Source organism: Xenopus tropicalis, chromosome 1 (genome assembly GCF_000004195.4).
Source record: "Xenopus tropicalis strain Nigerian chromosome 1, UCB_Xtro_10.0, whole genome shotgun sequence".
NCBI classification, from domain to species: Eukaryota; Metazoa; Chordata; class Amphibia; order Anura; family Pipidae; genus Xenopus; species Xenopus tropicalis.
In genome coordinates this window covers 22,433,991-23,005,900 of record NC_030677.2, presented here as the reverse complement: position 1 = coordinate 23,005,900, position 571,910 = coordinate 22,433,991, and the positions used below count along the sequence as shown (strand labels likewise).

The 571,910-nt window shown below is 42.3% G+C and overlaps 12 protein-coding genes and 3 long non-coding RNA genes across 26 annotated transcripts; 5 read left to right on the top strand and 10 right to left on the bottom strand.

The window, feature by feature from the left end:
• Positions 1-6,108: 6,108 nt before the first annotated feature.
• Positions 6,109-31,833, bottom strand: hgfac (HGF activator). Its single transcript, XM_002939223.5, has 14 exons — positions 31,684-31,833; positions 30,304-30,388; positions 26,430-26,517; positions 22,618-22,688; positions 18,510-18,632; positions 17,064-17,201; positions 16,519-16,629; positions 12,076-12,253; positions 11,745-11,830; positions 11,087-11,321; positions 8,922-9,061; positions 8,102-8,242; positions 7,249-7,397; positions 6,109-6,599 (listed from the first exon to the last, which is right to left on the bottom strand). The coding sequence occupies exons 1-14, from the start codon at positions 31,753-31,755 to the stop codon at positions 6,429-6,431; spliced, it is 1,788 nt and encodes a 595-aa protein (XP_002939269.3). The 5' UTR covers positions 31,756-31,833; the 3' UTR covers positions 6,109-6,428.
• A 31,740-nt stretch (positions 31,834-63,573) lies between these two features.
• On the bottom strand, positions 63,574-146,675 carry rgs12 (regulator of G-protein signaling 12). Of its 3 annotated transcripts, none has more exons than XM_012955733.3 (17): positions 146,485-146,675; positions 130,473-132,422; positions 122,950-123,057; positions 96,042-96,063; positions 80,209-80,378; positions 76,280-76,372; positions 75,191-75,334; positions 74,805-74,984; positions 73,423-73,585; positions 72,662-72,777; positions 70,991-71,188; positions 70,635-70,708; positions 70,214-70,340; positions 69,993-70,089; positions 68,671-68,741; positions 67,585-67,738; positions 63,574-66,775 (listed from the first exon to the last, which is right to left on the bottom strand). In XM_012955733.3, the coding sequence occupies exons 2-17, from the start codon at positions 132,330-132,332 to the stop codon at positions 66,147-66,149; spliced, it is 4,206 nt and encodes a 1,401-aa protein (XP_012811187.1). In that variant the 5' UTR covers positions 132,333-132,422; positions 146,485-146,675; the 3' UTR covers positions 63,574-66,146. The 3 variants fall into 3 exon arrangements, with proteins under 3 accessions (XP_012811187.1, XP_012811190.1, XP_012811189.1); XM_012955736.3 differs by having other exon boundaries at positions 72,662-72,774; XM_012955735.3 differs by having other exon boundaries at positions 73,423-73,582.
• A 6,219-nt stretch (positions 146,676-152,894) lies between these two features.
• On the top strand, positions 152,895-166,861 carry LOC105946263. The gene is made up of 3 exons (XR_001169787.3): positions 152,895-153,034; positions 162,029-162,189; positions 166,775-166,861. It is a non-coding gene; the product is annotated as an uncharacterized LOC105946263 (long non-coding RNA).
• msantd1 (Myb/SANT-like DNA-binding domain containing 1) lies at positions 165,432-172,712 on the bottom strand. The gene is made up of 3 exons (XM_002939222.5): positions 172,179-172,712; positions 167,641-167,913; positions 165,432-166,958 (listed from the first exon to the last, which is right to left on the bottom strand). The coding sequence occupies exons 1-3, from the start codon at positions 172,430-172,432 to the stop codon at positions 166,718-166,720; spliced, it is 768 nt and encodes a 255-aa protein (XP_002939268.1). The 5' UTR covers positions 172,433-172,712; the 3' UTR covers positions 165,432-166,717.
• Positions 172,713-184,999: 12,287 nt separating this feature from the next.
• On the bottom strand, positions 185,000-270,005 carry htt (huntingtin). Of its 4 annotated transcripts, none has more exons than XM_031895313.1 (68): positions 269,669-270,005; positions 261,866-261,949; positions 261,347-261,467; positions 260,136-260,195; positions 257,368-257,447; positions 256,112-256,250; positions 252,014-252,155; positions 251,414-251,592; positions 250,741-250,945; positions 247,966-248,004; positions 245,934-245,981; positions 243,004-243,084; positions 242,310-242,659; positions 239,856-239,979; positions 238,192-238,310; positions 237,429-237,540; positions 235,896-236,033; positions 235,574-235,732; positions 234,416-234,513; positions 234,055-234,194; positions 233,563-233,626; positions 232,995-233,095; positions 232,189-232,335; positions 231,031-231,151; positions 230,316-230,461; positions 229,230-229,381; positions 228,795-228,997; positions 228,050-228,176; positions 226,666-226,787; positions 225,890-226,000; positions 224,333-224,410; positions 224,018-224,241; positions 223,374-223,452; positions 222,154-222,315; positions 220,535-220,590; positions 220,309-220,457; positions 219,410-219,546; positions 219,087-219,203; positions 216,804-216,926; positions 215,839-216,074; positions 215,054-215,196; positions 214,268-214,475; positions 212,396-212,537; positions 211,605-211,784; positions 210,493-210,669; positions 209,430-209,506; positions 209,033-209,171; positions 207,792-207,914; positions 207,227-207,440; positions 204,999-205,144; positions 203,588-203,765; positions 203,301-203,399; positions 202,283-202,470; positions 201,318-201,444; positions 200,196-200,296; positions 199,255-199,409; positions 198,890-199,029; positions 198,310-198,392; positions 196,846-196,976; positions 195,763-195,892; positions 195,438-195,593; positions 195,114-195,304; positions 193,881-193,995; positions 192,490-192,703; positions 191,695-191,800; positions 190,528-190,690; positions 189,336-189,496; positions 185,000-188,347 (listed from the first exon to the last, which is right to left on the bottom strand). In XM_031895313.1, exons 1-68 carry the CDS (start codon positions 269,764-269,766, stop codon positions 188,134-188,136), a joined length of 9,372 nt encoding a protein of 3,123 aa, XP_031751173.1. In that variant the 5' UTR covers positions 269,767-270,005; the 3' UTR covers positions 185,000-188,133. The 4 variants fall into 4 exon arrangements, with proteins under 4 accessions (XP_031751173.1, XP_031751174.1, XP_012811191.1 ...); XM_031895314.1 differs by having other exon boundaries at positions 242,310-242,611; XM_012955737.3 differs by lacking the exon at positions 247,966-248,004.
• A 13,499-nt stretch (positions 270,006-283,504) lies between these two features.
• grk4 (G protein-coupled receptor kinase 4) lies at positions 283,505-425,926 on the bottom strand. The gene is made up of 16 exons (NM_001006112.1): positions 425,618-425,926; positions 359,091-359,186; positions 335,061-335,173; positions 329,119-329,196; positions 318,016-318,116; positions 308,106-308,198; positions 299,154-299,217; positions 298,929-299,069; positions 292,960-293,150; positions 292,376-292,413; positions 291,025-291,114; positions 288,815-289,023; positions 288,492-288,629; positions 287,007-287,144; positions 285,371-285,502; positions 283,505-283,682 (listed from the first exon to the last, which is right to left on the bottom strand). Exons 1-16 carry the CDS (start codon positions 425,667-425,669, stop codon positions 283,629-283,631), a joined length of 1,728 nt encoding a protein of 575 aa, NP_001006112.1. The 5' UTR covers positions 425,670-425,926; the 3' UTR covers positions 283,505-283,628.
• Positions 425,927-439,918: 13,992 nt separating this feature from the next.
• On the bottom strand, positions 439,919-445,385 carry cgl.2 (egg cortical granule lectin gene2). Of its 2 annotated transcripts, XM_012958005.3 has the most exons (8): positions 445,309-445,385; positions 444,131-444,208; positions 442,020-442,130; positions 441,619-441,866; positions 441,365-441,523; positions 440,578-440,698; positions 440,379-440,482; positions 439,919-440,096 (listed from the first exon to the last, which is right to left on the bottom strand). In XM_012958005.3, exons 2-8 carry the CDS (start codon positions 444,195-444,197, stop codon positions 439,944-439,946), a joined length of 963 nt encoding a protein of 320 aa, XP_012813459.1. In that variant the 5' UTR covers positions 444,198-444,208; positions 445,309-445,385; the 3' UTR covers positions 439,919-439,943.
• A 5,322-nt stretch (positions 445,386-450,707) lies between these two features.
• Positions 450,708-475,800, bottom strand: cgl.1 (egg cortical granule lectin gene 1). 3 transcript variants are annotated; one of them, XM_012956222.2, is made up of 8 exons: positions 475,715-475,800; positions 469,390-469,464; positions 466,097-466,162; positions 455,031-455,278; positions 454,406-454,564; positions 453,773-453,893; positions 453,584-453,687; positions 450,708-450,938 (listed from the first exon to the last, which is right to left on the bottom strand). In XM_012956222.2, exons 2-8 carry the CDS (start codon positions 469,451-469,453, stop codon positions 450,786-450,788), a joined length of 915 nt encoding a protein of 304 aa, XP_012811676.1. In that variant the 5' UTR covers positions 469,454-469,464; positions 475,715-475,800; the 3' UTR covers positions 450,708-450,785. The 3 variants fall into 3 exon arrangements, with proteins under 3 accessions (XP_012811676.1, XP_012811683.1, NP_001120445.1); XM_012956229.3 differs by lacking the exon at positions 475,715-475,800 and adding an exon at positions 472,364-472,753; NM_001126973.1 differs by lacking the exon at positions 475,715-475,800 and adding an exon at positions 472,794-472,843 and having other exon boundaries at positions 450,709-450,938.
• A 13,906-nt stretch (positions 475,801-489,706) lies between these two features.
• nop14 (NOP14 nucleolar protein) lies at positions 489,707-507,195 on the top strand. 2 transcript variants are annotated; one of them, XM_031895304.1, is made up of 19 exons: positions 489,707-490,031; positions 491,149-491,283; positions 491,880-492,021; positions 493,228-493,373; positions 493,723-493,857; positions 494,875-494,997; positions 496,284-496,412; positions 497,172-497,379; positions 497,446-497,499; positions 497,833-497,963; positions 498,177-498,262; positions 498,855-498,990; positions 499,201-499,302; positions 499,409-499,562; positions 503,538-503,697; positions 504,472-504,619; positions 504,732-504,853; positions 505,065-505,220; positions 505,858-507,195. In XM_031895304.1, the coding sequence occupies exons 1-19, from the start codon at positions 489,828-489,830 to the stop codon at positions 505,958-505,960; spliced, it is 2,574 nt and encodes an 857-aa protein (XP_031751164.1). In that variant the 5' UTR covers positions 489,707-489,827; the 3' UTR covers positions 505,961-507,195. The 2 variants fall into 2 exon arrangements, with proteins under 2 accessions (XP_031751164.1, XP_002939267.2); XM_002939221.5 differs by having other exon boundaries at positions 489,708-490,031; positions 497,172-497,499.
• A 3,898-nt stretch (positions 507,196-511,093) lies between these two features.
• Positions 511,094-514,140, top strand: LOC108645669. Its single transcript, XR_004220926.1, has 5 exons — positions 511,094-511,202; positions 512,331-512,378; positions 513,464-513,793; positions 513,910-513,945; positions 514,061-514,140. It is a non-coding gene; the product is annotated as an uncharacterized LOC108645669 (long non-coding RNA).
• Positions 514,141-514,455: 315 nt separating this feature from the next.
• LOC116408436 lies at positions 514,456-519,997 on the top strand. Its single transcript, XR_004220925.1, has 4 exons — positions 514,456-514,610; positions 515,149-515,184; positions 515,768-515,866; positions 519,961-519,997. It is a non-coding gene; the product is annotated as an uncharacterized LOC116408436 (long non-coding RNA).
• Positions 519,998-520,282: 285 nt separating this feature from the next.
• LOC101732101 (traf2 and NCK-interacting protein kinase) lies at positions 520,283-538,603 on the top strand. 3 transcript variants are annotated; one of them, XM_031895311.1, is made up of 14 exons: positions 520,284-520,355; positions 520,465-520,554; positions 521,038-521,106; positions 521,472-521,507; positions 521,640-521,705; positions 522,105-522,161; positions 522,889-523,017; positions 523,248-523,352; positions 523,456-523,546; positions 523,660-523,778; positions 524,555-524,609; positions 536,450-536,531; positions 537,522-537,673; positions 538,394-538,603. In XM_031895311.1, the coding sequence occupies exons 2-14, from the start codon at positions 520,516-520,518 to the stop codon at positions 538,405-538,407; spliced, it is 1,014 nt and encodes a 337-aa protein (XP_031751171.1). In that variant the 5' UTR covers positions 520,284-520,355; positions 520,465-520,515; the 3' UTR covers positions 538,408-538,603. The 3 variants fall into 3 exon arrangements, with proteins under 3 accessions (XP_031751169.1, XP_031751171.1, XP_031751170.1); XM_031895309.1 differs by lacking the exon at positions 538,394-538,603 and having other exon boundaries at positions 520,283-520,355; positions 537,522-537,876; XM_031895310.1 differs by lacking the exons at positions 520,284-520,355; positions 538,394-538,603 and having other exon boundaries at positions 520,378-520,554; positions 537,522-537,876.
• On the bottom strand, positions 538,461-539,631 carry LOC116411718 (glyoxalase domain-containing protein 5-like). The gene is made up of 3 exons (XM_031904535.1): positions 539,421-539,631; positions 539,018-539,230; positions 538,461-538,505 (listed from the first exon to the last, which is right to left on the bottom strand). Exons 1-3 carry the CDS (start codon positions 539,610-539,612, stop codon positions 538,461-538,463), a joined length of 450 nt encoding a protein of 149 aa, XP_031760395.1. The 5' UTR covers positions 539,613-539,631.
• Positions 539,632-547,786: 8,155 nt separating this feature from the next.
• LOC101732154 (intelectin-2) lies at positions 547,787-549,453 on the bottom strand. The gene is made up of 2 exons (XM_031904526.1): positions 549,157-549,453; positions 547,787-547,963 (listed from the first exon to the last, which is right to left on the bottom strand). The coding sequence occupies exons 1-2, from the start codon at positions 549,421-549,423 to the stop codon at positions 547,787-547,789; spliced, it is 444 nt and encodes a 147-aa protein (XP_031760386.1). The 5' UTR covers positions 549,424-549,453.
• A 4,230-nt stretch (positions 549,454-553,683) lies between these two features.
• On the bottom strand, positions 553,684-558,213 carry LOC100485079 (intelectin-1). The gene is given in 6 exon segments (XM_031904522.1): positions 553,684-553,925; positions 554,728-554,818; positions 554,820-555,030; positions 555,671-555,829; positions 557,096-557,343; positions 558,141-558,213. Coding segments are annotated over 6 exon segments (942 nt in total). The 3' UTR covers positions 553,684-553,765.
• Between the last annotated feature and the right edge of the window lie 13,697 nt (positions 558,214-571,910).

The following is a 571,910-nucleotide window of genomic DNA, read 5'->3' as shown; positions in this document are numbered from 1 at the left end:
GCAGGTCCTAGAACATAAAAATGCAGGTTTCCTGTTTCTCCAGACTGACGAAGACCTCTACTGACCTTCAGCTAGAGGCAAAATCTAGATCTAGTAATAAAATACAAATAATAGTATCCCTTTAGGTCAGTGATCCCCAACCAGTGGTTCATGAGCAACATGTTGCTCACCAACCCCTTGGATGTTGCTCCCAGTGGCCTTAAAGCTGGTGCTCATTTTTGAATTTCTGGTTTGGAGGCAAGTTTTGCATAAAACCCAGTGTAATTGCCAAACAGAGCCTTCTATAGGCTGCCAGTCCACATAGACCACCAAATAGCCAAATATAGCTCTTATTTGCGCCACCAGGAACTTTTTCTATGCTCTTGTTGCTTTCCAATACTTTTTCCATTTGAATGTGGCTCACCGGTATAAAAGGTTGGGGATCCCTTCTTTAGGTCTATGGCAAAAAGGGCGTTTTTTTCCCCCTCTCCGAAGGGAAACCTACATGAAACCGTGTCAGATAGATCTTGGTGCCAATATGTTCTGCTGACCTTATTATTGCTACATAGGGCCATTCAATAGTATTTGTAGCAATGACAATTGGAGTGGGACTATATTCTGCTGGAGGGCAGACAAAATTTCCTATATGCCTAGCCTTTAGGCTGCAGGTAGACAAAAGTATGTTGTGTGGATGAGCCCTAATTACCCCTTAGAGCTAATTATCATTAGAAGTTATGGGTTACTAAAGGAAGTGCTGTATAGTATAAAGTTACCAGAAACATCGGCGGGACTGCAACGATCCATCAGGCACTAGTTATATTTCATGTAAACACAAAAATCATTGCAGCCAAGCAAATTGCATTTATCAGAAGCGTTCCTGAGTTCTCTGTTAACCTTAGCATATAAAATTTATATGTACACAGGAATACAGATAACATTATATGTTTCCCTGTGCTCTACTGTTGCTATAACGTAAATGAGGTTCATTTTCTGCAACCAGCCGAGCCCAGGATTTGTGGGCATCGTGCAGTGTCTGCCAAGGACTCATGCTGGGAACATTTTCATGATCCGAGTGCCATCTGCAGCCCTTTTGTAAGAGCCACAATCGGGCCGACACCCACCAACGCAGAACAGAGGGGCTTTTTAACTTGTTGATTAGTGGTAATGAGCACTGTGTGGTATCCATGGATGCCTGAGACTTCCCATACGCAGTCGTCTGTGGCTTGTAAATGTCACTGAGTGCATCCATTATCTGTAGTCTGTCAATCTATCAATTTCTAATCATCTGACATCAGGAGGAGAGATTGAACGGAAAAAATTAAGTGTAATACTGGGCATGTCACAGTCTAATGGCTGAGGTGACTAGTGAAGTTTCACCTCTGCAGGGAGAATAAACAGAGCGGAGGAAAAAAAAGATCATTATTGGATATATAATGTCAGGAGGGGGAGGAATTCACTCTGAAATATCACAATACCGACATACCGTCCCCTACAGCCAGGCCTGACATCTCCAACTTACTGTAACACAAAGTGCCAGTGGCCCTTACCAATCATGTTGTCATTGATATGATATTGAATAATGGGCTGAGAAAATAGAAGGTTTGTGTGCCTTGGAAAAGTAAAGGGGGGTCATGTAATTAAAGGCACTATGTTTGCCCAGGAGCAGTAACTGATAGCAGGTACATTTACTGGTCACCTGTTTAAAAGAAAACATCTTATTGGTTGCTATGGGTTACTGCTCCTGGGCAAACTTAGTGCCTTTTTTTTACATATGGGGGTAAGTAGCTTTAAAGCCCTTCTCAATATTCAGTCTCCATTATAGAGGTAGGATGGTGGATGGTTTTTCAACATTAGGTAATGCCGGCAAAAAAGTGAAGAAGGCAGGATTCTCCTCTGGCCTGAGGAGGGGACTTCCCCAGTAATTAAATACCTTTGTGGGGCCCATATTCATGGAGACGCCCTGCCTGATTGTCTGTAAAAAAAACATGAAATGCCAAATTTATTGTCGAAGAGCACTTCATTTGCATAGTTATTGTATATAACTTCATTACCAACCTCTATGGTACTGTAGGGATCCCAAAAATTTGGGCCCCTTAAGGTCCCCATACACGGGCCAATAATAGCTGTCCCTTAGACTGATTCAGCAGCTAATCGGCCCGTGTATGGGCACTACCGACAGGCCTGCCCGACCAATATCTGGCCTGAAATTGTCCAGATCTCGGGCAGGTTAGAAAATCTAGACGGATTGGGGACTGCATTGGCTCATTGATGCGGTCCCCGGACCGACTTTTCCTATGCCCGTTGTAATAATTTGATCGTTTGGCCCCATTATCCTGGGTTGACATCGCCAAGCGAGCGGATCTGCCCATGTATGAGGACCAGGGGCGATTCTGGACATATCGCCGCCTGAGGCGGCTCCTGGATGCCGCCCCCCGCTCCCCAGCGCTTACCTTCTGAGCGCAGGAGCGGGTCCGGGGGCGGTGAGATCGCTAGTGCAGAGAGCGCAATTGCGCTCTCTGCACTAGAAGAGCCAAATTTCCGGTTTAAAAACCTGAAATTTGGCTCTTAAAGTTACCAGCAGCGGCTTTTTGCCGCCCCTGGTAACTGGGGTGCTTCTGCCACCTGAGGCGAGTTTCTCAACTCGCCTAATGGCAGAAGCGCCCCTGATGGGGACCTTAAGTCTGGGTTCCCCTTTTGACAGGCACCAGAGGGTGGCCTTATGGGTTATGGACACCTAAAGGTGGTCCTAGCTGTTTATGTGTGAAAAGGGAGTTTCCCCATTATTCAGCAGTAACCACTAGCTGTTTATGTGTGAAAAGGGAGTTTCCCCATTATTCAGCAGTAACCACTAGGTGGCAGTGGCGTCCTAAGAGGATAGCTACAGGCTTGAGAGATCAGAGAGATTCTGTTATAGTCAATTTTTTAAGGAGTAGATCCTCAACTGCCTGGTAAGCAACCACCCTAAGGGGGGGAAAGGTCCTGGGAATTGTAGGGAGTCCATACAATGTGGAGGACTGCACAGATTAATCCAGAGAAGTTTCCCAGGGAGGGGTATAACAGTTCACTCTGTCACTACCCTGGGTGGAGGCACGCCAACCCTAAGTACACCTGCTCCCCTATATAAGCGGGGGCTCAGGTCTCCTGTAGCGCCACACGCAGGGGACTGCGTGTTTAGAAGAGAATGGTAGCCAAAAGTGGGTTACAGTACCATATAAATAAAGTGACTCTAGGGCTAAAAAAAAAACCAAACAAAAGCCGCATCACTTGAATTGTTTCCTGTAATTAAAACAAGAAAAAAATTCCTAGAGCGTGCTTTTTACATTATGATAACTTGTTTTACACAAATCGATTAAAGTTTTGCACTTTTGCTATAATGTTGTAGGTTTTTTACCGCCTCTCTGGCAAACACTTATTGGTGGAAATAAATCTAGAGGTACATTTGAAAAATGCTTCAGTAAGGTAAAATTAAATTTGGTGAAAAAAATTCTAATTTAATTTGGAATTCAAAAGCGGAAAAAATTGAGGGTTTTTTTTATGGTAAACATCAGAAATTTTGTCACAGGTAAGTCTTGTCTCAGTTCTTCCTCTGTATGTGGGGAAAAAGTTGCTGAATGAAAAACTGATTGTTCATTGGGGCAATGTAATTTCATTTTCATCTCATAACTGAGACCTGCAATCTCACACCCTGCTCAGAAATTGTATATATGCCCCCAAACGTGCACTGTGCTGAAAGGAACGCCAAGTCAGATTGGTCTTTTTAGTACAAAAGCCACAAGGTGATGAGTATGACAGATGGTCACTGACTGTTCAGTCAATTCAGATGATAATAATGAAATATTCCGATCAATACAATAGAGCAAAACGGGTCCCTTTATGCTCTGCAGAAGATGGAATTAGGCTTTATAAGATTCTCAGTATATTTTCATTAGGTTTGGCTGGCAACGTATCATGAATAATTCCCAGTAAAGAAAAAATCAATGGGAAAAACGTTAAGGTGATAAATATGGAGGGAGAAAATAGATTTTTCATCTTCTATTAAGGCAAAAATGTTTGTAGTTGTGAAAGGGACCACTGCTCACTGGAAATATATATCAGTTTTTTAGAACATGGTTGAGCCATACATGGTGATAGGTCCCTGTACCTTTTTGAAGTGGACAGGCCCGGATTTGTGGAGAGGCCACAAAGGCCCGGGCCTAGGGCGGCAGAAGTTTAGGGGCGGCATGCCGCCCCGCCGCAAGAACATTTTTAAATTTGGCTCCCATACGGAGCAGTCAGGACCTCTCCCCACTGCTCCGTATGGGAGTTAAAAGGAGCGTTCGCGCATGCGCAATGGGGAGCTGGCGCGTTGCGCATGCGCACTGGGGACACCCACAGGGGCGGCCTCGGGGCGCACGGGATAGAAATCCGGCCCTGGAAGTGGACTTCTGCAGCCATGGTTGCATAGGGATCCCTAGCAGAAGGTGCCTCTATAAATAGTGCTTCCTTCAGGTAAAAGATAGTGAGCTTGGTGCCGTACCATTATGTGATGTAGATCTTGCCTGTGAGAGGCTACTGCCCCGTGTGCCTGGCTATGTTAATAAATACCATGTTAAAGAAGGATCTAAGTTTTTGGGTTCTGGCTATGTTTAGGTTGGGCTGATAAAAACTATTACTATTGCCATATATTCTACTGTGTGTTTAGGTGGATTTTCACCCCTTTAAAGACTACAAGAGAAAATTCTTGAGCAGGTCTGTACTGGGATTCAAAATAGGCCCTGGCATTGCAAGTTCATAGAGGAGGCCCCAGCAGACCACACCAGCCCAATAAATAGTGACTGTATATGGCAGTGATCCCCACTCAGTGGCTCAGGGGCAACATGTTGCTCCCCAACCCCTTGGATGTTGCTCTCAGTGCCCCCAAACCAGGGAGTTATTTTTGAATTCCTGATTTGGGGCAAGTTTTGGTTGAATCAAAACAAGATTTCCTACCAAATAAAGCCCCTGTAAGCTGGTAGTGTCAATATTTGGCACCTCCATTGACTTTTATGATGCTTGTGTTGCTCTCCAAGTCTTTTTTTACATTTTGATTGTGGCTTACAAGTAAGAAAGGTTGGGGACCCCAGGTCTATGGCATCTTACAGGCCCCTCTGGTATTTGTCAGAATTCACAGATTGCCAGTCCGGTCCTGATCTTGAGGAGCCATAGTTTTAAGTGGCATAACACATAAAACACCCCATAAAGCTAAAGGCACACATAGAGGGTTCTCTGCCGCTAAAGCATTGGTGTTGCTTGCCCTATAATCTCTGTCTCTTGCTGTTAACTTTAATTTACTGCCTATCAATGTACATATGCCTGAGAAATGCACACAAATGTTTTCATGTCTAAATTTCCTACTTGGGTACAGTAACAGGCAGAAACCGTTTTGGGAGGGCATTAGCACCATATGTGCCCATAGACTAATAATCACAGGCTCTATGCCTTAGGCCTCAGCAGATTTACCTTATGCAGCTGCAGAAATCATAACAATATCATGCAATGGACACGCATCCTTAGCCTTAAATAACTGGTAAATTATTTAAAGAAAATCCATTTTAATATTCTATGAATGGTACATTTAGGTTTTGGCAAGCCTTGATTTACATAACGTGTTACTAACAGCATCAATTTGCCATTGCAGTGAAAGACAATTGAAGGCATTGTACTATTGATTAATAATGCAATCAGAGTGTCTATAGATACAGTATACACTGTGTGCCTTTAGCAGCTGCATTGTGTTCTGAACACTGTACAATTTAATGAAAGGAAGGGTACGATATAATATCTATAATATCTGCGCATCTGTACAAACTGTTTATGACCTTGAATTTCAGCTTTGACAAATGAAGAATTTAAAATGAAAGTGTCGGTTTTATAGATGATTTGTGTGTTGTTTGTTATATTTGTATCTGAGAGATGGATCTCTTTGAGGATACATTATGTTTCTGAGTTATTTTCTGTGTATTTGCTACGAATTCCTATGAGTCAGCTTCTATACAGAACAGCACGTACCCTGCGTTACTAGTATAACCGTATTAGCCTTATGGCACACGAAGGATTACAGGCGTTTTTGTCCATTGTGGATTTTTTCACTTTCAAATTGGGATACATGCACATTATCACTGCTTTTTATTTGGCATTGTTTTTGCACAATTCCCTTTGAAGTTAACGGAAGAGCGACTTTTTAGAAAAATAAAGGACAAACAAAGCCATAGTATAATAACTGGAAAATTATTATTCAACATTATTGAAGCCAATATATATTCTATATACAATTACAGTTAGATATACTACAATGATGGCATTTTAATTGTGAATCTTTCTGCATGGAAGATGCCCTTATTCCTCACATCATCTTATTGAAGTAAGAAAAAAGACACGGTGAATATTGCCGCTAATTCAGAAATCGAGGGGACTTGTATTGATTTATAATCCTAGGCGGTTTTCTTCGGCATGATTTTACGATTGATCCAGTCCACGTAGTTGGAGACTTTGGTGTAGACTCCAGGCTTGTTGTGGTTGCCACATCCTTCTCCCCAGCTGACAATTCCCCACAGATAGGATATCTTGTCCTTTTCACAAGCCAGGGGTCCTCCTGAGTCCCCCTAAAAGACCCAGCAATGTACATTTTACTTGGCTGTTTTCTTGTTTTATTCCCTTCCCTTACCCCCCCCCCCCCCCCCCCCCCCCCAGCAGTAACAAAGTAGTAGAATTAGTGTTCAGCTACAAGGGCACTATACGCTACACTAACCATCTGCCATGTTTTATCAGCCAGTGATGGCAGCCTGGCACTAAAGGTATAGTTATTAGTATAACTGGCATTGAATGCAGGTCCTGTGACAGATGGAGCAAAGTGGTTAAAGCCACATCATACTGAGCCCAGAACAATGTCTGGCACAACTCTATTGAAATATGTGGCAGGTGGCTAGCACAGAGTATAAGCCCATATGGCTAGTCTCTTATACACCTGTCAAAGATGCTAAAATAGACAAGTGCAGAAAGCCATAGCAGCCCACAGGCTTTGGTTTGGCTAGTGCAGTTTGTCTAATGAAAGCAAATTTCTAGTTGCTGTGGCTTTATTGCACCCAAGCACTCAACTGCTGTACTAAAACCCCTAATATCCATATTAAACAATAATAGCCAACTGAGATATAAGGGGTCATTTAAAGAGACCCAAGATGCCAGTACAAGCGCAGTAAGGGGTACAAAGCATGTAAGCGACAATTTTCACATTTGTTCCCCAAGTTTCCTTACCTGACAAGAATCTATAGTGCAGTCAAAATATCCCGCGCAGAACATATTCTCACTGATCTCTGCTCCGTAGATTTCTGGGCTGCTGCATTTGTTATCGGGCACAAGTGGCACAATTGCTTCTTGCAGATTTTGTGCATATTCTGTTGAATCTGAAAGATTTCCGTGACAATTAAAAGACAAAAGTAATGCACCTTAATATTGTAATGCACCTAAATGATCAGAATCTGGAGGTGAAGGAGATAAAAACATTTCTTGGGGCTGCTGTTAGTAATGACACCTGGAAAATACCAAGTGGATTGGATATGGGGAATATATATATATATATATGTATGCAAAATATCGCTGCACTCACTTATTGGAGAGAATGTCTGGGTGCACACTGCAAAAAGTAATATAAAATTAAGTTTATTTGTTGTTCCATTCTGTTAGTAAAGACACCTGGAAAATACCAAGTGGATTGAATATGGGGGGATATATACCTGGCAATACTCTGGCCAGAAACTGGTATGGTAACATCATCAACTGATCAGGGTAGAACTAAACAGCCAGAGTATGAATGCAGTGTCGGACTGGCCCACCAGGATACCAGGAAAACTCCCGGTGGGGCCAGATGTCAGTGGGCCCTCCTGCTCCTAACTATTTGGCCTACTTCATGGTCATTCCCTATATCTTAATGGGACCAAAGACGAAAAATAGATGGAAGGCTAGATGCTAGCATGAAATTAAAAGTATTAGTAGAATAAAGATGTTGAGTGAGGAAAGAAGGAAAAATATTTTGGGGGGCAACAGGAAATAATAGCCTGACATCTTTGTCATTACAATAAACCAGAGCTCTGGGCCTTCTTATCTTTACCTTCATGCATGCGTCCCCATCCAGCAATCTGGCAGTGGTGGTCATCAGCAAAAGGTGCGCTCACATCGGGAAGACAAATAGTTTGAACGAACTGGGTCTTCTTTGCACACGCATTGTTAATTCTCTTCAGTTTTATTAAAACTAAGTCAAACAATATAAGAAGAGTAATTATATGGTCCTAGCTAAGTGGGTCTTAGAGTGAAGAAGAAAGCTGTCAAGGCATGCTGGGAAATGTAGTTAAGCAGTATCCTTTTCCAGTAGAATGTATAAGCCCTAGTTTGATAGTTTTTACTACATATTGTCTAAATTGGGATATTTTTGACCATCATCCAATATTCTCAAGAATTGCCCTAATTTTTCTGAGCACACCAATACCCCTCTGTAAAGAACCCATTTCTTTGTAATCCAAACCCCTTTTCGGCTTCAGGAACTGGAACCACCCCACTAAAATTAAATTGAAAGGAATCATTCTATACCATACCAAATGGACCAACTCTAAGGTGCCGATGATGAGTACAGTAGAAGCTGCACTAGATGTGGGGAAGGTACAGCAATATCTTTATAAAGGTTTATGGATGGGAAACTGTCAGTATTGCCAATGGCTTCCTTTACTTCTACTAATTATTGGCATATGGATATGGCTGAACAGGATTGTTGCCAAAGCAAGTTTTAAGTTAAAAATTAGGCAAAGATGGTCTTGGTAAATCTAGGTTGTCTTGAAACACTAATATTATGAAACATCAGATGGAGTTATTACATAAAACTGGAATTTCTGGCAACATTCAAGTATCGATGTTTCCTTTTCCTATGGCGTACTCACCAATATCATGTTCATTGCGCTTGAAGACTGAATATTTGTCATAAAAAATGTATCTCTCAACCTCAAAGGTTTGTGTGACATCTGTGGTTTGGTTGAAGAAGTGCTGTCCAAGGACCACACGAATCTTTGACTTGGAAGGGCTGTAGAAGGACAAACAGATTTAAAAAGCTAATTCAGCGACAGAGAATCAATGTAATGATCCCTGATGGTCACTTTTCCTTGGAACCACTTGGGTGAAATGTAATAACTGGTGCAGGGTTTACACCAAGTCTAGTGACCCATAGCAACCAATCAGTAGGTAGTATTTACTGGTCTACTGTTTAAAAACAGTACATGTAATTGTTTTCTGCGGGTTACTAGACTGGAGTACATGTTTTCAACTTGCAAAAATGAACCATTTCTAAAATATATATATATATATAAAATAAGTTACTCTTCTCTGTGCCCCTCTCAGCTAATACATTGTCTAGGTATAGGGAGCACAGACCAATGTGCCTGACCTAATGGTCAACCAAAATCTAAATCTGACTGCATGTAGAGAGCATTGCTGACACACACACGCATGCTGGTATTTAGAACATGTGATTGGCTGGACAGCCTACAGCTTGCAGGGCCACAAATTGGACAGCCCAAATAGCTATTTGTTAATATTCAATTTAATATGCATTTTGCAATTTCACCAGAAGGTGAAAATACCTCTACCCCTAGGAGGCTAGAGCAAATATTTTTGTGGAGCACTCTTGATGGGTCCCTAGAGCAAATGTCCTAACCAATAATACAGCTAAACCAAACCTCTTAACATGGAAGATAAAGTAGCACAGAGTTTTTGTACATCCAGAAGTTCACTGTATATTTATTTATACATTACACCAAACCTAATGAACCTGGGCTAATGCATTAAAGATTACAGATGTCTTCTGTGAATGCAGTCATATCAGTCTAGTCAAGGGGTCCTAAAACTTTTTTACCCATAAGCCACAATCAAATGTATAAAAAAGTTGGAGAGAAACACAAGCCTGCAAAAGTTCCTGGGGATGCCAAATATGGGCTGTGGTTGGCTATTTGTAGCCTCTATGTGGACTAATAGCCTACAGGAGGTTCTAGTTGGCAGTACACATAGTTGTGACACTTGCCTTCAAGACAGGATTCCAAAAATAAGCACCTGCTTTGAGGCCACTGGGAGCAACACCCAATGGGTTGAGTAACATGTTGCTCCTGAGCCACTGGTTGGGGATTACTGGTCTAGTCTAACAATTTCAGTTACTATGGGTGAAGGCAGTTTCAGTAAATAGTCAGGGTTAAAATGTAGATACTAAATAATGACTGGATCTAATCATAAAAGAGTTGGATGTGGGACTTAGGTCTAAATGTATATTACATGAAATGGCCTCATGACTTTCAACAAAGACAAGCAATGACACTATCATATACAGGTCTCCCCCAAGGCTTGATTCCCTGCAGAAGTTTCAGATACTCAAAGGGGCTTCACCACTGATATGAGAATGTGCAAGAGACATTGGGAGATAAAGTAATGCATTTTACTGAGCATATTCAGTTCTTCCACAACTAATAAATCTAATTGAATGGCCCAGGATGATGGTGGCCGCACTAGTCAAAGATCAGCATTAAAGAAGTTTTGGAACCCCATCAAACCAGCAGAACTTGAGGAATATGACCAGGATTGAGTCACTGATCTAAAGAGATACACCTGTAGTGTAAATGACTGAACATATAAATCATAATGGGTCAGCAAAAAATTCACCTGCCAGACAATAATGGCCATTCAACTGTAGTGTGGGGGGGATCTACAATGTTTCATGGTTAGCTGTAGGGTTAGTTTCTCAAGCTAATGAAGGGAGACTACAGATCCTTTTCACCAATCAACATTTAAATACCTAGGGCAAATTCCATACTCAATATATGCTTAAGCTGATGGACATTTTCTGCTTTAGCCTGGCATATACAAGATAATAATAGTGTATTTAGTGACCTTGCTACTGGTGGACCTATAACCCCACTCCTGAGCAAGGACTGCCCTGTAACATTCTGCAGAACCTTCCTAGAGCCTGCACCATTGCAAATCTCTCATTGGCAGTTTCCAGGGTCTACATGTACCTCATTGTACCCTAACATAAAATGAAAGCGTATCACAGTTTTAACGGCACCTGTCTGCAAAGCAGTGAGCAGCAGAGACCACCCAGCACGGCTGAATGAGGCTTCCGGCACAGAAATAGTTGCCAATGTATATTCCAGCTACCCAAGGGTGGGAGCCAGGCAAGGCTGAATTTCCACCCAGAATCCGGCCTCTTGCAACAACGCGTTTTTCATGCTTTTTGCCACATTTTGGCGGTGCGGGTACAACAGCATCTTCTTGCATAATCACCCTCCGTCCCTTGTCACCTACAAAATAAAAAAAACTGTCATTGTATTTTCATAAGGTTACCTTTGCCCCAAAGATACTGAATCTTATGCGGATTCTTATCATCATTGTATTGTCTACTGCTTACTTTCTGTCAGTTATCAAAATCTGAAGATGGCCTCTGACACCGCAATACACATTCATATAGTAGAAGTAGGCTGCATAAATAGGTCCATCGCTGTGTTCTTGTGGTCAACACATTCTACAGCAAGGTTAAACAGTGCAACAGTACAGCCATAGATCATAATGTCCAAGGAAAGACAGAGACAGAGTGTGCATTACCTGTACATCATTATCCACTGTGCAAATCCAGGAAAAAATTGAATATGTATGCGACATACTGAATATTCCTTTATATAAAGACTTGGTACTTTATCAGTAGTTTTCAATGAATATGTACTTACGACATTTTGGTATTGAGCAGTGTTCCCAGGACACCAAACGATCGTTCATTAAGTAGCACCATGGGATCTCATCGTCGTCTGGACTTCTACATGTTAAGGAGATAAACCATTACAAGCAATGGCCAGCATACCGTTGGCATTAGCATTGTAGGTCACACTGAGAGCCCCATGCAATTGCAGAGATATTCAGTTGTATAGAGTGGCAAGGGGAGACATCTGAACCACAAATCTAGATAAGCTTTGCTCTGTCTGAACAGATGAAACAGACTTAATAGGCATTTGGTTCACAACGATCCTCCTGTTTAATCTGAATGAAAAGCCCTAAACTAACCTGCAGTATGGATGGGATCCCAAACCCTTGGGTATAAAATTCATCCCCTGGCCGGTGTGAATCTCTTCATAAAGCATGTCTGAGTTCCACGGGAGGCAACTGTGCCCGGACTGAGTTTCCTTCTTGATCCCCCGGTATTCCGTTGCATTGTCGCTGTCGTAGCAGCTCTGTGTAACGTCTATAATAAAATGGAAAATGAGCTGCTGTTTATTTATCTCTGATATTGTGGCATGATGAAGTAAAAACTCCTGGAATATTTCATGCAAACGAGACATGGTGGTTATAAATCAAGGTGGGACAATGTTGAGGGAAGTATAAATCTGAACACAGACTCTATATTTATCATTGTAGGAGCAAGGTGACCTCTATGTAGCAGAAGATTAAGCAGCACATGAACAGATGCCTATGGAAGTTATGTTTCTACCTGTATCCCTATGGCCATCGGGTCACAGGCAGCAGATAAGAGTTTGACAAATTTAATATATTGCAATGTAGGGACCCATACTGGCTAACGAAGTCCAGGTTACTGTTACCTTTGCCCTTTGGGAGGGAATTATCCTCTATTGACCCAACAACCAGTTCCTCTCCATGATGGAAGAGATCACATGACTTTTACTTTTTGAACTCCACCTTCTCTCAAGGGTGGATGTTGCTGGAGAGCTTGAAGCAGAAGACCCTAGTAAAGAAACTGTGCTATATGGGAACCAGCTTCTTATTAAAGTCAGGAAACAGGGACCCCATGAACCAATGCCACCAATGTAATGGTGTTCTGGCAGGGAGGAGCCAGAAACATAATTTGGGCCAAGAAAGGGTTATCTTTAGTGATGGGGGAAATGTTTTGCCAGGCATGGATTCGCGGCGAATTTCTGCGTTTTGCCATTGGCGAATTGTTTCGCAAAACAGATGAAAAAATTTGCAGCGGAAAAATTCGCCGCACGTCCAAATATTGTCGCCGGCGTCAAAAAAGAATAGCCGCAGGTGTCAAAAGAATAGCCACGGGCGTCAAAAGAATAGCCACGGGCGTCAAAAGAATAGCCGTGCAATTAAATAGTAGCCGCAGGTGACAAAATAATAGCCGCGGGAGACAAAATAATAGCCGTGCGACAAAATAATAGCCGCGGGAGAAAAAATAATAGCCGCGCGACAAAATAAAAGTCGCGGGCGACAATTTTTTTTGCCGCACGACATTTTCACTGTTTCGCGAATTTTTCGCTCATCGCTAGTTATCATACCCCATCATGAGTTTTTATTTATGCTTTTATGTTTATTTGACCTAAAAGTACATTTCCTTTATTTATTTATTCCTTTATCACATTTAAAGTCGTTGATATTAAAAAAATAACTTTTAGCAAGTTATAGAATGGCCTCTTGGAGCAGATTTTACTTCCACTTCAGTTCCTGTAGATTTTCTTATTACTGCTACATAATTAAATGGGACATAAACCCAAAAATAAAATTTAGCCTAATGAAAGGAAATGTTATTTTAAGAAACGTTCCAATATACATTCATTACACATTACTGCTGACTTCCATTTTGCCTGCAGAGGTTCTTTATCCTCCGAAAGGAAAGAAATACATTTTCCCCAATCTGAGCTAATCAGATAATGTATAACTATATATAGTAGAAATTGTGTTGAAGTAGTACTGAAATAGAACATGCCCAGATAAGTTAAGGCTTTACAAATAATAATCTGTTAAATAAGTCATACTTTGCCTTTTTATGTATACATCATGTGGGCAAAGGTGCCCAGAAACTCTTGCTTGTCCAACACCCCGCTTGTCCAACAAGCATTCTCATATGAAGTTGGCCCTCCCTTTGCCACTATAACACCTACTATTCTTCTGGGAAGGGTTTGCAGTTTTGTAACATTGTTGGTGGGATATGCTTCCAATCACCCATACGATCATTAGTGAGTAGTGATGGCGAAAATGTCACGCGTCAAAAAAAAAATGTCAGCAGCGACTATTCTTTTGTCGCGTGGCTATTCTTTTGTCGCCCACAGCTATTCTTTTGTTGCGTGGCTATGCTTTTGTCGCCCGCAGCTGCTATTCTTTTGTCGCGTGGCTATTCTTTTGACGTCCGCGACTATTTTTGGACGCACGGCGAATTTTTCCGCTGCAAACTTTTTAATCCGTTTTGCGAAACAATCCGCCAATGGCGAAACGCGAGAATTCGTCGCGAATCCATGCCTGGTGAAACTTTCACCCATCACTATTAGTGAGGTTGGGCAATCAGCCCTGGCTTCCATTTGGCGTTTCAGCTCATCGCACTGGCATATAATTGGGTTGAGATCAGGGTCTATGAAGGCAAGTCAAATTGATCCACTCCAACCTCTGTAAATCCATTCTGTATAAACCTCACCTTATATATTGGGACATTATTGTGCTGAGGAAAAGGAAAATGTGCTCCCCAGGAGGAACAGAATTGTCAAGCATGTATGTAAATATCATGATGACAATGATGAATCCTTAAGGTTTGCTTTGAGAACTGAGGGTACTAGCCTGAACCATGGAAAACGGCTCTAAACCTCATGCTCCCTACCAATAGCCAGTTGTGCTTACATTATTTCCAGAGTCTGGAACTCAGCAGTGAGCTCTGCGACTGAGGACATGCCATTTTATAATGCCTGGATACTTTTGTCCATGTAGAGTACGTAATTGTTAGCGCTTTAAGAGCTAGAAGATCATGTGACTTGGTTCTGATTCAGTTTTAGAGATGTAGCGAACCTCACAAAAAAAGTTTGCGAACCCGTTCGCGAACTTCTGCCAAAAAGTGCGAACTTTGAGAACCCCATAGACTTCAATGGGAAGGCGAACTTTAAAACCTAGAAAAGCCATTTCTGGCCAGAAAACTGATTTTAAAGTTGTTTAAAGGGTGCCACGACCTGGACAGTGGCATGCAGGAGGGGGATCAAGGGCAAAAATTTCTCTGAAAAATACGTTGGGGTGTGCTGTGTAAGCCAGTCAACTACCTCTCCAGCATTTTTGGAGTTCAGGGTAAGTGCCTTCGGAACACTGGGCAATTTCCTAGGGCCACAGGATATCATAGCAGCACGGCCCCTAGTGCCTCTGCGTGGCGGCCTGCCTCTGCCTGACTTTTTTTTATTTTTACAAAACAACAACAACAACTTGGGTGATGTTTCTGGACACGGAATTATTATTGGTATTTTTAGATGGAATGTGAAAAAGCACACACAGCTAGGTGGCACTTGGTTGAAGACACTGGGCAACAAGGCCTGCAATGGCAACGTATACAGTAGTGGATACGGAATATATTATTGCTGGTGGAAAAATGTCATTTTTGTTATTTTATTGCAATGCAATGTCACTACTATGTGTAACGTGTTTGGTGCACTACTATGAACAACAGCAAACAGCACTGGGCACGTTAAAGAATACTAAGATAAATAAATAAAAAAAATAAATAAGTGATCTCTGGTTGGTGCTGGGGGTGAACTACTAGGAGCAGCACACCAGTCCCCAATACAGCTAGACTAATAGCACTGGGCTCTATAAATTACAGTAGCAAAGTAAAAAAACACAAATAAAAAAAAATGATGTGAATGTGTGGTTGGTGCTTAGTGCACTACTATGAGCAGCAGACCTGTCTCCAACACACACAGACGGAGCTGCAGTACACAATGAAAAGAAGAGTAACAGTAATCAGAAAATAAAAGCAGTCCTTGGGTTACAGCAGATGAGATCAGCAGGACAGCTGCCCACAGCAGCTACATACAGAGCAGTAGAAAGTAGATTACTAGTCAGCAAAGCTACCTAAACTGTCCCTCAAATCCCTGCACAGCTCTCTCCCTATGTGCTAATACAGAGCAGTAGAAAGTAGATTACTAGTCAGCAAAGCTACCTAAACTGTCCCTCAAACCCCTGCACAGCTCTCTCCCTATGTGCTAATACAGAGCAGTAGAAAGTAGATTACTAGTCAGCAAAGCTACCTAAACTCTCCCTCAAACCCCTGCACAGCTCTCTCCCTATGCTAACTCATCAAGCACACACAGGCAGAATGTAAAATAGCTGCTGGGCTTCGGTTTATATATGGAAGGGAGTGGTCCGGGGGTGGTCCAGGAGGGAGAGCTGCCTGATTGGCTGCCATGTATCTGCTGGCTCTGGGGTGAGAGGTCAAAATTTGGCTCCAGCTAAAGCGAACCCAAAATTGCGAACTCGATTTTCGTGTGAATTAGAACAGTTCGCTACATCTCTATTCAGTTTAGCTGAATACTTAGAATACTGCCAAATCCTGCAAAATGTGCTGCAATGTGACTGCTTTCATCCCTTGTATTTGTACTATATTTATAAATACGCCTTTACCCAGACCTCCAGAACCATTCCACCATATTTGTCTTCTCACCTTTACCTTTTTCCCTCCTTTTCCAAGTTTATAATTTGCCCTAAGTGTGAGGCAATATGATAAAATTGTTTCCTACTTACCAATATTACAGTATTTTCCAACATATTGCCCTCTGCATCCACATACTGTTTTCCCAGATGAAATCATTAGGCGACAGGCTCCGCCATTAAGGCAGGGATTTTCTATGCAGACTGAAGACACAACCAACATAATCAGGTATTACAAGGATAGTCATCTCTTTTTATGACTTTATTTCATTTCATATGCATGCCTCTGTAGCTCCGGGCATCTAGTTTTTATAAAATGACATTGGTTTATCTACTTCTGTTGAGATAAATCCTGCCCACACTTCTGGTTACCCATAAGAAGGACACTCCTTGCTGAAGTGTAGGCAATATATCACCGTGATCCCACCAGTGTTGATCAACTAAATAAACAAAAAACAACTTACAGCCGTATAATGTAACTAAAATGGGGCTATCAGCTGATTTGAACTTGTAAGAACCTACACGTCTTCTACATATGATAATAAAAACATGGTTCCACATGACTACAATTGGACAACACTGGTGTAAAGAGCAGTCAAACTTGTGCCAACAAGGCACTAGTCCTAATCATCACCTACCTGTATATCGCTCTCCGCCCACACATTTTATATTGTTGCCTTCAAAACATGTGCATGACTCCACCCTTCCATTGTGAATTCTCGCCCAGCTTTCTCCAGTATCATAGAATTCATAATGTGTGTGATCAAAACATTTCTCTGGTGAAAGAGCAATAACATAATACAGTTATGATCTACTGGAACTAAATGAGGCTTAAGGTAAATTGTAAGCTTTCATGTAAAAGATGAGAATTTGTGTTATAATCAGCTTTCTATGATGTCAGAGATATGTTTATAATCTATATACAGGTATAGGACCCATTATCCAGAATGCTCGGGACCAAGGGTATTCCGGATAAGGGGTCTTTCCGTAATTTGGATCTCAATACCTTAAGTCTACTAAAAAATCAATAAAACATTAATTAAACCCATACCTATAGTCATTTGTATACATGGCTTATGCCACAAGTATTGATATTAGATGATCACAAGATGATATTAGATTACAATACAGGTATCGGACCCCTTATCCGGAAACTCGTTATCCAGAAAGCTCCGAATTACGGAATGCCCGTCTCCCATAGACTCCATTTTAATCAAATAATTCAGAATTTTAAAACTGATTTCCTTTTTCTATGTAGAAATAAAACAAAACCTTGTAATTGATTCCCACTAAGTTATAATTAATCCTTATTGGGGGCAGAACAGCCCTATTGGGTTTATTTCATGGTTAAATGATTCCCTTTTCTCTGTAATAATAAAACAGTACCTGTACTTGATCCCAACTAAGATATAATTACCCCTTATTGGGGCAGAACAGCCCTATTGGGTTTATTTAATGGTTAAATGATTCCCTTTTCTCTGTAATAATAAAACAGTACCTGTACTTGATCCCAACTAAGATATAATTACCCCTTATTGGGGGCAGAACAGCCCTATTGGGTTTATTTAATGGTTAAATGATTCCCTTTTCTCTGTAATAATAAAACAGTACCTGTACTTGATCCCAACTAAGATATAATTACCCCTTATTGGGGGCAGAACAGCCCTATTGGGTTTATTTCATGGTTAAATGATTCCCTTTTCTCTGTATTAATAAAACAGTACTTGTACTTGATCCCAACTAAGATATAATTAATCGTTATTGGAAGCAAAACAATCCTATTGGGTTTTTTAATGTTTAAAAAGCATTTTGGATAACAGGTTACATACCTGTATATATATTTATATATATACGTCGGATCTTTTCCAATAAACGCGTTTTTGTTTTTTCCTAAGTCCCTGTGTGTGCGGCACTCTGTTCCTTTATTGTTTCTTTTTGGCCAGCACCCAGGGCGTTTGATTGCCTGAAAGATGTGCTCCTTCTCTTCTTATATATATATATATATATATATATATAAAGATGAACCAGAAGAAAACTTTAACAATTGGTACCACATATGAAGTTAGGGAACTATAGTTCCTTACCTATTTCACAATCTTTCCCAGTGTAACCCTCTGGGCATATGCAGTGGTAGGTGCCCCTCTCGGCAATGTTGTGACAGGTTCCTCCATGTTCACATGGGTTCTCTGCGCAGAAATTTTGTATGGCTGAAAAATGACAGAGAGATTTAAATATGAGTTTATATCAGCACATCTGAGACCTTGTGTATTCAGTGACATAAAGTGTGCCCGACTGGATTTACAGCAACGTTTCTCCAACCCTACTCTAAATACCAACATATAATAATGAGGTTTGTTTGTTTTAACAACAGTACTACTGTAGCAAATGTGTTCTAGGTGAAAAATTGTACTTGTTTGACACATATAACCTTGTTATGATTACCAAACAGTGTAGCCAGAAGAATGTGTTGTGACGATAAACCTATATCCTCCATAGAGACACAAAAGATATATGGGACACACTCATTAATGGAAGAGAATGATGTACAGGAGCCTTTGGATGTCCAACGTTTGGAATATGATGAATCCTTGGAGGCTGCAATATGTTATTTTCATGCATCTGAAAGCCCTCGTGTTCTGTGAGAGACATATATTCCCCCATAGCTCTCTTAGGCTTTCAGATGAGGCCTTACAAAAATGATGACAGGTACATAAAAATAACTCTGCAACAGTCACCCTGCTATATTTCCAGATGTATACAGAACAACAAATTAGCGATCAGGGATGAGATTGATGGAGGTGATGAGATCTATTGCTACCCTCTCCTCCATAAACTTGGACCCTGTTATGGAAACCAGTGCCACAATCTTGGAACCTCTACATTACAGTGTCAATAATTGCCCACAACTTTATAATGCATGTGATTTTGCTTTTTATTACTGGCACTCACTTGATGGTTGTTTTTATGGCACATATATTAGCTTAAAGAAGGGGTTGGATGCCTTTGTAGCAAGTGAGAAAATACAGGGTTATTCAGAACAGGTCTTAGTGTTAAATTAATCCAGAGACCATCCAAAATGCCATCTTGGATTCAAGGAATAATGATAAGAGGCTTCAGGATCAACTAGCAGTTAGGCTTGTTTTATATATGTTTTACATTAATGGTTGAACACAATGGACATGTGGTTTTTTTTTCAATCCATGTTACAATGTGCAGTCGATTTACCATACACTATAAAGTAGTGGTTTTTCAATTTTCTCCTTTCAAGCTCCTCTTAAAGGTCCCACATTTGGTCCAAGACTCTTTTAGCTAATAACAAGGTTACAGATATTTCAAAATATAAGCCATAGTTCCAAGAACAATATATATAATTTCACACCAAATCTTAACAAAGTCAGGCTTTCAGAAAAATCTAAAGCCCATACAGGGGCTGATAAAAGCTACCTGACCCTTCAAAACCAATTGACAAATTATTGGCCAGTGTATGGGGCCCACTATCAGACCTGCCCAACTGATATCTGGCCAAAAATATACATGTATCAATTTGGAGCACACCGGCACATTGATGCAGTCCTTATCCGATGGGTCTCTGTAAGTTCCACCGGATCAACCAATCATTGTCCCTAAGGTAAATTTAGCCATCCACATGCTGGGCCAAATCAAGCACAGTCATTGCCCCTAGGGACAAGCTTGCCAAATGAATTTAATTGGCAGTTTATGTGCAGCTTAACAGAAAGGCATTATCCCGTTATCTGATTTAACTGGTCTTCATAACAAGCCACCAGGCGTTCTGGTTTTTAAAAGGATGTGAATAAAGTATCAAATTTTTATTCTACTCTCTGGCTGTCCGTGGTGCTTCGAGAGCCGTTTTTCTGAGATTTAAAATTACTCCTTTGGGCTACGGGTTTGGGGCTCTAAGCACCCGAACCAAATTCCAGTGTCAGTGAGTTGCTATCCACTTAAGTGATTTTCATTGTTGGTGTGCCGGCTTATTGAAACTTATAACGGAGGACCTGGGGTATATATACACCCAGGTCAATGTTTACTTTAGGTAAATTTGGGGCCTTTGGTAATGGGCTGGCCAATAACTTTTTGATATAATTATGTCAGCACATTATACGTTAGAAACGTGTTTATTTTGATTTGGTACGTGTTTTGAGGTTTAGCCACCTGCCCCTGCTCTGAGTGCCTTGGGAGGGTCTTATCACAAGTTATACACCCTTGCTATAGTGCAAGATGGCTACAAGCTATTTGTATACATCTCCATGTTTTTTTCTAATGGAGACTGTGATCAAAACACTGTGTGCACTATTGTGGCAAATATCTTATCACTATCAGTGGGATATTAGGCGTTGCCATTCAACAACAGCTACAGCTTAGCTGGGTATATTTGGAGTGTCCCTGGGTTCATATTTCTTATTCATAACATTACATTTTTCTTAACTGTATTCATTCAGAAGGTTTGAAATATTCATCAACCTTTTTTCCCTTTAGCATAATTCTAACAGGTTTCTACTTTTTTCTCTAATGGTTTTCACTCTCCATAATGCACTTGCTGCTGAATACTTACAGTTTCCACATTAATGATGTCCAATCATCAAGGGCATTGGTTTGTGACAGCCAACAAAAAACCTAATTTGCTCTAAGCTGCTGTTATTCCACCTTTCAGATGATTAACTGGGCTGTTTTGGGAAATCGGTTGAACCTCTACATAGATCTTTACAAACATTCCCTGCTCATTTGTGGTAGGAGGAAACACCCCGCACATATATTTTATTCTGGTGAAAGCCAAGCGTAAGACGACTATAGTTCACTTGAGGTTTTGAGATACAGCTCTGGTCTTCAACAAATTCAGGCCCACCAGGAAATTCCAGTCTGGGCTTCGTCCCTGCCAGCCATGGACTCATTCCAAGAAAAACCGATAGTCAATAATTCCTGCAGGTTTTACTGTGATGGGGCTTGTAATAAATTAACAAATTTAGAGAATGACAGCAACCGGTATAATGTTCTCTGCTTCTGGCCCGAGATGGTATTGGTTGCACAAATAAAAAGCAGTTTAGCACCTCATAATACTGGCACGTTTGGACCAACTCCATGTTCATATAATGTTCTTATTGTAATAAAAGGAGCTTTGGGTTGGTTTTGAGTGAGAGGTAAGGGTCTTTTGATGAAAACTTTACATCCTAGGAAACACAGTCATAAAGCTTTTCACTATTTAGGCACCTTGCTAAATGCATTGCAAATGCTTTGCTGTAACAGTCACCGGTTTTGTCTTTGATTCCTTCAAAATGGCAGACAGTCAGCTCCCAGAGTAGACAAGTAAATAAAGGGGTGGCCAAATACATTTAATTAGATTACCACCCTCCTCTAAGATGTCAGGGACTCTATTTTTGGTACAAAAGGTGAAGCATAGATGATTCTGTTCAGAAAGAAGACAAAGACATAGAGATTGGACATGCCTGGCCTGAGCAGCCCTTTTATCCACCAAAGGCCATACAAATGTGGTGGAAGATAATCCCCAGTCCTAAATGGCACTTAATCCAGTGTGTCCAATGCATCAGTACAAACCATATGACAATACCTCCTAAAAGCCATGTGTTGTTAGTACCTGAGCCCCACTAACTTTTACAATTAGATATTGTGCCAAGACCTTGCTTTTTGTCCAGCTATGACCTTCAAAGGAGATTTCCCAATACTGCGTAAGATCTTCCTTGTCCAAATCACATCGGGAAGAACCTTAAGTTTCCATAATCAGCGGAACTGTTCTCCATCTGACTTTTCTTTCTCCACATGACTGAAGTTGCAGTGCTGTGAGGATTTCAAGTCAGCATCCACCAAACCTTTTTAATGAATACCTAAATGTGTATTAATTCCCAACAAGAACATAAAACAAAAATGAAGACTTTGAGGAACGTTGGGGGACAAATTAAGCTTGTCCCCCAACTAATCAACTTAATTAACTAATTAAACTAATTCCCAACAAGAACTTAAAACAAAAATGAAGACTCTGGGGAACGTTGGGGGACAAATTAAACTCAAGCCGGCTTCTTTCTTACCCCCATGAACCCATGGTTCATTTTACCACCCTCCTGATTTTTTCTTCCTGTTGTTAGTGGTTCCAAAGTTAAACATATATTTTGGGTTAATGTAGAAGAGGTGCACCAATCTACATTATAACAATGCAAAACTTACCTACATCCCTGTTGGCATCAGCACAATATCCCCATTCTCTGTCTCGGTCATAGTTATGTGTTGTTGCACACCTTAAAACACAGTTTATAAAGAATATTACTCAATATTGCTTGTTGCTTTTTTATCTATTTGTATCTGAACATACTGTATGAGTGAAAGGTATAAACCTGTATTACAGTACAGCAAGAAAAAAATGAAAGCTTGTAATATAGATGGATCACATATATAGATGGACACAGGTAAAGTATGCCAGTCAGACAACTTAAGTAGTCTAAATGAGATCAGATTAGGACTTGAGCAAGTATGGTAATTCAAAGACCTTTTGTGGAGTCCTCAGTTAAACCAGGTCCAAGAGATTGAGGTTCTACTGAATCTTATGGCAAATGCCTTTGTGAAAGCAAACCACCTGGCACTCCCATAGATATAAATGTAGTGGAGTGTAGCTACCCCATGCTGGTCCCCCACCCAGCAAAAAATCTGCAGAGGGGCCAAGTGCACACAGCAACCCGCCCTCCCCTTCCTGTAGCCGGCCACCCACATTTATCCCAGCCAGCTTGCACTGCCCACTTCCTTTTAGGTAGGGGATCATTTGGGGAGTGGGGCATGTGAACAGGGCAGGCAGCCAGGTACTATGTTTCTCCAACTAAAAAGGATGCAGTCCAGGCCCCCCATCCCATGATCCCCTGCTTCCTCTATAGTTACACCACTGTATAAATGCAAATAATCTGTGTGTGCGGTACAGAATACAAACCTGTTGACAGAGTGTTCTTTTACTAATGATGGATAACCCCTAATAACTAAAGTCACAATGTACACCATGGGCCCTGAAGTCAACCAAAACTAGTAGGGTCTACACAAAGAGTTAATATTGTCCAGAGTGATGAGCTTACTAAGATAAATACTTAGGCAGTGAGTAATTTAGGGTGATAAGTGCATTTTAAGCACTAAGCCTTAAGTGCCATGGTTCTGTTAGCTGCAAATACAAGGGGGTAGCTGGACTGCACTGAAGCGGAAATGCCAGATTTAGAGGTCTCAAATACACAGAATTAAAAGACACGAACGCTCTGAGCGTATTTCCGCTGATTTTTTCACGCTTGTGTGACTTTTTCGTATGCCCGTGCAACTTTTTTGTGAGCTAGTGCGAGAAATTCGGGAAGGTTCTGCCGCTGTTTACAATCGTTCAGTACGAAAATTTAGTGACTTTCGTATCGCCAATACGATATTATCGTGACTAATACAATTTTTTCGGAAGCATTTTCGTGATATCTGCAATCTTCAGAAATTTTCATTTCCAATCCGAATTTTTCCCATTCGGGATTCGAACTCGTGTTTTGATAAATCTGCCCCTTAGAGTTGTACTTTGGGCTAATTTCTTTACATTAATGGTTTAATCCCAAATAAAATACTGGTACCAACCAAAGATCCCACATTCTGCCAACAAAACCATTTTAGTCTAAATTGACTAGACTTCATAGTGTGCGTACCATGTATTGTAGAACAAGAGAACAGGTGGCATGTATTTATAAGGTTTGTCTCATAAACATCTGGATTCTTTGAAAAAATACCTTCATAATAGCAAAAAACAGCTTCATAAATCAGGCTTAGTGCCTGAATCAGTCGTTCTAAAGAAATGTCATTATCTGCTATTAAATTAACGCATTCGCCCCAGGGACGCACAGGTTCACAGGTGTATGTCCTCCTCCATTTGTTTCCCATTAAAAGGTAAAAACTGCACTTTTGAAAAGCGAAATCTGAATCCAGTGCAATTTGTTCTTCTGTTGTTTATCTTTGCATCTCTGATTTATGGCCCAGGAAACTAGAAAATTAGACTGAGCCTCTGACTAGAGCTTCCATTTGACAGGGTGAGAGATAAACTATAAATAATCCCCCCCCCATCTGGAGGTTAAGCAAAAATGGAAGTTTTGGAAAACTCTGTAAAATGCTTGTGGCAAAATTATTAAAAAAAAAAATCATCTTGAAATAAAGAAAGTAGGAAAATGGGGGGTGGTAAGGAATGGGGCTAGTAAGGTACATGTTGCACAGGTCAAAGGAGAGATCTTAGCTATATTTCCAGGCAGCTGATGTCATATCTTGTTCCAGTTAAGACTACAGGCCTTATACAGGTAAAGGACCCATTATCCAGAATGCTCGGGAATAAGGGGTCTTTCCGTAATTTGGATCTCCGTACCTTAAGTTTACTAAAAATCATTTAAACATTAATTAAACCCAATAGGATTGTTTGGCATCCAATAAGGATTATTTATATCTTAGTTGGGATCAAGTACAGGTACTGTTTTATTATTACAGAGAAAAGGGAATCATTTAACCATGAAATAAACCCAATAGGGCTGTTCTGCCCCAATAAGGGGTAATTATATCTTAGTTGGGATCAAGTACAGGTACTGTTTTATTATTACAGAGAAAAGGGAATCATTTAACCATGAAATAAACCCAATAGGGCTGTTCTGCCCCAATAAGGGGTAATTATATCTTAGTTGGGATCAAGTACAGGTACTGTTTTATTATTACAGAGAAAAGGGAATCATTTAACCATTAAATAAACCCAATAGGGCTGTTCTGCCCCCAATAAGGGGTAATTATATCTTAGTTGGGATCAAGTACAGGTACTGTTTTATTATTACAGAGAAAAGGGAATCATTTAACCATTAAATAAACCCAATAGGGCTGTTCTGCCCCCAATAAGGGGTAATTATATCTTAGTTGGGATCAAGTACAGGTACTGTTTTATTATTACAGAGAAAAGGGAATCATTTAACCATGAAATAAACCCAATAGGGCTGTTCTGCCCCCAATAAGGGGTAATTATATCTTAGTTGGGATCAAGTACAGGTACTGTTTTATTATTACAGAGAAAAGGGAATCATTTAACCATGAAATAAACCCAATAGGGCTGTTCTGCCCCCAATAAGGGGTAATTATATCTTAGTTGAGATCAAGTACAGGTACTGTTTTATTATTACAGAGAAAAAGGAAATCAGTTTTAAAATTTATTTGATTAAAATGGAGTCTATTGGAGACAGGCTTTCTGTAATTCGGAGCTTTCTGGATAATGGGTTTCCGGATAAGGGATCCTATACCTGCATATTAAAAGCTGGTAACAGGGCTGCCATTATGGGGCCAAATGGCCGTGCTCCCAGGGACATGGTCAGAGCTTAGGGCCTGGACTACCATGAAAATAAAAGAGCTTGCCAATAAGTAATCAAGGTTTGAGGTGGATTGGGGGCATTTTGGGGGAGAATTATCTTTAAGTAGCATGTATGGGGCTCCAATAAATGCATCCCATAGTACAAAGAACATCTCAAGTCAAGTTTAGGAGGTGCAAGGCCACAGAAGTGCTATTAATGTTAAATAAATACTTGCACATCTGGCTTCATGGGTTAGGGTTTTGTACATATACCCACCTGTTGTTACATCTTTGATACTAGATAGAAGCTGGAATTTGAGAACAAGGAACAGGGGTAACGGTATGAGCTGATGTTATGAGATGAGGGCTGCACTACTGCAGTGGGGGGCAAATAATCACCTATGGAGAACAGGCTAAGAGCCGACCTTAGGCAACAGAGCCAGTCCTGACAAAGAATTTGTCAGAGTCAGTTATATAGCTGTGAATAGAGGTAATTTGTCCTAGGTCCCCAACCATAGAGGAAACCATAATAATAATTTCAACAGTGAAACCATTGTTTTGTTAAGTGAGAGTGGAAGGAGCCAAGCAGCAGAGGTTAGGGGCCTGGAAGGTTCATTCATAAATAATGGCATTAGCATTATACATTTAAACATTGTGGGGTTCTTACCACTTTCTGTAGAACGGAGCTTTAGTTATACAAGTGAAATACACTCGGCCGCCAAAACGAAACGGGAATTTGCACTTCTTACCATCTTCTGTCATGAACACAAGGAAGAGAACGTGGTTTATAACACAAAGCCTGAGCAGTTACACTCTTATATTGTACAATCTATGGCACGCGGAGAGATATTTGGCTTTTTGACTGACTGAAAACTCTACTGTAAATGCTTGTCAGGCAATTGTCACTTGGCTTCTTTGGCAATCGCCTGAATGCACAAGGGGGCGACTGGATGCCGGTTGGGCTAATTAAAAACGTGGCAGTCGAAATGGCCAATTTGTCTTGGTTAGTTATTAGGCTTATAGGAATTCTTTCAAACAAAGACATGAAGACAAAGTGGCACTGCCCGTGGAGTTGCATTGTGCCAGGCTGTAGCTGTCTTATATTAGCAAATGCAGATGGAGGCTGAGATCACACTGTTCCTTGTGAAACTCTAATCCTGTATAACAGCTTCCTACATAATAGGGCTCCCATTACTCTTTCTTGTTACTAAGCTGTTTCATTGCATTACAGGTCCCTTTCATCAGGAGATTATTGGAGTATGTGCTCTTGTGGCTTTTCTAGTTTTCTAAATCAAAGATCTCTGGAGAAATACATGTACAACTGTAGTTTCCTAATATGTTCTTAGTCATCTAAAGGGCAAGTTTACTTTCAAAGCAGTATATGTGTGTCCTTTTCTGCTCTGCTGGTTCTGACTCTTGAAACAATGTTGTAGTAGCCAGCTGTCTTCTAGTCAAGCCTCCCTGGTCAGCTGCACAGCAATGGCTGGAGAAGTAAAGGTTGTATAAGGGTCCCACAATGTGAGGTCAAGTCCCTATGCACCCCCTAAATTCCCCAGCCAGAGTTAGTTGCCTGATCTGTATATCTATAAGTGATGATTTTGCACCCATACATGTTCTGCTCTCAGTCTTCCATTTGAAAAGAGATATTGTGCCCTTTTTATCTCTTCTCTCCCTAACCAGTATGGTTCTTTTGCTTCACAATTCCTACCCCTTCAGAAGCCATATTCCAATCCAATTTTGCTCTGACAAGATCACAGGAAGTAGAAATAGTCTGTCGGAAAATGTAGCTATACGGCTCCAAACTCTCAGGCTGTAGCTTTGCTATTAAACCAACGGTTCTGGGTGAATAGCTGGCCACAGGAATATTAAGTATTTATTTGCATATCTCCGCCTACAATTGCATAAGTAAAAGTTAAAGCCCCTCATTTTTGGGTTTTAAGGCAGTGCTCTGTGTGTAGCATGATGCATGTGAATACCTTCTGGTTTAAAAAGGCTCCCAGTGTTTGTCTTGCATTAGAAAAAGGCTCTTGGGCATCTTTTAGCCCTTCTCTCCCTAACCAAGATGGTTCTTTTGAGTTCATACGAAAATAGCCATAATGATTGGTATTCTTATTGTAGTATAGTGCTGTACAGTAGCACAGTGAATTCACAGGACACGCAGGGGTAAATACAATAATAAAATACAAATAAATACAGTTACATTCCAAATTAAGTGCTAAGCATTAAAGAGACAATTGGAAGCAGGACCCTGCCCTGCGAAGCTCACAATCTAACTCTAATGGTGCTAGATATTTTTGTTGTTTGTAGCGTTTTAGAGTTTTTCTTACCTAGCAGCTTTATAATGCATATCATTAGGAACTGGTTATTTTCCTTTTTTAAAAGCCTGGGCATGCACCTGAATAGGAATAGACTTTCAGAATAAGGAACCCTCTGCTAAATAAGCCGGTCTGTGTATAATCTCTCGCCATTCTGCATTCTCTCGCTATTCTGCATTCTCTCGCTGCCGCTGACACTAACAATGCAAAACAGGCAAAAGAAAAATGACTGCCGCTATGTAAAATGCCGTATTTCTGATGCTCCAGGACTTTTGCTATTACCTGAGAGCAATTCAGCATTTCCACAGAAAGAAAAGTTGGGTTTTTAATATATTTTATTTCATTGTACTTATGAGGGAATTGGGACAAAACTACTTGCGCAGCAAAACTTTTTAGACAGCAGCAAAATTAAGAAAAATCAATGGCAATAACTAGAGGTTTTTTCGCTTTTCTCTAAGGGTGGGGGTTGGGGAGGGAGGCAGGCAGCACAAGTTCTGGCTAACACACAAAAGTTTCTGGTACAAATCCACACTGGGGACAATACAATAAAATGCAGAAAAATAACTGACCCTATGTAAGATTCTGTATTTCTGATGCCCAGAGGCAGACTGAGCCACCAGGGTACCGGTAAAAGCAGGGTCGGACTGGGGGGTGCAGGGCCCACCGGGGCTCCCGCCCCAGGGGCCCTGCAGGTGCCCCAGCCGCGTCCCCTAACCCCCCCCAGGGGCCCCCCTAACCCCCCCACAGGGCCCCCACCTAAATTGAACACGTCAGGGGAGGAACAGTCAGTAGGGGGAGCGCCGGCAAAGGTCGGACTGGGCAGCTGGGGCCCACCGGGATTTTTCCCGGTGTCCTGGCGGCCCAGTCCGACCCTGGGTAAAAGACCCATTGGGCCCTGGAGGCCCAGACCCAATTCCCATAGGGCGCTCCACTGACCCGCCAGTCTCCCGCCCCCGACGCACTGCAGGTAAGTTTAGGCACACAAGGGGGTTGGACAAGTGTTGGGGACCCCTGCGGGGGGGTGGGTGTGAAGGCAGCAGGGTCCATCATTGGGGGGGTGCAGGGGACCCTGAGGCAGGAGCCCCGGTGGGCCCTGCACCCCCCAGTCCGACCCTGCTGATGCCCCAGTACCTAGAGTAAATGAATGTATAATTTCTCAGAGCTCTCTTATGGGCACTTTTGCAATTTACACTGGGTTTATTTGGTGTTCAAGATGTTGCCAGTTTTTACACTGCTAAAATAATGAATTAGAAACAACAGTGCCATCTGCTGTTGAGTCGGCAGTAAATCATGTCTTGTGATGTTGCTCTGATTACAATTAAGACACATTAGATTACTTTTCTCTGCTCATTAACTTCAGAGCAACATCTCAAGCCTTGCATCTGCTCAGGAACTGCATTTTCTCCTGACTGTAGCCAGTTGGCTGAACTAAACAGCAGGTGGCGCTGCTGCTTTACAGTCGCTATGTTAGCACTGTAGGAACTGCTCATATCTTAAAAACTACAACAAAAAGTAATTCAAGAAGAGCAGTCTCAGCAATTTTACATTCATTTGTTTTAATAGTCTTTATTTTTTGATTATTATCTTGAATAACAACAACACTAATGATGATAATAATAATATCAAGGTTGAATATTGTTATCAGGGCCCTCCCCCTGTTGCATCTTAACAATATCCAGTTGTAACTGTCATTCAGTTCTGGTGAAATGTCTGTTTGTATATGTAAGTTATGTCTTGTATTTGTATCTTTTTACTCGGTAAAGCACTGCAGGGAACAATGGAGCTATAAAGATAAAAATAATAATTTACTTGTATGGGGTTTTCCTGATAGAGCCTGACATGTATGTGTGCCTTGGCTTGTTTGTATGCACTGTGAATCCTATGATCTCAGGGGGCGGCCCTTAATTCTTTAAATGGCAATTTTCTATTTAGGATTACCCAATGGCACATACTACTAAAAAACTATATTTTTATGAAACTGGTTTATTTAGATGAAGCAGGGTTTTACATATGAGCTGTTTCATGCAATACATTTGTATAGAGACTTATATTGTTCAGGGGTTTAGTTTTCCTTTAAATATGATACATTGGGAGATGGAACTGCTATAACCGCCATTGTATAAATTGGATAACTAACAGGATTGTTGGATAAATATATAGTAGAGAGATATAGGTGCACAGAAGGTAAAAGCCGATATGGTTTTATTCCGCTAACAAAGTCCTTACCTGTCATCCTTTGCCCTAAGTTCAACGCTCGGTGGCTGAAACGAGGAGTTCCATCAGGCCTGAGCTTTAAAGATCGTGGTTTGTTCTAAATGTCACAGAAAAGCCATTAGTTCAGAGAAGCAAAGAGCAGCTGAAGGCTTGTCATAGAGTCTGTACTGTCAGAGTCCATATTGTCAGAGTCTATATTGTCAGAGTCTATACTGTCCATACCTGGAATTTTAAGTACAGAAAGGCCCAAACAGCCCCCCAGCAGCCCAATAAATAGTGAGTGACTATGGCATCTTACAGCAGCCCCTCTGGCATTTGCCAGAACCCACAGATTGCCAGTCTGCCATGTTCATCTGCATCACACCTGGTTTTGTGCACCCCGGGTACTGATCGCAGTGACAATACTGGCTTGCGCTACACATTATTAAGTACCAGGGTTTAGGGAGCCAGAAACTAAATGTGATGCAGCCGAAGTTTTGGTTGAATAAAAATAAGATTTGCTACCAAATAAAGCCCCTGTAAGCTGATAGGGTGCATAGAGGCTGCCTAATAGCCAATCTTAGCCCTTATTTGGCTCCTCCATGAACTTTTATGGTGATTGTGTTGCTCTCCAAGTCTTTTTACATTTGACTGTGGCTCACGAGTAAGAAAGGTTGGGACCCCTGACTTATGGCATGGTTAAGGAGGGGGGCAGGGAGGACTCAACACACTTACAAAAATGTCAGCTCTTCATAAGGCTGATGTCCCATGGAGAGATTAGCTGCCCATGATAGATCTCTGCTACTGCGGGCAAATAGTCTCTCCTATATGCTTTTCCACCAGCAACAAAGGGAATCATCAGTGGAATCGCCTACATGTTGTTTTGATTTTACAAAGTAATGAAACTTTGTATGACTTTGGAAAACTGAAGTGATGCGTCGGCCTTTCCACCAGCGATTTCTTTTGTTGGCAGTGGAAAGGCTTCTAGAGATTAGTCCCCCAGGGTAGCAGAGATCTATCGTGGGCAACTAATCTCATCCCTTTTTCATTTATAATGTGAATGTCTCAACTAAAGCCTAGTGCTGGGGGCTGTTCGCTTGTACAAGAGCCTGGAGACCTGATCTCTGAGACCATATGATATGACTGCTTCCCTCTCTCATAATGGGGATGTCTCTGTGCAAACACAGGTTGAGCCATAGGTAGAGAATAATTAAAATTCAGGAAGGCATAGCCTGGCCAAAAATACACTAATTACTATATAACTCTATATATATTCATGTGCACTTTCTATTGGTAGCCTCTCCAAATAAAAAATGTCACCCTCCTCCTCCCCAGCAGAGCAGCACCCTGTGGCGCAGGCATGGCATTTCTACTGAAAGATACATGTAATTGGCCAGAAAAAATGAGACTCACCAACGCTCCGGCAATGATGGTAATGTAAAGGAGGAAGACCAGTAGAGAGATAAGGCGAGAGAGACTGTCCATGCTTGGGGCTCTATGGAGTTCAGGAGCACTGAGCCAAGTAAACAAGCCCTGGTGTATGGGGGGGGGCAGGTTTATCTTTTGCACAAATCTGTGACTTCCTGCGTGTGCACATCCCATGCCGCCCTCCCCCACGGCTCATTTTGGAAAACTCGACCATTCCAAAGCGTGCACCATTAATCATTAACCACCTGTCTGAGGGCAGATCTTGGGCCAGAATGGACATGAACCTTGCACAGAGGAATCCACAAATAAAAAGGTTCTTGCAGAACATATATATGAACGTTTCCATTTTGCATTTCATTGTTCATTAGATAATTATTACATTAACAGTACAGGTATGGGACCCATTATCCAGAATGCTCGGGACCTGGGGTTTTCTGGATAAGGGGTCTTTTCGTAATTTGAATCTCCTACCTAAAGTCTGATAAAAACATTGGGATTAAACCCAATAGGATTGTTTCACCTCCAATAAGGATTAATTATATCTTAGCTGGGATCAAGTACTATGGGAGATGGCCTCTCCGTAATTCTGGATAATGGGTTTCCGGATAAGGGGTCCGATACCTGTATTAATTATGGTAAGTCATACGCCCCAACTGTCCCACTTTGCGTGGGACAGTCTCGCTTTTTATAGTGCATCCCGCTGTCCCGGATCGTTCCATGAATGTCCCGCATTTCCGTAACATTCATGGAACGATCCGTGATAGCGGGATCTGCCTGCTGTAGCTGAGCGCTTCTGCTCCTTGCGCGGCTTCTCTACTTATGTGGCTTCTTCTCCGATGGTGCCAGGCCCTTTTATAAGGTTGTACCCTGTGCCTACTGACGTCACACATACGCACGGGGCACAACCTTATAAAAGGGCCTGGCAAGGAGAGGAAGCGCAGAAGAAGTAGCAGCATGTATTGGGGGGGCTCTGTGTATTGGGGGGCTCTGTGTTGTGTATGAAGGGTACTGTGTATGGGGGACTCTGTGTATAGGGGGTACTGTGTATTGGGGGCACTGTGTATTGGGGGGCACTGTATGAAGGGTACTGTGTATGAAGGGTACTGTGTATTGGGGGGGCACTGTGTATTGGGGGTCACTGTATGAAGAGTACTGTGTATTGGGGGCACTGTGTATGAAGGGTACTGTGTATTGGGGGACACTGTGTATTGGGGGGCACTGTGTATGAAGGGCGCTGTGTATGAAGGGCACTGTGTATTGGGGGGCACTGTCTATGAAGGGTACTGTGTATTGGGGGGCACTGTGTATGAAGGGCACTGTGTATGACGGGTACTGTGTATTGGGGACAACTGTGTATGAAGGGTACTGTGTATTGGGGGGCACTGTGTATGAAGGGTACTGTGTATTGGGGGGCACTGTGTATTGGGGGGGCACTGTGTATGAAGGGCGCTGTGTATGAAGGGCACTGTGTATTGGGGGGCACTGTGTATGAAGGGCACTGCCTATGAAGGGTACTGTGTATTGGGGGGAACTGTGTATGAAGGGTACTGTGTATTGGGGGGCACTGTGTATGAAGGGCACTGTGTATGACGGGTACTGTGTATTGGGGGGCACTGTGTATGAAGGGTACTGTGTTTTGGGGGGCACTGTGTATGAAGGGCACTGTGTATTGGGGTACTGTGTATTGGGGGGCACTGTGTATGGGGGTGCTGTCTATTGGGCCATTGGGGGCACTGTATATGGGGGCAAAACTGGTACATAGTTATAACTCACTTATAACTGACTGCCTTCTCTCTATATTTGTATTTTATATGTAGGAGTTGCTATATTGTTTTCCTTAGGTAGTACAGTATGAGGGTATAGCACATTTGCGTCTGATCCCACCATTTCAAATATATAAAATGAGTATTTTTAGAAAAAAATGGGGTGTGTTAATTGGGGCGTGGCCACAAAGGTGGGCGTGGTCAAAAAATTTGCTGCACTGCGCGCACCAAATCTTTTTGTCCCTCTTTTAATTTTTCAAATGTTGGGAGGTATGGGTGAGTGCATAAAGGGACTGTTCTTTTTGCCAAAATGATGACTTGTAAGACGTAAGAGGTTTTGCATACGTTGCTTGTAACTCAAGCCCAACGAACCCCAACATTGCACCAGTCCTATCCTTCTTACCACTAACGTTTGGTGGTCTCCCAAATCCACCGCATCACAGCAAGGTTGCATCACCACAGCCCACTGGGTGGTAGATCGGGGGTGAAAGTGGGCGTGGTATAAGTATGACCTCATACATGACCCAGTCTCCCTATTACTGATAATGATCCCAGGCATCTATACGCGCAGAGCAATGATGTAACTAGAAGTCAGTTGGCCTCAAAACAAAATCATTTTTGCACAAACTCAGCATTTGGGAACAGTCACTTACATTTTACAGCCATTTGAACCCCGCCCTAAACACTATGTAATCTATTAAAAACAAGTATGTTCAGTTGAAACAGATTTTGCTGTGCCGCCTGTGCCAGCTGGCTCATGTTCCTGGCAGCCGACCTTATATCCCGCCAGTTGGGCATGTGTCCCATAAGTGCTGACTCTCTACTCATAGCTTTTTAACAATAAGGTTTCTCTGCCAATATCCCAATGTATTCAATAATGAGGATTTCCCAGGCCTGCTAAGGCTTAAAGGCAAACCTATACCCCCGAACAATGTAGGTCTCTGTAAAAATATATCACAGAAAACAACTCATATGTAAAACCCTGCTTCATCTAAATAAACCAATTTCATAAAAATATAGTATTTATTATTATGTGCCATTGGGCAATCCTAAATAGAAAAATGCCATTTTAAGTACCAAGGGCCGCCCCCTATGATTCCTGTTACAGTTAGAGCTGCATTATTTCCTGTCAGCTGATCTCTGAGGGAGCACACAGCCCATCACTAAATGGCGGCTCAAAGTAACCAATGTAAAATGGCAATATTGACAGGTCATTTAATATGATATAAACTATCTGTTGGTTAAGTATTTATTCTGCGGGTATAGTTTTCCTTTAATTTCCTCCCCACCCAACCATAGGTCGTGCTCATTTGGGCAGGTGGAGCCCAAAGCCAACTCCTTGTTGCATCCTTATAAGCTTTCCCCTTTGAAATGAATTGACTTTGTGTGCCAGATACATCACTAAAACCTGCATCATCTGTGTGTGACTGTATATATATATAAATAATACTTATAGTTATATATATGTGTGTGTGTGTGTGTGTGTATATATATATAATAATAATAATATATAATAATAATATATAATAATGTTACAGTAGCAGATTGCAGCTTATTAAATCTTGCACATACCTGCAGGAATGTAAGACTATATGTTTTTAAACATTTGTGAAATTACAAGCCGTCAGATCTGTCATGCTATAATACGCAGTGCAATACCGTTGTGTCTCTGTAGGAGGCAGCGTAGCCAAACACAAGCTGGAACGCTCAGAAGCTGTTAATAAGAATATTTTTGTTCTCCCCTACTGTTAGAATGAATGGCGGCAGCACTGCAGAGAAGTCAATGTGGCAGAGATAAGCTGCTTAGGCTAAAGCCAAGGGAAATTATTTTCTAAAATTAAAGGCAAGTGCAACCTGAATTGTAGTGTGCTGTTCAGTTTATGGTATGTCAGCTATCTGAGGGTACCAGGGCGGCATGTTTTATTTAGGGGTCATGGAAATAGTTTTTTGGGCTAATATGTGTTGGAGGTGTATGTTGTAGCCAATGAACTGTTGTCTTGCTTAGTGTATTTATAGGTTGAATTCAATTAGCCAGTAGGGGGCAGCACTTCAGCAGAAAGAAATATACATCTTCTGACAACAGAGGCGGTATCACTCCCTCACAGGGTTTGGCATTGGGATTTAGGACTAAATCTGGGCCATATTTGGAATATGATGGGTTTTAATATGCACTTACCAACTGATGTTGCCCTGTGGGCCCTGCCCGCTATTACCTGTAAATAATCACTGAAAATAATCCATCAGTAACCCATAGCATGGTAAAGGGCTGACCTGCATGGTAGCAGGCCCGGACTGGCAATCTGTGGGTTCAGGCAAATGCCAGAGGGGCTGCTGTAAGATGCCATAGACACTCACTATTTATTGGGCTGCTGTGTACTTGAAATACCAGGACCTATATTGACTCCCAGTTCAGACCTGTATGGTAGTCCAACCGGCAGGCCTTACACAAGTGCAGCCACCTTTGTCTTGTTCCTCTTGTTCTGGGCAACTGCATCGGAACATCTACAAGTGAAGAGGAGCCACGGAAATTTTGTGGACCAATAATACTCATCTGTCTTGACTGCCGTGACCTAGTGATGAGCAAAATGTTTTGCCAAGTTTTACCCTGAAAAAATGCACATTGACTCCAATGGCAGCAAAAAAAAGTCACCACACAATGGAAAAAACACCCATTGAATTCAATTTCCAATTTTCTGACAAATATATATATTGTACTGCGCTGCGGAATATGTTGGCGCTTTATAAATAAATGTTAATAATAATAATAATGTTAATAATATATACTGGTAATGATATTAGAAGGGACTGATCTTATCTGGAGCTTCACCTCTCAGACCCCTATAGTGGACCCACGTCCTTCCGGTGTTCCAGTCTGTACAGGTTGTCTCTCCTCGCTATCTTTTACATAATCCAATATCAGAATTCTTCTAGGATTTTTGTTTCGCTGGTTAAAGACACAAGAACAAGCAGAGAGAATGAAGGAGACAATATAGAAAGGCAAATAAATTGGGAAATAAACTGTGCAGAGGAATTACACATGTGCTGAGCCTATTCCCCGGGCTATTCCAGGGGCTGGGAGGGTTGGGATCCAGAAAGCCGGGCACACAGAAGGCACACCCTATTTATAACAGACCCTTAGCCCAGTGCCCAGGGATAGTTCAGCCCTGTTGCCCCACATCTGCCTGTCTTCCTTCCCTCTCAGTCCCAGATACCCTTGTTATGCATTGGTGCCTATAAAAACATGCAACAACATGGCCACTGCAAAGCTATTAGAGTGCTTATAGGCACATACTAAACCTGGAGAGTACACATGTTCTTCAGTGCAACAGTGTCATTTATTGAGATATCATCGCGATGATATCTCAATAAATTACACTGTTGCACTGAAGAACATGTGTACTCTCCAGGTTATTTGGATTGAATTTGAAAGTTGTACAGCCAGCACGGGCCTGTTACCTGTTGATGAGTACTTCCTTTGAATACTGGAACCTACGGTAGGACTCTGAATTTTCAATTGCACATACTAAACCTGCCCATACACAGGAAGATCTTTTGCTGATCTGACTACACAAGCTGCCTGATCTGATCATCTGGTCCCTAAGTCAATGGCTGAATCACCACTAGGGAGCGGTGTGGTCCCATTAAGAAAATGTTGCACACATGTCCAACTGTGCTTCTCCACCTTTCCTGTTTACATCTGACCAAGCTCCAATCAGGCATTGCTTGGGGTAGCAATATGTGGGCCCCATACCTGGGTCAACAGCCTGCCAACTAGGCCCAGACTGGGTGTCAGAACCCAACAATACCTTGTGTTTGGCCAACTTAAATATAAGTGTCTCCTTTAAAATGCAGATGTTTTCAAGACCTCAGTCCTATCCAGATTAGGTTATACCCCCAACCTGCTCATCCTGGAATCAGTGGATCTATATGGCCACTCTTCCTGCTGACACCAAACATCTACCAAGACCAGGAACCTGTGATACCTACAAGCCAGACCTGAGCAATGTGTGTAGGAATAGATAAGGGGGAAATGTGCCTGGAACACAATACAGCAGCCATACGCATTATTACTGCCAATAAAAGTGAAATTGTAGATCAGTTAGCCGAAGGGCCGACAGGATGGATATTGTGTGATTTGGACTTAGCTAAGTGAAGTAAATTAGTGAATGTTTGTAATTCTACCTTCTAAATGAATATTTCTGGAAAAGGAACACAGACCATTAACTAATATGATGTTTTGGCAATTTTGGAGCCGCTGAGCGCCCATGGGATCATTTTCTGGGAATATGAGGAGCCGTGTTTAACAATAAGCTCCCATCACCACCAAGGTCTGGCTTTATTTCACTTGACTAAATCGGTTTATTTTCTTTTCTCTTCTGTTGTTGTTTAGTTCCCTTTGTTTGTTTTACCTGCCTGATTCTATTTACCTGCAGTATTTACCATCCCAAGGAATGTAAATGGATCTTCTCTGTGTATGGGATATCGCACACTGCCCTGATACAACTGTCCTGTTGCCCATTCACTGGCACAGACACGTTGCAGCTGGAAGGCGACTATTTCATGGTGTCAGCATTTCATTACCGTCACTCCTCGGCCCCTAGCAGCCCTTTATTTGTATGTACCTACTCTCACAGTTGCTTATAGGCTGGGACCAAGGCGGCTTTAGCCTTAAAGGAGAATGCAAGTCAAAATGTAAAAAGCATACTGCCCAATAGTCCTCCTATTGTTTAGTAAAAACGCCACACTTTTGGCTCACCTAATCAAATATTTACTCAGTCACACTTACATTTCTACAACAGGCAGCCATCTCTAAAAAGGTATTCTCCCTTCCTTTCCCTCCTTGCTTTATACTGCACATGTGTTTCATTCCCTCCCCCCCTCCCCTCTGCCAGATCCGCTTCTGATTGGCTGGTGGGCATGTGTAGCTCAGAACAGGAGACAGGATCAAGTTACACACATGCTCAGAGAATAGGAAGGCTGCCGCTGGCACCTACAGGAAGGGGAGAGAGATTTCAGTGATGTCACTGTAGGCTTCACACTGCTGTAGGCTGCCAGCACCATATCTCAGAGAAGCAAGCAGGGATCTGGGAATTTAGATATGCAGTAAGTACCTTTATGCCTTTAGACTTACTTTTAATTTATATTAACCTTTCATTGTCCTTTAAAGCAAAGGCATACACAGAAGTACAAAGGAGATGTAGGGGCCCATACCAAATTTTTCAATAAGACCTGTGGGCCCATTGCTATCCCTTTTAGCCGAACATGCACTTTATGCACTTTATGTATATAAACTGCACTAACAGAGAATAGGCACTATTATATATATATATATAATAGGACTCTGCAGTATGTGATCTGAAATAAGCTGTGTTCTTTGCATCGTTAGGGCTGTTCACATAGGGAGACAATATCTTCTGACAATATCTTCATCAGCCTCATTCCTGCCGCAGAACAGCGCCCAGCTGCCTGGCATTCTCTATTAGCATAATTGTTGGCACTGAGTACAAATTCACCCGTGCAGGTGAGCTGCCGGCATCCAGCTTAGGTCATTTACCCATCAGCCATCCTCAATGGCTTATTAGCTTTACAGCATGGGGAGTTTATGTATGTACTCTTTTAATTGGTTTGAAGCATGTTTTCTGTAATGAGGTGTGAGGAGCCCAAATAATTCACAATTGCATTGTGCCTGAGTCTGAGCTTTCAGAAGGAGCCAGCGCTGCACATTAGAACTGCTTTCAGCTAACCTATTGTTTCTCCTACTCCCATGAAACTGGAGGAGTCCCAAGCCGGACTTGGATTTCTTACTATTGAGTGCTATTCTGATACCTACTGGGAGCTGCTATCTTGCTCCCTTCCCATTGTTCTGCTGATCGGCTGCTGGGAGGGGGGGGGGGGATATCACTCCAACTTGCAGCGCAGCAGTAAAGTGTGACTGAAGTTTATCAGAGCACAGGTCACATGGCTGTGGCACCCTGGGAAATGAAGAATATGGCTAGCCCCATGTGAAATTTCAAAATAAATATACAACAGATTTCAATGCAGGATTCTGCTGGATAAGTTCTATTAACTGATGGGTTTTGAAAAAAAACATGTTTCCCATGACAGTATTCCTTTAATACAGGTACAATGCATTAGAGACACCCATAGAGGTAGCTCCTTATGCCAGTTTAATAGGTTTCCCCCAGGGACTCAAACATTGGGGATGGTGCCAGTTTATTAGGCTCTTACCCAGGGACTCTAAACATTGGGGAGATGCCAGATTATGATCCTCTTCCCCAGTGACTCTAAACATTGGGGAGATGCCAGATTATGATCCTCTTCTTCAGTGACTCTAAACATTGGGGAGATGCCAGATTATGATCCTCTTCCCCAGTGACTCTAAACATTGGGGAGATGCCAGATTATGATCCTCTTCCCCAGTGACTCAGCATTGGGGATGGTGTCAGTTTATTAGGGTCTTCCCCTGTGCCCCTAAGCATTGGGAATGGTGTCAGTTTATTAGGCGCACAAGCCTTGAGCTGCACATGTGCCTGGCTAGGGTGGTGCCTGGGAACCTGGCAGGAAGATGGCAGCTGCCCACTCTGCAGAAAGTACCCTAGGCCGGTGTGTATATGAAAGAAGAGAAGCACTGGTCAGGGGAGAAGGATATTGATTAGTAAGTAAGTCATTGTGGAGTAACTACAATTCCCATCATCCTCAGCCATGTCAGTAGTTCAGCTTCCTAAAGAGGTGATGTTGCTCAGCCATACTTTTCCCTAGATGTTGTTGGGATTACAGCTCTCAACATAGGTCAATATATCAGGGGTATCAAGTGGGCTGGGAGCTGTAATCCAGCAACATTAAGGTTGTATTTATAAAGCTGCGTGTCTTAGTATTTCCCTCCAGCTATCCAGAGCCAGGGGCCCAGTAAATGCAACAAAATAAGTTGATCACATTCCCTCCTATTCATTTCTGCACTACTAGGGCTTACATACTAGGGTCTCTAGATATTCTGCATTTGAAAATGCCATGTGCTTCCCTGGAAGAGGCTCCTTGCTGTTCCATTGCTTTCCCCTCCGCTTTTATATGAAGTCAAGTGTTTCATATTTAATTCTGTGCCAGCTGCGCACACCGTACAGGACTAATGGGCTTAATAACCTTTTCCTGAGGTGCCATCACGTTCTGTTAATAAACAGCAGATGACAACACAATGTAAGCCTTTCACACACAGAGATCAATTACACACTGAGAGCTCTTAACACGGTAACCGTGTATTGGGCACAATGACAATGTGGTGCGTATGTGCGGCACGTAATGGAACATGTATTGGCATATGTGCTCATACAGGTGCCAGTTATATCTATGGCCTCATACATATAAATGAATGGACCGCCTAGCACAGTGGGTCCTTGGTAGGTGCTTGATAGGCCTCTGCTGCTAAGTGGTGGGTTCTAGCCAGAGCCCCACATAGGGGCGTTAAACAGAGGCTGAATAAAATACAAAAAGAAAAATGTGTTGTCCTGTGGCTCCCCTGGACCTAATATTTGCCAGCAAATACAGCAGTCCTGTACAGCACCTCGTCCTGGTTATCAAACCTTGCCACCCATATTTATTGGGGATGTGCCCCTTAGCACTAACCCTTTAGTATGATGTGTAGAGAGTGGTACCCTGAAACAATAGACATCTGTTCTTCTTATTTGCCTTTCGACCCAAAGCTAAAACTGAGACATGGTTGCCGGGATCAGTAAATCTGCAGAGTTTTTATATGTATTGTTGGTTTTTTTTATTATTTTTATTCATGTTTTTCGGACCCCATACTTTTCATCTACCATTGGACATTCTGACCACTGACTGGTTGTAGGGTCGGTGGGACATTTACAACCAGAGAACAGTTTGAAGTCTGAACAGGTATATATATCAGAGAACATATGTAGCTCATTACATGCTTAGAATTTAGCACAATAGGGCCTTTGTGAGTGTCTGTCAGTGAGTGGGTGCCCCACCAGAGATGAGTCTTAGTAAATGATTTATGTTGGTAATTCTGACATAAAGTGTGGGTGGCAGGGAAAAAGGATGCACAGTAGATATGAGAAGGTGGGAAGGTAATGGCTAATAAAGTCAGTATCAGTACAAGGGAAACCCCATACTGTGTTTCTTATACTCTAAAGCCTTAAGCCAGACATTCAAGCAGTGAGAACGGACATGTTTGCCAGAGATAATTCTACCACTGACTGGTTTTAATTTACTAAACACCAGTAATTCATTGCCATGCCATTTTCTTGGCACTTCAATAAAGAATATTATATACCTATATATGGGTACTTTACACTCAAGGTGCCCTGTAGGTGGATCATCTCATAGCAGATATTGTTTAGGGGACCAGCAGTCCTACATTGTAGAAAAATTGTTCCATTAGATCCCTCTTCCACGGGTTCGGTGGTAAAGTCTGATTTACAAGCTTGCCCAACACAATAAGTCTCATGTGCGCTCTCAGCATCCAAGCTCTGAGGCAAGTTCAGGCCACAATTTACCGGTCACTCCTGGTAACTTTAAGAACCTTAATTCCTATTTTTAAAGCTGATTTTAAGCTTTATATCTGCAGAGAATGCAATTACACCATCACTTCAGCCGCCGCAGGGCACCTCCATGCACAAAGCATACAGGAGGAAACAAAATGTATACTATTGGCTCAACTAATGGGTTGGTAGCTCCTCTGGCACATAATCACACTATTTAACAAAATAAAGCTTTTTGTAAAATAATTTAATATCTTGTGGTCAGCATTGCAGCATGGGAATACATCACCCATGGCTAAGAATCCTGGGTGCAGGGGACAACAGCTTTAAAACACAGACAAGCATGACATTGACAATAAAACATTTACAACATGGAACGTCAAACTCAGAAACCTCCAGCTGTTTGGAATCAATGTGTATATATAGATATGATTTAAAATGGCCCCGGGCAGTAAGACAATTAGATAATCTCATTCATTCCTTCTAATTGCAATACACGTTTACATCTGATTGCTGATTGGTTGCCTGGGGGAGGTTGTACCACTCTGTGCCCTTGGTCTATAATATTATAAGATATGCTTGTTTGACAAGGTCACCAAATAACCAAATTTATCTCCAATATGCCCTCCGGTGTTGTATTTATATATAGGCACCCAAGGGCCTGCACCAAGGACAGCAGCTTAAGGGGGTGGCCCTCGAGTGCCTAAATAATAAATATATTTTTAAAAATAAAAAGGTCTCAACCTTTCTTGTAAATTCGGCAGAGGAGCTAGGTAGGTGAGGGCATCCTGCATGTTGGCAGTGGAAGTGTCACCAGGCTCTGCCGAAAGTGATATTATAGGCACCTGTGGGTGTGGTGTCACTTTCACATGCTGGGGGCGCATTTAGGTCCGGTGCCTAGGGTGGCACTAGACTTAATACAGCCATGATGCCCTCCTGAGGTGGGTAATACTGGGCTGATCCAGTTGTTTGCCAACAGGGATGCAGCCCATTGGGTTGAGGACTACATCAACATGCCGATGTGGTCCTTAATCCGATGGGAAACTCAAACCTGTCTAATCAACATCTGCCTGATTTTCATCCAGATATCGGTTAGGTGGGCCCACCAAAAAGGCCCCATACATTGGAAAATAAACTGCCAAATGGGTCTGAAGAGGCCAAATCAGTAGCTTAAATCCGCCCATATATGGCCACCGTAAGACTGCTGGCAACAGGCAGTTGAGAGTTGTGGTTTAGTTATAGCTTCAGAACCAGAGTCCCATATAAGTGCATTGTGCTCGCTCAGAGGTATCAACACTAAACATCTTGCAGGAAAGTATAGTTCAGTAAATCCCATTTACAATATAAAGACTATATATACTGGCCCACAGCACAGATATACTCTCATAAGGTCCATACAAAAATATCTGATTTCTATATTCAGGTAATTACATCTCACACCCATATCATGCCAGTCTTGTAGGCAATACAGATAAGATAATACTTTAGCCCCATTCTTGGCTGATGGACAGTTTTCATCCATGTAACTTTCCATTTTTTGAGTGTGTGACATTTTTGTTAGAAAAAAAAGTGAAAATTGGCAAAAATAAACACCCTTCCATTGATATTACTTCGTGACAGAACCCCAAGTCAATAATTTAACCTTATGGTTATGAAATCTTGTTGAAATGATAAATACAAAGAGTAGAGAGAATGATGGCTGCCCTATCCTGGGGCAGTTTATACTACACAAAGGTGGCTTTGTATCCATTGTCCGAACCTTTGTTCCTTTGGTCACCTTTTGCAGTCACCATAGATGGGAGGTCAGATGTTCTGTAGACACCTGTCCTCATCCTGCCCTGGCAAGACTTCAGCTCTGAAATGTAGCCTTCAAAACTCAGGTTCCCTTCCAGGTTCTCCCTGACCGATTGCCTCCTGCTGACTTGTTTAACTCCATCAACGTCAATGATCCCTCTGGCTGGGAGGCCATGACCTGAATGGTTGCGCCTGTTGGCAGGTTGCAGGGAAGTGCTGTTGTTTGCACCAACTGGAGTTTTCTCCCTGAAACTCGCCATACTCTTTGGCAGGGTTTCTTTCCTTCTGGGCCTACCTGAGGTGGAGACAAGATAAGAGAAACTTCAGATTCAAAGTGAATGTTGCATGGAAATCAATCATTGCTTTATACAAAGCCATGTATAGATATGTGCACCAGAACCGCCCCTCTTCACTATACAGAGTAGATTCCCTTATCAGGCTGATTTGCAGACTTGAGTAGAAGAATGGGGCCTCTGTATCTCCAAACCTTGCACAATATTAATTTTAAGTTTAACACATAAACAGGAAGGTGTTTTGCCTTGGGCAACCTATAAAAGAATGGCATGTATGCAGAGGGAGACTCACAAAGCTACTAAACTCCAGAAAATCCCCTGCCATAGAGAATACTGAGAATTGCCTCTACTAAAACACATGTAGAGACAGTTATCAGTAAATGATCAGTATTGTCTTTTTCTGTAGCCGTGACAAGTAGCTTAGTAGCCCTGTGTGTCTTCACCCACACATTAGATAATTATGTCACTTTATTTACAGGGTGTGCCAGATGTCCCTGGGATTCTTTTTGGTCAATTTCAATCTGGAATGGATTTTTTTGGGCCAAAAATATTGTGAAGGTCACACAATATTTTATATTGTTTTTGCATAAAATGGTTAATAAACTGACCCGTATATATCTCTATCTTTTCCGATATCTCCCTATATACATATGTGTAAAGCGTTACTCCAGTAAAGTTACTTTTTAATTAAGAATTGTGCCTGAAGATTTGCTCTTCAAAGAAGTAGTATCCGCTCCCCTAGCTGAAGGCTCAAGGCCGTACACCGTCTCTCAGTGGTGAGTTGTTGGACATATTCTTTAATCTTGCTTATTGTCTGTCTTTCCCAGTATCTCTCTGTCTATATTATATATTTGTCTATTTATCTATCAATTATATAATGTATCTGTTCACTAGTATAATATCTGTCAGTCTGTCTGTCTATTCTCTGTGAGTAATATGTTTCTCATCTATTGGTTAGACATGTACTGGGGATGCTGGGAGTTTTCTATTGGCCCAGGGTATCTGGTGGGTTCCCTAGAACCCAAGGTTTAATGAGCCCAGAGAGGTTGTAGAACTGCCCAAATATTCCTTTAGCAAACCGAAGAAGTGTGTGGCAGGGATCTATCTGTGTGCCTGGGTTCCTCTAGCTGAAGGGGTATCTTGTGATGGCTTTGCCCCATGCTGAGGGAGGGCAGGAGATGTTGATAACAGATACACCCCCTGGCTGGGTAGAGTATAAAGATTTTTACCTGCAAGGCAGTGGCCAACCCTTACGAAGCTAAGCAACCCCAAAATGCAGGAGAATAAAGACTTCGGGGTTTGCCTGGTTATATTGACTACAATATTTTCCAGTCTCACCAATGAATGAATGTAATGTTTAAAGGAATTCAGTCATGGGAAAACATGTTTTTTCAAAACCCATCAGTTAATAGATCTTCTCCAGCAGAATCCTGCATTGTAATCTGTTTTTCACATTTTTTTATATTTAATTTTGTAATTCAACATTGGGCTAGCCATATTCTTCATTTCTCAGGGTACCACAGCCATGTGACCTGTGCTCTGATAAACTTCAGTCACACTTTACTGCTGCGCTGCAAGTTGCCCCCCCCCCCCCCCAGCAGCCGATCAGCAGAACAATGGGAAGGGAGCAAGATAGCAGCTCCCAGTAGGTATCAGAATAGCACTCAATAGTAAGAAATCCAAGTCCGGCTTGGGACTCCTCCAGTTACATGGGAGTAGGAGAAACAATAGGTTAGCTGAAAGCAGTTCTAATGTGTAGCACTGGCTGAAAGCCCAGACTCAGGCACAATGCACTGAGATGGCGCCTACATACCAATATTACAGCTAAAAATATATTTGTTGGTTCAAGAATAACATTTTAGAATAAAAAAGTACCTCATAAAAATCATGACGGTATCCCCTTAAGCTGTTGGAGTACTTTATGCAGTGGCTCTGTAGGAACACTGAGAGGTAGAGGATGGGGAGTATAACATATATAACATTATGAGGAATGCAACAAGGAGCTGTGGGAAGTGCAACCAAACAGCACTAAGTTTGCGTGTAGCTATGATGCAAAGTTTCTGTGAGACTTCTGCAAACATTCCCCCAGCGCTGCTCAGGGATTCCTGCTGTATTTATGTACAGATTCTCTCTGCTGCTACGTTGGCAGTTGCTATAGACGTGTGTTCACCTGTGGTTAAAATATTTTCTTTGGTTCTTCAAAAAGTCATTTTACAAAAACTAGAACAATAGGAAGAGTCATTGCTGGGAAGTGAGTCTCCCCTGGAATAGTGACAGTAATCTCTGAGACTCACTATAGGGCCCTGATAGTACCTTCTGCTGATCCATGTGTATAGCTGGGGGTCTCAGCATCACTGACCCCCTACTGCCCAATAGGTTCCATACACAAATAGCTAAAGCTATTTTCCCATCAGCCCCTGCCCCAGTAGAGCTTACAGTCAGTACAGTTGGTCTGTATTATCTGGACCTGCCTCATTGTTCCCAGAATGTGAGAGGAAACTGGGGTACCCAGGCAAAACCCATACAGATACATGGATAGATATCAGTCACAGTTAGTCATTTCTCTGTTTCTTTTATTAGCCCTACCTTTCACTCCGCCACTCTCACACGTGCCTACATTGTACAGTTGTGATTAATGTGCCATAAATAGGCTTTATACAAAAAGGTGGGGCTCATTTATCAACACTGGGGAAATTTGCCTGTGAGCAGTAACCCATAGCAACCAATCAGTGATTTGCTTTTTCCAGCCAGCTGAAAGTAGAACAATGAATGCAACAATTTGATCAGTTGCCAAGGGTTACTGCCCATGAGCAATTTTGCCCAGTATTGATAAATAACTTCATGTCTTTATTAGTGGATTCAATGGCACAAGAAAACTTCAGCATGTAAAGAGGTAAAGTAAGAGGTTTCTTTTAGTAATGTAAATAGTTAAAGCAGTATGCCGGAGAACATCAGATGCAGCAACAAGACCCTGTGGCCAGACCTTCTGGGGAGGTTGGTACCTGGGCTAGCTAGTGATAGCACTGGCAAGTGAGTTCACTCCAGGAGTGAAAGGTAGATAGGGCTAGTTAGCAAGAGCAGCCTGTTGTCCCAACAAGGAGTGCTTAGAGAGGGTTAGAGCCCCTGAGGCGATGTGTGTGCCAGAGAGGGAACTGAGCGTTTAGGGGTAGGTTATAGGAGGGCCTATGGGTGAAGCTTGGGCACTGTGATATGGTCAGCGCAGAGGAAGGGGTATTATTAACATTAACGTTTCATACATTGGACATACAGAGTAACATATAAAGCAATCAATAACCAATACAAGAGGTGAAGAGAGCCCTGCCCAAAAGAGCTTACAATCTACAAACATTCCCCAGTGAGCAGGGAGCCCCTGGAACAGCTAATGGCACTGTGTTGGTGCATCCAGATGGGACAGGGGTCTTGGAGGCTTCGGTGAGAAATGCCGGATGTGTGAGAAGCAGATTGAGAGAATTATTATTGTGCATTATGTTATTGTCATTGTTTGTCAGAAACCAGAGCCCAGTCTATACTCTGCCCCCTGCAAGATGTGGCTGCTAATTAAGTGTTTGAGTTCACTGCAGTCGCGTGAAGATGGTGACTTCTTTCCGCAAAGGCCCTGCACCTGCTTGTGATAAGGTAAGTGGCTGCCAGGCGTGGGTACCAACCTTACAAGCAGCTGCTGATGTTGGAGTAATTATGGCCTGTGATACCGCTCACTGCTTAGCCCCCTGTTATGTGGCACGATCTGCTCAGTGTAATACTGCGTGGTACAGTGTCGCTGCTTTATAGTTCAACACCTTCCACAGAAGTCACACCCAGCTTCCGCAGCCACTAATACAGCCCGGCCTCTCCGCCAATGCACTTCATTTCTTTCATCAGCTCTTTATTTGCTTTTGGCTCTCCATGTGCTCAGAGACACTTAATGGAACAAAAGGCAATTTAACTGAGCGCTCTGGCTTGGCACGGGGGAGAGAGATTCAGACTGTCAGCATCTGCTTTGTTTGTACGGCTGGAGTCAGGGAAAGGTTGGGGTCTCGAACCTGAGAAAATTATCATTATCAATATATGTCCAGCCAGTGACGCCTGTTGTACTTGTCAAACTACAACTCCCATGACCCACAATGACCTTCAGAGGGAGGCTGGCTTATTAACCACAACTCGCACCACAGTGCGCTTAAAGTGACATCTGCTGGTACATATAGGGAGTGAGCTAGGCCAGGGTCGGACTGGGCTGGCGGGACACTGGGAAAAAGCCCAGTGGGCCCCACCGACCCAGACCCAATACCTGTAAGTTCTGTTGCTTCCCACTACCTTCCCTCCCCAATCATAGCAAAGTATTTCTAAGTTTGGGGGGTGGGGCTGGCGGCAGGGGGCCCCTGAGGGTGCGTGGGGGTCCCTGGACCTCGGACATAGTCCAGTGCTGGGCTAGGCGGTCTGCTGTAGATGTCTGGAGACATTTTTGCCGAGTCCTACAGTGGGTCGTCGTGAAGGAATTTCAGATGTACTGTAGGTTGGCAAGTCAGGTTGCAGGCCTTATCTATATATTCCTATATATAGATAAGATATATATATACATGCCCCCCGATATCGCCCACCCGTAGGTGGGGATATTGGGTGAAGATCTGCTCGCTTGGCGACATCGCCAAGCGAGCGGATCTTATGGTGTATGGGGACCTTAAAGCTGGCCATCCAGGGGCCATTAAAAGCTTCTAATTTGCCCACTCTAGACCAAGTCACCAATATATTGGGCTATATATGTGGCAATTAGAACTACTTTCCCAACCAATATCTGCCCAAAAATAGGCCAGATATCTATCAGACAGGTTTGAAAATTCCCTTAGACGAGGGCTGCATTGGCGCGTAACTGTGTGCCGTACTCCCGCAGTGTCAGATAAGCTTGTTGGGTGGCCTAGTCAGTCATGTGTACCTCCATGTGGCCAGCTTAAGGCAGAGTAGGACTAGTGCAACATGGAAATAGTAGGGCAAGTCAATCAGATTCTTTGGGAGTTTGACCCACCCTCACCCACTTCCCCACAGTACCAGCACAGTCACCCACTCTCTGTAAATTGCACCCAAATGTTAGACCCGCCCCCAGGTAACACAATCATCTGTGGCCAATATGCACCTAGACCATAAAATCTCACAGTACACCAAAATGTGACAGTAGGAAAGATGGGAACAGCAGGGCAACATGGCAAGAGCGGCCCCCCATAGAACCCACAAAATGCAGGCTACAAATCCCTGTGGTTTCATATGATTAACAAGACCAGGAGCTACATTACCCCTGTGTGTAACTGTTTCCAGTTGCTGGGCAAAGGGGTTTATGGTGCAATGGCAGAACATCACCGTGCCGGTATAACGTCTTCCCCCTTACTATATGTATAACTACAATCCTATTTCCATTAACACCTCCTCATCTGGTTAGCTGGGAAATTCTCAGCTTCTCATTTTAGCTCTGGAGGCAGACGGGCAATTCATTCATCGGTTCCCCTTTGGATTTAGCAGCCGGCCCACGCCTTTCCTTATTGTTATTTGCACTTCTACACAGAAATAAAGCTTTGCCGCTGACCGAATGAATGACAATGAAAAGAATAAGGGTTCCCTTCCCTTTAAAATGTTCTCTTTATAATGCACACAAAGTACAATTTAGTCGGGGGTGTGGCTTAAGGTATCATGACTTCAGGGACACATCTAAAAAATCCAGACAGCAGGGCTGAACTGATCGCAGTTTCTTTAAAATACAATCAGTGCTGCCCTGCAACATGTATGTTTAAAGGTATACTGTCATGGGAAAACATTTTTTTTTTCAAAACACATACTTAAATAGAGATTCTCTAGAATTTCACATGGGGCTAGCCATATTCTTCATTTCCCAGGGTGCCACCCACCAGCCAGTAAGAAGGTACTGCCTTATGGGGATTATGGGAGAGATCTGACTATAGTCACTCAAGTTATCTGAGGCACTTGCTGGGGGCTGTGTTGGCCCAAAGACATTTACTTGCCCTTGAGGCAACACAGAGCAGTGTATCACTGTTCCGGAACTACTCATAGGCAGCTGTCAGGGTAGGAAGATACAGTTCAACTAAAGCTGGAAGGCTACAGGTTGAACCCCCCTTAGATACATATATTTTTGTCTCCTCAGATTGGAGTTACATTCATGCCATATATAGGGCTAAAAGATCTTTGCATCTGGCCCTGGTATTTCCCATCTGATGGTCATCTATGGAGAAAAGTGACATTTAGGAATTGTCACCATTTATTGTAAATTGTGGCCTTTTCTCCTTGACATCCCTGCTAGATATCCCTGCTAGATATCCCTGCTAGACATCCCCGCTAGACATCCCCGCTAGATATCCCCGCTAGACATCCATGCTAGACATCCCCGCTAGATATCCCCGCTAGATATCCCCGCTAGACATCCATGCTAGACATCCCCGCTAGACATCCCCGCTAGATATCCCCGCTAGACATCCATGCTAGACATCCATGCTAGACATCCCCGCTAGACATCCCCGCTAGACATCCCCGCTAGATATCCCCGCTAGACATCCATGCTAGACATCCCCGCTAGACATCCCCGCTAGATATCCCCGCTAGACATCCATGCTAGACATCCATGCTAGACATCCCTGCTAGACATCCCCGCTAGACATCCATGCTAGACATCCCCGCTAGACATCCCCGCTAGACATCCATGCTAGACATCCATGCTAGACATCCATGCTAGACATCCCCGCTAGACATCCCCGCTAGACATCCCCGCTAGACATCCCTGCTACACATCCCTGCTAGATATCCCCGCTACACATCCCCGCTAGATATCCCCGCTACACATCCCTGCTAGACATCCCCGCTACACATCCCCGCTAGATATCCCCGCTACACATCCCTGCTAGATATCCCCGCTACACATCCCCGCTAGATATCCCCGCTACACATCCCTGCTAGATATCCCCGCTACACATCCCCGCTAGATATCCCTGCTAGACATCCCCGCTAGACATCCCTGCTAGACATCCCCGCTACACATCCCCGCTAGACATCCCTGCTAGATATCCCTGCTAGACATCCCTGCTAGACATCCCCGCTAGATATCCCCGCTACACATCCCCGCTAGACATCCCTGCTAGACATCCCTGCTAGACATCCCTGCTAGATATCCCCGCTACACATCCCCGCTAGATATCCCCGCTACACATCCCCGCTAGATATCCCCGCTAGACATCCCTGCTAGATATCCCTGCTACACATCCCCGCTAGATATCCCCGCTACACATCCCCGCTAGATATCCCCGCTACACATCCCTGCTAGATATCCCCGCTACACATCCCCGCTAGATATCCCCGCTACACATCCCCGCTAGATATCCCCGCTAGACATCCCTGCTAGATATCCCCGCTACACATCCCCGCTAGATATCCCCGCTAGACATCCCTGCTAGATATCCCCGCTACACATCCCTGCTAGATATCCCCGCTAGACATCCCCGCTACACATCCCCGCTAGATATCCCCGCTACACATCCCTGCTAGATATCCCCGCTAGATATCCCCGCTAGACATCCCCGCTACACATCCCTGCTAGATATCCCCGCTAGATATCCCCGCTAGACATCCCCGCTAGACATCCCCGCTACACATCCCCGCTAGATATCCCCGCTACACATCCCTGCAAGATATCCCCGCTAGATATCCCCGCTAGACATCCCCGCTACACATCCCTGCTAGATATCCCCGCTACACATCCCCGCTACACATCCCCGCTACACATCCCCGCTAGATATCCCCGCTACACATCCCTGCTAGATATCCCCGCTAGATATCCCCGCTAGACATCCCCGCTACACATCCCTGCTAGATATCCCCGCTAGACATCCCTGCTAGACATCCCCGCTAGATATCCCCGCTAGACATCCCTGCTAGACATCCCTGCTAGATATCCCCGCTACACATCCCCGCTACACATCCCTGCTAGATATCCCCGCTAGATATCCCCGCTACACATCCCTGCTAGATATCCCCGCTACACATCCCCGCTAGACATCCCTGCTAGACATCCCCGCTAGACATCCCTGCTAGATATCCCCGCTAGACATCCCTGCTAGACATCCCCGCTAGACATCCCCGCTAGACATCCCCGCTACACATCCCCGCTAGACATCCCCGCTAGACATCCCCGCTAGATATCCCCGCTAGACATCCCCGCTACACATCCCCGCTAGACATCCCTGCTAGACATCCCCGCTAGACATCCCTGCTAGACATCCCCGCTACACATCCCTGCTAGACATCCTTGCTAGATATCCCCGCTAGACATCCCCGCTAGACATCCCCGCTAGACATCCCTGCTAGATATCTCCGCTAGACATCCCTGCTAGATATCCCCGCTACACATCCCCGCTAGATATCCCCGCTAGACATCCCCGCTAGATATCCCCGCTACACATCCCCGCTAGACATCCCCGCTAGACATCCCCGCTAGACATCCCCGCTAGATATCCCCGCTAGACATCCCCGCTACACATCCCCGCTACACATCCCTGCTAGATATCCCCGCTAGACATCCCCGCTACACATCCCCGCTACACATCCCCGCTAGATATCCCCGCTAGACATCCCTGCTAGATATCCCCGCTAGACATCCCTGCTAGATATCCCCGCTACACATCCCTGCTAGATATCCCCGCTACACATCCCCGCTAGATATCCCCGCTACACATCCCCGCTAGATATCCCCGCTACACATCCCCGCTAGATATCCCCGCTACACATCCCCGCTAGATATCCCCGCTACACATCCCCGCTAGATATCCCCGCTACACATCCCCGCTAGATATCCCCGCTACACATCCCCGCTAGATATCCCCGCTACACATCCCCGCTAGATATCCCCGCTACACATCCCCGCTAGATATCCCCGCTACACATCCCCGCTACACATCCCCGCTACACATCCCCGCTACACATCCCCGCTAGATATCCCCGCTACACATCCCCGCTACACATCCCCGCTACACATCCCTGCTAGACATCCCCGCTACACATCCCCGCTAGATATCCCCGCTACACATCCCCGCTAGATATCCCCGCTAGACATCCCTGCTAGATATCCCCGCTAGACATCCCTGCTAGATATCCCCGCTACACATCCCTGCTAGATATCCCCGCTACACATCCCTGCTAGATATCCCCGCTACACATCCCTGCTAGATATCCCCGCTAGCTAGACATCCCTGCTAGACATGTCCATGCAGAATAATGTTCTAGCCCATAACTCACCTGTCAGCTCCCAGCAGCCACTTCTGTTTCCATGTTCCATGTGTAACTGACCCCCCCCCCATCTCTGCGCCTCGTGTCCCACCCAGCTGGCACGTGCGCTCTTATTCCGAACAAAATCTGATTGTTCCAGCGGAATGAAGTATTCTGGGAAAGAGCTGCACAGCCGGCTTCCAAGGGCCCCGCTCACAAACCCACATTCAAGCCCTTTCTAAGAGCATTTAAGCCAAAACACAAAAAATAATCCCAAAATATAGAACTACTGGCAGCCACCCAGTTGCTAGTGCTGCCGCTTCATTCCTTGCCTTACATCCTGAAGATTTACTGCAAACTTTCCCAATTCATTTCAGCTACAAACATGCGCGGCCGGGAGTTGCAACTCCATAGGAACCATAGGGGGCACCATAGCAGGCTCTAAACTCTACATGCGTCGGATCCCAACCCCAGATAGCCTGAGCTTTAGCTGTATTATAACTGAGCTTCTGAATATTGGTGTCATTTAAACCCTTGCCTCTCAGAGAGTTCCTCGGGGGAGGGGCCACATGTGCAACACACACCATAGGATCTGAGCTGCAGTACATAGGTCCAACCTGAGTTGCAATGGAATTTGTGGAATGAGTGGGATGTAGCTGTGATGGTTAACAGCCTGAGTGGGGTGATTCTTGGGGGTTGGTTTGGGTCAGTCAGTTAATAAACTAATTTGAATCGTGGGTAAGTAATGAAACAGCTTGGTTGGGAGATGTTCCTTGGGGGAGGGACTTGTTCAAGCCGTTAACCTGATTGGCACATAGGTTGCTCAGGGGAGAACTATTCAGTTGCACAGCAGCATAAGTAAAAAAGTATTACATTATATTATTAAAAGTGTGGCTCACTTTTAAGTAAACTATAAGTATGTTATAACATTTCCCATCCCTAGAAACTTGGTATTCATAATTTTTTTGTTATAGTTTTTTAACTATTTACATAGTAACATAGTAAGTTGGGTTGAAAAAAGACATACGTCCATCAAGTTCAACCATAATGCCTATACCTAACCTGCCTAACTACAAGTTGATCCAGAGGAAGGCAAAAAACCCCATCTGAAGCCTCTCTAATTTGCCTCAGAGGGGAAAAAATTCCTTCCTGACTCCAAGATGGCAATCGGACCAGTCCCTGTATCAACTAGTACTAAGAGCTATCTCCCATAACCGTGTATTCCCTCACTTGCTAAGAATCCATCCAGCCCCTTCTTAAAGCTATATAATGTATCAGCCAGTACGACTGATTCGGGGAGGGAATTCCACAACTTCACAGCTCTCACTGTAAAAAATCCTTTCCGAATATTTAAATGGAACCTCCCTTCTTCTAAACGGAGTGGGTGCCCTCGTGTCCGTTGGAAGGACCTACTGGTAAATAAAACATTAGAGAGGTTATTATATGATCCCCTTATATATTTATACATAGTTATCATGTCACCTCTTAAGCGCCTCTTCTCCAGTGTAAACAGACCCAACTTGGCCAGTCTTTCTTCATAACCGAGACTTTCCATACCCTTTACCAGCTTAGTTGCCCTTCTCTGGACCCTCTCTAGCTCAATAATGTCCCGTTTGAGCACTGGAGACCAAAACTGAACAGCATATTCTAGATGGGGCCTTACCAGTGCTCTGTAAAGGGGAAGAATAACCCCCTCCTCCCGTGAATCTATACCCCTTTTAATACAGCTCAGAACCTTGTTTGCCCTTGCAGCTGCTGCCTGGCATTGCTTGCTACAGCCAAGTTTATTATCTACAAGGACTCCAAGATCCTTCTCCATTATGGATTTGCCTAGTGCAGTCCCATTAAGGTTATACGGGGCTTGCATATTTTTACATCCCAGGTGCATGACCTTACATTTATCCACATTAAATCTCATCTGCCACTTAGCTGCCCAGATTGCCAGTTGGTCAAGATCCTGCTGCAGGGATGTCACATCCTGGATAGAATTGACTGGTCTGCAGAGTTTTGTGTCATCTGCAAACACTGATACATTACTCATAATACCCTCCCCTAAGTCATTTATGAACAAATTAAACAAAAGTGGACCCAGTACAGAACCCTGAGGGACCCCACTGAGAACCTTACTCCAAGTAGAGAATGTGCCATTAACAACCACCCTCTGTACCCGATCCTGTAGCCAGTTTTCTATCCATGTGCAAACGGCTTCACTAAGACCAATAGACCTTAGCTTAGAAAGCAGTCGTTTGTGGGGAACGGTATCAAATGCTTTGGCAAAATCCAAATAGATTATATCTACTGCATCCCCACTGTCCAGCTTCTTACTTACCTCATCATAAAAAGCAATTAAATTGGTCTGACATGACCTGTCCTTCATAAAGCCATGCTGATTACTGCACATAATGCCATTCTCCACTACATAATTTTGAATGTGATCCCTTAACAAGCCTTCAAATAACTTGCCCACCACGGATGTCAAACTTACAGGCCTATAATTGCCAGGCTGAGATCTTATTCCCTTTTTAAATATGGGAGTGACATTCGCCTTCTTCCAATCACTAGGTACCATACCTGATGAAAGAGAGTCTGAGAATATCAGAAACAAGGGCCACTGCAATTCTGCCCTTAGCTCTCTCAGTACCCGAGGGTGTATTCCATCTGGCCCAGGTGCCTTGTTTACATTTATCGTGTGTAACCCTTTAAGCACCATATCCTGTGCCAACCACTGTGTAGTTGGAGCTGAGGCAACAGTGAAGCTATTGGGTGGGACTTGGCCCACTGGCTCCTCTACTGTATACACAGAAGAAAAGAACTGGTTAAGCACATCTGCCTTTTCTGTATCCGCTGTAACCATATTGTTATTATAACTCAATGGGGCCACACCCTCAACCTGCATCTTTTTACTATTAATATACTTAAAAAACTTTTTGGGGTTAGTCTTGGCCTCGGCCGCGATGCGCTCCTCATTTTCTATCTTTGCCTTCCGGATTGCTGTTTTACAACACTTGTTATAGTGTTTATATTCATTAAACGCAGCTACTGTCCCCTCTGACTTATATTTCTTAAAAGCTTTCCTTTTTTTCCCTATTAACTTCTTTACCTCAGAGTTAAGCCACATAGGGTGATTCTTAACACTTCTACTTTTTCTTATTAATGGAATGAATTGAGAACAGTAATGATTTAATATCATTTTAAATGACAACCATTTCTGCTCTGTGTTTTTATCAGAAAACATAATGCCCCAATCTATGCCCTGAAGCGCTGCCCTTAAGGAGCTAAAATTTGCCTTCCTAAAATTCAGTGTCTTTGTTGCCCCCGTGTAAATTTGTTTCCTGCACCAAACATCAAATGAAATAACATTATGGTCACTATTACCCAGGGGTTCAACCACTTGCACATTTGCTATACGTTCTGGGTCATTAGAGATCACTAGATCCAGTATAGCATTGTTCCTGGTTGGCTCCTCAACAACCTGTGACATAAAGTTGTCGTGCAGCAAGTTTATAAACTTGTTCCCATTTACTGTCCTGGCAGTACTATTGCCCCAGTCAATATCAGGGTAATTAAAATCCCCCATTATTATCACTTGCCCCAAACTAGCAGCCTTTTCTATTTGCAACAGGAGCTGGGCCTCCTCCTCTTCGCTTACATTAGGGGGTCTATAGCATACCCCTACAATTAGCTTGGTAGATTCTTTACTATCTGTGAGAAGCTCAACCCATAAGGATTCAGCTCCCTCTGTTACCCCCATCACTTCCTCCTTAATATTTGCTTTTAAGTCGTGCTTAATGAACAGACACACTCCTCCTCCTTTCCTATTGCCCCTGTCCCTCCGAAACAATGTATACCCCCCAATATTAACAGCCCAGTCATGAGACTCATTCAACCAAGTTTCAGCAACACCAATCACATCATATTTCCGCTCCAACGCCAGTACCTCCAGCTCTCCCATTTTACCAGTCAGACTCCTTGCATTGGTATTTGCCTCCCTGTTCTGACTCTTTCCAGCTTTTACATGAGGGTCACTGACCCCGGCAACTGAAAAACGACTGCTTTATAGTTATTGTTACTTTTTATTACTTATCTTTCTAGGCAGACCTTCTTCTATTCAACCACTGCATGGTTGCTAGGCTAAGTTGCACCCTAGCAACCAGATAGCTGCTAAAAACAAACAAACTGGAAAGCTGCTGAACAAAAAAAAAAAAGCTAAATATCCGAAAAACCATACAAAATAAAAAATGAAGACCAATTGCAAATAGTCTTAGAATATCAGTGTCTATATCATCCTAAACATTAATTTAAATGTGAACCACCCATTAAAATATTACATTGTATGCAAAGCATAGAGAACTATGGGCTATTGCTGCCATGGCATACCTCAGGCACAGCGCAGGAGGGCCGCAATTGGTGGTAGTGGGGAGCGACAGCAGGGGGCATAAGACAGAGGATCATGTAGTATCAGGGAGCAAGAATACACTAAGCACTGCATATCCTTCCTCTGTATTACGTGTATATATATATATATATATATATATATATGTTTTTGGTTTGTCCCTGAAGAAGAGTACAGTCAGTACTCGAAACGTTTGATTTTTTCAAATACATTTTTTCACTAATCGCTAAGTCCTTGTGCGTGCGGCTCTCTGTCCTACCCCTCCGTGGCTGACCAAACGTGCGTGCTGGCGCGCGTCTGTGCGGCATCGTAAGCGACGCATCGGTGGTTACGCGCACGTGCATGCACGAAAGAAGGACGAGTGTGGAAGTGCGCCCTGTTGCCTGTGCAGACAGAGCAGGCAGTGTGTAGCGCACAGGCAGGGGGGGCGCAATACACAAACTGAAGGGGGGGGGTACGCTCCCATGTAACTGGGCTTATACTCGAGTCAATACATTTTTCCAGTTTTCTTAGGTAAAATTAGGTACCTCGGCTTATATTTGGATCGGCTTATACTCGAGTATATACGGTATATATATTAATTCAGCAGACCAAGAAGACTAAAAAAAATAGTCCCTCCCACTGACTGTTATATACACAGAGTTGTGCAGAGTGTCAGCAGTGGATAAACTGTAATAGCAATAACATATAAGGCTGTAAGTCTTTATCTGCCTTTATCTGTCCCACCTCCAACCCCCCCCCCAGCTGTTTGCACACAGTACTTAGATTGTCAGCTCTGCTGGTGCCGGGCCTAATGTACAATCTCTGTCCAGCGCTGCAGAATATGGAGCCCTATGTAAATAGTTTCCCATATGAAGTTAGTTTCAGCAAAGCCTTAGGCCCCGTGACTCTAACTGCATATACAGTGCATGGGGATAGGGGCTGAGCAGGATCATTGCGCCTCTGCCAGGAAACTATCACGCATTTTGTTGCCGTTATTTTTTGTGTTTTGGAAATGAGCCACACAAGATGAACGGCCTTCCCGGCCCATTCCAACTGGTTTTATCTCAAGGACCATCTGCAACAACTCCCCGGACAACACTGAAAAACACAATCAGCCTTTGCTTACCTCCCGCCATCCCCTCATTAATCACTGGCAGGACAGGCACGCCGCCATATTCTAACAGGGAAACCTTCCTTCCCATTAAAGGAAAACTTTACCCCTGAATAAAGTAGGTCTCTATAAAAACATATTGCATAAAACAGCCCATATGTAAAGCCCTGCTTCATCTTTTTTCAGTAGTTTGTGCCATTGGGTAATCCTAAATAGAAAACTGCCATTGTAAGTACTAAGGGCCGCCCCCTGGGATCATAGGATTCACAGTGCACACAAACAAGCCAAGGCACACATACATGCTAGGCCCCATCAGCCAATGAATGAACAGAGTTCTGCCTTTTGCTCCCACACTACTTCATGTTACAGTTAGAGCTGCATTATTTCCTGTCAGCTGATCTCTGAGGGAGCACACAGCCCATCACTAAATGGCGGCTCAAGGGAAAGGATGTAAAAGGGCAATATTTACTGATATATATATATTCCAGTTTGGTGAGATAGTTTATTTCATATTAAGTGGCCTATTAAAGTATCAGTTGGTTAAGTATTCATTCTAAGGGTATAGTTTTCCTTTACAATGACCCCCTTAGTATTCGGCACATCCAACAGCTGAGGGGAAGAGGCCAAGCCAAGGGAGCAGGCAGGCACCCAATGCAAGCAGCAACTGGCTCAGCAATTTGGGCACATCCTTCTCATTGACTCATAATATTAAGCCGACTGGTCTCTTGCTGCCGTCAGCTGCAACTGCCAGATTCCCTCCAAACCCAAAGGCTGTCCCACCGTCTGGCCAACATCAGATTAGTACATCTGCCAGTAAGCAGCGAAGCTTCAACAAGAAGGCGAAGATTTGCTCTCAGTCTTGTCAGTAGATGCCAAGAACACTACAGTATAGCTATTGATAGTGAGGGCAAATCAGCAGCCGGCATGCAGGGCTGTCTATAAAGGGGTGGCCAAATGGGCAAGTGCCTGAGGCCATGAACGTACTGTGGCCTTGAAGAGGCCTGTCAGTAACAAAGTCAGGGCTAGGATAAAATGTCAAGAAGGGCACAATAGGCAGCAGCTCTATAGTCGAGTATAACATATACTATACAGAACTAAGTTATTAGTAGTTTGGAGGACAAATTTACTTACCCGGGGACTAGTCTAGGTAGCCAGGACATAGCACAGGACAGCAACATAATGGGTTCATACAAGATAAAGGGTCGATACTTACCTTATCCATAAGCTAAAAGGTTTCAGCTATAAATAAGCACAATAGCAGATTCCAGTGGGCAGGGCCAACATAAGGGGAGACAGGCAGGTACAGTGTCAGGGGCCCGGCCCGAGCAGGGGAGGGGGAACAGGGGATAAGATAGGGAGAGACTCGCTCAGAGGAATAAAGCTTGCCATACAAGGACAGATTTAAGCTGCCAATTGGGGGATCTTATCTGCCCATGTATGGGGCCCTCCCACAGTCCTACCCAACCGATTTTCTGCCAGATGTAGATCAGGCAGACTTGATTTCCCATCATCTCATTGGCCCTTGCTCCTACAGCTCCTATTCCTGTCACTGTAATTCGACCATTTTGCCCTAGGGCCAAACTATCAAAATTAGCCCAATATCACCCACCTTAAGTGGGCATATCGGGAGAAAAAATACACATGTTTGGTGAGCTCACCAAGAAAGCGAATCTTATGGGGTAGGCCTTTGCCGATTGGCAGATCTCTGCCCAGTTAGGCAAAGCAATGGGCAAAATTGGGCTGATCCAAATGTCTTGCTATTGCCCAGCTACTGAATAACACAAAGAGCCCATGCAAAGCCTCAGCCAAATGCAGTCCTCGACTAACAGGATATATAAATATATGGTCCCCAAAATGATGCTTGGTGCCAATGTTTTTATTATGTAAGAAATATATAATATTATTATATATAAAGGGCTCAAGTGATCATTTGGGCCCCATAACTGGATACCATGGGATGTGCCACCTCTGCGGCAGGGGGTGCATAATTCCCCATCTGGATGAAATCTCTCTTGCGTATTTGTACTGATATAGTTGTTGTATAATTTGCTCAGATAAATTGTTTTAAATATCAGTAAATCCTGTGAGCTTGTTGTTTAGGCCAGATGGAAAGGTTACGGCTTCCAATGCTTTACTTTAGGAGTTTTGTGTTATGACAGCGGCATAAACAGGGTCGCACTTGGGCAGAAAGTTGGCACGAGGTCACCAAACGGCAAAGCATGGCACGGGCTTTGTGTCCGTATAAAGCAGCGGCATTAATCAGCAGAGACCCCCGAGGCACAGAATGAGCCACAGGTCACAGGTTTATTAATGGCATTTACTGCGCTGAAGCCCAGCTCCTTTTATCTACGTAGCAACCGAGAGAAAGAATTCGCCCCAAGGTTTCCCAGGGCCCCTGCTTTATCTATAGCCTCATCCTACACAGCAAACACACTGGGGGCAAAAGTCAGAACATTTCAAAAGTATATATGAACTTAAACCTGCATTCCACATATCACCCGATGTACCTAGGGTCACAGTGCCCCCACCCATTGCACCCAGGGCACCTTCATCTACATATAACCATCCTAATGTCACACCTTTATCCAGGCCTGGGCTGGCAACCTGTGGCTTCTGGCAAATGCCAGAGGGGCTGCTGTAAGGTGCCATAGACCAGCGCTGTCCTACCCATTAGATGTAGGGTCGATTAATTCTCACTCAGCAAGTTCAAGGGCCGGATTGTATTAAAATAATGATGTCAAATAACTAGGTCTATAGAGCCCTAGAGAAAACTGGGAGCCATAAAAATCATTTAAAGGGCCACATCTGGCCTGCGGGCCTCCAGCTGGTCAGCCCTGCCGTAGACAGTCACTATATATCGGGACAGTGGGATGCCGGGCCCTACTCTGAATCCCAGTCGGGACCTGGTTATGATACTGAATGTAAATATTGTGGCAGCAGGACAGTGCCACTCACACAGGGCAGCACAGTGGCTCAGGGGGGGCAGTGCTACCATGACGGAGTCCTGGGTTTGATTTCCACCAGGGAAACTCCATGCAAGGAGACTGTATGTTCCTCCAGGTAGCAGGGTTTCTTCCCACAACTCCAAAACATACAGACAGGTCAACTGCTTACCCCTCAACTGTCCCACCAAAATGACACCCAGCATACAGACCCAGACCGCCTCTTAGAAGTCCCATTTTCCTGCTGGCCTATCATTGTCTCCAGGAGGGGACATTATATAAAGCACAGCCACCTGGGAAACAAGATGGACATTGTGTACATTCAGAAATGATTGGTGGGGCTACAACTTTGTCTGCCATGAAATGCTGAGGGGCCACCACTGTTTGAGATGAAATGCTGATGTGCCACAGTGTGTCATGAAATGTTGGGAAGGCAAAACAGTTGATGTTGTGAAGGGTGCGTGTGTGTGCGCATGTATCCCTAGATTGCTAGCTCCTCTGGGGCAGACTGATGTAGAATCTGTGTGGCACATATGTCAGCGCTATATAAATGAGGGTAATGACTAGCCCTGCGCCCCAGATTTCCTACATTCTGGGTTTCCCCAGTGCAGCCCCCTGCTCCTAACATCTAATAAGCTTTACAGATATTGGGGTGGGGGGCTCAGTACAAAAGCCCCTTGTGTTTTTACTGATGGAAAACAAAGATCTGCATTTAAATAGCTCTGATTGTTTATAAAGGTTCGGATTTCCCCAAAACAGGGCCAAGTGTTGTGATTTTCCGCTATATCTCAGCAAACTCTGCTCCCACTGGGGACTTGGACACTCACATCTCCCAGATTCTGTACCGATTTCCCTATTTAAAGAGACTCGGGAGGATAGTAACTTACCTATGGCCATTTCTGCACAAACTCTAAGGGCAAGGTTCCAGCAGGAAATGTCTGTAATCTTCCAGGATAATTTAACTATTGGGTAACAGGAACAGGGTGATTTCTGCATGGCGCTCGTGATGGCCCCCTTACAGTACAGGGCCAATGCCCTACCCCAAAACCAGTCCTGCCTACACTGTACATAATATGATTGGTTACCTTGTGTCTCTGCGGATGACTTTGTGTTACCAGTGGCCAAGTTGTATTGTTGCCCAAGGCACAGCACCCGCTGGTTGGTCACATCTCACCCCTCCTGCTGCCAGTTGCCCCTGTCTGGACACGTGGAAAATACAAGTGAGTGGCTGGCAGCAGGGGAAGGGGGGGTGAGATGTGACCAACCAGTGGGTTCTGTGCCTTGGGCGCAACTGCAGGACTCTCCAAGACAGATACAGGCAGGGTCGGAATGGGGCGCGCAGGGCCCACTAGGGCTGCGGTCTCAGGGGCCTCCACTGCCCACCAACCCCTCCCCACTGATTGCACATACATTATACTTATCTTTGGTGCAATCAGGGGAGGGAGATCAGGTGGTTGAGTGCCAGCAGTAATTGGGCAATCGCCATGTCATAGCCCCGCCCCCATGATGTCACCACTCCAACCCCAGAACATCACCATCCTGCCCAGTGATGTCACCGTCCACCCCCTGCCCGGAGTTAGCAGTGGGGAAAGGTGCAACCATAGACTTACCTGCTGTATCACTGGCTAACTCCCTCCCCCCTGCCCCCCTGACCCCACTGTGCCGCAGGCAGCCATCTTTCCTGCCTAGCCCTAGTTCCAGCCCTGTGTGTTACTATAGAAGAGTAAGAGGCACAGCTATGGTGGGACACACCACAAGTCTAATTGTCACATTTATTACATGGCACGGCAATGAGATTATTGGGGTGCAACACTGCAAATAAACAGCACAAATGATTGAGAGAGAAAGAGAGAATGGATGAAGCCCAATGCATGGGGCAGTGTTTATTACATTTTGAAAGAACAGATACAAAATGCACACAAATTGGCTACAATCAGGAGACCTATTAAGCGGAAAGGATCGGCTCAGCGGCGCTGTATTTACATGCACTGCGTCTGATCACTTCGCAGAACTGAGAGAGAAAGTGGCATGCAGAGATAAATCAAATCGGAATGAGGCACAATGCAGGCCTGTGCTGCGGCCAAGGGCAAGTGTATGGCTTCATTACATCAGTATGGATTCTCTAGCTCACAGCTATCCCTTATACTGACACTGTCTCGCCCACAGCGGCCTTGTCCTCGCTGCCCCAGTGTTCGGCAGAGGCTGTGGGAGGCCAAACCTCTATTGATCCTTCAACAGTCTGGGATGAGCTGCAAGTTCTTATCTAAACAGGGCGCATCAATGGGGTGAGCTATGGCGCTATATCATCATCATCATCAGACTGGGCTGGCCAGTAGCTGAGGAAGGAGGGAACTCTAATGCTAATGCCAATGATGTCGCCATGTTCTGACTCAAGAACCTGAGGCCTATCTGTATATGAAGCAACATAAGCCACCTTTACATGTTATTAAGCACTTGCCCACAGCACTGGCCGGGATTATGCGCTACGTAGGATTTTCGTAAGAAGCCGGACACGGTTCACTTTGCATAGGATCATTTCATTGTCACGGATTTGCTGGGAGCTCTTAAAGGCATTCAACAGTGCAAATTCAGGCTGTGGTGACTAAATCAATCAAGAAAATGAAGGACAGCGATTCCAGCCAGTTGGTTGGTTCAATAAACAAAAAAAAGTGATAATTTGCAAGGATATTTGGGGCGGTGGGTTCATAGAGGGGTGCCTGTACCTTGGCCGTTAGCCCAGCAGAGGCCCTTTACTTAGATTAGTGGCACAGATATTGGCCATATCATAGCTGCATCCTTAGCCACCAATATAGGCCCCTCCTCTAGGAATGTACCACATCTCGCACATGGGTATAAATGACCGTAGGAACGTACCAAGTGTCATTTCCAGCCCGAGGGCTGTGCTATGTATGATACTAGGGGACCTGATGGACAGCAATGCTGGAATACCTTTAAGGCACCTTAGCGGAAATCCGTTCCTACACAAGCACATTGGAACACACAAGGCATGCTACAAACACTTCTTTTTTTGCTTCTACCAAAAACATCTTTGTCCTATGTAATTCATGGCAAATGTAACCGAGCACCAAACCCCAGAGAGGATTGTGGGAGTTGCTGCTCAGCCCATACGCCCATCACTGTCCTGTACAGTATAATACATATCACTATTGCCTGAGCCATGAAAATAATCAGAAATGAAGTCTATGGCGTCTGCTTACAAAAATATCAACTAGACAGGAATATTTTATATATTTACAACTTGTTTTTTTTTCATTTGTACCGATTTTCACCATCTTCTAAAAAATACCATGAAATAAAAGGGTCCATGTACACTACCGATACCAAATAAAATACAGTCGCATTTGCCTATTTACACGGGGAAGGGGGCTACACTGGAACTGCGCCGGCAAGGCGCAACTCCATCCGATGTATGAACACAAATGCTAAAGTACAGCTGGTTTCAAAGGGAAAGATAACCCTCTCATGTCAAATGTGGAGATTAATAGCAGGTTAAATAATAGGGTTTTATTCTTGCGACACTGGAGCCAAGGTAACCTTTCCGGGGGCTAATGTCGCACTTGGAGCGGTTTGCCTTCTATTTATTTCTAGGAAACAAAAGGGCATTGTTTACTGTACCCACAATGCATTTCTACTTATATGTGGGGCTGCCATATTCTCCTTAGACATCTAAGCAATAGCGTCTTCTAGTGGTCAAGGGCAGATCAACTGCACTACTGAAGTCTATGGAGTGAGCTGTAGCTCCAGTGCATAAATGCTATTATATAGAGGTTGTGAAACTACAGTTCCCCCACAGTCGCTGGTTGAAAATGGAATGCTGGGAGCCACAACTTAAAAACATTACACTAAAAACTAGAGCCTTATACTTTGTTTGTATTGAAGGCACAGTAAAGGGCAGATAAACCCTGCCAATAAATAGGGAATATTTGTGTTTTAAAAAGAGTTAAAAATACATAAAACTGCCATCTCCTATCCTTTATGGAAGCAGATAGGCCACACCCCCCAAGAGAAAATCGGCCACATTAGCCTATTTGTCCTCTGCTATGGGATATTCCCCACTATGGAACCCCAATAATCCTGTGATTGGGCAGAAAAGATTTCTCTGTCTCAGAGTTGCATGTGGAGTATCTGACACGTGACAATAAATAGGATGTGGGCAGATTTGGCACGTCCGTAGTCGGCGTATCCCGCCATGCCTACTGTTCTGCAGTAGTGTTATGGAATTCATCCGATATACATTTAAAGTTTAGAAAAATAAAAATGTGAATTTTGTTTTAAAAAAAAATGTGCAATTCTGCATTTTCTTTTTCTTTTTTTTTTTTAAAGTGCAACCATTGGCTTTAAAAATCTTCGAAGCAAAAAAAAAAAAAAAAAAAATCATGAAACACACGAGATCTAAAGAGAGAGATTAAAATCTAGAAATACCTGATCTCTGATATCCAGAGTTATCCTGGCTACCCATAAATGAAGGTGGGGGCGAAAAGTTGGCCTCGGATAGCTTACTCAGATCACAAGGCGGACTTGGCGGAGGTGGCAGTAAGGTGCTGTTGGGGCTGCTAATGTCCCCTTCAGCCACTAGTGTCAGATCTGCCACATTCTCATCCTCTATGGTCTGTATATTGTCCAAGGGCAAGTCTCTGGAGTGTCTCTCCTTGCCGGGCTTGTTCCGCTCTTGTACATGTGGTATTGGTGACAGAGGTGCATTAAAGGGGACGTAAGGTTTCCGGCTGCCGGCTTGCAAAAAGTCCGGCTTGTCTCTCCTGTCCAAACCACCTGATTTCAGCGGTCTGTCGGTGCACTTGGGTGGGGTCTCTTGCCTTGTACCGTTCATGGCACGGGAAGAAGGAGCTGCCCTATCTCCGCTATCTCTCCTTCCAGGCCTTTTGTTATTGGAATTCGAACCGGCTGGTGTCGAGGAGACAGATTCAGACGGAGTCAAACGCAGAAAGTCTGGAAGGACCAAGTCTTCTTTACGTAGGAGACCACGCTGGTCTTCTGCTCTGTTACTCTGGGCTTTTGAAATCATTTCAAAGAATGCTGAGAAAGAGAATTCCATGCGTTAATATCCTTCCTCTGTTATACAATACCTTACACCAGGGGTCCCCAACCTTTCTTACTCGTGAGCCACAGCCAAATGACTTGGAGAGCAACACAAGCATCATAAAAGCTCATGGAGGAGCCAAATAAGGGCTAAGATTGGCTATTAGGCAGCCTCTATGCACACTATCAGCTTACAGGGGCTTTATTTGGTAGGAAATCTTGTTACCCCCAAGGCACTGGTTGAGGATCACTGCCTTGCACTAACCCATTCCCATTTCAGCTGCTGATTTAGGTTCTTAAGGCCAACTAAGCAGCTTATCTGCCATGTATGGGGCCCTTCAACAGACCTCCCTGACCGATGTCTGCCCAAAAATTGGGCAGATGTCGATTGGACAGGCTTGATTTTTCATCGGATCAAGAACCGCATTGACTCATTGATATGGTCCTCGCTCCAACTTTTCCTATCCTCTTCATTGCAATGTGATCGTTTGGCCCTAGGGCCAAATGACCACATTAGCACAATGTCGCCCACCCAAGGTGGGCATATTGGGAAAAAGGTTTGCTTGTCTGGCGACGTGTATGGCCAACCTCTACCTTCATGTTTTCATTTGCTACAGGTTCAGTGACTTCTAAATGATAGACCATCCCCTAGTGGCTCCAGGCAATTATCTCAAACACTATAGGCTGATTATGATGGCAGAATGATTACACCAATTAGCAAGTCTCTGTATATAGGAGCACAGCTGCACAGGCACAGCTTCCCCCGGCACCTGCAACCAGAAACCCAGAGCTCTCTGCCCACTTACCTTCCGCTTCATCCAAATTGATTTTTTGCTGTCTTCTTCTACCCGGCCGTACAACGGGCTCGTCTTTATTCAGCAGTCGAGCGTCTCTGGAACCTTTGCCGTTTTCCCTTTTCAGTCTGATAGAGGCAGACTTTACCAGGGGCCTGTCCTCTCCCTGGGGTTATGGGGAAATAAGAGGCCAGTTATTATAGGTTTGCTACACACAGTCTCATTTCATTCTTTCATTCTCTCTTTCATTCTCTGAGCAGTTGCATAGGCCTGCGGGGTGAATATGAAACAAGGGTATGGAATAAGGAGATTATCTGTACCAACCAAGCTCAGTAAATGTGATTATTACTGAACTTACCTTTATTTTATAAACTGAATATTTAATGGGGAACTCTGGCTTCCAAACTAAAATTTGTTAAAGAGCCCCACACAACAGACAAAACCCCCCAAAATACCTATCACTGTAATCAGTTCCTTCAAGAAGTATAAATAAATACCATTTGTATATGCTGAAATCCAGCTGTAAAACAGTTCTACTCTTTCTGCACAATTTGAAATCCTGGCAGGGGAGGAGGGACTAAAACACTGATGTTACAAATTGTAACAACTTCTCCACGGCTTACAGACAGCATGCAGGAACTGCATAACCCACAATGCATTGTTCCTTTCCTTATTGACACCATGTTTGCAGGGGATTGTGGGATTGGGAGGAGGCAGGCTGAAGGCAGGCTGAGGACAGTCATCTACTGTTACATTTTATTTGAGGCACAAAGTTGCCAGCCAGATCAGCAGGGGAACAGGGGGCGGGGCCTAGGGAACTGTTCCAAACCATATTATTACATTAAAATCATGAAAAGGCTGCATATTTTTCAATTCATGTATATTGCAAAGTTGCTTTAAATTATGTTTCCTTTTCAAAAAGCTTATGTTCGGTTTGGGTGGAGTTCCCCTTTTATTTAACTACCGATACAAAATGTGAAACACATGATCATGTTAATCCAATTGGTTTGCCAAGCAGAAAGGCCACTGTCTGCGACGGAAGCTTTTCACGTAGACATGTTATTTGACATAAAGAAGAAGGAATTGAACAGGACTGACCGCTGATGAGGGACTTCTGGGTCCGCTTATCACCGTGGGGCTGGGTTTTAACACGGGTGCCTTCTGCTTCTCTGCAAATAAACAAGGGAGCAGCAATTCAAACAACAAAATAAAATGCATTTCTATAGGAGGAAAACGTCACATATTACTGGATGTGGCCCCCACTTACATATCCATCATTCTGTCACCTGAATCAGTGACAACAAAACCATCTAGATATGAGGAACATCTCCTATTTATAAGGGGCTTCACCTTCATATACATAATACAGTGTAAAGGCAAACTATCCCTACGTATGAGGAAGTCACCAAACTCCTCATTACGGCTCCAACCACTTACCCATCATTCCATGTGAATGTGTCACATGATATCACTGCCTCAGTATAATCCAATATAATGACACCCTCAATTTCATAGACTACTTTTAATATAAAAAAAGAGGCAAAAATTAATTTGGACAATTAAACGAATGATAAGCTGATGCACATTTTACAGCCTAAAAACTCCCACAAAGATGAAATTATTCTCACAGTAAAAAGCTCATTAAAATGGCATTATGAACTGGAAAAAAAAAACTGAATTGTTGGGTGTTGCTTTCATTTCCAACTGCTTTTATGTCTCAGCTCAGCAAATTTTATGGAACATTACACAACTGAGAATGAGACAAATGCCCTATTCCTTTCCACAATGTTATACAAAGTACTGGGAGGCCATTATAAAACTCATGAAAGCCAAATATCTAATATGACTGTAGCATCTGCTGGTGAGGGCATTGCTCCTAGCCACCGTGCCTGCTGATATCACAATGGGGATACTGGTTAGAAGGGACAACACATGGTCTAATTCTGCCACTTGTGTTGTGCCCCAGACCCAGTTGCTCCAAGGAATAACAGGCACAGAGCAGTTTGAAGCTACTTTCAAATGTACTGTGACCCCCTGTCCTCATAAGGTGGGCTGCCACTATAAACAGCTTCCTATGTAATCAGACCACTGGCCCGACTGCCATTTTTGGCCATATGTAGATAGCCACGTGACATTGATCCCAACAATGAGGGCCTCTCAATAGAAGCTAAGGAGATGCGTGTACCCTATCATTTCACAGTAGCCAATGCAGATCTCCAAGACCATGGGGTCTGCTCAAGATTTAGAGATCTCAGCCACTGCTGGAAATATGTTCATTTCACACTTGGCAGACTGGCCATTACTATAGAAATACAACCAGATTTAACCTTGGTACAGCGGAACATCATTATACTAAAATACAGATTATGACACTGGGTTATATCACCGTGCTCAAACCCAATACCAGCACTGCTACTCACCTTTCCCTCTGAGGTTTTCCTTTTCTTCTAAAACCACACGTTGGCCATCCAGATTGGAGATGGGAAGGCCCAAGTCAAGGGGTTCATGCTCCCCGCTCTATGGTTATAATAATTGGTGCAGGTTAGTTTCTTGGTATTTCAGTAAAGTATACAATTTAAGGGTCCAAAAAAGGACATTTTACAGCACAGAGTCAATTTCCAGGAAGCCAATAATTACTTACAAGCCTTGCTACCAGTTCAGTAAGATTCAGTCCGTATTTAGCGACCACAGGCCGCAGAACCTCTGTCACAGGCTTGGTAGGCTTAGCTTTGAGACCCACGGATCTGTTGATTGGAACAAGATCCAACCTGGGGAAATAGAGGAAAAAAAATCACTTTGTTTAGATTTCACATTTAGGTAGCAATCACATTGGCAAATGGCCTGTAGCCGGCTTCCTACAACACAGATGCCAAAGCATGTCTAGGCTAAGAAGCCACTCTGCAAAGCAGGCAAAACAATGGAATGGACTGTGCGTACAAAACTGGAAAGCAATCAGAGACTGGGGGGCTCAATAGGAGAAAAAAACACTAGCCTACGTACCATAGCACTAATATTAGTAGAGTGTGTGTGTATATATGTGTGCGTGTATATATTTTACTTACCGAAATAAAGTCCGCTTTTCTATTCTGAGATCCCGAGATTCTAGAATACTGCTGTCCTGACTCAACACAAGGGGCTTCATGAGACAAACAAAAAAAAAAAGGAAATTATAGATCACCAATACATGTTTTAACGAGCATTTATGGGAAAATAAACAGCAATTAAACCCTGGGGAAGACAGTACAACAGAAAGGAATGTAACATACATAGCATTTAATGCTTGTAAATTAATTGGCCTTATGAACTAGAGGCCATAGGAACATACTAGAAAAAGTGCAGTATTCAACCAGCTGGGGACAGAAGACAATAACACCTACTTTACCTACAGTTCTATAGAAACTTGGTATAGAAAAAGTACCTTATTTCCGCCAATTAAGAAAAGATCGACAGCAGCGATGTTGAATCCGTGTTTGTCACACAGCCCACTTAGCATATCCTTAATGGAGAGCCCAGATTTAACAACCATGGCACAGGATGAACCGTCCGGAAGACTGATGTAACACTGCTTGGAGACCTTCTCTTTCTCATGCAGGGAAGACACTCGCGAAGACTCAAACTGCAAAGGGTGGAGCAAAATTAACACGCTATCAGAAACCACTGGCCTAAGGCATTCTAAAGTTATTATAGAGTCCTACAAACTGTAAGTCAGCCACAGAAGCTGCACATCCCTTTGCACCATATTAGTACAGAATAAATGTACCCCCTACTGAAAAATACAGACAAATTAGACATTACAAAAAACTTGACCATATCAATACATCTAATTTCCTTATATAAAAATTAGGGGATACATATCTTCTTATAATACACCAGGTTCTATGGGTTACCAGTATAACTGATGCCAGTAACCATTATACCAATACCTTACAGATGACACTAAGTTCTAAGAAAGCACCGATAATGTAACAGCGGGTCCTTTTCCAGGCAAAGTAGAACATATACAGAAAATAAACAAACCGTACTTTGGCTAAAGTCTGCTTTCCATCATTCCTGCTAATGACAGACATCATAGAGAGGTATCTGCGCTTCTCTTATGGTTAAAATATGCCAGCAGAAAACCTTACCAGTTCCATTTCCCTTCCTTGGAATTCTATTCTTATGGCTTCATCCCTGTCCTAATGAATCCTGGCAAGGACTCCAAATCCTGCTACATTATTGGCCTACTTGCAGAGACAACTTTGTACCCTGATCTGACTGGGGCTCAGTCTGATAATCAGTCAGGAGAATCTTGTTGAACAGCTACAGTCAGGCCAGACTGGCAATCTGTGGGTTCTGGCAAATACCAGAGGGGCTGCTATAAGATGCCATAGACACTCACTATTTATTGGCCTGCTGGGGGGCTCTGTGGGCCTCTGTGTACAAAGCCACTCAACATATATTATTTAGAAAAATATATAATATATAATTTCCCCCTCCCTGTGATCTGTCTCGCAGTTTTGTGTCAGGAGTCTGATAGTAGGCAAATGGCACACAGACCAGTGTTGTTTTGGGGTAACCATCGGGCATCTTTATTAACACTGGGGACAAACATCACCGGTGAAGTTGCCCATTGCAACCAATCAGCATTTCAATGGTCACCTACAAAGTTAGAAAACTAAAGCTAAGACCTGATTGGTTGCTATGGGCAGCCTCATCGGTGATGTTTGTCCCCATTGTTAATAAATACCGCCCTTACAGTTGTAAGGTTGGTTGTAAAGAAAAAATTCATTATTTCAGAACTAGTACAAAATTGATTATAACTAGAAAGTTTTTTTTTTCCATCCGACATAGCTGATATTATTTCTTTTGTGATAGTTCCCCTTTAACAAAGAAAAGCGGCTCTTTAGCTCTTTGCCGAGAATAGAGCTCTCCCCAGATTCAGACAGCTGCTAGAGCAATTACAAGCAAATTACATTTCAGCGTATACACGGGTTAAAGAGATGGCACACTAACAAGCATCTGCTCTCTGAATTATAACAATTCAATTTAGAGCTCTTCTATACATTGGCTTTTGCATAAGAAAATGATGTAATTTTAATTCTGCCCGTACCTCGAGTGCATTTCCATTAGTGCCGCAGTTAATCAGCTCAAGACTCGCTGAGGAGGACACAGAGCCCTGCGATCCTCGCCTCCTGCTGTTCCCTCCGTTGATATGGGAGCAATCTGCTGGATGAAGGTTGAAAGATGATCGTCAGCTCGGAGAACAATTGCACAACAGAAAAGGAATATTTTGACTGAGCTTCCACTGTTGGGGGGAGACCCAATGGCAAAAAACAAAACTACTGCCTATTCGCTTTATGTTTATGTCAATGACAGGAGGCACAGGGGGTTATCGGGCGTTATCTACGTGTAAGAAATAAATGGCTGGCTACACGTGTCATTAGCTAATGGCAAACGGACTACTTCAAGTGCTTTAGGCAGTACAAAGTTCCCTCAAGCCCTACATAGTCTTTAATGTGAATCACGTGACAACTGCTTGTACGTCATTGGCCTTTTCTTGGTTAATATCACTCGACAAGACCTTGTCAAGCAAATAAAAACATAGTGCTTAAAGCACCCCTTAAGTAGCCCACTGTGTCATAACCCTGAAGGTTCAGATATGGCATATTGTTTATATCATCTATGTATCTGTTTGCTTTATGTCACCTGAGCATCGGAAATGTCAATGTATTTCCCCTACAAATGCATAAAAGGGGCAATAATGCTCTTCTTCAAGCAAAGGGCTATCTACTGCTCCAGCAGGGGTGCCACCCAAGGCAAGGTGATCACCCGACCTCATGAACAAGACACCCCAGATGTGAAGATTCTTACCTGCGGAAATTTCCCCATTCTCTCTTTTCTTCTGTGACTTGCCAATGCTTTTACTTCTGGACCAAGAAAAGAATGCCCCTTTCTTCTTCCTTTCGTTATCGTCTTCACCTCCGGACTCTTCGTTGAGGGATCTTCCGGAACGGTTTTTCTTACTCAGCTGCTGCTTTCACACAGGAAAAAGGAATTGGGCAAAATACATTCATAACAATGCATAATCTCAAAACCGTGATATCCTTATCTTGTTCTGCATGCAGGGGAGGGTTGGGGAATGCCAGGAGCTGATAAGCCAAAATAATATTAACATTTGCATGCTGCATTAAGATTACGCCTTTTCTGCTGTACAACCAAATAGCCCAATTATTTCCCTTTTGTACTAGTTTAAGCCTCAGTCAGGATGAAGGAAGGGTTCCCCCCTAAATTTTGAATAGCTGTCACAAATAAACCTGCTATGGGCCATTTTACAATTTAAGTGGGTGCACCTTCCAATCATTCTGACTTTTGCTATCCAGAAGAGACCCAGTGTAGGGGTACGGTGCCAATGAGAATTTAATAAAAGGTTGGTTGTGGCCTGAAATGTCGTCTGTACTATCCAGGATATAGCCAAGATGGAATAATGAATTGTTTAATCCTATTGCATCCAAAAGGTGCCATTTATTTTGGTGCTATTATTTGTGCTGTTCTGGTTTTTAATTTCTTTGGTCAATGAGAGCATGGCCAGCTGAACGGGGCCAAAAATGGAACTCTTTCTTTAGCAGCCAGAAACAGCCTAAGACAAAGACCAGTGAAGGGGCTGGTTTTCAGCCTTTTCCTGTGCCTGCACCCGGAACCAAAGCATTGGCCCAGATGCAGGTCATTTACCCGCAGACTGAGAATCAGCCCCTACGCTGGCATCAGCCTCTTCCTGTACTTGCACCCAGAGCCATTGGGTCGGTCCAGGTGTAGGCACACAGCACTGGTGTTGGAGACTAAATGCATATTTGTGCGTTTCAGTGCTGAAATCCACTTGGTGCCTGATCCTGGGCTGAAGCAATGGCTCCGTGTGCAGGAAACGGCTGATGCCTGTGTAGGTGGCGATTCTCAGCCTGTTTATCCACAGGCCCTGTGTGCCAAGCACCAGGCTTTCCATTAACTGGTCCCAATAAAGAGTGCATATCATTATGAGAAAGACAGCAAATGCATAATAAAAAGTGATAAAATGGCAAAAAATGTAAATGAGGCGTATTTGTTTCGAACAGGAGTGTGTTATTGTGTCCCAAGGGGCCCAGCAATCACAGCACAATACAATCTCCTGCTCTTTTTATTAATAAGGCCATACACTATTGTTGTACAGACTAGCAATAAAGAGAAATAGCAGAGATGACAAGAGCTGAATAGACAAGTACCTTTTTCGGGGTAGAGATGTTGGATCGTTCCGAGCTGATGCTGTGCTTCGACGTGGGGCTGCTGGGAACCTCCTGGGGATCTGGGAGTGACCGACCCTCAACTTCTGCCAACATACATTCCTGGTACAGGTGGGACTTCAGAAACCTCGTGTAGCTGTCAAACTTCATCAGATTAAATATCTGGAGGATGAAAAAAACTGAATCTGTTACAAAACAGTTGTCTTTTCAAACATGTTTTCATAACAGAGCTAGAGAAGAGGGGACCCCTGGCATGGTGGGAAAGCTAGGAGCCCCAGGCAAAGCCAGAAAGTGCAGCTCTGATGTTTAGGCAGTAGTCATGTGCCCAATCGCTTGATTCTGCCCGAAATCTGGTGGGAGGCAAGTACCTGGAGTTGCTGCTCTTTAAACATATCCGGGTGAGGAGCATTGAGCACATCGTCGGCCAAGTGCGCTTGGCTATCAATGTTAACTGGAGTTGTTGCCTTGCTGCTCAGGAACTTGTTGAAGATTTCCCGGGCTCTGTAGGAGAGCTAGGAGAGAAATAAGGTTCAGGTATGAGGAAAGCTCCAAAACTTGCATTTAATATTTGGTATAGTTACCTATTTAAACAGATAAAAGCATCAATTTTGATGGGTTTCCATTTAATAATATTTCCATTTAATTACATGGGTTTTCCATTTAATAATAAAGCAGTTGCTTGTACTTAGTGGTAACTAAGCTGCTTGAATCCATATTGTGTGTTTTTATAATGTCTAAATGTTTAAGTGGCCTTAAGGTATGGTAAGCCACATTACAGAAAAATCCCTTACCAGAAAAACCCCAGGTCCCGAACATTTCTGATACAGGTAAGGGATCCATTATATGAAAACCCGTTACCCAGAAAGCTCTGAAGCCCATCTCCCATAGACTTTATTTTAATCAAATAATTAATATTTGTAAAAATGTTTTGCTTTTTTCTCTGTAATAAGCAGTACATTGTGCTTGATCTCAACTAAGATATAATGTATCTTTATTGGAGGCAAAACAATCCTACTGAGTTTAATCAACGTTTAAATTATTTTTTAGCAGACTTAAGGTATGGGGATCCAAATGGAAAGACCCCTTATCTGGAAAACCCAGGGTCCCAAGCATTCTGGATAACAGGTCCCATACCTATAGATTCCATACCTGCATTGTGCCACAAATTAGCTACAATCCCTGTTGGTGTACAAAACTAAGCATACATGGTTTCCCCAATTCCTAAAGCACTGTCAAGAAGCCAGACAAATATATGCAGTATTCATAGGCACAGCTACTATAGGTAGTTGAAGGGGAAAGCAGGTATAGCAGGACAAGATGGTGAGAAGTAGGGTCACATGGAAACAGTAGGATGAGATGGAGCCAGGAAAGCAAGATGGAGCCAGCAGGGCAGGCCTGCAACACTCAGTGTTGTCCATCAGCTGCTGACCCACTATCAATATCATTTAAATAGTTACCTCATTCTTGTCATGGATGGGAATGCGGCTGAAATATTCACACGACTGCCAGAACAATATGTTTTCTTCGCTAAATTCTTTCTTTAAAAATTCCTGTAACGAGGAAAAAAAAAGTGTATAAATAGGATTCACCAACACAGTGGCAGTAACCCTAATCCAAAGCAGTAAAATAGCCAAAAATGTCATCATCACTAGAAAGGCACGAAGCAATATGTACATTCATAATATCTGTAGAATGTTCCATTAGATTATAGATGTTAAGCCATATCAACATCTTCCTTTATTTGGCAACCTGGCAAACACACCAGCACTGGTGTTACCGGACCATCTGGCCCATGGTCCCGTTTACTAGTACTTTTCTAGTAGTATGTGCCATTGGATAATCCTCATTAGAAAATTGCCATTTTTAGAACTAAGGGCCACCCCCCCAGCTCATACGATTCATAGTGCACACAAAAAAATCAAGGCCACACATACACATGGTAGGTTACATCAGCCAATGAATAGGCAGAGCTCTGTCAGGTGATCTCTGAGGGAGCAATTAAACCATCACAAAATTATTGTGAAGGTATTGTATTTCAATACCAAATACTAATAACAGACACTTAATTGTGACAGTATTGATTAATACATTGAGGATTCCAGGGGAAATTGCTGCATTATTGGTGAAAACACGTAGAATTGTTTCCATTTTATTTACAGATGCACTGAATCTACAATTTGGATTCGGACAAATACAAAATCCTCAACAGAAGTTTGGGTTAAATCACAAATGAAATCCAAACTCTAAACTCCAAACTTTTTTACATCTGTCATAACATTGTCTTTGCATGAGCTTTATAATTTTGCCATAAAAGTATTTGCTGATGCTTTTCCATTCCTTATCTGATCCCCCATGTTCTTCTATGAGGGGGCGGCCATATTTGTGCAGCAGTAGGCCGTTAGCATTAGAAGCTGAGAAGGGACAGTCAGGTTTAGGAACTTCAAGTAACAATTACATACAAAACCAGCCCGAACAGTGAAAAAAGATCAACATGACCTATAGGGAACTTTTAATTTAAAAAGTCGTTTTTTCGTGTCAGTATCACTTTAAGAGTTGAAATAGAGTTTAAATATAGTTTCATGCCCTTGGGATTCAGATGAGTCCAAATGGATCTGGGATCTGGTTCATCCCTAATTTAGCGCATAAGCCTTTTGGTGTCAGCATGAACCCCTGATTAAAGGAATTATATAACAGAGTGTAAATAGAATTTAAATGAACGGTGACCCTAAGAGCAAACAATCAAATTAAAACGGTGGGTAAATGAGCCATCAGACCAAGGACCGCATCAACAAGCCGATACGGTCCACGGTCCAATGGGAGAATTAAATCTGCCCGATCGAGATATGGCCAATTTTGGGCCAGATATTGGTCGGGTAGGCCCGTTGGGGGTGCCTAGCTGAAATCTGCCTGTGTAAGGCTACCACCATTAGTGGCTTCACAGAGGCAGAACAGAAGGACAGAAGCCCAACTGCACATTTGCTCAGAATAATGATGCTCTACATCATGCTGCTGGGTTATTGTATAATGTCCCCCTTCATCAACGAATGAATAAAATGCATTGTTCTAGACTGTTACATGTGCTTTTATACCCGTTCCCCCGTGGGTTGCAACTGAATGATACACTAAACTTTGGTTAAACATCCACAGTGAATGATATACACACACATATTCAGCCTTTGTGTAGTAGAAGCAGTTCCCACAGTGCTCACGCATACTGATGTGGCCCCAAAAGGTGATAACAGCTGTGGGTGAAAAGCGGCGTTGAAAATCAAAGGGCCGAGTGATGGAGTGGGGAGAGAAAGGTGACAAACTGTGCGCCCATTTGTATGTCATTACTCCAGCAAAGCAGTCATTTGTGTCTGCCCTAAACACATGGCCTGTTTATTGGCATCCCATAAACTCACTGGGAGTGCACCAAAGAAAACCCTGTGCTGTGACATTTGCCGGCAATGCCCTAAACAGAATGTGACAACAGGCAGTCTAACATGGAAGCCCCCCTAGCTCTCCAACTAGCAGAAATTTGGCTGGGTCCTCTGGGTGGCCCCGACATTACTAAGCCAAGAGCAATCATCATAGGGCTCATTTACACAACGCAATCCAGTGTGCACAGTGCAAAAAAAATTGGGCAATTTTTTTTGGACCTTAAGGTGGCCATACACGGGCCGACTATAGCTGCCGATATCGGTCCCTTGGACTGATTCGGCAGCTAATCGGCCCGTGTATGGGGAGAGCAGATCGGCCTGGCCGACCGATATCTGGCCTGAAATTGGCCAGATCTCGATCGGCCAGGTTAGAAAATCTGGTCGGATCGGGGACCGCATCGGCTCGTTGATGCGGTCCCCGATCCGACTGCCCCATTGCCGCCCACATAATCCGATCGTCTGGCCCCAGGGCCAAACGATCGGATTATTATTTTTTTTACCTAAATGGTCCCCGATATCGCCCACCCGTAGGTGGGGATATCGGGGGAAGATCCGCTCGCTTGGCGACATCGCCAAGCGAGCGGATCTGCTCGTGTATGGCCACCTTTACACAGTGTAAAATGTATCAGGGAGTTGCGGATAAACCAGGTGGACTGTTATGAGGCTTTTTTCTCCATTTCCATGTTGAAAGCCAATCATGACTTAAGGCTCTAACGCTGCATGATGAATGATCTTGACTTTTTGGCAATAATTAATTACTTTGAGCCTAAGGAGCAAATAGAGAGGTCAGAGTGGTCTGTGGTGTAAGGAACATTAAGTTCCCAGATAGCAGGGACCTTGATTGGCGCATCAGTAAGCCGGCAGTGGAAAACAACTCTTTAATATCCTAGCGCTCTGCAGAAATGCAAACAAGAGTGCAGTGGAAAACACCAAAACATGCGCGAGTGGTAGCGCCAGGATATCCAAACTGGGGCCCTCTGGTTGTTACTGGACTACAGTTCCCAACATCCCATGGCAGCAGGCAGTGCTGGACAACAGAGGATAACCAGAGAAGTATGACAAAATTGGCCGTGTTTATTTTCCATTGCGGCTTTTTGGATGCAGCGCTGTTTTTAATTCTTTGGGAAGAGGAAACATAACCTTTATAACACAAAAAAGGGAAAACTGACATAATTGGCAAAAAATAAGAAGTGCTTTTTGGATGAGCTCTAAGCCAAGCTACAGTGGATGTTAAAGGGCATGTAACTCCTTAGTGTGATAACTGATATATTTCTGTACATCTCTTTGTGAAAGCTCCTGTAGCAACCATGGAGAGGGTTAATTACCCATTGCAGAAGTCTCCCTTCATAGTTTTTAGTAGTATGTGCCACTGGGTAATCCTAAAGAGAAAATCGTCATTTTAAGTACTAAGGGCCGCCCCCTGGGATCATAAAATTCACGGTGCACACAAACATGTTAGGGTACATCAGCCAATGAAAAATGGTGGCTCAAGGGAAAAAGATGTAAAAGGACAATATTTACTGATATATATATTCCAGTTTGGCGAGATTCTTTTATAGGCCACTTGATATGATATAAACCAGTGATCCCCAACCAGTGGCTCAGGAGTAACATGTTGCTCCCCAACCCCTTGGATGTTGCTCTCAGTGCCCCCAAACCAGGGAGTTATTTTTGAATTCATAACTTTGGGACAAGTTTTGGTTGAATAAAAACAAGATTTCCTACCAAATAAAGCCCCTGTAAGCTGATAGGGTGCATAGAGGCTGCCTAATAGCCAGTCTTAGCTTTTATGGTGCTTGTGTTGCTCCCCGAATCTTTTTACATTTGACTGTGGCTCACGAGTAAGAAAGGTTGGGGATCCCTGATATAAACTGTTAAGTACTCATTCTGCCCTGCTGTATGAAGCCCATTAATCCAACACAGGACACATAGATGGTCCCTTAGCCTGCAAGAAAACCACTTACCGTGAAGTACCGGACACCAACAGGATCTTGTAATAGGCGTTCAAATGACACGGCCCAGCTTGCGACTCTGCGCTCCCCCAGCCTCCTGCAGCTCTGCACACTTGGAAGGCTGGCATTGCTGCTCAGGCTGTTCTCACTGATGCATCCCTTCAGGTCAGTGCTATTCAGCTCTGCAGAGAAAGGAGTATGTGATTTAGTTAAATAACACAGAAGCATGGATGGTTCCAGCAGAACATTGCAGTGAAGAAACAAGTGAACAAGGACAGGAATCATGGCTGAAAAGAAAGGATTTTGATCTAGAACAGGGAGGCCAAAGTTAGACTGTCCAGCAGTTACGAACCGCTGCCTCTATTGCTTGGCCAGGGGCCGCTGTGAATGTCTGTAAAAGCATAATGCATAAATGTGTGTAACAAATAATAATAATCACCCCCCCAGCCAGTGGATGCGTGAAGAAGGAAAGAGCTGAAAGCTGAAATTTTATCTGAAACTAGTGAAGGGAATGGGGTTGAGGTCAAGGAGAAATGTCTTGCAAATGCTATTGACCTTGCATATATGCAGTTGTTCCCAAATGTATGGGCTTGCCCCCCTGCGGAGGCTCAGACCAGTGGAAAGTGGGCTCAACCTGAATGCTAGTTAAGGTGGCCATACATGGGCCAATAAAATGCGCCAGGCTTCTGAATCGGCAACTTATCAGCCCGTGTATGGGGCCCTCAGACAGGCCTGTCAGACTGATATCTCCCCAAAATTGGGTAGATACCAATTAGAGAGGTTTAAAAATCCTGTCAGGGTGAGGAGCACATCAGTGCTTTATTGCAGTCCTTGTCCTGAAGGCCAGCTGAAAGTTATCCGATTATTCGACCCTGGTGCCGAACTATTGGATTGACCCGATATTGCCCATCTTATGGCCATCTTAGGGCAAGATCTGGAGAGAATAACGGTTTGCTCCTCTAGATACACCAGAAAAACTAGCTTGAAAGTCCATAAGAGTAAGATTGGAGGAGAAAATGTATTTTATATCATAGATATAATAATGGGACTGCATTAGGCAAATCCATAATGGAGAAGGACCTTGGAATCCTTGTAGATAATAAACTTGGCTGTAGCAAGCAATGCCAGGCAGCAGCTGCAAGGGCAAACAAGGTTTTGAGCTGTATTAAAAGGGGTATAGATTCACGGGAGGGGTTATTCTTCCCCTTTACAGAGCGCTGGTAAGGCCCCATATAGAATATGCTGTCCAGTTCTGGTCTCCAGGGCTCAAACGGGACATTATTGAATTAGGGAGGGTCCAGAGAAGGGCAACTAAGCTGGTAAAGGGTATGGGAAGAGGTGGTATGATAACTATGTATAAATATATAAGGGGATCATATAATAACCTCTCTAATGTTTTATTTACCAGTAGGTCCTTCCAACGGACACGAGGGCACCCACTCCATTTAGAAGAAGGGAGGTTCCATTTAAATATTCGGAAAGGATTTGTTACTGTGAGAGCTGTGAAGTTGTGGGATTCCCTCCCTAAACCAGTTGTACTGGCTGATACATTATATAGCTTTAAGAAGGGGCTGGATGGATTCTTAGCAAGTGAGGGAATACAGGGGTATGGGAGATAGCTCTCAGTACTATTTGATCCATGGACTGGTCCGATTGCCATCTTGGAGTCAGGAAGGAATTTTTTCCCCTCTGCGGCAAATTAGAGAGGCTTCAGATGGGGTTTTTTGCCTTCTTCTGGATCAACTTGTAGTTAGGCAGGTTATATATAGGCATTATGGTTGAACATAATGGACGTATGTCTTTTTTCAACCTTACTATGTTACTAGATAAAACTATGCCTAAATAAATAGGGTGGACCTCCAAGTGAGACTTGAACTGTTCAAAAAGCAATTCAATAATAGCAGCTATTGGAGTCAGTAAGAAGCATGTTTTGAAGGCGCAAGGTGCAATGTTGAAAAACAGAACAGGAAGGAAGAAAAGAAAGGGTGTTCATGGACAACCCCCAGGCAACAATCTCTGGTGTTGGTGGGACCGGGCTTCTATTAATAGTGAGGGCCTGCATAAGATTCCATTAGACAATGGAATGAAGATAAAAAGCAGAGGGAGGAACCAAGGAACTGATATTTAGAAAGACAGCAAGAGACACAGTGCAGACAAGGAGTGGAACTAAACAGGTTGACAGATGTATATTTGGGTGTTCATTAGCCTAGAGGAAGAACTAGCTGCCAAGTGTGCATGGATAATCTGAAAAATAACAGAGCTCCTTGGGACACTTGGAAAGGCTGCAAACAAGATTTCAACATGACAGAACATGAAGCAGGGGAAGGAAGTGCTAGAGAGGCCACCAGGGTGAAGCCTCGGAGATGGGTGTGAGAAACATTCTCACTGTAAAATCAGTAGGAAAAGGTTTTATAGTTGTTTTCTGGGAATTGAAAAAGAGATAAGGAATGTCAGCAAGTGAGAAATCACTGAAAAACATATTCCATTTATAGGTTGTGCAATAAAGATCTGTCATGGCCTTGCCACCTGAGAGTTCTGAAGGTCCAGCTTGTAATACTCCATATATTGCACATAAATACACACACAATACATCTGGGAACTCTCAAAAGACCCAATTACATATTACATATAGCCTTATACAAACACACAAAGGCACCTTAGAACTCATTCTGTGGTTCACTGACCCTGAAATATAATCTGAAGGGTGCTTACGTAGGGAGAGGATTCCCAAGGAACACATTTCGGCTTTCACTAGGGGGCATAGGATGAAGTTTGCCTTTAATAAATGGCTTTAATCAACCCTGAGATATTGGATCGGTCTTTCTATATATATATTATATTAATATATAAACTGCATGCACAGTATCTACAAGCACCAACTATTTGTTTAAACAATTTATTTGTAAACAACTGCTGTGATGATCTGGGTGTTACTAACGTTGGTACAGACAGTAGGTAGAACCAAACTGTAGCACATAGTACTAGGTACAAGGTCAAGCACTAGGCTTCTGCAAATCAAAAGCTTATACAATCAACCAATAAGAGAACAGAAGCCTATATAAGCATGTGTGAAAAGTGTAAATCCAGGTGTATACATCTAACTCTAGTTCTTCATGATTTTCCACATTGGTCTTTAAATCTTGAGCAAGAATGGCGAAATGAAACACGGTTAAGCTTGTTGCATACAGGACAAACCACACAGAGAATAGATAGCAGTGTGGATAGCAAACTGCAGAACTTATACTGTAGGTCGCTACAAGTAGCTCAGCAAGAAGTTGTGATTAAGCCTTAGGATATTAGCTGATCGGATTTATATGAGATGTACGAACTAATGTACGAATGTCCTGATGCCAAGATAACAAGCAGCAGCAAATCTAAGAAATAAATGTCATTCGTCAGCACAAAGACGCAAAACAATGGCCTTTAACAACACAAGACTGATGCGTGGCTGTGAGTCACTTGAATGGGAGTTGTGCAAGGCGTGTTACCACCCTATAAGCTCCGACACGCATGTTACATGAAGTCAGGAAGGCACATGCACCAATCTTCTTATATAATTTGCTGTCACAGCAAAAATATATCCACCCAGTATTATGAGAACAGTGTTATGCTCTGAGCTATATTCACCTAAATAACTACTGCATAATACATCTTTATATACATGTTGTGCTCTCAGTGGCTCTGTCCCTCAGGGGGCTCCTGCAGGTTACCAGGGGAAGCCGCTCTTGGTAACTGTAAAGCCATGTGGCCCCCCTTTACCTGCTACAACGCTAAAAAGGTATGCATGGGGGGCAGCCTTGAGGGCTTAATGGCCCCTGCTGTCTCTGGTAGCAGAGGTCCAATATAAGCATAAAATATACAGGGAGAATCTCTCACAAAGGTCCAATGGGGTTATGCAATAAAAGGCACTTAGTTTACCCAGAAGCAGTAACCAATCAGCAGGTAGAATTTACTGGTCACCTGTTTAAAAGCAAACATCTTATTGGTTGCTATAAGTTACCAATCCTGGGGAAACTTAGCACCTTTTATTACATAAGGGGGCAAAAATTGAAAGCAGTGTATGTACGCACAAATTTTATGCATAAATATAAAAATATCCAGCACTGCCACTGGGTGATGTGACCAATGGGCCGAGTTAAGCCTTCTCCTTCCAACTATGGTGTTAGGGTGATGGTACATGTGAAGATTAGTCACCAGCGATAAATCTCCTGTACCGAGGGTAACTAATCCCTTGAATGTGTTTTCCCATAGGCCAGTGGGATAACGCGAACTGCTTCGGCTTTGTGAGGTAGCCAAACCATCCCATATGTTTATCCACTGGCAGTTTACATTATTGCTGGTGATCTTCAGGAGATGTCACCTGCTCCAGAGGAGATTTATTGTGGGCAACTAATCTCCACGTCTTCCATAACCCTTATAGAGTATTATTGGGGAAAGGGCAGCGGGCTTTTGGTTGGAGTATGGGAGGGGAATAGGTTGACTTCCCCACATTGTACCTGGCATGTCAGAAGAATAGTAGGCAACAATGAGTCATTGTAGTAGAACAAACTGAATGCACTAAATACATTTCAGGTCTGAACAGTACTGTATATCATTAATGGGAGACCGCACTTTGCAGAAGAACCAGAAAGTCCCTATCACAGTTGCCCATAGTGCTGCGTTGAGAGATGCCTACATGTAAAAGGGGCTCTCAGCTGGCCAAGAAGCACCCATCAGGGTCTGCTAGCACAGACAAAAGCCAAGGAAAAGGGCTGTTAAAGGGCAAACATGCTGCAATAGTTTCTACAAACACATTCCAAATATGCACATTGACCAACATGAAGAGAATTCTTTAAAAAGCTACCCCCATATGTAATAAAAGGCATTAAGCTAGTAGGCTATAGCAACCAATAGGATGTTTGCTTTTTCCAGGTGACCAAGGAATGCTTCTTGCTGATTGGCTGCTATAGGTTAGTGCAACTGGGAAAAGGATCTTTAAATACATAACCCATTGTATGTTTAGTCTGATCTCTGACTAATAAACAGAGCTGATGTATGGTATAACCTGTAATTAATGGCAATGCTAAATCCCACCGAGTTCTGTGGCCAAATGTTATGTTGCAGATCTATGAAACACAGACATTTGAGTTGTACAGTAACATTTCCAAGAATAACTTGGACAGACTCTAAGCACTCAGTCCAAATCTCACCCTAACTGGCCTTCAGGATTGGGTTTCCAGGAATATCTAGCAGCAAAAAAAACACATAAACCCCAAACTGGCCTTCAGGGTGGGCAATCCCATCCACTAATTTAAACCAAGCCTCCTAAATAGAACAGCCCAATGGGAAACTGACCTATGTAAGGGTCATTCTGCATCTATTTGGATAACTGCCCTCTCTTCCCCTACATCAGTGATCCCCAACCAGTGGCTCAGGGGCAACATGCTGCTCCCCAACCCCTTGGATGTTTCTGCCAGTGGCCTCAAAGCAGGTGCTTATTTTTTCTGGCTTGGAGGCAAGTTTTGGTTGCATAAAAACCCAATATAATGCCAAACAGAGCCTTCTGTAGGCTGCCAGTCCACATAGGGGCTATTAAATAGCCAATTATAGCTCTTATTGGCACCCCAGGAACCATTTTCATGCTTGTGTTGCTCCCCATCAATTTTTTTTCATTTGAATATGGCTCACGGGTTGGGGATCCCTGCCCTACATGCTAGAGCTGTTTTCATAGGAAGGAATAGCTTTCTTGAGCTGCACCTTTGGGTACAAACCAGGGGGCAGTGTGCAAAGTAAAAAAAAATGTGGCCTACCATTCTAACACCCTTTAAAATATATAATTATAAATCAGGGGCTCTCGACCTATGGGTGAGAACCTGGAAAATGGGTCTCCGTGCTGTATGGAGCTCCATAAGCTTCATACACCAGACAGCATGAGAGGATGATGCACTTGCTGAGAGTAGCAAACTTTCTCAGCGATTTCCCTCAGAGAATCAAGTGTGGGTACCCACTCGTCCTTGGATGCCATTTAATGTGCACTGTGATCTAATCCGGGGAGTGTGTGCCAGTGACAGCCAGTAATCATGTCTTCACATGCCGCACAATGCCAGGGAATAACTGTCAGCATGATTGGGCCTCCCCCACAGATTTGCGCACTGTGCCAGTCAATGGGCAATCAGCATGACTGGGGAGAATGCGCCGAAGCCCTACAATTATGTTAACTCAACACAGACAACAAAGAGGCCTCACACAGACCATCATTTAGAGCCCATAACAAATAAAAAGGGCCTCTAGACGTGTTATTTTCATTACTGCCTATTTACCTAGTGCCAAGGCAGAAGCGCAAATGTACTGGCAGCGAACAAATATATCAACGCAAGCTAGGACTCTGCCCTGCTCCCTTTCTTCTTTCCTTTTGGCTATTAGCTGCAAAGTGTATTTAATCTGCATTTACTAAACATCCACCATACTATTATATTTAATATCCAGTTGGAAGAGGATTCCCAGTAATGCGTTCATGGCTGTAGGCTAAGGGCCATGGACTTTGTTGTCTTACCTGCCCTCCTACTGCTCATTGTAGTTATATTCCAACACAGCAGTGTGTGCCTGGGGATCCTACTGGTTTATCATTGTCACTGCCCAGAGGTTCAAGCATTAGCCACCCAGACTCATGGCCAATGAGAGCACTGGGACTGGTATAGAGTGACGCACTGCTGTGGACACTTGTTGCTGGTAGCATGTCACTGCTGAAGCAAGAACCAAGCGCTGGGAATTTATGTTTTTGGAACTGTTCAATAACCCATTTTGTGCTCCCAAGTCAACCCATAGGTTAAGAGTCCCTGATATAAAGGCACAAAGCTACAAGCTGATAACTCTGCTATTTCACAGAAAGGGGGTACTTTGCTTCTTAAAATACATAACATTCAGTAAATCATGTGACATAAATGACATCGCTAAGCTCCAGTTATAGATGATAACATCCAATGGCATAACCACAGAGCGCCGGGCAAAAAAAAAAAATCTTCAAAAGGGGCCCAGCATGCACTGCAACCCCTACACCTGGCCACTACCTGCCCACCCACTCACCTTCCCCACTGCCCACCGCTCCCTTTCAGGTAGGAGAGCAGCTGGGAAGGGGGGATTCTCTACAGCTATAGGGGAAGCAGACCCCTTGGTCCAGGACCCCCTACTTCCACAGGGCCTGCTCCCTCAAGACACCACTGATGACATCACTAAGCACCATTTATAGGGATATATTTTACAGGTTATTCATGGTGTATGAAAATACCATTACAAGAAGCTGGGTAACCCAATGGTGTGGCATAAGTTCAAGATGGGGAACAACTCCTGTGTAGGAGCCTGTATAGGCTTGGCTAGAAACTCAACGGCTCAACCATAAGGCACCACTGCACTGCCGCTGCTTTGTATGAGAGGCATTAAGTGCCATTGGCTCAAAGGCAAGGGCTCCTCTGTGAGAAGGTGCTGAATACATCCAGCAGGCACAATGGCATGCGTTACATTTCTAAATATGGCCACATTAGGTCAATTAATTAAAGTGAAAGAATAAAAACAGCAGCACTTGGACTCAAACAAACTGTGCCTGGGAAGCTACAAACTAGGGCATAACATTACATTGCTACAGCAAAAAAACAACATGCTACAACATGAATGAATATTTTATAACTCAGTATATTTCCTAGTACATAAGGCCGTTCCCCATCGGCTCCTTACATAACAACCCTGAAAAGGTTCTAATCAAATAAAGGTAAGCCATTGCACCACTGGGCGGCTAAAGGATCCAGCCCAGGATGGGGGGAGATGGAATTTTCTGCTGGGGAGTGTAGTTCAGCAAGTACAGGAGGGGCGCAGGTTGCTACAGCGCACAGCCTAAGCACTCACCTGGATACAGCTGATAGGAGCCGGAGTGATGCCACTTCACTAAATACTTCAAATCACTCACAGAAAACCAGCCATTAGAATCCATAGCCAGTCCGGCCGCTAATTCCCCAAGCCCCCCAGGCTAGCGTGTTGGCTAATTAAATGGCACATGATGATGAGTGGGTAAATCCTCCAGCTTAAGGCAAATTGATTGCAATTTTCCAGGAAAGCCATCCGGCCTCGCACGGTGCACAAATTGATTCTCTTCTCCGTGGATTGAAGGAGAGAAAACTGATAGGGCGCGTAACAAAGCTAAATGGGAAGGCTGCTAAATAATTGAATAAAGGGGACCTGTAGCCGGCAGCTGATAAAGCACCATGACTTATTAATGTGGCTGCGACACACATGCAATAAAGTACAAATATCCCATCATGCACAGCAAGGATTCCGTGGGCCCGGCAGGTAAGTGCAGTTTTGGGCAGGTATGTACCCAGCAGCGCAGAACAGGTTCTGTTAATAAGAGACGATAGTTTGCTCAAGGGATGAAATGGTGCTGGTGGCTTATAGTCGTATTTATATAAGCACGTAAATGGGAGATCAAACACACACACACCCATATGATTAACAGGACGCACATAAAAAGGAGAGACAGTATAAATTAATGCCTTGATTATAAGTCTTGGGAACCTACAAACACGAACAGGGGAAGAATCATTTGTAAGGTTAAAGGCATACAGACTTATTTACTGAATACCCCCCACAAGCCCTATACTCAGTGCAACAGTGGCCCAAGTCACTAAAGGGCACTGAAAGTCGGGTAGCTGCTGGTTTTCTTCTATGGAACCCAAATGACTTAAGGGATTCTGTGTGTCAGGCCACACATTTTGGGTCATTAAGGCTTTGTAAGGTTGCCACCTTTTTGGCTTTCTAAAACTGGGTGCTATGTAAGGTCAATGATGGACAATCTCGTGTAGCGGTGGCACAAACACTTTATGGAAAGCCCAAGCGGCACATATGTTTTCCAACCAGCGATTTATAGTCTCGCCAGTAGGAAAGCATTCGAGGAGTTTCAAAGACGGAAATTTGGCTCTTGGAGTTACCAGGGGTGACCTCTCACTGCCGCCTGAAGCAAGGTTCTCACCTTGCGTTATGGCAGGAGCGGCCCTGGTGAAACCAGGCAAACCTACTTCTATGCTTTCCCATTTAATGGTCATTGATGCTTTTTAGGGCAAAGACACACAGAGCTACTTAGTAGCAGCTACTTGTCACAACTACTAAATGTCAGAAAATCCCCTGCCATAGACAATACTGAGAATTGCCTCTAAAACACACGTAGAGACAATTATCAGTAAATGATCAGCATTGTCTATTTTAGCAGCCGTGACAAGTAGCTGCTATTAGTAGCTCTGTGGGTCTTCACCCTTAGCAATGGCAGGTGCATTGGCCTAAGGGGATCTACATCAACACTGCAAAGCAATGCGACTGCTAACAATGCAGATAACCACCTCGCCCGCTATGGGCCCTTTAACATTTCCTTCAGCTTTGCTGAAAATGCAGAGTATCCCATGTTGCCCTGCCTTAGGCAAACAGTCACAAGCTGAATTTGCAGCTAAATATCCACAAGCAAATATTTCTCTTTTCTATATGCCAAGGGCAAAATGCTCATTTGACGCCTATGGCACAGAACATTGTACCTGCTGCACTCCAGTCAGACACCAACACACACCTGTCTCTGCTTCCCATAGAGTTCTATAGGGTGTCTTTGAAACAAAGCTGGGACACAATGTTGCTATGTGCAGAGCTGTCATTGCTATTGTAATCACTGTCTGTTCCTCCCGAATTCCATCACTGTTGGTCCTGACTGCCCATACCACTGGGACAATGTTGCAGTAGTCAGATCCTCTCACATTTTCACATGGTGCCTTGCATGTTCACTTCAGATAAGTAGAAAAAAGGGCACTGTGGGTTTTGGCTGGTTTAAAAAGTGGATTTTCTCCACTGGTCTAGTGTGTGTAGTAAGGCAAGATTACCTCTGGGGAGTAAGCTGTATCTGTGGGATATTGTGTATAGCAGGGTATGGCTGTTCCAGGGCAAGGGACTGTAACTAAGGAATTATGGGTAAAAGACTGGTAGTGTTGGATAGTATAGTTGCAGAGTAAGGCAAGATGGCGGAGGACCGGTCTCTAGCTATAGCAGGGGTCCTCACACTACGGCCCCCCAAGGTCATTTACCCACCTCCCGCCCCCGCTGCGTCCTCACCCCTGGCTGCTACCTGTCTGCCACAGCGTGGCCGGCAGTGGCCGGTGTGACACATGGCATTATATGCTGGGGCCAAGGATCATGCTAAGGCAGACAAGTATCTAGCCATGGGTAAGGATGCAGTGGGAGTGGGGAGGTGGAGTAGTTTGAGGACTAACTATAGTCCGGCCCCCCCAACAGTCTGAGGGACTGTGAACTGGGCTATAGGGTAGTAAGTTTGTTAAAGCAAAGTGATGCTAGGGAAAGGGGCTGAAACGGTTAATAGTAAGGCAGGACAAGATTTATTTAGGGGCTGTCCAACCTGCATGGGAAAAAAAGGGAGCTGAAGTCTTGGTAATAAATAAAATCCGTGCTTGGCCCATGTAGCCCACAGTAGGATAATGTGTGAGCCACGTGCCCCAGGGCCAAACAGCCCTCATGCAAACTAGAAAGTTTTACCAACATACAGTGGGAGAGTAAAATGCCAGGGAACGTTGATTGAGGCTGATTATGTAGGAATAACAAAATCAAGGCAACGTGAACTGACAGTTAAATATCAAATCAATTTGTGTTGAGGAGAGGAATGCACCTGCAGCCACTTGTATCTGCGGGAAGGATCACCTAAGCACTGCCATGAAGGGACAGAAAAGCAAAAGCTCTTATGAACTGCAACCCCCAGCACCCCCAAGGCTAGAACTACAGTTTACAATCCACTGGCTGGTCGAGATCAATCATTTCAAAGTTTTATAAGGTCAAGCTGACTTTAGAAATTTTGTTTTTAAACACTATTTCTAAGCCAAACGTCGCACTGCTGCTAGGAATGATTTAGGGAAGTGCTGCTAAATATGGGTTCCGACTGAACTTCACCCTGCAGTGTTTAGCAGCCGGGGAGTCATAAGGCTCATATTAATCCTAATGCCTGGCAGGCCCACCACACTGCCGAGCCAGCAACTACAGCCCCAGCACCGACTGCTTAAAGGAAAACTATACCCCCAGAATGAATACCTTACCAACAGATAGTTTATATCATATTAAGTGACCTATTAAAGAATCTTATCAAACTGGAATATATATATCAGTAAATATTGCCCTTTTACATCTTTTCCCTTGAGCTGCCATTTTGTGATGGACTGTGTGCTCCCTCAGAGATCAGCTGACAGGAAATAATGCTGCTCTAACTGTAACAGGAAGTAGTGTGGGAGCAAAAGGCAGAACTAGCTGATGGGTCCAGCATTTAATCGGCCCGTGTATGGGGACTAACGACAGGCCTGCTCGACCTGAAATCGGCCAGATCTCGATCAGGCAGGTTTGAAATTTAGTCGGATCGGGGGCCACATTGGATCGTTGATGCGGTCCCCGAACCGACGGACACCTATACCCATCGTTCTAATTCGATCCTTTGGCCCCAGGGCCATAACGTCCGAATTAGCCCAATATCGCCAACCTGTAAGTTGGGTTATGGGGAGAAGATCTGCTCACTTGGCGACTTCGTGAGTGGATCTTAGCATGTATGGCCAAACTTAACATGTACAGTATGTGTGCCTTGGCTTGTTTGTGTGCACTGTGAATCCTATGATCCCAGGGGGCAGCCCTTAATTCTTAAAATGGCAATTTTCTATTTAGCACATACTGCTAAAAAATGATATTTTATGACAATGGTTTATTGTTACAGCAAATCTGTGTGCGGCGGACGATTAAAGGGAAAACATACCCAAAACAACTGCTGGAATAATGTTTAGGAAGACACATGGCTCCATATGTAAGCTATGTGGCAATGTAGCAGAAGCCAGCTGAATAGCAGTGCTGTGAGGAAGCATACAGGGCTAAATCCTGCACCATTGTTTAAGAGACAGAACCAGCAGTGCAGGACAGTCACCAACTGTCAACAGCAATTACATTTACAAATAACTTAAAACATGTAATTACGTACATTACATACAATTACATATTGTCTCATTACGTAAAAATAGTTCATTACGTAAAAATAGGCACTTATTAAAGGCTGCATATAGTAGAAAAACAAATGTGTGGTGTTAAAATGCCCCAAACCGTCCACATTATCTTTTCTTTGATTTGCTGCTTGTTAGCAGACACACACTGTTGCTTTAAGAAGTGAATTCAGGCCATATTGCCGGAATGTCCTGGGCTATTACAAAATGCAGTAGGCCCATAAATCAACTCCCAGTGCCATTGCTTTAGAGGAAAGCAAAACTTTCTTTTTCTGCTAAGGCCAAATACGGTTAGAATAACTGGCCAGTATTATGTCCCATAAAGACTTTTTTTTCTCCCCAAATGACAAGGTCAGGACAATAATGGCCCCATAACTACAAATAAGTCCCACAAAGTTTATAAACCCCCTACCTAAATGCAAGTTATCGCTTCACATGACTGCCAGACCCAGCTCTCTCTCTTCATTGTTGCTTTGCACAAATAACATTATTTCAGAGACTCCCGAGAGACAGACAGCGATGGTTTATTTATCCTTTCCCTCCAGTTCTACCAGGAGCTGAAATTCTGTATATATCAAGAGCTGTGAATGGGGAAAGTGTTCTGCTGCACGGCCTGAAGGTGCCCCGACAGCTTCCAATAAGCACTTTCCTGTAGTGCAGCTCTGAGAGCCTCATCTAAGTTGTCATCTATATGCTATGCTTAATGCTCCAGCCTAAAGATTCAGCATCTCTATGACAGCAATCATTCAGGCCTCCGAAGTTGTCATCGGGGGACACCAACTTAGATTTTGTAAGGAGTGTCAGTGACACTGCTCATGCTCAGTGGGCTCTGGACAGCTGTTGAGAAGCTAAAATTAGGGGACAATGCTAATTATCAAGCAGAAAATGAGGTTTGCCTGTCATTTCAGGTAATGATGCAGGGCTTATTACATTTTGCCACTAATTGCACTGGTGTATGGGCTGCCACGTAATGTTAATCTGAATTAATGGCCAGCTTTGGACTTTTATATTCTATACATACAGTATATTGTGAGTCAGTGACAGTAGCCCAGAGCATGTGCAGTGAATCAGCAGGAAAGAAGCTAAAGGCCTGCGGTTGTCCCGGGCTGGTACAGAACCTTTAAAACATAATGTACATAATTTCTTCCCTGCTTCTTTACTAAGCTTTAGATCTCCTTTAGAACTTCATCATTAAAGTACAAGTAAAGTAAAAAAATACTTCCTCTTTGTTAGCCACACCCCCCCCCCCCCATGCTTCCGGGCAGGTGGGTGGGGGGTAAAGGAATACTGTCATGGGAATTTTTTTTTTTCAAACAATTTTTAATGTTAAATTTTAAAATTTCACATGGAGGCTAGCCATATTCTTCATTTCCCAGGATGCCACAGCCATGTGACCTGTGCTCTAAAAAACTTCAGTCACACTTTACTGCTGCACTGCAAGTTGGAGTGATATTCCATCCCCCTCCCAGCAGCCAATCAGCAGAACAATGGGAAGGGAGCAAGATAGCAGCTCCCAGTAGGTATCAGAATAGCACTCAATAGTAAGAAATCCAAGTCCGGCTTGGGACTCCTCCAGTTACATGGGAGTAGGAGAAACAATAGGTTAGCTGAAAGCAGTTCTAATGTGTAGCGCTGGCTGAAAGCTCAGACTCAGGCACAATGCACTGAGATGGCGCCTATACACCAATATTACAGCTAAAAATACATTTGGTTCAAGAATAAAATTTTAAGTTGTAGAGTGAATTATTTGCTATGTAAACAGTGTAATTTAGAAATAGAAAATACACTAAAAAATCATGACAAAATCCCTTTAATGCAGCACCACATTCCCTGTGTTTCCAGGAGTCCCTTGCAGCCATACTCTACTGCCCATCTCCAGGGACACATAAAAGCATGGTACCAAAGGTAAAAATGACTCAGATCAGTGGCAAGCACCTAACATTTTAGCATCCCCCAGCATTTTTACTTAACTTGTCCTTTAGGGCTCTGGTACACGGGGAGATTAGTCGCCCGCGGCAAAACTCCCTGCTCGCGGGCGACTAATCTCCCCGAGTTGCCTTCCCCCTGCCATCCCACCGGCGAACATGTAAGTCGCCGGCGGGATGGCAGACGCGGCGGCGCGATTCTGCGCAAATCGCCGAAAAAGACTCGTGAGGCTTTTTCGGCGATTTCCCGAAATCGCCCCGCCGCGTCTGCCATCCCGCCGGCGACTTACATGTTCGCCGGTGGGATGGCAGGGGGAAGGCAACTCGAGGAGATTAGTCGCCCGCGAGCAGGGAGTTTTCCCACGGGCGACTAATCTCCCCGTGTACCAGAGCCCTTAACCAAGAGTACAATTAAATCATTCCCCTTTTCCCCACAATGGCTCTACAGAGGCACAGAAGGTGGGAGTCAATTTAAATAGAAGTGATCCCCATGTGCACTACCCAGTGCAACTCTCTCTATTGGATTCATCACCATAATTGCATTCCCCCATTATCAATTAGCCCCTAATTCTACTCAGTCTATTGTATATCTGGCAAGGCTCGAGGCACAGCTGGCACATCCATACCTCCCCCTCCTGCTGTCACATCCCTGCTGCACAAGGGCTTGGCTGTATAATTTATACTGATTCAGGCAACAATAAACCTGATAGGCTACATATTTCTGGAAACTGGGTATTGTGAAATTGCTTATAATTACATTTTGTTATTATGCAAAACTTTCATTATTATTTGGGTGGAGTTTCCCTTTAATTTCTGCAAAGGCAAAATAGCTGTACAAAAATCTCTCATATAAAAGTGGGGAACAGCCTACTTGGGTACAGCTTATTCTATTATGTCTTTAGGCAATGCTCTGCAATTACAACAGCACTGGAATGGGAGGCCAGACGCAGCTTTGGAGGAAATGTGCTTACCTAAAGCTGGCCACACAAACTGATTTAGTTTCCCTTTCAGTTCAGCTACTTCATATTAAAACCTCAAACATGACCTTTGTTTTAACTGTAAATGCAGTTATTACGCCTGCTTACACAGAAGTTGCAACTGCTACCAGGGCTCTTATGTTATATCTAAAAATTGCATTGCTTTTCCCTCACCCTGTCATTACACAGAGCGGCCACAAGTGAGTGGGCTAAACACACCCAATCACAATCAAAAAAATCACTTCCATCATCATATAGTATGAATTATTAGCCAATAGTAGGATTAATGAGGGAAGAGGCTGCTGTAGGGCCTCAGGCTGGACATCTTTGTTGGATATAAAGTAGCCAAGAATAAACTACATTGATTACTTTTTGATTTTATTCCATCATTTCTTCTTGTGGGCAACATATTCCCGATTTCCTTCATGGGCCCACAAGAAGGAAATATGGAATAAAATCAAAAAGTAATCAATGTAGTTTATTATTGGCTACTTTCCGAAAATACAGAGATGTCCAGCCTGAGGCCCTACAGCTGCCTCTTCGCTGCAACTTTCAGATACCAAAAGTATCAGGACACCTGCCTGTCCAACATCTCAATCCCAAACCAAGCACATTAATATGAATTCGGCCATCCCTTTTCTGATATAACAGCCTCTACTCTTCTGCAAGGGCTTCCACTTGCCAAACAGTGTTATCTGTACAATCTTACTACCTCATAATTACTTGGTAAGACACACAAATTACACGTCTAAAAATAAAGAACAGACCATTACATAAAGCACACAAAGGCAAAAACAATATGCTTTATAGGTCTTCCCTGTAAAACATCTTCCCAATTAGATACCCCAAAGGTCATGAAAAAGAGCAATAAGAACTGAGAGAAAAAAATAGAGGAGACTTACCTCCATCCGAGACTGTGGCAGCCTGGGGGAAAGAAGAGAGAGACATTTGTTAGAGAAGAAGTCATTACAGCGTAACTCTGGAAAGCAATATAATTCAGCCTCCCATATGGAAAGACAAATGAGAGGCCAAGAGAAGAGCTCTATCTATTCTGCTACAGAAATCTCATCAGTCGCGCTCTTCTCTTGCTTTCCCCACCAGCCCAGAGCGCAACTCCTCCTCCTAAGCCTCCGATAATCAAGATTTTCAGTCCTATCAGCCGCAGAGTTCATAAAGAGGATGCAGCCGCACAAGCCCTAATCAGTGCTGGGATAAAAATACCCCACATTCATTCACAGCCTTATACATTATGGAAAGCAAATGTGTTTCATTGCCACTGCTGAAGAATAATTAAACGCCTGCCCAACTTCAATAGTGCCTTCCTTTTATACTGACACTGCCCCTCTTGTGCAAGTTTCTGCCTTATTCCTACGGCCACTGTATGGGAATATCACTAAATGCACATGATTTTGCCGGAAAACAAAGTATCGGCATTGCCAATTTAGTTCCTGTTACAAGTGGGCCTATACCGTAACCATAAAGCGTTGCTCTCCAATTTCTTTTTGTTGCCCATAGAGGAGGTGCTTATTTTTGAATTTCTAACTTGTAGGCAAGTTTTGGAAGCATAATAAACATGTGTATTGCCAAACAAAGCTACGTGTAGTTTGTCCACATTTGGCTACCAAATAACCAATCACAGCCCTTATTGGTCACCCCCTAGGAATTAATTTCATGCTTGTGTTGCTCCCCAACTTTTTTCATATTTAAATGGTGCGAATGGGTAAAAAGGTCAAGGACTAAAAAGTGAAGGGTTTAAATATTTTTCCCATTCTGTAATATCCTTCTGGCCGTGGCAATACCAATATGTCTGTTTGCATTAACCACCATGAATTAGAGAGTGAGTATTAAGAACATAGGATCTCTGCACAGGGCAATACCATTAGGGATGGCAAAACTATAGCTGCCTGGTCTACCGCACTACAATACCCTACTGACAGCCAATTCAAATGCAATAAAGTATTCACAAGCCCTATAGGGTAGAAGAGTCTTAGACTGCTTGTCCCTGACCAGCTGGACAGACAGTGTTAAGGGACACTTCTGAATCCCATCAACAGGGGCCTGTTGCATTCAGCTTCCAGACAACTGAATTAGAAGATACGTTTTTCTCATTAATTGAATCTGTCCCAAAAAATATTAACTTTTTTTTCACCCTGTGGATCTAAGTGCTTCTGCACGGAATGTCACGAATGGAAGTGTGAGAGTATGAGTTCCCATTTGGTCATATCCTGGTCTTGCTTTAACATGCACACATGCCTTACAATCCTTACTGTGCATGATTCACACTGCACTGCCCGTAACACCACGGGCACTAAATGGTACGACTGACGGTCATTATGGGTACAGCTCATAGGCCTGGTAACAAAAAGCTTGTGCTCGGCTGGGTTGTGGGGCCACATCTTTGATTTGTTTGTTCCCGGGACAGCAAAGTATACAGGTTGACTCCTTTGCATATGAAGTGGGAGATAATTTCTCATATACATGTTCAATGGCCGGATTATATTAACATTTGGATCTTATACTATAAATTCTATAGAGCCCTTGAGCAGACTGGGGGTCATAAAAATCCACCTCTGAACCATGGGCCTCCAGTTGGATAGCTGTAGTATGGACAATACAACTCACTGAGGGAATGGCACGCCTTCATGACAACTGCTTAGAAAAACTATCTGACAAATATTCCACAGTTCATTCACATGAATTCATGTGGTTTAGTCTGTTTTGTCTGACAAATGTCACCACTGCACGATGCAGTGCAATTTCCTAGTGTGATAGAAGCCTCATGGAAAATGTAAGAGGTTTCACAACAATGGCTTTTACACCGCACTGATTGCTGCAGCTAATCCCTGGGATAAACAGTCTGACTGTATTCAGGTGCGTGACCCACAGGTGAAGGCCGTCTCCCCTCACTATCCCCACACATACAGAACACCACTGATAACACTTTCCAACCAAACACATCCCAATTTCCTCCATTATCCAGTCCCCAGCTCTGCCATGAGCAGCGCGTACCTGTTTTTGTGTTTTGTTTTTAATACTCATCACCGTAACTCGACAGACAGAGAGGGGCCTGCCACGAAACTCTGCCCAAGTTATTACATGCTTAGGAATGTTTGGAGATGTCTTTTGCACCGCAACAGGAATTTGTAAGAATCCATGCTCGGGGGGATCTTTATGACACTGGTTTCAAGTGTGTTTTGACAGGTATGAAGACAGACAATAGTTTGGAAAATTGTAAGAACTGTGGGTTTCTTTTCGACACGCAAGAAGCAATAAAAATAAGGGGAAAAACACACACCTTATTGACATGAGCTCATTTACTTGAGCTGACAAAATTATATTTGTTTTATTATTATTTTTTTCTTAAAACAGGTTTATATAATTCCTTAGATTGAGATGAAACCATGACGTCCTCCCTCTGACTCACAGGGACCATATTCCCACCCCATTCCCCTTAGCCTGGCAGAGTCATTCAAACCCTACTTGTTCCATGCTGAATTGATGGATTCCCAAAGCCCCTTTGCTTTCCATGTTGGGCAGGGCACGACACAGATTTTCTGGAAAGCAGAGGGACTTCAAATGCCGGAACTAGTACTTTTTGCATTCCATCTCTTATTAAATAGACAGTATGAACTGCAAATCCCATTACCCTACTGACAGCTGAAGGGAGGTGTAATACAGTGATGCAGACAGGTCCCAGGTTAGACATCCCTGAATTAGGTCCAAATCTTTTGGAAGCATCTAAAATTTTGGAGCAGTGGGGTAAAACACAATGGTCTATGACCTCTGTACATCCAAGGCCAACTTTTTTTTATTATATATATATATATATATATATATATATATATATATATATATATATATATATATATATATATATATATATATATATATATATATATATATAATATAAAATATATATATAATATAAAATATAATTATATATATATATTTGTAAATAAAGTTTATTTTGCTCAACTAACGTGATAGAAAAGTCTTTGGAATTATTTCTTAGGGTGACTGACCAATTATAATCAGCCAAAACCCCTTTGAATAATCCAACTGCTCTGACTGTGCTTTTAGCAACAAGCCCATAGAGTAGCTGTCTGTGTGCTGTTATCATGGCCCAAAGAAGCCTAGGATCTGTACAATGTCAGTTTTGGTGCATACTCTATCTAGAGGCAGAATATTGGGCTAAAATATGTAAATAAAGTAACCCTACCAGAATAAAAAAATGACATCCATTTAATCTAGTGAAAACCACCATCATAGGGTATTCTTTAAAAATTTCAGACTTGGACAGGGATCTCAACTTATGGGTTGATATCCTTATACTGGTTAGGGTATGTTAGGGAATCACCAACATACAGTGAAATTATTAGAAAATAGTTGCCTATGGCAGGGTATTTTTTGGAGTTTAGTAGCCATGAAAAAGTAGTTGCTACTAGTAGCTCTGTGTGTTTTCACCCTAAATGCCCAGTACAATATTCTGCATATGCCCAAGCCTCAGAAGGCCACATTGTAATAAGATTTTCAAAGGCCTACAGCAACTCACGCGGTTATAGCATTACCCCGATGAGGCTGATCAAGCATAAGAACACACCCCATGCTGATTTTGCCGTTACCTCAATAGAAAAGCAATTGTCTTTGGCACAAAGACTTTAGTATAGGCAAACATTGACCCATTTGTTTGTTGGTATTTACTGACCAAACAGAGATAACGAGCATGGTTCCCATACTGCAGATAGCTGGGGAAGACTTACTGACACCTATCCTATTAAGTAAAAATGTCATCACAGAAGGTGAGGAAGCGCATTCCCCTTGTTTAACCACAGCAGTGTGACCGTGTTACACAGCTTCTCTGGGACCCTGTACAAAAAGCAACAGCAGTTTCTTCTGGGAATCACTGAAATCAAATGTGCAAAACTGTCACCAACACATGTTCTTAGTCCTTTACCCATACCCTGGAACACCCCAGTCACGCCCAGTTACACCCAAACCACTCCCCTAACTCCACCCTGCCCAGAGCTGTAGTGAGGTGGCAGGAAAATGCTGGGGGCAACAGTGAACTGGCAGGAGAATGCTTGGGGGGCTGCAGTGAGCTGGCAGGAGAAGGCTATGGGCGGGCTGCAGCAAGCTGGCATGAGAAGGCTATGGGGGGCTGCAGCGAGCTGGCAGGAGAAGACTGTGGGGGGCTGCAATGAGCTGGCAGGAGAAGACTATGGGGGGGCTGCAGTGAGCTGGCAGGATATTTACATACAATCAAAACATTACAGAACAGCATGTAAATCCATATCTCTAGCAAACAAACCCCAGGGACTCGGTGACTTTACTTGCTATTTATACTTGCAAACATTTATCAGGGTCAAAATAAAAACAAGCTGTATAGTTTGTGAGGGCAGTTTCCCAAGACGGCGCAGCTCAGGGTGCCTTATGCAAGCTGAGGCAGATCTCATGAGACAGCAAAGAAATGTATTGCCCCAAGGCAAAGTACAGCCAATCAGCTTTGATTATAGCAAGTACCCATTATAGGGTGTGGAAGCATGTGAGTTATAAAAATAAAGGCTATTATATACGCAGGCAGCACTATACTGACTATACTGTTGATTCTCCGCTTAAATAACAATTTCTCTATTTTGCACAGGGTGGGAAGTTATTTTAACATCGCATTGGCACCCATTTGCATTTTAAGGACCAGAAAAAGTACAATTTTCTCTCTGAAATGAACAAAGCACAGAGAAATACATGGGCAAGAGGTGTATAGAGAAGCGATATACTACTGGCTATAAGTAGCTATTGAAGGTTTCCGCTAAGCTTTGACATAACTGGCCACATGTCCTCTTGGCCCCTTGCTAAGCAGGACTGTCCAGCCTAGAGGCCTATGGGCCGCACGTGACCCTCTCAGCTGATTCTCATGGGGGTCAGTAAAGGGTTATTGTGATTATTTTTGGGACTGTGACTGATTCAGCTCCATGTTTGTGTGCCTCTGTCCTAAAATCACAACTTCCTTCTTTTAACAGGAAGTGCAGGACTAAACTCTCCCTGAGGAGCCATCTCTACACATCTACCAGAGGAGCACACTCATTTTAGCCCAGATAGTCCCCACTGGCATACATAAAAGCCGGCGTGCCTCTACCCTTATCAAATTAATCATTGTCTGCTACCTCTTCATACACCCCCCCCCCCCAGAACAGATACAAAATGGTACAGTCACACTGCCACCATGACAGCACCTGTTTGTTGCAGCGAGAAGCAAATGGGTTCTGTGCCCAGCAGGGCCCTCAGTATGGCCCTCATTCTTATGGGGGGAAAGTGGAGCAAACATGTAAATAAATACATTTGCACCAGTTCTATACAATCCAGCTACAAAATGAAACTATAACTAAAATCTCTGCAAAAGGGAAATTTCACATTGGGGAATTTAGATATTTACTGGAATTTTATCTTGTCGGACGCTACGCCAGCCTAACTGGGAAAGCACATTATATAGGTACTAGCGGTGAACTTGAACTTCCCTTCCTCAAAATAAAAATATCACTTCATTTAATAATATCCGTTTCCCTTTGAATTCACTTTCAGTTATAGAGGGACCTATTCTAAGTAACACAGTTAGTAATGAATTATTTGATATGATTGCCATTCTTGTTCTGCCTATTTCTAGTCTGCAAGCAAAAAGGCTATCTGGTTGTTAGGGTCAATGATCCCAGCAACCAACAAACAAACCAATTGTAAGTCTTTTTATTACTGATATTCTTATTTTTCAAACTACTCTCCTATTTGTCATCTATGTGTACTTCCACACTGATACCTGGTTGGTAAGGTAATCAAAGGGATGGTTGACCTTTAAGTAAACATTTAGTATGTTATAGAATGGCCATTCCTAAACAACTTTTCAATTGGTCTTTATTATTACTTTTTTATAGTTGTGAACTATTTGCCTTCTTCTAACTCTTTGCAGCTTTCAAATGGGGGTCACTGACCCCTACAGGCAAAACCTATTGCTCTGTGAGGCTACAGCTTTATTGTTGTTGTTACTTTTGAAAAATTTTTTTTTCTATTCAGGCCCTCCTATTCATATACCTCATTCAAACCACTCCCTGGTTTTTAAGGTAAATTTGGACCCTAGCAACCAGATAGCAGCTAAAACACCAAACTGCAGAGCTGCCAAACAAAAAGTGAACTTAAAAAAAAACATATAAAAAATTAAGACCAACTGCAAATTGTCTCAGAATATTACTCTGTACATCATACTAAAAGTTAACTCAATGGTGAACAAACCGTTTAAGGGCTCTGGCACACGGGGAGTAAATGTAAGTCGCCGGTGGGATGGTAGTTCGGGGAGATTAGTCGCCCGTGACAGGGGAGATTTGTTGCGGGCGACTAATCTCCCCGTGTGCCAGAGCCCTAAGCCATAGCAACCAGATAGCATTTGAGATTACTGGACAGAATTTCGAAACATGTAAATATTACAGAAACTACAAATAAAAACAAAAACAGAAGCTTTTTAAATATCTTAGATATGAATCTTCCCTACTGTGATATCCCATCCCATTTTCCTCCCCAGGACTTCAAAATTAGTCACAAAGAGCCCCCGAAACTGCCTTTATTTGTGGTTCGCCCATTGTTTACATAAGAAAGAAGTATTCAAATTACAGGTTTTTAGCTGTTGTTCAACTACAACTTCCAGCACACCCACAGGTTTGGCCTTCCAGGTTAAAAAAAGAACAATGTGTCAGTATCCCAGTCTTGCTCAGCTACACCTGATGTCTCCACTCTCTACCCAGAATGGCTGCCCAGCAGGGCCCCACTATATGTTGGCATCATCAGAAGCATTTACATTAAGGCCAGTTGGGAGATGCATTGGCCACTTCTGGACAACAAACACTGTAGCACTCAATGCCAACGGCACAAGGCACAACGTCACATGCTTTAAATGTGTGCTGTTCTGCTGTCTAAATTAGTGGCGCATCTAATTTTACACCAAACAGAAGTTAGTGGGTCACGAAACTGCCTGCTGGGGGTTACCAGCAAAATGCCATCCGCCAGAACTTAGTGTAAGGAAGGGTTGCTGTTTTGGGCTGAACTAATGGGGCAAGAAAAACAAGTATATGAAGCATACAGCAGGTTTGGACTGGTATACAAAATAGGCCCTGTCATTTCCAGTACACAGAGGCCCAAACCACCCCGCCATAGTTACTGTCTAGGGCATCTTACAGCAGCCCCTCTGGCATTTGCCAGAACTAGGAATGCACCAAATCCAGGATTTGGGTTTGGGATCCAGCAGAATCCATGCCTCTGGACTGAATCCGAATCCTTAAAATCACGTGTCTTTTTGTCATATGAAAACACACGGAGCTACTAGTAGCAGCTACTTGTCACGGCCACAAAAATAGACAATGCTGATCATTTAATGATAATTGTCTCTATGTGTGTTTTAGAAGAGGCAATTTTCAGTATTGTCTATGGCAGGGGATTTTGTGGTGTTTAGCAGCCATGACAAGTAGCTGCTACTAAATAGCCCTGTATGTCTTCACCCTAAGACGGAAGTTTAAATGTTTTCACTTCATGTAAAGCGTGCGGTTCTTTTTGACGCTTCCATGGCCTTATTTGCATATGCAATTTAGGATTTGGATTCGGTATTTGGCCAAATCTTTCACGGAGGATTCGGGGTTCAGCCGAATAGCAAAATAGTGGATTTGGTGCATCCCGCAGATTGCCAGTCCAGGCATACAGAGCCAGACCTTGGGTCATTTGTGCTGCCCTGACTACACGTTACTGTTAAGATACTGCTCAGTTCTGACAAGAGAGGCTGCAGGGTACTTGTTGTTGCTCCAAAAACATACAGGCAACATTAACTGGCTTATATGTTTTCCCCGTGTCTGCAAAGGTTTCCTCTGTGTTCTCTATTTTCCCACACTCATAAAAACACAGAGGTAGGATAATTGGCTCTGGATTAATTGGGCCTACAGTGTGTAAATGTGATAGGGACCTTAGACTGTAAGCTCCACTGGGGCAGGAACTGATGCGAATAAAGTATAATTTCAATAAAAGAGCTGCCGAATATGTTGATGCTATATAAAAAAAAACAAAATAATACTTTACAACTCCCAGCAAACTGTACTTGTAAGGCGCGACACTAAGTCTGCTCACTAACACAGCAATGTAAGTGCAAACCCTTTGTCACAACTGTGAGTAAATGCCAACAGCCGGACACAAAACATGTTAGGCAAGTAGCATGATATTTCTGGCATTTGCACAAACAAATACATTAACCGTGACATTTACAGCTTTACTGAATTCTAGAAAATGCCATACAGTGGCATAATAAAAGCCATGAGCACTAATATATATATATATATATATTATATCTCATTACAATAAACAAACAACCATGAATCTTCTGTAAGCTATGTCCTAATAAATATTGTGCTTAGTGCAAAGTGATTTGGCAGGTCAAACGCCAGTGCAACTTCCCTAACATTGACTGGTCGCAATATATAACCAAGCCAACCAGTGATTGCCATTGGCAATAAATCTTTGATATCCAACTTGTGGCCCTCCCTATGGGCTGCTGGTGAGAACAGCTGGAGGGCAATTAAAACAGAAAATAGCAATGCAAAGTTATAGGCCTTTGTCTAAATTAGGAAGAAGTCCCCAAATCAGTGACTTTTTAAAAAGTAAAAACCCATAAAGTGCAAGAGAAACCCCTTCCTATGTGCCTGGCATCATATGATTCGTACAAGGCTGCAATGTTAATTACTACATAAGGTTAATACATGGCGCCATTCAAGGGGGTTCAACCAGCAAAATGCAATTTCCATAAATACTTGGAAATAACCTTGTTCTGTATCAAGAGCTCCAAGTGCCAAACTAAACATGCAAAAGTGAGGCTCTCGAGTCAGCAGGAGCTACAAGGAGGGGGTCTAATCAGCTGTAGACATTGAAATGTAGATGTTAATTAGGGTTGGGCCAGAGGCAGACAGTTTAATTAGCAATCTACACCTCTACTGTGAACTGACATGCGGGTAACATTTTAAAGAGTGAACTAAATATATATATATACATAACAGAGCAGTTCCCTAGGTGCTCGAGCCAAACCTGCTTATCCAGTGCCACCATAAGGAGGGCAAATACTCCAGAAAAACCACATACTTACTCAACTTAGTTCAGTTATTATTGTGGGCTGTACCAACTGCACTTTGTGGAAAGCAGGCAGCTTTGGAGACTGTAGAATAAAACAACCCAATGAAAGGTAGAAGGGGCCAGTTGAGCTTGACTAACCCCCATCTCCCTGCAAACAAAGCAGCCTCGTGCATGGCTATATTATCAGCTGGCACTCACCGACAACTGGCTGGTGTTCAAAGTGTCCTCAATGCCTCCCAACAGATCCTCAAAAAAGGTCTCTTTCATGGCTCCGTCCCCCCCTCTCCTGCTTGTATCCAGATGAGTTTGCTACATCAGTTCAATAGAAAGAAATGCAGCCTCTCCAGGGCTCCGCAGCACCTCTCAGCCATCTCCCCTCCCCTGTTCCCTGTGCCCCCGCCCATGTGAGTAGGGGGGAGTGTGCAGGACAATTGCTCAGACTGGTGTGTGTGTGTAGAAAAGGCAGCCAGACGTTTGGTTCCACTCAATCCCTCTATTCAGGAACTAAGGTGCAGCCTGCAAACTGTTATTTTTAGCGGAACCCTTTGCTTTTAAACTTTCCCTTAAAGGGGTCCTCCACCCATAAAATATTTGTTGCCTAAAGAAAGAAAAGGTAATACCGGGCAACTCTCCAATATAATATATTCATTCCAAATTGTCATTGGTTTTATAGTTATTTATACATGTAATTGCCATGGAAAGCAGTGTTTGTTTATCCCTTTCTGTTCTCTGATTCCGACTCTTGGAACAATGTAGCACTTCTCCTCCAGGGCTGCTAATCAGCCAGTTTCTACTCCGCTGTTTCACAGGGCAAAGCCGAGAGAGCACAGGATGGAAACGACTGGACGCTGCTTTCAGTTGCAATGACTTTAACAAATAACTTTATATTCAAGAATGTATAAGGCAGTGATCCCCAACCAGTGGCTCAGGGGCAACATGTTGCTCCCCAACCCCTTGGGTGTTGCTCTCATTGCCCCTTGGGGGCAAGTTTTGGTTGAATAAAAACAAGATTTGCTACCAAATAAAGCCCCCTGTAAGCTGATAGTGTGCATAGAGGCCCCTAATAGCCAATCTTAGCCCTTATTTGGCACCTCCATGAACTTTTATGGTGCTTGTGTTGCTCCCCAAGTCTTTTTACATTTGACTGTGGCTCACGAGTAAGAAAGGTTGGGGACCCCTGGTATAAGGGGACATTGCTTAGAATGGGGGTGGGGTTCCCCTTTAAAACAATTTGGCTAATTCAAGCTGCTATCCTTCCATTTGCACATGGGTTGAGATCTGGATTCTGATTTTCCAGCAAAGGAAAGAGTTGTTCTTATTTTTTAATGTATACAAAGTAACAGCTCTGGTAATGTCTGGTGTACAAAGTATCAGAAAGGGGACAGAGCAGGAAGGACAGGTAGGTATTTAGTTATATAAATTATTATTTTGTATTAAGGAATAATTTACCACCAAAGAAACAAGCAGTGTCCTTTCTGTAGTCCTCCTTTGGTTATTGCTGAACTATCACTATCAACATCCTGTGAGAGCTGGGGCCCCAATGGTGTATTATAAGGTATACTGACCCTTTTCTAACACCGTAAAGGATATGTGTTGTATGATTTAAAGCTGTGCATTTTATATAAAGATGTTCCTTGCCCTTTGCTGCTGTTCTGCATTGCTTGATTCACATTCTTGTCCTGAGAGATTTTCCAAAGTGTGAAATTAGAGCTCCTATGGGGTTTTTAAATCCCATAATCCCATAAGGATGAATAGAAAGTGGGTGAGTATTTCTGTAGTGAGCTCTAATCTCACACTTAGCTATACCTGTCCCTAAGGCCGATGTCACAAGGGGCTGATTCTCAGTCTGGAAAAACACAGGCCGTGACTCCATCCCTACGCTAGCATCAGTCTCTATACCCAGAAGCATTGTGTCAACCTGGGTGCAGGGGGATATTGGCTGTGAAATGCAAACGCTCGTGTTTTTTTGCTGATATATATACACTACGTCTGCTTGCACCGCGACAGAGACAATGCTTCCAGGTGCAGGCAAGGTAGGAGGCTGATGCCAGCATAGGTGCTGATTTTGGGCCTGTGTTTTTCCACAGTCTAAGAATCAGCCCTGTGTGCACTAGGGGGAAAGCACATGGCCCTGGGACCAAAAAAATGTGATACTAAATCTTTCCCCCACCTGCACTTCATTGGCACCAGGGGCCTAAAACCTTCATATCAGAATGGTACAAACCTCCAATACGAGTTAAAGGGATTCTGTCATGATTTCTATGGTGTACTTTTTTTTTCCCTGCCCCCCGGCAGCCCAGACCCGAACTCCCCCAGTCCGACCCTAGCCAGCGCTACACATTAGAACTTTCAGCTAACCTACTGTTTCTCCTACCCCATGTAACTGGAGGAGTCCCAAGCCGGACTTGGATTTCTTACTATTGAGTGCTATTTTGATATCTACTGGGAGCTGCTATCTTGCTCCCTTCCCATTGTTCTGCTGATCGGCTGCTGGGAGGGGGGGGGATATCACTCTAACTTGCAGCACAGCAGTAAAGTGTGACTGAAGTTTATCAGAGCACAGGTCACATTGCTGTGGCACCCTGGATGAAGAATATGGCTAGCCCCATGTGAAATTTCAAAATTAAATTATGTATGAAAAACATATTACAATGCAGGATTCTGCTGGAGAAGCTCTATTTACTGATGGGTTTTGACATGTTAACATGGTTTCCCATGACAGTATTCCTTTAATATAACAAGTGTATGAGACGTATTGGAGCCTTGCACCATGCAGTTGGAGAGCCCCAGGTTACATATGCCATAAGGTACACTGTCCAACTCAAGCCCAGTGGCTAAATGTGGCCCTTCAAGGGATTTTTATATGGCCCCAGAATGTCCGGCGTGGCTCCACAAACTAAATGATACCATGGGTTTAATGTAATACTTGGTTGGTCCACATGAAACAAGTTAAACAGAACCACCGGGCATGCTGTTTTGGGAAAGCATTACAAGGAAACATATTACAGGGAAGGTAAAAGATAAGAAAGCAACAGTGGCTGCCCTGAAGAGCTTACACTTTCCCATACACGAGATAATGTACATTGCTGGCAAATGACTCCGTTCACAGGACCAGACAAGCTTCATGCCTCGGGCTCAGTCCAACAGCAGCTCATGAGACAGGACTTCATGACCCCCTCCGTGTATATTATGGGATGCACAAGCACTGCCTGCAGTGGGCACTTATCTCCACACATGGGGCTGCTGAGAGGGGACTTCTGGCTATTCTGCATCTGCCAGTCTGTGCCTACAGATCCTTACTCCCCACTCTATGTAAGACTTACAGTTAGTTTCCATAGCTAATGGGGCTACATGGGGAGGAACAACCATGAAAGGAAAACCATTTTTTCTTTGAATGGGAAAGGTAACTTATTAATAGCCAGTGTTTATTTTGCCATAGGACAATCTATTTCCTGCATGTTTGCATTCATGCAACAGGGTAGGAGCTGCCATATTACCTGAAGTTCTGTCCAATCAGTGATCTATGTCTACGAGCTCTACTGCATGAATACTACCCATCCCCAGGTTAATCTTTAGGTGGGCTAAGGGCAAAGACACATGGGGCGATTAGTCGATGATGCGGTCCCCGAACCGACTGCCCCATTGCCGCCTACATAATCCGGTCGTTTGGCCCCAGGGCCAAACGATCAGATTATTATTTTTTTTATTAACTTCAAGATCCCCGATATCACCCACCCATAGGTGGGGATATCGGGGGAAGATCCGCTCGCTTGGCGATCACGCCTTAAGTGTACCTGCACCCAGCCTGACGCAATGGCTTTAGCTGCAGCCACAACAATCAGATTTTTGAAGCACAGGGTCGGATTCTCAGCCTGTGCTTATCTGCCCCGTGTGGCATTAGCCATAATTTATGGCCAGCTTTAGCCTATATCTACTCTATTTACTACAGTCTGTGAATGGAAAAGAAGCAAGAGATAAACCCCACATATATAATCAGTTTACATATTCTCTGCTCCATTTGTGTGTATTCGGATTAAAGTGCATTTGTTTACTGTCCTTATCTATTGCACTCTGCTATATGGCCCGGCTAATAGCCTTATCTTATAGAACAGATAAAAACAAAAGAATTGCCTCTCTATTCTCTGCTCAGATCCACAGATTGGCCCATTCAGTATCCAGTGTCCCCATAGGAAAGGCACTTCCACAAGGCTAGTATCATCCAGATGTCCCCCAGTGTGGGCCTATCAGCAATGGTTTGCCCTGGGGAGGCTCAGGCAAATGCAGGCCATGCAGCTGCTGCAGGTGGTAGAAAGGTAACATCCCTGACACCGCTGAAAGCAACTGAATCTTCTCAGACTGGGGAGTATCTCCGTCAATTTACAGGTAGCTGAATCAGATTATACAAAGGGCCCCTAAGCTACTGCCTCACATGATTTCTATGGGTGCCCACAAAAGCTAAGAAACCCAGGGCAAAGTTGGGGAAAACCAACTTATGACCTCCTGGCCTTTCAGCTGTTGCTGAACTACAACAACCAGCAAACTCCAGTGCTGGGAATTGTACATCAACAAATTACGGAACACAGACTGAGCAATACTCATATAAAATGCCACTGTGGCCATCTTGCTTTGCTCTCACCATGTTCCCTGCTATACCTGTTGTGCTTGCCCTACCTACAACTGCTGCCCTGCAGTGATCCAGAGCAGTGACCCCAATGGGTTTAATCCATCTCTGGCAGGATGTGAGTATGTCAGCTGTCACTCACTTGTGCCAGATCCTGGGCACTCTTAATCACAACCTGGGCAATAACAGACTACACCAAAAGCATTCATTATTCTACAGGCCACACACATCAATCAGACTATAAAACTTGGTGATTTTCTAAATGTCTGGCATCGTTCTGAATGACTGCTCAGAGCTGAACACCGGAATCTAGAGGTACCTGGAGGTTAGATGGTGCAGAAATGAGTGCTGAGGCATCCAGATTTCTTTCCCAGGACTATTTAGGGCAGACGCAGCGCTGGGCTTTCAGCACAACTGTGGTTTGAACTTCCCAGTTGGTCACTTTGACTAAACCATCAGGAGTAACAAATGTTCTGCAGCAAATGTTCCAAAAAGTTGTCAAAGAGTTGTCAAAAAAGCCCAGTATTTGTACTGCATACGGGGCAGCTATTACGATGTGGGAGAGAAGGTTTTGGCCCCCCAGTAAATAACATTGTTTAACAGTTGTAAGATTTGTTATTTATTACATTGAGATTTCCAGCATGCAGACCTCAAGCTGCTGTTCAACTGGAAATAAGATAAAATGGTGGGTCCTTACCAGGTTTAAGTTGGCCATACACATTCAGATTTTAGTCTTCTTCCGGCGAATGTTTGGATATTGGTCGTATGTTTAAATGCAATGTTCTGAAACTAATATTCAGACTGAAATTGTAGCATAAAGCCCTTAAAATACAAATGGGGGGATGTTCTGAACATGAAATACCACCAATTGTACGAAAGTGACTTCCATTGTAGGTCCCCCAAGGATATCGTCACATACATAATATATGCCCAGATTTTATCGTTATTCGACAAAAAATTTCTAACCTGCCTAATTGACTAAACGACCAATCACTATAGTAAGAAAGTTACGATTTTTTCAGTTCGTGTACAGCCAGCTTTAATAGGTCTATTCAAAAGGCTGTAGTTTGGGTCTGGGTTTGGGCATCTGCTGTTACTCGTGTGCCTATGCTGGCTGCAAAGAGGCTGGCCAAGTTGGCCTAATAAGACAGATTTGCACACCAGTGGTGCCTCTTGTTTTGGTGCCGCCTTGGACAGACAGCAGATCTGGTGCTGCGACTCCTCAGCCTCGAGCATTCAGAGCAGTCTAGGTGGGGGGGATTGTTAGTTTATCAAAAAAGACAAGTTTCTGGTTAAAAGATGGTCTCTTAAACTGATGCCACACGGGGCTAATCTCGGCCTATGGAAAAACAGAGGCCTAGTATCAGCCCTTACACTAACATTAGCATTCTTCTTTGAATGCACCCAGAACCAATGCTTTGGCCAAGGTGCAGGCACGCGTAGCAGATATCAGCTCCGAAATGCAAACTTTCGCTTTTCAGCACCAGTATCCACTGCGTGCCTACACCAAGGCCAATGCAATGGTTCTGAGTGCATTCAAAGAAGAAAGCTGGTGTTAGTGTAGGGGCTGATTCCCTGCCTCTGTGTCAGTTACTAGGGCTGCTTTTTTTCACCACCCGGTAAAGTCCTCCTTGCTTCATGGCTAGAGCCCACCCTTCCATGAATGGCTTCTATATCATCACTTAGAACTATCAAACTGTTATATACTGCATATAATCTGATCATGGTGAACAGTCATCTACAAGCAGTGAGAACAGGGCAGCAACTCTGTAGCGACCCCTACTGTCCAGCACATGGGCCAAAAGACTGAACTGAATAATTTTGGACAAACTGTAAAGCTGCCGATTTGGCAAATTTATGGGCTCTTCCAAACCAATATCTTGTCAAAATGATTGCAGGTTTGGGCTAGGACCGCACTGGTTTGGACCAGCACAGGCCATATAACTGCTGACCTCTAAACTACCAGATCTGGCTGTGTGTACCCAGTTTTAGCCTGACTAAGCTGATGCAGCCCCTCAAGTGTAAACAGAGATAAGTAAGCAATTGAGGGTTGCCATGTATAAATAGTCTGCACCTTGCTTATTAACGGGACAAAATATTGTATAACAATGTCCAAATAAATAGGGCTTGTATTCAAAATGAACCCTGCCTATTCTCTAACTGAAAAAATCAATATTCTGCTTATCGTTTCCATTATAAAATACTAATGTGTCATTGTTTTGTTTTACAATTTTACTGCAATCGCTCTGGAATCAGATAAGTTCTTTATTAACAAACCCCTCCCTTCTTCTAATCAAGGCCTGTGTCCCAGGCATAGGCAGTGGTCTTCACAATGCCCCCTGAACTTACCTCCTCTGGCCTCTAGCAGGGGTGAGAAGAGGCACATCACTAGTGCAGAGAGTGCAACTGTGCTCTTTTGCCTAATTATGATTTTCCAAGCATTTTTTTGCATACCTGGGAGGCCATGCATGACAAAGCACCCAGAACTGCCATGTGTGTCACTGGCCTTACAGTGGGAATTTAATGTATCTAAATATTTCATTAACTGCCTTCTTCTCCTGGCTTACCCTCAATTGCTCTGAAGATCCAGAGATGTTAAATCAATGTCTTCAATGTCACTGTCCTGCACTGTGTAGTGCAAAAAAATAACAAAAACACATTGATATTTTCAATCAGTAGGCACAGTGCAATATAGGAACCTACATACTATAAGCCATGTATGTGCAAGCTGTGTATCAACTCTCATAGGGGTCATTTATCAGTGCAATGCTACTTTTCAGGGGCAAATGTGCTTTGTTACATACCCAGAATCCTTACTGGTTGGCAGCCAACACACAATGTTGTAGCGTAAAGGTAAAGCAGTCGCCACATCTAAGGCTAAGTGCTGTGACACATGGGTAGATTAGTCACCGCGCAACAAATCTCCCTTGTCGTGGGCAACTTACGCGACTTTGGCAAATCGCGTTACCGCGTATGCCATCCCACCGGCGATTTGCATTCTAGCCGGTGGGATGGCATTTCGGGGAGATTAGTTGCCCGCGACAAGGGAGATTGCCCTAAGAGCGAGTTATTTGCCTGCGATAGATCTCTGCTACTGTGGGCAACTAATCGCGCTCCTAAATGCCTTTCCACTTTCAACAATAAGAGTCACTAGTGGAAAGGCCTACACATCGCTTCGGCTTTCCAAAGTCGTGCAGTTGCAATTGCCAATTTCCTATCCACAAAGGCCTCTTTGTATGGCATAATTCATTTAGAATAATTTGCCTCCCCCCAATGTGTTTCAGAGAAAGTGAATAGTGAAAGTATATTCCCCTTTAAGGTACCACAAATATTTCTTTATAACATTTATGTTCAATCCGTTATGTAACTGAATTTATAAATAGAGTACAATTTCATTACACGCACACATATGCACTTATATATACTTATTCTAATCTAGCAAACATTTCAGGAAAGAGCTAAACGGCTGATAACCATTTCTACCGCAGAGATTACCATTTGTGCAGCTCGGGTGGAGAACTGCTGAGCAGGATTTAGTTACTGGCAGGGCCAGAAAACATCGGCCCGAGCAATGAAGAAAGACCGAGGCTCTAATTCCAATTAAATTAAGTATGTCCCATATGGTACTCCAGCTCACACATCTCATATTTGTTGCGCTATATCAGTGCCAGGGTCAGACTGGCCCACGGGGACACTGGGATAAATCCCAGTAGGCAGCGGTCTTCCAAGCACCAATACCCTCCACCCTGCTGTCCTGCCGCCCACTACCTGCCAGCTGAAGTATGTGCCGGGGGGGGGGGGGTGGAAGCCACAAGTGGCAGAAAGGGGCATGCATCACATGCATTTATGCAGCAGTCTAAAATCCTGGGGAGGGGGACTTCTTAAGGCCGCCAAGCGCGCGGATGTTCTCCCCATATCCCCACCTACAGATGGGCGATATCGGGCTAATTGGGTCATTTGGCCCTGGGGCTGAATGATCGAATCGCCGGTGGGTATGCCTTGAGAGGAAACTTTGGTGATTTCGGGAAATCGCGTCACCGCATTTGCCATCCCACCGGCGATTTACATTTAAGCCGGTGGGATGGCATATTAGGGAGATTAGTCGCCCGCAACAAAGGAGATTTGTCTCGGGCAACTAATCTCCCCGTCTACCACGGCCCTAAAGGACCAATATAGACAGCTAGAATCAGCCCGTGTATGGTCACCTTTAGACCTAAAGAAGAAACAGACCCTGTGGTCCCATACCCTGGGCCCCCCTGCACCCCCAGGGTCTGCTTCCTCTATCGTTACACCACTGTCTGAAGTTCTAGATCTGCAGGAATGTAATGAGGTTGGATGTGCCCCCAGCCAGTGCTCCAGACACTCAACACACATTTTGACCCACTCTGACCCCAAAAAAAGTTTTATCTATTTGTGGAGATAAAAAGTAAGGCGGAGGAGCCTATTTTGCGACCCACAATCCGACCCAAATTGGAGCCAACTGACTTCTGCTACATTGTTTCATGAGTCAGAGAACAGAAAGGGACAGACAAGTACTGCTTTGAATTGCAACGCTGTTACATTTACAATTGATTAGGAAACGGAATATGTGTAATGAACGTATATTAGAAAGTTGCTTAGAATGGCATTTTCTTTCACTAGGCAAATAAGCAGCTTTTGGGCGGAGTTCCCCATTAAAGGGACCGGCAGTCGCAGGGTAAGTGGCTTGCTTAGGAAGTGTCGGCTAATTACCTGCACGTTGGCAACTGGGATCACACAGCGGGCTTCCTTTGTGAACATGTGGTGCTCCTTTAAACACAACAGAATTTGGTTTTGTTTGTTTGGAACCATGGAAATGCGCAAATCCCCTGTTCCCCCTAGCCAGATCCAATTAGGACGAGGGCTGAAAGCAATAAGAAAGGAACTGTCCAGCCAACTGACTAACAATCTGACTTTTTCATTTTTTTCCCCATGGAGTTGAAATCATCAGGGAGCACAATAAAAAAAGTGGCCCCTATTCAAATAACTGCTAATAGGGAAAGGTTTGATCACTGATGGTGAAAGCGGCTGGGGGATTATTCCTGTCGCAGGGATCGAGCGCAGCTGGGCACATCAGGATTAGACTTCTCCGTTTCAGTGGAGGCTATTTCAAATAACAATTACATGCGAGAGCTCTTTTTACCAACTCCATGGGACTCTCCTGCATTAGGTATTATTATGGTGTGTTTATCCTGCAAACGGCAAAGGTGCCATCTAGTGGTGCAACATGGCCATTACATGCTTTGCAAATTGCCTTTTCTCCCCACCTCTGTTATTTTAAAAAGCAAACACAATACTCATGGATGAATCAGTTACGGTAATTACAAATTATATATAAAATCAAACTTCACAAATTAAACTATTCATACCCAGGGGAAAAATAGAAAGACGAGTATATCCACTGCAGAAAGACTAAAGCTTCCAGAATTCATTGCTGCTCTACAAAAAGTGATTATTATCCTATATAATAGCAATATATCCCATAGCGCTTTACAGAGATAATACATAATTCCCATGATCCCTGCCCCAGTGAAGCTTACAGCCTTAGATCCCTATCACATTCACACACACTATGGTCAGTGCCTGGAGCCAATGAACCTGCCTGTATGTAAGCTTGTGTCAGAAATGAAATAGGCCTCTACTGTCAGACAGATATTTATATTATTGGACCCGGCCACAGTGACATATGTTCTTTTGCTCATGGATATCAGTGCTACCTGCATCTGTTCAGGCTTTCGTGGTCACTGAGCTGCTGCAACATCATCAACCGGGTCAGTCGGCCATTATACATTAATGCTTGTATATTATATTCCCCTTTGTATCATTCAGCTTCTCAGCTTTCGCCCCCTGCCCAATTCTATTATAACTTTACATTGTTTTGAACAACAAACCCTCCTAGACATTTGTGGGGAAGGGCCTGGGGTCATACTTAATACTTATATACATACATGGATATAAATCTCTTACTGGGCCCATACCATTGACCAATAGTTATAATATATGACTCCCTAATTGGTTGCAATGTTAAGTTAAACAGCACACTTTGTAATACCCTATGAAAACCTTCCTTCCCTGACCCTCTTCACTGATGTATTACCCCTTATAAGGCCAGACCGACCTATACTCCACCCATGTTCCCACCCACTCTGCCCATGTTTTCTCCCACTCCACCCATGTTACGCCCCTGCCTGTTCCCTGGACCCAAAGGCGTAACAAAAAGGTGGCAAGCCTACACCTGACTTGAGGCAGGTACATATGTAATGCAATGCAAAGCAAAATGTCCAGCTTAAAATCGCTCCCCTTTGATTGCAATGGCAATCACCTGGTGCCATAGGGGCGCTCCCAGGACACAGTCTGGCCGATGCTATTGAAATGAATAGGTAGTGATTATGCACGTGTAGTCTACCCATTTGTATAATCATTGGAGGTTCCAGCTCAAGGGGCTGCACTGCACTAACACAGAAGTCCTTGTCCAGTTTAAATGTATTTACTTGCTATTCAGTGTATGAGCCAGCATTAGTAAATATATGCAGAATCACAGAGCCCCGGTAATTGCAGAGACTGATGCAGGACTTCTGTGCCTTGTCAAAAGAGGCTTAAAAGCAAATATCAAAATCCTTGCGCTGGTTAAAAGCATTAAGGGATTTAGCAGTTCTCTTATCTCCGCTCCTCACAGGTTCATGCATACAAACTGAGATCTCCTGACGCTCTTAATCGCAAGTGAGGCTTCTTGGCTGCATCAATAACCGCTTCCATCACCATATGTTAAAAATAAGAGAAATAAAGCCTATGCCGCTATGCAAGCTGAGTGGCACTCAGTTATGGGCCTGCCGCTATCAGTTATTGGGGTCGGTCTCCAGAAAACTGAACAGCAGCTTTCCATGGGGTAGGTTGCCCTTCTATGGGGTGAGCTGCCCTTCTGTGGGATGGGCTGCCCTTCTATGGGGTGAGCTGCCCTTCTATGGGGTGGGTTTACCCTTCTGTGGGGTGGGCTGCCCTTCTGTGGGATGGGCTGCCCTTCTGTGGGGTGGGTTGCTCTTCAGTGGGATGGTTTGCTCTTCTATGGGGTGAGCTGCCCTTTTGTGGGGTGGGTTGCCCTTCAGTACCGCTATCAGTTATTGAGGTCAGTCTCCAGAAAACTGAACAGCAGCTTTCCATGGGGTAGGCTGCCCTTCTATGGGGTGAGCTGCCCTTCTATGGGGTAGGCTGCCCTTCTATGGGGTGAGCTGCCCTTCTATGGGGTAGGCTGCCCTTCTATGGGGTGAGCTGCCCTTCTATGGGGTGGGTTGCCCTTCTGTGGGGTGGGCTGCCCTTCTGTGGGATGGGTTGCTCTTAAGTGGGATGGGTTGCTCTTCTATGGGGTGAGCTGCCCTTTTGTGGGGTGGGTTGCCCTTCAGTGGGATGGGTTGCCCTTCTGTGGGGTGGGTTGCCCTTCAGTGGGATGGGTTGCTCTTCTATGGGGTGAGCTGCCCTTCTCTGGGGTGGGTTGCCCTTCAGTGGGAAGGGTTGCTCTTCTATGGGGTGAGCTGCCCTTCTGTGGGGTGGGTTGCCCTTCAGTGGGATGGGTTGCTCTTCTATGGGGTGAGCTGCCCTTTTGTGGGGTGGGTTGCCCTTCAGTGGGATGGGTTGCTCTTTTATGGGATGAGCTGCCCTTCTATGGGGTGGGTTGCCCTTCAGTGGGATGCTTTGCTCTTCTATGGGGTGAGCTGCCCTTTTGTGGGGTGGGTTGCTCTTTTAGGGGATGAGCTGCCCTTCTGTGGGGTGGGTTGCCCTTAAGTGTGATGGGTTGCCCTTCTATGGGATGAGCTGCCCTTCTATGGAGTGGGCTGCCCTTCTATGGGGTGGGTTGACATTCTATAGTGTGTGCTGTCCTTCTGTGGGGTGGGTTGCCTTTCTATGGGGTGGGTTGCCCTTCTATGGGGTGGGCTGCCCTTCTATGGGGTGAGCTGCCCTTCTGTGGGGTGGGTTGCCCTTCAGTGGGATGGGTTGCTCTTTTATGGGGTGAGCTGCCCTTCTGTGGGGTGGGTTGCCCTTCAGTGGGATGGGTTGCTCTTCTATGGGTTGAGCTGCCCTTCTATGGGGTGGGTTGACATTCTATAGTGTGTGCTGCCCTTCTGTGGGGTGGGTTGCCTTTCTATGGGGTGGGTTGCCCTTCTATGGGGTGGGTTGACATTCTATAGTGTGTGCTGCCCTTCTGTGGGGTGGGTTGCCTTTCTATGGGGTGGGTTGCCCTTCTATGGGGTGGGTTGCCCTTCTATGGGGTGGGTTGACATTCTATAGTGTGTGCTGCCCTTCTGTGGGGTGGGTTGCCTTTCTATGGGGTGGGTTGCCCTTCTATGGGGTGGGTTGACATTCTATAGTGTGTGCTGCCCTTCTGTGGGGTGGGTTGCCTTTCTATGGGGTGGGTTGCCCTTCTATGGGGTGGGTTGCCCTTCTATGGGGTGGGTTGCCCTTCAGTGGGATGGGTTGCTCTTCTATGGGGTAAGATTTATCAGAATGTGAGATTAGAGCTTATCACAGAAAAACTTATCAACTTTCTATTCATTCTTATGTGATTTTTAGAAGCGTATTTATTAATGGGTGAAAGATAGAGTTCATCAGTTGATAAATATGCTTCTATAAAATCCCATAAGAATGAATAGAAAGTTGGTGACTTTTTCTTTAGTGAGCTCTAATTTTACATTTGGATAAATCTCCCCCTAAGTGTTAAAGGAATACTGTCACGGGAAAACTTTTTTTTAAACCCATCAGTTAATAGAGCTTCTCCAGCAGAATCCTGCATTGTAATATGTTTTTCAAAAGCGCAAACATAATTTTTAATATTTAATTTTGAAATTTCACATGAGGCTAGTCATATTCTTCATTTCCCAGGGTGCCACAGCCATGTGACCTGTGCTCTGATAAACTTCAGTCACACTTTACTGCTGCGCTGCAAGTTGGAGTGATATCCCCCCCCCCCTCCCAGCAGCCGATCAGCAGAACAATGGGAAGGGAGCAAGATAGCAGCTTCCTGGCACCTGCATTGCTAAAAATCATGACAGAATCCAATTAAAAGAGACAAAAGGAAGAAGGTCCCTGGCCCATAGAGCTTACAATCTAAGCAATCTACAGTTTAGTTGAGGTTTGTAAGCAGCAGAAAGAAGTGAAAAGAAAAGCCAGTAATTGCTAGCTGTAGTGGCTGTGCGCCTGTATTGGGAGATAAGCAACTGCCTGCCAATGTGCCTGATACAAGGGGCGACCCTCCCTGGTTCACTCGGCTGCTGCCTTCAGCATTAGCGATTTGCTTGCTCAGACTCAATAGATAAACTAAATGAGAACATGTTGGGCTACAGACATGTCAATTAATTCCAAAGAACCGAAATAGTCTAAGGAAACAGTGTTGGGACAGAAATATATACGTTTAAAGAAAAATGAGCTAATTAGGATTAAGGTTGAAGACACACAGAGCTACTTAGTAGCAGCTACTTGTCAGTAATCAGCATTTTCTATTTTAGTAGCCACGACAGATAGTTGCTACTTGTAGCTCCGTGTGTCTTAAAATTAGAGCTCACTACAGAGAAACTCACCAACTTTCTATTCATCCTTATGGGATTTTATAGAAGCATATTTATTAACTGGTGGCTCTATCTTTTCTACATAATGGCAGAGAGGATTATGGGTGAAGACACACAGAGCTACTTGTCAATAATCAGCATTGTCTATTTTAGTAGCCACGACAGGTAGTTGCTACTTGTAGCTCCTTGTGTCTTCACCTTAAGGGCTCTGGCACGCGGGAAGATTAGTCGCCCGCGATAAATCTCCCGTGTCGCAGGCGACTAATCTCCCCGGATTGCCATCCCACCAGCGAAAATGTAAATCGCCGGTGGGATGGCATACGCGGCAGCGCGATTTCACTGAAATCGCGCAAATTTCCTCTCGAGGCAACTTGTGCGATTTCACTGAAATCGCGCCACCGCGCATTTACATTGTCGCCGGTGGGATGGCAATCCGGGGACTAATCTCCACGTGTGCCAGAGCCCTATGGGTGAAGCCACATGGAGCTACTAATAGCAGTTACTTGTCACAGCTACTAAACACCAAAAAATCCCCTGCCATAAACAATACTGAGAATTGACTCTGCTAAAACATACATAGAGACTAATCAGTAAATGATCAGCATTGTCTGTTTTATTGGCGACTACAAGTAGCTGCTACTTGTAGCTCCGTGTGTCTCCGCCCTATAACACCTCATGTACCAAACTCTTCTTTATCTGTAAACCTGAAACTGCAGACACCAGCTGGGGGATAGAAAAGGGCTTGTTTACACAGAGCTCATTATCTCTGTTTAAACAAACTCTCCTGAGTACAGGGGGAAGGGAGAAGAAGTAGTAAGGGTAAAAACAATGGTCCATTTATAGACGGGGGGGGAACAAATAAAAGAATAAATACACAACTGCAAAGGTTAAGTACCACGTGTTATAAGACACGAGCAGAAGGAGCTCCCTGACTAAATATAAATGTATGATTTATTATCATTTTAAGATTGATTTAAATTAATGAGAACAGGCAGACTTTTCCAAGGCAAGTCCTATATATTTTGCCCCTGCTGAACAAAGGCGTGTATTGCCCTAGATGTATTATGGGAATTACCGGGGTCAGTCTCCCATGCAATAAAAACAATCATTTAGTGGAATATAAGGAATTGGTGGGAATAAGGAGCCTTACAATTCAAGGCATGCAGTGTGTTTGGGAAGGGAAAGCCAATTAGGGTGCTGTAAGAGATAACAATGCAGGCAGTGTTCCTTTCTCCCTACTCCCCGACACCGTGGAACATCAAGGGCAGAGGGGTCAGGGCTCCAGCTGGGAGAGCTAAATGCACTTCTCCTGCAAGTTTCAGCTCTTTGCTAGGACAGAATATATATGAGTGTAGCTCTCGCCGGGCTGCCGGCTCTCCCCCGCTGCTTGTTATTGCTCATGGATCTAAATGAAAATTCTATGTTGTTTTTCATCCCTTCTCGGTCACATTTGTTAAAAATTAAAGCGCTGCAGCGATGACTAAAACCAGGTTTTTGTGTTGGCTTTTTTTCCCTCTATTTAGGATGCTGAACAATGGTCGGTCTAGCCCCTCGCGCGGCCTGTTTCATGACAAGGGACTGTCATGGGTATTTTATACTCTGTGAAAGGGAGAAATGGATCTGCCACCCAGTAATTGCAACTGGATAGAAAAAGGTCATAAACGGAGCTCTGTGAAATGGCATAACCCATAAAGTGTAGTCTAAGGGCAATGGCAGGCGAGGAGATTTGTCGCCCGTAGACGATCGTCTAATTACAGGGGCAGTTAAAACATACCACTTGCAATCTAACAGTCTGGACAGGTAACATACCTATGGTTTTACAGGTATGGGATCCTTTGTCTGGAAACCCGTTACCCAGAAAGCTCTGTATTATAAGAAGGCCATCTCCCATAGATTCCATTAAAAGCAAATAATTCTGTAATCTTTCTGTGATTTGGATCCCCCTTTGCATCCACTTAATTATATCTTAGTTGGGATGAAGTACAGGTATGGGATCCGTTATCCGGAATTTTTTAAATTGATTCCCTTTTCTCTGTAATAATAAAACAGTACCTGTACTTGATCCCAACTAAGATATAATTACCCCTTATTGGGGGCAGAACAGTCCTATTGGGTTTATTTAATGGTTAAATGATTCCCTTTTCTCTGTTATAATAAAACAGTACCTGTACTTGATCCCAACTAAGATATAATTACCCCTTATTGGGGGCAGAACAGCCCTATTGGGTTTATTTCATGGTTAAATGATTCCCTTTTCTCTGTAATAATAAAACAGTACCTGTACTTGATCCCAACTAAGATATAATTACCCCTTATTGGGGGCAGAACAGTCCTATTGGGTTTATTTAATGGTTAAATGATTCCCTTTTCTCTGTAATAATAAAACAGTACCTGTACTTGATCCCAACTAAGATATAATTGCCCCTTATTGGGGGCAGAACAGCCCTATTGGGTTTATTTAATGGTTAAATGATTCCCTTTTCTCTGTAATAATAAAACAGTACCTGTACTTGATCCCAACTAAGATATAATTACCCCTTATTGGGGGCAGAACAGCCCTATTGGGTTTATTTCATGGTTAAATGATTCCCTTTTCTCTGTAATAATAAAACAGTACCTGTACTTGATCCCAACTAAGATATAATTAATCCTTATTAGAGCCAAAACAATCCTATTGGGTTGTTACAGAAAAAAACGTAGGGATGCACCGAATGCACTATTTTTGGATTCGGCCGAAGTCCTAGTCCCTCGTGAAAGATTCGCCCAAATACTGATCCAAACCCTTATTGTTATTTTCATGTGGAAATAGGCCCAGTTTTGGATCTGATAGGTGGCACAGGGGTAGGTAGCCATCTGCTCATTAGGCAAGGCTGAGTATGGCTAGCTTTACTTTTTTATAACACATACCAACAATATCAATAAATACACACCCTGCTACAGTCATGGGGATTCACAAAAAAGAAAAGTCTTCATCCTATAGAATACATTATAAGGTATAAAGAAACCATTTATTGATCCCACCGTTCAATGGTGCAAGTCAGATGTGAAGAAGGTTAGAACAGTAGCTGAGAATAAAAGCTTCTCACTAAAACATGTTCGGGCTGCAAAGCACCAGTATTAGCACTGTCCCAGTTTCTCATTTAAGTGTACGGGAGGCTTTAAGGGGGTAATAAAAAGCCAGCAGGTAAATCAGCTGGTCTTTCTCATTAATTATTTGTGGTTTTTTTTAATAATTTAACTTTTTGTCCTTCGCCTCACTAGTTTGGCTTATAGAAAGATGACTAATTAAATAGCTAATAATAACTGCTTCAGAATAAATCTGCTCTTGGTGCTGGGCATCAGTGACCCCGAAAACAACATACATTTTAGGTTCAAGAAGAACAGTGTAAAGCAAGAACCATAATTAGATAAAGAAGAGACCTGAAGACTACACCCTACTAGAAGTTATTAATGAAGCTAATGAGTGGGCAGTCTTACCTCAAGGTCATCCAGGGATCGAGTGATGCTGAACCTTTTAGATCTTCCAAACGACCTTCTACCAGAAGAGCGCTGTGGGGCTTGAACCAAGTGGGAAGGCTTTGAGCTCTAAAAAATATATATAAAAAATATGTATTACTAAACTATATTGAAATCTAGAGGTTCTCCCTTCCATTTATCTTGAGACTCATGAACATCTTTTTTATTCTATTTCTTGTATTTTATCCCTGGCATGCATGCACTTACATAAATTATCCCTACACTATAAGATAGGTAGAATACAGAATTCTTCACAAAGAAATCTCTTCATAATAGAAACTAAAGCTGGCTATCAACAGACTAATTAAAGCGGACGACTTGGTTTATCCAGACCAAGTACATCTTATTGTATGGGGCCTGAAAATTGGCCATATAACTATTGTACGTAAAGGTGGCAAGGTCCCCAAATGAGCCTATTGTTTCCCGAGATGCCCACCTAGGGATCAAATTAAAACGAGGGATATGGGCCGTCGGACCGAAGACCGAATCAACAAGCCGATGTGACTCTCAACCCGACGGGAAAGTCAAACCTGCCCGATCAAGATCTGGCCAATTTTATGCTAGATATCAGTCGGGTAGGCCTGTCATGGGTGCCCATACATGGGCAGATAAGCTACCAAATTGGTCTGAATCGGCAGCTAAAATCTACCGGTGTATGCCCACCTCTAGAAAGGCAAGGACCTCATCAGCACATTTATGCAATACTCATATTAGGGTCCATTTGTTTGCCTAGGGGGCCAAACACCATGCAACCTCATTGACCAAGTTTTTTGGGGGGTTTTGTTTTTTTGGTCATGCTTCTCCATGTGTTTTAAGTTTGACTGGTTATGTTATATTATGTGACAAGCATAAACAGAAAGACAGGGTAATTGGGTAACTTCTAAAACAAGTCAATTGCATGAGGCAATTCTAATGTAGGTGTGTATTTCCTTTTGCCTGTACCAAGCAGTTTATGTGAGGTGTTCCTCATATCTAAGTATGTTTTATCTTCACTAATTCAGCCTTAACTTGCTTCACAAGTACAAGAGGCTGGGTTCCAATGGCGCAGTGGGGAAGAAACCCATGGGCCCTCGTACTAATGGGCCCCACTTCCCTGACAGCAGTGCAACATTGCAAAGGCAGGTGGGCCCTTGACTCAGTCTTCCTGTGGGCTCCAGGTACCCCAGATCGACACTGGACAGAGGCTTCCTCTGAAATATTATTATAAGAAATCAGTATAAAAGTCATATCTTCCATAGCTGTCTTCTTCTTGATGCCCAGATCAAATCCTGCATTCTGGAGGATGTTTTTCGGAAACAGTTATGTGTTAGACTGGAGGTGGCAAACTGAAGGCCTTATCATTGTACCAAGACCTCAAGATGCCCTGAATGGCAGCCTGGTGGCACAGTTAGCACATTTTACAGCACTAAATCTATGAAGATTTTCATTTGTCCAGGTCACTATATACAGTATCTAGTAGTATTAAGTCTAAAGCAACTGGACTTTCTTGGTTTTCTTGAAAACATTTCAACACTTATGCAAGCAGCTTCTTCAGTTCAGCCCAGCAACTTAACGAAGAAGCTGCTCGGATGAGTAATTGACTGCACTAGGGTTCCTGATTCCATAATATCTCTGTGAAGTTTTATGGTCTTTATCTTCTGGCTTAGTAAATGCATTGGGATCAATGTTGGAGTAAATGCATTGGGATCATTTTTGGAGTACATGCTTTGCCATCAATGTTAGAGTAAATACATTGCAGTCATTGTTGGAGTGAATGCATCAGGATCAATGTTGGAGTGAATGCATCGGGATCAATGTTGGAGTGAATGCATCGGGATCAATGTTGGAGTGAATGCATCGGGATCAAAGTTGGAGTGAATGCATCGGGATCAATGTTGGAGTGAATGCATCGGGATCAATGTTGGAGTGAATGCATCGGGATCAATGTTGGAGTGAATGCATCGGGATCAATGTTGGAGTGAATGCATCGGGATCAATGTTGGAGTGAATGCATCGGGATCAAAGTTGGAGTGAATGCATCTGGATCAATGTTGGAGTGAATGCATCGGGATCAATGTTGGAGTGAATGCATCGGGATCAATGTTGGAGTGAATGCATCGGGATCAATGTTGGAGTGAATGCATCGGGATCAATGTTGGAGTGAATGCATCGGGATCAATGTTGGAGTGAATGCATCGGGATCAATGTTGGAGTGAATGCATCGGGATCAATGTTGGAGTGAATGCATCGGGATCAATGTTGGAGTGAATGCATCGGGATCAATGTTGGAGTAAATGCATCGGGATCAATGTTGAAATCAATGCATTGGGAATCAATGTTGGAGTAAATGCATTGGGATCTTTGTTGGTAACTGGACTTTTTTGGTTTTCTTGAAAACATTTCAACTCCTGTGCAGCTTCTACAGTTCAGCCCAGCAACATACATTTTCAAGAAAACTCAGAAAGTCCAGCTTCTATAGACTTAATTGACAGCACTAGGGTTCTTGATTCCCATAATAACCAGGATACTATCTGTGTGAAGTTTTATGGTCTTCAGCTTTTAGCTTGGGTTTCCTCTGGGTGCTCTGGTTTCCACTCATGGGTCCAAAACATGAGGCAGGTTAACTAACTCCTGATGAAACTGAACCTAATAGATGGAAAAAGTGCTAGTGCATGCATTTTACTGACTAATTATAGAATCTGGAAACAAGAAATGCCCAGTTTGTGTTTTTCCATACAGAGTACAAGAGATATTGTCACCCCAGAGAGGTATAGAATATTTTTTCCACATAAGCACTTTGCAATTGCTCGTCATAATGTATCCACTGCAGGCAGCGAGTATGCATTTTAAGAAAGCAAGCAGTAGTGTAGCTCCTGCTTATTTTAATAAATACCATAAAACAATATATTGGCGCACAGTGAGAATCAGAACAAGAAACCTCTACCTAATATAGTGTTGATTTGTGTACTAAGTCAGTAAAATGCATGTACGATCACTTTTTCCACCTATTAGGGTCAGTTTCATCAGGAGTACATCAACCTGCCTCATGTTTTGGAACCATGGGTGGAAGCCAGAGCACCCATTGGGATCAATGTTGGAGTAAATGCATTGGAATCATTGCTGGAGAAAATGCATTGAAATCATTGTTGGAGTAAATGAAGCGGGCTCATTTCTGGAGTAAATGCATTGGAATTATTGTTGGAGTAAATGCATTGGAATTATTGTTGGAGTAAATGCATTGGAATTATTGTTGGAGTAAATGCATTGGAATTATTGTTGGAGTAAATGCATTGAAATCATTGTTGGAGTAAATGCAGTGGGCTCATTTCTGGAGTAGAAACATTGGGATCAATGTTGGAGTAAATGCACTGGGGATCAGTGTTGGGTTCTTTGTTGCTGACCTGTGGAGCTCTGAATATTAATACTCCTAGAGGATAATGAACAATATGGAAGCTCCTACTGTATCAGTATATGTATGAGCAATGCTCTGTGATTCCAATATAGTACCCTCAAGCTGTCAGTAAGAGCTAGAAGTTTTAACAAAAAAAAATCCATGGGCCAAAGATTGTGTGAGACTAATATTACCGTTACCATATTGCTCAACAGTCCATCCCATAACTAGTTCTACGAAAATATAATTTTAACCCCCCCCAGAACATCAAGTCATTGTCCCAGCAACATAAAGTGTGCCACTTTCTTAAATCAGACCCACAGCTGAGGCCAATGGAACAAAGCCATAATAATGTGGATTGGAGTTGGCTGTTAGCCCGAGCGAGACCCTGAATTGCACATAATACCCTGTTCAATTATAATTACTACTATTAGAGACCACATTTGCTTTAATTAGCTTTAAATACAAAGATTTATTTTTATGTCACCAGCTGCTGCCGCTTCTGAAATCTGTCCAGAATCCCCTAGCATTAGGAGAGCTTTGTTTGTGACGGCTGTCAGATCTCTGCTGGTAATTGCAGCCACGGTGTATAAATATGTCTCTTGTGCCAGGGCTGCCGCACCTGCAGCGCATTTATCTATACAGCAGCCCCAAGCCTTTCCGCCATCTTTTAGATATCAGGACAGTGCAGGTACTGACCTCTATTAAAGGTAACAGACATTTAACTTCAAGCCATTTTCACTAAAGAAACAAAGTCCAAGCCAATGTACAGACACTCATGTGTAATGTAAGATTCCTGCGCCCGATAACGTTTGTCCCCCCAAGAACTGAATGTTTAGAGCAAAGGAAATATTTGCCATTCTGAGATCTAAAAGTCAAAGCTGTCAAACCCAACCAAGATTCATTCAGAAGTTCATTCAACATTCACTATGACCGACAAAACATACCAGAATACACAGCTCCATCTGTAAGGAAAATATAATTTTGTATTTTGCTACACAGAGATTTGAAAGGGGTAGTAGGATAAGAGGTAGTATAGGGGGGAAAGATGTATAGAAGGAAGAGATGGTGCCTATAGTAGCAGTGGGGGATAATAGCCTCTGGGAAGGGACTGGGGCTGTGGGATAGCAGGTATAGTAGGGAGAGATGGTGCCTATAGTAGCAGTGGGGGGATAATAGCCTCTGGGAAGGGACTGGGGCTGTGGGATAGCAGGTATAGTAGGGAGAGATGGTGCCTATAGTAGCAGTGGGGGGATAATAGCCTCTGGGAAGGGACTGGGGCTGTGGGATAGCAGGTATAGTAGGGAGAGATGGTGCCTATAGTAGCAGTGGGGGGATAATAGCCTCTGGGAAGGGACTGGGGCTGTGGGATAGCAGGTATAGTAGGGAGAGATGGTGCCTATAGTAGCAGTGGGGGGATAATAGCCTCTGGGAAGGGACTGGGGCTGTGGGATAGCAGGTATAGTAGGGAGAGATGGTGCCTATAGTAGCAGTGGGGGGATAATAGCCTCTGGGAAGGGACTGGGGCTGTGGGATAGCAGGTATAGTAGGGAGAGATGGTGCCTATAGTAGCAGTGGGGGGATAATAGCCTCTGGGAAGGGTCTGGGGCTGTGGGATAGCAGGTATAGTAGGGAGAGATGGTGCCTATAGTAGCAGTGGGATAATAGCCTCTGGGAAGGGACTGTGGCTGTGGGATAGCAGGTATAGTAGGGAGAGATGGTGCCTATAGTAGCAGTGGGATAATAGCCTCTGGGAAGGGACTGGGACTGTGGGATAGCAGGTATAGTAGGGAGAGATGGTGCCTATAGTAGCAGTGGGGGATAATAGCCTCTGGGAAGGGACTGTGGCTGTGGGATAGCAGGTATAGTAGGGAGAGATGGTGCCTATAGTAGCAGTGGGGGGATTATAGTCTCTGGGAAGGGACTGGGACTGTGGGATAGCAGGTATAGTAGGGAGAGATGGTGCATATAGTAGCAGTGGGGGGATAATAGCCTCTGGGAAGGGACTGGGGCTGTGGGATAGCAGGTATAGTAGGGAGAGATGGTGCCTATAGTAGCAGTGGGGGGATAATAGCCTCTGGGAAGGGACTGTGGCTGTGGGATAGCAGGTATAGTAGGGAGAGATGGTGCCTATAGTAGCAGTGGGATAATAGCCTCTGGGAAGGGACTGTGGCTGTGGGATAGCAGGTATAGTAGGGAGAGATGGTGCCTATAGTAGCAGTGGGATAATAGCCTCTGGGAAGGGACTGCGGCTGTGGGATAGCAGGTATAGTAGGGAGAGATGGTGCCTATAGTAGCAGTGGGGGGATAATAGCCTCTGGGAAGGGACTGGGGCTGTGGGATAGCAGGTATAGTAGGGAGAGATGGTGCCTATAGTAGCAGTGGGGGGATAATAGTCTCTGGGAAGGGTCTGGGGCTGTGGGATAGCAGGTATAGTAGGGAGAGATGGTGCCTATAGTAGCAGTGGGGGGATAATAGCCTCTGGGAAGGGTCTGGGGCTGTGGGATAGCAGGTATAGTAGGGAGAGATGGTGCCTATAGTAGCAGTGGGGGGATAATAGCCTCTGGGAAGGGACTGTGGCTGTGGGATAGCAGGTATAGTAGGGAGAGATGGTGCCTATAGTAGCAGTGGGGGGATAATAGCCTCTGGGAAGGGACTGTGGCTGTGGGATAGCAGGTATAGTAGGGAGAGATGGTGCCTATAGTAGCAGTGGGGGGATAATAGCCTCTGGGAAGGGACTGTGGCTGTGGGATAGCAGGTATAGTAGGGAGAGATGGTGCCTATAGTAGCAGTGGGGGGATAATAGCCTCTGGGAAGGGACTGTGGCTGTGGGATAGCAGGTATAGTAGGGAGAGATGGTGCCTATAGTAGCAGTGGGGGGATAATAGCCTCTGGGAAGGGACTGTGGCTGTGGGATAGCAGGTATAGTAGGGAGAGATGGTGCCTATAGTAGCAGTGGGGGGATAATAGCCTCTGGGAAGGGACTGTGGCTGTGGGATAGCAGGTATAGTAGGGAGAGATGGTGCCTATAGTAGCAGTGGGATAATAGCCTCTGGGAAGGGACTGGGACTGTGGGATAGCAGGTATAGTAGGGAGAGATGGTGCCTATAGTAGCAGTGGGGGGATAATAGCCTCTGGGAAGGGACTGGGGCTGTGGGATAGCAGATATAGTAGGGAGAGATGGTGCCTATAGTAGCAGTGGGGGGATAATAGCCTCTGGGAAGGGACTGTGGCTGTGGGATAGCAGGTATAGTAGGGAGAGATGGTGCCTATAGTAACAGTGGGGGGATAATAGCCTCTGGGAAGGGACTGGGGCTGTGGGATAGCAGGTATAGTAGGGAGAGATGGTGCCTATAGTAGCAGTGGGATAATAGCCTCTGGGAAGGGACTGGGGCTGTGGGATAGCAGGTATAGTAGGGAGAGATGGTGCCTATAGTAGCAACTAAGGTTGAGGCTTGGCTAGTAAAATGATGCAATGATGTCAATGTTATTAAAGGGGTGGTTCACCTTTAAGTAAGTTATAGAATAGCTAATTCTAAGCAATGTTTCAGTTGGTCTTCATTATTTATTTCTTAGTTTTTGAATTATTTGCCTTCTTTTTCAAACTCTTTGTAGCTTTCAAATGGGGGTCACTGACCCCAGCAGGCAAAACATATTGCTCTGTGAGGCTACAATTTTATTGTTATTGCTACTTTTTATAACTTATTTTTTTGTTAGATCCTCTCCTATTCCTATACCAGTCTCTCATTAAAACCACTTCCTGGTTGCTAAGGTACTTTGGATACTAGCAACCAGATAGCTGTTGAAACTCCAAACTGGAGAGTTGCTGAACAAAAATGTAAATGATTAAAAAAACTACAAATAATACAAAACGAAGACCAATGGCAAATTGTTTCAGAATATTAAGCTCTACATTATACTACAACCCATTTAATATGGAAGAAAGATAAAAATTTTAAAAGGTGGCAACCCTAGTAGCAGTAAGGTTAATAGCCTCTAAGAAGGGGTTGTGGCATTGAAGACCAATTAAAAATCACTGTCTATATCAGTACTGTCTAAAAGGTAAAGGCATTAATTACATAAGTGACTGTCATCGTTTTAAAACCAGCCTTACCTTTCTATCCTCTCTGGCTCTGGCAGAGTTATGTGAAGCTCCGAATTTATTATGTACATCAAACACTTTTTTAGTCCAACTTTCAACTTTGCGAGTTACAGGCTGAGGCTGCCCAAAATTTCCTTCCACCCGGTATCTGTCAGCTGGAATTTTGCTCATTGGAGGAGGAAGGGTACCACAGTTAATACTAGACCATCCATCTGTGGAGTCTGCGTAAGACTCCTGATCACTGATATTTCCGTGTTGCCAGTCCCGTATCACATGCACAGGCAACCACCTCTGACCCCCTCCATCCAAAGTAGTTGCTTTCTTTGATGGCGGTACTGGGCCTCTTGTTGGAACCACTGGAACTTCAATACGGGCTGATGGGCCTAAATGCTTCTTAAAATTTTGCTGCTTATCAGCGTGAGCTCCTTGTAAAGAAAAATGTCCTTCTTCTTCATTAGGGTAACCATTCCAGTGCAGAGCAGCCTGATGGCTTTGTGCTCTTCCTCCAGCAGCCTCCCGTAGTGCATGTGGGTTGTGCTTGCTCGGTGCACTTCCTAAATCGACAACTAACACTCGATTGGGCTTCTCTTCTTGGTTGAAATTCCCAATGCCGCTGTCACTGTTACTGCTGGTGCTGTTATTCTGATGGGCATCTGCATCATTATCCAGAAAAGCCCTCGCTCTCATTCCTTCAATCAGCTCCCCCATGTCTCTATACAGCACAGAGATAAACTGCAGCACAGGCAAAGACGAGGTTGGGAACTCTAGGCATCCATTGGTGTCTGGATCTGGGGTACATTCAAATCCAAATCTGCGGGATATCCCTTGATGTATTTTGTGATGGAACAGTTCAGGGTCTACCATAAATACGTGGCACGATGTTCTCAAAACCCCTTCTTCTTCGGCCAGGCTTTGATCGTCAGGGCTTTGCATGGTGACAAGGCCAAAAAACCTTCTGTCATCAGGACAAACAGCGCTAAATGCTAGCTTTTCAGCAGGATAAACAGCTATTGCGCCATTCTTATCAGTGCACAACTGGATGCTGTCATGCATTATCTTCATCAGCACCAGTGAATGTATTTTCTGTTCAGCCCTCAGCCTCCTCATGCACCCACGGATGGCCTGCAAACTGTCATACTCAAGATTTGAGCTCGTAGAAGGGAGTTCAATGGAGCCGAGGTAGCCAACGACCATCCCAACATTTAGAATACTTGCGTCAAGCTCAAAATCCTCCATATTGTCTGTGCCATTCGAGAAAAGACAGTCATTGCTCAGCACCTTTGATATCTCCTCCTTTGAGAGCACATCCACTTTATTCGCCTTTTCCCGTCTCGTTTCATAATGAGAAGCAGACATAGATCTGGACCTCTGTTTTGGTGCGTGATTATCACCTTTTGCAGCATTAGATGAAGGCTTTTCAAAAATCATGTTAAAAATTCCCCCAGACTGCATTTCCTCGACAACCCTCTTGGCTCTATTGATGCCCAAAGCTTTTGAATCAGGTCTTGGCTTCAGACAAGTTTTCCCTTCATAGAAGGCAAGTTCCTCATCACTGGAACATGAGTCTATGTGACGTATTACCTCAGCAATCACCATATGCAAAACGCCTGAACATTTCCCTATCAGTTTCACCACGTCTTCATGCGATGCATTCTTAACGTTGATCTCATTGACGGCACATATCTGGTCTCCTGGTTTCAGCCCAACAAACTCAGCTGGACTTTCCTTGATGACACTACTTATCACACATGGGGACTGTCCGGAGAGAGTGAAACCATATCCTGTTCTTCCCCTTGCCACCTCCACACTTCTCAGTCTCGATGACACCTGCATTTTAAGACGGCTTTTCATAGGGTCGGCTGGCCTGTACATTTGTGTCAATTTGCGGGTCTCAGATAAAATGACTTTTCTTCATAGCGTTGAATCCAGGCAGATGTTCCTCAGCACGCATGCCATAGACTCCTGCAGAACACAAATAAAAAACACATTAACCAGATGCCTTCTGTTGAATTTGTATTGAAGCCAATTACTGTTCGGCTCCACTTTACAATAATAATATTCAAGGTTAGCGTGCTTGGAGAAGAAGAAAAGGGCTCTGGCAAAATGAAAACATGCAAAGCCATTAATTAAGTGACTGCACCATCCTGTTCTTTGTAGGTCTTGTGTGCTTTCCTCTAGTTACCTACCTGCTAGATACCTTTCATTTACCAGGAATAATAGACAACCAACAACTTCAATCATGAAGCTGTGGTCTTCAGATGTGCCGACATGCAAGAAGATTAAGCTAACAAATCAGATTGTGATGCCATTCAGAACATTAAAATGTTTTGTATGATACAGATGAAAATGCAATTGGAAATTGCTCTTCTTCTTTCATAGATTAGAATTATTTGCGTTTCTGTTTTGTCTTTCCCTAACCTGAACTGCAGAAGTCGGCAAACCAGCAAACAAAAATAACTAAAGCTGGCCGTATGCAATGAGATACTCTTGTTTGGTGAGGTCACCAAATGAGTGGATCTTACCTCAGTTTGGCAAGTCACTTGCTGAGCCAAATTAGGCTGATCCAATAGTTGGCCTTGGAGCCTATGGCGACCCATAAGAAAAAGACTGAATCAATATGATGCAGTCCTTGACCAATGGGATTTTCAGACTTGCCCAATAGTTATATGCCAAGCTGGCAGCTTTTATAGGGCCATGTATGACCAGCTTCAGACTCTTTATCTTGTATTAATTATATTTCTATCCAATCTCTCACCTATTCATCTTCCATTTAGGGCTCTGGCACACGGGGAGATTAGTCACCCGCGACAAATCTCCCTGTTCGCAGGTGACTAATCTTCCCGAACTGCCATCCCACCGGCGAAAATGTAAGTCGCCGGTGGGATGGCACACGCGGCATGATTTCGGCAAATCGCCGAAAATGCCTCGCATGCGCAGCATGTGCCATCCCACCGGCGACTTACATTTTTGCCCGCAAACAGGGAGATTTGTTGCGGGCGACTAATCTCCCCGTGTGCCAGAGCCCTTAGGGTTACATAGTAACATAGTAAGTTGGGTTGAAAAAAGACATACGTCCATCAAGTTCAACCATAATGCCTATATATAACCTGCCTAACTGCTAGTTGATCCAGAGGAAGGCAAAAAACCCCATCTGAAGCCTATCTAATTTGCCGCAGAGGGGAAAAAATTCCTTCCTGACTCCAAGATGGCAATCGGACCAGTCCCTGGATCAACTAGTACTAAGAGCTATCTCCCATACTCCTGTATTCCCCTGTAAGAATCCATCCAGCCCCTTCTTAAAGTTATATAATGTATCAGCCAGCACGACTGATTCAGGGAGGGAATGATGAACAGATAGCTGTTAAATGGACTAAAAGAAAAATATCTTACAACAGGGATTCTTAAAATGATGCTCATGATAACTAATTTTCAAAATATCAAGCTACCTAAGTTACCTATAGGTCATGTTGATTGTGTTTCATTGATTTTTTTTTGTAAGTAGGTTCCTAATGAAGTTCATAAAACTGACTGTTTTGCCAAAGTGACTGTCCCTTCTCAACCTGTCAGTTATAGCTTTTGATGTTAAGGGACTACTGCTGCACAAACATGGCAGCCCCATTGAAGAGGAACCTGGGGGATCTGATAGGTAATATAAAAGCATCAGGCAAATAATTTTAAAGGCATGCAAATGCAAAATGTAGATGCAAAAAGTTCAATTTCTGGTGTCAGTATCTCTTTAAACTAAATGGGTGCCCATGATCCAGAGCTTTGTATAGTAATTATAATAAAGAAAAAAGCCGATTCTGGTAGTGGTAGTCTCCAAGCTAATTCACACTTAATCTGGGTCCCTAGAGAAAGAAGTTAAGAAATTACCACTGTAACATTGGCAACTGGAAAAGGCAATTCCTACTTTAATGACAACTTCAACATTAAAGCAGCATTGAGCCCAGCAATTTCCAATAACCAGTGGTCCTTGAGAAAAGGCTACTTCTGCATTAAAGCGGCATTGAGCCCAGTAATTTCCAATAACCGGTGGATTTGTGCTTAGGGTCCTTTGGGGCAATAACAAATGGAGTTGTGTAGAAGAGTTTTTACTCAAGGGCCACTGGTTATTGGAAATTGCTGGGCTCAATGCCTAATGACAACAAATAGAAAGTAGCAGAATTGTAACTGAGCTCCTATTGCCGCAGGATTTTTTACCTGTGATTTTTCAGTGGAGCTGTGTTTGGACAGATGTGATTTATTTAATTTGCCAAAAATAATATAATTAAGAGTTGAGAAACTTCATTTATTTAGTCTGTCTAATAAATGGTCAGCGTGAGTTATTTTCTATGCCCCCATATTTGTGTTCCTTGGCAGGACAATAAGATATAGCTGTATTTAAAATTCCAAGCCAATAAAATTAAAACACACCAAAATCTGAATTCTAGTACATTTAGTACATTTATTATGGCAGGGATTTCTTTACTACTGAGGCAGAATACCCTGGAAAGCCTAAAAACAGAGTGGAATTTTCATAGTGGCTCCTGGTGGCACTAACAACTGGATATATTAATTATGATATATAATAAGGGTAATTTACGAAAGTGCAGTGTGGAAGGTGCAATTTTGGATGCAATTTGCCATGTTTTTACCCACAATGCAGCAGTTTCCTTCCACAATTCCAGTGTAACATTTGGACCAATGTTGCTATAATCTGTGTACGATCACAATAAACATAATTGTGCTGAAAATAGTGGGACATCATTTTGCCGGCTTAGCATTAAACTTGTGACTGTGTGTGATTCTTTCGGGGTAAATCTGCTGCACCTACTGATGTAGACCACAGGGAAAACTATGGAATTATCACCATCTTTTGGGTGGCAGTATCTCCTTGGTAGAGTCATGTGCAGAAACCAATTTTTGAAACGGGGACCCAACCAGGACCCGTGGCCCACAGCCCTCAACCCGGGCCCGTCATTTTACCTGCTCAAACCTGCTACCTGATCTAACCCACAACTGCTTTATCCGCAACCCGATCTGTGACCCGCTAACCACCATTAAACAGGGAGTGCTGTTCCTGCAAACCGGAAGTGACATCTTCAGAAGTGGGAATGGTAGAAAAAGCATTTAAAAATTTAAAAGAACAAAAATATAGATAATATAAGTAGAAGAAATATAGATAAGAACTGCTACCTGAATCCAAAAATCCTACCCATAACCTGCTTCTTTTTCAGGTAACCCCCGGGTACCTAACCTGTTGCAGGACTATACTCCTTGGTTCCCCTGCATCAACCGGCACACTTGAGCGTGTTTCTTCAGAACAGACTAGACGGGTGCAATACGACTATAAGGTGCCTGTTAAGGTGCAAGAGGCATACAGCTGCAGGCCATTGGAAACTGGACAGCAGCTCTATGACTTAATAAAACAAGCAATACTTGTCATTTTAACCAAATGACTACTAACTTGTAACAACTGAAATATTTAATCCAATTGTTTATGTTTTCATAATCATATCTATTTTTAAGAAGTGTACTGTATATTACTTTTTTGCAGTTAAACTATATAGACATGGTTATTCCACGCAGGATTTGTCTGCATCTTTGTATTGGCTATTGAGAGGGAGCAGCCATGATAACATCTTCCCTCTCCCCAAAAAATTCTAATCAATCTGTTCCCCCAAATCACCATTAATAGCTGCATTCTGTTGGGATTTGCCAAGCAATAACTTCTGATGAAAATCTTTTCAGGCAGGGAATGCCATTGTTCCGCTCAGCAGGAAAAGCACTGCAAATCCTGCGTTCCGTTCATTTTTCTGATACAGGATGCTGTTTTTTTTTCTTGTTCCACAGCAACATGAACAAACAGGCTCAGAAGAGGCAAATAATTCAACATGCACTAAAAAGCTGCAAAAATGAAAGACCCCTTTAAATTATTAAAGTATTTTAAAGAGCAACGTCTTCTAAGCAACTTTGCAGTTGGTCTTCATGACTTATTTTATATCCTTTTGAATAATAAGCCTGTCTGTTTCTAGCATGCAACTAAAAGGACAATTGTGGTTGGCTGGGTGACTGACAAGGGCAATCAAAAACACATAGAATGTAAGGGTAAAGACACACAGAGCTACTTAGTAGGAGCTACTTGTCAAGGCTACTAAACTCCAGAAAATACCCTGGCATAGACAATACTGAGAATTGCCTCTGCTAAAACACACATAGAGACAATTATCAAAGCATTGTCTGTTTTTGTAGCCGTGACAAGTAGCTGCTACTAGTAGCCCAGTGTGTCTTCATCCGTAGGATTCAATTTTATCATTATTCTTATCTTGTATTCCTAATATTCTAGCAGCCAGTTTGTAGTCCAAGTTTTAGGGCTCTGGCACACGGGGAGATTAGTCGCCCGCGACAAAACTCCCTGTTCGCGGGCGACTAATCTCCCCGAGTTGCCGCCAGTTGCCATCCCACCGGCGACAATGTAAGTCGCCGGTGGGATGGCACACGCGGCGGCGCGATTTCCGAAAATCACCGAAAAAGACTTGCGAGTCTTTTTCGCCGATTTCCCGAAATCGTGCCGCCGCATGTGCCATCCCACTGGCGACTTACATTGTCGCCGGTGGGATGGCAGGTGAAGGCAACTCGGAGAGATTAGTCTCCCGCGTGCCAATCTCCCCGTGTGCCAGAGCCCTTAAAAGCTCAAGAGGTGCAGGTCACATGCATATTCAGCAAGTTTCCACACAGTAAATTTATATTACCTGGGAATATCAAAGGAGAACTAACCCCTAAGGGTGAAGACACACAGAGCTACTTAGTAGCAGCTACTTGTCACGGCTACTTAACACCAGAAAATCCTCTGCCATAGACAATACTGAGAATTGCCTCTGCTAAAACACACGTAGAAACAATTATCAGTAAATGATCAGCATTGTCTATTTTAGTAGCCATGACAAGTAGCTGCAACTAAGTAGCTCCATGTGTTTTCACCATTAAAATAAACATGGAAAGAAATGCTATCTTTTATATACTGAATTTATTGCACAAGCCTAAAGGTTCAGCATCTCTATAGTAGTAATGATTCAATTGTCACAGGCGGCCACCATACTGGAATCTTTTAGAAGTGTCAGTGACACTGAACATGCTCAGTGTGCTCTGGGCAGCTTCTCAGAAGCTAAGCTTAGGGGTCAACGCAAGTTATCAAGCAGAAAATTAAGTTTGTCTGTCATATAAGCTGATACTATAGGAATGATAAATACATTATCATACTAATTGCACTGGTTTCTGAGCTGCCATGCAGTAACTATCTGTATTTATTACTAATCAACCTTATATTGTGCCATTTATATTCTATATATACAGTATAGTGTGCCATTTATATTCTATATATACACAGTATAGTGTGACATTTATATTCTATATATACAGTATAGTGTGCCATTTATATTCTATATATACAGTATAGTGTGCCATTTATATTCTATATATACAGTATAGTGTGTCATTTATATTCTATATATACAGTATAGTGAGACATTTATATTCTATATATACAGTATAGTGTGACATTTATATTCTATATATACAGTATAGTGTGACATTTATATTCTATATATACAGTATAGTGTGCCATTTATATTCTATATATACAGTATATAGTAAGTGGGTCCCTAAGTTCAGGTAAGTGACAGCAGCACAGAGCACGGGATCAGCAGAAAAGAAGAAGAGGGGCTACTGGGGGCACAGACCTTCCCTACTCCCCCATTTAAAGAGAAGACTCTGTTAGCCTGCACCTCTAATGGGGGGGGGGGGGGGGGGGGGGGCAAACCTTACCAATAGGTGCACAGTACATGTATGGGATAAAACAATGGGAGAATGACAAACCGTGTATGGGAGTTTCTCCCATCTCTCTCCAACGTGCAATTTAAAACTAAAAAGCTCTCAGGAAAGAAGCAATTTCTCACAACATATTTAAGAAAATCAAAATCTCATCTTGAACACAGTTAATACCTAAGGGAGCAGCTGAGAGATTGGAATTAAATTGGTTGCTGTAATAGCCGTGCAGTTGGATTGCTGTTGTCCCCTTAGAAAGAGTTCTTGCACAGTTATAGCAATATATCTTGGACATTATTATTGGGCTAGTCTGTTGCTTTATCAGGGTGCCCAACAACATCAGGGGCCCCGATAGCTAAGGTATAACCTATTACAACCATGTGCCTTCTAAGGCTGCAGTGTGTATGCACCGCAAGTACCTTGCACCACAGGGCAGTGGGCTATGCAAGTGCTCCCCCGAGGGTCTTGGAAATGTTAGGTGGTACAGGTATGGGATCCCTTATCCGGAAACCCATTATCCAGAAAGCTCCGAATTATGGAAAGGCCGTCTCCCATAGACTCCATTTTAATCAAATAATTCAGAATTTTAAAACTGATTCCCTTTTCTCTGTAATAATAAAACAGTACCTGTACTTGATCCCAACTAAGATATAATTACCCCTTATTGGGGCAGAACAGCCCTATTGGGTTTATTTAATGGTTAAATGATTCCCTTTTCTCTGTAATAATAAAACAGTACCTGTACTTGATCCCAACTAAGATATAATTACCCCTTATTGGGGGCAGAACAGCCCTATTGGGTTTATTTAATGGTTAAATGATTCCCTTTTCTCTGTAATAATAAAACAGTACCTGTACTTGATCCCAACTAAGATATAAATAATCCTTATTCGATGGAAAACAATCTTAATGGGTTTAATTAATGCTTTATTGATTTTTTTGTAGACTTAAGGTATGGAGATCCAAATTACGGAAAGACCCCTTATCCGGAATACCCTTGGTCCCAAGCATTCTGGATAACGGGTCCTATACCTGTACTAAAGTAATGATAAGTCTGGGTTGAATGGGGGCTTTAACTGAAGTGCAGTGCAGTAGAGAAGCATTATTACATTAGAGATATTAAATCAACCTGTGTTGGTAACAGATTTTATATGCCCTTTAAACCTTTAGGGTAGCACAGTCACGAGCTGGGGTTGGGGGGGTTCCTTATGCAGCCTAGGAATGCATCTTTTCCTTACTTCAAAAAGCAGGGTTTCTCTTTGCCATGAAATAGGTGGTGCCATATAAAGTCGTAGCATACTATTGATGGGAGCTACCATTTTGCTTTCCCGAGGCGTAAGGTACAGTTTAGCTATATAAAATTGAACTCTAATTAAAACGTGTATTTTTATTACCTAAAGGGGGATAGATTTTCCTAGGTTGGTAGTAGACTTTCACCAGCACGCACTGACCCCCAATATTACATCGCCACATCTTTAAAATAAAAAGTCCAGCTCTGATGTAATGGGGACAGTGCCGTTGACTAATGGTGGCCATACTTGTAGCATTGGTCCCACAGAAGATCGTTCCCACCCTACACTGACATTCAGGGCTGAACTGTCAGATATAGAGGTAGAAACAATAGAAATTCTACCTCCACCTGCCGATTCAGCCCTGAACGTAGATTTTGCTCGGGCACAGCAAATCTTTTAACCCGGTTAATTGATGAGTCGACCGATATCCGCAGCCTTTTGCGATATCGGTCGCCTCGTCGAGCCGCCATACACGCACCGAATATTGTATGAAACAAGGTTTCGTACGATAACATTGGTGCGTTTATGGCCAGCTTAAGGGGTGGATAGGCAACCACAAAAGAACAAGGATGTTAAGGGGCAGATCAGGTAGGTATATGGTAGGCAGTGTGCAGGGGTAACCTGGGAGTGGGGCAAAATAAGGGGCGAGCATTGTGGAACAGTTGGAAATTACAAATCTACAAGTAACTATACCTAGGGTAAATTTGTAATACAGGGCTTGCCTGTTACCAGCTAGGTGCCAACTCTATATATAATACACTAAAGTAGACATGCAGAGCATGAAGGTAAAGACACCCCAGTATTCTACTGTGATGTGATAAATGCTATACTCTGCTACACTTTGTGTATTAGATGGGCAATGGCAGATTGTGGTAAAAAGCCTGCCATGTTTCTTTCTGTGCTAAAAAAAAAAAAGTATCACAATATCCAAAATTACCAGCCATTGCAGTTTATGTGTGAATGGAACAGGACAGATTATTTTCATGTGATGCACAAATTAAAGGGCATGTTCACTTAGAAATTTACTTTGAAATATGTATCGTTTGTGTCAGCAGCTCTCCAGTTTGGAATCAGCAGCTACCTGGTTGCTAGGGTTCAAATTACCCTAGCAACCGGCAATGATTTGAATGAGAGATTGCCTGAATAGAAAGATAATTAATACAAAGCAGCAATAACAATAAAATTGTAGCCTCACAGAGCAGTTTTTTGGCTGATTTGAAAGCTGGAAGAGTTAGAAAAAGAAGATACATATTTCAAATCTATAAGAAATAAAAAATGAAGCCCAACTGAAAAGTTGCTAATAATCAGCCATTAGCCATCATCCTAAAAGGTTTAAAACTTCTGTCCGAAGCCCCCAGGCATAAGGCCATCCGTCTGCTGTAAATGGCAGCTCCCAGCCAGCTGAAGGTTTACTTTGCATTTACTTCCAATAGGCACACTGATACAGGAGGCATAACAATATATATCGTTTTGGTATCACTGCTAAAGTGCCTCCTATTTCCCTGATCAGGTCATTACTAGTACAATAGAAACCTATACAGAAAACAGTTTAAAACAAGAAGCCCTTAAAAATAGACATATAATGGTCTCCTCTCGTTCCATTCCCTTGGCTGCTCCTGCTGTATCGTACTACAGGTGCACAAGTCCCTGAAACCTGACTCTGAGTAAATTATTAATGGGCCCAGCTCATGTTCCCCAAGCACGCGGGTGAGGGAAACAGGTGAAAGGGCACAATAACCGACAGCAGGTTTTTCAAATGTTTGGCGGGAAGATCTTATCTGTAATATGAATGCTGACATGACCAAGGGCTGTCTCCTTAGCGGAGTTAGAGGCTGCACAGCGAGTCCGGGCTGTTTGTAGCAATGGCGGGGCCCAGGGTAAAACTGATTTTGTATATGTCCCCAGACTGGTGCTGGGATTGTTAAAGTGTTATTGCCCTACAGCTGCCATATTGCACTGCTGTACCTGTACGGTTAGGGACCTTCTCTGTGCCTTCTTCCAAGGGTGATACTCTGCCTTACAGCCACTATGGCTTTATATCAATTATTATTATATTTATATCAATAATAGTAAATGACACAGGTGGAAGGGGGATTCTGCTAAAGCTCTGTGCTGGCCTCTGGAGCTAATTAAAGCACAGAACAGTCACTTAACAGAGAAATGGAGAGCACCTATTCTCAGTACTGTTGTACAGGTTGGGTCCATACCTGCAAGTATGCCATGTCCACCACAGCGCAATGTACTTATCATTTATGTGCTGCGGCTGGGCTACTGTTTCCAGATTGCATCCCTCTAATGTCATATCTGATGTCAACTTAGGGGGTAGGCTTTTGACCCCAAGTCCCTTCTCAAACTTGTCAGGTCAGGCCCAGGTTGAGAAGGGACGCTAGCATGGGTGAGGGTCCAGGACCTGCACGTCACAATATCTCAGTTGTGATTCAAAAATCTTAGCACCCCAACTTGCTTGTAGGCAACCACTCTATATATTTATCTCAGAATCATTGGGCATTATTGGGTGCAATCTGAGTGGTAGTCTGCCTGTCACACCCTATCTGCCTTAAGCAATAAATTTCCCTTACAGAGGCAAAAAGGGGGTGTTTTCTGCCTGAGCAGTTTAAAAATCCCATGTGGCCCAAGTTCTACCACAAACACTGAGCATTAGGGGTGCACTCTAAGGCTAACCATATTAATAACACTGCCAAAACCTGCCGTTTTTTCCTCCACAATATTGCCAAGATACGCCCCTTTCTTTCACAAGTAACAGCTAAAACACTAATCCATGCCCTTATCCTTTCCCGCTTAGATTACTGCAATCTCCTACTAACCGGCCTCCCGGACTCCCACCTCTCTCCCCTGCAATCAATTTTAAACTCTGCTGCCAGGATCCTCCTGCTCTCTCCTAAGAGGGAACTTGTTCAGCCTCAATTAAACTCTTGCATGGTTGCCTGTTAAGCAAAGGATAGCTTACAAAATCCTTCTACTAACATTCAAAGCCTTTCACTCCTCTGCTCCTCACTACATTTCTTCACTGGTCTCCCTGCACGTTCCTGGTAGTCTCCTCCGCTCCTCTCAGAGCCTCCGTCTTTTTACACCATCCACACCCACTGCGCTCTCTCGTGTTAAACCTTTCTATCTCGCTGCTCCTTACCTCTGGAACTCTATCCCTGAATCCCTCCGTAGGGAAAACTCACCAACTCTATTTAAGAAAAAACTCAGCTGTTACCTTCTGGAGCACTAAGACATTATCTTGCCTAGTCCTGCGCTTAAGGGCAAATGCCCATACCTGGTGCACTCTTACCTTCCAGTTTGTGCCTGTATGTTACCCAACCACTTAGATTGTAAGCTCTACGGGGCAGGGACCTCCTTCCTACTGTGTCTCATGCCACATGGCACATATATATATATATTTATTGTATTTATTTATTATATCACTTGTCCTCCCTGTGTGTTATTGTGTATATTGTAAGATTGTACAGCGTTGCGTACCCTTGTGGCGCTTTATAAATAAAGTTATACATACATACATACATACATCTTTGATTAGTCCTGCCCTCACCCAGCAAGTGATCCGTGATAAATGCCATGAGAGAAAGTGAACTGAATGCCTTAAAAAGGGAAGGGGGGGTATAGTAGGACTGTTTAGTAATTGGCCGAGCCGTACCACGTGCTTGCCTATAAACCTGTGTTGCGCAGTCTGTGCCTGTACTGCTAATCACCCATGAAGTGTGTATTTGTATAGGTGGCCAGTTGTAAAGCAATAAAATGGCACCGACAGCTAAAGGCTCAAATTTCGTATATTTGCAGAGCTTAAAAGATTTGTCATGTGTGTTGTGTTTTAAAAGGGAAACCATTAACCCTAAATTTGTCTTTTTAAAACATTTCTGTGTCATATTAATGTACACAATAATAATATCTCATTACTGCCGCTACTTAATATATCCAGTTATCATCACATGCCATGGTTTAAGACTGCTGTGGGGTTGGTTAATTTGCTTCTCTGAGCTTTTGTATTCCCTTATCATATTCAAACACAGGGGCTAAATTGCACGAGTGCAGTTGCCTGTAGCAACCAATCAGCCATTAGTTTACTGACTGTAAACATCTACTTGTTTTTTAATGGCAATTGCACTGGGGCAAGTTAGCACCTATGTTGGTAAATGACCCCTACTGATCAAGTCATAATAATACACTAGGTTTCAGACAAGAGAGATCATTAATGAAGAGCTAGAGTAGGAGTGATACAGGCTGCAAAATGGCAGCCCCCAGCACCCCCATGCAGTGATCCTTGCCAGGAGTGTGATCTGTGTGACACAGGACTAAGCTGCTATAAGCAGGAGGTGAGGACAGGGCTCCCTTGCACCTAAAATCCCTTGGTGCCCCCCCAGTTTGCATAGGTGTCACGTGGGACACCCTTGTACCACTAACCTCCTGCATGCAGTGCTGTATGTAATGAGATGTGTCTCTGGGTGCCAGGTTGCAAATTCTGTTGGGACAATGCCTAGTATCTCCAAGATTGAATTCAACCATAAAGCAAGGCAGTGCTGCTTTATGTATGTGCTACCAAAATAACAACACAAAAAGCAAAAAACCTTTTCTGATATATCAGCTTGTTCAGTTTCTGCAAACGAATATAATTCGAAGTGATACAAAATACTCATATATATCATATAAGATCACTTAGATTGTAAGCTCTACGGGGCAGGGACCTCCTTCCTACTGTGTCTCATACCTCATGGCACTTATTCCCTGAGCATTTATATATATTTATTGTATTTATTTATTATATCACTTGTCTTCCCTCTGCGTAATTTTGTATTCTGTAAGATTGTACAGCGCTGCGTACCCTTGTGGCGCTTTATAAATTAAGTTATACTTACATACATACATATAAGTCACTTCCTAACCCAGCATGTGATTACACATTCTCTTGCCATTATCCCCTCTCTTTGCATATAAAAGGTGTTTCCAAGGAGACGTGGGAAGCCTTCGTGCCTCCTTATTTACTATGACGGACAACTGTTTATACTTCCTTGTCACACGTAGACCTTGGAAGAAAATAAAGCCGTATTTCTAGTTTAAGGGTCTCTGCACATTAACATGCAGTGAAACGATGTCCAGAATCCTCAGAACCTTTTCTTTTGTGCCTTTGAAAACTACTTTGTGCTATTTGGACTCCTGATTTGTTTCCTTATTGTTCAATTTAAGTTGGGGAAGAAATTCTTGTGCCACATGTAACTTCCTGCAGGGAAATGCACACAAGAGTACAAAATCCTAAGCAGGAAGTGTGGGTAGCAGAGTAAAATTGGATCCCCCAGTCTGAGAAATGAATTCCAGATGTCATATGCTGTAGTTTTTAGTAGTATGGCTGGTACGACACAAGACGTCAAATAACCTCATCACAACAAAACATGAGGGGCAGAAGGCAGGATTCCTTAGGGAGTTTCATAGACATTACTGAAGTTCCATATTGTGGAATGTATTGGAGTCAATGACTGGATCACACAGGCCTACAGGGTACAGTTCAACAAGGACCTCATCAACACGCCAATGTCCAGTGGGATGTTCAATGTTACCTGCCCAGGTATGGCCAACTTTAAGGTGCCCATAAACAGCAGATTTCATCTGCCAATTCAGCAGCGTATCTGCCTGTGTATTGGTACCCCGGACGGGCTTACCCAACTTATATCTGGCCTAAAATTGGTGAGATCTTAATCAGGGAGGTCTAATTGTCCCATCGGATCAGGGCCCTGGTCTAATGGCCCATATACCTGCGAAGAAACATAATTATTATGGAACAGGGCCAAGTCCGGGAGGTCATCCAAGAGGGTACAATTTGGTAAATCCGAGGTGTCCTACCTGCAGCCCCACAGTCACTGCTAAACTGCAACCTCTGCCATCCCCTGACCTCCAGTTGCTAGTTGCAGTTCATCAACTGGGTTGCAAATTGGATACATATATACTGAAAGTCTTTAACACTGTTACACAAAATGTACTTCCCCCCCTTTATGTCCTTTCTGTCCCACACTAAACCCAGTCGTGGTGCCCATGCCCACATCTGTATTACGCACCAACATCAGCATCTCAGAATATGCTATGTCTGGAAATGAAAAACAACAAATATAGCATCTGTAGCTTGAGGAGTGCCACTTGTAGCCTCCAACACAGGCTCCTGGGAGCTGTAGTTCGACAACATAAGTAGCTTAAGCAAAACAAACACCTTTGATATTTGTGTATGATAAGAAGACATAGGGATATAACCCTTTGTAGGTACAAAACAAGTAAGTGCACTATTCTCACCTTCACAATTACACTGTGCGGCACATCCTATACCAATACATGGGATATTGACTGTAATAATCTTCCTTATATACAAGGTACCAGAATATCATGGACAATAAGTTAAGCAAGAAGTTAACTTTAACACTGGGCAGACACCTGAATTGTGTTAAACTACAACTCCCAGAATCCACATATGCAAGTGTAGGCTGAGTACCCATGCCAGCACAGCCGTCCCCTGGAGCAGTGTGTGCCATTACTTATCATCAATTGCACAGCGCTACAGAACAGGACTGGGGCTTTGCCACCAAATGCTAATAGTAACAGCGCTGTAAATGATATAAACCAGTGACTGTGTGCATCAAAATGAAAGAAAACACTTGATTGGTCTAGACTGTAGAACAAGGAGAGGGGCCCCTCACCCTACAGCGTACAGTGAGATGCTACTGTATCCCCCTGCAGTTCTGGCCACAGACCCAGTCATGCAATCTATTTTGCCCCAGCGAGGAGGCAGCGGCTGGGCCTGGCCCCAGGACTTACGGTTACATGAGCCCAGGGGGGCTGCTGCTGCACACAATAGCTCCTCTGGGGGATCCTGTTACCCAGCCACCGTTACACAAATACACACCGTCCCATTAGTGAGAAACACTTACCGGCTCAGAACAAGCCTTCCTCAGGCAGCACCGGCCCACAAGCCCCAAGCAGAAGGCAAATCGCATTTGAAAAGTTCTCTCTCTCCCTCCCAACAATGAACTTTCTTCCCAGTTGACAATAGGAGCCTCCTCCTGCCTCCCCTTCCCCAGCAAGACCTGCTGCCTATCCCCTCCCCGGGCTGTCCCGCTCACCCCTCCCACCCATTTCCAAGGAGATGGCTGTGTTGTTACTGGGCCAGGCAGCTGATTGGCTAACTTTGAACAGAGCAGTGCACTGAGAGACCTCTGCGTGTTGGTAGTGACAAACAGCAGTGCAGGCAGCAGCAATGCAGCAATGTCCTGTGTGAAAAAAGCAGAACACATACATTAGGATACAATAAATCTATTAACTTGGACCTTTAAAAGTTCCCAGAAGCACAAAAGGGGGAGGATTTTAGTGCCTCGGAGTGAGACATTCTTTCCCATTTTTATGTGGACGTGCAGACCTCTAAACTAGAAATACAGCTTTATTTTCCCTGCCAAAGTCTAAATGTGACCAGTAAGTATAAACAGATGTCTGTCACAGTAAATAGGTCCGAGATCTTCCTGTGTCCCCTAGGAAACATCTCTCATAGGCTAGAGTTGCTCATGTAGATGAATACACAGACATCTCCGGGTCAGGCCAGTATTTCTGTAACACCTATAATTTGCCCATTCACTGCCTACCTCATGTATCACTCATTGTACCTGCTGTAAGTCAGGAGGAAGTTGTGCAGCCTTTTTTATCCCTAAAACGCAGCAAAAGGTAATCCCCTGAAATGGACGCACACCCTTAACACTTCAGTGCAAAGCAGGGGTTAATACAGTGCAAATGCAGTGTAATATACTGTTAACTGCATGCATCAGCGCTGCGGCAGAGTGCAATAAATACAGCATGCATGCAGAGCATTGCAACGCAGTGTATGCCGAGCATGACAGTTTGTAATGATATATCAGCAGCTCCTCCTCCTCCCTTTCTGCTTTTCACCCACCTCGTATGATGTCACCTAATTTTACACATAATATAATGTGATATGGCACAACTAACTATGGGCCCCTGTCACAAATTTGGCAACTGGGACACTCGCAGTGCCCCACAAAGGCAGTTTCCGCCACAATGCTTCTGATTGAGCTGACATCAGAAGAGCCAGAGCCATGTTTTTATATAGTAATGAGGGGCTCTAAAGGTCCACTGCCTGGTGGGCCTGCGGGGTCCAGCACAGCTGTGCCCCCTGTACCCCTTATATTTACATTACTGGATCAGGGTAATGTAGGGGCTTGGGTTTGATCACCCACAGGTACCAGAGTCACGTGCATTGTTTAGTTTTAGGGTTCACCTAGAAGGACATGTCAATAGGTGCTACAGACTTGTGCCAAGTTAATTGGGCACTAATACCACTATTTGTTGCCAGAAGTTACTCCCTCCCCACTCTTACGGTAATTTGCATGTGCCAAAAATGAAGGGCATGTGCTAATTTTTTCAGGGACTGCCCTGCAGGATTCACCGCTTCTCTAAACAGAGTAAAGGTGACCATACACTGTAAGATCTTCTCCCAATAAGCCCACCTACGGGTAGACAATATTGGGCTAATTCGATCATTTGGCCCTAGGGGCGGGCATAGACACCATCAGTCAAACCTGCCCGATCGAGATCTGCCCAATTTCAGGCCAGATGTCGATAATATGATAGTGGGCACCTGCAAAACAGTGCTGCAATTTGTGCACAATTTACCAATGTAGGTCCAAGTTTTCTAAATTGTTAAATTTCACATTTTTTCTGAGGTCAAAATGTGTGCAAACTAGGAATGTATTGAATCCACTATTTTTTGGTTCGTCCAAACACCAAATCTTAGCTTATCTTAGAATTGTCAGGATTTTAGAGATTCCGATTTGGTTTGGCCAGGCATTTGGATTCAGCCAGATTAGAATCCTGCCAAAAAACGCCATTTCTTGGCCAAATCCCAAACCAAACACTGGATTCGGTGCATCCCTAGTGCAAACTGCACCATTTGGAGCACAGAATGCTTGTAGTGCTGAATATTCAAGTAAATGTTTATCCGAGGTTCCCTTGTGTCCGTATGCCCTGTACTTTGCACCTTGTGTCTTATTCAGCAAAGCCAGCTTTTGACACATAGGCACAGTATAGATAAGTACGTACTAATTCAACTACATTTTTCAATAGTGTTTAAATGCAAGTCAGTTTGTGATTTGCACTTGCATTCGAAAATGGGTTCTGACATTTAGGGCCATGGCCCATGGGGAGATTAGTCATTTGTGGTTAAATCCCGGCTACCGCTTGCGACTAATCTCCCCAAAATGCCTTCCCACCGGCAATAAATTGAATCTCTGGTGGGAAGGCATACGCAATGCTTCTTTTTCCATAGTTGCACAAAGTTTCCTCCTGCAGGATTAGTAGGGCCTTCCCACTCAGGGGGTCCCAGTTACTAGCCCATTGGTCACCTGGGCGGTGGGCCCTGCCAACAAGTAGAATGGGGACCTAATGAAGAAAAAAAATGCCCCATACATGCCACATCCCTAATTCACCCTTACCTTTCCTATTATGCCAAAAACCCTCCATGACCCACCCAAACCCTGACTCCCCCACAATCCCCCACCCCCTTTACAGAGCTTGCCAACTTACTGCTTGTTGTCATATAGGGATACTGTGGCGCCAAAATGTTTTTTTTTTCGCTAGGCGGAGGAGAGAACTCACGGCGGGACTTTAAGGGAATTGCTTAAAATCAGCAGAATGGTATGTGGGAATGGGAGAGAGCCACCAAAATCGGGTAACTCCCCATAAAATAGGGGGGGAGTAGCCAGCTCTGCCTGTATGACCCTGAAATTGCTCTTTCTGGTCTGTTGGGGCCCTTGTGGGTGGAGTCAGGGTCAGACCCTACAACTTAGGAAGCCAAGAAGAACAGGGGCCCAATGGGGCACTGATTGATAAGCAATTGCAATATGTCTATGAAATATGCTTATGAAAATTGTCTTTTTTTTAAGGGGCCCGGAAATGGTTTTGTGGCCCAATAAATTTTAGTTATGTCACTTATTATATGAGCACTGCTTAAGGGTGAAGACACACAGAGCTACTTAGTAGTAGCAGCTACTTGTCACAGCTACTAAAGCCCAGAAAATCCCCTGCCATAGACAATACTGAGAATTGCCTCTGCTAAAACACATGTAGAGATAATTATCAGTAAATGATCAGCACTGTCTATTTTAGTAGCCATGACAAGTAGCTGCTACTAGTAGCTCCGTGTGTCTTCACCCTAAGCCACCAGATATAATAGCCTCAGCGCCCGAAACAACTATTTTACCTTTCACAGGTTGGATCAGCATTTGTCTTCTCTATCGTGGTACCGTGCAAGGAGAGGGAGGAGTCCCAGCCAATCAGAAGAGCCAGGAAGGCAGGGGGCGGAGCCGCACCCCCCCTGATGAACAGGAAGGAAGTGTGCAGGAACAGCTGAGAGCTAGGTATGTTAAGATGCAGGAGGCCTGAGCTCAGTGAGTGGGGAAAGTAAAGGGTGACAGTGAAAGAAAGCCATTGTCAGGTGTAGGAAGGCGAAATTAGAAACCCAAAGGGGGTTCTTATAAGACACTGTCTCTTTATTGGGGTTCCCCCTGCAGGTCAGAGATTAATCAGGCTGTCTGTGTGAGTTACTGACTGGCACAGTTTTCTATTTCTGTTTATATTTACCATAAACCTCTGGTCCTTTACTAGGAGCTGCAGGAAGTTCCCAGGGAAAGGTTGTCACATCATAGTCTGGCCTGACACTGGGTGATTTATCGTTATACCTGCGCTCTTACATGGCGGAGACATGCTATTCCTGTAGCATCAGAAAGGAACATCACTACAGCACTTCCCAGATAGATAGTGTGAGCTGGTACCAGAAGAGTTAAAAAGGTCCTATGTTGATCTTATACTTTTTTATGTACAGTGGTCCTGAGTGGGATGTGTCCCCCTGGGCAGGGTCGGACTGGGCCGGCGGGGCACCGGAAACCTGGTGGACAAGGTCTGACTGGCCCAATGGTCCCTCTCCCCTGAGCCCGTGTAGATTAAACTTACCTTCAGCGCATTGGGGAAGGCGGCCCAGTCCAACCCTGGCCACCGGGTTTTTTTCCAGTGGTCGGGCGGCTGGTGTGAGGGCCTCAGCAGGGTCCCATGGGGTGGTAGCCCAGGTGGGCCCTGCACACCCCAGTCCAACCCTGGCCACCGGGTTTTTTTTCCAGTGGTTGGGCGGCTGGTTTGGGGGCCTCAGCGGGGTCCCATGGGGCAGTAGACCAGGTGGGCCCTGCACACCCCAGTCCAACCCTGGCCACCGGGTTTTTTTCCAGTGGTCGGGCGGCTGGTGTGGGGGCCTCAGCGGAGTCCCATGGGGCGGTAGCCCAGGTGGGCCCTGCACACCCCAGTCCAACCCTGGCCACCGGGTTTTTTTCCAGTGGTCGGGTGGCTGGTGTGAGGGCCTCAGCGGGGTCCCATGGGGCGGTAGACCAGGTGGGCCCTGCACCCCCTAGTCCAACCCTGGCCACCGGGTTTTTTTCCAGTGGTCGGGTGGCTGGTTTGGGGGCCTCAGCGGGGTCCCATGGGGCGGTAGACAAGGTGTGCCCTGCACCCCCCAGTCCAACCCTGCCCCTGGGAAGTCCCACCTGCAGCCAGAACTTGGAGAGTTGAGATCTGTGTGGGAAAAGGGTGACAGAGCAGAGTGCTGCTGGTTTCCTAAAGCCAAAGGTACAATCTCTGTGGAGTATATATATATATCTTGGAAAACTTCTTTTTTTTCCACTAATTTTAGCTTGTAATCTAACTCTAGTCTTTAACGTATAAAGAGAAATATATTCTGTTTGTATGGAGGAAATACAGTATATTAAGGTGGCTCTACATATTACCTAGAGCACCCAGAGGAAACCTACACACAGGGAGAATATACAAACACCATGCAGGTAAAACACTGTTTGGAATCAAGTTTAGGAACATGCAATTACTCTTTAGGTTTCTACACTTTAAACAGCTTTTTATGCATATATAAACTCACAGTTACCACTACTACACTTAGGGCCTCTTTAAAGTACCTGACAGGTACCCACAGGTACTTCAGAGAGACTACCTCAGAGATCAGCTGACAGAAAATAATGCAGCTCTAACTGTAACAGGAAGTAGTGTGCGAATAAAAGACAGAACTCTGCCCATTAATTGGCTGATGGGGCCTAGCATGTATGTGTGCCTTGGCTTGTTTGTGCAACATGAATCATATGATCCCAGGGGGCGGCCCTTAGTACTTAAAATGGCAATTTTCTATTTAGGATTACCCAATGGCACATACTACTAAAAAAGTATGAAGAAGGGTTTTACATATGAGCTGTTTTATGCAATATATTTTTAAAGACCTGCAGTGTTTAAAGATATAATTTTCCATTAAATTCTTCCTGCTGATAATTTTTTAAAAAATTATTTCAGAATATCTCTACATCATACTAAAAGTTAATGTTAAAGTTGAAGTACCCCTTTAAGAAATGCAGCATACAGTTGGAATTTTGCGCTTTTTGGTTTCCAAGGAGATGGGATGAGAACAGGTGGCACCTGTGTGTTCCGCTCCTATAGGGAGTGTAGACTCCTCCCCGGGTTACTGCTTGTTGTCTGCAAGTAGGGGAAAATGTACCTGCTTTAGATTTAGAGCAGGACCCTGTGATCCCATATTTATTCTGTAACTTTGTTAAATCATTGTAAGACCCCTGTTTGTTAAAAATTATATAATGTTTTGTGTAACTTGCTGGCACTACATATATAAATGATGATGATATTAAAGGGCAAGTCACCATATTATATACAGTACACACATATAGAGTAATACAGCGCTGCCAATTGCAGCTTTCTTCCCGCCTATATTTAAAACAAGTCCCTTTCAGTTGCATTGAATTTTATCCTGTCTCCTTTTCAACCCACGTGGCTATGGAATCCGTGAAAGAGAATCCTGAGCGGAGTTCATCACTAATTCACTGGGAATCGTGTTACAGCGGCTGTGGCATGTGAGGCTCAGAGTAGCGCTGCAGCTGGATGCCATGGGGGATCTACACCTTAGAGACAATGCCATTCTAAGCAACATTTTTATTAGTTATTTGTAAATGTAATTGCTAATGAAATCAGTGCCAGTCTTGCTTTTTATATTCTTGGTTCTCACTCCTGAAACAATGTAGCAGAAGCCAGCTGGTTGGAGTCAATGGGAAATTACATTGTTAGCTCTGCAGTAGCATATACATCGCCCTACCTCCTTAGAGATGTTCCTTTCCACTATGCTACAGCTGTTCTTTATAGAAAAAAATGTTTCCAATTTCTTCCAAGCACGGCACCTGGAGAGCTCCTTAGATAGACAGGGGGAGGGCTCCATTCCTATTGGTTGATGTGGAAGGCAATGCACAGATAGTGATGATTTTTGCATTTTGTTTTTAGGCACAACAGACCATATGGGGAAATTCTACCACAGATTTTCAAACATTACTACAGGCGAAAAAGGAATTCATGGTGAAACTGTACTGGGTGAGAAAGTTCTTAGTTATATAATATATTTCTTCCTAAATATCCCTGCACTTCATTGAGATGCTGTTTTATATTTTTCAGAACATCCTCATTCAGCAGTAGAATCTCTTCCATGTAAAACGCCCTTTAGGGCTTGATCGGATTTTGTGGTCAGATGGCAAATATCTCATGTAGTTTATACACCAGTCCCATTAAATTTTTACCACCATGCTGCAATGCTCAGATGCTCATGAGCTTTACCTTAGCTGGCACAGGATCATGGGAGTTGTAGTTCTAAAACAGGTGTTGTCACAACTACCTATCACTATTGAAATAATAAACTTGAGTCCTGGAAATGTATTCTTTAATAAAAGTGTATTTATATTCGGTGCTTATGCAGTACCTTGATTGTTCTGCAAATAAATGGCACGTTAAGCTGCTTTCTGGCAGGCAGACAACTAAAACAGATTATAATTGGGTGCTGCATAAGCAGGTTCCTGTTGGAAGTCACTGGAGCATGGGATTGGATGTATTAGTACAACCTTGCCATGCTCTGATCTGCTGTATAAATCTGGCCACACATAAACCAATAAAAGCAGCCAACTTGCCTCGTCCAGACCCAGTTGGCAACTTATTGGTCTGTGTCTGGGCCCTTGGGAAGCCTGCCTGGCTGAAAATCAGCTGGATATCTCTGGGCAGGTTAGAAAAGGCCACTGGTTGAGGACTGTCAATGACACAGTCCTTGTACAACGGCTCTCTATAGGCCTGCTGTATGATCTTATGGTGGGGGGACAACTGCCCCAGGCCCCGGTGGGTTTTTAGGATTTTATGGGGGCCAGACTGTGCTGCACTTACTTGTATTAGCTGGGTAGACCCGGCCACCCCTAACCACTAGGTTATCCTTCCTCCTCTTGTGGAGGAATAAAATATGCAGGTTTAAAGCCCGCCACTTTTACCAAGACCTGTATAACTAAGGGGACTGTTTTAAGTAGAGAGTTTTACCTGAAATCAGTTGCTTGTGTGCCTATCCAAGCTGGACCCAATATGTTGGTTATATGAGGGACCTTCCATAGAAGGCTGGCCGGCCACTATTGTATCACATAGGTTTTCTGGTTTAAAAATATGTGTATTGACAGACATATTGGTAGATGGTTTAGAAGCAGGACGGGCAAACAGGAACAAAACTGCAAATCAGTGGGAAGCGCCAGACTTCATGGGAAATACACACAGAGTAAACACAGAGGGGCTCAGACTGGGAATTTGTGAGTTCCCTTGGCTTGAAAAGAAGAAAAAAAATCCTATGATCTCGGGGTAGTGATTACCACAGGGCTGCTATCTGGGGGGGAACAGGCGGGACAACAGTCCTGGGCCCAGTGGGTTTTTAGGATTTTGGGGGCCCAACCGTGCTGAAATTACTTGTATTAGCTTGGGGCCCCCCTGCTGTCAGAGAGCTGGAGACTTGCAAAGGGAGGGCAGGAGCTTGTGTGCATGCATTTTTCCCCCTACACAGTTTTCCATATACTTATTGGTCATTGGTGTTAAGCCCCGGTAAAGCTACATGGGGATTGGATGGGAAATTCAAACTTCACCCACCCAATCCCTGTGCAGGTTTCTTCTTTGCATGGTAACTTGCATGTGTGGATGCAGCAATGAACTGAGATCCTAGACAATGGTTCTGGGACGTATTCCTGGGCTCATGTAGTGATTTCCCCTACAAAATCCCTGTGTCTGTATTTAATGCAGTGCCACTTGAGGGCCCGAACATCACAGGCATTCACGATTAGCTCTCAGTCTTGTCCCTTGTGTACAGAGATTTCTTAGAATTCTCAGAATTTTTTAATTATAGTTTGTACTTTAGATGACGAAAACACAAAATTCCCAAATTCTTTGCAATTTTACATTAAGGAGGAGTATTGTTAAACTGTGGCACAATTGAGCTCTCTGCAGTAGAAGAGACAAACTTCTGATTTAAAAAGCTGAATTTCGTCTCTTAAAGTTACCAGGAGCAACTTTTTGCTTTTTGGGCTGCTGACTCCTGGGGAGAGTTTCTCAACTTGCCTTATGGCAGCCACGTCCCTGGTCTTTGTACTATTTGCAATTAAATATAGGGTTTCAATTATTGGCAAATCATCCCATTCTCTTTTTTTATTTACATTTTATACAGTGTCCTAATTTCTTTGGAAAGAGGGTTGTAGGCCATTTTCTTTCCTTTAAATTTAATTTCTTGCCCATCCTGGAATAGATGTAGATTTAATATGTGCTGTTATAATTAAGGGGCACCTCATAAATAAGTAACTTACTACTGTGTATTCACATAAGGTCACACCAAGGCAACATTAGTGAATTTCCCTATATTGAACAAGATGGAGGTATTGTACAGTGCCGCGTGTTCTGAGGGTAATATACATAAACTGACTGTATATTTGCTGCCATGTGTTCTGTGGCTAATATATATATGAAAATGGCCCTGGGATACTGTAAAGGCATCTGTGTAGCAAATGTCTTTATAAGACTCCCCAAACAGACAAATAGTTCAGGCTAGTTTGTACCGACTGTTCATTCTGCATGTCTGAATAAAGGTGGCCATACATGTTAAGATCCGCTCGCTTGGCGAATTAGAATGCCGGTAATAGGCGCAGTCGCTTCGGGGACCGCATCAACGAGCCGATGCGGTCCCCGATTTGACTACATTTTTTAACCTGCCTGATCGATATCTGGCCAATTTCAGACTAGATATTAGTCGGACAGGCCCGTCGTTTGTGCCACTACACGGGCCGATAAGCTGCTGAATCGGTCTAAGGGACCAATATTGGCAGCTACAATCGGCTTGTGTATGGCCACCTTTATGCTGAGCAGCACTTGTGTAATTCATACTGTTGGTGCTGTTGTTCATTAATAGAGGTTAGTACTATAAAAAACACACACCATCCCTGTACTAAAACAATAACAGGAAAAATTACAACTGAACCAAGTTCTGTTTATTTCCTCATTTTATTTTATATAAATAGCCATAGCAAGTCATTGTTTTACTGACCTTCATTATAGACGGTATCATATTAATGTTGTTGTTCTTTACAAATAGCTTACTCTCCACTTAACATGGCGACCACCCTCTGTGTCTCCATATAGCCAATGAGCTTGGATGCAGCGTTATAGTTGGTACAAAACTGCTACTCCCCGCATTGCCCTGGAACTTCTAGATACGGAAGTAAATGCTGCTTTCCCCTGCATACCTCTTACCATTAGTGTTGTCCTACCGATTGCAGCATGGAAGCACATTAATCCTTCAGTTTATAGTTAATCAATAGTACTTACAACAGTATTAAATATTTACAACACCAAACCAGCAAAGTCACAGTCATTTTTAAAATGTCTGTGTGTTTAGATTGTAAACTCCATTGGGGCAGTGACTGATGAGAATACTGTGTAGTCTCTGTAAATCCCTATGGAATATATTGGCGCAGGAGCATTGCCCGCTTTGCTGATGGCAAAATCTGGAAAAAGGGGTGCGGGAAGGACTATGTAATTTGGGCAGGAAAATTATGTTTATGGGTGGGGCGGTGATGTTTGGGGCAAAGTGTTGGGCATTGGTGATGGATTTTTGTCCCAAACATGGACAGACAATATTGAACCAAATGTCCTGAAATAAAACCAGACTGTGTGGCTCAAATCCAGAGGTGGCAGTTAGTCATGTGGCAGTTGATAAAGTCTCAATCCTCACTAGACCAACCCAGCCCACTGTGTAGGTAGCATTGTTGTATTGCGGTGCCAGGGTTCTAGACTTAGTTCTAGACAGGGGACTATCTGCAAGGAGTGTGCATGTTCCTCCAGGTGTTCCATCACTCAAAACATAAAGAAATATGAATCTCTTCCTTTTGCTCTCATATACAGTAAGAAGCACTGTATATGAGAGCAAATCAGTGGTGAAAGTGGCACGCCCTCTAGTGCTCGCAAATGTGCAAAGCAAATCTTCCATGAATTATACACAAATTAACGATCGGTAGTGCTATTGCTAAAGAGGTCTCCTGTATGGGTTGTTACATGATGCTGCTTTTTGAAAATTCATCTCTACTGAATCAAAAGCCTTATCTAAAAGGAAGAGTATTTATATAGAGCATTCTATTAGTAAAAGTCCTTCCAACCTCAGTGCTCCCCACTCATGGAACATGTTAACTAGAACTCTGAAAAGAACAGTCACCAATGTGTGACAAATCAGTGCCGGTGGCATAAATGGCACTTAGCATCAAAGTGTGCAGATTGTGTTTAGTCAGAAGTACCCTTTAATGAATGTTTCAATACTCATAATGACAGCTTCCATTGTTGGGCAATCACAATTGCAGCTGCGGTGGTGTTATATCAATTATTAAAAGTAACCAATTATTGTAAATATGGTCAAGGCTAATCCCATATTTCTACGTATTGCGCAGAGCTCTACGCAACATTGCCCGTTGTTTTTTTAATTCCTTCCATCCTGTTTTATCAAGTGAATCTTAAGTTGGGTGGACCGGTTTAACCAGCTACTAATCAAAACTTGCTTCTTTCTGATCTCATGATGTTGCAATGCTTTCCAATTATTGTAATAAATATATGGTTTAGAATGGATCTCATTTACAAACACTGGACAAATTTGCACCTGAGCACTAACCCATGGCAGCCAATCAGATGTGTGAATTAATTCCTCAACCTGCAGCTGGCTGAAAAATGCCAATCACTGGTTGGTTGCTATGGGTTGCTGCCCATGGGAAAATTTGCCCAGTGTTAATAAATGACCCCCATAAAATATTACATTTACCTTTCATTAATTACATTAAAAAAATGATCCTGTTCTAAATAAAAAATAATAAATTAGTGGTTCATTTATGATATGGAAGGCAGGGTGCAAAGTGCAAAAAACTGGCATCATTTTATTGCATTTAGCACCTTGCCTTCCACCCTAGTTGAATTGCCACAGGTGCTCTGAAACCCATAATTTGAGTCACCCATAATTCAGTGCTGCATGTAGGCTTGCCCCCCTCTACAAAACCCATCCCCTAACTTGCACATTGTTCAGATGCACAAGTTAGGAAGCAGCAGCAGCAGCAGCAGCAGGCCCTAGCAGGGGCCCAGTACCTATTACCTGCCCTATGGTCACCAGATTACTTAAAAAACTCTGGGACACAGCTGTGTGCTCCCTCAGAGATCACCTGACAGGAAGTAGTGCAGCTCTAACTGAAGTAGTGTAGGCATAAAAGACAGAACTTTGCCCATTAATTGGCTGATGGGGCCTAACATGTATGGGTGCCTTGGCTAGTTTGTGTGCACTGTGAATCATATGATCCCAGGGGGTGGTCCTTAGTACTTAAAATGGCAACTACATTATTTGGGGGTATAGTTTTCCTTTAAGGGTGGATTTCTTTTGGTTTGTTTGTTGGTCATTCTTTGAAGCCATTTTTGACCATTTGCATCTGTTGGGTGCTGTGAGTTCCTCCCACCTTCTATCCATGTTCCTATAATTAATTCCATTAATATTTCTGTGTAGATGTGAACCTGCCCGGTATTCCCAGCAGCATAATTATGATGGAGCCTTTTTCCTTTTCCCCGCACTGAGGTCAGTTTCACATTTATCCAATTAGTCCCTAATGCTCGGCTTTCATCATTAGGTTCAATCCTATTACGTTTATCCTCTAAAGTTTTGATCTGTGACCCTACAGTGACCAATCTACCCCCTACTTAACAACCGATCTCATTAAATACAGTAAACTGCATGAAACACCATCTGTTCTGCCCATTGGTATACATATTCTGCTAGAAGGGAAAACCTGCTACTGAGATTACTGATATCAAATATGTCTGCCTACTTCTTATGGCTCCAATTTCCATTTCCTGACCAAGCAGTAAATCCCTCAGCACCCTACATCAATCTCTGCAGCACATTTTCGCCTAAAGAATCGGGTGTAAATGTCTTTCACACACGGAATGCCAAAACTTATCTGAGTAAACACCGGAAACGACACCAGACAGACTGCGAAAATATTCAACACAACTATGTCCGATTTACAGCAAAGCGCAGATGCAGTTGCAATTCAGCACTCACATTGTGCGTGCAATGACTCATGAATTCTGGGAGTGGGGGGGAGTGTATTGTGGGAAAAAACATAGTGAATGCACTCTCTTGTGTAGGTACAGGTATGGGATCCGTTATTCGAAGCAAGTTCTGAATTACGGAAAGGCTGTCTCCCATAGACATTATAAGCAAATAATTCTAATTTTTGAAAATTATTTCCTTTTTCTCTGTAATAATAAAACTAACTTGTTCTTGATTCCAACTAAGGTATAATTACCCCTTATTGGGGGCAGAAAAGCCCTATTGGGTTTATTTAATGGTTAAATGATTCCCTTTTCTCTGTAATAATAAAACGGTACCTGTACTTGATCCCAACTAAGATATAATTACCCCTTATTGGGGGCAGAACAGCCCTATTGGGTTTATTTAATGGTTAAATTATTCCCTTTTCTCTGTAATAATAAAACAGTACCTGTACTTGATCCCAACTAAGATATAATTACCCCTTATTGGGGGAAGAACAGTCCTATTGGGTTTATTTACTTACTTACTTATTTGATCCCAACTAAGATATTATAACCCCTTATTGGGGGCAGAACAGCCCTATTGGGTTTATTTAATGGTTAAATGATTCCCTTTTCTCTGTAATAATAAAACAGTACCTTGTACTTTATCCCAACTAAGATATAATTATCCTTATATTGGATGCAAAACAATCCTGTTGGGTTTATTCAATATTTAAATGATTTTTTAGCAGACTTAAGGGATGGAGATACAAATTGCCTATAACACAAATTACTTATCCGGAAAACCCCAGGTCCTGAGCATTCTGGATAATATGTCCCATACCTGTACTAACATGGTAGTTCCCCTTTAAAGTATAATTTTATACCTGAAAGTAACTGGGAAAATTAGCCTTTGGAAGCAATATTTTTCTGTATTCTTTTGCCTAATCTGGTAAATATACATACAGTAACTTATCAGACACAAACAGAATATTGCAGCATTGCAGTGCTGAATTCTGTTGGTGCCATGAATAAATCCCTAGAGGTAAAGTGGAAGCAGGAATGGGAGGAAACGGTTTATTTGCACAAACTGCTGACAACTTTATCCTTCCATTCACATGAAAACGGCAAAATAAGGGATCCATCAGACAGAGCAGGTACTGTGAGAGACAGATAAAGGGCACAGAAATACAGTTTGGCTTTTAACCCAACCCGCCTCCTGCGCTTGTGCTACGCGTCTATTCTTCCCCTCTGTATAACCTGGAATTACAGATTTTAAAAATATAAATAGAGCTTTTTATTCGGAAAAAAACAGCATTTAATTATAACTGTAACTGGGCTAAAGAAAAATCCACAAGCTGCCATGTTTAACCCTTAGTTGTGCTGCTGTTGTGTCAACATAAAAGTCACTGTGCTAAAGCTGTGGGTTATACATGCAGAAAGAGAAGAACTGTTTTACAGCTGGATTTCAGCATATATAAATGGTATTTATTCATACTATTTGAAGGAACAGATTACAGTGATAGGTATATTAGGGGTTTCTGTGTTGGGTGGGGCTCTTTAACAAACTTTTTCATCTAAGCTCTGCTGCAATGTACATTCTGGTTTTTTTCTTTGTTTATAAGATGAACACATTTAAAAATTTCTAATATAATGATTTTTTTCATTATATTAGAACAGGATTTACAGAAATTTCCTTTATCTGGAAAACCCCAGGTCCCAAGCATCCCAGATAATAGATCCTATACCTGTAATAAACAATGTCACTTATTTGTGAGATTTATTAAGCATCCAATATCCGTACCTGGCTGGATATTTACACCAGTGACTGTGACCTTTTAAAGGGGAAATACAACCTGTTCAATTTTGGCTCTGTTCAGTTCACAGTGAAATACACATCACTTACTATGTAGGCATAACTTTATACTTGTACACATGAGTTGTCTCGTTATTAACACTAGGTGGTGACATGCTACAAAAGTGGAGAAATGTCAACATGTTTTCAGGGTATTGGAGAGAGTAAGGGATGAGCTTATTCTTATTAGCTGCACGCGAGGTTTGCCTTTAATTGACCGGCATTTAATGAAGAAAAAGAGTAAAATGCTTACCTGCTTACTTTTCCATTGACAAAATAAGAACGTGACTATTCTGTTTGAGTTTCTTCTTATATAAGCTATTAAAGGAAAAAAGCAAGGTTTTGCTGTCAATATTTCCTAGGAGCATCTGTATGTATGTACTTATATAGCACCACAATGTATGCAGTGCATACCCACAAACTTGGGTACAGTCCTAATAGATTAATAAATCAATCAATGCTTAAGTGTTAATACACAGTTTGAATGAAGTCCCTGCCCCTGAAGGGCTTACATTCTATTGGGAAGTGGAGGCAGACAGAAACAAAAAGATTTGGGGAACAAGTGCATAGGGCAAGGGATTGTTATTGCAGAGACTATAAAGTGCTCCCTCTAGAAAGTGATTTTTAAGGAGCTTTTAGAAAAGAGTAGGTGTGGGAGCTTTCCCGATGCAGGTTGATAGTGTTCCACAGGCATGGTGCAATCAATGAAAAAGGTTCTTTGCATGACAAGAGATTGTTCTGGGCTGAGCCAGGACCCAGGAGGGAGTGTATGGAGAGATGAGAGCAGATATAAAATGAAGAGTAGAAGAATGCAGGGCTTTGAAAGACAGGACAAGAACTATATACTTAATTTGCCGTTGTATTAGGGACAGGAGAGAGACAGTCTATTCTAGGAGCTCGGAAGGGTAGGGCAGGCGTGCATCAGAGGAAGGCTTCTTTAGTATTGGTGTGACAATGGCATGCTTGGAAGTAGATGGGACATATACCAGTTGAGAGGGATATATATATATGGGTGCAAGTGGCATTGTCAGTGGGTTCAGAGGGCTTTGTGCTTGCGCTTGTGACTGTAATTGAGTGACTATGACTTAAATGCGTTTTTTTATTCCTTTCAGGTGAAGTAATTTAAGAACATCAAAATGAAATAGGGTCAAGTCCACTCGTCCCACGAGTCAAGGGGAGAACTTGGCCTCAGGTAGCAGTGAGCGGCTAGTTAACAAGGGCAGCAAAAAGCCATCTCTGGTAACTTTAAGACCTGACTCTACTCTCATTGCAGGTAAGAAACAAAGCACTTGGCTTCATTGGGGGTGGGGGTGGGGGGCATAATTAATGTGAAACTGACTAGAATAATGGAACTGCCAACATATCAAAGAGAAGTACATTTTAAATTGGCCACATGAGCAGTTCCGGTCTCTGCTGGTACAGACTCTGAAGAGATTAGTTACAAAAGTGTACGTTTGCTATAATCCAGACTGGGCCTCTTAGGGCCTATCTCACAGCAGTTCCATTGTGTTCCATTATCTGATATTAGATGTCAATCTCAACACTTCTATTGGTGTATAACAGCCACTCATGGGAGATGCCCCTTCCATTAAAGCAAAAGCTTAGGCCCACTTGTCTTCATTTATGAACATGTACAATTTTGGCATTAACCTATATTTTATATTTGTCTTTCATGCTATAAACTGCATTGTTTTTGCTGATCGGTTGCTAATAATTCAAAAAAGGGAGATCGAACCTGCAATGGAAAAAAAACAGCTAGCCATATTCTTCATTTCCCAGGGTGCCACAGTCATGTGACCTGTGCTCTGATAAACTTCAGTCACACTTTACTGCTGTGCTGCAAGATGGAGTGATATCCCCCACCCCCTCCTAGCAGCCAATCAGCAGAACAATGGGAAGGGAGCTCCCAGTAGGTATCAGAATAGCACTCAATAGTAAGAAATCCAAGTCCGGCTTGGGACTCCTGCAGTTTCATGGGAGTAGGAGAAACAATAGGTTAGCTGAAAGCAGTTCTAATGTGTAGCGCTGGCTGAAAGCTCAGACTCAGGCACAATGCACTGAGATGGCGCCTACACACCGATATTACAGCTAAAAATACATTTGTTGGTTCAAGAATAACATTTTAAATGAGTGAATTATTTGCTTTCTAAACAGTGTAATTTAGAAATAAAAAGTACCCCATCATGACAGTATCCCTTTAAGAAGTTTCTCCTATTGTTTCACTGTATGGAAATGGCACTGATTGCCTCTCCTGCAGGCTACAAAGTGCCCAAATATACCTTGTAATGCTGAAAAATGGGGATCTGGAACCCCTCAAATACAGCTTAATTGTGATAAAGTGTTTTTGTCCAAAATATTCCTTATATGGTATAGATGGTTTATAGAAATGCCCCCATTTAATTTTTGGAAAGTAAAATAAAAAAATATTTCTACCAGTAACTTAAAAATGCTACTTTATTGCCACTGAAATTATTAAGCACAAGGGGAGAGAAGCCAAAAAATAGGGAGGGGTTGACAGCTCTGATACTCTCCCCCTCTGATTGTAAGCTCTCTTGACCATCCACCAACAGTGCCGTAATCTTTACTCACTCACTGTGGGGCTCATTTATAAATGCTGGGCAGATTTGTACCTGGGCAGTAACCCACAACAACCAATCAGTGATTAGCTTTTTTTCAGCCAGCTGCAAGTTGAACAATGAAAACAAATACAGGTATGGGATCCCTTATCCGGAAACCCATTATCCAGAATGCTCTGAATTACGGAAAGCCCGTCTCCCCATAGACTCCATTTTAATCAAATAATTCAGAATTTTAAAACTGATTTCCTTTTTCTCTGTAATAATAAAACAGTACCTGTAATTGATCCCAACTAAGATATAATTACCCCTTATTGGGGGCAGAACAGCCCTATTGGGTTTATTTAATGGTTAAATAATTCCCTTTTCTCTGTAATAATAAAACAGTACCTGTACTTGATCCCAACTAAGATATAATTACCCCTTATTGGGGGCAGAACAGCCCTATTGGGTTTATTTAATGGTTAAATGATTCCCTTTTCTCTGTAATAATAAAACAGTACCTGTACATGATCCCAACTAAGATATAATTACCCCTTATTGGGGGCAGAACAGCCCTATTGGGTTTATTTCATGGTTAAATGATTCCCTTTTCTCTGTAATAATAAAACAGTACCTTGTAATTGATCCCAACTAAGATATAAATAATCCTTATTGGATGCAAAACAATTCTATTGGGTTTAATTAATGTTTTATTGATTTTTTTAGTAGACTTAAGGTATGGAGATCCAAATTACGGAAAGATCACTTATCCGGAATACCCTTGGTCCCGAGCATTCTAGATAACAGGTCCTATACCTGTATATGATTGGTTGCCATGGGTGTTTATAGATGACTAACTACTGATATTCATCTCTCACTTTGCCCTGATCATTTTTACCCTAACCAACAATCACACTGCTTACCCTCCCCAAATGTCTCACTTCCTCTCCCCCTTAGATTGTGAGCTCCTCTGAGCAGGGCCCTTCCCCTATTATATCCTAACAATATCCAACTTTAACTGACATGTTTGTCTGTATATGTAGCTGTTTAGATTTTGTATTTGTGTCCCTATATTTTGATTCTTTTGATTTATGATCTACTTATAGGAAAATATAAAGTGTAATACTGTGTAAGTTATAGGGGGGGCTGAACACAACATTCCAATATATTTTTTGATGTTTAATAATCTAATACATGTATGTTTATCAGACACAAAGTGAATATTGCAGAGCTGAGTTGTGCTCGTGTCAGGGTCCATACACTTCTGTGTGAGCTGGGCACAGGCATTATGTGGGGATAAAATCAAACCGCTCAGTAACAGAACTGGTGAAGGTGACGCAGTAATGGAAGAACATAGGGATTTGTTTATTTGCACAAACTGCTGAGTACTTTTTCCTTTCATTTACGTGAAACAGCAGGTTCTTCGAGAGACAGATCAAGGGCACAGAAATACAGTTTGGCTTTTAACAGAACCCGCCTCCTGCGCCTGTGCCACGCGTCTATTCTTCCCCTTGAAATATAACCTGGAATCACAGATTTTAACTATATACATAATAATATGTTCCAAATATAAAAATACTCAAACGGAGCTTGTAATTTCCCATTAAACGTTTACAGAAAAAAAACGCATATAAGTGGAACTGTAATTGAGATAAATATAAAAAAAAGTGCTGGGATATTTCATTTTTTACACTTTAACAGTGTCTTTAACACTGATACATAGAGTGCCTGCACGTCACACCTCAGGCTTTGCAGTAAGTAAAGTACAATTACCTTCAATAGATTACTGGAAACTGACACCTGGATTTCTCTGTTTTTTAGGGTGAAGACACTGAGCTACTAGTAGCAGCTACTTTTTCATGGCTATTATACTTCAGAAAATCCCCTGCCATAGACAATAGTAAGAATTGCCTCTGTTAAAACACACATGGAGACAGTTATCAGTAAATGATCAGCACTGTCTATTTTAGTTGCCACAAGAAGTATCTGCTACTAGTAGCTCTGTGTGTCTTCGCCCTTAGGGTGTCACATGGAAATGACCCTTCTGAGCTGCTTGTACATGTTGCTAACCTTACCTCTGGCAGAAAGCAGGCATTGCCATCAAACACAGCAGTACCTCCTGTATGTCAGAATGAAACTCCACCAGGCAATACATAAGAGCAGGACTGTTCCACTGGGAGACCAGGAAAAACCCCCATGGCCCTCAGCTCTATTGCCCCCAGCCACCAAAGCCACAAAGGCCCAGCCTAGAGTGGTGTAATTTTAGGAGAAGCATATCACCCAGCCGCATATGATTCTTCTCAGAGCGCTGATAAAATAGGCAAGCAGAAGATTTCTTTAAATTTCCTGCACACCAATTCCTCAGTGTTCCGGGACCTGATGAGAAGCATGACCGAGGTAAAGGTATAGAATGCGCAAGCGACACTGGTGGGGAGGAAGGAGCAACTGCACATGCATATGCTGGGGGTGGAGCAGCGTAAGGTGTCTGGCCTAGGGGTGCATGAGTTGTAAATCTGGCACTGACCAGTGCTCCCTGCTCAGACACCAGGGCCAGAACTAGAGGTAGGCAGAAGAGGCACCTGTCTAGTGCGCAACAATAAGGGGGCACCAGGTAGGTACCTCTCCTTCCTACCCCTAATCTTTGTTCCCTTATTATTGCCTCCTGCCGCACAATGACAAGCGGTGGGGGGCAATGACCCCCCTGCAACAGCATTGTGAATGCATGCGCATGCAGAGTGGGGAGATTTCAGGGGCGAGGTAGCTGACTGGGTTGCCTAGGGCACCAGGTCGGCTTGGCCCGTCCCTGTCGGGCACCTGGAGGCCCCGGGGTATCCCAGTCCAACTCTGCACAAGAGCCAACCAGAAGGCAATATGCAAGAGTCAACCACAGCCATCGGCCTACTGGAGAATACAGAGAAGACCAAGCTACAAGTAAAGATGTCAGTTGAGCCGTAAGTAAATGCAAAGTGGGACACCTTTTGACAAATAGAAGAAACATAACAAGAGCTGTATATGCCACTCGTCGTAGAAACATTATTTCTCTTCAATAATGGCCAGTATCTATAAGTCCTGAAAACTCAATGATAAAACTATAAATACCCGTTTTTTTGTGGCGGTAAAGGGTCTGTCGTGATTTACTCCATGATATGTTTGTATGTCATTTTATCATTGGTTCCATATTAATCAATGGTGAAGTTTTTATGTTCTGACTTCAGAATTGTCTTTAGAGCTCTCACTAGTGAGTCAAGGTGTAGACTTGGCGACCATTTTCTCCAACAGGTTCATCATTCTTTCCTGTAGCTGCAGGCTCTGCACTTGGATGATGTTCTGCTGATCCAGTATCCGGCGCACCTCCCTGCACGTCTCTTCCATGGCGCGGCTCAACCTCTTCTGCTCCTCCAACATGCTCTCCATGACTTTTAACTTCTTCCTCTGGAAACTGAACATCTGCATCTTTCTTCTCTTAACTGATCGCTCACCGGATCTGATAGAAAAGGATACAATCATTAGGCACAGGTCAGAAGAAGTTCATGGGACTTGTATTCACCAGGAAACCGAGGCCCTCTAGCTATAGTTGAACTGAAACAGTAGATGGAGGATTTGTAGTTCATTATCAGCTGAAGAAGACCTCAGGTTACCCATAACAAGTTTAATTGAAGTAGTGGCACGCTTAGGGGGGGATTTACTAATGTTCTTATTTTATTTTTTTATCAAAATTCACATTTTCACATTCACAAACGCGCATTTTTTGTGCAAAAATATAATTTTTTTTCCTTGACCAAAAATATATTTTCCCCATGAATTATGCATCAAAACCACAACAAATAAGAACATAAAATAAGTCATATAGTCATATCCTTTTTACAATTGGCTAAACTTTCGCCAAAAAAAACTGAAAAGTGGTGATTGATTTGGAATGTAGGCGGATTTCTGTTTGTGAATATGGAGGAACTGGTTTACACCACTTTTACCCATAAATCAGCACTATAGAGTTGGATTGCGTGGCAAAAATGGACCAAGTGGGTCTAGTCTTTTTTGGGGGAGGGGTGAGAGTTAATGGGTGTAATTCGATATAGATAGTAAACTTTTATGCCGATGCACATATATCTACATATGAATTATGCACTGCAGTGTAAGTGCAAAAGCAAACAATACTGATCAGGTACCTCAGTTTGAAAGACTGGAGGCTGGCAGAGCTGTCCGAGTTGTCATCCTCAAAACAGTCCTCCCTTTCTTCATAAGTGAATTGGTTGTAGGACAAGTAGAGCGGAGTGGACTTGGCAGAGGGGGACTGTGAGGCCTCTGTGTGAGAGGTGGAGGGTCCAGGCTGAAGCTTCACATCGCTGTGCTCAGGCAGCTTGGATAAGATCCGATCAATGGTTTTGAAATAAGGCCAATCGGGAGGAGCAGTCTCCCCGTCAGTCATGCATTTTAATTTCCTACACAAGAGCACAAAAAATGTCAGTGCATTACGATGGAAATATTTCCCAGTTTGTAGCTGAAACTGCACAGTCTGTAAAGGGCAACTCAAAGTCAAGGCATGGTTACTATTAGTCGGGTCGATGGCACAGCAGTCTTTGCAAGACCCCATTCTTTATAGAAGGTTGGGCTGACCAACCTATGGCTCTTATTGTACAGCCATTTCTAGAACAACCCAATAGTCTTCAGCTAGCAATGGATTCTGGAAATAGCACCTGAAGAGCAACAGTTTGGCAAATAATCCCACCCAAAGCCATCTGCATTCAGCCCCATATTGGCCACTCATTACAGCCACTTCAGGTTTCAGTCATTGAGACCTAATTTAAAGGGCTGCCTTTGTGTCCTCTGGTAGGATTGATTGATAATAAACTCATCAGAGAGTTTATTCTAGGCACCCCTTATATACATAGTGCAAAAAAGCCAAAGTTGGCCAACCTTTCCTCATAACTGAGACCTTCCATGCCTTCTATTAGCATCCTTGCTGATATGTTTCAGGTATTTGCTCTTAATATTCAAGGTGGGGCTTTTCCTTTGCTTTGTAAAGGGAGTGATACTGTCCAACATCCTATTTGAGATTTCAAGTTTCGAGTTTGTGAACTTGAAAATTCGAGGTATTCAGACAAGTTTTCCTTATTAATAAATAAGCGACTGTTCGATATGCGAATTTATTTGATTTAGAAAAACAAACTCAAATTCACAAACTTGAAAAAGCCCAGAAGTGTTGTGGAGAAGTTGGCCCATAGTAAGTAGGCTTTTTGGTCAGCCAATAACGTAATTTCTGTTTGAGTATTACTTACATTATTTGATGGAAATGATTGCACTGTACAAGGTGATGTAACATTTCAGTATATTCCAGGCTACTTAGTGGGACTTATTTCTGCAAAGTGGGCTAATCTAGTTGCTTTGTCAAATAGTAAATATTTCTAAAATTGTATTGCCAGCCATGTATACAGCAGGAAGAATGTGAGTACATATTCATGGGCCATGATGAAATCTGCACATAAACACAGCTTGTTTGACTTTAAAACTTTCATTGGTTGCAATGGAATGTAATAAGCCTCACGGAGAGGTAACATAGATTATAGAGGGATTACTTGCACAAAGGGCATTCCATTAGTCAGGAGAATAAACACTCTCCAGGCAACAGTTCTTAAAAAAGATGATTTCTTAAAAATATATATACAATGACCCATTATAACATGACCTTGTCAACACACGAATCATATAACAGAGTCCTGCAGCGGGTCGGGTACCATGGGTTACCTGCAAGAAGAAGCGGCTCAGGGGTCAGGTTGTGGGTCTTGTCTATATGCCTTAACTCATATTATCTATATTTTACGCCTTTTAAAGAGTCTTTCAAACCTTTTTTTCTACCGCCCCAACCTCTGATGATGACACTTCCTGTTCGCAGCAGCAGCACTTCTTGTGAAAAGGCAGTTTTGGGTCAGGTTGGATGGTGGGTCCAAGCTTTCAAGAGTTTTAGTGGCTGGCTATTCTCCAGGTAACGTGAATGAGATGATACAGCATTTAGGAATATGTTGGTGCTTTATAATACGTGACAATACAATATATATATATATATATATATATATATATAACAATGCAGAAGTCAAAGGCGCCCAGATAAACCAACTTTTTCTATTAAGGCCTTGTTCATATTGCACTTCTGCAGCTGAATTCCACCTCCACTGGATTAAATATAATTCTTTCTATGGCAACATTAACCATGAAATACTGGTACTGACCATAACCAGAAGGTACTCCAAGCTCAAGCCCACTACAGCACCACTAGGTACCCCTGTATTGGTCTGATGAGTTTTCATATTCTCCCCAAGTGGTACATGACCCAGTATGGAGCCGTACTTACTGTACTTCCCAGATAGGGAAAACCTTATGACTCCATTATATGGTAGTTCAGACTTTTCCCCAGGTTAATCCCAAAAAAACATTTTCTCTTATGCCATTCTATCAAATAGCACAAATGGAAAAGGAATGTCATGTTTATAGTTTCAGGAAGAGATAAAATGGCATTACAATGGGCAAGTCTCACTAATAAAGTCTTCCCTAATGTTCCACATCTATTATGATGCTGCCTCTCACCAACGCCATTTCATTACTTCTCCTGCCTCTCATATATATATATATATATATATACCACAGAATATGTACAGTAGGAGTTGAATAACTTGGGACTTGACTTTCTGGCCATCCCCACCACTTAGTTGCACAGGTCTCCCAATCACCTAGGGGAGCATTGGCGGTGTATGTTATCGGGGCATAAACTGAGTATATCAGATATCAAAAGTAAATCCTAGTGACTGTCTCTTCTATTTAATGTCCCACGGACAGGAACAGACAGTACAAGGACAAACGTGATTTTATATGGAGAATCTTCCCTTTCTGCATAGTTACATGCATAAATATGTATGGGAGGTGAGTGTTACATTACTCTGCTGGGAGAAAACCAGAAGAAAAGCAGAAATCATATATATTTATAGATTCCTCGGCTGCTTTTCCACCGCCCCTTCCAGAGCTAAGCAATGTGATAGCCCCCTGGTTATAATGTATGTAGAATTGTGAATACACAGAGAAGGAATGTTCTGGGCACACACTAAGCTGCTTGTTGCTCCTATCAGGGGACATTTCCAAGTGCTAGAGCAGTAAGAGGAGCAAAAGTGCACCCCTAGTGCTCATTCCGAAGGCACGTGTGTTGGGTCTGGTTATGCTCTGCACCTTGCGTCAGATGCACTATCTTGTATATCTCTGAGAGTCGGCATGGATGACATGGACATGGAGGGTGAAAAAAGTGGCCCATATTGTAATAATTGATCTCTCCTGGTCCTCAATGGGTCATGGTTCTGCTCCCCCTATGGTTACACTACTGATTGTGTCAGTTTGATTCCCATTCTATGTGTGTTAAGTTTTTAGCACAAAGTTATTTTACCTGTAAAAGTTTCCTGCAGCTGCTGTTCAGGGAATGACCATGCTCTGGGCGCTACATGCTCTAGGCGCTACATGCTCTGGGAGCTACATGCTCTGGGCACTACATGCCTGGGTGCTACATGCTCTGGGCTGTACATGCTCTGGGCACTACATGCTCTGGGAGCTGCATGCCTGGGTGCTACATGCTCTGGGCTGTACATGCTCTGGGCACTACATGCTCTGGGCCACCAGCCAAGGTACTCAAGTGCCCCAAGGACCATGCTGAGCAGATGAAGGCAGCAGATTCCTCTATCTCTCTAAAGAATCTTCACCCAAGTTAACAGCCAGCAGTTACCCCAGTTTTAGCACTGTTTTGGGGGCTTCCAGAGGGGCTTGCCCTACTGCAAGAGCTGAAGCTGTACAAAGATTTTTTATACCTTATGTTTTGTGTTTCTGTACCAGCCCAAGGCCCCCACAGCCCTGTAGCAGGGAAGATCTGTGCCCTCAGTAGCCCCCCATCTTCTTTTCTGCTGATTCCCCACACATACTCTGTGCTGCTGTCACTAAAGACCGATTCGGCAGCTTATTGGCCCGTGTAGGGGCACAAACGATGGGCCTGCCTGACCGACATCTGGCCTGAAATTGCCCAGATATCGATCGGACTGGTTAAAAAATTTAGTCGGATCGGGGCCGCATCAGCTCGTTGATGTGGCCCCCGAACCTACTGCGCCTATTACTGGCGTTCTAATTTGATAGTTTGGCCCCAGGACCGAATTAGCCTAAAGTCGCCTGACACTGCCTACCCGTACGTGGGGTATATCGGGAGAAGATCTGCTCGCTTGGCGACTTCGCCAAGCGAGCGGATCTTAACGTGTATGGCCACCTTTACCTGAGCTTAGGGACCGACACACAATATACTATATATATAGAATATAAATGTTACAATATACCGTATATATACTAATCAGCAGCAGCCCTGAGAACACTGAGCATGTGCAGAGCCACTGACACTCAAAAGGCGGCCTATCAAGACCCCAAAGGCCTGAATTAACATTATAGGGCCGCTGAACCCCTGAACCAATGTTTAGCATAAGAAATACATTATCCTTTTTACGCTTTAGTTCTCCTTTGAGTTCCGATGTTCACGCCATCCCATAATAAGCACACAGGCCACTGGTGTGCCAATTCCGTGGCGATTACTTGAAGCAGTGACGAGGATTTCCTCTTTAAAAGCGAGTAACCTGAATAAAAGCATTTGTTAGAAGGCCGGAGCTGAAACGGCAAGGGTTAATAGACAGCTTACCTGTACTGGAATGTCATGTTCGTAATTTTGATCTTGATTTCTTCCCCATGGCGGTGTTCCCCGGTCATCTCAAAGAGCTTGTTAGCCATTCGCTCGTAAACTTTGGCGTTGCGTTTGGTCTGTTTCAGCTCCTCGAAATATTCCTCCCAGACCAGCATCAGGCCCCGCATTTCGGCGTCGGTCCAATTGCGGGCCCTCCGGTGCTTCTCGCTCTGAGAGGAGACCACGTAGCCGGGCATTTCAGCTGCAGCCATTTCTCTTGCTGCTGAAAGGGTTTTTAAAAGAGGAGCACGTTGGGGTTTTTAAGTTGTTGTTGCCCGGCTAGGCATGCGTGGATCTGGGAGGCCGGGGCGGCTGGGGGGGAACAAAACAACCCTGTGAATGACAAGGGAACATATGAAACCCTTTTGCAACAGCTTGAAGTCTGAGAGCATAAAATGGGGCCTACGTCTGACAGGCTGGAATTTAGTTAAAAGCTTTTAAACAGGGAAACGTCATTTTGATGTCACGTTCCCATGGCAACAGAGCAACTGCATAAGCTACAACAACAAAAACCTTTTAACTGAAAGCCAAATAATCAGGACAAAGTTGACAGGCCTTCAATATTAAAGCTTTTAAACACTCAGGGAAAAAAAAAGGATTCCGCAATAAAAGCTGCGCGCCGTGGTTGGGTCACGCGCTCCTCAAGGAGCTTTTAAGTTACTCTTTGCAGCAGAAAAGCCTCAAAAGCTGGAGGGAGAGGGAGAGGCAGGGAGGAAGGAGGGAGAGAGGCCGAGCGCACAAAGAAAGCCTTTTATGCACAATATTCATTAAACATTGAAGTGCTGAGCTGCTAAACACACGTGGGAGGGAGCGCAGGATACAGCAGGTAGGCCCCAGCCTAGAACACTACTGGCATATTCCTTGCAGGGAGGGATAGGGGGGCCCCCAGTTTATTCACTTCACTTAGAAATATTGTAAAATATCTATCGGGGGAGGGGCAAAAGGTTTTTAGCTAAAAGAGACCTAAAAGCGGCTTCTAGAGCTCAGTTATATGAGAGCGCGCTAAGCCTGCGATTTGGCTCTCACTAAATGACAATACGTCTGGAACCCATTGCCTCGCCCAGTGACTAGAGTTGCCACCTTTTCAATATTTTTATGTTTTTTTCCTATTAATTACATTGGTATCAAACTCCATTTTTACTTGCCAGGTGGCAACCCCACCAGTGACTGGATCCGACGTGGATACTGGGTAATGATCTAATGTTGGGGCTTGGGCTGAACATCTATTCGTATAGAAAAGCAGCTTCAAATGGCAGAATGGAAAATAACTGGCAAAACACAAGCAAGAGTGTCCCAAACTGTAAGTTGTGCTCCTATAGAACAGGACAGGCTGGAGCGGGACGGAGCAGTCAGGTACAGGGCAGAGCGGAATGGGACAAATGGGGATAGAACAGGACAGACTAGAGCAGAACAGAATGGGTATAGAACAGGACAGACTAGGGCAGGACAAATGGGCATAGAACAGGACAGACTAGAGCAGGACAGAATGGATATAGAACAGGACAGACTAGGGCAGGACAAATGGGCATAGAACAGGACAGACTAGAGCAGGACAGAATGGATATAGAACAGGACAGACTAGAGCAGGACAGAATGGATATAGAACAGAACAGACTAGAGCAGGACAGAATGGATATAGAACAGGACAGACTAGAGCAGGACAGAATGGGTATAGAACAGGACAGACTAGAGCAGGACAGAATGGGTATAGAACAGGACAGACTAGAGCAGGACAGAATGGGTATAGAACAGGACAGACTAGAGCAGGACAGAATGGGCATAGAACAGGACAGACTAGAACAGGACAGAATGGATATAGAACAGGACAGACTAGAGCAGGACAGAATGGGTATAGAACAGGACAGACTAGAGCAGGACAGAATGGGTATAGAACAGGACAGACTAGAGCAGGACAGAATGGATATAGAACAGGACAGACTAGAGCAGGACAGAATGGGCATAGAACAGGACAGACTAGAGCAGGACAGAATGGATATAGAACAGGACAGACTAGAGCAGGACAGAATGGGTATAGAACAGGACAGACTAGAGCAGGACAGAATGGGTATAGAACAGGACAGACTAGAGCAGGACAGAATGGGCATAGAACAGGACAGACTAGAGCAGGACAGAATGGATATAGAACAGGACAGACTAGAGCCGGACAGAATGGGTATAGAACAGGACAGACTAGAGCAGGACAGAATGGGCATAGAACAGGACAGACTAGGGCAGGACAGAATGGGCATAGAACAGGACAGACTAGAGCAGGACAGAATGGGTATAGAACAGGACAGACTAGAGCAGGGCAGGAAGGGCATAGAACAGTTCAGACTAGAGCAGAACAGAATGGGCATAGAACAGTTCAGACTAGAGCAGAACAGAATGGGCATAGAACAGGACAGACTAGGGCAGAACAGAATGGGCATAGAACAGGACAGACTAGGGCAGAACAGAATGGGCATAGAACAGGACAGACTAGAGCAGGACAGAATGGGCATAGAACAGGACAGACTAGGGCAGGACAGAATGGGCATAGAACAGGACAGACTAGAGCAGGACAGAATGGGTATAGAACAGGACAGACTAGAGCAGCACAAAATGGACATAGAACAGGACAGACTAGGGCAGGACAGAAAGGGCATAGAACATTTCAGTCTAGAGCAGAACAGAATGGGCATAGAAAAGGACAGACTAGGGCAGGACAGAGTGGGCATAGAACAGGACAGAGTGGGCATAGAACATGAGAGAATAGAGCAGGACAGAATGGGCATAGAGCAGGACGGACTAGAGCAGGACAGAGTGGATATAGAACAGGACAGACTAGGGCAGGACAAATGGGCATAGAACAGGACAGACTAGAGCAGGACAGAATGGATATAGAACAGGACAGACTAGAGCAGGACAGAATGGATATAGAACAGGACAGACTAGAGCAGGACAGAATGGGTATAGAACAGGACAGACTAGAGCAGGACAGAATGGGTATATAACAGGACAGACTAGAGCAGGACAGAATGGGTATAGAACAGGACAGACTAGAGCTGGACAGAATGGGCATAGAACAGGACAGACTAGAGCAGGACAGAATGGATATAGAACAGAACAGACTAGGGCAGGACAAATTAGCATAGAACAGCACAGACTAGGGCAGGACAAATTAGCATAGAACAGCACAGACTAGAGCAGGACAGAATGGATATAGAACAGGAAAGACTAGAGCAGGACAGAATGGGTATAGAACAGGACAGACTAGGGCAGGACAAATTAGCATAGAACAGCACAGACTAGAGCAGGACAGAATGGGTATAGAACAGGACAGACTAGAGCAGGACAGAATGGGTATAGAACAGGACAGACTAGAGCAGGACAGAATGGGCATAGAACAGGACAGACTAGAGCAGGACAGAATGGATATAGAACAGGACAGACTAGAGCAGGACAGAATGGGTATAGAACAGGACAGACTAGAGCAGGACAGAATGGGTATAGAACAGGACAAACTAGGGCAGGACAGAATGGGCATAGAGCAGGACAGACTAGAGCAGGACAGAGTGGGCATAGAACAGCACAGACTAGAGCAGAACAGAATGGGCATAGAGCAGGACAGAATGGGCATAGAACAGGACAGACTAGAGCAGGACAGAATGGATATAGAACAGGACAGACTAGGGCAGGACAGAATGGATATAGAACAGGACAGACTAGGGCAGGACAAATGGGCATAGAACAGGACAGACTAGAGCAGGACAGAATGGATATAGAACAGGACAGACTAGGGCAGGACAAATGGGCATAGAACAGGACAGACTAGAGCAGGACAGAATGGATATAGAACAGGGCAGACTAGAGCAGGACAGAATGGATATAGAACAGGACAGACTAGAGCAGGACAGAATGGATATAGAACAGGACAGACTAGAGCAGGACAGAATGGGTATAGAACAGGACAGACTAGAGCAGGACAGAATGGGTATAGAACAGGACAGACTAGAGCAGGACAGAATGGGTATATAACAGGACAGACTAGAGCAGGACAGAATGGGTATAGAACAGGACAGACTAGGGCAGGACAAATGGGCATAGAACAGGACAGACTAGAGCAGGACAGAATGGATATAGAACAGGACAGACTAGTGCAGGACAGAATGGGTATAGAACAGGACAGACTAGAGCAGGACAAAATGGGTATAGAACAGGACAGACTAGAGCAGGGCAGAAAGGGCATAGAACAGTTCAGACTAGAGCAGAACAGAATGGGCATAGAACAGTTCAGACTAGAGCAGAACAGAATGGGCATAGAACAGGACAGACTAGGGCAGGACAGAATGGGCATAGAACAGGACAGACTAGAGCAGGACAGAATGGGTATATAACAGGACAGACTAGAGCAGGACAGAATGGGTATAGAACAGGACAGACTAGAGCAGGACAGAATGGGCATAGAACAGGACAGACTAGAGCAGGACAGAATGGATATAGAACAGGACAGACTAGAGCAGGACAGAATGGGTATAGAACAGGACAGACTAGAGCAGGACAGAATGGGTATAGAACAGGACAGACTAGGGCAGGACAAATGGGCATAGAACAGGACAGACTAGAGCAGGACAGAATGGATATAGAACAGGACAGACTAGAGCAGGACAGAATGGGTATAGAACAGGACAGACTAGAGCAGGACAGAATGGGTATAGAACAGGACAGACTAGAGCAGGACAGAATGGGCATAGAACAGGACAGACTAGAGCAGGACAGAATGGATATAGAACAGGACAGACTAGAGCAGGACAGAATGGGTATAGAACAGGACAGACTAGGGCAGGACAAATGGGCATTGAACAGGACAGACTAGAGCAGGACAGAATGGATATAGAACAGGACAGACTAGAGCAGGACAGAATGGGTATAGAACAGGACAGACTAGAGCAGGGCAGAATAGGTATAGAACAGGACAGACTAGAGCAGGGCAGAAAGGGCATAGAACAGTTCAGACTAGAGCAGAACAGAATGGGCATAGAACAGTTCAGACTAGAGCAGAACAGAATGGGCATAGAACAGGACAGACTAGGGCAGAACAGAATGGGCATAGAACAGGACAGACTAGGGCAGAACAGAATGGGCATAGAACAGGACAGACTAGGGCAGAACAGAATGGGCATAGAACAGGACAGACTAGGGCAGGACAGAATGGGCATAGAACAGGGCAGACTAGAGCAGGACAGAATGGACATAGAACAGGACAGACTAGAGCAAAACAGAATGGGCATAGAGCAGGACAGACTAGGGTAGGACAGAATGGGCATAGAACAGGACAGACTAGAGCAGGACAAATGGGCAAATCGTCGAAAAAGCCTCGCGAGGCAACTTCGGCGATTTGGCGAAATCGTGCCGCCGCGTGTGCCATCCCACCGGCGACTTACATTTTCGCCGGTGGGATGGCAGGTGGTGGCAACTCGGGGAGATTAGTCGCCCGCGAACAGGGAGTTTTGTCGCGGGCGACTAATCTCCCCGTGTGCCACAGCCCTTAGGGAGATTGCCTATTTGCCCTACTAAACCGTCCTGGGAGCCTAGAAGGTGAGAGAGAGGCAGAGAGCACTTATTGGCTGCTCTGAATACTCTCAGAACAATGGCAGAACAGTGAGTGTTTTCCAATGTCAGTAACCTCGTTATAAACTAATTACTAAGGACACACTTTGGATTAATGGGGGCTCAGACTAAAACAAACCAAAACCCAGTGGCACAGGGATATGAATGCCACCCCATGTTACAGAAGTTCCCAGAGTTCTACAGAGGCAGTTTTTAAATAATGATTGACAGCGCCCCCTTGAGCCAAGTCCCGCTCATGGCACCTCCAGACCGTACATCTGCTCAGAGCGGAACGTTTCGGCTGCCTCCCAGCCATGATGGGTCGGGCACATCTTTTATCACTTACTGGCGCCAGTCCCTTTCCGGCCACGTGCCCTTCACACCCTGAGTGGGTCGGTGCCATTCATTTGCTGGCATCTGAGCTCTTTGCTGCTTGTTTTGTTATGGCTCAAATAAATCTCCCATGTTCCACCCTGTTGGGGTTTTCACAGCTTCAGGGTGTGTAAATACAGATGTCAGATGTCATCTCCTTTGTTACTTGGTCACCTGGAGCAGAACCCTGATCTGTGACATCACATGTATGACATCATAACTGACATCAGGGAGGGAGATGGGAAGCCATGGGGTGGGGGGGTGGGGTGCTTGCCCTCTTAGTTACCCCAACAATGGAATTCAGGAAGATAAGCTGTGCTAATGATTTCCACTTCATCAGTTGTCAAGGGGGGGGGGGGGGGCAGAGCAGATGCCTCCTTTAGCGAGAGCTTTGGCACCCACCCTGGAAGAGGGTGCCCATTACACACAGACATAGTCTGTGATGTCAACAGCTGTAGCCCATATGTTGGACTGCAATAGACATGTGCCCTTGATACATCCCCTTCCCACCCACCCTTCCCTATCAACCCATCTCACCTACCGTTCTCTTCATTTAATTTTTCAGGATTCATTGAGGTCTGGCATGGTGCCGAGAGACTGGCGGATTGCTAATGTGGTGCCGTTATATTAAAAGGGATCCCGTTCTCAGCCTGAAAACTATAGGCCTGTTAGTCTGACATCGGTAGAAGGAAAACTTTTGGAAGGGGTAATAAGGGATAGGATAGTTGAATACATTGCAGTTCACAATACTATTAGTTTGTGCCAGCATGGGTTTATGCGTAACAGATCTTGCCAGACTAATTTAGTCGCCTTTTATGAGGAGGTGAGTAGGAACCTTGATGCTGGAATGGCAGTTGATGTCATCTACTTGGACTTTGCTAAAGCGTTTGATACAGTGCTGCACAGAAAGTTAGATAGAAAACTGGCTAAAGGATAGAGTACAAAGAGTGGTGGTAAATGGAACATTTTCTAATTGTTGTTAGTGGAGTACCGCAGGGGTCAGTCCTTGGTCCTTTGCTTTTTAACTTGTTTATTAATGACTCAAGGGATGAAAACATATTTTTGCCCCTTTATAGGTCCCTGGTAAGGCCTCATCTTGAGTATGCAGTGCAGTTTTGGGCTCCAGTCCTTAAGAAGGATATTAATGAGCTGGAGAGAGTGCAGAGACTGCAACTAAACTGGTAAAGGGGATGGAAGGGTTAAACTATGAGATTAGACTGTCAGGGTTGGGGTTGTTTTCACTGGAAAAGAGGCGCTTGCGAGGGGACATGATTACTCTGATACACAATCAGAGTACCAAAGACCCCCCCCTTTAGATTAGAGGAACAGAACTTTCAGTTGCAGCAGTGTCGGGGGTTCCTCACGGTGAGGGGAGTGAGGTTGGGGAATGCCAGATTCTGTTAATGCCTATAAGAGGGGTCTTGGTGTGTTCTTGAACAAGCAGAATATCCAAGGCTATTGTGATACTAATATCTACAGTTAGTATTAATGTTTGTATATATGGTTTATGTATGTGAGTGGATAGATAGGTCAATGTGGGTCTGTATGTGAGTGGATAGATAGGTCAGTGTGGGTCTGTATGTGAGTGGATAGATAGGTCAGTATGGGTCTGTATGTGAGTGGATAGATGGGTCAGTGTGGGTCTGTATGTGAGTGGATAGGTCAGTGTGGGTCTGTATGTGAGTGGATAGGTCAGTATGGGTCTGTATGTGAGTGGATAGATAGGTCAGTATGGGTCTGTATGTGAGTGTATAGATAGGTCAGTGTGGGTCTGTATGTGAGTGTATAGATAGGTCAGTGTGGGTCTGTATGTGAGTGGATAGATAGGTCAGTGTGGGTCTGTGTGTGAGTGGATAGATAGGTCAGTATGGGTCTGTATGTGAGTGGATAGATAGGTCAGTGTGGGTCTGTATGTGAGTGGATAGATAGGTCAGTATGGGTCTGTATGTGAGTGGATAGATAGGTCAGTGTGGGTCTGTATGTGAGTGGATAGATAGGTCAGTGTGGGTCTGTATGTGAGTGGATAGATAGGTCAGTGTGGGTCTGTATGTGAGTGGATAGATAGGTCAGTGTGGGTCTGTATGTGAGTGGATAGATAGGTCAGTGTGGGTCTGTATGTGAGTGGATAGATAGGTCAGTGTGGGTCTGTATGTGAGTGGATAGATAGGTCAGTATGGGTCTGTATGTGAGTGGATAGATGGGTCAGTATGGGTCTGTATGTGAGTGGATAGATGGGTCAGTGTGGGTCTGTATGTGAGTGGATAGATAGGTCAGTATGGGTCTGTATGTGAGTGGATAGATGGGTCAGTATGGGTCTGTATGTGAGTGGATAGATAGGTCAGTGTGGGTCTGTATGTGAGTGGATAGGTCAGTGTGGGTCTGTATGTGAGTGGATAGGTCAGTGTGGGTCTGTGAGTGGATAGATAGGTCAGTGTGGGTCTGTATGTGAGTGGATAGATAGGTCAGTGTGGGTCTGTATGTGAGTGGATAGATAGGTCAGTGTGGGTCTGTATGTGAGTGTATAGATAGGTCAGTGTGGGTCTGTATGTGAGTGTATAGATAGGTCAGTGTGGGTCTGTATGTGAGTGGATAGATAGGTCAGTATGGGTCTGTATGTGAGTGTATAGATAGGTCAGTGTGGGTCTGTATGTGAGTGGATAGATAGGTCAGTATGGGTCTGTATGTGAGTGTATAGATAGGTCAGTGTGGGTCTGTATGTGAGTGGATAGATAGGTCAGTGTGGGTCTGTATGTGAGTGGATAGGTCAGTGTGGGTCTGTATGTGAGTGGATAGGTCAGTGTGGGTCTGTGAGTGATAGATAGGTCAGTGTGGGTCTGTATGTGAGTGGATAGATAGGTCAGTGTGGGTCTGTATGTGAGTGGATAGATAGGTCAGTGTGGGTCTGTATGTGAGTGGATAGATAGGTCAGTGTGGGTCTGTATGTGAGTGGATAGATAGGTCAGTGTGGGTCTGTATGTGAGTGTATAGATAGGTCAGTGTGGGTCTGTATGTGAGTGGATAGATAGGTCAGTGTGGGTCTGTATGTGAGTGTATAGATAGGTCAGTGTGGGTCTGTATGTGAGTGGATAGATAGGTCAGTGTGGGTCTGTATGTGAGTGGATAGATAGGTCAGTGTGGGTCTGTATGTGAGTGTATAGATAGGTCAGTGTGGGTCTGTATGTGAGTGGATAGATAGGTCAGTGTGGGTCTGTATGTGAGTGGATAGATAGGTCAGTGTGGGTCTGTAATGTGAGTGGATAGATAGGTCAGTGTGGGTCTGTATGTGAGTGTATAGATAGGTCAGTGTGGGTCTGTATGTGAGTGGATAGATAGGTCAGTATGGGTCTGTATGTGAGTGTATAGATAGGTCAGTGTGGGTCTGTATGTGAGTGGATAGATAGGTCAGTATGGGTCTGTATGTGAGTGTATAGATAGGTCAGTGTGGGTCTGTATGTGAGTGGATAGATAGGTCAGTGTGGGTCTGTATGTGAGTGGATAGGTCAGTGTGGGTCTGTATGTGAGTGGATAGGTCAGTGTGGGTCTGTGAGTGGATAGATAGGTCAGTGTGGGTCTGTATGTGAGTGGATAGATAGGTCAGTGTGGGTCTGTATGTGAGTGGATAGATAGGTCAGTGTGGGTCTGTATGTGAGTGGATAGATAGGTCAGTGTGGGTCTGTATGTGAGTGGATAGATAGGTCAGTGTGGGTCTGTATGTGAGTGGATAGATAGGTCAGTGTGGGTCTGTATGTGAGTGTATAGATAGGTCAGTGTGGGTCTGTATGTGAGTGGATAGATAGGTCAGTGTGGGTCTGTATGTGAGTGGATAGATAGGTCAGTGTGGGTCTGTATGTGAGTGTATAGATAGGTCAGTGTGGGTCTGTATGTGAGTGGATAGATAGGTCAGTATGGGTCTGTATGTGAGTGTATAGATAGGTCAGTGTGGGTCTGTATGTGAGTGGATAGATAGGTCAGTATGGGTCTGTATGTGAGTGGATAGGTCAGTGTGGGGTCTGTATGTGAGTGGATAGGTCAGTGTGGGTCTGTATGTGAGTGGATAGGTCAGTGTGGGTCTGTGAGTGGATAGATAGGTCAGTGTGGGTCTGTGTGTGAGTGGATAGATAGGTCAGTATGGGTCTGTATGTGAGTGGATAGATAGGTCAGTGTGGGTCTGTATGTGAGTGTATAGATAGGTCAGTGTGGGTCTGTATGTGAGTGGATAGATAGGTCAGTGTGGGTCTGTATGTGAGTGGATAGGTCAGTGTGGGTCTGTATGTGAGTGGATAGGTCAGTGTGGGTCTGTATGTGAGTGGATAGATAGGTCAGTGTGGGTCTGTATGTGAGTGGATAGGTCAGTGTGGGTCTGTATGTGAGTGGATAGGTCAGTGTGGGTCTGTGAGTGGATAGATAGGTCAGTGTGGGTCTGTGTGTGAGTGGATAGATAGGTCAGTATGGGTCTGTATGTGAGTGGATAGATAGGTCAGTGTGGGTCTGTATGTGAGTGTATAGATAGGTCAGTGTGGGTCTGTATGTGAGTGTATAGATAGGTCAGTGTGGGTCTGTATGTGAGTGGATAGATAGGTCAGTGTGGGTCTGTATGTGAGTGGATAGGTCAGTGTGGGTCTGTATGTGAGTGGATAGGTCAGTGTGGGTCTGTGAGTGGATAGATAGGTCAGTGTGGGTCTGTATGTGAGTGGATAGATAGGTCAGTGTGGGTCTGTATGTGAGTGGATAGATAGGTCAGTGTGGGTCTGTATGTGAGTGGATAGATAGGTCAGTGTGGGTCTGTATGTGAGTGTATAGATAGGTCAGTGTGGGTCTGTATGTGAGTGTATAGATAGGTCAGTATGGGTCTGTATGTGAGTGGATAGATAGGTCAGTATGGGTCTGTATGTGAGTGGATAGATAGGTCAGTGTGGGTCTGTATGTGAGTGGATAGGTCAGTGTGGGTCTGTATGTGAGTGGATAGATAGGTCAGTGTGGGTCTGTATGTGAGTGGATAGATAGGTCAGTATGGGTCTGTATGTGAGTGTATAGATAGGTCAGTGTGGGTCTGTATGTGAGTGGATAGATAGGTCAGTGTGGGTCTGTATGTGAGTGGATAGATAGGTCAGTATGGGTCTGTATGTGAGTGGATAGATAGGTCAGTATGGGTCTGTATGTGAGTGGATAGATAGGTCAGTGTGGGTCTGTATGTGAGTGGATAGATAGGTCAGTATGGGTCTGTGTGTGAGTGGATAGATAGGTCAGTATGGGTCTGTATGTGAGTGGATAGGTCAGTATGGGTCTGTATGTGAGTGGATAGATAGGTCAGTATGGGTCTGTATGTGAGTGGATAGATAGGTCAGTGTGGGTCTGTATGTGAGTGGATAGGTCAGTATGGGTCTGTATGTGAGTGGATAGATAGGTCAGTGTGGGTCTGTATGTGAGTGGATAGATAGGTCAGTGTGGGTCTGTATGTGAGTGGATAGATAGGTCAGTATGGGTCTGTATGTGAGTGTATAGATAGGTCAGTATGGGTCTGTATGTGAGTGGATAGATAGGTCAGTGTGGGTCTGTATGTGAGTGGATAGATAGGTCAGTGTGGGTCTGTATGTGAGTGGATAGATAGGTCAGTGTGGGTCTGTATGTGAGTGGATAGATAGGTCAGTGTGGGTCTGTATGTGAGTGGATAGATAGGTCAGTGTGGGTCTGTATGTGAGTGGATAGATAGGTCAGTGTGGGTCTGTATGTGAGTGGATAGATAGGTCAGTGTGGGTCTGTATGTGAGTGGATAGATAGGTCAGTGTGGGTCTGTATGTGAGTGTATAGATAGGTCAGTGTGGGTCTGTATGTGAGTGGATAGAAGGCAGTATGGGTCTGTATGTGAGTGGATAGATAGGTCAGTGTGGGTCTGTATGTGAGTGGATAGGTCAGTGTGGGTCTGTATGTGAGTGGATAGATAGGTCAGTGTGGGTCTGTATGTGAGTGGATAGATAGGTCAGTATGGGTCTGTATGTGAGTGTATAGATAGGTCAGTGTGGGTCTGTATGTGAGTGGATAGATAGGTCAGTGTGGGTCTGTATGTGAGTGGATAGATAGGTCAGTATGGGTCTGTATGTGAGTGGATAGATAGGTCAGTATGGGTCTGTATGTGAGTGGATAGATAGGTCAGTGTGGGTCTGTATGTGAGTGGATAGATAGGTCAGTATGGGTCTGTGTGTGAGTGGATAGATAGGTCAGTATGGGTCTGTATGTGAGTGGATAGATAGGTCAGTGTGGGTCTGTATGTGAGTGGATAGGTCAGTATGGGTCTGTATGTGAGTGGATAGATAGGTCAGTGTGGGTCTGTATGTGAGTGGATAGATAGGTCAGTGTGGGTCTGTATGTGAGTGGATAGATAGGTCAGTATGGGTCTGTATGTGAGTGTATAGATAGGTCAGTGTGGGTCTGTATGTGAGTGGATAGATAGGTTGGTATGAGTGTGTGTATATATATATATAATATCTTCATTTACCAAAGCCGGCACTCATGTCAAAGTTGAGCAAAGGATGCCTGGGTGCAGAATCAAAACTCAGAACAACATGCTTTAGAAAAAGATGCCGCACTCACAGGACTTAGTGCAAAATCAAAAGTTCATTTATTAGTTCAAACGTTACACAGTGTAACGTTTGAACTAATAAATGAACTTTTGATTTTGCACTAAGTCCTGTGAGTGCGGCATCTTTTTCTAAAGCATATATATATATGTGCACTGGGGTTTGCTAGGAAGGGTTGAACTTGATGGACTTTTTTCAACCCAATGTAACTATGTAACAGAAATAAGAAACAAGCAGGAAGGGTAAAGAGTAAAACAATGGATAATTTAATGCTCCTTTAATATTGTACGAAATATAACCAGCAATCTTTCATTGAAACATACATCTAAATATATATATATATCTCTCCTCTCTGCACCTTGGGAACACAGGGCTCAAGACGTCAGTCTATCATGGCACCCATACAGGAGTAACAGTACTCAGTACTTGTCTGTGAGCGGCCCGGAATGCTTCTCTTTCACTTACTGTAACGTTGCGCAGAAAACAAAAGTGGTAACAACAGAAGTGATAGGAGGCCCCAATGATGGGCACGGAGCGGGCTGAGATGAAGCGAATCCCATGCACATCCTAAAGGCGTCACATCAGAAATGCACAATATATTAGTACCGAGCCTCACGTCCCGCTGTTCCAAGCTGAAGTATGTTGTGGGCATATTTCTCATGTCATGGGCGTGGACTGGGAGGAGCCTAATGTTGAAAAATATAAGCTTTTGGGGTCATTGTCAGGCTCAGGACTGCAGGAGAGGGGCAAATAAACAGCTTATAAGGCAACTTGCAGCAGCAAGGAGACCACAGCTGCCTATGGTAGAGCGCACTCAGTGGGCGGGGCACAGAATCTGAAACATAAGATGTGGGCGGGACTGGACACACTAATGGCGGGTTACAGTGGACACATAATCCAGTTGCCCATTCATACAGGGAAAAATAGGATCACAAAAATAATAGAAAATTTGCCAGTCTTAGTGTTCAGAGTAGGTACAACAAAAGCACAAACATCGTAATTAGCATTATTAGCATTAACCCTTTGCATGCCGCGTGTTGCCAGAGAACCCACAGCTGCCTAGTGGAAACCCGAAAACATGGATTCTACCCTGCCTGGCAATGAAAGGGTCGTTTTTATTTTCCCACTGGACTTTTTCCACCCAGTGGCCCCCATACAATCACACACACACAGATATACTATTCTAAATACACAAATATTTAAGTATGGAGTTTGGTGCACCCGTGTTAGTTATGTGTTGTGAGTCTCACAGTCTCCTCCCCCTATAGGGGAAATCAACCTCCCCACCCAGAATATTCCTTTAGGGAGCTGGTATATAACCAGAGAATGTCCTGATAACTTTACCTGCATTTTATAGATTAAAAATGCAATGACCCAACCTCATACTAATAGAACTAGGGGGGATTTTGCTTTGTGCTCCTCACTTACTGCCCCCTTCTCCTTTCCTGTTCTCCTCCTCCTGTCTTTGGGGGGACTCTCTTCTCAGGCCAATTTGTGGGGGATGCCCAGGGACACCACTGACTCCCCCCATTGCTAGGATGGTTCTACAGAAGGCTGGGGCCAACAACAGGTTGCATTCTATGGTTCCAACACAGGGATGTGCAGTGGGAAATAGTATTAACTGCACCACACTACTCATTAATGGGCTGCAATGCCACCACTTCCAGTCCCACCAGTTACTGCCAGGAGACTGCGCCATATGCTTCCCTCTGACACTACAGGTTGGCCAGCTACTGATGGGAGCAGAGCTAGGGGCCACTTTCTCACTGAGCAGCAAGAGCAGCATGACAAGTGGCCAGGAGGGGGGTTGGAATGCTGCTATTCTCCACCAGAGGGCGCTGTTGGTCAAAGTGCCCATGTCACTCTGGAAACTAAATCCTTACCAGCTCCCCAGCAAACTTTGTAGTAATTTCCTACCTGTAAAACATCCTACATCTGCCTGGCCTGCCCCCAAACGTGCCCATGTGTTATTCAGATACCAGGCACAAGTCCTGTAGTTTACAGTAAAGGGCAAGTAAAACCCCAGTGTAAAAGGGTTTTGTCTGCATATAAATATAATGAACTGTTACCTTCCTTAAGGATGACAATATACCCAAAGGGTTTCTGACTTATAGGTCCAGGCACCCCCCTTGGAGGCCCAACATTCAACAAGATTTTTTTCAGCCACAGTTGCATTTATATTTAAAACCAAACCATCAGCCAAACTTTTGCTCTGATTGACTTTAAGATGGGCTTCCAGAATACCTAGAAGAAAAACAAGACTGCGAGCCCCAATGAGGAGGGGCCAGCCCTATAGTGGGGAACCAATGGTCTAACCCTTTAGCATTAAGAAATGGCCAACTGTTCCTTCCTTTCCGCCCATAAAGTTCCTAGCCAGGACCTAAATAGGAGTAGAGAACTGCTTATTACAGGATGGTTGTCAGTAAGAAATGAATTTAGAGAAAAAAAAACTTGTGATGTCGTTCTGTCCAGAAAATACAGTGAGTGGCAGAGAAGGGTCACCTGACTTTCTCTGGTCAGATGGAAGCTGAATAACATCACAGGACTTTCCTGTTTTCAATAACTCAAATTTCAGCCGACAGAGTCCAATCTGCAGAAATGAACAGCAGGTGGCGCCGGAGCAATAAAACATGAATTTGTTCGGAGGGTTTCCATTAATAACAGCTAGAGGGATTCAGATTGGACATCCCTAATGTATATACTGAAAATATGTATTAGTTGGAATACGATAAATTTGTTTTACATCTTTTTGTCTTTTGGGGGTCCCTTTGCTACAGAAGTCCCAGGATAAATGTCGTTCCCTTGTATAATAATACTCAAATTATGAGGAATTGGAAGGTTAGTGCGGAGCTGGGTTTGCGCATGTCCCCGCCCACTGATGCTAAGGACAAAAAAAAAAACAACCTACAATGTTCCATCATTAGGCCACACCCACAAACACCCATAACCAGATCTCTCTCTCTATGCCATTCAAGTTGGAAGTGACAGATCTAACGCTCTACTGGGCGTCGTCACAAGATCTCTAGTAGACGCGACAGACGGATACAAAGGTCTCACAAAAGATGCCGAGTGAATCTACTGAATGGCTTGTTGGACTGAGTTGGTAGTTGTCCTTTATTTTTAGTGTGGCTTTGCGATGTTACAGACCCGCCCCTACCATAAATGTGCCAATGTGTGATATTTACGCTCACGTTAATAAAGCAAATTTATCATCAGAAGGTATTTACAAAAACATTCAGTGCAGAATGAGTGCCAAGTGCCCGGCTACAGAAGCTCCACTTCCATTTGGTGAGGGTCTTTTATTACCCAGAAGCCTCTGTGCCGGGGATATCAGGCCCATGCATGCGTTCTCAAGGGTGGATTCACTGCCGACCCAATCAGAACACAGTGATCTTATGCACGTTCTGTAAACACAAGAGCAGCCGGTAATAGGGGCTCCCGGGGGAGGCGACCAGCTCAAACACTGACTGGAAGGATCTCCGGTCCAGTTCTTCATCAATCTGATGTTTGTAGAAGTCTATGGCCACCAGGCAAAATAAATTCACATCTACCGGCTCCGACTTTCCCATTCTGCTAATGACGTGTGGGAGACTGAGGCGCTGGGTTAAGAGGAAAACCAGCAATGAAGCATTTCCTGTACAACAATACCACTGAGACTCCTGAATACTGCCTTATGGGACAGGAAATAACTGGAACAGGAAGTTGTGGGAGCAAAATCCCACCTCTGTCCATTTATTGGTTGATGCAACTTAGCATGTATGCGTGCCCTTCAGCACAGTGCCTCATATGAGCCATAGGGATACAAATGGCATTATTAATGGGCACATACTAGTAGAAAAATATATACTTTTTAATAGAGACCTGCAATGTTCAGGGTATAATTTCCCTTTTAACACTTAAACCCCCTATATGAAATAACAGGCACTAAGTTTGCCCAGGAGCAGTAACCCATAGCAACAAATAAGATGTTGCTTTTAAACAGGTGACCAGTAAATTCCACCTGCTGATTGGTTGCTATAGGTTACTGCTCCTGGGCAAACTTAGTGCCTGTTATTAAATATAGGGGGTTAAAGTGTTAAAAGGGAAATTATACCCTGAAAATTGCAGGTCTCTTGTATGGATCACCCTGTTGAGCCAATGACCAGCTGGGACTATTGCCCAGTCAGAACCTGGGTAGTGTCCAGAAAATGCCAGAACTTACCTTATGGAACTACAAACAAGTAAAAGCCCCATCCTTACAGCCACTAGGGGCGCTGTTACTGCATTTTCTGGTGAAAGCTACAACCACGTGAAGCTGTGATTAAATGCAAATAGGGCCCAATGGAGTGTGCAAAACTGTCAGTAAAAATATATGCTTGAAGGGGATGGCAGCCCTTTCTATGTTTGGTTAAGTGTAAAATAAAAATGACTTCAGAAGAGAGTTTCTCTCCCCTTTAGCGTATGTTTCCCTGCTCCGGCCGCACACAGCCTTTATGGAGCAGCCGGGCTCAGACAGGTTTCTAGCTGGGAGAGTGCGAGGGGAATGTAAACCAATGGGCGCTCTATGGCAGGGGGAGGCCGTAATAAATATAAAGGATACATGGCAGAAATCCACTTGCTGGTGGAAGCACTGACAAAAAAGCAGGAAAGGCTCCACATGGCCATGGCAACGGGGGTTCTCTGGGTGAAGTTGGAGAGAGACAGCATGACCCAATCACGCACCATAGACGACTGCCCGGTGGCATGCAATGTCTGAAACACCTGGACACACACAGGGAGAGAAGATTCAGCCCAACAGTAACAGGACACTGAAGGCAGGCAGCAAAGGGAACATCGTTACCCAATCCCCCCCAACTACAGAGTCAAACAGCCCCCCAGCAGCCCAATAAATAGTGACTGCCTATGGCATCTGACAGCAGCCCCTCTGGCATTTGCCTGAACCCACAGAATTCCCAACTCTTAATCAAACAACTGCCTGGTTGCTAGGGTAAATTACACCCTAGCAACCAGATAGCTGCTGAACACAGAGCTAAGTACCTGAAAATCATTAAAAATGAAGACCAATTGCAAATTGTCTTAGAATGTCAATGTCTACATCATACTAAAAGTCAATTTAAAGGTGAACTACCCCTTAAAAGTTAACTTTTAGTATGTTTTAAAATGGTTAATCCTAATCAACTTTTGAATTGGTCCTCATCACTTATTTTGCACAGTTTTTTCATTATTTGCCTTCCTCTTCTCTCTTTTTCCAGCTTTCAAATGGGGGTCACTGACCCCGGCAGCCCAAAACCATTGCTCTGTGAGGCTCCAGTTTTATTGTTACTTTGTATCACTTATCTTTCTATTCAGTCCCTCTCCTTTTTATATTCCGGGTTCTCACTCAAAACACTGCCTGGTTACTAAGGTAATTTGGACCCTAGCAACCAGATAGCTGTTAAAATTACAAAATGAAGTTGCTGAACAAAAAAGTGCAATAATTAAAAAAACACAAGTAATAAAAAATTAAAACCTCTCTCTACATCATACTAAAAGTTAACTCAAAGGTGAACAATCCCTTTAATGAATAATAAAGGGACAGACTGCTGAATCAGAATCATTCAATATGATTAAAATATGATTCCTTCTGTTTAGGATTCTCCAAGGTGAGTGAAGCAGAAGCGGTGACTGGGAGTGAAGCTCATGGTTTCCATTCCCAAATGTATTCTGAGTGTAAAGTCTACTCTGCCATATACACAAATATACACAGGAGCAATGACTGCTGGGAGATTGTCAGTAGTTCTGCTCACATGTACCTTGTAAACAACCGTCGCCATGAACTGTGGGTAGGGCTGCTGGTTGGATAAAAACTCCCCGATGACCTTGTTCATCACGTCTTGTGGGGGGAAGAAATCATCTAAAAACTGTGGAAGGATCCTCGCTACCACCCGGGCTTCAAAGGGGAATCCTTTCCTTATCCTGTAATGAGCAGAGACAGAGAGAGACAGGTGAGAGAGTGCAGCGCAGCTCTCCTCAGTGACAGCAGATTAATGAACCACGGGTGATAGACATTCTATACCTCTCCCTCTGCTCCAACTGGGATCAGCACAGTAATCAGAGTTACAATTCAATTACATCTCATGCAATTCCACTGAGGGAGAGAGCAGAGTTCAGTCTCAGTTCTCTGTACTAGTTACATGCACTGGGAGAGATGGAGGCAGGCACCCCGAGAGAGGTGTGGGCATGAGCCCTGGGAGAGATGGAGGCAGGCGCCCTGGGAGAGGTGTGGGCATGAGCCCTGGGAAAGATGGAGGCAGGGGCCCTGGGAGAGATGGAGGCAGGCGTCCTGGGAGAGATGGAGGCAGGGGCCCTGGGAGAGATGGAGGCAGGCGTCCTGGGAGAGATGGAGGCAGGGGCCCTGGGAGAGATGGAGGCAGGCGTCCTGGGAGAGATGGAGGCAGGGGCCCTGGGAGAGATGGAGGCAGGGGCCCTGGGAGAGATGGAGGCAGGCGTCCTGGGAGAGATGGAGGCAAGGGCCCTGGGAGAGATATAGGTAGGTCGTGGGAGAGATGGAGGCAGGGGCCCTGGGAGAGATGGAGGCAAGGGCCCTGGGAGAGATATAGGTAGGTCGTGGGAGAGATGGAGGCAGGGGCCCTGGGAGAGATGGAGGCAAGGGCCCTGGGAGAGATATAGGTAGGTCGTGGGAGAGATGGAGGCAGGGGCCCTGGGAGAGATGGAGGCAGGGACTCAGAAGCCAGTTAACCTGCCGGTATGTTTTTGAATTATAAGAGGAAACCCACAGAAGGACAATTACCCAGAGAAAACCCACAATGGGTGGCACAGTAGTGCCCGCATTCCCGGCTCAGGCTGGGGGACTTTTTTTTTTTTTAAAAACTAAATAAATACATTTTTCTTTTTTTTCTCTATAGGAACAGAGGGAGTGTGCAGAAAGGTAAAACAACATGGCTTTGCTCCTTTATTACCTGTCAAACAGCACAGAGACTCTCTCCATGGCTACAATGACAGACTCGCTGTCTGGAGCTGCAGGACTGGGCTCTGTGGCGCGGCCTGGGCTGATTTTCTCTTTTCCTGCAGAGACAAAAGTAACTCCCTACTGTTATCATCACATTTCAGTTTGGCTTTTATCAGCGCTTAATGAATAAGGCATAGGTCCCAATTATAATAAAGCTTTGTGGGGGGTGAATGAGCAGAAAGAGCAAGTATGTACCATGTATCCGTTCCCTTGGAATAGCAGTGATACAGGAATGATCTCTATATCAGGCCTGGACTGGCAATCTGTGAGTTCTGGCAAATGCCAGAGGGGCTGCTGTAAGATGCCACAGACACTCACTATTTATTGGGCTGCTGGGGGGCATTTGGGCCTCTGGGTACTTGGAATGCCAGGGACTATTTTGAATCCCAGACCTGCTCTATACAGAAAGAAGCACAGGTAGGCAGGGTTCTAAAGTTAAGCCAGTTGCACGGATACTGTGCTTAATACAGTTGGTATGGGAAGCCACTGGCTAATATATATATATATGCATTGCTCTGTAGGCATGCACAACAAATGTAAATGTGCTTTACTTTGTTTATTCCAAATATCCTCTCACGCTACCGATTCTAGGAATTTATCCAGGAACGGACTACGCTTGTGCACTCTGCTCTTCTAAATCAGCACATTTATTCTGTATATCCTTCCCTACACATACACAGACACACACCCAATCACAACACACATGCTCTGCCTAAAGACATACGCGGTCAGAGCCAACCCCCACCTGTGTACATGCAGGTGAGCATCAGTCCTAGTGCCGTCATTGCCCGGTGAGGGCTGTGCATATTCACTCTGTCCACACTCAGTTTCACTAGCGCTTCCCCATCCAGCCGGGACAGCTGCTCCGACAGTAGGAGGCGCTCCAATCCTCGCATGACACAGTGGTACACCATGGAGGGCGTAGACTCTTCACTCCCAGAGACCATCACGCCGCACATCTGGGCAAAGCAAGACATGAAAAAAATTATCTACTGCTCTACTGGATTGGCACAAAAGGGAGGATTATTTGCTGATCGGCACACATATACAGGGTATGTTCCAGGCAAGGCTGCCATTGCTAACATATGGATGTGACCATTGGTGCCGACCAGAACCTGAAAGTAGCGAGAAGCCAATTAATAAATGGAGGAATACAAAGTAAAGCTGCTTAGAGTAAAAGTGATTAGAATCTGGAATCCTGCCCTTCATATGATGGAAGTCAGGCACAAAGGGTTTGTAAGTAGGTTAGAATGAATTGCATTTATAATTGGATTTTGAAAACGGATCTGCATTACATTCACCTGCATCTTTGCCTGACCTCTAATGAAGCGAAATAGATAGAGAATTTTTAATAATCAAACGATGTTTAATCCTATCTGTAGTGCACTGATGGGCTTCTGCAATGGGAGCACAGGCCCCCCTCCTGTTAGAGGAAAGGGACAAACCAGTATGAGCCAAGTCTGAAGAGACAACGCAGGTATGGGGAGATGGAACCAATCTGCCATGCTATTTAAGGTCAAATGGAAATGATGTCATCAGTTAACCCTTTATGTCCTTGAAGGAGTTGTTTTAATTAACTTTTAGTATAACAGACGGATATTCTGAGATAATTTGCAATTGGTCTTCATTTTTTGTGGTATTTCGGTTATTTAACCTTCTGTTCAGAAGCTCTTTACTTTGATATTGCGGCACCTATATGGTTGCTAGGGTTCTATCCTAGCAACCAGGCAGTGGTTTGAATGAGAGACTGTAATATGAATATTAAACAGGAAGTTAAGGTACAAAAAAGTAAGAATAACTATAAAATTGTAACCTTACAGAGCAATAGTTTTATTTTTTGGCTGCTGGGGTCAGTGAGTCCAATTTGAAGATGGAAAGAATCAGAAGGAGAAGAAAAATAATTCAAAACAAAATAACGAAGACCAATTACAAAGTTGCTAGGAATAGGATATTCTATAACAAACTAAAAATTAACCTAAAGGTGAACCAGCCCTTTAACATCAGTAAGAACAATAACATCAGGTGTAATAAAGGACTCGTGGGTTTTGTCCCTTTGCATACGCCTTACAATTGCACAAAGCCCCCTGTAGTGTTCAGCCTGGGTCCCTGTATTGCATACGATCGCCTCAAGCCCACCTGTATGATTCCTGACGTGAACTCTGGTCCTACATCCAGGGGATAGTTCTCAATTAAGTAGAATGCCGTGGCGCACATAACGAGGACGTGCTGCTGGTTATGCAGATTCACACAGCTGTACAAATAACAACACACACTGTATTATATAGACATAAAGCAATAAATACACATTGGCTGAATTTCCACCGTAGCAGTAAAGTAAAGCAACCAGTCAGATGGGTGCTTTCATTATTCACCTTGCAGAAGAATGATCAAACCAAAATGCTGATTGGTTGCCACAGGTTACCCTACTATGAAATGAATCAAGCAAATCATGAACCTTCAAGGTGCTTATCACATAGTGACTGGCATCTCAAAGATTTAGTTTCCCCCACCTTTTTGACACAGAAACTAAATCCAGCACTTCCTTACTAGACTGCAGGGCAAAGGCAGGTTTGTTTGGTGCTTGGGCCAAATGCTGACACCAGGAGTTCAGGACAAGTAAATGGGGCAATGGAAAACACATATGAAGCTTGGAAATGTGCAGTGGCTTCGGCACAGGGTTTAGTTCTTATTGGTGAAAAGTGAAGCAGAAATAAATGGAGATGAACAGAACTAGTCCTGCACAGACAGTATGTCACACTGGCCAGGCGGCACATAGCCCAACGGCCCGGGCACTTAGGGGAACGTTTACTAAGCAATTTTGAGCAAAAGTTGATTTTTTCCACTTCTAGGTATTTCAAAGTTTTCCGGAAATTTTTCCCATAATTCGTTTTAGTGTTTAGTTAACACTTTTTTGTCAAAATAAATTTGCAGGTTTGATCTGTTGAGCACCACTGAGTTTTTCTATTTCACCCAGTTTCAAGGAGAAGTCAACCCCTCATTGTTTTCTATTTCACACGTTTTCAAGGGGAAGTTAACCCCCTCACTGCTTTCTATTTTACCCACTTTTAAGTGAAACACAAGAATGAGTGCTAGTGCTCCTAAAATGGCTACTGGAGCAATTCCTGTTTGGGAAAAATAAAAAGATTATTTATGGAAATGAATGTCCTTTACTAAAATCGTGTTTTAACAATAGTTGCGGCTTGAAAAATTCAGGATTGTAAACTCAAAATTTTCATATGAATGATTCAAGCATTATCGTGACATTTTATAAATACAATAATGATTGAGTTTAATTCGAATTTATACCATGTCGAGTTTATATGACTTTCAAGGCCGGAAAAAACGAATTTTGGTAAATCAACCCCTTACTGTGCTATGCCTCTCAGGTTGGAAAGCAGATAGTCGCTGATGACGGGTATGAGCTGCTTTGCGGTGTCATCGAGCAGGTCACACTCTAGGATGTACAGTATCCCATGTAGTGCTCCGATACGGCTCGGCATATGGGTGCTTCTTAGTGTTGTCTCTATTATCCGGCTCACTGGCTCTGCAATAACTTTGTCCTGAGGGGAAATAACAGTGAATGTGACTATTTCCATTCCGGAATACGCAGTACTGATATTACTCACACAGTAGCGAATATGTTGTGTGCATGTAAGAGCAAAGCTTTCAGGGGTTGCTATGCGATTCCCTTACCATTCCCAGCACAGCGGCAGCTTTGCAGATGGCCGGCACCAGATACTGGTTGAGAATTTCATCTTCCGACGGGTGTTGTTTCTGCAGCTCTGTCAGTGCTGTGTACATCATCTCAAACTGGTTCCTCTCAGTAAATAAATCAGACACCGTCAGGAGCTGAAGGCAAGCAAACATAGCAAGATGAATGCCAGGCTTCATACAATAAGGAAAAAGAGACTATAGCTATGTTTAAACCTCTCACAGCACTGAGAGTAGATATGAGAGTGCATTGACCGGTGCTGCCATAGAGCATACTTTGTATTCATGTGCAATGGCAAATACTCACCGATCTCACCACCTCACTGATCAGAATGGCTGGAGTCTTTTTCCCTGTGTTGGTGGGAAGGATCCACTGGCTGTACAGCTCTAACAGGAACTGGGAGCAAGAGTGTATGTCTACACCGGCCCGGTGTTTCCTGCAATGCAAGCGGAACCAAACTGATACTTTGCTTCTTTCCCAACTGACAAAAATAAAGCAGATTCGTATATCTAGTATCAAAAATACAGAATCCATGAATGGAAACACTCTTTAAAGGGGTGGTTCAACTTTAAGTTAACTTTTAATATGTTATAGAATGTCCTATTCCTAGCAACTTTGAAACTGGTCTTCATTATTTATAGTATTTATTTGCCTTTCTCCTCTGACTCTGAATGGGGGGTCGGTGACCCCAGCAGCCAAAAACTATTGCTCCGAGAGGCTACAGTTTTATTGTTACTTTTAATTACTTATCCTTCAATATAGGCCCTCCTCTATTTATATTCCCAGCAAAAAATAAACTGGAGAGCGGCTAAAGAAAACTCTAAATAACTGGAAAACCACAACAAATAAAAAATAATGACCAATTGCAAATTGTCTTAGAATATCAATGTCTGCATCACTCTATGGGGCACATTTACGAAAGCACGAACGCTCGAGCGTTCATGCGAACGATCCGAGCGTATTTTTGCCGATTTTTTTCGGGCGTCCGCACGCCTTTTTCGTACGGCGCACGACTTTTTCGTACGGCGCACGACTTTTTCGTACGGCGCACGACTTTTTCGTACGGCGCACTACTTTTTCGTACGGCGCACGACTTTTTCGGCCGTTTGTATGAAAAAATCGGAAAGGTTTACCGCTGTTTACAATTGTTCGGTACAAAAATTTCGTGATTTTCGGATCGCCAATACAATATTATCGTGACTAATACGATTTTTTCGTAAGCATTTTCGTGATATTTGCGATCTTCCAAAATTTTCGTTTCCAATATGATTTTTTCCCATTCGTGATTCGGATTCGTGGATTAGTAAATGTGCCCCTAAAAGTTAATTTAAAGCTGAACTACCCCTTTAAAAGATAAGGAAAGGCTTTGAAGTGTTTTTGAAAGAAGACCTGGAGTTTATTGGAGACATGGGTGGTGAGGAAGGAGTAGGGTTTTCATTCTCATCTTCCTCGTCTTCATCAAGCTCTTCTTGCCTCAGCGGGGTGATGTTATTCCCCAGCCAGACGGAATGAATGGAGACCTGGAAGGTGCAAGAGGGCTTATTATCAGCGGCTAGAGAGAGAAGGGATCCAGCATCTACATAAATCTTCCTTCCAGATAACACTGAACTATGGGACATGGCATTAAAGGAGAAAGTTTTTGGTGATAGTCACTGCCTTGAAGGAAACGGAACATGGCTGCCAAAAAATATGGAACATGAAACGGGTTCAGAAATAGAACAAGGACTAGTTATAATATATCTTGATTCTAGTTATAATATATCTTGATTCTAGTTATAATATATCTTGATCACGTGCTGATGAGTGGTTAGTCTATTTCCAACTAAACCCTAACCCAGTGATCCCCAACCAGTGGCTCGGGGGCAACATACTGCTCACTATCCCTTTTGATGTTGCTCCCAGAGGCCTCAAAGCAGGTGCTTACTTTTGAATTCCTGGCTAGGGGCAAGCTTTGGTTGCACTAAAACCAGATGTATTGCCAAACAGAACCTCCTGTAGGCTGCCAGTCCATATAGGGGCTACCAAATAACCAATCCCAGCCCTTACTTGGCACCCCTAGGTGCAGCTCACCAACACTTTTACATCTGAGTGTGACTCACAAGGGTATAAGATTGGGGATCACTGCCCTAAACTCTCATATCTACATGTATCAGGTTCTAATTACCCTCCATTTACAGTCAGACTTGGGGTTGGGGCCACTTTGGGGCACATTAGCTAAATGTGCTTGTGACAAAAAATATTTTTGACAGCTGATGACCACCTTTTTTGAACATTTCTTCCTGTTACCAAAGTAAGTATTTTTACAATAGCATTTTTCTAACAAAAATCATTAGTTTCTTATTAATTTTATAAATATATTATAATTATCGCCTCCTCTAGACTCATTATTGTATTGTATTCGCTGGCAAGTTCATGTACAGTGCAGGGATGGACATTGGGCAGTAATAGCTCTGGCTCCTTCAATATCAAGCTCTGAAGTTCTCTGCAAGACGTAATGGAGGCGTAGGCCAGAGGCTCCCACCTCCACTAGGACAGCACTGGATCCTAAAGGATCCTGATACCATCATGAAATATCATGAAAGCAATGAAAAACACAAGCAGCGGTGATAGTAGAACTTAAAGGGTATTTTTTCTATATGCCATGGGGCATTTTATTTTCTGCGCTGGCTGATCCCCGCTGCTTCTCAGTCAAGTGACAGGGGAGTAAATCAGGCCAAGGAGCGGCCTTTTGATCTCTGCCCAAAATAGAAGTGGCCACCATAGCACCCATAGTCCGAATTCACTATAGAGGGGTGCCAAGGCCATACTACAACAAGAAACCAAACTTCCGGCTGATTCTAATGTGTCACTCACCTGCCCTAATTTATAGCTCATGTTCCCGATCTCCCTCTCAGTGTTTATCTGCAGCAAGAGCCTCTCTTGGTTGATCAGAGTACCTGTAGAAATGCATAGGCACAATTTAATAAATATTTAATAAATAACCCTGATATATTGAGGGTCTCTGTATAAAAACCAGACACCTTTACCTTAGTGAATTTAGGACAGTAAAGGGACAATTATGGACTTAACCATAAACTGCCCGCTGATCAGACACTGGTGCTGCTGCAGTATAGGTAACAACTGATGTGAGCATATGTGCTACCTGTAATCTTATAGATTTAAAGGGAAACTATACACCAAAACATTGCAGGTTTCTATAAAAACACACATATAACAACCCATATTTATAGTAAACACATAAATGATCTGCTGGCTAAGTACATTTCAGATCATACAGCCCTCTTTTAAAACTGGCTGCTTTTTGGCGTGTATAGGGTGTCTGCTAACAAAGCATACACATAAATATCTAGCAGGTAGGAATAATGTGTGCTCTCATTGAACGATGGCCTCTAGGCTGCCTTTAAACAACAGAGATCCTTTCCAACAGAATTACCTGTTGTTGGAGCAGACAGGGAAGGAACAGGATCCCACGCTTGGCACGAGTGGTGAGTTGCAATATTATCCCTCTTAGAGACCATGGCTTGTATTTCCTCTTCTACTATTCCTCTAACAACGCTCAGTTTCCTGCCAAACCTTGATGGGAAAAAAAAAAAAACAATTAACAAAATCTGAGAGCACTTCCAAATAATATATTTTTATAGCAGACGAGCCCCCTTTTCTTGGCAGTCACTGTGGGCTGAACATACAATTTATAAGCACATTTGTTGCTTTACACACAAAACTGTGTATCTGTATTTCTGTAAGCAGTGGCCTTGCACACAATGGCATCCCTAGAGAATGAGAAATGAGAATGGCTACCTTGTGTCCAGTGCTTTCAGGCTCTTGTTCCTTGGCTGCTGCTCTAGGAAACTGATGGCAGGGTTGCCCGCTACAGTAATGGTCATGGCGCTCAGGACTAAAGATGTGATGGCTTGTACTGCCAGGACATTGATCTGGGTCCTCTCTGTGTCTTCCTGAAAAACACAAATCCACAAATTAACATCCAGCCAAGCTAGGTTACACCAAATATTAATATAATAATAATAATGCAGGCTTGCAGTGGATTTTAAAATACAACTGTCAAAATCCTTGATAACTGGGAGTTGTAGTTTAGTAACAATAGGAGGGTCGCAGAGAGAGAAACCTGGGTCAGCACTACCCTACTGTTCACTGCAAGTAGCATGTTGTTAAAGGGCCTATATGTTATGTTTGAATAATTATCAACTGGTTTTATGTATGACAATCAAAAAAAACAAATATATAAATTAATATACTCTCAAGCCCTGATCCCAATATTCATTGGTTTTAAAATTGTGTGTAAATATAACTGATACTGAAAGCAATCCCTTCAGTCTTCTGCACTGGGGGCCCTGACTGTGGAAACAATATAGCAGAAGCCAACTGACTAACAGCCCTATGAAGATCATACAAAAAAAAAAAATTCGGATGAATTTCCTCTGCCAGGGTCAGACTGAGTAATTTACTAAAATTTGCCCTATGTTGATCTTAGCAGTGGAATAAAACCTGCACTCAGCTGGCTGCTTTTCACTTTCCTGCATTTGCTATAAAAAGGCACAGCATTTTTTCCATGATTCATTATACCTAATCATGTACGGAGAGGGAGCAATCGCCCTTCTGGCCATTACAGTTACAAGAAATATCTGCACAATAAGCACAAGCGATTGTTTTGTTAGCAGTTACGCAGCAGGGGATTTAAAAAGCTATAAACCTAGAGATATTTGTGCCGCTAAAATCTGTACCTCTTGCTGATTCTCGTCTTGGTCCATTACCATTGGCTGTGTCACCAGAACTCCAAGAAGGGTGGCCCATGTCTCCTCAAACTGAGTACGACTGGTCCATCCTGAAATTGTCAGACAATGTACATGAACGGCACAAAGAGAACACGGGGGTTAATGTACAATTTACTTAACTTAATACATAGCCCAAAATGCAAGGATAAATGATTTGGTACAAGACCCACTGAGGCGCTTGCAATGGAGGCCCAGCTACTGGGAGAAGCTTCCATGTTTAACATGAAAGGAACGGTCCAGAATAAATACTTAATATAAAGTATTATAAAGTATATAAAATACCTTAATAAATACTTAGCATATTGGTTGGTGGGAATTATTTAATGGAATGAATGCATATTGTACAAGTTAGCATGCTGTCACCTATAACTTCTTTATTGGCAACTTTAATTTATTGGCAGCTAAATGTCAATTAAAGTCACATTTGCTTAACTGCTTAATACGTATCTGGTCTCCCTGCTATACCATAAGACCATTTGAGTGAGTAGAGGGTGCCTTCCCTTTATCAGGTGATTGTGGCTTTTCAGGGTATATTATATACAGTATTTGGAAGCATTATTATAAATTATGTATCAAGAAGCAGAAGAGATGCAAAAGATTACATACATAAATGAAGTTTCAGTAGTAAAGCAAATTTACATCTATGATGGATACGACTATGATCATAGATAGGGCCATTTTTTCTATCCGATATATATATATATATATATATAATCGGATAACCGTCTGATACATGTAGCCCCCATTGCCCTGAGCCAAATTAGGATGACCTAACTGTTTGGCCCCCAGGCAAATGAGGCCCTTCAGAGGAAGGTTGCATCAATGTGCAGATGTGGTCCTTGTCTGGCCACCATAACTTCTGTCACTATTGCTAGTAGTGAAATGATTTTCCACCATCATTTTTTTTATATAGCAGTCATTTTATTATTTAAACAGGGGTCTTGCAATAATTTTACAGACAAGAAGGCCCTGTTCAGAAGAGCTTACAATCTGAAAGAACTCAATAGACAGTGAAAGGTAAGCGTTAGAAATAAAATATGACAAGAGCAAGGCAGTATGTCAGAGACTCACCCAGTGTATTAATACAGTAGATAAACTCTCTAAAAACTTCTTTTTCTTGTAGGAACTCTACAGGGATTTCAGGAAGAGAAGTTCCAAATTCTCCGCCCCATTTCGGAGCCCATCCAAGTTTCCAGACCTGCGCCAAACAGTGAGAGCACAAACACAACTTAGATGTACTGATCACTACAGGGATTAAATAACTGCTCAAAAAGGAAAACAAAGTCTATCTATCTTAACAACAAAATATCTTGGCTACAAATAACTCTATTGATTTTACTAAAGAAGAAATGAAGCTCAGAATGGGTGGGTTCACCTTTACGTTAGCTTTTAATATGTTATAGAATGGCCTAATCCTACCAACTTTGCACTTGGTTTTTATTATTTATTTTTTTAGTTTTTAAAATATTTGCCTTTCTCTTCTGCTTCTGACCCGCTTTCAACTGGGGGTCACTGACCCCAACAGCCAAAAACTATTGCTCTGTGGGGCTACAATTTTAAGGTTATTGCAACTTTTTATTACTTATCTTCCTTTTCAGTCCCTCTTCTATCCATCTTTCAACCTCTCATTCAAACCACAGATAGCTGCTGAAATGTCGAACTGCAGCAGCACAGAGCAGGGAATAAGCAGAAAAGATGGGGGGCTACTGGGGAATCTTCGGAGGCACTTTGTTTTCTGGAAATGTCCTAAGTTTCTTACTGCAGGAAACTTTGGGGCGACTTAAAAAAATGTAGTGCCACATATGCATTTCGTATGTGTTTTAAGGGCCATGGCCCATGGGGAGATTAGTTAAATCTTGGCTACTGCGGGCGACTAATCTATCCATGGGTCATGGCCCTTAAACTGCATACTGGTTTTAAACCTTTTTCCCATCACAGAACCTGAATGAAATAAAACAGCTAAAGCAAGAAACCGGTAACTGCATAGTCAGCCTCAGCACTGCATATAGCAAGGAAATAGAAATAAAAGTACTTACCAAAGGAGGAACTCTGGTGTAACTATTGACTAGAGGCAACCGTGCCAGGCTAATGATAATATTTCTAAAGACAGGGGTGAGAAATGCTGAAAAGTTTCTGTTCTTTTGGTGGCCAAACACTAGAATGGTCTGCAGGGATTCTACCATTTCAGCCATCATTTCACAGGCCGTCTTGATAAACACGTGTTCTAATAAAAAGAGAAGAATACTGAAATCAAATGAATTGCAATGTGGTCTGTATTTTATTTCCCTAAAAACTAAGTGCTGATATATTTGGAACTGTTTATAATCTCTATAATTCTCTACATATATATAAATGTAATTTTCTTCTTTGAATACAGTTCAGTGACAGTGACTCCAGCTTCACAATGTAATTAGCAGGTAGTACAGGTAGGAAATCTATTAACTGTGGCTTAACTACTCTGTGCCGCCAAAAAAAAAAAAAAAAAAAAAATCTTCGGAGGGGCCTAGCACAGAGTAGCAAACCCTTCCTGGCCCCCTTCCCTTTGACCGATTGTGTGTAAATCACCGTTCCACACCCACCCTTCTATCTAAAAGCCAGCAGTCTGGGCCCCCTGTGCAGGGTCAGCTTCTATATTGCTACACCGCTGTCTTGTGAATGCTATTTTCCATAGAGTGCTATTTAAACTGTTTTGTACTGTAATATTAAGACCTTACCCTGTATATGATGGTAACTGAGCTGCATTAATCCATGTTTTTAGTAGCCTTCAGCTATGGTGATCCAAATTATCCAACAGTCTCTCTTATCTGGAAATAAATTCCATCTTATGCTATGTGCTGCCTGTACTCTCACCATCCATTTGCCACTCTCGCACTGAGAATGAACTAACAGCGAAGCCCTATTAAGCCTTGGACTTAGATTCAGAGGGATAAACAGACACTAAAGATCCCAGGAGTACCTGGTTGGTTAAGTGATTAGCATCTTCCCATTGTTTCAGTAGCCCTGTAAATGATTTTAACGCGGGGACCAGTAACTTATAGCTACACGGCCACTTACTTTGCTCACTGGAATCTACTTGGTCTTCTTCTGAATCTTCTGACATTTTGTTCTTTCTCCTTTCTGGACTGAGGAGCTGGTCACCTGGTTCTACTGCAACTGAAAAGGCAAGAAAACGAGATAAACCTCAACAAAAATCTGTGTTTAATTCTGTTGGGATGATATTTAGGCAGGTGTCACTGTGATGTTTACCAGGCCAATCGCTTCTTTGCCTTAATGGGACCTACTCTGAGAAAAGAGGTAAGAGGCACCACAGTACAAATGAGGAAAGCCCTGCTGGTACTCACCTGCCTCGAGGATGAACCTTACACACATGATTAGGGAACAGGCGTGTGTCACATACTCTGAGGAAGCCAAAAGGTTCCACAATGCCGGCTGCTGGAGAGTCAGGCAGCAATAGTCAATTACAGCCTGCAGATCCATACTCAGTGGGACTTGCTCATGTACCAAATGCCAAGATATCGCCTGCATATAAAGAGATCATTGAGCAGTGGAAACGCACACTGAACCAGCAATATACAAAGGCTATAAAGTATTCATTCTCCAACATTTACTTTTGCTTCACGACTCTCTTTCTGGGCTAGGAGTGTTTAAAACCTATTTATTCTACAGAAAAATGAACCATGTATTCAATATTAAATTACATCGTTGTATCATTCAGCGTGTAGGTCACTTTTCCTCTGCAGGGACAAAAATCCATTCATTATAAACTAAACTTTGGTTTCAACATCGATGCAAGCCACTTTCATTTGTGCCATTGTACGAGACTGCCTCAGTGGCCTTCAATAAAAGGAAATGCAAAGGAAAATGTCCTGACTGACCTGACTAACCTCAGTCTCAAAAATATGGTATGAAAACCTTTATGTATGAAAGGGCTGTGCCATTATTAACAAGGAATTTGCTTCTATTCAAGGCTACATTCTCTCCACTAGGCTAATGCATCTGCAAGCTGCCTTGTATTCAACCTATACCCGCATATACTGTAACTGACTTGTATATAAAGCTGCTTACATTTTAGGTCTAGTGTTCCTGCAGTTCAGAATAAATGGCAGTTACTCATTAAAGGAGAACTAAACCTTAACAAAAGAAATAGGCTAGAAATGTTATACATTATTTTCTGTGCTTCTGTACCAGCCCAAGGCACCCACAGCCCTTTAGCAGGGAAGATCTGTGCCCCCAAAGATGCCCCCAGTAGCCCACATCTTCTTTTCTGCCGATTCCCAACAGCTGCCCAGAGCCCACTGAGCATGTGCAGTGCCACTGACACTTCTACCAGAATCCAAGATGGGGATCTCCTGTGACAACTGTAAAGACCTATATCATTACTACTATAGAGATGCTGAAACTAGAAGCTAGTGCAGTCACTTTAGTATATAAAATATAGCATTTCTAGCCATATTCATCTTAAGGGTTCAGTTCTCTTTTAATACGTAGTCTTCAGTTCACTGGTAACCTCATAGCAGGATTTCTTACCCTTTGTTTGAAAGGGACGCAAATCCATTCTGTGATTTCACCTCAGAACCCAAGATTGCAAAATTATATATGTCATTTTAATTGCTATTGCCAAAGGAAATTCCCCAGTATTAGAAGGGGATCATGGGAAACCACTCTTTGGATCATGACCCGTAGGTTAAGAACCACAACCTCAAAGCAACTCCTTTCTGCTTGCATGTTAGCCGTTATAAGTATGTATCTTACCTCAACACAGAGCACCATAAACTTCACAAAGTCCACTTCCTTTTCCTGTTGGATGTGAAATTCTGCAGGCAGTTTGGGCAGGGAAACCAAGTACTGAGCGAGAGCTCTGCAGAGGGCCACCAGAGAGCAGTACACGCTGCTGTCACCTGCAAAACAATGACATTTCTGTAAAGGACACGATCGTGAACTTATTCCAATTCTTTGACAGCGGAAAGTAAATGACAGTTCCATATTTCTGTAGAGTGAGTGGTATGAAAGCACAGGCAGCACAGAGAGGGATGGGAGAGGCCCATTATACAGAGTTCATAAACCATCCCTGCAATATGGTAGAGTGGGAAAAGGTATTCCCCTTCCCAACTGAGAAATCCGACAGTAGTTAAGTTAGCAGTACATTACAATATAATAATGTTGGTGAAAACACTAACACTTCTCCAATGAACGGGCTCTTGAGCACTGTGGATCAGCAGGGGTAAAACTCCAATACTTGGGGCTGTACTAAACCCTTTTAGACCTCCTGTCTAAGATTTCAATCTGCTTTATACAGTTTACGTCTGTTAACATATGAACAGCTAAGACTACAGAAGAGATATATGCTGCATATGGTTGTACAATACCTTACCATAGGTTTATGCAGTCTAACAGTGGCCACACCCTTTGCTTGCATTATCTGGCGACCTTAGGGCCATATAAATCACTTTCAATATAGTTAGTCGCTCAGTCCTTCCTGCCTTCTGTTCCGAATCAGGCGCTGCTGCACCTACTGACACAGGGGAACCTTGGGGATTCTGCCACCTATGGACCAGGTGGTAGCTCCAAGGTTCCCTCAGTCAATAGGTGCAGCTGGACATGTCACTTACACATACTTTGAGAACATATGGCGCAACTGTGCCTGATTTGGGATGAAGTTTATGCACAGTTGCATCTATTTTGGCAAATCAGATTGCAGTAGGCGCAGTTTAATTGCATTAAAAAAAAAATCCGTTCGTGTCCCAAGGATGCTGACATTCTGTGAAAATGGTGGGAAAAAGCATGTTCATTGCACTCATAATTACACATGCTCACTACGCTTGCAGACATAAAGTCCTCTAACAGGCGCGTTAGTCCCTGTGGTTAGATGCTGTACCAAATAGGCTGAATGAACAAAGCTGGAGGGTACAGGGAAGTGCAGCTTCTTTCACTTTTTTTATTTGTTAATATGTATTTATTTATAACTTTCTATTAACATTTGATCACATAACAGAATATAAACATTGTAAAGAGTAATAAGTTGCAAGTTATTTAGTGGTGACTAAACATCAAATTTAAATGAAATCAACCACTCAGGCAGGTTAATCTGACCTTGTGGTGGCCCATGTTACAAATGATATCTTAGATGGCCATTAATGCATTCATGAGCTATTCAATCACCTTTGGTTTCCATTCTGGGCTATGTACAGAAACTGGGTTATGCTGTGACTCCTGGTTGATTCCATAAGCTGTATATATTGATCTTTCTCCAATACCACTTGGTTGTTTAGTAAAAATTTATACCAGGTGGTGTGTCTAAAGGTAAAGCTCCTTTCACTTTTAATTCTGCCAATTATAGTTTTCCTAAACAATGTGCCAAAAGAAACATCAGCAGATGGTAAATCTGTCTGACCAGTGTACCAGTGAGTCAATCATATAGCGGCCTGTTATAACTGCCACCCATAATTCTAATCTAATATCTAGAATAGCAAATAAGTGTTGCTACTCAACCTCACCTGAACTTCAAGCAGAGCTTCCAGGAGTATCTAGGAAAGCACATTCTCTCCAGATCGCAACCTACCTGGGGATATACAGTCACTGCTCTGGGTGACCAGGGTCGGACTAGGTCGGTGGGGCACCAGGAAACCCCCCCATAGCCCCTACTGGCATAGTCCACGCCCTCTGCCAACTGCGGGCGCTGGTGCATCTTCCCCCAAGGAGGAAGTGCAGGAGGAGTGGGTTTGATGTTGCCCCTGTGGTGGGGGGGGCCCCAGGCGGCAGCCCGGGCCACCCCTGTCCGACCCTGTGGGTGGCTGTGGGGAGCCAGTCCTGCAGTTTGAGAGCCAGTGATATAATGGATAAGGGTAAGGTTAAATCTAGTAAGATGTGTTACTGAAATGCCACCTGGTGTACAATGAAATGGAGATTGGATCACTGCAATCTTAAAGTCATGTATAAATAGAATTAATTAAATATGTAATTAAAAACCATTTATTCATTACCAAACAGAAGGCTGAGCTTCTCCCAGTAGGCAGTGCTTTCCACCTGCTGCAGAGGCTGCAGAACCTGATGTCCTGCTGGTAGCTGCTCCACACTGCCAGATAGGAGATCCACAATCACTGTCAGTGTTGTCTTAAAGAATGAGCTGTCCTGTTCTCCTGAGATTTGGTGTACACCCAGGGCTAAGCAGGGAGCGAGCAGGCTCACATTGAAATTCTGCAATTTTAATGGAAATATGACATTTAGTGTGGACATTTAGAATGGACACTTAAAAAAAAAAAAAAAAAAAAAAATTCTTATTATTCGTATTACTGTTTCCTATGGAATGATGGAGGAGAATTTTGGAGCAAAATGATACTGACAAAAGACATTTAAACATATAATATAAAGGTGGTAACTAAATTCAGTTTTTTTATATATATAGTAACAAATGCCTGGATATGTTGCAGGATAGTTAGCTCCAATTTAGCACATTGCTTTGCAATAGTGTTTATTAAGAAGCTGCATTGCTCTGTATCTCATTATAGAAACAAGACTCTTGCAGGCCTGCAGAATAAAGCTCTTTACCTTGCTGGTCATGAAGGAGTGCCGTTCTGCCGCAGGGATTTTATTCACCAGTTCTGCTCCTTCCAGCAGAGCAGAATCTGAATGGGTAAAGCACTGGGATCGAACCAGAGACACGTACCATTCCTTATACAAACACATAAAGAAGACACAAAGAATGAGAAACACATTACAGGCAAGAAAGCAATATGACACTGAAGCAGTATTATCAGATCATAATAAGGTATTTTATAACAATGTATTGTATGTTAAGAGGTTTAGAAAATTAATTTGTTAATGGAAAGAATTTTTCCCTTACTGGTTTTTAAATTTGAGCATCAAGCAGAATATCAAGCAGAGAAAAAGCAAGAGCTTCAAGCCCTGCACTGCTGTATACAGGAGTGACAACCAGCCAAGCCAGGCTTCATGATAAAATCTGATAGAAAAGCAGCATAGCCCTTTCAAACTAAAGACGCCTATACATGGGCAGCTTTAAGGTTATCTGCCTTTGTATAGGGCCCTCTGATGGGCCTAATGATTGTTATAAGGCTGAAAATTGGGCAGGTTAAAAAACCCATCGTAGCGAGGACTGGATTTGCTCTTTGATGTGGTCCTTGCCCTTCTGACCTGCATCCCTGTCATTTTGATCCAATCAGACTAAACAATTGGATCATTAGGACATTGTCCACCTCAAGGTGGGCATATGGGGAAATGATCGGCAAACGAGCAGATCTTTCAATGTATGGCCACCTTAAGGCTTGTGTTGCACAAAGAGCTAATGGAGCATGGTTTGTTGTACAACCCCCAGATAACTAAATAATTCCTGAAAACCTGATATTTAAAAACAAAATAGGTATTTAGACCTATACATTAAGGGAGCTCTTGTTTGCTAAACCCCGTTTATTGTGTTGTTTAGAAGTTCACCTGTCCATTGAATGTTTTTTAAAGGGGAAGTTAACTGATATTCACTGGGGGGGGTGCCAATGCTTCAGAAAACATCTCTGAGACAATGAAAATGCACAGTAGAGTAGAAATTGCAACATTCATTTTTTTTTTTTTTTACTCTACAGCACATAGATGCTATGTGGGATCGTGCAAAGGATCTTTGCGGCATCGGGAAACAATGGCGGCTATAAAGCAATAGTACCCTGTACAGTAAAATCAACTAACAGTTTTTTAAAAAACAAGCCATATTTGGTGTCTGAGATACAATATCCTCCTCAGCAGGCTAATTCTCCATTAACCAGACCCAGATATTAATTCACCTTATCAGGGTCCAACGTCTCCAGCGTTGCCTGATTTTCCCCGTCCAGCGGGTGTGAAGTTACCGAAGGTAAGGGGCTAACTGTATCTGGTGCTACGGTCATCCGAAATCTGTCCAGCAGAGAATAAAGTCTTTGGTGTCTGAAAATAAAGGATTGCAGAGAAATCATTTAATAGCATTCCATGTTGTTCAAGCTGATGCATCAGTAAGCAGCTGAAATCTGCCTGTGTATGTTCACCTTAAGTCCTCTGTTCGTTATAATATATCCATGCTGTATAACTTGTTGCCACTATATAAATAACTGATCATGAAGACTCCAGACACCAATAAAATTCAGAGAAATTAAATCAAAACTAAGGCTTTTAGCGAATACTCAGAGTAGGCAGGTCTGACTTTACCTTTGTGCTAACCCACTGCTCTGTAAATACTCCTGCATCCTATCCAGTTCTTCCATCGGCAACTGAGAAATGCTATTCTGCAGAGACAAGAGAGCAAGAGTCAAACAAGAGGTGCAGATAACAATGCCAGCAACAGGGACAAATACCTGAGCTTTGGAGTCAATAGCTGTTAATTCCAATATCCGATATCAGATGCTTTTGCCATTTTTAAAGGGCAAATAGAAGTTATTTTTTGATGGCCAATTGCACGCATGGTGCTTCTGCTCCCTGCTTACTTCAGCTGGTGTTTTCGTACTAAGAAGTGACTGTTTATTAGAATTCAGGTGTTTTCTATCAAAGGAGAAGGAAATCCATTTTGGCATTTTACTGCCAATAGATTCGCCACATTAGTGCCACCTAGAACACTATATTTATTCTGCAGGAAGCTTTACCATACCTGAGTAAACAGTCCTAGAAGCTCCTTCTGTTTGTTTAAGATAGCAGCTGCCATTTTAGCTCCATCTCAGTAGCTTTTGTGCTGCAGCTCTAGCTGCTGGTAGCTCAGATCACACATTCTGATGGGAGGGGGAGTGAATTCTTATGGGAGGGGGGAGCAGGAGAAGGGAAAGAGGAGAGAGCTGCAGACTCAACCCGGGAATGAAGGATTTTTTTCAGAGAGAAAGTCTGATACCCCAGTACATGTGTATACAAAAGAAGACAAGAAATCCAGTGTTTCTTTTGATAGAGGCTCAATGCAGCGTTTCTGTGAGTGCTTATGGCTGTATTTACATAGACCTTTCTAATAAAGTTGCTTAGTTTTTACCTTTCCTTCTCCTTTAAATGAATAAGAGCTGCAAGAAGTAGACTGTGGTAATGTTAGCGAGCAAACTGCACTGGGCTGAGCAGCCTCAAATGACTGCATTCATTTACTTGTTCATGGGCAGATTAACACCACAATATTGATTTCTCATATAGAAGCCTCCCACAGGGATACAACTGGACATTCACCTCTCAATATAACCCACAGATAATTTACAATGGGAATTAGAAAACACCTATGTAAGCAGCCGCACAACTGCCGTACCTGAGGAGTAGCAGCCAAGAGCATTTCCACTCGTCGACAAGCTAACGTGTCTACCATGCGAGCCAGCACACGGAAAGGAGTACAGAGCAGCTTGTCAATGTACAGCAACAACACTGCGCCGGACTGACTGAGATGGATCCCTTCCAAGCACTGCAGTGTTTTCTTTAGAGAGGTCGGCTTGAATTGACAAAATAAACAGAAAGTAGAATCCATATTAAACCAATTATAAGCTGAAAATAAGAATAGGCATTATGGCTAGCAACTCCTCATAACAACATATATCCTGCTAACAGCAAGAACGGCCATTAGCTTGCAGGCATCCCTAGAAAGTTCTTATGGTGTAGAGTTTGCCCCCAGATAAAAGAGATATCCGCAGTTGCAGTATGTTCAATTGGGGGTTACATGTAGTACCGCTTTGCACTTGCTGTCAGCAGCAGGTACATTTCATAGAAACACACAGAATAGTATCACTATAATGCCAAAGCATTAAAGGATAAGTAAACCTTTAAAATAAGTTCATGTAAAATTGTGCTATTCTAAGCACTTTTAGACTACACACTTTTTATTCCAAGATATTAAGGGTTAAAAATACTGTTAATATGAAAGTATTTTGTTACAACAGCGCCACCAGATGGTCACTTTCTGAACATGACCTATTCGAGGACGCTGCTGAGGATGTTGTCAGGAGAAAGAAAGAGGCTGATCTGATGTTTTATGGTTAGAAAAAACATTAGAAACCACAGATAACTTTTCTATCATCTTTCCTAACCAGAAGAACTTCAGATCAACTTCCTCGACTACTTAATGCTGTGAAAGTGACCAGAAGGTGGCGCTGTTATAACAACATGCATTCCGAATAACAGTACTTTTAACCCTTAATATCTTGGAATTAAAAACAAATAGTGAATGTAAATTATAAAAGTGCTTAGATTAGCACTCTCATCAATTTTTCAAACAATCATTTTAAAGGTTTGCTTATCCTTTAATGTCTGAAATGCAATGTGTTGACACTTACCCTTTAAACAGCTAAAATGCAGTTTATTGCGTGCATAGAATATTTGCCAGAGCACCTTACTAAGAAATGACTAGGAGCAACAGAGAAAGCCACTTACTGCTGCCAGGTTTTCACAGCGGGACTGGATGGCTTGAATGAAGAGGCCACTGGCGGCAGAATTTCTGTGGATTGCACTGATGAAGTCCTGAACTGGAGGTTCATGCGAGAGATTTATTAGATCCTGGACGTGATTGACTATGAGCCAGGTCAGATGTTCCGAGTCATGCAGATTCTGGCACTAGAACAAGCCAAACAACAACAAAGATAAGGCACACTACCCAGTATTCTATCATTTCTTAGCATTAGCATTTACTTTGAAGATGTGCACAAGCGGTAACAGTGATATCTTGTTATATTTTAGGTTTAAATATAAAAAATTTTATTATTTTAATAGCTCAGTAGCTTGGAGTTTAATCTTTGTCTAGCTGTGAATGCCCCTATTTGTCCTCCGTGACGGGGGGGATGCCAATCAGTTCACTTCCTGCACACACTGGCAGGGAACAGGCTGTAAGACATGGCCCTAAACACCTTCTTACTCTCCCTAAAAACCCTGCAGCTGTCTGGACATCAGAATGGAATAGCTACAGAAATCTAAGCAATAACAAGTAACAAATCAATAAAGTTGCACACCGGCAGAGAAACTTTGTTTTTAATCTATTATTGCTGGGGTCAGCGATTCTAACAATCACATCGCAGTAGCAGTGTGGAAGGAAAACAATTTAAAAACCTTAAAAATAAACACCAAAGAAAGGATGCTAAAAAAAGCTCATCTGTAACATAAAGGTGGACATTCCTATTTGAAGAACACACTTTACTTTTTTCCATTTGGTTCATACAAAGAAATCTTACCACATAATCACAAAACAGAATCAGCGCTCCCCTGCGCACTATTTCCCTATTACAAATGCCAGGTTTGGAAGTCAGATCTGGATCATCACTCTCTGTTGACATATGAGGGCTCAGCAGTTTGGTGCTGGACAAGCTGTTCCTTCTGTTAACAAAGAAAGAAAAATAAGACTTGAAAACAACACCATAGGCAAAGCTCTGATTGGTTGCTGCTGGACTTGTGGTGTAAATTTGGTTGTTGTTAGTAGAGGAGACCCAGCCGTATTAAAAAATAGACACAGTCCTGCTGTAAATACTACAATATAAGTTTAAGGTTAATGTCCCCTTTAAAAATGAAGTACCCTACTGAATAATCATATAAATTAATCCAGACAGGAAGTGTTTTTTTAAAACCTAATCAGATTTTGTTGTTTCTTCTAGTAAGTAAGATCAGCAACAGCAGCAAAAGGGAATGACTTGTTAGGCACTCAATTAATGATACTTGGCCAGGCAATTATGTCAAAACTGGAGGAACAAAGTGTACGGCTGCTGCTGGCTGTGTAGGAGAAAAACATTGCATTTATGAAGAAACATGACATATTGGATTTGCTCTTACAATGCAAGCGCCCCAGCCATCCGCCCACTCGCACAACACTCGTGTTCAATGTCACTGCTTAATTACGCTGTTTACAAAAGTTGTTTATGTTACAAGGTCCGCAATTATAAGAGGTGACATGGGGAAATGTATAACGTTGTACTCCGGCCTCAAAGACCAATTTATTTATGCAAAAAGGATAGGGATTTAAGAATATTGTAAAAAAGAACAAAATCACAGAGTGTACCTTACGGAGCCTCCAGACAGTAGAATGAATGAAAGGGTAATAGACTTAATAGACACATACCCCTGGGGTATGTGGTTTCATTTCCCGTCACTTCAAATCTTCCCATTCTTACTTTTATAAGCCAGAGATGACTAACCTGCAGCCTAGCCACTTTGTTAAACTACTAAACTAACTACTAGTGACAGATTAAAACAGCTGGAAACTCTGATTTATATCAGTTTTAACTCAACACAATACTAACAATTTCATTGCCTTTAACATAGACTTTGCATTTTATTATATGGAAAAAGTTTGGGAGTCATATTGCAACTTCTATAGTGAAATGGTTGGCAACCAAGCGCGAGCCATGTGTGTGCAAAAATGTCTCCTTTATTCATACTGAATAAAGTGGTCCCCAAACTATGGAGTTGTACCCCCAGCCCACAGGGAGGCTGTGAGCAGTGGTTGGAGTGGCAGCCTGAATGTGAGTTAGGGTTTGGAGAAAGCCTCTGTTTACTTTTATAGATGCTCCTAAAGCAGAGTAAGAGGAAACCAGTTTGAAGTTTTAAATATTTATGGAACTAAACAGAAGATACAACATTACTTTCCTAAAAGGTAATCTCCCTAGGGGCTAAGCGGAAGCCTGGACAAATGTCAGACATCAACGGAAGGTTGGTCTTGGATATAAAATGTTAGTATACCACTGCTCTAGAGCAATGATCCCCAACCTGTGGATTTTTGCTCCCAGTGGCCTCAAAGCAGATGCTTATTTTTGAATTCCTGCCTTGAAGGCAAGCGTTAGTTGCATCAAATCTATGTGTATTGCCAAACCGAGCCTTATGTAGGCTATTGTTCACATAGGGGCTACCACACAGGAGCCAATCACAGGCCATATTTGGCACCTTTTGTTGCTCTGCAACTTTTTTTACATTTGAACCTGGCTCATGGTTAAAAAAGGTGAGAGACCCCTGCACTAAAGACATTATACTCCCTTTTACACCACGTCAAAGCCCGTCCGTATTCTAGCTGTTAAATAGGCCTTGGAATGAACAATTCAGGTCAGATTGTGGCTTACTTGGGAGTTTGGTGCACTTCAGACCACCAGCTGTAGTTGGTATAGTTGATAAGGAGCAGGAACTGGCACCAAAGGAGCACGAGAGATGGATGAGTGGGAAACATAGATTCCACAAGGCCATTCAGGCTCTCTAAGGTGTAGAAGCTGCCATTACTACCATCTCCTTTGAAAAGCCTCATTGCTGCATTTGTGATGCGCCGGAATGTGCCTGTAACAGATTTAATTGCCTGCATTAAACAAACATCAACTCATATATGAATATATATTTCAATATAAAAAATGTATCCTTAGAACAAGGTTATGGAAACACCCTGCTATGGAAAAGCCCACTCTGTACCTAATACTAGATTCAATTAAGTTACCAGACCCATAAAATCCTGAGTAATTCATGATAACCCCTACAGACATTAAAACTACAGGTACCAGAGGGCTAACACAATACACATAGCATGGCATGTTAGAAACTAGTAGAATTCGGAAAAAGACCGGGGCAAGTACAAACCAATTATACATCAAGCTGCAGATCATCTGAGCCACCTGGTGGACAAAACATGAATACAGCTGTTCATAGCAAAGCTGCTTGTTCACCCCACCTTGAGAAATGCATATGGAAGCAAGGTGCACCCTTAGCCATCTGACTGATTTAGGATGTCCGGCTACTGATACACTATAGCACTGCCATGTAATGCTGGCTTTATGAGATCCCTCACAATAACTTAAAGTGAAACCCACAGGCACCAGAGACCCAATGAGCTCTACTTATGTACGCATCGCTGTATTAGTTACCTGATTTGAAGATGTGAATCAAGCACATGAGTAAGGTGCCCAGCTGTTGGCAATAGAAAGTGTGCTGCTGCTCACTCAAATCCACCTTTAGCTCCTTGTACACAATGTCCTCCAAAAGGATGCCCACCAACTGAAGCAGGAACCTGAAATTCATACACGGAAGTCAAGAAAACTGAACAGATTTTTATGTAACAGAACTAAGAGCCTAATAATGAAACATAAAATAAACACCTTTCTGTAATCATTTTTTGGATCTCTAAATTTATCATTATGTGGGAAATTTCATTTGACAGAGACTTTCTAGCCATCTTTGCTTGCTAAAGAAATGCAGAGAGAGCTTGACCACACATTCGACCATACAGAGAGTATGGAGCAAATGGAACCAGCAAAGTAACCAATAGTAAGTAATCAGTAACTACCTTCAAGTGGTAAACCAATGAACATAAAACACTAGCCGATTGCTATAGGGAGACAAGTAATAAGCACTGGCGGTGCCCAACAGACAGACACCCCTATGGCTCTAACTGCTAACCTGCTACCCTGGGTATTACATGCGCCAACTGAGAAGTGGCATATGCAGTACAGTACTTATTAAGTAGTGCTATATTACTGGGTACCCTTAGTATCTGCAGGCAGTATATTATCATAGCTCAACCTGATGTTTATAGTTTTTCATTAAGCCAATGTGTTTCTCCTGTCTGGCTTTCCCAGTCCCAGGACTCCTTCCTTCATGCAACAGAAAAGTCAAAGGAGTTGCACAGTGGAATAACATACACCCAACATACCGAGAGAAGGTTTCCTCAGGGGCCGGCTTATTCTCACTCTGCTCAGGATAAACTTCTGGAGGTAAAGGATTATCCCCTTCCCTAAGGTTCATGATATTCTGACAGCAGATAAGCTTTGGCGACAAGGAGAGCTCCTGTATACGAGACAGAACAATATCCTCTGTGGACTGAGAGATGAGAACTCTGAGAATAGCCAGGATCCCTGATATCCACAGCTGGACGGTGCTCACTGAGGCCTGAAAGAGATATGGGAACATCTATTTATCTGTAAGCCAATGCACCAGGGGTAAGCTAGTAAATGGGGAGAAACCCAAGGTCTGGGTTGGGAAACTACAGCCCCTCCAGAAGTTGCTGAACTACACTTCACATATTACTAGTGCCAGCCAAAAACTGCTGAGAGCAATGACAGCAATGGTTCCCACTTCCAAGTAAATACTACTTATCCTTGGCAACTTTCAAAGAATTCTTAATGCTGCATAAAAGTTTAGTTCATATAACAGGGTATTTTATAAACAATTCAGTTATAACATATGAACAAGATTATACTTGTTTCTTTATTGCTAATGTGGGACAGGCAATCAATGATATCTCCAATGGTTAGAGAATTAAAGCTCTTAGCATGCCCTGACATCTGCAATAGGGATTGGGATAGACTGTGGTGGGGCTTTGGGTGTACCCATGGGCATTTTTTTCCAATAACAAAGCTATTACATAGCTGGCAGGGCCCAACCCCCAAGGCCTGAATCGACAGTGGGCTAATTTTACAGGTCCTGATTAGCCCTGCCAAGTAAATATGATGACGAACCATAATTCCTGATGGGGGGCTCTGCAACTAATTTACAAGACTGCCAGAATGGAAATTGGAAGGGTGGCATAATGCTCAAACCTCGCTTTGTACCGTATACCTAACTAGTTTAACCAAAAGATACATTTTCAATCAGGGAACTAAAACATTTAATCCTTACCATAGTGCACGGTACGACAAACATACTTCTTAATAGCATGTCTACCGGCCGAAGAGCTGAAGGGGCCAAAGTTTCGAATAAAGTATTTATAACGCCGAGAGCATCATGAGAATCTATATGCATCTGAAAGAAACAAGGAAAATTAGCCTACCGTGCTTAGCTTTTAATGGGGTACTACGACTTCTGAACCAAAATTCATTAAAGAGCCCCACACAACACAGAAACCTCTAATATACCTATCCCTGTAATCTGTTTAATAAATACTATTTATATATGCTGAAATTAAGCTGCAAAACAGTTCTCTTTCTGAATCATTTGAAATCCTGGCAGGGGAGGGGGGACTAAAACATTGATGTTGCAAATTGTAACAACTTCTCCACAGCTTACAGACAGCATGCAGGAACTACATAACCCACAATGCATTGCACTGTGATGTTCTTTCCTTATTGACATCACATGTGCAGGGGATTGTGGGATTGGGAGGATACAGGCTGAAGGAAGGCTGAGGGCAGGCGACTACTGTTACATTTTATTTGAGTCACAAAGTAGTCAGCCAGATCAGCAGGGGAACAGGGGGTGGGGCTTAGGGAACTGTTCCAAACCATATTATTACATTAGCAATCATGAAAAGGCTGCATCTTTTTTAATTGATGTATATTGCAAAGATGCTTGAAATTATGTTTACTTTTCAAAAGGTTAAGTTGTGTTTAGGTAGAGTTCCCCTTTAATCGTTTTGTTGACTACTCTCATTAAACCTACACTGCAGAAATACTTTTAAAGACACAGATACACACATAGACACTGCCAGGTAAAGGAAAAGGCTTTGTGCGCTTTTGGTTGCCCTGTGGGTGCAGCCAGCAGTGCAAATGATAGCTGATATTTGTGAGGAAAACAAGCCGATTTCTAGGTTGGACTGGCCCACCAGAATACAGGGAAAATTCCCAGTGGGCCCTGATCTTGTGGGGGCTCCACTGGCTTCCCACCACTGTTCGTAGCTCCTTAATCACTGCAGGAAAAGTTTTTGCTCATTTCAAAGATAAAGTAGAAAAATGAAAGCATTCCACGGTGAAAGCATTCCATCTGTGATTTTTTTCATTACAGCCATTTCAGCTAGGCAAAGGGAGAATGAGAGACAAGAAGCATACAAGAACTGGAAAATAAGTAATCTGGCCATTTCTGCAGTGATCTTACTGGCTTCTCTAGGGTTAACAGAGCGCTCATTGTCCAGTTCTGTAGTGATCTTACTGGCACGTGTGCGGTTGAAGGAACAGTAAGACCAAAAAATGAAAGTGTATAAAAGTAACTAAAATATAATGTGCTGCTGCCCTGCACTGGTAAAAGTTGTGTGTTTACTTCAGAAAGTCTACTATAATTTATATAAATAAGCTGCTATGTAGCCATGGGGGCAGCCATTCAAAGGAGAAAAGGCACAGGCACATAGCAGATAACAGATAAAACACTATTGTATTCTACAGAACTTATCCGTTATATGCTATGTAACCTGTGCCTTTTCTCCAGCTTGAATGGCTGCCCCCATGGCTACACAGCAGCTTATTATATAAATTATAGTAGTGTTACAGTAGCAAACACACCAGTTTTACCAGTGCAGGACAACAGTGCATTATATTTTTATTACTTTAAAGCTCTTTTATTTTTTGGTGTTACTGTTCCTTTAATGGAGTGCTCAGTATCCATCAGGCATGTGTGGGGTTAATGGAGCGCTTGTTAGCCATGTCTGCAGTAACTTTACAGGAATGCCTGGAGTTAATATTCAGATTAGCAATTTTCTATAGTGATTATACTGACATTTCTGGGGTTTTACTTGTTATTCATTTTGTGGAGTAATAATCTTTGCATGTCTTAGTAATTATAATTCAGCACCCATGTACCCCACTCCCACACTGGCTTATCTCAGTGGCTGAACTTTGCTTGGCATAAAAGGAATTATTTACACTTTACCGCTGTTTATATTTCATTCCATCTATCTAGTCCTTATTTGTATGCCCCCCATTGGCTACAGGCTGGCTATAACTCATGTAAAGTTTAGATCACACATACTGATAGGGAAAGGCAATTATAACAGATGGTAAGACATGCCTTAAATAACTCTAAAAGCTTATAAAGTGCTTTCATTTACACAGAGCGACAATACAATTTCAGCTCTATGGCATTCCTGTTTACCAACCAAACTGCTCTTTGCCCATCCGGCAATCTGCACAGATGTGACTGCCACTATATATAACGGAAATGTTTCACATGGGAAATCACGTTCATCGTTCTTACCTGCTGCTTTGACAGCATTGGTAGAATGACATCTGCAATCTGCCGCGACAGCCTTTTCCATTTGTCTTCGTTCTCTTTGTGGCACTGCTGCAGAACCAAGATGAACATTTCCAGCACCTGGGATCCAACATAACACACAAAAAAGGGACTGATTTTAATTACTTGCAATTTCTGCTAAATAAGCAGCCATGATTGCAGACACGATAAGCAAATGCAGCCAAAAAGAACAGGAGTACGGATGAAGGGACAGAGCTTGGACTTGGAAAGCAATATAAAACTAAAAGAACAGACTGAGAGACAGTGGGACTGTGTGATTTTATTACCTGATGGTACTGAATAAGCCTCAGAAGCATCGATACCACCACCTCCTTCTGGGTTTCAAGCTCTTTCCCAGCATCGGCTTTGTTTGCTCCCCTCAGTACAAATAAATCATGGACGATGGGCTGAAGAGCAGGGATGGCTGGAAACAGTACAGGATACATATGAATTCATTTTCCTGCTTATTAGCATCTATAGGAGCAAAGGGGTACTTACATGCCCATGTTATTCTTAGACTATTTGCAATTGGTCTTTATTTTGTATTATTTATTGTTTTTTCAATTATTAAGCTTTGTGTTCAGTGGCTCTCCAGTTTAAAATTTCAACAGCTATCTGGTTGCTAGGTTTCTGTTTACCCTAGCAAACAGGCAATAGTTTGAACAAGAGACTGTAATATGAATAGAAAAGGGCCTGAATAGAAAGAATGAACAATTCTATAACAGACTAGAATATGAATAGAAGAGGGCCTGAATAAAATTCTAGAAGAGGAAAGCAAATAACTCAAAAAGTATTAAAAAAAAAAAAATGAAGACCAATTGAAAAGTTCTATAGCATACTAAGTTACCATAAAAGTGAACTACCTCTTTAAGTGTAGGGACTGTTGTTTTACCATTATAATCACTTAAGCAAAAACACAATCTCCTTCTAAGTTGCCCTGTAAGGGCGAAGACACACTGGGCTATTAGTCGCTGCAGATTTTTAGAAAGTCGCTGTGAATAATTGGTGCGCCTAAAATCACCGTGTTAACTATTCACCCAATGTGTCTTCACCCTAATACTTTCCAGCAGGCTGAAGTTACATCTGCAGATCTGAGTTGAGTCCAGACTAGTTATAGGCCCCACAAATTAAGTTAAAAGCAGTGAGGCCTAGAAATAGTGATATATGTGAAAAGGTATAAATTTACCATGTGTTACTGCTTTCCTCCCACTAGCCATGATGCCGTCACACAGCTGGATGATTTTGGGAATCCCAATGATCTGCTTTGAGTGGTAACGCTCATATGACAAAAGTACCAAGAAGAAGAAAACATTGGGAATGATGGCTTCCGATTCCCTGAAGAATGAGTAAAATATATATATAAATATACATCAGCAGCAAGATTCCATTGTAACTTAAAGGCAGAGGGTTACCTGAACTGGCCCACTTCAATGTATTCAAACTGCTTCAACACAAATCCAATAAACACCTGCAGGAAAGAAGAAAATCACATGGAACTTGTGCATTTCTCATATAAAGTGATGTTACTGTGTCTTATTTACTTTAGCTCAATGCTGCAAGTGTATGTGGCCAGTCTTTCTATTGCTTGTCTCACAGTGAGCTACTATCTGAAGAGGAGTATATAAGAGGTGTTATGGACCCCAATTAGTTGCAGATGTAGGAAGGAAGACTAAGAAGGATAGACAGTATTGCAGTAAGGCAAGAAGAACACTTGCCTCAGCTGTTGTTGAATTGCACCCTCTTATGAAGGCTGCTGGAAAGGGTTTTGAGAGTTTTAGCTTATAGGAGAAGGAAAGGTAAAAAAAAGTACGCTTAGGAATGTGTGATCTGAGCCAATCAGCAGGAAGCTTCCTCATAGTCTTATAATAACTGAGCATGTACACGGGTCTTGGTGCAGGAGTGAGGCATTATGGGAACTTTCTTTACAGAGCTCAGCGTTTTATTTTCCTATGAGGCTTCTGATCATCTGAACGGGAGAAATATGGGGAGACTTAAGGGCACTATTGAGAGAACTGAAGGTATGCCTGCAGCTGGAGATTAACTCTTTATTAGCCTTTCCTTCTCCTTTAACAACAATAGAAGGGTCATATTACCTTTTATATTATTATTTGTTATAATACCATAATGAAAAAAATAGGAGCCTAGCATATGATTCAGGAGCAATGTTCTCTGCAAAGAAGCAGCCACAGTATGTCTCAGCAAAAACAAGGAACAATCCCTAGAAGTTCTGGAATGAAGGACCAGCAAAATAGGTTCAGCCCTAGTGGCCAACCTAAACTTGAGACTTACAATATTCCTCCTGGGTCCATGATGCTCTATTAATAAATTTTATTTGTATAAATCCATCTTATAAAAAACTAATTGTTCCATAACCTTCTGATGGACATCAATCCAAGCAACAGGGCCTAATAAAGGTATCCCTCTCCCACTGGCTGAGCAGCACTGATTTAGACACATTACTAAAGTAGAACAACCATAGAGGATTGCGTTAAAGTGGACCTGTCACCCAGACATGAAAATCTGTATAATAAAAGTCCTGTTCAAATTAAACATGAAACCCAAATTCATTTTTATATTAACACATCCAAACCCATTATAAAGGCATTTAAAAATCCCAGCTGTCAATCATATATTGCTTGCCCCGCCTCTATGCCTTAGGCATAGAGGCGGGGCAGACAGTAACTTTAGCTTTCCATTCAGCACTTCCTAGATGTCACTGCACATCTCACTTCTCCCCTCCCTCCTCCTTATCTAACTGTGTAGCCAGTGCATGGGCATGGGCATCAGGCCCCCCATTCTATCACATAAACAAGATTTTGGCATGATACAAAGCTTGCCTTAATAACAGTGTCCACAAAATGGTGCCTGCCTGCTTGCTTTGATTGAGTAATTCCAAGACGGAAGGAAACAAGATTTATATTATTTATATAGAGTAAGTAAAGTTTATTTTGCTCAACTAACAATAAAGAAAATAATTTGGACTTATTTCTTAGGGTGACAGGTCTTAGAGGAGACAAAAAACAGCACGTACTTGATCAGAGTCAAGGAGGCAATAGTTGACGCGGAGCTGGACCAGTTGTGCCAAGAGATCCAGAACTTGCCTTTGAAGCTGAACTGAGGTGGTTGTTGTATACTGCTTCAGGGCTTTTATAACCAAAGGCTCAAACAGACGGATGTGATTATGGATCGCATTCTGACAAAACAGGACCGTTACTGCATGATACAGATTGGTAATAACAAATACTAAAACATATGCATTTTTATAGTACAAGGTTAACTGGGGTTTCTTTTCCCTCATACAAACTAATAATGGAAATATTAACAAGGAGCATCATGTGCACAGCCACATGAGGGTGTTTCTCCGCCTGCATATGTACGCAGACAGAGACCAGCCCCTACGCTGGCATCAGCCTTTCCCCTTTGCCTGCACCTGGAGCCATTGCCTCGGCCCAGGTGCAGAAACACAAAGTTCCAAAACTTGCAATTATGCATTTTGGAGTTAAAACACGCTCCACTTACCTGCACCCAGGCTGAAGCAATGGCTCTGGGTGCAAGCACAGGGAAAGAGTGATGCCAGAGTAGGGGCTGATATTTTATCTGCAGGCCAAGAATCAGTGGCATTAAGCTTGAAGACAAGCCTTTGCTTGAGACATTGTCCTGGGAACCAGTAGCCCCGAGGTGTTAGTTGACACCTTCAGGCTTCTTTGCAGCAGCAGTGTGCATGGATAGAACAAATCCAAAGAGCCCCTGGGAGCAAAGGGAAGAATGGAGGGCCTTTTGAGCAATCCCGGACCATGGTCCTGACCAGTGCTCTCTAAGGCACATTGGGCACCCAACTTTCAAAGACACTAAAAAGGAGATGGAAGACAGAAAAGGCAGGTAGCAGTTAAGATGCCACTTTCAACCTTCCAATGCCCATTCTACAGTTGCAGGATCTTCATTCTCATGGTGCCCCTGCCCCCGCCCCCACCAAAGTAGGCAAATAGATTTGGCACTTCCACCCAGAAAATATCTTGCTGCTCATCTTTCCATGGTAAGTGAATGGGGTTTCAACAATGTGCACTATATGCAATATTAAGATAAAGCCACAAAATAGCATCAGAAGCATTTACAATATATATACCAGGGCAGTGTCTGGTCATGCAGGCCACTTACTTCCCTAAGCCTATTTAATAATTGTGTATTTGTAAAAAAATAAATGTTTCCAGTTTACTAAAGTCTTTTACTGGTATGGTGACAGCTTAATAATACCTTGTCTGTTCGATGCTTAGTGACATTGCTGATGCTGTTTTTCAGCTGAGAGGAAACCTTCTGAAGGACATCAAACCACCTATAAAAAAAATAGATGTGGAGAATCAGTGGCAGCTACTCTTAGCACATTTGTGAATACACATTTACCTGTGTTACTGAATACACCCTGATTTTCTAAGAAAGTCATGCAAACATTAAGTAAATATGGGCTAAGCATAGCTAAAAATGTAAAACACTGATTTTGTAACCTGGGAACTGGTGTTGTTATACGTTAGAGGAAAACTGGGTGATATGATACAAATCCTCAAATACACAGAAATTAACTGAACATTAAGGGTGAAGACAGACAGGGTGATTAGTCACTACAACTTTAAAAACCTGCAGTTGCGGCAACTAAAAAAATACAGTTGTGGTGACTAATCGCAATGATACCTCCATTAAAATACACACAAGATGCTGTGTGCGAAATGTACTGTGCGTTACATATCGCTGCAACTTTTTAGCATGGTAATTAGTCACAGTGACTGGATTTTAAAAATCGTCTGTCTTTGCCCTAAAGCTTAAAACTGTAAACAGAGATGGAAGAAGAGAAACTACAATGATACAAATTAGGAATAGAAAAAAATAAAGATAAAGGCACCCACCCTGATGTGTCCTGTTCTTGGTCAGCCTGCACCATGTTTCTTAGACTTGCATCTGCCAGTGCCTGAGTGAAATGGGTGTACGGCGCCATGAAGCAGTAATGGTACAGCCCTGGGCGAAGGTTGGATGAGCCCAGGCGTTGAGCTTTCCCTTGACATTTACTGGGGTTTGATGACATTGCCTCGAACTGAGAAGCCAAGTTGGTTCCAAAAAGGGTTTTCAGCAGCTTATTTTTAAGGAAAAGTGAGCGCCAGTGTTAGGGAACATGTTATAACTATATGTACATAATACTTTGAAATGTTGAAAACTTGACTTACTTGCTGGACACAAACAGTTGCCATTACTGGTTCCCGACTGAAGCAGGACTTCAGATATCCCAATATTTCTTCAACACACTATCAAAGAGAAACATTTTTAAGGAAAAGGAAAAAGGACCCGTGTGCTCCTGGTCTAAGGGCGAAGACACGCGGTGCGCTTAGTCGCCGCAACTAATCTGTGTTGCAAAAATTAGATCAGTTCACCTGTACTGAATTATTGTTAGGGCAAGTAATTCCTAAGTAGGGATGCAACAAATTCTGCCTTTTTCAGCAGGATTCGGATTCACCCGAATCAAAGTATCTGGCCGAACCAAATCTTTAAAATCATGTGACTTTTGGTTACATGAAGACAGGAGTAAAAACATTTTTAAGCTGGTGCTTCTATTTAACCCTTCCGTAGCCTAATTTCCATATGCAAATTAGGATCCGGATTTGGTATTCGGCTGAAAACTTCACAAAGGATTTGGGGTTCGGCCGAACCCACAAATAATGGATTCGGTGCATCCCTATTCCTAAGGTGAATAGGTAATTATCAGCCCCATAGTGAGTACCCAGTATGTAAGAGAGATCTGCACTGGGATTTGCCCATCTGCCACTGTGACACCTGTAGACGTTCTCCCCAAGACACACTCTCTTCTACATCATTGCAAATTCAGTGCTGTTATATTGGATAATCACTGACACTACAGTCTCAGAAAACTGTGCAGTGAATTCAACATTTCGGGTAGTTCAAACCATCACTTCATTCCAAAATGGCTTTATAAAAGGCAAAATGCTTTTCCTTTTGTCAAAGGTACAGCACAGCTGAATCACAAAATATCCATCTACCTTCTACAGGAACAGAGAAGAGACTTTACCTGCAAGTTTGATCCCTAGCATTAGCAGCATCACATTAAAGGGAAGTGATTGCCTTGGAAGAAATCTGCAGATAAAAAACTGTCCCTTGTTTCCTTCCCATTAGATAATACGCCAATCGCCGGTGGGGAAGGAAACAAGGAATCTTGCATCACCTGTGATATCGAAGATTCATCGCAGGCAACAAAACGTCCAGTGTGCCATTACCCTGCCTGGTTTAATGATAACGTCCAACGTTTAACAGATAAAGCTCAGACTACCATCTCCTGTACGGTTTCATATTGGAAGTTGTTAGGAGGACATTACAACAATGCCCACAGCAACACCTTCTTTTTTAGAAGCTAAACGATACAAGCTCAGACTGCTCACCAACTGTGGCACGTGCAGTGTGGGAATTACATATATTGCTAAGACTGACAATTTCCTGTACTAACTACAGGAAACAAAAAGGCACATTCCCTTGAAAGATAAGTACTACATATTGGTTGGATTTGTATTCAGATTTGCCTTCCTGTAAGCCGAAATCATTTCCTTATATCACAGTGGAGATAAAAAATGCGAAATAACTACTCCTATTGAGCAACACAAAATAGAAATCAAGCTCACTTCTCTGTGTTCCAAGCTGTAACAAATGTATAATTAACCTGCCTATAATCATGGCCTCACACTGTGTTTCTGCATGAAGCTGACCCCCCAACTCACCTTCGCAATATCTGTGAGGGTGGCAAGCTCCAAGATTTGGGACAGAACATCCAGAGCTGAGCGCAGAAAACCCCCAAACTTCTCATTATTATTTTGCAGATCTAATGATACCTGGTGTTAAACAAAGAAACCATGCTGTTAGATATATCTAATGTACTTGCAGTGTGGGCTCAATATTAACCAAACAATGACCCCATTATGTCCATTATATACTTTTTAACCAGAGTATATCACTGTGATTCAGTAACCAGCTCAGCAGACAAATCCAATTTCTTGCTATGGGATGCAGGCTGCTGCTGCGTTCCTTACCCACAGTAACCCTCAATGTCAAGTATGTTCTGCTGGGAACAATGTATTTCTCAAATGTATTTCAGCAGACACCCAGGCTGCTTAGCTTTCCTGTATAGAGGAGCCTGAGTAATTGTGACACAGATTCTAGCTGGTGTTTCAGGTCAGCCTGAAAACAACCCCAGCCTGCTGCCGGACACTCAGTCAGCTATGGGGCAGTTGGAGGTCTTATGTCCAGCGCAGCACTGGACCCAAATACGGCACCAGCTACATTTAAGGAATTTCAAAACAAAACATGGGAGGGCAAGAAGACATATTTTTAATTCTGGGAGGATTTATGGGGTGACTGGCAACTTCCAGGTTGACAGCAAGTTTATTAACTGCTCATGTTTAGGGTGGTCTTGCTAGCTAGGTGCAGCAGTAGTGTTCTGGGGTGGATCTCCTGGGGATCACAGGGCAAGTGTTTAATCTATTTTAAAATTACATACCTTATAGTTGGCGTACGTAGCTTTCAACACATCATATAATTTGAGATACGATGGGAGATGGTAGAAACTACCAATAGATTTGCTTGTCTGTGCAGGACCTGAAGCCTCTGTTTGACGGGAAGCTTAAATGTGATTTAAAAAAAAAAAAAAAAAAAAAAGATATATTAAATAAAGCCCATAGACAAAAATGCAACAACTGTCAAAGGGATTCAGCAGCTTATGTCCTAGACCTAGATGGACTTATTCAATGCTACTTTTCAATTTGTCTTCATAATTTATTTTGTAGGATTTTTGAATTATTAAGGCTGTGAAGCTGTGGAATTCTCTCCTTGAATTGTGCCGATACATTAGATAGCTTTAAGAAGGGGTTGGATGGCTTTTAGCAAGTGAGGGAATACAGGGGTATGGGAGATAGCTCTTAGTACAAGTGAGGGAATACAGGGGTAGGGGGGATAGCTCTTAGTACAAGTGAGGGAATACAGGGGTAGGGGAGATAGCTCTCAGTACAAGTGAGGGAATACAGGGGTAGGGGGGATAGCTCTTAGTACAAGTGAGGGAATACAGGGGTAGGGGGGATAGCTCTCAGTACAAGTGAGGGAATACAGGGGTAGGGGAGATAGCTCTCAGTACAAGTGAGGGAATACAGGGGTAGGGGAGATAGCTCTCAGTACAAGTGAGGGAATACAGGGGTAGGGGAGATAGCTCTCAGTACAAGTGAGGGAATACAGGGGTAGGGGAGATAGCTCTCAGTACAAGTGAGGGAATACAGGGTTATGGGAGATAGCTCTTAGTACAAGTTGATCCAGGGACTGGTCCATCTTGGGGTCAGAAAGGATTTTTTTTCCCCTCTGAGGCAAACTAAAGAGGTTTCAGATGGAGTCTTTTTTTCAACAGTTAGGCAGGTGTTATATAGATATAGACAGATATATATATAAAGATATTAAAGGTAAAATTTGTCTTTTTTTTCAAACTTTAGTTACTATGTTACTGTGTCTGTTACTGGAGATATGTGAAGATGTGATACTGAAGTAATAACAGGCAATAACATTTTTCCCATGAACTACTCTGCCATTGTTTCAGAGATCATATAGGTCACTCTTGCTTTAATGTGAGACTGCCAAACCAGACTCCATACAAAGCATATGACCCAACCAACATTTATGGCCATGGCATGTGGTTTTTTGATCAGTACTATTTGTGGTAATAATCAAAAAGAATCTTCGCACACAAGATATCTCTCATTGAACTGGAAGTGCTGTGAGTTTGCCTGTCACAAGCTGTTAGCACTGAATGTTCTGGAGTGTCAATAGCTGCTGCCTGGACACCGGAGCAAGCGATTAACTGGCAGCAATCAGAATGTCAGAATTGTAGGGCTAAATCTTACCTGGGGTGGCTTCACCAGATTTTTTTGGGCTTAATGGAACAGCAGCTTGCTCAGCAGTATCTCTTTCCTTTCCCTTCCGGCGGATTGGGCTTAAGGATGGCGGATTGGTAAGAGAGGGAAGAGTAGCCTGCAAGTCACAAACACTGCAAGTCACATAAACTTGCATGTTAGCTCTAAGACCACTAAGTGGCCAGAGCAAGACAATGTAATCTCATAAAATATTGGGATCTGGAGTTTGAGAATATTTGATGTATCTTGGCCAAAGTATATATGGCTGAATCAATCTGTACCTACAGTTAGGGGAAACATAGATTGGGGATACCACATCCTCTTTCAGCTCCTCATCCACAATAATGGCCAAAATATTTCCCCATCTGTCAGTTTTACCATGTTCTTTATTCCCATATATTATATAAGACATAAAACTTGAGCCAACCTGTAAAGTAAATCAACTAAACTATAGTGTGCAATCATTCATTTGCAGGCACATACAATTTTGGTTTGAGGCTCCTGAATGAGACCACCCCTCCCTGTCTAAGCTCCTCTTACACTTTTTAAGGTAATGTCACAGTGCCTCCATTTTTTACTTACACTAAGCATTTCCCCATGATGGGGTTTCAGAAAGAAAATCAGTGAGATGGGCAATACACAGCGCCTTTTGCTATATTATATTTATATATTTTATTTTATATATATAGCAACGGTCAACAATGGTTCCATTTATGTAACATACATAGTGTCGCACCTTAACAACTGGTCCAGGAGTAATATCATCAATCACATGAGCACATATGTTTATTGCCTTCAGTAAGTGAATGAAGAGTTGATCCACCATGCCCACCACTGCCCTGTCACCCAGAGCTGGCCAAGGCTCCTCTTGTTTATTTGCCCCCTGGCTTGTTTCCTCTTCCGACGTCCAGGGATTTTTCAATGATTTGGGTGCAGTAGCTGTAGAAATTAGATTTAACATTAAAACAATATATTAGCACATGTATGTCAAAAGGATATAATAATTAATAACGACAGCATTAGAATTTTGTACTTCTCTCTCATGGCAGAAACAACAAGTGGCAGCAGTAAAGGCAGTCATTTGTGGCACAAACTTTACCATAAGTTCATACCCTAAGTACGCGCTCATTATGTGAGATTAAATGGTAATTTGTTTAGGATATGAGCTGACCTGCTAGCAGATTTCCGACCAGTACCAAGGCATCCTGATGTGCTGAAAGGTCTAAAGGAAACCAGGCAGAGGAGAGCAGAGAGAGAATCATACTAGACATTCCAGCAGTGCAGCTTTTCCTGGGTTCTTCTGATGGGCTTTGTTGTGAGATGCTAAAATCAGAACAAAAAACAAATAACTTACATTTATTTCTAGAAATCTTATACTAGCACAGCACTGCATTAGAGAAGTGAAATAACCTATCAATTACAGCTGTATTCTCTTACTGTGCCACAATGTGAACAGGACTATAACCTTTAACACATCTGAATTCATTTTTACTAAAATCTGTAATATTTCTGTCCTACTGCTATTCTCTAGCTATCCAGGAATTTGTTCTACTTTTACATCTCATTGATCTGCTGTTTTGGCCCAACTTGTATAGGGGCCTCACGAGGGCCTGGTTAGCCAGATATCTGTTGGTTGATGCGGTCCTCCCATGTAAGGTCCCTGTAGGCCAGCAGTATGATCAGATCATTGTCTCGAGGGGCCGAGGCCAATGACTTATCAACCCAATTCAGCCCTGCAGGTAGGTGTCCTATTAGGGCAAAGATACACTCTTATGGCACCTGACTAAAGAAGCAGATTCTTAATGTATGTGCAGCTTTAATTTCAACAACTTGTGATGCTATCCCTGGCTTATTCCTCCAAATTCTTCTCTCATCTAACTGACATCAGAAGAGGATGGAGTGATAAAAGTAAAGATGTTAAAGGACAATTTTTTTATTGAACCCCTAGTGAGCACAAGTGCTAATCTTTTCCCAAGGCTGGTGCACCTCTAATTAAAAAGTAAGCTGGCCTGGGGTATTTGGCTGGGGAACATGGCACTGCCAATTTTCCTAAACGCTAAAGAATTCCTTGTGTAGGCTTGGCATGGTTCTATGCACAGCACACTATGGCTTGCAAGAATTGCCATACTGTACATGAGCCTAGCCCAAGCCACTGCAAGGTATATCTGCCTTCTGGCTGGACCTTCAACATCTAAGTGCAACAATACCTAAACATTAGTCTTAGCTCTACTGCCATGAAGATCTTTAGTTTACTTACCTAAAGGAACGTCCACGGTTCTTGTAAACCTGTATTCGGGAGGTTTGAGCACTGGTACTGGTTACATACCCACAGTGCCATCCTATGCTCCAAGTGCACACTGGATAGGTTATTGATAGGAGGCACAACGCCTCACAGCAACCAAACTTAAACATAAAATATACAGAGGAGAGCAAAGTTAAAACTAAGTTAAAACTAACACTAAGCAAGTTAAAAAGCAAACTTAGGCAGTCTTAAGCAAGCTTTCTATTAAGCCCTGTTAATAAAAGTAAAAAGATAGGTAAGGATGATAGACAGTGTGATGTGAATGGTACCAGAGGTTGGGAAGGATTATGGGGATAGGTACCCAAGCAAAATAAAGAAATAATAAAATGATCCTAGCAACTAATGCAGTCTTTAAAGATCAGTAAGAAAAAAGTAACAGAGGCAGAGAAAGGGTAACATTTGGTGGCTGCTACTGAAAAATGTTTGGAAAGCCTAATGAATGGGCAGTAGATTTGGATCTTTAGAATAGACTTTTGCAATACTAGCTCTTTTTAAAAATGAATATGTATGTAGCTACACAGCCAATAAAAATAAATACACCAAAACCTATATCCAGGCACACACAGACATGCATACAGCAATGCTAATCACAAAGACAAGCGCTACAGAAATGGCTCACAACAATACCAGCCTCAAGGAAGTGGCTTTAAACAAGTAATGCTAATCATACCGTAAGTGCACGCGTGGTCGATGTGGTTAGTGCATGGGAGACAGCAGTGATGACTTTAGAAATATTGTTTTCCATGGAGATATCAGTCGGGCTTTGCTGTATATTGTATCCTCTGTAGATCCTGAAACATGTACCACACTGTAGAAAGTCTGTATAATACTCCATGAAGGGGATATAGTAAAGAGGGCAGTCTTCATTTTTTAGTATGTGATCAATTATCCGGACATCAATGAGTTATTCCTTTTTACCAATTTGCTTTTTCTACATAATGACAGTACCAAGTACAGGTCACAGCTACCACAATTCCACAAAGTGTTTAAACCAAACCTCTTTTGCTTATGTTTAAGCGCTTTAGCAGCTTTAAGATATGGTGCTGCACATAATGGAACATCTGGAATACGGACCTTACTTTAAGTGTAAAAGTCACAGGTTCTTATTCATATATGAATCTAATACATTTTAAATGCAATAAGGCTCTAAGCCCTAAAGTAAGCCCTAAATATGCACCTCATTAAGAGGTGCCACAGCAGCTTAACAGCTGTACATTACATACCTTCTCTTCATAAATAAATTTAGACAGGGTTATGAATGTGAATATTAAGTAAAATACATTTTATGACAAAAGACAATCAGAAGTAGAGAAAAAAAAGAGAGGATAGGCCCTACTAAGATGCTAGATAGCATTTTTTTTTTTTTAAATTTAATACAGGTAGGGGCATGGCCGTATTTATATACAGACACCCTCTGGTGCCTATATATTGTTTTTTATAATTGTTTGAAAGAAAATATGCCCCCAGCTTCCGCTGCAGATTTCCATAGGAAGTGACGTCACTTCTGCAATGTAAGTGTGCCAGAAAGTTCTGAATTACAAGGACACCAATTCCCATAGATTCCATTTTAAGCAAATAATGTTTTTTTTTATTATTTCCTCTCTCTTTGTTATAATACAACAGTACCGTGTACTTGCTGGTAACTAAGCTGCATAAATTAATGTTTAAATGTGTTTTTTAACAGACTTGGATATCCAAATTATTGAAAGATTCCTTATTCAAATCCCAAGGATTCTGGATAATAGAGTCTATAGCTGCATACGTGAATAAAAACACTGGACAAATATGTTTATATTTTCTATGAAACGGGCTCAGACATAGGACTTACCTTGTGATAGTGCTGACTGCAAAGTGGGATGGAGGTTGGGTCTCATGCATGAGAAGTTTAAGATAAATACTGCTTTGGTCTCTTGCTGCTGCTACAACAGGATCGGCCTGGACCTGGTCGCAATTGTAAAACAATTTGGGCACAAGCCTGCAGTATAAAAGCAACAATAAAACTAATATACTGATCCAACATAATATGCAATATGCAATAATATACATTTTGCACCTTTTAACAGCTAACAGTCTGTAAGTCATATGGTTAAAGCAGGTATATTCTGATGCCAGAGCATACCATGTATAAATGGTTTAATCAATTCCATATAAACTATAGGATAAAAGGCTAATGAATCTAGGATTTTTGTTCACTATATCCAAAAAGTGCCCTACAGCTTACCAGTTATATATATCCCTAGTTCAGGTACTAGTAACAGCTCTTCTCTATTGCATACAGTGCAATAAAGAGTAAAAGGAGTAATTATAAATCACAGTGTAATAAGGCAAGTAATTTACATTTCATCAGGTAAAATATGTAAACTGCAACACCAAATGCAGAATTTACTCTCACTCTGACACCAAGTCAAGTAATGACAGGAATATTCAACTACTCTCCAAAAATAAATTGAACAAAATAGGATTTACACAAAGCTGAAACTTCACTTCCTCAGCCTCAAGGGTGGAAAAGCAGAACCCTAATGTTGCATATACTACACGGGGTCCAGTCAGTATTGTACAGAGACCACCAGCTGAAGGGAGGTAAAAATCATCCAGAACTCACACACACATATATTTTCCCGGATACATTCCTACCTTGCTAAGGAAGCTGCTGCTACATGTCTAACTCTGGCATCGTCATCCCCAAGAAGGCTGATGATAACATTGTTCAGTACCCGATCCTGAAGATGCAACAACTTAACAAAAAAAGAGAAAGGAGAAAAAATAGTCAGACTTTAAAATTAAACAAATGCTTGCTTAATATACAATATAAACAGAAATTAAGTATTAACTAGATAATTAAAAGGCCAGCCTAAACTAACATCTTCCTACTTAAATGAAATACAGTTGAAAGCCAACAGTGCCATAGCTTTAGGCTACTGTTCTGTACAGGCTAAAAGCCAACTATGGGTATTGTCCCTGATGCTGCAATGCCAGCTCTACCATCTTTGATAATAGATTGAGACCTCGGGACTCTGGATAAGGGATCTTTCTGTAATTTAAATCACCATGCCTCAGAATCAACTAGATGCGTATGTATGTCCTTTACAACCAATTCTATTATTTTTTCTCTCCTTCTAAACAAGTAAAAATGACTCCCCTCCTATCCAACAGACAGGCTATAACTGTTTAGATTATTAGAACATAAATGATGTTGTTTTACCCCAGTGTAATAATGAAGTCCTCTGTGCAGATTTTCAGTTCTTGCTTCCATAAAATTGACTAATCTGTAAAATGTAAAAGAGAACAAAAAACAGAAATATAAATGTATTTATATATATATTCATTCATATACACACGTGTAAAGTTGCAAAGTTGCTATAAATTGGAGATTCTAGAGTAGGGATGGCCAAAACGTTGATCGCGGTCCACCAGTCGATCCCCTGTGGATTTCTGGTGGACCGTGTTGAAGCCGGGAAATGCGGAAGTGCAGTGTTATGGTATTGCGTACATATGCTGCATCGCACATGTACGTGTAAAGGAGCCAAAAGTTGATTGCCGAGGGGAAAAAGTCTGACACCCCTGTTCTAGATCATACTAAAAGTTAATGTAAAAAGTGAACCACCCCTTTAACTCTCTTACACAATGCCTTGAAGTGTTTATTCACTGACAAAAATGAAAGGACTTTATATGAAGTTCAAACGGATAAACTTACCTAAAATCAATCTCTGCGAGAGTTTCCAAAAGCTCGGTTCTGACAAGCCAGTAGGAGCTGTTCTTCAGGGTGAGCAGATCAATAATGAGTTGCAATCCCAGCTCACTGTATGTGCTGCAGCACAGAGTCATTATGCAGTGCTTGAACAGAGGAAAAAAAACAGTCACAAACAGTAACTTGAAATACAATAATCGAAATTCACTGTTTAGTCCTGTTTGGCAAAAAATGTCGGAGACCCAGACAAAGACAAGACTAGTACTGATTTAGTCATATCAATGCTGGAAAAGGCCATTTCTACTTTTATTGTTCGCTGGTTCTGCCTTCTGGGCCAAAAGGGACTATCGCTGATGGAATCACTTACCCTGACAGCCATACAAGCCAACTTGCATGTCACAGAAGATTCATCCTTCAGGGATTTTTGCAGTAATGGAATGCAATCTTGCACAGAAAACGTATTGCCTAAAGAACAAAAATCATGTGCGGGACAAGTCAGGCAAACAAATGATCTTATAAACTGGATTTTCATAATATTCCTCATTTCACTGTAAAATGATTTTTGCTAAACAGAAATTGAATTTGCAATTGATTTTGCTAAGGCAAATATAATCAGTTTAGAGCTAGGCCCATACTGGTGTAATCACCCCACGTGACCCTAGAGCAGGAGTGCCCATTCAGGAAAGAGGCAAGTTGGCCAGCTTTTAATTGCTTATTCCTTAATTCCAGTACTGTCTGATCACTGTACAGGTATGGGATCCTTTATACGGAAACCTGATATAAAGAAAGCTCTAAATTACAGGAAAGCCATGTCCCATAGCCTTCATTTTAATGAAATAATTAAAAATTAGGGATGCACTGAACCCACTTTTTTGGGTTCAGCCGATCCCCCGAACCCACCCTAATGGATTCTGCTGAATCCCAAACCGAATCCTAATTAGCATAAACTAATTATGATTGGGAAGGGTCAAAATTTGGTGTGTGCCGCGAAAATTTTTTCCCCCTACCATTTAACCCTTCCGAATGCTGATGAGCATATGGAAATGTAACTACATTCAAACATAAAGGCTGTGCAGATCTACAGCATTTAAGATCCCAATACACGGGCCGATTGTAGCTGCCGATATGGGTCCCTTCAACCGATTCGGCAGCTTATCGGCCCGTGTAGGGGCAGAAACGAGGGGCCTGCCCGACCGATATCTGGCCTGATATTGGGCAGATATTGATCAGCCAGGTTAGAAAATTCATTCGGATCGGGGACCGCATCGGATCGTTGATGCGGTGACCGAACCGACTGCCCCATGAACGCCAATATAATTAGATCATTTGGCCCCAGTGCCAAATTAGCCTACGCGCTCCCCAATATCGCCCACCCGTAGGAGGGGATATCAGGTGAAGATTCGCTCGTTTGGCGATATCGCCAAACGAGCGAATCTTAACGTGTACGGGGAGCTTTACTCTATTATGAAAATAACTACACATCACAATCTAATATAAAGCATAAAACTAATAGCACAAATACTACCTGTATTGGCTTTAACCTTTGAAATCCAGGTTTCTGCTTCAAAGTGTGCTTTACTAAGCACAGAAAAGACAATGGTCCCGGAAAGGATTGCTGTAGCTCCTCTAACCTGAGGATCTCCGTGGTTAATATAATTAAGAATATCTGAAACATACTGTATTTCTACAAAGGGAGAGAGAGAAGAAGAAATACATTCAGCCAGTCAGCAAAATGGAGAAAAGTGAACTCTAAATACACAAGTTTATATGACAATTAGAGACCATTACAAACCATGCATAAACCCTGCACCTAATGATATGAGGGTGTTTTAGCAGGAAAAACTTACCTTGAGATTCAGTAGTTTCAGTGGGCAGTTTGTACAGTTTGCTGAAGAAAGATTCTGGTAACAAAGCAACAGCTGCCCCAACACAACTGACAGCCAAGGCTTTTACACTGACCCGTACGTCTCTGTCTGGAACAAGCACTGCAGGAACAAGGAGATTGGGGATATTCAGGCAAATGCATACAGTTTTTAAGAGGTCATAAATCTATCACAAACTTCTCCTACTGGAAAAAACAGTGTTTAAAAACCCATTTCTATCCAGGATATATACAAAGCTACACACCTCACAACATTCCGCATACTGAAGCGGATCTCAGGGGTTCTGATGATGCTAAATTGTGTAAAGCGCTGTTGGGCCCTTAAAGGGGTGGTTCACCTTTAAGTTAAGTTAACTTTTAATATGTTATAGAATGGCCTATTCCTAGCAACTTTTCAATTGGTCTTCATTATTTATATTTTATAGTTTTTAAATTATTTGCCTTCTTCTCTTTGCATCTTTCAAATGGGGGTCACTGACCCCGGCATCCAAACAACAATTGCTCTGTGAGGCTACAGTTTTATTGTTATTGTTACATTTTATTACTTTTCCTTCTATTTAGGCCCACTCCTATTCATATATGAGTCTCTCATTAAAGCCAATGCCTGGTCGCTAAGGTAATCTAGACCCTAGCAACCAGATAACTGCTGAAATTCTAAACTGGAGAGCTGCTGAACAAAAAGTGAAATAATTACAAAACAACAAATAATAAAAAATGAAGACCAGATGCACATACTTTTAGAATATCCCTCTCTACTTCATACTAGTTAACTCAAAGGTGAACATCCTCTTTAAGGGTCTCACCTAATTATAGGTATAGATGCATTTCACTCATAAATATCCTCCATAAAGCCTAACCAACCTGAGATAAGTATTTAAATACAATGTATAAGAACATCGCCACTGTACCCCAGATACAAAGTTGAGAATGGTAATCTAGTAAACATGCTCTGGTTCTGTCCAATTACCAAACCATACTAGACAGCTATTCTTGGTGTGGAACTTCCAAACTACACCAAATAAACCCTGCTGGGAATTTCTCCCAGAGTTCCCCCAAGCCTTAGATCTAACTATATTTTAGACCACAGCTTTATTGGAAAAACAGTTTTGTCTACCCTACCTGAATAGGAGCTTCCAACGCAAGATACTTGGCATCTAGAAAGGTGGGACCCATGGCTGAAGCTGCACCCTAGTGATACCCCATAACACATTTCTCTGCACTTACTCGAGTATAAGATCCACTGCGTAATCAATACAACACTGGATGGTCATGATTTGCATGCACAGGTTGTTGTATATCATTAATCATGAGCTATGTATGCTTTGTACCTTCCTCTCTATTATGTTCTCAATAAGCACCCAAATTAAAAACAAAACAAAAACTCCTCATTCCTCTACCAGCTCCAGTAGCACAGGGGTTAAGTATCTATGTGGAAATCAAAGGCTCTCTCAGGCTCTGGAAGGAAGGAGTTGTAAGATCAATCCATTTCAATTCTTACCACTTTTCTGTCCAGTGAGCAGAAAGGAAGCTGACAGGAGTCGTACGCAGTGAATTAAAGGAGCAGCATCTTTATCCATATAGTGCCCAATATCTCCCTTTATTCTTGAAGGCTGAAAAAACATTGAAGCAAACAATTTATTCTAGCACCATTCAGCTTGGAGACAACTTAAAAGGGGCAGCTTACTCAGGGTTGTATCTTTGTCCGGTGCCACCTTAGGCAGTGAACTGGAGTGATCCTCTTTAGCAATCAGTGCATGAGAATTACAGTTTGCATACTTTGCATGTAGTGGTAGAAACTGCTGCCAGATTTAACCATAATTTGCCGACCTGGTTTGTCGAAGCACAATCAAAACAACTCAAGAGGTCCTCTGTATAATGAGCTGCTCTTTATAAAAGCATAACAAAGGCCCATGAACAAGAGGGGTTTGTTTATACAGATGGTTTCTCTGTGGACTACGGATTTGTTTGGATTCTGTTTGGGCAAACCAGCAAATAGAGTGTGAACTAACATTCAATTTTTGTGATAGAAATTTTTTTTTTAAAAAAAAAAAGCACAAGCCATATTTATTGAACTAATGTTGGAAAAGGATTATACTGCCCTTTTAAATCAAAGATTTATTTTGTTCTTCAAACATAAAATTGTAAAACTGAATGGGGGAATAACTTGGTGTAACAGAGCTTTTGGAATAAATAGCTTATTGTTAAGCAGTAGTACATATATATATATATATATACATGACAACTTGATCCATGTTACTCACTTTGTTTTCCAGATCGCCAGGATCCACAGGTTCCTCCTTGGGTACAAAGCGCTCCACGCTACTGTCAGAGGACTGTCGGCTATGGCCCATGGTTTTTAAAAGATGAGTTTGATTTAAACCTTTTTAAAGAAGAATACAAAGTAATAAAGACTATTTGGATGCACAATGAAACGTCATTACATACTGGCAATCCATAATATCCAATTGAGGGTACCTCTTATATAAAACAACAAAAAAATTGTAAATTAGCCCATGCGTCATCTGTTCTAAAACAGGAATATACAGATGTGTTCAGACACCATTGATACCCCCCATGTTTATTATGTATTATGCAGCTTAAAAGGAAAATTCTAACATTCCAGGCATAGCATACATTCTTCTTGTTTTTTTCACTGTTTCATAAAATACCATTGCACACTGCAAGAGATAACTCACAATGTAAGAATAACATTACAATGGGGGTAGGCTATCACTTCAAATATGCTTTTACCAGTGGATGTAATACATCTCAAAAAGTTATGGGCACTGACTTTGTACAGCTTAAAGGAGAAGGAAAGGCTAGTAAACAGTCAAGCTGCAGGAATAACTTCAGTTGTCTCAATAGTGCCCTTGAGTCTCCCCATATTTCACTTGTTCAGATGATCTGAAGCCAGACAGGAAGAAAAAATGCTGAGCTGTGTAAAGAAAGTTCCCATAATGCCTCACTCCTGCACAGACATGCAGACCAAGTGAACATGCTCAGTTAGTAAGACTATGAGTCAGCTTCCTGCTGATTGGCTCAGATGCACATTCCTAAGGGGGGGGAAGGAGTTCTTAGCATTCTTTGGGAGAGAGAAGCAGGAGAGAGCACAGAACAGAAAGCTGTGTGTCTCTGGCACAGGAATTACAGACACAACTAATCTTTTTTCAGAGGAGTCAGTGCAGCGTTTCTGTGAGTGCTTATGGCTGTATTTACATAGACCTTTCTGAAAAAGCTTACTTAGTTTTTACCTTTCTTTCTCCTTTAAGGGGTTAGGGGCAATGTACAGCTCACAATTCAAGAACTGGGGTGTTCTAGACCATGGGTATTAGTACAAAAACATTTCATAGAATGTGCTAAATGGCACCAGGCAAAATTCTTAGCAATCCAATCAGAAATTTTCTTTGTTTAGTCTACTAAATTTAAGCTGCCCATACACTAAAAGACTGGCTCATTTGGCGAGGTCACAAAATGAGAGGATCTTTCCTACGTATGCCCACCTTGAGGTGGGCGATATCAAATTGATCCGACTGCTTGGTCCACGGTCCAATCCGTTAGACCACACTAACGGCATTCGGGCAAGGACCGCATCAAAGAGCCAATGCTCTCCTTGCCCCAATATGATTTTTAAAGTTGCCCTTTTGACATCAGACCGATTTCCAGCCAGATATCAGTGGGTAGGCTTGTTGGAGGGACCCAAAAGCTGCAACTTGGTCTGTCAGCAGCTTTTATCGGCCTGTGTATGGCCACATTAAGATAATTCTGCTGGGTTGCTATGGATTACAATGGATAGATGTTGTGCGACTTAATCCCATTAAACACTTATTTTTTATCTTAATTTGTGTGTTTTTAATTTGTTTAGTACCGGTAATTAGATAATTTAATAGAAATAATATAAATAATGGGGAAATCTCCCATCCCATACCTAAGGAAGAACTCCCAAAATGTTCCCCGGCTTCTTCTTGGTGAAGAATAGCTCCTTCATCCTCCTCATCTTGCAGCTGCCCAATCTGCATCCCGGAATACTGGCTTTCAGCAGCATCTAAAACCTGTATTTGAAAATACACGTGGTAAGAAACACAGCGTTAGCCCTCACCTTTACAGACTGACTCTATGGAACAGCGAAGATCTAAATGAATGAGGTATTAATGCCCCCATCTGGAGCACTTCTGCTTCAAACACTGGGGTACTTTGCTCTTGTTTACATCTGTCCCACCACAAATATAATAGTAAGATGTATTCAGATCATAACAGACAACATTTCTATGCATGTAGATGAAATATGAAAGCTGGAACTGTGCTTAAAGCAGAGTCAGGGCATGCACAGACACAGTTTCAGGTTAGAAAATTTCTGTCGGATAACGATAATATCTGTGCATGTATTGTTGATATCCTTGGGTGACCTACAATCAAACGATTGTTGTCTGGCAACTATTAATGGTCAAAACATTGTCAGATTTGTTATCCTTAATACTTTAATCCTACAATCTCAGTTTGAATGTTAGTTTTAGATTGTTGCATTAAAAAATATGATTGATATCCTAAAGTTTGCCGTAAAGACAACTAAATTCTGAATGTGTATGGCCAGCTTAAGGGCTACTGGTTGGAGAGCCCAGATGCACACCAGAATAACTATATCACAAAATATTATATATATGACCCTAACAGCTAACCAATCTGTGGGTTAATAATATATTGACATTCTGTAATATTTAAATTTGTTGATTTTAAAGAAAAAACTTGGAGCTGAATGTAGTGTTACACCTAAATAAATGTGGAATCCTCAAACCATCATTAAAAATAACATTTACCCCAAGATACAATGGATAACTTTTCTCTCTATACGCCATATTTAGTAACATGCAACATATGCTGAAAAAAACCCACACACAAATATTTTGCATGGGAATAAACTTATCAAACATTTAAGTGATGCTCAGCAAATGTGCTGGCTTTAGCAGAACCCATATTTATATATGAATATGGGGGAGGGAATAAACCACCCAGCAGTGCAAAATGATAAATACACAGCTATGCCCATAATACACCTGCAGGATGGAACCTTTCTACATCATTCATTTTATATAATCATCAGCACAATCATTTATTTCAAGCAGTTTGGTATATTCTTACGTGAGGAATTTCTTTTGATGACAGAAAAATATGGACTGGGTCTGTTCTTCAATGATAGGCTAAATGTACAGAGGACTTGTATAGAGAACAAGGAAACTGCTATTCCCTTAAGGGCACCAATTAGTTAGGTGCCCCTCCAGTAAATATAATGTTTAACTTGGACAACGGGTGTAGAATCATTTGCAGAACAGCAAGGGTGTTTTCCCTCACAGCACCACGCCTCCATCTTCAAAGATTTCCCACATACTGCCTGCATGCACTGCTTTACACCCTCTAGTGAATAGTACTTCCTTATTAGAAATCCTATTTAGAAATCTGCAGCCTGAACTGAATGCCAACACCACCTGTAGGTTCCTATGGGCCACCAGAGAAACTGACACAGAGGGCCCACTTTAAATGTAACAGTTGTCATATAGATCTATGGTGAATATTGGAAAAGGTAATTGGCTGGGGTCCACTAGGGAATCCTCTGGCAGTCCAGTTTGACAGTCCAGTTCGACAGTATGTTTTCCCATGTAAAATATATAGGTTTCTACATGTAAAAAAAAATTAAACAAAATGCAAAATCAAAACAAATGTATATATTCACTCTCTTATACTGCATGAATTTTTGCATGGCCAAGCAGTATTAGAGATGCAAGAGCAGGGAAAAAGAAAGCAAACTGGAATCAAATAATTAATTGGATTCTGTGAATGTATGATTTTTCATTCAGCCAAACACAAAGGCTGATCAAACATAACTCTCACAACTAATTAACTATAAATAAACTATATGATTATTATTACTATTTGTAGTTAAGGTAGCAGTATGTAAGAAGCATGATTGCCTTTAGGGCAATGATAGAGAAATAAGTAAAACACTGAGGCAATCTGGCTTAATTGCGAAAAAAGATGCTTTCTTACATGCGGCAAGGGCAGTTATCCCTGTGACACAAAGCAATAGGCAGCAAAGCATGAGAGATGGAAGGCATAGGGGCATCTTACTGGCTGCCATTACAGTTTTGTGATGCACCATGCATTTATCACCAAAACTGCAGAAACTGGGAGCATATGCAAGGCCATGCTCTCAGTAACACGTTCTCAGTTACAAGCTGCTGACCTTTTCATAGCTAGTGGCTGAGAGTGAAAAGGTAGATGATGAGTAAGTAGATGTGTCCAACTCTGGGCCTTCCATGGAAGAACTCTGAGACATGTCAGGCCCTTCTGTAGAAGACCGGGATCCCCCCTCTGCCCGCTGCACACTTACAATTTCAGAACTGTCCGAAGGGGTCACAGCAGAGTCTGGACCTTCTGTGGTGGTTTGCGAGCTATCGCTCACTGGGGAGGAAGCCTGGGTGGTTCCCTCATTCAGTTCCATATTTGTATCAGACTGAACAGTGCTGATTTGGCTGGAACTATGACTTAGAATGTCCTCTTCATCCCCTTCAGTGACGGTGCTAGCCAAGTCCGAACTGCTTATATCCACGGAGTCTGACTGCAGTGTGTGCTGGGATCGTGGCTGCTCCGTGATGATGTCATGAGATGCGCCTTCAAGATTGGCACCAGGTGCTGTCGAAGAGAGGTTGGTCACATCAGAAGGGACTTCATTCTTTGTAGCTGTTGGGATAGAAGGGAATGCAGTACACTACATTAGGAACACTGGGGGTCATTTATAAAAGCTGAGCAAATTAGCACCTGGGCAGTAACCCATGGCAACCAATGAGATGACTGCTTTCAATGTTCACCCTGCAGCTGGCAGGACAAAAATCTAACCACTGGTGGCTATGGGTTACTGCTCAGGTGCAAATTTGCCCAGTGTTTATTAATGAGCCCCACGGTTTCTAACAAATGGACTTCTTTAGTTGGTCAATGTTGGCATGCCCATTCAGAGCTTTCTGCATAACAGGTTTCTGGATACCGGTACAAAATATTCCAGCGTCTGGAACATGCATATTACATACCAGCAAAAGGTGTAGCAGGGGCATCAGATTTTCCTTCTAAATCATCATCTAACCCTTCCTCTTCTCCCAAATGTATTTTGCCTACAGAAGAAAGAATGCATACAAGAATAATTCACCATTACAAAGCATGTTTTTAATTTTCTTTATCCAAAAATCCTCAGCACCCATTTGAGACTAACAGGATAAAGAGGAGAAAATGGGAGAAAGGCAGAGAACTAAGGTGGGAATGTGGTGCAACAGAAGAAAAAAGGGATGGAGTTTAAAGAAAAAGAAAGCTACAAATAAAGCAAAAGGGGCAAAATGATTATACAGATGGGCTCAAACAGCAAGGAAAGCCTTAAGCCGCCCTCGGGATCTATAACTGCACAAAGCTATGTGGGGTAGGCACCCCTGCCAAGCTATTCTTGCACAGAAACTGCAAAGCCATCTTTATTAAAATCAAAATCGACTGCAGACACAACATGGCGACTATAAGGGCAAATATGTCAATGCTGACATTGGCATCTTGCTTCAGGTCCCTGCGATTGCTGCCCTGAGTGCTGCAATAATAATAACTAAGCAAAAGTAAAGCCAAAGTATTTGCTCTGTTACACACGACCAGAGGCAGCAGTGAAGACTGATTAGCCTAGTACCAGGGCCAGTGAATTTGTCAGAGAAGAGGGGCACGAGCCTGGGGTCTGGGTTTAGCCATTATATTCATAACGGGGTGCCTAACAAGTTAGAACCCCCCCTCCTCACAATTAAGTATTTAGAAATCCTGCAAAACAGGCAAATAATTAACAGAACCGTAAATTGAGTGTATCTCTAATCAATATTAGTAATTTCTTTTAGTAATCAATTTCTATAGTACAAACTGCATGCAAACATTTGCCTATGTATCAGCCCTTTACTGTGAAGAAGCTGCTGGAAAGCTAAGGATACATAAACACAATTAGTTGATGTAGTTTCCTTTGATCTGGAGCCTCGGTAGCCTTGATGCACATGTCGGGGCCTTGTTTGCCTTTTTGCCTGCCTGAGCCCTATGATATTTACATACAAACCGCAGAACAGGGACACACTGAGAAAACAAAGGCAGATGGGACTGAGAAGGGAACGCCACTCCGTGACCCATGGCAAATAGGCAGCATTTTCAGCAGAAGGCTGGAAAGAACCAGAACTCTAATAATTAAAAAATAAAAAAGCTTTAAAAAGTTATGGTCTCTATGGGGTTTACGACTTAAAAGAGGACTACACCCCCAGAATGAATACTTAACCAACTGATATTTTTATTATGTTAAGTGGCCTATTAAAGAATCTCGCCAAACTGGAATATATATATCAGTAAATATTGCCCTTTTACATTTATCTTTCCCTTGAGCCGCCATTTAGTGATGGGCTGTGTGCTCCCTCAGAGATCAGCTGACAGGAAATAATGCAGCTCTAACAGTAACAGGAAGTAGTGTGGGAGCAAAAGGCAGAACTCTGCACATTCATTGGCTGATGGGGCCTAACATGTATGTGTTACAACAGAGGCCTTACCGCACACCCTAGTTCTCCAAATTTAACTGCCCGGTGCACATTGCCAGAGGGATCGGCACCCTCACAAAAACCAGCAGGAAAACAAAAAGCAAAATGGCACTCAGGGCTAACGGGAAATATTTCCTTGTTAGAAAGTCTTTATTTGCGAAAAAGATGCAACGTTTCGAGGCCAATCAGCCTCTTTATCAAGCATAAGCCTAACATGTATGTGTGCCTTGGCATGTTTGTGCGCACTGTGAATCTTATGATCCCAGGGGACGGCCCTGATAAAGTAAACTTTATCAGAAAGGTCCATGTAAATACAGCCATAAGCATTCACATTTATGCTGAGTCCTCTATCAAAAGAAACACAGGATTTCTTGTCTCCTTTTTTGTAAACATGTTGTTAAGGTGTCTGACTTCCCCTCTCAGAAAAATCCTTTACTCTCTGGGCAGTTCTCTCCTTTCTCCTGCTCCCCCTCCCACAAGAATGCTAAGAACCCCCTCCTTTAGGAATGTGTAATCTGAGCTATAGGCTAGAGCTGCAGCAGTAAGCTACTTAAAATGGCAGCTGCTGTCTTAAGTAAATGTAGGGAGCATCTAGAGCGGTTTACTCAGGTATGGTAAATAAATAATTGCTGAATAAATACATTGTTCTAGTTGGCACTAATGTGGTGAATCTATTGGCAGTAAAATGCCAAAATGACTTTCCTTCTCCTTTAATTCTTAAAATGGCAATTTTCTATTTAGGATTACCCAGTAGCACATACTACTAAATGGTTTATTCAGATGAAGCAGGGTTTTACATATGAGCTTATTTATGCAATATATTTGTATAGAGCCCTACATTGTTTGGGGGTGGGGGGTATAGTTTTCCAAATGTGTACCAAATGATGTTCGTTCTCCCTGGTTATTTATTGTTAACTGGCTTTATTCATATAGTGCTGGCATATACCACAGCGCTATACAGAGATTATACATCACTCACATCAGTTCCTGCCCCAGTGGAGCTTTCAGACTAATGTAATAAATATGGTATGGTGTGTATGATTTTGCATAGTAAAACAGTCAATATACAAATGTATTATGCAAAATTCACTGCGCTCTGAGACTTGTGAGAACCTTGTTTCAGGTGGAAAACGCCAGACTGACTAATGTCCCCAGCACTGGGGCAACATTCAGTCTCATGAAATATAACTGAAACATAACATAAGGTTGCCAGACCATTTCAGAATAAAAAAAAGAAATATGTATGATGATTAGTAAAGCAGCTAGCAGCATCACCATAAAGCAATGCCATTTTAGCTATACACATAGTGAAGCACAAGTCCGTGGCTGGATGGTGCCAACAAACACACACAAGGACGCATGGACTCACACAAAGCTAAGGGATGGAGCAGCACAATGATTTGTTAAGACTGAAAATGAATCACCTTTTTGCTTCCTTGCAATTACAGGGCTGCAGGTAGAACTCCCACCAGCTAAAAATGACAGATAAAAAGAAAGAGATGAGATAAAAGAAGAGACTAGATAAAGACGGAGGCAGCAATCAAGGCAAGAGGGTGGGCAAATGTGTTCTAATTTGAGCTCCAGAGAAACAAAAGAAATGTGCCATTGGGGGTGGCACTGATGGCAAGTATTGGTCAAGGTGATGGCACACTCCCCCAAGCCAACTAGCCACACCCCACTAGTTTCTTGTAAAGGTATTATTGGTAATATGATTGCATTCATAGAAGAGCTGGAAATGACAAGAAAGCATCTAAAAAGGATTAAGACACAATTTAGTACAGTTTAGAATCTGCAAGCAAGAATGATATTTAAGGGAGTTTTGAAAGTCATGCAAAGAGAATAACTATTCATTTACACATTCAACAATTAGTATCGACATGTAAAAGTTAAAATGGTTCAAGCGTATGCAACATATGTCTTTTAGCCAACTGGCTAACACTTCCTAAGCAACAACTTACTAAGCACTTCCTAAACAACTTACTTAGCATTATGGGAACAATACATCTGTAACAGGCGTGACAGGAATGCTACTTAAGGTGGCCATACATGGTAAGATTCATTGGTTTGGGCAATATCATACTAATGCAATTGTATCACATTACAACGAAGGGGATGTGAAAACTCAGAGTAAGAACCGCATCAATAAGCCAATGCGGTCCCCGATTCAACAGAAAAATCAAGCCTGCCCAAATCAACGTCTTGCTGATTATTGGCCAGATGTTGGTTAGGAGTCCGTCGGAGGGTCCCATACACAGGCAGATAAGCTGCCCGATCAATCTAAAGGATCCAAATTGGCTGCTTAAATCTTCCCGTGTATGAACACCTTAAGGGCTCTGGCACACGGGGAGATTAGTCGCCCGCGACAAATCTCCCTATTCGCGGGCGACTAATCTCCCCAAGTTGCCATCCCACCGGCGAAAATGTAAGTCGCCGGTGGGATGGCACACGCTGCGCAGGCGATTTTGGCAAATCGCCGAAGTTGCCTCGCGAGGCATTTTCGGCGATTTGCCAAAATCGTGCCGCCGCGTGTGCCATCCCACCGGCGACTTACATTTTCGCCGGTGGGATGGCAATTCGGGGAGATTAGTCGCCCGCGAACAGGGAGATTTGTCGCGGGCGACTAATCTCCCCGTGTGCCAGAGCCTTTAGTGTTTACCCACCAGTGGGTACTATCTAACAGGTAGCTAGGACAGATTATCTTCCCTGGGAGAATATTTGTTCAGTCCTTAGAAATATCCAACTGCTGAAGGAAACACATAAAAGCAATGTGCTCTTTTTTCCATATAGAGGCACTATACTTGTAGCAACATTATAGCTATGGGAATTACACATACACTTGCCTCGTTAATCCACATATTCACCTCTACTTGGTGTAAACATCAATCTTTGAAGACTTGCCATTATATGATAAACAAATGATAATAATGCCACAATATAACCTCCTGAGGCAAGGCTCCCCATTCCAATAAATAAACATGTGTATGTGAATTAAAGTGGCCATACACGTAGCAAAAACGATCTTTCGTGCGACCATTGGTCGTTCCCACCATCCATGTTCAGGGCTGAATCATCAGATATGGTGGTAGAAACAATAGAAATTCTACCTCCACCTGCCGATTCAGCCCTGAACGTAGATTTTGCTTGGGCGCCTTAAATGGCACTCAAATCAAATCTTTAGACCTGGCCGATCGCAGAGTCGACCTATATTCGCAGCCTTTTGCGATATTGGTCGCCTCTTCGAGCCACCATACATGCACTGAATATTGTACGATAATATCTGTGCATGTATGGCCAGCTTTAGGATCTATAAACAGGGCAGACACCATATTGAATGACCCAATGTATATGAATAACTGGTGTTCCTGACTCCCTAAAGGCTGACCAAGACTCGTGCAACAACATTTAGCACTGGTGGAGCGAATGACAGAACATCACATAGAACAGTATGTCTCCTACCTACACAAGAAGACCTGGTAAACTCGGGCAACACAGCCTCTGAAATAAGCAGCACAAATAATTGTAACTTTCAGTTCTATCACACAATCACATAATATTTTTGGGTGGGAAAACCCTCCCTATATTGTCCCTCTTGCATGGTAAGCGCCTGGACATTTACAGCGCACTCAAAGATCAGGCGATTAGGCCTTGGATACGTAGCCATTCCGGTTATTGGAGGTTCATCACAGAGCTCTGCACAGGGGCACAATGCTCGCTTGCCCCACGTACTTGCCCCACGTACCATTTCCCTAAAGCAAGTGACAATGTGAAACACAACCAGTTTCTCTTCAGTAAGAGATTTTTCCATTAAGCATCATTACATATTTTTGTTTAAATTCAAGAACAAAAGGTAAATATTAAACAGGGGTACCCATACACTAGCACCCTGACAACTGAAAAAAAGGTATGGTGATTAAGAAAATGCATACTTTAAGCGAGAAAAATATTGGCAGTGGCATAAATATAGAATAGGCAGACCCCGCACGGGCCAGGGCGGCCTGGGTCATGGGGTCTGCTTCCTCTGTAGCCTTGATGAAGGCAACCCCCCCCTCCCCAGCTGCTTGCCTAACTGGAGCCTAGCAGCCAGAAAGCTTCTGAAATTTCAAACTGGAGAGCTGCTAAATAATCTAAAAACCACTAAAATAAAAAAAAGACCAACTGCAACTTGTCACAGTTTATCACCGTCACTGTCAAATTAAAAGATCATTAAAAGGTGAAGCCTTAGAGACTTGTATCTAATTACTAGCAAACTGTGACAGTGTTTACAGGATCTCTCTGACCCACACTGAACAGCTGAAAGGAGATAAGAGTCCTATGTTACAGGTTAAAAATGCATGTGATCTTTAGTTCATGTCAAAGATTCTATGGAACCTTATAAGCAACTGGTAGCTCTTTGGCATTCATACACTCCACAGATACACTATATATCCAAAAGTATGTGTACACCGGCCTTCCAAACATCTCATTCAAAATCCAATAGTAACACAGGTATGGGACCTTGGGTTTTCCAGATGTTTATCCGTAATTTGGAAAACTCCGTCCCTTAAGTCTGTCTAATAAAAATTAATTTAAATATTAATTAAACCCAATAGGATTGTTCTGCCTCCAATAAGGGGTAATTATATCTTAGTTGGGATCAAGTACAGGTACTGTTTTATTATTACAGAGAAAAGGGAATCATTTAACCATTAAATAAACCCAATAGGGCTGTTCTGCCCCCAATAAGGGGTAATTATATCTTAGTTGGGATCAAGTACAGGTACTGTTTTATTATTACAGAGAAAGGGGAATCATTTAACCATTAAATAAACCCAATAGGGCTGTTCTGCCCCAATAAGGGGTAATTATATCTTAGTTGGGATCAAGTACAGGTACTGTTTTATTATTACAGAGAAAAGGGAATCATTTAACCATTAAATAAACCCAATAGGGCTTTTCTGCCCCCAATAATAGGTAATTATATCTTAGTTGGGATCAAGTACATGTACTGTTTTATAATTACAGAGAAAAGGGAATCATTTAACCATTAAATAAACCCAATAGGGCTGTTCTGCCCCAATAAGGGGTAATTATATCTTAGTTGGGATCAAGTACAGGTACTGTTTTATTATTACAGAGAAAAGGGAATCATTTAACCATTAAATAAACCCAATAGGGCTGTTCTGCCCCCAATAAGGGGTAATTATATCTTAGTTGGGACTGTTTTATTATTACAGAGAAAAGGGAATCATTTAACCATTAAATAAACCCAATAGGACTGTTCTGCCCCAATAAGGGGTAATTATATCTTAGTTGGGATCAAGTACATGTACTGTTTTATTATTACAGAGAAAAGGGAATCATTTAACCATTAAATAAACCCAATAGGATTGTTCTGCCCCAGTAAGGGGTAATTATATCTTAGTTGGGATCAAGGTACTGTTTTATTAATACAGAAAAGATGTTTGAATTATTTCATTAAATTGGAGTCTATGGGAGATGGCCTTTCCAAAATTTAATATGAAGTTGGTCCCCTCTTTGCTGCTTAAACAGCCATTACCCTGCTCTCCAGACAAGGCTTTGTACTAGATATTGAAGCACGGTTGATATGATTTACTGCCATTCGTATGTATGTAGTTGGGCATGAATGTTTGGGATCAGGCCTGACATGCATTCGCGTTCCTATTTATCTCATAGGTTTTCACTTGGGATGAGGCCAGGTATCTGTGCAGGCCAGACAAGTTCTTCTGTATGAACCTTACTTGCAAATGGGGTTATTATCCTGCTGAAAGAGGAACGGGCCTACCCAAACCTATTGCTACAAAGTAGGAAACACAGAATTGTCAAGGATGTCATTGTACCAATGATGGCCGTGGTTTAGGCACAAAAATAAGAAGGGGTGTTCTCATACTTGTGCCATAAACTTACTATAAAAATGAAGACCAACTGAAAATTGTCTTAGAATATCACCCTCTACTTTATACTAAAAGTTAACTTAAAGGTACATATCAATGTATCTTTCTTGGAACCCCTGATATCAGGAAGTTGGGTGTAAATGTTCTAGCAAAAAAACACGAGGACAGATAGGCTTATACATGTACATTCTAATTGACCAAAATGACAGCCACTGAGATTCCAATTGATACAAAAATCAGAGTGCAGCTGGAGCTTTTCTCATAAATATCTGCATACATTACAATGGCAAGAAAAGGGCTGCTCATGAAAATAGAGGGATAACATATATCATTAACTTACCTATTAATTCCACTATACTCCCACTCCGGCTCCGGCTGTATGGCTCATCTCTGCAAACACTGACCTGCTCTATACTGCCAGGTGTGGTCAGTACATGGAGAAGGTCCAGGGGTGGTGTTCTAAATATCTGCTGTAGTAACTCCAGAGCACCAGTCACAACATTGTGATCCCTGTGTTGCGTATAATGTAAGGTCAACTCATAAATCTGAATTTAAAAACAAGATGAAAGCGTTTTAGGCAAATTTAAAAAAACATGGTTCCCACCTGTAAGGCATTGTGGAAATTAAACTGCTAGGCAACAAGCGTTGAGGCTTTTGCCAGAAGTCAATGGGGGTCATTTATCAACAGTGGGCAAATTTGCCGTGGGCAGTAACCCATGGCTACCAATCAAATTGTTACATTCATTGTTCTACCTGCAGCTGACTGAAAAACGGTAATTGCTCATTGGTTGCTGCCCGTGGGCAAATCTGCCTATAGACATAAAGTGGAAGAAAACCCCTCCACCATAGCAAACACAGGTGTGTTTTCCACAATAAGATCAATCATTTACCTGCAGGTAATATTGACTTTTAAGGCTCCATCTCAAAATCAATGCGTAAAAGGAAAAAATTACTTTGGTGGTAATGTTTATTGACTAACTAAACTACTGAATAGGATTTAATAAGAATATTACCTGTATGAGCTGCTCGGCAGAAGGAGAAATGTCCGCCTCTTTCTGTGTTACACCGAAGCTGCCTTTCAGACTTGTGTCTTTCACCTGCTGTTGTAGTAGTGGCATCAGGTACCGTAGTGTTAGTAAAACTCCCAGAATTAAAAGCGTTGGGTGTTCATCCTCAACAGGGATAAGAAGACCTGGGAAAACATTTACAGAACTGGATCAATAACATGAAGAATTTAACAGACGAAAATACAAACTCCAGTACAGCAGTGGATTCTATATCTACAATATATTACATATGGAGTCCAAGGAAGTAAGGATAGGGGGTTATAGTGGTTAAAGATGTTATTTGATTCTGCCAGTCTGCGTGGCCAATCTGCAGGGAATATTTTGTTACAGCAGGTTTCCAGTTCCCACCACAAATACACCCTCATTTGGGTACTGTTCAGTATGAGATTCTTCAAGTGCACACAGGACAACACCAATAAACACTCTGCCAATATTTAGTCTAAGGGGGTCCCCACAGAGAAAGAAGAATAGCAAGCTCATTCATTTGCCTCCTTAGCTTTATACATTTATTGAGGGCTTAAAAATGCTGGGCATTGAGCAATTTACCCAAGAGCACGTTGAGAAGCCATGTGTAGAAGTACTGAGTTCTTCGAGAATGCAGACAGATGCTCACTGCAGAACCAGCTGCTGTTCGGCGGATAGCGGGAGAACTAGATTTCAGATTTGCTATAAATGCTTTCAGAAGAACCTAGAAAGTACCAAAAAAAGTCTGATTTGTATAGAAAAAAACAATAACCTTATTAATGTTAACATTATGCACAGTTGTTAGCACAGCACCTATATGCACAGCACACAAGAGGAGCCCTGTACATACTACCTGGTTAAGGCAGGTAAATTGCAGGTTTATGATATTAAAAATATTAAGAGACATTTCAAACCAAGGGTATTAACTAATAATTTAGGAACTAAAGGTTGATCTTTTCTTTATTTGCTTGTTATTTGTACACTTTTATTATTAATGCATTTGGGTCTTGTAGCCTTTATTTAAGCATAACAATTGTGGGTTTTTTTATGATGAATTATTTATTTGACATTTATGTATTTATTTTTTACCGGTTTATTTTGTATTGCTATTTAAAGATTCCTAAAGATTCTTATCTGACACTGAATGAATGTTATGACAAGGTATAACAAACTGTTATTCTTTATGATCCTCCTCTCAGTTCACCTACAGGGCATCTTATCTTTGTATACTCTCCTTTCAGGCATGATTTGTATCGGGTTTCTCTTTCACTGCAGGGACAGGTTTTAACTACTAGGTGGAATGCCATTCTGTGTGCTTGCTGGCACTGCCAGTTTCTGCCACAGCAGTAAAGCCTACTGCGACATGGAGGTTTTTTTTACTAAGGCTGAGAAAATGCTCCACCGCTCATATGTCTGCACCCAGAGTCATTGTGCTGGCCTGAGTGCAGACACATGGAGCAGATTTTGGCTTGAAAAAAAAACAAGAATATGCATTTTCGCACCAAAATCCACACTTTGTCTGCACCAAGACCAATACAGCGACTCTGGATGCAGGCACAACATGAGAAACTGCCCCATGTTGTTTAAAAAAAGAACTGCACAGTGATTAAGGCTGGCTAGAATATACTTGAGAAGTCACTGAGGCAGAACGGATATTGCTACTCTGATAAGCAGTAGTTCAAGTTTCAAGTTTATTGTCATATACAAATAACAATGAAGCATCATTACTGTAATGAAATTTTTTTGACCCGTGTTCCTTCCAAATTTACATAGACAAACAAAAACAAAAAACAAATATTAAATATAATAAAAGTGTGCAATAAAGGTACAAGTATTTACAATAATAAAATGCAATGCAATATTTGAAATTGTGCAGTGAGGATTTAAAGTGGCTTTGCTTAAAGTGACACTGGGAAGAGTCCAGTAGTTATGGGGAGTGTGTGTTGGTTTGGGTAGAATGTCAGCAGTTCAGAAGCCTGATGGCTTGTGGGTAGAAACTGTCTCTGTATCTGCTGGTGCGGGTCTGGATGCTCCTGTACCGCCTGCCTGATGGTAGGAGCGTGAAAAGTCAGTGGCTGGGGTGGCTGGGGTCTGAGAGGATCCGCTGCATCTTCCTCCTACAGCGCTGTCTGTACAGGTCCTGCATGGCCGGCAGTTCAGTCCTGGTGATGCGCTGTGCTGATCTCACCACCCTCTGCAGAGCTTTGCGGTCCAAAGCATTACAGCTGCCATACCAGGTGGTGATACAGCCAGACAGAATACTCTCAATGGTACATCGATAGAAGTTTGTGAGTATTCTGGAGTCCATGCCTTACCTTCGCAGGCGCCGCAGAAAGAAGAGCCGCTGTCTTGCAGCTTTTGTGATCACACCAACATGGTGAGACCAACTCAGATCCTCACTGATATTGATGCCCAGGAATCTGAAGCAGCTGACTCTCTCCACCTCTGCTCCCTCAATGTGAATGGGGGTATGGCCTCCTCCCTGCAGTCTCCTGTAATCCACAATGAGCTCCTTAGTTTTGCTGACGTTGAGCAGCAGGTTGTTGTCCCGGCACCATGATGTCAGGGCTCTCACCTCTGCCCTGTAAGCCGACTCATCTCCATTAGAAATGCAGCCGATGATGGTGGTGTCGTCTGCAAATTTGATGATAGTATTGGAGCTGTGTGTTGCTGTACAGTCGTGGGTGAACAGGGTGTACAGCAGGGGGCTGAGCACACATCCCTGGGGGGCACCGGTGCTAAGTGTCAGTGTGGATGAGGTGATGTTGCCGATCCGAACCACCTGAGGTCTGTTTGTCAGGAAGTCCAGGATCCAGCTGCACAGGGAGGAACCGATGTTCAGGTCACGGAGTTTCATGACAAGTCTGGGTGGTACGATGGTGTTGAAAGCAGAGCTGTAGTCAATGAACAGCATCCGCACATATGTGTTTCTCTGGTCCAGGTGGGAGAGGGCAGTATGAAGTGCAATTGCTATTGCATCGTCTGTAGATCTATTTGACCTGTAGGCAAACTGGAGTGGATCAAATGAAGCAGGGAGTAAAGATGTGATGTGAGCCTTGACTATACGCTCAAAGCACTTCATGGCAATGGAGGTGAGTGCTACTGGGCGATAGTCATTTAGGCAGCTCACATTCATTTTCTTAGGGACAGGGATGATGGTGGTCCTCTTAAAACATGTTGGAACAGCAGACTTGAGCAGGGAAAGGTTAAAAATGTCTGTGAAGACATCTGCTAGCTCATGGGCGCAGGCTTTGAAAACACGACCTGGGATGTTATCTGGTCCAGGAGCTTTCCGTGTGTTTACTTTTCTGAAGTGTTTACACACGTCTGCCACTCAGACTTCCATTGATGGCCCTTTGCACTCTACTCTTCTCTAACTCCATGTGGGTTTTACAGGTGCTGCCTGGGATTGAAGCAATTCTGATGCACCTGAGAGGGTGACAGCACATGGGGAGATTTGCCACCAGTGGTTAAATCTTGGCTACTCTAGGTGACAAATGTCCCCTGCATGCTTTCCCACCGGCAATAAAGTGCATCGCTGGAAGGAAAATTTATGTGCTGCTTCGTTTTTCAAAGTCGCCTGAAGTTTTCTCACGACTCTAATTTCACATTTTGATAAATCTGCCCCTTACAGTCTTCATTAAAGGAGAAGGAAAGGTAAAAACTAATTAAGCTTCTTCAGAAAGGTCTATGTAAATACAGCCATAAACACTTACAGTAATGCTGCACTCTATCATATCTAGTCCTGCATATCTAGTCCTCTATCAAAATAAACACATGATTTCTTGTCTCTTTTTTTGTAAACATGATGTTCCAGTGTCTGACTTCCTCTCTCAGAAACATTCTTAATTCCCGAGGCCAGAGTCTGCTCAGTTCTCTCCTGCTCCCCCTCCCACACGAATGCTAAGAACTCCCTCCACCTCCCTTAGGAATGTGTGATCTGAGCTATAACGGCTAGACCTGCAGCAGGAAGCTACTTAAAATGGCAGCTGCTATCTTAAGCAAAGAGAGAAAGCTTCTAAAGCTGTTTACTCAGGTATGGTAATGGTTTCTGCAGAATAAATATATTGTTCTAGGCGGCACTAATGTGGCAAATCCATTGGCAGTAAAATGCCAAAATGACTTTCCTTCTCCTTTAAGAGAGAGAGTGATACACACTGTTGTATTACATATAGGAAAATATTTTATTAGAGGCTACAAATATAAATATCTTTTTAAAATAAGCTCTGAGTGGTATACTTTTTCAATCTTGCGCAAATACTCTTTTATCAACACCAAGGCACTGACCATAAGTTATAGGGAGCTCCTCTCACTAAAGTGTTAAATATATAAATAAATAATATAATTCATTTTTGACTAAAAAATAGATTAAAGTTTCCCAACATAACATTTTTTTTTTCCAGATGCAACATTGTTTGTTTTTTTTAATACATGCGTTTCACGGAGTCATCCATGACAAATATTCTTTTGTCAAAGCAAGCATCTAAAAGAATGTTTCTTTATATCCAGAGGGAGAATTCACTGTGGCTCAGTCTACACAGAGATATTATCTTTAAAACAGTGAAAGACATACCCGCTCAAGAACAGGCAATCTCTGTTAGCTAAAGGTTTCCTATCCTTGGGTAGGTCAGAAGGCTGCACTACTTACTGAATGAAAGGAACACAACTGTTTTTAAGTACCTTGATTTCATTGTCATTTGCAAAGTTGCCAAAGGCGGCCATGATCTTGGGGATAGCAGCAGCTAGAGTCTCCTGCACAGACTCCTCGTGTCGTTTGCTTATTCTTGTGAGGCAGGGAAGCAGATTTACCAGGTATGGTCTAATAAGAGAAAAAGAAAGGCAATTCCAAATCAGATCAGATGGGGCTGTAGATTCATGAACTGGTAACTGATCTGTGCTGTAATGTAAGAGTTTAGATATGCTGAATTTTTCAGCCATGCTGTATGAGTATTTCAAAACAATTTAGAAACCAAGAGAAATCATCTGGCAACTATATCCATTTAAAGGGGAACTCCACCCTAACACCGTTTAAGCTTTTTAAAAAGCAAACATGATTTCAAGCAACTCTGCAATATACAGCAATTAAAAAATATGCAGCCTTTTCATGATTTTAATGTAAAAATATGGTTTGGAACAGTTCCCTTAGCCTGGCTCCCTCGGCTGATCTGACTACTTTGAGAAAAAAAAATCTAACAACAGATGACTTTCCTCAGCCTGCATCTTCTAAATCCCACAATCCCTTGCACACTTACTGTCAATAAGGAAAGCAACATCACAGTGCAATGCATTGTGGGTTATGTAGTTCCTGCATGCTGTCTGTAAGCTGTGGAGAAGTTGTTACAATTTGTAACATCAGTGTTTTAGTCCCTCCTCCCCTGCCAGGATTTTAAATTATGCCAAAAGAGAAGAACTTTTTTTTGCAGCTGGATTTCAGCATATAAAAATGGTATTTATTCATACTTCTTGAAGGAACAGATTACAGTGATTATTAGGGTATTAGGGTTTTTTCTGTTTTGCGCGCCTCAAATTTTGTGCCAAATTTTGGTTTGGAAGCCGGAGTTACCCTTTAAATATAAACACTTTTATAATGTACGTGCTCCAGTTCTAATGCTGGACATGCATATTAGGATTTGCTAGTTTAGTCACCAAACAAGTGGATCTTTGTTTGATTTGGCCAACTACAATCTGGGCAAAATCAGGCTGATCATAATTAGCACCTACGCAGGCCCATTGGGAGAGGACTCATTGCCTCACTGCAAAGTAACATGCAATCATCTCCCAATTAGATATCTTGCAGATTTTGACCAGATATCTATCAGAGAGGCCATCTGGAAGGGCTCATACATGGGCAGATATGTTGCAATTAGCTCAGCTGAGCACTGTATTACTGCACAGAAATCACTTAAAGTCACATAAATCACATAAAGTTTGCATACCTGCATTTCTGGGGCCGAACCAGGTGAGCAAGCTCAGCAAATCTCCAGAGAGCAGCTCGCAGGCTTCGTGGTGCACCATTCTAGAATCAGGTTAGAACTTTTAGTATCATTACTGAAGTTGTTGCACGAATTATATTATATTATATATATATATATATATATATATATATATATATATATATAAAATCCACAATGGGGAGCACTCCAAAAAAGTTACTTACAATACCTGGGTGCCAGAGCGGGAGTTGTAAAATAGTAATGAGCAGTGTCAGCACTCACAGGGTTTCATGATAATATCCAAAAGGAGACACATTGGTTGATGCAAATACTGGTGAGTTTTATTGTTCCTACGTTTCGGTTCCCTGACGAAGGTTCCAGTGGGGAACCGAAACGTAGGAACAATAAAACTCACCAGTATTTGCATCTACCAATGTGTCTCCTTTTGGATATTATCATGAAACCCTGTGAGTGCTGACACTGCTCATTACTATATATATATATAAATATAAAGTCTAGCATTCATTTTATGCAACAAATTATTTAATGTAAATATGGGCCACAACTACCCATCCAAAGAAGAATTCAAGTACAGGTATAGGACCTGTTATCCAGAATGCTTGGGACCTGGATTTTCCAGATAAGGGGTCTTTCCTTAAAGTGGACCTGTCACCCAGACATAAAAAGCTGTATAATAAAAGCCCTTTTCAAATTAAACATCAAACTCAAAGTCATTTTTTCATTACCACATCCATACCTATTATAAAAGCATTTAAAAATCCCAGCTGTCAATCATATATTGCCTGCCCCGCCTCTATGCCTGTATCAGGTCCCCCCATACTGGCACAGAAACAAGATATTGGCAGGATGCAATGCCTGCTTTGATAACAGTGTCCACAAAATGGCCCCTGCCTGCTTGCTGCAATTGTGAATTCCAAGGCTGAAGAAAATAAGATTCAAATAATTTATATAGTGTAAGTAAAGTTTATTTTGCTTGACAAACACAATAGAAAACAATTTGGAATTATTTCTTAAGGTGACGGGTCCCCTTTAATCTGGATCTCCATACCTTGGGTCTACTAAAAAATAACATGAAACAAACCCAAAGGTACAATGTTGCATTTTGTTTGTTTGTAAAATTTTGCCCATTTTCATTTTTACACTGAACTGTTCCTTTAAAGTTTCTAAAGGTAATAGCTGCAGATTTCACTGCAGGTTTCCATGTAGCCACCAATGCAATATCACTCATTTCAAATGAATCTAGGATATCCTCTAGGGCAGTGGAACCCAAACTGTGTGGCTGCCCTCACTGGTGAGGATCTGGATATAATGACTGCTTTCGTACACCTTATAGGCCGGCTAGAATGTCAAGAAGATATTTGAGGTGCATAGGTGCATATAGAATTGAGAAAATGTTCAATACTGATACCTATTTAAATAAATCTATTATAATGTATTTGTATTTTATCCATATAAATATTTATATCTTTATTTATGGCTAAAATTTGCAGTGGCAGAGGATTCCCCTATACAGCTAAGCACTTTTTAATTGGGCACAACTTTGCTATTGTAATATTGATCCTGCTTAGACCTTCTGTACAAAAAAGCATTTTGTCTTACAGTGTTGGAAATACCCTACTGGCATTCAGCCACAGGAGTCATTTCAGAACACCCATGTGTACTCTTCCAGATTAGATTACGTCTGTATTTACTGAAATTCATCTCAAGCAGAAAAGACTGCCAAGAATACTGTACGGAAATAGCAATAGTCAGAACTGGTCGCAAGTCTTCGTATAAATTATCTTCAGGTATAATTCACCATTTCAAAATAACGCACACTGATACGTCTTTCTCAGCTAAGCATCCCACAATGCAACTTGCCAGCAGAATCATCAACTATTACTTATATATTAGAGCTATATACAGGCATAGTGACATAAAATGTAATTCTAAGCAACTTTCCAATAAATATTTATACACATTTTTAATTATTATAAACACATTTGTAAACTGTTATTGAAGTAAGTGGCTGTCTATTACATTCTCTGCCCTCCTGGCTCTGACTCCTAAAGCAATGTTGTAAGCCAACTGATAATAGCTGACTCGTTACATTGTTTTAAGAGACAGACCCAGCGCCCAATGCTGTTGGGGCATTAAGTACTTTGACACTACTTTGTGGAATCTCATAAAAAATGCATAGCACAGCTTTACACAACACCCACACACAAATTGCAAGAGTTGAGGTGTCAAGGCATTACTTTGTTTGCTATTCACAATCCAAGCAGCCAATTAAACTAATTTACAATTAAGTTAAAATGAAAATCCATTTTCTGATATTCAATATCCCTTTAATCTCACACACACCTTCCCGAATGTAGCCCCATATTATGCTGGCTTAACATTTAGGCCTTGTGAATGTATCACAATGATATATGTGGGTTAGTAGTTAGGTAATATATCCTAGTGGCATGAAGTATATTGTCTATGTATGAATCATTCTTTGGTAAGAGGCAGAAGGCATGACCTATATGAGGGCTCAAGTTTAAAACTCTGCCTAATTTGATTCCTACATCTTCTATAACTTGATTGAAAAAAACTCCTTATCCTAATGGAAAGCTGCTCTAGCTTCAATATAAAATATGAACTTGCCTTGTGAGTCAGCAACTGAGCTCATATAGACATCCCTGAGTCAAACAAAAAGCTGAGAGTCCCTAGGTTAGAAGAGACAAACAAGCTCTTGTTAAACCTAACAGAACTACAAATGCACTCACCTTTTTAATTTCCTTGTAAAGTTCTAACTGCAGCCTCGGGAGATTAGAGTCCATTAAAGCCTAGATAAGAAAGAAATATACTTTTCTTTAACACACAAACATATATATGGGTGCATGGGTGGTTTAGATTGGGAGAGGGGCCTCAGCACAGCCCCTATGACATATATATATATATATATCACTATCTTTCTTTTTCATACGGGCTACTTGTTCCAGGTTGTTCATGTTAAGTTGGACATATATTGCCTGACATAAGCTGTTGGCTCAACCACTCCAGAATAAATGGCCAGTTTATAAGCAGGTACCTGGCCGACAGCATGCCTGAATGATATTTGGTCAGATCTTTATAAGATCTGCAACAGTCTCCCAACAGGTCTGATAGGCCACTCTTATGACTTTATCATTGACCTGAGGGAGAAACAATTGGAGATAGATGGGCAAATTAAGCAAAGAACTGCTTATATGGTAAGGTGGCAAAATGAATATATCTTTAAGTGTATGCCCAGCTATAGTTGGATAACTTTTTGTTTTTAATATTGACAACTAAGGCAGGATCTGCAAGCAGGGACTTTTTCTTTTAGTTCTTGAGCCACTCCATTGTAACTCTGACCTTGTGTTTGGAATCACGTCTCTGCTGCAATTTTACCCATGTTTGCTGCAATTTTGCCCAAGTTTCAGTTGAAAACTGAAAAAGGTCATTTGGGGCCTAGTCCTTGCCGATTAACATCAACTAGGACATCCAAATGCTTAAAAATGTTTTGTAGCCTTTTGCTCTTTAGTATTCAGTTTCATACCCATTCTTCATATTTACAACTGGAATATGGAACACTAAGTGCTATACTAAGAACATGCTGCATTCTTATTGTCCTACTTCTTGTGTTTATTAAATTGCCACTAATTGCTCTAGAGTGTATGCCAATCGTTTGAATGAAAAGAGCTGCAGGTTGCAATGCATCCACTATCACTCTAGCTTCTGAGCACTAATAGAGGGAGTCAAGCTCCTTGAGATACTTCTTATTGAAGTCATCGGGAAACAACTGAAGGAGATTTAATTATTTAATTGCCATGAGTGCCAGTGGCATAGCCCTTAACTATGGAGTTTTTATCCAAAAAAATGTAACCCTTATTTTAAGGATTACCTGTGAAGGGTCAAATTCAAGACAATTTTATTCATACATTCCCATATATAGTCTGCAATCTCCAATACATACCTTCACCACTTTATTGAGGCATTCATCAGCAACCATCCGCACATCAGACTCTGCGTCATCGCTGCACAGTAGGAACAGCTCCATGGCAATACCCAGCAGCTTCTGGAACTCGGGAGAATTCCTAATGCAAGAGTGCAGGTCATCAATATTTTAAACAAAACACATGACTAACACAGACAGTCCTACTACCAGAAAGGACAGTAAAAATGTAGCCTGTGTATAAAAATGATTTCTATAAAGCACCAAAAGATGATGTAAACACCTACATGCATAGCAAAAGAACAGATAAGTCAAATGTAAAGCTCACTAAAGATATGGATTTTATTATTGTATTAGGGAAACCTACTTCCCCATATACTTATATACATATTTATAGATGCAGCAGAACATGCATGTGGAAGAGGGAGCTGACAAATCCATTTACAGAGGGCACAGAGCCATTGACACAGAATACAGAATGGAAAATATAGAAGCAATTGTTGCTGCAAGGCAAGGGGCGAAAGCAGACTATATCTGTACCTTAAAGACTGTGCAACAATGTTTTCACAAATTGTTAGACAGTGATTGACACGATCTTTCTTGTTTGTTGAAGGATCTTTCTTCCTAAGAGAAAATAAAATATAAGAAAACGTAAGACTAATTTGAGGAAAAGGAGGTATCACAAGTTATTATGATAATATATATAGAAATTATTCCATTCTGATCTGCTCCGTGTGTCTGTACCTAGGCCGACGCCGTGGCTCCCGGTGCAGACACAGAAGATTTCAAGTATGAGTGGAGAGGCTGTTTCTCAGCCTGCATATAAGCTCAGCCAAATATGGCGTTACCCTGACGTGTCTATTTATCAAAGCATGAACAGTCACAAAGTTGGGCATATATCAGGAGGGGAGACCCCATAAATGGAATGATAATAATCTGACTCGGTATGAAGGGACTGAATTGGCAGGTTCTATTGGTCCATTTCGGGCCAGTTTTACTTAGGGACACAGGAAGGATCCTCCCTACTGTATGCCAAAAAGCTGCCATCTGCCTGATTTCTATTTTTTTTCTGTACCAAGTAAAAGCTCTGATTATAGTTACAGAATGAATGTAAGGTTTTACTTGCAGCCCTTGCTGTATTTGGGCAAGCTAATATATTTCAGCCTTATTATACTCAGTGCTGAAGCTGTCATGAAAAGCTAATAGTTATTTGTGCCCTGCAGGGAGAAACTCTATTATATAACGAGCTAATAGACATTTCCATTAAATTTCATAGAAATAACTATGTCAAGCACAAAACAGGGCAAAAATACATGTATAATAGCATTTCCAGCAGCGAAGGGGGAAAAAAAGCTTTTGCATAGTGCATTTGTAGCTTTAAGCATTCAACTACAAGGACAATGGCAGATGGGACATTAAGTCTACGCCACTTATTCTCACTCTTTCACAATATTTTAAATAGTATACCGCAAATAATTATTTTTTACTATGTAATAATAAATTTGTTTGCCTTTCCTCTCTCTTATAAGCTCTGTAAGATTTGAATACATTAGTTGATGCATCAGAAGCACAAGAGAAATGCAACTGATGTATCGACTACGATAGTAGCTCTGTTACAGAGATTGGTAAGTGCAACTTATGTATCAACTAAGATAGTAGCTCTGTTACAGAGATTGGTAAGGCTCTAGCAGCAAACTCTGTATGGGTGAAACTTCTGCTGCTTTATGAAATGTCCAATTGTCTAAAAAGTTTTTAGCAAATAGACCTATTTATCAATACTGATACACAAAGCTGTTAAATATAGGAAGGCCATTTTCCATAGCGCTTTAACTCTCTTTAATAATAAAACAGCACCTTATACTTCATGGTAACTCAGCTGCGTACATCCATGTTGGGGACAATAGAGAAGAATTGTTTTTAGTATCCTTAATGCATTGTGCTACATATTGTGGATCCCTTATCTCAATGTGTTTTGATTAATATATGCATAACAATAGCAAACTTAAACCCTATTTCTTAAGAGTATGCATTTAAAATGTAATTTCTTATTCACTGTCACTATGTTTATCACACTTTAATAGACCCTCTGTTACCTGAGCAACAAATGAGCAATTTTTGTCTAATTTAAACAGAATGCTTGCTAATTCTGTGCAAATACCGTATTTTTCGCCATATAAGACGCTCCGGAATATAAGACGCACCCAATTTTAAAGGAGAAAAATCTAGAAAAAAAAGATTCTGAACTATATAATATACTAATTATCAAGTACTTGCCATCCTGCTGTGTGCTTTGCATGACTAGAGGTGCGCGCGCCAATGTCAGCAGTGTCAGTGCGTGCCGATTGGCACTGCAAGGGGAAGAGGACGCATGGTACGGACGTCCACGGGGGGGGGTAATATCCCCCCAAATATTACAAAAGTGCCCCCATACACAGTGCCCCAATTGCCCCATAGACAGTAGCCCCCACACACAGTGCCCCCAATAGAAAGTGCCCCCATACACAGTGCCCTAGTTGCCCCCATAAACAGTGCCCCCAATTGCCCCATAGACAGTAGCCCCCACACACAGGGCCCCAATAGAAAGTGCCTCCATACACAGTACCCCCATACACAGTACCCCAATTGCCCCCATAAACAGTGCCCCCATACACAGTGCCTCAATTGCCCCCATAAACAGTGCCCCCAATTGCCCCATAGACAATAGCCCCTACACACAGTGCCCCCAATAGAAAGTGCCCCAATTGCCCCCATAAACAGTAGCCCCCAATTGCCCCCATATAAAGTACCCGTGACAGACCATCGCCGGAGGCTCCTCTCTTATGCCGCTGCAACAGGCTCTTCTATAAGGTTGTGCCTCGTTGCTGACGTGTGACGTCATACGCACGGGCACAACCTTATAAAAAGGCCTGACGCTGCCGCATAAGAGAGAAGGAGCCTCCGGCGATGACTTGGCGGTGGGTGAGTATTCGCCGTATAAGACCCACAGGCTTTTCCCCCCCAGTTTGGGGGAAGAAAAAGTGCGTCTTATACGGCGAAAAATACGGTAAATGCACAATAACCGTGTCATTTGCACCATACTATTGTAGACAAGCAGCAGTCACTATTACAGGTATGGGACCTGTTATCCAGAATCCTTGGGACCTGCGGTTTTCCAGATAAGGGATCTTTCCGTAGTTTTGATCTCTATACCTTAAGGCTGCTAAAAGATTATTCAAACATTACTTAAACCCAATAGGATTGTTTTGCCTCCAATAAGGGGTAATTATATCTTAGTTGGGATCAAGTACAGGTACTGTTTTATTATTACAGAGAAAAGGGAATCATTTAACCATGAAATAAACCCAATAGGGCTGTTCTGCCCCCAATAAGAGGTAATTATATCTTAGTTGGGATCAAGTACAGGTACTGTTTTATTATTACAGAGAAAAGGGAATCCTTTAACCATGAAATAAACCCAATAGGGCTGTTCTGCCCCCAATAAGGGGTAATTATATCTTAGTTGGGATCAAGTACAGGTACTGTTTTATTATTGGGCAGGGTGTTAAAAAGTCCTTTAAAAATTAAACATGAAACCCAAATTTATTTTTAATTAAATCATCCATACCTGTTATAAATGTAGTTAATAACAGGTATGGCAGATTAACAGCTCAGATTTTTCAATTGCAATTACTTTCATTTTCCATTCAGCACTTCCTATCACCTAGATGGCAAATGCATAAGATTTTGGGGGGATACAAAGCTTTGCCTTGATAACAGTGTACCCAAAATGGCACCTGCCTGCTGGCTGTGACAGTAAATCCCAAGACAGAAGGAAAAAGACATTCAATAATTTATATAGTGTAAGTAAAGTTTATTTTGCTCTGCTAACATGATACAAAAAAGGACTTGGAATTATTTCTGAGGGTGACAGGTTCCCTTTAAGAATAAGTGGATCTTTTCTGCAGCCGAATACTGTGTTGAGCACCTGAGGGCAGGGGAGGCTGATAGCAGCAGGAAAAAGGGCGAGTGAGTGGGTGGAAGAGTATAAAAGATTGCAGGCGAGACCGTAAAAGAGTAACCATCTGTCATGTGAGATTTCCTCTGTTACCATCATAAATATCTGAATGTTGACAGTTACACCTCTCATTTACTACACACAAGGGACACTGCTTCATTTAAAATACTCTACTACTGTTGGCAGGGCTGAATACTTCTTGTTACTCCTCAAAATCTGTCAGTTACTTGCATGCATGGCCAATGAGAAGGATCAAATCAGCAGGAACATGTGGAAGCATGGACTTAAAGTAATACAGTCACATTTCTACTATTAAAGGAAAACTATGCCCCCAAACAATGTAGGTCTCTATAAAAATATATAATTCATACACCAGCTCATATGTAAAACCCTGCTTCATCTAAATAAATCATTTAAAAAAATATATACTTTTTTTAGTAGTATGTGCCATTGGGTAATACTAAATAGAAAATTGCCATTTTAAGAATTAAGGGCCGCCCCCTGGGATCATAGGATTCACAGTGCACACAAACAAGCCAAGGCACACATAGCCACTTCTGAGAAAGCAGCTTATTTATATAAACTATAGTAGCATTCCTGAAGCAAACACACCAGTTTACCAGTGCAGGATGACAGTACATTATTTTTCAATTACTTTAAAAACCCTTTATTTTTTGGTTTTACTGTTCCTTTAAGAAGATATGCCCTGAGTGAGTCGGCTTATAGCAATCTGGATTAGGGCATCAGTGCCCTGTACACAGTGCTGATCAGCAGGGTTGTGCTGGACTGGAGTCCTTGTTGTTGGACTGAAAGGAAACCTCAGCAGATGTTAGTCTGCTCACAAATTCCCCTTTTTAATGGGCCTTAAATAATGTTTAAATATTTGTCTGTTTGATTTGTTTGCTTCAGTATCAGTTCTGTCACTCTTGCATGAATTGCTTATATGCAGTAGTTTAAATAATATATATCCCCTGGCTTGAATCTGACCCAGGTAAACACAGAATCAATTTACAAAGAAGCACTGGTTAGCAAATGTAAATCAAAGTGAACTTGCTCTGTCAGGACTAAAGTGTCAAGTTTAAAGGGACTGGCAGACAAATACAGGGGATGGACTTTGCATTTTATATTTATATGGTCAAAACAGGAACTATAAGCCTATAAGGTGCTGTGGTTTAGGCAGCACACCCTGATAAGCCTGACAGCAGGAAAGAGCAAACATACTGCTAGGCACCCAGACTGTTAGTATGACCAGGGTGCTGCTAGTACGCTCTGGGTGCTGCAATGCAACATGACTGAACAACTGCCTACAATGTAAAACAGACTACATGGGGTAAGAGATGTGGCCCTTCAGCAGACACAGTCCGAAAAAGTGTGAAGCCAGCCTGTACCCTGGCAGGATATGTCTCTTCCACCTGGTGTTGGTGCCAGTCAGGTACATTCTTTTAACCAAGAGAAGCGCCACCTAGTGAGGTAGGTTAGCAACAGCACCCACAATGGGGTGCATAAGAAAACGCTACACCCAACATTTCACTTTAAACATTCTTTAAAAGGGCGAAAAATAGAAAGTGAAAGTGAATGGCCCCTTTAATTGCTAGGGCTCTTTCAGGCTGTTTATTCCTACTCTCTGTTTAGTCACAAATATTGAATGGAGTCCCTCAGTACTCAGCATTATTTATTTTCTTTTTCCATGTACATGCTAAATGGCAGTCTGCTATTGGCTACAGTTCATTACAGAGTTTCAAATGCAATAAAGTTACAGAACAGCACTCCACATTACAGTACCTGGGTAGTATATACTGAGCCCACATTACAGTACCTGGGTAGTATATACTGAGCCCACATTACAGTACCTGGGTAGTATATACTGAGCCCACATTACAGTACCTGGGTAGTATATACTAAGCCCACATTACAGTACCTGGCTGGTATATACTGAGCCCACATTACAGTAGCTGGGTAGTATATACTGAGCCCACATTACAGTACCTGGGTAGTATATACTGAGCCCACATTACAGTACCTGGGTAGTATATACTGAGCCCACATTACAGTACCTGGGTAGTATATACTGAGCCCACATTACAGTACCTGGGTAGTATATACTGAGCCCACATTACAGTAGCAGAAAAAAAATGAATGTGGCAGAACAATAAGCACTAACCCCCAGTGCATTACTGTGACAGAGCAGATGCTATTGGTTTTACTCTGTAAATGAACAGTATCTACTGGCATGCACTACATTACAGTGGCAGAGCAGTGGTACTACTGGCATCCAGTATATTACCATGGCAAAACATAAACTTTTGGCTCTAATACATTACAGCAGCCCCCAGAACGTTTCAGTAGGAAAGCACCTATAGACAGTCACTAGACTGAGACACAAACTAAATCAGAGACATACTGTAAAACAATAGCCAGTAACTGAGGATAGGGTAAACTGGTCAGAACTTTATAATCAGTTACTGGGCATCAGGTACTTACTGTATAACTCTATAACCAGTTACCGGCCATCAGGTACTTACTTTATAACTCTATAACCAGTTACTGGGCATCAGATACTTACTGTATAACTCCATAACCAGTTACTGGGCATCAGATACTTACTGTATAACTCTATAACCAGTTACCGGCCATCAGATACTTACTGTATAACTTCATAACCAGTTACTGGGCATGAGATACTTACTGTATAACTCCATAACTAGTTACTGGCCATCAGATACTTACTGTATAACTCCATAACCAGTTACTGGGCATCAGATACTTACTGTATAACTCCATAACTAGTTACTGGCCATCAGATACTTACTGTATAACTCCATAACTAGTTACTGGGCATCAGGTACTTACTGTATAACTCTATAACCAGTTATCAGCCATCAGGTACTTACTTTATAACTCTATAACCAGTTACTGGGCATCAGATACTTACTGTATAACTCTATAACCAGTTACTGGGCATCAGATACGTACTGTATAACTCTATAACCAGTTACTGGGCATCAGATACTTACTGTACAACTCTATAACCAGTTACCGGCCATCAGGTACTTACTTTATAACTCTATAACCAGTTACTGGGCATCAGATACTTACTGTATAACTCTATAACCAGTTACTGGGCATCAGATACTTACTGTATAACTCTATAACCAGTTACTGGGCATCAGATACTTACTGTATAACTCCATAACTAGTTACTGGCCATCAGATACTTACTGTATAACTCCATAACTAGTTACTGGGCATCAGATACTTACTGTATAACTCCATAACCAGTTACTGGGCATCAGATACTTACTGTATAACTCCATAACTAGTTACTGGCCATCAGATACTTACTGTATAACTCCATAACTAGTTACTGGGCATCAGGTACTTACTGTATAACTCTATAACCAGTTACCGGCCATCAGGTACTTACTTTATAACTCTATAACCAGTTAGTGGGCATCAGATACTTACTGTATAACTCCATAACCAGTTACTGGGCATCAGATACTTACTGTATAACTTTATAACCAGTTACTGGGCATCAGGTACTTACAGTATAACTCTATAACCAGTTACTGGGCATCAGGTACTTACAGTATAACTCTATAACCAGTTACTGGGCATCAGGTACTTACATTATAACAAGTTACTAAGGCATCAGGTACTCCCTGGATAACTCTATAACCAGTTAATAATTCTAAACCAGTTATCAGGTACATACTGTACATTTACTGAAAACTGGGCGCATAAAATAAAGTTCTATAAACAGTTTCTATTTATCAGGTACTAACGGTACTGGGAATCAGGTATTTACTGTATAACTCTATAGCCTACCTTGTGTCTCATACCTACTTTGTCTTTTAGACAACTATCAGGATTATTGTATGCAATCGGTATGCTTGAGATATATATATATACAGTATACACAGACTGTTTAATTTACAGCACTGGAGAATATGTTGGTGCTTTGTAAATACACACTAATAATATAATAACCAGGTAAGTACTGTATAACTCTATAAGCAGTCAATGGGCATCCTGTATATAGTGTATAACTATAGCAGCAGTATTACTCTAGAGGCAATTACTGGGAAGCAGTAAGTACATAGCATGTATTCTAACTATATGTATAAAGTGTATGGGTACATCCCAGTTGCACAATATATAAAGGCAGCTGCAGGCACATACCGTGTAACATTATAAACACGTGATGCTAGGCACTACGTCTATATAAAGCCTAAACTAATCTGCTTTGCAGAAAAACTAATAATCCCAGCATGCCCTGCTGCACCAAAGAGAGAGATGCTGGGTGATTGCCTATGCCTACCCAGCTTCCCCTCTCCCGGAACACTCACGCTTTGGGTGCCGGCTCTTCGGGTACCACCGGTACTTGCTGCTGCTGAAAGGACTTAAGAGACTCAAACGCCCTCATCAGCTTCTCCATGGTGGCCATATTCCCTCAGCGCATCCAAACAACACGGGGCCGGCCCAGGACGAGCCTGTCGGAGTCCAGCTCTCGGTGCCACAGGGGCTCACTCTGTCAACAACCTCTGCCAAGCGACCCAGACTCTGCGACAACCAGACGCCATCACCAAGGGCCCACACCTGGAGGGAAAGCGCGACACTGACAGCTCAGAGTGCAACCTAACCCGATCACTCCCACTGACCAATGGGAGCGGCAGAATCAGCAGCAGCGACAGCCAATCCGGGTTAACCGGGTGCAGAGGCAGCCTGACAGGATCTGGGCTACGATTGGACGAAACAGTGAAGGGGCGGAGACGGCACAACCCATAACAAGAGATACCTGGCGGAGTTTAATGTGTGTGTGGAGAGTAGCGGAGGCGGTGTACCTGGGCTGCAGGTGAGCTTTGGGATAGATTGTGTCAAAGTATGTAGGGGTTAGTTTAACGTTGTTTTATTGCTGCTTGGTGTGGGGTGAAAAGAATGAACACTTGGAACGCGTTATACTCCTATTCTGACACAGTGTGTAATTGGCTTTCATTGTGTTTGTCGGTGCTTAGATTTTACTTCGTGTTGCTACTCTCCTACAACTCTTGGATTTTTGGAATATACCTACTCCCCTAACCCGGGGCAGTTTTAGGGTAAAGCCCATGTATAGGGGGGGGTCACAGGGTTAGTGGGAGGAGCAAAGTGCTAGAGATTCAGTACAGCTATAGGACCTGTTATCCAGAATGTTAGGGACCTGGGGTTTTCCGACTAACGGATCATTCTGTAATTTGGATCTCCATACTTTGGGGCACATTTAATTTAAACTGATTAATTGTTTAGGAAATAAATCAGTATTTTTTATAACTTATAGAACAGTTGGTATTGTAGGTGAAAATTTTGTTAAAGTTCCACAAAAAAATCGAACTTTGCGCAAAGACTATGAACATTTTGGAATTCTTTAAAGGAGACATATTGGATAAATCGGAAAAACGCTAACTTTGTAGGCAATTATGAATAATATACGGTGATGGTTTCCCTTTGGGCTAAACATTAATCCTCTCTGTAACAATGGCCCCTTTATTGGAGCTCCCTATAGATCCTCTCAGGTCCCTGTCTGGGTTTCATATGAGGGGTGGGCGTGTCCTAACGGTCCCTGCCAGAAGCACAGTAGGAAGGGGAGAGCCAATCACAGCCCTGCACTCACACAAGCACAGACAGGCTTCAGTTCCCTATCAGGTCAGCCTAGCTGCTGATTGGTTCCTATCCTACAGTGCAGTGTACGGAGGGCCGCCAACCCCCTGCACATCCAGAGAATTCAGCCAGCAGGAAGTGGGACAGATGGGCGGGGCTAGTGGGTTTTTTTTGGAATTTCTCAATAAATCAGTCCGAAACACAACTTTTTAAAGCACTTCCTTCTATATCTAGAGGAGTATAATTCCCTGGTACATTCATAATTTTTATAGGATATGTCTCCTTTAAAGCTTTGGTTAAACTTTCCTCAGGACTATCTTTTCGCCAGTTTGGATCTGTCGAGTGCCATCAAGTCCTATGGGACTCCAGAAAGGTATTTGTGGTTTAACAAACTTTTGCGCTACAAAAATATCGTGACTTTCAGAACGCAATTACGATATTTTCGTACAACCGATAAAAGCATTTTCGTGACATTTTAGAACATCTGAAATTATCGTGGTTACTCCGAATGTTTACCATATCGTGTTTTAAGCGCCCCAAAACATCGGATTTTAGTAAATGTGCCCCTTTGTCTACTAAAAATTATTTAAACATAAAAAGCCCATACATAGGAAAAGGATATACGTTGTTAAATTTTGCATGATTTCATTCAAATTGAGTCTGTGGGAGATGGCCTTCCTGTTATTCAGAGCTTTCTTGACTACAGGTTTGCGAATAATGGATCCCATACCTATGTAATGATTTAGGGTGTTTATCCTGCAGCCCTCAGTCAGAGCTGGGCCAACTGATGCAGATGCACAAGACGTGCTGTGGCCATACTGCCTCCCATTTTGCCTGATTGAAGCCACCATTTGCCATACCCGGTCCCCTTTTCACCCACATCAGGCTGCCAGACCCGAATCCCCCCCCCCCCAGCCAGCCGCTTCCTTCCCCACACCCACTATTTGCTGCAGCTGCCAGTACCCCCACCCCCAAGGGCTCTGTGCGGAGAGATTGCAGACAAAGTTGTGTTTTCCATTCCCCCCAATTGTGCCCACCCTCAATTTGCACCCTAGGCAACTGCCTATCTCTATTTCTGCTTGTGCCCTCAGTTGTTGAGCAGCATCCCGCCTATTCTCGTTCCTGCAGTCACTGTTTATTAGGCCTCTGTGTACTTGAAATGACAACATGTATCCCAGCATGCCTTAACCCTCAATTATATGCTCAAATAGGCACATTTGCTCTGTGTTGATAAATGTGCCCCCTGTAACTGTTGGCTACAGAGTGAGCATAGGAGATCCTAACCAGTCTTTATCCACAAAGAAGATTGTGTAGGGTGAGCTTAAAGAGGAAATCCAGCTTCCGAACCCAAATTTGTTAATGAGCCCCACACAACACAGAAACCCCTAATATACCTATCGCTGTAATCTGTTCCTTCAAAAAATAAAAAAAAAAGTTGCTTGAAATTATGTTTACTTTTCAAAAAGTTTAATTTACGTTTGGGTGGCATTCCCCTTTAAGTGCCCTTTAAAAGCCAATAATCAAGTATACATGTAGCGTTAGGAATTGTCACTATAAACATTTTTAACTGCTTTAGTATTATCTTCTATTCATTCTTGGGTAGCCTTACTGCGGGGACTGATGGCAGAAAACCTGTTGTGGATTGTCTTTAAGTCTTCTCTCTTTTCCATTGTTTTTATCCAACCACATTCTGAACACTTACAAAGGTGGCCAATAAAATCTGCTGACTGAGTAGGCAGCTTATCGGCCTGTGTAAGGGCCTACTCATATCTGGCTGAAAATCAGGCAGATGTCAATTGAACAGGTTTCTAAATCCTGGCGGGATAAGGAGCGCATTAGCTCGTTGATGTGGTCCTCGCCTCAAAGGCCTACATCCTGGCATTATCTCCTAAATGGCTCATCTTCCTGGAAACATGGCACTGGCAGCACATAACCCTTACCCACCACTGACCTTCACTCCTGATGAATGTTGCTCATTGGTAAAGTTTTTGGGAACCCTGTTCTAGATACACAATATTAAAAGAGAACTTTGCGCTATACATTTGCATGTAAAATATTTCCTGCAGCTGTTCCTATGTTCACAATGCTCCTAATTCCCTTTGTCGTCCTGCTGTAGTAATAATACCCCCCACTGATCTAAACCCCTCACTGTGTAATCATTCAGTTACAAAGCTGTGTACACACATCAAGTTCTACCTTTACCACCTGAAAGGGACATTTTCAGTCTAATTACTGGTTCTCGTAACTACAGAAGTGCAATGTCTCATGGTTACTCACAAAGTTATCCTCATTGTTTGTGTGTCTTAGACGCATGTTAGAGCTGGAATAGACACCTGTGTTCCAATGGAGCATGTATTGCATGTGTGTTCTGTGTTAAAGTACTTTCATTTTACTCTTAATCCCAATCCTTGGTTCTTCAGAGCATTTGTGGGGGAATGAGTCACAGAGTTAAGATGGTCAAACATGAGGTGATGAAATATGCAGGTTCTGTCCCTCCAGGCCAAGTTAGCAGCATATTGACCTGTGTATGGAGGCCCACCAACAGGCCTGCCCAACTGATATCTAGCTAAAACATTTCCAGATATCAATTGGGCAGGTTTGAGAATCCAGCAGACTAGGACTCCATCAGGGTGTTGATGTGGTCCTTTTCTAACAGGTCTCCATAGGGTACCTGTTTGGGCCAGGGCCAACAACCAGGTTAGCCCAATTTGGCACAGTGCATGGGTGGCCAAATTGGGACCACTCCAGGGCAGTTGCACATGGGGAGATTAGTCTCCCTCGATAAATCTCCGAAATGCCATCCCGCTGGCAAGAATGTAAATTGACAGTGGGATGGCATACAAGGCTCTTCAGTTTCCCGAAGTTGCCTCTCAAGGTAAGAACCCACAGAGCGAGTTAGTCGCCCGTGATAGATCAGTGGTATCACGGGTGAGCAATCGCTTTGCAAAGTGAAGTTGCCTGCTTGAGGAAACTTAACGCAACTTTAAAAAACAAAGTGATGTGAAAGGCTATTGTTGCTGGCGGAAAGCCTTTTTGGAGCGGTTACTCTCCAGCAATAGCAGCAATCTTTTGCGGGCAACTAACTCACTCTGTGGGTTTTTACTCTTAAGTGGATCTTGTAGTGCAGGGGTCCCCATTCCCTGAGCCACATTCAAATGTAAAGAGTTTGAGAGCAACACAAGCATGCAAAAGGTTCCTGGGTGTGCCAAATATTTAGTATCCTGTATATGGACTTATAGCCTTCACGAGGCTCTGTTTGGCAGTACACATGGTCCTTATGCCTCCAAAACTTGCCCCCAAGCCAGGAATTCAAAAATAAGCATCTGCTTTTAGGCCACTGGGAGCAACATCCAAGGGGTTGGTGAGTAACATGTTGTCCCTGAGCCACTGGTTGGGGATCACTGGTGTAGTGTATGGGCCACCCTTTTCTTTCAGTATAATAACCTCCATTTTATCTACAAAGCAAGCAAGCTATTATTCTAGCATTGCCAATACTGATTAGAAGACTTTTTTAGCCAATGAAATGACAACTAACTACGTGTGAATTCCATCAGGCCATGATGATGATCTTTCACGCCAACTTGTTACTAATTACAAAAGGTGGAAAAATGATTGTTTCAACATCATTCAACATCGCAGGCCAGAGGAACAGATGGCTTCCCGTGTGTGACAGAACCTTACACCTCACTGTTCTGCTGATTTCTACATGATAAAATGTTCCCCGTTTGGTACAGGCAACAGCAACAACTAAAAGCTGTTTCAGAAATCACTTGGGAAAACTGAGGCATAAAAGGAAAACTACACCTGAAATAACTTTTTGGTATAACACTTTTTGTAATATATATACATAATTGTTAGAGTCCCTGCCCTTACTCTGTAAGCATTTCAGAGTATTCTAGTCTAGAATACCGTGTAATTGATCCCAACTAAGATATAATTACCCCTTATTGGGGGCAGAACAGCCCTATTGGGTTTATTTAATGGTTAAATGATTCCCTTTTCTCTGTAATAATAAAACAGTACCTGTACTTGATCCCAACTAAGATATAATTACCCCTTATTGGGGGCAGAACAGCCCTATTGGGTTTATTTAATGGTTAAATGATTCCCTTTTCTCTGTAATAATAAAACAGTACCTGTACTTGATCCCAACTAAGATATAATTACCCCTTATTGGGAGCAGAACAGCCCTATTGGGTTTATTTAATGTTTGAATGATTTGTTAGTAGACTTAAAGGAGACATATTGGATAAATGGGAAAAACGCTAATTTTGTAGGCAATTATGAATAATATCCGGTGCTGGTTTCCCTTTGGGCTAAAAATTAATCCTATCTGTAACAATGGCCCCTTTATTGGAGCTCCCTATAGATACTCTCATTTCTCTGTCCAAGTTTGAAATGAAGAGTGGGCATGGCCTAACTGTCCCTGCCAGAAGCACAGTAGGAGGGGGAGGGACAATCACAGCCCTGCAGTCACATAAGCAAAGACAGGTTTCAGTTCCCTATCAGGTCAGCCTAGCTGCTGATTGGTTCCTATCCTATAGTGCAGGGTACGGAGGGCCGCCGGCTCCCCAGCTCATCCAGAGAATTCAGCCAGCAGGAAATGGCACAGATGGGTGGGGCTAGTGGGGTTTTGGTGGAATTTCTCAATAAATCAGTCTGAAATACAACTTTTTTTAGCACAATCCTTCTATATCTAGAGGAGTATAATTCTCTGGTACATTCTTAATTGTTATAGGATATGTCTCCTTTTAAGGTGGCCATAGATGTTAAGATCCGCTCGCTTGGCGAGGTCGCCAAGCGAGCGGATTTTCTCCCGATATCCCCACCTAAGGGTGGGAGATATCGGGCAAACATAGGCTAATTATAACGGTGGCAATGGGCGAGCCGATGCAGTCCCAGATCTGACTAAATCTTTTAACCTGCTCAATCGATATCTGGCCAATTTCAGGCATGCCCCTCGTTGCTGCCCCTACACAGGTCTAAGGGACCGATATCGGTAGCTACAATTGGCCCGTGTATGGCCACCTTTAGGGGTATATTTATCATGCTGTGTAAAAAGTGGAGTGAAGCATTACCGGTGATGTTTCCCAGGGCAACCAATCAGCAATTAGATTTCAACAGTTAGAAAACCAAAGCAAAGCATCCAATTGGCTGCTATGAGCAACTTCACTAGTAATGTTTTACTCCACTTTTTACATAGCATGATAAATATACCCCTGTAGGTACAAAGATCCAAATTACAGAAAGATCCCTTATCTGGAAAACTCCCATACCAGCATTCCATTCATTTTCAATTAAGCTAAAAAAAAAAAAAACTTGAATGTTTTAATGAACTGGGAAAAGAAAGTTGTTAGAGACAGTTCCCATTGATTTCTATTGAACCCAGACAGTTTTTACTTGCAGAGTTTTTTCTGGCGACTTTTCATGGGTTTTTCCTTTAATAAATACTGACTAGTCACGGTTCCAAAGAGTATATTCGTGTTTTTTTGTTTTTTTTTAAAAACACACTTCAATTTTGATAAATAGGCCCCTAAGCCTTACTGGCAACTTAATTTTGCACTGATTTTTTAGTATCCTGTTCATGTTGGATGACTGACAGTTCATGCTTATGGTGGAGGTGGATTAATCAAAGCACCAAGAGTACTGAGCTGGGCTCGGAAGAACTTAAAAAGATCAACAGATCTCTTGGCCAGAGCGCGTGGTGGCAGAGGGGAGAATTGTTAAAGAATTTTCATTGATCTGCATCACTTTGAATTGTATACAACAACGACAAAGGAAATGTTGCTAGGAATGAATAAACACACGTGTCAAAAGTTCACATTTCATTTATACACATTTATATTTCCAACATGCCCGTTTAAATAAAACAATACAAATGTTTACATGTAAAGCAGGTACATTTCTTAAAGGGTTTTTTTTTTTTTTTTTAATTATTTGTTTCCTGAAGAGTCCAGAATCTAGAAAATTTGGTAATAGTTTAAGTACAAGAACATTACACATGAAGAATGGCATCACATTGGAACTAGGGTATGGCAGCCAGAGAGACATCTCCCTGCTTATAAGCAAGCTATGATGTCACATACAGAACCACACCTTCTTCATCAGCCTGACCTATCAGAGCACAGAAGAACACTGAGTGATCTTTGCACCCAAATCAGAAGTACAGCAGTGCAAAATATGACTCTGAGTTTATATATCAAAAATGATCTGGAAGACATGGTATACATGGACATATGCATTGCTAGCTAATTTCATTACCTGTAGCTTTAGGCAAAGATGGATATCTATGTGGACGCACACACATTCATCTCATGCCCGAGACATAGATTTACATCGAACAAGATTACAGATGGACCATTCGGTTATTGCAAGCTTAATGGAGCTCGAGAGGCACAGCAAAATAGTCTCCAGCCCTGGTATTTCCACACCGATTAGTTTTATACGTCTGCAAAATATTACAAGGCAAAGCAGCTAAGGAAGCTCAGCAATCTTGAGTAAATAAACATAACCTTTAATTGACAAACTTTATCCTGTGCATTTTATTTGATGTCTTATGGACACTTCCTAACTCAGGGGAGTCATTATGGACTCTTCCCCTAACAGGGTAGGCCAGAGTGGTGAGCACTTTCAATTTACAAAGCTGCATAGATTTCCTTCTATGTTGTGCCCACCATCTTGTCTTACACAGTCATCATGTCCTTTAAGTGAGAGAAGATTACATCCCATTTCCCAACTTTTTTTTTTTTTTTATTGCATTATTTCTTGCTCCATCTGAATATGAACTGTAGGATGTAGCCCTTGGTGTTTGGGAATGGCATTATAGGGCCTATCAAGGTAATTTATGTGGATCAACACCCAGAAAAAGGGGTGAATATAAGTGCTCTTGTATTAAATAAAAGGTCTTGGTCGTCTTCACCAAAGGACAACATCGCCAACATTTTGAAGCCTCGTAAACAGGTACTTCCTGCACTGAGAGAAACATGCAAAGTGTCTTGATACTACCACATAAATCAAGTCCGTATGAAGTTCTGGGTCTCCAAAACGCCTGGACTAGACCATTACCACAGTAGGGACATGGGGCAAGTTGACTAAGGAGAAGAGCGCAGATTGGGACGGAAGTCCAAATGATTTCATCAGCATTTTTCTGTAATATTAACGTGAGTAAAATAATGTAGAATAAACCCTGCATTCCTATTGGTCAATACAATCTAACAGCTACAAAACACTTTCAATTAGCTTTTTAAACTGCAGCAATTTGGGCTTTACCCTTTTCTGCACTGCTGATTGCCAGCTTAAGTTTAAATGGTGCAACCACAGCCAGGTTAGGGTGTAACCTATCCACTGCCGGAGATATGTCCTACAGTAGCGAATAGGGTGAAGGAGCAATCCCACTTAGCGGTGCTGATGCACATGGACAGTGCCTAAAAAGAGGATGGTCAAATATTTGCTAACCTACCACCAACTATATCTAAGCTGGCTGGCACAAATGCAGTTTGATTTCATTAAGGGACCCCTTAATGCATAAAAATGCATTTTAATCTCGAAGGTTGTTAAATATCCATTTAATTCTTGCACCGGAGTATTAAACGATAGCACTCTGCACATGGGTACTTCTTTGCAAACTGGTTCACCACCATCTGAACAAAGACAATTCATGTTATTGCGTATGAAGCACAACTAATGTTGCGGAGGTGTGCGTTAAAACAAGCATGGTGAAGCAAGGTGTGTCAACCAAGTGGAACTGCTCCTTTGTTTCACAGTGATGAAGATCCATCCCTTTAAATTTCCTAGAGGTTTTTAAAGACATATCTTGATGATCAGCGAGTATGCAACCTGAGCGACTAGAAAGGACATACTAGGCTGAACACAAGCAACAAAAATCAAACCAGCAATTTAAGAGAAGAGACCAGTTCAACAAAGACCCTTAGCCTTCCACCAGAACTGAAACAGAAATGGTCTTGCTTCCATTACCCATATCCAGTAGGGTGCACAAAATGTGGGCATAGGTGTCTCCACCACAACCTCTCATGATACCCAAGTGTAGGTCAGGCTACTACTGCACCCTGAACTTGGTGTGAGTGATGCCAGAGTCACAGAGAAAGTTACACAAATACATGGTAGTCCCAAACACAGTAGTCTGGTTTAAGCAATACTGAATACTCCGTTTGAGACCCTAAGAGTTGTAGGCAGAATTTATATTCATAAAAACAAACAAGAAAAATATTTTACAGTGACATACGTAGAGATTTAAACCCAACTGATCTAATGAGACCCATGGAGCCAACGTAGAGCTTAACACATTCAGCTTTTCCTGTGTTTATTGCTGATTTACACACAATATGGCTGCTTATGAAAGAAATGGATTTCACAGTATTTGCAGTTTTTTTTTTTTTTTTTACTGAAATAGCATTAAACACCATAATTATTTTTATTTCTCATACTGTGGGGGTAAGTCTGATGTTTTTACTCCATTAAAGAGGCACTCTTACTTTTGATTGTGGCCTATCGTTCACAAATAAAAAAAAAAAAAGGATGCATAGATTTACGGAAAAAAAAACACTTTTCTGCATCGTCCTGCCATAGATTCCTTTGATCATATTCTGACCTTAAGAGCTATCACAAAACTCCTCTACTGCAAGCAACTAACCTTCTCCAAATGCCTCCCTACAGGGGATAATGTAAGTTGCCGGTGGGAAAACATGAGTTGCTTTGGCTTTCCAAAGTCAGAGAAGTTTCGCGAGGCAACTTCGGGCGACCAAAGCGATGCATATGCCATTCCACAGGCAATTTACATTCTTGCCGGTGGGATAGCATATCGTGGAGATTAGTCATCCACGGTAGTGAAAATTTATCACAGTTCATTTGGCAAGGTTACCAAACAAGTGGATGAATTTGGCCAATAGGGATGAGCCAATCGCTTGCACCAGGGCCAATGATTGGCTCATAATTAGAGTCTGGGGATTAGGAAAGGACCACATCAAGGTGCTGAGGCTGTTTCACCCAAACTGTCCCATAGATGTCCAGCCAAGTTTGGCAGGCTGTTGGGAGAGCCCCATAGATGGATGAAGGGAGTTTTTTCTTTATTTTCACTGCATGTACCACCTAGGCAGCATTTACTATCACTTCTTAATAAGATATAGGCTTATGCTGTATAATTGTATATCCCTATATAAATAGAGAAATTAAATTTATAAAGAAATAGAATCCCTAAAAACTGATAGAGCCATTTTAAAGCTAAGAAAAGAATAAAATGTGTTACTTTGGGAGAACAAAGGAAAAGTACAACACATTTGCAAATGGCACGGGTACTACTAAACTGGAGAGGAGAGTCCTACAATGGTCATTTTCTACTGCTGGATCAATAAATACATTTATCATTATGGAACCTAAATGGTTTTCAACAGTGTTTTCGTTAGACATAAGACCTGAATTAATCACAATATTTATTGCAAAATATAACTGAGCCCTATGCCTGATGGCGAGTTCTGCAAAAATCTTCACATTTATAAAAGCAAAGTTACAGTCACTTGGGGGAGAGGGAAAAGGCAAGGTAAAAATAGGCACATATAGGGGGCAAGAGGATAAATAGAAAGAGATGGCTGTTTTTTATTATAGTGTGTCATTAAGAGCCTAATATCCCTGCACCTAGGGAGGACACCAAGGCAGAGCCATATTTACCATATATGAACTAAAGGACACATGTCTAAGACAGCAACTATAGCGCCGGATCAAAGGGCTAAAGGGGTAGGCTGAGGTCCACTGCATAGGGCAACTCTGGACTGAAATACGGTCCTGCCCCTAAGCCCTCATTTTTTCTTAGCAACCAATCAGACATTTGCTTTCATTATATTATCTCCACTAAGCCAGTCAAAGCCAATCACCCATTAGCTGCTATAAGTTATTGCACTGATGCACCTGCGGTTAAATGATGGACACTGTGCCTAAACAACTGTGTAGCGCACTGATAGTTATTAGTAATGCTCAATGAGAATAAAGATAATAGTAAGGCATTAAACCTACACGGAAAGGAGTTTATCTACTATTGCTTCACTCTACAATATTTGGTCATTTTCAGGGACAAAGCACCTGTACAGACCACCAGGAAAAACATTTACAGGTATGGAACCTGTTACCCAGAATCCTCGGGACCTGGAGTTTTCTGGATAAGGGATTTTTTCGTAATTTGGGTCTCCATATCCTGTCAGCTAAAAATTATTTAAATATTAAACAAACCCAATAGGATTGTTTTGCCTCCAATAAGGATTAATTATATCTTAGTTGGGATCAAGTACAGGTACTGTTTTATTATTACAGAGAAAAGGGAATCATTTAACCATTAAATAAACCCAATAGGGCTGTTCTGCCCCAATAAGGGGTAATTATATCTTAGTTGGGATCAAGTACAGGTACTGTTTTATTATTACAGAGAAAGGAAATCATTTTTAAAAATTAGATTTGCTTATAATGGAGTCTATGGGGGATGGTTTTCCCATAATTCTGAACTTTCTGGATAATGGGTTACGGATTTCGGATTCCATACCTGTTACCTCTTTATCTACTTTACACTAGAGCCAAGGAGGTTTAAGAGGATGAAATAATATGAGGAAAATGTTTTATTTGCCCATGGTGTCCCCTTTCCAGCCAAGTGAGTGGAGTGATGTAAGAACATCATATGGTATCAGTGAAGGCCTGAGGAGCGGAAGCTGAGTTCTCTAATAGAAAGCCCCTTGTCCACCAATGAACATATTTGGCCAATCACAATACAGACAAATATTGAGGAGACATGGGGGAGACTCAGTTACAGTTACATATAGAGGGTAAGACTGTAGGTAAAGATGAATAGAAGATCAGTCACTGATGAGCAGGACCCAAGAAGGGCTGTTCTGCTGTGGTTTGGTCAGGCTCTTGAGGCCCGGTGGGAGGATACCTCATGTAAAGCTGTTGGGTATATCATCAACATGCCAACGATTCGTTAGTGATGCATGGGGAAGTACTGGGAAGTCCAAATACATGAGGCGCTGGTGGCCGATAGTCAGGACAAGCATCTGGGTTGTGATACAAACCCTGAAAAATGGAGTTTAAATGATATGGGACTACCTTCATGTACTCTCCCAACCCCTGGCCTAATCTGTAATCTTTAATGTAATCTGCAATTCTTGTTTTATGGCTGAAAAAAGCACATTCTATGGCCCCAACCAAAATGAAAGCCTTCTTTCACATGATTTCCCCCAAGAACCCTTCCATATAAATCTGTGAATGTCACTATTGTATAAACCAGGCTGTACTCTAGCCAGAAGAAGCCGTTTATTGCTAATGTACCCAGTGGCAGCCATTTATTGGACAATGGGCAATACACGGTGTCAGAAAGGGGCGGGGCGCGTAGCAGGAGATTAATATTCACTAAAAAAACAATTATAAAACCAAACCTACAAAGCATCTTTCATTAACAATTACAGCTGCAAAATCCTATAGATCCGTTTAGTCCTAGCGATGTTATGTGGCGCTCAGCGTGCATCCGTCTAGTCATGAGCTTTTGCGCTTATACGCGTGGTACGATATAAAGGCACTGCTTCTCGGTAGCACACACACTATTCCCTTTTTGTTCGCATTTATCCAAGCAAGAGTTGCCATATTGCTTGCATCAGCATTAAGTATGCTTGAATATTCTCTACGGCAGCTCCTATGTGCTGCCTACGGAGAATGCCTTAAAGGGGTGGTTCATCTTCAGGTTAACTTTTAGTAGGTCACAGAATGGCCTTTTTCTTAGCAACTTTTCATTTGGTCTTTACTTTTCATAGTTTTTGAATTATTTGCCTTCTACTGCCTCTTTCCAGTTTTTAAATGGGGATCACTTTCCCCCAACAGCTACAACTCTATTGTTTCTGTTATTTTTTTATTACTGATCTTTCTATTTAGGGCCTCATCTACTCATATTCCTGTCTATCTTTCAAATTACTGCCTGGTTGCTAGGTTTAACTGGAGCCTAGCAACCAGATAGATGCTGAAATTCCAAACTGGAGAGCTGCTGAACAAAAAGCGAAATAATAATAATGGCGTCTCTGAATAGCACTCACTACATTATACTAAAAGTTAATTTAAAGGTGAACTACCCCTTTAAACAATATGGCCGCCACGTATAAATGCCAATATGCAAAGAAGCAATGCTCTTCTGCACAATAAGTTATGTTTATATCATCTTCCACCTAAAAGTGAGCTCTTCATATAAACAGGATATTCTTTCTCTTTAAATACATGAATTATCAATACAGTTTAAATATCAAATATCTTTCTGTATTTTATATATATATATATATAGAAAAAAACCTGAGAGCCGTCAGCCCCCTGTTCTCTTCAGCACGGTATAAATTCCAATAATGCAGCTAAATGGCACTGCAGCTTTAAATACTTTGTCATTGGAAATAAAATTCTATATATTTCTAACTATATGCATTGGAGTGGTACTTATATGGCCTTTTGTTTTGTACAATACACTTTTTTAGTGAAAATATACATCTTAACGTAATTCAAGTACAAATGTACAAAATCTGTAAACTTATACAGAATTCTTTTTAATTTATAATACACCTTTTACAGTTCATAGATACAATAAAATATTTGCAGTTTAACTCTCTAAGGTTTGATTTTTTTTGTTTTTGGCTACTGGACAGTGGTTCATGGTTTTGAGGCCTCTTCTTCATCGTCACTGTAGGAAGATTTAAAACAGACCTAGAAGAGAAGAGAATTTTAGACAGGAAGTTGCATATTTATATTGATATATCAGCCCCCCCCCCTTCTGGTCTGCACCACCTACACCCACTAATGCAGCCACCATGTCTGGTTGCTTAACCTCTAACTCTCCGGTGGTGATGACCAAAAAGAAGCAGGCACAATTAGAAGCCAAGACCCGACCAGCTTCAGCTGCCCATGCCCCTGGTTCCCAATCACTAGCAGAGACCTAGATGTAAGTTTAGCCACCACACATGGTGGGCACCAACCCTTCTGCACTAATCTTCCTTTTATGAGCATGTACAGGGAGGGGAGACACATTCGGCAGTGTAGGGGGTGTACTTCGAGTAGATGACAAACCCCCTCATTCTAAACAAAAAAATAAGCCCAACAGAGCCAGGCCAAGTAGTATTGTCACCTAATACTATTGAGACCAACAACCCCACCAAGCTGCCCCTGCCCGCTCACACCCACAACCCCAGCCCCACCCTCCCCTCCACTGCTGCCCTTGCACATTCTTTCTTCCTCTACCTTTTATCACTAGGTTTCTTTGCTGTGCCCACCCTTAGGGCTGTGACACACGAGGAGATTAGTCGCTGTGCAACAAATCTCCCTTGTCGCAGGTGACTAATCTCCCCAAAATGCCATCCCACTGGCTAGAATGTAAATCGCTGGTGGGATGGCATACGCAGCTCCGCGTTTTGCCGAAGTTGCAGAAGTTTCCTCTCAAACTTCGACAAATCATGGCGCCGCGTACATGCCATTCCACCGGCGATTTACATTGTAGCCGGTGGGATGGCATTTCGGGGAGATTAGTCGCCTGCCGACTAATCTTCCCATCTGTCACAGCCCTTAGCTGCACCCTACAAGCACACCTACCCTACCTTCCCCTAGTTCCAGCCCTGAAGCCCAACATCACAAGAACACAATAAACACATCTCTTTACATAAAAAATATCATAATATACATGAAAAAGGTCAAGTGTAGTTAGATATACATGAAAAACCTTGTTTGGCCAGACTGCCCAACTGTATAAGAAGACATTTGCCCAGCTGGGTCAATGTCATAGTTTGATCATTAAGTCAATAATACGATCACTTGTGCAGCCTGTACAGACCTCTCAGCTGGTGTATATGGATTGATATGTCCCACCACTTCTGGAGATGCCTGTCCTGGCCTGATCAATATTGGGCCTAATTCAGATTTTTATCAGAAAGGCATTGTTGTGGGCCCCCACACAAGCATTTGGACTATTACCTTTGTCAAGTCAGCAGAATATATGTGACCATGTATGGACCCTTTACATATGCTGATCTAGACATCCCACTATGCCCTTCCGGATCAATATCTGTTATGGGGTATTTTAGTGACATTATGAAAATGTATGTACAACAAAAATGTGGTTCTCCATTTGCTTCTGAACTATAACACCCAGAATGCCTATGGAAACCAGTGGCCAACAGAAGAGTCACAGATTGATGGTCACCTCTCTACAATAAGCACAACAATTGGAGCTTTGTGTCTAACCTCTACAAGTTACACATATCCAATCTAGTTCCTAGCCAGCGACCAGCAGAGGATGCAGGTGACTCTAGAGCCTTAGACAGGTTCATGGTTTCTGACTACAAGCAACCCAATTACTGTTTCTTAGCAGTTTAGGTTTTTGGTTGGTAACACATGATTCTCACCCCTCTTCTGAAAAGTCGATGAAAGAAGCTTCTCTTTGGTTTTAGGTTCTGTTTGCTGACATCCAAGTCCGGTGACAAACAGCCATCCGTCTCATAAACATTAATGTCCTTAAAGCACTCAGTTTCTATCATCTGCAGGGAGAATGGGAAGAGAAGCTCAGCAAAAGGTAACCACTACTGCAGTGGAAATATGAGAAATACCCACTGGTTACTTATACTACTGGCTTTCTACCTCTGGGAATACCCTACTGATGGCTGGCAATACTGTATCATGACTAGTGTATATGCACCAACTACTGGTTCTATTAAAACATCACTGGGCTAAAGGCATTCAGCAAGGGAAGTGGGGCAGGCACAGGATAAGTAATTTAAAGGAGAACTAAACCCTAAGCCAAGGGAGTGTGAATCAGCAGAAAAGAAGGTTGGGGACTGTGGGAGCCTCGGGCTGGTACAGAAGCACAAAACATAATGTGCAATATTTCTGCAGTGCTTTTTTGTAATGCTTTAAGTTCTTCTTTAATTACATGCAAGTATTAATAGGGTATTATAGGGAATGTTCCTTTCCTAACAGGTGTGGACAGGCACCTACATGATCCAACCACTGGCCCAGAGGACAATCAGTCATACATTAAGTATGCCTCACCTGTCAGCTCAGTAAATAAAAAGCTATTTTCATATTATATTTATGATGCCTTTTTACTTCTATCCTAAATGACAGGCATTTCCCCAGCAGGTAAGTCAACATAAAACAGATGGCGGTGAAACCACCAAGAAAAATGCCTCGGTTCCCTTCCCCACTCCTATTCTTTGCGGGAAGTGGATTATGATGAGAACTAGAAATGACAGATTTTTCCTCCTCAATGAGCCAAATCTTTGACAAGTAAATATTTTCCATATGCCATAGAGAGCTTTTTGAGTCATTTTGTGCCATTTTTTTACCCAGACTTCATTTTCATGGGCTTTTTATGGACTCCTATTTCCATTAGAGCAACAACAATTTGAATATCACAAATATGATTTTATATGTAGCGTTTTATTGGTCAGCTTTTGTTGGGTACCATTTGAAGTGAAATTCCAGCATAATGTCCAGGCACAAGAAGGAAAGCTATGCTGGGGTCACTGTGTCATAAAGTGTTGGTATAGCTGTGTCATAAAATCCTGGGACTATGGTGCCATGAAATGCTGGGGCCACTGTGTCTCAACTTTCTTTGTGACTGCGCCTTGATACGCTGAGAATGCTATGCTATGGACTGTATGGATCATATAATGCTCTTCTGGGTTGCGTCCTTGTCCTACATAGTAGCAGCCAAAGGGACCATTTTGAAGAAACCTGTTAACAGTATTGTTACCCTACTGTCACTGTATTCTGAATGAAATGAGTGCAGCACAAACAGTCAGGTTTTAGAACTGTATATAGGCAAGAATGCTTGCACTCAGGTCTCTCTAGCTGGAATAGTGATAAACAAGTCACAATGTGGATACAGCACTGATGTGCAGGATGACCCACAACGCACAGATTTTCCCTTAGATCAAGCATGTTAGGGTTGAAATTTGGGTGATTGTTGTGGATTTGGGTTAGGTCTTTCCTGACATTACTGACATAGTAAGCAGAATTATCTATATGGATTTGCAATACCTCCTGCTGCCAGGGGATGGAGACACTTCCTGTTACAAACTTGGAATAGAAATCATCATCGGTGGTATCCAGGTTCACCCCTTTCACCGTGGAAAACTGCTCAATGTCCAGAACATCCTTGCAATATACAGCTCGTGGCTGGGGAGAAAGGAGTGGTTTTAGGAAAGGCATTAGTTACTAAGAAACCAATATTATTATTATTATTATCAGCCACACAGAGTAGTTTGTGCCAGCCTTGGTGAAACCATGTGCACTGCTAGGAATGAGGAAAGAAGTCCCTAAAGCAGTGACTTGATGAGTTTAAATGCTACATTTACTGACAGACAAGTGTCAGATTCCTGAGTAAGCCACTTCCCTGCCCTGTCCCTCAGGGTGTGTGAGTTCCACGGAGCAGGGAAACATTGTGCCTGAGAATACTGTGCTCAGAGATAGATATAATCATCTGTAACCAAAATATTGCTATAAGACAATATACCCCCTAGTGCAAATTATACGGATATTAAAAGCAAGGGCAGTGGTTCGTGATCATCCAGGGACCCAAGGCTAAAGATCACAATTATATCTTTTGTGGAAATGCTGTGAATTATAATATCGTGGGAGCATAAAAACCACTATCCTGGGCAACTTCTTACATCCTTATAAAGTTTAGTTAGGAATATACGAATTGTTATGTGAAGAGAAATAGTTTTTCAGATAACAAACAAACAGAATAAATCATACAACTCAAGTGGCATCACTAAGTACCATTATACCTGATGGCATCACTAAGTACCATTATACCTGATGGCATCACTAAGTACTAAGTACCATTTATGAAGGGAATCATGTGCCCTCGGAATAAGCTATTGAATAGTTGCTTATAAACAGAGCTTGGTGAGGTCATCAGTTATAATCAGTACTTAGTGATGTCATTTTTCTCACATGACTCACTGAAACTTGTGTATTATAAAAAAAAGTTTAATAAAATTTAAATATGGAGGATATAAATAAAATCTTTTATGTAGTCATGGACTCTTAAGTGACTTCTAATATCATGAAGCTTTATATTGGGGGGTAGAATGTTCCCTGTATAATACACAAGAGCCATGAGTATCCTGTAAATTATATCCTATAAACAGTGCTTAGTGAGGTCATCAGTGCTTAGTGATGTAATTTCAATCACGTGTTATAATAAATGATGTACCCCCTTATTATGAGGCCTTTGGCTTTGTGCTTTTATTTGCTCATGGAACTCTTCGGTGACTTATAATAGTGTTATATTTTACAAGAGTGGGTACATGATACCCTATATAATTTACAGAATATACATAGCTACTGTGTATGGAATAACAAATAATATACCCCCTATTGTTAAATATAAGCATATAAGCCAACCTTGAGCATCCATGAACATATAACGGCCCAAGGCTGAGTACTTTTATACAGGTCATAGAATTCCAAGGTGATTTCTGCCCAGCATAACCCCCACACACAGTAAGCGCTTACGTCGGGTACAAAGGGGGGCTCCAGTATGTTCGCTTCCAGCCGCTTGAAGTTGATGTTCTTGAATATAGGGTGCTGTTTCACATGACTTGCCCCACTGCCTGTGCAGCCCAGCCTCTGCTTGGGGTCTTTGGAAAGTAACTAAAGAAGACAGACAGGGAAGAAATTACAGTAAAACAAGGGAAGGGCCATGCATGAGAATAAAAGGCAAACCGGACCTTGCCAAAGTCTTTTGAGACCATAGTGGTCATTAATGTTTAAGTTTATGGGGAATTTGGAGCTGGTCAATTTAGGATGTTTAAATGCAAACCTCCTTCTTCACCCACCATCCTACATATCGACTTGGCATCCTCGGAGAATTTCTCAGAATATTCTTCCTCATCTTCTCTCACTCGCCGGTCTACCTCATCCCGCTTTACTTTCTCTTTCCGCTTCCTGAAGGGCGACTGGCCCTGAATCATTTCGTATACTAAACAGCCGAGCCCCCACCAGTCAGGGCTGAATGTGTAGCTTTCATTGTTGATTACTTCGGGAGCTAGGGAAAGAAGTATAACATGTGGGGAGACATCAGTACTGCTTTTGTTTGCCCCCCCAATAAACCCATTGCATAAGCCCACATAGATCTGACTATACAGATCTGGCACCTCCAATGAGTGACAGTTCTCCTTGAGCAGAGCTGGACATTCTAGAAGGAATCATCTTTTAAAAAATAGTCATGTTTCAACTAGGTTGAGTTGTTATGGTGCTACAAAAAGTCATCTCTCTCTAACATTTCTCAGCACTACTATTACTTGAACCCAAAAAGCTCCAAACTATGGCAACAATATTTCCCATAGTGTCTTATGTCCTATGTGTCCCATTCTTTTCTGGTCTTCCAGGTATACTCTGTCAGCTTGGGCAAATACAGGCACAGTACGGAACTTTTCAGAGATTTCTATACCATGTGCCCTCCTAGAATTGGTGCAGAGGACACCTGGGAGAATAACGGAAAACAGCGCACACATGTGACTGTTACATTCCTTCTCCTTTTAAGAATAAGGAAAGCCCTATTTAGTTAGGGGTGCCAAAATGTTACCTGGTACCTTACAGTAAATTGAATTACAGGTATGGGATCCCTTATCCAGAAAGCTCCAAATTACAGAATGCCCATCTCCCATAGGCTCCACTTTAATCAAGTAATTCAGAATTTTAAAACTGATTTCCTTTTTCTCTGTAATAATAAAACAGTACCTGTACTTGATCCCAACTAAGATATAATTACCCCTTATTGGGGGCAGAACAGCCCTATTGGGTTTATTTTCATGGTTAAATGATTCCCTTTTCTCTGTAATAATAAAACAGTACCTGTACTTGATCCCAACTAAGATATAATTACCCCTTATTGGGGGCAGAACAGCCCTATTGGGTTTATTTCATGGTTAAATGATTCCCTTTTCTCTGTAATAATAAAACAGTACCTGTACTTGATCCCAACTAAGCTATAATTACCCCTTATTGGGGGCAGAACAGCCCTATTGGGTTTATTTAATGGTTAAATTATTCCCTTTTCTCTGTAATAATAAAACAGTACCTGTACTTGATCCCAATTAAGATATAAATAGTCCTTATTGGATGCAAAACAATCCTATTGGGTTTTGTTGATTTTTTAGTAGACTTAAGGTATGGAGATCAAAATTACGGAAAGTCCCAATATCCGGAATACCGTTGGTCCCGAGCATTCTGGATAAAGGGTCCTATACCTGTACTAGGTTTGTTGCCAGGGCCGGTGCTACTGTTAGGAAAAATCAATGTTTGAATTGTAGAAATTGATCATTTTTGGTCCAGTCTTAAAAACGTTTTAATGCTCAAATTGGTAATAGATTGGTTTATCCTTGTGAAAGCTTTGACTAATTATTTGCCATGACTGGCTATAGGCTGGGTAAGTGGACTAACCTCACAGTTTGGGGTAGGCTTGTGATTATTCTAATGCTCTTATTCTTTGATTGGTTTTGTAAGGCCATGGCCACGGCGACATATGACCGCCGGTTATTCTAGCCTTGTGACTGGTTTAATGCTCTCATTGGGTATACAAGCCTGAGCGGTTTCTCCTGCTTTGTGAAAGTCCTAATGATCATTGGTCGGCCCACCCAAAGTATAGTTTGGCCTAGCCTTTTGGGTAATCGACCTCTGCACTTCCAAGGGGGTTACTTAAGCAGAAAAGAAAACAATGGAAATAATGAGTATTAATGTTCAAGTGAAAACACCTAAAATGAAATCATTTGCATCATGTAGACCCAAGGTTCTTTTTAAACTGGAACTCATGGAGAAATGCAAGTTATACCTTAACCTCCTAGGGTGCATAGGGTTTTGGTAATAACGGGCAATAATAACTTCAATTAACCTATAGCAACCAATCAGCACCTAGCATTTACTAGTCACATGAAAACAACAGTTGGCAAATATAAGTTACTAGAGCTTGAACAAAATGTGTGATATTTTTATTATCAGCCCCTTAGAGTGGAGGATGAAAAGAAAATAAATAACGGTAGATACATACCCATATAACCTACAGTCCCCACGCGCCCGCGAATGGATTCCCCTTCTGGAATCTGCACAGCTAGTCCCAGATCTGAAATCCTGATATGTCCTGGTAGGAAAGCAGCGATATAATATGATTGTGAGATACTTCACAATTCGCAGTCGCATATCAGGAAGCAGTGAATGCACAATTACAGATAAGATAGAATGATCATTTTGAAGGACAAGTCTAGATTTGGAAATTTTTTTCATGACTTGCTTCTTTCTTTCTAAATCCTAAAATTTAAACTGGTTTCTGATTTCAGCAGTTAGTGAAATGCTGGGGGTATGCCCAGGCCCGGGCTGGCAATCTGTGGCTTCTGGCAAATGCCAGAGGGGCTGCTGTAAGATGCCATAGACACTCACTATTTATTGGGCTGCTGGGGGGCTGTTTGGGCCTCTGGGTTCAGGCAAATGCCAGAGGGGCTGCTGTAAGATGCCATAGACAGTCACTATTTATTGGGCTGCTGGGGGGCTGTTTGGGCCTCTGGGTTCTGGCAAATGCCAGAGGGGCTGCTGTAAGATGCCATAGACAGTCACTATTTATTGGGCTGCTGGGGGGCTGTTTGGGCCTCTGGGTACTTGAAATGCCAGGGCCCATTCTGAATTCCAGTCCAGGCCTGGGTAAGCATGGCCGGACCCGAGACGGGAATGGGAAAGGCATGTGGTTAAACATACAGTCAAGAATATGCACGGCGTCAGCCAGGGAACATGATAGTGTTTGTCTTTTTGATTTTCCTTCTTCATTAATAGAGTTACAATTCTCTATAATACTCTTTAACTAGACCCATAGGATACCATGAGTCAGCCAATGTATGGTCACCTTTAGGGTCTGAGTATGACATAATGGAGTCTATGGCAGAAGAATGCAGAGTCTTATCTACTGGGCTTGCAAATGATATGGCTATTGCCAGGGAATGCCCGGCTTTCCTCCAGCAAAAACGAAGGATTTGTTATCAGAATAGGATGGTTGTTAATATAAATAAAACTTACAATATTTATAGAAAAGTGTTAGCTTGAGTTCGAGAGTGAATGGAACCTCTGAACAATATGGGTAAACCCGAAGTGCTCTTCTAAGCACTTTTTTTTCTGGTTTTCAAGTATTAGCAGTTTTAAAGTGCATCAAAAAAAACAGCACCACCTGCTGGTCTTTTTGGGCGAGTAGCTGAAGATTAATTTCCTGAGACAAGACAGCAGCTTGTGATGATGCTCTGCTTAATGTCACGTTGACTCTTCTCTGCTCAATAATTTTATTTCCTAAGCAAAGCAAACTTTTTTTTTTTATAGTGCATGTGTTGTTTGGGTTTCCTAAAAGCTTTGCAATCACTCACCGCGGTCATCGAGCAGGATATTTTCAGGCTTCAGGTCTCTAAAATGAAATTTTAAAAATCAGAATTAAAATGCATGGAGGAACAGAAGACCAAATGAAAGTCATTATTCCCTGTAGATCAGTATCTTCACATGCAGACCCTAGAGAACAATCTAGCACTAAAGGACCATTCTGTTCTATATGCAAAAGAACCGTTTTTGGGGTGATTTCCCCTTTAACAGTCTGAACATCCATGAGCATCCGCACAAATTTGTTGGGGAGGGCAAGTAAGTGAAAGTAAAGGGATTTTAACTTTCAGAACAAAACACCTGTAGGCTCAGTATAAGGCCCAGTACAGCTGCACAGTGATTGGATGGGCTGCAGGGTGAATCCCTCTAACCTATCCTTCAGTATAAAGAATTAAAACCAATATGGGCATGGTTGCTTAGTGGTGTTAGTATTTTGCTGCTGAGTGCCCCCTACTGGCAGCAGGGTAGTAATTACACACACTGCATAGGACAAGACAATTTGCCATTACTGGGCAGTTAGCCACAGGGCTTTCACTGATCAAAGGGTGTGAGGCTGAAGCGGAAGGATTTCACTCACCTGTAAACTATTCTTTCCCTTTGTAGGTCTTCCAGCCCGCAGCACAGCTCTGCAGCGTAGAACACCGCCCTCTGCTCGTCAAAGCCGGGGTTGCCCATATTGTATATGTGAAACTTCAGGTCCCCTCCGTTCATTATGGTTAATACTAAGCAAAGGGCGTCCTTCGTTTCATACGTGTATGCTAAACTAACCTGAAAGCACACAGAGCAGAGATAATTGTCATTAGCAAGAAATAGTGTAACACATTCTTTTCTGGATTTATGGAGCTAGCAACTACAGACACAAGCATACTTGCTCCACAGAGCAAAGGGAAATTGTGCTCAACTCCCTGACTGGAAGTAAGGACAGGGCTGGCCTGCACCCCAAAAAACAGCACTCTGTTTATAGTTTTTTAATTATTTGCCTTCCTCTTCTCTCTCTTTCCAGCTTTTAAATGGGGGTCACTGACCCCAGCAACCAAAAAAAAAAAACATTGCTTTTTGAGGCTATCATTTTATTATTGTTACTTTTTATTCCTTATCTTTCTGTTCAGGTCCTCTCCTATTCATATACCTGTCTCTAATTCAAACCACTCCCTGGTTACTAAGGTCATTTGAATCCTAGCAACCAGGTAACTGCTAAAATTCCAAACTGGAGAGCTGCTGAACAAAAAGAGAAATAATTAAAAAAGCACAAAAGAAAAGAAAGACCAACTGCAAATAGTCTCAGAATATTATTCTCTGCATCAAACTTAAAGGTATACAACCCCTTTAATGTTACTGTGGTTCATTAATGACTTTATCACTCTTCTTGTTGCCTACAGCAAATACCTTCCATAGTGACCTTCCCAGCAGTCTGATATTTTCCCTGTTTATCAAAGGAAGATACCCGAGCCAATTCAAAGTGGCAGTAGTGTTTTATTGCCACTTAATAAATGAGCCCCATAATTTGAGATTCCATTCATTTTTATAAACATTCACAAAAAAAGTTGAAAAACAAAACCATGCCATATGGTGGTCTAGTATAAATCCAGCAAACACTAGGTGTCGCTGTTGCCCACCTTGTGCTGCCTGTAGCAGTAACCACTGCAACGATATCTCGGTGCATTAGCCTTGGATAGAAGGTAAATGCTTGCCACTGTATCAGATAATGCTTCCCTCATATGCAGAGCAATGAATCACATGAATTTTTAAGCATAATCAATAATGAGTCAAAACTCCGGGGCACTTTTAGCCTTTAAGTGACTCAGGGAAGCCTGGTGCATAATTTATATATATATATATATATATATATCTCCCATCTCTTAGCAGGGAAGTAAGAATGAGGAATGAGAGAGAATATGGAAGATTTCTGGTAAAATGCAAAAATGACTACAGAGATTTTTTTTTTTGTTTTTATATAAATTAGAAATATTTCAATACGACTAAGGTTTTTAAAAAGTAGTGATACTCTGTACCTATGGCAACCCTGATGGCAAAGGGCAGATAAATCTGAAATATTAATGCCTGTCAGCGGCAGATCTATCAAAGGAAGAGAATTTCTCTCTCTCCTCCATAGTATGGGATCTCTGACTAGTAAGCCCTCACACTGCACTGCATTAACAAATAAATACCCGTTAAAGGAAAACTATACCCCCAAACAATGTAGGTCTCTATAAAAATATATTGCATAAACAGCTCATATGTAAAACCCTGCTTCATCTAAATAAACCATTTTCATAATAATAATTAGTAGTATGTGCTATAGGGTACTCCTAAATTGCCATTTTAAGAATTAAGGGCCGCCCCCTGGGATCATAGGATTCACACAAACAAGCCAAGGCACTCATACATGCTAGGCCTCATCAGCCAATGAATGGACAGAGATCTGCCTTTTACTCCCACACTACTTCCTGTTACAGTTAGAGCTGCATCACTTCCTGTCAGCTGATCTCTGAGGGAGCACACAGCCCATCACTAAATGGCGGCTCAAGGGAAAGGATGTATAACGGCAATATTTACTGATATTCCAGTTTGGTGATGTTCTTTAATAGGTCACTTAACATAATATAAACTATCTGTTGGGTCAAACCAAATAAAGTGTTGAAAGAAAAAAATAATAATTCTAAGGGTTACACTGGCCTAAGGCAGGGAGCAAACTGAAAATGGTATGGAACTAGAACACTCCCTAAATTCCTGAATAATAGATGATGCAAGGCCCCCAATCCACACAGATCCCACCCTGCACTGCTCCCAGTAGCTTCATCCCCCCTACTTTATGGTACACTGTGGCCCCCAAGGTCCCCAGATTAACCCTGACCTGCCTATACTGTATATAGCTCAAATGTATGGATAATATGTAGGTTTTATCTTTAGCAACAGGTTATTTAGTTCATTTATTTTAGAGATATATGGTGAATAATATATCCCCTATTGTAAAATATAAGAATAATATAAGTCACTGAGGGGTTTCCATGACTGTATAAAGGTACAAGGCCGAGTGCTTTTATACAGGTCAGGGAACTCCAAGGTGACTCCTAATATCATTATATTCTACAACAGGGGGTGCATAATTTATCATACGTTTTAGAGACACCAATTACATCACTAACTACCAATTATAACTGATGACATCACTACACACAGTCTATTAAAAAATAATTTACAGGACATTCATGTCTGTATTGTAAAATTGTTCAGACTTATGTGCCCAGGAACAGAACACTGCATGTTACCTTCTAAAACAAACTGGAAATAGTGGTCCCCATTCAATTCAAAGAGGCTCGGGATGTTTCGGAAGTGAATGCAGAAAGTTTTAGCAAAGACTCCGTATTTGGGCTTCTTAGAATATCATAAATAATATGGGCCACAAGGCCAGCCCACAAAGGTTGGAAATATATCATTTGCTGGCCACAAATTAGACCCATAAAACCACCAATTCGGGCAATTATACACAGCAGCAGAATCAGGGAACACAATGCAATGGAGATAGTGAGTAGCAAGCAGATGCTGTATAACATCGTACACTATAGATATTGTATTATAAATAGGGCTATTTGCACGTATTAATCATATATTGGGGCCTGAGTCTGCAAATGCAGTAACATTACTGGAATATAATGTTCTCTTCTTTAAAAAAAACAACCTGTGATAGCAGTTTAACCAGTGGCACCGACATGAAAGTGCCATTGTGTTGGAGCTGTAGATTCACTGCCTCCAGATTGCTGTCTTTTTTTTTCCCCTCCGGAAATACAGAGCTCAGCTCAAAGGCACAGAAAGGGTTAAACACCAAAAAAATGAAGCGTCCACCCGTCTCATGAGAGATCAGTGGGGCACCCATGGGTACCATTTGTGAGGAGTTCAGTGAAGAAAGTTAGTAAACGGCCCATTACTGAGAGACCTTATGATGCCTAGTGCGTAAAGGTACTGCCTCCATATCTAAGGCGTTTCTCTATACAGGAACCCAATGGCCCACTGAGCCCTTTGAGCTCTGTTCATTGCCTGGATTTTAATGTTGCCTGGGCCAGGCCAAAACCCATGGGTCAGACAAGCTTGTTGGGGTGATGAGGGCAAGTGGCAGGGCAACCTTTGTCCTTGATAGCTCACCAGCTTTATATAACATGACATAGTTATTGTTTACATTAAAGGTATTATAGGGTTGGTGAGCTATTAGAGACCAGAGCTCCCCAAGATAAAGGCTTATTTGCAAACCATCAGGGTGATTCTCACTGGCTTGAATATCTGCTTTCCTATTGCTGGCTGGCATGTAGCTGGGCCCTGCTAGGCACTGTGTGCGATAGGAACAATACTGTGCTGACTAAATTATATGTGAAAAACTTGTATTTTTGCAGTACCACCCCTGCCTGATATATTTCATGCCCAGGATTAACATTGCTATACTATACTGATTTAGCCTCTTAGGGGCAGGCTTTTCAAAATGTGAGATTAGTGCTCACCAGGGTTGGACTGGGCCGCCGGGACACTGGGAAAAATCCCAGACCTGACCCTTGTGGCGCTCCCCCTGCCCGACCGCTCCTGCCCCGACGTGTTAAATTTACGCGCTTGGGGAAGGACGTTGGGTGGGGGGCCCCTCCGGGGGGGGGCTATGGGCGCAGGCCCACAGTGGGCCCTTCACCCCCCAGTCCAACCCTGGAGCTCACCACAGAAAAACTCTTTCACCCACTCTTTTCACACACTTTTAAAAAACCATAGGAATGAATAAAAAGTGGGTGAGTTTTTCTGCGGTGAGCTCTAATCTTACATTCTGATAAATATGCCCCTTAGTCTTTTGATTGGGGGGGGGAGCTTTGATGATCCTTGCACCTACTTTAAAAATATTCAATAGTGAATAGTGAGCCCTTCCTTTATTTAGATTTCCAAACTTTGTCCTTGGCCCCACCCTGCCTGCCTGCCAGCTCCTTCTGTGGCTTACTTATATGCTGGTGCCTGCCCCGCCCCCTCCAGTGACATCAGAGGTGGGTGGGCGTGGATATATAGGAGCGGCATGCTGGCTAAGTTTGAGTTGGGAGCAGGTGAATTAAGGTGCCATACGCGGTAAGATCTACTCATTTGGCGATGTTGTCAAGCGAGAGCGGATCCTCTCCCGATATCCCCACCTACGGGTGGGCGATATCAGGATAATTCGTTGTTTGGCCCTGAGGTGACCCGTGCATGACTCTACCCCCTGCTTAATACTAATATGGCCCAATCCCATCTGAACAATGAGAGTTAAGGTTTCCAATACAAAAAAAAGATTATTATAGAAGCACAGTAGAGTCCAGAGAAGGCCACAGAATGGAGGGTCCCAGTTATGCTGGCAATTTGTTTACAAATAATAAGTTATGAATGACATTTGTGTTTTTGGTGTTACTGGTCCATTAACACGAGCATTATCTGTTGAGCAGGGTCATTAGCACGGATTAACTAATTGGCTTTCCTGGACCCGGCTGATGTAGCTTCTATTAGAGAAACATTTTAGTGGATTTTGTACTTTTCTTCAATTGAGGCAATGCTCGTAACAGTTTCATTTTGTGGTCAACTGGGTGGCTTACTGACCATAAGTGGTGGGTTTCCCATTGTTTGTCTGGTTTATAGGTTTCCTGGAATGAAATTCAGATTGCCTCTCAGTGGGAATACAGCAGATTCCTCTCGAGCTGCCTAATGGACTCTGTTTTTTTGATATCTTATCTTTTCTCTCTTAAAAAAGCATAGAAAGTGTGATGTGACAAGAACTAAAGGTGCCCATACACGGGCCAATTCTAGCTGCTGATAACGATCCCTTAGACCACCTGAAATCGGGCAGATATCAATCGGGAAGGTTAAAAATATCTAGTCGGATCGGGGGCCGCATGGGCTCGTTGATGCGGTCCCCGGACCGACTTTTCCTATACCCGCCATTATAATTCAATTCAAATTAGCCTGGATTCTCCCAATATTGCCCACCCGTAGGTGGGGGATATCGGGAGAAGATCCGCTCGCTTGGCGCACCTTAAGACTTTGCTTTAACTAAATGGGCTAACGGGGGCTACCGACAGCTCCATCTGGGAACCAAACATGTTCTTGGGTCTTTCTACATTAGTTTTAATATGGATCTCAAACTAAACTGGTGTTTAGTGTCAGTTGGGAGAATACAAAGAGCTAATGGACCAAGTCTTTACTTTAAGGAACAAATGCTGCCAAGGCCAATGCATACAGTTGTAGGTCTCCTTAAAAAGCCACAGTAGTCATTTCATAATGCCTTTGTTTTCATTTGGACCAAACCTTCCCCACAAGTTTGTAACCAACAAGAAGATTTTCCTCTCTAAGGGTTTGTCATCCCATGATTCCCCCTTTACTGGTGATGGGGGGGGGGGCAGACGCAGAAATATAAGTAATGATGGCCCCCAGAGCAGGTTGGGTGCAGGTTGGAAGGGCCAGTCAGGATAAGGTAGGACTTTTTATCGCCCTGCACATCATAAATAACAACCACCTTCCGGCACAAGGAAAAGGTTGAGAATAAAATGGGATACTTACTACAAATCGACTATTTACTTTTTCTAAAATCTGTTTCTCATTTAATGCCATGGATTCTCCTTTCCTTTTCTTTATCCTTTTCTTCTCCAGCTTCTTGCAAGCGTACATTTTCCCTGTTGCCCTGACTTGGCAAGCGCACACCTGGGGGGGCAGAAACAAGCAGAAAGTGTAAAGGGGGGCACATCTTTTCTAAATAACGGGAGGGTGGGGGTTTGTTACACTCACCTCTCCAAATCCTCCTTTCCCAAGCACCCTGTAATGCCGAAACGTGTTCTTTGTCACTGGTTGTCTTTAAAGGAAAAAAAAGAAGAAAAAATTAGCAGTCAACTCTACATAACGATTCCAAAAACCGCCTCGCGCAGGTCCCCCCTCCCCAACTGCATGAAGTGCCCCTCCAGTGTCCACTCCCTTCCCTAGGAGCTGGTGTAAAAGCAGTGCAGCAGGGTTGGCGGCTACCTTGTCTCCCCAAGTCACATCCAGTGCCCTAGATCCCTAGGAGTGATCACCAATCAGAACCAAGCTTACTGGAAGCCAAAACTAAATGGATGGGAATGGAGGACCTGTGTGGGGATGCAGGCTTTCAATGGTGGAGGTTTCCTTGCCCTTTAAAGATGCCTTTTACACTTGCTGATTTGCCTTGCAGACTGTTGCTCAGGAAGTGAGTGTGCTAAACAAAAATGTTTCCCCTATCCTAAAAGTTACCAGAGAATAGGTTTATGAATTTCTTTAGTCATACTATACCATACCATAATATACCATCAGTATATCCGACAATGGGGCTTATTTATAAACACTGGGCAAATTTGAACGTGGGCAGTAACCCATAGTAACCAATTATTCGATTTTTCAGCCAGAAATCATCTGATTGGTTACCATGGGTTACTGCCCAGGTGGGTGCAATTTTTTCAAGTCTTTTATAAATGACCCCCAGCGTGCAATGGCCTTGCATATCCTGGGACTTCTCAAGTGTTATTTTACATTAGTACAAATTATTTGGACATGTAATGTGAAACTTCAAGGCCAGTCCTCTCACCCAGGAGAAGGTCAACAACTACATTTCCATTCACAAACCTCTGGCCCCTGACCCACAAGGGACCCCCATTCAGTAAGACCAAACTATGTTGTTGCTATGCTTCAATCCTCCATCACACTTCCTATGTGACCAATCAGAATGAGCCACACCATCATTTTGTAATCATAGTTTGGTCTAAACTGCACAGTCCTAAGTGAAGGGGAAGGTATATTAGTAAAAGATATAATCCAATTAAATTGATTGAATCTTTGTGATATTGATTGTACAAAGTATGACTTGCAGCAGAACACCACTAGAGGGCAGTGCTAGTTAACTACATCACTTGGCTTCAATACTATGTTTATGAAGATGTACAAAAATATAGATTCTTTATTATTTTTTTTTTTTTTAATTTTTAGATTTTGTTTTTCTTTTCAGACTAATCATTCATAAGAAAAAATCAGGCAGCAAAGAATGTTGCTCCGTGGCTGTTTTTTTTATACAACTACACAATCGTATAATATCATTACACAGCTCTATAAAAAATAGCACTAAAGTGGAGATATCTGGTTTGTTTCAAAGCCATTTCTTTCTCAAGAAGCCCCTAGATGTTGTATGAACAGGGAATGCAGTTACAGGCCAATATTAATATGTCCAGCTTAAACAGACAGAAGCAAATCAATGGTGGGAGATGGATAAGAACAACTCGAGCATGGCAAAGAAACCCACAGTACTTTTAGGCTACTGGCCTGCAAAGTCACCCCCCGCGATAGATCTCTGCTACTGTGGGCAACTAACCGCTCCGAAATTCTTTTCCATCAGCAACAATAGGAGTCGCCATTGGAAAGGCCTACGCATCGCTTCAGCTATCCAAAGTTGTGCAACGTTTCCTCCTGCAGGCAACTTTGCGCAACTTCAGAAAACCGAAGCAATATGTTGGCCTTTCCGTCAACAATGACTATGGTTGGAAAGGCATTTCAGAGCGGTTAGTTGCCCCACGGTAGCAGAGAGCTATTGCTCGCTCCATGGGACATCAGCCTTAAACTGAAATGCTGAAGCGCAGGAGGATGTTTGGACACAAAAGCTCTAATAAATTGCGACAATGTTCGCGCTCCATTGCGTCCATTTTCCAACACCTGCACTAGCAGGTGCTTTGTAAATTACCTCACAGCTAGAACTAGGGGTAGGCAGGAGAGGCATGTAGCTAGGGTGCAATGGTGGGGGGCACTGGGACCCTAGGTGGTGATGAATTCATCCAATATGGAGTAAGACTGGGGGGCGAGAGTCAAACATTAGTTCTTCAAGCATTTGTCCAGTGTGTTGAAAGGACTTGGGGGGGGGGGGGTTGGTTTGGGTGGTGTCACAGGCAGTTTGGGGCACTGGTTCAAGTAGCATTGTGTTGGGGCCTGGCTCTGGTCTCTACAGACAGAATAGCTACTCCGGCAAGGAATGTGGAGCAAATCTTGGTATATTTTATTATGGCCTATCCCATTAGCAGTTCTTGCATACGTGCTACCGTGAACACAATGGAATGGGTAGGTCTTTGCTTTGACAACAGATACAAGATGGCTGAACGTACCAGAGATGCATTTAAAAAACCAGCAAAGCAAAACTGCATTGCTGAAAAAAAAAAAAACCTCTGCCCACATACAGGATAGAAGTGTAACTGCTTTGCCAAAGCATGTGATCCTTTAATGTGCCAGGCAGCTGAAGGGGAAAAAATGTTCACGGACAATGACAGCCGGGCTTATATTTACATATGCAGATTAGGGTTCCAACACTTGGAATTGGTATTTTGCCTGAATTTCCAAAATAATGTATTCCCTTCATTGCAAATGACTTATGGCTTAGGCGCTGTGCCTGAAACACACTGCATTCATGTGGTGGCTGCTGCTGCCCGCTGATCCCAGTGTGTTTATAATGGTGAGCAGAAAGCAGACACTGCCTGGATACAGGTACTGACATCATACGCAGTTTCAGCTATTTTTACTGAGGAGTCTGATGCAGATACCCACAAACTAAAATATAATAATAAAAGCAATGGGCCCTGAGCGCATGTAACGCCATGCACAGACGGATACCGCTACATCTCAGTGCTTCATTAGAGAAGAGGGAAAGGATGAGACTTTGCGGCAGAAGCCAGCGCTGCTTACGGCTGGTTGCAAGTTCTAATAACCCAAATTTGTCCTGGAAAAAATATCAGTTCAGAAGGACCACACAGGGCTGAGCACACAAGCAGCAAAAGGCAACGGGTTTAGAAGATCAGGAAAAGATAACTTTCAGGTTTGTGCCCTTCGTTCCCATCAAAGTGAAGAATTATAACCGCCTGTTCCATCGATGCCCACTCAGACGGCATAGATCAACAGAATTAGGCACGACTGCCAGGGATTCCTTTCCCCATCGTCAAAAGGCGCAGATCACTTAACTGCACTGCAGGCACTGGCCCCCATATGTAATGAAAGGCACTGACCCCCATATGTAATGAAAGGCACTGACCCCCATATGTAATCACAAGCACTGACCCCCATATGTAACCACAGGCACTGACCCCCATATGTAACCACAGGCACTGACCCCCATATGTAACCACAGGCACTGACCCCCATATGTAACCAAAGGCACTGACCCCCATATGTAACCAAAGGCACTGACCCCCATATGTAACCACAGGCACTGACCCCCATATGTAACCACAGGCACTGACCCCCATATGTAACCACAGGCACTGACCCCCATATGTAACCACAGGCACTGACCCCCATATGTAACCACAGGCACTGACCCCCATATGTAACCACAGGCACTGACCCCCATATGTAACCAAAGGCACTGACCCCCATATGTAATGAAAGGCACTGACCCCCATATGTAATGAAAGGCACACTGACCCCCATATGTAATCACAGGCACTGACCCCCATATGTAATGAAAGGCACTGACCCCCATATGTAATGAAAGGCACACTGACCCCCATATGTAATGAAAGGCACTGACCCCCATATGTAATGAAAGGCACTGACCCCCATATGTAATGAAAGGCACTGACCCCCATATGTAATCACAAGCACTGACCCCCATATGTAATCACAAGCACTGACCCCCATATGTAATCACAAGCACTGACCCCCATATGTAATCACAAGCACTGACCCCCATATGTAATCACAAGCACTGACCCCCATATGTAATCACAAGCACTGACCCCCATATGTAACCACAGGCACTGACCCCCATATGTAACCAAAGGCACTGACCCCCATATGTAACCAAAGGCACTGACCCCCATATGTAATCACAGGCACTGACCCCCATATGTAATCACAGGCACTGACCCCCATATGTAATGAAAGGCACTGACCCCCATATGTAATCACAAGCACTGACCCCCATATGTAATCCCAGGCACTGACCCCCATATGTAACCAAAGGCACTGACCCCCATATGTAAGCACAGGCACTGACCCCCATATGTAACCAAAGGCACTGACCCCCATATGTAACCAAAGGCACTGACCCCCATATGTAACCAAAGGCACTGACCCCCATATGTAACCAAAGGCACTGACCCCCATATGTAACCAAAGGCACTGACCCCCATATGTAACCAAAGGCACTGACCCCCATATGTAACCAAAGGCACTGACCCCCATATGTAACCAAAGGCACTGACCCCCATATGTAACCAAAGGCACTGACCCCCATATGTAACCAAAGGCACTGACCCCCATATGTAATCACAGGCACTGACCCCCATATGTAACCAAAGGCACTATGTCTGCCCAGGTGCAACCAATAAGATGTTTACTTTTAAACAGGTGACCATTCAATGCTGTTTGCCTATTGGTTGCCATAGGTTACTGCGAAAACCCCATGAGCATTTTACAACATTTACACACAGTAAGTAGGGCTGCCACCTCACCCCTTTAATACTTTAATCACATATTAAATGCAAATCCTGCATGGCTAGTTAATTAATAAGATGCATGCTGCATGGCAGCTCTTAAATCAGTTCAGTCTGCAGCATTAATTGCTATTTAGCCATGCCAGTATTAAAGGGGTGAGGTTTTATCCAGACCCCACTGGGGGTCATTAGTTTGAGAAATGTTGCCAGTGTAACATTATTCTCCTGCAGACTGGACATGGGCCTCCAAGGGATGCTCAATGGCCGTGGGGAAAATACTTTTGGTATTCAGGACACACAACAGGGGAAGAAGGCACATTTTTTCCCCTTTAAATGACTGCTGTGTGAAAGGCTACATTGTCAGATTCCCAAACAGTTCTGCAAAAGTTTCCATTTCTTGCAAGAACTTGACATATTTGGCAGATTATTTGCTGCTTTTCAGCAGGCTAATAGAACAATTTCTTTCTGCGCGCCTCAGTACATAAACAATCAGTAAGAGAGGAGACTGTTCCAATGTGTATATTACAGCAAGCCCTTTCAAACAGCAGTTACACGGGCTAATAATCTGCCTTCCTTTGTAAATAGCAGCACAGTAAGGGTCTTAGGAGATTTATGTACTTTTGCCTTCACCAATATTACCAGAAAACATTTATGAATAGTCAACAGTTAAAAATCCCCTTCATTTGTCCCTGTAGGCCGCCATGATGGTGCTGCTGTCCCACCCACTTCTTGAATCTACCAATGATGTGCCCAGGAGTAGAAAATCATTCCATAACCATTATCCTAAAGTTCTGCTACCACCAGGTGCCTTGTTCTACGATCTGCTCAGAATATTCTGACAGTGTCCATGTTCCAAATCTAATTTCTAGAAGAAATGGGCTTCTGTTTTATATAGCATTAATGAAAACATCCCAAGCTGTTTCATAACACAAACAATACCAGAAGTCAAATGTTTCTGAAGGGCCCTCCATAATAGGAACATGTCTGACTTCTTAAAGCAGGTTATAATTGGTTTATATGAAAAAGGGAGCCGCAATATGCAGCCATTCTATATTTATTAGTGGTCATATCTACCTCATTTATTATAAGCTATATCTACCCTATTTATCGGTGGCTATATCTACCCTATTGGTGGCCACATCTACCCTATTTATTGAAAGCTATATCTACCCTATTTATCGGTGGCTATATCAACCATATTGGTGGCCATATCTACCCTATTGGTGGCCATATCTACCCTATTTATTGAAAGCTATATCTACCCTATTTATCGGTGGCTATATCTACCCTATTGGTGGCCATATCTACCCTATTTATCAGTGGCTATATCTACCCTATTGGTGGCCATATATACCCTATTTAGCAGTGGCTATATCTACCCAATTTATCGGTGGCTATATATAAATTATTGGTGGCCATATATACCCTATTTATTGGTGGCCATATCTACCCTGTTTATCGGTGGTCATATCTACGTTATTTATTGGTAACCATATCTACCCTATTTATTAGCGGTCATATCTACCCTATTTATTGGTGGACATAACTACCACTACACAACTAACAAATTATATGTTTGAAATCACTGCGCATGATACTTGCCATTGATTGGCTAGTCTGTCACAATGTAATTATGGTTTCTTTTGGCCCTTATAAGAAATTCTTAGTTTAATTAGGTGTATTTTGCATTCATTTAAACAATGCCTCATTCACACACAAAAAAGGATTCTGCATTATGTGGGTTGCGCATGTTTAGCATTGGGTGGATAATCATTTGGGCCGGCTAATCACAATAGCTGGTACTTGCTTCAGACAAAGCAACCCAAATATAACCAACTCGACAAACACAAATGTTATCTTTTCTTAATCCAACATCAAATTAGCCAGTTGCCTACCCTGAAAAGGCAAATGGTTGTGAGGGATCTGCTCAGAGCTTGGTACTACTCTGCTGCCAAGCTGAGAGGGGAAAAAACATAATAAAACATATCTAATCAGAAATGCAACTCCATTTGAACATGGTCCAGCGCGCATTATACGTACGTGCAACCCAACAACACAAAAGATACGGCAAATTAAAGCACAATAAAAGCCAGGAAGGACTGTACTTAAGTGCAACAATTGCAAGTTATGGCTTAAAGATTATCAAAAGGCGCTTGGAGCGTTGATTTTATTGAGCCAGTCAGTCATCCTACAGCCTCAATATAGAGCACTAAAGTGCTTTAATGATCATTTCTTCAAAACCCAGCCCGGACACAACCTAATTACTGCGAGCAGCTTACCGATTCAGATTTTATTTTACTTATAAATATGGCTCCTTATCATACGCTCAGGCTTTTAGCCTTTTTTTCCACCTATCATGAACACATGGATAGGCTCAAAGAGCACATTAGATTGTATGGAAAATTGTAATGGCTATGAAATTTATTACACTCAGATCAATGGTCAGGCCATTCATAGAACCAAAGTTCCAACCTTGCAATTAACTGCTATTCACAGGTGAAAAATAAAATGAAAATAATAGGGGAACGAAATGTAGTTGGAAAAATCTAAGTTGCATAATGTATTCAGCCACCACATGCAAGTTCTTGAACAATCAGCCGATACAATTTGGGCGAGGTTGCAGATAGTAGAGGTGGGAAGACTCATCCCGTTTCCGGGTCATGTGTTTACCCCTTTAATGTATAGATATTTAGTCTTATTTTCAAAGGTAAAAATGAACCCTGTGGTTCCCTTTACCCAGACATAGTCAGCCAATAGAAAAAGGACAGATGGCATTGGCCATATAGGTGATGAGTTTTATTCTTTTCAACTTTATTGGTGAATAATCCTGCGTGTGCCTTTGATTAGTTAGCTCAGATGTCTTAATTGTGGGTGTCTAGCCGACAACCAACCCATAACATAAATATACTTGGTTATTAAAAAAAAAAATTAATAATACTTAGAGGCATTCAATATTGAAAATAGTGTGGCCCTTGTGATGTACAGAACACACGGAGATCCTCCTCAAGTTATTAGCAGCTTTTACACATTGCTTATACGATGAGCAACATCACAAGACTGAACACTGATTATTCTGGCATGATGGGTCCCTTGTTGCGAGGAATCCCCTGCCTATATCAGCTCACAGTCAAAGTTTATGGTTGCCTCAGTCACAAGATGATATGACTGTGCCAAGGCCACCAGATAAAGATTCATTATCAGTCAATTGAGCTTCTTCTCCTGCCGTCTATAAACTGATTCAAAAGATAAACTTTAATACCTGTAATAGGATTGTTAGGGCCTCTTAAGGTGGCCATACAGGGGCCGATTGTAGGGGCAGGAACGACGGGCATGCCCGACCGATATCTGGGCAGATATCGTTCGGGCAGGTTGATGCGGCCCCTGAACCGACTGCACCCATTGCTCCCGTTATAATTCCGTTATACGGCCCGTGTATGGCCACCTTAAGAGGCCCTAACAATCCCATTACAGGTATTAAAGTTTATCTTTTGAATCAGTTTATAGATGGCAGGAGAAGAAGCTCAATTGACTGCATTCAGGATGACTTTGATTCAGTTACTGATAATGACCCTTTATCTGGTGGCCTTGGCACAGTCATATCATCTTGTGAATTATATCAGCCAGGGCCAAATGACCAAATTAGCCTACATTTGCCCGATATCACCCACCCGTAGGTGGGGATATTGGGAGAAGATCCGCTCAGACCGGACCTTAACGTGTATGGGCACCTTTAAAGAGGGAATTCAGTGGTTTTTATCATCTTCCACCAGTGACATCTTCGACCACCTACTAGTAATGTTCAGGCTACGAAAAACTCAACCCACACCTAACACTAACCTGCAAAATGTTGCCATTGTAAAACCTACAACCAACCCCTAGCTGTGTCCTTCCACCCTGTACGCTACTTCTACAGACGCTTTAAGATTTAAGACATTGAAATTTTGGGAGCAAAGGAAGAGTGCACTTCCCCAGTCTGACCCACACCGACCCATTGGTCGTCCAAATATCAACTCTAACCCGCCTGACCTGAGGGTAAACCCGCACATCACTACCACCTTAGTTAACTGTCAATCTTTTCAAATCTTGCCAATATCACTTCTTAATATTTTTGAAGGGGCACAAAGCTATGTAACCAGACACAGTGACTTTATTCATTTTAAACCCCCTAAAAAACATTAGGGTAATTCAGTTGCATTCAATGACAATTAATTGAACAAAATAATAATTAAAAAAACAAAAGTGAGATCAAGTGTAAAGTTCTTACCTCTCCAGCCATTTCCACTGTAGGAATCGTGAAAAGTACATACTGTCTTGAAAATCCCCAAATGGCGTTCCACTCAAGTAATCATGTACAACTCTGCAAATAAACAACATATTGTATATGTTATCTTCTAAATAAATGTTTAGCTAGTAAGAATTCTCATACTCTCAGCAACTGGAGTGTTTATTTCTTTTTTTATACCGTTAAATAGACATTTATTTACATGCAAAAATGCACATTAAAATGTTCTGGTATTTATATAGGGCCAACACATTTCTTTAGCACTTTATACAAACAGTATGATTATACATCAGTCACATCAGTCCTTGCCCTAGCAAAGCTTACAGTCTATATAACATTCACACACTAGGGCCAATTTATTATTAAGAAACTTTAAATTGCCTGTATGTTTTTGGAGTATAGAAGAAAAACTACAGTCATGGGGCAAAAATACCAACTCCTTACAGGTAGTGCCCTGGCTGGAATTGAACGGAGGACCCCAGTGCTGCAAGGCAGCAACGCTACCCAATGGGGGACACAGGGACATGATTCCTTAGATTCAGAGGAATCCATTATGGTCTGATTCGGACTCACACTAACCATTTGATTAGGTGGGAAACATCATTCAACTGAGGGAAGGGATAAATGGTTCTTTCTGCCTTGTTCCAGGTTAAGGCCCTGGCAGAGTAGAAGATTAGTAGCCCACGATAAATCCATGCTACTGTGGGCAATGAATCACCTTTAAATGCTTTCCTACCCCCAATAATGTCATTGGCCAGTGGGGAAACAAACAAGCTGCTTCAGTTTTCCAAATTAGTCCAAAGTTGCCTCTGAAGGAAACCTTAGGCTAATGAGAAACCCAATGTTTCCCCACCAGCAATTTACATCATTGCCAGTGGAAAAGAAATTTCAAGAGATTAGTTGCCTGAGATAAAGCAGATTTACCGAGAGTGACTAATCTGCACCAGTGCTGTTGGATTTTGGGACCTGTAATTTCTGGTGGGTTACTTTCTGCAGTACATTGGGTAGGGAAGTATAGGGCTAAGGACAGACAGAAGGCATGGTCTCAACCATAAAACTGATAGACACAGAACTAACTAGACAAAGCTGGGAGCAGTTTCTATTCCTTAGCCTAAAACTCTAGAATAAATTCAATTCTATAACATCTTGGTGAAGAAAAATCCACTCTCTCCTTGTAATGAGAAACCTAAGAGGGACCTACATAGATGGACTGGTGAAACGAAGGGTGGCCAGAAGGCCATTTGGTCTGAGAGAATGATTTCTTACAGCTTGATAAAGCCTGGCAACCTTATCTCTAGATGTTTTGCATGAGCTCAGGGTAAATTCAACGGCTCTTCTAGGTTCCCCCAGCTGGGTTTGTGTAATCCAAAGTAAAGCCTCAAACAAATGTTACGAGGAACTTTGAAAAAAAGTTGGATGTCATTTCATTTAATATAGAGGTGTGTTTGTTTTCCTTGACACTGTTCCGAGTGAAGTTGGCACTAGTCAGCACTATTTGATCTGTAAACAATCATCTCATTACTACAGCTTGTTCTTGCCCTGTTATCATTCAGATGCCCCGAGAGGCTGGTTTTATCCAACTCACCTCAGGTTTGGTAACAGACAACATGTTATTACAACCCACATATTAAAAAATACAAAATGCTAAGCTAAAGATCTTGTAATGGGAAGACAGGACATTGACAAGATATATTCATACCCATTAAGTGAAGACAAGATGACTATGCAGAATTAGAAGTACTATTTTACCACTGAAAACCCGACTAGATCAATGGCATCCTATCTAGTTTCCTCTCAAGGCAACTTCGGGCAACTTCCGGAAATCATAGCGAAGCGTATGTCATCCATTGCCGGGAGATTAGTTGCCCGCAGCAACAAAGATTTGCCTCAGGGAGACTAATCTCCCCGTCTGCCGCTGCCCTTAGGGTTTCCAAAACATCAGATAGACAACACGTTGATTAATATCTGACCAATCATATATATACAGATATACGGTATGGCCACCTTTCTATTCTTTTATTCGTGTGGGCCGGCAGCCATAACAGTTGTATCTTATACACAGCCTCCGTATAAGTGGGGTTGCGATAACAACTACAATAAATTTGGTGATTGCAGTTTCCACTATATTAATGGGAATCTAAACCCAAGAATTAAATTGATGTAAACCTACTTAGGGTGCATCTGTGAGTACTTTTGCAATTTACATTCATTCTCAATTTTTAGTGGTTTATCTGAGATATTTGCATTTTTAGATTGCTAATACAGGTATCGGACCCCCCTTATCCGAAAAACCCATTATCTGGAAAGTTCCGAATTACGGGAAGGCCATCATCCATAGAATTCATTTTAATCAAATAATTCACATTTTTAAAAATTATTTCCTTTTTCTCTGTAATAATATAACGGAATCTTGTACTTGATCCCAACTAAGATATAATTACCCCTTATTGGGGGCAGAACAGCCCTATTGGGTTTATTTAATGGTTAAATGATTCCCTTTTCTCTGTAATAATAAAACAGTATCTGTACTTGATCCCAACTAAGATATAATTACCCCTTATTGGGGGCAGAACAGCCCTATTGGGTTTATTTCATGGTTAAATGATTCCCTTTTCTCTGTAATAATAAAACAGTACCTGTACTTGATCCCAACTAAGATATAATTACCCCTTATTGGGGCAGAACAGCCCTATTGGGTTTATTTAATGGTTAAATGATTCCCTTTTCTCTGTAATAATAAAACAGTACCTGTACTTGATCCCAACTAAGATATAATTACCCCTTATTGGGGCAGAACAGCCCTATTGGGTTTATTTAATGGTTAAATGATTCCCTTTTCTCTGTAATAATAAAACAGTACCTGTACTTGATCCCAACTAAGATATAATTACCCCTTATTGGGTTTGAAAAGTTTACACCATCATTTTTTGGGGTTTAGAACCCCTTTAAGTTTCCTTTCATCAATGTAGTTGTGCAAAGTGTAGCATTTGATATTCACAGCACCCTTAAGCTCAGATTGCTGAAATATCCAACCTTATTCCTACTATAGAGCCCCTGCCCTCCTCTACGCTCACAGGACAGTAACATATGTTATGCAGGATGTATGTATATCATTATTAACATAGAACTACTGTGTACACAGCGCTTACATTTTTACAATACAGTAATAGTACAAACACGGCAATAAAATGAGAATAAATATACACAGTAACAAAAATAAATATACACAGCGAGATAGATTAAGTGGCACATGTTAAGAGAAAAACATGAGTAAAGGTGGCCATATTTGGGCAGATTTCAGCTGCCGTTCGGGTCCTTCAGAGCGATTCTGCAGCATATCTGCCTGAGTATAGGCACCCCCAACAGGCCTACCCAACCGATATCTGGCCAACAATTGGGCAGATCACGATCGGGCAGGTTTGATTTTCCTTGAAATCGGGGACTGCATTGGCTCGTTGATGCAGTCCTCGTCCCGACGGCATCTCTGTCCTCTGTTGTAATTTGATTGTTTGGCCCTAGGGTAAACGATTGAATTAGCCCAAAGGTGGGCATATTGGGAGAAGATCTGCCAAACGAGTGAATCTTAAGGTGCCCATACACCTTAAGATCCGCTCACATGCCGCCAAGCGAGCGGATATTCTCCCGTAGGTGGGGGATATCGGGAGAATCAAGGTTAATTCAATCATTTGGCCCTGGGGCCAAACAATCAAATTATAATGACGGGCATAGGCAAAGTCGGTCCGCATCAACGAGCCGATGTGGCCCCCGATCCGACTAGATTTTCTAACCTGCCCGATCGAGATATGGACAATTTCAGGCCAGATATCGGTCGGGCAGGCCCACCGGTAGTGCCCATACACGGGGCAGTTAGCTGCCCAATCAGTCTAAGGGACCCATATCGGCAGCTAGAATTGGCCCGTGTATGGGGACCTTTACTGTGTATGGCCACCATTAGGCATTGAGCTTGAAATCTAAGTATAATAAGTCTATAAAATTAATTGAATTAATGAAGTCATACCCCCATAAAACTATTTGAGCATCTAGAACAAAAACGGCCAGAAATTGTATCTGTGCTAAAGGACAACTTAAGCCAATTAAAAGATCTGTCTATGCTGTATTTAATATACTGAACTAACAGTACAAGGTTCATCAACGCTATCTTTAATGATCCAGGCCTTCAAAGGGGAACTCCACCCAAACACAACTTTAGCTTTTTGAAAAGTAAACATAATTTCAAGCAACTTAGCAATATACATCAATTAAAAAATATTCAGCCTTTTCATGATTTTTAATGTAATAATATGGTTTGGAACAGTTCCCTAAGCCCCGCCCCCTGTTCCCCTGCTGATCTGGCTGGCTACTTTGTGACTCAAATAAAATGTAACAGTAGTCAACTGCCCCCATCCTGCCTTCAGCCTGTATCCTCCCAATCCCACAATTCCCTGCACATGTGATGTCAATAAGGAAAGGAACATCGCAGTGCAATGCATTGTGGGTTATGTAGTTCCTGCATGCTGTCTGTAAAGCCGGCCATACACGCACTGATATTCGGTGCGTGTATGGAGGCTCGATGAGACGACCAATATCGCAAAGGCTGCAGATATCGGTCGTCTCATTGATCGGGTAGGTTAAAGGATTTTGATTGGGCGCTGTTTAAGGCGCCCAAGCAAAATCTACGTTTAGGGCTGAATCGGCAGGTGGAGGTAGAATTTCTATTGTTTCTACCTCCGTATCTGACATTTCAATCAATGGGGGGTGGACCATATGGTTGCACGAAAGATCGTTATTGCTGTGTGTATGGCCACCTTAAGCTGTGGAGAAGTTGTTACAATTTGTAATCAATATTTTTGTCCCTCCTCCCCTGCCAGGATGCAGAAAGAGAAGAACTGTTTTGCAGCTGGATTTCAGCATATATGGTCGCTATTGGGGCAATCTTTAGAGCCACAGATTTACACTCCTATGGTGGCACTGGGTTGGTAAAGAAGCCCAACATTTAAGATGTTCAATTTCTATCCTAATTCCTTGGTGAACTCTCTATTCTCTATTAATACAGATCCAAATGGGTCTGCAGTTTTTTGGCATACCAGCTATGAATGTGAAAAGAGCATATACGAACAATATGAAAAGCAGTTGCCCTTTAACTTCATGTCTACGTCAAAGAGGGAGGCTTTATGTACACTGAAGCGGCTGGGTGTGAAACCTATGGATCGATTTAGCCACCTACGAAGCGAGTCTCCCACGAAGAGCGGAAACAAAATGCCCAGCTAAAGGTCAATCACACGTGCATTCCATTCATTGCAGGGGGATAAATATGTAATCAGGTCTGGTCTAGATTCCAGATAAACATGCCACTGGCTAATTATTCATCCAGGAGGATCATATGGAGAACACTATATTCCAATCTTTACATAGAGGAACAACATTTCTGTTCATATACTTATATGTCCGATACAAAAAAAGCTTACAAAATCTAAGCAATGTTAGTGATAATGAACTATAACTACTATTTCTTAATATGGAATTGCATTTGTGTAACTGTAGCAAGGTCACAAAATAGGGAACACGTGACATTAACCCAATTTCCACTTGCCAATGTGTGGACGGTGGCACCCACAGTCCCTGAGTTTGTGATTAGTCGATATGCCGCTAGGCACTGGTTACCAAGGTTTAATGGGCTGGAAATATCAGGACCTGAGGGGCTCCCAACAGGCACAACATTGGTTGGGGAGATCAAATGTTATTTTTAATTTTCCTTGAGATCTTTAGACAGTGTACTATCCCTTACTATCACTAGTGGGTTCTGGACAAAGATAGCACAAAAACAGATGATTATATAAAATTGATTCTGATGATTATATAAAAGCACTTGACCTGCTTCCTTCTAATGTTTGGGCCTAGTAGACAAGCTCCTCCGAGTCACTGAGCTTTACGTAGCAGAACAAGGGCAGACAACTCTGGGCCTGATGAGGAAGGACTTATTGTTGCTGGCCAGCTTCGCCCAAGCTGTGCCTCTTTTCTGCAGAACCTGCTAAAGCCATTTTTGCCTGTCTCTTTGCATTCTCATGTTCCTCCAGGTTTCGACCTTATCTGTCTGATGATATTAGCCACCAACCGGGGCCTGAGTGGCCTAGATACAAAATCTAATCTGTACTACCCGACCTCTGGCCTTTATTCCTAATACACTGTCAGCTCTCCACTTTCTTACTGTTCGGCCAACCTCTGGTTTGCTGGTTCTGACATTGCCTGTCCAATACATGGACATTAGCCTATAACCCTGACCCCCTTGGCCTGCATACAGACTCTCAAGTTTGCCGAATAATAGATTAGGTTAAGAAAGGGAATCTAAAAGTCATATCCCACTGATAGGTCCCAAATTAACATATGAATAAACAGCAGAAATTTCGGAGGAATAAAAGCAACTATTGGCTCAAATTAAACAAATCAACAAAAAATAAACATATAAAACATACTATACCAAACAATGGATAGATGCATCCCAGTGCCTCATGGTACCCACTCTCCTAACGCGTTTCGCACCATGTGGTGCTTCATCAGAGGAGGTCTGTGAAATGCGTTAGGAGAGTGGGTACTATGAGGCACTGGGATGCACCTATCCATTGTTTGGTATAGTATGTTTTATATGTTTGTTTTTTGTTGATTTGTTTAATTTGAGCCAATAAATGTTGTTGCTTTTATTCTACTGAAATTTCTGCTGTTTAGACTCTAAAGTTTGACAGCTGGCCTGAATATTGACTAAGTCCTTTCTCTTTCATGTGCCTGCCTCTAGTTTCCTAGTCCTCAACTGCCTCAGCCAGTTACCAAATATGAGCAGGATCTCCTGATGTGCAACCACTGGAAGCCTAGGGCCCCAAGACAGTGACAGGGAATACTTGCACTTGCACAGCCCTTAGTCTTCCGAAAAGGACAACAATGGCGGTGGGCTCTATTCTGCGCTTTTGTACCAGAGCCTGACAGTGTGTCCTGCTGGCAGCCTTGCCAAAAATCTGGAGCAAAGGCTATTGTAGGCATCACTGTGCATCTCGTTGGCTACAAGCCCATGGGCATTTTGACCCACGTGCCTTTCTGGGCGTAGCTGCAGACAAGTTTTATACTTAGAATGAAAAATGGATCCTGGGCCACAGCACAAACATGGTATCTTCCTTTGAAACACTCTGTTGCTGCATTCTGTTCCTCCCCGCGGGGATCACCAGGGAATCTCTGTGTGTGTGAGTGCTTTATAGCTCTCCACGTCCTAAACATAGTTAAATAAAACTGTACCGTCTAGACACAGTAGCCACACTTCTCTACCACAAAAGCATGTACACAAAATAAGCGAAAAGGTGTTGGGTATGAAAATTATGTTTTCAAACTGAAGTTGCAAACCACATTCCTTGGGATTACTTTAAAGAGCTCTCCCTAAAGGGCACATAACTCTATTCCCCTTAATACTGTGAAAAGATACCAGGGATGACAGGGAATGCGTCATAAAATGAGCAGCGTGCACAACCACGGAAGGTTGAAAGATTAATCCTGCTGCTCAATATTCCACCCCCATGGACCTAAGTGGAACATTCAGTCAGAGGGTATGTATATTTATTGCTTAGCCATGGTCTATAGAAAGCATACCAGAAGAGCAGATGTTATGAATTCCAAAAAAGTCATTAAATATTCCTCAAAACAAATAAACGTGCCAGATATGAAGTACTGGCTCCACGGTTGTTTTTTTTCTTTTTATAACTAGATACTGTAAGAAAGATTTCAATAAAGGGTAAATAAATCTGGACCTCAATTATCAAGGTGCCTTGTTGTGGCAAGCTGAAAACACCAAAGAGAAAATATTTGTATCTTCTAGTTTTAGATCCTGAAGAAGGGCAAACAGTATGTCTTAAGGTGCCCATACACATTGGCGAGGTCGCTAAGCAAGCGGATCTTCATCTGATATCCCCACCTACGGGTGGGCAATATCGGGGAAAATGTAGGTTAATTCAATCGTTTGGCAATGGGGCAGTCAGTTTGGGGACTGCATCAACGAGCCGATGTGGTCCCCGATCCGACTACATGTTTTAACCTGCCCGATCAATATTTGGCCAATTTCAGGCCAGATATTGTTAGGGCATGCCCCTCGTTTCTGCCCTTACAAGGGCCAATAAGCTGCCGAATTGGTCCAAGGGACCGATATCGACAGCTGCAATCGGCCCGTGTATGGCCACCTTTAGTCTTCAATTAGAACAGGGAGCCCCAATCTTTTTTACTCCTGAGCCACACTCAGATGAAAAAAAGTGCTGGTGAGCCACACAAGCACGAGGATGCAAGATAAGGACTGTGATTGGCTATTCGGTAGCCCCATGTGCAGGGAGGCTCTGCTTAGAGTAAAACTGTGTGTCTGGTCCTCCAAAACTTGCCCCCAAGCCAGAGATGTAAAAATGGCACCTACTTTGAGGCCACTGGGAGCAACACCAAAGGTGTTGTGAGCCACGGGTTGGGGATCACTGAATTAAAATCAGAAGGGGAAAGAACTCAGCAAAACAGCAGCCAGACCAGTCCCTGGATCATCTTGTACTATATAGGTATTCATACAGGGGTGGAAGCAGGGGTATAAGTTGCTTCATAGAGAGACATCTACAACTTCCTTACTGTAAAAAATACCCTAAAATGTAACCAGTGCTTCAATCTCACCATGTGGCCCTACTGCTTATTTGGGTTGAACTGAAAGCCTTATCATGCTGCTTGGACCAGACATCAAGGCACTTAAAACTATGGAAGTTGGCCAAATGGGGACAGGTAAGGGAAAGCTGACCACAGGTCAAGATAGTTAACTTTTTGCATAGATCCCACACTGGATCTGAGCAATCAGCCAAGCTGGGCCTAAATCATGCACTCAGAACTGAAAGTCTGATTGACTGATGAACTTTCTCAGAAATGAAGGGGGGGTGGAATTACTGGCTATAGAAATACCAGAGGCTGCATCTCTCCAATAATGCCTGTGTAAACTGAGGGGCCATGTTTCAAATCACCAGATAAGGGTTATCCACATACAAGAGTCATTAATACTCTGTAAAATATAAATTGAGTTTAGTGATGTCGTAACTGGCGCAGTTTGTATCACATGATTTACTAAAACTGAAATGTGTATTATATAATAATAATAATAATAATAATGTACCCACTGTTGTTAAATACTAAAGTTCCATGACCTGTCCATACCCCAATATACACATGCATATCTACACAAAATCCAAAAAGGGAAAAGAAATTATCTGCAAAAAAAAGTTAGCCATACACGGGCAGATGTAAGCTGCCAATTTGGGTCCTTCCAACTGATTCAGCAGCCTATCTGCCCGTGTATGGGGCTCTTCGACGGACCTACCCGACCAATATCTGTCTGATAATCGGACAGGTTTAATTTTCCCCTTGAATTCGAGAACCACAACAGCTCATTGATATGGTCCTCTCTCAGATGGCTTGTGTTCCCATCGCTGTAATGTAATCATTTGGCCCTAGTGCCAAACCATCAAAACAAATAGATTTTATAGTGTATGGCCACGGTAAGGGTTTCCATTTGGTTTGGCTAAACAGTAAAGATTCATTAGAGTCCTGCAAAAGTTGCAGAGAGTCTGCCAAATTGAGAAGCCAATCCTGCATTCAATGCATCCCTATCAATAACATGTAAATCTCCCCAAGTACTAATTGCCAGTAGTGCCCATGAGATGCCAGTTAGTGCTGAATAATCAGTTTCCCACTGATGACTGTAAATAGTGAAGTCACAAATCATTTAAGAAAACATTTATTCTTACATGCAGAGAGCATTAGATGAGTTTGTTGGCTGTGTCCGGACACTCAGTATGGTCCAGCCAAACATGCGAAGTCTAACGCAATGGCTTCCGTTACCCACCTAGTGCAGTCTTTGAAAAGTTCTTTGCAGGGGCTTTGCTCCAGCTTCTCCTTACATTCATGAACTGTGTCCTGAGGTATTTCCGGCAAATGGGCTGCAGACTGGGCAGACATGGAACGGAAGGAAAAATGATGAAATCAGATAAGTGGCAGCATGCAGCATGGAAAGAAAACACTATTGTGGCCCTTGCTCTGAGCAGCTGGTCTAATAAGTAGTTATCAGTAATGTTTGGTTTGTTACCACTTTACCTTTAACCGGGCAGAGGAACCTCTACACTTTGCATTAATTGGTAACTATTGTAGTAAATTGAATATGGGCTTCACCTCATGGAAATAAGGAATTTTCTAAATAAAATCATCTAAGAACAATGTACTGCTTTTGACTTATATTTATCAGCCTATGTATGGGGCCCACCGATATCAATTTGGCAAAACCAGTCTGATTATCAAACCCATATGTGCTTTTTTGGCTTCCCTGCCCAGTGCTGGGACAAGAGGTAGGAAAAGAGGCACATCCCTAAGGTGCAACAGCAGGTGGCGCTAGGTACATAACTCTTCTGCCTGCCTACCCTAAAGTCCAGTCCTTCTGTAGCTCCTCACCATCCTGTCTTGTTTCTGCTTCTCCCCTGCACTGCCCATCACTGCTCCTTACTGCTCTAACCCTGCCTCGCTAATTGTGTAGGGTGCAGTAAGCTTTTGGCCCAGCACAGACCTCACCATACAAGCGGATATGGCTGTGTTTGGCTTTGCCTAAACAATGTAATAGTGCTGTCTTTAAAACTAACAGACTCCAACACAAAGCGTTCATGTAGAGAGACAACCTGCTAAGTAGGGGTTAGTGAAGAGTAACTTTGCTTTCAAAAACAGACTCTGACACAAAGAAAAAGATCACTAAGAGGGAAACGGAGAAGAGTGAATCTATTATATCAGAAACTGACTCTAAAACAAAGCCTGTATGTAGAGAGACCTATTGCTGAGAGATGAATGGTGAAGAGTATCTTTGTAATTTCAGAAACTCGCTCTGAGACAAAAATGTGCTTATCCGATAAGTCACTAATACACTCCACTTAATACATATTCAGTCCTAGTAACAATTGTAATAATTACTTTGCTCCCATGCTATTAACCCACTCTAACTTAAAAATGACAAACACAAAAATATAATTTTGCCTAATGAAAGAAAATGTCATTTTGTGCAGATTTCCAATATTCAATCATTACACATTTACAGTTGTTAATGTTATTGCAATTGAAAGCAGCATCTGTCTGTCCCTTTCTGCACTGCTGGTGCGGTCTCTTGAATCAATGTAGCAGAAGGCAGCCTTGCATGCTTTCTTATGGGAGTGTTTATCAGCTGGCTTCTGCTACAGTTTGAAAAGTCAGAAGCACCAGGGCCGAGGAGAGAAAACATATGAATACAGAACCATGTATTTGCTGTAACACTGTTGTCCAACATGAAGAACTGAGTTAATGGCCTTTGTGTTACTACACCCAATGAGTGCATTCATGTTGGTTACTAAGCAGGATTCCAGAGGCCTTCCTTTATATGGAAGATTCAAGAGGCCTTCCTATATTTGAACTGGGATACTTTGTATTACTAACGTGGAAATACTTTGATTTAACTTGTCCACTTGCTTTGCATGTTGGCATTTATGAATGCAAGCAAGAGCTGCCTTGCTGAAGCCTTTACCACTGACCCCAGGAGTGCCACCTAGTGATCAAAATTAAACTACCCTCCTTCTATTGATATATAAAGGGGACTTGTGACATGGCATTCCTCACAGTCTTCCTTGTGTAAATCTTTCTGCCAAACCAAAGATAAAGCAGAGATCGCTTTCATAACCCTGCCAGTCACTCGGTGGGAAAGTGGTGTCCAGGTGACCTCCAAGAGGAAAGCACTGGTCTTACACAAGTCTTGGCGCAAACAGCCCACACCACCTCTTAGGACATTTATCTGCATTTACACAAACCTGTCAATATTTGCATTGCAGAGGTAATCCACCCATTGGCTTTTAAACTGCTGACTATATAAAGATCATATGTCAGGAGCACAATGCGCAAGTGAGAAGGATATATGAAACAACCAGGTTCTAAGAGGAAAATGACTTGTCCCCAGAATTGCAGTTCATTGCAGAAACAGAACATAAGAGCGGTACAAAAGGGAAAGGGACCCTCACAGGTTGTTCTCATCTGATCTAAGCATTTTTATCTTTTCACACTGCTGCAAATTGCTGCAAACTACTAAAGTACCTAATTACCACTGGAAACAGTAAAGAGGGCCCATCCTTAAGGCTTATACAAATATAAGAATTTGAATCCTGTTGCTAAATGCAGATCTACCAACTAGTCATGGAAAGTCAAAGATCCTAGGGTGCTCCTCAAAGCTATGAAGGGGTAAGAATTGGGTTCTATGGGTTTACTGTTAAGTGCCCTCACTTCACCTTTAAAATAAAGCTGCCCATAAATGAGTTAAAATTGACAACATGATCAAGTTGGCAACTTATTAGCCAAAATGAAAAGCCTTATCCTAACGGAGATCGAACTGATCCAATCGAGCCATGGATGTAGTCCTCTCTCAATAAGTCTACCCTAAGGCTACTGGCTAGATTATCTACATATGTCCCTAATTTTTATCATAGCCTGACTCCAATATTCTACATGAGCCCCCCCCCCCATATCTTCTGACAAATGGCAAGTGGATCAGTAGCAGATCGTCTCAATTTGGCTGACCAGTTTGGTGGCTTAATCCGGCAAATGTCCTCTTACTTGGAAACCTTCATAGGATACCCATTACTAAATATAATTGGGTATGTAGCCCCCGGGTTGATGGCCAACCTTCTTTTTTTTTTTCTTGTTGGTAGTAAAATAGTTTATTGGACAAGAGACACCTCCGCATAGTCATCTAACATTGGCTTCCCCCATTTTCATATTTTTTAGATAGTACGTGCAAATACTATGTTACTTCAGTCCAATCATCTCACAGTATGCATAAAAAACTGTTACTCAAAGGAGCAGTCATATTGCAGGCACTTTCGGCATAACAAGAAAGTTACTGGGCCCACGGCAAAATGTTTTCAGGTATCCATAAACTTCAGGAAGAAATCTGAGAATCAGGACCCACATGGCCTACTGTAGTCTTGGGCCTCCAAGAAATGTTTGTATCTGCTGCCCCTATTGTAAGTGTGTATGAATTGCGCCTTGTATTAGATAACATTCCAACAATGGTTGGACCTGGTATTTCATTCATAGCTTTGCCTTTGACTTACATACACTAATAAATATAAAGAATGCCTAGCATCTTAACTGCATTCTGGAAAAGCCAAAAGCCTTTTACAGTTCCTGTCCATGAGCGGCCAAAGGAAGTGACACTGGTTCCCAAATGCAGTTTGGGGCTTATCTGTGCAAGGGATTTTCATTTCCTAAGCACCATGTCCATGTAAGGAGAACTGGAAAGGGGGCTGAAACAATGCATGTCTAAAACAAGGAATATCCTAAATTTACACGTCTAGAAATAAAAGTCAAATTTAACATCCCATGAGAAGAACGGGGGGGGGGGGGGGGGAAATGCCAGCCAGAAAGGAAGGAAGGGAGTAGTGTAAGTTAATGGTTAAAACAAAGGTGGGTGAGTAGTGTGATTGTGCAAACACCAAGCTGGCCTGTTTCATTCAGCAAGTTTATACTTTTGTTCCTGCTTGTTAATTAGTCCAATCAAGCTCTATCTGCCTCCCTCTCTTGGATACTGTAACATAACAAGGAGATGTTGGTTTCTAACAGAGCTGCGCTCGGGACTCAATTAATGAGCTGTCCCCGTGTGACAAACTACGCACATTCACAAACGCATGTATTCTAACATGCCTACACATGAATCCTATATATTACTGGTATTTATACAGCGCCAGGACATTCCTCAGCACACTGCTTAGGGCCAGCAAACATCAAGCACCATTCAGGTAAACTAAGACTGTAAAAGAGGCCCTGCCCACAGGAGCTTGCAATCTAAAGGCTGTGGAAGCAGCAGAGTGCTGATTTACTAACTAAATTGCACTGGTGCACTAATCCATAGCAATAGGCGCCAGGTTTCACTTTTTAACTTATATTAGTCTGATCAAAACTAATGAATTGGTAATTGCAGTGTTGCAATTTATTGCATCTATGTTGGTACGAAAGTTAAAGAAAACAAGAGAAGTTTGTTAGTGCCCATTAAATTCCGATGTCTGTCCTACACGGTTGAACCATTCTGTCTTAAGAAGTCTAACCTTTCTATTCTACACAGTCTAACCACTCTGTCCTATACATTCTAACCTTTCCACAGTCTAACCGTTCTATCCTACACAGTCTAACCGTTCTATCCTACACAGTCTAACCGTTCTATCCTACACAGTCTAACCGTTCTATCCTACACAGTCTAACCGTTCTATCCTACACAGTCTAACCGTTCTATCCTACACAGTCTAACCGTTCTATTCTACACAGTCTAACCGTTCTATTTTACACAGTCTAACCGTTCTATTCTACACAGTCTAACCATTCTAGCCTACACAGTCTAACCTTTCTACAGTCAAACCGTTCTATCCCACACAGTCAAACCGTTCTATCCCACACAGTCTAACCGTTCTATCCCACACAGTCTAACCGTTCTATCCCACACAGTCTAACCGTTCTATCCCACACAGTCTAACCGTTCTATCCCACACAGTCTAACCGTTCTATCCTACACAGTCTAACCGTTCTATTCTACACAGTCTAACCGTTCTATCCTACACAGTCTAACCGTTCTATCCTACACAGTCTAACCGTTCTATTCTACACAGTCTAACCGTTCTATCCTACACAGTCTAACCGTTCTATTCTACACAGTCTAACCGTTCTATTCTACACAGTCTAACCGTTCTATTCTACACAGTCTAACCGTTCTATTTTACACAGTCTAACCGTTCTATTCTACACAGTCTAACCATTCTAGCCTACACAGTCTAACCTTTCTACAGTCAAACCGTTCTATCCCACACAGTCTAACCGTTCTATCCCACACAGTCTAACCGTTCTATCCCACACAGTCTAACCGTTCTATCCCACACAGTCTAACCGCTCTATCCCACACAGTCTAACCGTTCTATCCTACACAGTCTAACCGTTCTATTCTACACAGTCTAACCGTTCTATTTTACACAGTCTAACCGTTCTATTCTACACAGTCTAACCATTCTAGCCTACACAGTCTAACCTTTCTACAGTCAAACCGTTCTATCCCACACAGTCAAACCGTTCTATCCCACACAGTCTAACCGTTCTATCCCACACAGTCTAACCGTTCTATCCCACACAGTCTAACCGTTCTATCCCACACAGTCTAACCGTTCTATCCCACACAGTCTAACCGTTCTATCCTACATCCTGCTTTACTTAAGGTTCACATTACTTAGGCCGTTTTTGGAACTGATTGCAGAGATCTTGCACGTTACTGCTCACATTGTTGATGGAATGAAATTATACACATGTTCCAATCAATCCCCTCTTTCAGATGGAGAGTATCACTCAACAACACGTGTCCCGTGTTTAAAATGTAGTTTCCTTAGTTTGCGCACAGTTTATTTATCCAACCAAACACTGAGGGGAAAAAATGTTTTTTATTAATGTATTCAGGCCTCAAACATTTTGTTATATAATGCCAGGTTGGATTCTTGGAATGCAATGAGCTAATGAAAGAATTCCATAAGCTCAGACCTTGCATCCTAAATCACGTTTCTTTGTTGCAGATCTCTTGCAACTATATATGGTTACTAAAAGGACAAGTTAAACTTAATATCATGATTTAAAGATCCTCCATAGGATCACATCTATAAGCCCTGCATTGTTCACACCTGTATGATCCACATATGTAAGTACCTGTATTGTCCACAACTGCAAGACCATTGCTTACATCTGTAAGGTCCTGTATTGTTTGCACCTGTAAGACCCTGCATTGTTCACATTTGTAAGACCTCAAACTCCAACTGTAGATATCTGCATTGTTCACCTGTTTACACCTCAGACAGACTTGCTGGAGTGGTCATGATCAGCTACTTGCATAGTCATGATGGGTTTCCCTGGCCCCTTCCCTACTCTGCCCATCTTGGTCTTCCCTGCCTGTGTGTGCCATACTCTGCCTGCCCTACCCTGCCTGTGTGTGCCATACTCTGCTTGCCCTACCCTGCCTTTGTGTGCCATACTCTGCCTGCCCTACCCTGCCTTGTGTGCCATACTCTGCCTGCCCTACCCTGCCTTTGTGTGCCATACTCTGCCTGCCCTACCCTGCCTTTGTGTGCCATACTCTGCCTGCCCTACCCTGTCTGTGTGTGCATACTCTGCCTGCCCTATTCTACCTGTGTGTGCCATACTCTGCCTGCCCTATGCTGCCTGTGTGTGCCATACTCTGCCTGCCCTATGCTGCCTGTGTGTGCCATACTCTGCCTGCCCTACCCTGCCTTGTGTGCCATACTCTGCCTGCCCTACCCTGCCTTTGTGTGCCATACTCTGCCTGCCCTACCCTGTCTGTGTGTGCCATACTCTGCCTGCCCTATGCTGCCTGTATGTGCCATACTCTGCCTGCCCTACCCTGCCTTGTGTGCCATACTCTGCCTGCCCTATGCTGCCTGTGTGTGCCATACTCTGCCTGCCCTACCCTGCCTTTGTGTGCCATACTCTGCCTGCCCTATGCTGCTTGTGTGTGCCATACTCTGCCTGCCCTACCCTGCCTGTGTGTGCCATACTCTGCCTGCCATACCCTGTCTGTGTGTGCCATACTCTGCCTGCCATACCCTGCCTGTGTGTGCCATACTCTGCCTTCCCTATGCTGCCTGTGTGTGCCATACTCTGCCTGCCCTACCCTGCCTGTGTGTGCCATACTCTGCCTGCCCTATCCTGCCTGTGTGTGCCATGCTGCCTGCCCTACCCTGTCTGTGTGTGCCATACTCTGCCTGCCCTATGCTGCCTTGTGTGCCATACCCTCCCTGCCCTATGCTGCCTGTGTGTGCCATACTCTGCCTGCCCTATGCTGCCTGTGTGTGCCATACCCTCCCTGCCCTATGCTGCCTGTGTGTGCCATACTCTGCCTGCCCTGTGCTGCCTGTGTGTGCCATACTCTGCCTGCCCTATGCTGCCTTGTGTGCCATACCCTCCCTGCCCTATGCTGCCTGTGTGTGCCATACTATGCTGCCTGTGGGCCTGTGGGAGGTAAACCTGGCTGGGGTTTGTTTTAGGAGTTTGTTTAATTTTGTGATGGGGATTGCTGTGCTACCCACAGGGAAGGATTTAAGGGTATGTCTTACTATGACATATTAAACTTCTTTTACATATGAGTGAAGGGTGATATTCTTGCAGTGAGCACCAATTATTTGGTGGGGGGGGGGGTTGGTGTGCTACCACCATTAATACGGGTATGGTCTTAAAAGCTCTGTGATAATATGGGTGTAGTTTAAAAAAGGGAGTGGTAAAAACTGGCTTCCATTATCGGCCCTCCACAATATAGGCCAGAAAAATTCTGGCCCTCGGTACCACAGAAGTTGGACAGCATTGCTCTATAGTGTTAAAATGTTTATATGCTGTGTCTTCTGTGGGACAGAAGACACAGCAGGAAAAACATCAACATTTTAAATAATCAAGGCACAGCCTGCAGCCATAACGAGTTTATTTGTAGCTGAATATCAGATGGTGGGCTTGACAATTCTACTTTATATAACTATAAACAGTATGATATGAGTTAACGTCAGAAAGTTTTTACTACCATTTACTCCTAAGACAATATTTATGTAAACCTTGGGAAGAAATAAAGAATGTCTCACCCCTTCCACCATATTGTTTCTACCCCTCCTTCAACTACTATGGTTCAAGTAACAGAACAAAAGCTTTTCTGCAACCAATTAAACCCTCAGTGTGAAGGAGAACAGGTCAAGCAAAATGTTCTTAAAATGAACAGAAAAGCATACAACCTACACATACCTACCGCAATCTGCATTTTCTGTGCAATATGTCTTATGGGTAAAATAGTCTGAGCTTTGATTCCACGCCAAACTTTTAAAAACACACTCAAAACTCATTTCCTGTTGCTATTGTACTTGGCCAAGAACATCTGTTTAACATTTCAGAGCATTGGAAGAATGGCTTTCAGAAAATAGGCACAATGTGCTTTCCAAGATGTGAAGGGAACACGGCCATTTAAAGCTACCATTAGCCGCCAGTGGCCATGGTGTAACCTTAGAGCTGCTCCTGGCACCCATGTGCTCTGGAGGCTTAAGCTTTATTGCCTACATTTCTTGGGGAGAGAGGGAACCATGGTGAATGACGTAAAGCTGAAACTGCATTCTAAGCCATTATCAAATTAATCTTTAATATTTACACATTTTAGGGCTGTGGCACCTTGTTTTCACTTCTGACCTGGGTAATCCAGCAATAATTGGTCCTAAAGCCAAGAGTGCATCAGAATATACGTTAGAATCATCCTGTTCCTAGGCCCTGAGGGAAATAAGAGTATATAAAAGAATGGCTTCTCATCCCTAAGGGTGTCATTTGTCTTTGTCAACCAAGGGTCCTTTATGAGAGGCCTGGGAGCTTGATGGTTCTGTGCAGTATCCTAGATGTTCCTAGCCCTGCACTCTTCTGGACAGAATTATCTGATGTTGTTTCTGGGATCTGTTCTGGGTTGTTCTGAGCCTTTTTCCCATCTTAGGAGTCACAGACCTAAATGCTCCTACTAACACTGGCACCACTTTGGCCTTCACTTTTCACATCCTCCCTGGTTCCTGTTTCATACCCATTCTTCTTGATGTGGCTGTCACTTGGCACTACCATTGACTTCTAGTTCTTGTCTACTACCACAATGTCCGTTGATTAGCCAGTGCCTGTCTGTCCTTCTGGATCTAGAAGTCCTACAGGATTGTAGCCCTGCTAATCTCCACAGCTTTCTGTGGAATCTCCCATCTGGACTTAGAAGGGTTTAACCCATATACTGTGCAAATGCAGATGTGCCATTCAGTTCCTGCCCACATCTTACATCCTGCCATTACATGTTGGACTATCTCTGAGCCTTTCTGCACAGTCTACATCTGGAGTCCTAACTAGTGTAGTATATGTTGACTTTTATGGACCTGGTGTGTAGCTTTTGTGCTGCAATCATCAGTTCCTCCAGGCTGTCTGCTGCTAGCTCAGGCATATTTTCAGCAGCTCAACTTTGGGTGCCATCTTACTGATGTACTCCTGGATTCATGTACTCTGGGTTTCACCCAGGACCATGGCTCTGACACTCCCCTGACCCCTCCTGCCCTTTTTCAGGCTGGTGTACAGCCGCTGGGTGTTGGAAGGAAACTTCTGTATATTGTGAGGAGCTTCTGTATATTGTGAGGAGCTTCTGGAGCTTCATACTGGCAGCCTCCATGTCCTTCTTTGTCTTTCCAGTCACTGTACCAGCAGGGTGTACATGTCAATGGTGTAAATCGTGTTCTTCCCACTAAGCTGGCTCTTTAGGTCCTTTCTTATCCTTGGTGGTACTTGCATGTTGCTGTCTTCCATGCCTCCTCATTGTGGTTCCCATGTGACTGGGTGACACCTTACTACAGTGGTTCTCAACCTTCCTAATGCCGTGACCCTTTAATACAGTTCCTCATGTTGTGGTGACCCCCAACCATAAAATTATTCCAAAGACCATGGGAAATATGTGTTTTCCGATGGTCTTAGGCGACCCCTGTGAAAGGGTCATTTGACCCCCAAAGGGTTCCCGACCCACAGATTGAGAACCGCTGCCTTACTAGGTGTAGATATGCGGGTGCAACTATATACTAAAGTTCAATTAATTAAGCTGTTATATATGTTTGGCTTGTTAAGTCTCATCCTGGTATTAAATGATTATGTAGTAGTTTCTCGTTAGGCACAGCAGGGTTTTCACTTCATCATGACTTCCACATGAAGCTAAGTAATATTTTGGAATCGGATTCTGTGCAGAATTCCTGACCTCACACAAGAAGAAATGACATACAGACTTCAATAAACACCTCCTTGCATTCCCACTTTGTGGTACACTCAAACCACTGAGAGGTCTTTCAGTCAGCGTCAACGGAAAAGTCTTTGAGAAATTTCAGAGCAGACTCTGAATAATACCTTATATAAAAAACATGTACTTCCACAATCACTTCTCCACTTAAGGTAAATTAAGTTCCTACGTTAAGTAAGTAGTACAAGAAGGCTTGGCCATTTGGTCAGGTCACTAAATGCATCTCTGTCTGATTTTGCCACCCAGCTGGTACATCATATGGTGGACATGAATCAAATTAAGGGGGTCATGGAGCACAAACACAGTCTGATGGGTCTTTCCCACCCAATAATGGTAAAACAGATACTACTTAAAGGTGACCTGTAACCATAAGAAATAATTCCTAATCCTTTTGTGTAATGTTAGTTGAGCATAATGAACTTTACTAACACTATAAATTTATTTAAACTGAGTCTTAGAATTCACAATCACAGCAAGCAGGTGGGCGCCATTTTGTGGACACTATTATTAAGGCAAGTTTTGTATCACCTCTTGTGATGCGCCATAATGGGGGATCTAATGTCCATGCCTATGCGCAGGATACACACTTATAGACCATAAGGAGGGAAGGGAAATGTGAGGATCACAGTGACATCTAGGAAGTGCTGATTGGAAAGTGAAAGTAATTGACTGCCCTGACTTTATGCCTGAGGCATAGAGGCGGGGCAGGTAATATATGATTGACAGTTCAGACTTTTTAAATACATTTACAACAGGTATGGATATCTTAATTAAAAAATAAAAGAATTTGGGTTTCATGATTAATTTACCAATGGCTTTTATTACACAGCTTTTTAATTGTGGGTGACTGATCCCCTTTAAATTATTCTGTGGGTGGGCCCCAAACAAAATTTAAGAAACTGGTGCTTTTTGTAAAAACGAACATCAGTCCATAGCCACCAATCATATGCTTGCTTTCATTATCTTAACTGCTACTTAAATAGTAAAATCTGATTGGTTGGTATATGTTTCTTGACTAAGTGATTTTTGCTGTATTTCTACAAAACGTGGTAAACTTGTTGTAGTAGCTCTAGTAACGCTCACCCCATTGTTGAAGTAGGTGTCCAAAATCCTTAAGCCATGGTCTTTCCTCTTCTCATCTGGAGCCAGCTCGTATTCTGCCTGGACAAAGAAGACGAAAAAACAAAAACACAGTCTGAGAAAACGTTTGAGAAGATCTTGAGATGTAACCTGGCTCACTTTAACTCTGATTAGACCCTTTGTGCCATGAAGCAGCCCATAGTAGGGATGCACCGGACTCGAGATGTAGCTGAATCCAATTTTGTGACAGGATTCGGATTAGAAGGAATTTGGAATTTGAATGAACCAAACCATTTGTGTAGTATTTACCCGCTGGGCATTGGAAGATGCTGATTATTTTCGGCAAATTAGCTTAATTGCAAATGGAAATTAGGGTTCAGATTAGGAATCGGTATTTGCATGAATCAAGAAGAAACAGATTCAGTGCATCCCTAATTACAAGATCACAACAATGTGCAATTAGACACCAGTAGAACGAGGTCTATTAACTAGGCACCTCATAAAGGAACAGAAGGGGAAGTGCTTTTACCCATGTGACGTTTTTGTTACAGAAATCAAGGTAGCCATTACAGGCACACTAAATATGCTGGGCTCATTCACACCCCCAAGGGCAGTTGTGGACCCACAAGTTCCCTGCCATTAGCTGTGCATAAACCACTTTCATTAAAGGTGCTTGTGTCAAAATTCACTCTTTGCACTTCCATATTGTTGCAGTTGGCGTCTCTCAGTCCTTCCTGCCTTCCATCATGGGTGCTCCTGTGCCAAATGATGCAGGGGAACCCTGGCGTTATCTCTACCTCCTGACCAGCCTGTAGCTCCAGGGTTCCCTTCACTCCCAGAGTCATTAGGTGCAGCAGCCCTGTGCCTAAAGTACAGGGCACAGACATTACTTGCATGCTTAACAGCGGAAATGACGGCAGGTAAAAATGCACTCGCAGTTGTGGTAATTTTGCTAAATCAAATGCATTGGAAGTAGGTGCAGCACAATGGTGTAAAAAGAATAGCACCTTTATGACCACAATGACCGGAATTCTGGGAAAAAACCACTGCATTGTGAGAAAAAAAAACACTCCAATTGCGTTCAAAATTGCACGTTTGCTCATTGCAGAGGTAAATGAGCATTTAAGTGTCTTGTCCAGGGTCCCAAGGAGTTGCCAAAGGAAATTGAACCAGGGATCACTAATTCAACCACTGCTAATAATGCTGGATACCCCCAAGCATGTCTACCTACAGAGTGCAAACTCCTTGGTGTATAATCTGACTCTCTTTTCCACTATCCCTTTGCCAATGGCTGAACAAAAAGATTCCTTGAAACACCTATAATAACATCTTTAACTGATCACAATACTGCAAACCTGTCTCATTTAATGAAAAACCTCAAAATATCTGTGGGTGTTACACAATTAAACTGGATTCACAGTTGTCATTCCCTCAGCTGTTATTTGAGTTTTCTCCAGAATTGCAGCTCTTCGGGCCTCTCATGGCTTCAAATGACTAAGTGTATGAAAAAAGCAAAAGCAATACTGAACTCCAAAAATATGTGTTTGGGAGATCTAGCCAGAAGAACAGACTGTCATGTTCCTAAGAAATATCCAGAGAGAAAGATCTCTTTACCAGCTACGTGTTTAACCACTGTGGGTTTTGGTGAAAAAAATAAAAACAGAATATTGCGAAATAAAGAAATAAAAAAGCTCAGAAAATAAAGTGAGGGGATATGGAAGTTAATATCTTGACCCTACAAAACTGGCAGAGAAGCAGAAACGACTGCTTTGATGCCTCTTTGTCTTTTGTACATTAAGCAGATCAGGTTTTGCTGTGTTTCAGGAGCCAATAATCAGTTGTAACCTACTAGGCATGGAATCCTCTGAGCTGCTAGCCACAGGCAATGCAAAGGGGCAAGAAATGGTCATGTAGTCTTTGCTTGTGGTACACAAAAATAGAGGTTAAACAGCCAAGATGTCAGTGTAAATCAGCTATAACTCTGCTTTGGACTAAAATGTATTCTACTGATGTCTGACGCTCTTAAGGTCCCCATACACGGGCAGATGTCGCCAAGCTAGCGGATCTTCTCCCGATATCCCCACCTACGGGTGGCCGATATCGGGAGAACCCAGGATAATTTGGCCACAGGGCCAATCGATCGGATTATAACGACGGGCACAGGAAAAGTCAGTCCGGGGACTGCATCAACGAGCCTATGTGGTCCCCGATCCGACTAGATTTTCTAACCTGCCTGATCGACATCCGTCGGGAGTGCCCATGCACGGCTGATTATCTGCCGAATCGGTCCAAGGGACCGATATCGGCAGCTACTATCAGCCCGTGTATGGGGACCTTTACACAACCAGAATGGACACTGGAGGTAGGACTAAATGTTGACCTCCACTGGCAATTAAATCATGCCCAAAATCACTGTACAAGCGAATGCAGCACTGTATGGTAATGCCAAGTAGAAACAGTTCATAAAAAATATTATAACTAAAGCTCCATATTCCACATTTTCCAATCTAATTTCTTGAAGGAACTTGGTTTTCAAAATTTGCTTGTGCAGTACAATGGGTTGCTCCAGGGATATCCTGACACAGCTGTGTATACCCAGTCTTGTGCATTGAAGAATGTTTTGTGTCCCCTGATGTGCACATACACAAGCACAGAGCTTAGGGAGCACGTTGCTGCCGTTAACTGTTGTGCCCAAAACAATGGTCCCCATCAGTAGATACATAGGTATAAATTGGGGAGGCTGGGAATTCAACAGCTGCTAGATCAACACTAAGATCCTAAGGCAGCTGATCCAATTGTTTGCCATAGGGCCAAATGCCTGGATCACAGACGAGGATAAAGGCTGTCGAGGCGATGACCACATTAACAGGCCGATGCAGTCCTCCATCCATCAGAAAAATCAAGCCTGTCCAATTGACATCTGGCTGATTTTTTTTCAGATATCAGTTAGGTAGGCCTATCAGGGGCCCCCATACACAGGCCGATAAGCTGCCAAACCAGCCTGAAGGGAATGAATCAGCAGCTTAAATCTGCTCTTTTACAGCCACCTTTATCCTTATGTGATTTGAATTTTGACCTGGGGGTTAAATGATCATATGGCATCGCTCTGGCCCACCACGTAGGATGTCAGATTAGGCAAAGATTTGCTATTTTGTATATCGTCTTCTGTACTGTCACTGCCTGGGTGCAAGCTGGCTGTATTCATTTGTTACTTTGTGATAAAAGATATATATGACGATAAAATGGGGATCAGCAACTGCTCCTTAAATGCGGCGGGCAAATCATCATCTGTGGCCCAGCTCAGTCTTCATCCCGCTTAATCACCATGTAAACAATCCTGATGAGATACACATTTGTATGGGGATCATTTTGGACACATACACAGGGCAACATGCTGCCTACCTTAAGGCTCCAATTTGATTTGATCCCACTGGCATCTAATTAAAGCTTATGAGTCAGACCAAAGTGTTAATTAAACTATTTGACAATGATTATATGTGTTATCCAATCCTATGCATGAAGCCTACACCTTTGCTCACCAGAGATGCTGTTGCATGGAGTTTTGTTTGGGAATGGCTTGCTCAAGGGAAGCAGCATGGCAGCTCTCACTATTATGTATAAACACGTTATGTAAAGGAATGTTGTGAATATTCAGTAGGCCGGTGAAGTTTTTTCCCTGTACGTCAGATTAATGTCAGAGGTGCCACCAGTTATTACGGTATTTAATAGAACAAAGGAAGCAGTTGTCAAGAGGCAGCAAAGTTGTGTTGCAGGCAGGCTGACGTAGACATCATCTGGCACCTTAAGCGCTCGCTTCATGCAACTATTTCCCAATCTGCCCCCGATCATGTGGGCTGGGAACCATATGAATGGATTGCAGAGAGATGAATCGCTTTGCCTGCCAATATCTATCCTCTTTTAAGTAATACCAGCAGCAAAAGACATTACCGAGCTCCATTTCAACTGCGGGAGCAACTGAGGTCACAAGGCTGTGCTTCTCCTAATAAGCTCGTAGTTGAATTTTAACTGGGAACATGCTAGCCAATGCGAGTGCTTGATTGAACACAGAGTACGATAATAAAATATCGCCTACGTTTAGTTGTTTTTATTGTATCCGACATAATATTGTTCCTCTTCACTCCTCACGTTTATACGAACCATTCACTTCCCCTTGAGAAGTTCTTCTCTTTAATATTGTGTTGACTTTGTCTCTATTTCTTTCGCTTTCTCCCATCTCTTTCTCTTTTACTTTTATAACTTTATTCATTTCTCCTGTTCTCTGGCTTCTTCACGTGTCAGCTACTGTTATGTTTTCTGAAGCATGTTTCCATTTTCTGTCTTGTGTTTTTCGTTCACCCACCCCTCTTGTGCACTGCCTTTTGGCTGCTTTCTGTTCTGCTGCATGCTTTAAACGCTGTATTTTGCTTTCTGCTGATTGCAGCAGGTCTCTGCGCTCCATTACAGAGCACAGAGACCTGTAGTTTCCCCCATAACTACTTGCGTTAGTCAGCACTGTACTGTAAGCAGCGGAAGGTGTGGGATGCAGGCTTCCCCGTCCCACCCAAGTTAAGGAAAAGCAGCGAGGGCTTTAATCCAGAGCAGAGAGCAGCATTTCCCAGGATGCAAGTGCTCGTTAACTGAAAGGCAAAGACACAAGTGGCTATTAGTCGGCGGTCACAGCGACTAATTGCAGCGACTTTCCCACCATTGGTTAGAGCAGGAATCCCCAATACACGTGGAGCCACATTCAAATGAAAAAAGTGTTGGGGAGCAACACAAGCATGAAAAATGTTCCTGGGGTGCAAATAAGAGCTATAACTGGCTACTTAATAGCCCCTATGTGGACTGGCAGCCTACAGAAGGCTCTGTTTGGCATTATACTTGGTTTTTATGCAACCAAAACTTGCCTCCTTACCAGAAATTCAAAAATGAGCACTTGCTCTGAGGCCACTGGGAGCAAGATCCAAAGGGTTGGGGAGCAACATGTTAGGTTCACTGGGTTAGAGTATAAGTTGCGTCGACTAATCGCCTGTGTGGATTCACTGTCAGGATTAGTCGCTGCAACTTTTTAAAAAGCCGTGGCTACTAATCGGAGAGGGTGTCTTTGCCCTAAGGAGCACACTGCTGAGAGGCCTCGGGGTTTGTAATAATTTCTTGTCTTTTGCGCCACTTATGCTTTCAGTGTAAGGAGAAGGTAAACCAGTGGCTTAAATATAGAGGAAGCGTACCCTGCGGTTGCAGGGGGACAGGGGGGTCTGGACCACAGGTTCTGCTTCGTTGAGTGAAACCCCCCTCTCCAACCCTTCTTTCACTTACCCCCAATAGGAGCAGAGGAGCACGGGAGCAGGGGGTGGTCAGGTGGAGAGAGGGCAAAGTAAGGGCTGCAATGCATGCTGGACCCTCCGAAGATTTTTTTTGCATGGGGTGGTTTGCTGATATTTCACCACTGAGGTATACAGTGTAAGCGTGTAAATGTAGAAGAGGCAAGTGTCTCTGACCGAAGCAAATTCCCTGTTCTGAACTTGATAAATTTGCTTTAGTAATTAAATGACATTAGCACAGACATGGGCATAATAAAAATGCAAATAATAAAGAAGCCTAGCACAGAGGTTAGAATAATGCATACTCAGTACAGAACTAACCATATGGAACCCATTTCAGAGTGAATGGTTATATCTTTCCATTTTTGTCAATTTTGTGCTGTTGGTAGAGTGATTATGTCAGCTCCATCTGTATAGCCCCAGCTAAGGCATAGGCAACCTGCAGCTGTAGGGTTGCACTCAGGTTCCCAGTGCCGCACTGAAAGCCACGTCTGCAACACCAACTTGAGGAGCACAAGTTTCCCATTGCCGGTCTAGCCCAGATGGTAGCTCACTAACTATTCCATGCTGGGAGTGTTTACTTTTTTTGAGATGGGATTCATACAAACTGTATCAGGAACTTACCACAGCATCCAGGAACTCAATGCATCTTTTCAGCTCTGGTCTGGTGTCGCAAAACTGCCTGAAAAGTAGTCTTCCTATTGGCTGTTTCTCACACAGATTGCCGTAGTCTCTTTCTAGGTAAAGAAGAGATAGACAGGGAACTTAGTACTGACAATGTCACCATTCCATGGAACAGAGCAATAGTTTAACCATGAATATATTCAACTGGGGCCTTCAGCACACCCCCAACACCAAAGGGCGATCACTTAACCTCTGAGCAAACTCTTTATAGCAGCCCCCATTAAAACTGAGACCATGTTGCTAAGCCAGCTAGTGCCTGTAACGTAATGCCACCATTAATAACATCAATAATGGCCATCACTTAACCTGGTCATATACAGAGAGATCAAGCAGACCTCCATATTAGTAGACACACTACATGGCTACCCAAGCGGTGGTCTGATAATTGAGGCCACAAATCGGATCCCATGGCCGTCCCAAAGTAGTTCTCTAAAGACCACATTAGCACGCTGGAGTCCTTGGGTGACGGGATTGTTTGGGGCTCAATCACAGATCAAAAGGCCAGCGTTTGCTCATGTTTAGTCTGGCTTAATCTTACAGAGGCCTGTGCTTTATTTTTGTATTGAATATGTGATACTGGCACAGGTTACTAAACTCAGCAGCTGTAATCTATATAGATTGTTAAAAATTATAAAGAACTACCCCACATAAGAACTATTCAGATTCTGACAAATCGGGCACTATATATTTTTCAAAGGGCAAGATAAAACGTTGCCCAAACCAACACTCTTCAAACTCATTTGCCTCAAAAAAGAAAAAATAGCTTATTATTTAAGATTTATCCAACTTTGGGAAAGAGACATCTATGTTCTGAATAAGACCTATGGTTGGATATTATGATAACTTCACAAAAAATTCTCCATCAACGGTACCTGGTTCCAGTAAAACTGGCAAAATGGTTCCCTTCCTCGTCACCTAGATGTTACAGGAACTGTGGGCAGCGGGGAACCTTTATACATGTCTGGTGGGAATGCCCCGAGGCAGTAAGGTTAGGGTAAGGATTTATGGTGTAATTATATATGTTACAGGGTTGCCCCTCAGGAAAGATCCAGCAGAAACTCTTTTAAATAAAAGAATATCGGGTGGCAATTGATATCTTTGGAAATTAAACTCATTTTATTCCCTGCATCTAAACAGGTTATAGCTGCAACATGGAAGTCCCCTATTCTTGACTGTCATTTAGTCAAAGCAAAATTAGATAATGTCCTTATACTAGAGAAACTTACAAGATTTAACAGTGTTACATAGAAAGTATACAATAAGGTTTGGCCTCCTTGGCTAAGTGGAACCTTACAAATTAACTTACCCATTACCCAGGGGCCCATACGGGGTTTAGGTATCATGACTGTATGCCAAGATGGAAGTCCCAAGACACTCATTAACCCAATTAGAGGAAAACCTCTTTCTTATCTCCTGATTTGTTACCAAGCATTATTTCATTAAGACAGTACCCTTTGTTACATTATTTTTATTACTGTATATACTCGAGTATAAGCCTAGTTTTTCAGCACCCAAAATGCTCTGAAAAAGTCACCCTCGGCTTATACTGGAGTTGGGTGCCATGGGTCCCTCTAGACTAGCACCCTCTGTCCTTTGTGTGCAAATTAGGCCACCCGCAACCAGACTCTCCAGTGCCTATTGTTTTTGTTGACCCTCTTCTCCACTTACAGAGCTAGTTTACTGTTTTTCTTTGAAACATATATTTAAAAACATATACCCCACTGATGCCTCTATTCATGTAATTTTATTGGTATTTCTTTTGGTTATTGAAACTTATCAGTAGCTGCTGCATTTCCCACCCTAGGCTTATACCCAAGTCAATAAGTTTTTCCAGTTTTAAGGTACCTTGGCTTATATTGGGATCAGCTTATACTCGTGTATATACGGCATGTTTTATTTGTTTGGTTGAGGATAATTGAATAGTCACTTTCCTAATAAACCTGCCAGCTGGGATATGTCCAGTACTTGCAGTTCCTGAACTGTATATGTTGTTTATTTCAAAAATAAAAAGTTAAAATAAAATGAAGGTATACAGAACCCTTGTTTAGCAAGAAATGTAATGCTGATATAACCGGTATAGAGGTTTGTGTAAGGGCTCTGGGCTGGAGGTTGCACACCATACAGTGTACAGAGCAGAAGAGAAGTCATTTCAGTTAATACGACTGCTGTATCTGGGAATCAGCACAGCAGCTCTACACAAGCCAGGACTTTAATTGCCCTTTAAAGTTTTAGCATGGGAAATTATACATTTCTCTTTATTTAACAGAGGCCCAACATAAATTTCAACCGTAATTTAGAAAACTTCTCCATGCATATTTGTTTTTAGAATATCAAACCCCGGGGCATATTGATACTACAGTGATTTATTGCTATTTATGGCTCAGCAGGAAAGTCTGCCAAAAAAGGGTAAAACTTAATTGCAGCGGAGTCTTCCCTAAAAGCCTAGCTATTATCCTGTTCAATTAAACATACAGTAGTTTCAAACATTTCACAGTTTTCCCTCTGGTTTTTGTTCTCAGCATTCTAACGTACATTTGTATTGGCCGACACGCTCTGTCTATTCCTCATGGTCACTTGGCCAATGACAAAACTGCACACCAACTAATCCAGGGTGAGAGGAACATGGGGAACAAAGTTGGGTGAATTGCCCTGAATATGTATAAAGTATAATTAAACTTTTTTTTAAGGGAAAGTAAAATCATATAGAGAAGGACACACAAAACTTAAAATCATCTGTAGACCATCATCTGTTGGTTTAGCCTTTAGGACACAAAGCTTGTCTTTTTTAATCCTCTGTGGAGGGACCTTTTAAAGGGAAACTATACCTCTGAACAATGTAGGGCAAAAAATATTTTGCGTAAAACAGCTCATCTAAACAGACCATTTGCGTAAAAATATAGATTAGTAGTATGCGCTATTGGGTAATCATAAATAGAATTTTTTTAATACTAAGGGCCGCCCCCTGGGATCATAGGATTCACAGTGCACACAAACAAGCCAAGGCACACATACATGTTGGGTCACATCAGCCAATGAATGGACAGAATTCTGTCCTTTGCTCCCACACTACTTCCTGTTACAGTTAGAGCTGCATCACTTCCTGTCAGCTGATCTCTGAGGGAGCACACACTAAATGGGGGCTCAAGGGGAAAGATGTAAAAGGGCAACATTTACTTAACTGGTTATTCCTAAAAAGTGGTCTTGATTTTTTGGGCCATCTCTCCCACATAAAGCAATCAATTTTTAAAGGTTTATGTTGTAACACAATTGATAAAGACAATTTTAATACCCCTGAATTTTGTGTTGTGTCTGAGGGTTTGAAATGGGTGGTCCCTTAATGACTGGGTACGACCTACACACACACATATATATATATATATATATAGGCTTTCATGTTTGCCCCCATTCAGCTTTGGAATCCCCATGGGCCTTCTCCAGAGCTGGAAATCTGTGACAATCGTTTAGTCAATCGGACAGGTTAGAAAATTTGGGTTGAACAATGATAAAATCTGCGCATGTAATGTGTATAGGACGACTTCAATGGAAGTCACTTTCGTACGATTGGTGCCTGCTAACTATTTCATGTTCAGAACATCCTCCGATTTGTATTTTTTTGTACTATAATAATAAAGAGTAGTTGGGGCAACCAGTGAGATATTTATTAACCTAATTGAGACTGATTACTAACTAACTGCTGATTGGTTGCTATGGTGCATTTAGCACCTATGGTAGTAATGAGCTCCTCTGTACATACGTTCCGTCACAAGCGCCGGATTTAAGTTTGGGGCGCCCAAAGGCCGCCCCATTCGTTACAATTTTATCAGGAGCCAGTAACTTTCTTATTTACTCTTTTCATGCAGTGCCCTAGCTGGAATCAAATCCAAGACCCCTGAACTCCAAGGCAACAATGCTAACTGCAATGCAAGGCCCATAATATTTACTCTGCCTTTATTCTAAAGTACAATGCCCTTAATATTTACTCTTCATTCTAAAGGAGAATATATGCCACATTAATGCTGAAGGTGGAGTGACAGATAGTACATAAAAGATAAATAAATCAGTTTATAATAAACAATATCCTACTATGTTCAATGCACCTGATATTTTTTTTATCAGATGTTTATATACATCCCACTATCTTGCAAATATAAGTCATAGCAACTGCCAGCAGTTTATCGTGGCACCACTATCCAGCCTGTTTATGGCACATCCCTTATCTACGCAGGTCAATAAAAGAATCAGCCAGAAATGTACTGGAATCCAGTCAACCATCTAGGTTAGTACAGTGTAAGCGCAGGCTTCATTGTAAAAGGTGACTTGTGAAAGAGAAACCCAGTTGAACAATTATACAGTGAATAAGGCCGTGCAATCATAAAAACGTTCTGATGGCTGAATCTCCAAAACGATATGGTTACATGGAAGTTAATCCAGCTGCATTCATGAGAGAGAGAGTCACAAGAGACATCCAATCATGAGTCAGTTTGTGACTGGAAACATACCCATCGTGACATTACGTTTAGGCGGAGTAGCCAGCAGATAGTGCCATATAGGCAATGTTCTGGTAGACACAGGGGGCTGGATAAAGTGAATATATAGAAAGTTCCAGAAAGGAGTTTTTATGCACAGAATAAGTTGTATAGGGGCATGAAACTTGCTGAAGATCATTACGTTACACAGAAATCAAGGAAATAAAGGACATTCAGGACTAAAGCAACTTTACCCATAGACATATAATTTTAAAGACAGGTGCTCTGGGGGTTGTCACAAAAATATGAGCCAAAAAATTACATTTGCCTGTCATAGAAACTAATGCTAAAGGGCTGATTAATACAATTTGCTGCTAATTGCAGGGGTTTCTAATAAGCTGCTGTGTAATGGGAATCTTAATAAATTACTAATTAGTCTTGGATTATTTCTGTATATAGTTTTACAACTATACTTTCAGAATTAATTTAATTAATAATAAGGTATATTATAATAAGCGACCTAGTAAAGGACAATTAAAGCAAATTTCGTCCATGTTGGCGCGTGCGGAGTAGAGTAAACCCGGACGGATCAACTGTACTGCGCAGAATACCAAGTGCCAAAGGCCCCCCCACCGCCCCGTGAAATAGATTTTACATGTTCTTTAAAGAATCTTAGCAAATAGGCTTATACATATCAGTAAATATTGCCCTTTTTATATAGTTTCCCTTGAGCCGCCATTTAGTGATGGGCTGTGTGCTCCCTCAGAGATCAGCTGACAGGAAGTAATGCAGCTCTAACTGTAACAGGAAGTAGTATGGGAGCAAAAGGCAAAACTCTGTCCATTCATTGGCTGATGTAACTGTGTGTGTCCTTGGTTTGTGTGTGAGCACAGTGAATTGTACAAGCCAGGAGGTGGCCTTTAGTATTTAAAATGGCAATTTTCTATTTAAAATTACCCAGTGGCACATACTGCTAAGAAAGTAAGAATGGGAACCCATTTTTGGGTCAAGAGACTCAAGTTAAAAATTCCAGGGGTTTCACAGCATATAAAGTGCCAGGTCACATTCTCACCCACAGGATTTGGGGAAACAGCAGCCAGTGGTTAAAGGCATTTGCCCGTTGTGGTTTTCCTTTGATCAAAATGTTGCCTTGCTTGAATGTTTCTACCAAATCATTTCGAATGAAGAATGGCTTATGCCTTTGTGTTTCAGCTGAATAACAGGATGGAGTAGTGTTGTGTTTTGTATACATTGTCAGCCTCCAGCAAACACCAATTCCAAAGCTCAACAAATTAATCGAAAGCATATTTACTTTTTCTGTGTGCTCGCTGGAGGTCACCAAAAATTAAATGAGTTACTGTTTAAGTTCATCTATTCAGAGAGAAGGTCATGGTGAAATTATTCACTGACCTGCCATTCCAGCCAGTGACAATCAGTTTAGTGCTGTTGATTCAGCTGAATGCCCCAAGACTATTGTATAAAAGAAGAAAGCATAAAATACACACACACACACACACACGGTGCATAGTTAGAAGGCTTGGCAATAATTAGACTACAAGCCTGAATCAACAATAAAACTCTATTGCACCAATACACATGAATGAAAACATTTTACCTGTGGGTTATGTAGAAATGTGGCCAAAGTTTGCCCAGGTCCAGTTCGGTAATCCATGGAAACCAGATATTTACTTTCATTAATCTAATTGTACTGGGAAACACTAACTGCTTATTAGTTGCTATGGGTAATTAGTTTGGGCAAAACATTACATATGATTCTACTCTTCTGTCTAAAACTTACTGTATGTTGAATAGCCTTCTACAACACTTAGAGACACGTCAACTCTCCAAAAACCACAAGAGCTCCCAAACCGACCCACAGCCATTTGGTACAAATTCCTCCATCTCCTCAACCTGTAATGTAATGTTTCCCCATGGCCTGCCCCTTACCAGTACCTGGCCCAACAAAGCTGAAAAGCACAGGGTTGGAGCCAACTATGTGTCTGGCCATGTTACATCCGTGTGCAGGCATCCTGGTCACCAACCTGGAACATGTGCAGCAGAAATCAGAACCCTATTACATTAAGCCGGCAGGTTTGGGGGCACTCAGGGGGAGGGAATTGAGGTTATTATGGCGGTATGTAGGTGGGCCAGTGGCTAAGCAACTACAGATTACAAATGTACTTGCATCTACATTGCTGTTAAATTTGTAATACAGGCCCTGGTTTTGGCTGGTATTTTACAAGCTAGGCTAGTAAAATACCGACGGGGTGGCAACCCTAAACCAAGTTTACTGACACAGTAAAGAACAGGGAGTAAACAAATAGTCCACTGTTTAATTGCTAAAGGATTTTACACCAATCATAAACAAATATTAGGAATCCTCCCTTAACTGTCACAAACGCCCAAAACATTAGAAGAAAAATTAAATTAAGTGTCCAAAACCAGAGCAGCTACTCTCCATCCTGTAGAAGAGATAGGGAAACTGCACTACACAGGCATGGGACACATTGTGGTATAGCATGTAAAGGATATCATTACAAGTTTAGTAGTTTATATTACATGATATGATGTGTACATCTCAATAAATAATGTAATCCAACTTATAAAGACATTAGAAATTACCTCATAAAATCAGGGTTTCACTGTAGAAATAGGTATGGGCCTTAAAAAAATGCGGAAAAAAACTTAAACTGTGTAATAAAAAGTATCGTTCACATGGACAAACAGGTATTTTTAAGAACAATGGATGAAAATTATGACTTAAAATTTAGGAAATGCACCACTGAAATACATTAGAATAGGAGGGGAATGCAAAACAAAAAAATGGGGCAAATGTAGGAACGTAAAATCGGGGTTTAACTGTATCAAGGAGTCTACCAAAAAAAAGTGCAGGTGTAAAGGTACCTGGGGGGCAGCGGGGATGCCCACCGCAACCCCACGTACATGCCGATCTGTATGAACACGTGCGTCAGTCACAGATGTGTTGCGTGACATCATTGTGCATGGCACAAAATTCTAATTTTTAAAGGCATAATTTTGTCGCCCAGCTTTGGTTCTTCTTTCTGGTTCCTGGGTGTGTTATTTCTGATTAATTCATCGTGGTCTGACCCTTGCCTTGACTTCTCTGATGGCCACCTGTACTGACCATTTGCCTGTTTTCTGACTACGACTTCTGGATCTCAATTTTGTACCTCGGTGCTAGCATGTTTTTGACCTCGGCCTGTTCCACCTTTGTCTCCACTCCCTAACTCTGCTTAAACGCAAGGTTCCCTAGCCTGCCCAGATCATTTGCCCTGGTTCTCTCACGTTAAGTAGCAGAGGCCTCCTCCCGAAGTGAAAGGTGGTTGTTATAGGCAGAAGAGTGAGCTCTGACTGGGATCTTGGCTTTTGTTCTGGGTTTGGGATATGTGATAGCAAGTTTCCATCTTTCTCTTATAATCTCATAAAAAGCAGGGCACTGTGAGACATGGAGTCTTGGCTGGAGGATAACGGATTACTGCTACATTGTAGTTGGGACAAACAGTGAAAGGGATGGCAAAGGACAGACAGACATCACATTCATAGCAAATACATTTACAAATAACATTAAAGTGATTCTGTCATGATTTTTATGGGCTACTTTTTATTTCTTAATTACACTGTTTACATAGCAAATAATTCACTCTGCCATTTAAACTTTTATTCTTCAACCAACAAATATATTTGTAGCTGTAATATTGGTGTGTAGGCGCCATCTCAGTGCATTGTGCCTGAGTCTGAGCTTTCAGAAGGAGCCAGTGGTACACATTAGAACTGCTTTCAGCTAACCTATTGTTTCTCCTACTCCCATGTAACTGGAGGAGTCCCAAGCCGGACTTGGATTTCTTACTGTTGAGTGCTATTCTGATACCTACTGGGAGCTGCTATCTTGCTCCTACATATTACAATGCAGGATTCTGCTGGGGAAGCTCTATTAACTGATGTGTTTTGAAAAAAACATGTTTTCCCATCACAGTATTCCTTTAAATTACTTAAAAAATTGTCATTAAAGGTTGCTTAGAACCTTTCTGCGCATTAAATTGTCTTTTTACTATTTGTTTAATGTTCCTCTGTTACCCCTGTAACCGTGTCAGTCCCCAAAGGTAAATGGTTCTCTGTGCTGTGCGAGTGCTTACGCAGCAGCCATTAGGCAAATAAACACGCATTAAGCATAAACATTCATTAAGCTGAAGCCAATGGACTTCAGAAATGCAATGCACGGATCATTTCTACATCAAACAGCTCCTTGAAACCTCAATGAATCTTCCTTGCCCAGCCTGGGCACAAATGGTGTATATTTTCTTTAAATTAACCTTAAACATAACATATAACCCAGGCATTAGCATTAATTAGCTTTAAAAGCAATTCTTTACGCCCAGCGCACTTTTTTTAAATACACAGTGGCTGCTAGATGTTTATGTTTACGGTACACATAATGGGGGAAATGATCTCCGTCTGATTAAGCTTGATTGCGTTTGGGTACATTCATCAGGAAAAGCAGCACAGAAACGCATTGATGAAATTATTTGTAGCTGCGGTGAGTCACGGCACCCCGGCCCACAACGTGCCGCCATTATTTAGACAGGTGCACAGCTGGCAACCCACCCAGATTTTTACATGGGTTGGCATCAAGGATGTGGTGGCGGGTAACAGGGTGTGGCCGGGCATAAAAGGGGTGCGGCCAAAAACCTTCCTCTGGGAGATGATTTGGAAGAAAGCTCCTTTGATTTAAAGGGGAACTCCATCCAAACTTATTGAAAAGTTAACAATATTTCAAGCAACTTTGAAATATAAATCAGTTAAAAAATATGCAGCCTTTTCATGATTTTTAATGTAACACAGGTATGGGATCCCTTATCCGGAAACCCATTATCCAGAAAGATCCAAATAACGGAAAGGTCATCTCCCATAGACTCAATTATAACCAAATAATTCTAATTTTTAAAAATGGATTCCTTTTTCTCTGTAGTAATAAAACAGTACCTGTACTTGATCCCAACTAAGATATAATTACCCCTTATTGGGGCAGAACAGCCTATTGGGTTTATTTAATGGTTAAATGATTCCCTTTTCTCTGTAATAATAAAACAGTACCTGTACTTGATCCCAACTAAGATATAATTACCCCTTATTGGGGGCAGAACAGCCCTATTGGGTTTATTTCATGTTTAAATGATTCCCTTTTCTCTGTAATAATAAAACAGTACCTGCACTTGATCCCAACTAAGATATAATTAATCCTTATTGGAGGCAAAAAAAGCCTATTGGGTTTTTTTAATATTTAAATTATTTTTAGCAAATTTAAGTTATGGAGATCCAAATTACAGAAAGATCCCTTATCCGGAAAACCCCAGGTCCCGAGCACTCTGAATAACAGGTCCTATACCTGTAATATGGTTTGGAACAGTTCCCTAAGCCCCGCCCCCTGCTGATCTGGCTGACTACTTTGTTACTAATAAAATGTAACAGTAGCCGCCTGTCCTCAGCCTGCATCCTCCCAATCCCACAATTCCCTGCAAACATGGTGTCAATAAGGAAAGGAACATCACAGTGCAATGCATTGTGGGTTATGTAGTTCCTGCATGCTGTCTGTAAGCTGTGGAGAAGTTGTTACAATTTGTAAAATCAATGTTTCAGTCCCTCCTCCCCTGCCAACATTTTGTATAATGCAGAAAGAGAAGAACTGTTTTGCAGCTGGATTTAAGCATATAAAAATGGTATTTATTACTACTTTTTTGAAGAAACTGATTACAGTGATAGGTATATTGGGTGTTTCTGAGTTGTGTTGAGCTCTTTAATTCTTGTTGGCTACCCCTATTTTTCTAGTGGGGTGGTTGGATTGGACGTGCAGAATTTTGCAGATGTCATCGGCCCCCGCCACCTGCACAGACCCCAAAGCCGAAAAAGGTGGCAAACCTACTCTGGTAAATTAAAAAAAGAAACCAAACCCCTTGTGTTGTTGATTGAGGGTCTAATAATACCCTAATGCCAGTTGAATACGCAGGAAAAGCTGAAGCAGTTATTTACAGCTTTACAGTTATTTTATTACCTGTGAACAAAGGAATTACACTACAACTAATGAGGTATAATATGAGATAAACTGTATAGATTTGGGCGGCAATTTTTTGGCACTCAAACCTCTGCGCTTGAGCAATTGGTTCCTAGTTTAGAAACTCACATGTGGTTTCTGCAATCAAATAGGGAGGCACCAAACCCCTGAACCCACCATGACAGATTCGGCCAAACCCCCGAACCCACCCTGACAGATTCGGCCGAACCCCCGAACCCACCCTGACAGATTCGGCCGAATCCCCAAACCCACCATGACAGATTCGGCCGAACCCCCGAACCCACACTGACAGATTCGGCCGAACCCCCAAACCCACCCTGACAGATTCGGCCGAACCCCCAAACCCACCCTGACAGATTCGGCCGAACCCCCAAACCCACCCTGACAGATTCGACCGAACCCCCAACCACGCTTGAGTTTTACTAATAGAATGCTTGAGCCTACAGTAAATCAGCCCCAATGGGTGAACTCTAACTTTCACCCATCAATAAATACACTAAACACTAAATATCCCATAGGAATGAATAGAAAGTAGGTGAATTTTTCTGTGGTGAGCTCTAACCTCACATTTTGATAAATCCGCCCTTTAGTTTCTATGACAGTAAATAGCAGTTCACCCCAAATCTTACCCTAATTTACATTCAATTGGACTTCCAGGGGTATTTAGAAAGCAAAATGTTAACCCTTTACAACAAGTTGTGGAGCTCATATAAATCTGCACAGGGATATCATTCAGCCCTGGGTACTGCATACAATATAAAGTGTAGAAATGAGCTGGAACACTGCCGCGCACCCCTGCCCTCAGGCGTAGCCTGCTCCTCCTCTATAAAGACATCTGAATCATGTAAACAAATGCATCTTACTTTGACGGTTAATGTTTTATGCACTTGCAAGAAGAAAGGAAAGGGAATTTAATTCCTTCTACATAGCAAACCCTATTGTGAGCTGAAATGGCCCTTGCCAATGTAAACACTGGCGCTGGACTTGATCCGGTCCTAGTGATGTGTTTACACACAAACCGCCCTGAATTAATCCTGCTGCTGTATAAAAAATACGAGCTGAAGCGCATTTGAATGTTTGAGAGGCCAAGGGACACAGTTCCTTTTATTATCTTTGTTTCAAGAGGGGAAAAAAAGTTCACCTATGGATAAGTGCATTGCTCTGGTGCTGAGTAACATGGGCCCGACGCCTAGCAAGCTTAGTACTTAGTGGTCTAGTGCAGTCAAAACAATGAAAGCAAACCTACAATTTGGTGCTAAGGGTTGTGGGGCTTTAGTACGTAGCATTATTTTTTCCCATTAAAGCTCAAGGACTTAAAGTAAACAATACAAGGCATACAATCCTAAAATGCCTAAAATCCAAGCCATGAAGCAAAGCCGGGACTATTATGACCAAAACCACAAATTAACATTTCAACACCCGATGCACAAGAACAATACACAACAATACAGACCCAGGGCTATTAGTATTTGTGCTGAGGCAATTGTACAGGGCCTGGCGCCCCCACTCACTAGGAAGGCAGATGCCTCTGCTGTCTAGCCCTATTTCTGCCCCTACCTTTATCCATTGATAAAATGTCCACGGTGGCCTGAACTATATACCTGAATATGAGTTAAAGGAGAAGGAAAGTACAATCACTGGGAGGTGCCAAAATGTTAGCCCCCCCAAACTATCTGTCATCTTCCTCACATCTTTGTTAAAAATCTGGGGTTGACGCAAGCACAGTAGAGTAAAAACGCTGCTTTTTTGTTTGGCTTTTTGCCCTCCTGAGCATTTGCCCCTGGCAGGAAGAGGATCCCTCCTCGCATGTATCCCGGCGCAGTGCAGTTCTCTATTGAATGTAATAGCCATAGTCATACCTTTCCCACTTTGTGGACACTAATAAGCTAATAAGGCTTCACTTCACAAAAAGCAAAGTCTCTATAAGGGCAGGTATACAGCCCACTTTGTTTGTATTTCCCCTAATGAGGGATTCCAAGCAGAGAGTTTGCTCCAGTTCCAGTATTTTACAGCAACCAATGAGCAGACAACTATTTCTGGTATGTTTGAAAATCTGTCATAGGAAGGGCAGAACTCACCTTGCTGGCCTTCAACCTGAGCCCCCATAGCTCATATATAGAATAGATGTAGGGGAACATTGGTGTAACAATCAAATTCTGGAATTCTAGGTGTGTCCAGAAAGGTCAGCAAACCTTGACTCCAAATCAGGTCCAGATTGGGATTCAAAATAGGCCCTGGCATTCCAAGTACACAGAGGCCCAAACAGCCCCCCCAGCAGCCCAATAAATAGTGAGTGTCTATGGCATCTTACAGCAGCCCCTCTGGCATTTGCCAGGACCCACAGATTGCCAGTCTGGGCTAAATCACATCCTATTTAGCCTTCAGACTGGGCCTAACCATACACTGCTTTCATTACTTAGATCTGAAGAATAAATATCTACCAAACACGTAAAAGGTATCTACTACCCATAGTGACGAAGGCAGAGTGCTCCTGTGGCACCGTTAGGGTTGCCACCTTTTTCTGTCAGGTTTGGGGCGGGCCTTGACATCATTTTGGAGGTGGGGTAATGGGCGGGTGAAAGGTGGAAGGGGCAGGAAATGGGTGCAGTTATCAGTGGAGCACAGGGTGGTCTGTAGTTATAAAGGGTGAATGGCAGCAGAGAAGGTCAGGGAAGGGATTTATAGGGCGAGTACATTGCTGGTAAATTTGTAATAGCAGTGCCAGCCCTAGCTGCCAGGTATCAACCCTAAGCACCATCATGGGCAATCACTGCATAGTCCTGCTTATACAGTTTTGTGAGAAACTACAACATAATGTACTGTTACCATTAGCTCACCTCTCTACCTTTCTACTCCAGCCTTATGAAGTACGTTATTCTTTACCGGTATCAATAAATTGTTCTGGCCTGAACCAGTAACAGAGATTAGCGAATCAGATACCTGCTTTCATTTTTCTACCTATAATTACTGGGTAATCTTTCTGCATAATGCACAACGGGGTTTATATACAAAAGGAACATTTCACACTCCATTATACTTTTAGTACTAGGTGCTTTTTTTCCCATGTCCCCCCATCCAATTTGTCGCACAGCAACCCTGTAAGCACCGCCAACCGTACGGCAACAGGGCTTTCTGCCTCTGAAACTTACAGAGAAACATTTCAGGAAATGGGAAAGTAAAGCCGCTGGCTTCTATATCTTTTTCTGTCTTGACTTTATGAGTAATGGTGGTTTTTGTTATCAGCCCAGACAGACAGATGCCAAGTGTAAGGTCAAATATTTCTACCAAATTACTCCGTCCAGCAAAGCAAAGAAACAGAGGAATGAAGAAAAGGAAAAAAAAAAAAAAAGAAGTGTGCACCCAGAGTAAATGAAAACCATCATTTGTGTGCAAGTTCACACAACAGAAGGCTCTCAGTTGTAACCGCAGCGCATATTTTTTTACGAGTTAACATCTGTAGCCAAGCATATGCTTTTAAAGATATGTCAGCTTATAAACACGAATGACGCAAGGACTTTACTGAGCAGCGGAGTAATTGGAGGATAAGAGAGAGATCGGCACAGAAACAGATGTGTCCGCTTATTAATTTACAAACTGAAAAAATGTGCATCGGGGGGGGGGAATGAGGGCTCTTAACCTATTGATTGCCGGAGGGGGAGGGAATCCTAAAAAGAAACTAGCCTGTCCTTATACACACAAAGTATTTATAGGCATATTGCTGCCACAAAACATGCCTTTTGGCGTTACACCTTTTGGGTAAAAGAGAGAAGATCAGCAACTGCACAATTGCACACAGGCATATTGATCAAAATTGGGATTTGTGAATTTTTACATTTTTCAACATTTTTTTTTCTAACTGGAATAAACCCTTTCCAAAATCAAATGTGTGTTTAGTTATTAAACTATGAGACTATGAGAAACTCCAGAAGCTCAAATGTGGCAAATTAGCAAGTGAGGGAATACAGGGTTATGGGAGATAGCTCTCAGTACAAGTGAGGGAATACAGGGTTATGGGAGATAGCTCTCAGTACAAGTGAGGGAATACAGGGGTATGGGAGATAGCTCTCAGTACAAGTGAGGGAATACAGGGGTAGGGGAGATAGCTCTCAGTACAAGTGAGGGAATACAGGGGTAGGGGGGATAGCTCTCAGTACAAGTGAGGGAATACAGGGGTAGGGGGGATAGCTCTCAGTACAAGTGAGGGAATACAGGGTTATGGGAGATAGCTCTCAGTACAAGTGAGGGAATACAGGGGTAGGGGAGATAGCTCTCAGTACAAGTGAGGGAATACAGGGTTTTGGGAGATAGCTCTCAGTACAAGTGAGGGAAAACAGGGGTAGGGGAGATAGCTCTCAGTACAATTGAGGGCCATACAGGGGTAGGGGAGATAGCTCTCAGTACAAGTGAGGGAATACAGGGGTAGGGGGGATAGCTCTCAGTACAAGTGAGGGAATACAGGGGTAGGGGAGATAGCTCTCAGTACAAGTGAGGGAATACAGGGGTAGGGGAGATAGCTCTCAGTACAAGTGAGGGAATACAGGGGTAGGGGAGATAGCTCTCAGTACAAGTGAGGGAATACAGGGGTATGGGAGATAGCTCTCAGTACAAGTGAGGGAATACAGGGGTAGGGGAGATAGCTCTCAGTACAATTGAGGGCCATACAGGGGTAGGGGAGATAGCTCTCAGTACAAGTGAGGGAATACAGGGGTAGGGGAGATAGCTCTCAGTACAAGTGAGGGAATACAGGGGTAGGGGAGATAGCTCTCAGTACAAGTGAGGGAATACAGGGGTAGGGGAGATAGCTCTCAGTACAAGTGAGGGAATACAGGGGTAGGGGGGATAGCTCTCAGTACAAGTGAGGGAATACAGGGGTAGGGGGGATAGCTCTCAGTACAAGTGAGGGAATACAGGGGTAGGGGAGATAGCTCTCAGTACAAGTGAGGGAATACAGGGGTATGGGAGATAGCTCTCAGTACAAGTGAGGGAATACAGGGGTAGGGGGGATAGCTCTCAGTACAAGTGAGGGAATACAGGGGTAGGGGAGATAGCTCTCAGTACAAGTGAGGGAATACAGGGTTATGGGAGATAGCTCTTAGTACTAGTTGATCCAGGGACTGGTCCGATTGCCATCTTGGAGTCAGGAAGGAATTTTTCCCCCTCTGCGGCAAATTAGAGAGGCTTCAGATGGGGTTTTTGCCTTCCTCTGGATCAACTAGCAGTTAGGCAGGTTATATATAGGCATTATGGTTAAACTTGATTGATGTGTGTCTTTTTTCAACCTAACGTACTATGTTACTATAAATTCGCAGTCTAGAGACTCTCAAAGAGAATCAGAATATCTGGAAAAAATGAATTCTAAAAATCGCTTACATTTTGCTAGAACAACACCCATTGACTTCTACATAAACAAGCTATAGATTTACATTTGACTTTTTCAGTGTTTTTGTGCTTAATAAATATCGAATATTTAAGTTTTGGAAAATTTGTGAGTCTTACCTCAACAAAATTAAATCACGCAAGAATCATGGCAAACATTTGAATCAGAACGTTGACAAATCAGCCCCTAGATTCCATGGCACACTAACACCAGAAAATGCTCATTCAAATAGACCCTGAATGCTCATTTTAATGGCATCTGGGACATTGTTGCGCTCTGCACCACGTGCCAATGATGGATAAGCCAGGGGGGATGATGAATACAATGTTTACAATCACAGACAGCACTGTATTCATTCTGGAGTGCAAAGACTGCACCTATGGGACTGTGTGTAAAAGTATGAAGGCTTGAGTCAGAAGATGAGCCCTAAAATCTTCAAACCAGATGTGCAAATCTTTAAGGAATTTGAGAAGAAGCAGGGATTACTGAAAAGTAGATAAAGATTGGGCAGTTTGGGACATGGCTATGTTCAAGGCTGTGTTAAAAGTGGGAAATATCTTGTGGGGTCTGGGGTATGGCCGGCGTTTTACCATATTTTAAAATGGAATATCGGAGAGAATAGCAATGCCCGTTTTTCAAAATAAGTGGCTCAGTTTTTACATTTTTAGTTTTATATTTAAAAGGGGAGTCTTTCTAAGGGCTCACCATTAATTAATAATAGCCCAGGTGCATAAACCCCGGGCTTTTCACATCAAACTTGTTAAAACCAGTAGCTCACCAAGTAATTTGACTGGTCCAGGTGTAGGAACCGCAGACCCTCCATCTCCAACTCAATATTTCAAACAACTCTGGCAAAATCCAAGGAATACTGCATGCACCAAGGTAATATAGTGGCTCGGGAGCAATGCAATGTGCAATAGATAAGTGATACAGCTGTAACTGGATGGCTCTCACAAGCAGGGCACTCTACCCCCTCTATATTGTGCACAATCTTACACCACCACAAACAATAAAACAGCATGGAAAGAAAGTTCTGCATTCACACAACATGTAAAACTATTAACACCACCAAACTGTTACTGGCATACAGCGATGGCTTTTTCCTAAAATGCCTGGCGCAGTCTTGCTAGTCTGAGTATAATATGAAAATTGAGGAGAGACGTGGGAAGCATTCTAGTTTTTACTCAAGTCATCTCATGCACCACAGACCACAGGACATTTTCTCACATTTTTTTTTATTTGCCATTCATTTCTCACATGTATTATTTTGTCTCAATTATCGTGGGCACTACAGTTCTAAGGATGTGCAACATTACCATAGGTTTCTACTTTACTAACGCAACTCATTCTTTCTCAATAAGTGTACCCGTGGAGAGAAACCTTCCATAAAAGATATGATGGAGCGCCATATTGGATATGTAGAGTCTCTGCAGGTCTTTGAACTTCAGAGACTCTCCAATCCCTGTGAATACATTACTGTTGGCTATTTGTGGTACTGGTGATCATCAGCAGTATTAGTGAGGGACAGACACACCTTCCTGGCATATTATCCAGACAACATTTAGGGGGCGCAGGTTGGTGCAGGTGCTAAGTAGCCCTGTACCTTGTGACTAGGGTTAACATTTTTTGCCAGCTTTTTTTTTTGGGGGGGGGGGGGTTAGGTGGTGATGTCACGAGGGAAGGTAAGAGGTGAGGCCATGCCGTCACTTGGGTGGGCAAGAAACAAGGCAGTGATATCACTGGGGGCGGGGCAGTGATATCACTGGGCCGGGCTATGACACGTCAATCTCAGTGAGTCCTGCGCGGTTTTCCTAATTTGGAAAACCGGGCAGGAGGTTTTAACCCAGACAGCTGTTCCCAAAACCGGACAGGTGGAAACCCTACTTGTGACTGATGAATGCACCGTCCAGCACTGTATTCTGCATCTCGCATCACATTTAATACAAGCGCACTATGTTTACAATGAGGGCCCCTAGATGCTTTAGCAAAGGAGCAATAAAGGGTGCAATTTTGCTCCCATACTAAACTGGTTTTGTTTTTGACAGCATCGGACCAAGCTGGCCTAGACACCTGCCTCCCCTGTCTAACCCCAGTTCCAGCCCTGGTTTTTCATCTTTCTAGGCTTACTAGGCGATACAGATATCCATGATCCATCTTGACTGCCACTAAACCAAATGTAGAGGTTCAGCTGCACAAGTGTAACCCATAGACAGGACATAGAATTATTTTTTCGGATCCTGAAGTACAACTAGGAATGACTGTTGCTATAAAAGGCGTAGGGCCAAAACATGCAGTGAACGGAATGCGCAGAAATACTTCTCCGCTCTTGTTCCAACTATATAGCAGAGAGCCTGAATTATCTTAAATGCCTACAAAGCCACCTGAAAGGGTTCTCGTGCCAAATTCGATGTAGGAAAAGCACACTGGGAGAAATTCTTGGGAGTCTGGCAGATGAGGATTTGCAGTCTTTTGGCAGGGGAGGAGAAATTCTTAATAAGGTTAGGAGCCAGACAGGGTTTGTGAGGTACCATTGGAGCGGAGTGTTGGTGATATAAAACCATGTCAAATGGCTTCAGAGGAAAAATGACTGCTTAACTACAGATAACGCACGCATTTCCCCGTGTGCCAGAGATCAGTTATAAACATGTTTAAAAAGTGATGCCTTCACATAATCTAAGATATGTGGACTCTGTGTGCTGTTTATGAAGCTAAAATAGCTGCAATATCGGTCAGATGACACAAGAAAATGAACTGGTGCAAATAATATGACATTCTGGTCTTATAGGATTGGTGAAGATGAAACTGAGGAAGTTGCTGCTTTCGGCCAATCACTGTAGGAGGTGCCTTCCAAACATGACAGTTAGTTGCTCTAATAAGCATGGTCTCCAGGGTGACAATATATGGCACTGTATTTCTTTTCTTCTATGTGTACTTTTTCAGACTAGGTTACTGCAGTCCTTTTTTCACCAATTCATCATGCTTCACTTCTGTACCATCAAAACAACTCTGTAGGGCACAGTACTTGTGTCCAAACACCCTCCTTGCACTAGTTAAGAGCACCAGTTCATTTGGCCCATCCCCTACAAAGAATTGTGCACAATTGTGCCTACTGACCCTGGGGAACCCACGAGCTTCCACCATCCTGAACATGACAGAAGCTCCATGAATCCCTCAGTGGGTTGCATCAACAGGTTCACCAAACCAGACTTGCGCCCAAAGAATCACACACTCATACCACTTTAATGGTGTGTACTATAAAAATTCCAGCTGCAACTTGCACTTAATTCATGAGCGAACACTCACTTCAGTGCAGTTGTGTTGGTTTTGACCCAATTGGTGAAAATAATGCTGTGCTCAGCCACAGTGACACTACAATTGTGGGGGGGGGAAATGCAGTATTGTGGGTAAAAAACATGTCAATTTGCTTTTGAGATTGAACTTCACACACTGCACTTGCAGCTCTTCTGTCTCTTTGTTACTGTCTCTCTCCTGATGTCCAGTCAAGTGGTGCATAAAATAAAAACCCCTTCTTTCAGTGGCATAACAACTGAAGCAGACCCCACAACCCATAGTCAAGGGATCCCCAACTTTTTTTACTTGTGAGCCACCCTCAGATGTTAAAAGTGTTGGTGAGCCACGTGAACATGACAAAAGTTCCTTGAGAGTGCCAAATAAGGGCTGTGATTGGCTATTTGGTAGCCCCATGTGGGCTGCTAGCCTGAAGAAGGCTCTGTATGGAGTATAACTGCATCTCTATGCTTCTAAAACTTGTCTCCAAGCCAGAGATTTAAAAATGGGCACCTACTTTGAGGCCCCTTGGAGCTAAGCACAACATTGGTTGAGAATCACTGCCGTAGGCTTTCAACTCAACACAATCTACTGCCCATATACAGTAATTCCTCCCTTGAGGTTTGTACTAGTACATCTCTCCATACATTGGTACCTCCCCCCCACCCAGTAGGTCAACTCATTAACCTTGTAACCTGGGCCAATGTGTGACTTCCATAAAAATGGTGCTGTTTCACCATGTTGGCTCAAATTACTCAAGTATCCCCTGGACAAGAAATGGGCAGTATAGTAAATTCAGCTAAAGTGCTACACCGGACATGTGACTGCCGAGTGGCGGTGACAAAATAATTGGCACACGTCTGTGGGAATAATATTTGCTGGTTTCAATGGATAGCTGTAAGTAGTCTGCAGAACTGATCAACTCCCCCCACCCAGAACCGTATGCTAAACCCAAAGAGAACTAACAGCACCGGATGTTTGGTGGGTCACAGACTGATTGGCGCTCTCTACGTTGACAGACAAGTGTAAATATTATGAAACAGAGTTCAACAGTTTTATCGAGCTGGATATGGTAAATAACAGCTTTAAAGCAAAAGTATCTGTCTCTATGGTTTTATAGAAGTGCTCCTACGAAGGAGGGAACTTATCTTTATTAATATAATTTAGTTTTTTAAGACTTTTTGTTTACATAAATGCTGCTCCTTCTAAACTGTACTTAGTGCAGGAGAATATGTACTCTATCATAATTTTATGGTATCTCTGTACAGGCTGTGAGAAAATTCAGCTATTCCTGAAAAGGCACATATCATAGGAAAATTGTTGCCTGTGCTCTGGTTGGTGGAAAGAATACTATTTTTCCATGATAATACCCCTGGCGAGCGCAGGAAGGAAGCTCCGGTTGCAGGAGGCCATGTTTGATTGTTAAATATTATCTGTCTCTATAGTATCTATGAGCAAACGTTGGGTCTGTTCCTGCTGAACATTGCTTAATAGAAGAGAATACGTATTATGGTGCTTTTTATGGTAATGTTTATGGCATATCTGCACAAGATGTGATTTCGGGGCAATGTAATAAAAGGCACTAACGGCAGCCATACACACAGATTAAAGGCTGCTGATTCGGCCCCTTCAGACCAATTTGGAGGCTTGTCGGCCCCTGTATGGGACCCTCTAAGCTTAGCATAGTACCAAGTTAGGGTTGCCACCTCTGCCGGCTTCCTTAGCCAAACAAGAGGCAGGGGTGATGTCACGGGGGGTGGGGAGGAGGTGGGGCCTTGATATCCCAGGGGCGTGGCTATGACAGTGATTGGCCAATCGTATGTCAATGTTACTGAGTCCTGCCCAGTTTTTGTATTTTGGGAAACCCAGCAGGAGGCTTTGACCCAGGCAGCCCTTCCGAAAACGGGGCTGTCCAGGTGGCAACCCTGTACCAAGTTAATACAGGGACTGATCCATTTGCCATCTTGGAGGACATTTTTTTCCTCAGAAACAAATAAGAGAGGCTTCAGAATGTTTTTTTTATTTGCCTTTCTCTGGATTATCTAGCAGTTAGGCAGGTTTTATATAGACATAAAAGTATGAAGTCAATGGACATGTGTCTTTTTTCAACCTAAGTTACTAAGTTATTATAACACACAAGAAGGGCTATGGGAGGCAATAAGGACAGGTGTACTCTGCAGGCCTGAAACAATGGCAGCTTATGTAAGATTTGTATTGTGACTAAAAAAAAGCAGGCTTTATACTAATAATGTGATTTCCTTTTCTTTATATTTGAAAATTTCATAGGCAGAAGTTCATCATATCGTAGGTATAACTGTAAGACTGATCTGACCCAATCACTGTTCCATACTGTGTGGTACAACATACCATCAATCTATTAAAGTTTCTTAATGAATCCACCACACAAACCCTCATGTTTAAAAGGGATATATGTTGCCCCAAGATTTTGATGTGTCATTACCCTTTAAGAGCAATAGAATCATTACAGAAGATAGAAGGAAAAACAATACAAAATATAAATATTATAAAAGCTCTATTTGTCTTTAAGGCTTGTCCCTTAGACAATTCTACCTTTATTTTTTTATTATATCTGAACACTGCTGCGGCAGGGACTGGTGTGAGCGGTTTCTGTCCAACACACTATATAAATCAGGGCTAGGGAACCTATGGCTCGGGAGCCAGATGTGGCTCTTTTGATGGCTGCATCTGACTCACTGCCAAATCTTTAATAAAAAAAATTACGGGGGGCATGGCCTGCGCTCAGCGGATAGAAGACGTGTTCTAAGGCATAGAACACGTCTTCTATTGGCCGAGTGCAGGCCACACCCTCCTCCGCATCGCATCCAGCATCCTTGGTACCCACCCTACCTTGCCCCGCAGCATCCCCGGCCAAACAGGCCTGAAGCCGCATCATCCTCCACAGGCAGCCGCAAATCGAGGCCCGGCTTAAACATATTGTATGGCTCTCATGGAATTACATTTCAAAATATGTGGTGTTTATGGCTCTCTCAGCCAAAAAGGTTCCCGACCCCTGATATAAATAAATGATAATAATCTTCCCTGCAATTATCAAATGCAAATACTTCGGAGCCTGTATAAATATTTCCCTTTGCCTTTGTCCTCCCATGAAGGTGTTACTAACTCTGATTTCATTTATGCTTTAAATCAAATAAATGGTTTGTTATTCACCCTCAAACAATGTAGGTCTCTATAAAAAATATATTCCATAAACAGCTCATATGTAAAACCCTGCTTCATCTAAATATTATTTATTTCATAAAATATACTTTTTAGTAGTATGTGCCATTGGGTAATCCTAAATAGAAAATTGCCATTTTAAGAATTAAGGACCGCCCCCTGGGATCATAGGATTCACAGTGCATACAAACAAGCCAAGTCACACATACATGCTAGGCCCCATCAGCCAATGAATGGGCAGAGTTCTGCCTTTTACTCCCACACTACTTCCTGTTACAGTTAGAGCTGCATTATTTCCTGTCAGCTGATCTCTGGGGGAGCACACAGTCCATCCCTAAATGGCGGCTCAAGGGAAAGGATGAAAAAAGGGCAATATTTCCTGATATATATATTCCAGTTTGGTGAGATTCTTTAATAGGTCACTTAACATAATACAGGTATGGGATCCTTTATCTGGAAACCCATTATCCAAAAAGTTGGATAGGTCATATCCCACAGACTCCATTATAAGCAAATAATTCTAATTTTAAAAAATGATTCCCTTTTCTCTGTAATAATAAAACAGTACCTGTACTTGATCCCAACTAAGATATAATTACCCCTTATTGGGGGCAGAACAGCCCTATTGGGTTTATTTCATGGTTAAATGATTCCCTTTTCTCTGTAATAATAAAACAGTACCTGTACTTGATCCCAACTAAGATCTAATTACCCCTTATTGGGGGCAGAACAGCCCTATTGGGTTTATTTCATGGTTAAATGATTCCCTTTTCTCTGTAATAATAAAACAGTACCTGTACTTGATCCCAACTAAGATATTATTATTGGAGGCAAAACAATCCTATTGGGTTAATTCAATTTAATAACAGACTTATGGTATGGAGATCCAAATTACAAAAAGATCCCTTATCCGGAAAACCCCAGGTCCCGAGCATTCTGCATAACAGGTCCCATACCTGTATAAAATATCTGTTGGTTACGTTTTCATTCTGGGGGTATAGTTTTCCTTTAGTTTGTTACACTGTAAGGGCATATGTTACTATATTCCCTCTCTGTATATTGGCACAAGTGGGAGCTACCATAGGGCCTTTTCCATATGACCAGTACTCATTCAAAAGCTGACATAATCTATCTGGGATTCTGCATTGCACGACAATTTCTCAAACAAACTAAATAACATGGAAGCGTCAGCTCCCTCCTATAAAGCCAACTTTGCAGACACTGCAACTTATGGGCACATGGTTCCCATTTAAGAAATCAGTAATTGTTTTAGAGTCCTTTAGAGACAATTCCATTTGAGGCCAACTTCTTCTCAAGCCCAGATTACTAGTAAGCAATAAATATGGTCCATCTTAATTACCAAGTATCTATTAAGTGGATGGTTCTAAGGAAGCGCTTTATATAAATCTGTTTCATTGTTCTGTTTTGACTTGGAACGTGGGAAAGTGCCTGGTCCTATCGAATTTAGAGGCCACTGACACTTTATTGAACTCTGCTGGCAATGATGGTTCTGGAGCTGTTTATAAAACAGAGAGGCTGTTTACAGAACTCACCAATTGTATGTCGAAGTTCTTCACACTGGCTGATGTGCGGCAGCCTCAGCATTTCCTTCCATTTCTTACTGCGTCCGTTTCGCTTGCCGCCGCCCCCTGCAACGTGAAGCACAAACATTTCATTCAATAAAACAACAAGCTCAGCTTAACTCAAAAAAAAATGCAACAAGTTTTATGTTTTTGAAGTCCCATTCCCCAAATACCTCTGAGCTCTGGTTTATAACATCTCATGGATCATTGATGATCATGACAGGGTGACGTCTTGTATTGAAATACTGTACTGTTTAGACTCAATGACTCCTGCTGGGAAACCTTTACGTGAATACACTTGGGTTTCTGTACTGGAGCACAAACCCTGAGATCTTGGCAGCAAAGGACATAAAGAAGCAAGTCATTGAGAAGAAAATGTGTCATGTATGGAGTGGGACCTGAGTGAGTAAATTGAGGCTTGGCTGCCTGAAGCTGGCCATACATGGTCTGATAAAAGCTGCCGGAATGATCTATGTAGGCCTGCGGTATGATCTGATCATTGGCCTCAGTGCATGGGTGGCCAAAGAATGTATGGCAGGCTTTAGTCACAATTACATTTTATGTGAATAAGTGCAAACTGACGCATTTAGGAGAAAACCCTTGAAGGAGAAGATTATAATAGACCGACACTGTAAGTAATGCCAATCTGCTGCAGCTAAAGCCAACAAATACTGTCGTCTATAAATGCCCATACTGACTGTAAGACACTGAGGGGCAGATTTATGAAATTAGCTAACCACAAAAAAATTCACACACTCTCTATTTATTCCTATGGGGTTTTTAAAGGTGTATTTATCAATGGGTGAAAGTTAGAGTTCACTATTTTATAATTAACCTTCAAAAAATCCCATAGAAGGTGGATGAATTCTTCTGTGGTGAGCTTTGTTTTCCCATTTTGATACATTTTCCCCTAGGTTTTACAAGATATACAATACAGTCATGTTGGGTGGACAATCCCAACCCGTTGATATAAACTGGTTCGTGGATTGGGCAAATTTGAAAATGTCATCTCCCGAAACACTGTCTGCCAGTGCATGGTGCTTTGGAAGATAATGTATCAATGAAGAGCCAAAGCTCCTCTTCCCTTCCTGCAGTTGGAATCACTCTGAATGCTGTCAGGGTTCTAACATGTGATCAGTAAATGCTATCTGCTCATTGGTTACTATGATTTACTAGACCTGGTGCAAAACTTTGAGACTTCAATTACATTAAATCCCATGACTCAAGAGTGGAAGTAGGGCCGGGGCCTCACAATAAGAGCAAGACCTTATTTTGATTGTGATGAAAACAGAAAGATCACAGCAAGAACATGTTGCAGCTACATTAGGGGACACAGCTACTAAGTTCATAAAGGAAGTAGAAGATTTTTGGATACTACACAACATGAATTTGTTAACATTCAACAATGTGAAAACATAATGATGATAACAATATATAAAAGGTTCAGCGCCCATAAGGAATCTAGCAACGTGTTTACATAAAACAGAAACGGAATAATGTTAAAAAACTTGGCAGATACAGTAAAAGATAATTATATTTTGACTGTATCTGCCAAGTTCCTTAACATTTCTTAAAGAAACGGCTGTAATGGCTTTAAAAAGAATCAGATAAAATGATATTGTGCTAAATAAGACTTTCGTATTGTTTTTGATACGGAACAGAAACTTATTTGTAGCCTTTATGCTCACAGACCAAATCAGTGTTTCTTCTGTTTACCTGAATAAACTATTAAGCTAATCGGGACCGGAAGGTGTTAAACTTGATAGACATGTATCTTTATTCACTCTCAGGATGTATGTGTCACGATCAGTAACCCAAAACCCAAAACAATTGCCAAGGTCCCGGTCACAGCCACACTTCTACCCATAACAGCTACCTTTGGCTTGGAACTCTCCGCTACTTGGGTGCCATCAGGCAGGGTCGGACTGAGGGGTGCAGGGCCCACCAGGGCTCCCGCCCCAGGGGCCCTGCAGGTACCCCCGCAGCCATGTCCCCTAACCCCCCTCCAGGGGTCCCCCACCCGATTCTAGTAAGATCCTTCAGTCCTCTTCAAACGATCTGGTTCCCTTGCTTGCTCAGAACCTTTGCCCTGGTCCTCTCACTTTAAGACCTGCCGGCAAGGGTTGGGTCTGGGCCCCTGGGCCCACCGGCATTTTTCCCAGTGTCCCAGCGGCCCAGTCCGACCGGCCGCCAGGTCTTAAAGTAAGAGGACCAGGGCAAAGGTTCTGAGCAAGCAAGGGAACCAGATTGTTTGAAGAGGAGCTTATTAGAATCAGAGTCAGGCAGGCCAGGTCAAAATCAGAACAGTAGCGCGGTACAGAATCAGGATCCAGAGGAGAAGTCAAACAGGCAAAGGGTCAGTACAGGCGGAGTTCACTTGAAGTCAGAATACAGGCAAGGATTGGAAACTACCGTATATACTCGAGTATAAGCCGAGTTTTCCAGCACTCAAAATGTGCTAAAAAAGGAACCCTCGGCTTATACTCGAGGCAAGTAAAAAAAGCAGGGCCATATTACCTCTCCAGCCATTGGGCGCGCACCGGACTGTTGTGGGCATATACATACAGGACCCTCGAATCCATCACTGTCTGCCATCTGATCCTTGCTATTAAACTAATGCGCGCTGCCTGACCTCTTAACTGCCGGTGTGCCCGACGCTACCTACAACCCTACTGACAGCGAGATGCAACCGGCACACGTCGCACACGCAAGTGCATCACCCCCGTGCGCGCAACGTGACGCGTGCGTGTGTGCGACGTGTGCCGGTTGCATCTCGCTGTCAGTAGGGTTGTAGGTAGCGTCGGGCACACCGGCAGTTAAGAGGTCAGGCAGCGCGCATTATTTTAATAGCAAGGATCAGATGGCAGACAGGGATGGATTCGAGGGTCCTGTATGTATATGTTGTATTTCTATAAATCGCTCAAGAGTTCATTTATTACCAAACACCCGGTATTAATACCTCAAAAATCGTATATACAAAAGGAAAAAGATTTCATTTGGTGCTTATTTGGTTTTAAAATATAACTTTTAATTTCATATTATTAAAATATATCTAAAATAGGATCCACCAAAAAACAAGAGAATCAATGATTCATTAAAAACAATTCATTTGTAGTGAGTGCGGATAGTTACAGTATTCTTAATTACACAATTTAACCCAGTCACTGGACTAATATCCACAGTTCAACCAAAAGATTGAGCAACGTTAAATTAATAACCTCGCTTTTACTGTTACCGCTACTCAGGAACGTTAAAAATTAGTAAGGGAATCAAAGTTCATCTATTTACAACTGATCAACAGTGTATGTATATGCCCACAACAGTCTCCAGTGCAACCATAACTCACGCACGTCAATTCTGGAACACACTTAAGCAGGAACTGAGTGTGTTTTCCTACTAGTAGCATCATTCAGTCGCAATTGCAGGGTATTATTGGTGGATAATAAAGACCCACATGTTGAACCCAAGTAAGTGTTCATGTGTAGCATAAGTGTACTGAACCAGCTATAGTGATAATAATGGCATCATAGGCTCCCACTCCTATCAGACCCCTGTATTAGCAGATTCTCGCCCATACGTACATGCTCACAACTTTCATGTGCAGGTGTGTTAAAAGAAATGGATGCCTAGGCTTATACTCGAGTCAATAAGTTTTTCCAGTTTTCTTAGGTAAAATTAGGTACTTCGGCTTATATTCGGATCGGCTTATACTCGAGTATATACGGTAAATGCACAGAATAGCAGCACACCAAGGAACAGTACTAGAAAGACCTATAACAAGCAATAAAAATTCTAATATGTAGTGCTGCACACCTCCAAAATCAATTCAATATGGTGGGTGCTCACTGCACGCGTCCCCTGTGAGATCCCCCCAAAAAATCCAAAACATAAGAGAGGAGGAGCAGGGCACATCCAAATGATATAAAAATTACAAACTTTATTTTACATATCAAAATATAAAGTTTGTACTTTTTATATCATTTGGATGTGCCCTGCTCCTCTCTCATGCTATAACGGGCCATGACTGCAGAGCAGAGGGTTATATTGGCAGGTTGGTTTTTAACACAGAGCATCTGTGACCAGATTACCAACAGGTGAAACTAACCCTGCCTACATGAATATACAAGGGTACCATAGCTGGGAACCAGGACCTTAGCTGTCTGCTCAAACAGAGCAGTGGTAAAGATACTGGCAGATCACTGGTTCAATTCCAGGCAGGGTGTTACAGTATGTTAATAACGTCATGGAGTCTGTCACCCACTGCTTGAGCCCCTCTATTATGGGATTAAACATGGTCTACTTGAAAGTGGACACTTTTGACATACTTATAAGGAAGGACCGTAAGTATTTCCATACTCTCCTCCATTGTGTGCGTCTGTGAGCAGCCACATAAAGACGGACTGACAATGTTATCATTTAACACGAAAGCCTTCCACTTAGAAAAAAATCCCATAAAAATTCCCCTTTCAGAATCCGCCGGAGAGAATGGACATGTAGAATCAGCAGTTGTCGCTATATAAACTGAAGTAGCAGTGGCACGGAACAGGCTCGGACTTATTTGCACAACAGGGACAGCTGCGGTTTGATTCCATGGTCTTTAAGCTTGTATGTACAAAAAGTGACACAAAAAAAACAATTTTTCTCATTTTCCAATCAAAGTGGGTCGAGACTTTTTCTGGAAAAGCTTAACCTTGATCAGTATAAGAAAAAATATATATTAATCATCATAAATTGCATTGTTCCATTCATTTTCAATAAGTCTGTAAAATCTTGAACGGAAAAAAATAAAATAGCTTCAATTTTGAAAATAAACCTCCCATTATTGTCTCTAGAATCCACCCAGGTTTTAGCCCCCAACTGTTTTCATTAGAGTTTTCGAAGACTGGTTATTGATAAATCTTAAATTCAAGTTCAGGAATCTCAAATTCGATACTTTTCAAATTTACGATTTTTGCTTTGATTTTTCTTTAAGTGCCGCAGATATTTGCCCCTCGTCAAGAGTGAATTTATTTACCAAACAACATCTACTGTTTATATTTTTGGTAGGGATGTGCAGTTGTAGTGTTTTTTGCAAAAATAACAGGAGGCAGATTTATCAAAAATCATATATTTCTAGTTTTTGGGGGTTTTTTTCCCATTTAAAAACACGAGAACTCGCCGAACTAGAATGTTGATTTATTAAAAACAAACACAAATGTAAAAACTCAAATTTCAAAAACTCAATCACATAAAAACCTGAAGAAACAACTCAAACACTGGGAAATCATATTCAGTGACTCCGCAAAGTTTGGAACTCATCTAAGAAGTTTGACTTTTGCTAATACGCCATTGACTTCTACGTGAACTCAGCAGAATTTTTAAAGATAAATCTGGAAAAAGCGAGTTTTTGTTTATACACATGTGTATAATTTGCTACTAAGCAGGGTCAGACTGGGGGGTGCAGAAGCCCCGCTGGCCGGGTCCCCCTTACAACCGCCACCCCTTACCCCCCCCCCGACATCCTGACAACATATCAGGGGAGGACACTGGCGGCCAGGGAAGCAGTAAAACAGATTGGGTCTGGGCCCAGTCCCATCCTGCTCCTAATTGTTCAGCCAACCAAATCTGACCCTAAAAGTTATAGGATTTGAAAGATCTGAACAACAGAACGTGACCATTTTTATTCGAAATTTGTGGCCAGACTGTTTGGCCAGACTGATCACTTTGCGCTCGAAAGCAATTACAAACTCACAGTCGAACATATTGCTCCCCTCAAACACTCTAAGTCCATATGTTGTTCCATATGTCTGATTTAGGATATTTTTACAAAATTGCACTGTTTAAAATAAACTGTCCAAAGCTTTAGCTGCTAATATCAACATCCCCCTGCTATGGAAAATTATGTCTTAATAAACATTTCTCTTGTGCGTCACAATAATTCTCTTGACGTTTTTGGAAACCATTTACAAATGGAGCAAGAATAATAAATAATAATGCATCTGCGATTTTTGGTGCACAAAGGCCACCATTCATTTCAGTGCCTATGTGCACAGGCTCCATCTATAGCTAACAAAGCCAATCGGATTGGTCGTATACTTGGCTTACTAAATCAGAAATTCCCCTGATTATCAACTCAATTTTTGCACTGATGTAAACTAAAGATGCCCATATAGGGGCACTGTTGGCAGTTTTTGGACCCATGTATAAGCCCAAAAATATTCCCTTTCTGGTTGATATTTGATTAGTACTCATACAGGCAATAAATAGGATGGATGGAAAATCTCATCAGCAGCAGGACACAACAGGCCACGTGAATGGTCCGTAGCCAGGATTTCAAATGATGCAGAAAGAGAAGAACTGTTTTACAGCTGGATTTCAGCATATAAATGGTATTTATTCATACTTTTTGAAGGAACAGATTACAGTGATAGGTATATTAGGGGTTTCTGTGTTGTGTGGGGCTCTTTAACAAATTTTGGTTCAGAAGCTGGAGTTCCCCTTCAGGGTAAGAACCCACAGAGCGGTTTAGTCGCCAGCGATAGATCTCTGTTACTGGGGTCGACTAAATGCTCCAAAATGGCTTTCCACAGGCAACAATAAGAGTCGCTGGTGGAAAGGCCTTTCCTGTAGGAGGAAACTTTGCGCGACTTCGGAATACCAAGCCATTTCGGAGCGGTTAGTCGCCCGCGATAGCAAATAACTATCGCAGGCTCCGTGGGTTCTTACTCTTAAATGGCTAAATCAGACAAACATGACCCAGCAAGAAGATCTTTGTTTAGAAAGCAAATATCATCTAGTTGCTAGCCTCACTAATCTAAGGTATCTGTCAGAAAAAGGGATAAATAGGAGACGGCCCATATAAAAACATAAACAATGAAAAATGACTACAAGTAGGAGCCACGACCAATTTATTCTGCAAACGTTCTTATATTGCTTTCCTATGCAAGGCAAAGGGTAAAACTCAGAACACATCTCATACAGACGCAAAAGGATAATTACTGCAATTATGTATTGCTTACTCCAAACTAAATGCCCCCCGCAGCACCATGAATAACCCCGAGAAAGCTGTGCAGGATTCCGACAGTTCTGATGAAGAGCAAGAGAAGAGTTTCCGCATTAACATTGCCCCCGTTCTTACAAAAACAGTATCATTTACATTCAGAAAACCACTTTCCCAACCAACGCCAGCAAAAACATGATAGTGTGACTGATGCCAAAACTATCAGCAGCGGGTGAGGGAGTCTCCCCAAATGACCCCTCATTGTTTCACATAGAAACAGATTGTGCTGACACTTCGTCCCCTTCTCACTGCTTTATTGGATTACCAAAAAGGGCTAATATAATCTTTATTCTCTTCCTTGTTGGAAAAGTTCAATTCATTTTTTTCGTTTTTGTGCAATAAAACAGCACAAGGTGGGTTTTTAAGCCTGAATATACATAGATTCATTTTTGCAATTGAAAACCAGGCACATCCGCTGTTATTATATGGTGTTTCCCTAACCTTATTTATCTAGTCGCCAAACTTGCCTCTGGGAAGACAAAATAGTGGATGGGAAGGACCAGTCTGAAATAGGATGGAGGCTTATCTTCTGTCCTGATCACTCCAGGAACTACAGCCATATAACTGCAATGACAATATTTTCATATACCTGTAACACATTGTTAAAAGGGTTACTGGCCAAATATTTGCCCACTAAGAATGTTCCAAACCAAAAATGCTTAGAAACCTCTGCAATCCTTAGTCCCTAGAAACCAAACCCTAACCCAGCGCTTCCCAAACTGTGGAGGCCAGCTGGAAGCCCAGCATGGAGTTCAGTTAGGGTGAAGCCTGGGGTGTCTTCAGTTCTAGTTATTCCTGGCACAATGCTTAAATGCCTGAAAATACAAAATTATTGGATATTTGGAACTCTTTCTGAGTTAAGGGGTTCCCTGACTTAATATTGAGCCTCAAGAGGGACTGGAGCAAAGCAGTCTAAAAGCTGCTGCTGCTGTTGGGATAAGTGACTAGTACAGTACCCATACCTATAATGACACTGCCTATGCCATATTACTCATTATCAAACTTTTTCCATTTAAACGAGTGATGTCACATGTTGTGTGATGTGAAAACAAAGCTTATAGTGTAAATAAAACACAGTGGACATGTTGCCAGCTTGTACTTGTATAAGGGGTAGATCTGCTGTAAAACAAAGTCTGCTCCATCTGCCCCTTGGCCTTCCCATTGCAACGAACAAAACCATATATGACAAGCCTTCATTTATCAACTTTAGAAGCACCCAAAGAAGGTATATAGACATCCGTAGGTAACGCACGCACCATGACACCATACCCAAGAAAGGAATCGTAGTTGCTCTGCAGCGATGCTGCAAGTAATATGCTGTATATTCTGGGAAGAAAACCTGCAATACACTCTCTTCATTGTAAACAGAAAAGGGAGTTTTTTTTGCATATCAGATCTTAACTGTTTAATGGCTTTGCAGGTCAGACGCAATTCTAAGGTAATTTTTGTTACTATTTTTTTACAGATGCTCTAGAGCAGTGATCCCCAACCAGTGGCTCAGGGGCAACATGTTGCTCCCCAACCCCTTGGGTGTTGCTCTCAGTGCCCCCAAACCAGGGAGTTATTTTTCAATTCCTGACTTGGGGGCAAGTTTTGGTTGAATAAAAACAAGATTTCCTACCAAATAAAGCCCCTGTAAGCTGATAGGGTGCATAGAGGCTGCCTAATAGCCAATCTTAGCTCTTATTTGGCTCCTCCATGAACTTTCATGATGTTTGTGTTGCTCTCCAAGTCTTTTTACATTTGACTGTGGCTCATGAGTAAGAAAGTTTGGGGATCACTACTCTAGAGCTAGGGAGCCCACTTGTACCTATTTCATAGGAGAGTTGTTTATTTGTGAAGTGTTTGGGTAATGAGGTCCACAGGATATAGAGGGAAAATACCAGCCATGGGTGCACTTGTTAAGTTTTATGGAGATAAAAAACAGTGCAGGACAGCCATAGTTGGGGGGATTGTTAAAGCAGTTGACACTGCTGTTTGGAGTCCTTATATATAAATATATTTAAAGAATGAATAAACCCAAATGTTATACATATTCTGGGTGCCCAGACAAAAAAAAACGAGGGGGTTTGATGGACGCCTTGCATGTCTGCATAAATAGCTAGCTTAATTTGTTCAGGGTTGGACTGGCCCACTAGGGTATCAATGTGTTTAATCATAGTGGGTCCCCAGACTGTCTATCCAATGTGGTCACATCTTTTAACTTTTTCCCACTGCTAGCCTGCGAAGTCGCTGATAGCCTTGCACCACAATTTCCTTTCACCCTGCGCCCATTCCGTTCCTGCGGGCAGATTATGTCAGTACTGAGGGGCACAGAATCCCAATTTACTTAACGTCCATAGTTAAGACGAAGAACTCAGAATCCAACTTTTAAGGGAATCATGAGGCCTTTGTCAAATCACGGAGCTACACAAAGGGCTAAGTGTAAGCCCCGAGCAAGTGTTTTACGTACGCAGCACTGACGGAATCACATTAAGAGCCCATTCACAGAAAAATACATTTAGTCTATGGAAACCCAAACACGCTGAAACATTCCTTAATGCCAGGGTCACTGGAAGTGTAATTGTCTGTAAAGACCGATTGGAGATCTATGACTAATGCATAGGCTATTCTTAGCTACACCGAGCCAAGGCGGGATATGCCCCCATTAACCAATCATAATCAGGTTAAAAGGACCAACTATTATTTTTGCATGCCTTCACTGCACTAAGGAAAGGCCATTATACACTATACTATTCCTGCTTATTTGTGCTTAGTACAGGTGAATCTCTATGCTGCGGGCACTGTTCATTGGATATTCCATAATAAGCCAATAGACTTTATATGTTACTATAATCTACACTACTAACCTTGCAGCTACTCAGTGTCGGACTTGCCCACCAGAATACCAGGAAACCTCCAAGTGGGCCCTCCTGCTTACCCAACCATTTGCCTTGTATGCCTATACCATAGCCATTACTCAATTCTATATGAGAAACTGAGGAAATGGAGGAAAGTATAGATAATAGTATGTAAAGTGAAGTAATTTAGAGATAACAGAAAGTGAGTGAACAGAGAAGGGGAGAGTGGGTCTAAGGGTTTCCTGGTGGGCCCTTGGCACCCCAGTCCGAAAATGCGCTACTGCCAGGGCCCATAATGGAATGCAAATAACAGCCTGGGTTGAGTAAAGTCAAAGGTAGTGAAAGGGAGTGAAGGAGACCAAGCTGTTTTAAAAAATAGCTAGAAAACTGGACTCTAATTGATTTGATCTACTGGGTTGTGCCTTTCCTGCCTGAGCAATAAGTTATCCCCAAAATAACTATCATCCATGTAACTGGCTAGGACTAACTAACATAAAAACTCCCTTGCTGATAATACTCAGGTCAGATCTGAACTTGGGGTAATGGGGTGATGGCACCTCAGAGTTGCAAGGCACAAATGTTAAACACTGAGCAACCGTGCCACCCAATACCCCTTTACAACTCAATTGGATTTGAGACACAACCCCTTAAAGCTAACTGTTCAACACAAAGTATTTGTCCCAATTTTCAGCTTCTAACATCTTTCATGAAGTCGAACAAACTAGGCTGGAATTATGTATTTCCAGATGACAACAAGCCAAGTACATGAAGGTACAAGACCTGGAATGAGGGAGGTAAATAGTGATCATCCGGAAAGGGTTGCCAAAACACACATTACTCGCAGACCATCAGCACACTGCTCCATCGCGGCTCTGCAGGACGCACTAACCTAAAATGTGAGAATTGTGGGATACTGAACTGGAAAATGTAACACTTTAGCCAACTCTGAATATGCATTCCATAGCGTCTTTTTTATGTGTGCACTGACCATATAACAGCATGAAAAGTGAGAACAGATGAGTTTAGCAGCCTGGATAAAGGACATCACTTGCACAAATTATTGCTGGGATAGCTATACTAGCATAGATCTATACAGGAATGGGACCTGTTATCCAAAATGCTCAGGACCAAGGGTATTCCGGATAAGGGGTCTTTCTGTAATTTGGATCTCCATACCTTAAGTCTACTAAGAAATCAATAAAACATTAATTAAACCCAATAGGATTATTTTGCATCCAGTAAGGATTTATTATATCTTAGTTGGGATCAAATACAAAGCACTGTTTTATTTTGACAGAGAAAAAGGAAATCAATTTTCAAAATCTGAATTATTTGATTAAAATGGGGTCTATGGGAGACAGGCTTTCCGTAATTCGGAGCTTTCTGGATATCGGGTGTCTGGATAAGGGATCCCATACCTGTAGTATCTCACTAGGAAGGTACGAATGGAATAACCTTATGGGATCTAGTATTTATGCATATGAAAAATCTGATGGCTGAAATGGAAAACAAAGTTGTAATGCTGTCCAGTATCATAAGGAAGAATGAGGGGTTAGGGTAAGTAATTAGCCTTTCCTTTCATAAACATAAACGTTAATGTTTACTCTTCCCAATCCATTAAGTGAGCTTTGCTTATTAAAATCCTCGCTGCAGAAGTACTGCATGTAATTACTAGCAGGAATAACGCTAAGGTCACACTGGCACAGGTCCCACAGAAAGCAAAGGAACATCTCTATCCAGTGTGAGACACTTCATGCAGCCATACATATGCATAATATGAATGGGAATTGTTCTTGAATACATTCAGTTACATATAAACATTGATGTGGTAGAACAGTATTTACACACAGTTCATGACAGATTCCCCCTTAATCTTAAAATGATATCTTGGATTTGGCACCACCATAATATTCAGGGCGTTCTGCCCTATATCGTATAGGCTGCTGCTCCTACGTTGTGCTGGCTCACTGGGAGTCAATGACAAGCAGATGTTTGGGGCAGGCCAATCGAGAGCAAACGGATCCTTAGGGAAGGTGAAAGGAGACATTTTCAGATCCATCTGGATCATTCCTCCCTTACTCTATGATGGCAAGTTGTTTCTTAAAATCCTACACACTAGAAAGATAACCCCAAAACACCAAAGGGGCCAGAAAGATTTTTCCCAAGCAGCCAGGCTAAGGGCTAAATATACAGCTCTGTGCTGAAAAAATAAATATACAGGTATCGGACCCCTTATCCGGAAACCCATTATCCAGAAAGTTCCAAACTACGAAAAAGGCCATCTCCCATAGACTCCATTTTAATCAAATAATTCACATTTTTAAAAATGATTTCCTTTTTATCTGTAATAATATAACAGTACCTTCTACTTGATCCCAAAAAAGATATAATTAATCGTTATTGGAGGAAAAACAATCCCATTGGGTTTCATTGAAGTTTAAATCATTCTTTTTGTAGACTTAGGTTAGGAGATCTGAATTACGGAAAGACCCCTTATCAGGGTCGGGCTGGGGGTTGCAGGGCCCACCAGGGCTGCCGTCCCAGTGGCCCCGACAGCCACGTCCCCTGCACCCCCTAACCCCCCCTCTGCAAGGGCCCCAGCTGAGCCTCCCTGACCTCCCGCTGAGCCTCCATAACTCCCCGCATTGTCCCCCACCCGATGTCCTCCCCTGAACGCGCGTAAATTTAACGTGTCAGGGGAGGAATGGTCGGCCGGGGGAGTGCCGGCAAGGGTTGGGTCTGGGTCGCCGGGGCACACCGGGTTTTTTCCCTGTATCCCGGCGGCCCAGTCCGACCCTGCCCCTAAATCGGAAAACCGCAGGTCCAGAGCATTCTGGATACAGATCCCATACCTGTACTTTACTTATTAATTGCTTTTACACAGACACACCTAAATTCACAGATAACAGTCTGTTTTACCTGAGAACCAATTTCCAACCTTCATTAGGCTACAGCTACTCCCTTACCATGTCCCACTTCGGTGATGGATTTTGGCACTTGAAGCCCCTCTGATTTCCATAGTTGGTGGTACACAGATTGTCTGAATGCAAAGGGACTTCTAGACCCACAATCCATCACTTCCCAATGAAACAAGATGAGGTTACATGACTCTGCGAGCCTAGGGGAGTTGGGAGATGCCATGGTAGACTATCATCAATGGATAGTGTGGAAGGTATGGCTGTGTTATGGTATGAGTATATTCATTTTTAGCTGTTCAGATAGTGTTTATGCACCTTCTCTATAAAACCCCAACTATATGAACTCATGCAAAAAATGGCTTTTTTTTTTTTTTTTTTTACAAATTAATAATAGATTATGGTGCTATACATATATATATATATATACAGTGGAGGAAATAATTATTTGACCCCTCACTGATTTTGTAAGTTTGTCCAATGACAAAGAAATGAAAAGTCTCAGAACAGTATCATTTCAATGGTAGGTTTATTTTAACAGTGGCAGATAGCACATCAAAAGGAAAATCGAAAAAATAACTTGAAATAAAAGATAGCAACTGATTTGCATTTCATTGAGTGAAATAAGTTTTTGAACCCTCTAACAAAAAAAGACTTAATACTTAGTGGAAAAACCCTTGTTTGCAAGCACAGAGGTCAAACGTTTCTTGTAATTGATGACCAAGTTTGCGCACATTTTAGGAGGAATGTTGGTCCACTCCTCTTTGCAGATCATCTCTAAATCCCTAAGGTTTCGAGGCTGTCTCTGTGCAACTCTGAGCTTGAGCTCCCTCCATAGGTTTTCTATTGGATTAAGGTCCGGAGACTGACTAGGCCACTCCATGACCTTAATGTGCTTCTTCTTGAGCCACTCCTTTGTTGCCTTTGCTGTATGTTTTGGGTCATTGTCGTGCTGGAACACCCATCCACGACCCATTTTCAGTTTCCTGGCAGAGGGAAGGAGGTTGTCGTTCAGGATTTCACGATACATGGCTCCGTCCATTTTCCCGTTAATGCGAATAAGTTGTCCTGTGCCCTTAGCAGAAAAACACCCCCAAAGCAAAATGTTTCCACCCCCATGCTTGATGGTGGGGACGGTGTTTTGGGGGTCATAGGCAGCATTTTTCTTCCTCCAAACACAGCGAGTTGAGTTAATGCCAAAGAGCTCTATTTTGGTCTCATCAGACCACAGCACCTTCTCCCAGTCACTCACAGAATCATTCAGGTGTTCATTGGCAAACTTCAGACGGGCCTGCACATGTGCCTTCTTGAGCAGGGGGACCTTGCGAGCCCTGCAGGATTTTAATCCATTGCGGTGTAATGTGTTTCCAATGGTTTTCTTGGTGACTGTGGTCCCTGCTAATTTGAGGTCATTAACTAACTCCTCCCGTGTAGTTCTAGGATGCTTTTTCACCTTTCTCAGAATCATTGACACCCCACGAGGTGAGATCTTGCGTGGAGCCCCAGAGCGAGGTCGATTGATGGTCATTTTGTGCTCCTTCCATTTTCGAACAATCGCACCAACAGTTGTCACCTTCTCTCCCAGCTTCTTGCTAATGGTTTTGTAGCCCATTACAGCCTTGTGCAGGTCTACAATTTTGTCTCTGACATCATTGGACAGCTCTTTGGTCTTTCCCATGTTGGAGAGTTTGGAGTCTGCTTGATTGATTGATTCTGTGGACAGGTGTCTTTTATACAGGTGACTAGTTAAGACAGGTGTCCTTAATGAGGTTGACTAATTGAGTAGAAGTGTCTAACCACTCTGTGGGAGCCAGAACTCTTAATGGTTGGTAGGGGTTCAAAAACTTATTTCACTCAATGAAATGCAAATCAGTTGCTATCTTTTATTTAAAGTTATTTTTTCGATTTTCCTTTTGATGTGCTATCTGCCACTGTTAAAATAAACCTACCATTGAAATGATACTGTTCTGAGACTTTTCATTTCTTTGTCATTGGACAAACTTACAAAATCAGTGAGGGGTCAAATAATTATTTCCTCCACTGTATATATATATATATATATACGTACAGTATATGTTAAATATAATATATATATATATATATATGGATAAATGACTAAGTGGCTTTCCTGCTGGGGTAACTGAGGCTAATTCTGAGCACATACCCGTGAGTATTTATATTACAGAACCTCCCCTTTAATTCCCAGTATTCAGTTTTTCATGCAAAGAGCTCATTTAGACAAATTTCCCCTGTTTCTGCCTTGAGCGTGCCTTCCTCCCTGTGCGTGGCAGTTGTGCCGGCCTCATTACTCGGCTTTTACACATAACTCCCGGCCTTTTCCACGTGTTTATATTTCATTAAGGAGTGACACACAAATGCAACTCAGAGACGTCATTGCTAAGCATGCTGGGAGAAACAAGAGCCGGCCTTAAAACTCCCCATTTTTTTCCCCTGAGGGGGTTTAACATGACATCTGTGCTAAAGCTGCTTTCCAAAGAATCGCAGGCATCTGTACTACAGTGGCTTGTACTGTTGTGAGAGTAGGGTTTTTAGTGTAAACATATTTCCAAAGCCCTCCACTTTATTTATTTTGGCAGCGAGCGGCGATGTGACACGCATGGCAGTCACTGGCGATGTCGCAACACTGTGCCGTCTGTTAGGAATGCGAGTCTCGGGACGGGCAGCTGAAAAATGCCTTGTGCTGGCAGCTAGCGGGAAGGCAGAGAGGGATGTACAGAGAGCGGGGGCAAGCACACGCACATAAATGTGCCCTATGTACACGTGCGAAGAGGCATTTATATAGCGAATTCAGGGAACAATGCCCCCTGTTGTATAGATATAAGGAGCACATAAAGGTATACAGGCCATAATGCCTTGTAAAATCATCATATTTTACAGCAGGTTAAACGCACATTTCAATGAGTCATGTGACATTATACAGGTATAGGATCCATTACCCGGAAACCCATAATCCAGAAAGTTCTGAATTATGAAAAGGCCATCTCCCATAGACTCCATTTTAAACATAAAAAAAACAAAAAAATTATTCTAATTTTTAAAAAGGATTATTACCCCTTTTTGGGGCAGAACAGTCGTATTGGGTTTATTTAATGGTTAAATGATTCCCTTTTCTCTGTAATAATAAAACAGTACCTGTACTTGATCCCAACTAAGATATAATTACCCCTTATTGGGGGCAGAACAGCCCTATTGGGTTTATTTAATGGTTAAATGATTCCCTTTTCTCTGTAATAATAAAACAGTACCTGTACTTGATCCCAACTAAGATATAATTACCCCTTATTGGGGGCAGAACAGCCCTATTGGGTTTATTTAATGGTTAAATGATTCCCTTTTCTCTGTAATAATAAAACAGTACCTGTACTTGATCCCAACTAAGATATAAATCATCCTTATTGGATGCAAAACAATCCTATTAATTAATGTTTAAATGATTTTTTTAGTAAAAAAAAAAAAGTATGAAGATCCAAAAAGACCTCAAGTCCTGAGCATTCTGGATAACAGGTCCCACACCTGTACTAGTTGACAATGGAGTAACTCACTTGTGCTTTTTTCCCCAGTCAATAATCTGAAGGAGTCTGTACACTGCTCAAAATGATCCTCCCCTCCATTAGTTATTTGAGGTTCTTTCCGATAGCAACCAGGTAGGGTATAAAACACACAAAAGCCTGCACAACACATGCAGATAATCAGGGAATCTCACCTTATTCACTGGACCTGTGAGTCATGGGTCAACAATAATTGGGGCCAAAAGAGAACCATCAGGAAAGGACCGGATAATGCACCTCACCCGAAGGGAGTTGTCAACCCTGCCTGATCGATATTTGGATTATTCTTGGATAGATATATGTGGGCCCTATGAAAGCCACTAACTCGGCTACGGAGTCATGGTTGGCCCAGTTAACTGGAATCACAAGACTAGCAGATAGTAAAGAAGCCAATGAGAAATATGGATGTGGAAAATTAGTTATAGTCTAAGCTAGTCTAGTTAATCTACATTGCTCCCTTTAAGTCTCGCACTTCTAAGTACACTCTCTCAATCATCCTAAGCACCTGTCTGAACCCTCTTATCAGAGAAAGTACAAACTCCTCTTTATTGCGGGAGGATCATAAAACCATTGAGGAGCAATGTCAATATTTCTCTTGTGTCTCTTGGTGATCCCCGTGTATGGCCAAGCAAGACTAGCATTTTATTATGCTATACAGATAGTTTACTCTGCCGAGTGGCAAACAGCGCCATTACAAAAGAAGCAAAGAGCAGTTTGTTAGAGCACTTCAGAACTGAATAAACAAAGTGCAAGCACTGATGTCACTGCGGTTACACTTTGGTCGTAAAAAGGAGTATCTTGGGCATATTGGGACAAGCAACGACTTAGCCCTGAGTCTAGGAGACAGGAAACAAGGCAGGTTAGAATGCCGACGTCAGTTCCACAATACAGTTTTCCTAAGGTTATTCAACCGTGCAACAGTAAAATAACAGTAATTATTATTAGTGCTATCAGGAAAATATGAAATAAGGGGGACACACCTTAAGCCAGTATAGTCCAATGGTGATCATTACCCAATCTGACTCAGAACCTGTTTGACAGGTTCTGCCCAGCCAAGCTTGGCCTTGTAAGTGGCCCTCACAAGGATCCTCTACAGCAGCGGTGCCTAAACTGTGGTGGTGGCACAGTGGCAGGGAGGGCTCTGCCTCACGTGCGGATGAGACATGGCTGAAAAGCCTACATGGTTGCTCAAATACACCTGTGAAAGCCCAACATGAAGTTCAATAAGGAGATCATCTGGGGTGACCACTTACTTTCTATCTGGCTGTTAATGGCGGATAAAGAAATATTATACTTAATCTAGAACCTCATTATGAAATAAGGGAGGCCCTGACCCAAGGTCCTAACATTCTTTGGCATTGCTTTGCTGGGGCAAATATCATTTTTGGCTAAAAGGACTTAACAAGACAGAATGTTAGATTTAGATTGAAAATCATCTTCAGAACCAAACAGGAGGTGAGATATCAGGTATCGGGCATTGTAGTTGAAAACTGTGCAGAATGTGTTGTTTTATCTGTGCCTATATTCATGTTGCAACTGCCTACATATAACATTCATGTGTAGTTGTACCGATATCCCATATAAACAGTGTATCAGAGCTAGAGCAGAGTTTCTATGGGAACCAGCAATGCCATCTCTTTATTGGTGACTAGACTGAAGGGGAGTGTTTAGTGATTCACTGCATTAGCTTGGAACTGAGCATGCCCAGTAGCCAACAGTAAATTCCTGAGGGAGGGGGCTGAGTGGGTTACAGGAGGAGAAGGAATCCTAAGTGATTAAGGGTAAACTGCAGCCTTACTATTAACCTTTGAACAACTAAAGTGGCAGATGTTTAAAGATCTTAAAGATCTAGCTGCACAACACTAGCTGCACTGCAGCTAGTGTTGTGGCCCCAGCACGTATTCACATAAGAAAGTGGAGCAGCGTCAGGGTTACCTGAAGCAGCGATTGCTTATAAAGTGCCTGCCGGTGACATCATACAGCGTGACGCGCTCTCAGACTCCTGTCGGTTCCTGTGGGAAACCACCTCTGCAGCTGCCGGCAGGGAACAATGATCTCCTCTTATAGCCAGTGTTCTAGCATTAAATCAATAGCCCTGAACAGTGCTTGTTCAAGGCTTTCCATGCTCACGAGGTAATTACTTTCCTCTAACTCACAGGGAACGGAAGGCAGCTGCTGTAAAGATGGAGAAGCAGGAGGCAAGAAACAAGCTGCCAAAATATACATGGGGATTTATCTGAAAAGATTGTCCCTTAGCACAGGGCCAAGGACTAATATTTCCTTAAAAACAACTCTTTTCCACTAGCCACCTTAGCTTTTCTCCCCCCCCCCCCCCATCTTTTTTTGTTTACCCAGTATGTATGCATCCAATTCAGCACTAGACATACTTGACGGATACTATTAACATCCTAGTATTGTACAATAGTTGTCTATAGCCATGGGTTATATGCAGCGGGTGAATGTTGTCTAAATATACACAAGCATGTTCCCCAAGATGTAGGGCTGACAGGTCTGCCTTAAGATTCCTTCCCATGAACACTTTCCTCCTGTTTCATTCTGCAACCCTTGTTAATTAATTGAATACACCCCTCTCTCACTATAAAACAAACCAGAGTAGCTTTGGATGGTGGCATTGGGGGCCCTCCTCGCAACCTCCAGGGTCCTCCTCCAGACCCCCCAAACTAAGCTCACCACGTACCCTTTATCCGCAGGCTGAGAATCTGCCCCTTCGCTTTAAAATCTACCAGTTGTGCCTGCATCCAGGAGCATTGCTTTGGCCCAGGTGAAGGCACACACAGCACATTTCAGCCCCAAACTGCATACAAACTGTGCCTGAAGCAGGGCTGAAGCAATGCTTCCAGGTGCAGGCACAACTTATAGCATCGGGGCACTCCATCTGGCACTAGCTTTACCTCCTTCACAACTTTATAGAGGCGGGCCGGGAGGGAGTTGGGTTGGCGGGGACCGGGTTTTCTCCTGCTGTCCCACCAGCACCACGGGTGTATTTCTGCACCTCCACCCAACTCTTCCCTTTGTCACTGAAGGCATACACTGGATAATCTGAGCATATCATTTGTGGAACAAAAAAAAGAACTCCCTCTCAGCTCCTCCACTGGATTTAGCTGCAAGAATCCAGTGGAGTTTTGGAGAAGTTTTTTTTAAGCAAATAGACACTCAAGGGCTGCCCCCCACTAAAGCTGCTTCCTTAAGGTGGCCGTAAACGTTTAGATATTAGTTGTCTTATGACAAACGTTCGGGTATCAGTTGTACATTGTATTGCAACAATCTAAAACTAACATTCAGATTGAAATTGTCAGATTAAAGCTGGCCATAGACGTTCTGATTTTAGTCTTCTAGAGACGAACGTTCGGATATCGGTAATGAAACGACCTGAAACTAACATTTAGCCTGAAATTGTAGGATAAAGCCCTAAAAATAAGTGGGAGGATGTTCTGAACATAAAATAGTTGGCAGACACCAATCATACGAATTCCATTGTAGGTGCCCAAAGGATATCGTCTGATACACCATACATGCACAGATTTTATCGCTAACCTGCCCAATTGACTAAACGCCCAATCACCATGGTATATTGTATGATTTTATGGGTACGTGTATGGCCAGCTTAAAGTCTAAAAATAACGAACTAACCAGTGTCGGACTGGCCTACAGGGATACCAGGAAAACTCCCGGTGGGCCCAGGTGGCAGTGGGCCCTCCTGCTCACCCAGCCATTTGCCTTGTATGCCTATACCATGGCCATTACTCAATCCTATATGAAAAGAAATGGAGGAAAGGATAGATAATATGTAAAAAGAAGTAATTAAGAGATTAAAGAAAGTGAGTGAACAGAGAAGGGGAGAGTGGGCCTAAGGTCTAAGGGTTTTCTGGTGGGCCCTTAGCACCCCAGTCCGACACTGGTTCTGACCATTAATAATCACCACATAACAATTCAACGAAACTTGTAAAACTATTATAGTAATACGACTGCCATTTTCTAACCTGTCCAAATGAATAAACAACCACCATGGTATGAAAATTGGCAGGACAATAATTTGGACCCTGCGCACAGTCGAATAAATGCACAAAACTTGGTTTCATCCAATTATATTGATGCGTATATGGCCAGCTTTAGGCACAGAACATTGGTTGCCTGTATAGAAAATGTGGCCCTTAGGCACGTAGTAACTCAACCAACAAGCTGATCTCGTGATGATAGTTTCATATACAAGTTTGTGTATGTTATTGTTGTTTCTTGGCAGCTGGCTCTATTACCTTATGAAGGTGAAACAAATGTTGGAAGTTTTATGTAAATCTGTTATATACAGTGGTGTGAAAAACTATTTGCCCCCTTCCTGATTTCTTATTCTTTTGCATGTTTGTCACACAAAATGTTTCTGATCATCAAACACATTTAACTATTAGTCAAAGATAACACAAGTAAACACAAAATGCAGTTTTTAAATGAGGGTTTTTATTATTTAGGGAGAAAAAAAATCCAAACCTACATGGCCCTGTGTGAAAAAGTAATAACTGGTTGGGCCACCCTTAGCAGCAATAACTGCAATCAAGCGTTTGCGATAACTTGCAACGAGTCTTTTACAGCGCTCTGGAGGAATTTTGGCACACTCATCTTTGCAGAATTGTTGTAATTCAGCTTTATTTGAGGGTTTTCTAGCATGAACCGCCTTTTTAAGGTCATGCCACAACATCTCAATAGGATTCAGGTCAGGACTTTTGACTAGGCCACTCCAAAGTCTTCATTTTGTTTTTCTTCAGCCATTCAGAGGTGGATTTGCTGGTGTGTTTTGGGTCATTGTCCTGCTGCAGCACCCAAGATCGCTTCAGCTTGAGTTGACGAACAGATGGCCAGACATTCTCCTTCAGGATTTTTTGGTAGACAGTAGAATTCATGGTTCCATCTATCACAGCAAGCCTTCCAGGTCCTGAAGCAGCAAAACAACCCCAGACCATCACACTACCACCACCATATTTTACTGTTGGTATGATGTTCTTTTTCTGAAATGCTGTGTTACTTTTACGCCAGATGTAACGGGACACGCACCTTCCAAAAAGTTCAACTTTTGTCTCGTCGGTCCACAAGGTATTTTCACAAAAGTCTTGGCAATCATTGAGATGTTTTTTAGCAAAATTGAGACGAGCCTTAATGTTCTTTTTGCTTAAAAGTGGTTTGCGCCTTGGAAATCTGCCATGCAGGCCGTTTTTGCCCAGTCTCTTTCTTATGGTGGAGTCGTGAACACTGACCTTAATTGAGGCAAGTGAGGCCTGCAGTTCTTTAGATGTTGTCCTGGGGTCTTTTGTGGCCTCTCGGATGAGTTGTCTCTGCGCTCTTGGGGTAATTTTGGTCGGCCGCCCACTCCTGGGAACGTTCACCACTGTTTTTGCCATTTGTGGATAATGGCTCTCACTGTGGTTCGCTGGAGTCCCAAAGCTTTAGAAATGGCTTTATAACCTTTACCAGACTGATAGATCTCAATTACTTTTGTTCTCATTTGTTCCTGAATTTCTTTGGATCTTGGCATGATGTCTAGCTTTTGAGGTGCTTTTGGTCTACTTCTCTGTGTCAGGTAGCTCCTATTTAAGTGATTTCTTGATTGAAACAGGGGTGGCAGTAATCAGGCCTGGGGGTGACTACAGAAATTGAACTCAGGTGTGATAAACCACAGTTAAGTTATTTTTTAACAAGGGGGGCAATCACTTTTTCACACAGGGCCATGTAGATTTGGAGTTTTTTTTCTCCCTTAATAACGTAAACCTTCATTTAAAAACTGCATTTTGTGTTCAATTATGTTATCTTTGACTAATAGGTAACGGTTTTTGATGAGCAGAAACATTTAAGTGTGACAAACATGCAAAAGAATAAGAAATCAGGAAGGGGGCAAATAGTTTTTCACACCTCTGTAGACTTCTGCTGCACGTATTCACTCCACAGGCCTCTCTTGCAGACGAAAGGCCTCTCCATTACACTTAAGAGCAAACAATCTAGTTATCAACATCAAGTGTACCTAATATATTCCTGAGATAGGCAATCTAACAGGCAGTAGCAGGGTAGGACTGGCAGGGTTTACGTAAATGCCTCGTACAGAAACTTATCAGCAGGCTCCAGAAGTCGTGAGCGGCCCAGTAACTGAGCATGAGCTAGCAAGTTTACATGATAAAGGCGGCAAATGAGGCCCCTGGGTTTAACCCTTTAGAGCCAGCGAAGACTACGATATGCAAAGGAATTTGCTTCTATAATTTCTTTACAGAGCTATGTATCAGCATCCTATGCCAATTCTAAGCAACTTTTCAATTGGTCTACATTGTTTATTTGTTATAGTTTTTCATTTATTTGTCATTTATTCCAGTCCAGCGAAACCTTTTGAATTAATGGGGAACACAACTTAAGCCTTTTGAAAAGTAAACATAATTTCAAGCAATTTTTGTAATATACATCAATTAAAAAATATGCAGCCTTTTCATGATTGCTAATGTAATAATATGGTTTGGAACAGTTCCCTAAGCCCCGCCCCCTGTTCCCCTGCTGATCTGGCTGACTACTTTGTGACTCAAATAAAATGTAACAGTAGTCGCCTGTCCTCAGCCTGCATCCTCCCAATCCCACAATTCCCTGCAAACATGGTGTCAATAAGGAAAGGAACATCACAGTGCAATGCATTGTGGGTTATGTAGTTCCTGCATGCTGTCTGTAAGCTGTGGAGAAGTTGTTACAATTTGTAACATCAATGTTTCAGTTCCTCCTCCCCTGCCAGGATTTCAAATGATGCAGAAAGAGAAGAACTGTTTTGCAGCTGGATTTCAGCATATAAAAATGGTATTTATTCCTACTTTTTAAAGGGACAGATTACAGTGATAGGTATATTAGGGGTTTCTGTGTTGTGTGGGGGTCTTTAACAAATTTTGGTTCAGAAGCCGGAGTTCCTCTTTAAAAATCCTGGTTCACAAGCATAACACAGGGCAGTAGCTCACATCAAAGAAGGAAAAAATGTAAATATGAAGTTAAAAGAAATATGCAGACAAATTGCAACAAAAACAGGTAAAGTCAGCAAGCAGAAATCAAGTTAAAAGAAAAACAAAAGAGTCAGGTAAATAGGAGATGAAATTCTCAGGGGCAGGAAGCATTAAAGAGACAGTTAAACTAGAATAGAAGATGACTATATGTTAAGGCAGTCTAAATCATAGTTTAACTAGTTAATAAACTACATCTCTAATATTCCCGGGCAGCTGTAGTGTAACCGGTGGTAGAGAGCCCCCCGGACTGCATTTTCACTTTATTAAGAAGGATCTTGGAACTTCCACGGAAGTTTCACGATACAATTCGCCTAAGGCGAAATGCAGAAAATCGCTGCAAATCCATGCCTGGCGAAAAAATTCGCTCATCACTAGCCCCTAGGCGTACTTCCTGTACAAGGATGCCCAGTATACACAGGTATATATACAGGTATAGGACCTGTTATCCAGAATGCTCAGGACCTGGGGTTTTCCGGATAAGGGATCTTTCCATAACTTGGATCTCCATACCTTAAGTCTGGTAAAAAAGAATTTAAATATTGAATAAACCAATCCAATAGGATTGTTATTATTACAAAGAAAAAGGGAAATCATTTTTAAAAATTAGATCTATTTGCTTATAATGGAGTCTTGGGGAGATGTCTTTTCCGTTATTCAGAACTTTCTGGATAACGGGTTTCTGGATAAGGGATACCTGTATATGAAAAAGAAGGAGAGGTGAGGAGGAATTGTACATACAATCACTACTGACATTTAGATAATACAAGCACAAGATGGAGCAACCTTCATTTTGCACAACATGTTACAACATTCAGTTCAATAACAAAAATTTTTTTAAAAAGCGTGTGGTAACGTGAAGTGACCTAAATGTCTACAGCACTTGCTCTGTTTGTATGTAATACAATGCTGCCTTTCGCCGGTGCTGAAGAAACTGAGTATATCCTTATCGGCTACATTCTACTACAGCAGGTTACACCCAATTTATTTACCTCTAATCTACAGTTAAATAGATTTTCATATTTTATTCTGTATATGAATTATTTGCCTTTCCTTCATGAGCAGAAGCTGCCATGATGTTTGCTAGGAAGTTTCCATTTCTCATCTCATCAGCTGGCAGTATTTGAAATAGTGGCTTCTGCTGACACGGTTGCCATTAAAATGATTATCATTAAACCTCTACCTCCCCCAGATCCCCACCCCGTCCTCCTCCTACCCCCCTAACCCTACCTTTCTATCTCAGCTTAACCCACTATACTATACTACCTTTCTTAACCAATCAACTATAGCCTATTAGAAGAGAGAATCAACCACGCTATCAAAAGAAAAACAAGAATAAAACAAATATGATGTTGAAACTGTAACTTTTATTGCAATCCATTAAGAAATAACAATTGAATGTAAATCAGTCATGTTGATTGTTCTGTTTCTGTATTAAAAAACTAATAAAAACTTTCAAATAAAAAAAAAAAATGATTATCATTAATATTTTCTCGACTATTAATTTAGTAAAGCGAGTGTGCCCCAGCCAATACAATCATGTATGGTGAATCCTGCTCCCCAAACAGTTTGATGATACGGCCTGCCATAACATGGAACGCTCCATAGAATTCTCTCAGAGAAAATTGTGTTGTGACTCTCCCCTGGGTCAAGAAAAAACCTTAGAAAATGCTTTTGCGCCATTATCATGGGATAAGGGAAGTTTGATATACCCTTATATATCTGCTTATCACTCTTTTATTTATCTGCTTATAACTTTGTGCTGCATTATCCCAGATGTTATAAACAAGCTGATGACTGCAATAGCTAAATAAAGCACTATACATATGTTTCACAAACAATAGTAAAAAGCCCAGCTGGCTTCAGCACAATATTTGACTGACGTGTTAAACTTCCTATTTGAACAGTGTTTATTGAATACATTATTGTCCTTTATAAACAGCACAACACTGTACTGATCTGAGGTGAGACAAACACCACCATAAGACAGATACATACACTATATACATATATTTTTCCTATAAGAGACGTTGTGTCAAACTCATCAACAAAAAAGCCAGTACCTTCCTATGGAATATAATTAATCGGTTCAACACACATACTGCACAGGAAGTAAGAGTGAGGTGTAGTTCATCACTTCCTGTTCGCCATAGACCTACACACATGTAGACAAGAGGCAACAGCTAACAGGATTTTTAGCCCTGAATATAACAGCTTGGATACAGCACGATCAGATGTCAGCCTCAGCCAGCTTTAGTCAAAGATATAGAACTGTAATTACAGCTTATTATGTAATTTATTATGTGCAGTTTACATATCATGGAGAACTTGTAGGATGGTACACAATACCTACTAATACCATTGTGGGGCAAATAAAAACACCATATAACACTCTAACTAAACCAAATTTCACATTTTGCTCCCATTATTTACATTATATAAAAGTCCTACGGGACTGATTTACTAACAACCTAGAACAGTTAGGGGAGCTTTCAAAAGGTCTGTAAAAAAGGATAGATACATTTGACAATTAGAACGAATAACTAAACGAGCACATCAGTAAATCTGAGTGCAGATAAAAGAGGCCTGAGGAATATGTCCCAGTACACATAATATTACCTACATAGAACAATACTCCGAATACAAAATTCAGAGTAACCAAAATAATATCTGATTTTCTAAAATGTCACGAAAATGCTTCTATCGGTCATACGAAAATATCATAATTGTGTTCCGAAAGTCACAATATTTTCGGACTGAAAAATTTGTTAAACCACGAAAACCTTTCTGGCTTTGAAGCACATGGCAAAAAGAGAGTCACGATCCCAAAGCTAATGGATTCCGAAATGGTCATAGTCATGGCGAAAAGTACGACTTTTTCGTGGAAGTTAACGAAAACCACGAAAAAGTTGTGGAATTTGAACGACATTTTCGGGGATTTTACAAAATGTTCGATAAGTTAGAAAAAATACGATTTTAACTTTAAATACTTAATTGGGGTTTTGTAAATGGGCCCCTAGTAGTGATGAGCAAATATGTAAAATTCACAAAACGGCAAAAAATTAGCGAAACGCATTTGTCACACAATTTTTTTTTCGGCCACGTTTTTTTGTCGCCAGCGTCTATTTTTTTTACGCGACCACGCCCAATTTTGATGCGACCACAACCTTTTTTCTACTCAGCCGCGCACTTTTTGACGCGACCACGCCCAATTTGACACGCAACAAAAAAATTAAATGCAACAACTTTTTCCACGGAAGTTTCGCGATACAATTCGCCTAAGGCGAAATGCGGAAATTTGCTGCAAATCCATGCCTGGCGAAAAAATTTGCTCATCACTAGCCCCTAGGCGTACTTCCTGTACAAGGATGCCCAGTATACACAGGTATATATACAGGTATAGGACCCGTTATCCAGAATGCTCGGGACCAAGGGTATTACGGATAAGGGGTCTTTCTGTAATTTGGATCTCCATACCGTAAGTCTACTAAAAAAACAATAAAACATTAATTAAACCCAATAGGATTGTTCTGCTACCAATTAGGATTATTTATATCTTAGTTGGGATCAAGTACAGGTACTGTTTTATTATTACAGAGAAAAGGGAATCATTTAACCATTAAATAAACCCAATAGGGCTGTTCTGCCCCCAATAAGGGGTAATTATATCTTAGTTGGGATCAAGTACAGGTACTGTTTTATTATTACAGAGAAAAGGGAATCATTTAACCATTAAATAAACCCAATAGGGCTGTTCTGCCCCCAATAAGGGGTAATTATATCTTAGTTGGGATCAAGTACAGGTACTGTTTTATTATTACAGAGAAAAGGGAATCATTTAACCATTAAATAAACCCAATAGGGCTGTTCTGCCCCAATAAGGGGTAATTATATCTTAGTTGGGATCAAGTACAGGTACTGTTTTATGATTACAGAGAAAAGGGAATCATTTAACCATTAAATAAACCCAATAGGGCTGTTCTGCCCCCAATAAGGGGTAATTATATCTTAGTTGGGATCAAGTACAGGTACTGTTTTATTATTACAGAGAAAAGGGAATCATTTAACCATTAAATAAACCCAATAGGACTGTTCTGCCCCCAATAAGGGGTAATTATATCTTAGTTGGGATCAAGTACAGGTACTGTTTTATTACTACAGAGAAAAAGGAAATCAGTTTTAAAATTCTAAATTATTTGATTAAAATGGAGTCTATGGGAGACTAAGGATAAGGGATCCCATACCTGTATATATAAGTACCTGGAAGCATATGGAAAGCTCCCACACTAGGCAGCCAGTATGAGTCAGCAAAAAAACAAATGATTTAACCCTGAAAGTGCCAGTCAGTCAGCAGTGGAGTCAGAGAAGGGGATTACAGCGGGCACCCTGTATTGATCTGCTATGGGGAGATTGCTATCAGTAATATCTGACTCACACAGCCTGCCAAGCTTGAGAACTAAATACTGGTGTCTCCAGGCGCCATGAAGGCACTCGTACGTAATAAATAAAAATAAATGGGTTCTGGGTAGATCCATAGACGGGACAAAATTCCAGTTCTGAATTCAGGAATGTTGGCAGGCACTGATTAGACTAAGCTATGAGGCTGAAACATTGTCAGTCTCACTTGCCCCCCAATGTTCCCTTTAAGCTGCACAATGTGAGCAGAAAGAGAATTCCGTGTACACATATTGGTTCAGACCCACCCACTGCTCTGCCCACAAGGTTTTTAAATGTGTGCACAAAAGATAATGTTTCTACACACGCCCTTATAAGAACTAACAGAGAATTCTGCTCCTAGTCTATGCTAACAACAAACAACTGTGTATGCCACTCTGGGAGACCAGTGGCGCTCCCCATTTATGCAGATGGAACCACAATGTGAATCCTTTGTAGAATGGAACACAATCTTATATATAATAGCGGGTATTTAATTCCATAATAAAATGTCTTTTTCGGAAATAACAGCTGAACTATTTGCATTTTTAAAGGAGAAGAAAAGGTAAAAACTAAGTAAGCTTTATCAGACAGGTCTATGTAAATAAAATCATAAGCACTTACAGTAAATCCTCTATCAAAAGAAACACAGGATTTCTTGTCTCTTTTTTGTAAACATGATGTTTCAGTGTTTGACTTCCTTCCAGAGTCTGCACAGATCTCTCCTCTCTCCTGTTCCCCCCTCCCCCCTCCTGCTCCCCCCTCCCACTAGAATGCTAAGAACTCCCTCCCCCCTTCCTTAGGAATGTGTGATCTGAGCTAGAATGGCTAGACTGCAGGAAGGAAGTTACTTAAAATGGCAGCTTTTATCTTATCTATCTGCTATAGTGATGGTTTCTGCAGAATAAATATACTGGTCTAGGCGGCACTAATGTGGCAAATCTATTGGCAGTAAAATGCCAAAATGACTTTCCTTTTTCTTTAAATACCTTTATTATCATCATTTTCTTATTTCATAAGGAGATAAAATGTGCAAAGTTGGCTACTGGTATAGGGACCCATAGTATTTACTAGTCAGCTGCTGGGGAACCAATCAGTAGTGCTCCCTATTACTGTCAGTAGCAAGTCATGTGTAAAGAAACCCATCTGTGAATCCAAAGAGTATGTCTTCCATGCCAAAAAAAACTAAGAGAAATAAATCAAATGTAAAAAAATATACTTTTGCCTCTTATTATTTCCATTAAGCAAGTATAGTGGCCCTTTTTAAAGAGGTGGGGTACATTATGCACTGGAATGCTGAATGTACTTTAGCCTTTAAATACCCAACACTGTTTTTCCATTTACCAAAAATGTTCACCAGGTATGATTACCATTTCAAATCCCTAGCGTTTGGGGACCTTGAGTTACAAGTAGTTCCTAAGCCCCAGTTGAGACAGTCTCAGTACTCTAATAGAGTGTGCCTGTGTGGGCCTGAGGATGCTGTTCTGCAGTTTTGGCAGCTCGTTTGTTCTTGTAGCATTTTCTCAGCAGCTCCCTTTATACATTTGGTACCCTTCCCCTCATGTCATTTCTCGTGCTGTGTTTGTCTTACTTGCACAGGAAGCATCTGCTATTATTATTATTATTATTTCCTATCAAACCATTATGTCTCCTTAACTTCATGCTCCCACGCCCCTTCCTCCCTGCCCTTATATCACTTCTTTACTTCCCTTACAGTCTTTTGCTTTTTCACCACTGCTGAAATCCTACCTCTCCCTTTTCACCCTACTTCGCCTTCCCCAGCACATCTTTATTCAGCATATTGCCAATCTTATACTCTTACTGCCTTCAACTTAGTATAAAAAGATTTGTGGTAACTTGCCTCTGGGTGCCCAAATGGCGTTTAAAAATAACTCTTCTACTCACCGCTGGCGCAAACTGTTCACCATGTGGGATTCAGTTTGGTATTCTGCCTTTTTTGGCATGATTCGGAACCGGCCGAATCCAAGTGCCTGTCCAAACTGAATCCGAATCCTTAAAATCACGTGACTTTTGATCACATAAACACGGAAGAACTGGGTTCGGATTCAGTTCAGTATTTGGCTGAATCTTTTACGAAGGATTCAGGGTTCAGCCAAACCCAAAAATAGTGGATTCGGTGCATTCCTACTGCAGAGCCCAAAGAAAATCCTACCAGGCAAGATCTTCATCTGCCAATGGTCAAAAGTCATCCCACCCCATACATGTCACGTGACATTATCAATTGGCCTATTAGCTGTGGATTTTGGCTGGTCAGATAAAGCCTTTTGGAATGGTCAGTTTGTGTGGTCAACTTAAACTTTAGAAACATAGCATTAATAGAAGTAACTGTTCCTAGTCTAGAGTTGTGTTCTTTCGATCCCCAAGGTGTGTGCTACTTGTGTTTTATACTAAGGCCAGCCCATTGCCCATTGAGTAATACTACCTGCGTAGCAGAGATTTAGAGCCAATGAAAAAGTAATAAGATATATGAACTGAATCTGATAATAATCTGGCAGGCAATCCCCATTCACTCGCCAAAAGCCAAAATGGCAGCAAACATGTGCAACTCTGACAGAGGGAAAAAAGAACGGTTGTTTTATGAGCGGTAAAGAACTAGAAGTTGTTAAAAGACAGCAAACAAATCATAAAGACCAAAACCAAATTACATTTCAGAAGGAAAAAAAGGAGCTAGGGATAGCACGGCTTCTGTTAGTCATTTCCCCTTACAGCTCTCCGTTGGCCAATTGATTCCCACGTGGCCTATTTACTGGTGCCTCCAACTATGAAATGGTTTAGGCACAGAATCATCTTCTAAACTGTCAACAACAATTGGATTCAATACGCAGTGGCTGAAGTGCGACGGCAGAATTTGGCATTGCCCTGTGATGTGGGGAAATTGAATGGACACAGTGTAACTAAAGGGCTTCAGAGCGGTTAAACTCTCTATTTCTTCTGGAAACTATGAAACAATATGAGGTATCTGAAAGGGTATATTACCCTGTTGGCAGCGTGACTCTTACATTTGTTATTGGCATGACAGTTGTGCAATGCAGCTAGTGTCGTTAAACAGCTGCACCCTGTTTACATTGTGTTAAAGTCAATGGCACCAAAAAATGCCAAGTCAGCAGCTACTTCCACATCCAATCCCGATATACTGTATGGGGAGTGTGATTATTGTCCTCTAAAAGGCCTAAAACAACAACGGCCATATTGAGCTTATTAGCCAGATCCAATTGATTGTACAGCTCGTCAAACAAGCTTTCTATTTCTCCAGTCTTTTTTATTTAATTGAAGGATAACTATACCCCCAAACAGTGTCTCTATAAAAATATATTGCATAAACAGCTAATATGGAACACCCTGCTTCATCTAAAAAAAAACATTTTCATAAAAATATACTTTTTAGTAGTATGTGCCATTGGGTAATCCTAAATAGAAAACTGCCATTTTAAGAATTAAGGGCCGCCTCCTGGGATCATAGGATTCACAGTGCACACAAACATGCTAGGCCCCATCAGCCAATGAATGGACAGAGTTCTGCCTTTTACTCCCACACTACTTCCTGTTAGTTAGAGCTGCATTATTTCCTGTCAGCTGATCTCTGAGGGAGCACACAGCCCATCACTAAATGGCAGCTCAAGGGAAAGGATGTAAAAGGGCAATATTTACTGATATATATATATTCCAGTTTGGCGAGATTCTTAACATAATATAAACTATCTGTTGGTTAAATATTCATTCTGGGGTATAGTTTTCCTTTCATATTTGAACAACCTCCAGTCCCATATCAATTGGGGAGGCAATTTTTTTACCCATATATGGGCCAACAAATAGCTTACCCAATCAGGGATCTCTGGCAGCTTAACAGGCAGAGAAACAAAAAGAGTCACTCAAAATGTTAAAGGAGAACTAAACCCCCAAAAATGACTAAAAATGCCATATTTTATATATGGAACTTACTGCCCTAGCCTAAAGTTTCAGAATCTCAATAGCAATCATGATCAAAGACTTTAAACTTGTAACAGGGGCTCCCTTATCTTGGAAAGTGTCTGCGACACTCACATGCTCAGTGGGCTTTGAGCAGCTGTTGAGAAGCTGAACCTAGGGCTTGCTGCAATTTATTAAGCAGAAAATAATGTTCGACTATCATACAAGCTGATGTTACAGGGCTGATTTATAAATTTTGATTGCAATTGCACTGGTTTCTGAGCTGCCATGTAGTAATTATCTGTAATCAGCCTTGTATTGTGCCATTTATATTCTATATATACAGTATAGTGTGCCATTTATATTCTATATATACAGTATAGTGTGCCATTTATATTCTATATATACAGTATAGTGTGCCATTTATATTCTATATATACAGTATAGTGTGACATTTATATTCTATATATACAGTATAGTGTGCCATTTATATTCTATATATACAGTATAGTGTGCCATTTATATTCTATATATACAGTATAGTGTGCCATTTATATTCTATATATACAGTATAGTGTGACATTTATATTCTATATATACAGTATAGTGTGACATTTATATTCTATATATACAGTATATAGTGACATTTATATTCTATATATACAGTATATAGTGAGTGGGCCCCTAAGCTCAGGTAAGTGACAGCAGCACAGAGTATGGGCAGGGAATCAGCAGAAAAGAAGATGGGGGGCTACTGGGGCATCTTTGGGGGCTCAGATCTTCCCTGCTAGAGGGCTGTGGGTGCCTTGGGCTGATACAGAAGCACAAAACATAATGTACACATTTCTGCCCTACTTCTTTAGTTAGGCTTTAGTTCTCCTTTAGTACCTAACCTACACCCATGAAGAAATGTATCCAGTGTTTCTAGTTAGGCAGTTAAGAGTAACAGCTAAAATGCTACTGAGGAATGGCAGGGAGTGTACCTACTCTACATTACACATTAATAGAATACCGGTGGCATGAAAATAAATGGCTATCTTTACCTAAACAGGTTGTCATTTCAGAAGCTGAGCACTGTCCAAAATATTCTGTTTAAGTTTTAAAAAAAAAAGACATTTCGGAAGATGGGAGTGGCAAAAATCACTAAAATTGAAAAAGGAACTAAGAGGATATAGCAGATGTGCGAAGGAGTGTCACGGAGGCAAGAAAACCACATCTGAAAAAACTGACTTCTAGTTTCACATTTAACTGATAGTTTTAGTCCAAAACAATGAATCTATACACAGCTACCCCCAATACCACACATTAGCATAGCCAGCGCTCTTGTACTCTGTAAGCACGTAGGGCTCGAGCCTGTGAGAGGTGGGGTTTAAAATGTGAACACAGAGAAGAAAAAAACTATATACACATATACACCAATATATATATATATATATATATATATATATATATATATATATATATATATATATATATATATATATACTATATACACCAAAGCTATTTTCTCATGGACATACAGAGAAAATCCTCTTCTTGGGGCCAAGAACCTTGGAGCCAACCTATGATATGAAAGGCATAGACCTGAAAAGAGGTAAATCTGATCATGAACAGCCTTTTTACAAACTTTGCAAGGCAAGATGACTTTCCAATAAAATTGACTAATGTCTGCCATTTACAGCTGTGGAACCACAGGGTGAAGACACACTGGGCTTCTAGTAGCAGCTACTTTTTCATGGCTACTAAACTCCAGAAAATACCCTGCCATAGACAATACTGAAAATTGCCTCTACTAAAACACACGTAGAGACAATTATCAGCATGGTCTGTTTAGTAGCCACAACAAGTAGCTGCTACTAGTAGCTTCATGTGTCTTCATCCTTAAGGTAAGCAGTAAAGGCAAAGGATGGAATTATAACATCATTGGGGTCCCAAACCAAAAGAGCCCTATAGATGTATACACCTTTAACCAAACACAGTTGCTTTATCAATGTATAATGCCTTGCACCAGGGTAGGGCAACATAAGTAGCAGCTGTTAGAAAGAGGGACAGTGCAAATGGGCCAATCTGGTTACAAACAACTGCTGGGATCGCACAAGCAAAAACACTGCACAAAAGTTTAAAAAGCAAGTCTCTTGCATTTGGCCTGATAAAGTGGTTGCATCAATATTTATTTTGCAGAAATGACCTCTCCAGTACTTTTGATGTATAATATATAGCAATGTGCACGACAGTGAGGGAAAGCGTGGAACTATTACCACATACAGCGGCAATGCCATTTTAGCTATGCCAAGAAGCTAAGTTGAAGCCTATGGTGGCTGCCTGTGAGCCTTACTGTGAGCCTTACACCCTGCACAAAGAGATAGCAGCCTGACCTCAGCTGTTAGGAAGCAGCTACGGGGCCCCCGCCCTTTGCAAAAAGAACTCTTGAAAGTTTTGAAAACCTGCAGATGCAAACTTAGCGTGTGTGACTTGCCTTTCCTTCCAGCCACATGTAAAGAGTAAGTTCAAATAAACCTGCCTGCCAACATATGCCGCGTGACGTGCCCTATGAGTTTATAAACATTTTACCAAACACAGTTGGTTTATCAATGTATAATCACTTGCACAGGGGTAGGGTGCCTTAACTAGCAACCTTTGGGGCATAGTAACCAATCTGGTTACAAACCACTTCCTTGAAGGGGAACTCCACCCCAACTCCCCAAGCTTTTTGAAAATTAAACATGATTTCAAGAAGTTAATATGGTTTGGAACCTAAGCCCCGCCCCCTGTTCCCCTACTGATCTGACTGACTACTTTGAGACTCTAAAATGTAACAGTAGCTGCCTGCCTTCAGCCTGCATCCTCCCAATCCCACAATTCGAGCACATGTGATGTCAAAAAGGAAAGGAACATCACAGTGCAATGCATTGTGGGTTATGTAGTTCCTGCATGCTGTCTGTAAAGGTGGCCATACACGCACCGATAATATCGTACGAAACCTCGTTTGTACGATATTCGGTGCGTGTATGGTATGTCGGCGAGTCGACCGATTACGCAGGAAGCTGCTGATATCGGCCGACTCGCCGATCAGACCAGTTTGAAAATTTTGATCGGGCGCCATAGAAGGCCCCTGACCAAAATCTCCCTTCAGCGCTGAATCGGCAGAAGGAGGTAGAAATCCTATTGTTTCTACCTCCTTACCTGCCGATTCAGCCCTGAATGGTGTGTGGCGGATCTGATGATGTTTCGTGCGACCATCGGTCAGACCATCGGAAACATCGTCAGATCGCCACGTGTATGGCCAGCTTAAGCTGTGGAGAAGTTGTTACAATTTGCAACATCAATGTTTTAGTCCCTCCTCCCCTGCCAGGATTTAAAATGCTGCAGAAAGAGAAGAACTGTTTTGCAGCTGGATTTCGGCATATAAAAATAGGATATATTCATACTTTATGGTTTTGAAAACCCGCAGATGCAATTTCTAAAAGAAGTAAAGCGACCTGTCATACCAATCCCCAATCAGAAAGTTCAAATACACAATAATTCTTTTGCAAAACTTCACCTGTTTAGCGATAGGGAAGGACACTTCTGGTACTTTCCGTTTATTTACTGAGGTGATGCTCAATTCACAGTAACTTCAGTTCTACAAAGTTACATCATTCAATCCTAAAACTTATTGTTATTTCAAGAACATTTATTCAATCAGATAAATGATGAACATTGATAACCTACACTGTGCATTCACTCAAAAAAGCAAACTGACAAACTCCAAATGGGTCAGGAATCCGATGCTGTGAGTTTTCTAGTGGCGGTCAGTCTGTGCCCCACAATGATACTCCTAGAATGTAGCCGGCTATAAACGGTTTTGTTTTGTCCCTTAAGCAACAAGTAGACTGAGGTTTTCTAGTGGCGGTCAGTCTGTGCCCCACAATGATACTCCTAGAATGTAGCCGGCTATAAACGGTTTTGTATTGTCCCCTAAGCGACAAGTAGACTGAACTAAGGATGAACTAATGCATGGCACCTACGGCACAAGGAACAAGTCATGTAACAAAAAAAGCAGAAGGAAAGGTAAAAATCATTAGCTAAAGAAGTATGTTAGAAATGTTGTACATTATGTTCTGTGCTTCTGTACCAGCCCAAGGCACCCACAGCCCTTTAGCAGGGAAGGTCTGTGCCCCCAAAGATGCCCCAGTAGCCCCCCATCTTCTTTTCTGCTGATTCCCTGCTCATACTCTGTGCTGCTGTCACTTACCTGAGCTTAGGGGACCCACTCACTATATACTGTATATATAGAATATAAATGTCACACTATACTGTATATATAGAATATAAATGTCTCACTATACTGTATACATAGAATATAAATGTCACACTATACTGTATACATAGAATATAAATGTCACACTATACTGTATACATAGAATATAAATGTCACACTATACTGTATACATAGAATATAAATGTCACACTATACTGTATATATAGAATATAAATGTCTCACTATACTGTATACATAGAATATAAATGTCACACTTTACTGTATACATAGAATATAAATGTCACACTATACTGTATATATAGAATATAAATGGCACACTATACTGTATATATAGAATATAAATGTCTCACTATACTGTATACATAGAATATAAATGTCACACTTTACTGTATACATAGAATATAAATGTCACACTATACTGTATATATAGAATATAAATGGCACACTATACTGTATATATAGAATATAAATGTCACACTATACTGTTTACATAGAATATAAATGTCACACTATACTGTATATATAGAATATAAATGGCACACTATACTGTATATATAGAATATAAATGGCACACTATACTGTATATATAGAATATAAATGGCACGCTTTACTGTATATATAGAATATAAATGTCACACTATACTGTATATATAGAATATAAATGGCACACTTTACTGTATATATAGAATATAAATGTCACACTATACTGTATATATAGTATATAAATTTCACACTATACTGTATATATAGAATATAAATGTCACACTATACTGTATATATAGAATATAAATGTCACACTATACTGTATATATATAATATATAATCGTTAATATATTACTGAAGTCTACGCAATGCACAAAGCTTCTAAAAAGGTGGAGCAAGCCAGCAGTGGTACCCAATTAGCCATATCTATACTTTAAAGCTGAAATAGGGGCAAATGGCTGGCTTTTTGCAGTAGTTAAATGAAACAGGAAGACAGCCCAAACTGAATTTACAGCACATTGCCTTTGCTAAACCCTCAAGCATTGGCCATCTTAGGCTCTCCTTCATGATTGTGAAGGATAATAAGATAATATGGAGCACGCCATATGTCATGGAACCTCCAAGCAACTTTTCAGAAACTTTAGTGCTTAATCAGGATTTTGGTTTTTTAATAAAAATCATTTATTATAATAATTTATTATTGTAAGAATTAAACTTCAGATAATGTAGAAATGTCAGTATCCCAAAAGCAGTTGGGCTGAAAATCGGCACAAGAGATCCATTTCCGTGGCCTCAGCCAACGTGCTGTTAGTCCTTTGTGCGGTACAGTCGGAGGTGTGACGCTGCTGCTCGTATACTGGAAATGCTATTCATATTGTGTAAACCATTCCGAGTTTGAGGGTGGGGAGGAGGTTCCAAAATGGAATTTTCACTCAAACATCAAAACAATCCTTGACTTCCTCTTAGAAAATGCCACCGAACTGACCTTTCCTGGAGAAAGTCTCCTGTTTTGATAAGTTCATACCCGGGGCGGTTTCGACAGTGGAGCAATTCATGGGACGCTTTGATGTTCCGAAGGAGGCACTTAAAATGATCAAAAGCTGTAAACATTAAAACCTTGAAAAGCCATTACAGGGAATCACCCACAGTAAGAATCTTTAATGCACCTTTTTTAAAAAAAAGACTACATTATCTACAAATACCTCACATGCTGATGTGTTTTAATTGCGTTATTATTCCACTGGATCCTTGTGTGATGAACGGCTGTTTCCCATAATTTTAGTATGGGATTCTTTCCATCCAAGTTAACATCTCTGCCATTTAATTATGTACTTGGCACTACAGTGTGCCTACCTGTCTGCCAATATATGCCAGGTGTTCCCACTGGTGATTTGTAGGAACTCATTTAAACGTACCTGGAATTCGGTAGCAATGCTCTCCCTCAGGCTACTGACTGACTAAGGGTGTCTCTGTACAAGTCAAATAAGCACAACATAAACACAAGGCACCACAAAAGAAGTGCGACCAGGACACAAACAGTATAAAAGGGACACAACCTGAGTGGCAGGTAACTTGCAATAGTGTGAGCTTGTCACCTTAAAAAGCCTAAGAAGGGAATATATAACAAAAAGTGCCACATTTGCAAAAGGTCCAATCTTCTTTATCAACAGGTAGCATTTACTGGTAACCTGTCTGAAAGCAAATACGTGAGTAGTTGCTGTGGGTTACTATGTCTTTATCACTTTTATTACATTACACCATATGGAGAGATTTGATAGGGCTGTTCCGTGAAGAACAGGGATATATGCTGAGGTCTACATCATGGGGTATAAAACAAAAAGTTCCACATTTGCAATAGGTCCAATCATCTTTATCAACGAATCCGCAGGTAGCATTTACTGGTAACCTGTCTGAAAGCAAATACGTGACTAGTTGCTGTGGCTTACTATGTCTTTATCACTTTTATTACATTACTCCATATGGAGAGATTTGATAGGGCTGTTCTGTGAAGAACAGGGATATATGCCGAGGTCTACATCATGGGGTAGGAAAAGCATTTGCTCTGGGGCTCTTTGGAAACAAATACCACCCCTGCATTTATTGGTTTTAAAGGTGAAATACACCCCATATCCCTATACAACCTACAATCTATGCAGCTGCTGGTTACTTTGTCTTCTCAGTGCAGTGGCAGCCAAACGAGTATACATGCATGCTTAGGTGCCAGTGCCATGTATACTCACTTCTAATTGGCTCCCACATTACATGAAAGAAAGGGTGGCTGAGTCCAGTTGGCTTTCTTGAATATCACAGGGCTGGCTGAGGCTGCCTGACGAGGGAGGCAGAGCCTCTACCTTTATAATGGTATAAAAAAAATAATTATTATGTATTGGAAACTGTATTTTTTATTTTGGATTCGAATAGAATTCCCTAACTTAACAGGATGACTTTAGACCCCTTTTAATAAGTCATGTGATGCAAGAGACATCACTAAGCACCTAATACAACATAGCTAAAAACACACTTTCAATAAACATGTGCATAAGTCTCCATCAACTGTAGTTAAGAAATATTATTTACAACTGCCAGAGGAATTAAAACTGCAAGTCAATTAGTAATAAGATACATCATCGTGTGATTCTTTTGGTATTCGCCCTACTTTCTGCACCACCCCACAAAATCAACCACGGTAATACATCAGTCTCCTGCACACCACAATTTATACCTAAATTACTGTAAACCACCTCACCAAGTGAAATGGCCTAAAACCCACCTGAAAACACATGATCATTTATTTATACCTCTGATACAAGCAGCGTTGGGCAGAGCTTGAAGTGAGGATGGCACATTGCCAGGGGAGTGCCTGGGGCATAATGGAACATGGCAAGAACACACCCCAAAAGAGGGCCAGCTGGGCTGAAGGCTACAGTAATACTTATAGAAGCTATAGTTGAGGCTTTCAGACCTGTCCCTCTTTGCAGTCCAACAATTTGTCAGGCCTGTTCATCCTATTTATTTATGTATTTCCGGTAATCACCCTACTTGTCGTTCATGCTAAGGCCCCCAACTCAATGTTAAGCCCCTCCTAGAGAGGCCAGCCCCACAATTTGGGAACCTGTGAGCTAAGGATAAACAAAACAAGAGGTAATTATCATACAATTCCTTACTTACATTAGACAAATCAGCAGGGATAACAGAAAATAAAGGTGAAATTGCCATTTAATATCATATGTCTCCACAGGCTTTGCTGCCCTGCTATATATGAGCAGCGTCATTGTACTCTATAAAAGGTTATTAATAATAAGCCAGTACCTTACAGGAAAAATAGCCTCTGAAAACGTTAGGAGAACAGAGATAAGTTAATTGTGCGTGAAAGATATTATCGGTGCAATCGTCCTTTGTCTCCATTTAAGCTTAGGAGTCGATATGAAAACGTAACCAAGCACTGCATTTCCTGTAGGTTAAACACCAGCAAAAATGCCCTTAATCTCATTGCACTATCAAGCAGGAAATCCCACGGCACAAAGGTTATTTGTAAACTTTTAACTCGGAGCATTCGCATTTTATTGCCTTCATTTATAGCCGAAGAGGCCAACGTTCCATGTTAAGAAGACCCACAATGCAGTGCAGGTGTTTACATGACTGACTTCCTAATGTACAAGAATGGGTGGTGCGTCCATCCAAATTTCTTTTCCTATTGGAAACAGGTATATGTGTAACTTACTGTATGTATTAAATGGCCACTTGAACTTAATCTTTCTCAATAAATATTGCCTAGTAAATGGGACTCAAAGTTTAGTGGTATGAAGAGGCTATAAAGCAAGGGGTTGTTTCACACTAATGCCTTTGTTCAGTTGTTTGCACCGGGTCTAGTAACCTACTATCAACCAATCAGTTGTTTGCACCAGGTCTAGTAACCTACTAACAACCAATTAGTCGTTTGCACCAGGTCTAGTAACCTACTAACAACCAACCAGTCGTTTGCACCAGGTCTAGTAACCTACAACAACCAATCAGTTGTTTGCACCGGGTCTAGTAACCTACTAACAACCAATCAGTCGTTTGCACCAGGACTAGTAACCTACTAACAACCAATTAGTCGTTTGCACCAGGTCTAGTAACCTACTAACAACCAACCAGTCGTTTGCACCAGGTCTAGTAACCTACAACAACCAACCAGTCGTTTGCACCAGGTCTAGTAACCTACTAACAACCAATCAGTCGTTTGCACCAGGTCTAGTAACCTACTATCAACCAATCAGTTGTTTGCACCAGGTCTAGTAACCTACTATCAACCAATCAGTTGTTTGCATCAGGTCTAGTAACCTACTAACAACCAATTAGTCGTTTGCACCAGGTCTAGTAACCTACTAACAACCAACCAGTCGTTTGCACCAGGTCTAGTAACCTACAACAACCAATCAGTTGTTTGCACCGGGTCTAGTAACCTACTAACAACCAATCAGTCGTTTGCACCAGGACTAGTAACCTACAACAACCAATCAGCCATTTGCCCCATGTCTAGTAACCTGCTATCAACCAATTAAGTTTTTGCTTTTAGACCAATGACCAACGCTAACGCAGACTGGTGGCTATAAATCCCTACGTCTGGTACAAATTTTGCAATTATTATAAAATTACACAAGTAGAATTAGAGACATATATAAAGATGCTAGTGATCCCCTTGAGAAAAATATTATATGGATCAACTTATTATTCCCATTACAAAAATTCAAAAGGAAAACAGTCACTGCAAGCATAATGATCAAAATACCTACAAGCTAAATGTTTTATGCTGAGTAAGAGACTTTTTAAAGCAGTCTAATGAGACACCACACTCACAAATAATCTATGAAGACCATGAAAGTCCAAGAGAATGGATATCATTCTTGCAGCATTAAACAATCATTAAACTAGTCAGTTCTATGAACAGGTTAAAAAAATGCTAAGGTTGATTGAAAGTCCAAAAATATCTGTATGAAATGATTTGCCTGTTTTTTGTTTTGTTTTTTTTAATGGAGGGTTAGCAAAAATGAGGACAGGCCAGTAAATAGTTCCAACTGGTTGACGCAATACTATATGCTGTAACATGCCTTTATTGCATTCTTCTGAGAACACTGCCCTTCTAGTTCATATTTCAGCAAACTCTAAAGTCAAACACCTCAAGCCATTTCAGGTGGCTTATATATCAGTAGGTAAATACCTGTAGTCTTGTCAGCTTTACCCTGGCACACTCTCCCATGCCAATATGTTAGCACCTTTTCAGTGTAGGATATTATTAAAGGGGGTCAACTCTACTTTTTAGTTTACTTTTTAGTAACACTTACATGGGGTCTATCTATAACAGTAAGTACAGTTGTATTGGGTAACTGCTAACAAAAACTGGAGGAGAAAATGAATATCCTTTATTTACATATTTACAGAGATTATGTGATTCATATCAATCCTTACCCCTGTGGAGCTTACAATCTAAGATGGTACAGGTATTGAACACCTTATCTGGAAACCCATTATCCAGAAAGTTCCGAATTACATTATAAAATAATTCACATTTTTAAAAACAGAGCCTTGATATAATTACCCCTTATTGGGGACAGAACAGCCCTATTGGGTTTATTTCATGGTTAAATGATTCCCTTTTCTCTGTAATAATAAAACAGTACCTGTACTTGATCCCAACTAAGATATAATTACCCCTTATTGGGGGCAGAACAGCCCTATTGGGTTTATTTAATGGTTAAATGATTCCCTTTTCTCTGTAATAATAAAACAGTACCTGTACTTGATCCCAACTAAGATATAATTACCCCTTATTGGGGGCAGAACAGCCCTATTGGGTTTATTTAATGGTTAAATGATTCCCTTTTCTCTGTAATAATAAAACAGTACCTGTACTTGATCCCAACTAAGGTATAATTACCCCTTATTGGGGGCAGAACAGCCCTATTGGGTTTATTTAATGGTTAAATGATTCCCTTTTCTCTGTAATAATAAAACAGTACCTGTACTTGATCCCAACTAAGATATCATTAATCCTTATTGGAGGCAAAACAATCCTATTGGGTTTAAATACTGTTGAAATACTTAACCAACAGATAGTTCATATCACATTAAGTGGCCTATTATTGAATGTTACCAAACTGGAATATATATATCAGTAAATATTGCCCTTTTACATCCTTTCCCTTGAGCCGCCATTTAGTGATGGGCTGTGTGCTCCCTCAGAGATCAGCTGACAGGAAATAATGCAGCTCTAACTGTAACATGAAGTAGTGTGGGAGCAAAAGACAGAACTCTGTCCATTCATTGGCTGATGGGGCCTAGCATGTATGTGTGCCTTGGCTTGTTTGTGTGCACCGTGAATTGTATGATCCCAGGGGGCGGGCCTTTTTACTTGAAATGGCAATTTTCTATTTAGGATTACCCAAAGGCACATACAGGTATCGGACCCCTTATCCGGAAACCTGTTATCCAGAAAGCTCCGAATTACGGAAAGCCCATCTCCCATAGACTCCATTATAAGCAAATAATTCAGAAATTTAAAACTGATTTCCTTTTTTTATGTAGAAATAAAACAGAACCTTGTAATTGATCCCAACTAAGATATAAATAATCCTTATTGGATGCAAAACAATCCTATTGGGTTTAATTAATGTTTTATTGATTTTTTAGTAGACTTAAGGTATGGAAATCCAAATTATGGAAAGACCCCTTATCCGGAATACCCTTGGTCCCGAGCATTCTGGATAATGGGTCCTATACCTGTACTACTAAAAAGTATATTTTTATGAAAATAGTTTATTTAGATGATGCAGGGTTTTACATATGGGCTGTTTTATGGAATATATGTTTATATAAACCTACATTGTTTGGGGGCATAGTTTGCCTTTAAGTCATGCAATCCAGCATCCATGTGACTTAATTACAATCCTTCTTTGGCTAGTACATGCTGCTTTGCAAACCCAATTCAACCAGGTCACATGCACCAAAATGGCCAATCAAAATACTGCCCTAGATTTGCACGGTGCCAGAATCAGTCCAGCCCAAAGTCAGAAACAAGAGACAGAAAATGGTAAAATGAGATGGCAGGCCAATAGGAAATAACAAAAGAAACACTGGAGGCAAATATTAGCCAAAGAAAGAGAGAAAGATCTGCCAAGAGATGAGATAATGTGGGTACGGAGTGAGAAAACACCTTTTTTTCTTTTTTTTCATTCCCATATTCCATCTCTCCCTGCTTAATAAACAACTTTCATTCATAAAAGCTTTCCGTTTGTCCCCACAAACCCCAACGCCGGCATTCTCACCATAAAACAAGGTGTTGCACAGGAAAAGGCTTTTGCTCTTATGTACCCTGCTAATTTGACTTTTTAAGTGCATTTAAGCATCAGCCGGGAAATGTTACCCGGTGTCAAGTTTCTCTTTACAATGATGAATGAAAGCCCATCGTTTCTGAATCTCGGGAAATTAATTAGAATGGTTTTAACCCCTTCGCCTGAGGATTTGTATTTGGGAAGGTTTAAGGACTAGTCAACTAAATAGCTGCAGTTTTTCTGTTAAGGCGTTTGGGGTCTGTTTTGGAATATTTTTGTTGCTGTTCCTTTAAGAGCAAGAAGTCTGAAGGACAAAGGGCAGTACATGCAATGTCGTGCATCAAAAGCTCTGTCCGGTATTATTTACAGTATGCATTTCATAAAACAAGAGATATATGTATGTATATTAGGAACAATTCAAAAATACAAGTAAGCACATCTTTTAGGGGTTGTTGAAGGACGGCAAATTCTCAAATTGTATAAAGATCACAGCTTATAATAGTAAGGGGGGCATTTACTAAAGGTCGTATTTTTTCACGATTTGTTTTTTTGCAGAAATCTGAAAGAAAAAATGCGCCATCTACAAGCAGTCACGGCCATGTAGAAGTCAGTGGCACAACTTCAAGATCTTTAGAGGTTTTTGGGGGGTTTTGACAACTTAATCTGTGACACTTTTTTCATTTGTGCTTTTTCAATTCAGATCTTATAATAAATGAGTTTAGTCATGGTTTCAAAACATTCTAAAACCACGCAAATGAGAATGTTGATAAATCTGCTCCTAAGGGCCGTGACACAGGGGGAGATTAGTCATGCCGCGATAAATCTCCATTGTCACGGGCGACCCCGCAATGCCATCCCACCTGCTAGAATGTAAATTGGGATGGCATACGCGGCGCCATGATTTGCCAAAGTTGCCTAAGAGTAAACTTCAGACGACTTCTGCAAATCGCAGTGCCACATATGCCATCCCACTGGAGATTTACATTCTAGCCGGTGGGATGGCATTGCGGGGAGATTAGTCACCCGCAACGACAAAGATTTATCACAATTGACTAATCTCCCCGCGTGTCACTGCCCTAAGTGTCTGGGCTGAAGGGCAGTTATAGTGGTAAAAATGACATAGGGCACAGGGACCCACACTAGGTCCAAGTGAGAAACCCTTACACATGTTCTGCTCAAAAGGAAAGAGAAGTATTGGGCAAGGCAGGTATGGGAAAGTGCAGGCCCTCCAGATGTGGTGAACCACAACTCCGAGCATCTTGCTGCCCATCCCCGAGGCACCAGAGAAGAGCCACACCACAACAAAGCAATGCTGTGTACATTTCACCTCCTCCTGAAAGCACTGTGCAGAGCAAAACCTAAACTCATAGCCAGCACCTTGCTATTTATTTGTTCAGCTCCAGGGGGATTGAGCTCAATCCTTTTAGCCCTAAAGATGCTCTACCAGTTCTCCCGCTTTCTCATTACAGTGTAATGATAAAAGCTGCCGCAGTTACTTTTTTATGTCATTAAGACGTCTACATTCTATTGAACAGCATATATTATACATATATATTCCCTTTAAGATAATAGCCCAGGTGGCAGTCAAACTGGCATAAACCTCCCAAACCCTCCCACCGCCTGCGGTTGATGTGGAAGATGAGATTGCTGGGTATGGCAGCCTGGTAAGCTTAAGTACACCACTGACATGAATGACATTTATTCTGCTCTGGCTCGTTATATGCTGTACTTAGTGGTGTAATACATCACTCCACAGTCATAAAGGGGGAATCTGATCCTACAGAAGAAAAATGCGGTTAGGTAATTGATGACATATATAAGTACATAACTGCTAAGTACAGTGCTCCCTTTACAGCAGCCGTGCACATCAGAGCTCACCATCGACACAGGACTTTTAGGTGGAAAAACAAATAATACCAAAAACAGCAGACTGGCACAACGCTAAATGGAAATTTTGACTTACGTCAAGATCCCAAAAGGCACATCTCAGAGGGAATGACTGACCTGCCAGAGTTTGACCCCAGTAAAAAAGATTTATTCTTAGAATTAACAGAATGATCCCATTTGCTTTTGTCCGGGGCTATAATTCGAAGGGAAACTTCTCTGCTCCAAAATTCTTCTGCCTTAACGTATGTTTGCTTAATCCTTTAACCTTTACTCTTTTGCTCTAATAGATATAAATATGCATTTTCTTTTTATCGTTTGCTTTTCTGGAGGCCTTGTCTAGTCTTTAACCCCTATGTGGCACTACACTTTAGCAGCACGAGCCTTCAGTAACACAAACTTTACACTTTGTCCCAATGGCTTGGAAAATTACGAAACCCAAACATTGTGCAATAAAAGGAAAAAAGTGTTGTTTATGTGAATTAGCTTTCCCTTTTGATTTAATTTTGGTCACCAATTTGGTTATGATGAATCCCTAAGCGGTCCAACATTTGGTTTTGGCTTCCTTTGCATTGTCAGTCAAACTGATGTAGTTCCAAGAAAATCTAGGACATTATATTTGTGGTCATCTCGAGTTTCCCCAACATATAGGCAGGGCCTCAAGGAATACAGAGGAAAGCAAATATGTATATATCCTATATCTCTCCAGGCTCCTGGAGGCCAACCACAAAGTCTGAGAACCCAAGGTGTGTCCAACTTGGGGTCAAGTCTTCCCAAAGCCCTTATAGGCTCCTTTGCATGAAAGAATTGTTTTAATATTACCCCCCACCCCCCAAATGCATGTTTTAGCTGATAAGTAATTCATTACATGGACAGATTTGGACAATATCAATAAGTTCTAAGGTAAAAGATGAACACCTTGAACACTGTTTGGAAGGTCTGGGCAAAGTCTATCAAAAGAACATCCCAAAAGGTCCCATCCAGTTGGTTGTTACTACGGTTGTCAACTTTTCTGGAAAAATATTTTTTTTTTCTTTGGCGTTGACCATCAGTTTTACTGGCAAGGTGGCAACCCTTGTTGTTACTAAGCACCAAGGAAATATTTTTGTATCAAGCAAAAAAATAGAAATGGATTCTTCTAAGCAGCCACGAGCTATGAACTTGGATACAAGCAACAAATGCCAAATATTTATTGAATGGTTATTATTTAGCCCTATGCAATGAGCTATAGCACTTGGCACAATTCTGGGTGTGTGTTGCCCAAGCCTTTAAAGGAGAAATCGCCTTATGTGCCAATGATCTGAACCACAGCTTAAACCAGGACACCACATAAAGAAATATGACTCATGGAAGGTTAAATATAAAGGACACCGGCATGTTCCAGGGGTGTCAGTCTCAATATAGTGTCAGCTTCATCAGCCATGTTCACACTATGTATAATGAGAACCATGTACTTAAACAACAATGTACTTAAGATCTTAGGAGGAAAGATGATCTGCTTGTCCTTGTACCCTTTGGCATGAACATGTCTATATACAGACAGGGACATTTATATCCCACACTAGTATACTACGTAATAAATCTGAACCAAGCACAGCATGTATTTACTCAACTGCAAGTATAAATACCTCATCTGTACTCCTATGAACCAATCACCAAGTAATGTACAGATTAATTATAAGTATACACACCCATAAGAATTTTTAGGGCATAACAGTACAATGGAAGTTACCAGTCGACTACATACAGAAAACAGTACAGTGGCACAGTGATTAGGGTTTGATTCCAGGCAGGGCAATATCTATTAAGTGTATGGACTCTCTCTGTGCTTGTGTGGGTTTCTATGCATACTATGCTTTCCCCTATACTTAAAAAAACTGTAAGTTAACTGTCTCAAGATGGAAATAAACCTAGTGTATGCATGTGATGTCATAAGGAACCATGATTGGCTGCAATGGGTTACTAAACCTATTGCAAACATGGTTAACGTATATAACATAATTCCAGTGGATTAAAGGGGCTTGTTCAACATGAATTCCACGTATTGGGAGTTTGTTATTTCCTGAGCTAATCAAGAAAATCAAAGCTCCTCCATGTTGGGTTCTTTCAAGGTAGTACGGGGCAATCTCTTTGGATAATGGACTCCTGCTCAGGGGAGTTGTTTACACAGAGCTCAGTATTTTTGCTTAAACCATCAGCTTATTAATGGTAAAATATAAGTATGATATAGTAAGTATGAAGCAAAAATACTCCACTTCTGCTTTATAATACAAACAACTAAAAGTGATAGTGCTACGATCCAGGCTTTAACAGGAATGTGTAACTATGCCTATTTAACCCTATTATTTTCTAACTGATGTGCCCCCCCCGCCTCCCCCAGCTCACCCCTTGCTAATCTGTGTTGGTCTCTGAGCCCGCTTGAAGTTGAACAGCTGAGTGACAACATCCTTGGGGGCGGGACAATGTTCTTATAGGCTTTGAGTGTTTACATTTCAGAACGCCGGCCCGCCCCCAAAGAATGCACTCATTTAGGAAGCTGTTCAAATTCAAGCCATGCCAGAGACCAGCTAGTTAGTCACAAATTCCATTTAAAACCTGGAACGTGTCACTATCACTTTAAATTCTATTTATTTTGCTTATGTAGAAAAAAAGGTGTATATAGGTGTATATTGCCCCTTTATAGAAAGATTTAAAAAAACCACAGACTTACTACAATCATAAACATTCCCTTTTATAAGATGATAAATATGCAGTGGGGGTAAAAAGTACTTATAGACAAATAATAACAAACCAAAGTTTCCGTTTCCCCCTATGTAAGGACATCCCCAACTATAAGGGGCCTTGTCAAAACCAATTGTAATGTTTTAAGGGAAAAAGGAATTTGCAGAGAACGTTAGCAATGGACTCGTTTGTGGTGAGAAGAACAATAAAGATTTCATTTTGCAGTTCTATTGCTCGTAAATGTTTTTTTTATATTTTATTACGGAGATAATTTATACCCCTGATGACAAGTAGAAATAAACAAAGCCCAGTCTGGCTGACAAGGAAAACACTACACTGAATGCGTGATTGTTACATTGTTTTGGAATCTGACGCTATAAATCTGTCAGTAGCAACTTAGCTAATTAAACACCACGGGCGACTGTGAGGGCACAGTTCTCGTTTATTAAAATCAAGTCTGAAATATTTTTGTGTAATATTCTTTTTTTTTTTTAATTCTTTAAACCAGTGAAATCATGTGCAACTGCTTTCTGCCTACGATTAAGGGTTTGGCACGAAACGCGTCAGGTTTGATGACCCAACATAGCTGTCTTTGTTAAATTCCATAAAAGTTGTGGTCCTGAGTGCTGCTCAACTTTTCTTTATTTGAAATTGCAGCACCCATAGCTGCAACAGCACGTTGGCGCGACACAGAATATCGTAATCTCATTGTGGTTTGACGCAAAATTAGAAATAAAAGGATATCGAAGACCTGAGTTCAATGCCCAAGTGTAGGTCTTACTTAGTAAGTTCCTGGATGCAGGGCCAGAACTAGGGGTATGCAAACAAGGCACCTCTCCTGTCTACCCCTAGTCTGTGCTCCCTTGCCCCGCCGCTTCTCATTGCAAGGAAGGGAGGTGGCAGGGGTGAGGTGGCCAACTGTGTTGCCTAGGGCTTGTCCCGCCCCTGCCTGGGTGTGCCTAAATAGTTATTTTGATTTGGTCTAATGGTCCTTGACCCTTCTGCTCTGATTCAGACTACGCTAATTGCTGCCTACCCTGACCTTTGCCTGAATTTCAGCTTTGACCCTCTTAACCTTTAGATACTGCTTGTTGAATTACTCCTGCCTGCCTGAACTCCTGATTCCTCCTTGGTCTTGACAACAACCCTGGTAAGGACTGTTAACCTTGACACCACCGCGGTGGGGAGTGGAGGTAGAGAGCATCGGAGGGTGAGTCTAGACCGGCCATTACTTTTTCTCTCCCTACTGTTTTAGCTGCTGTGAGCCTCACCTAGCCAGTGCTTCTTTTCAGTTGCAAATTTGGTCCAGTAGTCCGATCACCTAATGTGCAAGGTCCAATCAGATTTCCGAATATTAGCACCCAACTGCATGTATAAGCACACTGGGTAGTGAGTAAATGATCATTCGCTTTAGAGAGTCAGTGTAATTTATAGCAGAGTGGCCACAGAAAGATTTGCCATACTCACTTTATACACACCCTATTTAAAAATTACTACACGAATAGACGACACAAATGTTTTTTTGTTAAAAGGGAGGTATTTACAAAAGTGCAATTTATACAAAAACAATACAGTACTTATCTGGGGCTTAATATAGATATTGATTGTACCTTTGTTTCATAGAATTATTGGGACATGAATAGTGTGGCCTGCCAATCCAGACCAATATCCATGTATTATGGATCAGTTTCATCTGTCATGTGCCTTGTGCATCAGAAGTCATCATTTATTCATATAGCATCAGCAACTTACTCTACACTTTCTGCTGCTTCGTTTGTGCACAGAACAGAATTGAAAGTGGCCATATCCTGTGTGGCCCCTTGTATTTTCATCTACAGGCAGGTCCGGACTGAGATTCAATAAAGACCCTGGCATTTCAAGTACACAGGGGCCCAAACAGCCCCCCAGCAGCCCAATAAATAGTGAGTGTCTATGGCATCTTACAGCAGCCCCTCTGGCATTTGCCAGAACCCACAGATTGCCAGTCCGGGTCTGGCCAGAGGAGAGGGGTCAATCACAGGCAGAAGTGCAAGAGCAGTAAGGGACGTAGGAGATTCCACGAAGCAATAGGAGGTGTATTATTTTATGAGTTAATTAGCCTTTAAACAATTTATTCAACCTTTCCACTCAAAAATATTTGCTAATCTGTTAATTGCAAACAACCGTGAACAATATGCTGCACAAATTCTCACGTCTGTGAATTCTGTGAAACAAGGGGAAAGGTAAGTGCGTCATAAGCTCATTTATGCATATAAGCAACGAAAACCGCAAGTGGATTTAAACAAAATATACAAATGTGAACTTCGGAAATTGTCCAAGAATCTTCCAAGCACTGTACATTTAGCCTGGGGGGTGTTGGGGGGCTCTTATTTTTAAAATGTACCCACTACTCTGTAGTGCTTGAGTAAAACTTAAGATAAAGGTCGCTTTTCTCATAATGGGTTTCATTTACAGACACAAGGTAAGTTACCTCAATGTAAGGTTTGCTTTCATTATTCTACCTGCAGCACACTAATTAAAGCTAACTGTTGACTAGTTACTATGGGTTACTGCACTGGGGTAATTAGTTTGGGGCTCTATATTTTAGGAGCTGTGGTTCCCTGCATATTGGAGACTATGAGTTGGTGGTTTTCTAGGCCATGCATGGGACCAATTGAAATCAAGGTAGCATTGCCAAATGAGGCAGAGCCCACCCGACTTGGCCCGCCTCTGTACGATTTTCAGACCATGTATGGGCTCAGAATTATCGTCTCGATAATTTTCACACCATGGTGATTGACTGTGAGTCGATCAGGCAGATTAGAAAATTTTGGTCAGATAACGATAAAATCGGCGCATGTATTGTGTATCTGACAATATCCTTGGGGGACCTACAGTGGAAGTCACTGTCGTATGATTGGTGCCAACTATTTCATGTTCAAAACATCTTCCAATTTGCATTTTTAGGGCTTTATCCTACAAGTTCAGCCTAAATGTTAGTTTCAGATCATTGCATTTAAACATACGACCAGTATCTGAACGTTCGTCGGAAGAAGACTAAAATCTGAACATGTATGGCCAGCTTAAGTCCACAATAATAACAGTGTCTGTCACCCTGTTATAGCTCCAAGAATATCCAAGACAGGCAATATGTGCACACCCCAACGCTCACCCAACTCAGGCTGAGTTTTCCAAGAATACATTTAGATGAACAAATCCTCATCATCTTATATCCCATTTCAAATGTCCTTTCGGTTGCACCACGTTCCTAAATGCTTGAAAAGCTTACATGAAAAGGGGGGTCAAATCAGCATACAGAAGACTTGATCGTTTGTTTGACATGGCTGATATATAGTATAAAATGTACAACGGCCATATGATGTGTCAGCATCACCCAAGGACAAGGCCATTTTTTGGGTTTAATTGCCTTAGCAACCAGACAGCTGTCTAAATTCCCAACTAGAATGAACTGCAAAGAATAACAAAGCCGTTTTCATATGCATTTTTGAAAAATATCATATTTCCAAAGTTTATTGGACTCCTAAAATGATTTTGCTTTGGAGCCCAGTAACTTAATAGTTATGAAACTGCTGTCACTATCTTGACCCATAGAACCTGACAAGCAGTACGATGCCTAATACCATCCACTGCCTCCATCCTGTATCCAATGCCTGCAGAACAGTGTGGCCTTCTCATGAATGCCATTGTTTCTGTCCCACAGGGCTGTGTGTCTACAGTTTGGCTTTACAACAATCAATCTAAGTGGCCCAAAGCCTTGGGCTAAGTAATCTAAAGCAGTGTCGGACTGGCCCACCGGGATCCCAGGAAAACTCCCGGTGGGCCCAGGTGTCAGTGGGCCTCTTGCTCCTTACTATTTGCTGGAGTTGGACTGGTCCATCGGGATTCCATGTGGCCTGCTTCATGGTTGTTCCCTTTTGCTTTATGAGAACAAAGAGGAACAAAGAGACTAGGATAATAAAGAGATAAAATGAGCAAGGGAGGAATAATACTTTAAAGAGTGGGCCCATGGTCCAAGGTTTTCTGGTGGGCCCCTGGCGTTCCAGTCCGACACTGATCTAAAGGGATGAATTTGGGAAGATTTGATCCATCTCTAAATTTAAAATGTTTCAGTTTTTTTGTTTTTTTTTAAGCTCTATTCCAGCGACACCTATGGAAACCTAAATTGTTAAAGTATCACAGAGACGGCCGCTTTAAACCACCTCCACTGAGGCTGGGTTTCCATGCATTAACAAAATACCACAAGTGATCAGCAGTTATGTGAAGTAAAATAAAGAACGTCTGCAGTTTCTCTAAAACATTAATGCGCTTGGAAAAATTGGAAATGAAGCCACTCTTGCTTAACTTTTATGCCTTTTCCCATTTCTCATCATCTTCATCATTTATTCATGATATACAATAATGGCTCTCCTTGCAGCACTCTTGTGACATAACATGACTTAAAGGCAGAGAGTTAATTGATAAAAGGCTTTGCAAGCATGCATACCTTTAGCGAACCCCCCCCCCCACTAAGCTGTGGTTCCAACCGTGTTATCTTCCATCAGGGCCCGGTCAGTGTAATATATTGCTGCCAATTCCTATAGGCCAACAGATTTACAGGACTATTATTATACCCGAATGAGCACACGTATATTTCCTCCAGAAGATGGTTGTTTAAGCCATGAAGGACCCCCCCCCCCCCAGTGGTGTAACTATACATACAGCAGACACCGTGTTCATGGGGGTGGGGGGCAGCAGCAATACTTAGATATAATTAATATATATATAATGTAAGTCGCCGGTGGGATGGCAGGCGCGGCGGGGCGATTTCGGGAAGTCTTTTTCTGCGATTTGCGCGAAATCACGCAGCCGCGTCTGCCATCCCGCCGGCGACTTACATGTTCGCCGGTGGGATGGCAGGGGAAGGCAACTCGGGAGATTAGTCGCCCGCGAACAGGGAGTTTTGCCGCGGGCGACTAATCTCCCCGTGTGCCAGAGCCCTAAGACCCATACTGTCTGAACGAAGCTGGAGTAGAACTAGTGAAGTAGTTTAGAGCAGCGAGGTTGATCGCATTAATGGATTAGAGATAAGCTGATAAAAAGATGGTTTAATGAGAGATTTAAAGAAGCCGAGAGAGAAAACGCAGAGCTTTTTGGATTAACAACTTTAATAATGTTTACTACAGAATTATTCACAAGAGGGGAAAAACAGTAACACCAAAAAATGAAAGTGTATAAAAGTAACTAAAATATAATGTACTGCTGCCCTGCACTGGTAAAAGTTGTGTGTTTACTTCAGAAAGTCTACTATAATTTATATAAATAAGCTGCTTTGTAGCCATGGAGGCAGCCATTCAAAGGAGAAAAGGCCCAGGCACATAGCAGATAACAGATAAAACACTATTGTATTCTACAGAACTTATATGTTATCTGCTATGTAACCTGTGCCTTTTCTCCTTTTTTCCAGCTTGAATGGCTGCCCCCGTGGCTACACAGCAGCTTATTATATAAATTATAGTAGTGTTACTGTAGCAAACACACCAGTTTTACCAGTGCAGGGCAACAGTGCATTATATTTTTATTACTTTAAAGCTCTTTCATTTTTTAGTGTTACTGTTCCTTTAAGGAAGGAGAGTAGGCTATACAGTACTTACAACACTAACTACATAGACATTTTCTGTGGGCATTAGCGGGTCTGGTGAAAAAACCATTGGTGTTGAGGCACCCCAAAAGATTTGGCCCTACTTTACCTGTACCTCATGGCTATTAACATATTAGGGCAGTGAACCCCAACCAGTGGCTCGGGGGTAACATGTTGCTCCCCAACCTCTTGGATGTTGTTCCCAATGTCCCCAAACCAGGTAGTTATTTTTGAATTCCTGACTTGGTGGCAAGTTTTGGTTGAATAATAATAAAAAGATTTACTACCAAATAAAGCCCCCTGTAAGCTGATAGGGTGCATAGAGGCTTCCTAATAGCCAATCACAGCCCTTATTTGGCTCCTCCATGAACTTTTATGGTGCTTGTGTTGCTCTCCAAGTCTTTTTATTTTTGACTGTGGCTCACATGTAAGAAAGGTTGGGGACCCCTGTATTAGGGTATGGGACAGTCTAGTAAGTAACAGCAATAAATCTCTTTGCACCCTGTGCTCCGCAAAGAGCCCCTTAACTTGTACATCTGAATGAAGCTCAAGTGATATGCTGCAGCAGCAGTGTAACTGAGGGTATATACTGGGGTATATATTACTATATTCAGCCTGTATAGTGTGTTCAAATTCACCCACCCTTCTTATCAAGGGAGCTCCCAACAACAAATAAATTCTCTCTCGCCTCCCCAGTAACAATGTCTCTAGACACATATCTTCGGAAAGTGAAATCAGCATGGTGAAAAGCCATGCCCAATATCAGACCTCAAAGCGTAACCACATTCATATCTGTTTCCTCAAACCAAAATTTATAGAGAGGTTTAGTAACATTAGTAATGTCAGCAGGACAAAATGACAAGTATACGCCACATTTTAGCCCAAACTGAAACCATACAAAATTAGGGATTTTTTTTCATTTATCCAATATGTCTCCTTCAAAGTAAAAACCTTTTTAGAACAAGGATGGGCAACCGAAGTACGCTAGGGGGGCGGGGCGCTGGGTGTTGCATATTTTTTGAAGAGATCCATAGATACTGTATATGACCATCGGTTTCACATTTGTTTTGTTGCTGAGCTGCATCAGTGACATTTTGAAGGTTCTGATACTCTGATTGGCTGACTACAAATCTTGAACAAAGAAATTGTAATGTGCTAATGTGGAAATGCAATAAAAAGTCTCATGTTTGCCCACATCGAGTGTTCCATCAACCAATTAGATGTTTGTTTTAAAAGATATGACAGTAGTGCTACCAAATGATTGGTTGCTATGGGTTACTAGGCAAGTAGCAGACTTAAAGAGGTGTTTCACCTTGAAGATAACATTTAGTATGTTATAGAATGACTTTTCAGTTGGTCTTCATTATTTATTTGTTTTAGTTTTTTAATTTTAAATGGGGGTCACTGACCCCAGCAGCCAAAAACTATTGCCCTGTGAGGCTACAATTTTATTGTTACTGTTACTTTTTGTAACTCTCTTTACTATTCAGGCCCTCTTCTATTCATATACCAGTCTGCCATCCAAACCACTCCCTGGTTAATCAGGTAAATTTGACCCTAGCAACCAAATAGCATCTGAAACTCCAAACTGCAGAGCTGGTGAACTGAAAATGAAATAACTAAAAAAAAACTACAAATAATAAAAAATAAAGACCAATCACAAATTGTCTCAGAATATTACTCTCTACATCATACTGAATCACCTAGAGGCACAATAAGACATTATTATAACTGGTAGTGGAAATCTTAGGGCAGCACTTTCATAACAGAAGACTGAGAGACAGGTGTGGCCCCCTGGGGGATTTTATGGCCCCAGGCTGCTCAATAACTCATTAGACTTCTATGTATGAGAACCCCAGTTTCATATAATCAGATCCTTAAATATATTGTTTGTCAAATATCTGCCCACTGCATGGATAGACCTGCCTCGGGGTTAGGTCCGTTTTCACACAAAATTTAAATTGCTGCCACAGCACAAGTTCATTAGTGAGTGTCACTTCTGACACACAGGTAAGTACCCACCAATAATAAACAGCAATACATCCCCGCAGGACATGCTCTCCCACCCTGCCGCTGTATAACATCTCCCACCTTACCCTAAACACCCCCAACGCACTTTGCTGGAAGGCAATGAGTGTGCCGTCAGCAAGAATAAAATGTGCACAATCGACCGTCAGCTCGGATCTTGGCTTCATTTTTCAGGCCATCTGCTTAGATCAAAATAGTTCTGAGCTGCTCATTTCCACAATGCGATGCTGAACAGTCACCAGCAGAAACAGACCCAAAATGCACTGAAAAGCTGTTCAGTAAATTCACTAAAACCTGACAATGATATATACATTAAGTACATACGTAAGTGGCACACATACCAACACCACATGTGGTTAATATAACCCAAACACCGCAACATGTATATACAAGTGACGCCTAATCGTGTGTTGCAACTACAGGTATGGGACCTGTTATCCAGAATCTTTGGGACCTGGGGTTTTTCTGTAATTTGGATTTCCATGTTTAAAGGAACAGTAACACCAAAAAATGAAAGAGCTTTTAAGTAATAGCACTGGTAAAACTGGTGTGTTTGCTACAGTAACACTACTATAATTTATATAATCTGCTGTGTAGCCACAGGGGCAGCCATTCAAGCTGGAAAAAAAGGAGAAAAGGCACAGGTTACATAGCAGATAACATATAAGTTCTGTAGAATACAATAGTGTTTTATCTGTTATCTGCTATGTGCCTGTGCCTTTTCTCCTTTGAATGGCTGCCTCCATGGCTACAAAGCAGCTTATTTATATAAATTATAGTAGACTTTCTGAAGTAAACACACAACTTTTACCAGTGCAGGGCAGCAGCACATTATATTTTAGTTACTTTTATACACTTTCATTTTTTGGTGTTACTGCTCCTTTAAGTCTATTGAAAAATCATTTATGCATTAAATAAACCCAATAGGATTGTTTTTCCTCCAATAAGGATTAATTATACCTTAGTTGGGATCAAGTACAGGTACAGGTATGGGACCTGGGTTTTTCCAGATAAGGGATCTTTCCGTAATTTTGATCGCTATAACTTAAGTCTGCTAATCAATTGTTCAAATAGTGAATAAACCCAATAGGACTATTCTGCCCCAATAAGGATTAATTATATCTTAGTTGGGATCAAGTACAGGTACTGTTTTATTATTACAGAGAAAAGGGAATCATTTAACCATAAAATAAACCCAATAGGACTATTCTGCCCCCAATAAGGGGTAATTATATCTTAGTTGGGATCAAGTACAGGTACTGTTTTATTATTACAGAGAAAAGGGAATCATTAAACCATTAAATAAACCCAATAGGGCTGTTCTGCCCCCAATAAGGGGTAATTATATCTTAGTTGGGATCAAGTACAGGTACTGTTTTATTATTTCAGAGAAAAGGGAATCATTTAACCATTAAATAAACCCAATAGGGCTGTTCTGCCCCCAATAAGGGGTAATTATATCTTAGTTGGGATCAAGTACAGGTACTGTTTTATTATTACAGAGAAAAGGGAATCATTTAACCATTAAATAAACCCAATAGGGCTGTTCTGCCCCCAATAAGGGGTAATTATATCTTAGTTGGGATCAAGTACAGGTACTGTTTTATTATTACAGAGAAAAGGGAATCATTTAACCATTAAATAAACCCAATAGGGCTGTTCTGCCCCCAATAAGGGGTAATTATATCTTAGTTGGGATCAAGTACAGGTACTGTTTTATTATTTCAGAGAAAAGGGAATCATTTAACCATTAAATAAACCCAATAGGGCTGTTCTGCCCCCAATAAGGGGTAATTATATCTTAGTTGGGATCAAGTACAGGTACTGTTTTATTATTACAGAGAAAAGGGAATCATTTAACCATTAAATAAACCCAATAGGGCTGTTCTGCCCCCAATAAGGGGTAATTATATCTTAGTTGGGATCAAGTACAGGTACTGTTTTATTATTACAGAGAAAAGGGAATCATTTAACCATTAAATAAACCCAATAGGGCTGTTCTGCCCCCAATAAGGGGTAATTATATCTTAGATAGTATCAAGTACAAGGTACTGTTTTATTAAAACTGTATTTTTAAAAATTGGAATTATTTGCTTATAATGGAGTCTATTGGAGATGGCCGTTCGGTAATTCAGAAAACAGGTTTCCGGATAAGGTATCCCATACCTCCTGTACTGTTTTATTATTACAGAGAGGAAATCATTTTTAAAAATTAGAATTATTTAATTTATGGAGATGGGCGATGGCCTCTCTCTAATTTGGAACTTTCTGAAAAACCAGTTTCCACATAACAGATCCCATACCTGTATTAGTAATACAAATACTGCCAGATACCGCCTCAATAGTTGCATATGCCAGCAATGCCAAGACATGAGACGGGTATGCCAACAAACATATACAAGAGGCAAATATACCCCCAGTGCCTAATTAAGTTGACATATACCTGTAATGAGTAAGTTTGCATCATAGATACCAGCAACAACAAGATATTTGGTGCAATACCTAAACATATGGTGCATATACCAGCAATACATACTGGCACATATACTGTACCCATGTAGCCCATATATGTCCCACATAAGCAAGTGGCAACTCCACGACTCCAACACTACGACTTTAAGCACAAAATTGTAAAATTAGGCAAAATGTCAGTAAAGCCTATATAAAGGACCAAGAAAATAAACATATATAAACAGAATATAAAACAATGCTCCTTTTTCTGCCATTTACATTTCATCAAAACTTCCAAAATTTGTGAAACTGAATCAGCTAACTACTCAATCGACTTTGTGGTTGCAGATTTATCTCATTAACCCTTTTAAAAGTCAGGCAGATGACACACCAGATAAATAGACGAAAGAGAATGATCCGCTGTGGCCAGGGCTACCATACCTTGGGAGCTCAGCATGTACAATGATATAGCACAGAGCTGGTCAGGCAGTGAGGGGCCACAAGAAAGAGCATAGATTGAGGGAGTGAATATGGGCAGCAAAGATCAATAATTCCATTAGTATAAACCAAGTAGACAGAAAATCCTTCTGAACGGGAAAGCAGCCTGGAGGGGACAGAGGCCGTACTTATTTTATCTATTTCCCAGAAATCTGAAAATTCGACTTGAAACAGAAGGAAAACTATACCCATTGTAGCAAAGAAATAAGTCATAGCTATCCATGCGCAAAAAAACATTCCTCTTCTGCATTGTACACCTTGCACTACTAAAAGCAATACTAGGGGCAAACTGTACATATATGGGCCCATTTATCAATGTACAATTGGTTACAATTACATGACTTTTTTTATGCGACAAAATCGTATTTGTCGAAATGCATAAGAAAGTTTCGGAATTCATTCAAGCTTTGGTATCGTGACTTTCTTTTGGCCAGGTTGGAGCTGCAGAGTGCTATTGAGCCCTATGGGAGACTTTCCTTGGGCCAGGTTGGAGCTGCTGAGTGCCATTGAGTCCTATGGGAGACTTTCACTGGGTCGGGTTGGAGCTGCAGAGTGCCATTGAGCCCTATGGGAGACTTTCCTTGGGCCGGGTTGGAGCTGCAGAGTGCCATTGAGCCCTATGGGAGACTTTCCTTGGGCCGGGTTGGAGCTGCAGAGTGCCATTGAGCCCTATGGGAGACTTTCCTTGGGCCGGGTTGGAGCTGCAGAGTGCCATTGAGCCCTATGGGAGACTTTCCTTGGGTCGGGTTGGAGCTGCAGAGTGCCATTGAGTCCTATGGGAGACTTTCCTTGGGCCGGGTTGGAGCTGCAGAGTGCCATTGAGCCCTATGGGAGACTTTCCTTGGGCCAGGTTGGAGCTGCAGAGTGCCATTGAGCCCTATGGGAGACTTTCCTTGGGCCGGGTTGGAGCTGCAGAGTGCCATTGAGCCCTATGGGAGACTTTCCTTGGGCCAGGTTGGAGCTGCAGAGTGCCATTGAGCCCTATGGGAGACTTTCCTTGGGCTGGGTTGGAGCTGCAGAGTGCCATTGAGCCCTATGGGAGACTTTCCTTGGGTCGGGTTGGAGCTGCAGAGTGCCATTGAGCCCTATGGGAGACTTTCCTTGGGCCGGGTTGGAGCTGCAGAGTGCCATTGAGCCCTATGGGAGACTTTCCTTGGGCCGGGTTGGAGCTGCAGAGTGCCATTGAGCCCTATGGGAGACGTTCCTTGGACGAGGTGGGAGCTGCAGAGTGCCATTGAGCCCTATGGGAGACTTTCCTTGGGCCGGGTTGGAGCTGCAGAGTGCCATTGAGCCCTATGGGAGACTTTCCTTGGGTCGGGTTGGAGCTGCAGAGTGCCATTGAGCCCTATGGGAGACTTTCCTTGGGTCGGGTTGGAGCTGCAGAGTGCCATTGAGCCCTATGGGAGACTTTCCTTGGGCCGGTTTGGAACTGCAGAGTGCCATTGAGCCCTATGGGAGGCTTTCCTTGGGCCAGGTTGGAGCTGCAGAGTGCCATTGAGCCCTATGGGAGACTTTCCTTGGGCCGGGTTGGAGCTGCAGAGTGCCATTGAGCCCTATGGGAGACTTTCCTTGGGCCGGTTTGGAACTGCAGAGTGCCATTGAGCCCTATGGGAGGCTTTCCTTGGGCCAGGTTGGAGCTGCAGAGTGCCATTGAGCCCTATGGGAGACTTTCCTTGGGCCGGGTTGGAGCTGCAGAGTGCCATTGAGCCCTATGGGAGACTTTCCTTGGGCCGGGTTGGAGCTGCAGAGTGCCATTGAGCCCTATGGGAGACTTTCCTTGGGCCAGGTTGGAGCTGCAGGGTGCTATTGAGTCCTATGGGAGACTTTCCTTGGGCCGGGTTGGAGCTGCTGAGTGCCATTGAGCCCTATGGGAGACTTTCCTTGGGCCAGGTTGGAGCTGCAGAGTGCCATTGAGCCCTATGTGAGACGTTCCTTGGACCAGGTGGGAGCTGCAGAGTTCCAATTGAGTCCTATGGAAAGCTTCCCAAATCATGCATTGAAGTTTCAAAGTCAGAAAGGGTTTTGCGCCATTTACAGTCGTTGGGATACAAAAATTTTGTGACTTTCAGATCGCCAACAACAAAAAGAATTTGTGACATTTTCGATCATCAGAAATTGTCATATTTCGTGATTCAGATTCGTACATTGATGAACGCGCCTCATAAAGCTGGGTAAAAACTATTTTGTGCCAAAAAAGGTGCTGTATAAATGCTCCTTTGTTGCCCATCTGACACAACTGCAGAAATAATCAGCTACAAAAAACTTATAAGTATGATTTTGTTATGCTAGTTTCCACCATTATTTTACGTTGTCCTCTACCAGACGTAGAATGCTGTCCAAGAACAGCACCGCTCCACTGCGATTATTACAAAGCTTTTCTTCTAGCTCAGGGGTCAGGAACCTTTTTGGCCGAGTGAGCCATAAACACCACATATTTTAAAATGTAATTCCGTGAGAGCCATACAATATGTTTGGCCACAGATGCTGCGGGGCAAGGTAGGGTGGGTCCCAAGGATGCCGGATGTGATGCAGAGGAGGGCGTGGCCTGTGCTCGGCCGATAGAAGACGTGTTCTAAGGCTTAGAACACGTCTTCTATCCGCCAAGTGCAGGGGCAAGGTAGGGTGGGTGCGAAGGATACCGGACGTGGATGTGATGTGGAGGAGAGCTTGGCCTGCGTTTAGCGGATAGAAGACGTGTTCAAGAGCTTAGAACACGTCTTAGAACGTCTTAAAACACGTCCTCTATCCACCAAGAGCAGGCCACGCCCCCCGTTATTTTTTTTATTAAAGATTTGGCAGCGAGCCAGATGCAGCCATCAAAAGAGCCACATCTGGCTCCCTAGCCATAGGTTCCCTACCCCTGTTCTAGCTAATACTTCTTTTGTACACCTGAATTTCACCCTTGGCTATGCATTAGCCTTTAAAATGATGCTTTGCGGATGGGAAACTGAAGTTGCCTAACAAATGAGAAGCATGAAGTGAAATATACAGAAAGTTCTAGGTTCACAGCAGCCTCCAAGTGGACATGTTTACAGAGCCTAGCACTACAGCAACCTCTTCCACACATCTATATAGTAACCAAACATGTTGCCTCTAGCACGTCCAACTTGCGTCAACCTGCTATCATGAACAGGGCTGGACTAGGATTCAAAATAGGCCCTGGCAATCAAGTACACAGAGGCCCAAATGCCCCCCACCAGCCCAATAAATAGTGACTGTCTGTGGCACCTTACAGCAGCCCCTCTGGCATTTGCCAGAACCCACAGATTGCCAGTCTGGGCCTGGTAAATAATGGTTCCCAACACATTATGAATATGTTACAGCGTTGCCTACCAAGGACTTGCCAACCATTCTAAACTGCCATAGAATCTATGTTTCTGGGTTCCACTGCGATTTATGGTCTGTGGTATAAAGACATTTCCTAGCAACAAGATGGTTTCATACAGACACACCGGTTTTTGTATTAAAGGGAAGTTTATATATTTCAGAGCTCTCAACTAATTTCAGAGGTCTATTTAAAAAAAAATGGCAAGAAAAAGTAAGAGGTGTTTTTCCCATGAACTTCTCATTTTCACTCATTTGAGTTTTATTATTTGTAGGAAATGTTCCCACTTTATTTTTTTCTTTTTTTTTACTGTGCACTTTTTTATTTTTTATTAACCATTAACTAAAATGAGTTACCTTAATTTGTTTCCGTGCTCAGAACTGGCTTAATTCTGTTACAGTCAAGGGATTTTTTTGTTTTTTTTGTTTTTAAACTTTATCACCTCAGTTGCATTTTGATATTTTAGAAATATTGTTGTATGTCACCCACATAACTATAAATTATGTACTGTACTAACAAATAACTGATAGTTAAACCTGAGTTGTGTTTCAACAAATGATTGATTTGTCTTAACAGCTAAGTCACCGAACAAAAGAGGTTTGTGTCTCGCGTTGTAGAGCAGCCGCATGGAATATGTAACTGCTTGTCACTAGCGAGAGAGTCATCCAGCCCTGGTTTTGACAAGTCATTTACTACAAATTGCTATAAGGTTGAATAAGGTCTTTACATATTTTCCCAGTTCTACCTGACGTACACACACGGTAACTGTAAGTTTGTGTTACATGCATGAAGCTAAAGTAGACTAGGTGCATCCAACCTGGGCCCACTAAATACTGCCTTTATATGGTTAGAGTAAAATAGAAATAATAGGTTATAACATAGTACAACACAGGCGGAGTAGGCTGTGGGATAGCAGGTATAGTAGATGGCGCCTATATTAGCAGTGGGGGGATAATAGCCTCTGGGAAGGGACTGTGGCTGTGGGATAGCAGGTATAGTAGGGAGAGATGGTGCCTATAGTAGCAGTGGGGGGATAATAGCCTCTGGGAAGGGACTGGGGCTGTGGGATAGCAGGTATAGTAGGGAGAGATGGTGCCTATAGTAGCAGTGGGGGGGATAATAGCCTCTGGGAAGGGACTGGGGCTGTGGGATAGCAGGTATAGTAGGGAGAGATGGTGCCTATAGTAGCAGTGGGGGGATAATAGCCTCTGGGAAGGGACTGTGGCTGTGGGATAGCAGGTATAGTAGGGAGAGATGGTGCCTATAGTAGCTGTGGGGGGATAATAGCCTCTGGGAAGGGACTGTGGCTGTGGGATAGCAGGTATAGTAGGGAGAGATGGTGCCTATAGTAGCATTGGGATAATAGCCTCTGGGAAAAAGAAAGTTCTTCCCTGCCTCTAGCACCCACCAAAAAGGAGTCTGGGATTTGTAGCTCAAATCTAGGTTTGAGGGGCACAAGCTGGAGATTGCTGACGTAAGTGAAACATAACCAATCATCCTCATAAGTGCTGTCAGCTGTAAGTGACAAGGCCTTGGCCCACCACAAAATGGCAGAGCGCAGTCGCTGCCAATTACGGTGGATCCCTGGACACTGCTCAGCTGGAATGTACAATACAGGCAGGATAATAGGGAAGAAATGCAGATAGCTAGTTTAAATATAGCAAGTAGTATCTAAAGTTAGCAGTGTTCTCAGGAATATGTTTAAGTGCTTCTGAGCCTCTGGGACGCTGAAATGAGTTGCAGAGCCCAGCAGTAAATGAGCTAATGTTTTTAGATTCCACTCACTTTATATCACTCCGACAATTTACAAGTGAACTCGCCAACAGCCCCAGAATGAATGGGGAAAGTTCAGACTCAAGACCACAAATGCATTCCCCTATTGCTGATCACTGAGATACTGCAGTGCTAAAAATCTGCTCGTGTCCAGACTCCCAAGACTTAAATATTGCTATTTTGTTTTCACAAACTTATGACTTGTGGTGCATATCTTTATGCTACTAGCTTTATCCATTTCTTATAAAACTGTATACATAAAAGTTGCCCTGGAGCTTTTCATCTAACACGGTGATACTGCTTTTAACTCCATTAAGGTCTTAAAATCCCACAGTAATGTAAACAATTGGTGTCAGATAGGATCTGTGTCCAATGTGACATGACACTCTGCTATAAAGATAGCTAGGACCTCAGCCATAAAGCAGGACAGGACTGCTGCTTACAGTGGGTATCAGGATCTGTGTCACTCTGACAGAATGCTCTGTTATGCAGATAGCTAGAATTACAGCCATAAAGCAGGACACAACTGTTGCTTACAATGGGGGGATCAGATAGGATCTGTGCCACTGTGACAGAATGCTCTGTTATGCAGATAGCTAGAATTACAGCCATAAAGCAGGGCAGGACTGCTGCTTACAGTGGGTATCGGGATCTGTGCCACTGTGACAGAATGCTCTGTTATGCAGATAGCTAGAATTACAGCCATAAAGCAGGGCACGGCTGCTGCTTACAGTGGGTATCGGGATCTGTGTCACTGTGACAGAATGCTCTGTTATACAGATAGCTAGAATTACAGCCATAAAGCAGGACACAACTGCTGCTTACAATGGGGATCAGAATCTGTGTCACAGAATGCAGACTTAACAATTCCATTACATTTTCCTATGAAAGAAAAGTGGTGATTTAAATTCTTTCAAAAAGGAAAGGAAAAAAAAAAGGTTCCCGAGGACCATCGTACTCCATAAAATGATTTCAGGCATAAATGCTTTTTATTTTTTTTAGTCAAATTAAATAAACCATATTGGTGCTGGTTGCTCTGCACAAGGAAGCATAGCTGCATATCTGTCATATCAGTGGGGGCTGCCATGGTTGGAAGACTCTAATGAAACGGTGCCCTCTGTTGGACAGATTTTTCAAATCAGCAGTGGGATTTTAACTTTGTATACAAAGGAACAACTTTCGTACCAATATCCCCCCCTGTCCGGAGAACAATTATTTTCCCCAGCACAGGCACCATTTTTGTTTTACATGTCGAATAATGGTCTGTTCTTCCGTCTAACTTAACCCCACTGTCACAGGAAGACTCATGTAACTGATAACTATACATGCAGACTCAAAGCCCAATGTAATATTATTTGTTGATAAAGGGTCAAAAATCATTCTGTGGCAGTGGGCATGATAGGTTCCAGGGGTGACATACACAAACAGTGGCAACCTGTTGCATCTGACAGCTTTTAGACTCATCTCTAACCAACACGGCCGTTGGACCCTGGGCTAAGCGCCAGACCTCTCTGCTGGGCCGTTTAGTGCAACAGGACCAGTTATTAGCAATTAGTTAAGGGGAACCCCTGTGACTTCCCGTCTGATTTACAACTACCAGTCTTGCTTGGTATTATTATTAACATTTATTTATAAAGCACCAACATATTCCGCAGCGCTGTACAATAAGTACCACCATAACTTTTAAACAATCACAACCTGAGATAGGAACTACTAAGTCGTAGCGAAAAGTGACATATACAAGACTCCCTCTGTAAAGGACAAATAAAACTTTCCCCCATTCTGGGCCACATTGCCGTGACAGTGAATAGGGTGGAAGTGCCACTGGCAATACCCAGCTATGTGGGAAAGGATTAAACAATATCACCACCTCACATAACCAGTTACCTGCGATAAAAAGGGCGCAGGGACTTTTACACCTCTGCAAAAATAACTGTCTTTTGTGTTTGTGAGCAGGTTGAACACAAAGGCGTTAAGGGCAGCATGAGAGCTTAGCATACAGAGCAGGGAAACAAAAACAACAGCTCCACGGCATAAGCGCCCAGAATGTTACTGACAAGCCCTGTTTGGTTTGTAGTGATCATTTGCATTTCTAGGTGCCTGACAGGATGGTGCATTCACACACACACATTCCTGCCCTGGATCCCTCCTTCCATTCACAAGATCAGCAACACACTGCAACACGCTGGAAGGAGTCAATGGCATCTCCAGCCCCTTAACCCCCAGTTTTGCGCTGGCAGGCTGCAGGATTTGCTTGCACTGTGCGGAGGGGATGCACAGGGGAGGCACAGCCCCGGCTACATACCATGCATGCCTGCCTCTGCCATGTAGGGCTGCAGCTTTCACATCAAGCCCCCCAGGTGGAATGGTTTGTACACAACAAGTCTCCCTTACCTTCTCTGGCTTTCAGCAAGACAGTGTTGGCCACAATGTTTTCAATCTCCATGATCATGAATCAGTGCAGGGGGAAGCGCACATCCCTGGCTGCAGATCCACTGATCCTAGTGAGGTGCCTGCAGGCTGAGCCTCTCCTTGCATAGATCCCCTGGCTGTGCCTCATGTCTCTCACATTGCCTTTAATTCCAGCTGTGCAGCTGCCGGGCTCGCAATGCACTCACTCTGGCTGCTGCTAGTACTGCTACTGTCGCTATTGCTGCTGCTGCTACTGCCGCTGCTACTACTACTGCCGCTGCTGCCTCCTACCCTCTCCCTCTTTCTCTCCCTGGCTGCGCTGCTTTCTTCCTTCCTGTTTTGCTCTCAGGGCTGCCCTATAGTGAGGCGGGGACTGCTGGCGGCCCCTCCTAGGAACACGCTGAACCTTAGCAGTTTATGCCGGGAGGGTAGCGGGGCTGAGGTGATTCTGTGTGGTGATTCTGTGTGGTGAATCCCTCAGGCCGTGCCTCATTCTTATCTTGCTCCCACAGAGCAGCCTGTTGCCCGCAGACAAGTGATTACTTCAGATCTTTGTTGTGTGAAGAAATAAATAAAATAAATAATTTACAAGGGCTTGTTGTACTCTAGTGATGTTTGCAGTTTTCCCAGACATGCCCCCATTGGAAGGATAGGTTTGAGAGCATTGCCATATAGCTGCCATGTACAGTGTCAGGGAGACCAGGAAAACTCCCAGGTGTCAGTGGGCCCTCCTGCCTCTAACCATTTGGTCTTTCATGGCCATTCCCTTTTCTTGCTTGGAAACAAAGCGACTGAAGAATAGATTATAGTATGTAAAGAAAATAGACTAGTGGAACAAAGAGAAACAAAAATAGTTTGGAGAATGGGCAGCACTGAATTTCAAATCCAGGTGCCCTGAGAACCAGGTGACATACGCAACATTTTGCACCCCGTATGGGCGCAAAATGTAAAAATTTTGTTGCCACCCTAGGCCCAAGCCTTTGTGGCCTTGCCACAAATCTGGGCCTGAGAATGGGCCCGTGGTTTGAGGTTTTCTGGTGGGCCTCTGGCATCTCAATCCACCACAGGCCATGTATGCCTGGTGTAGCATCAAGCGCCTATTTTCTAACACCAAATTTTACTTAAAACAATGCCGGGGTCTGGAAACAGCTTCTTTTTTATTAGTCAACGGGGCACATTCATTAAAGTACGACTGCGATAGTTTCTTTAATTTGCGCGACTTTTTCATACTTTGCGACAATTTGTGCAACAAAATCGTATTTGTTGCAACGAGTACGAAAGTTTCGGATTCATTCAAGCTTCGGTATCGTGACTTTCCTTCGGCCAGGTTGGAGCTGCAGAGTGCCATTGATTCCAAAATCATGCACAGAAGGTTCAAAGTCAGAAAGGTTTTTCCGCCGTTTACGATCGTTCGGATACGAAAATTTAGTCAGATCACCATTCACAAATGATCGTTTCAATACTCTGGCCCAAGATGTTCAGTAAAAACATACTTTTTTATTTTTAAAACAACAATAACAGATAATCATCAGCAATGCTTGACCCATAATTGCAGCCAGCTCCCATGCTAGCCGCCCTTATGCAACTACCTGTAAAGGTGGAAATGGGATAGCAGGACAGCCTACACTCAGGGCCCCAGGGTGAGAACCTTGCCTCAGGCGGCAGTAAGCAGCCAGTTATCAGGAGCAGCAAAAAGCCACCTCTGGTAACTTTAAGAGCCGCATTTTCATTTTCAAAAGCAAAATTTGGCCCTGCTAGTGCGGAGAGTGCATTAACAGAGAGTGCATTAGCTACTAGCGCATTAGTGCTCTCTGCACTAGTGATGTGGCCCCCTCTGGACCCACTTCGACACTAAAGTTCTAAACATGGGGAGGGGGCAGTAGGAAGGGCCGCATCAGGGCCATAATGACCACTGCTTATAGCTTTTTGCTGCAGGGACCCGTGTCCAAATTGCTGCCAGTTCCTCTTTTCTTCCCACAATGGCAGTACTGACCTCACAAGCATTCCACTCTGTTGTAACAGTAAAATCAAGGCAGTTCTTCCTTCTGTTTTTCTTTTGAGTTAATTGTTCCACAGACTGGATGTGTTTGCTCTAAATGCCCAGGAGAATCTCTCCTGCACACTTATTTATGACAGCTAGCAGAGGAAAATAAGGGTGACGACACATGGAGCCACCAGTAGCAGCTACTTGTCGTGCCTACTAAAATATACGATGCTGATTATTTACTGATAATTGTCTCTACATGTGTTTAAGCAGAGGCAGTTCTCAGTATTGTCTATGGTAAGGTATTTTCTGGCATTTAGTAGCTGTGAAAAAATAGCTGCTACTCGTAGCTCCGTGTGTCTTCACACTAAAGGGGGGGTATGCAACCAATCCCATGGACCCATCTACTGCACCCAAACTACTGCAGGGGTGTTTCTGGCCCTGGAGCTGCCCTAATGAGCTACTCAGCTTGATTAGCAAATATAAGATGCCTATTTGTTTTAGGTGGGACCTCCTTGTTAGTGGTAGATTAGCCCAAGTACTAAACTGTGTCAGTTATATGTATATAGTATGGGAATAACATGAACATCCAATGTTCAACAATGCCTTTCTTTCTAATTCAAGGATGAGTGGTATGCTGCTGGGTTGTACCATGGTTTGATGTAGCAAGCTATAGTAGAAAGACAGTGATTACTCTTAATACTGCTACCACCAATAGACTATTAATAGTTCCTAGCATTATGGATGGCTATGTCCTTGAAAAAAATGAGGACGAGGGCCTTGTAGATAAGTTTTGCTTTCTTTCCAACAAGCTTTATAATTAATATTTAGAAAGGTCATAGTAGATAAGCTTTGCTTTTTTCCCAATGAGCCTTCCAACTACTGTTTTAAAAGGACCTAGTACAAAAGCAAAAAAATTAGGACAAGGGCCTCGTAGATAAGTTTTGCTCTCTTTTCAGCAAGCTTTATAATTAATATTCAGAAAGGACCTAATAGATAAGTTTTGCTTTCTTCCAAACTAGCTTCCAAACTAGCATCCCAACTAACATTTAGAAAAGGGTCTGCAGGTAAGCTTTGCTTTCTTCCCAATGAACTTCCCAACTAATATTTAAAAAGGACCTAGTAGATAAACTTTGCTTTCTTCCCAATGAGCTTCCCAACTAATATTTAGAACAGACCTAGTAGTTAAGATTTGCTTTCTTTCCAACAAGCTTCCCAACTAATATTTACTTTCTTCCCAATTAGCTTTCGAACAAATGTTTCAAAAGGGCCCAGCAGGTAAGCTTTGTTTTCTCTTTGTTTTTCCCAACAAGCTTCCCAACTAATATTTAGAAAAGACATAGTAGATAAGTTTTTTTTTTGCCAACAAGCTCTACAACTAATGTTTATAAAGGGTCTAGTAGACCAGTGTTGCTCTCTTTTCAATGAGCTTCCCAACTAATGTTTTGAAAGGACCTAGTCGATAGCTAGACATAGTAGATAAGCTTTGTTTCTAAGAAGCATTACAACTAATGTTTATAAAGGATCTAGTAGACAGGTGTTGCTTTCTTCCTACAAGCTTTCTAACTAATGTTCAGAAAGGTCCTAATATATCAGCTTTGCTTGCTGCACAATAAGCATCCCAGCTAATATTTAGAAAGGGCCTAGCAGATAAGCTTTGCCTTCCTCCCAACAAGCTTCCTAATTAATGTTTAGAAAGGGCCTAGTAGACAGGCGTTGCTTTCTTCCCAGTAAGCTTCCCAACTTATGTTTTCAAAGGACCTAGTAGATAAGTGTTGCTTTCTTCCCAACAAGCTTCCCAACCAATATTCAGAAAGGACTTAGTAGATAAGATTTGCTTTCTTCCTAATGGGCTTCCAAACTAATATTTAGAAAGGGCTTAGGGCTCTGGTACACGGGGAGATTAGTCGCCCGCGAGCAGGGAGTTTTGCCGCGGGCGACTAATCTCCCCGTGTACCAGAGCCCTTAGCAGAAATGCTTTTCTTTCTCCCCAACGAGCTTCTCAATTAGTAGATAAGCTTTGTTTCTTCTCATTAAGCTTCCCAACTAATATTTAGAACAGACCTAGTAAATAATTTGTGCTTATCTACTGGGTTCTAATTCGCAGTATTCTAATTCTTCCTAATACATGGAATTTATCATGGCTTGAATTTACTAGCTTGCCATCTGCTTGTGAAAGCAATCTATAAAGTTTTAATGAGTATGTGAACTTTTTTTCACCAACAGTAACTATGTTTCAATATGTGCGTCCAGTTAGCTAGTGGAAATATTTAAAGCGCATCGCTCCATTTGTTAATTCCCCTAGAGCATGGAAAGTCAGTTGACGTTGCAACCATTTCCATTTTGTGAGGTAGCATTATGCAGACTGTGGGCTCAAGAGTGTTACCAAATGTCTAAGATTCAGAAGAACTGGAGGCACAAGGTTATATCCTAAAGCTCTTAGAACTAATTGAGTAATGAGAAATTTATAAATGGTAGGCTTGTAAGTGCAGAAATTTGCACTCCTGGTAACATCACATTAGCTCTTAATAAGAGTGGCCAAAATGATCTGTTCTAGAGTTTCTAGAGGATATACCAGCACTAGTAGAAGTTGACAGTGGCTACAGATGGTAGATAGCAAATTAATACAGAAGCAGTGAGAGGGAAATAATTCAATTAGAAATGTAATTCTATCTTGAAGGATATTCACCTTCAAGTTCTCAAATTCAAAGCTCTAATGAATGGAAAGGCACTTCTACCTCTTAACATATGCAACCCAGATGGGGAAATATATACGTTTTTCCAAATATTGTAAACAGAGTAGGGGAAGAAGGGTCAGGTAAAAGGCCATGACAACTGCTAAACACCTTCCCTGAACTTACCTCTTTAACACGAGAGATGCCATTCTCCTATTTAGGCAACACAACACCACACAATAACACAGCTTTTAAAAGGTTCTTACACAACTTTGATAATCTGAACCTAATTTCCAGGGACACTCTGTGCTGGGGCTGGTGCATGGTATAATTTTGGACATAGTGCCTCAAAGCCACAGTACATTTCATGCCAAATAAGAAGACATTTGGAATTGTTGTCTGGATACAGCGATATTTAAACATTTCCATGCAGCTGGTCCATTTTAAATCCATTTTAAATGTGGTACATTTTCAAGAACTCAACATTCCAGGAAAGAAAAATTAGGGACTGTCCTTGTAAATTAGGACTATTTGCACCTATGGTAGCAGATAGAATGTCTTAGTTAGCAGGAGCGTGTGCCAAATACCAGATTCTGAATATGACTAAATCTGAAATGGTATTTACATGGTACATAATAGAGAACTGTGCAGACTCTGGCCCAGGAATGAAGGATTTTTCTAAGAGAGGAAGTCAGATACCCAAAGAACATGTTTACAAAAAAGGAGACAAGAAATCCGGTGTTTCTTTTGACAGAGGACTCAGATTCTGATAAAACTTACTTAGTTTTTACCTTTCTTTCTCCTTTAAGGCTGATGTCCCACAGAGAGTTTAGTTGCCCATGATAAATCTCTAATCATTCCAAAATGCATTTCCACTGGCAACAATGGGATAAAATCGATGTGTAGGCCTTTCCACCGGCGATTCCCTTTGTTGCCAGTGGAACAGCCTACACATCACTTCAGCTTTTCAAAGTTGTTCGAAGTTGCCTGCAGGAGCAAAATCCGCAACACTTCGGAAAGCCAAAGCGATGTGTAGGCCTTTCCACCGGCGATTCCCTTTGTTGCCGGTGAAACAGCCTACACATCGCTTCAGCTTTTCAAAGTTGTTTGAAGTTGCCTGCAGGAGCAAAATCTGCAACACTTCTGAAAGCCAAAGCGATGTGTAGGCCTTTCCACCAGCAATTCCCTTTGTTGCCGGTGGAAAAGCATTTTGGAGAGATTAGTCACCTGCAGAAGCTGACAATTATGGTTGCTGAATAATCTTTCCATGGAGCATAAACCTAAAGAACACCCGTTAATCCTCACATTACTCTACTGCATACAACAGGCTTCCCAGCCATTCTCATATACAAATTTGGAGATGAAAGCTCAATATTCTAATCCAATTATTTCCTTTTGCAATAAGTTTTTGTGAAATGCTGGTGTTGAATAATAATGTATTGGTTGTCAGTACATTTTTTGCAGAATGGTCAGTAAAAATATTTCAGAAAGCTGGTAAACCCGACCATAGGAAAAAGATTTACATCGCATTAGCATTAACTTTACAAGTCAAATTCACGGTCTTTGGCGTTCCTTTAGCTATTTCTTTAGGTAAATACCTTACCTGTTTATTACTCTCACAGTCGGCAGCAAAAATGTCACAGCACAGACATATGCTTTACTGGTGTTGAACGTAGGCATTTCGATTGGATGACAATGATATAAGGTCTAAAATGGCTTCTGGACAATTAACTACTAAAAAAATTGTTGCTTGTAAAGTTGACCATCTTGATGAATCGTGTTTTTTTTCCCTGTAACTGGCTATATCACTAGCAGCTATTTGCTGGCAAAGGTGGATACAAACCATGCTATCCTACTCCTTTCTGATTGACTGAAACTGTTACTGTCACTTGTTAAAACAAGGGCAGTAGCACCGGCAACCGGCTGGAGAAGAAATTACTGTTTGAGATTCTTCTGTGAAAAAATCCCCCCTTCCACAGCCACTTTCCTGGTCTAAGTAGGGAGAGGTGTGCACCAGGCCCCTCCAAACTTTTTTTGCAGGGGGGGGGGTGGTCTGGCGCACCGTAGTTATGCCACTGCTTCTGTGGGTAGTATTGTACTATATGTTTTACTTTTGCATCGCTTTTTTGGTTAAGATTAAGTGTATTACATGGGACCTGTTATTCAGAATGTGTGGAACCTGGGGTTTTCTAGATAAGGGGTCTTTTTGTAATTTTGATCTCCGTACCATAACTGAACCCAATAGTATTATTTTGCCTCCAATAAGGATTAATTCTATCTTAGCTTTGAAGTTACCTTGGGGATCCATGATCTATTATATGATCATAGAACTCCTTTGTGGCTTATAATATCCTTATATTTTACAAAAGGGGGTACTTTTTTCACTTTGTAATGGAGTATAATGGAAACTACCTGCCTGTAATTCAGAGCTTCCTGGATAACAGGTTTCTGCATAATGGATCCCACACCTGTATCTGTTCTAATTAGTAGGGGGTCTCCCTACTTGATAATCTGGCCAAAGGGCTGCTATGGAGCCTGAGCATTTTTTTATTTATAGATGCAAGAAAATTCACCACCGAGCATTCTACTGCCCAATGAGAATGCTGATTCCCAGCACTGTGTCAGGCATCTTGCTGTTATCTTACATATAGAGATAATTATGTCATTTTTTTCTTCATTATATGACACTGGAATCAGACATGGGGTTAAAGGACAGAATTGTTTACTTCTGGGAAACTGTGTTTAAAGCTTTCAACTCCAATTATAGCAACAAAGAACATGGAGCCAGATTTGCACAGATCAGCTGGGATTCTCATTGGAGGATTTCTTGCATATTAATGCAGCCGCTGGCCCTGGAGCTTTGGGGAAAAGTTTTGGAAAAGATTTATTGTGCAATATTGCTTTAAGAATACAACCCTGATGTTTCTGGACTACAGCTCCTAGCATGCCTCACCCATCATTATATATTAAATTGTTCTGAGATTTGTAGTCCAGCAACAGCTGAGTAATGTTTGGTCGAGTGGTGGCGTGCAGTAGGGTTTAGTGTCCCTTTAAGGTCAGGCTTAGAGATCATTAACAAGAACAAAAATATGAGAAACAATATACCCTAAAATGTCTAGTTTAAAATAATTATTGCAACTAAATATTGTAATAACCATTTCAATGTTACAATAGAATACGCTTGTACAACTCTTCTTTAATTTCTGTTCCTTATGAATACAAGTTTGAAAATAATAATTAATACTGAATGGGAAAATATATATATATATATATATAAACTGAGACAGAGAGAGAGATATGTATAGAGCATATATGTCAAACACAAGGCCCGGGGGCCAAATCCGGCCCACCTGGCTGTTTTATGTGGCCCTTGGTGAGTGTGTCTGACCATCCAGCCTGATCAATTTCCATTTTCCACACATTGCAACTAAGACTAAGGGGTATATTTATCATAGTGTGTAAAAAGTGGAGTGAAGCATTACCAGTGATGTTGCCCAAGGCAACCATTCAGTAATCAGATTTCAATAGTAGCAAAGCATCTATTGGCTGCTATGAGCAACATCACCGGTAATGTCTTACTCCACTTTTTACACATTGTGATAAATATACCCCTTAGTATCTTACTAAGTATATTAATAAAAAATTTGGCCCGCGTGTTTGGCCTGTGTTTGGCCTGTGTTTTAGATTTCGGCCCCCTTATGTGATTGAGTTTGACACCCCTGGTGTAGAGGGTCATCTGTGATGTGAGGCACGTACATTTGTAAGTATCCTACAGTTAGGACTTTCTTTTTCCATTTTGTAGTAGACTCTTCAAAACTTATTGATGATTGGCTTATATTGGCAACTGCTTATGTTGAATATAACACCCATATTCATAACCCAGGTCCCTTTGACTCCTGGCACTCATGTGTAAGTTGTTCATCAGGGAAAATACATGTATATAAATTAATTTGATGAACTCAAAACTCAGCCACAAACTATTACATAAAAAACCTCAAAAAGAAATATTCATGGTTTATTTATCATTACTATAGTGGCGTTTCATTGAAATGCTACCCTTCATCCACTGAGCCATATAGACAATAGTGTCTGAAATGTATGTGTCTGTGCCTCTGTAGACCTTCTAAGTGACAGCATCGTTCATGCATTACCAGTGATTCCCAATCAATCATGCAGATCAGACACTGCAAATAAGTTCAAATAACAAGAGTCTTAACTATTTTGCAGAAAAGGCATTAAAGAATGAGATTCTACTGCATTCGTTGAATAAGAAATACCGTTGGTCTGCTTCGGTGATAGCATGAAGACACGGTATGTGACGGCATGACACGATGACTGCTTGGTGACAAAACCTGTTTAAATATCTAGCGTCTGGCCTATAACTAGAACTTTGTTTTTAGAATCCCAGGGTGCAGTGTCTATGAGCCATATCTTCTGGTGGGGCTTATGCCTTTACCTGGGGTTTCCACCTTTACTAGAGTTGCATGATGACAGTGGGGGGAGGGTTATTGCATCCTCTCAGTGTCAGACTGGAACCTCAGGGGCCCACCAGAAAACCATAGACTATGGACCCACTCTCCAAAATATTTTTTCTTCTTTCCTCACTCAACATCTTTATTCTCCTAATACTTTTAATTTCATGCTAGCTAGCATTCCTCTTTGTTCCCATTAAGATATAGGGAATGACCATGAAGTAGGCCAATTAATTAGGAGTAGGAGGGCCCATTGACACCTGGGCCCACCGGGAGTTTTCCTGGTATCCTGGTGGGCCAGTCCGACACTACATCCTCTGGAAGCAATTTGGGGGGTTCTGTCCAGAAGGTTTTGACCCAACTGGTCTGTTCGGGTTAAAATTGGACAGGTGGCAAGCCTAACTTCTTCTGCTTCTTCAGCTACTGATTGCCATCTAATCTAACATTTCTATGTCGGTCATAATAGGAAGAAATATATAGAGTGTGATGAGCACCAACTTTGGTATGAACATGACCTTAGATGCTGAATTAAGCTACTCCTAGTAACTTTAAGAGCAGAATCTACATTTTTTTACACAAGAAATTCTGCTCTTTCCATTTTCATTTTTCCCATTCTTCAGTGGATTTGTTCTGGTTTCCTTCCAAAGCCAAAAACATACTGGCAAGTTAATTGGCTCTTGAAGAAAGCAACCCTAGTGTTTGTTTATAAGTCTGTAGTAGGGAAATCAGATTGTAAGCTCCACTGTGCCAGGAGCAAATTGGATGATTAAACGTAAGTTGGCCAAACACAGCAACCTCAGTAAATGAGTGTATCTTTTTCCAATATGCCCACATTGAGCCAGGGCAATGATGAGAATGCATGAGAAACTGCTGATGTGTTCCTCGCCCCAACAGGTTTAAATCTGCACGATCAATATTTTGCCAATTTTTGCCTGGATATCGGTCAGCCTGCCAACTTCATATGGAAGGACCGACTTGGCAGCATTTCTTTCCCCAGTATGGCCACCTATACTCAGTGAAATGTTGCAGAATATGTATAAATTTGCAATTTGTTGGTTTCTCAAGCGCCTTGAATGAAAATCTTAAGCTGTTCTATTGGCTGATGGAGCTGACGTTAATAACCTTGCAAGGGAGCTCACCGTGCACTTAGTTTACTTTATACTCTTCGTATGATGTAGATAGTGGTATTTAAAGTCTTCCGGTATTTGCAATGTCTCGACCTTTAACACAGAGTTGCCACCTTAACCTTTAAAATCAGACACACCCTGTGTGCTTAATTAACAGCCATGGGCAATTCTCCTACATTACCTTACAATTATCTTTTAATGATATGGGTTTAATTTGTGTTTCTTTTAAAAGGGAAAGGATGTGGGGGGGGGTCTGCTTCGTTCATGCTGACTTTGAGGTAGGAGAGCGGGCAGGGAGCAGGAAATTATACGCGAGTAGGCGGGGGGCAGGACAGGAGGGCAGGGGGGCGCTACTCTGCATCGGGCCCTTTTGAAGATTTTTTTGCAGGGTGGCCCGGTGCAGAGTAGTTACACCTCTGGGTGCATGAGAGATTGACAGTTGTTTGAATCTCCTATATCTAGTCAAAAGTGCTCTGGGTGTTATCAGGAATTAGCTTCCTGGGGTAGATTAAAAAAAAAAACACTACAGAAAGAATCCTTTGGGTATGTGTAACTTCTGTAACTTCTTTTTGTGGTCCAATGGTTCCCCTTCTAATTGAAGATCTTTTCCATCCAATTGGTCAGGTAGGAGGCACCAGAAAGATTGACCCACACTATAGAGTTAACAGCGGCTGTTTTTTCAGGACTTGGACTAACCTACACTCTGGTGTTGACTACATAACACAAAATATATACAGCCATTATTTATACACACAAAGGAAAATTTATAGTGAATATTGTACCCCCTATTGTAAAGTCATCAAGGAGTTCCATGACCATATTGAAGCATAAGGTGGAGGGCCTAATGGTGTTATACAGGTCATGGAACTCCAAGGTGACATTTTACTACAGGGGGTAATTTTTATTATATTAAGAGTCAACGAGTCATGTGACAAATTATATCAACATGCACCAATTATAACTGATGATAGAATCTGATTTCTTTGTTGATGTTAGGCTGAAAAAATTTGATGACTGCTTCATGTCAAGGAAAACAAAGAAAGCAAATATTGGGCCTGTCTAGGTACCTGGCAGCTCTAGATCTCACCAAAGGCTACAGATACATTTAAAAGAAGGGACTAAGGAAAACACAGCCTTTTCCCCATCAAGGGTCTCAAGGGAGAGGCCCACTGGTACCTATATGATAAACAGAAAAAAAATCCCCCATCTTGCTGCCGGAATAGGGTGGACAGCCCAGGTTTTGGAAGGGCTGTTGAAAACTGCCTGTTTTAGATTTCAAAATAATAATATGACTGAAGTGAATGTCATAGCGATCAGCCAATCACCGTGTAATAGCCATGCCCCCTGATATCACCCACGCCCCTGCCCGGACTTCACAGAATACAAAGGCGGCAGCCCTATGTAGGATATTTGCTTCTAAATCCCCTGCAGCAGGGCTTGGGGGGGGGGGTTCTGGCTTCCCCTGCAATCTGCTTATGTGGGCAGTTGCATAACTACAAGGGGAGCACCAGGTAGGGCACGCTGGAGTCACTGCAGAGGCCTGAAGGTAGGATCATGCAACTGGCATGTGTTCCAGTAGAGGGGGCAGATTGGGAAGGGGCCCAGTTGCAGGTTTTGCACCTGGGCCTGTGGTCCCTTGGTTACACCAATGGATATAGGAGAAGAGAGCGGGCTGAGGCTGGTGCCTAGGGCAGCACCGGAACTAAATATAGCCTAATCTAATAACATAAATAATGGCTCGTTGTTCAAACAAAACAAGCCGGAGCATGATTTGGGGGTAAATGGGTGGGCAGATTGAAGCTTAGCACATCTGAGTAGGTTTTATTGCATTTGTTATAACCCATAGAATGCAGAAGTCTTATTGGTCAGACAGGTTGTTGCAGGCAAGGGATCAAAGTTTTGCAAACAAATCGTGTCTTTAAAGCCCTTGTGTGGATTGGATTGCGATACATGGACCTATTTAATGTGGCAAACACTAAATGCTCTTAGACAGTGCCCAGTTTGAGTCTCAACCCTTGTCCCCCAATATCCCCTCTAGAACTACACTTTCTAAACTTATTGTGGCCTTCAGGAATCTAATATAATAGAGGGTACCCGGGGGGGGGGGGGGGGAATATGATGAATGGATTGTTTAAGGGGTTGTACTCACAAGTGTTCCTTTCTGTTTTTCCCTGGGGTGTGTTCCACAAAGGAACCCATCTTGTTCTTCCTAATGCGCCTGAACTCGAAGAGCATGCAAGTGCTGAATGCAGATGGGACGCAACATCCCACATATGTTATATGCACATTTGGAAGAACAGGATGCATTCCTTACTGTGCTGGAATGTACTGCAGAGAAACACGGAAAAGAACATTCTTGAATACAAGTCCTAATACACTAGAACTGTTGAAATACCCTGGCAATGATAACCCCTTTTCAAATATATTATCTTCAGGTTTTACATTTTAGTAAGACTTTCCTCTATGTGTTTTATTGCTTTCCAAGCTGCACCCTACTTCATATTTCTAATGCTAAGACTGCCACCTAGAGGATAAACAAAAACCTACCCGATGAATGTAAGTATGATCATGGTTAGTATTGCCACAGATAGAAAGGGCACACAAGGATTAGAGTCACCATGTAGTGTATCAGTTAGAAAGTGCATATTCACTTAAAATAAGCTTACTGAAATAAACTTTAGATGTGGAAAATAAATATACATATGTATATTTAATCTTACTATATCCTGCTACTCCATCACTTTCTAACTCTATTACTCTCATGCTTACTAAATCCAAGCCCAATTATACCCATAACTGAACCCTCCAACAGTTACTCCCAGTGTCAGTCTCATACCATGTTACTCAATCACATTACTTTCAATGATCCTTTAGTCCCATGCTCACATCTCAATACACCATTACATACTCATTGGGTACAGATCTGTTATTCCTGTGCTGCTGCCCTTCATTACACCAATACTGTGTTGTACCCCATTACTCTTATTCCAGCCTTGCTTCTATGCTCCATTACTCCCACACTGCATTATTCCCTTACCCCATTCCCATGTTGTCACTCCAAGACTTCACTACATTGCGCTCATACCCTGTCACTCCCATGCTGCCTAGTACCTGTAACAAACTGGTTCAGTTACTAGTATACCATAGTACTCCAATATGTTCCACTAAAAAAAAGTTCTTTAAATGGTTGAGGAGACTGCCTCATATGTATGCAAATAGACCAAAGGGATTCTTATGGAATTTGTTACCAGAATACCTTTGCCTTTTTGCATACATGTGCAACCCTTGAATTGTTTGTGAATCCCAATTCCTGGCTCTACATAAGCTGATCAGAGTAGTCTGCACTACACTAATGAGCCCCAAGGAGGGCAAAACTGGTCTGTAGTTGGGAATACAATCAGTTACTATCCTGGCTTTTGCTTTAAAACCCAGTGGGCGAGCTTTAGCCTATAGGATAAACTCATGTAAATTGAATTTTTTTTTCCTATAGAATTTATGGTTTTGAGCTAAGCAGAGAAAATGTAAAGGTACTCCCATGGTTGCAAGTAGATGACATTTCCAGCAGAAATAATCCACTTGCATAATGATCTCCAGCTAACTGAATAGTCTCAGAGGGTGGATGGACAGGTTTGTATATGTGTAATCTAACAGCCTCGCAAGGACCAAGGATGGAGTAGCTTTATTTTTCAGGAGGTTATAGCAAAGAAAGCATGTTGCCAATTTTGGCCACATTTGAATACCTAAGTTAGGATGCAGTAATGGGCCAAATCTTAGATTTTGCATCCCTGTTTATTAATCTCAACAAATGTGCACTCACCCAGTGCTTTGAGTGTAACCCAAGGCTTTGCCACAAGGCAACCAGGACAAGGGCAAGTTAACCTGCAACTGTGATACTAGCTTTGTCTCAAGAACATAGGACCAGCACACAATTTTAAAGTAGGGACACATTGTGCAGTTGATTAAAATAAGAGGCAATATTACAAGACAGGATTATTTCATTTGCCAGACAAGGAAGCTCACACAAATTTAATTTGTACCAGTTTATTAAGATTACAGATAGAAGAGTAGTATGGCTGCCTCAGTTATCTCTTTGCCTGCGCTGTTTAACTTTTTGGTTCCATATCCATTAAAGTCATAGGCTGCAAAGTCTCCACATTCCCTAGGGTCAGCTTCTGGGAAATAGCCACCTCCTCCAATGCACACCTGAGGAAACAGACACAAGTCAGCAGGTTAGGTTTCCATGTGGAACCTTATCCAGGGTTAGTGAGCCCCCTGGCATAAAGGCATTAGTCCACACTTATCAAAGTTAACTTCAGATTTGTTGCCATGGGTGATTGCACCAGGTACCTTGCCCAGTGTTCGTAAAGCAGCAACATTCCTCTTTGCCAGCCTTTTTCTATTTACCTCTGCCCGTTCATTTTTTTGCAGACACTCCTGGCAGGCAAAAACAGCAAGTTACAAGTTTCTAGACTGGTTACTGCTTACATGTTCTGCATTGCAGGACTCCATCTTCATTCCCGGACACAGCGCCAGTGCAGCTCTCTCATTGTTAAATGGTCGAAACTGGATGTAGCCAGGAGTAAACTGACCTAGAGGGGAGGAGGTGGTTTCAGTATGACCAACAACAACCATACACACACACACACACACACACACACACACACTTTAACGTATCAATCCTTACTTCTGAAATCTGGGGAGTAGAAAGAAGCTGTTAAGTTCGGACTTCCAAAGTCGTACACTACAGGCACAATGGGGCCACTGTCCTTTTGGCAGCTTCCTATGCCATACTTCACTGGATAGATCTAAAATACATTGAGTTACAACATTTTTCTTTGTTACATAAAGACTCACTTGAAGGTGTTAGGGATACAATTATAATTACATTAGGCTGGAGGTTTTCCAGCACACTGTACAATGATGCAGCAAAGTGACTTTTGCAATTCACATTAACATGTAAACTCCAGTTTACCACCATTTTAAGCTGGACACAAACCAAACTTTGTATTGCATTTAACCCCCCCCCCCCCATGCAATATTTAGCACAAAAGCCTTACAGGTGTTGAATTTTGAAGGCCAGATAGAAGGGGTACACCTTTTAATTAACTGTATGGCATTGAGAGTTTTGTAGATTTCCAGTTTGAAACTTAAGCAAAATGCTAGGTCTTGTTTACCTTAGCAACCAGGCAGAGAGACTGGAATATATAGGACAGGGACTGAATTTGAAAAATGAAATTGTACCCTAGCAAGAGTCACTAGGAATAGGGATATTCTATAACAGTTAAAGGTGAACCACCCCTTTAATGTTTATATTCACAAGATAATGTAATGATATTTAAGTTGGGTAAAGCTAGTACCCAGTAAAGGAACAAGTTATTTATGGTACTTTAACAGATCTGGCAAAAAGGACCAGTATCAGTCAATATCCAAGTCACCATCAGCAAGGTAATAACCTCTTTGCAGTTAATTACCTGGTACAGGCTGAACAGGTTCCCTCCATTTTTGAAAAGAACCCCATCTGTTGTGTGGTATCTCTGCAGGGATGAATTCCTCCAAACACTTAGGGGGGTCTTGTTGGGCACGTGCCACACCCCAAGGTTGTCTGCTTCAATATCATAATAGCCAGGATTCTGTAAGCATGCAGATAGGTCACAATGATGGATACGGTTTAGGCACATACTAACTTAGGCTTCTACAAGGTATTACATCTGAAAAGCCCCCTTACCTTGTAATCATCACTAGTTGCTCCACCAGGTGATCCAAATGTGTTAAAGTTAGCCCAGTTGCCATCGCCCTCAGGACGGTCAGCCCGATTTCCTTGTTGGCTGGACCAGCGATCTCCCTCAGTGCACTTCCCTGCCATGTAGTTCTCATGCACACTGGCCACCAAAGTCCATCCTCCTCCATTTGTAGTCATGTCACAGAAGGTCTGGTAGGAGATCCCATCTGAAGATGTGAGTTTGTATAGCCCATCTGTAACAATACAGAGCTGTAAGTGCAAAGCTTACTGGGTGGATGGTTAGTAATTAACCAATGCACTACCTACTCCTTGCATGAAACCCAAGTTTGGATCAGATTAGCTGTCCCATTAGTTTAGGGTGCAGAACATTTTCTATAGATTCATACCTTGTGAGTCATTGTTAGAATCTTTTATCTCCTTGCAGCTTCTGAATTGGTTCTCTTTACTGAAGTCCAGCTGCTTTGCCAGTTGCTTTGAGGCCACTATTACAACAGATTCTATTGAAATAGAAGTCAATAAGTGAGGAGAGGAGAAACCATATTCTATTAGCCTCTGCTGCCTTTTACACAGCAACTGAACAGTTTCCCAGCTTTGGGGTGGGAAAGGCAACTGAGCACATAGACCCAGTACACCTCTAGCTGAATAGAGGGGAGCAGACAGAACAATGAAGTCCCAGGCACAGGCTCCTTCTGTGGTTGGCAGTGTTGATGGCTAGTGCCATACATATTAGCATATAGAATGTGAGTTAAAGGACCAAGATGCCAGGGCCCCACCAGCAAACCTTGGGCTCACTCTCTAAAGCATAGAGTCAAAGCTATTTTCCCTCAACCTTATTATCTTAGTCCTTCTGCATACTATGCTATATTCTTCCATCTATTAAGCTTCTGTTTCTGTACAGAAATAGGCCAATGGACTGCTGGGCCCACCAGGAGTTAAGGCAATGAGAATGCATACTTACTAACACAGCACTGTCCAACTTCTGTGGTACCAAGGGCCGGAATTTTTCTGGCCAACACGGTAGAGGGCCAATAATCAAAGCCAGTTTGGCCACTCCCCATTTTTAAACCACACCCATGTTATCATAAGAGCTTTTAAGACTATACCCACATTAATGGTGGTAGCGCAGCAAAAACCCAACTGGTTGGTGCTCACTGTAGGAATATCCCCCTTCATTCATATGTGAAAGAATTATATTAAGTCATATTAAGACACACCCTAAAATCAATATGACTTCTCCTGCCCTGTGAATAGCACAGCAACCCCCAGCACATAATTACACATCTTAGGGACCATATAATGACTATTTTCAAATGCTAACAAACTCCCGGAACAAACCCCTGCCAGGTTTGCCTCCCAGGCAGCATAGGGCAGGTAGAGTATGGCGCACACACAGGCAGGGTAGGCCAGGCAGAGTATGGTCATACTCTCTCTGCCCTATGCTGCCTATGTGTGCCATACTCTGCCTGCCCTACCTTGCCTATGTGTGCCATACTCTCTGCCCTATGCTGCCTGTGTGTGCCATACTCTGCCCTACCCTGCCTGTGTGTGCCATACTCTGCCCTACCCTACCCTGCCAGTGTGCCATACTCTGCCCTACCCTACCCTGCCAGTGTGTAGGGCACACAGACACCATACTCTGACACAATGCTGGCACTGCTCCTACAGTCTGAGGTGTGAACAGGGGAACAATGTGGGTGATAACAGCCTGATTCTGAGGTGTGAACACTGCAGGGGGTGAACAATGCAGGGATTAAAAGATGTGAACAGTACAGGGGATTACATATTTAAATACAGGGGGATTACAGCCTGAATATGAGGTGTGAACCATGCAGGGGGCCAGTTAATCTCAGTACTGATACCATTTAAATCGTCCATCAAAGCAGCCAGATAGATGGGGGGCCACACAGAGGGGGGTTGCGGGCCGCCAGTTGGACAGCCCTGTAACATATGAAAAATGTTAAGGGGGACAAAAAAAAAAAATATAAAAGCATCCCTATATGCCACTCCTATTTTTACAAAATTTGGCAGGTTATTTAAAGTTTTAACACATTTATGAGGGTCTTGTTTTAGGTTTTATTACAGTTTTACTAAAGGCAAGGTTGCCCTTTAAGCTGCAAGTCTTAGTTCCCCCCCAAAAGAGACCGGTTTAGCTTATTAGTTACAATTGTATCTCAGTGCAGGTGTAGTTTGTTAACTTTTCTGGGCTTTCTGCCAAAAGCTACTCATTTAATTAAGTTTGAGACACTGTTTTTGGCAGTCAGTGCAGGGGATCAAAAGGAAAGGAGGGCCTTTTCAGTAAGAATCCAGGACTGTGGGCTGAGCTGTTCAAATTGGGGCTGTCCTGTGAAAGTCGGGAGGTATGAAATTATGTTGCACTTTTACCTGTTCTTTTGGGTAATAAGCAATGGGTAACTAAAAACTAAGTACATTTCTGTGGATGTACAAAGTGCAGGAGTGCTATGTTTAGGCAGAAAGCATACATAACCCCATGACTTACCCCCACATGACTGAGAGAGCCCACCAGGCACCAGTAGGGGCAGCAGGAAGAGAACATGCACCAACATCTTCCACTGAACTAAATATAAACAGATTCACAGGTTTAGACAAAAACCTAATAATGGGCACTGCACTATTGACTTTATCTGCCCCAAGGTTCAGAAAAATGCTAGGCATAAATGCAGTGAGTATTACTGGGCATGCATTGCACTGCTGCTAAACAGAATGGAATACAACAGATACACTGTTAATGCACATTTGTTTGGCATTAATAAGCAGTAAGAGTAAAGGTCACATGCAACTGCATGCAATGTACCCAGATGCACTGCTGTATAGTTATGTTACAGGCCTAACTGCATACAATGTACCCAGATGCACTGCTGTATAGTTATGTTACAGGTCTAACTGCATGCAGTGTACCCAGATGCACTGCTGTATAGTTATGTTACAGGTCTAACTGCATGCAGTGTACCCAGATGCACTGCTGTATAGGTACATTACAGGTCTAACTGCATGCAGTGTACCCAGATGCACTGCTGTATAGGTACATTACAGGTCTAACTGCATGCAATGTAACCAGATGCATTGCTGTATAGGTACATTACAGGTCTAACTGCATACAATGTACCCAGATGCACTGCTGTATAGGTACATTACAGGTCTAACTGCATACAATGTACCCAGATGCACTGCTGTATAGGTACATTACAGGTCTAACTGCATACAGTGTACCCAGATGCACTGCTGTATAGGTACATTACAGGTCTAACTGCATGCAGTGTACCCAGATGCACTGCTGTAAAGGTATGTTACAGGTCTAACTGCATACAATGTACCCAGATGCACTGCTGTATAGGTACATTACAGGTTTAACTACATAGTTACTTTTTTGTAACTTTTTAAAGGGTCTTAGCCAGATAGCATGAGCTTTAGATGGCTATGTAATAATGAATACTGCAGCATCAAAAATGTTCTTACAATTAGTGGCTTAACAAGAGATAATTAGCCTTGTGTTTGTTACATAATTATACCAGCAGTTAATCATATTAAAGGTTGCATTAGTGCAGGATTATTTTAGTTAACTAACACAATCAGTAATCAAAAATATACTTGTAAATACTTTTAAACTAGGCTCTTAGCACACACTAGCATATAACACAAGATGACACACCCTCTTACCTTAATACCACCTTCAAGAAACTCTTGATAACCTTACCATTTGCACCCACAATTTATACCAAATAGCACTGCATTCTGGGAGTTTAGCCTGCCTATATAAGGCAGCTGTAGGACATTACACTTCCAGGCAGGGTGGGGAAAGTGATGATATGTTTGTGGATAGGGTTTGAATGATACTGGCTTTATCTAAACCGTGTGTCTGCAAGAAGGGAGCAATATTTTTAGTATTTATGTTTTTAATCAGACTGAACAATGGATGGCTAGATATGTTAGATAACTCGCTTGACCCATGCAAAATTCACATGGTGAGTAGTTAATGATTAGTTCTTCTAAATGTAGGCTGTATGGCTAAGTAAAACTCACACCTGTATATAGAGGAATGGATTTAGAAATGGTATGCTTTTTATGGTTTCCAACAAGGGTTAAATTTAAATCTGATAAGTTTATAATTTGGCTGCTATTGCAGATGTGTCCTTATTTCAGTACAACTGTGGATGCTCTCACTGATGAATGAAATGGATTAGTTACCTTTAAATTAACTCTTGATATGATGCAGGCTGATATTCTAAGACAATTGCCAGTTTAGGTTTTGTTTAGCAGCCTTCAACTTTAAAGGGATTCTGTCAGTTTTCTATGGTGTAATTTTTATTTTAAAATGACACTGTTTACATGGCAAATTCCCTCTGCCATTTAACATTTTAGTCTTGAAGCGACAAATGCATATTTTTAGCTGTAATATTGGTGTGTAGGAGCCATCTCAGTGCATTGTGCCTGAGTCTGAGCTTTCAGCCAGCGCTACACATTAGAACTGCTTTCAGCTAACCTATTGTTTCTCCTACTCCCATGTAACTGGAGGAGTCCCAAGCCGGACTTGGATTTCTTACTATTGAGTGCTATTCTGATACCTACTGGGAGCTGCTATCTTGCTCCCTTCCCATTGTTCTGCTGATCGGCTGCTGGGAGGGGGGATATCACTCCAACTTGCAGCGCAGCAGTAAAGTGTGACTGAAGTTTATCAGAATCACAAGGCTGTGGCACCCTGGGAAATGAAGAATATGGTTAGCCCCATGTGAAATTTAAAATAGTTAAATATAAAGATCTTTGTGTTTTTAGAAAACAGATTACAATGCAGGATTCTGCTGGAGAAGCTCTATTAACTGATGGGTTTTGAAAAAACCTGTTTTTCCATAACTGAATTCCTTTAACAGCTTTTTAGTTGCTATGGTCCAATGTACCCTAGCAACTAGGCAGTGGCTTAAATGAGACTAGAAGATGAATAGGAGAGGGCATAAATAGAAAAATAAAAAGCTATCATACATTTGCAACTATAAGAGGTTGACTGCAGAAGTCGGTCGCCCCCCCCTGCTGTGATTGTGAAAATAGTGAAGTGCTGGTATGTGGAAGTCTGGGTATTCCAATCGTATTCTAACAGTGTTAGAATCACAGGAAAACCATGTTCATATAAATAACATAGAAGTGTCCTTCCGGAATAATCTCCTGGGAATGTGCACCAAGTTGGTGAATCCAATTCATTTCCCGTTGCTTCAATTAAAACACTCAATCTCCCACACGTCTCGGAGGTTCTGTATTATCTATTACTTGATACATGAATTGACTCCCAGTGTGCCTAGCCTGTGCGGGGATGGGTATGTTTGTGTAACAAATATATCACAAAAGATGAACTGCAAGAATAAAACTTGGTGATATTGATCTTGCGTCCAGAGCATGGATGTGTATCTCTCTCTGGTTTTCATTGTGCTGAAAAAAACCAGGTGAGCCTTGCTAACCCATACGTGCTGGAAAATAGTTATAGGGTTGAAAAAAAGACCAGAGTCCATCAAGTTCAACCCTTCCAAGTAAACCCAAAAATTAGGTGATGCCCCGACCCCTTTTATAATGGGTGGAGGGTTGCAGTGTCGGGTATGCTATGTGGAGGAGCTCACTGGCAGGGTCCTGATGGGGTTTGGGGGCTGCTGATATGGCAGCCAGGGGGGCCCAGACACTCCAGTCTGACAATGATTAGGAGTACCTCAGAAAGCTGGTGTGTGGGGCACAAGTCTGCTCTAGGATGTTCTAATATCTTTTGATAATCCTCCTTACTTGATAACTTGCTGTAGTATATTTAATGACCAAAGCCAGTCTAGGGGGATCCCTTTTGTCTTTGTTCCCTAAGTTCTACCTTGGGAACCTTCTCTGCCTCCATTTTATAAATGACAAATTCTCCTCCCCTTATATTACCATTTAAGGTTGATTGTTAAAGGGGTAAATCATCTTTAAGTTAACTTTTAATATGTTATAGAATGTGAGTTTAACACATAAAACCCCCACCCACATTCTATTCATTCCTAAGGAGTTTTTAGAAGTGAATTTATCAAAATCCCATAGGAAAGAATAAAACATGAGTGAGTTTTTATGTACAGGTATTAAACTAAACTCGCATTTTTATAAATCTTTCCCTTAGCATTACTTTTCGGAGCATGGGGTGCAAGTCTTTGAGCCCCTCTGCACTGGGTAAATGTTCTTAGTTCGAATGTTCCAGCAGCATTCCGAAATAGTGAAAGCAAGTGGGTTTATTTGTGCCAAAAGCTGGGAGATTCTGCCCTTCCTCAGGCCTAACACATTAAAAGGGTTGTTCACCTTTAAATTTTACTATGATGTAGAGAATGCTGTTATCAGACAATTTGCAATTGGTCTTCATTTTTTATTATTGGTAGTTTTTTTAAATATTTTACTTTTTTGTTCCGCAGCTCTCCAGTTTGGATTTTCAGCAGTAATCTGGTTGCTAGGGCCCCAGTTTACCTTAGTAACCAGGGAGTGATTTGAGTGTGACTGATATGTGAATAATAGAGAGGCTGAATAGAAAGATAAGTAATAAAAAGTAACAATAAAATTGTAGCCTCACAGAGCAATAGTTTTTGACTGCCGGGGTCAGTGACCCCCATTTGAAACCTGGAAAGAGACAGAAGAAGAAGAATACAAATAATTGAAAAACTATAAAAAGATGAAAAATGAAGACCAATTGAAAAGTTGCTTAAAAATGGCCATTTTGATCAATCTGCCCCTGAGTGTAAGGGGCACATTCATTAAAGTATGACAGGTCCAATTACAAAAAAAATCATATTTTTTCTAAAGTTTACAACTTTTGCGTATTTTATGCGATATTTTCATTAATTTGCGCGACTTTTTCGTACTTTGCAACAATTTGCATGACTTTGTGCAACAAAATTGTATTTGTCGCAACGAGTATGAAAGTTCTGGATTCATTCAAGCTTCGGTATGGTGACTTTCCTTGGGCCGGGTTGGAGCTGCAGAGTGCCATTGAGCCCTATGGGAGACTTTCCTTGGGCCGGGTTGGAGCTGCAGAGTGCCATTGAGCCCTATGGGAGGCTTTCCTTGGGCCGGGTTGGAGCTGCAGAGTGCCATTGAGCCCTATGGGAGACTTTCCTTGGGCCGGGTTGGAGCTGCAGAGTGCCATTGAGCCCTATGGGAGACTTTCCTTGGGCCGGGTTGGAGCTGCAGAGTGCCATTGAGCCCTATGGGAGACTTTCCTTGGGCCGGGTTGGAGCTGCAGAGTGCCATTGAGCCCTATGGGTGACTTTCCTTGGGCCGGGTTGGAGCTGCAGAGTGCCATTGAGCCCTATGGGAGACTTTCCTTGGGCCGGGTTGGAGCTGCAGAGTGCCATTGAGCCCTATGGGTGACTTTCCTTGGGCTGGGTTGGAGCTGCAGAGTGCCATTGAGCCCTATGGGAGACTTTCCTTGGGCCGGGTTGGAGCTGCAGAGTGCCATTGAGCCCTATGGGAGACTTTCCTTGGGCCAGGTTGGAGCTGCAGAGTGCCATTGAGCCCTATGGGAGACTTTCCTTGGGCCGGGTTGGAGCTGCAGAGTGCCATTGAGCCCTATGGGAGACTTTCCTTGGGCCGGGTTGGAGCTGCAGAGTGCCATTGAGCCCTATGGGAGGCTTCCAAAATCATGCACTGAAGGATCAAAGCCAGAAAGATTTTCCCGCCATTTACGATCGTTCGCAATCCTCAGAATTATCAGATTTCGTGATTCTGATTTGTACTTTAATGAATGTGCCCCTAAGTGTAGTGCTGTCCTTTTACAACACTGTGTAGAAAGGGAACTATGGGAGTTGAAGAGCATCAGATTATGGGAATAGGCAAGTAACAGTATCTGAGTGTGGGTACATGGAAGTAATAAAGTAACAGGGTATGGGAGTAACAGAAGTGTCTGGCTTAGATTGGTTCAGATCTAGCCAGGGGAACCATTCAGCCAAACACAGGGTATTAACCACGACAAGGTTATTTGAGTTATATGGGAAAAGATCTTTCCAACAGGCATATTCCTATTTAGTAGGGATGCACCAAATCCACTATTTGTGACCAGATCAAAATTTGAATTGGATTTGCCTAGGAGTGTGGATCTACTCAAATCCTGCTGAAATGGCTGAATCTTGGCCGAATCCTGAACTGAATCCTGGATTCTGTGCATCCCTACTATTTAGTCATTCCATAGATTCCATACTATTCCATTAGCATTCTCCTTTCAACATATCTGCATCTCTTTGTTTTTCTTAGGGCTCTGGCACACGGGGAGATTAGTCGCTGTATGACTAATCTCCCTGAAATGCCATCCCATAGGCGAAAATGTAAATCACCGGTGGGATGGCATACGTGGCGGCGCGATTTCAGTGAAATCTCACAAGTTTCCTCTCGAGGCAACTTGTGCAATTTCATTGAAATCGCGCCACCGCGTATGCCATCCCACCGGTGATTTACATTTTCGCCAGTAGGATGGCAATCCGGGGAGATTAGTCGCCCATGAACAGGGAGTTTTGTCGCGGGCGACTAATCTCCCCGTGTGCCAGAGCCCTTAAGGAGAAACTGATATGGGACTGATGTGTAAACTATATGTAACTTTTGCCATCCGATGCATCTGAATCTGACAAGATAAAAACCGAAAATCCTTTCTTCTCTCATTGAAATACATTGACTGTCGGATGTAGATGCATGAACAAAAGAAAACATCCGACTTTATCTGATCCAACATTACATTACAGCTGTGGAAATCAGATTTTGTAGGATTCTACAAAATCTAATGCTGTTGCATGACAAGATCAGATAAAATCTTACCCACAAAATCTGATCAAAGTGCTTATGGAATTTAGCCCTTAGCCCAGCAATACATGTACTGCAACAATATTAAATCCTTATCCTAATACAGTTTAAATGCCAAAAAAAAGTTATTCACCCTATTTGTTTAGTATTAGCTTTTGTAGCAGTACATTTCATTATTAAAGAGACCCCCTTAAACAGCACTGGGATCCAACCCATGGATTAAGATTCCCTGGTGACCTTGTGAATGTAAATGTAACTCAATGCTACACCAAGAAACTGGGCCGGGATGCTAAAGCTTTATTTCATGGTATATGGCAGGCAGTTTAAATACAATATATACTGATAAAGCCTCCAGCGGATTAACGATAGAAGAGAAGGATGGCTGCTTCAGTTATCTCCTTGCTTGCACTGTTTAATTTTTTTGTTCCGTATCCATCCCAGTCATAGGCTGTAAAGTCCCCGCACTGTCTTGGGTCCCCTTCTGGGAAGTATCCCCCTCCTCCAATGCACAACTGTTGAGTTAAGGACAAGGCGCGAGCTGGTTACCAGTTTCAGAATGGCAGCACAGATCTATAGCATTAATTAGTGAGTGGCACCTGTGGAACTTGCCCATGTGGAACTTGCTAAGAGACTTCCATGTTGCCAATAAGCCGCTCATTTGGCCAAAGCCTTAATGCTTTTGTTAGGCCTGTGCCACTTTGACTACTGCAGCCCTTCCATTGAGAACCATGCAGTCAAAACCATGCCATGACCATAGAGAGATAGGTAAAGCAAGTCATTTCTAAGTCATGTCTCCTGGTCTGCTTAAGAATCTGCCATAGACAAAGTGCTTTCTATTATTTTTAAGAAGAAATGGCAGCAGCAAAAAGAGCCATATGGGTACCATAGGCCTTAAAGTCATTATATATTGGCTATATTGAATATTGTACCTGATTCCACGGATAAGCATCTATAACAGTAATGACCCATCCTTCAAAAGAAGATGTTATGCTACTGGGGGCATCTTGGGTGGCATAAATCTTTACTGCTAAAAGGCACAAAACATAAAAGGCGCACGTATGTCTGCAAGTGCAGTGAGCAAAGCACATTTTCCATGTTTCTTTCCCACAATGCAGCATTTTTTCCCCAGAATTTCATTGCTTGCAAGGGGGCGATACGCTCAGTTGCACTGTGCCTACCACAATTGCACAAGATTTGAAAAATTTCAACTGCGCGCCGATTTCTTGGCAAATCATATGCAATTGTGTGAATTCTGCCTGCCGTCATCTCCCGTGTTCGCCATGCAAGCGACATCTGCCCCAATTCTTCAGGCACAAATATGCTGTGCTGATTGCCACTGGGTGTGAAAGGGAACCCTAGCGCTACTACCTGGTCAACTTGAGGTTCCCCTGCATCAATAGGCTCCGCAGTGTTCAATTTGGGACAGAAGGCAAGAAATACTAAGGGATTTACTAAGACACGAACGCTCCGATTGTATTTTCACCGAATTTTTCGTGGCTTGCGCGACTTATGCATATGCTTGCGTGAAAAAATCGGAAAGGTTTTCCCGCTGTTTACAATCGTTCGGTACGAAAATTTTGTGTGTTAATAGTAAGGCTGCAGCTTCCCCTTAATCACTTAGGATTCCTTCCTTCCTATAACCCACTCAGCCCCCTCCCTTAGGAATTTACTTTGGCTGTTGGCTACTGGGCATGCTCAGTTCTTCTCAACTCAGCTGCCCTCCAGTCTAGCAGCCAATGAAGAGATGGCATTGCTGGTTTCCATAGAAACTTTGCTTGCCCTAGCTGTGCTCTCTGCTTGAAAAACATGTTTATGTGTCAGCAGGGCCGCCAGGGGGGCATAGGGGATACGATCGTACCGGGCCTTTAAAGGGGGCCCGGCCGCGCTAGAGTTTCCTTAGCTCGGGCCCCCTTTCATCAAGCCCGGGCCCTGTCTTTAGCTGTATCCTCCTCTATGTGCCGCGGCTCTCTGCCGCATCTCCGCTTTTAAAAGGTTGCGCCTGTGCGTACTGACGTCACACGCACGGGCCGCAACCTTATAAAAGCACAGAAGTAGCAGCGAGCCGCGGCACATAGAGGAGGACATCACCGGAGGTGGGGTCTGCTGGGGGCCGGGAAGGAGGGAAATGGAAGGTGCTTGGGGGCCTTGGGAGGTGAGCTGGAGGATACTTGGGGCCCTGGGAAGTGAGCTGAAGGATACTTGGGGGCCCTGGGAGGTGAGCTGAAGGATACTTGGGGGCCCTGGGAGGTGAGCTGAAGGATGCTGGGGGGCCCTGGGGGGTGAGCTGAAGGATGCTGGGGGGGGGGGGGGGGCAGGAGGATGCTTGGGTGGCCTTGGAAGAAACAGGAGGACGCTGGGGGGAGCCAAAGGATGCGGAAGGAAGTAGCGGAGAGCAGGCCATAGTATGAGTAATTTGGGGAAGGACCACTAATGTTTTAGGGGGCCCTGGGCTGGCTAGCAATGATTTAGGGGGTACCTGCCCTGGCACCTATGCAAAATGTAACCCCTGGCCACCAATGTTTTAGGGGGGCCCTGGCTACCAATTTCTGTATGTCCTTTGTATTGATGGGAGGGGTCACTGGGGGAGGGGCCATTGGGAGTGTGGGAGGAGGGGGGGGGCCCAGAAAATCTTGTTGTGAGGGGCCCCATGGTTTCTGATGGCGGCCCTGTGTGTCAGAGGGAAAATGGCTGCTTGGTGAAAACAGCTATTTGTTTTACAAAAATGTTATGGTGCTGGCAAAAGGAGCAGTACAAATGATGCAGTTTGGGTGGGGGATATGTGTCCAACCTTTATACATGGTAGAAAAATTTAAGGCTTACATGTCCTTTAAACTTGAATTCTACCTTTAGGCAGTAGTTGGCCTACAACAAAGATCTTATTGGTCACTGCCATCCAACCATTAGTACAGAAGCTTGTGTGCCATGTCAAAGCTTCTGGGTGATATGGGCATTTGCCGAGTGCCCACTTAGACTCTGCAATCATTTTGGGGGCCAGTGCTAGTTATACTGCAGTTATCTGACCTCTCTTACCCTGATAAATAACAGGACTTTTGGAATATGTTCAAAGTGCACATTTAATGCAACACATCTTCAAAATATATTACAATTGACAAAAAATGCTTGCATGTATGTACCCCCCCCCACAACCAACACTTACATGTTCCGAATTGCACCCTTCCATCTTCATTCCTGGACAGAAAGCCAATGCTGCTCCCTCTGTATTAAATACTCGAAACTGGACATAACCAGGGGTAAAATAACCTAATATGTATAGATGAATAAAAACAAATATAAACAGAATTTGTGTGTGTATAGTTCTTAAATATAGATAACAACCAAGACTTACCTCTTACAAAGTCTGAGTAAAAAGAAGCCGTCTTCGAGCTGCTTCCAAAGTCATACACTATTTGCTCAAAAGGTCCGTTGTCTTTTGGGCAGCTTCCAGCATTATATCTCAGCGGATATCGCTAAATAGTAATAATAGACAGTGACGCTTATAATGTGCAACATATGTACTCTGTCAGATCTGTATAAGCACAACATGCCCAGTAAGGTGCCAGGGAATTTAGTGGGGTTCTTAGCTATAGGTGACTATCCCAAGTTCATTGGCTAGTGCCCAAAGTCTCTATGGTTTATTTACCTAATACCATAGAGCAAAATCATTCCCATTTTCTTTTACTGGGCACAATGATATATTTGGGTTTACATCCCCTTTGACATCGTTGTAGCACAGAGAAAGGAACATGGTGCTCATGCAGTAATGCTGTCCAATGTTTGGTAGCATTATTCTACAAACTGATTTCTATAGGCTCGGGACTAGGCACACTTTTTCACTGTTATTTTTATTGTAAATATGTGGGCACTGATACTGTCAGCAGAAGCACCAGGGTGCATAAAACTTGCACGTGCCCAATTGATTTCTCTATGGGGTATACTTTGAATCTTCCGGGCAATTGAGGTTCTATTTTAGGGCACCAACCTGAAACAAGCTCAAAAGGTTTCCTCCTACTCTGGAAAAGAAGTCACTGGTAGTGCGATATCTCTGAAGGGATGAACTTTTCCAACGTCTCAGCGGAGTCCTGTTGGGCACGTGCCACGCGCTGAGGTCCTTGGCTTGGATGTCATAATAGCCAGGATTCTGTCAGTTCAGGCAACGTGAAAGAGATAGAGAAGCAGAAGAAAGTCTAGTATAACAGTCTGATAGTGGAAAACATCCACTAAACTGGCGTTTATATATCATGATTTTTTTTTCACAAATGGGATTTATTATTTAAATGAAGTCCTAAATATAAATGATTGATGTCTTATGTGCTTTCTAAATAGAACTATGTTTCCTACTGTAGATCACTCATGGTGAATGGCAGATTGCTGACTTGTTCTGTAATCAGCCAGACAGAGCTGGTTAAATCTGTCATTGACTTAAAGCACGAGTGTGTTGGCTTGGCCTAGAATTTGCAAATACTTTGTTAAATATCTAAAAGAAAAAATGGATAAGGACTGTCTGTGAACACTTTAATAAAAAAACATTTCGTTTAGTGGATACTGTATATTTTGTAGTAAGGACGGTTCACCTTTTATATACTGTCTCTAAGTGGAATTATCACCTTGTAATCATCACTAGTTGCTGCATCAGGCGACCCAAATGTTGCATGGTTTGCCCAGTTTCCATCCCCCTCTGGATAGTCAGCTCGATTTCCTTGTTGGCTGGACCAGCGATCCCCCACAGTGCACTTCCCTGCCATGTAGTTCTCATGCACACTGGCCACCAAAGTCCATCCTCCTCCAGTTGTAGTCATGTCACAGAAGGTCTGGTAGGAGATTCCGTCTGAAGAGGTCAGTGTGTATATTCCATCTGTGATAATGCATATCATAGGAAAAAGTTTGTAAGTAATACTCAGCGCTATCGGCGTCGTCGTGCTTAATAACTTTCAGTCTTCAATGTAGACAATAAACATTGTGCTCAAATTTCTTTCAAAGAAAATACCCCTCTTGGATGGGTATTGAAACATGTGCAGAACCAATGTGTTGGAAGCGCATGAAAAATACAAATACAAAATAGTGCAATTTGTTTCAAAAGTTAATGAAACTAAAGTGAAAAGAGTTGTGCCTATAACTCCAAATAATAACAAAGTGCACATAAAATCCCAAATCGCAGTGTGGTGTAGTTGCACCAGATGGTAATTAGGATATGCAGAGGTAAATGAAATCCACTGTTGATAGAAGGAGGTTCAAGATCTCCATTCAATTTGGAAAAGCAGAAGATAAAACAGAATATAATGTAATACCCTTTATTAAAAATAGTCCTGCTGCAGTACAGGCTACTTACAGTATCTGGATAAGAACAAAACACAGCTCTACGCGTTTCACGTGTCCGACACACTTCATCAGGAGCAATAAAAATATGATCTAAAAACATCATCTAAGGCTGATGCCACACCAGGCGTAGGGCTGATATTTTCGGCAAGCGGAAAAACGCTTGGCGAAAATTCAGCCCTACGCCTGCTACTTGTGCCTGCACGCGAATGAATGAAATATGCTCGGGTGCAGGCACATGTAGCCGATATATGCATGAAAACGCAAGACTTTGCATTCTCTCGCGTTTTCATGCGTATATCGGCTACATATGCCTGCACCCGAGCGTATTCCATTCATTCGGGTGCAGGCACAAGTAGCAGGCGTAGGGCTGAATTTTCGCCAAGCGTTTTTCCACTTGCCGAAAATATCAGCCCTACGCCTTGTGTGGCATCAGCCTTATATTGGCAAATCACATGCATAAAATGGTGATTAAGATGAGAAACAGCTGACCCCAAGAGCATAGGTGCACATTAAACCTAAACCAATGGGAAGAAGACATGAACCAATGGGGAAAAGGAGGAGGGAGTAGTGCCATAAACCCATAGGATTGTGATCCGCCCACCATATAGAGGAGCTGCATACAATTCCCATGAATCCCCCCTGGCCAGATTTTTTTTTCTTTCCTTTTCTCTTTCCCATATATTCCTTTTACTTCCTTTTACCTTTTCTGCATCCCCCCCTTTCCTTCTCATAACATAAAAACAGAATTAAAAACAAAAACGAAAACAGAAGTGAACAAAGGCTAAACTAAAATGCTGCCAAATCTAACTCTATATTTAGACCATGAGGTTGTAGTGTGTTTAGTTTAAAAATCCAATATGTCTCGAGCTGACATAATCTAATGAATCACCCCCTCTGGTGCTAGAGGAAATTTGTTCTAATCCCAAAAACACCAGCCCAGTGGGATCGAAATTATGTACCATCTTAAAGTGCCGCGAGACATCATGGTTATTTTTGCCGAACTTAATATTACGTAATGTTACCTTATTCTAGTACCGATGGATCTGATAGTTCTCCCTACATTCCACTTATTGCAAGGACACACCAATAAATAAACCACGTAAATAGAACGGCAATTAATAAATTCTCTAACCGCAGGTATAGCCTCTATATGTAATTTCTTGGGGGCTACTTAAGGGCAAGTAGTGCATCTCTTTTTGCCACACTAATATGTATCTATCTATGTTTCTATCATCATTAGTGCCCCATACTTTTGAAGGAGTTAACAAACCTGCGGTTTCTCTCCGAGATATTCTTCTAAAATTGGGTCTGCAGTCACTACATTCCAGTGTTTTTGTACAATCTTTTTAATGTTATACGCTGCGGTGTTGAACTTAGTGTAAAAGTTACATTTATGTAACATCCGTGCGTCGGAGGTTTTTTTCACCAATTAAGTGTTCCTATCGGTATCCTGTGCCAACTGTTCCACAACCAAGTACCTTGCTGAATTAGTGGGGAGAGTGAAACATGCAGGTACAGGTATAGGACCCGTTATCCAGAATGCTCGGGACCAAGGGTATTCCGGATAAGGGGTCTTTCCGTAGTTTGGATCTGCATACCTTAATTTTACTAAAATATCAATAAAACATTAATTAAACCCAATAGGATTGTTCTGCCCCCAATAAGGAGTAATTATATCTTAGTTGGGATCAAGTACAGGTACTGTTTTATTATTACAGAGAAAAGGGAATCATTTAACCATTAAATAAACCCAATAGGGCTGTTCTGCCCCCAATAAGGGGTAATTATATCTTAGTTGGGATCAAGTACAGGTACTGTTTTATTATTACAGAGAAAAGGGAATCATTTAACCATTAAATAAACCCAATAGGACTGTTCTGCCCCAATAAGGGGTAATTATATCTTAGTTGGGATCAAGTACAGGTACTGTTTTATTATTACAGAGAAAAGGGAATCATTTAACCATTAAATAAACCCAATAGGGCTGTTCTGCCCCCAATAAGGGGTAATTATATCTTAGTTGGGATCAAGTACAGGTACTGTTTTATTATTACAGAGAAAAGGGAATCATTTAACCATTAAATAAACCCAATAGGCTGTTCTGCCCCCAATAAGGGGTAATTATATCTTAGTTGGGATCAAGTACAGGTACTGTTTTATTATTACAGAGAAAAGGGAATCATTTAACCATGAAATAAACCCAATAGGGCTGTTCTGCCCCCAATAAGGGGTAATTATATCTTAGTTGGGATCAAGTACAGGTACTGTTTTATTATTATAGAGAAAAGGGAATCATTTAACCATTAAATAAACCCAATAGGACTGTTCTGCCCCCAATAAGGGGTATTTATATCTTAGTTGGGATCAAGTACAGGTACTGTTTTATTTCTACAGAGAAAAAGGGAATCATTTTTAAAAATTAGAATTATTTGCTTATAATGGAGTCTATGGAAGACAGCCTTTCTGTAATTCGGAGCTTTCTGGATAATGGGTTTCCGGATAAGGGATCCCTGTACTATACAGGACAAAGAAGCTGAATTTCTTATCACTCGCTTCCCTAGATTGGCTATTTACTACCATTTTCCCAAGATACATAAAGATCTACTGATGGATACTATGGATTTATTGAATAAAATGAAACACATAACTTGGAAGGATACTTATAAATGGGTCACATGTGATTTGTCTTCTTTATATACTTGCATACCAAGTACCCTTTTCAAAAGGGTACCGCTATGGGTAGCAAATTCGCTCCTTCGTATGCCAATCTCTATATGGCAGTATGGGAAGATGAGTTTGTGTGGAACTCTCCCAGGTTTAGTGAACATATCATCTTATACACTTGTTACATAGATGATTTGCTATACATTTGGGTCGGCCCCCTTGATACTATTAATGCATTTATTATACATATGAATGCCAATCCATATAATCTCCAGTTTACAACAGAAATTAATGATAGGAGTGTCAACTATTTAGACCTCACTTTATTTAGTAATGGAGACCAAATAGAGACAAAGCTTTTCCCCAAAACCACTGATCAGAATGGTGTGTTACATGCATCCAGTGCCCCCCATAATAAGTGCATTAGGAATATCCCCAAAAGCCAGTACCTCAGAGCTAGAAGGAATTGCTCTAGATCGGTTGACTTCTTTCAATCTTAGAAAATAGATTCCAAGAAAAGGGTTACAAAAAGTCATGTTTGAATGAAGCCAAACAGTTGGCACAGGATACCGATAGGAACACTTTATTGGTGAAAAAAAACCCTGTTGCAGGGATGTTACTGTAGGGACCCCAAAGAATTGGGCCCCTACTGGATTAGTTCCCCTTTAGACAGGCACCATGAGGGTGGCCTTATGTGATTTGGACACCCAAAGGTGGTCCTAGATGTTTATGTGTGAAAAGGGAGTTTCCCTGTTGTTCAGCAGCAACCACTAGGTGGCAGTGTGCGGCAATATAAAAAGGGATGACACCCATTTCTGCCTGGGACCCCTCTGTAAGGAGGTCAACAACAGGCTAGTGTTCTAGTACAGGAGGTACTGTAATAGGTCACTCTAGGAGTGACAGGCAGGCTAGAGAGAACGGGCAGCGATAGCCCCAACAGGAGAGAGAGGGGTTAAGACCCCCCAGCACTCATGGCTGGAGCTCAGGGCCTGTAGTGTTCAGTAAGAGGAGCCAAGTCAGCCCCTGGGAGTGTTCCCAGTGAAGGGGCCCCACGCGTGGACCGGGGTGAGTTCCTAGGTGGAATCATCCGGCAGGAGTACCGGGGGTAGCCCAAAGAGAGAGAGTGTAACTTGAGCCATCTGTGTGACATCCTCTGAAGTGTTCTGCCTGCATCAACAATAAACAAGTTCATCTGGTTCACCATTTTAACCGGTGTCTTGGCTGTTCATATACTGAGGATCCTCAACTGCCTGGTAAGCAGCTACCCCAAGGGAGGGGCAAGGTACCGGGAGTTGCTGGGAGTCCGGGTCCAAGGAGGACCTCATAGAGTTTTCCCAGGGAGGAGACATATAGTTCTACCTATACCTACCCTGGGTTGAGGCACGCCATTCATTTATATCATACCTGTCCCCCATAATAAGTGGGGGCTCAGGGCTCCTGTAGCGCCACACGCAGGGAGTTGCGTGTTAAAAGTACAACAGTAGCCAAAGTAGGGTTACATTACATAAATGTAACTTTTACACTAAGTTCAACACCGCAGCGTATAACATTAAAAAGATTGTACAAAAACATTGGAATGTAGTGACTGCAGACCCAATTTTAGGAGAATATCTTGGAGAGAAACCGCAGGTTTGTTAACTCCTTCAAAAGTATGGGGCACTAATGATGATAGAAAATGCATCAATAACTTTGGTTTGAAGGGTACATATTAGTGTGGCAAAAAGAGATGCACTACTTGCCCTTAAGTAGCCCCCAAGAAATTACATATAGAGGCTATACCTGCGGTTAGAGAATTTATTAATTGCCGTTCTATTTACGTGGTTTATTTATTGGTGTGTCCTTGCAATAAGTGGAATGTAGGGAGAACTATCAGATCCATCGGTACTAGAATAAGGTAACATTACGTAATATTAAGTTTGGCAAAAATAACCATGGTGTCTCGTGGCACTTTAAGATGGTACATTGTCCCATTGTCACTCCACTTTATAGGCGGAGAGTTAATTTTTTGTTTGGGGAGGCTAAAGATGGCCCATACACAGACTGACCTACTGCTAATGTGACACTTAGGGGCTGATTTACTAACCCACGAATCCGACCCGAATAGGAAAAGTTCCGACTTGAAAACGAACATTTTGCGACTTTTTCGTATGTTTTGCGTTTTTTTCGGATTCTTTACGAATTTTTCGTTACCAATACGATTTTTGCGTAAAAATGCGAGTTTTACGTAGCCATTACGAAAGTTGCGTAAAATCTGGCGATTTTTCGTAGCTTTAAAACTTGCGCAAAAAGTTGCGCTTTTTTCGTAGCGTTAAAACTTACGCAAAACTTTGCACCTTTTAAGTTTTAACGCTACGAAAAATGCGCAACTTTTTGCGTAAGTTTTAACGCTACGAAAAATGCACAACTTTTTACGCAACTTTCGTAATGGATACGAAAAACTCGCGTTTTTACGCAAAAATCGTATTGGTAACGAAAAATTCGTAAAGAATCCGAAAAAATCGCAAAACATACGAAAAAATCGCAAAATACCGATCATTACGAAAAAAACGCAATCGGACTCATTTCGACCCGTTCGTGGGTAAGTAAATCAGCCCCTTAGGGGCTGATTTACTAAGACACGAATTCAAATCCGAATTGGAAAAATTCCGATTGGAAAACGAACATTTTGCGACTTTTTCGTAGTTTTTGCGATTTTTTCGGCACCTTTACGACTTTTCGGAAATTATCGCGACTTTTTCGTTACCAATACGATTTGCGCGAAAAAACGCGAGTTTTTCGTAGCCATTACGACTTGCGCGAAAAAACTCGAGTTTTTCGTAGCCATTCCGAAAGTTGCGCAAAATCTGCCGATTTTTTCGTAGCATTAAAACTTGCGCGAAAAGTCGCGCCTTTTCCGTAGCGTTAAAACTTAAAAGGCGTTAAGTTTTAACGCTACGAAAAAATCGCCAGATTTTGCGCAACTTTTGGAATGGCTACGAAAAACTCGTGTTTTTTCGCAAAAATCTTATTGGTAACGAAAAAGTCGCGATAATTTCCGAAAAAATCTCAAAATACCGATCATACCGTGGGTTAGTAAATGTGCCCCTTAGTGGATTCGCTGCTGGTGTACAAAATTAACCTCCCAACTACCTCCTGCCGTTCCCACTGACTCCCAGGGATACTGCGCAAAAGTGTGGGTGGGGGGGCTTTTTTCACCCTAAAATGCTTAGGATGTAAAAGTATCCATACAGGCACTTCTGTGAGGGGGTCTCCATCCATTTGTGCTTGTGATCAGTTAGCTTAAAGGGGTAGTTTACCTTTAAATTAACTTTAAACATGATGTAGACATTATGATACACTTTGCAATTGGTCCGCTTTTATTTTTAATGGTTTTTCAGTTATTTAGCTTTTTGTTTGGAAGCTCTCCATTTGATATTTCAGCAGCTATCTGGTTGCTAGGATCTTATGTACCCTAGTAACCATGTAGTGGTTTAAACAAGAGATGGGAATATGAATAGTTAAGGGGCCTGCATGGAAAAATAAGTAATTAAAATTACAATAATAATAATAAAACCTTTTGGCTGCTGGGGTCAGTGACCCCCATTTGAAAGCTGGAAAGAGGCAGAAGAGAAAGGCAAAGTATTCAAGGACTCTAAAAAAATTAATTAGGAAGACCAATTGCAAAGTTGCTAGGAATAGGCCATTCTATAACATACTAAAAGTTAACTTAAAAGTGAACCTTCCCTTTAGATGTGTTAAGTTAGCTTTATAGATAGAGAAGCAGTAGGTACTCACACCTCAGGCACATTATATACAGTGAGATGCCATCTGTATTTACATAACCAGCAGATATTCAGGCCCTGGCACTATAACACTGGCACTGATACACAGCATTGGCTGCACTGTAACTAACTAGAAAGGAACAAGACAATGACAAAAGTAAAAAAAAAAAAAAATAGAATGTGCAAAAAACAAAAACAATAAGTATATAAAAGCACAATGCGCTTTTTCAGGGGGAAAGAATTAACTTACCATCCATCTGTTAGGGTTGTTGATAGGGATTTTATAGATGTCAGGTAGTGATTCAGCTTTTAGAACTGTATATAGCAACAGTATAGTACCTGTGTATTGCACCTGTGTATTGTATGTATGTATGTATGTATGTAAAGCACTACTTATGTACGCAGCGCTGTACAGTAGAATACATTAATATAAACAGGGGGTTATTAAGATAATAATAGATAAATACAAAGTATAACAATAAATACAAATAAATACAAGATACAGTTGCAATAAGTTAAGAGTCAAAGACACAAGAGGATGGAGGTCCCTGCCCCGTAGAGCTTACAATCTATATGGGAGGGTAACTTACAGACACAAATAGGCAAATATAAGTGCTGTAGGTCACAGTGGGTGACATTACAATATAAGTGCCAGTTCCCAGATCAGGTGCTGGGTGAGTGCTCCAATAGGGAGTCTTTAAGTTTAGTTTTAAAAAGACTGGGGGAGGATTCTCTCCGGAGGAAATCAGGGAGGGCATTCCCAATGTAAGGGGCAGCAGGGCAGAAAGGTTTAAGGCGGGAAACCGCAGTAGTAGTGGGGGGGCGCAACCAAACGATTGCTCTGCGAGGAACGAAGGAGTCGGCCGGGAACATACGGAGACACCAGGGAAGAGATGTAGTGAGGAGCAGAGGAATGGAGGGCTTTGAAGGTTAGGAGAAGGAGTTTGTAAGATATTCTTTGTTTAATAGGGAGCCACGATAAGGCCTTTAGCAGAAGAAGGGCCTGAACTCTCCTGGATGAGAGGAGGAGAATTCTGGCAGTAGTATTTAATATAGACTGTAGGGGGGAAAGATGGGAGTTAGGGAGGCCGGTTAGTAGCAGGTTACAGTAGTCAAGTCGGGATAGGATGAGAGCATGCATGAGCAGCCTAGCTGTTGCAGTAGAAACAAATTTGAGTCTCAACCCTTGTCCCCCAATATCCCCTCTATAACTGCACTTTCTAAACTAATTGTGGCCTTCAGGAATCTAATATAAAAGAGGGCACCCTGGGGGGGGGGAATATGATGCATGGATTGGTTAAGGGGTTATACTCAAGTGTTCCTTTCTGTTTTTCTGAACCCATCTTGTTCTTCCTAATGTACCTGAACTCACAGAGGAGCATGCAAGTGCTGAATGCAGATGGGACGCAACATGCTGCATCCTACATGTATTCTGCGCTTACATGCACATTAGAAAGAACAGGATGTGTTCCTTCCCTGCAGGGAAATGCAGAAAAAAACGCTCAAGATTACGAGCCCTAATACACTAGAACTTTTGAAATATCCTGGCAATGCTAACCCCTTTTCAAATATATTATTTTCAAGTTTTACATTTTATTAAGACTTTCCTCTGTGTTTTATTGCTTCCCAAGATGGGCCATACTGCATATTTTTTAATGCTAAGTCTGCCACCTTGAGGATAAACAAAAACCCACCAGAGGAATGTAAGTATGATCATGGTTAGTATTGCCACCTACAGGATCAGATAGAAAGGGCACACGCAAGGATTAGTCACCATGTAGTGTATAAGTAATAAAGTGCATATTCATTTAAAATAAGCTTACCAAAATAAACTTTAGATGTGGAAAATGATTTAATATACATAAGTATATTTACTCTTATTACTATATCCTGCTACTCCATCACTTTAACTCTTACTCTAAAGCTTATTAGATCCAAGCCCCGTTATACCCATAACTGAACCCTCCAACGGTTACTCCCAGTCTCACAGTGTCAGTCCCATACCATGTTACTCAATCACATTACTTCCAATGATCCTTTAGTCCCATGCTCACATCTCAATACACCATTGTATACTCTCATTGGGTACAGATCTGTTATTGTGCTGCCCTTCATTATATCAATATGGTGTTGTACCCCATTACTCTTATTCCAGCCTTACTTGTATGCTCCATTACTCCCACACTGCATTATTCCCTTACCCCATTCCCATGCTGTCACTCCAAGACTTCACTACATTGCTCTCATACTCTGTTACTCACAGCATCACTCTCATGCTGCCTAGTACCTGTAACCAACTGGTTCAATTACTAGCATACCATAGTGCTCCAATACTCCTTTTTTCTACTAAAAAAAAAAAAGTCGGGATAGTATGAGAGCATGCATGAGCAGCCTAGCTGTTGCAGTAGAAAGAAAGGGACGGATTTTGGCAATATTGCATAAGAAAAAGTGACAGGTTTTGACAGTGGTGTTAATATGGTCAGAGAAGGAGAGACAGGAGTCAAAGGTCACCCCCAAACAACAGGTAGAGATTTGAGTCTTAATGAAGGGGATCGACAAATTTGGATATCATCAGCATTGTACCTGTGTATTGTACCTGTGTATTGTACCTGTGTATTGTACCTGTGTATAGTACCTGTGGGAGTGGGATAAAATCTGCAGCAAAAGTAGAGAGTCGGTTCATAGGTAAAGTTACAGTCTGCAGATTCTTCTTTTCAGTCTTCATTTCTGCACTGGCTTCAGTTTGTAATGTCTCCCAAGCCCTGTCTGTATCTGTACCTTGATTGGTCAATTTTACTGTGCTTTAATTGGAGAATCCACAAGAAGAAAGAGCCAAGCAGGTTTGGGGAGACTTAAAATCCGCTTATGCTCCACTTCTGTCATGATATTTATGGTATACTTTTTATTTCTAAATTACACTGTTTATATAGCAAATAATTCACTCTACCATATAAAATGTTATTTTTGAACCAACAAATGTATTTTTTTTTTACACATTAGAACTGCTTTCAGCTAACCTATTGTTTCTCCTACTCCCATGTAACTGGAGGAGTCCCAAGCCGGACTTGGATTTCTTACTATTGAGTGCTATTCTGATACCTACTGGGAGCTGCTCTCTTGCTCCCTTCCCATTGTTCTACTGATCGGCTGCTGGGATGGGGGGGGGGATATCACTCCAACTTGCAGCACAGCAGTAAAGTGTGACTGAAGTTTATCAGAGCACAGGTCACATGGCTGTGGCACCCTGGGAAATGAAGAATATGGCTAGCCCCATGTGAAATTTCAAAATTAGATATAAAAAAAGTCTGTTTGTGTTTTTGAAAAACAGATTACAATGCAGGATTCTGCTGGAGAAGCTCTATTAACTCATGGGTTCTAGGCAATATTTACTGATATATATATTCCAGTTTGGTAAGATTCTTACCAACATATCTTATATTTAACGTGCATTAATAATACTAAGGTGCATCTATTAAAATAGGCTATGGGGGTTGAATTTTAAATGCATCCTAACATCATATTTTGGAATATATTCCCTTTACTTGCACATATTCTGTAAATGTATATTTGGGCAGACAATAAACTGGAGATCCCAGCACTGAAAAGGTTAAAACATGGAATGTTAATGTTAAAAATAGAAGCAAAAACACAACACAAAGGCAAATTAATGTCACATGCATGGTTTGATAAAATCCTCAGTCCTTTTGCAGTCAGACAAGGTTAGCTGCTAGTCACAGTGGCTTATCATGATGTTACTGGGCCCCACACGCCACAGCAAATGATGCAAAGTGGGCAAATGTTGACCTGTTTACTAATATCGATTGAAATTGCTTATTAATTACAGCCTTGTGGGCCCCTCTACAGCCGCAGGGTCTGCTTCTTCTTCCATATTTACGCCCCTGCTGATAGACTCGAGAGCCATTTCTCACCTGGTGCATTTTCATTTGATTTCTTGATGTCCCAACAGCTCCTAAAAGTGTAGTACGACATTGCGCCTGAAATGAAAGTAATATCCATAGTTACATAGACCTTTGCTTTCTAAGGACGGTGGCACACTGCAGATCGTCTGGCATTCTCTTTCCTGTGAAAAGCTGCCGATTCCAAGCCCTACAAGTGGTCTCATAAAACTGATAACTTATGAGGTTTCGGTACAACTCTTTTGCAATTCTTGGCATTTTGAGAAATGATGGTGGAACAAAACTGCAGGAAATGCCTTTTGTGGCACTCCATATCAGGGAATACAAGTATATGGGTGGCAATGGTAATACTGACCAACTGCAATGCGCTATTGCTAATGCCACCAACAGGGCTGCTTTAAAGGAGAAGGAAAGGGTTACCTGCGAGCGTTTCCTCTTCCTCCTTTGTGTGCTTGCGCATGCGCAGTAGAGTGAAAAGCCAAATTTTAACAAAAAAGTCGGCTTTTCACTCAACTGTGCTTCGCCAGGCTCAGGGATTTTGCAGGTTCCCCGGGCTGGTGCTGTTTTCTCTTTATACAGGGGCACCAGCCCGGGGTACAAGGTAAGCAAGTAGGCAAGTAAGCAAGAGTCACTTGGGGGTGCCTAACATTTTGGCACCCCCAAGTGACTTAGCCTTTCCTTGTCCTTTATATCACTAAAAAAATAGTTTCCCCCACCAAAGGGGTAGGTAAGGGAGCTTCCGACACAGGTGATGTTGGGGCACATACATGCGCATATTAACCCAGTGCTACAACTCGCTCATTATGTGCTGCATGACACTTAGGGGGAGATTTACTAATCCACGAATGGTCCGAAGGTGTCCGAATGCGTTTTTTCGTAATGATCGGTATTTTTGCGACTTTTTCGTCGCCGTCGCGACTTTTTTGTATGTCCCGCAATTTTTTCGTCACCGTTGCAACTTTTTCGTATATTTTCTGCAACTTTTTCGTCGCCGTCGCAAAAAAATCAGATTGGTTTTTTCGCCGTTTACTATCGCTCAATACGAAAAAATCGCAAAATACAATAAAGTCGTGACGGCGACAAAAAAGTGGCAACAAATATGAAAAATTGCGATGGCGCCGAAAAAGACGCAAAATTTCCGTTTCCAATACGATTTTTTCCCTTTCGGAATTCGGATTCGTGGATTAGTAAATCTGCCCCTTAAGCTTGGGAGGCATCTACTGCTTCTACGTTACATGCACATAACGGGTGAGCCAGAGACTCGGTCATTATTCATATGCACATCACAGGAACTGTTCACCCACACCTAGGGGCACATTTACTTACTCACGAACGGGCCGAATGCGTCCGATTGCGTTTTTTTCGTAATGATCGGTATTTGGTGATTTTTCGGAAAATTGTCGCAACTTTTTCGTTGCCATTCTGAATGTTGCGCAAAATCTGGCGATTTTTTCGTAGCGTTACTACTTGCGCGAAAAGTCGCGACTTTTTCGTAGCCTTCGCGCCGAGTACGAAAGATTCGGATTCATTCAAGCTTCAGTATGGTGACTTTTCTTGGGCCAGGTTGGAGCTGCAGAGTGCCATTGAGCCCTATGGGAGACTTTCCTTGGGCCGGGTTGGAGCTGCAGAGTGCCATTGAGCCCTATGGGAGACTTTCCTTGGGCCGGGTTGGAGCTGCAGAGTGCCATTGAGCCCTATGGGAGACTTTCCTTGGGCCGGGTTGGAGCTGCAGAGTGCCATTGAGCCCTATGGGAGACTTTCCTTGGGCCGGGTTGGAGCTGCAGAGTGCCATTGAGCCCTATGGGAGACTTTCCTTGGGTCGGGTTGGAGCTGCAGGGTGCCATTGAGCCCTATGGGAGACTTTCCTTGGGCCGGGTTGGAGCTGCAGAGTGCCATTGAGCCCTATGGGAGACTTTCCTTGGGCCGGGTTGGAGCTGCAGAGTGCCATTGAGCCCTATGGGAGACTTTCCTTGGGCTGGGTTGGAGCTGCAGAGTGCCATTGAGCCCTATGGGAGACTTTCCTTGGGCTGGGTTGGAGCTGCAGAGTGCCATTGAGCCCTATGGGAGACTTTCCTTGGGCCGGGTTGGAGCTGCAGAGTGCCAGTGAGCCCTATGGGAGACTTCCCTTGGGCCGGGTTGGAGCTGCAGAGTGCCATTGAGCCCTATGGGAGACTTTCCTTGGGCCGGCTTGGAGCTGCAGAGTGCCATTGAGCCCTATGGGAGACTTTCCTTGGGCCGGGTTGGAGCTGCAGAGTGCCATTGAGCCCTATGGGAGACTTTCCTTGGGCCGGGTTGGAGCTGCAGGGTGCCATTGAGTCCTATGGGAGGCTTCCAAAATCATGCTAAGTCTGAAAGTTTCGCCCGCCGCTTACGAGCGCTCAATACGAAAAAGTCGCGACAAGATACGAGCGAATCGTAATGGCTACGAAAAACTCGCGTTTTTTCGCGCAAATCCTATTGGTAACGAAAAAGTCGCGACAATTTCCAAAAAGTCGTAAAGGCGCCGAAAAAAATCGCAAAAAATACGAAAAAGTCGCAAAATGTTCGTTTTCCAATCTGAATTTTTCCAATTCGGATTCGTGGGTTAGTAAATGTGCCCCCTAGTGTGGTGCCATAGCACAAGTGAGGCAAAATGTATCTGGAAAATATTATTGTTTCCCCTAACCAATTTTTTAGTGATAGGTGACTACGGTTGCCACATTTTACTGGCCTTTGGGTTGGGGGTGGGTTGTGATGTCTTTTGGGGCGGGGTAATGATGTAAGGGGTGGGGAAATAGGCAGGCTGGGTAGGGATATAGATAGGGGAAGGTGGGTTGGGACAGGAAATGGGCAGGGAAATGAGCGGGGTTATAGGCACAGCCCAGGGTGGCCCATGATTAGAAAGGGTGATTGGCAGTGGAGAGAGTCAGGGTAAATTTGTGGAGGAATTTCTCAATAAATCAGTCTGAAACACAACTTTTTTAAAGACAATCCTATATTTAGAGGAGTATAATGCACTGGTACATTCTTAATTTTCCCATGATATGTCTCCTTTAAGGTACCAGTGGGCAATCTAATTGGCACGGTCATGGCAAAAAAGTGCAGGCAACCAAAAAAAGACACAGACGACAAAAAAATCACGCGACAAATGCATTTCACAAATTTTCACCCCGGTTTGCCAATTTTATGGTGAAGCGAAATGGGACAAATTCGCTCATCACTAGTGCCAATACTAACCTTGAGCAGGTGAACATGAAAAAATTAAGGCAAACAAAAAGTAATTTAGCGTACAGTAATCATGTAGTAATCCCAAGAAATATACTCACCCCATTGCTGAGAGAGTGCACCCACAGATATCAGGGACAGCAGGAGGAGATTGTACAGCAGCATCTTCCTCTGAACTGAAAGGAATAATTCCCATTCCAATCAAACCTTGTTACTATGTTGCAGAGACCCCCCTATAGGGCCCCTTTATAAATGGCCACTTAACAGCACTGTGCGTCAGGCCTGCAACTATTATCCATGCAGTGGTACTGCTGCTATCTATTTTCCAATATGCTTATATTTTAACCCTTTCACTGCCAGCCGTTTTGGACAAAGCGGAACTTGTATTGCCAGACAGTTTTTGAACATTTTGCACTGTTTCACTTTAGGGGCCTTTCCTCGGGGGACTTTTAGTTTACCAAGGAAAACAATATATCATTTTTTTCAGGATAACCTAAGCTTTTAAACTATGGTTGAAAAATATGGTAGTTTTGTGTAATTCCAATTCTGTAACAAGATATAGGCTTCAAAATGTCTAAAAAATGAAAAAAAAATAAAAATATTTTCTATAATATAAACACATGCACCAGAAACAAAAATTATTTTATGCACGAATATACAACTGATTTGGAAAGTCCCATGTCTCCTGAACGTGCCAATACCAAATATATATAGTTTTATGGAGATTTCTCACTTGTATAGGTCAAAAACTCCCAGCAGTACACTACCATTACTACTAATTTCCAAAGCACTGCTCCAGAAAGCTGCCTACTTTAGATTTCAAGGCCAACATGCACCATTACCCAAATTAATTACTAGGCAAATAGACTATCCGAGAATGGTAGAAAAATCATAGTTAAAATTTAACCTTTATTTAACTTCAATAAAACTCAAAATTATACTCATAGAAAAAGAAACCCCAGTTAAAAATAGTGTGGGGTGTAGAACGGTCTGGACATTGGCCATAAAATATTAGTTAACTGCCTCTAGTTCGTTCAAGCTAATCAGGCACAATGTGGGGAGAATTGGATACATACTACGCTATTTAAAAATTATAACATTGTGCCATGTTAGCTTGAACAAACTAGAGGCAGTTAACTAACATTTTATGGCCAATGTCCAGACCGTTCTCCACCCCACACTATTTTTAACTGGGGTTTCTTTTTCTATGAGTATAATCTTGAGTTTTATTGAAGTTAAATAAAGGTTAAATTTTAACTATGATTTTTCTACCATTCTCGGATAGTCTATTTGCCTAATAATTAATTTGGGTAATGGTGCATGTTATTGAAGTCTAATGGGGAACACCTGTTAGGGTGTTTCCTAAGGCTGATGCCACACGAGGCGTAGGGCTGAAATTTTCGGCAAGCGGAAAAACACTTGGTGAAAATTCAGCCCTATGCCTGCTACTTGAGCCTGCACCCGAATGAATGGAATACGCTTGGGTGCAGGCACATGTAGCCGATATACGCATGAATACGCAAGACTTTGCTTTCTGTCGCGTTTTATGAGGGGTAGAAGTTGCAGAAATGTAGCATGACCCCTAAAACCATATATTTTTAAAAAGTACACATTCTGACAAATCCAACATGGGTAAAGAAGACTTTCTACACCAAAGAACCAATCTGGAAAGCTTTCCTAAAGTTAATGCTTTTTATGACTTTTCTGAAAAAGACCTAAATTTGTTGCAATTTGCCATATTTATCTTACATAATTTCTTATGTATAATGACACATTACCCTAAATATGAATGCCAGTGGTCCAGTGTCGGACTGGGGTGCCAGGGGCCCACTAGAAAACCTTAGACTGTGGGCCCAGTCTCCAAACAATTTTTCCTTCTCTCTTCACTCACATTATTTATTCTCTAAATCACTTCCCCATACATATTATTATTAATTCTTCCTTCTATTTATTTTCTTTGTTCTCATGTAGAAATGAGGAATGACCATGGTAAAGGCATACAATGAAAATGGCTGGGTGAGCAGGAGGGCCCACTGACACCTGGGTTTTCCTGGTATCCTGTTGGACCAGTCCGACACTGCAGCGGTCTACTGAACAGTTTAATGCACAGTGATGTACAGAGGCACCCAAATGAACATAGTGCCTAGGAATTTTCTCAGCTGCCAGCTCAATTTCTGCAAAAAAAGCCCAATGACCGTGTATTATGTGCTGTAAGACCCCCTAACTGTACAGAAAAACCCAGAAACCCATATATTTTTGGAAAGTACACATTCTGACAAATCCAACAAGGGTAAAGAGTCCTTTCTACACCAAAGTACCAATCTGCAAAGCTTTCCTAAAGTTAGTGGTTTTTATGACATTTCAGAAAATCGCATAAAAATGTTGCAATTTACTGAATTTATCTCACACAATTTCTTGCGTCCAAAGGCAAGTCACCCCAAATAGGAACACCTAAGGTCTACTGAACAGTTTGATGCCCAATATGCATAGATATACCAAAGTCTGCGGTAAGTACTGACCCCAAAATAAATATAGCACATATGGATTTCTCGCCTGCCAACTCAGCTTTTGCACACAGAGCCCCCTGACAGCGTATTATGTGCAGTAACCCCCCCCTAACTCTACACAGACCCCCAGAAAACCATATATTTTAAGTACACATGATGAATTCAAAATAGGTAAAGTAATTTTTCTACACCAAAGTTACACATGGTACACAAGCTATGCTAAAAACAGATCAGGAACACTAATACAAGGATAAAAATGCAATAAAACCACAAAAATTGTGCAAATCAATTAAACAACAAAATAAGTCACATGACAGCATAATTAGTGGAAAAAAAAAACATTTTTAAAAAGTTTTTGTGAGTTTGTGTATACATGTGCACATGTAAAAGTTTTGTGACAGTGTGCAAGTGTGTATATGAGTGTACATAAGTGTATATAAGTGTGCAAAGTGGGAAGAAAAAACCCTGTGCTTAATTGTGTGCTATATGTGTATAAATGTATGGAAATGTATATGTGTGTGTAAGTGTGTGTAAAAGTGTGTATACATGAAAATAAAATCGCACTTACCTGTCCTGAAGCACGGATCGCTTGCCTGGTCCTTCTGGCTGCAGTCCTCGGGAGGAAGTAGGTGGGAGGCAGCGCTAGGTGGGGAACCAGTACAAGCAGCAGATGCGATGCGATCGCGTCTGCTGCTTGTAGGTTGGTCCTGCTACATTCGCATCACAGGACTGGCCCCCCAACCCCCTCGGCAAAAGCTGCCGTTGCAGAAAGAATCGTTTAGGTACCATTAACGTAGGTACTACGTTGTTGGCACTTAACTGCTTTTTTTAAAACAACGTAGTGCCTACGTTGTTGGCAGGGAAAGGGTTAAAGTAGGGACTACGTTATTTCTACACAAACTTCAGTGAGTCATGTGACACGAGTGACTTCACTGCGCACCATTTATAAAAAAAGCACTATATTTAAAAAACTATTGCTCACAGCTCTTGTGTATTACCATATATACTCGAGTCCCTCCAGCTAGCACCCTCTGCTCCCTGATTGCCTGTGCGCTCTTCTGTGTGCCACTCCTTCCTGGCTCCTGGCTCTTGGCTCCTTGCTCCGGCCCCTGGCGTGATGCCCACGCCCCCTGCTTTCAGCTCCGTTGTCTATGTGTCTAATGGGGAGGGGGAGGAAATGCCTTTAGAAGCAGACAGGCATGCACGGGAAAGCTCAATGTGGCCTGCTATTTATTTCTTTCTGTGGTGAGTGGGGAGAGCTCTTTGAAGCAGGCAAGAATTACTAAATGTGTTATGCATAACATTACAGACTTGAAACAATCCCCTTAGGGCTCAGGCACATGGGGAGATTAGTCGCCCGAGACACAGGAGATTTGTCGCGGGCGACTAATCTCCCCGTGTGCCAGAGCCCTTAGAACACAAGGCAGAGGAAACAGTCACTGCTCATAATCAAGTAGCTGATATTTGTACTACTCTTGAGGAAGATATAATCTCGCTACAGAAAAATAGTTATAGATCTGGAAGACAGATCTCACAGAAATAACATATGGTACAGAGGTATTCCTGAGGAATTTAAAGGGCAAGACTTGATTTTCTTCCTCAAAACTCTAACTTCCACGGTATTACCACAAACTCGGTTTCATTTGTATCATATACAAGATGCTTTTTTTAAGAGAACACAGAAATGCAAAATATCTTGCAGCACAACTTAAATCAATTCATATTTTTGCAGATTTGTCAGCAGCTACTCTAACTGAAAGAAAGGAATTTGCTGAAGTTACTTTATGTTTGAGAGCTAACAATGTTAAATACAAGTGGGGTCTCCCTACAAAACTGATTGTAGCCAGAAATGGCAGTACAGGTATGGGACCCGTTAACCAGAATGCTCGGGAACTGGGGTTTTCCATATAAGGGATCTTTCCGTAATTTGGATCTCCACAATTTAAGTCTTCTAAAAATCATTTAAATAATGAATAAACCCAATAGGGCTGTTCTGCCCCCAATAAGGGGTAATTATATCTTAGTTGGGATCAAGTACAGGTACTGTTTTATTATTACAGAGAAAAGGGAATCATTTAACCATTAAATAAACCCAATAGGGCTGTTCTGCCCCCAATAAGGGGTAATTATATCTTAGTTGGGATCAAGTACAGGTACTGTTTTATTATTACAGAGAAAAGGAAATCATTTTTAAAAATAAGAATTATTTGCTTATAATGGAGTGTATGGGAGATGGTCTTTCCATAACTCGGAACTTTCTGGATAACAGGTTTCCGGATAAGGGATCCAATACCTGTACTTCTGTTCTAAATACTCCTGAGGAAGCTGGGAAGGCTATTTAGGAATGGGGTTTGGATAATGGAGATCCAATTGCAGACCTTCATACAAAAAAGAAGGCTAGACTCACTTCAGAATGGGAAACGGTGCATCGTACACCAATCAAATGAGTGCCTAATTAAAAGCTTTAGGAATAATTACTATTAATTCCTGCCTATTATATATATAGGCAAATTTAAAAGAGTCTGATGTTGGTATTCTTTATTAAGTTTTAATTCGTTTATATAAACTTTACTAAGTTATTTTATTAATTATATATCTGCATGCTCCCATGAAATTTGCTCCGAGATATGTTGTCTTTGAATGTCAATATGATAAAAATGGCTGATGTTCTGATATATATATGCTTGGAGCAGTATTCTCTACTCTACTTTTAGTCAGCTTGAAAATATGTTTCTTAAATTTTTTCTTGTCTCTATGATCTACTTTAAACGTCCCATACACAGGCCGATTCTAGCTGCCGATATGGGTCCCTTAGACCGATTTGGCAGCTAATCGGCCTGTGTATAGGCACTACCGATGGGCCTGCCCTGCCTTTGGGGCCAACCGATCGAATTAGCCTGGATTCTCCCGATATCGCCCACCCGTAGGTGGGGATATTAGGAGAAGATTCGCTCGCTTGGCGACATCGCCAAGTTAGCGGATCTTAAGGTGTATGGGCACCTTAAAGCTATTCTTATTTTTTATCGTACTATCCCTTTTTCAATCCCCTCCAGTGTTCTTTGTAAGATTACTAATGTGTTTTACCAATTTATCTGGAATAAGAAATCTCCTAGAATATACAAATCTATTCTTCAAAGAAATAAAGATAAAGCAGGTCTTGGAGCTCCAGATCTTAAGAAATACTTCAAAGGCAATATTTTAAATCCATCTATAGACTTATTATCCATACAGTCACAAAAGAAATAGCTACTTTGGTCAGATGGTGAAGGTGTTAAGAATAATTACATAAATTTGCCTCCTACATTGAAAGTTGCAGCCAAAATTTGGAGAGAAAGCACAAAAATTGTGCAAATCAATGAAACAATAAAATAAGTCACATAACAGCGTAATTAGTGGAAAAAAAACAAAAGAAAAATGAAAAAAAAATGTAAAAAGTTTTGTGCTAAAAACCTTGTGCTAAATTGTGTGCTATATGTGTGTGTAAATGTATGTAAATGTATATGTGTGTGTAAGTGTGTGTAAAAGTGTGTATACATGAAAATAAAATCGCACTTTCCTGTCCTGAAGCACGGATCGCTTGACTGGTCCTTCTAGCTGCAGTCCTCGGGAGGAAGTAGGTGGGAGGCGGCGCTAGGTGGGGAACCAGTACAAACAGCAGACGCGATGCAGCAAAAGCCGCCGGGGCAGAGAGAATCGTTTAGGTACCATTAACGTAGGTACTACGTTGTTGGCACTTAACTGCTGTTTTTAAAACAACGTAGTACCTACATTGTTGGTAGGGAAAGGGTTAAAGTAGGGACTACGTTATTTCTACACAAACTTCAGTGAGTCATGTGACACAAGTGACTTTACTGCGCACCATTTATAAAAAAAAAGCACCATATTTAAGAAACTATTGTTCACAGCTCTTGTGTATTACCATATATACTCGAGTCCCTCCAGCTAGCACCCTCTGCTCCCTGATTGCCTGTGGGCTCTTCTGTGCGCCACTCCTTCCTGGCTCTTGGCTCCTTGCTCCGGCCCCTGGCGTGATGCCCACGCCCCCTGCTTTCAGCTCCGTTGTCTATGTGTCTAATGGGGAGGAAATGCCTTTAGAAGCAGACAGGCATGCACGGGAAAGCTCAACGTGGCCTGCTATTTATTTCTTTGTGTGGCGAGTGGGGAGAGCTCTTTGTGTTATGCATAACATTACAGACTTGAAACAATCCCCTTAGGGCTCTGGCACACGGGGAGATTAGTCGCCCGAGACAAATCTCCTGTGTCTCCGGCAACTAATCTCCCCCAAATGCCATCCCACCGGCGAAAATGTAAATCGTCGGTGGGATGGCATACGCGGTGGCGTGATTTCACTGAAATCGCGCAAGTTGCCTCGAGAGGAAACTTGTGCAATTTCAGTCAAATTGCGCCAACGCGTATGCCATCCAACCGGCGATTTACATTTTCGCTGGTAGGATGGCAATCCGGGGAGATTAGTCGCCCGAGACACAGGAGATTTGTCTCGGGCGACTAATCTCCCCGTGTGCCAGAGCCCTTAGAACACAAGGCAGAGGAAACAGTCACTGCTCATAATCAAGTAGCTGACATTTGTACTACTCTTGAGGAAGATATAATCTCGCTACAGAAAATAGTTATAGATCTGGAAGACAGATCTCACAGAAATAACATACGGTACAGAGGTATTCCTGAGGGATTTGAAGGGCAAGACATGATTTTCTTCCTCAAAACTCTTACTTCCACGGTATTACCACAAACTCAGTTTCATTTGTATCATATACAAGATGCTTTTTTTTAAGAGAACACAGAAATGCAAAATATCTTGCAGCACAATTTAAATCAATTCATATTTTTGCAGATTTGTCAGCAGCTACTCTAACTGAAAGAAAGGAATTTGCTAAAGTTACTTTATGTTTGAGAGCTAACAATGTAAATTACAAGTGGGGTCTCCCTACAAAACTGATTGTAGCCAGAAATGGCAGTACAGGTATGGGACCCGTTAACCAGAATGCTCAGGAACTGGGGTTTTCCATATAAGGGATCTTCCCGTAATAAACCCAATAGGGCTGTTCTGCCCCCAATAAGGATTAATTATATCTTAGTTGGGATCAAGTACAGGTACTGTTTTATTATTACAGAGAAAAGGAAATCATTTAACCATGAAATAAACCCAATAGGGCTGTTCTGCCCCCAATAAGGGGTAATTATATCTTAGTTGGGATCAAGTACAGGTACTGTTTTATTATTACAGAGAAAAGGGAATCATTTAACCATTAAATAAACCCAATAGGGCTGTTCTGCCCCAATAAGGGGTAATTATATCTTAGTTGGGATCAAGTACAGGTACTGTTTTATTATTACAGAGAAAAAGGCAATCATTTTTAAAAATAAGAATTATTTGCTTATAATGGAGTGTATGGGAGATGGTCTTTCCATAACTCGGAACTTTCTGGATAACAGGTTTCCGGATAAGGGATCCAATACCTGTACTTCTGTTCTAAATACTCCTGAGGAAGCTAGGAAGGCTATTTAGGAATGGGGTTTGGATAATGGAGATCCAATTGCAGACCTTCATACAAAAAAGAAGCCTAGACTCACTTCAGAATGGGAAACGGTACATCGTACACCAATCAAATGAGTGTCCAATTAAAAGCTTTAGGAATAATTACTATTAATTCCTGCCTATTATATATATAGGCAAATTTAAAAGAGTCTAATGTTGGTATTCTTTATTAAGTTTTAATTCGTTTATATAAACTTTACTAAGTTATTTTATTAATTATATATCTGCATGCTCCCATGAAATTTGCTCTGAGATACGTTGTCTTTGAATGTCAATATGATAAAAATGGCTGATGTTCTGATATATATATATGCTTGGAGCAGTATTCTCTACTCTACTTTTAGTCAGCTTGAAAATATGTTTCTTAAATTTTTGACCACGCCCATTTTTGTGGCCACGCCCCAATTACCACACTTTTCATTGTTGCACAAGCATTCCAGTGTACAGTATAAGTGTGGCAATATAATTTCAGCAATACTTTTATCAGTGCTGTGTAACTTGTGGCCCCCTGCTCTAGGTAAACTGTAAATACCACCATCAATTAACAGCATGTTTTATGGATAATGATGGGTGCAGGGAGTTGTAGCTCAATAATAGGAGGTGCAGAATGTATTTTAGATATTGATGGGTGCAGGGAGTTGTAGCTCAATAATAGGAGGTGCAGAATGTATTTTAGATATTGATGGGTGCAGGGAGTTGTAGCTCAATAATAGGAGGTGCAGAATGTATTTTAGATATTGATGGGTGCAGGGAGTTGTAGCTCAATAATAGGAGGTGCAGAATGCATTTTAGATATTGATGGGTGCAGGGAGTTGTAGCTAACAGAACCTGCAGATGGTATTATAGATGATACACTTGTCCTGTACCAGAAAGGAAGATTGGGGCTGGGGTAACATTGGCCTCAAGGTTCAGGATAACTCTGGGTAATATGAAGGAGACTGAGGGGGGAGAGCTCTGCAGTCAGAGAATGGTGGGGGGGAAGCAGTTAAAAAGCATTAGTTTGGTGAAGCTTTTACCTGGAGGAGGGGGAAGGAATTGGAGGGAGCAGGAGACCGGGAGGCTTTGAGTAAATAATATACATACTGTGGCAGCAGGGGGGGGGAAACCATAGCCAAAGGGCAGCAGCAATTCATCTATCCTGTCGCTTTGGAATCTCAGCTGCAGAGTTCACATTTCTCTGTTTCGGTGCGTCCCAGAGCAGTCTAATCGTGACGTCACAGGAAGGAGCGGGACATTTAAACTAAAATCCGGGACAGCGGGATGAATGATGTAAAGCGGGACTGTCCCGCTAAAAGCGGGACAGTTGGGAGGCATGCGTTAGACCGATTTGGCAGCTAATTGGCCTGTGTATAGGCACTACCGACGGGTCTGCCCTGCCTTTGGGGCCAAACGATCGAATTAGACTGGATTCTCCCGATATCGCCCACCCGTAGGTGGGGATATCAGGAGAAGATCCGCTCGCTTAGCGACATCGCCAAGTGAGTGGATCTTAAGGTTTATGGGCACCTTAAAGCTATTCTTATTTTTTATGGTAGCTCCTGGTACATAATTTTTATCAGATTTCCTATTGGCCATATACATTATATTATATATTTAATACATTTTCCAATAAATATAATGTTTTTTATACCCAGTAACAGTATACTGTTGTAACCTAGCTTCAGGGTCAGTAAAAAAAATGTTTTTATTTTTTCTAGTTTATAGAACTTTGTGTATTTTCCATGAAATTTTTGTTCATTTCCGCTACTTTTTCGTGCAGTTTGTGCAGAAAAATCGTATTTGTCGCGACGACTATGAATGTTTCAGAATTCATTCAAGCTTCAGTATGGTTACTTTCTTTTGGCCAGGTTGGGGCTGCAGAGTGCCTTTGAGCCCTATGGGAGACTTTCCTTGGGCCGGGTTGGAGCTGCAGAGTGCCATTGAGCCCTATGGGAGACTTTCCTTGGGCCGGGTTGGAGCTGCAGAGTGCCATTGAGCCCTATGGGAGACTTTCCTTGGGCCAGGTTGGAGCTGCAGAGTGCCATTGAGCCCTATGGGAGGCTTTCCTTGGGCCGGGTTGGAGCTGCAGAGTGCCATTGAGCCCTATGGGAGACTTTCCTTGGGCCGGGTTGGAGCTGCAGAGTGCCATTGAGCCCTATGGGAGACTTTCCTTGGGCCGGGGTGGAGCTGAAGAGTGCCATTGAGCCCTATGGGAGACTTTCCTTGGGCCGGGTTGGAGCTGCAGAGTGCCATTGAGCCCTATGGGAGACTTTCCTTGGGCCAGGTTGGAGCTGGAGAGTGCCATTGAGCCCTATGGGAGACTTTCCTTGGGCCGGGTTGGAGCTGCAGAGTGCCATTGAGCCCTATGGGAGGCTTTCCTTGGGCCAGGTTGGAGCTGCAGAGTGCCATTGAGCCCTATGGGTGACTTTCCTTGGGCCAGGTTGAAGCTGCAGAGTGCCATTGAGCCCTATGGGAGACTTTCCTTGGGCCGGGTTGAAGCTGCAGAGTGCCATTGAGCCCTATGGGTGACTTTCCTTGGGCCGGGTTGGAGCTGCAGAGTGCCATTGAGCCCTATGGGAGGCTTTCCTTGGGCCGGGTTGGAGCTGCAGAGTGCCATTGAGCCCTATGGGAGACTTTCCTTGGGTCGGGTTGGAGCTGCAGAGTGCCATTGAGCCCTATGGGAGACTTTCCTTGGGCCGGGTTGGAGCTGCAGAGTGCCATTGAGCCCTATGGGTGACTTTCCTTGGGTCGGGTTGGAGCTGCAGAGTGCCATTGAGCCCTATGGGAGACTTTCCTTGGGCCAGGTTGGAGCTGCAGAGTGCCATTGAGCCCTATGGGAGACTTTCCTTGGGCCGGGTTGGAGCTGCAGAGTGCCATTGAGCCCTATGGGAGACTTTCCTTGGGCCGGGTTGGAGCTGCAGAGTGCCATTGAGCCCTATGGGAGACTTTCCTTGGGCCGGGTTGGAGCTGCAGAGTGCCATTGAGCCCTATGGGAGACTTTCCTTGGGCCGGGTTGGAGCTGCAGAGTGCCATTGAGCCCTATGGGAGACTTTCCTTGGGCCGGGTTGGAGCTGCAGAGTGCCATTGAGCCCTATGGGAGACTTTCCTTGGGCCGGGTTGGAGCTGCAGAGTGCCATTGAGCCCTATGGGAGACTTTCCTTGGGCCGGGTTGGAGCTGCAGAGTGCCATTGAGCCCTATGGGAGACTTTCCTTGGGCCAGGTTGGAGCTGCAGAGTGCCATTGAGCCCTATGGGAGACTTTCCTTGGGCCGGGTTGGAGCTGCAGAGTGCCATTGAGCCCTATGACAGACTTTCCTTGGGCCAGGTTGGAGCTGCAGAGTGCCATTGAGCCCTATGGGAGACTTTCCTTGGGTCGGGTTGGAGCTGCAGAGTGCCATTGAGCCCTATGGGAGACTTTCCTTGGGCCGGGTTGGAGCTGCAGAGTGCCATTGAGCCCTATGGGAGACTTTCCTTGGGCCGGGTTGGAGCTGCAGAGTGCCATTGAGCCATATGGGAGACTTTCCTTGGGCCAGGTTGGAGCTGCAGAGTGCCATTGAGCCCTATGGGAGGCTTCCAACATCATGCATTGAAGGTTCAAAGGCAGAAAGGTTTTTGTGCTGTTTAAGATCGTTCGGATACGAAAATTTAGTAAGTTTCGGATCGTACCAATCGCGCAATTAACGCACATCCGAAATTATCATATTTACTTCTAATTTTTGCCAATCGTACTTCTAACTATCCGAAATTCGGACTTTGATCGATAATTCGCAAAATATAAGAAGTCATAATATATTTAGCGCTTGCTAAAAATAACACTTGTATTTTCAGTCTTTAGTGAATCGGCCCCTATATATCTTACCTGGGTATAAAATTAACAAAACATCCAGAAAAAATTGTTTAATATTAATTTTCCCCCATAGATGCAGGCTTTTAAAGATGAAATAATTACATGGAAGCCCTTATTTATTTCTTGGATGGGAAGAATTGCTGCCATAAAAATGCTGTTGTTACCTAATCTACTATATATGTTTCATACTATCCCTTTTTCAATCCCCTCCAGTTATCTTTGTAAGATTACTAATGTGTTTTACCAATTTATCTGGAATAAGAAATCTCCTAGAATATACAAATCTATTCTTCAAAGAAATAAATCAAGCAGGTCCAGATCTTAAGAAATACTTCAAAGGCAATATTTTAAATCAAACTATAGACTTATTATCCATACAGTCACAAAAGAAATAGCTACTATGGTCAGATGGTGAAGGTGTTAAGAATAATTACATAAATTTGCCTCCTACATTGAAAGTTGCAGCCAAAATTTGGAGAGAAAGCATAATTGATCCATTATACTCTCCTTTTCCTTCCCCGTTGGCACCAATTTCTATTTTGGAACCCATTCTGAAAACAGATCTCAAAGGTTGGAGTAAAGAAAGTTCTCCCAATTTAAGACTTATATAATATGGATCAACTTAAAACATTTACTTCTCTAAAGGAAGAGTACAATCTAGAGAAATCTGAATTTTGCAAATATTTACAAACCATCCGATTTTGAGAAATTAATTCTTCTGGGAGAGAGAAGGAAAAAAAATCTGGCAAGGATTTACAGGTATGGGATCCCTTATCCGGAGACCCGTTATCTGGAAAGCTCCGAATTACGGAAAGCCTGCCTTCCATAGACTCCATCAAATCAAATAATTCAGAATTTAAAAACCGATTTCCTTTTTCTCCGTAATAATAAAACAGTACCTGTACTTGATCCCAACTAAGATATAATTACCCCTTATTGGGGGCAGAACAGCCCTATTGGGTTATTTAATGGTTAAATGATTCCCCTTTCTCTGTAATAATAAAACAGTACCTGTACTTGATCCCAACTAAGATATAATTACCCCTTATTGGGGCAGAACAGCCCTATTGGGTTTATTTAATGGTTAAATGATTCCCTTTTCTCTGTAATAATAAAACAGTACCTGTAATTGATTCCAACTAAGATATAATTACCCCTTATTGGGGGCAGAACAGCCCTATTGGGTTTATTTAATGGTTAAATGATTCCCTTTTCTCTGTAATAATAAAACAGTACCTGTACTTGATCCCAACTAAGATATAATTACCCCTTATTGGGGGCAGAACAGCCCTATTGGGTTTATTTAATGGTTAAATGATTCCCTTTTCTCTGTAATAATAAAACAGTACCTGTACTTGATCCCAACTAAGATATAATTACCCCTTATTGGGGGCAGAACAGCCCTATTGGGTTTATTTAATGGTTAAATGATTCCCTTTTCTCTGTAATAATAAAACAGTACCTGTACTTGATCCCAACTAACATATAAATAATCCTTAATGGATGAAAAACAATCCTATTGGGTTAAATTGATGTTTTATTGATTTTTTAGTAGACTTAAGATATGGAGATCCAAATTACAGAAAGACCCCTTGTCCGGAATATCCTTGGTCCCGAGCATTCTGGATAATGGGTCCTATACCTGTATAACCTTTTAAGGAGACCCAAAGAATGGACAAAAATCCCTGCAATTCTAGAAATGAAAAAAATGTCTAAATAAAAACTTTCCTATGGAAGTTTACAAGAATTTATACAATTGGTACCTAACCCCCTTAAAATGGTCACAGATTTATCCAGGAACTGTTAATACTTGTTGGATGTAACAAAGAAATAGGAGATATGTTACAGGTGGTCCTGTACTACCATCCAATCCTTTTGAACTTCAGCATTTTCTCTGATGTTGAATTACATCTCACGAGATTTTGTTTTATCTCCGGAAGTGGTGTTATTAAACATTTATGACAAAATTCCTAACGAAGCGCTGGAAATAGTAATTTTTCAATTTTCAAATACAGTCAGACTTTTAATTGCTATAAACTGGAAAAAACAGGAGGTTCCAAACATTTCCCAACTGATGAGAGCAATTGTCACTAATATAGAATATGAAATGGCAATTCCAAGAAATATTTCAGAAAGAAGATTCATACAGGAAACTCAAAAAAATATGGAAGAACATTTCTGGTGTCAACACTCTATAGTTATGTGTGATGTGTCTGAGGTTTTGTTATTGGCTATTTGTTAAGTTACGATGTTTTACTTTTCTCTTTGCAGATATTGATAAAGTAAGCTGTATAATTATTATAGTTTACACGTATTGTAAAAACTAATGAAAATTAAGTTGAAAAAGCCAACTACCAACACTTTATTGTTTCACCCACTTTAAAACAAAATGCATTTTGCTATTTCCATGTACTGAACAGATTGATGGCCAGTATGGATAGACTAACCAAAGTATACAACCTGTGGGAACCCCAAATGAAAATAGTGTGCAACTTTTTTTGGCTGCCAATTCAGCTTTTGCAAACAAAGTCCCCTGATTTTGTATCATGTGATGTAACATAGTACAACCCCAGTATATTCTATATTCCCCCACAATATTTAATACATAACGTCCTCTAACACTTTCTTGGTCTTCTACCCAATCCACCTGTCTCCTGTGTTCTCTATAATCATTTTTCTTATTTTTTTTACCCCTATTTTCTTCTGCTCCCCTGTTCTCTATAACCTTCTATTATACCTATACCTTCCTTATCTGTATAACACTTCTCCATCTCTTCTCTAATTCTCCCCCAACAATTGTATCTCCCCTTTTATCTTTTATATGCTTTCTTTTTCGGTTCTTAACTCTCTTGCACCATTTTATCTTGCTATCTATCCTCTCTAGTCCACCATTTCTTCTTTCTCTGCTTTCAGTTTTATATTTTCATTTTCTCCCTCTTCTTCTTTCACTTTATTTAGTCTCTAATTTAGGCATAACCTGCAGCACTGCCATTTCCTAACTCTCTATAGCTTCAGATACTTTAGCTGTAGGACATTAGATAATGCCAGCGCAGCAGGTTATGCATTTTAAAGCATGCGGAAGTGCATGATGAAGGAGCAGTATTAGAAACTACTGCATCCCCCGAAGGGACGTTATTTCTCATAAATAAAGAAGTGGAGGGATGGCATTCTCTCTGCATCCCCCCATTTCCCGCACTGAAAAGAAACAAATAAGGCTTTTCTCTTACCAGCTGTGCAGAAGCTTTTCTGGAAGACTGGAGTCACATTAGGGAGCCTCCTTAAATAGAGGTATGATTTTCCACGTGGAATGTATGACACCTTATAAATGTTTTCATAATGTCAATAGATTACACCCTACAACAGACGGAACTCTATCTGCAAATACAAATATGCCTAATTGCTGTATGCATAACAAACTCCACTATACCACAAACATTTGATCCAAAAAGCACATCATAATCATCTCCCCCACAGTTGCCTTTCAGCTTCCCCCTAAAATGATTGTTTTTGTAATGCTGTGGTTTCCAGGCCTTTTTTTTTTTTTAAAAAATCAAAGTGGCCATACACGCGACAATTGCAGTCATTCTGACAACCATTGGTTTTTAGCAAAGATCCTCACTACTAAGAGCTTATTTCTCAGATATGCAGGTAAAACAAAGGAATTTTTTACTCCTATCTGACGATTCAGCATCAGGGTTGGAACTAGGGGTAGGCAGAAGACGCACCTACTTAGGGTGTAACGATGAGGGGGCGCGGACAGATACCTCTTTTGCCTACCCTGAGTCTGCTGCACTCTCTTTACTCCGGGTGCAGGGGTGAGCTGGCCGGCAAGCTTAGTCTGCCCTTGTCCAACCTGCCCTATCGAGGAGACGACCAATATCCAAGGCTTTTACTGATATCAGTCACCTCGTCTCCCACCATACACACACTGATTATCGTACAAAATTTAGTTTGTACGGTCACCTTTGGCTTACAACGTAATTACAGACATGTCAGCTGAAAGACAGACAGGAAAATGCACTCTAAATCTGCCTAGCCTAGACTACAATAACAGAGCAGTATAGTTTCACAGGGGTTAAGCTGGGCACTTTTTCCCTTTAATTGGCAATAACAGGCTTTGTAAATAGGTAGTTCATTTAGAAGCCTCTTTGGGGCTTAGCCAAGACTCCGGGAAACTGATAACAGTTTATTGCCTTTTGAAGTGAGGTTCCAAGGAAATGGGCTTTGGACACCAAGGAGGTGTCCTTTATTTGTTGTCCTGTAGTTCATTACATTTATTATTATTATGAATTTACATGGCAACAACTAAATTTGGTTACAGTGAACACTGTGCAAAATAAAACCTCTAAATTAAGCACCTGGGCAAAATAAGGAAAAGCAGAAGAGATTAGCACTTGTTGGAAAGTAGTGAAAATGGTACAGACTAGCACGTAGTGGAAGAGACTGGCACGTGGGGGAATTTTGTAAAAGAAGAGAATGGTACACAGAGGAAATCAGCCAAAGGAGAGGAGAATTATGTTGTAAAATTAGAGGATATTAGAAGTCGCCAGAAGGTTTTTACCAAATTGTCATAATTCAAGTTTGTGACCTGTATAGTGCCTATAGCCTTATGATTTGGTATATGGTCAAAACTCCTTGTGATTTCCTTGACCTGCACAACTCAGCCTGCAGCCCTAGGGGGATGATTTAATTCACAATTTGAGTTGTTTTTGTGCTAAAATTCGAGTTATGTTTCTAAAACTCAAATGTCTGCGAAAAACCTGAAAGCTCAAATGTAAAACTTTGGCAGCTAAAGCTTGTGAGTTCATATCAAAGTCAATGGGAGTTGTCCTAGGCAAGGTCAAGCCATATTTTCAATTTAAGATTTTCAAGTGTTTTTACTTATTTTTTTCGAGTTTATAAAGTGTATTGCGTTTTTTTTATTTGAACAAGTTTTCCATATTAATAAATATGCAAGCACTCAAGTTTATTCGAATTAGAAGAAAACTTTAATATTCACAAATGCAAAAATTGATAAATAAGCTCATTTGTATAGCAATTGTCTATTGAGTCAGTATATACAGTGAGGAACATAAGTATTTGCACACCCTGTGATTTTGCAAGTTCTCCCACTTAGAAATCATGGAGGGGTCTGAAATTCACATTGTAGGTGCATTCCCACTGGGAGAGACAGCATTTAAAAAAAATTCAGGAAATCACATTGTATGATTTTTAAAGAATGTATTTGTATTGCACTGCTGCACATAGGTATTTGAACACCTGAGAAAATCAATGTTAATATTTGGTACAGAAGCCTTTGTTTGCAATTACAGAGGCCACTCCTTGGTTATCCTGGCTGTGTGCTTCAGGTCATTGTCATGTTGGAAGACCCAGCTGCGACCCATCTTCAATGCTCTGACTGAGTGAAGGAGGTTGTTACTCAAAATCTCACAATACATGGTCCCATTCATCCTCTTCTTAATACAATGCAGTTGTCCTGTCCCCTTCGCAGAAAAGCACCCCCAAAGCATGATGTTACCACCCCTATGCTTCACAGTAGGGATGGTGTTCTTGGGATGCAACTCATCCATATTTTTCCTCCAAACACAGCGAGTGGTCTCATCTGACCACATGACTTTCTACCATGCTTCCTCTGGATCATCCAGATGGTCACTGGCAAACTTCAGACGGGCCTGGACATGTGATGACTTGAGCAGGGGAACCTTCCGTGCAATGCATGATTTGAAACCATGTTCTACCGACAGTGACCGACAGAAACTGTGGTCCCAGCTCTCTTCGTGTCATTGCCCAGCTCCTCCCTTGTAGTTCTGGGCTGATTCCTCACCTTTCTTATCATCAGTAATACCCCACGAGGTGAGATCTTGCATGGAGCCCCAGTCCTACGGAGATTGACAGTCGTCTTTAGCCTCTTCCATTTTCTAACAGTTGCTTCAACAGTTGATCAATTTTCACCAAGCTGCTTGGCAATTGCCCCGTAGCCCTTTCCAGCCTTGTGGAAGTCCACCATTTTGTCTCTGGTGTCTTTTGCCAGCTCTTTGGTCTTGCCCATGGGAGTAGTTGGAGTCTGACTGACTGACTGTGGGGTGGACAGGTGTCTTTAAAGAACTCAGACAGGTGCTACTAAATTAGATTAATAAGTGGAGTAGAGATGGACTTTTTAAAGGCAGAGTAATAAGTCTTTGAGACCCATGCTGATTGCCAGGTGTTCAAGTACTTATGTGCAGCAGTGCAATCCAAATACATTCTTTAAAAATCATACAATGTGATTTCCTGATTTTTTTTTTTAAATGCTGTCTCTCACAGTGGGAATGCACCTACAATGTGAATTTCAGACCCCTCCATGATTACTAAGTGGAAGAATTGCAAAATTGCTGGGTGTTCAAATACTTATGTTCCTCACTGTATATACTGACTCAATAGACAATTGCTATACAAATGGGCTTATTTATCAATTTTTGCAGCTATGCTAAGAACTCGATTTTAACAGCCGCCAGTGATTACAATGGCTGTTCCTCCTGACGGTGATGCGCCACCATTTTCGGCCACTTTCCCTTCTCAATGGCCTTTCAAGATCAAACACCTGTTGCACTCAAAGGATTAAAAATATCTTTCTAAATCAATTTTTCTTTGTAAGGCACAGTTAACACTGTAGGTGTGTTCCAGCAAATTTTGATTTTCCTTGTTAGAATACTGTCAAATGCAAATAATGTGTGATGTGTTGTGGATTTTACTCCTGGAAACCATATGGATGGTGTTGCTGCAGAATTTCCTGGATAATGTCTGACTTTCTAATGCAAATATGACAAAACCAATTTCAGTGAATATTATTTACAGAATGAGGGCTGGCCTCTGGATTAACAGCAGAATATATAAAAAAAATGTACTGTCTGCAATAAAATAACAATAAGCAGTGCACAATTGCTCATTTGATCTACTACCTGATCCAAACACTGCCAAACAAAGCTGTCTACTGATCTCTGCTTACAGTTTTTGAAGGGGTCATCCACCAAGAAATTCCCTTTCACTATGATTTAGAATGCAGTGAAGGCAGTGAAGTCTTCAGGGTTCATTTACAAACTGCAAAGACCTGCAGCTTTCCCAGTATTCCAGTGCTACCTGTATTGGCACTACTATATTATGGGGGTGGCACGAGCAGCCTCAGTTCTATATGTCCCAGATATACTGTAACTTTTACAAATGCTCCTGTATAACTTTTTGCAACTTCTTCTGTCATCAGAGGGGCTCTATGCAGAAATAAATAATTAAATGTAAATTATTGTAATTTTATTTTAGAAAATAATTTGTATAAACTGCTGAGGTACACTGTGCAGATCAAGGGGTCCCACCAGTTTTGTTCCGGTTTTAGAACTCTTACATTCAAACAGTTGAACAGATACCCAAGGAAAAATTAGACTGCCGGGTTCCAAACTGGACAAGTGGTAACCCAATCCAAAGAGAAGATATGAGGTTCATGTGCGTCTGCAAATGCAGTTGCAGTCCCAATTGTGCCAAGCTTATTGCCCCCTTGTGACTGCGTCTATAGAATTCTGGGGAAAAGGTGGCATTGTGGGAAAAAATAAGGCGACTGCATTCAAAATCACACACAAAATCACATCTGAAATATTTTCTAAAAATGCATTGTGTTGCATCTAAAAAACATTAGAAACACAATGAAATGGGAATGTATTAAAAAAGCAACTTTTAACACTTGTTAAACAGGCAAAATACAATGAATGAATTAGCTGATGCATTTACTGTAGGTGCACCCAACCCTTTGGCTAATAAGAATCATTTTTTCTTATGAAGAATCATTAGTAAATATATTACTCCTTTCGTAAGTACTTTATACAAAGTTTTTATTTTTTTACTCCTGAAAATACTCTGTTCTGCTTAAAGGAAAATATCACTGTTACATATATATATAGATGTGATTTTAGTATATTATAGTTTGACCCTCTTTATTGATTTTGGATGATTGTTGAATTGTCTGAATATGTACATGTACTTTGCCCTTTTCCAGCCTGCAAATAGTAAATGGTTTTTGGGGTCATTCCCCCAGTAAAAAAAATAAGTCAAACTACTTCATTATGGATTTGATGGCTCATGTCTGTTATTCTTATTTCCTGCTATGTCACTTTCTTTTCAGGCTATTGATCCTGCACACTGCTGCTTGGTTGTTAGGCTAATTAAACCCTAGCAACCAGATAGCAGTTGAAATTAAAAAAAACATTCTCAGAGACGGGCCAAACAAAGGCAATATTTAAAAAACGAAGCCTAATTGCAAGTAGTTTAGGAATTGTGCCCCAGTCTGTACCATGCTACATTCTGCAGTCTGAACAACGCCTTCATTTTGAACTAAACACCCCCTATAGTATTACAGGGTTCTGAAAACGGTGTTGCTTTATTAAACATCTCAGTTTCTATCTTAAAATTCTACTTTGTCACTAAACTATACAGTAATAGGGCCCCTAGAGAAGAAATAACTTCAATTTCCTAACATTGGTTCTAAAGAAGCTGCTGCCGGATACACGTCACACTGCTGCGCCAACTGCTTCCGGCGCTCACAGAGCCCACATGTGCTGTTTCAGTGCGCAGTTCCGGCGCTGCTGTGTATAGTTCGTCCCTGTACTGCGATTGTGACCCCGCTGCCATGGGGAAGAGTGCGGGGAAGAAGGGGAAGCCCCCGGCGGCGGCGGCGGCAGCCCGAGTTATAGCCCAAAAAGCCCGCACGGAGATCAGGGATAACCCCTTCGAGGTGAAGATCAACAAGCAGAAGTTTAATGTGCTGGGAAGGAAAACTGGGAAACACGACGTGGGACTGCCCGGGGTGTCCAAGTCCAAAGCCCTCAAACGGGTAAGAGAATGGGGTCTGTGGTGAGCCGGGGTGTAAAGGGTGTGCGGAGGTACCTGTAGCAGCTGGGGGCTGGGTATGTGATGGGCAGTGTTCCATCAGAGTATCCTGCAGTGTCTGGCAAAGCTGTGCCACTCACACTCAGGCAATTCTTTCACCCTGTATCTTTTATATGAGGAGTCAGACAGGCAGTCGCAGTGCCAGATGCTTCAAGCATGTATTTGGGGGAAGGCACTTAGGCGCATGGAGTAAAGAGGGGAGCAGTAGTTACACCTGAATAAACAGGGCTAGTGCTAAATAGTTGGTGCATTTGTCAAGCTGCTTGCACATGAATTAACCCCTTCATTTACTTGGGGGGGTGTCAGATTTTTGAAGGTCCAAACTACGGCCAGGGCCCTTCTTACTTATGAAATAGGTACAGTGTAGGTCAGTCATAGTTTCAACAATATCTGGGGCAGCAAATACATATTCACTCCAAGTCTTACCCACTATTCACTTACTGGCCATTAGGCTGAGCCTGATGTCCTATTTCTAGTTCTCTGGCAGCCCAGGAGCATGTGCAGTTGAAGCTTACATGGCCCTTACTTTATGTATGTTGTATGTTTATGGCCACAGAATGTTACCAGAGCAGTGGGGAAAGTAAGGCAAGCGGCACGCAACATCTCTATCCCTGCTGCGCTACTATGGCTTTTATTAACAGGTACAGGCAAACAGGGCAGTAGTGGGGAGTACAGGTGGTGCAGTTATGCAAAAAAACTTTGGAGGGGCCTGATTTAACTGCCCCCCGCCTCCCCCACACACTGCAGGCTGACAGTGTGCACAAATGTGAGAACGCGCATTTATCCACACTGGTGCACAATCTTTCAGTGGCTATAGTTGAAGCAGATCCTGTGGTCTGGCCCCCCCCCCTGCAACCATGGGGTCTGCTTCCTCTATAGTTATGCCACTGCTTAGGATATATAGATGCTTAGCCATTAAACTGGTTAAAATTGAACATTATTAGGTAATTGTAGTTGAGAGAAACGAATCAGTGAAAAGAAAAATAGCAATTCAGTTCCTGCACATCTTTCTCCAACATCATGCTACAGATACACAAATAACTCCTGGTTTTGTTTTGCAGCGCAAGGACACTATTCTGATGGAATACCAGCGGCGCGGGAAAGTCAGTGTTTTTATGGACAAGCGCTTTGGGGAATATGACACCAAATTAACCCCAGATGAAAAGATGATGAAGCGATTTGCTATGGAACGGAAGGTAAGGATATTTTTAAAACCATTTTCTTGGCTACTTTTCCCATAAAATATGTCTGTGTTTCCAAGGTGCATGTATAAATTTGCTTATTCAAATGTTGAAATGAAAAATTGTCACCCATGTTCTGCAGCTTTTGGTTTCAGGCTCTATGCAGTACCCTCCCCACGTTACTTTTTTTTGTGGTCCCTCCCAAAGTGTCTCCAGCTATAATAAAAATGATGGAGGTGTTAATTAAGCACCCGTGACTCTTTCATAATGTACATACTGGATGCAAGGGAGTAAAGGGAAACTGTCACTTTTTTAAAACAAAATCTACTGGAATTCCTGAGTTGTCCTGTTGTCTGTTTATATACAAAGGTGAATATGTAGAACAAGCATAGGTTACCTTTGGCACTATAATGGTTGCAGAACTATAACTCTCGGTCTGCTGGTGGAAGATGCTACAGGTTGCTACAGGATGCTTAAGCACCAAACGGTTGTCAACATGAAGCTCAGAGCGAAAGGACAACTGGTCATTATTATGTTGGAATGTGATTATTGTTGATGTTCCACCTTTGTTCCTTTCTTTAGCTGATAATAAATGTGATTATGTACCCTAGAAAAATGCTGAGAGGAAAACCTTATACAATCTGAATGAAGAGGAGGAGCTGACACACTATGGGCAGTCGCTGGCAAATTTGGAAAAACTGAATGACACTGTAGACAGTGACAGCGACTCGGAGGAACGCGGAGCTTTGTCAGGTAACTACAGACACATTTACTTTTAGTCATGGTGACTGGCTGCACATAGCTTTTCCACCTGTCCAGTGAATGGGTTCTAGTTATTAGAGACTGGTATTTGCTTTACAAAAGGTGGCAACCCTAGTGGCACAGCATTGTGCGATACTGCCATCAGAATAATGTATCCCCTTAATAACCTATAATACCCTATTTTGCTTGTGGAATTTTATTTTGGGCTTATGGAAGTAGTGTAGCTTAGAGAGCACTCGGTAACAACAATGCTACCATTCTGCTAATGATCTCAAAGTGTTAGCTAGCTGATATAAGGAATAGCAAAAAACAAAGTGGGGATGTAATGGATTAATGTCCCTTCCACTGACAAGATACATATAAACATATATAGTGCATTGCTGCCCTCTTGGGCGAAATCTTATACATCTCATCTGCATTATTTTTATTTAATATTACATTTTTATTGGCATATTACACAAAAATGCAGTTGCTGGTCAAGTCCCAACCTGTGTTAGCAAAAAAAAGAGAAATTTCCATTCCACTGTTATTCTTGAATCAGAGCATGACAATGGGATTTGAGTAATCAATCAATAAAACCTAACAAAATTATAGCTAAGCCTTGGGATGCTGTCATTATTATGAACACCGCTAATAGATAAGGTGGAGAGAGATACAATTTTTAGTTTTATTTTACCTTAAAAATAAATATAACTAAGTTTGTGTGTGGTTCATTGTGTACAGCTGCAGTGTATATGTTTGCTTCACTGCAGAGATAATGCTCCGTAAAGTTCTATAACAACAGAATGTTTTTGGCAACTTAATGCAGTTCAGTTGCAAAACACAGCAGGACAGTTCTCTGTTAGACAACTGAACTATCACTAGACTGGCCTGTCTTTAAGATGGTATAATACAGTGCTACCAAGTTGAATATTTAGTGTTTTTTAATACTGACTTAAATGTCAAATCAGCATGTCCATTGTGAGCAATTTATATAATAAATGCAAATAGAATTCGGATGACCTGCAGCTAGCAGATCAGTGCACTGGAAGCTGGATTGGAAGAAGTAAGGGTTATTTTATAGTAGGAAGCTCAGCTTTGAAATAGTTCTCTGCCAAAAAAGGCAAATACTTCTTCATACATCTAGACTCTTCCTACCTAATAATCATTGTCACTGATACAACCGAAAGTTTTCTTCTTTTCTGTAACTCTCTGCAGCTGAACTGACTGCTTCCCATTTTGGTGGCGGCGGTGGCCTGCTTAGGAAAAAGGCCCAGTCTGATCAGAAGGATGAGGAGGCTGAAAAACCAAAGAGCCGTAAGGAGCTGATTGAGGAACTGATCATTAAATCCAAACAGGAGAAGGTTTGTTTAGGGTTTTTCTCTTGTTTATCTAAAAGCTTCCAGGAAGTAGGGTTACTGGTCTGTCGGTTCTGGCATAATTGTTGGATACCTGTCACATGTGGCTGTGTATGAAGTTATTGGCACGGGAGAGTGTTGTATATCCAACACAACGGAGATGGCTTTGAGAACTTGTATTCTGTACTCTGCTCCCTTGTCCTTTTATGCTGCATTCCAGTAAGTTACTTGAAACCTCAATAGGGTTTTAAGACTTTTCCAGTCAGTCTAGCTCTTTCATTCCCCTTCATTATCCTCTCTCTGTGCTGACAAAGTTCTGTGACATTTGGTTTTTCTTTTCTTTTTCTTTAAAAAGAGAGAAAGGCAGAGCCAAAAGGAGAAGTCCTTGGAACTGACCGAGAAACTCGACAGTGACTGGAAAGCCATACAGGGACTCCTGTCACACAAAACTCCAAAATCTGAGAGAAAGACGGAGGAAGAAAAGCCAAAGGTAGGTCTGGGGTCATCACTTAAGTACAGTCTAAGTTTTATTTTATAGCACGTAACCATGTGAACTAGTGTTGGATGGCTTTGTAGCATTGGAGAAACTACAGGGTTACTGAATTTAATTTTAAGCACAAGCTGGTTTAAGGGACTGGTCTGATTGCTCTTTTGGAATCAGAAAGAATTTCCCCCCCCTTTCCGAGGCAAAGTGGAAAGGTTTCAGATGGGGGTTCACATTCCTCTAGCAGTAAGTCTATTCCAACTAGCAGTAAGTCAGGGTTCATGTTGAATAAAAGGTTCAGCTAGATGGACCTCTCCCTTTTTTAATCTCAACTGCTGTTTGGGTGGAAGCTAAAAATTAGTACTTTGTTCTTAGACGTATGGTTAAACTTGCAAACACACAGGTATATAGGATCCATTACCAGGAAACCCATTATACAGAAAACTCTGAATTACGGGAAGGCCATCTCCCATAGACTCCATTTTAATTAAATAATTGTAAAAAGTGTTTTCTTTTTCTCTAATAATAATAAAACAGTACCTGTACTTGATCCCAACTAAGATATAATTACCCCTTATTGGGGGCAGAACAGCTCTATTGGGTTTATTTAATGGTTAAATGATTCCCTTTTCTCTGTAATAATAAAACAGTACCTGTACTTGATCCCAACTAAGATATAATTACCCCTTATTGGAGCAGAACAGCCCTATTGGGTTTATTTAATGGTTAAATGATTCCCTTTTCTCTGTAATAATAAAACAGTACCTGTAATTGATCCCAACTAAGATATAATTACCCCTTATTGGGGGCAGAACAGCCCTATTGGGTTTATTTAATGTTATATGATTATTTAGTAGTAGTATGGAGATCCAAATCATGGAAAACCCCCTTGTCCGGAAAACCCCAGGTCCCAGGCATTCTAGATAACTGGTGTCCCATACCTGTACTATATTGTTGGAAGTAACTCTGCATATATATATTTTTCATTTTTCCCCTGACTAATTTCTTTCTGTGTGCCTGTAGCCAGATGAATACGATAAGATTGTCCGGGAGCTGGGATTTGAGATGAAAGCTCAGCCCACAGACAGGATGAAGTCTGAAGAAGAACTGGCTAAGGAAGAGCAAGAGCGGCTGCAGAAACTGGAGGTATTCAGGATATTGTATATAATATTGAGTTCCCATATTTAGGCATCTGGTCAGTCACCTAAAAATGTGCCTGTTGCTAATTTACGGTTTGCTTCACCTGCTCTAGCTTGGCATTGCACATCGTATTGTTAGGTTTGATTGACTCTGATCAACCATAAAAATCCCATTGCTACCTACAAAATTTTGCTGACATTCTGGGTTCTGGATACCTCTGGAACTCAGCAGTGAGTGTTTCCATGTCATTATTGACAGCATGTGTGAATTCCTCTTACTCAAAGTATATGTTTGTAAATTAGCCCCTTGGGCTCGCACACAAGCTGCAGTAAAAACTTTAGTCCTACACTAGAAAAAATAAGAACAGAAACAATTTTATGTATATAATAGTCGTACTACACTATGGGCCAGATTCATGAAATCACGAGTTGGAATCCCGAATGGGATAAATTCGGATTGGATACGATAATTTCTTAAGATCGCAAATATCACGAATATGCTTAAGAAAAAATTGTATTAGTCACGCTAATATCGTATTGGTGATCCGAAAGTCACGAAATTTTTATACCGAACGATCGTAAAATGCAGGAAAACCTTTCTGACTTAGATCCTTCAGTGCATGATTTTGGAAGCCTCCCATAGGGCTCAATTGCACCCTGCAGCTCCAACCCGGCCCAAGGAAAGTCTCCCATAGGGCTCGATGGCACTCTGCAGCTCCAACCCGGCCCAAGGAAAGCCTCCCATAGGGCTCAATGGCACTCTGCAGCTCCAACCTGGCCCAAGGAAAGTCTCCCATAGGGCTCAATGGCACTCTGCAGCTCCAACCCGGCCCAAGGAAAGTCTCCCATAGGGCTCAATGGCACTCTGCAGCTCCAACCCGGCCCAAGGAAAGTCTCCCATAGGGCTCAATGGCACTCTGCAGCTCCAACCCGGCCCAAGGAAAGTCTCCCATAGGGCTCAATGGCACTCTGCAGCTCCAACCTGGCCCAAGGAAAGTCTCCCATAGGGCTCAATGGCACTCTGCAGCTCCAACCCGGCCCAAGGAAAGTCTCCCATAGGGCTCAATGGCACCCTGCAGCTCCAACCTGGCCCAAGGAAAGTCACAATAACGAAGCTTGAATGAATCCGAAACTTTCGTACTCGGCGCGACAATACGATTTTGTCGCAAGGTACGAAAAAGTCACGGAAAATACGCTTGGAGCGTTCGTGGATTAGTAAATTTGCCCCTATGCCATGCTTGCTTTTTGCACAGTCTCTGACAATGAACCTGTTTTTGTCTCATTGAATTACAGGCTGAAAGGCTCAGGCGAATGCGAGGAGATAAAGACCAGAAATCCAAGAGAGCCAAGCACATCTCAGCTGATGATTTAATGGATGGATTCATACTGGATAACGATGACCGTGTGATGCTTTCCTATAAGGTCTGTTACATCACTGCCTAACTAGGGGTAGGCAGAAGAGGCAGCTGCCTAGGGCGCAACGATTGGGGGGCGCCTGGCTGGAGCCTCTCCTGCCTACCCCTAGTCATTTTCCTCTGTCATTGCCCCTGCCGCATGTCACTAGCAGTGGAGGCAATGACCGTTCTGATCGCGCCCCCCCCCTCGCACCACTCCCCCCCCCCCCCCCCCCCTCGCTTGTGCTTTGGTGCGTATGCGCTGTTCGGGGGGGGGTGGCCGACCCAGTTGCCTAGGGCGCCTGGTCAGCTTGGCCCGCCCCGACGTCACTGTGACGTCACTGTGACATCACTACATAGTAAGTTGGGTTGAAAAAAGACATACGTCCATCACGTTCAACCATAATGCCTATATATAACCTGCCTAGTTGATCCAGAGAAAGACAAAAAACCCCATCACGCTTCATCATGGGGTCAGATCATGAGTCAAACCTTCAGCTTCATCTTAAACAATAGCTGCTCCAACGAGGCAGAATTCTGCACTGCTTCTGGGTGTGCATCTCAGTATTTAAACATGGGAAAAAATAACTTTCTTTTCCAGTAGGTTTAGGCAGTGATCTAAGTGCCTCAATATTCCAATATCCCCTACTCATCCTGCATCACCTCCTGGTGATGTCAGCATTATGGAAGTAGGTAGGCTGCAACCAATCAGCCCACTAGAATATTCAGTGTTTACATGTTCTCTCTATGAAAGTAAGCAAATACATGTAACATATTTTCACTATAGGATGGTGCCATGAATCTTCCTGAGGACATAGAGCTGGAGGATGTTGGCAAAGACACCATTGGTGATGAGGATGAGGAGGGCAGTGGCGATGAGGAGGAAGAGGAGGGCAGTGGTGATGATGAAGAGGGCAGCAGCGGTGAAGAGGAAGACGTTGAAGGAAGCGAGGATGATGCCTCGGACAATTATTCTGACCTAGAGTCTGATGCAGGTAGTGAGGAACCAGGCAGCGATGCTGAAAATACAAAGATGGAAGAAAAAGAGAAAAAGAACAAAGAGAGAAAATCTGGTGCAAAGGCTGCCAAGTCTGAGCTTCCCTTTACTTTTGCTGGTATGACTCTTGTCTTTATAACTGAGCATCAGGTAACAGAGGGTCCTATATGTACTTAGTGAAACACATTGTGTAGTGCCCTACATCTCCCACTAGAGGGCACAGACTCATATATGGCCTAAATAGCTCTTGAGTTGTCTTTTGGATATGGCCACATATGGGTGCATAGCTGTCTTTTTGGTTTTGGGGCATGTAGCTGTGGGATAGTCCAGACAGTTGCCACCCTGTGTGCTTCAGCCAGGTCATATAACGCTAGTGTACTTAAGAGGGTCTCTGTCCCACATATACAAACCCACTGTTTCTCATTATAAAATACTTCATGTTTCTTTACAGCTCCTGAGTCCTATGAAAGTTTCCAGTCTCTCTTGTCTGGGAAACCTGTGGAACAGCAGCTGGTTGTTTTGGAGAGGATCCAGAAGTGCAACCACCCAAGCCTGGCCGAAGGAAACAAGGCTAAGTTAGAGGTGCGCTCTATTAGTATCTTAGAAGAGTAACCAATACATATGAGTTCCAAGAGTAGCCACGTAACATACTGGGCTCAACAGCACCAGCAGGCTCCCTTATTCGTTACCGCCATTGTCTATCATGGACCTATGAATTGACCCAGATAGCCGCTTGCTTGATGTTTTGTCATCTCAGTGTCCTTGATTTTAATCGTCCTTTTAACTCTCTTCTAGAAACTGTTTGGGTTCCTGCTGGACTACATAACCGATCTGGCAAGCATGGACTCACCTGATCTGAAAGCAATCGACAAGCTGGTCATGTAAGTATATCGGAGCAAAAATCCTGATTATTAGGTGGAGGACAGGGCTTGCATTGAAGTTAAAGGCTTGTGGAGGTTTTCACACTGCATTGATCTCTACCAAAAACAATTTTTAGACCTACTATAAATAAATTAACTAACTGCCCCTGACCAGAAAAAAAGACAGAAGCTGCCAACAGGACTCCATTAACCAAGTGGGGCTAAAGAATGTCAGGCATGTCTTATTCCAAGTGGACCTAATCTTTTAAAATTCCACCACCGGGAAACAGCATGTTATGATCCCTCCAACTCCATCTACCCCTTGATAGGATAATAGGCAGAACTATTCTCTGCTATGTCTGTTTGCCAATTCTAAAGATGGCTGTTTGTCATTGGGGGCAAGATCAAGCATGTTAGGCATGCAAAGAGTTAAGTGTTTGTGATCATTTTTGTTATTGGGGCTGACAGAATACATTTGTTTGTATTTTGCTGAATAGTTCAGGGTTATCTCTAGGGTGGAATGCGTGTGGATGATCCCTTTAATATGAATAGTATGGCCGGTCTTGGAATGCTTCTTACATTTCCCTGTAATTCCCTCCCTCGCCTCTCACAGCCCCCTGTACAATCTGTGCCAGATGTTTCCTGAAGCCGCAGGTACTTGTGTCAGAAACGCCCTCGACGAATCTGCGCGTGCCATTGACAAAATGGTAGAAGCCAAAGGCCGGGCTGCCCTCCAAGGGATACATGTGGTAGGTATTCTCTAGCTGCGGAGGGGGAGGGGGAAGAAACCTACACAAACACATTATCTTACATCTTTGAAGTGACAGTTGTGCAAAAGTGCCAGCCTTGCTGCCAATGGCTCATTTACATCTATTACACTGGTCTCTGTGATTTATTTGTGTCACAGGATTTTTTCTTTGTTTAAATGTGGTTGTGTAATTGTAGGGTTTGTCTTGCAGCTTGTCCACCTCAAAATTACAGCAATCCTATTCCCCACGTCTGATTTCTGGCATTCTGTGGTCACCCCAGCCATGATTCTGATGAGCCAGTTACTAACGTTGGTAAGGCAGACTCTCTAGTGCCAGTTAAATGTGTATGTGTGTATACAAAATGCATAATAATGTAATACAATTGCTACTTTTTTAACCCTTGCGGTCTCTATTCCAGTGCCCAATCTACTCATTGGAAGATGTTGCTGCTGGCCTGTTTGTGTGCTGCATGTTTCTGGAGTATGTTTCTCTCTCCAAAAAGTTTATCCCAGAGCTGATAAACTACCTACTAGGAGTACTTCATCTAGCGGTGCCAAGGAAAGAGTCACTAGGTATGTTGCTTTGGTAACGATACAGTCTGTGTCACTGTTGTGTGGCAATGGCATTCATATAACCAATCAAAAAGCAGGAACTTCTGTTACTTCATAAACGTTCGAACTGCATAATAATAATTTTGTATGTCGCCCAATCTTGACCAATATCCATGTACTATATCTGTCAGTGTGCAGATCAGGCAGGTTCTGGCTCCTGTTGACTTCCTCATCTGCCAGTAAGGCATGTAGTAGCCAGTATGGTGCATCGGCATATAGTAGCCAGTATGGTGCATCTGCATCTTCCTATACACCATGTTGGCCAGGGCCATACTGTGATTGGACCCTTGTACACTTGCCATCCAATTGGCCCAGGCTGGACTGGCAATCTGTGGGTTCTGGCAAATGCCAGAGGGGCTGCTGTAAGGTGCCATAGACACTCACTATTTATTGGGCTGCTGGGGGTCATTTGGGCCTCTGTGTACTGGGAATGCTGGGGCCCAGTCTGGCAATCTGTGGATTCTGGCAAATGCCAGAGGGGCTGCTGTAAGATGCCATAGACACTCACTATTTATTGGGTTGTTGAGGGGGTGTTTGGGCCCCTGTGTACGGGAAATGCCAGGGATTTATTTTTGGTCCCAATCCAGGCCTGTGGGCTCAGATCGGTCAGAGAGAATGTACCCAATCAGCCCCTGTATGTCCTTATTTAGATTTCTTTTCAGTCCTGTTATTTACAGAGAATAATGGCAGAAAAAATCGTGATTTTAGCGCTTGGGTTTCTCAGTGCAGTCCCCACCTAATCGCTTTGGCTGCTTTATAACTGATTAAAAAATAGATTACGGTTTTGTGGAATGAGAGATCCGTTCAGAGGTCACCACCCTTAACTAATAACGTTTCCTGAAAAATATGATTTTGTTTTTAGTATATGCAATAAAATTGTGTTTTTATGTTTCCATTTCCCCTGGAAACTGTTGACAGTGTTGAGATTTTGCCAGGGGGGGGAATCTGGACGCGCAGTGTAAACTTGGCAGCCCGACAGTGTTTTAGGTCAAAACTGTTGGATAAGTGATTCTGATCCTCCATGTGGTTAAAGTGCAATCTGGGAAGGAACTGAGAGCATAATAGGGAATACAGCTCAGATATACAGTGTCCTGCAGTTCAGACTCTTTATCAAGTCTCCCTTTTTACAGAATGACAAAATGCTTGAAATCTCGCAATTTATTTCAGTTATTTTAATCTCCCACTATTCTGAACTCCCCGTGCAGATTCCTTGCTTGCTGTTGGGTAACAGAACACCTTGCAGGTAAAGAGAGTTGGTTTAGGAAGGTCTGGGGCCCCAGCAGCAGTGCCATTTCCAAGGATTTTTGCAAAAAGTCTCTGCTGTGTGCGCCACCTAGTGGTTGAGTTTGAACATTAGCAAAACTAGTGTAAATAGACCAAAGGGATTCTGGGAACAAATTCCTTAAGGATCCTAAAAAAAATCCAATTTACATGAGTTTATCCTATAGGCTTAAGCTTACCCACTGGTGTAACAATCCCTTCTGCTTTTGCAAAATTAAGAAACACTTTGAAACGGAATTTAAACCCACCCAAAATGGATTGATGTAAACTTATTCAGAGAGGTCCCTGAGAACTTTTGCAATTTACATATTTTTTAGTGGTTTCTGGGAAATCAGTAGTTTTAGACTGCTGATATAGGGCTCATCCATAGCCTAAGATCCAGTCTCTGTATTTTCTATGTACTGCATTGTATAGTCAGTTAACCCTAGGGTTGCAGGGTTGTTGAGCCAAAAGTCTGATATTTGCAGTCTAAATCTGCTAATATCACAAAAACCTAAAAAAAAAAAAATAAATGTAAATTGAAAAAGTGCTCAGTAAAGGAGTAAGTTTACATCAATGACATATTTGGGTTTAGATGCCCATTAAAGCAGAGATTCCCATACAGTGGTGCTGGTATCACTAATGGTGCCCAGTGTAGGGGTTGGGCGCCCAAACTGAATTTCAGTTGAAGGAGGATTAAGGAAGAAATGCTTATTCACTCTGATTACTGCCCTAGGAACTACCGAAGAGTGACCATTATGCTTTCATAATAATCTAGTTGGTTAGAGAACACTTGGACCACAGAGGGGGGGACCCAAAGCTAAAACCTGTTGATTCATATTTATCAATGGAGAATAAAGGTGGCCATACGTGGGCCGATTGTATGTATATATATATATATATATATATATATATATATATATATATATATATATATATATATATATATATATATATATATATATATATATATATATATATATATAAATATAAAAAAATATATTTTATCAGCCTGTGTAGGGGAAACAACGACTGGCCTGCCTAACCGATATCTGGGCTGAAATCGGGCAGATATCGATTGGGCAGGCTAAGAAATTTAGTCGGATCGGGGGCCGCATCGGCTCGTTGATGCGGTCCCCAAACTGACTGCGCCTGTTCCAATCGTTATAATTCGATCGTTTGGCCCCAGGGCTAATTGACTGAATTAGCCTAAATTCCCCCAATATCGCCACTCGTAGGTGGGGATATCGGGAGGAGATCCGCTCACTTGGTGACATCCCCAGGCAAGCGGATCTTTACGTGTATGGGCACCTTAACTCACTGCTTCCTCTGTGGTGGATTCTGATTACACATTGGGGGCGCAATCCCTTTATCCTGGATTTACTGACCTGCTAGATACATGGGCCGCGCAATTCAGTTATTGCATTCTTCTATTATCTGCAGAACAGAAGATTGGATGGTGCTTATCGGGCAGCCATCAGCCCAGCACGTTCTCTCATTAATCATTACCCCTGGGTCAGGGAGCCCCGGGCAGCTCCACAGCAGATTTTATCTCATTAGATTGTTGCAATATCCCGTCAGCCTTGGGCAGAACAGTCTGTAGAGATGCGCGGTTCTACTGTTTATAAACATATGGGTTCCACTTTGTGCATATGGCTTATTAGCTGCAGACTTCCTTTGGGAGGGGATTGGATCCTTCTTAAAGGGGTTGTTCACCTTGAAAGTAACTCTTAGTAGGATGTATACATTGATATAATGAGGCAATTTGCAATTGGTTTTTATTTGTTGTGTTTTTTCTGTTATTTTTGTTCAGCAGCTTTCCAATGTGGAATTTCAGCAGCTACCTGGTTGCTATGGTCTTGTTTACCCTAGCAACCAGGCAGTGGTGTGAATGAGAGACTGGAATATGAATAGAAGAGGGACTAAATAGAAAGATAAGAAATAAAAAGTAAGGGAAAATGATGGATGCGCCGAATCCAGGGTTCTGATTCAGACTAATCCACGCTCCTGGCCGAACTGAACCCAAATCCTTACAATCACGTGACTGATTCTGAACATAGTGGTTTCGGTGCATCCCTAATAAAACTAAAATTGTAGCTTCAAAGAGCAACATTTTTTTTGGGGGGGGGGGATACCGGAGTCAGTGACCCCATATAAAAGCTGGAAAGTACACTCTTTTACATACTAAAAGTTAGCTTAAAGGTGAACCACCCCTTTAATAAGTTTGTCTGTGATATTTAAAGGAGAAGGAAAGCCATTTTGGCATTTTACTGCCAATAGAATCGCTACATTAGTGCCACCTAGAACCCTATATTTATTCTGCAGAAAGCTTTACTATACCTGAGTAACAGCCCTAGAAGCTCCTCTGTTTGTTTGAGATTGCAGCTGCCATTTTAGTGTGTTGTCAGTAGCTTCCATGCTGCAGCTCTGGCTGCTAGTAGCTCAGATCACACAGCACAGTTGGGAGGGGGAGCAAGAGACGATGATGTACTATTTGATGATTGTACTGTTTATCACATACCTGGAACTATAGCCCAGTGACCAACCTTCATACAGTCGTAATGGGATTAGGAGCTCAAGGTAATGGAAGCATAAAGGGGAGAGGGCTGATTTAACAGAGTGGGAGGAAGGGTACAGAGAGGAAGAATAAAAAGCAATGATCTTGACTCGTTACAGATTATGTCCTGGTTCCGCCCTTTAAACCACATGGGAAGAACTCTGAGCTTCTACTGGTTGGGAACAATGAGGACATTGACACCTGGGTGAAGAAGCCCCTCCCAATAACTGCAATCAATGGGCTTTCTGAAAGCAGTGAGCTGGAAATCAGTCACTTCAAGTAAGTCCTGATAGGTGTGTGTGTGGGGGGGTGGGAATGTTTTTTCATAAAACCTTTCTACACTGGTTTAATGCTTTACTGTACTGGGCATGAAGCTGTGACATTGGGTTTGGAAAGGTGCAGAGGTTAAAGTCCCATGTTACAGCTGCAGGCTCAGTTCTGCGACCATGGGAGATGGATTTTCAGATCAGCAAATATTTGCCCAATGTGACCCCCCAGGTGGAGGGAATAATTGGGCTGACGCTATGGGCCAGTGATTGCTTCGCCAGGGATTCTGTCCAGACCCATCTGCCAAATGCAGCCCTGACAGTCAGTAGCAGATATGCGATGACACTGTTATCTTTGTGACCCCATTTATGTGCCAATAAACTACCAACTAGTAGCGTAGTGAGTGCCAAGTTGGCAGGCAATGTGAGACTGTGTAGGGCCAGTGTTTCATTTTCCTGCAAATTCTGGTCGGTCATTCTTAGTCTTGTGTGTATCTGTACAATACAGAGTAACCTGAGGGCTTGGACTAGAAGTTGGGGAAGGGGTTTGCTAACCGTAGCACAGGGCCAAAAGCAAAGCAACTGGTTGGACACGACAGAGACCAGTTATAACAAAGCTTCACAGACTGGGCATAGCTCACAGATAGTACTCAATATGAATATAAAAGTGAATGTGTGTTCTTCTATACAATTAAACAATGTTTTTGTGGTTACAATGCCTTATGGTTATTTCTGAGCTGTTCCTTATTAAGGTCTCATAATTTTGCTTGGCGCTGTTTTCTCTCAGGTTGACGTGTATAGCAACATGTCTGGATCTAGTAAGGCGGTGTGTGGATATTTATGGGCCTTTACCTGCTTTCCGAGAAATCTTGAATCCTATTACAACTCTCCTCAGTAAGCATTTACCAACCAGGGACTACTCCCTGCAAATTCAGGTAAGCCTGCAAGGTCTGGGCAATTGTGCCCCAAACATAAACCTGCCAGTATAACCATTGCTCATTGGCTACCAAGTTACCAAAAGCTACTTTTTTTAACTCTTACTTGCAGGAATTGCAAGCAGATATATTGAGGACTATTGAGAAGAATAACAAGAAACCGTACCAACCGCTGGTGTTTGAAAAGCAGATGGCTGTGCCAATGAAAATGTTCACACCAAAATTAATGCCAGTGTGGGTATCTGCCTGGGTATTGCTTGTACAGCCTGTACTATATGTCTTTGTGAAAATAAGGGTGCCCTAAGCAATGAGACATATTGGTTATATCATTCTTTTCCATGATTGGCAGCCATATTGAGCTGATAGTCCCTGGCATACAGGATGGTGCTTGCCTACATGGATGTTTTGTCGAACAGTTTGCCCATTCAGACTTTTCCTGTTGCAGGCTTGAGTTTGGCAGAAAACAGGGTTGCAACCAGCAAGAGCGCGAAAGAAAGAAGCTAATTCACAAGCACAAGCGGGAATTCAAGGGAGCTGTCCGAGAAATTCGTAGAGACAACCAGTTCCTGGCCAGAGTCAAGTTGTCCGAGACCATGGAAAGGTAAGTGATTGGCTACACTCTGTCATTTACACAGTGGTCACGTTTATACAGTTAGTGGTCACGTTTACACAGTTAGTGGTCACGTTTACACAGTTAGTGGTCACGTTTACACAGTTAGTGGTCACGTTTACACAGTTAGTGGTCACGTTTACACAGTTAGTGGTCACGTTTACACAGTTAGTGGTCACGTTTACACAGTTAGTGGTCACGTTTACACAGTTAGTGGCCACATTTTTTACAGTAAGTGGTCACAGTTCAGCATTTTGTTATTTGTTGACATTTACAATTAAATGTCAACAAAGAGACCGTAACCAAATAACCCTAATTAATTACTCTTTGTCTTGAAATTATTTCCCGTTTTATAAACATGAGCAATTTGGCTTCATTACCTACCTGTATATCGCTGGGAACTAGAATTTTACTCAGTTTTGCTGAGGCCGTATTTATAAGAATATAATAATATAAAAATTCCTTGAAGCACGACCTTTAAATGGACTGCCCCTCAGTGACTTGTATCGCGTATATCCTTATCGATTACAGGATTGTGTATGTTAGTATGTATATAAATGACATAAATGTACATTAGAAACATTATACTGGAACTTCCGTATTACAACCTTCTAATTTGTATCTCCAGGGATGCTGAAAGGAAGAGGAAAGTGAAAGAGCTTTTCAATAGTCTTTCAACTCAAGAGGGTGAATGGAAAGCGCTGAAAAAGAAGAAGCTGAAGGGGAGATGATGGGGATGAAGGCAGATTGGACTGTTGGGGAAAGGGCTGAGACACTTGCAGGTTCTGCGTATCTATCACTTTTCCTTCATTGTAAAGGACAATTTTTAACCACCTCCTATTGGAAGCATTGTCTAATGTTGCTGTCGCTTTTAGAGTCACTTGCTTTAGAGCAAGAAAAATACACGTACAATGTTTTACAGTGGGATACGTGTATATACCAATTGTGTATTCTGTAGCCCAGGAAATAACTGGATATCAGGCTAAGATCTGACCCAAGTATGTATGTCTGGCTCAACGTTCTGAATAACAAATGATGGGTAAACTGAGGATGCTCATTGCAATGTATATGAAAAGGCTACTGGGTGTGCAGCAGGGGGCCACAAAGGAATACACTGATACTATGCAACTATTAAAGAGATTTCCCAAAACACATCAGTTAATAGAGCTGCTCCAGCAGAATCCTGTATTGTAATCTGTTTTTCAAAAGAAATTTGACATGGGGCCAGACCAGTGATCCCCAACATGTTGCTCCCCAACCCCTTGGATGTTGCTCTCAGTGCCCCCAAACCAGGGAGTTATTTTTGAATTCCTGACTTGGTGGCAAGTTTTGGTTTAATAAAAATAAGATTTGCTACCAAATAAAGCCCCTGTAAGCTGATAGTGTGCATAGAGGCCCCTAATAGCCAATCTTAGCCCTATTTGTCACCTCCATGAACTATTATGGTGCTTGTGTTGCTTTTCAAGTCTTTTTACATTTGACTGTGGCTCACAAGAAAGTTTGGGGGCCCCTGGGCTAGACTTATTCGTACTTTCCCAGAGTGCCACAGCCATGTGACCTGTGCTCTGATAAACTTAGCTGCAAGTTGGAGGGATATCACCCCCCTCCTTTTACTCCCCCAGCAGCAGATCAGCAGGACAATGGGAAGGGAGCAAGATAGCAGCTCCCTGACACCTGTATTGCTAAGAATTCTCCCATGCCCCACCTAGTTGTCAATTGACTGGTCTTGGTCATGACTCCTTCAGTTACATGGGGGTAGGAGAAACAATAGGTTATCTGAAACAGTTACTGCTGGCTCCTTAAAGCTCAGACTCAGGCGCAATGCACTGAAATGACGCCTACACACCAATATTACAGCTAAAACAATAAGTTTATTGACTTAAAAATCATAATGTAAATGGTAGAATGAATTATTTGCAATGTGATCAGTGTAATATAGTAATAAAAACTTACATCATAAAAATTATGACTGAATCCCTTTTTGGTCCCTTATGGTCCCCAAGTACCTGGGTTCTACATGGTATTATCTGTTTGCTCGTGGTGGAATTAAGACCTGGCTGTTATTCATTTCAGCTTTGGCCGGTCATGCTTCCCATTGCTTGGCATTGTGACTTGGGTTCATCTTATGTAAGGACGGAGGTTGAGAGAATGTTCATTATGATCCACGTGATGTGTTTCTCCTGACTGCCTGACTCTATAAAAGGGAAACCTTTTCTGTATTTATGATGTCCTGTTTGCCCTGCCTCCTTGGTACTGAGGCTAAGCCCAAGCACTGAGAGCTGACTGCAAGGCAATGTAATGAAAGTATGAGCACATAGAGGGTTCCGACACATCAGTCAGAGAACAAATCGGATTATCGCTACTCCGGGGCTACAGGAGTGGCCCTGCTTTTGCTGTTGTTTCACGTAAGCAATTATGTGATGAACAGACCAGGCCGATACTGTATTTTTTTCAAAGGTGTTTATTTATTAATTTGTAACATAAAACAACATAAAACATTGACATTGGTTCTACAAGCGTTTTCTTTTCATGCCAGAATGTAACGGTACATTGGGTTAAATAATCAGTAATGTCCTACTCAAAATGGTGTTCAGATTCCTATCAAGGAGGGGAGGGTTTGGGATTGCCAGTGGAGGTTTGCGTTCCCAAGGAGGCCCCTGTGGCGTTATTCCATGGCTTCGACCCATGTTCCCCATATCTTGTCATACTTTTGAGGGCATCCTCTTGCTATATAGGTGATTTGTATCAGTGGTAGAAGGGCTTTAAGTAAATTGAGCCAGCTGGCAATTGTTGGGGGAGAGTGTGCCATCCACTGAAAGAAGATGGTTTTCCTGGCATAAAACAGTAGTGTTCTATAAAGGATGCGCAATGCTGTTTTGGGGGTAATGTCATCCACAATGCCAAGTAGGCAGACCTTGGGACTGAGTATTTTAGGTAAGGATGTTGTGTTTTGGATATGGTCTAGGACCTGATTCCAAAATTGGTGTATTTGTGGGCAAGACCACATCAAGTGAAAGTAGTTGGCCTCTGGGGCACCACATTTGGGGCACTGGGACGAATTGCGGATTCCCATACGGTATAGTCGAAATGGGGTCAGATGGAGTCAGGCCGATACTGTATTACATTGCATTGTACTTTCCAGCTAAAGAAGCACAATAAGTACAATAGGATAGATAAGCAGCCATCTTGTTTAGTAAATGTGTTGCTGCTTTCCAGCTTCTCTGAGCTACAGGTCCCTAGAAGGACACTACTGGGCAAGAAGTGTTATAATGATTCTTTCTCACAATTACAGGTTGTTTAAAACCTACTAAAAGACATATTCATATTTTGGAGTTGGTCCAATAGCCATTACTGGGCCAGTACGGATCATAGTATACAATTTAGTGCATCTATAGACTGCTAATTAAGTCTTAATGGGGGAGGGGCACACTACATAGTTTGAGTTGATTCAACTTTGGATCATACCATCTTATATTGAAAGAAAGCAGTGGGTATAAGTCTTACTGTACTGATCCATGCAGCCTTATAATGGTGACATTCTGAATAAATCCCATATCGACGCAACACAAGGTACAAATGGGCGAGTGCAAAGCCCCCCGTGGTTATTAGAGTGGGGCCAAGGCACAAGCTCTCGGAGGCCCTAACACTTCCTTAGATGCAATGTTAATGGGCGTTGTTACCAGTAAATACCCTCAAGAATAAACAGACAAACAAAAAACTCGTATACAGGTAATTTGAGTAACAAATAGGACTTGGCTGAAGGGGTAGAAAGTTCACAAGCTGATCAGTTAGAATTGCCGACTATTTGCTGATGACAACAGTTTATTGAAACAATATTGCACATCTATTTAAGAGAAGCTTACCCTCATTAAAGGGGTGGTTCACTTTTAGTAGGTTGTAGAATGGCAACTTTCCAATTGGTCTTTATTTTTTTTATAGTTTTTGAATTATTTGCTTTTATCTTCTGACTCTTCCCAGCTTTCAAATGGGGGTCACTGACCCCCGCAGCCAAAAACTGCGGCCTCCTCCTATGGCCTCCTCTATTGGTATTTCAGTTTTTTTCAAATCACTGTGGTTGCTAGGTTAAATTGGACCTTAGCAACCAGATACCTGCTGAAATTCCAACTGGAGAACTGCTGAACAAAAAGCTAAATAATTCAAAAACCACAAATAAAAAAAACAATTAAGACCAATTGCAAATTGAATAGCACTGTCTACATTATACTAAAAGTTTATGAAAAGGGGAACACAACCTGCTAAAAGCAATACCTACATCTCTGACATTGCTTAATTCTGATCTTGCCCATTGCCACAACTTGTATTTCAGAGCCCTCTCCTTATAGATTGTAAGCTCTTTTGGGCAGGACCCTCTTCCCCTCTTGTATTGGTTATTGGTTGCTTTGTGTGTAATTATGTCCAGTGTATAAACCCATTCTATACAGCGCTGGGGAATATGTTGACGTTTTATAAATATATGTTACTAATACAGGTGTGGGACCCGTTATCCAGAATGCTTGAGACCTGGGTTTTCTGGATAAGGGGTCTTTCCATAATTTGGATCTCTATAACTTAAGTCTGCTAAACATCATTTAAACATTAAATAAATCCAATAGGATTGTTTTGCTCCTATAAGGGGTAATTATATCTTAGTTGGCATCAAGTACAGGTACTGTTTTATTATTACAGAGAAAAGGGAATCATTTAACCATGAAATAAACCCAATAGGGCTGTTCTGCCCCCAATAAGGGGTAATTATATCTTAGTTGGGATCAAGTACAGGTACTGTTTTATTATTACAAAGAAAAAGGAAATCAATTTTAAAATTCTGAATTATTTGATTAAAATGGTGTCTATGGGAGACAGGTTTTCCGTAATTCAGAGCTTTCTGGATAATGGGTTTCCGGATAAGGGATCCCATACCTGTATTAGTATGTCTTGCAATCCAAAATGGCACTGCATGTGTGTAAATAAATGACCCCTGGGGTATACAATTGTTGCATTAATCTGTGTAATAACTATGCAGTGGAAAACATTTGTGGCTTTTTGCCAGGATTAATTCTGCTAGTGAAAAAATACACCAGTTTATTTAGTGCACCATTGCCATTTCTTACCAAAGGAAATCTTTCTCTCTTCACCTCTTGTATTGGTTATTGATTGCTTTATATGTTACTCTGTATGTCCAATGTATGGAACCCACTTATTGTACAGCGCTGCGGGATATGTTGGCGCTTTATAAATAAATGTTAATAATAATGATAATACTAAAATACATTTAATTATTTAATTACATATTTACTGGGGGAAAACGCACAACAAATAAATGTGACAAAACCTATGCAACATCTTTTGTTTGTTTTTTTTTTTCAAATAGTGGGTTATTTAAGAAAATTCCAAAATGTTTCCGCGTGCATTTTTGTCGCAGACAAAAGCCACACACCAGCGACAGTCACAAATAAAATCTTAATTGTTTTAAAGAACTGGGAAAAGAAGCTTTTAGAGATAATTCCCATTGACTTCTATTGAATCTCACAAGCTTTCATTTCCTGAGGTTTTTTTTGGCAACTTTTGTGGGTTTTTGCTTTAATAATAATAATAATAATAATAAATTCTGATGATTTGTTAAGAAGAATATTCTCGAGTAGCAATGAGCAAAATTTTTCACCAAGCATGGAGTTGCTGCGAAATTCCACTATGGGCAATTTTTTTTTTTAAACAAAACTGCCGCCAAAAATAAATGTTGTGTTTGATGATTTTTCTACTTATTCCCCAGCACTGGGGCAAGGTACCCCATTAGTGTAGGGCTCCCCCATGTTCTTAGATATTATAAGCAGGAATTGTACATAGAGCACAGTACTGGGAATGACTAAAATGATGTTTTTCTTTTTGCCTCCATAGAGAGAATTCTGTGCGAGGATGAGCAAAGTGAGGAAGTGGTTGAAACGCGTTCGATCGTGTTTCTCTTGCTTCGGCAAGGTAAGGATTTCATTCTTTCTACTGTAACATCGTATATTTCATTCTGTGGGAAAGTTCACGGAGAGACAAACTTGTGCTCCGACTCAGCTACTCGATGATCTCTAAACACCTGTATATATGTACTGAAAAGTCAATTTGTGCGATCAAAGATCGAAAAAACACGAATACCTAAAATTCGTAATTTTAACATTTTTTAACGGGTCGCAAAGCTCAAGAAATGTATAAAGACTCGAAAAGCTTTAATTGACTAAATAGTAGAAAACTTTCACTATGCCAGCTCCCAATGACTTCCACATGATCTTGCAAATGTACTGGCAATGTACGGGTATGGGATCCCTTATCCGGAAACCCATTATCTAGAAAGCGCCGAATTACAGAAAGCCTGCCTCCCACAGAGTCCATTTTAATCAAATAATTCAGAATTTTAAAACTGATTTCCTTTTTCTCTGTAATAATAAAACAGTACCTGTACTTGATCCCAACTAAGATATAATTACCCCTTATTGGGGGCAGAACAGCCCTATTGGGTTTATTTAATGGTTAAATGATTCCCTTTTCTCTGTAATAATAAAACAGTACCTGTATTTGATCCAAACTAAGATATAATTACCCCTTCTTGGGGCAGAACAGCCCTATTGGGTTTATTTAATGGTTAAATGATTCCCTTTTCTCTGTAATAATAAAACAGTACCTGTACTTGATCCCAACTAAGATATAATTACCCCTTATTGGGGCAGAACAGCCCTATTGGGTTTATTTAATGGTTAAATGATTCCCTTTTCTCTGTAATAATAAAACAGTACCTGTACTTGATCCCAACTAAGATATAATTACCCCTTATTGGGGGCAGAACAGCCCTATTGGGTTTATTTAATGGTTAAATGATTCCCTTTTCTCTGTAATAATAAAACAGTACCTGTACTTGATCCCAACTAAGATATAATTACCCCTTATTGGGGGCAGAACCAGCCCTATTGGGTTTATTCAATATTTAAATGAATTTTAGCAGACTTAAGTTATGGGTAACTAACATTTTGGCACCCCCAAGTGACTTAGGCTTTCCTTTAAATTATACTTTTCATATTTGTGCATTTATTTTATGTGATTAAACCTTTTTTTTCACTACAGAGAAAACGAGATCGAACATCAGATTCTAACATCTGTGAATCTGTCGTGGTAAGCAGAGAACTGAGCAACTTTATTTCCTAAACACCATTTTCCTACCTATTTGCGTTATCAAAGCCGTGTTATTTCCTAGCCTATAGATTTCTACGCACAATAACCTGGATGAGGTTGCACTATATACAAACTGAATTCATATTAATCCAAACTAAACAAACTGGATTAAGTCAGTGTATTCCCAGATGGCCACATTCCCCTATTATTTCTTCTTTGAATAATAAACATTGGTAAACATTTATCCACTGATTGATAACAATGGTCACTTTCCTCACTTTTAAAACCATTTAATATTGTAATTCAGCTGCAGAATCATCCATTGCCAGCTCCATAGATGACCCATATAATACAGTGATTTATTGATTTTATTGTTACAAACTGTTGTTGAAGTTTAGTACCTGCTAAAGGTGCCCATACAGCTTTCTCCCAAAATCCCCACCTATGGGTGAGCGATATCGGGGGAATTTAGGCTAATTCGATCGTTTGGCCCTGGGGCCAAACGATCGAATTATAAAAACGGGCATAGGCAAAGTCGGTCCGGGGACCGCATCAACGAGCCGATGTGGTTCCCGATCCGACTAGATTTTGTAACCTGCCCGATCAAGATCTGCCCAATTTCAGGCCAGATATCGGTCGGGCAGGCCAGTCGGTAGTGCCCATACACGGGCCAATTAGCTGCTAATTCAGTCTAAGGGACCCATATCGGCAGCTAGAATTGGCCCGTGTATGGGGACCTTTAGGTACAGTCTACTAAGCAGTGTATTAATATTCAAAACAAAGTAGAAACATATCTGATTGGCTACTAGGTACAGTCTACTGACTGTTCCAAAACATTGTCCTATTGCATAAGCACCTGATGGCTGGAGGAATGTGCCCTACAGGTATAAAATAATATTGTTGATGAATGAAATATACTCCTTGCAAAGGAGGCCTTTAGTCTTTGCATTATTATCACAATGAATCCCTATATCAACCCTACATTTATTTATACATATTAATTATACATTCACCTTTAGCGATAACTTGCATTGGATAATAGGCCTTCTATTCCATTAAGTAACATCAACTTTTTTCACTCACAGAAGGAGCCCACGGAAGAGCCCAACCCACCAACCTGCCTGGTAAGCAGTAAAGGAGATGGTATCATAGATTCCTTATGTTATTAGCTTCTTCCTGAATGTTGTGTTCACTTTAACAGAATATGACTGTTAGCAAACAGCTAACTATAGCCAATGAACCCATACCCATATAACTTGTGATATAAATGTTATTTCCATCCACATATGGATCTGTGCATACAATAGTTATAGCACTGCCCCCCCCCCCCCAGTTTAGTAGACATCTGTGGCTCTGATCAATTTTTCTCTCTTAACCAGGAACCATCTGTTGGATCTGGCAACTTTGTTTGCCAAGTGGGTATCAAATAATTCAATAATAAAACACCAGTCCCTAAATATAACATATGATCTATTTTCCCTTTCTAAAATGCTGACTTGATTTGATAACTTGACTTTTCTCTCTTAACCAGGAACCGACAGAAATCCCTGGCAACAATAACTGCCAGGTAAGTAGGTTTGGTTTTCGGAAGTTTAGGGAATTTGTATTGTACAAGGTACAGTTTAGACACAAACTACAGAGTTATAGTAAGTTGATTAGATAACTAACTTCATTTCTCTTAGGAGGAGGAGCCAGAGCAGGAACTGGAGCCGGCTGTTAACATCTGCCATGTAAGCATAAGAGAGGGATGAGAAGGGCAAATAAAAATCAAACTATATTTTATTTATGTAAGACTGTATATCAGCTTCTTTAAAACAGAAATTTTAAAAATTGCAACATCTTTTTCTTATCTTTTTTCAATCAGGAGACTCCAGAATTCCCTGATAATAACATCTGTCAGGTAAGACAAAATAATAGGGGGACAGTAGAAAAAGATATTTAAGAGAATATCACATTAGAGTTTCGCTTTGGGGGCGGAAATTTGTTAGGCACCGCCTACTTGGCCAGAAATTAAGGCATCAGGCTTCTTATTGGTCTGCACCCAGAACCATTGCATCAGGCAATGTGTTTGAAAGGGCTCAGTTTTTATCAAAGCCGTGAAGTTTTAAAAATCTTTTTTTCTGACTTAACCAGGAGGAAGACCTGGTAGAGCAGGTGAGCGCCGACACCAGCCCCTGCCAATCCCAGGAATCTTTGGATGAGAGCAGAGTCCCCCAGTGTAACACCAGTGAGGTATGGGCCAAACATTTTGCAGGGGTCCCAATGTGTTTAAAAGGGCTCAGTTTGTATTGGAGCTACAGGGGTCATGAATAATATCTGTAAAGAATAATAATAATAATAATATTTACCAAACAGTGAAAATTATTTACTAACATAGTTAGGTGTGGGCAACTGCATTAGAGCAAGTTAGCCTCAGTTAACCAGTCAGCATCTGTTTCTTACCGGTCTTCTAGCGTGTATAAATTAGAAAATAAAAAAATATGATTGGTTGCTATGATTACATACACTCATACAATTTAACTCATAGGCTCCTGCCACACGTGCTAGATACTCGGCCTTTGGATAAACACAGGCTGACAATCCGACCCTATGTTCCTAAATGCTTGTTGATGTGCCACCGCATCCGGCATTTACCCTATATAAGTAAATAAGTACCACTGTGTCGGGCAAATAAAAATCACCCTATATTTTATGCAAGATTGTATATCAGCTTCTTTAAAACAGAAATATTACAGTGTGCAATAACATTTTCTTACCTTTTTTCATTTAGGAGACTCCAGATTTCCCTGAAGACAACATCTGTCAGGTAAGAAAAAATAATAGGGTCACAATAGAAAAAGATATATTAAGAGAATATCTAATCTAGATTCACTTTGGGGGTGGCAATTTGTTAGGCACCGCCTACTTGGCCAGATATTAAGACTAAAGGTGGCCACACACCGTTCAGGGCTGAAACAGCAGATAAGGAGGTAGAAACAATAGGATTTCTACCTCCTTCTGCCGATTCAGCCCTGACGGCAGATTTTGGTCAGGCACCTTCTATGGTGCCCGATCAAAATTTTCTAACCTGGCCGATCGGCGAGTCGACCGATTTCAGCAGCTTCCTGCGATATCGGTCGACTCGTCGACATGCCATACACGCACCAAATATCGTACGAAACGAGGTTTCGTACAATATTATCGGTGCGTGTATGTCCAGCTTAATGCCACATAGGGGGCTGATCTTGGCCTTCACAAAAACACAGGCCAAGAATCAGCCCCTACACTGGCATCAGCCTTCTTCCTGGTCTGAACCCAGAACCATTGCGTCAGGCAATGTGTTTAAAAGGGCTCAGTTTTTATTGGAGCCATGAAATTATTTTTAAAATCTTTTTTTCTGACTTAACCAGGAGGAAGACCTGATAGTGGAGGTGAGCGCCGACACCAGCCCCTGCCACTACCAGGCATCTACAGATGAGAGCGGAGTCCCTCAGGATAACACCAGTGAGGTATGGGCCAAACATTTTGCAGGGGTCCCAATGTGTTTAAAAAGGGCTCAGTTTGTATTGGAGCTACAGGGGTCATGAATAATATCTGTAAAGAAAAATAATAATAAGATTTACCAAACAGTGAAAATTATTTGCTAACATAGTTAGGTGTGGGCAACTGTATTAGAGCAAGTTAGCCTCAGTTAACCAGTCAGCATCTGTTTCTTACCGGTCTTCTAGCGTGTATAAATTAGAAAATAAAAAAATATGATTGGTTGCTATGATTACATACACTCATACAATTTAACTCATAGGCTCCTGCCACACGTGCTAGATACTCGGCCTTTGGATAAACACAGGCTGACAATCCGACCCTATGTTCCTAAATGCTTGTTGATGTGCCACCGCATCCGGCATTTACCCTATATAAGTAAATAAGTACCACTGTGTCGGGCAAATAAAAATCACCCTATATTTTATGCAAGACTGTATATCAGCTTCTATAAAACAGAAATATTACAGTGTGCAATATCTTTTTCTTACCTTTTTTTCAATCAGGAGACTCCCGATGTCTCTGACGACAACATCTGTCAGGTAAGAAAAAATAATAGGGTCACAATAGAAAAGGATATTTTAAGAGAATATCAAATTAGAGTTTCACTTTGGGGGTGGCAATTTGTTAGGCACCGCCTACTTTGCCAGAAATTAAGGCATCAGCTTCTTCCTGGTCTGAACCCAGAACCATTGCGTCAGGCAATGTGTTTAAAAGGGCTCAGTTTTTATTGGAGCTACAGGGGTCCTGAATAATATCTGTAATGAATAATAATAATAATAATAATAATAATATTTACCCAACAGTGAAAATTATTTACTAACATAGTTAGGTGTGGGCAACTGCATTAGAGCAAGTTAGCCTCAGTTAACCAGTCAGCATCTGTTTCTTACCGGTCTTCTAGAATGGGTTTATTCAATATATAAATGAATTTTAGCAGACTTAAGTTATGGGTACCTAACATTTTGGCACCCCCAAGTGACTTAGGCTTTCCTTTAAATTATACTTTTCATATTTGTGCATTTTTTTATGTGATAAACCTTTTTTTCTTCTTCACTACAGAGGAAACAAGATGAAACAGATTCCAACATCTTTGAATCTGTCGTGGTAAGCAGAGAACTGAGCAACTTCATTTCATAAACACCATTTTCCTACCTATTTGCGTTATCAAAGCCGTGTTATTTCCTTGCCTATAGATTTCTATGCACAATAACCTGGATGAGGTTGCACTATATACAAACTGAATTCATATTAATCCAAACTAAACAAACTGGATTAAGTCAGTGTATTCCCAGATGGCCACATTCCCCTATTATTTCTTCTTTGAATAATAAACATTTGTAAACATTTATCCACTGATTGATAACAATGGTCACTTTCCTCACTTTTAAAACCATTTAATATTGAAATTCAGCTGCAGAATCATCCATTGCCAGCTCCATAGATGACCCATATAATACAGTGATTTATTGATGTTATTGTTACAAACTGTTGTTGATGTTGCGCTTTGGGTCCCACGGGAGAAAAGCGCTTTACAAATGTTTGTTGTTGTTGATGTTCAGGACCTACTAAAGGTGCCCATACACCTTAAGATCGCCAAGCGAGCGGATCTTCTCCCGATATCCCCACCTACGGGTGGGCGATATCGGGGGAATTTAGGCTACTTCGATCGTTTGACCCTTGGGCAAAACGATCGAATTATAATGACGGGTATAGGCAAATTCGGTCCGGGGACCGCATCAATGAGCCGATGCGGTCCCCGATCCAACTAGATTTTCTAACCTGCCTGATCGAGATCTGCGCAATTTCAGGCCAGATATCGGTCGGGCAGGCCCGTCGGTAGTGCCCATACACGGGCCGGTTAGCTGCCAATTCAGTCTAAGGGACCCATATCGGCAGCTAGAATCGGCCCGTGTATGGGGGCCTTTAGGGTCACCGAGTTTAGATACTTAGGTATAATTGTGTCACTAAAGATAATGGATACTTCACTGATAACATTATAACTGACTGGCAGACCCCTCGACAAAATTATAAACTAAGCAGTGTATTAATATTCAAAACAAAGTAGAAACATATCTGATTGGCTACTAGGTACAGTCTACTGACTGTTCCAAAACATTGTCCTATTGCATAAGCACCTGATGGCTGGAGGAATGTGCCCTACAGGTATAAAATAATATTGTTGATGAATGAAATATACTCCTTGCAAAGGAGGCCTTTAGTCTTTGCATTTTTATCACAACGAATCCCTATATCAACCCTACATTTATTTAGACATATTAATTATATCTTATCAAAAGCATCTTTTTATGAGACTAAACATTCACCTTTAGCGATAACTTGCATTGGATAATAGGCCTTCTATTCCATAAAGTAACATCAACTTTTTTCACTCACAGGAGGAGCCCACGGAAGAGCCCAACCCACCAACCTGCCTGGTAAGCAGTAAAGGAGATGGTATCATAGATTCCTTATGTTATTAGCTTCTTCCTGAATGTTGTGTTCACTTTAACAGAATATGACTGTTTGCAAACAGCTAACTATAGCCAATGAACCCATACCCATATAACTTGTGATATAAATGTTATTTCCATCCACATATGGATCTGTGCATACAATAGTTATAGCACTGCCCCCCCCCAGTTTAGTAGACATCTGTGGCTCTGATCAATTTTTCTCTCTTAACCAGGAACCATCTGTTGGATCTGGCAACTTTGTTTGCCAAGTGAGTATCAAATAATTCAATAATAAAACACCGGTCCCTTAATATAACATATGATCTATTTTCCCTTTCTAAAATGCTGACTTGATTTGATAACTTGACTTTTCTCTCTTAACCAGGAACCGACAGAAATCCCTGGCAACAATAACTGCCAGGTAAGTAGGTTTGGTTTTCGGAAGTTTAGGGAATTTGTATTGTACAAGGTACATTTTAGACACAAACTACAGAGTTATAGTAAGTTGATTAGATAACTAACTTTATTTCTCTTAGGAGGAGGAGCCAGAGCAGGAACTGGAGCCGGCTGTTAACATCTTCCATGTAAGCATAAGAGAGGGATGAGAAGGGCAAATAAAAATCAAACTATATTTTATTTATGTAAGACTGTATATCAGCTTCTTTAAAACAGAAACATTAAAAATTGCAACATCTTTTTCTTATCTTTTTTCAATCAGGAGACTCCAGAATTCCCTGAAAATAACACCTGTCAGGTAAGACAAAATAATAGGGGGACAATAGAAAAAGATATTTAAGAGAATATCAAATTAGAGTTTCGCTTTGGGGGCTGCAATTTGTTTACTTGGCCAGAAGTTAAGGCATCAGCCTTCTTATTGGTCTGCACCCAGAGCCATTGTGTCAGGCAATGTGTTTAAAAGGGCTCAGTTTTTATCAAAGCCGTGAAGTTTTAAAAATCTTTTTTCTGACTTAACCAGGAGGAAGACCTGGTAGAGCAGGTGAGCGCCGACACCAGCCCCTGCCAATCCCAGGAATCTTTGATTGAGAGCGGAGTCCCCCAGTGTAACACCAGTGAGGTATGGGCCAAACATTTTGCAGGGGTCCCAATGTGTTTAAAAGGGCTCAGTTTGTATTGGAGCTACAGGGGTCATGAATAATATCTGTAAAGAATAATAATAATATTTACCAAACAGTGAAAATTATTTACTAACATAGTTAGGTGTGGGCAACTGCATTAGAGCAAGTTAGCCTCAGTTAACCAGTCAGCATCTGTTTCTTACCAGTCTTCTAGCGTGTATAAATTAGAAAATAAAAAAATATGATAGGTTGCTATGATTACATACACTCATACAATTTAACTCATAGGCTCCTGCCACACGTGCTAGATACTCGGCCTTTGGATAAACACAGGCTGACAATCCGACCCTATGTTCCTAAATGCTTGTTGATGTGCCACCGCATCCGGCATTTACCCTATATAAGTAAATAAGTACCACTGTGTCTGGCAAATAAAAATCACCCTATATTTTATGCAAGACTGTATATCAGCTTCTTTAAAACAGAAATATTACAATGTGCAATAACATTTTCTTACCTTTTTTCATTTAGGAGACTCCCAAAATCCCTGATGACAACATCTGTCAGGTAAGAAAAAATAATAGGGTCACAATAAAAAAAGATATATTAAGAAAATATCCAATCTAGATTCACTTTGGGGGTGGCAATTTGTTAGGCACCGCCTACTTGGCCAGAAATTAAGACTAATGCCACATAGGGGGCTGATCTTGGCCTTCAGAAAAACACAGGCCAAGAATCAGCCCCTACACTGGCATCAGCCTTCTTCCTGGTCTGAACCCAGAACCATTGCGTTAGGCAATGTGTTTAAAAGGGCTCAGTTTTTATTGGAGTCATGAAATTATTTTTTAAATCTTTTTTTCTGACTTAACCAGGAGGAAGACCTGATAGTGGAGGTGAGCGCTGACACCAGCCCCTGCCACTACCAGGTAAGCAGAAAAGGATGTAAAAGGATGCCTAATAGGTCTAATATAACATGTTAATGACACTTTTAAGCTCTCACTTAGATGGTTGAGAAATTGTATTTATATTTCACAGGCGTCACCTATAGAGACTGGCACCAACACCAGCCAGGACGAGGGCTCAGTTATGGATCTGAGCAAGGAGGATGAGCAAGACCTTAAGGAGGTTTGAGCTTCATTTTTTTTTCTATAGTTTAGGTTTGAGCTTAATTTAATATTTTTTCTCTCAATATAGCATTAAATCATTTTAAACCTATTTTGGCTCTGAGCAGGCCCCCATCCAACCACATCATGCAAACTCTTATGTAGGCCCCATCCCGCTCTTACCTGCAGGTCAAATGCACAAGGGCTCAGTGGGGTGGGTTGGGCACCACTTTTTGCCTCCGTTACATCCTCTCAGACCTTCCACATCTCCCATTGCCCTTCTAGAACATACACACTAAAGCCAAGATCCAGGCAGGCTTCACTATACAAACTCCTGCAATCAGAGCAATGAGGGGTATAAAAGAAAGGACACTGCAAAACATAACAACCATCAAGCCCGCTCCAAAGCTCTATCTCCCCTTATTTATGGGCACAAACATATACATTTGGGTGTTGCAGTTCTACTTTAAGATCAGTTTATATAACAACGCATTTTCTTTCCCAGGAATCTGGCACTACCACCTGCCAGCCCAAGATCTCCCGAAGAAAGCGAGTGGAACCTCCGACCAACGAGGTGGGTCTCAATGAGGTTTAAACAAAAAGATCTAATTCAACCTTTTCATCGATTTATATTTAAATAGATTTCCCCTTTTGTGGGAGAGAAGGATTTTTTTTATAAGGAGGGCTCAAACTATAAGCAAAGTATAGTTCAGCACAAGGCCTGTTCCTTAAACTAAAGTTGTAAAGGGGCAAATGTTCTCTGTTTTAACCAAGATGTATCTGCCAGTTCATTATAAACATTCTATGTATGAGCCAAATGACTTTAACTAACATACTGGCACCACTTAGTAAATGAATCCTTTCCTTGCTGTACAAAATATAATGTTAGCAGTTCTACAAAATGAGTTGCTCTGATTAAATCCCTTTTCTCTTCCTCAGGGGAATAACACCATCTCACTCGCTAAGAAATACCCAGTAAGTAGCTGTAAAACTGTATTTCTACCCTCTGTTTCCTCTTACACCTTCTGTGCTTCTCACATGTTAGAAAGGTTATTTGTCCAACTGCTTAATATTAGTTTATCACATTTTCAATGTTATTTTTTTCAGGAGCCCGGGAGATATTTCAAATTGGGGGAACAAATTGGAGAGGACCCCAACGGAGTGATTTACAATGTAAGATATTTTATTCTGTGTTAAACTGTATGTGTGTGTGCTTTTGGGTTATTATTATGTAATTCTGTCCATTGGTTGTGCCCTCTAGAGTATTGTCCTTTCTGTGGTTTTCTTGTGCTTCAGCCAATAAACCTTTCCATATTTATATTTGTAGATTGTAAGCTCTTTTGGGCAGGGCTCTCTTCACCTCTTGTATCGGTTATTGGTTGCTTTATATGTTACTCTGTATGTCCAATGTATGTAACCCACTTATTGTACAGCGCTGCGGGATATGTTGGCGCTTTATAAATAAATGTTAATAATAATAATAATATTTACATGCTTCTGTATATCTATTTGCTTTCCCATACTGTTTTGTTAGCAATGATCGCTGAGTTTCTTTTCCTACTTTTGTTACAGGGATGGCACCGAAGCAGACGAGTGGAGGTCGCCATTGTAATCATAAAAGATCAAGAGGTAATGTGTCTTTATGATTACTGATTAGTGTAATTAGATACTAATTAGCCTTTTGTTATACCTACATTATGGTTAACGGTAGAAAGAGAACTTGTTAACCAAATACAGTCAGTGAAATACCCTGGTCCCTAATAACTATGTTACTGTAAAATAACAAATACAGGTATGGGATCCCTTATCCGGAAACCTGTTATCCAGAAAGCTCTGAATTACGGAAAGCCTGTCTCCCATAGACTCCATTTTAATCAAATAATTCAGAATTTTAAAACTGATTAAGTACCTGTACTTGATCCCAACTAAGATATAATTACCCCTTGTTTGGGCAGAACAGCCCTATTGGGTTTATTTCATGGTTAAATGATTCCCTTTTCTCTGTAATAATAAAACAGTACCTGTACTTGATCCCAACTAAGATATAAATAATCCTTATTGGATGCAAAACAATTCTATTGGGTTTAATTAACGTTTTATACATTTTTTAGTAGGCCTAAGGTATGGAGATAAGACCCCTTATCTGGAATACCCTTGGCCCCGAGCATTCTGGATAATGGGTCCTATACCTGTACAGTTTGATATTAAAGAACTAAAGGAGTCTCTGTCATATTATACAATACTCATGTAGGGATATTACAAAGCTGTCATTTTTCATAACATCAAGTTAGGTTGGGGTATTTGAAATTGTTATTGTATCCATTTTATTTACCTTGTTTCTTTTTTTTGATACTAGAAGCAAAAAGGAATCCAAACAGAACTTGATGTCCTTGAAATGGTGTCTGGCCATGAAAACATCGTGGATTTCTATGGGGCTTATTACCATCAGGCCCCACGGACACCATCACTCCCTGAAGGACTATGGGTAAGGAAGTGTTTATTTGGAGAGGTTACACATTTATGTAGCAAACATGCCAATTTTAACTGATCTAATACGCATTTTGGCTGCAAACATGATCCAGTTTGGTAAGTAACTGTTGCGGCTGATATTGCAGTCACACCAAGACTTAAAGCCACAAAGCCTCTTCCTCGAGTTCCCGATACATTTTTAGGCAAATAAAATAGTTGACCAAATATTCTTTATTTGTTTCCTAGATTGCTACTGAGTTCATCACTGGTGCCACGCTACAAGACCTCATTGGCACCAGAAAGACCTTAGGAGAAAGGTGGATCTCCTACATTTGCAAACAAATAATAACGGTAGGTCACACGTTAAACTCCTTGGTGCTACGCTGCATATTTCTAATTAATCAAAGAGTATAAAAATATTTATATACTTGCTTTTGCTTTCTTCATTTCTCAGGGCCTTTTCCACCTGCAGAAAAAGAATGTCATCCACCATGACATTAAGCCCGGAAACATCTTAATCACCTCCTTCGGAGAGGTGAAGATTGGTAAGTGACGATTGGAATCTGAACACAATGATATTTTTTTCTCCATGGTGTTTATTGGTGGCTAGCATGTCTAAATGAACATTAACATCCCTGCTTTTCTCATACAATTTCAGGCGAATTTGGCTTCGCCACATTTGGAGGAAAGAGCAGCAGTACTTCTGGGACTATAACATACTCGGCCCCAGAAGTACTGGCTAATTTTAGCAACACGCAGCTTGAGTATGACCATAAGGTATTGCGATGTCTTCCCTCTCTTTTTAGTTTACTGTAGAGTTAATGTCTCCGATATATAAAATGTATGTCGCTTACACGCGGTGAACTGCATGGAATGTTCCACTCACTTTACTTCATAACAGAGAATAACAGAGAATGCAGAGCTGTAATGTGGTTTCTGTGATACGAGAATCTGAAATGAGAGAGTGAAATGCATTTTAGGTGCAGGACACACAGGGTCGGACTGGGGGGGGTGAAGGTCCTGCAGGTGCCCCTTCCGGCTGCGTCCCCTAACCTCCCCCGCAGGGGCCCCCCTAATCCCCCCACAGGGGTCACCCTAACCCCCCCTAGCCCCCATCCGACGTCCTTGCCGAGCGCGTAAATTTAACGCATCAGGGGAGGAACGGTCGGGCAAGGGGAGCACCCGGCAAGGGTCGGATCTGGGCCGCCGGGGCCCACCGGGATTTTTTTCGGTATCCCAGCGGCCCAGTCCGGCCCTGAGGACACAAGAATATTAGTAACCAACTTCATCTGACTGCTTATGCTTTATGGGGAGGTTACACTCCATGTAACACACACGACTCTCAGTTTGGGGACATAAAAGTCACAGCACTTCACTACTTGATTATAGGCTTCTAATGGATTTGTTATTGTGCATCCTACATAGAATCACTATCAGGGTGTGGGTGGATAGGGATCAGAAGTATCTGAATCATCTGCAACTGGAATTATGTCCATGTACTCTGTGTATATTCTTCTCTAATAACTGTCTTTTCCCCATATTTTAATATCCAGGCTGACATCTGGTCACTCGGCATTGCTGCCATTGAAATGGCGGAGGGAGATCTCTGTAAGTAAACCCTAGTGTGTGCGTGTGTATAGAGGTATGGGATCCCTTATCCGGAAACCCATTATCTGAATTACAAAACTGGTTTCCTTTTTTCTGTAGTAATAAAACAGTACCTGTACTTGATCCCAACTAAGATATAATTACCCCTTATTGGGGTAGAACAGCCCTATTGGGTTTATTTAATGGTTAAATGATTCCCTTTTCTCTGTAATAATAAAACAGTACCTGTTCTGTCTCAGCATCAGTTGTAGCAAGGGTATAACATAGAGACTTTTCTGTGACCAAAAAACCCTTATACTGGCCCCATGTTTAGCCAGTGCATGATCTAGCCAAGATGGTGGCAGCCCATTGTTCTGTTTTCCCGCCGAAAGGGTTTTAAACAAAGAAGCTCCCAGAAGTCCCCTCCAGAGGAGCTGGGCATGTCCCTCCTAGGTTAAACCCCTCCCCTAATGATGCTGCAGGGGACCCTGCCAATTGGAGCTGCTAGGGTTGGGTTAAGCAGAAGCAGGGTCAGCCTCCTAACCAATCAATCCTAGGGGGTGTGGAAAAGAGGGGAGGTACCAGCAGCAGGGTAGAAAACCCAGAGGTTGTGGGTGGAGAGGGAGCTTTTTGTTGATCTGGGTGTAACCTCGCTACGGCAGGACACCCTCCACTGAGGTTCCTTGGGATCCATCCTAGCTCAGGCAGGAAGATTCCCTCCAACTGGATTACCCTAACCCCTGTGGAAGGACTGTTTGCCCCTGGAACCAAGGTAGTGTGTTTCTGTGGAACTACCCAAAAAGGAACTTTGTTTATTCCCATTGGAACTGCCTGGGGAGGCTACCCAGGTAATTGTGACTGTCTGGGTGGGACACCTTTGTGTATTGGGGGTTGGGCTGGGAGACTCGGCCTTTGTTCCCTGGAGACTGTGCAGAGGGGGGTTGCCCTGAAGACTCCCTGTAGGAGGATTGATGTGATTGGGACTTGTGGACCTTCCATGCGTATTGCCCTTTCCCTGTTTATCTACGTTTGGTTGTAATAAACCCCTGTGAAACAACCCCTGTGGAACGTGTGGTATTTCCCTGATTGTGCTAGCGGCTCATACGTCATACGTTGTGTGACATTTCTGGTGGCAGCGGTGGGATATGGATGCTAGCACATCAGGGAACTACTTGGACCTTACAGCTCATGAGCTCTCCGAGCTCCGGCTACCCACGCTGCAACGGCTCTGCCACCGGTGGGGTATTGACCCAGAGGGGAAGCGGAGACACGAGCTGATGAAGCTACTCACTCCCCATGCTCAGCCTACCCAAGAAGGCGACACCCAGGGGGACCCGGAGACTCCTGAGGGGGGAGAAGAGATGTGTAACTTGCATCAAGATGCAGCGGAGGGAGGTGAGGACAGCACTCTCACTATGTTCCATAAACACTTAGCTGCTATTGGCCCAGGCCTGTCCCCAGCAGAACGGCTAGAGGTATGGCGCCTAACTTTGCAGGCCAATCAGCCTGGGCCCTTGAGCTCTGGGCCTGCTGTGGGGTCACCCAATGCTCAGCGGCGAGTGGTGAAATTGACTCATGCTGCTTTCCCCACATTTGATGAATCTAAGCAGAGCATAGACGGTTTCCTTCGCTCCTTTGAAGGTTTGTGTGAGGACCACCGAGTCCCTCAGGAGGAGTGGGTGCTTATCCTGGCGGGTAAGCTCACAGGCAAAGCTAATGAAGTTTATCAGGAAATCCCATATCCTCAGAGGGCGAATTATGGGGAAGTACGGCGGATACTTTTAGCCAGCTATTCCATTACGCCGGATTCCTACCGGAGAACATTCCGTAGCCTGGTTAAAATCCCTCAAGATACCTACCAGAACTTTGGTGGGAAACTACAAAGGGCATTTCGCCACTGGATACGCGGCAACAAGACCCACACTCTGGAAGACTTATGCCAGCTTATCCTTAAGGAACAATTCCTTGAACGATGCCCCACTGAGGTACGGGAGTGGGTAAGTGACCGCAAGCCAGGCACCCTAGATGAGGCCACCCAGCTAGCGGATGAGTATATTGAGAACCGCTCCCAGGCCCGCCCCCTTACCCTTGCTTCAGGTACTATGGTCAACACCCGTGGTCTGGACCGCCCCCAGCCTCCGCGGTTAAACCATTTACCTAATCGCACCCTCTCAGCACCTACTCGCGCAGCCACACCCCGGACCTGTTTCCGTTGTGGATCTCTGGCCCATTTATCTCCAGCCTGCCCTTTAAATCTACGTCCTGCCCCGCCAGGGCCCACAGGGAGGCTCTCTGCACCTCGGCAGGTCGCTGCTGTCTCTTCACCAGGACCCAATATTCGTCAGCAGGTTATCCAGACAGTACGGCAGCTTACCACAGACCCAGCGGTTGCCCCTCCCAGGCCAAGAGAGGATGTAATAGAGGAATATGTTGTCTTGGGGATGGGCTGGGACAACAGTGGACAGCCCAGAAAACATGTACTTCCTGTCAGGATCAATGGTAGGCAGGTGGAGGGGTTCTTAGACTCAGGATCATTTATTACCCTAGTGGAGCCCCATATTGTCTCTGCAGATGCAGTGATTCCTGGCAAAACTGCCCGCATTGTTCTGGCTGGGGGGCACAAACAAGATATTCCCATAGCCCATGGGCTTCACCTGTGGTGCTGGTGCCCAAGAAAGATGGTAGTACCCGATTCTGTGTGGACTATAGACGACTTAATGATGTGACCACCACTGATGCTTACCCAATGCCCAGGGTAGATGAGCTCTTAGACCGGCTGGGAAATGCAAAATATTTGACTACCCTTGATCTCAGCCGCGGTTACTGGCAGATTCCCCTTGCCCCTAGTGCCCAGGAAAAGTCAGCCTTCCTCACCCCCTTTGGTTTATATCAATTTACGGTAATGCCCTTTGGTATGAGAAACGCGCCCGCAACTTTCCAACGCCTGGTGAACAGGCTGCTGGAGGGAATGCAGGACTTTGCTCAGGCCTATCTGGATGACATAGCTGTCTTTAGCCAGACTTGGGAGGAGCATCTCCAGCACCTCCAGCGAGTTTTTGCTCAAATTCAGGATGCTGGGCTTACCCTTAAGCCAGAAAAGTGCCACTTAGCCATGGCCGAGGTACAATACTTGGGACATAGAGTTGGGGGTGGACAGCTTCGCCCTGATCCTGCTAAAGTTGAGGCAATTTGTCAGTGGCCTATACCCAAAACTCAAAAACAGGTATTAGCCTTCTTAGGAACTTCAGGTTATTATCGGAAATTTATCCCTAACTATAGTACTGTTGCCAAACCCTTGACAGATCTGACAAGTCGCCAACGTTCTCGAACCATTGTGTGGACCCCAGAATGTGAGTCAGCCATGAACGCTCTAAAGCAAGCTCTGGCTAGTTCCCCTGTGCTGGCGGCCCCAGATTTCTCCCGGCGCTTCATTTTGCAGACTGATGCTTCCAATTTTGGCCTTGGAGCAGTACTTTCCCAAGTTAATACCTATGGTGAGGAGCACCCCGTTGCCTACCTGAGCAGGAAACTGTTACCCCGAGAGGCTGCCTATGCCACCATTGAAAAGGAGTGCCTGGCAATTGTATGGGCTTTACAAAAACTGCAGCCCTATCTGTATGGCAGAGAATTCACTGTTGTGACAGATCACAACCCCCTCAGTTGGTTACAGAGGGTCTCAGGAGACAATGGGAAACTTCTAAGATGGAGCCTCCTGCTTCAACAGTATAACTTCACCATTCAACACCGAAAGGGAAAAGAGCATCACAATGCAGATGGACTCTCACGCCAGGAGGACTAACCGACCAGCGGTGGTTCCTGAGGGCCTCCCTAATAAAGGGGAGCCCCAGGGAAACCACCTGCGCCAGGGGGGAGAAGTGTGACCAAAAAACCCTTATACTGGCCCCATGTTTAGCCAGTGCATGATCTAGCCAAGATGGTGGCAGCCCATTGTTCTGTTTTCCCGCCGAAAGGGTTTTAAACAAAGAAGCTCCCAGAAGTCCCCTCCAGAGGAGCTGGGCATGTCCCTCCTAGGTTAAACCCCTCCCCTAATGATGCTGCAGGGGACCCTGCCAATTGGAGCTGCTAGGGTTGGGTTAAGCAGAAGCAGGGTCAGCCTCCTAACCAATCAATCCTAGGGGGTGTGGAAAAGAGGGGAGGTACCAGCAGCAGGGTAGAAAACCCAGAGGTTGTGGGTGGAGAGGGAGCTTTTTGTTGATCTGGGTGTAACCTCGCTACGGCAGGACACCCTCCACTGAGGTTCCTTGGGATCCATCCTAGCTCAGGCAGGAAGATTCCCTCCAACTGGATTACCCTAACCCCTGTGGAAGGACTGTTTGCCCCTGGAACCAAGGTAGTGTGTTTCTGTGGAACTACCCAAAAAGGAACTTTGTTTATTCCCATTGGAACTGCCTGGGGAGGCTACCCAGGTAATTGTGACTGTCTGGGTGGGACACCTTTGTGTATTGGGGGTTGGGCTGGGAGACTCGGCCTTTGTTCCCTGGAGACTGTGCAGAGGGGGGTTGCCCTGAAGACTCCCTGTAGGAGGATTGATGTGATTGGGACTTGTGGACCTTCCATGCGTATTGCCCTTTCCCTGTTTATCTACGTTTGGTTGTAATAAACCCCTGTGAAACAACCCCTGTGGAACGTGTGGTATTTCCCTGATTGTGCTAGCGGCTCATACGTCATACGTTGTGTGACATTTTCCATAGGTAAATTTCTAATGAAGATACACAGCTTACATACACTGCAGTCTCTTCATAACACACTCAACAAAAGGCAGTTACAACAACAAAATGGAGGGCGGGAGCAACTATCTAGCAAGAAACAGCAGGGGTGAATGGATGATACCAAATAACATTATAACAATAACATTTAATAACAACTGCTAGGCAGTAAAAGCTGCGTGGCAGCACACTCCCCGCCTGGTATCGTGAGATACCACTACACAATATTTTCCTTTAACATACTATTAACATTGCATGCAGTAAAATGCTATCTAGCCTTCTCAAATCTATCAGCTAGCTATATTAGAGAGTTTGAGTGGCTCCCTGAGATTAGACTAGATCAGAACTTTTAGAAGTAGGCATAATTAAGACAGTGTCAGTGACTGGTCTGAGGAAGGTTTTTGAGTCCCCATCCTTAACGATCTTGACTTCCACACTTCGGACCTTCTCATCATCACTGGAAATGGCCTTTGTGATTAGTCCAACTGGCCACTGGATCCGATGAGTTTGCTGGTCTTTTAACAGAACCAAGTCCCCTTCCTTTAAGTTGGTCTTCTGGGTTTGCCACTTTTTGCGAGGATGGTAAACTCCAAAGGATGGAAGGTACCAGCGTTCTTCACCTTCTGGTGCTGGCTCAGCATGATGGTTATCTAAAATCTTCCGCATGAATGCTAGAAAGTACTCTTGCATCTCAGGCTTGCTGCGGAGGGTTCTCTTAAGTGCAGCAAATCTGGCTAAAGCTTGTTCTCGATTGTTAGGGAGAGTAAGCCTTGGTAACCGGAAGGGTAATGGAGCTACCCAACTGTTGGAGTTGTCCTTGACAAACTCTTCATTCATAATCTTGATGAATTCCCTGTCTTCGACTGAAGGGGCAATCTTGTTGTCATCACAAGTAGTCTGGTACACCGACTCACCAAGGTCCATGTGAGAAGTGAACTTGCAGGCAATACCTTGGAATGCTTGACATGGAGCTTCAGACTTCAAATCAAGTCTTTCCTTCACATGGGCCTTTCATCGACCGATAGGTACGTTCTGATCTCTCCACATTGGTTTTGTAGGAAGCTACATCCAAGTGCTTGTATGCTCGATCTAGACAGGCTTCTCCTATTATCACCCATCCAAGATCGAGTTTCTGGGCATGAGGAGCATCGTCTGGACCATTACATAACTCTCTTATTTTATGAACTCTGGGAATGTCTCTCCCTAGAAGAATCATGATCTTCGCGTCCTTGTTAAGTGATGGAATGTAATCAGCAATGTAATTCAAATGAGGGTGATGACGTGCAACCTCAGGAGTGGGGATCTCTTCTCTGTTATTCGGTAGCTGATCACATTCGATTAGCGTTGGTAGAGGAAACTCTATGTTCTCATATTCTGATGCCAGTATGAAGCCATGGGCTCTTCTTCCAGAAGTGCTGACTTGTCCTGCACATGTCTGCAAGGTGTAGGACCAGGTCTCTCCATGAATCTTGAATAAGTCAAAGAATTCTGTACTGGCTAATGAGCGATTGCTCTGATCGTCGAGTATAGCATACATTTTTATGGCATTTTGTGGGCATCCTTCAGGGAAAACCCTAACGAGACATATCTTGCTGCAAGACTTGCTATGAAGCCCTTCTCCACACACCTCTGTACATCTTGTGGTTACAACATTGGCATTTTGCTCAGTTCTCTCCCCGCCATCATCTGATGTAGTCTTGGGGTTGCTACCAGGCAAAGGTTTCCCTTTGAATGAGTCTGAATGAAGAGCGTCCACATGCCTGGCACTGTTACACAGGGAACATCTGACGGCGTTCTTACAGTCTCTAGCTAAATGATCGGAGGATGTGCAACACTTGAAACAGATATTATGCTCCTTGAGGTATGTCATGCGTTCTTCGATAGGCTTGCCCCTGAATGCACGACATATGGAGAGAGAATGTGGTGCATCATGAATGGGACACTGTTGATCACGATTGCTTGCCTTGGTATCTTGTAGTTTAGTATCTGTAGCCAAGACATTGGATGCAATTGCAGTCTTTCTCACAGCAATAGGATGTCTTAAGTCCTTGAATTTACTGCTGGTGGCAATACCCTTTGAAGTAGTTGAAGGAAGGATGGTTGTATCTGGATACAAGAAGCTTGGGTCATTCATGGATCTTGCGATCTTCCTCACAAACTCTGCAAAGTAAGAAAAGGGTGGGAAAGAGACATGGTGTTCATATTTATACTTTGATCCTACGCTAGTCCACTTCCCCTGGAGATAATTAGGCAGCTTTGCTACAATAGGATTTACACCCTGAGCAGTGTCTAAATAGCTAAGACCTGGCAAACTAGGATCTGACTTAGCAATTTCAAGTTCAAGAAGAAGGTCACCTAAGTCTCTAAGCTTATGATTGTCCTTAACAGAGATCTTAGGAAAGTCTTTTAGTCTCTGGAATAAGGCAGATTCAATGACTTCTGGGCTCCCATAGTCTTGTTCCAAACGTTCCCAGGCAGCATCAAGGCCTGCTTCAAAGTTATGAATGTAGACAGATTTGAGTCTCTTTACTTGTTCTGAAGATTGACTCCCCAACCACTTTATTAGCAAGTCAAGTTCTGCTTGGGGTTCAATATCCAAGTTCTTGGTTACTGTCTTAAACGTAGATCTCCAACTCCTATAGTTCTCTGGGCGGTCATCAAATCTAGACAGTCCGGTAGCAATCAACTCTCGCCGGATCATATACTTGCTGAACTCTGCAATGTCGGTGCTTTCGGTTTTTACACCCACAGGAAGTACTGATGGTGCACCATCTTGGATCAAGGTTGGTATCCGATGCTGGCCAATAGGTGGAGGGAAAGGTATTGCAGGTGGGTTCAGTCCAGGCAAGGGTCTGGCGTCTGAAGGTCCTTGTGCATTTGAAATCGAAGAGAGCTGTATTGCAGGAGGCATAGAGTTCACTCTGAAGTCTTCTGCTGTGCCCTTGTAATCTCTACTCACAAGGGGTTGTGGTGGCACATGAACTGGATAGGTTGGTACACTTGATTTTGTGGCATGCGGTAGTAGTGGAGTGTCTGTGTTTGGAGGTGCATGCTGACTTGCTAGAGGATTATGAGATGGATCTACAATCGTAGGCAGGACTGTATCATTATGGTTCTGGGTCAAGAGAAATTGTAGTGTCCTTTCAACAGGGTCTTGACAGGCGACCAAGCTAGGACAAGACGCTCCTTCTTCTTCCAATAGGGCTTGTTCCAAGACAAATAATTCCGCTAAGGCTACTTCCTTTTCTCTTTTCTTTTGAAGGATTTCTAGATGAGCCTCTGTTTCTGCTTGTATTCTTGCTTGAATGCGTTTAGCTTCTGCCTGTGCTTCGGCTTCCTTAAGCTTAGCCTCTGCCTTGAAGGCTGCTTCTCTTTCAGAACAGGTGGCTTGAACCTGGGCTACTGCAGCCTTTTGGCGAGCTTTGAGTATTTGGTCGCTCAGTGATGACCTTACAGAGCAGGACCGCAATGACTTAGAAGAGGATTTATGATGTGAGCAGGCAGATCTAGATGATTTTCCTGAGTGTCTGGAAGAAGCGGATATACAGGATGTAGTCTCATGAAGCTGTGCTAATCTACCCTCTATCTGTACCTTTGCTTCAAGATATGTGCTATGTCTCTGCTGCTCAGTAGAAGTAAAGTCTTTTAATTCTAGTGAAGCTCCCTCCATTTTGGAACGTGACAGAAGGAAAGAGTACTTTTCAGAAAGTCTTTTATAATTCTCAAATGCCTTCTTAACCCTTGAGAGGGCAGAGTTCAGTTGCTCAGTGTTGTTGCTAGTTTCATTAGCAGCTGTTATACATGTTAAAGTTTTCTCCCATAATGCAATGAGATTATCAGCTGTCTCTTCCTTATTTGCTTCATAAGCCTCCCTTGCTTTCAAGGATGGATGAGGGGCCTTAACTGGACGTGCAGAATGAAGCAAGGTGTCTGCTTTATCATGAGCAAATGCAGGCTCAGTAGAATCTCTGTCAGACATGACAAGTGCTGCAATTCAGTGTCTTGGAAATCTGGCAAAGCTGAGCTCTGTAGGTATTGATACTTTGTTTGTAAGCAGGCTGGGCCTTAGAGCTGGGGCTGCAAGCTAGCTCAAACCGGATTCTTGGCAAAGAAAAACACAGTTCAAAATCACCTTGTGTAAGGTAAGAATATAGTTCTTATAATAAATGCAGATATTGAATTCACAGTCCAAACAGCTTGACAATAATGAATCCTTGTGACTTTATGGTAGTAATCTTGCACAGTTCAGAATGTGCTTATGGCTGAGCAACAGCACAGACCAGCAGTAGGTTATACTGTGGGGAATATTCAGCAGGTAGCTGGCTCCTAGTGCAGTGCAATGCTTCTGGTAAGTGTAGCAGTTACACACAGGCAGTGCTAGGCCTCAGTGCACAGTATGAAGATGGATTCCTGTCTTAGGGTGTTTATTCTTCACACAGGCAAATGATTACTCACGGTTGTGAAGCTGCAGAGTATAGCCATGCAATGGATTCTTCTAGAAATTTACTGTTCTGTCTCAGCATCAGTTGTACCTGCCACAAGCCCTGTGTAGACCCAGTCTGTGAGGATGAGTGCAGCAGGTTGAATGATCACCTTAACAGATAGCTTACTCAATGAATAAAGACTCCAGATGTGTTTTCCAATGCTTCTTTATGCTTCAAGGTAGCAAGGGTATAACATAGAGACTTTTCCATAGGTAAATTTCTAATGAAGATACACAGCTTACATACACTGCAGTCTCTTCATAACACACTCAACAAAAGGCAGTTACAACAACAAAATGGAGGGCGGGAGCAACTATCTAGCAAGAAACAGCAGGGGTGAATGGATGATACCAAATAACATTATAACAATAACATTTAATAACAACTGCTAGGCAGTAAAAGCTGCGTGGCAGCACAGTACCTGTATTTGATCCCAACTAAGATATAATTACCCCTTATTGGGGGCAGAACAGTCCTATTGGGTTTATTTAATGGTTAAATGATTCCCTTTTCTCTGTAATAATAAAACAGTACCTGTACTTGATCCCAACTAAGATATAATTACCCCTTATTGGGGGCAGAACAGTCTTATTGGGTTTATTTAATGGTTAAATGATTCCCTTTTCTCTGTAATAATAAAACAGTACCTGTACTTGATCCCAACTAAGATATAATTACCCCTTATTGGGGGCAGAACAGTTCTATTGGGTTTATTTAATGGTTAAATGATTCCCTTTTCTCTGTAATAATAAAACAGTACCTGTAATTGATCCCAACTAAGATATAATTACCCCTTATTGGGGGCAGAACAGCCCTATTGGGTTTATTTAATGGTTAAATGATTCCCTTTTCTCTGTAATAATAAAACAGTACCTGTAATTGATCCCAACTAAGATATAATTACCCCTTATTGGGGGCAGAACAGCCCTATTGGGTTTATTTAATGGTTAAATGATTCCCTTTTCTCTGTAATAATAAAACAGTACCTGTACTTGATCCCAACTAAGATATAATTACCCCTTATTGGGGGCAGAACAGTTCTATTGGGTTTATTTAATGGTTAAATGATTCCCTTTTCTCTGTAATAATAAAACAGTACCTGTAATTGATCCCAACTAAGATATAATTACCCCTTATTGGGGGCAGAACAGCCCTATTGGGTTTATTTCATGGTTAAATGATTCCCTTTTCTCTGTAATAATAAAACAGTACCTGTAATTGATCCCAACTAAGATATAATTACCCCTTATTGGAGGCAAAACAATCCAATTGGGTTTAATTAATCTTATATTGATATTTTAGTAGACTTAAAGGAGAAGGAAAGGCTTTTGAAGGTGTTCTCACCTTTAGATAAAGCCCCCTCCTGCCTCCTAAACCGCTACATCGATTTCCCTATGTGAGACCTCCTGCTGCTGAAATTGCACTTCAAAGTTCTACGCCGTTCAAAAAGCTGGCGTCGCCATTTTCGAAGCGATCCGTCATTTCCCCTTTCCCCTGCACATGCGCACACTGTTTTTTTCCCCCCTGAATCGCTGACCTGGCGCGTCACGCTGCTCTGCAAAATGTAAACAAACGCACGTGCAGAGCAGCGTAGACAGAGCCGCATCGGTCAGCAAGGTAACCACTGAACACCAATGTTGTCTGCAGCCAAAACTAAATATAAATAAATTGTGTATATATATTACATTAAAATCTGTGTGTGTCACCTGGCTGTGCAGGACTTGGACAGCACTGTCATAGAAATAATACATATGCGCCGTGATTGGTTGATTTGGAAAAGTGGGCGGGGCTAAAGGGTCAAGATTTTCGGCGCGACTGCAACTGCTTAAAAAAAAAAACCCAAAACACAGGAACAGCTCTGCAGGACAGTGCGCATGCGCTGGCCCCGGGAATTTTGTGCTGCAGAGCAAACGGAAGTTTCTCTGGATGAGACCAGGTATGTGTTTGTTTGGCAGACTTTTGCAGATTCAAGCTTAAGGAAGCAAGGCACAGCTAAGCTAGGGCAATGTCTAAGGTATCATATCATGACTGTTATTTGGAGCTTATGTTGTTTTCAGACTTTCCTTCTCCTTTAAGGTATGTAGATCCAAATTACGGAAAGACCCCTTATCCGAAATACCCTTGGTCCTGAGCATTCTGGATAACGGGTCCTATACCTGTACTATACTGCATGTAGAACTGTTATTAGAATGGTCAGGGGGCATTTATGTGTCACACTGTAACATAGAATATTATTAAATATTAAAAACAAAGGGGCCGATTTACTAAAATTTGAATTTGCTTCGTTTCCATAATACACCATTTTTTGAGGCAAAGAACAGGAATTTTAATTTTTTTAGAATTTGACTTTTCAAACTTGTAAATGTACCTATTTAATAAAATTTGAAAACAAATGTAATGAGACTGGCCGCTAAAACCTGGCAAGCTCCTGTATAGGCCAATAAGGGGTGTATCTTCCATTTCCAAACAATTGTAATAATTGATTTCCTGATTCCCAATTCATTTTTTGTATGTCAGTTGAGAAATAAAACACATTGAGTTACAGAATTTACAGGATTCGACAAAGCTTAAAAATCTGAATTCAAGTGAATCACCCCAAATGTTGTATTCATCGGTCGTCATATTTATGTGTTGTATCTTTACATCCTAGCATTCAGCAAACTCTCACAACAGAAGCTGATTGAGAAGCTAACACGCGGTCCCGCGCCATCATTAACACCATGGGGAAAATGGTGAGTCCCTTTCACTAGAATTGGAAAAGGCAGTGAGGGGGTGGTGGGGAAACGGAAACAGAAAAGAGGTGGATAGGGTGGGGAAATGGAATAGGCAGTTAGGGGGAGAGGGTGGGGAAATGGAATAGGCAGTTAGGGGCAGAGGGTGGGGAAATGGAATAGGCAGTTAGGGGGAGAGGGTGGGGAAATGGAATAGGCAGTTAGGGGGAGAGGGTGGGGAAATGGAATAGGCAGTTAGGGGCAGAGGGTGGGGAAATGGAATAGGCAGTTAGGGGCAGAGGGTGGGGAAATGGAATAGGCAGTTAGGGGGAGAGCGGGAACATGGAACGGGTGTAATAAGGTGTGTGAATTAGAAAGAGAGTCAGGAAAGGTAGGGAAATAGGCAAGGTAGAAGTTATGGTGAGGGGGCATTGGGATATGAGGTAAAGTAAGGATGAGGAAAGTGATAAATGGGTAAATGAGGGCAGGTAAATGCTGTAAGATGCCATAGCCAATCACTTTTTATTGGGCTGGTGTGGGGCTGTTTTGGCCTCTGTGTATATGAAATGCCAGGGCCTATTAAGTGTCCCAGTCCGGGCTGAAATAAGGGTGAAGGTGATGTGTAATATGTGTAGCTCTTGAATGCACAAATGCAGACTCTCGTGCTGAGCTTGAGATCTTGGGGCTGGTATCTGGCAGCCAATACAAGCCGGGCTAAGATGTTGGCAAAACCGGAGAGACAGCATTTTGGTCACAGGTAAATGTACCCTAATAATTCAGGGTTCGTAAGTAATGGGCTCACCCTCTATTGCTGTCTCGAACAGCCCCTATCTGCCTGTGTTGTGATTGGGCAGCGAGGCACTTTAAAGAGATAATGGGGTATACAGGGCACTTGGCTGTGCTGATTCTATTAACAGACTGTTAAACATGTGAACTCTGGGAAATGAGATATTATGTAACAGGAACAATTATGATATATGCTATAATTTTGCCACCGTTTCTTTTTTCCAGGAGCGACGAGTTCCGTTTCTTCATTTCTGAGTGCCTGCAGACAGATCCATCGAGAAGACCTTCTGCAAGGCAACTTCTGTCGCATCCCTTTATTGGAGAGATCAGGGGTGAAAGGGGTGTGCAGAAGAACATTGCCCAACAGCTGCACCGAGGTAAGGGAAACTGCTCATTCTCATTATAGTTCACACGATGCATTGACTATAACTGTCTACTGCTCCCGTTCATACAAATATTCTCTTGCCTTCCTACATACAAATTCATTCAACACTAAATCCACCAATAATAAAGACTTGTATTAGGGCAGAGGTCACTAAACTGGGCTAAAGGCCCCCATACACGGGCCGATTGTAGCTGCCAATATTGGTCCTTGAACCGATTCGACAGCTTATCGGCCCGTGTAGGGGCAGCAACGACAGGCCTGCCCGACCAATATCTGGCCTGATATTGGCCAGATATCGATCGGCCAGGTTAGAAAATTCAGTCGGATCGGGGACCGCAGCGGCTCGTTGATGCAGTCCCCGAACCGACTGCCCCATTGCCGCCAATATAATTCGATTAAATTATTTTTTTTTTTTACCTACACGCTCCCCGATATCGCCCACCCGTAGGTGGGGATATCGGGTGAAGATCCGCTTGCTTGGTGATCTCGTGTATGGGGACCTTAAATCTACGGGACAGACAAACAAGCTGAGATGGTAGAACACGTTATTATTAGATAGTTGTAGTTGACCTTTACATTAGCAGCAAAGGGAACGTTATATATAAAACACGCAATGACAAAAACTATAAATGCAAATAGTAAAAACAAACAAATGACAGAATTATTATATACTCACCTATTCCATGAATAACGCTGAACAATCTCTCCTTAGGAATGAAGCACTAAAAGAACAGAAGAAGGCAGCCATCGGGGGAGGGTTTGGGGCATAGGGGGCCTATTTAACATCCTTGGGCCCCCCACATAACATCGTGGTGTGACATAAACTGTATAAATTGGATGAAACCAAGAGATATTTCTGTTTATGCTGAAATGTACCCCCTGCCCCCCTCCTACCTGTTGTAGCAGATGCATTGTGTAGGTTAATCTCATCTAGGTGTGTATTGTGTGTAGCCAGCCGGCTCTGTCTGGCCCTCCCCATGTAATTGCCCCTATTGTGAGGGCACACAACGCCAGACCCCATAGTGACACAATACACACAGTTACCCCTTGTGAGAGCAGTGCTCTGTCTAGTAAATGCAAAAGACTGAACTGGGCATGCTCACTAGGTGGCTTCCCATAGGCCCAGTGGGATTAGCTATGATTGGCCCCTCTGGAAGCTGCCTTTGGGTTGGCAGAAGGAGTCAAATCCTGTTTTGGTTTTACGACAGGGGCTGCTCCCTTTCTGGCTACAAAGGTGGCTGCCAAGAGTTCCAAGGAGCCTTTTGTCTGGGGTGTAACCTTAGCTACGGCAGGACCCCCTCCCCTGTGTTCCCCTGGAATCTACCTTAGCTGCGGCAAGAAGATTTTTTTTGTACTGACTTTCTCCCAGGTACAAATGATAATTAGGCCTTACCTTTAGGTGTTGCGCTACAGTGCTGAGTGGCGCCTCGGTGATGAGACACAGGTCAGCTGATCCCGGGGAGGGGACAGCCGCTTTCGGTTCAAATTCTTTCCCAGCCACATGCAGATTAATCTTTTGCACCCCAAAGCTCAGAGCCTTCCTGCCTCCCTGAAATAATACAACGTATTGAATGAGCACATGTCCCACCTGTGGCCCTCCATCTCTTATTGCACTACATTTCCCACAAACCCCCAAAGGCCCTGACTCTCAGAGAGCTTTCCCACTGCCTCCACCTGGGTATAAGTACTACAGAGACCTCACTTCTCACACTGGGAAGTTTGGGTAATGGGATCAGCACCTTGAAGGTTGTGGCTTCCATGCCCAGCACCTTAGTGTACAAGTTGATGGTTCTGTCCAGGCTGCGCACAGTCAGCACCAGGGGGTCCGGGCGTTGGATGCAGAAGGGAGGCTGAGAGTCGGAAAGATAGCGAACCAGGTGGGAAGGGACCTGTAGTAAAAAAGGAAAAATCAATATACAAATCCCCACCATGGCAGCTTGTACTGTTTCTCTCTCTGTGCTTTCTGATCCCCTCTGTAACAGGAGAGACTGTGAAAAGGTGCAGTTAAACATGTACAGAACTTAAGCAGAGAGTTCTGAGTGGGCAGGTTGTATGTGTGTGTGTGTGTGTGAGAGCAATCAGTACACGTGTGTGTGAGTGTGTACATGTGAGTGGGCACTCAGTACCTAGGCTGTGTGTATAGATATGAGTGGGCACTCAGTACCTGGGCTGTGTGTATACATATGAGTGAGCACTCAGTACCTGGGCTGTGTGTGTGTATACATATGAGTGAGCACTCAGTACCTGGGCTGTGTGTGTATACATATGAGTGAGCACTCAGTACCTGGGCTGTGTGTGTGTATACATATGAGTGGGCACTCAGTACCTGGGCTGTGTGTGTGTATACATATGAGTGAGCACTCAGTACCTGGGCTGTGTGTGTGTATACATATGAGTGAGCACTCAGTACCTGGGCTGTGTGTGTGTATACATATGAGTGAGCACTCAGTACGTGGGCTGTGTGTGTGTATACATATGAGTGGGCACTCAGTACCTGGGCTGTGTGTGTGTATACATATGAGTGAGCACTCAGTACCTGGGCTGTGTGTGTGTATACATATGAGTGAGCACTTAGTACTGGCGCTGTGTGTATACACATGAGTGAGCACTCAGTACCTGGACTGTGTGTGTGTATACATATGAGTGAGCACTCACTACCTGGGCTGTGTGTGTGTATACATATGAGTGAGCACTCACTACCTGGGCTGTGTGTGTATACATATGAGTGAGCACTCAGTACTGGTGCTGTGTGTATACACATGAGTGAGCACTCAGTACCTGGGCTGTGTGTGTATACATATGAGTGAGCACTCAGTACCTGGGCTGTGTGTGTGTATACATATGAGTGAGCACTCAGTACCTGGGCTGTGTGTGTGTATACATATGAGTGAGCACTCAGTACCTGGGCTGTGTGTGTATACATATGAGTGAGCACTCAGTACCTGGGCTGTGTGTGTGTATACATATGAGTGAGCACTCAGTACCTGGGCTGTGTGTATACACATGAGTGAGCACTCAGTACCTGGGCTGTGTGTGTGTATACATATGAGTGAGCACTCAGTACCTGGTCTGTGTGTGTATACATATGAGTGAGCACTCAGTACCTGGGCTGTATGTGTGAGTGGGCACTCAGTACCTGGGCTGTATGTGTGAGTGGACACTCAGTACCTGGGCTGTATATGTGAGTGGGCACTCAGTACCTGGGCTGTATGTGTGAGTGGGCACTCAGTACCTGGGCTGTATGTGTGAGTGGGCACTCAATACCTTGGCTGTATGTGTGAGTGGGCACTCAGTACCTGGGCTGTATGTGTGAGTGGGCACTCAGTACCTGGGCTGTATGTGTGAGTGGGCACTCAGTACCTGGGCTGTATGTGTGAGTGGGCACTCAGTACCTGGGCTGTATGTGTGAGTGGGCACTCAGTACCTGGGCTGTATGTGTGAGTGGGCACTCAGTACCTGGGCTGTATGTGTGAGTGGGCACTCAGTACCTGGGCTGTATGTGTGAGTGGGCACTCAGTACCTGGGCTGTATGTGTGAGTGGGCACTCAGTACCTGGGCTGTATGTGTGAGTTGGCACTCCGTACCTGGGCTGTGTGTGTGAGTTGGCACTCAGTACCTGGGCTGTGTGTGTGAGTGGGCACTCAGTACCTGGGCTGTGTGTGTGAGTGGGCACTCAGTACCTGGGCTGTATGTGTGAGTGGGCACTCAGTACCTGGGCTGTGTGTGTCTTCCCTGCCATGTAGTTCTCATGCACACTGGCCACCAAAGTCCATCCTCCTCCATTTGTAGTCATGTCACAGAAGGTTTGGTAGGAGATTCCGTGTGAAGAGGTCAGTGTGTATATTCCATCTGTGATAATGCATAGCATAGGGACTTAACTACATGCCCATTGCATACGTACATGTCTCTCCTCCCACTGTCCCATTGTCACTCCACTTCTGTCATGATTTCTATGGGGTACTTTTTCTTTCTAAATTACACTGATTACATAGGAAATAATTCACTCTGCCATTTAAAATGTTATTCTTCAACCAACAAACAAATGTATTTGTAGCTGTAATGTTGGTGTGTAGGCGCCATCTCAGTGCATTGTGCCTGAGTCTGAGCTTTCAGCCAGCGCTACACATTAGAACTGCTTTCAGCTAACCTATTGTTTCTCCTACTCCCATGTAACTGGAGGAGTCCCAAGCCGGACTTGGATTCCTTACTATTGAGTGCTATTCTGATACCTACTGGGAGCTGCTATCTTGCTCCCTTCCCATTGTTCTGCTGATCGGCTGCTGGGAGGGGGATATCACTTCAACTTGCAGCGCAGCAGTAAAGTGTGACTAAAGTGCGGCACCCTGGGAAATGAAGAATATGGTTAGCCCCATGTGAAATTTAAAATAGATAGTTGAATATAAAAAGAGGTTTTGTTTTTGGAATAAACAGATTACAATGCAGGATTCTGCTGGAGAAGCTCTATTAACGGATGGGTTTTTGAAAAAAACTTTTTTTTCCATAACTGTATTCCTGTAACAGCATTCTAGTTGCTATGGTCCAATGTACCCTAGCAGCTAGGCAGTGGCTTAAATGAGAGACTAGAAGATGAATAGGAGAGGGCATAAATAGAAAAATAAAAAGCTATCATGCACTTGCAGCTATAAGTTTCACTGACCCCCCCCCCCGCTGTGATGGTGAAAATAGTGAAGTGCTGGTATGTGGAAGTCTGGGTATTCCAATCATATTCTAACAGTGTTGGAATCACAGGAAAACCATGTTCATATAAATAACATAGAAGTGGCCTTCCGGATTAATCTCCTGGGAATGTGCACCAAGTTGGTGAATCCAATTCATTTCCCGTTGCTTCAATTAAATCACTCAATCTCCCGCACGTCTCGGAGGTTCTGTATTATCTATTACTTGATACATGAATTGACTCCCGGTGTGCCTGTACAGGGATGTGTAGGTTTGTGTAGCCACAGACAACATATGCTAGGCTACAGGGACGCTTTAGCAAATATATAACAAAAGTTGAACTGCAAGAATAAAACTTGGTGATATTGATCTTGCGTCCAGAGCGTGGATGTGTATCTCTCTGGTTTTCATTGTGCTGATAGGCCATTAGGGACAGCAAGAAAAAAAACAGGTGAGCCTTGCTAACCCATACGTGCTGGAAAATAGTTACATAGGGTTGAAAACCCTTCCAAGTAAACCCAAAAATGAGGTGATTCCCCTGACTCCTCTTATAATGGGTGGAGGGTTGCAGTGTCAGGTATGCTATGTGGAGGAGCTCACTGGCAGGGTCCTGATGGGGTTTGGGGGCTGCTGATATGGCAGCCAGGGGGGCCCAGACACTCCAGCCTGACAATGATTAGGAGTACCTCAGAAAGCTGGTGTGTGGGGCACAAGTCTGCTCTAGGATGTTCTAATATCTTTTAATAATCCTCCTTACTTGATAACTTGCTGTAGTATATTTAATGACCAAAGCCAGTCTAGGGGGATCCCTTTTGTCTTTGTTCCCTAAGTTCTACCTTGGGAACCTTCTCTGCCGCCGTCTTATAAAATCTTGACAAATTCCCCTCCCCTTATATTACCATTTAAGGTTGATTATTAATGGTGTAGTTCACCTTTAAGTTAACTTTTAATATGTTATAGAATGTGAGTTCAACACATAAAACCCCCACCCACATTCTATTCATTCCTAAGGAGTTTTTAGAAGTGTATTTACCAAAAACCCACAGGAATGAATAAAACATGAGTGAGTTTGTATGTACAGGTATTAAACTAAACTCGCATTTTTATAAATCTGCCCCTTTGCGTTGCTTTTCGGAGCATGGGGTGCAAGTCTTTGAGCCCCTCTGCACTGGGTAAATGTTCTTAGTTCGAATGTTCCAGCAGCATTCCGAAATAGTGAAAGCAAGTGGGTTTATTTGTGCCAAAAGCCGGGAGATGCTTGGGGCTCTGCTGCCCTTCCTCAGGCCTAACATATTAAAAGGGTTGTTCACCTTTAAATTTTATGATGTAGAGAATGCTGTTCTGAGACAATTTGCAATTGGTCTTCATTTTTTAGTATTGGTCGTTTTTTAAATATTTTACTTTTGGTTCGCAGCTCTCCAGTTTGGAATTTCAGCAGTAATCTGGTTGCTAGGGCCCCAGTTTACCTTAGTAACCAGGGAGTGATTTGAGTGTGACTAATATGTGAATAATAGAGAGGCTGAATAGAAAGATAAGTAATAAAAAGTAACAATAACAATAAAATTGTAGCCTCACAGAGCAATAGGTTTTGACTGCCGGGGTCAGTGACCCCTTTGTGAAACCTGGAAAGAGACGGGAGAAGACAAATAATTCAAAAACTATAAAAAATAAAAAATGCAGACCAAATGAAAAGCTGCTTAGAAATGGCCATATTGATCAATCTGCTCCTGAGTGTAAGTGTAGTGCTGTCCGTTTACAACACTGTGTAGAGAGGGAACTATGGGAGTTGAAGAGCATCAGATTATGGGAATAGGCAAGTAACAGTATCTGAGTGTGGGTACATGGAAGTAATAAAGTAACAGGGTATGGGAGTAACAGAAGTGTCTGGCTTAGATTGGTTCCCCTGGCTAGATCTGAACCATTCAGCCAAACACAGGGTATTAACCACGACAAGGTTATTTGAGTTATATGGGAAAAGATCTTTCCAACAGGCATATTCCTATTTAGTAGGGATGCACCAAATCCACTATTTGCGATTAGATCAAAATTCTAATTGGATTTGCCTAGGAGTGTGGATCTGCTCCAATCCTGCTGAAATGGCTAAATCTTGGCCAAATCCTGAACCGAATGCTGGATTCTGTGCATCCCTACTATTTGTATGTATAACTTTATTTATAAAGCGCCACAAGGGTACGCAGCTCTGTAAAATCTAACAAAATACACAATTACACAGGGAGGACACGTTATAATAAATAAATAAATACAATAAATGCACAGGGAATAAGTGCCATGTGGTATGAGGCACAGTAGGAAGGAGGTCCCTGCCCCGTAGAGCTTACAATCTGAGTGGTTGGGTAACATACAGGCACAAACTGGAAGGTAAGAGTGCACCAGGTATGGGCATTTGCCCTTAAGTGCAGGACTGGGCAAAATAATGTTTTAGTGCTCCAGAAGGTAACAGCTGAGTTTCTTCTTAAAGAGAGTAGGTGAGTGTTCCCTACGGAGGGATTCAGGGATAGAGTTCCAGAGGTAAGGAGCAGCGAGATAGAAAGGTTTAAGACGAGAGAGCGCAGTGGGTGTGGATGGGGTAAAGAGACGGAGGCTCTGAGAGGAGCGGAGGAGACGACCAGGAACGAGACCATTGAAGAAATGTAGTGAGGAGCAGAGGAGGGAAGGGCTTTGAATGTGTTATTAATATGGTTAGAGAAGGAGAGTGACTGGTCAAAGATAACCCCAAGGCAGCGTGCTGAATTAACAGGGTTGATGGTCATGCCATCAATAGTAATGGTGAAAGGAGGAGAAGGGCCAGGTTTGGGCGGGAAGACCATGAGCTCTGTTTAGTCATTTGCACTTGGCTAGGGCAGATTCCATACTATTCCATTAGCATTCCCCTTTCAGCATATCTGCATCTCTTTGTTCTTCTTAAGGAGAAACTGATATGGGACTGATGTGTAAACTATATGTAACTTTTGCCATCCGATGCTTCTGAATCTGACAAGATAAAAACCGAAAATCCTTTCTTCTCTCATTGAAATACATTGACTGTCGGATGTAGATGCATGAACAAAAGAAAACATCCGACTTTATCTGATCCGACATTACATTACAGCTGTGGAAATCAGATTTTGTAGGATTGTACAAAATCTAATGCTGTTGCATGACAAGATCAGATAAAATCTTACCCACAAAATCTGATCAAAGTGCTTATGGAATTTAGCCCTTAGCCCAGCAATACATGTACTGCAACAATATTAAATCCTTATCCTAATACAGTTTAAATGCCAAAAACTGGTTTGTATTAGTTATTTACCCTATTTGATTAGGCTAGCTTTTGTAACAGTACATTTTACTATTAATGGGAGCACCTTAAACAGCACTGGGATCCAACCCATGGATTAAGATTCCCTGGTGACCTTGTGAATGTAAATGTAACTCAATGCTACACCAAGAAACTGGGCCGGGATGCTTAAGCTTTATTTCATGGTATATGGCAGGCAGTTTAAATACAATATATACTGATAAAGCCTCCAGCGGATTAACGATAGAAGAGAAGGATGGCTGCTTCAGTTATCTCCTTGCTTGCACTCCATTTTTTTCTTGTTCCGTATCCACTCCAGTCATAGGCTGTAAAGTCCCCGCACTGTCTTGGGTTCTGTTCTGGGAAGTATCCCCCTCCTCCAATGCACAACTGTTGAGTTAAGGACAAGGCGCAAGCTGGTTACCAGTTTCAGAATGGCAGCACAGATCTATAGCATTAATTAGTGAGTGGCACCTGTGGAACTTGCCCATCTTTCTAAGAGACTTCCATGTTGCCAATAAGCCCCTCAGCTGGCCAAAGCCTTAATGCTTTTGTTAGGCCTGTGCCATTTTGACCACTGCAGCCCTTCCATGGAGAACCATGCAGTCAAAACCATGCCATGACCATAGAGAGATGGGTATCGCTTGAAGACAACAAAGCAAGTCATTTCTAAGCCGTGCCTCCTGGTCTGCATGGGTAAGCATCTATAACAGTAATGATCTATCCTTTCAAAAGAAGATGGTATGCTACCGGGGGCATCTTTGGTGGCACAAATCTTCACTGCTAAAAAGCACAAAACAAAAGGGCGCATTCATGTCTGCAACTACAGTGAGCAAAGCGCTATCTCCATGTTTCTTTCCCACAATGCACAATTCCACCATCGTTGTGTTTGCAAGGGAACAATATGCTCAGTTCAGTTGCACTGTGCCTCCCACAATTGCACCAGATTTGGAAAAATTACCACAACTGCGTGCGGATTTCTTTGCAAATCAGACACAATTGTGTAAATTCTGCCTGCCGTCATGTCCTGTGTTCGCCACGCGAGTGACCTCTTCCCCAAATCTTTAATGCGACACACCTTCAAAATATATTGCAATTGACAAAAAAATGCTTGCATGTATGCCCCCCCCCCCCAAAAAAAAGCAGCTCCACAATTATTAAGAATTATTTTTTTATTGTTACTCAACCAACACTTACATGTATCGCACTCTTCAACCTTCATTCCTGGACAGAAAGCCAATGCTGCTCCCTCTGTATTAAATACTCGAAACTGGACATAACCAGGGGTAAAATAACCTAATATGTATAGATGAATAAAAACAAATATAAACAGAATTTGTGTGTGTATAGTTCTTAAATATAGATAACAACCAAGACTTACCTCTTACAAAGTCTGAGTAAAAAGAAGCCGTCTTCTCGCAGCTTCCAAAGTCATACACTATTTGCTCAAAAGGTCCGTTGTCTCTTGGGCAGCTTCCAGCATTATATCTCAGCGGATATCGCTAAATAGTAATAATAAACAGTGACGCTTATAATGTGCAACATATGTACTCTGTCAGATCTGTATAAGCACAACATGCCCAGTAAGGTGCCAGGGAATTTAGTGGTGTTCTTAGCTATAGGTGAATATCCCAAGTTCTTTGGCTAGTGCCCAAAGTCTCTACGGTTTAATTACCTAATACCATAGAGCAAAATCTTCCCATTTTTTTTATTGGGCACAATGATATATTTGGGTTTACATCCCCTTTGACATCGTTGTTGCACAGAGAAAGGAACATGGCGCTCATGCAGTAATGCTGTCCAACATTTTGTAGCATTATTCTACAAACTGATTTCTATAGGCTCAGGACTAGGCACACTTTTTCACTGTTATTTATTTATGTCTACCCAAGGTCCCCAAACCCTATCAAACTTATCCGGGATGCTTTTTAATGTAATTTTTATTGTAAATATGTGGGCACTGATACTGGCAGGGGGAGCACCAGGGTGCATGAAACCTGCACGTGCCCAATTGATTTCACTATTGAGTACACTTTGAATCTGTTCCAGACAACAGAAAACACAACGTTGACCTTATTCACCACTTTACTTTCATATTAAGAACATTATGTAATGTTGCGTTTTGAGGTTCTATTTTAGGGCACCAACCTGGAACAAGCTGAAAAGGTTTCCTCCTACTCTGGGAAATAAGTTATTGGTCGTGCGATATCTCTGAAGGGATGAACTTTTCCATCGTCTTAGCGGAGTCCTGTTGGGCACGTGCCACGCGCTGAGGTCCTTGGCTTGGATGTCATAATAGCCAGGATTCTGTCAGTTCAGGCAACGTGAAAAAGATAGAGAAGCAGAAAAAAATCTTGTGTAACAGTCTGATATGCCTAGCTGGTTCCTTTTCAGGGTTCCATGGCAGCAAACATTTTAAGGCTTATTTATGACTGCAAGTTGTGCCATTCTGGAAACAAATTGCCATGTATTTTACCCACAATGAAGGGTTTTTAACTCACTGGGGCCAAATGCATTGCTGTGTTCATTTGTATCCAGAGTTTCTCAGAGTAGGGACAGTTTCATTTTCGTCATTATCATGTTTGTGATTCACTCCATGCAAGTGTGCAGCACCTATTGAGGCAGCCTGCAGAGGGAAACCTGGAATTCCCAGCAGCTTGAAGGGGGTGGTAGCTCCAGGGTTCTCCCTCATCAATAGGTGCACTTGTTTGTGACTTAGAAGACAATGTGGTATGGATGCTCTGGCACCAAGCACAATTACAGGGATATGCAAGAAGTGCCTGAATGTAAGTACCTCTCATGAATGCTGTCAATCTGTGCAACAATTTTGGACTGGCCTACTAGACCTTAAGAATATCTCTTGGTCAGTGCAGGCCAAAGTGTGCCCTATTCTGAATAAATGTCAAGCTAATATTTGTAATACAAAATTAATTTCTTATTTAGGTCCTTAGGAGGCCTAACACTGCTTTTGTGTTGGTAAATACTTTTGACAATGCAGTAGCCAGCACAGAAGGTGACTACCTAGTTAACCACACAGAGATTTATGCTTAGAAGAGTTGGTGGATTCAATCACATTCACAACAGTCCTGAGCATGACATTAGAAAGCCAGAAGGCCCAAAGAAAACATATAGGAAACTATCCATATGGTTAGCAGGAGACAAAAGCATCACAACTCCTTTGAAAGGCTAAAACATCCACACTGAAGTTTATATATCATGATTTTGTTTTTTCACAAATGGGTCCTACTGCAGATCACTCATGGTGAATGGCAGATAGCTGTCTTGTTCTAGAATCAGCCAGACAGAGCTGGTAAAATCCGTCATTGACTCAAAGCACTAGTGTGTTGGCTTGGCCTAGAACTCACAGATACTTTGTTGAAAAAATGGATAAGGACTGTCTGTGAACACTTTAATAAAAATCATTTAGTTTAGTGGATATATTTTGTAGTAAGGGCAGTTCACCTTATACAGTATATACCATATATAAGTGGAATTATCACCTTGTAATCATCACTAGTTGCTGCATCAGGTGACCCAAATGTTGCATGGTTTGCCCAGTTTCCATCCCCCTCTGGATAGTCAGCTCGATTTCCTTGTTCGCTGGACCAGCGATCCCCCACAGTGCACTTCCCTGCCATGTAGTTCTCATGCACACTGGCCACCAAAGTCCATCCTCCTCCATTTGTAGTCATGTCACAGAAGGTCTGGTAGGAGATTCCGTGTGAAGAGGTCAGTGTGTATATTCCATCTGTGATAATGCATAGCATAGGGACTTAACTACATGCCCATTGCATACGTACATGACTCTCCTCCCACTGTCCCATTGTCACTCCACTTCTGTCATGATTTCTATGGGGTACTTTTTCTTTCTAAATTACACTGATTACATAGGAAATAATTCACTCTGCCATTTAAAATGTTATTCTTCAACCAACAAACAAATGTATTTGTAGCTGTAATGTTGGTGTGTAGGCGCCATCTCAGTGCATTGTGCCTGAGTCTGAGCTTTCAGCCAGCGCTACACATTAGAACTGCTTTCAGCTAACCTATTGTTTCTCCTACTCCCATGTAACTGGAGGAGTCCCAAGCCGGACTTGGATTCCTTACTATTGAGTGCTATTCTGATACCTACTGGGAGCTGCTATCTTGCTCCCTTCCCACTGTTCTGCTGATCGGCTGCTGGGAGGGGGATATCACTTCAACTTGCAGCGCAGCAGTAAAGTGTGACTAAAGTGCGGCACCCTGGGAAATGAAGAATATGGTTAGCCCCATGTGAAATTTAAAATAGATAGTTGAATATAAAAAGAGGTTTTGTTTTTGGAATAAACAGATTACAATGCAGGATTCTGCTGGAGAAGCTCTATTAACGGATGGGTTTTGAAAAAAACATGTTTTTCCATAACTGTATTCCTGTAACAGCATTCTAGTTGCTATGGTCCAATGTACCCTAGCAGCTAGGCAGTGGCTTAAATGAGAGACTAGAAGATGAATAGGAGAGGGCATAAATAGAAAAATAAAAAGCTATCATGCACTTGCAGCTATAAGTTTCACTGACCCCCCCCCCCCCCGCTGTGATGGTGAAAATAGTGAAGTGCTGGTATGTGGAAGTCTGGGTATTCCAATCATATTCTAACAGTGTTGGAATCACAGGAAAACCATGTTCATATAAATAACATAGAAGTGGCTTTCCGGATTAATCTCCTGGGAATGTGCACCAAGTTGGTGAATCCAATTCATTTCCCGTTGCTTCAATTAAATCACTCAATCTCCCGCACGTCTCGGAGGTTCTGTATTATCTATTACTTGATACATGAATTGACTCCCAGTGTGCCTGTACAGGGATGTGTAGGTTTGTGTAGCCACAGACAACATATGCTAGGCTACAGGGACGCTTTATCAAATATATAACAAAAGTTGAACTGCAAGAATAAAACTTGGTGATATTGATCTTGCGTCCAGAGCGTGGATGTGTATCTCTCTGGTTTTCATTGTGCTGATAGGCCATTAGGGACAGCAAGAAAAAAAACAGGTGAGCCTTGCTAACCCATACGTGCTGGAAAATAGTTACATAGGGTTGAAAACCCTTCCAATTAAACCCAAAAATGAGGTGATTCCCCTGACTCCTCTTATAATGGGTGGAGGGTTGCAGTGTCAGGTATGCTATGTGGAGGAGCTCAGTGCCAGGGTCCTGGTTTGGGGGCTGCTGATATGGCAGCCAGGGGGGCCCAGACACTCCAGTCTGACAATGATTAGGAGTACCTCAGAAAGCTGGTGTGTGGGGCACAAGTCTGCTCTAGGATGTTCTAATATCTTTTGATAATCCTCCTTACTTGATAACTTGCTGTAGTATATTTAATGACCAAAGCCAGTCTAGGGGGATCCCTTTTGTCTCTTTGTTCCCTAAGTTCTACCTTGGGAACCTTCTCTGCCGCCGTCTTATAAAATCTTGACAAATTCCCCTCCCCTTATATTACCATTTAAGGTTGATTATTAATGGTGTAGTTCACCTTTAAGTTAACTTTTAATATGTTATAGAATGTGAGTTCAACACATAAAACCCCCACCCACATTCTATTCATTCCTAAGGAGTTTTTAGAAGTGTATTTACCAAAAACCCACAGGAATGAATAAAACATGAGTGAGTTTGTATGTACAGGTATTAAACTAAACTCGCATTTTTATAAATCTGCCCCTTTGCGTTGCTTTTCGGAGCATGGGGTGCAAGTCTTTGAGCCCCTCTGCACTGGGTAAATGTTCTTAGTTCGAATGTTCCAGCAGCATTCCGAAATAGTGAAAGCAAGTGGGTTTATTTGTGCCAAAAGCCGGGAGATGCTTGGGGCTCTGCTGCCCTTCCTCAGGCCTAACATATTAAAAGGGTTGTTCACCTTTAAATTTTATGATGTAGAGAATGCTGTTCTGAGACAATTTGCAATTGGTCTTCATTTTTTAGTATTGGTCGTTTTTTAAATATTTTACTTTTGGTTCGCAGCTCTCCAGTTTGGAATTTCAGCAGTAATCTGGTTGCTAGGGCCCCAGTTTACCTTAGTAACCAGGGAGTGATTTGAGTGTGACTAATATGTGAATAATAGAGAGGCTGAATAGAAAGATAAGTAATAAAAAGTAACAATAACAATAAAATTGTAGCCTCACAGAGCAATAGGTTTTGACTGCCGGGGTCAGTGACCCCTTTGTGAAACCTGGAAAGAGACGGGAGAAGACAAATAATTCAAAAACTATAAAAAATAAAAAATGCAGACCAAATGAAAGCTGCTTAGAAATGGCCATATTGATCAATCTGCTCCTGAGTGTAAGTGTAGTGCTGTCCGTTTACAACACTGTGTAGAGAGGGAACTATGGGAGTTGAAGAGCATCAGATTATGGGAATAGGCAAGTAACAGTATCTGAGTGTGGGTACATGGAAGTAATAAAGTAACAGGGTATGGGAGTAACAGAAGTGTCTGGCTTAGATTGGTTCCCCTGGCTAGATCTGAACCATTCAGCCAAACACAGGGTATTAACCACGACAAGGTTATTTGAGTTATATGGGAAAAGATCTTTCCAACAGGCATATTCCTATTTAGTAGGGATGCACCAAATCCACTATTTGCGATTAGATCAAAATTCTAATTGGATTTGCCTAGGAGTGTGGATCTGCTCCAATCCTGCTGAAATGGCTAAATCTTGGCCAAATCCTGAACCGAATCCTGGATTCTGTGCATCCCTACTATTTGTATGTATAACTTTATTTATAAAGCGCCACAAGGGTACGCAGCTCTGTAAAATCTAACAAAATACACAATTACACAGGGAGGACACGTTATAATAAATAAATAAATACAATAAATGCACAGGGAATAAGTGCCATGTGGTATGAGGCACAGTAGGAAGGAGGTCCCTGCCCCGTAGAGCTTACAATCTGAGTGGTTGGGTAACATACAGGCACAAACTGGAAGGTAAGAGTGCACCAGGTATGGGAATTTGCCCTTAAGTGCAGGACTGGGCAAAATAATGTTTTAGTGCTCCAGAAGGTAACAGCTGAGTTTCTTCTTAAAGAGAGTAGGTGAGTGTTCCCTACGGAGGGATTCAGGGATAGAGTTCCAGAGGTAAGGAGCAGCGAGATAGAAAGGTTTAAGACGAGAGAGCGCAGTGGGTGTGGATGGGGTAAAGAGACGGAGGCTCTGAGAGGAGCGGAGGAGACGACCAGGAACGAGACCATTGAAGAAATGTAGTGAGGAGCAGAGGAGGGAAGGGCTTTGAATGTGTTATTAATATGGTTAGAGAAGGAGAGTGACTGGTCAAAGATAACCCCAAGGCAGCGTGCTGAATTAACAGGGTTGATGGTCATGCCATCAATAGTAATGGTGAAAGGAGGAGAAGGGCCAGGTTTGGGCGGGAAGACCATGAGCTCTGTTTAGTCATTTGCACTTGGCTAGGGCAGATTCCATACTATTCCATTAGCATTCCCCTTTCAGCATATCTGCATCTCTTTGTTCTTCTTAAGGAGAAACTGATATGGGACTGATGTGTAAACTATATGTAACTTTTGCCATCCGATGCTTCTGAATCTGACAAGATAAAAACCGAAAATCCTTTCTTCTCTCATTGAAATACATTGACTGTCGGATGTAGATGCATGAACAAAAGAAAACATCCGACTTTATCTGATCCGACATTACATTACAGCTGTGGAAATCAGATTTTGTAGGATTGTACAAAATCTAATGCTGTTGCATGACAAGATCAGATAAAATCTTACCCACAAAATCTGATCAAAGTGCTTATGGAATTTAGCCCTTAGCCCAGCAATACATGTACTGCAACAATATTAAATCCTTATCCTAATACAGCTTAAATGCCAAAAACTGGTTTGTATTAGTTATTTACCCTATTTGATTAGGCTAGCTTTTGTAACAGTACATTTTACTATTAATGGGACCACCTTAAACAGCACTGGGATCCAACCCATGGATTAAGATTCCCTGGTGACCTTGTGAATGTAAATGTAACTCAATGCTACACCAAGAAACTGGGCCGGGATGCTTAAGCTTTATTTCATGGTATATGGCAGGCAGTTTAAGTACAGTATATACTGATAAAGCCTCCAGCGGATTAACGATAGAAGAGAAGGATGGCTGCTTCAGTTATCTCCTTGCTTGCACTCCATTTTTTTCTTGTTCCGTATCCACTCCAGTCATAGGCTGTAAAGTCCCCGCACTGTCTTGGGTTCTGTTCTGGGAAGTATCCCCCTCCTCCAATGCACAACTGTTGAGTTAAGGACAAGGCGCAAGCTGGTTACCAGTTTCAGAATGGCAGCACAGATCTATAGCATTAATTAGTGAGTGGCACCTGTGGAACTTGCCCATCTTTCTAAGAGACTTCCATGTTGCCAATAAGCCCCTCAGCTGGCCAAAGCCTTAATGCTTTTGTTAGGCCTGTGCCATTTTGACCACTGCAGCCCTTCCATGGAGAACCATGCAGTCAAAACCATGCCATGACCATAGAGAGATGGGTATCGCTTGAAGACAACAAAGCAAGTCATTTCTAAGCCGTGCCTCCTGGTCTGCATGGGTAAGCATCTATAACAGTAATGATCTATCCTTTCAAAAGAAGATGGTATGCTACCGGGGGCATCTTTGGTGGCACAAATCTTCACTGCTAAAAAGCACAAAACAAAAGGGCGCATTCATGTCTGCAACTACAGTGAGCAAAGCGCTATCTCCATGTTTCTTTCCCACAATGCACAATTCCACCATCGTTGTGTTTGCAAGGGAACAATATGCTCAGTTCAGTTGCACTGTGCCTCCCACAATTGCACCAGATTTGGAAAAATTACCACAACTGCGTGCGGATTTCTTTGCAAATCAGACACAATTGTGTAAATTCTGCCTGCCGTCATGTCCTGTGTTCGCCACGCGAGTGACCTCTTCCCCAAATCTTTAATGCGACACACCTTCAAAATATATTGCAATTGACAAAAAAATGCTTGCATGTATGCCCCCCCCCCCCCAAAAAAAGCAGCTCCACAATTATTAAGAATTATTTTTTTATTGTTACTCAACCAACACTTACATGTATCGCACTCTTCAACCTTCATTCCTGGACAGAAAGCCAATGCTGCTCCCTCTCTATTAAATACTCGAAACTGGACATAACCAGGGGTAAAATAACCTAATATGTATAGATGAATAAAAACAAATATAAACAGAATTTGTGTGTGTATAGTTCTTAAATATAGATAACAACCAAGACTTACCTCTTACAAAGTCTGAGTAAAAAGAAGCCGTCTTCTCGCAGCTTCCAAAGTCATACACTATTTGCTCAAAAGGTCCGTTGTCTCTTGGGCAGCGTCCAGCATTATATCTCAGCGGATATCGCTAAATAGTAATAATAAACAGTGACGCTTATAATGTGCAACATATGTACTCTGTCAGATCTGTATAAGCACAACATGCCCAGTAAGGTGCCAGGGAATTTAGTGGGGTTCTCAGCTATAGGTGAATATCCCAAGTTCTAGTGCCCAAAGTCTCTATGGTTTAATTACCTAATACCATAGAGCAAAATCTTCCCATTTTTTTTATTGGGCACAATAATATATTTGGGTTTACATCCCCTTTGACATCCTTGTTGCACAGAGAAAGGAACATGGCGCTCATGCAGTAATGCTGTCCAACATTTGGTAGCATTATTCTACAAACTGATTTCTATAGGCTCAGGACTAGGCACACTTTTTCACTGTTATTTATTTATGTCTACCCAAGGTCCCCAAACCCTATCAAACTTATCCGGGATGCTTTTTAATGTAATTTTTATTGTAAATATGTGGGCACTGATACTGGCAGGGGGAGCACCAGGGTGCATGAAAACTGCACGTGCCCAATTGATTTCACTATTGAGTACACTTTGAATCTGTTCCAGGCAACAGAAAACACAACGTTGACCTTATTCACCACTTTACTTTCATATTAAGAACATTATGTAATGTTGCGTTTTGAGGTTCTATTTTAGGGCACCAACCTGGAACAAGCTGAAAAGGTTTCCTCCTACTCTGGGAAATAAGTTATTGGTCGTGCGATATCTCTGAAGGGATGAACTTTTCCATCGTCTTAGCGGAGTCCTGTTGGGCACGTGCCACGCGCTGAGGTCCTTGGCTTGGATGTCATAATAGCCAGGATTCTGTCAGTTCAGGCAACGTGAAAAAGATAGAGAAAAAAATCTTGTGTAACAGTCTGATATGCCTAGCTGGTTCCTTTTCAGGGTTCCATGGCAGCAAACATTTTAAGGCTTATTTATGACTGCAAGTTGTGCCATTCTGGAAACAAATTGCCATGTATTTTACCCACAATGAAGGGTTTTTAACTCACTGGGGCCAAATGCATTGCTGTGTTCATTTGTATCCAGAGTTTCTCAGAGTAGGGACAGTTTCATTTTCGTCATTATCATGTTTGTGATTCACTCCATGCAAGTGTGCAGCACCTATTGAGGCAGCCTGCAGAGGGAAACCTGGAATTCCCAGCAGCTTGAAGGGGGTGGTAGCTCCAGGGTTCTCCCTCATCAATAGGTGCACTTGTTTGTGACTTAGAAGACAATGTGGTATGGATGCTCTGGCACCAAGCACAATTACAGGGATATGCAAGAAGTGCCTGAATGTAAGTACCTCTCATGAATGCTGTCAATCTGTGCAACAATTTTGGACTGGCCTACTAGACCTTAAGAGTATCTCTTGGTCAGTGCAGGCCAAAGTGTGCCCTATTCTGAATAAATGTCAAGCTAATATTTGTAATACAAAATTAATTTCTTATTTAGGTCCTTAGGAGGCCTAACACTGCTTTTGTGTTGGTAAATACTTTTGACAATGCAGTAGCCAGCACAGAAGGTGACTACCTAGTTAACCACACAGAGATTTATGCTTAGAAGAGTTGGTGGATTCAATCACATTCACAACAGTCCTGAGCATGACATTAGAAAGCCAGAAGGCCCAAAGAAAACATATAGGAAACTATCCATATGGTTAGCAGGAGACAAAAGCATCACAACTCCTTTGAAAGGCTAAAACATCCACACTGAAGTTTATATATCATGATTTTGTTTTTTCACAAATGGGTCTTATAATTTTTTTTTTAAATTCTGAATATAAATGATTGATGTGTTATGTGCTTTCTAAATAGAACTATGTTTCCTACTGCAGATCACTCTGCACTCTGGTGAATGGCAGATCGCTGTCTTGTTCTGGAATCAGCCAGACAGAGCTGGTAAAATCTGTCATTGACTCACAGCATGAGTGTGTTGGCTTGGCCTAGAACTCACAGATACTTTGTTGAAAAAATGGATAAGGACTGTCTGTGAACACTTTAATAAAAATCATTTAGTTTAGTGGATATATTTTGTAGTAAGGGCAGTTCACCTTATACAGTATATACCATATATAAGTGGAATTATCACCTTGTAATCATCACTAGTTGCTGCATCAGGCGACCCAAATGTTGCATGGTTTGCCCAGTTTCCATCCCCCTCTGGATAGTCAGCTCGATTTCCTTGTTGGCAGGACCAGCGATCCCCCACAGTGCACTTCCCTGCCATGTAGTTCTCATGCACACTGGCCACCAAAGTCCATCCTCCTCCATTTGTAGTCATGTCACAGAAGGTCTGGTAGGAGATTCCGTGTGAAGAGGTCAGTGTGTATATTCCATCTGTGATAATGCATAGCATAGGGACTTAACTACATGCCCATTGCATACGTACATGTCTCTCCTCCCACTGTCCCATTGTCACTCCACTTCTGTCATGATTTCTATGGGGTACTTTTTCTTTCTAAATTACACTGTTTACATAGGAAATAATTCACTCTGCCATTTAAATGTTATTCTTGAACCAACAAATGTATATTTTTAGCTGTAATATTGGTGTGTAGGCGCCATCTCAGTGCATTGTGCCTGAGTCTGAGCTTTCAGCCAGCGCTACACATTAGAACTGCTTTCAGCTAACCTATTGTTTCTCCTACTCCCATGTAACTGGAGGAGTCCCAAGCCGGACTTGGATTTCTTACTATTGAGTGCTATTCTGATACCTACTGGGAGCTGCTATCTTGCTCCCTTCCCATTGTTCTGCTGATTGGCTGCTGGGGGGGAAGGATATCACTCCAACTTGCAGCGCAGCAGTAAAGTGTGACTGAGTCTGAGCTTTCAGAAGGAGCCGGCGCTACACATTAGAACTGCTTTCAGCTAACCTATTGTTTCTCCTACTCCCATGTAACTGGAGGAGTCCCAAGCTGGACTTGGATTTCTTACTATTGAGTGCTATTCTGATACCTACTGGGAGCTGCTATCTTGCTCCCTTCCCATTCCCAGTGTGCAAATGTTGACCTGTTTACCAATATCGATTGAAATTGTTTATCAATTACGGCCTTGTGGGCCCCCCTACAGCCGCAGGGTCTGCGTCTTCTTCCATATTTACGCCCCTGCTAATAGACTCGAGAGCCATTTCTCACCTTGAGCATTTCTATTTGATTTCTTGATGTCCCAACAGCTCCTAAAAGTGAAGTGATCTGAGTTGTGCGACATTGCGCCTGAAATGAAAGTAATATCCATAGTTACATAGATCTTTGCTTTCTAAGGACGGTGGCACACTGCAGATCGTCTGGCATTCTCTTTCTTGTGAAAAGCTGCCGATTCCAAGCTCTACAAGTGGTCTCATAAAACTGATAACTTATGAGGTCTCGGTACAACTCTTTTGCAATTCTTGGCATTTTGAGAAATGATGGTGGAACAAAACTGCAGGAAATGCCTTTTGTGGCACTCCATATCAGGGAATACAAGTATATGGGTGGCATACTGACCAACTGCAATGCGCTATTACAATGCCACCAACAGGGCTGCTTTAAAGGGCACCTATCACTAAAAAATATTTTCCCCCACCAAAGGGGTTGGTAAGGGAGCTTCCGACACAGGTGATGTTGGGGCACATACATGCGCATATTAACCCAGTGCTACAATTCACTCATACCTGGTGCACTCTTACCTTCCAGTTTGTGCCTGTATGTTACCCAACCACTCAGATTGTAAGCTCTACGGGGCAGGGACCTCCTTTCTACTGTGTCTCATACCACATGGCACTTATACAGTATATATATATATATATATATAGAGTAGCTGTAGAGAGAGTCCGCACTCACAGGTCTTAAGAAAATATAGAGGTTTTATTCAAATCAACATCAAGATGTTGATTTGAATAAAACCTCTATATTTTCTTAAGACCTGTGAGTGCGGACTCTCTCTACAGCTGCTCCATCTATTATTTTGGGACTGCACCCAGGCTCCCTTGGACCTACTTATACGTGAGTGCCTGTCTTCTTGCAATATATATATATATACATATATGTATTTATTGTATTTATTTATTATATCACTTGTCCTCCGTGTGTAATTTTGTATTCTGTAAGACTGTACAGCGCTGCGTACCCTTGTGGCGCTTTATAAATAAAGTTATACATACATACATTATGTGCTGCATGACACTGAAGCTTGGGAGGTGCATCTCCTGCTTCTATGTCACATACATGCACATAATGTACATAATGGGGGAGCCAGGAGACTCGCTTATTATTCACATGAAACTGTGTGTGGCGCCATAGCACAAGTGAGGCAACATTTATGTGGAAAATATAACTGATTTACTGGCTAGGCAGCTTAAATACCAGAAGCTCAGTAGGAGGGGAGCAGCCAATCACAGCCCTGCAGTCACACAAGCAAAGGCAGGCTTCTGTTCCCTATCAGGTCTGCCTAGCTGCTGATTGGTCCCTATCCATCAATGCAGTGTGCTGAGTGCCGCCAACCCTCTGCACAGCCTGAGAAAGAGGCAACTTTTTTAAAGACAATCCTTCTATATTTAGAGGAGTATTATGCACTGGTATATTCTTAATTCTCCCATGATATGTCATGATATTACCAGTGGGCAATGATCTAATTGGCAGGCCCCTGCAATTGCGCCCCCAAATCAATTGTGGCAGTACTAACCTTGAGCAGGTGAACATGAAAAAGTAAGGCAAACAAAAAGTAATTTAGCGAACAGTAATCATGTAGTAATCCCAAGAAATATACTCACCCCATTGCTGAGAGAGTGCACCCACAGATATCAGGGACAGCAGGAGGAGATTGTACAGCAGCATCTTCCTCTGAACTGAAAGGAATAATTCCCATTCCAATCAAACCTTGTTACTATGTTGCAGAGACCCCCCTATAGGGCCCCTTTATAAATGGCCACTTAACAGCACTGTGCGTCAGGCCTGCAACTATTATCCATGCAGTGGTACTGCCGCTATCTATTTTCCAATATGCTTATATTTTAAAGTAGGGACTACGTTATTTATACACAAACTTCAGTGAATCATGTGACACAAGTGACATCACTGCGCGCCATTTATAAAAAGCACCATATTTAAGAAACTATTGTTCACAGCTCTTGTGTATTAATATATTGTAAATCCTGTGCTGCATCTAAACTATCCCACTTTATTATATATAGTTATTGAGAATAGGATTTTGAAAGTACATGTATAGGACCTGTTATTCAGAATGTTCGGGACCTGGGGCTTTCCAGATAAGGGATCTTTCCGTAATTTGGATCTCCATACCTTAAGTCTACTAAAAAATCATTTAAACATCTTTCAAAACTGGGTCAAGTTGTTATTATGGGGGACTTTAATTATCTGGACATTAACTGGAGTAATGGGGGGGCTAAGTCAGAAAAAGCTAGTAGGTTTGTAAATATGCTAAATGACAACTTTTTATTTCAGGCAGTTCAAGAACCCACTAGGAATGACGCTATTTTGGACCTGGTGATATCTAATAATAATGAACTTATCTCTAACATTTGTGTGGGTGAGCATTTGGGGAACAGTGATCACAACATGGTCTCCTTTGAGATAATGCTGCAGAGACAGCGCTATAAGGGAGTAACTAAAACGCTCAATTTTAGACGTGCAGACTTTGCCAGTATAAGGGCATCTCTGCAATGTGTCAACTGGGAAAGGCTTTTCATGGGGTTAGACACAGAAGGAAAATGGAACATCTTTAAAACATTGCTTTGTAGGTATACACAACAGTATACCCCCCTTGTAAGCAAGGAGAGGCAGCGCAAAGCAAAACCTTTATGGCTGAATAAAAGTGTTATTGTCGAGGTTGGTAAGAAAAAACGTGCTTTTAGGGCACTCAAGTTAGCTGGGACAGCGGAAACTTTCATCAGGTACAAGGAAGCAAATAAAGCATACAAAAAAGCTATCAGGCAAGCTAAAATAGAGATGGAAAGGGATATTGCAGCTAGGAGTAAAAAGAATCCAAAATTATTTTTTAATTATGTGAATAGTAAAAAAATGAAGCAAGAAGGGGTGGGAACTTTATTATCACGGGGGGGTAAGTTGGTTGATGAGAACGGGGAAAAAGCTGAAATTTTGAACTCTTATTTTTCATCTGTCTATACATCTGAGGAGCCAGATAATGAAGGCTTCCCTTGTAATATGCCCAGTTCTAGTAATTTAGCTACTGGCGCATGGGTCACTCGGGAGGAAATTCAAAAGAGACTTGAACATGTAAAGGTAAACAAAGGTCCAGGGCCGGATGGGATTCATCCCAGGGTATTAAATGAGCTGAGCGCTGTGATTGCCAAGCCTCTTCACTTAATTTTTCAGGATTCATTGAGGTCTGGCATGGTGCCGAGAGACTGGCGGATTGCTAATGTGGTGCCGTTATTTAAAAAGGGATCTCGTTCTCAGCCTGAAAACTATAGGCCTGTTAGTCTGACATCAGTAGTAGGAAAGCTTTTGGAAGGGGTAATAAGGGATAGGGTACTTGAATACATTGCAGTTCACAATACTATTAGTTTGTGCCAGCATGGTTTTATGCGTAACAGATCTTGCCAGACTAATTTAGTCGCCTTTTATGAGGAGGTGAGTAGGAACCTTGATGCTGGAATGGCAGTTGATGCCATCTACTTGGACTTTGCTAAAGCGTTTGATACAGTACCTCACAGAAGGTTAATGATCAAATTAAGGAATATTGGCCTAGAACATAATATTTGTAATTGGATAGAGAACTGGCTGAAGGATAGAGTACAAAGAGTGGGGGTAAATGGAACATTTTCTAATTGGACCAGTGTGGTTAGTGGAGTACCGCAGGGGTCAGTCCTTGGGCCTTTGCTTTTTAACTTGTTTATTAATGACCTGGAGGTGGGCATAGACAGTACTGTTTCTATTTTTGCTGATGACACAAAATTGTGCAAAACTATAAGTTCCATGCAGGATGCTGCCGCTTTGCAGAGCGATTTGACAAAATTGGAAATCTGGGCAGCAAACTGGAAAATGAGGTTCAATGTTGATAAGTGCAAAGTTATGCATTTTGGTAGAAATAATATAAACGCGAACTATCTACTGAATGGTAGTGTGTTGGGGGCATCCTTAATGGAGAAGGATCTGGGGGTTTTTGTTGATAACAAGTTGTCTAATTCCAGGCAGTGTCATTCTGTGGCTACTAAAGCAAATAAAGTGCTGTCTTGTATAAAAAAGGGCATTGACTCAAGGGATGAAAACATAATTTTGCCCCTTTATAGGTCCCTGGTAAGGCCTCACCCTGAGTATGCAGTGCAGTTTTGGGCTCCAGTCCTTAAGAAGGATATTAATGAGCTGGAGAGAGTGCAGAGACGTGCAACTAAACTGGTTAAGGGGATGGAAGATTTAAACTATGAGGTGAGACTGTCGAGGTTGGGGTTGTTTTCTCTGGAAAAGAGGCGCTTGCGAGGGGACATGATTACTCTGTACAAGTACATTAGAGGGGATTATAGGCAGATGGGGGATGTTTTTTTTCCCATAAAAACAATCAACGCACCAGAGGTCACCCCTTTAGATTAGAGGAACGGAGCTTCCATTTGAAGCAGCGTAGGTGGTTTTTCACGGTGAGGGCAGTGAGGTTGGGGAATGCCCTTCCTAGTGATGGGGTAATGGCAGATTCTGTTAATGCCTATAAGAGGGGCCTGGATGAGTTCTTGATCAATCAGAATATACAAGGCTATTGTGATACTAATACCTACAGTTAGTATTAGTGGTTGTATTTATAGTTTATGTATGTGAGTGTATAGATTGGTACGTGTGGGTTAGGTGTTGCTGGGTTTACTTGGATGGGTTGAACTTGATGGACACTGGATTTTTTATACCCTATCTAACTATGTAACTAAGCTGACATCACTGTGACATCACTGTGACATCACTGTGACATCACTGTGACATAGTAACATAGTAAGTTATCCTGTATTCCCTCACTTGCCTAGTGCAGTCCCATTAAGGGTATAAGTGGCTTGCATATTTTTACATCCCAGGTGCATGACCTTACATTTATCCACATTAAATCTCATCTGCCACTTAGCCGCCCAGATTGCCAGTTGGTCAAGATCCTGCTGCAAGGATGCCACATCCTGGATAGTATTGACTGGTCTGCAGAGTTTAAAGGAACATAATTGACTTAGGGAGGGTCCAGAGAAGGGCAACTAAGCTGCCATCACTGTGACATCACTGTGACATCACTGTGACATCACTGTGGCATAGTATCATAGCAAGTTACCCTGTATTCCCTCACTTGCCTAGTGCAGTCTCATTAAGGGTATAAGTGGCTTGCATATTTTTACATCCCAGGTGCATGACCTTACATTTATCCACATTAAATCTCATCTGCCACTTAGCCGCCCAGATTGTCAGTTAGTCAAGATCCTGCTGCAAGTATGCCACATCCTGGATAGAATTGACTGGTCTGCAGAGTTTAATGGGACATTATTGACTTAGGGAGGGTCCAGAGAAGGGCAACTAAGCTGACATCACTTTGACATAACTGTGACATCACTGTGACATCACTCTGACATCACTGTGACATCACACTGACATCACTGTGACATAGTAACATAGAAGGTTACCCTTTATTCCCTCACTTGCCTAGTGCAGTCCCATTAAGGGTATACGGGGCTTGCATATTTTTAAATCCCAGGTGCATGACCTTACATTTATCCACATTAAATCTCATCTGCCACTTAGCCGCCCAGATTGCCAGTTGGTCAAAATCCTGCTGAAAGAATGCCACATCCTGAATAGAATTGACTGATCTGCAGAGTTTAACGGGACATTATTGACTTAAAGAGGGTCCAGAGAAGGGCAACTAAGCTGACTTCACTTTGACATCACTGTGACATCACTGTGACATCACTGTGACATCACTGTGACATCACTGTGACATCACACTGACATCACTTTGACATCACTCTGACATCACACTGACATCCCTGTGGCATAGTAACATAGAAAGTTACCCTTTATTCCCTCACTTGCCTAAGCTGACATCACTGTGACATCACTGTGACATCACTGTGACATCACTGTGACATCACTGTGACATAGTAACATAGTAAGTTACCCTGTATTCCCTCACTTACCTAGTGCAGTCTCATTAAGGGTATAAGTGGCTTTCATATTTTTACATCCCAGGTGCATGACCTTACATTTATTCACATTAAATCTCTTCTGCCACTTAGCCACCCAGATTGCCAGTTGGTCAAGATACTGCTGCAAGGATGCCACATCCTGGATAGAATTGACTGATCTACAGAGGTTAACAGACATTATTGACTTAGAGAGGGTGAAGAGAAGGGCAACTAAGCTGACATCACTTTGACATCACTATGACATCACTGTGACATCACTCTGACATCACACTGACATCACTGTGACATCACTGTGACATCACTGTGACATCACTGTAACATAGTAACATAAAAAGTTACCCTTTATTCCCTCACTTGCCTAAGCTGACATCACTGTGACATCACTGTGACATCACTGTGACATCACTCTGACATCACTGTGACATCACACTGACATCACTGTGACATAGTAACATAGAAAGTTACCCTTTATTCCCTCACTTGCCTAGTGCAGTGCTATTAAGGGTATGAGTGGCTTGCATATTTTTAAATCCCAGGTGCATGACCTTACATTTATCCACATTAAATCTCATCTGCCACTTAGCTGCCCAGATTGCCAGTTGGTCAAAATCCTGCTGCAAGGATGCCACATCCTGGATAGAATTTACTGGTCTGCAGAGTTTAACAGGACATTATTGACTTAGAGAGGGTCCAGAGAAGGGCAACTAAGCTGACTTCACTTTGACATCACTGTGACATCACTGTGACATCACTGTGACATCACTGTGACATCACTGTGACATCACTGTGGCATAGTAACATAGCAAGTTACCCTGTATTCCCTCACTTGCCTAGTGCAGTCTCATTAAGGGTATAAGTGGCTTGCATATTTTTACATCCCAGGTGCATGACCTTACATTTATCCACATTAAATCTCTTCTGCCACTTAGCCGCCCAGATTGTCAGTTGGTCAAAATCCTGCTGCAAGGATGCCACATCCTGGATAGAATTGACTGATCTACAGAGTTTAACAGACATTATTGACTTAGAGAGGGTGCAGAGAAGGGCAACTAAGCTGACATCACTGTGACATCACTCTGACATCACTGTGACATCACTCTGACATCACTGTGACATCACTGTGACATCACTGTGACATCACGGTGACATCACTGTGACATCACTCTGACATCACACTGACATCACTTTGACATAGTAACATAGAAAGGTACCCTTTATTCCCTCACTTGCCTAAGCTGACATCACTGTGACATCACTGTGACATCACTGTGACATCACTCTGACATCACTGTGACATCACACTGACATCACTGTGACATAGTAACATAGAAAGTTACCCTTTATTCCCTCACTTGCCTAGTGCAGTGCTATTAAGGGTATGAGTGGCTTGCATATTTTTAAATCCCAGGTGCATGACCTTACATTTATCCACATTAAATCTCATCTGCCACTTAGCCGCCCAGATTGCCAGTTGGTCAAAATCCTGCTGCAAGGATGCCACATCCTGGATAGAATTTACTGGTCTGCAGAGTTTAACAGGACATTATTGACTTAGAGAGGGTCCAGAGAAGGGCAACTAAGCTGACTTCACTTTGACATCACTGTGACATCACTGTGACATCACTGTGGCATAGTAACATAGCAAGTTACCCTGTATTCCCTCACTTGCCTAGTGCAGTCTCATTAAGGGTATAAGTGGCTTGCATATTTTTACATCCCAGGTGCATGACCTTACATTTATCCACATTAAATCTCTTCTGCCACTAAGCCGCCCAGATTGTCAGTTGGTCAAAATCCTGCTGCAAGGATGCCACATCCTGGATAGAATTGACTGATCTACAGAGTTTAACAGACATTATTGACTTAGAGAGGGTGCAGAGAAGGGCAACTAAGCTGACATCACTGTGACATCACTATGACATCACTGTGACATCACTGTGACATCACTGTGACATCACTCTGACATCACACTGACATCACTGTGACATAGTAACATAGAAAGGTACCCTTTATTCCCTCACTTGCCTAAGCTGACATCACTGTGACATCACTGTGACATCACTGTGACATCACTCTGACATCACTGTGACATCACACTGACATCACTGTGACATAGTAACATAGAAAGTTACCCTTTATTCCCTCACTTGCCTAGTGCAGTGCCATTAAGGGTATGAGTGGCTTGCATATTTTTAAATCCCAGGTGCATGACCTGACATTTATCCACATTAAATCTCATCTGCCACTTAGCCGCCCAGATTGCCAGTTGGTCAAAATCCTGCTGCAAGGATGCCACATCCTGGATAGAATTGACTGGTCTGCAGAGTTTAATGGGACATTATTGACTTAGAGAGGGTCAAGAGAAGGGTAACTAAGCTGACATCACTGTGACATCACTGTGACATCACTGTGACATAGTAACATAAAAAGTTACCCTTTTTCCCTCACTTGCCTAAGCTGACATCACTTTGACATCACTGTGACATCACTGTGACATCACTGTGACATCACTGGGACATCACACTGACATCACTGTGACATAGTAACATAGAAGGTTACCCTTTATTCCCTCACTTGCCTAGTGCAGTGCCATTAAGGGTATGAGTGGCTTGCATATTTTTAAATCCCAGGTGCATGACCTTACATTTATCCACATTAAATCTCATCTGCCACTTAGCTGCCCAGATTGCCAGTTGGTCAAAATCCTGCTGCAAGGATGCCACATCCTGGATAAAATTGACTGGTCTGCAGAGTTTAACGGGACATTATTGACTTAGACAGGGTCAAGAGAAGGGTAACTAAGCTGACATCACTGTGACATCACTGTGACATCATTGTGACATCACTGTGACATCACTGTGACATAGTAACATAAAAAGTTACCCTTTATTCCCTCACTTGCCTAAGCTGACATCACTGTGACATCACTGTGACATCACTGTGACATCACTGTGACATCACTCTGAAATCACACTGACATCACTGTGACATAGTTACATAGAAAGTTACCCTGTATTCCCTAACTTACCTAGTGCAGTTTCATTAAAGGTATAAGTGGCTTTCATATTTTTACATCCCAGGTGCATGACCTTACATTTATCCACATTAAATCTCATCTGCCACTTAGCCACCCAGATTGCCAGTTGGTCAAAATCCTGCTGCAAGGATGCCACATCCTGGATAGAATTGACTGGTTTGAAGAGTTTAACGGGACATTATTAACTTAGAGAGGGTCAAGAGAAGGGCAACTAAGCTGACGTCACTTTGACATCACTGTGACATCACTCTGACATCACACTAACATCACTGTGACATCACACTGACATCACTGTGACATCACACTGACATCACACTGACATCACTGTGACATAGTAACATAGTAAGTTACCCTGTATTCCCTAACTTGCCTAGTGCAGTCTCATTAAAGGTATAAGTGGCTTTCATATTTTTACATCCCAGGTGCATGACCTTACATTTATCCACATTAAATCTCATCTGCCACTTAGCCGCCCAGATTGCCAGTTGGTCAAAATCCTGCTGCAAGGATGCCACATCCTGGACAGAATTGACTGGTCTGCAGAGTTTAATGGGACATTATTGACTAAGAGAAGGTCCAGAGAAGGGCAACTAAGCTGACATCACTTTGACATCCCTATGACATCACTCTGACATCACTGTGACATCACTGTGACATCACTGTGACATCACTCTGACATCACTCTGACATCACACTGACATCCCTGTGATATAGTAACATAGAAAGTTACCCTTTATTCCCTCACTTGCCTAAGCTGACATCACTGTGACATCACTGTGACATCACTGTGACATCACTGTGACATCACTGTGACATCACTGTGACATCACTGTGACATTACTCTGACTTCACTCTGACATCACTGTGACATAGTAACATAGTAAGTTAACCTGTATTTTTTCACTTACCTAGTGCAGTCTCATTAAGGGTATAAGTGGCTTTCATATTTTTACATCCCAGGTGCATGACCTTACATTTATCCACATTAAATCTCATCTGCCACTTAGCCGCCCAGATTGCCAGTTGGTCAAGATACTGCTGCAAGGATGCCACATCCTGGATAGAATTGATTGATCTACAGAGTTTAACAGACATTATTGACTTAGAGAGGGTGAAGAAAAGGGCAACTAAGCTGACACCACTTTGACATCACTATGACATCACTGTGACATCACATTGACATCACTCTGACATCACTGTGACATCACTGTGACATAGTAACATAAAAAGTTACCCTTTATTCCCTCACTTGCCTAAGCTGACATCACTGTGACATCACTGTGACATCACTGTGACATCACTGTGACATCACTGTGACATCACACTGACATCACTGTGACATAGTAAAATAGAATGTTACCCTTTATTCCCTCACTTGCCTAGTGCAGTGCCATTAAGGGTATGAGTGGCTTGCATATTTTTAAATCCCAGGTGCATGACCTTACATTTATCCACATTAAATCTCATCTGCAACTTAGCCACCCAGATTGCCAGTTGGTCAACATCCTGCTGCAAGGATGCCACATCCTGGATAGAATTGACTGGTCTGCAGATTTTAACGGGACATTATTGTCTTAGAGAGGGTCAAGAGAAGGGTAACTAAGCTGACATCACTGTGACATCACTGTGACATCACTGTGACATCACTGTGACATCACTCTGACATCACTCTGACATCACAGTGACATCACTGTGACATCACTGTGACATAGTAATATAAAAAGTTACCCTTTATTCCCTCACTTACCTAAGCTGACATCACTTTCACATCACTGTGACATCACTCTGACATCACACTGACATCACTGTGACATAGTAATATAGAAAGTTACCCTTTATTCTCTCACTTGCCTAGTGCAGTCCCATTAAGGGTATGAGTGGCTTGCATATTTTTAAATCCCAGGTGCATGACCTTACATTTATCCACATTAAATCTCATCTGCCACTTAGGCGCCCAGATTGCCAATTGGTCAAAATCCTGCTGCAAGGATGCCACATCCTAGATAGAATTGACTGGTCTGCAGAGTTTAATGGGACATTATTGACTAAGAGAGGGACCAGAGAAGGGCAACTAAGCTGACATCAATTTGACATCAATATGACATCACTGTGACATCACTGTGACATCACTGTGACATCACTGTGGAATAGTAACATAGAAAGTTACCCTTCATTCCCTCACTTGCCTAAGCTGACATCACTGTGACAACACTGTGACATCACTGTGACATCACTGTGACATCACTGTGACATAGTAACATAGTAAGTTACCCTGTATTCCCTCACTTGCCTAGTGCAGTCTCATTAAGGGTATAAGTGGCTTTCATATTTTTACGTCCCAGGGGCATGACCTTACATTTATCCACATTAAATCTCATCTGCCACTTAGCCGCCCAGATTGCCAGTTGGTCAAGATACTGCTGCAAGGATGCCACATCCTGGATAGAATTGACTGATCTACAGAGTTTAACAGACATTATTGACTTAGAGAGGGTGCAGAGAAGGGCAACTAAGCTGACATCACTATGACATCACTATGACATCACTGTGACATCACTGTGACATCACACTGACATCACTGTGACATCACACTGACATCACTGTGACATCACTGTGACATCACTGTGACATAGTAACATATAAAGTTACCCTTTATTCCCTCACTTGCCTAAGCTGACATCACTGTGACATCACTGTGACATCACTGTGACATCACTGTGACATCACACTGACATCACTGTGACATCACTGTGACATAGTAACATAAAAAGTTACCCTTTATTCCCTCACTTGCCTAAGCTGACATCACTTTGACATCACTGTGACATCACTGTGACATCACTCTGACATCACTCTGACATCACACTGACATCACTGTGACATAGTAACATAGAAAGTTACCCTTTATTCCCTCACTTGCCTAGTGCAGTCCCATTAAGGGTATGAGTGGCTTTCATATGTTTACATCCCAGGTGCATGACCTTACATTTATTCCCTCACTTGCCTAAGCTGACATCACTGTGACATCACTGTGACATCACACTGACATCACTCTGACATCACTGTGACATCACACTGACATCACTGTGACATAGTAACATAGAAATTGACCCTTTATCCCCTCACTTGCCTAGTTCAGTCTCATTAAGGGTATAAGTGGCTTTCATATGTTTACATCCCAGGTGCATGACCTTACATTTATTCCCTCACTTGCCTAAGCTGACATCACTGTGACATCACTGTGACATCACTGTGACATCACTGTGACATCACTGTGACATAGTAACATAGTAAGTTACCCTGTATTCCCTCACTTGCCTAGTGCAGTCTCATTAAGGGTATAAGTGGCTTTCATATTTTTACATCCCAGGTGCATGACCTTACATTTATCCACATTAAATCTCATCTGCCACTTAGCCGCCCAGATTGCCAGTTGGTCAAGATACTGCTGCAAGGATGCCACATCCTGGATAGAATTGACTGATCTACAGAGTTTAACAGACATTATTGACTTAGAGAGGGTGCAGAGAAGGGCAACTAAGCTGACATCACTATGACATCACTGTGACATCACTGTGACATCACACTGACATCACTGTGACATCACTGTGACATCACTGTGACATAGTAACATATAAAGTTACCCTTTATTCCCTCACTTGCCTAAGCTGACATCACTTTGACATCACTGTGACATCACTGTGACATCACTGTGACATCACACTGACATCACTGTGACATAGTAACATAGAAAATTACCCTTTATTCCCTCACTTGCCTAGTGCAGTGCCATTAAGGGTATGAGTGGTTTGCATATTTTTAAATCCCAGGTGCATGACCTTACATTTATCCACATTAAATCTCATCTGCCACTTTGCCTCCCAGATTGCCAGTTGGTCAAGATACTGCTGCTAGGATGCCACATCCTGGATAGAATTGACTGATCTACAGAGTTTAACAGACATTATTGACTTAGAGAGGGTGCAGAGAAGGGCAACTAAGCTGACATCACTGTGACATCACTGTGACATCACTCTGACATCACACTGACATCACTGTGACATCACTGTGACATCACTGTGACATAGTAACATATAAAGTTACCCTTTATTCCCTCACTTGCCTAAGCTGACATCACTTTGACATCACTGTGACATCACTGTGACATCACTGTGACATCACTGTGACATTACTGTGACATCACTCTGACATCACTGTGACATCACACTGACATCACTGTGACATAGTAACATAGAAAGTTACCCTTTATCCCCTCACTTGCCTAAGCTGACATCACTTTGACATCACTGTGACATCACACTGACATCACTGTGACATAGTAACATAGAAATTGACCCTTTATCCCCTCACTTGCCTAGTTCAGTCTCATTAAGGGTATAAGTGGCTTTCATATGTTTACATCCCAGGTGCATGACCTTACATTTATTCCCTCACTTGCCTAAGCTGACATCACTGTGACATCACTGTGACATCACTGTGACATCACTGTGACATCACTGTGACATAGTAACATAGTAAGTTACCCTGTATTCCCTCACTTGCCTAGTGCAGTCTCATTAAGGGTATAAGTGGCTTTCATATTTTTACATCCCAGGTGCATGACCTTACATTTATCCACATTAAATCTCATCTGCCACTTAGCCGCCCAGATTGCCAGTTGGTCAAGATACTGCTGCAAGGATGCCACATCCTGGATAGAATTGACTGATCTACAGAGTTTAACAGACA

Bases quoted from the DNA above. Each gene is read 5' to 3' on its own strand.
- hgfac (XM_002939223.5), bottom strand. From the start codon at position 31,755: ATGGACAGTCTCTCTCGCCTTATCTCTCTACTGGTCTTCCTCCTTTAC. The intron at 16,630-17,063 runs GTAGGTGATGAT...TTGTGTCTTCAG, and splicing joins GGGCGGAGAGCGATATACAG to TCTGCATAGAAAATCCCTGC. The intron at 8,243-8,921 runs GTGAGTACGCCA...TGTTTGACTTAG, and splicing joins GCGCAATGAACATGATATTG to TTTTAATAAAACTGAAGAGA.
- rgs12 (XM_012955733.3), bottom strand. From the start codon at position 132,332: ATGTACAGGCCAGCCGACCCTATGAAAAGCCGTCTTAAAATGCAGGTG. The intron at 96,064-122,949 runs GTAAGACTGCCC...TCTTTCCCCCAG, and splicing joins GATCCCTGGATGACCTTGAG to GCTGCCACAGTCTCGGATGG. The intron at 70,090-70,213 runs GTAAGTAATTAT...TTATAACCATAG, and splicing joins CTGAACTGGTAGCAAGGCTT to AGCGGGGAGCATGAACCCCT.
- msantd1 (XM_002939222.5), bottom strand. From the start codon at position 172,432: ATGGCTGCAGCTGAAATGCCCGGCTACGTGGTCTCCTCTCAGAGCGAG. The intron at 167,914-172,178 runs GTAAGCTGTCTA...GCTCTTGTGTAG, and splicing joins AACATGACATTCCAGTACAG to GAAATTAAAATGCATGACTG. The intron at 166,959-167,640 runs GTACCTGATCAG...CTTTTCTATCAG, and splicing joins CTCCAGTCTTTCAAACTGAG to ATCCGGTGAGCGATCAGTTA.
- htt (XM_031895313.1), bottom strand. From the start codon at position 269,766: ATGGCCACCATGGAGAAGCTGATGAGGGCGTTTGAGTCTCTTAAGTCC. The intron at 222,316-223,373 runs GTATTATTAAGC...CTGTTTTGTCAG, and splicing joins CTAAGCATCGAACAGACAAG to AATGCGATCCATAATCACAT. The intron at 195,594-195,762 runs GTGAGTATTTGC...GCTTGCCTTCAG, and splicing joins TCAGTGAGGTGGTGAGATCG to CTCCTGACGGTGTCTGATTT.
- grk4 (NM_001006112.1), bottom strand. From the start codon at position 425,669: ATGGAGATTGAAAACATTGTGGCCAACACTGTCTTGCTGAAAGCCAGA. The intron at 292,414-292,959 runs GTGAGTGAAATC...ATTTCATTTTAG, and splicing joins AGGGAAAGAATAGTTTACAG to AGACCTGAAGCCTGAAAATA. The intron at 285,503-287,006 runs GTATTGCAAATC...TTCTCCCTGCAG, and splicing joins CCATCCCCTGGCAGCAGGAG to ATGATAGAAACTGAGTGCTT.
- cgl.2 (XM_012958005.3), bottom strand. From the start codon at position 444,197: ATGTTGGTGCATGTTCTCTTCCTGCTGCCCCTACTGGTGCCTGGTGGG. The intron at 441,867-442,019 runs GTATGAATCTAT...GTATTGTTACAG, and splicing joins TTCTAACAATGACTCACAAG to ATGGGCTATACAAACTCACA. The intron at 441,524-441,618 runs GTAAGGGGGCTT...GCATGCTTACAG, and splicing joins CAACTAGTGATGATTACAAG to AATCCTGGCTATTATGATAT.
- cgl.1 (XM_012956222.2), bottom strand. From the start codon at position 469,453: ATGCTGCTGTACAATCTCCTCCTGCTGTCCCTGATATCTGTGGGTGCA. The intron at 466,163-469,389 runs GTGAGTATATTT...CTTTCATTTCAG, and splicing joins TGCACTCTCTCAGCAATGGG to GCGCAATGTCGTACTACACT. The intron at 453,894-454,405 runs GTTGGTGCCCTA...ATTACTATTTAG, and splicing joins ACCTTTTGAGCTTGTTTCAG to CGATATCCGCTGAGATATAA.
- nop14 (XM_002939221.5), top strand. From the start codon at position 489,828: ATGGGGAAGAGTGCGGGGAAGAAGGGGAAGCCCCCGGCGGCGGCGGCG. The intron at 497,964-498,176 runs GTGCGCTCTATT...ACTCTCTTCTAG, and splicing joins GAAACAAGGCTAAGTTAGAG to AAACTGTTTGGGTTCCTGCT. The intron at 504,854-505,064 runs GTGGGTATCTGC...TTCCTGTTGCAG, and splicing joins ACACCAAAATTAATGCCAGT to GCTTGAGTTTGGCAGAAAAC.
- LOC101732101 (XM_031895309.1), top strand. From the start codon at position 520,516: ATGGATCTGAGCAAGGAGGATGAGCAAGACCTTAAGGAG. The intron at 523,018-523,247 runs GTAAGGAAGTGT...TTTGTTTCCTAG, and splicing joins CACTCCCTGAAGGACTATGG to ATTGCTACTGAGTTCATCAC. The intron at 523,547-523,659 runs GTAAGTGACGAT...ATACAATTTCAG, and splicing joins CTTCGGAGAGGTGAAGATTG to GCGAATTTGGCTTCGCCACA.
- LOC116411718 (XM_031904535.1), bottom strand. From the start codon at position 539,612: ATGGTGGGGATTTGTATATTGATTTTTCCTTTTTTACTACAGGTCCCT. The intron at 539,231-539,420 runs GTGCTGATCCCA...GTATTATTTCAG, and splicing joins TGGAAGCCACAACCTTCAAG to GGAGGCAGGAAGGCTCTGAG. The intron at 538,506-539,017 runs GCCGCAGCTAAG...CAATTTATACAG, and splicing joins AGTACAAAAAAAATCTTCTT to TTTATGTCACACCACGATGT.
- LOC101732154 (XM_031904526.1), bottom strand. From the start codon at position 549,423: ATGCTATGCATTATCACAGATGGAATATACACACTGACCTCTTCACAC. The intron at 547,964-549,156 runs GTGATAATTCCA...CTGAACTGACAG, and splicing joins CAACTAGTGATGATTACAAG to AATCCTGGCTATTATGACAT.